The sequence below is a fragment of the Episyrphus balteatus genome, chromosome 2 (genome assembly GCF_945859705.1).
Source record: "Episyrphus balteatus chromosome 2, idEpiBalt1.1, whole genome shotgun sequence".
Lineage (NCBI taxonomy): Eukaryota > Metazoa > Arthropoda > Insecta > Diptera > Syrphidae > Episyrphus > Episyrphus balteatus.
In genome coordinates this window covers 118,280,166-118,845,658 of record NC_079135.1, presented here as the reverse complement: position 1 = coordinate 118,845,658, position 565,493 = coordinate 118,280,166, and the positions used below count along the sequence as shown (strand labels likewise).

Genomic DNA, 565,493 nt, shown 5'->3' with positions numbered 1-565,493 from the left:
TCCTTAGCCGTCGAATTCGTCGTCGTTGTCGTTGTCGTCATCATGGTCGTCCTTGTCCGACTACAGCTGACGACGACTTTGTCTGACGTCAGTTTGCCAAAATGTTCGACCATCATCTACATACTCGTATATCTCCATGAGCTATGTGTGTTTATTTTCGTTCTGTCCAGCATCAAGGAAACACAAAAAAATAGACGACACTATACAAATGGGGTAAATCGTTCTTAACAAGAGGAAAAACTGTTATAGTTGGTCAACCGTTAAAATAGGGATAAGCGCAGGCACATAGAGGGAAATAAATAATTAAACTAAAAATAGAAAAAAAAAAAAATACTTAATAAAACAAACGATACGAGAAAAAAACTCACATCGTTTGCACGAGAAGAATAGATTAAGCCAAAAGGTACGTTATCCGAAACCCCAGTAGCCAGTCGAGATCCTTAAAACAAGGATAAAGCTGGTTTAAGCTAACTGTTGTGAATGTGTATCGTTTTTTTTTTTTATATTTAATTTTTTTTTTTGCATTTTTGATAATCCCTAGAGAAAGTTCAAACTAAGTTAAAAAAAAAAATTTGGAAACAAAAATTGCTGAAGTGCGGTAACAACTTTGAAAAGCCAACAACATTATTATCCTTTTGTGGATGGATGGTGCATATAAAACTTTATTTGATTTGACTTCAAACACAATGTCATTTGCTAGACAAAATTTGAGATGAGATGGTGGGTATTTTTGGATTTCAGTGTTTAAGAGACCAGAAGGTAGGTATACCATGATGGAAAAAGTTAGTGTTACTTTTCAACCACATGGCTTTGTTAAAGATAAACATATTAAAAGGTAAAAATGGACATCAGATGAAAAAAACAGAAACAACTAAAAATAAAATGCACGACTGGGTCGCACGAACTTGCTCTTAGAGTTAAAGTTGCTTAAATTTTTAAGACTTTTTATATAGAAATTTGGAAAAAAAAATAAAATTCGTTTAAAAAAAAAATAATATAAAATCTGAAATTAAATTGCCCTCCAAAACAAGTATGCAGTTTTGATTGATATATTAAGATGCATTTTTAGAAAAAAAATTTTCAAAATCGTTAGAGCCGTTTTTTAAAAAACTAATTTTTTATAAATAATTTTTTGGAAAAAAAGTTTTAAAATAAAATTGGTATGCCATTCTTTAGAAATCACTAATCAACATCTAAAAACAAAATTTCAAAAAAATTCAATGTCCCGTTTTCGAAAATTTGATTTTTCAAAAAAAAATTTTCAAAATTTTTTTAAAAATTCAAAAACTATTTTTTTCAAAATCTTATTTTTGATTTATATTTAAATTATATAAATGCTTCTTCACAAAAAGTTTCGTTGAAATCGAATAAGCCGTTTCGGAGATAATCGGATTTGAAAAAAACGGTTCTATGACAGGTACCGTTAATAATGATTCTCAAAAAAAAATTTTTTCATTGAAAGATAGACCTTAGCTTAAAACTAACATTTGAATTTTTTAAACAAAATCGTTAGAGCCGTTTTTGAGAAATTTCAATTTTACTAAAATCGGTATATGACAAGTACCGTTATTTTTGGTCCAAAAAAATTAATTCCAAAAACCCCTCTGGAGAGTCGCCAAATAACGCTACATACCAAGTTTGATATTAATCGGTCCATCCGTTTAGGCTGTAGCTCCTTATACAGACAGACAGACAGACAGACTGACAGACTGACAGACAGACAGACAGACAGACAGACAGACGGACTTCCGGGACCCACTTTTTTGGCATTGTCTACCATCGTAATGTCATGGAAAAATGTTATCTCAACTTTTTTTTTTTGTACGAATGCATAACTTGATATACAGGGTGTCCCAAAAGTAATGGATCAAACGATATATGCTGGTTGGCCTACTTAAGGGCTCTCAGAATTTGGTAAGTTGTTCATCCCAAATCCTTACGGTTTTTGATTTAATGCAATTCATGTGAAATTTCGAAAAATCCCTACTTGGCAACAGTATTTTGCTTCCTGCGCCCATTATTGATTTTTGTTTTTTTAAATTCTTTTACAAAAACATTGCCAAATAATTAGGGACAATTAATTAATCAAAATATTTTTTATTCCATACGCCATTTCGCTGCAAATTAACTAACAGTTTCAAGTTTTATAAAAAATCAATTTCTTAATTTTATTTGAGAGCAACACCGCAAACAAAATTTGTATGGTGTGAGAACGGTTTATTATTTTAAAAAGTTGCCCTGTTATTGTAGTTTTCAAAAATGTATAAAAGTTTCCAAAGTTGCAGTTAGATCGCAAAATAATGCAATTTGAATTCAACAAAACAGGGTTTTTCAGAGCAAAAATACAAACAAAAATAGAGGCTTTTGTTCAAAGAAAAATAAACAAATAACAGCTCGAGAAAATGTGTTTATTTTTGATTCTTTTTTGTTCTGAAAATCCCTGTTTTGTTGAATTCAAATTGAATTATTTTGCGATCTAACTGCAACTTTGGAAACTTTTATACATTTTTGAAAACTACAATAACAGGGCAACTTTTTAAAATAATAAACCATTCTCATACCGTACAAATTTTTTTCGCGGTGTTACACTCAAATAAAAGTTAGAAATTGAGTTTTTATAAAACTTCGAACTGTTAGTTAATTTGCAGCAAAATGGCGTATGAAATAAAAATTTTGTTGATTAATTAATTGTATCTAAGTATTTGACAATGTTTAAGTGAAAGAATTGTAAAAAACAAAAATCAATAATGGGCGCAGGAAGCAAAATACTGTTGCAAAGTAGGGATTTCTCGAAATTTCATAAGAATTGCATTAAATCGAAAACCGTAAAGATTTGGGATGAACAAGTTACCAAATTCTGAGAGCCCTTAAGTTGCCCTATAAGCATACTTCGTTTGATCCATTACTTTTGGGACACCCTGTATAGTACCTATATCGCAAGTAAAAATAGATAATGTAGACAGTGGCGTAGCGTGCATTGGTGGCACCAATGGGCGGCAATTTTGGTGCCAAACAAAGCTAACAGCTTTCTTAGAAAGTATTCGTATCTACTCGAAAATACCCAGAAATTTGAAAGCCTAAAATAAAAACAAAGCAAGACCAAATTAATTGTAAATGCAATTGTTCACTATGGTGTATACGTCCTTTTTTTGTGTTTTTATTAAAATTGCTTCTATTAAAATTGTAAAGTGTATCTAAGGCTATGTTTGCGAAATATATAAATCGGTAGAGTTTGTAAAAAACCTTGCCATTAGATTTAAGTATTTTAAGATTCTTAAAAAACTATCACCAAAACTACTATAAAAAAAAAAACAAGACAAAAAAAATATTTGGCAACATAGGCAACACTTACAATATTTCAATTAACATTTTTAAAAATCTTAAAGCACTTAACTATTTGTAAAATTAAAATTAAGTAAATTGAAAGAAGGTTTTTTATTGAAAAACTGGTCAATTTTGAAAAAAAAAATATTGAAAAAATCTTAACATTGCTTTTTTAAAATTATTCGTAATAAAATATGCATTTATTTTCCAAAATTTTTGGCCATGTCTATATATTGTTATTTGAATTCAGAAAAGGAAATGTCAATATGTAATACAAAAATAAAAAGTGTTTCATTTTCAAAGAATAATAGAAGTTTTTGGAAAAACTAAATTATTTTTTTTTTTTTTTTTCAAAGTTCAACATTTAAATAAAAAGTTATTTTTTCTTCATTCAAAAGCTTTTATCTATTGTAAAAGGTTTATCAGTGAAATTTGAAGGTCTAATTTGTCAAAGTCTTATAGAAAATAAATTATTTCGATACAAAAAATCAGTTTTTATAAAAAAAAAATCATGTGTGCAATTCACACGTGGTAGAAGTGAAACCTTAAAAATCATTCTTCTTGAAAAAAAAATACACCACTAAAAAGCTTGCCAATTTTCCTAAAGAATATAGCCATACTTAAATTTTTACAATGCGCAAAAAGTACATAAAAATATTGTATTCAAAATAATAATTTTTCATGAAAAAAGCAAAAAAAAAAAATATTTTTTTTTTTTATTCTAACACCATTTAATCAATTTTTTTAAATGACAACCTATAATCATCTGAAAGCTTATTATTTCACTTTTTTTTATGACGCTTCAATCATAATTCTACGATGCCTCCAAAAAAAGTAAGATTTTTTTAAAGCCAACCATTTCGAAATTTCAAACTGAGATTACGGTACATACTTCCTACACTGGTGGCTGGTCATCGACAACAGATCTCCACAGGTGTTTTGAGCTGTTTTTCAAGTTTTTTAATTTAAGATTGTGTAACTTTTAGAGCACTTACCGTTATCTGTGATATATATCAAGTGAAAGGTAATATTATCAGCATGCGTATTTAAGTAAAATAAAATGTTTATGTGCTCTAGATCAAAAGATATAACGTGTTTAGAAAAAGAACATCTTTTCACCGTTATCTCTGGATTTTGAATACGAAGTTGATTGAAATTGTGTACAATTATAATTTATTCTATTAGCTATTTACAGTATAAATTTCATTCATCTATCTATTAAAACAAAAAAGTTATAATCAATTGAAATTTAAGTAATTTTTAATTTTTTTTTCCAAAGTTGTAATAGGTATACATATATTCTCTTTTCTTTTTCTGAATTCAACTTACAATATTTATTACCAAAACATTTTTAAAGATCAATTCATAGTTTATTACAAAAAAATTTGAAAAAGTTATTAAAAATATTTAAATAAATTTTGAGTGTGAGGACCATCATTTTTCAAAAATTCTTCACCAAATGTATTTGATTTAAATTTAACCGATAGGAATAGATTTCTAGCTTTCTAAAAATGGGCTATGTGAAGTTGGCACCCCCAAATGCAAATTTTTTTTTCGAACCTATATAATTCGATTGCCCAAGCTTAGCCCAGGATAGCCCAAGATTTTTTTTCGTTAGCCCACCCTAAGTTTTAAAATTATAACGGAATTATTTTTTTTCACCTCAAAAATCACAAAAAAAAACTTTTTTTTATTCTGTGAAAAAATTGTTGGTTTTGCACTGTGGTTCGATTGCCCAACGTTAGCCCAGGATAGCCCAACTTTTTTTTTCTTGATTGCACTATTTTTTCAAAAGATACAACAAAAAACTTTTTTTCATATCAGAAACCGAAAAAATTTAAATTTTTTTTCCTGTGAAAAAATCCTTATTTTAAAACCGTGGTTTGTTTGCCCAAGGTTAGCCCAGGATAGCCCAAATTTTATTTTTGCTATCGTAAGCTTAGTTTAAAAATTATAGAAGAATTAGTTTTTATTCACCACACCAAAAAAAAAAAGTACGTATACACCTCAGTGACCCTTTTTTAATTTATAATTAAGAACAATTGAGGCATTGCGCCTCAAATGTTTTTAATTTGAATTAACATTTTTACTTGATTGGATGTAGTCCATATAACATTCGTGTTAAGAAGCTTAAGTTGACATATTTAACATTAAAAGCCACAACAAACGAATAATTTTTCAAGTCTCAAAATCAATTTTTTGTTTTGTTTGCCATATAAGTACCTAGAAAAGCTACATGCTTAGTAAAATATATCCAAACGTTTTTCAAAAGTAACAACAAATATGAAATGGTGTAAAGTGATTGCTTTTTCAGAACACGAAAAAACACTTTTTTCAAAGTACCAACTTCTTAAAAATCAAAAATTTTATTTTTTCAGTGTAAAATGTATCCTTTTTTCATTTTTCCTCAATTAACCATTCTAATTCCAACTAATTACATCACTCTTTTTCGTTAGCCCACCCTAAGTTTAAAAGTTATAACAAAAAAATTTGTTCACAAAAAACTTAATTTTATTACAAAAAAAAAACAATACGGCAACATCGGCAATTTTTTAACCTTTAGAGGTTAAAGTAATGTAATAAAAACTGACGCTTAAAAAAAAAGATCATCAAAATCGGAGCTGTTCCGCCGGGTTACCTTATATATTGCTTTAGTTACTCCACAATTTTTCAAAAAAAAGTTTGTATTGACTTACTAATTTTTGATTTTTTGATGACTCGTCAAAACTATTTCTTATTCTTACTATACTGCCGTACTGCCGTACCAAAAACCCAAAATTGAGTTAAGGGTATTTTTGACATCCTGAAACAATGCCTCATTTATATGTTAACTAAAAACATCGCATTTCCACTTCCAAGTGGCTCAAAATAGTCAATGAACATGAGCACAACGATATTAACCCGCTGTATTCTCTAATAGAAAAATGCATTTTTCTAACACTAGGAATTAAAAAAAAATATTTTTTTTACTTATTTGGGAAGCTTGAATATTATATTATTATTGTGTAAAATAAAAAATATATAGTTCCTACTACAAGTTGCTTAAAATCCCTTTGAAACTGAGCACATTAACAATTCTCAACTCTTTCCTTATTCAGTAAAATGCATTTATCTCAAAACTACAAAAATGGATATGCGCCCTTTTTGCTTAGCACGGCAGTATACTTATTTGAATTTTCAATTTTGATGACGCTGGCAATGCTGTGGACATTTAGTAACCTTCAAAATGATAGCAAAAGCTATTTTACTTTGTCTTTTCAGTCTTCTGTCCTATTAATTCTTTTTTAACTTATTTTTTTAGATTTCACTAATACTTCATGGTTTCAAATGTACAAAAAGCTCTGTGTATAGCGCTATTTTATGTTCATAAGAAAACAATAATATTTTAAGAGATTTTGAAAAAGCAAATGTTGAAACTAAAGGATTTAAAAAATTACTATCTCTTTGATTTAACCATAATTCAATCTCAATCTTCAATAAAAGTCATTTCACAAAAGTCCCATTATATCTATTTTCAAAATTAAACTTAACTAGAATTTCAAATCATTCATCTTTTATTTCGAAATCTTTTCTTTATGGTTCTTTTTATAGCTTCAACTTCTACTACATCTTCAATCTATGATTTGTTTATTTTCATAAACATATAAAAGTGTCCATTCATTCATTCATTCATTCATTCATTCATAAGAACTCATTCTACTTAAAAATTTTTATTTTATTTCTGCTGCACAAGCATTTAAAACCCGCATTTTATAGCGTAGCTGCTTGTCTAATATACTCTCTTCTTTAACAATAACAATTTCGTTATTACGCTTATTGCAAGGATTTCAGTTTGTTGCCAGTTTCTTCGAATGTCACTTAAATAAAAGGATTATTTCCTAGGAAAAAGGATTTTTTATGGCTTTGCTATCTCAATAGATAAATCTATGGTTTTATATGTTTTTGGTGGTAGGGAAAGGAAGAAGGTGATTACTCTGGGAGTCTTTTTGATTTCTTCCCCAACAATTCTTCCCTAGTTTCAATCCCCTAGTGCGCCAAGTAGAAATATGTGCGAAAGTAGGTACTTCATACATCAGACAAAAGTATTTCTGTGGATTTTGATTTGTTTGCTAACACAATTTATCCACCCTTTTTTTTGAAGAAAAAAAAAAAAACAGAAAAACAATTTTACTGTTTATAATGGCACGTTGGCAAATCTTTACACCCAAAGTGTTTTATTGAGCTATTCAAATTCAAAATGGAAGTAGAAGCATTAAATATTGATGGATTTCACATGGAGTAAGTGGGATAGTGAGTGGGTGGATTGGTACTGATAATTTGCATGTTAAATATTTGTTTATATCTCACAAAAACATTAAATTCTCTGATCAATTTATATAGTTGAATAAAGCTTAGAACAAATTTTTAATGTCCCAATTTAATGCCTGTTTATCTTCGTTGGAAAACATTATATTTTTCGCACTTAAGCCAACACAATTAGATTGTCATTTGGTACATTTGCCAAGCCCGCATTTTGGTGAACATAAAGAATATACACAAATGTTTTTTCGTATTCTTTACTTAAAACTACTTCTGGTAATTTGCCAAAAGTCCTTTTTTTTGGTTTCAAATGTGTGTATTCCTCCGAAGTTAGTGAAACTGATTTATACTACAAAACCTAATTTTCCTTTGTTTTCTCCTTTATCAATGCGAAAAAATTTAACCTCACTTAGGTACTAACCGCATTTTATAAACAAAAATAACACTGAAAACATCAATAAGGATAATGCAACTTCACACATCCTTTTGCGAAAAAAAAAAAAAAAAATAAAATTGATACCGACTGGTGTCCTGGAAATGTGGGTTATAAAACGGATTTTCTCAGCTTGGAGATAAACAATCAAAAGCAACTACTTGCACACCCTAATCATTAGGATGCAATTTGATCGTTTGATTTGGAGTTAGAAAAAAGTAGGTACTTGATTGAGATTATCCCAGGTCTTCCATTTAATAAACTCTTTGAACTTGTTCGACATAAAATTTCGTTGAAAAATATAAAAAAATATCCTCATTAAGTTTATAGGGACATCATTGGAAGGAATTTTGTTAAGGACAAGGGAAAATTTGAAGAACAAATTTTGAATTGTAGGGATACTGTGACAATGGAAAACAAAACTCAGGAATCTTAGAACACATTGTGTGTCCTTAAACGGTTATTGATTTTCAATACATTTGGACATAAGGAAAGGAAATATGTTTGTATGACGAAGAATACAAACAAAAACAACACTTTTGAGACACGTACGCGACAAAAGGCAACACTTGACAAAGCATAACATATACATAACACAACATAACACAACACAACACAACACAACACAACACAACACAACACAACACAACACAACACAACACAAGACAACACAAGACAACACAAGACAACACAACACAAGACAACACAACACAACACAACACAACACAACACAACACAACACAACACAACACAACACAACCTATAAAGCTTAGAGATCCTTTCAATCACCTCGAAGGATATGCATGGATTTTATTATCAATTTTTATTGTTCAAGACTTGAAATTCTTCCCCCAACAAAAGCAAAATTTAGTTCAATAAAACAAAATGTTTTTTTTTTTTTTGTAAAATATCTCATAAAGTACACTTCATTTCAGTCATTTGGTTGTTAATATCCTTTCATCAAGAAGTAAGCTCTCAATCACAATCAGAAAAAAAAAACAACAACAACAACACTCATTGACCTGGTTTTTGTGTTATGATGTTGATGTTGTCAAAAGCCTTCTTTCTATCATAAAAACCCGCAAACTGGGAAATCATCATCAAAGCTGTGGAAAGTGATGCAGCGGATTTTATGCTCCAAATTAAATTTAAACAATGACCTCACGCCCCCATGAGCATTATATCTCTTAACCTACCAAACAGAAAATAACGCAGGCAAGCAAGCATCCAGCCAACCCACCACCACCACCACCATAACAGACATTATTTCTCACGTAAACCTACTTCACTGCTGTGGATGAGGAGAAAGAAAGTAAATCACTTCACGTTCCATCACACAACTCAAAACAATCCACTGTCATCCGCATATAATCATCGTCATCATCATCATCATCATCATAAACTCGGGCAAAGTTGAAGCTTGGATCTGAAGCTGGAGCTGAAAACAGTGCAAAAGCGCGCCAAAGCACATCAAAAATAATGGCAGCTCCAACAATAGGATACTACCTACCAAAGCGTATCCTCCTCATTCTCATTCTCTTTGTCGAACTTATATCTAGGTTGAATGGATTTGGTTGTCCCATCACAACGGCATCAGCAAAGGATATAAAGGAGATTCCTGTTCATTTTCTTTGTATATCCACACTATACTGCATCATGGCAGTATGACTTCTTCCTGTCAAAGTTCACAAATGAGAACAACAACAAAAAGAAAACAAAAAAAAAAAAAAATAACGAAAAACAACAGGAATATGGCCAAAGTTGTAAAACCGTGAATCTTCCGCCTTTTTATTGTCTCCTTAACACAAAATACTACATCATCTAAACACCGGCCGATAATGAGAGCAAAACCGAGAGAGAGAGAAGATAATAATCTAAAAAGCCATCAGCATCAGCTGGAGCAACCTCTAACCATTCATTCGCATCCATTCATCCTGTCCTGTCTTGGGTCCTGCACAGTACATTATTATACGAGTGAGTACCATCTCTACTCTGTGCTTGACTCTTGACTTCTTGGCGTGTACGTAGATTGACAGGAAATATTATACATGAAAACGACAAGGGCAGAAAGCTATCACGGTCTTCTCATTCAATAGAGGGATTACACACAAAACAGACAACAAAACTGAAAAAGTGAAGCAGATAGATTTGGCGAAGATTTTGCTTCGAGTACAGGATATTTTTATTAAAATACTATAGTATTTTATCTTGCATGAATCTGCGTTAAAGACTGGACTGAAGTGAAGTTCCAAATTTTATTGAAGAATTTGTGAAGATCTAGTTTTTTTTTAAGTCAAACTGTTTCTTTCTTATGCATGTTGTGTTGTGTTGTGTTGTGTTGTGTTGTGTTGTGTTGTGTTGTGTTGTGTTGTGTTGTGTATGTTTTGTAAGGTTTTATGATGTTCCGTTATGTTTTATGATGTTTCGTTATGTTTTGTAATGTTTTGTGATGTTATTTTGTTGGTTTGTGCTGTTTTCTGTTTATCAAAAAAGCTTCCTAAATTGTTTGAGCTTCAAAAGTCATTGAATGTAAATATTCCATGAATTAGTTTCAGCTCCATCTAAATCTTCATAAACATATCAAAAAAAATTCTGCAAATATAAAATTGTAATGAGATCTTCCAAAGGTTTGATATTTCATCGAATTATTATCACTCAACAAGGTTTCTCAACATCGATTGAAAATCTTAATAATTATCAAGTTATACTAAGTAAGTTATTGGCAGAAAAATCTTCAAAATGAATCACTTTAAAGTTCTTCAAAAAATTTTTTTACTTTATTTCTATTCTCAATTCCAATTTTCAAGAACAGACACATGTTTCTCTACTAAAAACCTATCATCATCATCATCTTCTCAAAATGTCATAGTCTTAAAAAAGTCAAACTCTCAAAGGAAATTTTATAAATTCATCATAAATTTCTTTGGCTTCCTGGATTTTTAGTTGAAAGGCTACAAACTATTCTGACTAAACATGCAACATGTCATGTTTTTGTATGTATGTGGTTGTGTGGAAACCTCATAAAAAACTATGTGTGATGTACCACATACATGGAAAAGTAAAGTTTTTTTGGTATTTAAGGAAGGTACCTACTCTTGTTTCAAGAGATATATACAGAGCTGGCACACTCTCAAAAGATTATAATGTATGTGAGTATCCTTATACCTACATTGATTTACCTAGGAGTGTTGAAAACAAACAGCACAAGTTGTTGAAATATAAAGATTACTTTGAAATGCACACACAAGAGATAAAGTCAAATACAAGGGTCTATGTAAGTACAATATGCATAAAAACATAAACATACAACTTTCTATGAGGATGATCTACTATTTGACTTGTCTGGCAGATGAGAATTTTTTTTTTTATTTTGGTGTCTGTCCTACAAATATTTATGTCCACATCAGGTAAAGGATGAAGGTATGTTTTTTTTTTTGTTGTTGTTTCAGATAAAAAGTTTTCAAAAAGGGTTCCTTTTTTTAATCCTTTAATGCTTATTTTATTTTTCATACTTTTTTTGTTTAGTCTGTCCAATGAGAAGAGCAGCAACAAGCTAGCTTAAGGTAACTTTTATTTTCCAACCATAAGTTTTATAAAGCAAAAGTGGATTACTGGTTGATATTACATTTTTTTATTTTTTTGTTATCTATATTTTTCTATGATGCAATTGAGTTACATGGCAGATTTGTGGATAACTCTCTTTGTGAAGGGATTTTTAACGGATTATAATTATTATGGAGATATTTTGAAGAAGTGGAGAAAAAATAAAAAGAGAATACTTACTTTGATTGGATTTCGAATATAATGGTGATATAGTAGAGATACAGTCACACACAAAAATGTTGCGTTGTAAGAAAACAATTTTTTTTCCATTACAAATTTAAAAAAATGTTTACGGCAAATAAAAAAAAATTACATTATAATAAAAACATTTATTGTAACTGAAAAGATTTGCGTACAAACATTTTTTTTTATTGCAACTGGAAAATATTTACATTAAAAAAAATATTTAATGAAAATTAAATAAAAAAAAAAAAATATTTTGCATCAACAAATTTTGTATTGCAAATAAAAATGTTCAGCATTACAAAAACACAATGCAAAATGTTTTTTATTAATTTTTTAATATTCGTAGAATTTCTTACAATTTTTGCTATTTGGCCTAAGGTTCAATATTATACTTGAAATAGCTAAAAAAAACCGACGAATATTCAAAATGAAATAAAAATAATAGTGAGCACATTTTGCATTAAACTTTTCTTTTTAATGCAGAAAAAAATATAATTAATGCAATTATTTGCAAAAAAAATTTTACTTTCAATGCAAATATTTTTCAATTGCAATAACATTTTTTTTAATGTTAAAAATAATTTTTATTGCAGCAATTTTTTTTAATGGAAATATTTTTCATTTGCAACAACTTTTTTTTATGCAAACATTTTTTTTATTAAATACCTATTTTTTTTTAATGCAAATATTTTTCAGTTGCAATAAAATTTCTTTTATTGTAAAATATTTTTTTTTTTTTGTTGCAATAAATATTTTTTTTAATTCAAATTAATTGCAATACAAATATTTTTTTAATACCTACAAATTTTTTTCAGTTCCAATACATATTTTTTTTTTGTCAATGCAAATTTTTGTATTTGCAATAAATATTTTATTTTTAATTTAAAACGCATTTTTTTTCATTAAAATTTTGACAACCCTGTGCGGTGGCGGTGCACAGTGGGCCCATATATCCTTAGGCGTCTCAAAAATCTGTAACTTTGTTGTCTTTTGTGATAATTGCTTCAAATTTGGAATATAATGCCTTTGATATATAACGAATCATTCAACTTACATTTTTTTAAATTAAAATTGTTTTTAAGCTTTTAAAAATTAATCAAAGTTCAAAAAGTACGATTTTCGCTTGATTTGGGTATTTAAAAATATCTGTAACTTTTTTGTCTCCTGAAATAATTAAAACAAATTTGGAACATATAATCTTTAATGTTTCAGAAATCATTAAGCGTAGTTTTTTTTAAATGCAAATTATTTTTGAGCTTTGAAAAGCTAGGCAAAGTTCAAAAAGTACAATTTTGGCTCGACTATGACGTTCCAAAAATCTGTCATTTCTTCGAATCTGAAAATAATTAACTCAAATTAGAAATATATTACCTGAAATGTTTAATAAATTATTTGGCACACTGTTTTTTTAGCTAATATTTTTAGTATTAAACGTTTATTCAAAGCTAAAAAAATACGATTTTGACTAGGCTAGAACGTCTCAAAGATCTGTAAATTTTGTATCTTAAAAAGATTATTTTCTAAAATTTTGCAAAATAAGATAAAACTGGTTTCTTAGTTTTATAAAGGCCTTCCTTTCGTGTCTTAAAATTACTTAATTATTTTTATGAGTATAAAATAAAGAAAAAATACATTTAATTGTAGTTTGTTTGTGTTACGTTATTTGAAATTAAAGCTATTTTATTGAAAAATTATAAGAAAAATATTGATTATACTCATTTAGTCGTTTGTAAGGCAAAGTGAAATAGTCGAAAAACTACGCTTTTGAGAAAAGAGCAAGAAAATAAATCACAAAAAAAAAAAACTGGTTGTCAATTTTGACGAAAATCCTTTTTAATTAAATACTTTAAACGGCTCTTTTGAAAATCTTCGAGTAAAATCAAAATCAGTAAATAAAATCTGTATGTAACTTTTTATATAGATGAAATTTTTTCAACAATTACAATATTAAATTCTAACATTTTTCTGCTACGTTAGACTTTTTCTAATAGTACAAATGCCTTCAATTTCGGGTGCATATACTAAGTCTAAGAGCCCACAGTATATTTTGGGAGTGGAGGTATAACCAAAATGTGAGTATGTAGTTTTATAGCCCTATGCGATTTAATAACGAATTCAAAAGTCTGGTAGCTTTAAATCGTTGCTTTTATAATATGGTTTCCGAGGGGTTAAATATCGCGAGTTTTCCAATTAATGTGAGTAGGCTAAATTAACACAAAATCTCATTCTGAATATAAGGACTGATGCTCTGTCATTTCCCCAAAGCCTGAAGACATCAATCTTGACAGTGCGATCAATAGAACTCAAGATATGTATTGAAACAGGTCAGGATGCACCAAAATACGTTTTTTTGTACTATGTCTTTCGACAGATTAATCGTTCTCTATCAAAGAAAAGCAGATAAAAGCAGCCAATTCTTTTTGTATCTTTTAGTACATAAACCAAAGAACAAAATTGTGAAAAAAGTAGACAGCGGAAACATTTAAAACTCAATTCGAAATTAAAAAACTGCAAATAAAAGCTTATTGTGTGAAAAAAATAATATTAATTAAAAATATATTTTTAAAAATTTTTATTTTCAGCAATATAAATAGCAGTTAAAATAAGCTTTCCAACGACATACAACACTTATATATTTTATTCAAATATAGTTTAGAATACGTATCGTGAAGATTTGCTTTATTTTGTTACTGAAACAAAGTATTTTCAAGTGGAGACTTCAGATACAATTTTGTAATACCTAGAGAAACTCATTTTAAAAATCAATTTTCAATGAAAACATATAGATTGACTTTTCCTTGATTCATTTCCGTAAAGAAATTACCAAAAATTAAAATTTCATAAAAACAATTTTTGAGACGCAAATGGTCTTTTGGGCCCAATGTGCGGTGGTGTGGTGGTTAAGAAAATGTTGATCATGGTGAGACGACACGGTCAAAAAGACGTGTGGCGGGCGGCGGTGCTGCAGCTGTGGTTCGGTGGAATTCCATTTTTACTCGGTTACTCCGTTATGTTGTATTGAAATTAGTTTTGGCTAGAATAAAAATACTGGCAATACTCAGTATTCTATTACCTTTGTATAAACAGGAAGAGAATGATTCAACCTATAGTCAATTTCCTAAATTACATTTTAACAATATCTATGTATTTCTGGTATATTTAAATAAAACTTATTCGAAATCTTGTCATTATTTCGAAAACCTAGTAAAAACAGCTAAACTCGTATTTGTTGAAGAAAATTTTAAAATTTATTACTGCTATTACCCAAAATCAAATCCTCATCAAAATTACATTTTTCGTTGATAAAAGAAAAGAAGGACAAAAAGAAGGAAAAAACACAAACACACAAAAATTTTATTTTATGCAAGGGAAAAAAACATGCTCACACATGACGCTATACATGAATCTTATTTAATATCCAATTCCAAAGGACTAAAAAGTAGACAAAAAAAAAAGTAGAAGTAGGTAGGTATATAGCTTGAAGAGTCACCAGCGTTCACCGGCCCACAACCAAATCTATCCGCAATTTTCCGATTTGCATAAATTTCAAACTTTTTTGTAACTCACAAAGGACGCAACATAGAAAAAAAGGAGTAGATTAGGGTTGCCACCTTACATATATTGTAAAAGTTGACCAAATTTTGTACAAGAAAATTTCATATCTTTGTCTTGTTTTCTCTTATTATTTTTGTATGATTCCATAATTTTAAGGACATTTTGGACATATTATTTTTATTGCAAAGAATATAACATTTTTGAACCTTTGACTACTTTTTTGGATGGGTGGCAACACTGTTTAAAGCAGATTTTAAAACGAAGAAGTAGTGGATATGGCATTGACACCGGAGCACAAAAGAAAGACACCCAACAAAGTTGTTTGCAGAGAAGTGATCTGTGAAACGTGTTCCAATCCTGCATAAAGGACATTTCGTGTGTATGTTTGTTTGTTTGTCTGTTTGTTTGTACCATAAATAAAAATGCCCTTTTTGCGCTTTGGCTTTTATGTAAAATAATATCCTTGAAGCCTCAGACGGAAACAGAGCCTTCAGTGTATATTAGAAAGGAAGAATCTAATACAACTAGGAAGGTATAGGTTAGGTAGTGCTATACCTACCTTCTTTTTTTCCTATATTTTCTTTATTTTTTCTGTTTTTGTTGTTGTTTTGAAACGAGGACGATGGCATTGGCAGCAGTCGGATATGATGGCAAGAAATAAGGTTAAATCTGTCCCCGTATCAAAATAAAAAAAAAAAAAAACAAAAAAATAAAGAAAGAAAATAAAAGGCAACAAAAAAACGAAATGGCATCAATCGGAGAGAAAAGAAAAAGATTTCTGTTGGGTTGGCGCACAGATGTCTTTGAAGAAAGAGTGAAAAATTATCCTAGAATTGGATTGTTCTTTTTTTATTTTTCTATTTCATTTATGATGAAACCTTTTAAAAGTGGGTTAAATATAATATAGAAGAAAAAGAGAGGTGATCTTTTGCGCAATGCTTTTGAAAAGAAGGCTTTAATAATGTTTTATATTTTATTTTTCAGTAGATGGTTCGGTGGGGTATATATTGTTGGTTGTTTATTATGAAGATTAATGGCGGTAGACTTGTAGTCGATGTCATTCGGGCAGTTTATTTTATTTATAGCCCCCATATCGCCAATGGGTGTTGGTAGGATTGTCTCTATAGTTCACGTTTTATTGAAAGAACAAAGTTTGACCATGAATTTTTTTTTTTTTTTTTTGGTTGTCAAATGACTTATAAATGTGTTTGTAAATCTTTGATATTTTCTTTATTTTAAGAATATTTTTAACTCACAACTTTTTGTTTATCATTTTTTTTTTTCTTTTCGAAAGGAAAAAAGCTATAGATAAAGTTTGAATGGTTAATAATACCTACTTTTTTGAGTAAAATTATGTTTTTTTAAAGAAAAGAACACCAAAAAAGCATTCATCTTCTCACGAACCAATTGTTTTCGTCTAATAGTCCAGTACATATATAATTTGACCCAGCAGTTTGTACCACCCCCAAATTTTTTTTGCTCATTCGATAGAGCATTGGCTGAATATCATTACAATGATTTTTCGCACTCGCGAAATCCACCTTTCGGCCGCCATCTTGGATTTCAGTTTTTGTTGAATATCTCGATTTCTATTTATTCACATAAAAGTTGTGAATACAAAAACACGTAGGCAATTAAATTTCGCGTCTTTTATGTTACGAACATTTTTTCGATATTCTGAATATTAAAAAAGTTGCAAACCAAAAAAGTAAAAAAAAAAACGAAAAAAATGACAATTTTAAAGTTTTGAGCACTTTGTATCAAAATTATGAAAAAACTTTCCGAGATAAGATTATTCACCTTAAAATTTTCTACAACTCTGTTATAAAACTTTTATTCAAAAGTTATTAATATGTGTTTTGTTAAAAATTTGTGTTTTTTATCTGTACTTTTTTCTTAAATTTTTTTTTTTACCAAATCTTGAATTTTAAATGATTAGTGAGTATTTTATAGCTTTATGTTATAAGAGAAAATTCAGGACCTGCAATTTTTTATATTTAAGTCTCTTCATTTCGTAAAAAAGGGGATTTTTTAAACAAAAAGTATTAATAACTTTTGTATTTAAAGCGATAGAATAAAAAGTTTTGTGGCAGAATTGTAGAGAATTTTAAGGTGAATAATCTTATCTTGGAAGGTTTTTTCATAATTTTGATAAAAAGTGCTCAAAACTTTAAAATTGTCATTTTTTCGTTTTTTTTTTTACTTTTTGGGATTGTAACTTTTTTAATATTCAGAATATCGAAAAAATATTCTTAAAATAAAAGACGTGAAATTTAATTGCCTACGTTTCTTGTATACACAATTTTTATGTAGGAGATATTCAACAAATACTAAAATCCAAGATGGCGGCCGAAAGGTGAATTTCGTGAGTGAGAAAAATCAGGGTAATGATATTTAGCCAATGCTCTATCGAATGAGAAAAAAAAAATTCTTTCCATTTCATTAAAAGGACTATAAATGTTTTGACGTGCAGAAATATTTTTACCCAAAAATTTTAAGGAAATTGATTACCCAACTTAGACAACAGCTTCTGTAGCACTGTTAATAGTTTTTATAGAGCTTTCTTCAGAAACAAATTGGTTACAGAAGTTCAAACTTGTTGTTTAAATACTGTTAAATGAAATTAAACGAAGAAAGGTTCTCTTTAGAATAAGCTTCGGATAGTGAAATTATAAAAGATCAGGGAAGTTTGATCTTTGAAAAGACATGGTTAACAAACTTCTATAACTACTGTATCGAATTTTTCGGTAAGACCTTAAACTCTCTGAATAATCCGCTATTTGAAGTGATAAAGTTTTTGATTTTATTAATGAAAACAAAAGAAGGGGCGAGTGGATACAGTGATGGACTAGCAGCAACGAAATACTAAAACTTCGGTAAAGCTTCGTTTAAGTTTCTTATAGACCTTTGAGGGAAATTGCTATAAAGGGTCCAACATGAATAATGTTTTACTTTCGGTTAAACTTTACCGAAGCTGAAATTTAAGTTGGGTATATAGTTGTTTCTTTATAAAATAATTGAAAGAACCTTAGAAAAATAAAAGAGTGTGTGTACACATGTACACGCGACTGAAGTTATACTTCTCATTGTAAATGAATTTCATTTGATATTTTTAATTTCTATTATGAAGTAATTAATCCACACTTAGTTTTTTTTTTACATTTTTATCAAGTGAACAATAAATTAATTCTTTCATCCTCCTTGCGTCCATGTAGTTTTCAATTTATTCTGTGAAATTTACTCGTGTTGTGCGGTTCAGAACGTACGGTATATGCTTAACGAAAGTAAATGAATTGCGCATAAAATGTGCGATATGGTAATTTTATGAGAATTGTGTGTGCTTCAGCACTAGTAGTAGCAATATGGAACTTGCAGGGTTGCTACAAAGCTCAAAAGTGAGCTGAGCTCAGCTCACAGCTCAGCTCAAATTTTGAACTAGCTCACTTTTGAGCTATGTACCATAGCTTAGCTCATTTGAGCTGAGCTAAAAGTGAGCTGAGCTGATGGTTGAGCTGAGCTGTTGGGTGAGCTGATCTGTCGGTGAGCTGAACTGTTGGGTGAGCTAAAGTAAAGTGAGCTGAGCTGAGCTGTGATGGGTGAGGGGATACATTGATTTTTATTTGGAAAGTATAATGAAATATGAAGATATTTTAAACTTTTATAAAACACTATAGCTTAAGATGTTTGGTTCTAGTTATTAATGGAATTATTTTAACACATGGATATTTTTATAAATAAAACAGATAGTTTTTCGTGATCTTTTTTTTGGTTTTTTTAACAGTAAATATATTTCTATTTTTTTAGTAAAATATTTCTTTTTTTATCATAAAAAAAAAATTCCAGTACAATCCGGTTTTTCGACTTTTTTCAAAATTCCGAGAAAATCGCGTTTGAAAGTTGGGGTACATTTTTTTTTCGAAAAATCCCCGAATCTTTGAACGCTCCTGGAAGCTAAGCCGCTTGAGAGCAATTTTTGGGAGTGATGCCAAATGATCGCTTGTGTCATGGCCCTACGCTTTGCACATTATCAGATTTTTAAAAAATCGCCTTCCATGTCAAACCACCACATCATGCCTTTTTTTTCAGAATCGTGCCTATTTTTTTTTACTTTTAAGTTCTCCCGGTTTGAGAACGCGTTAACCTACAAAGATAGGAGTTGTACCCAAATGTAGGTTAGAGTCCCCGCTACCTTTTGTCATCAAAAATTTTATTTTCATTTTCTTCAAAATTCCGCAATATAGGCGTTGGAAGTTGGGGGCGTGAAAAAACTTCTGGAAGCTGAACGCTTTCATCTAGCAACAGGGGAGTGGTGCCATATGAAAGCTTATATTCTCAGCTACCCGATAGTGGTATAATCCGGTTTTTCGATTTTTTTCAAAATTCCGAGAAAATCGCCTTTGAAAGTTGGGGTAAAATTTTTTTTCGAAAAATCCCCGAATCTTTGAACGCTCCTAGAAGCTAAACCGCTTGAGAGCAAGTTTTGGGAATGATGCCAAATGATAGTTTGTGTCATGGGCCTACGCTTTGCACATTATCAGATTTTTAAAAAATCGCCTTCCATGTTAAACCGCCACATCATGCCTATTTTTTCAGAATCGTGCCTATTTTTTTTTTTTACTTTTAAGTTCTCCCGGTTTGAGAACGCGTGGACCTACAGGAATGAGAGTTGTACCCAAATGTAGGTTAGAGTCCCCGCTACCTTTTGGCATCAAAAAATTTTTTTTTTCATTTTCTTAAAAATTCCGAGATATAGGCGTTGGAAGTTGGGGGCGCTCACTTTCAGCTCAGCTCAAATGAGCTGAGCTATGGTACCTAGCTCAAAAGTGAGCTAGCTAAATTTGAGCTGAGCTGTGAGCTGAGCTGAAATGTGAGCTTTTTGCAACCCTGGCAACTTGCCACATGGAAATTACCACGTGCAACTTGTCACATACAACTTGCCACATGCAACTTGCCACATGAAACATGTAACTTGCAACGTGTTGTGTGTTTTATGTTTGCCGTACTGCGGCGTACCTACTGCATTTTTAAATACTAAAGTACTGCCTACTCTAAAGGTGAAACGACAGCCCTGCTACCCAGGGTGATCATAATCCCTTTGACATTCTTGTCAAAAAGTAAATTTTCATACTCACCCTCCCATAAGAAGTATAACTTCAAAAAGTGATTTTATAACCTGGCCCCTTAAACCCCTTATCACTCTAGCAATCTGGTTTCCGAAATAGACCAGATTAGCATAACATCCTTGTTTAATGTTAATGAATACATTTGTCAGGCTTCAGATAAAGGCAATGAAGATTTTCTTTGTCATTTTTTCACGTGATAACCTCTTATAATAAGTTGTGACTCATTCTAACGTCCCGTCTTTTTTCATCTTAAAGGTCAAGTCTTTTAAAACCTTACAAAAGTATTCAATTACAATTTTGAGTAATTTAAAGGTAAAATGCCTATACATATTTTCATTCAAACTAAAGACAAAAATACACCTCTGATGCTAGTAGGCATAATACCACTCATCTATAAAAATTATTTACGAAAAAGTCAATGAAGGTATTTATGTTTAAGGTATATTGTTTTGAGACTATGGAATTACCCTTGTGGGCGGCTTTTCTCAACAACAGCAATTTATTACGATACAGTAATAGTTTGGTAAGTCTGTTTGTTTTATTTCATAATTAATGTTTCAATAGTAGGTTGCTTCTTTCTTCTGGTTTATTTACTCTTACACTTTCATACTATTAAATTGTAATCCTCAGGATATTTTGTTATTGAAAGTGTTGGAAATAATCCTTCCCAAAGGACTTTAAGGAATTGTGTTTTGTTTTTCTTTTTTAAGGATTTTGAAGCCATTTTTGTCTACTATTTTTGTTAGTTTTAATTCTATTTAATATAGGTATAAATTTCCTTTGCCTTACAATAATAATTTGGATTTTTGCTATACATTTGTCTTTGATGGGGTAAAATTGTAGGTACAATGTGAATGTTTTGGTTTGAATTCAAAACAATAGAATAACAATTGTTTATTATATAAATTGATTGTTCAATGCCTAAGGAATCTGTAGGTATAAAAGAAAACAATGTAAATTTAATTGTTTAAGAAGATTGAAATACAAAGATTGCTATAGACTAATTAATAATAATTCAATAGAATGGTTATTTTATTAAGCTTTAAAACCAATAATAAAATTTGCCCTGGATTTTCGAACCATGGTAATAAAGCTCAAGTCCAAATGATATGTAATTAAGCTGTTTTATTTTTAACTAAAACACAAAACGCCACTCGCACGCCACACTTTTAATATTTTTTAGAACTAACAACTTCACTGATGAATAATAAATACAAGTCTTAAAAAACTTAAGTTTGTTTTCTATAGATTATTTGATAAAACCTTGGATTTTTTAATGATTGCTAAAATTTCCAGAAGTGTGTATAAAAGTATGCCTAAGGCAAATACTTCCTAAAACAGAGACTGTTAATATTTACACAAAGTATTAGCAATTTTGATAATTATGAGTGCGTAAGCAGTGTACCAGATATTATTATTTACAAATCATATTCTAGTTGTTATGAAATTTTAAAACATTTAAAATAAAACACCTTGACCTACTTAAAATTATTAAATTTATGAGCCCCGAATTTTTTGGTTCATTGCTTTCTTTGTTGTAAAAGGTTGTAAAAGACAAAAAAATGCGGTTACGATTAAGAACATTATATTTTTTATTACACTTTGTGGTGATTTTTTATTTCAAAACATGCTTAAACTATAAGAGAATGTTTAAGAGAAAATTTTATAATAAAATAAAAAAATGCCAACACAAAATATAACTCATACGCCATGGTGTATTAAATAATATTTCTAAAAATAATTTCTTAGCTGGCAAAGCTATATACACATAATAAAAAGGTTCTCGACTAAATTTTTTCAGAAACTGAATTAATAATTAAAGAAATAAATAAATAAGTAAATATTTAGTAAGAAATTTAGACATCTAAAATGCGTCCAAAACGCGTAAAAAATTCTTCCAAAACGCGTCTGAAACGCGTCCGAAACGCGTCCAAAACGCGCCCAAAACGCGTCCAAAACGCGTCCAAAACGCTTCCAAAACGCGTCTAAAACGCGTCCAAAACGCGCCTGAAACGCGTCCGAAACGCGTCCAAAATGCGCCTGAAACGCTTCCAAATCGCGTCCAAAACACGTCTGAAACGCTTCTGAAACGCGTCCAAAACGCGTTTGAAACGCGCCTGAAACGCGTCCGAAACGCGTCCAAAACGCGTCCAAAACACGTCCAAAACGAGTCTGAAACACGTCCAAAACGCGTCTGAAACGCGTCCGTAACGAGTCCAAAAGTTATACCAAATATCTCGACTCTAACGATTTTGTTTAAACTTTGCAGACGAAATATTCAAAACAATTTCAAAAAAACAACAATTTTAGTTTTTCTCAAAAAAGTCAAATAACAAAAAAAAAATGTTTTCATTTAACAAACTTTTACCCTAAATGTCGGCTCTTCCCCAACATCAACAAAATTTCTTTAAAATTTACAAGTAAACTAATATAAAAGTGTTTTGTGCATTTTATTTCTTTGTTCCATACAAAATTTTATCAGTCTACCTTTCCATTCACTATACCTTTTTCTTTTATTTAACTTGAAGAATGATAAGTACATAATTATAACAATTTTATAAAATTTCCCGAAAATTCTAAATTCTTTTTTAATTGTTATTAAACAAAATATTTAAATTTTTTTCTTAACCTTTAACATATATTACCTACTAAAAGATACTCGTGCAACCTTGACTTTGTATCTTAACTTGACATAAGGATTCTAAATAAACATAGATTATCTGTTCTGTTGTATTCTTATGATCAAACATTCTTATACTCAAACATGTTTTAGAAATTCATTGCTCTTTTTTTTTTCTATTTTGCTTTCATTATAAATATTTGAACAACTAATGATATAATAAGATCTGAATGACAAATTAAAAAGCAAACAAAATTAAAAGTACTTGTGTGTATGCACCGATTCGTCACTGATTAAATATACAATATTGTTTTTCATGGCAACAAAACTGACTTCCACACTGCAGGCACCAGCTTTCCAATACAAAAAGAATTATCAAAATTGGTTCACTCAGTCCAAAGTTATGACGTAAAAAAAAACAAAATACAGATTAATTGAATAGGAGGTATTCAATTCGTCTGTGTTTTTGAAAGTCTGTTAAAAAAGTAAAGTAAAATTAAATTAAATTAAATATTGAGAAAAAAAAACCATACAAATTTTACCAATTAAAATTTTAAATTACCTAAATCTTAGATTTTGGTCCAATTTAATGCTTTTTGTGCCAGACAAAATTCAATTTGTCTCCTTTTCTTAAATTTATATTTTTGTTGAGATGTCTTTTTTTTTAAGAAAAGTTCTTCTTCAGCCAGATCATCTAAAACAAAGCAGTTTGTAGGAATTTGCTAGTGTCCTCGTCAATTTATATAAAAAAAAACTTTTTACCAGGCTCCAAGTAAAAAAAAAGGCATAAATAAAAGTGCACTAAGAAGACAACCCAGCTTGAGTCTTATTTCAGCATTCTACTCGTATATTTCAATCTCATTTAAGATTTAACCATAAATGGGCTTCTTTTATACTTCAGGGTGGTTAATTTTAACTAATAAAAAGTCTTCTATCAACATCTTCGAATGCTTCATTCTAAGATATTGAAATTCACAATGAAGACTAATGATTGCATGGTTCTTATGAGGGTATTCAATTCATCTTTAAAACATAAAATTTTGTTTTAGTTTAAGAACTAATAGTGGAGTAACTAAAGCTCAAAAATATTAGGGAACCCGGCAATATTAGGGAACCCGGCCGAACAGCTTAGATTTTGATAATCTTTTTTTTCAAACGTCCGTAATTAAAAATACTTTAAAGTCTATAGATTAAAAATTGCCGGTGTTGCCGTTTTGATTTTTTAAATTTAATTGAAGATTTTTGTGAACAAAAACAAATTTTTTCCAAAAATTTTTCTTAAATTTCATAAATTAATTGATGCCAAAAGATTGTCTAGGAAATTCAAGGAAAAAAAAATATATGGGAGTGAGGGACAATCTTCCATAGTTCAAGCGATAGATTCAATTTTCTTATTAATTGATTTCAAACACAAAAAAAAATATTTGAACACAACGGCAACACCTACAATATTCAAATATACATTTTTTAAAAGCTAGAAGCTTAGTCATATATGTAAAATTAAAATTAAGTTAATTGAATGAACGGCTTTTGAAAGAATGGTAATTGAACTCAGATTTTTGAAAAAAAAAATTATTGAAAAAATTTTAACATGCCGTTTTTTAAACTTGGTCGTAATATAAAATGCATTTATTTTCAAATTTGTTTGGCCGCATTTATTATGATTTCAGTTTATAAAAGGAAATGTCAATATGTATTACGGTTTATGAAAAAAATTAAAAAGTATTTCATTTTCGAAGAACTTTTTTCAATAAAAGTTTTGAAATAAAATGTAACTTATTTTTTTTTTAAAGTTCAACATCTAAACATAAAATTATTTTTTATTCATTTAATAACCCTTACTGTTGAAAGTTAAATAGCAAAAATTTAAAGTTCCTATTTACCACAGTCTTTGAGAAAATTAATTATTTCAATGCAAAAATTTAGTTTTAATAAAAAAAAAACCATTGAAATTGAAGTAATTTTTCATTTTTTTTTTCAAAAGTGTGATATATTTTACCATTTTGCTTCGAAATTCTACTGATTATATTTATGGCCAAAAATTTTTTTTAAATAAATTCATATTTTATTAGAAAAAGTTTGGAAAAAAGTCATTTTAAATTTTTCTAATAACATTTTATTTTTAAATTCTGAGTTTGAGGACCATTTTTTCAATAAGCCTTGATTAAATTTAGTGGATTTAAATTTAAGAGATAAGAATGAGCTTCTGGCTTTTTAAAAATGTATTTTAAAATATTGTAGGTGTTGCCGTTGTTTTCAAAATATTTTTTTTTGTGTTTGAGGTCAGAATGTTAGAAAATTGCATTTATCGCTTAAACGATGGAAGACTGTCCCTTACTGCCTTTTATATATTTTCCTTAAATTACCTAGAGAATCTTTTGCTATCATTTGTTTTATGAAATTTAAGCAAAAAAAATGGTTTTGTTAAAAAAAAAATAATTTTAATTTAAAAAAACAATACGGCAACACCGGCAATTTTTAATCTATAGACTTTAAAGTATTTTTAATTACCTACGTTTTAAAAAAAAATCGTCAAAATCAGAGCTGTTCGGCCGGGTTCCCTAATAATTTGCTTTAGTTACTCTACTATAAGAAGTTTTTCAGAAAGAGCTCAGTTGATATCAAAAAGGCTTTTATTAGTGATGGGAACTATCAAATGATTTGAACTATTGATAGTTAGTAACTGAATGATTTGAACTATCGAATAGTTCATTTATTCATTCAAATAAAAACTATCGAATAAACTATCGAATAAAAGAACTATTCAAATGAAAAAAACTATCGTATAAAAAAAACTATTCGAATGAAAATAGTAACTAAATGAATGAATGATTTTAAACTATCGAATGAATGAATATTTTACAACTATCGATAGTTTGATAGTTTTTATTCAATAGTTCCCATCACTAGTTTTTATGGTACCTATTTTGATTCTGATGCGACTCACAAAAAAAAAAAATAATTTAAAAAATGTGATAACTTGGTTCAATCTGGTTAAAAATTTGGCAAATATGTTTATTATTTGATATTGCTTGGATTTTATTTTTAGATGAACAAGCATTTTTAAGTTTATATATTACAAAACCATTCAAAAATTTTGTAGTTATTCACTATCTATTGTTTAACAATGTAATTTTTACCTGCGATATAGGTACTATTTTTTTGTGTAGTATTATATTACACATAAGAGTCAACTTTTGAAATAAATAAAACATTTGTTGTACCGTTATTAACGGTACCTGCCATGGAACAATTTTTTGATTTATGAATTTCTTATAAACAAAACATGACCGATTTCAACCAAACTTTTTATACAGAAAAGTTAAAGTAAACGTTATATAAAAATTTTACAAAATTATTAAAAAACATATTTTTGAATTTTAAAAAATATATCAATTTTTTTTTTTTTTTTTAATTAATTTTTTGAAAACGAATTTGATCGAAATTTTCTTTCATTATATTTTTTTTTTAATGTTAGAAAATTTGTATGTATAATAAATTATTTTTTTTTTTAAACGGCTCTAAAGCTTTTCGAATCTTTTTTTTTAATTCCTTTTTATACAGAAAATCAAATTGTATACTTTGTTTTGTATAAAACATCACATAAAAAAATGCTTAATCAATTATAAATACAGATTTTATTCATTTTTACATTAGTTGTGAAAATTCTTAAAAATCAATTTTTAAATTTAACCTAATATTGTTCAGTAAAAACATAATTATTTTGACGTGATAACGTCTTATAAATCGATGAACCATGGCAGCCACCACAACAAAGTGACGCCATTTTCTCCCGTTCCACTCTTGCACTTTCGCAGTGCGGCAGAAATTTCAATTAAAAATTAAAAATTAACTATTAGAGATACAAAAATCTTCTATAGCTTATTTGAAAGATAATAACCTAAAGTTAAATAAACTTGAAGGATTTTAAAAAATTCCATCTTTTTATAGGGTAAATATAGGTAAAACAAAATTTCGAAAAATTGGCTATTTTCTAAACGCGAAAATGTAAAGAGTTTAATTTGTTTTAATCAATAGATAAATTTATTGCAAGACTGACAATGATATTGAACAAATTCTAAAAAATTTCAAAACCAAGCTATTAATGGTTTTCTAAAACTAAAACATGAGGTAGACCTTTGACAAAGTAGTGATTATAAGTAGGTAAATTTTTTTTGATAATTTGAAAAACGTCATTCGAAAGATAATAAAAAAAATTGGGTCTGATACGGATTTTTTTTTTAATATCTGCGTTTCGAAATATGAATTTTTGAAAAACACCTACTTAATTTGCAGTATTTTTGGGTGAGTTTTTATTTTTTTAGCTTATAGATCATGTATTCTATGACTGTGCGCATACCCCGAATAACGGGGAAAAACAAGTTTTTTTGTACCAAGTTTGTTGACCTTTTTTTTAACCATTTTTTATTTTTCTCTTTTTCTCTTCAACAGATAAATAAATGAAATTTATATTGTAGATAGATAATAGACTGGAATATATATGTGCAAAATTTCATTCAATTTTGTAGTCACAATTTTGAGATAACAGTAAAATAAAGTTTTATTATTCAACCGGTTCTATCTTTTGATCTAAGGCAAATACAAATTTGATTTAACTTTATTGAGCATCCTGATGATGTTACCTTTTTTTTGGTATATCACACATAACTGTACATTAGGGTGTCCGTTATTTCCCAAAGTGATGTTTTCGGGGGTGACACCCCCTAGATCGAAAGCTTAGGGGCTAATTAAGGGGAATTTAGCAAAAAAAAATTTTTTGGAGGTCATTAACCCGTGCCTCTAGGGTCATACTTTCCCCATACAAATTTGTATGGGAAATTTTTAACTCAAACATAAAATTTTTTTTCTCTCGAGTTAAATCATATTTTTTTTTTAATGTTTGATAATTCTGGTTGGAAAACAGTTACTTTAAAAGATCACATTCAAAATTTACCGTTAAAAATTTTTTTTATATTTTATTTCGGTTTTTGAAATTATTAGCTGTTTTCGTAGTTTTTGCTTTCACCTATCACACAATTTTAAATGCAGTTTTATTGGTTTTTAATTATTTTCAAATATTGCATTCAAAAATTTGTGAATAAATAAAAAATTTAATAATAAATCATATAGGTACATTTCTACCAACAAAAAAAGAAACAAAATATGTTGCTATCGAGATGTGTTTGTCTAACAAAAAACGGATTCTTGAACCATATTCATCTAAAATTTTCTTTCTAAGGCGACAATCTTATTGAGTGTTTAAGCAAATTAACAAACAATTTTGCACAAGCTTGGTAAGCAAACACAAGAAGATACACATGTTAGATAACGAAAAATTACCCAAATGCATCATAAATTATTTTTTTGTTTTATTATTTTATTCTAATTTAAACAATTCCAGATGAGCTTTAAGGGTATAAATACTCAGTGGTCTGAAATGAAAAAGTCAGAGTATTGCAACGAGTAGCTTGCGTTTGTCATTTGGAGTAATTCAAAGTCATCAAATTTCAAAATGAAATCCTTTACTGCTTTTTTCATCGTTGCTATTGGTAAGAATTTTTTTTTTTTTTGTTATATTAATTTTATTTTTTAATTCACAACAAACTAAAATTTAAATTATTTCTGCAGCTGCAGCTTTCTCCATTATTATGGTACAAGGTTTTGGAACTTATCCTATAGTAATTGGTATATACAATAAGGAGGGATATAATACAGGCTATAATACAGGCTATAAGCCAGGCTATAATACAGGCTATAAGCCAGGCTCTAATACAGGCTATAAGCCAAGTCCTAATACAGGCAATCGTCCTACTTGCCAAGCATACTCATCTCAAGTGTGTGGTGAAATACAGGGTGATTGCATTAAATTCGCGTGCCAAGAAGACCTCGATTATTATAACAACATTTACAGAACATGTAAGTTTTGTTTTTCTTCTTCATCATCTTTGATCAAAACTTAACTAATTTATTGATTAATTTCATTTAGATGTTCGACCTGTAAATATGATGTCTTGCACTTATACACAAGTATATCAAAAGACACGTTGTTATACCGCTAATCCTAACCCTAATCCTAATCCTTATCCAAATCCTAATCCTTACGACAATACTTACTGTCCATCAACAAATAAAACTGTATGTGCCGTAGATACAAGCTTGCAACCACCACAATGCATTGGATTCAGATGTGGATCTGATATTACAAAATATAACAGTTTTTATGGAACAAGTAAGTTGCATTTTTCATTTTTGCTTATCTACCTATATTATTTAATTTTTTTTTTAATTTTTAGAATTCCAACAAGTAGCTGATTCTTACTGCACAAGTAAAAATATAACAGAAGGTCAACTTAATTACTGCTAAATGGCTAAAGATGTAGCTTTTTATTATGTTGGTTTATTCAATAAAGAATAAATAAAGAGTAAAATAAAAAAAAAAAAAAATAAAATTTGTAACTAATATTTTTATGAAATAAATATTTGAAATTTTAAATAGTCTTATGGGCTAAGAAGATTCCTGTAAAAGGGCGAGTAATTCAGTTGGCAGTGTTTGATTTTTTTAATGCTTACAGACAAATTTTAAAAATTAAATCATGCTCAAATTAATATTTAATATTTTAATATTTTCTTTGTTGCATACTTTTTGGAGCAATTCGTGATTCCAAAGCCACGACTGTTCACTAAAAAAAAATATTATAATAATAATTCATGTCTTTTGCCCCGAGACGCCTACATACTTAATTAAATGTGAAGTCACATAACCAGAGGACAAGCAAGGCGTTTCCAACAATACCTCGTTTGTCAAATTAGTATGAGTAATTTGGAAGTTATTAAGGAATAAATGAACATAGATACACATAATGTCCTTTTTTGGTTTTGTAATAGAAAGTTTAAAATTTAATAGCATTTTGTGATTTAAAAAAAAAAATGCCTGTTAGTAATACCTACAAATACTATATAATACTTGATTAACTAGACATTGATTGTTTGATTTATATGTTACAATCGAAGATACAAATTCCTCCAGTATTGTCGATGTCCGAATATTGCAAGGAGCAAACATTGACACTGAGCATTACCTGATAGTAGCCAATGTAAGAATGTGGATATTCAGGCTATCCTATCATCACAAGGAAATACTGTTTCGAAATTCAAATCGGATGACTATTTCTATTTCCAATTTTTTTCTTTTTGTTATATATATAAAAGAAAATGTACAATTTTAATTCAATTTATCTATGATTTTAAAAGAAATGTTAAAACAATACATAGGTATTTAGATTTATTTTATATATAACGAAACGATCACATCTTTTAAAATGGTTAAAACCTTCAAATAGACTTTGTGTATGTATTGAAAGGATATTTTTTTGAAAATTGTATAGGCAGCTTTTTAAATATAATTTTTTGCTGTACAAATTTTCAAAATGCAAATTTTTAAAAAATTATCAATTCGCTTCGCATATTGAAATAAGGTTTCAAGAAAATTTTATTTAATTTTTAGTGCAACATTACCTATTCTTAGTTTTGTTGCGGAGTTCTCATGTTATAAGAATTTAAAGGTAGCTAGGTATACTTATTTTTCGATTTTTTGTAACCAAAAGTAAACTTTTTTTTTATTTTTTTCCTAATCTTTCGACAAAAATTTGGTAATTTTTTTTTTATATTCGTTCAGTAATCTTATCACAATTCTTTAGAGACCTTTATTTCAAAAGTACATATCGCAGATCTCGGGATATCAACACTTCAATACAACCATGTCGAACAATTTTTCATATTTTTTTTTCTATTGACAGTGATTTTCAAACCTCGATTTCTCTGCTTTTTTTTTGTGTTGAAAATTTTGCAACGAAAATAAACAAATTTTTTGAAAAACCAAACAACTTTTGTACATTCTTAAGCTACATTTCAAGACCATTAGCAAAAAGGTCATAAACACGCATTGGTTGCGGCATGGGTATATTTCGGCCACATAGAGAAAATACTAAAACGTCTATTTTGATATTTCTGTATAAATTATTATCGATAACACAACGATACTTTAGCACTACTGTTTTTATCGAGACAAAAGTAAGTAATAATCTGGAGTTAGCATTCCGACTACGGTAACGATATTGATACGAGATGCTAAATGAGACAAATTGAATGTATCACTTCGTTTCGTATCTCATATTATATCGGATGATTTAGTATTGAAATTGGAATGGGGTCGTTAATCGTATGTTTCGTTACTTCAGTACCCAGTAACGAACATACGAGTAACGATACTGTTTAGAAAGTAACGTTTCGTTACTCGTTACTGAAGCAAATACCCGCATGTTAGTAACGAATACATACGATTTGCTACAGCTCTATTTGGTATTGTTTTAATTGGTAATTCTTTTTAAAATCCATCATTCTTCAAAGTTTTTATTTAATGGTTTTTTTTTTAATAATTTTACAGCTGTTATTTACATATGCATTGTTGAAGCATAAAAACCAGACGAAAATGTCATTAATTAACAACTTTCACAAAATGTGCCTAATGGTGATGTTAGTAACATGGGATGTAGTACGTTGGAGCCGATTTTGAGAAAAAAGAAAACTTTTTTTCATTTAAATCATTTTTTTCATTTATATCATAAGTACCATTTAGTTTATTTTTATCCTTAAAAAAAATTTAAATTTCCCCTCTAGGAAATGACCCTGATACCTTCATTTTCAAATTTGAAAGGCAATTCAAAAATTTTCTAAATACAACCTTATACTACTTCTAAATGCACATCATTTATTTATCTTTTCAGCAATGCTTTAATTTGGCTGTAACCGCTTTAATAGATTTACCCATATTATGTATAGCTATACGTTTAAAAATCATTTTCTTTGCACTTTGTTGATCCGAACACATTTTATTTTAACTGAGCAGCAAGTAGACACCAAAGCTAGTAGAGCGGGCGGCGACTGCAGAAACGCTCAACTCATCGAGCTAAAGAAAAATTCACTTTTGTAGTAAAAGATGACTCTGAGTAACTTCGAAAACCAGAGGTCTTCCCGTCTGCATCCTGGCAGGATTGGCGTAGCAGGGTGAAATCGGGTGCATTTTTTAGGCACCCTTCAACTCATCGAGCTAAAGAAAAAAATTGCCATGGTGGTCTTAGACTCAATTAGTGTTTCAAAAAACCACAGGTCTTCCTTTCGGTAACCTGGCAGGAGTGGCGGTAGGGCGCATCAAAGTGGTCGATTTTTAGGGCCCTCCTAACTCATCGAGCTAAAAGATGAAATTGGTGTCAAATGAAAGGTAGCAATGTCTTCTTTAATAATTCAGAGGTCTTCCTGGCCAAATCTTGGCAGTTTTTTCACGCGAACAGCTTTAAGGTTGGAAACGATGAAAATGAGTTTTTTGTTAAAGTCTTGTTTTTTGGTATGTAGACCGGTGATTTAAGAAATTGTTTTGTTACCAAATCAAAGATAACAACATGAATTTACTAAATCCATAAAAAAAATTAGGAATAGATTAAAAATTTCTAAAAATAGACCATTAGAATGTCAAAAAATACCTATATTTCTAAGCAATTAATCAAAAAGTATGCTCTGCATTTTTATAGTTATCGAACTTAAGTTAAAAAAAGATGCCAAATCGAAGGTTAGAATGTCTACTTTTATATTTCAGAGGTCTTCCAAGTCAAAGCTTGGAAATTTGGTCACTTAGACCATTTTAAGACCCGATACTACTAACCTGATTTGATTTTTTTTTCTGTGTTGACCGACTGTGGACCCTGGACTTGTCGAGCTAAGGGATGAAATTGGTAAAAAACGAAAGGATGGAGCTTCTTCTGATATAATTCAGAGGTCTGCCAAACCAAAAATTGGTAGTTTGGCCACGCAGTCTATATTAAGGTATACTCGATTTTCTTTCTTTTTTTGTGTTGCCCTTTTGTGCACGCGTCGAACCATCGAGATAGTTAAAAGACGAAATTGGTACCAAACGAAAGGTAAGAATGTCCTCTTTTCTAACTCAGAGGTCTTCCAAGCCAAAACTTGGCAGTTTGGTCATACTTGCAATTATAAGGTTGCAACATTTTTTTTTTTCTCTTTTTTTCTATGTTGACGCGGTTGGGCGCGCGTCGAACCATTTAGTTAGTTAAAAGACGAAATTGGTGCCAAACGAAAGATAAGAACGTCCTCTTTCGTGATTCAGAGGTCTTCCAAGCCAAAACTTGGCAGTTTGGTCACACTTGCAATTATAAGGTTGCAACATTTTTCTTTTTGTTTTTTTTCTATTATGACGCGGTTGGGTGCGCGTCGAACCATTGAGTTAGTTAAAAGACGAAATTGGTGCCAAAAGAAAGATAAGGATGCCCTCTTTCGTGATTCAGAGGTCTTCCAAGCCAAAACTTGGCAGTTTGGTCATACGGGCGATTATAAGGTTGCAACATTTCTTTTTCTTTTTTTTTTTCTATCTTGTCGCGGTTGGGCGCGCGTCGGACCATCGAGGTAGTTAAAAGACGAAATTGGTACCAAACGAAAGATAAGGATGCCCTCTTTCGTGATTCAGAGGTCTTCCAAGCCAAAACTTGGCGGTTTGGTCAAGCCAAATCACTCTGCTGCAACTAGAAAAACTTAAAAAAACAACTTGTTCATATTTCACTTTGTAGGGATATGAATTTCTAGATCAAAGCAATTTATTTAAATGCAGATAAATTGCTTTGTGTGAAAATAAAAACAATTATTAAAAAATAGCTATTGATTGTATTAAGTCGTGTTTTATTCATGTGGACAATTCAATATATATAAAGATAAATAAAGTACGAGCTTATTTTTAATATGAGGTGTTTTATTTGCAATCAACCAGCCTCTTCGTTCCGAAAGGAGAGACAAGAAGACGGGGATGATGATTCAAAAAAAAAAAAGAAATATGTGGGTAAACAATCTTTGCCGTTTCAATGATAAGTCTTTCAAAAAGTGTTTAAATGTGATTGCGGCCCGTAAATTGCATCAATTGAGGTACGGTACAGTTGAGGTTAGTATCTGTAAAGTTTCTAAACACGTACCTCTCTTTATTATGATATCTTCTATCATTTAAGAGTACATGTGTTAGTTTAAATAACTTAACATCTCCAATGCCAGATGTCACAGTAGACTCCGTTATTTTAGTTGAAACACAAGTGAGTTTTTAAGGTGTTTCTAATACGCGTTTCTATAACTTTGATATTTTACATTATAAATTACAGTGTGTTCCTGATTCTTCACATTCAAAAATGTTAGTTGTTAATGAACCGGAAATCGTAGAAGATATTCCAAAATCTATGGAAACAGAAAGCTCTGTTGAGGTTAGTTTATGATTTCGTTATAAAAATCAGTTCTTTTTTAAAATGACATAAATACACTAATAATAATAATATAAGCTGTACACTGAGCTATACAAGATACATATAAAAGTTGAAAGACATAGTTTTATCTTAGATTAACTAATTGTACTTAACAAAAAAAAAACAGTTTTGCAGGTAACATTCACAACACACTATATACTTACATTAGTTCAATGAGACATTAGAAGTATCGGAAGTAGGATCGGACGATCTTTTGATCAATTTAATAATTGCTTATGTTATTATTTTGACCACAGATTACTGAAGCAGCCTCCGAAAACAACATTCCTGAGCAGCAAAATGTTAACGAATCTCAAAATCGCGACGATTTAAAATGTATAATCTGTAAGCATGAATCTAGAAGAGTTGGTTCTAAAAGGCAATTTTGCAGTAAGGCAGGAGAAGATACGAAAAATAATATTTTTAAGTATGCATCTAATTTCGTCTTTTAACTAACTAAATGGTTCGACGCGCGCCCAACCGCGTCAACATAGAAAAAAAAGAGAAAAAAAAATGTTGCAACCTTATAATTGCAAGTATGACCAAACTGCCAAGTTTTGGCTTGGAAGACCTCTGAGTTAGAAAAGAGGACATTCTTACCTTTCGTTTGGTACCAATTTCGTCTTTTAACTATCTCGATGGTTCGACGCGTGCACAAAAGGGCAACACAAAAAAAGAAAGAAAATCGAGTATACCTTAATATAGACTGCGTGGCCAAACTACCAATTTTTGGTTTGGCAGACCTCTGAATTATATCAGAAGAAGCTCCATCCTTTCGTTTTTTACCAATTTCATCCCTTAGCTCGACAAGTCCAGGGTCCACAGTCGGTCAACACAGAAAAAAAAATCAAATCAGGTTAGTAGTATCGGGTCTTAAAATGGTCTAAGTGACCAAATTTCCAAGCTTTGACTTGGAAGACCTCTGAAATATAAAAGTAGACATTCTAACCTTCGATTTGGCATCTTTTTTTAACTTAAGTTCGATAACTATAAAAATGCAGAGCATACTTTTTGATTAATTGCTTAGAAATATAGGTATTTTTTGACATTCTAATGGTCTATTTTTAGAAATTTTTAATCTATTCCTAATTTTTTTTATGGATTTAGTAAATTCATGTTGTTATCTTTGATTTGGTAACAAAACAATTTCTTAAATCACCGGTCTACATACCAAAAAACAAGACTTTAACAAAAAACTCATTTTCATCGTTTCCAACCTTAAAGCTGTTCGCGTGAAAAAACTGCCAAGATTTGGCCAGGAAGACCTCTGAATTATTAAAGAAGACATTGCTACCTTTCATTTGACACCAATTTCATCTTTTAGCTCGATGAGTTAGGAGGGCCCTAAAAATCGACCACTTTGATGCGCCCTACCGCCACTCCTGCCAGGTTACCGAAAGGAAGATCTGTGGTTTTTTGAAACACTAATTGAGTCTAAGACCACCATGGCAATTTTTTTCTTTAGCTCGATGAGTTGAAGGGTGCCTAAAAAATGCACCCGATTTCACCCTGCTACGCCAATCCTGCCAGGATGCAGACGGGAAGACCTCTGGTTTTCGAAGTTACTCAGAGTCATCTTTTACTACAAAAGTGAATTTTTCTTTAGCTCGATGAGTTGAGCGTTTCTGCAGCCGCCGCCCGGTCTATAGTTGATTTCTTGAAATTTGTCTCAGAAATTTTTGTTAGATGTCAATAAATTAATGGTTTTTTTTTTTTTTTTTTTTTTTTTTTAACATCAGGAAAGCCTCACACCATTTATTTTAGTACCTAGTCCATCTGCATACTTTGTTTAAAAGTATTTAAAGAGATGTTTCGGTTATTTAAAAACAAATTGTATATTATTTTTCCATTATTAAATAAATTGCTTATAAAATTAAATTAAAAAAAAAAAAAAAAGGTTTTTAGAAAATATAGCTTTAATTCTAACCAACTTTTAACATAAGAGCAAGTACGTGTGCCTTCGTCGTATTTTATAATTGTTTCGTTTTTTAACAAATTTTTGCTTAAGCTTACTTAACAACACGTTTTTACAAATTCTTGAAAAAATAATCCGGTTGCATTATTCTTAACCACGGTTGTAAAAAAATCATTTTATTTTTAATGCATTCGCTCTCCATTACAAATGCAACTAAAAATGTTTTGCATTAAAAAATAATGTTATTGCAAATGAAAAAAAATTTGAATTAAAAAAAAAAAATTCAATGCAAAATGTGTCCATTAAATATTTTTTGTTTAATACTCGTCGAATTTCTTAAAATGTAATCTATTTGACCATACATAAACTTTTTCAACTATAGTATTGAAGATAATACCTATAAGGTCAAAATTTTAAGAAATTCGACAAGTATTAAAAAAAATATTTAATGCACACATTTTGCATAGATTTTTTTTCATTTGCAATAACGTTATTTTTTAATGCAAAATATTTTTAGTTGCAATAAATTTTTTTTATTTCCAATAGCTAAATATTTTTTTTTTATTTCAAATGAATTTTTTTTTAATTGGAACTTATTTATCGTCAAAATAAATTGCTAAGACATGATCCCACTATCAATATGGCGAAAAAATATTTAAAGATTAAAAACACTGGAATTTCTTGCACTACTCATGTGTTCACTGTAGTACTAGATCTACCTCCAAAAAAAAACGTGGCATGTATAATCCGGAATTTTTCAAAATATCAGGCTGTAATAAAACCATTAATGAACCCTGGCAAGTATTAAAGATTCCACCAAAACTAGCAAAGTTTTTGGTGAAAAAAAATACTGCAATTTTTTTGTGTAAAAAATAAAAAAAGGGACCACACTGCAGGCACCAGCTTTCGAATACAAAAGAATTATCAAAATTGGCAACAAACCTAAAAAAAAAATGCAGACGGTTTGATAACCTCCTCCTTTTTTTAAGTCTATTAAAAAGACACTGTAGTTCTTTTTGTTTATGAAAATACAAATGTGTCTTTATTTGCTAACATACGCAAATTATTTGCATAGCAATTTCTCAATTGTTTGATTCCTTAACTAAAAATAATTTACGCAATAAGATATAAGATTTTTGTTGATAACCATAACCACGTTTCGAATTGACCTTGGAAAATAAAAGTGAAAACACTTGAACAAATACCTATAAAAATTAGACAACTTATGCCAACATAATTAATTATACTACTTTTTTATCATTGAAACCGTTTGTTTACTTTTTTGTGTTTATGATGTGCTTTATACATTTTCGTTTTTTATTCAAATTAATTGTAAACTTTTAAGCCGTATTTAGCATTAAAAAATTGATTAACTAATTTGTAATCGTTTTTATTTGTTAAGTTCTTACAAGTCTAGATTTTGTTTGCCTAAAATTGATAGAAAAACTGCTCAAATCGTGAAGAAAGTCAAAAACTTATTCAGTGCCGGTTTAAGCACTACCGGCGCCCCTGGGCAAGATTGCAAGTGGCGCCTCTAAAAAAAAATTCATCTAAAAACAATTTTTTAAAATCACGAAAAAAGCAATAGCAGATTATGTCTTACCTCTCATATACTTGTTAATGCATTTATTAAAAATGGGCAGTGTATTAACTTAAAAAGGTTAACTTAAGGGGTAATAACACCTTGTAAACCACGAAATCGAGCGTCATTTTCATTATCGTATAAAACAAAGAAGAAATATTATTTTCTTTTGGTGTTTGTTTAGTTTAGTTAAGTATATTAATAGGTAACAGAATAGGGCAATGTTAAATTTTTTAATGTTGTGAAATTTTTTAAATGGCGGTGTAGTTCAGGATGATAGAAAAATCCTGTGCTTCCATCCGGCGACCAGGTAACTCCTACAGTTTTTAACCGATTGGGCTAAAATTTTGTGCGGAGATTAACATTACTATTCTCCAGTGAAGTACGTAGGATTTTTTTTTGAAATATTACAATTTAACGATTTTATGGTCTTTTTTTCATCGAATTTTGTTTTTGGAATGAAATAATTTTTTCAAAGTTGTTCCATTTTAAAAAAAATTAATATTTCAAAAAAATCACTGGAGAATAGTAATCTTAATCTCCACACAAAATTTTAGCCCAATCAGTTAAAAACTGTAGGAGTTACCTGGTCGCCGGATGGAAGCACAGGATTTTTCTATCATCCTGAACTACACCGCCATTTAAAAAATTTCACAACATTAAAAAATTTAACATTGCCCTATTCTGTTACCTATTAATATACTTAACTAAACTAAACAAACACCAAAAGAAAATAATATTTCTTCTTTGTTTTATACGATAATGAAAATGACGCTCGATTTCGTAGTTTACAAGGTGTTATTACCCCTTAAAAAAAAATTAATTATTCATGTCATTTAGGCTCAATTGACAAGACTACCTTTATCTCTGACTTTTTTGTTTAAACACATTTAAAGATAAGGTACAGTTGGTTTTATTTGAACAATATTTTTTCAAAAACTTTTTCAACTAGGTACATTAATGTCGTTTTCGATTGGAATCACTCAATGATTCACTCATTCTGAAATCCAATAAAAAACTCGCTTCCACCCAATTCTAAAATTTAATATCTGTATTTATAAGTATTTGGTTTGGTCGTTGTGAGCTCTAGGGCACTCTGGGTCGCTCCGAATTCGTTGTCAAGCGTTTTTTGTAGCTCCTTTTTCAACCAGAGTAATTTCCTCTGTGTTCGATGTTCGCTGATGAAACTAAAGCTCTGAGGTGTTCGATGTAAAATGAAAACCCGAGAAACTCTGATTTTTTTCACAGTTAATTGAAATGACTTAGAGTGCCCTGGAGGAGGGAACAACGAACAGACCTATTTTTTTATTCTCACACACAAACGTAGTTTTTATGAGAAATGGAGAAGCTGTCAGTTTTTGGCATTTCTGGATTTTGGGTTTTCGGGATTTTGGGATTGTGGGTTTTCGGGATTTTGTGTTTTTGGGTTTTCGGAATTTAGGGGTTTCTGGATTTTGGGCTTTCTGGATTTTTAATTTCGGGATTCTGTCCGTCTCCCTTCTCTTTCCTTATTCATTATTATAGGGGCACCTTTGCAAAAATTAAATTGGTAGGAGGAATATAAGGATTGCTTTAGTCTTTCAAAAGTAATTGGGGCGCCTTGTTCTTCAAAGATGAACGAAGATTTTGGACACCATTGGCCTTCCGGAAGCCAAATAAACTAACCCAAAATTGGGGGGCGCCTTCATTCTTCAAAAAGTTTAGGACAAACAATACGAGCGCCGTTGAAAATGTAAAATAGAAAAAAATTGGGGCGCCTTTGTGAATGTAAAAAAAAATAAAACATCGATTGGAAAGACTTCGTTATTTATATAACTTCTTGCGCCCCTGGGCGACGGCCCAGGCTGCCCCCCCCTAAAACCGGCTCTGAACTTATTGAAAAATTTAGTCATCACTCCAAAAAAATCTGGTTTTCAAAAATAACAATTAAAAATTAAATAAAATGATCCAATACCGATCTTTATTAACGATCGAGACAAGATCCACATTTCGTTTGTTTTTTGTTTGGCTTAAAAAGTACGTAAGCAAAGAAAAAATAAACAAACACTTTCAAATTTTAAAAATAAAATTTCAACAATCTCAATATCCATACAAATTAACTTAAAATTATATATTTATTCACGTGTCTGGAAATTGCTTGATTTTAATGTTGGTTCAAGTGTTTTAATTTTATTTTTTGCAAGGTCAGTTTTAAACCTCTGTTATCAGCAAAAATCTTATTGCGTAAATTATTTTTAGTTAAGGAATCAAACAAACGAGAAATTGTTATGCAAATATTATTTCACAAAAATTTGCGTATGTTAACAAATAAAGATACTTTGTATTTTGATAAAAAAAAACTGCGACAGTTGACACGAGCAGTTTAGAAATTAAGAACAAAAATGAGGGAATTATTATACTATTTATTTAGTTAAAGGACTGTTTAGACAATTTTTGAGTACATCTTTTAGATTAGGTTTTTAACCCATTTCCGGCGGCTACCAGTTCCAGTTGACTTAGAAACTTGAAATTTTACACACTATCTGTTTTTGGCCCAATTAGAGGAAATCTGAAAAAAAAACATTTTGGAAAAGCTTTTGGTTTTCCAGAAAATTCACGTTGCGTTTTCGCAACGTTAGCCGAAAGGGGTATCAAAATTTTTGAAATAATTTATTTTTACATGGAGTATGAATCAATTTTATTTGAGTATTTTTATGAAGAAATTAACCAAATAAAGATACACTGGGTAATAAAAGGTTGTTGAAAATAAAATAACAAAATTTCTAATAAGTTAAACATTATATTTTGATATTTTATGCTTACTAAGAAAGGTTTTTTGTGTGGTACTCATCGAAGCATTTTGGATATGATATTACATTTCTTGCAGAAAAAAACGTATTGTCTGAAACACTTGCGACATCGTTTTGGTGACAGTATGTTTGATGTTGTCAAAAAAATGATAAAAGTTACTACTTCATTCAATTCCTATCGTAGTGCAATTACTTAGTGATAACTTCTCTGAATTGATTCCTTTCAAAAATAGATAAACCAAATCAGCACCCGCCAACAATCGACAATTTTTTTTAAGTTTCACAAACTAGAATACCGTCTTCTTACAGGTAATTTGATTTATTTTCAATGGAAAGGAAAAAACCAACTCTTGTGTTGTATTTACATTCATAGTTCGTGAGAATAGAAGTGGTAAATCAGAGCTGACCGAACTCAAACAAATGAGAAAAAGTCATGGTTTCATTGATTTTGCATTCGATAACGAAAATGAAATTGCACCTGTTCTCTGGAACAACAATTGTAACAGTCTTATCAAATCATTTGATGGACTCACCACTATATCAGGCAAAACTGTTTGATCGAATAAAGGGAAAACTTGTCAACATTCCAATACCAAATTCAATTCGTAAAAACATCATAACGATGGATGGAATTGATTTATATGATAACGCTACAAGCAAATTATCGGATTCGAACTGATCAATTATATTTGACTATCAAATGCGCTGGATGAAGCGTTCCTAAAAGTATTGAAAATATATGGAATTTGCAAAAAGTTTGGTAAGGAAACACCAATGCCAAAATTAGAATTTAGAATATTTGTTGTAGATTCCCTGTTACGATCAGAAACAAACAATGAACCAGATATCCAAACGGAAGGAAATCAAAATAAAGTGCTCCATTGCGACGTTGTAAGTGTTCTAGCCAAACTGCTTTTCCTCAAAGAAATGTTATATCCCGATTCATCAAAAATACTTCGATGAATACCGCACAAAATCCCATTCTTTGAAAGCATAAAATTATCAAATATAATGTATAACTTATAATTTTTTTTATTTTATTGTCAACAATCTTTCATAACCCAGTGTATCTTTATTTGGTTCAATTCTTCATAAAAATACTCAAATAAAATTAATTTATACTCCATGTAAAAAAAAATTATTTCAAAAATGTTGATACCCCTTTCGGCTAACGTTGCGAAAACGCAACGTAATGCTTTCATCTTACCTGACAAGCAGGCAACTCAAATAAATTACTTCAGCACTATTTTAGAATATAATTTGATCCCTTATTTACCTGTGGTTGAGACTATTTAGAAAAATTATAATTTTGACTATATTTTTCAAAAGTTCAAAAATTTTACCTCAAAATTTTGAAAAACTCGAATTTTCATAGCCCCAAAAAAGCTCGAAAAAACTTTTTTACAATAAAATCCAAAAACAGGTCGATTAGATAATTTGACTATCTTTCCAAATAATTTTTTAGTTTATTTAAAAATATAATCAGTTATGTTCCAGAAGTCTTCAAAGATGACGTTGCGAAAACGCAACGTTAGCCGGAAATGGGTTAAATGAATATCTATTAAATCATTTCATGGATCAAAATTGGGTTTTATGTTTTTTCTTATAGTTCCTAATTCCTAAAGCCAAAACAGCTTCCCAATATAAAAAGAATTATCAAAATTGGTTTACTCAGCCTAAAGTTATGAGGTAACAAACATAAAAAAAAGAAATACAGACGAATTGAAGCTCCTCCTTTTTGGAAGTCGGTTAAAAAAAATGATGCCAAGCTAATAAAAAGCGTCAAATTTTCAAAAAAGAAATTTTCCAGTATCTTTTTCACAAAACTGGTGGAATCTATAGGTAATGCTCTTGCCAACTGTATGATTTCTTGGGTAACAACTGCTTTCATTTTTACCAACTTCCAAAAAGGAGGAGGTATTCAATTCGCCTGTATTTTTATAATTTTCGTAGATATATTTACAATTAAACCCAGAAAACTCGTATATCTTATTTTAAAAAAATGTTTCTGGATATGTTTTCGAGATATGATTTTTCAAAATTTCTTGACTTTCCAATCATACTTAGTATTCAGGCTATATCTTGTGTAATAAATAACCAATCTGAACAGAAGAACCGGTGCATGAAAGCTGAATAAATTAGCAAGAAATATTAGGATAATTTTTCTGGGTCACTTCAGATGTTTGAGTGCAATGAATAAAATTTTTAGAAGAAATTTTTGACAAAAAAAAATCTTACTGAAAGAAAAATTCAAAATCAGTTGTCGATTTTAAAAGTTTATATTTTATCCAATTTTTGCCGTTTGTTCTCAATTTTTGTGACCACCATGTTAAAAGGCAAAGTATGGTCTCTTATCTTTCATATTTTCATATATAGTAAAAACATCATAAATTTCGTCGTTTCTCTGTTTTTGAAAAGTTTTTTTCAAGTGTTTTGCAATATTTTTATTTTTAAAATTTTTAAATGGATACAATTATTAAAAGAAAATCAAGGGGCACGGTAGTGCCCAGCCAAGTTCTCTAGCAACTTTGGCACTACACCCTTATTTACAGGAAACAACTCAGGCCATTTTCGACCCCCCTCTAACTTCCACACCAAAGATGCTAGAAATTTCAAACTCACTACATTTGTTGAGCTCGTCAAAACCAAACACCTCACAAAATTTCAGCCTCCTACGATGAGTAGTTTCTGAGATATAGGGCTTCAAAAATCGCAAAAACCGTAACTGACTCACTGACTCACTGACTCACTGACTCACTGACTCACTGACAGATCATCAAAATTATGGAGAACTTCCCGATATCGTAGAAACTTGAAATTTTACACGGTGATAGGACTTGTGGTGTATACAAAGGAAAAAATCGAAAATTTGAGATTTTCAATTCAGGGGGCGTGGCATCCGCCCATTTCCGCTGAATTTTCATCATATATTATAGAGTACTTCTGATTATCGTAGAATCTTGAAATTTGGTAGAATAGTAGAGCTGGTAGTTTATACAAAGGAAAAAATTTAAAACTTGAGAATTTCAGCCAGGGGGCGTGGCAACCGCCCATTTCCGCTGAATTTTCATAAATTATTATAGAGCACTTCTGACTGTCGTAGAATCTTGAAATTTGGTAAAATGGTGGTGATGGTAGTTTACACAAAGGAAAAAATTTAAAATTTGAGAATTTCAGCCAGGGGGCGTGGCAACCGCCTATTCCCGCTGAATTTTCATCAAATATTATAGAGCACTTCTGTATTTCGTAGAATCTTGAAATTTGGTAGAATGGTGGAGCTGGTAGTTTACACAAAGGAAAAAATTTAAAGTTTGAGAATTTCAGGCAGGGGGCGTGGCAACCACCCATTTTCACTGAATTTTCATCAAATAAAGAGATTTAATATTCTACAGCCATACCTTGCAAAAAGTAGTGAAATCACAACAAAAACATTACTGTTAAAAAAAGAGCCAAGTTCTCCTATGTTGAAATTATGCTGGCACAAAAAGTACTGAGATGTAAAAGTGTACCAAGTTCTAAAGTTTGGGTTCAAATTCGTATCAATAAAATTTTGATTGTTTACTTGGCAATTTTTGAAATAACTTTAAAAATCAATGGTTAAGAAAAATTGTCAAGAGAACAATCAAAATTTTATTGATACGAATTTGAACCCAAACTTTAGAACTTGGTACACTTTTACATCTCAGTACTTTTTGTGCCAGCATAATTTCAACATAGGAGAACTTGGCTCTTTTTTTAACAGTAATGTTTTTGTTGTGATTTAATTATCTACAAGGAATTACTTAAGAAGACATTTCAAATTCGACTCGAAAAGTATCAAAAAGTGTCGAAAATTTGTATCGTTCCAAAAATGGTCATATCTTTATAACTTAATTATCCTTAGATTTTAAAGAAAAATATCTTGTTATCATTGCCAAAAAGTGTATTTCAAATAATCCAGTCAATATCTTCGTTTTGGCATTCTATCACATTCCTCAAAAGTCCTAAAAAATTTCATGTCCCCAAGTCGCGATTTTCAAGGAGATTTTCAAAATAAGCAAATATAAGCAATAGACGATGGTATTACACATATGATACATGATATCAAAGTATTTTTTTATGCTGATTCCAAAAAATTTAAAATCAAGACAATCTGACGTCTCTGAAAAAAGTTATATCTGTTTTTCATCTGTCAACCCATATTATTATAACAGTTGCAAACTTACTACCGAAAAACCCTTTAAAGTTATGGTAGAGGGACCATTTTTTGTACGAAGGTTTTTTATATCTATTATCGTTAAGAATCAAAACAATGCAATGAAAAAAACATTCATACCATGAATAATTTGTATTTTTTGAGAAAAGGGGAAATATTGGGATATGCACTAAAAAACATCCTGGTACTATCTTGGAATTAGTGCTTATAGGCTAATTTGGATATTCTATAACTTATGTCAAAAATCATTTCGCGCCTTGACCCTGAAAATCGCGACTTGCGGACATGAGATTTTTCTAGACTTTTGAGGTATGTTATAGAATGCCAAAACTAAGATATTGAGCAAAAAAAATTTCTATTAGCATTCATTCCGAGGTTTACCCCTTTTTTCACCTTATTTGACTGTATTAAAATACAAAATTTAAATCTACGAAGATTCAAATAATTTTGAATTTTTTTTTATTATTTAATTATAACTATTTCAGATAGTTAAACATAGTTATTTGTGACTATTTTAATAGCCCATTGAAGAATTCTCTAAATTTATCTTTAAAAAGGTCATAACAAAATGACTACACCGAAAAAAAAAAAAAAAACAATATCAATTTAACATTTTTTAAATATCAGCCAAAAATGCTCTATTAAATGTGTTTAATTATATTTAAAATGTTAAAAAAATAGTTTTATTATCAGGATGATATTTAAATGTCACATTTTGGAAATTTTTTTTGATATTTTATTATCATTTTTTCATATCAATTTCTCATTCCAAATTATTGAAAAAAAAAATGAAATAAAAAATTGTTAATGTGTACTAATTTAAAGGCGCTTTGTGCTTTTTCGAAGTAAAATGTATGATTTACTGAGAAAATTTGATCGGCAATAAGATTTTACTTCACATAGTTTGGGAGAAAATAACAAAACAATTATATCACCTATAATAGAAAAATAATATCACCACTATTTTGTAAAGAATATTCACTTTCAGTAATGTTTTGAAAAAAGAAAGAAAATTCTTAAAATAATAAAAATAATAAATATGAAAAGGAAAGAAATAGGTTTCATTATAATAAACTAAAACGTAAAATCTAGTCAACATTGACATTTTAATTGTCAAAGTGAAATTTTCACTATCCACTTAAACTTAAAAAAATGTCAAAATGCTATTTTAATTGTCAAAGTGAAATTTGCACTATTCCACCTGAAATTAAAAAATGTCAAAATGATATGATAAAATATCAAAATTGATATTTTAATTGTTGGACGACTTTTGTCACTGAAAAATGTTAATTTGATAGCTGTTATTATCAATTTTTTTTTTTCGGTGTATTTTATTTGAATATTTAATGGTTAATTTTTAAATTACTTGAACTGACTATTTAAATAGTAACAAATAACCATTTTTAACTATTTAAAATAGTTATCTTGATTTTAAATTTTTTTTCTCTGAGTGTGGGATCCGAATCCATCGCCCTTAATGGGTCCTACAAACACCATTAAAACTTGAAGTTTTTAAATATACCTAAATTGGTTAAAAATTGGTATTTTACTACTCTCCATTAAACACACGCAGGAGCATGGAGCATTGAAATATTATCAACAACCTAGTGTCTCCAGGTTCAGGAAAGAAATTTATTATTTTTTTTCAATGAACGTATCTTTGTTAAAAATGATCACATTTCACATCGGAGTCTTAGAAAAGCAATTTGTAGTTTAAAACCTCTTGTTTCTACGATGAAACTTTTTGAAAGAAATGTAAATTAAAGACTTCGAATAAAAAACAGTTTTTTGGTGTATTTTTAATTTTTTTATTTGGTAGTTTTTTTCCACCCCAACAGGCACGACCAGAAAACATTCCCCATTCACATTTTTTTTTAAAATGAGTTATCATTTCATAATCATGCTTATCAACACGATATCTAACCTTCACTTTCATAACGCATGGTGATAAAAAAATGGCAAATCTACTTGCGTAGCTATGTAAATATTAGTATTTTGCGAAATAATACCAAAAATATTGCGTTAATTAAACAAACAATATAGTAATAAGGAAATTTAGGTAAACAATTTTTTTGCAAAATTTAAGCAAGTGTTTTATTACTAGTTTTTTTTCTCACAAATTCTGGGTATAAATAGTGGATCTTAAAAGAAGACTATCACAGTTCTACAGTTGTACAAGAGTGAAGCCTTTACTCAAGACTAAAAAGTTAAAATACAAAATCCTTCAAAATGAAGTCAATAATTTGTGTTGTTCTAATTGGTAAGCCTTTTTGAGATAAAATATATCCTTTAAAGTCGCAAATTAATTTTTTTTTTTGCAATTTTTTAGCTGTTATGTACATATGCATAGTTGAAGCATTTTTTTTCAAACCCAAACCAACACAAGCAGATGTTATATACATTAATGGACAAAATAATGGTGGTAATAGTGGTAGTAACAATTGTGATATGACTACCAAAAGAATTTGTGGTCAATTAAGGGCAAATACTACAATGTGCAGACCTTTTAAAAACGAATGCTCCTTCGAAAACAGTCCCAGTAAGTTTATTTTTAATTTACCTTATTTTCCTTTTATATTATGCTATTATTGTGAATATATTAATTTATTAATAATACATTTTTAATTTAGAATTTAACAGAACTGGAACTGCCAGATGTCAAGGGCTAGCCTATATGGAAACTTCAGAATGTGTTTGATTTTCTTTTTGCAATCACAAGAAAATGTTACTTTAAATATTTGAAGAGCTTACAATGTATACAATTAAATATCAGTTTATTAAATTTCATAAAATTAATAAATGTTTAAAATAAATTAATAAAAAAAAAATAAGTTTAAACTTTTTTACCTATTCACACAATGAAGCTGTTGCTAACCTATTCACACAATGAAGCTGTTGCTAACCTATTCACTTCAGATTAAGATATGATGGTAAACTACGGCAGCGCACACTGGGGAAATTTGTATGGGAGTGCGGAAAAAATTAAATAAAAACTGAACCACTGAATAGATTTGGATGAAATTTTCAGGGATGACAGTTTTCGTCGTAAGAAATTATTATTATTCTTTTCCGCCCACGGCCACGCCCTTTTAAAAAAATTTGTGAGAGTAATAAAGAATTCCGATTCTCAATTTACTTGTACTTATAGCATTTTTTTTTTTTAATTTTTTTGTATTATTGGAACCACCTCACCGATTTTAAATACATTAAATATAAAAGAATAACTCATAGTAGGTACTGTTGTCGAGGTCCACGTCCACGCAAAATAAAAAACCCAAATTATAGTTAAAAATTATTAAAAAAAAAAACACTTTTTTAATTTTTTTATACAAATTTTTCAAAAGTTAATTCTTTTAAGAGAGCCATTTTTTCCTCAATTAAATGACTCTTATTCTTCTTAATAAAGGAATGGGTCAGATGATCTGTATTTTTCAATAATAATTTCAATTTAAATCTTGAGACATTCCATTAGATTTCTGCTTAGATCTTCGCATAAAATGCTTAAAATTCTCATTATTAATAAAATGTATAATAATAAGACGCATAATCCCTTTTCACTCGTTTTTAATTTGAATAGTTTTCAATATATTATGTACATACATTTCAGTTACATATAACGAAAATTAATTTTTCTGAGCCAAATGTAATTTTATTGTAGTAGATTTGTAAAAAAATGTGTTACGAATTAATTTTATTTTCTCTATTTGTCTTTTCGGATAAGAATTTCAAGCTTGCAGCCAAAAAAAAACAAAAATCTGACAAAAAGGAGATTTTTTACTTTTCAATTTTCTCGAAAACTAGAAGGTATAGAAACATATTGTTTAATTAATTAAGGCAGTGTTCTTCATTATTCAAATTGAATTCAAATCCATAGCCTTGTCAAAAATAGTATTGAATATGTTTTTTTAAATTTTTTTTTCAAAATTTTGACTTTGAAATCGATTATTTCAAAAACAATTCACTTAGGCCCAATTTATTGACTCTCCATTAAACTTAAATCGCCATTAAAAAAGGGAATTTTAAAATTAAAAACCAATTTCGTTTAATTCAGTCTCTTTTAAGGATTTTTTTGAAGTTTGGCATCATTAACTAATTGAGCATTAAATTTAAAAGTAGTTTTAGTTAAAACACCAAATTCGACCTTTTAAGAGGGATTTTTATAAACATAAACATCACAATTATGAAAAAAGTCCAGACTAGAATTTTTTGTAGGTATACATACACACATGCATTTGTACCATAAAAAAGAACAAAATTCAAAGAAATTAATGCATTTCTTCCAATTCAAATCTATTTGATTTGACAAAATTGTAGCTTTTGACAGATTATTTTTCAAACAAAATAAAAATCCCTAGGATATTTTTAACAGAGTTTTAAATTTAAAGTTTCCATTAAAAGTAAGGACTTTAACTAAAGAAGAGTGAATTAAATGAATTTTTAATGATGTATACTTAAAGGCGACAATAGTTTAACGAGGCCGTTAACTAAAGCGATAAATTTCAAAATTTAATGGAGGCTCAATAAATTGGCCCTTAAAGAACTTAATTTAAAAGCTCAAATTAAGCCTAATATTTTGGCTTTTAAAAAAAGTGTCATTTATAACTGTAAGTGTTACCATTGATTTTTAATATTTTTTTGTTATTTTAAGTAATTTTTAAGAAAATGATTTTTGCGACCAAATGAAGTTTTCAATTACCAATAAAAAACGCAGTGGCGCCTGGTGGCACCCAAATTTGGCCTTCATCGAAAGGGAATTTCATAAGAAAAAAGTTTTTAATAGCCTCTAACTGCAGGCAAGTGTAGCTAAAATTATATATACAAAACTATGAAAAAATCAAGCCATTTTTTTCTCTTTTCTTTAAATAATTATATAAAATAATTAACATCTTTAAAATTAATAATTTCTTCGATTTACAATAGACAAACGATGGCTTCTTTACGGAAAAATAAAAGTGTATGAGTCGGCTCTAGCTACAAAAAATTACACAGCTTTAATTTGAGGGTATTTTCACTTCGTTTTTTATACTTTCAACAACTTGTCCCTTTGCAAAGCTCTAAAAAGTAAACTACAAGTCCGATTTTAGTAATTCTTTCTGATTTTGATTCAGATTTTATTCTAGAATCTAGAAATACTATTGAAATATTCTCCGAGGAACTTTAAATTTTTGACTTTTTTCCGCAAAATCCCCAGTGTGCAGCGCCAAAAGTGAATTTATGGTTATTGTTCATCTGTTTCATCATTCAAAACTACTTATCATAATTTCTCATAAAAATGATGTATCATTGAAAGTGCCTAAGTCGTGTCAATAAACGTCTGGCTGAATAATAAGTAAGATACCGTAGACATAGATAAAATAACGTACTGATAACTTTTCTTCTAATAAATTTAACATTATTTCTGGTATATTTAACTAATTTCTGGTAGATTTAACTATATTATGATTGAATATATTAGAAGTTACGTAACCCTGGCGATATATTTTTATCTGTAAGAGCTCCAAACGAATAAAACTGATAGAGAGAAGGAATGTAAACGAGGGATAGTATTTTCTGGCTCTAAAATGGATCAACTTCAAAGTATAAGACTTCTTAGCAATGCGCAATCTTCTGTGATCGCTTAAAATATTTTGCCATAGACTTGATAGGGAGATCAGTGTTGTTTTTTAGCGAGGTTAATTTAGAAAAAAAAATCCAAGAATACCACCACACCATCGCTATGGTACCATAAAAAACGCCGAAATTCAACAAAGTACAATAAGGTCGAGTCCCAAATGAATCGTTTATTTCAGAAACAGCATAAGTCCATTTTTCCCAAAAATTTTTTTTTTGGAAATTTCTCATTTATGTATAGTTATTCATCTTCTGGAAAAAAATTAAGTATGTCAGACCCCCCAAACTGAAAGGAAAGGGTTCAAAATACATATATGGAAAAATTTCACCCGGTGACAACATTTTTGACTTTTACTACATGACTAGAAAGGTTAGGAATTACTCTATCTATATATATTAAATTCATTAAAATTGAACTCAGGGTTCAAAAGTTATAGCCAGATTTCCTCGCGGTGGCAACGTGTTTTACTCTTGAATATATGACATTTTACCAGTTTTTAATTATTTTGCCAGCCATCATGACACGCAAGCTTTAAAATTATACATTAATGAAGAGGTAAAGATTTAATCTATCTACTGCTATTTTATTCATTAAAATCAGAAGCAGGGTTCAAAAGCTATGTCTAGATGGAAACAAAAGTTTTACCAACAAAAATTCGTTTATTTCAGAAACGACATAAGTCCAGCGACTTTAAAGGCTTAAAAACCCTCTAAGACTTGAAAAAAAGTTTATATTTATTTTTAAGGTTTTTAAATGCGTCTTCAGCTAGATTATAAATCGGCATACTCTAAATTTGAAGTGTTGTGGAGTTTTACATAAAAAATAGTTTTTTGTTGCTCCTGAAAAGTTAGTGCTCATGGACTTATGCTGTTTCTGAAATAAACGATTCAAATGAGAAATAAGGCCGAATGTTAGAAAAGCATAACAGATCCAAATTTATAAAGGAACAATGGTCCCAAAATCAATTTGGGAGGTGAGGGTTCCAAAAAAAGTTTTGGATCTAATGTGCATCTTAATTATTCATTAACCTAGATGATTTTAAAGATGTGATAAAAATGTGGCACAAAGACATAACACCCAATTTTTATTTATGGAACTTATGTTCCACATGAGTGGGCCGACATTTAATTTATATAGGTAAGGATTATATCAAATTTAAGTAGACAAAAGCCCCACATATTTTTATTAAACTGGGACATAAGTCCCACATTCTTCGAAATATAAAGCAATAATGTACATACAATAGCTTTTATTATTATCTTATTCACATTTTTTATTCCAAATTCTTTACATGAAGAAAAAACTTTGAACACACGCAATCTTGCATGATAAGCGCGGGTCATTTGGAGAATTATCTCGCAAATATAGCGGTCCAAATAATTACAATGCAAAGTTTAGAAATTAATAAATCTCACCGGTTTTAATTATGGTCGAAAGCAAATTTGACTACATGTTGTGGATCTATTTAATTTTCAGAACGCAAACGCTGAGCGGAATACAAAATTTTCCCACGAGAGAATCAATTTTTAGGGTGTGAAAATAAAATTTCACTTCGCGTTTGCCAAGTTATAACATAAACATTATCTTTTTGTTTGGTTACAGTTGAATACAATAATAACTCAGTACTAAGGCGTATAAATAGTGAAGTATGCTTTGAGGGCCTAGGGGGCATGGTACCCCTCTGTAACCCTCTTAGATTGGATACACTATTGGATAGAATTATGTGCCAATAAGGTGGGACATAAGTCCGAAATCGAAGTTTTACCCACCTTTTATATGTGGGTCTTAATTTATCCAACTTGAGTTTGAGATGAGCCCCACATTTAATTTGGGGCTTATGTCTCACTCAAGTGGAACCTAAGCCACACAATTAAAATGGGCTTTATGTCCCTATGCCAAAAATATGGCATTTTCATACCAAATTGATTGCTGGCGATTACATAGAATTTTTTACTTAGTTCCACTTAGCAGAATTTGGCTCATTGAAAAAGTGAAAAATAATACCGAATCGGCGTTATTTCACTTTTTCATGATTAAATATGTAAGACCAAACGTCAAAGTGAAAAAAGACCGAATTTAAAAATTTTGCGTTATTTCACTCGGCGTTATTTCACAGCACCGTTGAAATAAAAATAAATTGCACGACTGGGGTCGCACGTACTTGCTCTTATGCTTAACCCTCTACTGCATGAATTATGATCGAAGTGATATAAAACATTTTTTTACAATTTTTTAGCTTTATTAGGGGTTGAAAAAAGGTATTACATACAAATTTTTATTTTTTTACATATATATACATTTTTGGAAACATAAACCATATATGGGTTAGTATGCAGCAAGGTGATTTCCAGCAAAAAATTAATAACCCATATATGGTTTAGTATGCATTCAAGGTATGTTTTGTAAAGTATGTTTTTACTACAATGGACTTTTCTTATTCATGGAATTTATTCTAACTCTTTCTTATATCATTGTAGCAGAAGAACACATTCCATTTTCTACACATTGTGTACGTCTTCAGTCCGCAAATTTGACATATTGGCGTTTTTTTTTTGCCATTCAGGGATATGGTCGATGTTTCCAGTTGGCACTGAATTCAACGACTTTTGCCCTTGGTTGTTGTGAGTGAATTGAAGTTTCGGGATAAGATGGGGATCGACTTCCGTGACTTGTATTACACCCTCCCCTTTGTTTTGTTCCATCTCTGCTTTGATCACCTGCCAAAGTTGAAGGTCGTTCTCTTTTTCGTGACATTGTAGGTTTTAAAGATTTGAATATAAGTGCTCGGAGATGGCTTGTTTGATGTTTAAAAGAGCCAGAATCTGAAGCTAGATCATCATCACTTCGAAAGCCATCACGAGTTATAGCATTTACACACCTATTTTTTCTATAGAAAGTCTTCGAATTCATTTTACAAAAAAAATAAAAATCGTACAAAAATCAGTAATGTATGTCGCCAACGCATGATAACCCATATATGGTGTTTTGGAAAAAATGCCAAAAAAAGACAAAAAATTATTATAAAAACAAAAAACAAACTTCGTAAACATATAAAAGTATAATAAATACATACGAAACTTATTTTTAATTGGATGCAACTTAATTGCTTATTATAAAAAAAACACCGGAAAAGTACACACTTTTATTCACTGATTTGTACTTTACACATGCTCTTGAAACAATGAGTTTATTTCAGAATCACGACTCTCTTACTGATAATAAAAACCGATTTATTATAAAAAAATAGACGTAGTTTTATTATAGTTTTTTCTTTTTGACATTTGGTGCACTATAACGGAAATAAATCGATATGAAATCGATAAACCATATATGGGTTGGTATGCGGTAGAGGGTTAAAGTAACTATAATGTTAAAGCTTTGTATTCAAGAAATTTAAAATTTGATATTTTGAAGAAATTTCATAAGTAGTATAAAAAAATTAAATCTGTTTTTATAATTAATAAAACTCCGTTTTAAAATATCTTAAAAAAAAAAAAAACAAATATGCCATTTTATTTCTCGTATAAAAAGGTATTTTTAGAAAAAAAAATTTGAAAATTGTAGGAGCCGTTTTTTAAAAAATTATTTTTTATATATAAAATTTTTTTAACATTTTTCAAAAAAAAAGTTGGTATGCCTTTTTGAAGAAATAATTAATTTACACATAAAAACTAAATTTCAAAATTTTTCATTGATCCGTTTTCAAAAAATTGATTTTTCAAAAAAAAATTTTGAAATATTTTTTAAAAAACCAAAAATGCGTTTTTTGAAAATTTTCTAAAATTTTAATATTATCTTTACTTACACACTTTTGTATAAAAATTTTCATTTAAATCGGGTTAATTTTGTACGAGATATTCAGAAACGAAAAAAACCGTTCTATGACAGGTACCGTTAATAACGGTACAAAAAATATTTTTTTTATTTAAAAAGTTGGCCCTTATGTGTAGTACTACACACAAAAATTTTAATCAAAATCGTTAGAGCCGTTTTTGAAAAAAATTACTTTTTCTATTTCCGTTATATGGCAGGTACCGTTAGTTTTGGTCATAAAAAAAAAATTTCAATTTCTCCTCTAGGGAATCACCAAAAACTGCTAACTACCAAGTTTGAAGAAAATCACTTCACTCGTTTAGGCTCCAGATAGAGACAGACAGACAGACAGACAGACAGACAGACAGACAGACAGACAGACAGACAGACAGAATTGCCGGACCCACTTTTTTGGCATTCTCCATCATCGTAATGTCATGTAAAATTGTTATCTCGAGTTCGATTTTTTTTACGAATCCTAAACTTGCCCTATAGTACCTATATCGCAAGTAAAAACTCAGGATTGCACATTGACCCTAGATATTTCTCGCGTTTACGTAAAATAAAACCACACTGGTCTTATTTCAATTCTGAAATAGAAATAAACCCTCATTCGAAATAGAACAAGGCCGCATTTCTGCTTCCTTTATAGAAATGTTCATAGCTAAGTATTCATTAGGTGGGGTATTGCTGCTTTCACATGGGGACATAACTTCACTTACAATACAGTGGGAAATAATTTTCTGGTGAAGTTTATTATTCTCATCTCACTGAATTCGAGAACAAGTTCTTCTTTTATTTGAAAACTAAATTCACTTTTGGGTGAAAAGGGAGGTGTTAAATAATTTCTCAATTGTCAATGCGGCCTGATTTCGTAGGTCGTTATTTCAGGTCAAAGAACACCAGGCCTTTGATGTTGAGAAAGATTCTGTGTAACATCATACTAAAAGAAATTGTTGTCAACTCAAAAGTTAAAAGGAGTGTATAAATCGACAGAAAGTGTAGGACACGAGCTATACCTACTAGAATTCTTTCAATAATTTTTTTTTTCGCTACCAAAAGTCTTGTATAAAAGTAAGGTAGTTACTCAAATAAAAGCTAAAAATGATAAAACATACTACAATATCTAATTCTATGTATATTTGCATTTTTCGAAACACGTCCTTTGCCAAAAGAATTGCATTTAAATAAACATTAAAAAAAAAATAAAAATAAATCAACAAATCAAACAAACAATAATATAATTGTATAATAAAGAAATTTAGATAAATAAAATTTTGAAAAATTTACTCAAGTGTTTTATTGCAATTCTTTGTTTGATAAACAACGCTGCTTGAAGATTTACCTATAAATAGCGCATCTTAATAAGAGACTACCACAGTTCTATACAATCCATCACCAAGACAAGTCTAAGGAGTTAGTAGTAAAAAAAAAAACAACAACAAAACAAAAAAGTCTAAAATGAAATCTTTATTTGCTGTTGTTATAATTGGTATGTATGTCTTTTTGAAATAAATAATTCTTTAATAACTTCTTTTTTTTTTTGTTTACAATTTTTCAGCTATTATGTACATATGCATAGTTGAAGCATTTTTTTTCAAACCCAAACCATCACAAGCAGAAGTTATATACATTAGTAGACCAAATGGTGGTTATAATGGACAAAATGGTGGTTATAATAGTGGTAGTAATAATAACAATAAATGTGATATGACTACCAAAAGAATTTGTGGTCAATTAAGGGCAAATACTACAATGTGCAGACCTTTTAGAAACGAATGCTCTTTCGAAAACAGTCCCAGTAAGTTTATTTTTCTTTTATATTATGCTCCCATTTTTAATATTTATTAATAATACATTTTTTTAATTTAGAATTTAGCCGAACTTCAACTAGCAGATGTCAAGGGCTACCCTATATGGAAACTTCAGAATGTGTTTGATTTTTTTTTTTTTTTTGGCAATCACGAGAAAATGTTACTTTAAATATTTGAAGAGCTTACTTACAATCTATACAATTAAATATCAGTTTGTTAAATTTCATAAAAATAATAAAAGTTTAAAATAAATTAATACAAAAAATAAATTCAAACTTATCATAGCTTCAAAACTAGCTATGTACTTACATTGAAAGTGTCTAAGTTGTGTTAATAAACGTCCGGCTGAATAATAAGTGCATACCGTAGACATAGATGAAATAACGCAGTGAAAACGTTTCTTCTAATACATTTAATATTAGTTCTGGTATATTTAACTGATTTCTGGTATATTTAACTATACTAGCCGACCCAGCCCTCGAAATTCGAGTGCCAATTTCTTTATTTTTTTTTTTATTTGCAACAATTTTGAACACAACTATACCAAAATAGTTTCTTTATTTTTTATAGTATTTGTTGTTGTTTTCTTGCGATTAACTACAGTTTTTGAAGACAAAATACACAGGAATATATAATATACCTCCTTTTTGATATATTTTAAATCTGATTTAGATATTGTTGAACTACGTTTTAACTACGCTCAACTACGTAAAAAAAGTACTGAAATAGAAAATGCAAAGTGTAATCGCCTTAAGTGCATTGTGTTTGCACCTTGCATTTTGCGATTCAATTCAACCTGTTTCATGTTTCATTCGTTCAAATTCCATCATTCAACCTCCACCAATTTCACTCAAATTTGTCATTCACACTTCATTTTTTTTTTCATGCTTGCCGAAGTTTAAGTTTCCGGAATGGAGAGGGTGTTATTTATCGCACTTCCAATTGCAATGATATTTGTGGTATGGGGAACTTCCAGCGAATGTCATTTCTGGGCTGGCGAAGATGTAAACAAACGTTTTTTGTAATGAAAATAACTTTTTTGTTGTAATTGGCATGGGCAAAAATGTTTGCTTACCTCTTCACCAGTGGAAGTTGCCAATGAGAAAGAAGTTCTTCTAGTACTTTTCCACTTGGAAAAGATCCATTCAGTTTTTCAGGAAAATTTAAGTGAATGCGTTCAGATATTTATTAGAGATTAAGGATAGGTTCACATTTATTAAAGGTGCGTTTAGGTGTTGATCTTCACAGAATACAGTAGTAAAAAGGTAATCCGTGGTACTGTGTGGCAGTGAAAATTTAAGCAAAACATCCCTTTGAAAGTAAGAATCGACATTTTTTAATCAAACAAATCAATTAGGCTTTACCACACGAACTGCGTCGCACGACAACGTTTTTTTTATGTTAAAGCCATAAAAACAATGACCTAAAAAGTGAAAAAGTGGGAAATTTACAAAATTAAATTTTTGTATTTCTTTCTAGCGCTATTTGTTTTTGGAAAAAACTACAAATATTGTTTTTTCAACAAAAACCTAAGCTTTCCGCATAATTTTGTCAAATTTTGCGGACGGAAAAACTATCACAAAATGAGTTTGAAAATTTTTACTTTTTGACTTTTTGCAAAAAGTGGCCGTTGTTGTTATACCTTAAAAATTTTTATTTCTTTCTAGCAATATTTGTTTTTGGAATAAACTAAAAAAAAATTTTTGAAACCAAAAAATATACTTTTTGCATCATTATTTTTTATTTTGTCGTCGTAAAAACTGTCAAACTCATTTTGTGACACTTTTTCCGACCACAAAATTAAAAATAATGGTGCAGAAAGCTTATTTTTGGTGCCAAAAACAATTTTTGTAATTTTTTTTTTCCAAAAAACAAATAGCGCTAGAAAGAAATAAAAAATGTTTCCTTTTGTAAATTTCCAACTTTTTCACTTTTTAGGGCATTGTAGTTATGGCTTTAAAGATTTAAAAAAAAAAACAATTTAGCTTTCCCTGAACCTCATAAGAAAATCGCTTTGTCATACGGTATTTGGTGTGCAACAAAATATTAGGGCCTTTTATGCAAAAATGTAAAGGCATAACTACAACGGCCACTTTTTGCAAAAAGTCAAAAAGTGAAAATTTTTAAACTCATTTTGTGACAGTTTTTCTGACCTCAAAATTAAAAATAATGATGCAGAAGGCTTATTTTCGGTTTAAAAAACAATTTTTATAATTTTTTCCAAAAAGAAATAGCGCTAGAAAGAAATAAAAAAATTTTACTTTTGTAAATTTGCCACTTTTTCGCTTTTTAGGTCATTGTAGTTAAGGCTTAAACGTCTAAAAGTGAAAACTTGGTAAAATGGTCAAGGAACTGTCAAATTCTTATGTCCTTTCAATAGAGAAAGAGACGAAGATAGATTTCATTAGTTTCATTATTCAGGTTTTGAGTGATTTTATATAAAAATACTGCGAAGCAAAAATGTATGGTATAACCGTTGGTGTAGGTTACCTTTTTTATAATCAAAAGTGTTTACAAAAGATTGGGCCTTAGTAATAGTCTCTATTTTAATAGAATTTGATTTTAACAAATAAATTCATGGTAATAAAACAAACATCTTACTTCTAAACTTAGATAACTAAAACAATGAAAGTTAACCATAGTTAACATGCGATCATAAAATAACGCACCAATATGAAACCCCCTTAATGTTTTTTTATTTTCGCTGAATGCTTTCACTCATTCATTCATTCATTCATTCATTCATGAATGACATTTCATTCCAGTCGATTGGAAATTTTCCAATAGATATTCCAGTTGTTTTTGTTTTGTTTTTTTTTTTTTTTTTATTAAAATATCGAATTTTAATTTATTGAATTTACCTATTTCGGTTATAAAAAAACTTTAAAATATTTATATTCTGCACTTCTAGAGCAAATTTCTAATTGTTCCGTATATAATTTATGCCCCTTCGGTTTTTGTGGGCCGCGTATTTTGTACCACAAAAATCGCGTTCGCCGTTTTATTATATGATGATGATTATGATTAAGTAAAATTTTTCCCACGGGAGAATCAATTTTGGGATGTGAAAATAAAAAATTTCGCTTCGCGTTTGCCAAGTTACACTTAAATACAATAATAACTCAGTATAAAGGCGTATAGATTAGATAGTGAAGTATGCTTTCGGGAGCTTGGGTAAGGTTGCCAGATATATTTTGTTGAAACTAGTAATCAAAATGCAAAATAACAGACTTTCCCGGACAAATAAGGGCTAAAAAAAAAAGAGTACAAAACTAGGACAAAACGAATGCATAGTTATATATAAAAAAAAACGAACAATCTTATTGAAAATCAAATAACCCTTTGTTCACGAAACAACATTCTTTTTCTTATTTTTTTTTTTACAAAAAAAAAAAAAAATGAAACAAAGTTTGGCATTTCCTACATTGTACATTGTAATTAACTTTTGAGTTAATTACAAAAATCGCAATGAAAAAAAAAATTTATTCAAAAAATGCCATTAAAAACCAACGGCGAAAAATAACTAAAGCCATAAGGTCACTCACTTAAAAAAAGAAAAACAGTTTTCTTTTATACTAAGCAACTTACTAAAATGGCTTAAGCATTTTACTAAATCGTTTAAAATCTGCGTCAATATGTTTTACAATAAGGGTTTATTAATATACTTATAAAACTGGAAAATTATATTTTGCAGCTCTAAACTTAAAGTTACATAAAAAAATTGGAAGAACCTCAGAAATACTAGCTGTGTTTTATTTTCCTAGTGATCCAGATCAGAGCTTAAAATTTTAGCATAAGAAGTTATTTGTTAAAAATAAATATCTGTATTTAATATTTGGTAAGTATAAGCCTCCTACATTATTATAATAGCCAAGGTTCTGGACCCAATCAAAAACCATGAAAAAATTAGCAAAATTACCAGTTTTTCAAAAATTGGTTTTAATTCAGTGATAATTAATACGTAATTTTTAATATTATTCAAAAATTTTATTATTCTTAAGCTTTAAAATGACATGACGTTTCAAACAAAAAGTTACCTTCAATAGACGCAAAACTATAGTATCATGAAAATGACGTTTTTCAAAAGTTCGAATGCGGGTAGCGGGGAAACCACGCCACTTTAAATTAAATCATCATGGATTTGGTTCCTAACAGTCCTACAGAACATTCTGACAAAGTTTGAGCAAAATCTGAAATGAGACAGCAATTCCGATTGAACGATTTCATACATACTGACATATTTTTCAGTAAACGGTCCTTAAAAATTGTTGTAAGCGAGAGCGGTGAAATTTTTTCTTTCAGGATGTCTGTCGGTCTATACAAGGAGCTACAGCCTAAACAGATGAGCCGATCTACTTCAAACTTGGTATGTAGCTGTTTTTGAATCCTGTACAGAGGATTTTGTGGAGTTAATTTTGTTGAGCCAAAAAAAAAAATAACGGTACCTGGCATATTCCGATTTCGGATAAGTTAAAATTTCTCAAAAACAGCTCCTACAATTTCTACAATTTTGATAAAAAAAAAATTGGAGTACCTACTAGTTTTTAATCAAGGTCCAGCTTTTAATGAAGAAATTTTTTTTTCGAAAATCATGATTAACGGTATACCTGCCATAGAACCGTTTTTTTTTTTTTTAAATCGGAATTTCTCTCAAACTACTGATTCAATTTCAACAAATTTTTTTGCAAAAGCATTTAAATTATTTCAATATAATTATACAAATCGCGACCTTAGAACAACAAGGTTCTATGTACACCATAGTGTGTTTCGAGAAAAACGCATCTGAATATTTGAAGTCTTATATTCGGGCACTGTTTAAGAAAATTTTAATTTTTTTTATATAACCCGATGAATATGCACAAAATCTATAAAATTTCAACTTTAAAACTTAATAAAAACAGGTTTTTGACCCTTAAATTTGACTTTAAAAATCATGATAGGACTTTGCTGCTCAACGATGCGACACTTTATTCTAGAACAATAAGGTTCTATGTACCACTTAGAACTTTGTTAACTTATATTTTCATATATTTTCTTCACTTAGAACCTTGTGAACTTAATTTGGGGGATAATTGGGGTTGGATGAAATAAAAAGATTAAAATTAGTTTTCTTTATTGTTAGATTATGTGGATTATTTTTTTATTAATACAAAGATAGGTATACTTGAGTTTGTAGTGATTGTACATAAATAAATAAGATTGTTGTTATAGCTGATAATTAAACGAACTAAGAAAATATGAAATAAATTAAGTTTAGGTAAATAAGTAAAAATCCAAAAGTTGAAGTTCATTAAAGTATCAGTTCTCCGAGCCAAATTCTTCTATTCGAAACGAAAATAAAAAACTGTATTAATAATTATGAGAAAAAAAAGGTAAATAGTATTTTACCTATTTTTAAAATGACTTTATAATACTCCTTGTCGTTTGCACTCATGTATTTGAACATGGATTGCAAATGTTTAGATTTTTCTTCCGAAATGTAGTTCTTTGTTGTAATTGGATCGATTTTTATAACTTTAGAAAAATCTTGAGGTCCAACGTCTGATTCAGATTTTCTTTTTCGAGCTCTTGTAGCTCTTCCCCTGATAGAAACTTGTACCATGTTTTGCATGTCATAGTCAAGTGAATACTGAACTTCAGATTTAGAAACTTCAGATTTAGAAAGCTTCAACATTTTGAGTGAAGAAAACGGAATTTTCTTGTATTCAAAGCATGTTTTTGAATACTTTCCAAAATCCTTAAAATCGCTTGGTTGCATTTGTATTATTATAAAAGGTTTTCGAACATTCACGCGTTTTAAATGACGTAAAAGCCCAATAGGTGAAAAATATTCATTAACTGAAAGATATTTTTCGATCTGACTGTGAGCGTTATCCACTTCTTGCAGAGCTGAATGTCCTGGCAATGAGTACTTCATTGTGATGCTTTCGAGACTATGTGTTTTTAAAAAGTGTTGCATTGCCAAGGTCATTATTGAATTTTTGTTCTGTGGAACGCAAGAGTCACTCCAAGTAATGAAATTTTTAAAATCATGTTCTTCGCAAATTTTTTCTAAAATTTTATATAATGCCGAAGCAATATCGTTGCCACTTCTGCCACCTGTATATTCGGACCATAATGCGCAGTAAATTTTTGTTGTTGTTGAGAGATGTGCAGTTAGGTTATAAACATTTAATTTTGAATTATAGAACATAGGCCCGATTTCTGCTCGTGGACAAGTTAACACATTCTCGAGATCGAACGTTATAATAGGGATATCTAAACTTTTATCCAATGCTTTTTGTTCTCTCATATCAGCTTTAAGCTTCAGGTGTACTTCCATTGCAGATTTCATTAAATCTGTTAATTCGTTTTCTCTTGTTGCAACGAAATAGGTTTCACACTTACCACATCGATCAGATTTTGGTCGATGAAAATCTAAGTTGAAGTTTGTATTAAAGATTGTCCGGTAAAAACTTTCTTTAACAGGATTTTCAGTCTGATCCTTATAGAGATTATACATTTTTGTTATGTTAAGGTTGGAATCTAAGTACATCTTTGACGTTTTGGCTCGAGAATAGTAGGACTCAACTTTAATGAATGAATTTATATGAGCTTTGACTTCTAAAACTTTGTTTTCTGGTATTCTATTTTTTGATGTTAAACCACGTGTACTTTTTTTAGCAATACCAGTAAGCTCATTTTAACGTTTGTGGGCATTGTACACTGGCTTTTGCGATATGGAAAAAGTTCCCAACCAAAACGGCTTACAAACTTGCACCCTATCTGCGCACAAGTCCATAAAATACCCAAACGTAAAATTCCTTCGCGACTGCTCAGACTTATTTGTTTTTCGAAAAGTTTCAGTTCTAGTCGTACATTTAAGGATGAAATTAGTTTTACCTTCATGATCTAAAGAGTAAAAGGCCTTGAACATTTCTTCACGCTCTGATTGAGAGACAAGATTTTTGCAATAGAATTTGCACTTGGAGAAACAGTCCTTTGTATTTTTGATCTCTTTTTTACTAACGTTTTTTCCCCTAGAACTAAGATACCCTTTTTCGGCCTGACAATTTGCTTTTCGAACATTTCATTTCCATTTTTTTTGGTTTACCAATTTTTTCCGAGTGTTTCTACTATCAACAAGAAATTCACAGTCTCCCTCCATGGCATTACTCAAAGTAGAGTTGTTTAAATCTTGAGCAACATTTTCAACGACTGTGACCTCTTCAATTGTTACTGAAGGGTCGAGTTCGATGATATCGCCCTCGCATAGTGTGGTTAAAATTTCCACAAAATTCATTGTATGTATGAATCTATTTCAAGAAAACCACTAAGCCCAAATGATAAAAGAGAAAGTTTACAACAAACTTACCAAAACAAAATATGTATTAGTTAAAAAACACTTAATTAATTTCTCAAACTCGAATATATTGTATGATAATAGACACTATAATTTCCCTTAAAAAAACTTGTTACAATTTTTAAACTTTGAAGCAATGTAAAAATTTTACTAAAACACACTTGTTCAATCCACAAAAATCAAATCCAAACTACAAATGTTTGTCATTTTAATGGTCAAATTTAAATTTAATTGAAATAAATCTCAAAAACTACTTGATTTTATTTAAATATAATAAATAAATTCCGAACAATAAGGTTCTATCTGCATTTAAAATTGTAACAAAGTTCTATCTGCATGGTTTCTTTTTTTGAATTTTTTTGAAACAAAGTTCTAAGTGGAAGTTAGAACCTATTTAAATAAATCTCAAATCGAAAATATGCAGATAGAACTCTGCAGCTCTAGATATTTTGTGAAACAAGGTTCTAAGTGGAAGTTAGAACCTTATTGATTAAATCTCAAATAGAAAAAATGCAGATAGAACTCTGGAGCCCAGTCTATCATGGAAATGGAAAGAGATAGAGCAAAATGCACTGAACCAAATCCTTACGTAAATACAACGAAAAAATTCGTTGAGCCAACGAAAATTTAATTAATTTTCAGCCGGTGAAAAATTTAATTGGCTCAACGAAATGGCTTTCATACGTTAATGAAGAACTTCATCAATTAACGAAAACTTTCGTATTTTAATGAAATTTTTCATAAAAAAATTTGATCGAGAATTAATGAATTTTTACATCACTTTACGAAATTTTTTCATCAATTAACGTAAAATTTAATTAAAACTTTCGTAAACTAACGAAGTTTTTCGTAAATTTTATGAATATTTTAATTAAATTACGAAAAAATATTCGTTAGCTAACGAAACTTTTCGTTGTATTAATTATTTTTTTAGTAGATTATTTTTACATTCTTTTCGTAGAATTACGATTTTTTTCGTTAACCTACGAATTTCTTCATTCATTTTTATTTTTATAAATATTTAATTGGACCTGTTAAATCATTGATTCAATAGTCCAAACCAAAAATTGGCGTTTCGACCCGGTGGAGCTCACTTAAGTCAACTGATGAGTCCGACTTATCGTGAGACACCTTGTCAATACGCAAATATTTTTTATATTCAGCTCAGCTTACATAGATTTTTAAACACAAACCTAATGTGAACTATATAAAGCAAGATTCAATTTTTAATCATTAAAACAGAAATGCACCCAAGTCTACGTTTTTTTTTTGTAAGGCAACGATTTTTTTCGTTAACTGATGTATTTTTTCATAAGCCAATGTAATATTTCATTAGTATATGAAGAATTTTCATAAGCTTATGAAGATTTTCGTTAGTTAATGTTGAATTTCATAGGTTAATGAATTTTTTCGTTACTTAATTAAAACTTTAATAAAGTAAGGAAAAAATTCTTATTTTTATTCTTTAAAATGAGTATGAAATTTTTCGTTAATTGATGAATCTTTTCATTGAATTGGATTTTTTGGCACTAAAAAGGGAGAAAAAGTGTATGAAACGTTTTCATTAATTGATGAAGGTTTTCATATTATGAAAAATTACATATTTTCGTTGAGCCAACGAAAGTTTCGTTGGGCCAACGAAAATGTAGTGTATGAAACGATTTTCGTAATTTTACGAAATTTATTATTTTCAGTGTGGATTGCGGGAATCGAAAGAGCACCCAAAATTTACCCAGATTTGATATATAACTCATTTTTTTCAAAATTGTCGGTTAGAACCTTGTTGTTCTGAAGTCGCGAAATACAAAATTAAATTTAACAAAAACTTATTTTTTGAGTTATAAAAAAAAATTGAAAACGGTAGGTACATAGAATCTTTTTGAAATTTTGGTTTTGAGTTTTCATTAATGAAATTGCTAGATAATGGCATAAAAGTTTTATTTTAAAACTTTTTTCAAAAAAATAATTATAAAAAACTAGTTAAAAAAAGGTTTTAACGATATTGAAAATATTTTTTCTAAAAATGCCTATTATTAAAAGGAATAAAATTGCATATTTTTTTTGGAGCTCAATCTGTTGTAAGATGTTGTTTTTTTTTTCTATTTTTTTTTTTTTTATATAGGTACATTAAAGGAGTTTCTATATAAAAAGTCTTAAAACTTTTAGCAATTTGAACTCCAGGAGCAAGTTTGTGTGACCCAGTCGTGCATTTTATTTGTCTACCACCTGTTGAGAAATATTTGTTTGGTGGATGATTTTGTACTGAGGCTAATCAAGTTTGCTTTCCCGTACTAATTTTGTCTGCTCCCCTCTTTAGCCTTGATTAAAAGATTAGATGTACCGTTCCCTGTGAAGGCTCTGTGAAATACATCAATTTTTCATCGAAACCTCTTACGTTGTTTTTTAAGAAAAAAAATTGTAACAAAAAACTATTTTTTTTTTTTATTTTAAGATATAGGTAAATCCTTTTCAAATGTTTTTATTTCCATTTCTCGCATTCAAGCTTTTTGCATTTGCATATTGTTAATCGAAAAATAGCTCTCAAGAATATCCTAACACTTTTTTGTACTCATTTTGTTTATCCTGAAGTTAAATCATCATGCCAATGCATTTGTATTAAAAAACATTGCTATCCTTTCAAGCGAGCAAATGAAAATAAAAAATATAAAAAAAAAAAAAAAAACAAAAACAAACAATGCCAATACATCAGCGATTTTGGAAAGAAAAAACAGTTTATTTTGCTAGAGCTTGGCATCGTACAATCAAAACGGAATCCTTATACGAAACTTAAACCGTACCGTTTGCGTTTCAGTCGCCTACTGTAAGTTGACTGCAAACGATAAAGATGAATTGATCCTCGAAGCCCTGTCTAAAGTCACACAAACACAAACACAAACAGTCTCCCGTTTTAATACCTACAGAAAAAAAAAAAAAAAAAAACAACCGTGTTGTAATCTTAGACAGGAAATGAAAAGTGTTTCCATTTCTCACTAAGGAAGCTGAATACTGTGCACTATCTCACATAGCAATATGCAAGAGAGAGAGAGCAGAAAAGCTGGATAAAATGTTTTGACATGTGAAATTTCCTAACGATATATTTTCAATCGGGAATAAGGGAGCATTGTAACGCAGTGCATTTATGTAAGAATCGACATCGGCAGCCCTCAGCGGGAGATTTAACCATTTTTAGCGAGAATCCCTTTTTAAATACACAACCACACCAGGATATTCAACACAGCAGTGATACCATAGATACGATTTTCACTATGAAACTCTGTCTGTGCCTTCGTTTTTTAGCTCTCGAAAAAGGTGTTTATCCTGCCGAATCGCAACGGAAATTTGTTGTCTTTCTGTTTTGTAAGCGAGTGTATCTTAAATGCCACTCGTTTGCAAAACAGCAGAATCCAGATGTTGCAAGTTTTGCAACAAAATGGAATGCACAGAATATGTACACTTGTGCTCATATAATTAAGCCACTCAAATTGAAATTCGGACTTAGTTCAAAATAAAGTATTTATTTGCTTCACTAACTAAACTTTTATGTACATATAAATATTTAATTCTTTTTACTTCATATTATACAAATTTTTCAACATAATCTTATAATTCAGGGCAGTTTTAGTGTAAAACTGTTAAGATTTCGCCAACCCAAATGGACATATAATTAAGCCATCTGCAATAAAGACATCTGATTTCGTGTATACAGTGTTTAAAACAACTTTTTACCTTTAGTATTTTGTTGGAAATCCTCTTTGTCGTATAACTTCTGCACATCTCTGGGACATTGTACCGACTAGCGCTGCGCATTGAGAAGGAGTAATTTTATTCCACTCTTGTTGGATTATTTCCCAAAGAGAGGCCTTATTCATGGGTTTTCGGGCCGCGACAGACCTTTTTATAATACCCCATAGATTCTCTATGGGGTTTAAATCTGGACTTTGAGCAGGCCACTCCAGAACTCTAATGGAATTCGATTCAAACCAAGATTTTACGACCCTAGAGCAATGCTTAGGGTCATTATCTTGTTGAAATATCCAGGCGAGAGGCAAATTATCGGCATAATCCCTGTTCAAATGAGTGTCCAGGATGTCTTTATACATTTCCCCAGTCATTTTGCCATTGATCTGTATAATAGGACCAACCCCAGATGAGGTAAAGCAGCCCCAAACCATCACCGATGAACCGCCGTGCTTAACCGTCTTTTTCGTGTATTTGGGATCCAATTCTTTCAATGGAGGGCGTCTGACATACGGTCTTCCATCGTTTCCAAACACGTTAAATTTGGATTCATCACTCCATACGATTAAATTCCAAAAACGCAGGCTCTTATGAAGATGTTCTCTCGCAAAACGAAGTCTTCGTTTGATGTTTTTTTTTGACACGTTTGGTTTTCGTCTCGCGATGCGTCCATTCAAGTTGTTTTCCTTCAATCGTCTTCTTACAGTTTGTGAGGATATTTTAACATTGAAATCCGTCTCCATTTGGGCTCTAATTTGTACTGACGTCATGAAAGGATCGGTTTTGCTGAGCCTAGTCATAATTCTATCCTCAGCAGGAGTGGTTTTACGTGGCTTTTTTCGTGGTGAATCCTCAAAAGTTTGCTTGTTTCTATAATATTGAATCGCGTTCCTAACTTTACCACGAGAAAAACCTAAGATTTGGGTTACTTTCATAACGTTTTGGTGGATTTGAAAGCATTCCCAGATGATTTTTCTCTCACATGGAGTAGAGCTTTTATTTTTGCCCATTTTAGTTAAAGTTTACTAAGAATTAGCTAACAGTGAATTTAATTAGATTTTAATAAAAAATTGGTTACGGTAATAATGAAATTACCTGTAATAAATGAAATGGCTTAATTATTTGAGCACTTGCCTTACGAAGCTATCACAAACAACTGCAAGCGATTAAAGAACTAATTCATTTTCTTCTTGATTTGGCAAGTGTTTTTCTTACAAGGATAACGGTGGTTAGTAACCGTTAAACAAAAGAGATAAAAAGTGATATAGGAAAAAAAAATTGAGAAAAACGTGTTCGTTGGTTTTGTGGCTTAATTTAGTGAGCACAAGTGTATATACACTTTTTGGTCCTTTCAATCCGGAATAAGAAAGCCAACATCGTTTTGCATCGTGTATTAAAATATAAATAAGTAATTGTAAGTTGTGAATGTGTATGTGCGTGTTTGTTTGGAATTTTGTATTTTCTTGAAGAGATAAGCATAATTTATTCGAAATATTGACAACATGACAAGAAAAAAACTTAAAATTATTTCTTTTGTAATCTTTGTGTTCCCTTTAGAGGGTAAAACTTCACGTTTTGAAGTGGATAAAAAGGACTTTCATGAATGAAAACAGATTGACGCTACTACGATGCAAATGGAGCAATTATATAGATTCTATTTTGACAGAAAACACATTTTATTTTTTTTTCTCTGTTTAACCATAAAAATAGACTTCAAATTTAGTTTTAGCGACCTAAAAAACATACGACTGACATATTCGCATCCCCAGATAAGAACTTTTGTTTTTTTGGTTTTGACATTTTTTAAGGCTATCTCGTAAACCTGACGTGATATGACAAAATTGACTTCGAAGCTGGATTCAGCGACCCAAAAACATATTCGCACATCCAAATTAGAGAAAAAATATTTTTTTTTCGTGGAATTTTTTTTTGTTTTGACATTTTTTAAGGATATCTCGGAAACCTGACGTGATAGGGCAAAATTGACTTCGAAACTGGATTCAGCGACCCAAAAACTATATGATTAACATATTCGCACATCCAAATCAGAGAAAAAACATTTTTTTTCGTGAAATTTTTCGAGGTTATCTCGAAAACCTGGCGTGATATGGCAAAACGGCCTTCGGATTCGGTTTCAGCGACCCAAAAACTATATGAAAAACATAGTCACAACCCTAGGTCAGAACTTTTTTTTTGTATGGCTGTGTAACCAATCTTTGTACATGGCAGTTATATTAACAAAAAACTAGTATTCTCAAAACATAAAAAAACCATAAAAAGGTTATCTTTCCTTACGTTTTTGAATTCAATTTTAAAACTATGCCAACACAAAAAAAAAAAATTTTGTTTGCAAATTTAATTTAATCACCGTATTTCCAAACCGGTGAAATCTACATTGTTAAACATATTGAGCTAGGTACCGTTTTAATTGAAAATGTTTTTTTTCTTCATCGTCATTGAAACATAATCGTTTTACCCTACCTGAATTGTGTCCTTCTCACAGGATAGAATTACTACTCTTCTGTAACTTGATTCTAACATTGTCTTTTTTAATTTTTTTTTTTTTTTAGTGTGAACGAGCATTGCCAAAAAACTACTCAAGTCATAAAATTTTATAAACTATTTTAACTTCAGGGAAATAAAATAATATTAAGAAAACAAATTGTGAAATTAAAAGAAAATAAAATATTTAAATGTTATTATTTAAGTGAAGTTAATTTTAATTTACCCTATAATTTTCACTAAGCTCCAAAAGCTATAAAGTATTTTTAAATTTACAATCAGTTCATAATATTCAAGAACAATTTCTGATAGTTAAAAATAGCTAAAATTGAGAATAATGGCGAAAGTTGTTGTTTCTTTTTTTTTAAACTTTGTGTAAATAAAAAAAAGAGCTCCAACAAAAGTGTGCGATTTGATTTCCCTTATTATTAGAATTAAAAATATAAAATGTATATAAAATGAATTTTGTCGCAGTACGTAATTATAAATAAACACCTTATAACAAAATTAATAAACAAAAATTTAAATTTATTATTTTAAATTCAAAAATTTATTTTTCTAAATCTATTTTATTTTTGATTTATATCTAAGAAATAATCAAAATTATAATTTTGCTTTGAACAAAAAAAAAAAAAAAATAAATAAATAAACTGAAACACAAGAACGTGCATTTTTATACCTTTTTGATATAATTTATTTTTATACAAATCCGATTATTTTCGATCAACTTAATTTAAACTTTAAATTGAAAATCAACAACTTTATTTTAAGCATTAAAAAAAAAAAATTTTTTAGACTGTTTTTTTTTTTTGACGTGATAACGTCTTATAAATCGATGAACCATGGCAGCCACCACAAAAAAGTGACGCCATTTTCTAGCGTTACACTCTCGCACTTTGGCAGTGCGGCAAAAAAATTCAATTCAAAATTAAAAATAAACTATTAGAGATACAAAAATCTCCTATAGCTTATTTGAAAGATAATAACCTAAAGCTTAATCCAAATGAAGGATTTTTAAAAATCCCGTTATTTAATAGGGTAAATAGGGGTAAAACGGAAAGATGAAATTTGGGCTAAAATCTAAACGCGAAGTTCTAGAGAATTTATTTTTTTTGCTATAGATAGATGAGACTAATTTAAGAATAACAGCATTCAAGAAAAAATTCTAAAAAAAATTGAAACTAAGCTATAACGTTTTGTTTGAATGTTGTACATGTGTTGGGGCTATAACAAAATTATGATTTTGGGTAAAGGAATTTTTTTTTGACAATTCTAAAGATGCCACTTGAAAGATGAGAGAAAAAAATTAGGAGTGTGATACGAATTTTTTTCCGACACTCTGCGTTTCGAAATATGAATTTTTGAAAAACACCTTGTTTTTTAGGGGTATTTTTGGGTAATTTTTGATTTTTACAAACTTATAGGGCATGTAGGTTTTGGCCTTATGCATATATGTGCAAAAACTTGGAAGCGTTTAGTGAGTTTTGATTAAATAACGGAAGAAAGAAGTTTTTTAAAAAACACGTTTTTTGACCGTTTCTAACCGATTTTCATGGTTTTTTATTTTTATCTTTTTTTCTTTAATAGATACAGGAGTATGGAGTGATGATAGACTATGATTACGACTATATGTGTGCGAAGTTTCAATCATTTCCGTAAACACAATTATGAAATAACGGTAAAATAAAATTTTCGAATTCAACGGGTTATAACTTTTGATTTAGAGCAGATAGAAATTTTATTAAACTTTAATGAGCATCCTGATACAATTACCTTTCATTTGGTATATCACACATAACGGTAGACTAACTACAAGCTACACAATGTTAAATCAAGAAACTTTTGAAAAACCTCAAAACACCAGTGGAGATCTGTTGATCATGAACAGCCACCAGTGTGGGAAGTACAGTAATCTCAGTCTGGAATTTCGACATGGTTGACTTTAAAAAATTCTAACTTCTTTTGTATTCATCTTTGAAATGAGATTGATACGTCATTTGAAAGGTGAAATAATAAGCTTTCACATGGTAATTTTTTTTACAGATTTTCAAACAAAAAAAAAATGTTTTTTTTTGCTTTTTTAAATGAAATTTGATCGAGTTCAAAAAATTCTAGCTCTTTTTGTAGATGTCTCATAGATCTGATCGATATATATTTTTTGAGTTAAGACAATAAGCTTTCAGATGGTATAAAATTTTTTAGGAAAAAAATGGAATTAATAACGTGAGAAGATAAAAGTTCATGTTTTCTTTGCTTTTTGTGATGAAAATGATTGTTTTCAATAAATTATTTTTATACTTTTTGCGCATTGTAAAAATTTTAAAATGGTTTTATTCTTAAGAAGAAATACTTGGCTTTTAAATTGCATAATATTTTTTGTAAGCTTTTAAAATAAAAAAATTAATATGATAAAATAATAAAGGTATTTTTTTAGCTTTTTCTTGTAAATTATGATTGTTTGAAAAAAAGTAAACGCTTCAATTGACTCATTTTAAACAAAAGTACACAACCTGTTTTCTGATGACGTTATCACGTAAAATCGTCGTCCGTAAACTGGCTTTACAGACAACCTCTTTTTTTTTCAATTCTAATAAACAATTTTTTTTTTTCATACAAATTTTTTACCATTTTGCATCATAATAATTTTTAACCCTAGTTTACAAATTGGGGTTCGTGCGAACCCCAACGCATGTTTAAATGGTTATAACTTTTTTCTAAATCGTTTTCTCGACTTGGGATGAAAACTCAGTGAACGAAATTCATTTTTATTTACGTTTTTTGTCTTTTTTCCATAAAAGCGGTTTTATATTATTTTTTGGAATTTTTTTCTGAAAAAAAGTCACAAACCAAACTTGGGGTTCGTGCGAACCCCAACGCATGCTTAACTTTTTTCTAAATCGTTTTTTCGACCTGGGATGAAAACTCAGTGAACGAAATTCATTTTTGTTTACGTTTTTTGTCTTTTTTTCATAAAAGCGGTTTTATATAATTTTCTGGAATTTTTTTCTGAAAAAAAGTCACAAACCAAACTTGGGGTTCATGCGAACCCCAAGACTTTAAATGTACTATTTTCAACAATTTTTATTAGGTATATTTTGGCAAAAATATACCTGTTATATATACGTGTTATCATAAAAAGACACCGCAACTGTCACCTTAATCAATAACAGAAAGAGACAATGCATCAAATTGTTGATAATGAACAATTAGAGGTGCATAAAAGCTTTGGGGTTCGCGCGAACCCCCAAGTTTGGTTATTGCATTATTTTGCGTGCGGTAAACTAGGGTTAAAAGCAGAAATTTTAAAAATTAGTGCGACCCTGCGTGCATTTTATTTTTCAAAGGCTTGATCCAATAACACTAGATTAAAAAGGTTTTGTTCCCTAAACAAAAATATACTTTTCTGAAGGTTTTCGGTGTCCTGAACTCGAATCCAAATTCAAAAAAATTAATCAGCTCCCATGTTTGAAATATTACCGTTAAAAGATGCAGAAATACATTTTTTTTTTTTCAAAAACTAGGTATCTTGTCAATTTTATTCCGACTATAGGACAGTAAAACGTCCTTATAGACTTAAATTAAGCAATTGCATTAATTTGCAAATACTTGTTTTTAATTTAATTTTCCTCTTTTTATCTTCTTTTTCTCCTTATCTTTTTTTTTATCCATTTTATCCACCAACTCCATCAAATTTATTTGATCATTCAAAACTTCTTCGAATTCAATTTTTTTTAAAAACTCCTTCGAAATTTTTTTTAAGTTTTCAAATTAATACTTGTATTATTTTTCATACACAAAATGTGTAAAAATCAAAGTTATCATAATATTTTTAATTAAAGTTAATTTAATGTTTATTAAAAAAAAAAAAACAACATGCAACACGTACCCTATAAAAGAATCAAGCTTCGAATAATAAATATAAGACTCTTTTGACATAGGGAATTGTAGGATATCCTAGAAGAGTAGGTATCCTTTTTTTAACCAAAAAAAAAAAGTAAAACACTCTTTCTTTTTTTTCGTCCGAAGCAATTCTGCTCAAAAACCAACTGAAGAATGAATTATCCACGAAAAGTTTTGTGTAGTTTGAAAATGTCTCCATCCCAGTCAACCACTATACCTACCATCGCAACTATTCAAAAAAACAAGTAGCTACAGAGAATTGTAAGAGGATAAAAACATTTCCATACGTTTTGTACTATAGTCCTTGGACATTACTCGCGAGGATAACTTCTGTTTTCCGTTTTGCGGAGGAAGAACGGTAATAATAATAAAATGTTTGGGGGGCTGTAAATGTTGGCAGAATAACAAAAACAAAAAAAAAAAAAACTGTAACATAAAAAAATTCCCCCAAAAAAAACAAACATTTTCGATGAATTCCATTTCAATTTTTTCGAAACCCCTTCTTTTTTTCTCTACCCCACAGGGGTAAAATTATGTTGTGAATTTCATTGAAAAGTTATCCTTTATAACAGAGAGTTGGGTAAATTTTTTTTTTTTGTTTGTGTTTATCTGTGTGTGTGTATTTTTGTATATTCTCATTTTATTTCGGTTCACACAATTGTGACACATAGTGACATTTCAATTTGGTTGTGGCCCCAGCAGAGTAAGGGGTTATATAGCTACTGGACAAACATATACACGTACTTATTTATTTCTATGTTATTTCATTTAACGCTGGTTCACAGTTCACTATGGCGGCGACAGGACGAAAAAAAAAAAAATGAAAAGTTTCCGAAACGGAAATTAGTTGCCGAAGTCCGGTGTGAGCAATTGTAGATTGGAATGTTATATCTGTACCATCGAGATAAACAAAAAAAAAAAAATAAAAGTATTCAGAAAAAGTTTGAGGGCTTTCGGCAAAATAGTTTGATAATATGAAATATTTTTTTTTTGTTGTTAGGTTTTTTTTAGTTATAAATTGTTGGATGGAAAAACATTTTTTTTTAATTTTTTTTTTTTTAAGAAATTATGTCTATGATTTCCAAAACGAAAAATAGCTCTTTTATTGCCGGGATAGTTTATAGAAACTCCTTGAATTTGGTTAAATTGTTTTTGAATCACCACGACTTTTTCAGAAATTTCTCCAATTTAATTACATTTCAACTTTTTAACTTTCTTGTGATTAACCATACGATTTTAACATATTTTTTTTAATTATTTTGAGTAACCAGGTAAAACACATTTGTTTGCAGTTTACCGCTTGGTTAAACAATTTAAATATTCATCTACATAAAATCTTAAGTATTTTAGTTTGCAAAATACACATATAGGTACATTACTCACAAACATTAATAGAAAACTTTAGCTATATAAGGATTTATTTTCAAAGAGGTGGTAAACAAATCCTTTAATTATACAAAATGAAAAATATGCCTCTTTCTCGCTTTTTCATATAATCTAATACCTTGTTAGCTTGTGAATTTTATTTGATTTTTACATTACTCAAGCAATGTGAATTTATTTACAGTGCGGTGTGAAATATTGGAATACCTAGTAAGATTTTTTTTGTATCCAGTTTTAGGACCAAAATTAGTTGTAGGTACTTGCCATTATGACTGTTTATTTTATGTCTGGCTTTCTCGTAAACGACGAAACCGATTTTAACTAAAATTTTTTACAGAAACTGTTTTCGTAACTTCAATACTAAAATTAAGTACAATTTTGTAAAAAAATAATTTTAGCATTTTAAAAAAGAAATTAAATAGTTTTTGAAAAAAAAAAAGACTTTTAAAAACGGATCAATGAATTTTTTTGAAACTTTTGTTTGCATGATGATCAATATTTTTATTATTTCCCCGCTATTAAGCAATGTTAAATAAAAAAAATTTAATGATAACACAAAAAACATCTATAGATATGGGAAGCAACAGCAACTGAAATTAATCGAAACGAAAAGATGTGGGTTGAACAATAGTGTGAATCGAAAAACAGTTTCCTTAGAATTTCAAATCCTAACAGCGCAGAAAATTTTGCGAATGACGAAGACTAAGAAATAATAAAAATCAGTAAATATCTTCTGCCTCCAGATCAGTCCTAAAGCTTTTTTTTATATTGTATTTTTGGAAAAAAAAAATGGCCACCCTAACATGACTTTCAGACCTTTGAATGTTGTCGAAATATGGCAAAATTCCTATTTTACTATATTTTTTCCATTTTTATAGTCTTTTTGGTAAATTATTATTATTTCTTAAAACTTTTTTACAGTCTTCTCCATTGGCAACTGTTTCAGATAAATTTATTCTAAGATTAACTTAGAAATAAAACCCACGACTAAGTTGCACGTGCTAGCTTTTATAGTAAAACTTGCTTAAGGTATTAAAAAATTATTTCTTAAATTTCATAAAAAAATATAAATATAAAGAAATTTAAAAAAAAAACTGTACAAAACTAATTGTTTTTAAAATTACGAAAACACCTCTATGAACTTTTTTGACTTCTAAACCATATGCATGCATATAATATTTAATTTCTATTGCACCAAAACCAAAAAGAATTTGCTAATTTATTGAAAATTGTTTATTAAAATGAAGTGTTTGAAACTATAAGGTCACTGTGGCGTATGCGTAACATATTTTTTTTATTAAAAAAACAAATTTAAATTAGGTAACTTTGAAACAAATCCACTCATTCACATAAACCATACATCCTTCTTAGACATTTCTTACGATAGCAGAAAATTCTAAAAACTTGGGTCCTCTAACTCTAACAGACTCTTCCCTGTTATACCACTAAGTTTAAGCTTTGGAGAAAAAGGTTTTTACATAAAAACGAAATTTCGTTAAAAAGCAGTTCTAAAATTTCGAACTTCAAGAATTGACAGACTTTCAAAAGCGGCATTTTAACGAGAAAGTTTCAGCCATAAATTCTAGATAATTTTTAAGTCTTGAAAATGTATATCCATAGATTTGTAACAAAAAATCTAGTTGTTCAGGGTTAAAAATCGTCATTTTATTAAATTTTTAAGGAAAATCTAAGTTTTTCACTTTTTTTATGCTAGTAGGTACTTCAAAATTTAAAGATATCAGCTCTAAATACCGTGAAAACGTTGAGAATAAAACGGGTTGGGGTCAAAATTCTGCCGGGGTCAAAATTCTGCTTTCAAAATTCTGCTTTTCAAAATTCTGTTTTTCAAAGTTTTTCAAAATTTTTCAAAATTCTGTTTTTCATTCATTTTTAACATTTTCCAAACCCTTTTTTAATTTTTTTGCAAAATTCTGTAAAATCATCTACTTGAAAAATTATCTACTTATTTGATTACTTACCTACATAATTTGTCATTTTTGTTTTATAAATGAATAAATTTGAAAATATTAAGAAAAGGTTTTTAACACTAAACATTTTCGAAAATAATTCAAAATTTTTTAATTTATCAAATAAAGATGAATATTCAAAAATTTGAATAAGAAAAGGAATAGGTATTTTGTATCAAACAAAATCGGTTCCAATAAGTTATAGATTTTATTTGAAAGAAAGTCAGTCTATGCATTTTAAAAAATATTTGAGACACTTAAACAAAAAAATTTAGGAAAGTACTAATGTTGAATTACATTAATGATGTGTATTTTTCTTTAGTCAGATTTTTTTTGTTCAAGTATAATGCTGGCAGGATTTTGAAAAGCAGAATAGAAATAAAGCAGAATTTTGAAAAGCAGAATTTTGACCCGATCCCGAATAAAACTTCAGATAAGGCCAAAACGGGAGCGGGTCATAATTCTGCTTGTCAAAATTCTGTACGACAAAATTCTGTGGGGTCAAAATACTGTAATACCATAATTCTGTACGTCATTATACTGTAAATACAAAATTCTGTACGTCAAAATACTGTATGAACAAAATACTGACATGCAAAATTCTGTTTTGATTTACAGAATTTTGATGTACAGAATTTTGAAATACAGTATTTTGACCAACCAGAATTTTGCTATACAGAATTTTGACTTTTAGAATTTTGTTCCTACAGCATTTTGCACATACAGAATTTTGACATACAGTATTTTGGCATACAGTATTTTGAATACAGAATTTTGCAACATACAGAATTTCGACCCCAACCTGGCCAAAACATTGTTACTTTATAGCGTTGCCATGATTTTTCAATGTTGGTTAGTTAGTTAAAAAAAAAAAAAATGGTGTGAAAATTGTGATTTTTACACAGCACTGTATGCGCGTGCAAAGATTTCACTTATACCACATCCACAAGCACGCAACAACCTAGGAAAATCTCAATTAAACTAACGAAACCGCAAATTTTCAGTTTCTACCATGTATATATGTACACATGTGTGCGTTTGTAAGTAGGCTTCTCTCACATTTATGTGTTAACATGAATATCTATATGTATTTCAAATTTTACCATTTCTCTGCAAATTTTCCAAAAAAAAAAAACCTACAAGCTTAACAAAACCCAAATTACGAAATCTCATTGCGAAAATCAAGAAATTCAGAATAAGCTCTGGGGGGGGGGGGGGGGGGGCAACAACTGAAAGAGAAGAGTGTGCTTGTTGTGAGGATATAATTTTCCTCAAAAGTAAATCCCTATTAATTTGACTTTTATCGCATTGTAACAGATACGAGTTGTGCGATATGTGTATATATTCGCGTTTAGAAACAAGGCGTCGATAGATATACAAAAAGATCCCTCTCTTGATAGTTACCCCCAAAAGAAAAGAACGAAATGAATACAATACCATACCATGCTATAACACCTTATACTCCTCTTATACGCAAAAGGATAACACACAAAGTAGAAGAAAATCCATTACAAAATGTTAACAAGGATTCAATTTGAGATTTGAGATAACATAAAACACATTAATCTGTTCACAACATTACAATACGCAAGCGAAGGCAGAATAAGGACATTTTTTTTTTCGTCGTTTTCCTATGGCAGTTATCATAATACAAATTTTATTTTTCAATTTTTGTGTCTTTTTTTTTTTTCTTATTTCTTTCATTTTAAGTCGTCGTTACTGTCATTTGTCCTTAAACAAAAATCCTTAAGGTACCTACCACACACAAACACTCACAAAAAAAAAACAATTCAAATCTCAGGTGCGGGTTGTGGTGAATTTTTAGAAATACCTTTACGTGCGGTTAAACCAAAAAAAAAGGACCGCCATATCTACATTAATGGGTAGATATATAAGTTTTTGTATTGCGAAGGTCCTTTTTCGGTGTGGATCGGTATGCAAAACAGGAAAATTCCATTTAACTCACACAAATAGAGTCTCTTCCCTTACTTTCTATGGAAATGGGAATTCTCAATTTAATTTCAGGTTGTGTCACTCTGTCTCCCGCTCTCATAGTCTTTTTAACAATATTTGTACCTTCCTATCAATGTGAACACCTCAAACCTCTTACCCAACCATCCACCATACCACTAAATGGAGTTTTGCGTTAGATTTGTAGCCAAGAGAGGGTGAATGCGCCAATATAACTAACAACCAACACCTCCGCCGCACATGTGGCACGATTGCTGATTATATGCTCGACGCGAGCTTTTGATAGCGCCAAAATGTTCGCGTTATATTCTCGAGGTCCTTGTTTCGTCCTGATGGTGTGGATGAAAAACCCAAAAATTGTTCTTACCCCGAGGGATCATTAACTGGTCCAGAGGACAATTTTCCTATCACTTTATTCACCATCATGCTATCGAGTCGCGAGACTTGGTGAAAAAGATGATGACTATAACCATCCGCTGTGGTTACTATGGTTGGGGTCGATAATTGTTTTGCAAGAACCCGTTAAATGGGATTATTCCCGCGGCATAGATTATATTATGTAAATATTTAGTTTTCGACCTGAAAAGAAAGACGAAAGACGTTGAATGGCAGACGATTGAATATGATGGCCATGGAAATGTTTGCAAAAATTAAGTCTTTCAAAATAGACTCTGAGGAGGCACGGTGGAATTGCTTAAATAGCATTTATAATTCAGGGTTGGGTGGTTGTCTAAAATTCAAGACAGGTCATCCCTATTGGATTTCATTGCAAGGCGATCAAATTCATTAACTTTTTTTTTGACGTGATGGCGTCTTATAAATCGATGAACCATGGCAGCCACCACAAAAAAGTGACGAAATTTTCTCCCGTTCCACTCTCGCACTTTTGCAGTGCGAAAGTGTATCTCTTTTAGAGATACAAAAATCTTCTATAGCTTATTTGAAAGATAATAACCTAAAGTTGAATAAAAAAAAAAGTTAGGGGTCTGATACGGATTTTTTTTTTAAGTCTCTGCGTTTCGAAATATGAATTTTTGAAAATCACCTACTTATTTTGGGGTATTTTTGGGTGAGTTTTTAGTTTTTTTTAAATTTTTTGTAGCATTCAAAAAATCTCAAGCTTACAGTACATGTAGCCTATGACTGTGCGCATACACGTGCAAAAAATTGGTATTTCAAAATGGTTTTTGACTGAATAACGGGAAAAACAAGTTTTTTTTGTCCCAAGTTTTTTGACCTTTTTTAACCGTTTTTTTATTTTTATCCTTTTTTCTTCAAAAGATAAATAAATGAAATTTATATTGTAGATAGATAATAGACAGGACTATATCTGTGCAAAATTTCAATCAATTTTGTAGTCACAATTTTGAGATAACGGTAAAATAAAGTTTTATCATTCAACAGGTTCTATCTTTTGATCTAAAGCAAATACAAATTTGATTTAACTTTATTGAGCATCCTGATAATGTTACCTTTCATTTGGTATATCACACATAACTGTACATTCACTACAAGCTACACAATGTAAAATTGCGAAATACCTCAAAACACCTGTGGAGATCTGTTGATCATGAACAGCCACCAGTGTGGGAAGTACCGTAATCTCAGTTTGGAATTTCGACATGGTTGGCTTTAAAAAATTCTAACTTTTTTTCAAGTCATTGCAGAAATAAGATTGAAACGTCATATGAAAGGTGAAATTATAAGCTTTTACATGATTTAAAATTTTTTATAGGTTGTCTAAAAAAAAATAGATTCAATAGCGTGAGAACATAAAATTATATGTTTTTTTTTTGCTTTTTTTGATGAAAATTGATCAAGTTCTTTTTGTAGATGCCTAATAGACATGATCGATATAAATATTTTGAGCTGAAGCAATAAGCTTTCAAGTGGTATAAAATTTATTATAGGTTGTTATATCAAAAAAATGAATTTTTGGGTGATGGAAATGATTTTTACACATTTTTCATAAGAAATGATTGTTTTTAATAAATTATTTTAATACTTTTTGCGCATTGTAAAAATTTAAAAATGGTTTTATTATTTAGAAGAAATATTTGGCTTTTTAATGGTATAATTTTTTTTGTAAGCTTTTAAAGTAAAAAAAATTAATATAATGAGAAAAGAAAAAAAGTAATTTTTTGTTTAGCTTTTTCTTGTTAATTTATGATTGTTTGAAATAAATAAACGCTTCAATTGACTCATTTTAAAAGCACACAACCTGTTTTCTTACGACGTTATCACGTAAAATAATCGTCCGTAAACCGGGCTTTACAGACAACCTCTTATGATTTCTTTTAAGAGTGACGAAAATGTTTGTCTTTATTTTCAACGTTCATAGGTGCAAATTGTCTTCTAGAGGAATTGATTTCGTCGGTACCTTTTTTTTTTTCGTTTATTGTGGTGTATCGGTAGTTCATCTGTGGTACGGTCCTTAAAAAGCCACTCGGGATCCTTTGGCAGCTATTCGTCATAGTTCCTTTTTTACTCGGGAAAGCAACATCTTGCTAGAGTTTTCCCTTAGTCCAAACTGCATTATTAGGTTTTGTAATTTTCACTGAAGAAAGATTTCAATCATCGGAGTAGATATTTTGTTCGGAGGTTGCCCAGAAGAAAATTAGGTCTTAATATAGAAACGCTGTGGTAGTTTTTCTTCTTCGGGACAGGTTCAATTCTTTCAAGCTTCTTTTTGGTGGGAAAATAGAAGTCTCTTACACTGTATTTCTCACGAAACTATTTACTATTTACTGAATAGTTTTAGGGTTTTTTACCCGTAAACATGCCCCAGATGAGTTAATTTTTGTTTAGGATTAAATTACGTTAAAACTAGATGTGAACTATAACATTGCGAAGAGTAATTTTTGAACAGTTCCTCTCACCATTGTTTTTATTAAGAGAGAAGAAGTTTAAAAAAATCAGTGATGCATGAGCATTATTTTCTGTGTGTTGAAATTTTCTACTGAGGTTACGTATGAATGGCAGAATTGAAATGCGCCAATAAAACTTTAAAAACAGTTACATTTACCAAGCAAAATACACGTTATATTATACCTGCATTTTATTTAATTTTAATCTCACATTAAATCATTTCAGTTGAAAATAATAAAAACAAAATGCTTCAGAGTTCTTTTAAATTGATGCAGTTTTTTATTTTGTGTGTGTGACACCATCAGATTTTCACTTTTACTTCAATGCAGGTATTGAAACCTGGGTAAAAAAACAAAGTAAATAAAGCCAACGTATTAATTAATATTAACTCAACCAAAAAACACAGCATTATACACACCTCTTTTGGGAACAGGATGCAGGACATTGCGCATAAAGCTTTTTTTTATTATTATAATTTTTTTTTCCACTCTTTTACGCGAAATCTCTCTACGGAAAATATATTTTGGTGCTGTGGTGTGTCGTTTTATGAACTACCTAGGAAGCTGTTGGCACATAAGTGGTGGTAATTGTAAATACGTGTATACCTACAACATTAAATATGTATGAAAAGAATACCCTTTTGACATCTCTCTTATCGTTTTCCATTCCATTTCGATTTTTATTTTCGTTTCCTCAAAAGGATACGCACACACACTATACTCACACACAGGAGAGAAATAAATCCAATTTCACCAGTTTTACCGTTATAATTTCAATGAATATTAATTAAAGCGTAGATCACATCAAGAAGAATTCATTTTCGTTCGCTCTATTCAATTATTCCTCAGGTTTCACTCCCTTTCTCTGAGCTGCGTGGTTTCGGTTTTGTGGGCTTGTATTTTTTCTTATCTTTTATTTTTTGAGGCTTCTATAATTAATGGTTTGTATGCACTATCGATTTTTAAGTATAGGGAGCCATAAAGATGAGGTGAGGATATGTATTTTGATGTAAAATTAAAAGAATCGAGGTTGTGTATAACTCAGGAGAAAACAAGCAGGTTGAAGTAAATATAAATTAACTTTGATTATATTTTAAATATTAATTAAATGCCATTATTTAAAAATAATACACCAACGGTTTGAAAATTAATGAAAGGTTTTAAAGTAGCCTTATGCTTGATGTGATTTAATTTTTAATTTTATGAAAACAAGAAAAATGTTGCTCAGAATTTTTCAACTTATACATAAACGAAATAAGAATTTCTTTAGTTTGTGGTAGTATGGCTTTAACAGCAGCTTGAATTGTGAATTATTTTTCGTTTTGTTAGCAGTTCAGCTAACAGTTACCAAAATTTAATAGACAAAAGTATTTTGAGGTTTTGAAATTTTAAACCATTAGTAAAAATATATTGGTCAAAGTCAAAGTTAAAATTATTGAAAAAAATTAAAAAAAAAATGTTTTGACTAGAAGTCTAACTTTTTTCCAAAAGCAAAGTTCATCTTCTCCACATGTAGGTACATATCTCTACCTTCACTTCACCCCACATATTTCAAAAACATAGAAATATAAATAGTTTTCACTGTTCGATAAGCATTCAATTGAGGCAAATTTGAAAATTTTTTATTAAAATTTACAGTCTGGACTAAAATAGTATAAAATGGGTTTTTAAAAATTTCCCCTATTTTGATCCAAGATATTAGGCCAAGTCCATAGTACCAGAAGAACCCCCAAAACTTTATACTGGATCCTCCAAGTTAATTAGTTTTTGTAATGTATCTAGGGTTGAATTTCGTTTTCCGTGGTCGTCGCACAAATAGCCGAGACCCTAGATCACCATAAAGAACCAATTTTCTCTCATCAGTACAGAGAATATTCAAGAAAATATAGAGGGTTCAATATAAATTTTTAAGGATTCTTCTGGTACTATGGACTTGGCCTAATATCTTGGATCAAAACTATAATTAACCAGCTCTGGCACCTGGATAGCTTGCAAAATATTATGCTTCTATTACGCCGACACCAAATAAAGCTTAAATGCGTCTTCCAACAGGATAATAACCCAAAACACACCGACAGGGCAGCCAGGCAATGGTTTAAAGATACTAAGATTGAGGTCATTAAGTGACCCGCTCAGTCCTTCAGACCTCAATCCCTTCTAGAAACTTTGGGGGGATATAAAAGGAGATGTGTCTTAAGCCAAAACTTAAAATAACGGGAGTTATGAACCGTTGTTGAGCGGGTTTTGGTGATCTTTAACACCTGAAAGATCTTAGGGACTTTACGAGTTCATGGAAGGTCGTTGCGAAGCGGTAGTTAAAAATAACGGTCAAGGGAGCAAATACTACCTTTTCTCTAATAAAATACCGTTTAATTGAACTTTTTTCGTCCTTGTTTTATTTAAATTTAATAGAAAAACAAAATCACTGCTATTATTTTGCTCGTTTTAATTTGAGGTTTATTTTGTTTTTGGATTATTTTTCAGCTTATTAGAGATAAATTAAATTCCATTCTTACTAAAAATTAAATTTTAATGAAACTTAAGGAGTTTAATTAAAAAAAATTAAAGCTTTATTTAAAATATTCTTCAAAGCACTGCTATTTTTTTGCTCGCCACTGTACATGTTTTATACATTGTTGAAAAGGTATATTTGACTAAGCTAGATTTTTTTCAATGGGTAAAGGTCAAAAAAACCGTTTTTTGACCCTAACTCCAGATTTTGGGGGTGTTCGGGACTTTTTAAATACCATTTCGTAATCAGTGCGACTAGCTCTACAAAACGTGATAGGTCTCTGCCCGAGTATATTATAAAACCTCATTTTTGTAACACCGTGTTATCATAGCTATTTATGTACTAATGAACCCAGACATAATAAATCAAATTTAAAATAACTCATTTCATTTAATAATTTTTCTTTCCACACATTTTGCATTTTTATTTAATAAACCAAGAGAAAAACTGTACTAATTAAGATGGACGACATGAAAAAAAAATATTTCTATAGCTTACATTTGCATTTTTGTGATAAATTGCAAAGACAAATTATTTAAAAAAAAAAGAAATACAAATGAAAAAAAAAAAACGAGAAATAAGAAACAAGAATAAATGAAAGTAATAAGCAAAATAAATAGTTCCTATTCCATAGTGCTTCAAGATACAATATTTTCATCTAAAAAGCAGGAGAGCTTATGTGAATGAGTAAAATTGCAAACAACGAGCGAAAGAAACATCCTTAAGTACTGCAAAAAAAACTCTTTTTTTTTTTTGCGTTTTGCAATTTTCTTGTGTAATTAATTCAGTGCAATTATTCTATTAAGTTTTTTTTTTCTTTCACTTTTTTTCTTAATATTGCATTTTCTTTTTCTTTAATTCATTATTTTCACTATGCCTGGCATCGTGTTGGAGAGGAGTTCATAATTGCTTTTTACCGTCACAACTGCAATTCTACTTAATTCATAGGATTAGTCAAACTAAGAAAACGCCATTAAAAAAGGGATACTACATCATCAGTGTGTGTGTAATTGTTGAGAGAGTTTTTATGTTTTGCAGTTGTGTTAGGATATATGTATTGCTTCATGTATGAATTTGCTAACATCATCAGCATTTTAGCGAATTTTTGTTCAAGCGTTTCAAAAATTTGGGGAGAAAATTATTTTTGATCCTGAAATCAATACTGTTCCAGATTCAACCTCTTGATGAAATTTGTGCAGTGGCATGATAACATTTTCTACGAATTTATTTTCGCTGCTTAATTTTAAAAGCTCAGGAGGAACTACCGGCAATTAATAAATTTTAATTCAACAAGTTCTTTTCAATTTATAATAATTTATTTACCTCTATTTCCATTTATCTTCTTAGTTTTTGCTTCTAAATCCAGTATAATAGATTTCTTCATTCATAGAAAATATAAAAATAAGCTTTTTTGCTTTCAAACAAGAAAACAATAAACTATTCGTCAGTTTTTTTTTAAGGTATTATCCACTCTTAAAACCTCAAATTATATTATAAAATGGCCAAAAACTCCAAACAAGAGAGAATGATGATGGAAGCTAAATCCTCCGCGAGAATCCAACAGATAATACAGAAGAGGATTTCGGAAGAATTTTCATTCATCCAGTTCTATGACCAACCAACTAACGACGACGAACTGGCAGCAATTGCAATAGAATACTTGGAACTAGGTTTTATCTTTAAAAACCATCAAACTGAAAAACCCCCTCTGCCCGCATCAGCTACCACCGCCCATCATCACTGATATGTGTGTGTTGTTGTTGCAATAGCGCACATCACTTTAATTACGTTGCTGGAGCGCATCGCATTCAACATTTTATCCCTTTTTAATTAACTACCCATCTTATAGCCTCAGTGTTGAATTAAAGTTTAATTGGAAAATTTCCGTTTTATAATTACTTTGCCTCTGAACTGCAGTGAGTATTACAGCAGCAATGGCAGCAGAAAAGCGGGACACTTAAGGGATAAGAGGTCTATCATTCTTTCACTTGGTTCAAATAACAACAAATACTAGTAACCATCAGCAAAAATAGTATTTTGTGTTGCTAAATATTCTTCTAATCAATTTTTCGGGGAAAATAATGTTAAACACTATTTTTCACATGAAATTTGCAAGCAATTAATTTCTTGGAAATAAATAACAATTTGTTTGGCCACTTTGTTTTAATTCAATAACATTTTTCAGATACTAACTTTAACGTTAAAACCTATACAAAAGCGTATATATTCTTTTTGCCTGAAAAGTTTTTCGTTGCACCGAAAAACAAATTTGATCAATATTAATTGGGTTTTGAAAATTAAAAAGCACTCAACTTGTTTTATAAATATTGCAGAAAACTTGTTCTAAATGAGTCAAAATTACCATTTTTATTTATTATGACTTTGTCAAATTATCAAAGTTCGTTAAAAATAAAATATATACATAAAAGAGGTTGTTTGTAAAGCCGGTTTACGGACGATGATTTTACGTGATAAAGTCGCAAGAAAACAGGTTGTGTGCTTTTAAAATGAGACAATTGAAGCGTTTATTTATTTCAAACAATCATAATTTACAAGAAAAAGCTAAAAAAAAATTACCTTTTTTCTTTTCTCATTATAAAAGTTATTTTTTTTATTTTAAAAGCTTACAAAAAAAATTATACCATTAAAAAGCCAAGTATTTCTTCTAAATAATAAAACCATTTTTAAATTTTTACAATACGCTAAAAGTATTAAAATAATTTATTAAAAACAATCATTTCTTATTAAAAAAGTGAAAAAATCATTTACATCCCCAAAAATTAATTTTTTTGATATAAGAACCTATAATAAATTTTATACCACCTGAAAAAGCAAAAAAAAAAAAAACATATAATTTTATGTTCTCACGCTTTTGAATCAATTTTTTTTTTGACAACCTATATAAAATTGTATATCATGTGAAAGCTCATTATTTCACCTTTCAAATGACGTTTCAATCTTATTTCTGCGATGCATAGAAAAAAAGTTAGAATTTTTTAAAGCCAACCATGTCGAAATTCCAAACTGAGATAAAGGTACTTCCCACACTATTGGCTGTTCATGATCAACAGATCTCTCTGTTTTGAGGTAATCTAACATTGTGTAGCTTGTAGTGAATGTACAGTTATGTGTGATATACCAAATAAAAGGTAACATCATCCGGATGCTCAATAAAGTTAAATCAAATTTGTATTTGCTTTAGATCAAAAGATAGAACCTGATGAATAATAAAACTTTATTTTACCGTTATCTCAAAATTGTGACTACAAAACTGATTGAAATTTTGCACAGATATAGTCCTGTCTATTATCTATCTACAATATAAATTTCATTTATTTATCTGGCCTTACCCAGAGAAAAGCAAGAAAGAAATTTAAATTGAATACAATTTAAAGGAATTTTAATTTTTGGAAAAATTTTGAAAATTTTTTAACAATTATACTTGAAAAGCGTTTTTGTCCATTACTAATTGTTCTTGGCTCTAAACAATTACTCTTTTCTTATTACTTTACGAACTAAGACTTAATGGCTCATCAGACTTTTGATAAATTTTATTTTTCAATTTGAAATGATTCTGGGTTTTTATTCCATCTGATAAGGTTACCCATATACAAATCATTAAAAATTTTCTGTTATTTTCATCGTCGCACATTGGGCCATTTTCTTTAAAGTCATTGCAATCTTCAATGTGCATATTTCGCATGTGCTTAAAATATAAATCTAATACCATAGGTATACTGTGTTAAAAAATATTGGAAGGTCCAAAAACCGAAAGGAATTGGCTGATACAGAAAATTTAAGTTTCCTTAATTTTTTTATGTAAAATTTAAGAGCTTTGGTGTATATGTAGATCTAGTTCAAAAATTATATAATTATGATCAATTTTTAATTATATTGCGAAGTTCGAAGACTTTAGGAAAGTTGTTTTTGAGTCAATATTTTAACTATGAGTTGAGTTACAAAATTTTCTATGACAGTCTACGAGCTAAACTTATCTAAAATGTAGATAATCAACAATTTTAAAGTTTTAATTCAGGGGGCATTGTATCCGCCCATTTTCGCTGAATTTTCATCAAATATTATTACAGCTCACTTCTGATTATCGCGTTATCTTGAATTTTGGTAGAATGGTAGAGTAGTTAGTTAGTACAAATAGAAAAAATTTAAGACTTATGATTTTCTCTCCAGAGGGGTATCCGCCTGTTTTCGGTGAATATTATCAAATATTATAATTCACTTCTGATCATTATAAAATCTTTAAACTTGGTATAGATGATAGAATTAGTAGTTAGTACATTAAAAAAGTTTTAATACTTGATATTTGTCTCCTTAGGTGGTGGCGTGGTATACGTATGCTCCAATTTTCGCTGAATTATTTCAAATATTATATTAGACCGAGAGCCCACAGCAAATTTTGGGAGCGGAGGTATAACCAAAATGTGAGTATCTATGCAGTTTTTAGCCTTATGCGTTTAAATAACCAATTCAAAAGTCTGGCAGCTTGAAATTGCGGCTTTATATGTTTCTGAGGGGTTAAATATCGCGAGTTTTTAAATTAATGTGAGCAAGGGCGGATCCAGGCAAATAGGTACCAAATGACAAAAAAAAAGTAATGTGTGCAATTCACACGTGGTAGAAGTGAAACCTTAAAAAAAATTTTTCTTACAAAAAAAAGAAAAAATCTACCCACTTTTTATTCTAACTCCTTTAAATACATGTTTTTTATATGACAACCTATATTAATTTTATATCATCTGAAAGCTTATTGTTTCAGCTCAAAATATTTATATCGTCCATGTCTATACAACATCTACAAAAAGAGCTTATTTTTTTCAAACCAAATCACTTTTCATCAAAAAAGCAAAAAAAATCAATCTTTTTTGTCTTTTGACACCATTAAGTACCTATTTTTTTAAATGACAACCTATTGTAAATTTTATATCATCTGAAAGGTTATTTCAACTTTTATATGACGTATGAATCATATTTCTACCATGCCTAGAAAAAAAAATAGGAATTTTTTAAAGCCAACTATGTCGAAATTTCAAGCTGGTCATTGTCAACAGATCTCCACAAGTGTTTTGAGGTATTTTTCAAGTTTTTCAATTTAAAAATGTGTAGCTTGTAGAGCACGTACCGTTCTGTGTGATATATCAAATAAAAGGTTATGTTATCAGCAAATTTGTTAAATCAAATTTGTATGTGCACTAGATCAAAAGATATAGGTAACGTGTGTTGGAAAAGAACATCTTTTTACCGTTATCTCCGAATTTTGAATATGAAATTAATTGAAATTTTGTACATTTATAATTTATTTAATTACCTATCTACAGTACAAATTTAATTTATCTATCTATTAAAACAAAAAAGTTATAACAAGTTGAAGTCGTGTCGCGTTTTCGTTTCATCCTGTTTCAAATCACTACGATACTAAAGAAGTTTTCACTTCAAAAAGTTATTCGGAAGAAAAAATTTACATTTTCTTGTCCCGATTAGTCGGGAGGAAAAAAAATATTAAAAATCATAAAAAGCACGTACAATCCTGTGTTATAACTTTTCTTAAAGTTAGCAATTTATTCTTTATTTTATTTTTTGACTCAAGTTGTTTCATTAAATAGTTTTTGAGAAATTAAGTTTTAAAGATGAATTTTAGGAAAAAAAAATGTTTCGTTTTTTATTTGATTTTGTATAAAATTTTGCAATAGTATGGACATATTTATAACATTATTTAATTACCTGGTAGTTTTAAGTCAAATAAAATTAAAGAATTAAAAAAAAAACTGAAACATACTTTTTTCCCGGGAAACCCAGTTCTTTTTATTTACATTAAAATTTTGTTTGTATCTCAGAAATCTTGTGTGTAAATTGTAGGTCTATTGGAGCCAAATTGACGAAATTATGAGTATTTTAATAACTTCAAAACTACTGCACCGATTCTTTTGAAATTTGGAACACTATTTATTTCCATATTTTAAAAGGTATCCCTGGAGAAATTTTCTCAAAAACATAATGTTCAGGTGAAGTAAAAATCCTGAGAAACTAGATGGCGCTAAGTCAATTTCCTTTTGACGTGAATTTAGGCTCCCATAAAAATATCCCTTTAAATTTTCCTTATCGAACCCTTATCCTAATTTTACTAACTTAATTTAGTTCACTTTTATAAAACCCATCTTAAAGGTAAGACCTACAAATAAAACTCAATACAAAAAACATTCAAACTTATATATGTTGGAATTGAACACTTAATAAAGAAGCTGCGAAATAATATTCTAAGGAAAAAAAAAAACATTTTTTCATATAAAATCGTTTTTTTCCTAACAACTTCAACCGATTTAAGGAGGCAAAGAGGAACGATATTATGATTTTTTACATTTTATTAAACCTTAGAGCCTAATAAAACTTTTGACCAATATTGCATTGCAAAATTAGAGTACTTTTTTTCGGCCATACAAAAGTGACACACCCTAATTCATGGAAAAGGGATGCAACAAACAATAAAATTCGCATTTCCAGTCAGAAATTCATAATTAAAAAAAAAATTACTGGCGCCATTTTCCGACGAAAAAAAAGAAAAACAAATTAGTCTGACCCTGTGACATTATATCCTTGTAATTAATCAATTAGTGAGTCTACCCGTTACCGATCGGGCCGTGGTGGCAGCACTTTTTTGTTGCCACGGACTTTTTTTTTCAATTTACTTTATAATTCGTTTCTCGTTTGATATTATTTGACAAAATCAAACATCGTTAGCGTTTTTCCATTTAAGTTTCTTTAACTTTGTTATTTAATTATTTTAGTTTGTTAAATAAAAATTCCCTGTTCGCTTTTGTTGTTCTTTTTTTTTTGTTCTTCTTTTTTCCTTTTATAAATCAACAATACCTCAAAATAAGAAGTTTAAATTAAAAAAAAAAATAAAATGTTTATCTACCTCTTTTGATTTTGACCCTTATCCCATTGGGACAATCAACAACATTTATACAGAAACCTCAAAAAAACTATATAAAAAGAAAAATAACGGCATCATATCTAATCCAGACATCTTTGAACTTTAATTTTTACCCCATCGCCATCGCCATCGCCGAGAAAGTTAAAAACTTAACTAAGTGGTTGTTAAACTACCACCATAACTGCCACAATGTAAATAGAGGTTACAGTAGTTATATCCTATACACAATATACCCTCTCTGTATACTGCAATATAGGTATGGACTTGCTACTCTCTCTCTGTAAAGTTATGAAAACTGCTGGTTTGTCGGTAAGTTAAGCCCCATCATCACCATCACCGCCAGGAATGATTATTCGACGGGGCTTGTTGGCTTGAGAACTCGACTCGTTCCTCTCTTTTGAAAGTGCTTTCGACCAAAAGTGATTATCCAGTAACCACAGGCACAGGGAAGAAAAGTTTGGCCGGGCCGGGGCCTTTTGTGTGTGCCTCCATCTGAAAATTATTTTAACCCTCTCTCGCTCTCTCTCTCTCTCTCTCTTATGGCCATGTCTTGTCTGGATGGGTTTGGCTAAAAGGTGCCGGAGATAAGAAGTTTTGCTATGGCTGAGAACGAAGCATTGGAGCATGGATCTGTTGTAAGTTTATTTCTTAATTATATCCTATTTCGTCGAAAAGGACTTTGGTGATGTAAATAGATGAAGAATCAGGACGAAGGGGTACCTACATAGTACAAAACATTTCTTCCTCGTCTTATTTCTGTGCAAGCTATGGAAAGGATGATATTCTATCCTGTTGGTGAAGTTAAGAGGAGCATAGTGATTTTATTTTAAGGAGCCCCACAGAGGAGAATGGGAATATTTTCTAGATCTGTTATCTTTTGCAATGGAAGATTCAAAAAGGGAAATTGGGTATTTTTAGCCTTTAGTGCTGCTCTCAGGTGGCTTAATCGACTTTTGGGCTTTATAGTGTTTTGTTTTTTTAATGCAAATCAGAACGTTTTATTGCATTTGATTTTGATTGTTTTGCTCGTTGGTTTTTATGTGTGTTGAATGTTGAAAGGCACTTAATCGAGATGGACATTTTGTATAGAATTTGCAATGTATTACAACTTGATGCTTTTAAATGTTTTAAGGGCTGTAAAGGATTTAGATTGAGGCAGTAAAATAAACTCACACATTAATGGGACATACCCCAAGAAACAATTTTTAACCTCGGTTGCAAAATAACCAAAGTCATATGTCATAAAGCGGCTATAAACGGGTTAGTAAAATTCTCTTGTTAATTTAAGGTTATAAATAAACCCCGGTATTTTTGGAGGTTTGTTTTGGGTTAAAATTAAACGTAGGTAAAACAAACTTTTCAGTCATAAATTGGTTTCGAAAATTCCATTTTTAAACTAAGGAAATATTTTCGGTATTTATTTACCTTTAATTAACCTAGATTACATTCTGATAGTTTTTCAATGCATTTTTATTGGTTAAATAATTACCTAAGTTTGAAGTTGATTTTAAATAATAACCAAGTTTGTTCAAAAATTTCAAAAACGTATTTTAATAACTCTTTTTTGACACAAAGTTTAAAAAAAGTTTTTAAATAACTTCTATATTTGTGTTTAAAGGGTTACAAAATAGCCAAATTTTGATTCCAAGTTTCAAGTAAGTGGTTGAATTGAATAACTCCATTTTAACATAAAAAGCTATTTTTTATAGCCTAGAAAGTAACTAAATTTGATCGGAAGTTTGAAATGAGATTTTAAATTACTGACTTTTAACCATGAAATTTGTTTATTGGTTTTAAATTTAGCCATTATAAATCCTAAGTTTAAAGTAAGTTATTTAATAACTTAAGTTTTTTTTATAACCTCAATATTTGTGTTTGATGGGTTACAAAATAACCAAATTTTGTTTCCAAGTTTCAAGTAAATATTTAAGTATTTTCTTCAAAAATTTCAAAAAAGTATTTTAATAACTATTTTTTGACACAAAATTTAAAAATAAGTTTTTAAATAACTTCTATATTTATGTTTAAAGGGTTACAAAATAACCAAATTTTGATTCCAAGTTTCAAGTAAGTGGTTGAATAACTCCTTTTTTACATACAAAGCTATTTATAGGCTAGAAATTAACCAAATTTGATCTTAAGTTTGAAACGAGTTTTTAAATTACTGACTTTTTACCTTGAAGGCATTTATTGGTTTTAAATTAACCCCATAGAGGTACCCCTAATATGGAACTAATTTTATCAGTTTCTTTTGGTGACAAGTGACTCTTTCATATCATTGATTTTGGTTTGTGAAATGTTGGTTGAGTAAGGCTAGGTTCTTCTCAACTTATTCCTTATTAAAAAATTTCCAATTTTTAAAATAAAACAGTTTTGATTTATTTTTTTTCTTTCATGGCGATTTTATTTTATACATTTTGAATTCTTACTCATCATTGGATCATAATTTCATTTTTATTTAAATTTCTTTTATTTGATTTTATTCATTTACTTTAAGTTTAGTATCTAATAGTATTAAATTCTCATTTACCTAAGCCAATAATAATAATATTACTTTTATGTTTTATTATCGTCTAGCCTTATATTTTTTGTTGGTATAAATTTTTTTTTTCATTATCTCACTAACAATATTTTCTATCATACATTTTCAATTTTCTCCTTTATATTAAACAAAATATTTATCGTTTACATTCTTAATTTATTTATATTTTGAAAAGTTTTTTTGTTGCATATTTTTTTTTTTAATTCTACGTTGCGTTATACATGTTTGATTTTTAAACTTAATATCTAAATATTTTTGTTTTTTTTTTGTGATTTTATTTAGTTATTGTAGTTTATATAATATAGTTCGCTGTTTTGTTGTTCTCAAACAATATGCTTTTTTTTAGCTCATTTTACTTATACCTAATTAATTTAAATTTTTTATGAACTGTTTAATAATATAATTATTATAATTTACAACTTATCAAAAATAATATAACTAGCAATTTTTAATAATAATAATTTTTGTAAGCCTAGCATTTTGTGAAACACTTTTTGTATATGAATTCTATTCTATTTGGCTTATATTAATTACAGTTGAGGCAAAAGATATCAGATTTTGTTTGTTTTTTTTTAATTTATAAACGTGTTTTTTTGTTTTTTATTTTAACAACTAAATTTTGATTAAATTTATTTTTTATTTTAAGCTATCTACAAAATTATATGATTTAACATTTTTAATATAATTAATAATAATATTTACAAAGTTGTATATTTTTTTTTAAAATAATGAATTAAAATTATTACAATTTTTTCATAGAAAGGGTTTTTGGTATAATAATAAATTTTAATCACTACCGAATGTTGATAAATAATTTTCAAATTCACTAACCTCTTTTGAAAACTACTTAAAAAGATTTTGGTTTTAGTTTTATTATTTTAGTTTTTTTTTTTTAATACTTATTTTATTTTTCTTCTAATATTTTTGTTTTTGATTTCGATTGCAAGTATTTTTGTTTTTTAATTGAGTTCTTTTGTTGGATTTTATTTGTAAGTTTTATTAGATATTTTGGTATTGTGTGAAGTTAGTGTGTGAAATAAATTTACAAAATTTATTCACTGTCATTTGGAAATGAAAAACAAAAAGATGATTGCTTTAGCTAAGGGAAAAAATTGATAGTTATCATTTTAATTTCTGTTTTGTGTTATTCATTTTTAATGTGCGTGGATTTTGTTTTTTGTTTAGATTTTAGATATTTTTTCGGATGTTGTTTTTGATTTTTCAAAAAAAAAAAAGTAAATTAAAGAGAGTTTTTTTCTTTTACTTTGAGATCGGAAAGTGCTAACACAATTCTTTTTTCCATTTGTTAAAATAATAGATAGCATGTTAAAGTAATGATCAATAAAAACAACGTTACTTCTTTAATTTTTCAAACTTTATTGTTTTAAAAATGGAGAATACTTTTACTATTTAATGTGCAATTTTCCCTTTCGGAAATGGTATAATTTATTACTGTAAGTGTTGCTGTTGTTTTTTAATAATTTTTTTTTATTTTGATAATTTTTTTTTTTTAAATGCCCCTCCCACCTAAACGAAGAGAGATAGACCCCCCTCCCAAAAAAAAAAAATGTTTGTATTGAGCTCCTCTACAAAAACCCGTTATCAAATCCTGGCGCCCAAGTTATCCTACTACGTGCTGAAACAACATTTTTGTTCTATACCTAAAAGTTCGAATTTCTGTATCTGGGTTGAAATCGAATTTTTTTTTTTTTCTAAGCCAATTTTGAAGTGATTTTCATAAAAAATACCTCGATTGATTGGAAAATAAATATTGTTTTAGAATATATTTTTTAAATAGCATGTTGTTTTGAAAACATATACTTTAAATTGATGCCGAAGTTGGGCAAATGACAAAAAAAATGTAATTTTTGAACTTTGACAGCTTATAAAATAAGTGGTTTAACCGAGTTACATGTTTTATACATTGTTAAAAAGGTATATTTATCTTCTATCAGAAACAGTAAAAAAATTGAAAATGGGTAAAAAATTGACGAATCTAGAATTTTTTCAATGGGTGAAGGTCCAAAAAACCGTTTTTTGCCCGTAACTCCAGATTTTGGGTGTGTTAGGGGATTCAAATAGCGTTTCGTAATCAGTGCGACTAGCTCTACAAAACCTGATAGGTTTCCGCCCGCGTATATTTTGAAACCTCATTTTTGTAACACCGTGTTATTTACCATTTTTAAGAATATACCTACAAAAACTTTTTAACGCATTGTTTAATTAAGTATTTCAAAAACATCTGTACTTTATCGATATTTTCTATGGAAATATTGAAAATTAAGATGACACGAGTGAATATTAAAAACTGAGTCAAAAGAGCGCATTTAAAAGTAAAAATTTTATAAATTTTAAATGATTTTAATAACTAAACTTATAGACAGAGAATCACTCGGGAAATTGATTTTTTTTTTCATGAAATCGTTTAATGGGGGTGGGATAAGCAAATACCAAGTTGGCAGAAAGCAGACTGGTTGGAACAAGCGTGGGTGAGGGGTCAAACTTGCATTTTTTTTTTTTTCTTTTGAAAAAAAAACTTTCTCGGAAATGGGTGCAAGTGGCAGAGGTGGTTGAAGAAGGTGTTAAAGTGACAATTTCAAAATGGCAGAAAGTTAAGTGGATGGAAGGGCGCAAAGTGGTAATTTTTTGTTTGAAATTTACTGACTCGGAAATGGCTGCCATTTTGTAAGTGTGTTCCTGATAGTATGTAGTTTCTAAATTCAAAATTGCAGAAAGCAGACTAGATGGATTCTATTTTTTTCAATTTTTTACTTTAGAGAGTGCCAAAAAAAACTTTTATATTAAAAAAATATTTAAAAACAACGTCAACACCTACAAACTTTGACTACACTGGTTTACAAGGGTTTTGTTGCCCAGACAAAAATATACTTTTCTGAAGGTTTTTGGTGTGCTGAATTGAAATCCAAAGTCAGAAACAACTAGCCAGCTCCCGTTTTTGAGATATTACCGTTAGAAAATGCAAAAAAAACGTTTTTTTGAGTTCTTCGGACCTTATTCTATAAGAACTGTTTTCCATCTTTCGATACCTGTTTAAATCTTTCCAATATCTTTTGTATTGCCCGAGATATATTAAAATGAAGTAAGTGGGTTTGGCTTCATATATCATAAAGGAGATAATGACGTTATAAAATTTATAAAAATACCAAACAACTGAGGATATCTCGGTCAGTAAAAAAGATATCAAAAACATTTAAACAGATTTAAAAAGGTGGAAAATAACTCTTATTAAAACCGTTACTATATATGCTCAAACAATTTTCCTTACATAAAAGTATAAGGTCCGAAGTACTGCATTTTCTAACGGTAATATTTCAAAATCGGGAGCTGATTAATTTTTTTTGACTTCGGATTCGAGTTCAGCACACCGAAAACCTTCAGAAAAGTATATTTTTGTTCCGGCAACAAAAAAAAAGTTTAATTTTGCTAACCAGTATTATATCATTTTTTTAAGGCCAGAAACCTATTATTTAATAGTCTTTTAAAATAATGTTGTTTTCGTGTAAAGTTTTTAAAAACAAAATTTTTTAAACTCAAAATTTTAACTTTTTTTAATTTTTTTTTTTTTTTTAATTTTACACGATCAAGCTTTGCTTTTAGTATTATTAATTATATAGCTAATTCTCAATCAAGTGTTAAAAACAAGATGCTAAAATGTCTTACAGTTTTTGAAATAATCAATTTTTTAACTCAAATTTTTTTTAACTTTTTTTAAATTTTTTTTCTTGTTTTAATTTTATTTTTAATTTTACGATATCAATTAAAACCAATTTTATAATCAATTTTAAATCAACTACTGAAATTCAGATGTAACAATAATATACAGTTCTTAAAATAATTAATTTTTTAAGTTTGAAAAGTCGGGAAAAAAGAGCTCAAAAGGTTTGATAGATCTGCTAAAAACTCGTTACAGACGATTTGTACGTGATTTCCAAGATCCATTTTTATGTTATTTTAATCAGCCCTATTCTGCTATTCGATTCATGTGAAACGAAGGATTCCCTTTCTTAAGCATGTCAAATTGGCTTTGAAAAACTTCTAACTTTAGATAGGAAAGTGTTGTTACCGTCTGTTTTAGAAATTCTAAAGGAAAACAAATTGTGTAAATTAAATTTTAAGCACCTTAATTTAAGGAGCGTTTACTCCTTTTTTAGACTTTCACGTGAATCGAATAGCAGATTAGGGCTGATAATCTTCTTTTTAACGGATATCTCCTATATAAAGTTTTCGAGATATTGCAATTTTCTCGAAAACGGCTCCAACGATTTCGATTAAATTTGGCGTACGCAATGTTTTAAAAAAATTCTAAAAAAAGCGTCTTTAGTTTTTCTCAAAAAAAATGTACCTAAAGCTGAAATATGAAGTGTTTCTCTTTTTTGCGAAAATGACATAATTTTTAGTTAAATTTAAACTTAAAAAAAGATTTAACTTCCAGAAATTATCTAAAATAAGGGTATGTAATTTGAAATGCAAGAGCCATTACATACGACCCAGTCGTACATTTTATTTGGGTACTTTTTTTTAACTACGTTAAATGAAGATTTTTTGCTATATTAAACTGTTTTCAACTAAACTTTGATAAAAACAATCATGAAAAACACTTTTATTTCTTTCATTTTTGAGGGTGCCAATAATTGTACCCTCGGGTGCCAAAAATTGTACCTGGGTGCCAATGATTGTATCTTTTAAGTAGCTTTTCCTAATTTAATATTTTAAAAATAGTCTTTGTTTTTTAAACATTTTTTTCGAAAAACATTCAAGTCAGAAATTCTTTAAACTTTAATTTGACATATAAAACATATTGCTAACTCTTTAAATGCGAGAGTAATCCGCAATTCAAAGTGAAAAAATGCTTAGGGGTGCCAACCATTGTACCCGTTACGCTATTTACACTAAAAAATGTTTTTTTGCGTTTAGGGTGATAAGATAAAAAAAAAATAATCTAATAAAATATTTAAGATCATGCACTGATCAATTTAAAAAGGCCTATGAAAAATCGTACAAGAAATATCGTTTTGAGAATTTGGTCAAAAATTTTAATTTACATATCTGTTCAATTTGACTGGACTAAAAACTCTTCCAAAATTGGACTTCTTGGTCTATAGAAAAATTGATAGAAAATTACAATTATGTATTATCTTCGAAAAAAAAGTTTTTATAAATCCTTATGAGTAAAAGAATTTCTCATAAGCCCGACTCGAAAAGGCTAAAAAACAGAACTCGAAAAAAGTATTTTTTTCTCCTTTCCAATCTCAAGAAATATCTATTCATATAAAATACAGCTAATCGAAAATAAAATAAAGGCACACTTAAACATTAGAAATATTCAACAAATCAAAAAACACAAAAATATCCATTCACTTTTTTAAAGCCTTTGGTTAACAAATCATAAAAGTATCTTTAAGGATAACAACAATTTTCTGATTAAATACTCGTATATCCACATTCAATTTTATTATTATTACAAATTATTTTATTTTTTTCTTATTTATAATATTATTTTGTTTAATACAACTTTCCTATCTATGTGTGTTATACTACTTAAACAAAAAAAAATACTTCCACATTTTCATCATTAATCTCAAAATGATGGTTAAAAATTGTTTAAAATAAAATATTTTCCTTATACAAAAAAAATTGGAAAATAATATAAAATAAAATATATTAATAAATCAACACTCGCGCTTTACTAACAAGCGCTCAGGTTATTTGCTCCCAGCACAACCCCAGCCACATAACCTGAATGATTATTATGATTGTGATTGTGATTATGATGAAGATGACTCAAATCATTCCCATTCAGAATTGGTGGTTGTACCATCAATCCTGTCGAGGTAATCGGAGTGGTGGCAGTTGTCGTGCTCAGACTTGTGCCACTTATATGCGCACTTATTCCGCCCGGCACACTCGATATCACATTTCGATTCAATTCCTCATTGGGAATTGAGAAATGCCTATACGTAATGTACTCGGGCGGAAGTGCTTGCTGACGTTTTGAACCTTCTAAGCGTTGTTTTTTCAGTTTGATATAACTTAAAACTGAAATCATGACAATAAATACAATAATACCAAGACAACAACCAACTATTAAGCCAAGACGTCTTGTTAAGATGGAATGGATAATTCCATTGCTAGAAAGTCCATTTTCATCTGTAACCAAACTGGGTGTGGAGTCAAGGGTCTGGACATCGGTGCAGGTTGAGATGTGTGAGTTTTTGAGAACTTCTTGAAGGCCCTCGGTTAGGATGGTGTTGCTGTCTTCACGCATCATCGGATCGTCTCGATAGATGAGCATTGATTCGTTGAAGTGCAAACGGCTTATGGCGAGAACGATGTTTTCTGTCAGCCAGTTGCCTGTACCAATCACACAAATATGATAACGAGTACTCGATGCCAATTTTATCAGTTTGGCAGAATTTGCTGTTCCATTTAGGCGTTTAGCTCGAACCTGCAATAAAAAAGGGTAAAAAGAATTAAATAAATAACCAAAAGCAAAGCAAAACGAAACTTTATTTCTGAATAAGAAAAAAAAATGACTAAAATACATTTTTCAACACCTCTTTTCATTCCTATAAATAAATCAGCTTTCTTCTTCTTTAGAAATGCAACTTCTTTCAAGAAAATATACTTTTTTTCAAAGAAAACATGCTTTTACAAAATACAAGGGCTTAACATTTTGTTAGAAGTAAAAAAGGGTTAAAGCCTAATTATATTTTTCCATCGAAATTTCAAGGAACAAAATAATTGCGAAATAACATTTACGTAAGCAACAAATTTTCCAGGAAATTTACATTAACATTAGATCATCTGCAGGAGAAAATAAAATTTTTAATTGAAAACACTTTTTCATTTTGGATACAACTGTGTGGATAGGTGTTCTAAGAAATGTTTTCATACACCGAAAAAAAAACCAATATCAATTCAACATTTTTTAAATATCAGCCAAAAATGCTCTACCTATAAAATGTGTTTTATGATATTTAAAATGTTAAAACAACATTTTTACTATCAGGATGATATTTAAATGTCACATTTTGGAAATTTTTTTTGATATTTTATTATCATTTTTTCATATCAATTTCTCATTCCAAATTATTGAAAAATATTAAATAAAAAATTCTTAATGTGTACTAATTTAAAATGTATGATTTAATGAGAAAATTTGATCGGAACTTAGATTTTACTTCACATAGTTTGGGAGAAAATAACAAAATAATATCACCTGTAATAGAAAAAATAATATCACCACTATTTTGTAAAGAATATTTCCTTTCATTAATGTTTTAAAAAAGGAAGGAAAATTCTTAAAATAATAAAATAGAAAAGGAAAGAAATAGGTTTCATTATAATGAACTAAAACGTAAAATCTAGTCAACATTGATATTTTAATTGTCAAAGTGAAATTTTCACTATCCACCTAAAATTTAAAAATGTCAAAGTGATATGATAAAATATCAAAATTTATATTTTAAATGTTGGACGACTCAAAAATGTTAATTTGATAGCTGTTATTATCAATTTTTTTTTTTCGGTGTAGGTGCACGTAGGATTGCCAACCGTACTCTAAAAAAGAGTATTGTACTCTATTTCACGTATGTGTACTCTATAGTCTATAAGTCTGATAGAGTACGCCAAAATACTCTTTTTTTTACTTAAGGCTAAGTGTACCGCCACATAAACATCTTAACATTTACAAATTGGTGGATAATATTCGACATTGTAATTTCTAAATTTGAACAATTGTAATTTAGAGATTACAAAACACTAAAATTTTGGTCGTTGTTTAAGTATGACCTGCTTGTTTTGTTTGTTTCTTAGTCGGACCTAAAATTTAATGTTTTTTTTTATTCTATTTTGTAATGAAATTGAATCAAAGGATTTTTCAAAAACTTAAACTTTGTTTATTTTTTTAATAGAAAAAAATGAATCGCAATTGATGCTAATTTTCTTGATTTTGCAATGTTTGAACTGTTGTAACTTTTGCTGTTATCAATATAATTCATCGAAATAAAAAAATATATAGAATATTAATACCTTGATTTTTTGCAAAAAAAGGTTTTAAATAGGTATTAATTAAAGAAAAATTTTTAAAAAGGATTTTTTTACTTTTTCAGAAATATTAGCTTAATTTTTTTTAAATTCTTATTTTGTTCTCTATTTAACTTTGTTTTGTCTAAGACCTCAAAACATTAGATTATTTCTTGTAAAAAATCAAGGTATTTATGTTTGAGTTAAGCTTCTTATTTCTTTTTATTTCGATAAATTCTTTTTTCAAATGTACTCTTTTTTTCATCTCTGAAATCAAATATACTCTACTTAGTCCGGTCAATTTAGACATCCGAGGTTACATTAATTCCCAGCAAGCTGAAAATTGGTAGGATTGTTGGAAACACCATCATAAATTAAATTTAAAAAGTCCTCATCGATCCGAGGTGTGGAAAAAAACTTACGGGGGGTCAAAGGTCACAAAAACTGGTTTTTCACGATTTTCAGCAAAACGGTAAGTCTCATCAAAAAATTTTCAATGCAAGAATTGTAGACCAGATTATTATATATAAAAAGTGTTATAACACTTTTTTTCCTAAGACCCACCGTTTCTTAGGTATAACGATTCAAAAAGTTGAAGTTGAGTTGTAATCGTCATAATCAGGCCTATTTTGAAAAAAAACTCCTAACTGAATAGTTCCTGAAATTTCATTATTTTTTAATGTAAAAAAAGTATTTTATGAAAAATTTTAAACACCTGTGGTATAAAATAAATCTATAGAAACCTAAGTGGCCAACTTTCTTAAAAATACTCCCCTTAGACGAGAATATTTTTAAGTAAGTCGGCCACTTAGGTTTCTATTGATTTATTTTATACCACAGGTGTTTAAAATTTTTCATAAAATACTTTTTTTACATTTTGCATCAAAAAACAGATTTCAAAATTTTTTTTACGAAAATGTGCAATAGCTTTGCAGTTTTTAAAGAGTTTATGTACTCATACAATTATTGTAGAAAATTATAAAAAAAAGAAATAAATAAAATTCATTCATTCGTGGTTGTAGTGAACGAAAACACAAGATGTTAAAATTTAAAATACACTGAACGAAAAAAAGCCATTATTTTATGAACTGGTTGCGATAGAACTTTTTTCTATCTATTTTTAGAACATCCATAAGTGTAGCTATCAGCCGTTTTAGGGTTGTCCATTCTCTATTGCACACCCTGTATATATTCAGACGTATTATAAACAAAAATTCCCAGGGAAATGGTTTCGGGAGAAGGGCCCCAATCGGAAAAATGGCGAAAATTTACATTTTTTTTTTTTGCTTTCCCATATTCTTAACCATTGAAAAACGAAATTCAAGCTTAAAAAATAATGAAATTTCAGGAACTATTCAGTTAGGAGTTTTTTTTCAAAATAGGCCTGATTATGACGATTACAACTCAACTTCAACTTTTTGAATCGTTATACCTAAGAAACGGTGGGTCTTAGGAAAAAAAGTGTTATAACACTTTTTATATATAATAATCTGGTCTACAATTCTTGCATTGAAAATTTTTTGATGAGACTTACCGTTTTGCTGAAAATCGTGAAAAACCAGTTTTTGTGACCTTTGACCCCCCGTAAGTTTTTTTCCACACCTCGGATCGATGAGGACTTTTTAAATTTAATTTATGATGGTGTTTCCAACAATCCTACCAATTTTCAGCTTGCTGGGAATTAATGTAACCTCACCCCCTTATTTTAGTCTAATTTGACCGGACTAACTCCTTCTTAAAAAAGTTGGCAACCCTAGGTGCACGTGTCACAAAAAAAAAAAATAAAACAACTACTATTTGAAATATGTTTTGAAAATCTGTTGCATTTTATTCACTTGAATTCAGAAATAAAAAGATTTCTTCAGAAGAGACAGAATTATTTTGTCTAGAGCTTTCTTTAGAAACGACAATATAGGATCCGGATAGCTATGCTACCTACCAATGAAAAATATTTTGAATTATAAATTTGAAATTTTACTTCCTGATAAAAAAAAATCAGTTTATTTTGTTTCAAAACGTGATTTCCTATGAATTTTGCCAAAAATTTACATTTCATTTAAAAAAAAAAAAAAAACGAATACAAAACTTGTAGATAAATAAAAATTCTACAATTTAAATTTGGAATTTTTTTTTGTTATTGTATCAAAAATACTAATTTCTAATTTTCTGGAAAATAGTTCGAAATTGATATCATTTGGAGTAAAATGTAAATTTTTATGTTTCAAGTAAACTTTAATTTAAACTTTAATTTAGTTTGTAAAGTAAAACATTAGTTTTTCAATGATTTGGGGTAAAATTCAGTTTCACAACATCCTGCAAAAAATTAATAAGGTTTGGAAAATGTTAAAAAGCGCGTTCTGTAGCACTTCACTCACTTAATCTCTCCTCACTATTATTTTTTTTCTATTTCAATTTGTATTATCTTAGTGCTTAAAAATAGTGCACATGAAAACTCAATTGATGAAAATTTTTGAACCAAAAGCTTTAAAAAAAGGAGGTACTTTAAAAATTACGTTGGTAAATCATTGGTTTCTGAAATTGATATCTTAACAGAACTGTGGAATATAGATTAATGACCCGTTCCCAATTGTTAAGTTAAACTCACTCCTTTTTTAACCAAAATATTTTCCTGGACTTCATCAAAATTCTGTGCTCTAAAATTCTGTAAATTTTAGTTAAACATCACAGACTTTTGGGAGACAGAATTTTGATAATAGTTTTGTGGCCACATTATTTTTTATGTGACTTGATAAATTTGTTTGGATTTGTTAAGTTGCTGGCTCAAGCTATGTAGGTATCATAAAAGCCATTTTAATACAACATTCTTAAGAAAGCAACTGGAATAGAAATATAGAAATATTGAGTCGAACTTTGGTCCATTCCGTTTATTAAATACTTTTTTTTTCTGGTAAAAAACTCTAGGTCTTTTAATTTAAAAATATCCAGTTCTAGCTTAATAACCAACAGCTATCATTTTGCAGACTATTTAAAATAATTCCTTCAAAGCTACCTGAATTCCAAAATTAAGATGAATTGTTTGTTTAACACTTCAAAATCCTGTGTATAGCTCTTTGCTTATACCCACCAAGTATTTTTCTAAGCAAAAATTGTATGCAATAATGATTTAAATGCTCTTTTACTCTTTTATTTTTAATAAAACCAAGCTCCCATAATACCTTTTAAGCAAAAATTCATTTTTCAAAAAAATAAAATTAAAAAAAAAAAAAAACAAAAAATTCCCCAAGAAATCATTAACTCAAGTGCCATCATCACACAGGAAAAACCTTTTTGCATTCATAAGTAGTATAAGACTTGACGAGAGAATTCTGAAACAAAATGTAATCAACAGTAATTGCAACGAATTTCACTCTTCCATAGCATCCATATAAAGTATAGAGAAGCGTATAGCAGAAGGAAAGGACTTAGCTGCATTTGGTACACACACTTCTCAAACCCCCCTCCTCTTTCCCCACTAAAACGAAAAAAATTAAACGGAGAATGAAGCAAAAATTAAGGCCCCCCCCGCCACCAATCCAACAAATGGGGTCATACGCCCACTTGCACTTCTCCAAACAGTTAAATTTTGTAATTTCCTTTTCTATACACACACATACACACTAATATAAACTCATATGCAATAAAAGGACTCAAACTACATATAAGTAAACTTGAAAACTCATTTCATTCACTAGAAGAGAGAGAGAGAAAACTCATACAGAGGCTCTGCATTGCGGGCACACTATATACCTATATAGAGTCAAAAATAAAGTGCACAACAATTTCACGGTGTGACGAGTTTCGTCCTTGTTTTTGAAGTTGAAGTTTTTATATATAATTAAACCCCACCACCACCATCAACTCCACTTTACATGCTGCTGCTGCTGCCACCTGGTGTATACACTTTCCATAAGTCTCTTTACAAAAAAAAAAAAAACACTACGACTCAAAAAAAATTTGTTTAACTAAAACAACACTCGACACTCTGCTGGATGGACACGAGCAGAGAGCATCGAATCAGCCCAGAATCAAGGCTTACCTCATCAGCGCCATCCATAGCATGGTAGACAATCTCATAGCCATTCAAACCAAATTGTTCGCGACTCTGCCACGACACCACCACCGAATAAGGCTGTATGTCCTGGATGGCAATTTTTGGTATTAATGGGGCGTCACAGAATTGCTGCGGTTCCATTTTCGTAAATATCCTTCCGCGCAATTCGCCCGGATGTTCGCACCTTAGATAATTGACACTATCGTCGGCGCTCCAACGTCGATGGTCCCGCAACCATTCCCACAATTGTTGTGCGTCACAGCTGCAATGCAGTGGATTATCTGTTCCATATCGAGTTCGTGTGTCAAGTGAAAGAGAGGGAAAGATAAAGGAGTAAAAGGATTTTTTCAATTATTATTATTTCGTCCTGGACAACGGATTATATATGTAAACTCACCTTCTAGCCGTAATGTCCGCACATTTGTTTCAAGTGGTTTGAGGGCATCCAGGGGAACAACTTCAAAGTAATTTCGACGTAAATCGAGGATTTGCAGTTTCCTCAAATAACGAAATGCATCGGTGGACAGAACTGTCATTCTATTGCCCATAAGATAGAGTTCGGTGAGTCCTTTAAGGTGACGGAAGGTCTTTTTCGATATTCGGTCCAACTGGTTAAAGGTTAAATCACAAATTTGAAGCTGGGATAAATCTGCACTAAATTCTTCCAAGTCCCTCAGACTATTGTGGGAGAGGTTCAAGTGTCTCAGGAGCTTTAGGCCTTGAAGACGTTCCTTCGGAAGAAGCTCCAGTTCGTTAATACTGAGATCCAATGTGAGTAGATTTGCCAGGGACTTGAAGGCTCCTGGAGAAATTCTCATGATCCGATTGCCAATTAGATGGAGGTGTTGGAGGGCTTGAAAAGCTTCAAAGTCTTTACTGGTTAGGATGCTAAGATTGGTCCGGCAGATGTATAACTCTTTAAGGTACGGATACCGTTCCTCCTTTACCGTGTAGATCTTGTTTATAGGGTTTCCAGTAAGATTTAGCCAGGAAAGTCTCGGAAGTGATGCATCAGAGAGAGCTGAGCTGGGAATTTGTAAGAACCTATTACTTGACAGATCGACTCTCTGAAGATTTACCGAATGTTGCAAAAAGTTCGCTGGAAGTGATAAAAGGTAGTTCCCACTCAAATCAACTTGATCAAGTTGTGTCAAATTGACAGCATTGAATCCTGTCAAAGTTGTGATCTTGTTATCCTTCAAGTCAAGGTGCCTCAAGTTTAAAGTTCCACTAAGCTTGAAGAAATCAATAGAATTCAATTGATTTCCCGACAATTGCAAGGTTTCCAAAGTTGACAAATTGAACAAAGCAATATGGGGAAACTCTGAAATGTTATTCCGACAAAGTTTAAGCTCCTTGAAAACATTCAGACCCTGAAAGATATTTCGATTCATGGTTTGCAAATGATTATCTGAAAGATCAAGTTTGACAAGATTGGTATTCTTGGCGAATAACTGTTCGGGAACATCTTCAAGACTACAATTGGCTAAAGTAAGGTGTTGGAGTGACCTGAGCTTGTCGAACATTCCTGCCGTGACTCTTCCAGCTCCAATGTGACTAAAGTTATTCCGTGATAACTTTAAACTTCTTAAACTTGGGACATCAAGCTTTTGGATATCTGCTGAACTCAAAAAATTATCTTCAATATTGATTTCGTTGATATTGGCCAAAGATCGAAAGGTGTTAACTTCGATTTTTCTCAGAGTGGTGTTTCTTAGATTCAAATGAGTCAGATGCATATCGTCAAGAAATAAATCTCGGGATATTTGTATAAGTGGATTACTTGAAAGATCAAGTAATTTTAGCTTCTTCATTGCTCCGAAGGAATTACTTTCAATACTTTCGATGTAATTGACAGACAAATTTAGTTCTTCCAACTCAGCCAAGGCAGAGAAATACTCTTTTCTAATTGATTTTAAACGGTTTTCACTCAAGTCAAGAAATTTCAAATGTTTAACGGTTGTGAATGAGTCCCGTTCGATGTCTCGAATTAGATTGTTGGACAAATAGGCCCGTTCAAGTTTCTTCAAGTCTCCAAACAGGGTCTTGTCAATTCTTACCAAATGGTTTTCACTCAACCACATGATCTGGATGTGATCTTGTCTCCGAAAAGTCTTGGGATGGATTTTGTTTAAGAAATTCGTGTTGAGTTGAATAGAAAGCAGGGCTGATCCAGAGGTTTCATTGGGGAAGATATCTTCCAGAACTGCCAATTGATTGTCCTGAAGATTGACATGTTGCAATTGAGTCAAAGTGGCCAGGGCCCCAGGTTCTATGTCTTCGATTGAGTTCTTTTGTACATGAAGTTCCAGTAAACTTGGCAGAGGATGGAAAACCCCTTTACGAATGCGCCTTATTCTGTTATTGTGAAGCCGGATCTCTCGAAGATGTTCTAATTTCCGAAACATTCCGATTTCGAGGTCTTGAATCTCATTGTCATCGAGTGAAAGTGAAGCAAGGTTGAGTGTTTTGTCGAGCATTGTGACCGGTACCCTTGGAATAAAGTTTGACCTCAAGTACAATTGCTCAAGATTGATAAGTGTGCTAAAGACATTCGGATCAATATGAGCAATAGCATTGGATTCCAAATAAATCACATCGATATTGGTTGAGTTCGTAAATGCATCACAAGGCAGCTCCAAAACATTGTTCTCGGAGAGAAAAACCTCTCTTAGTTGAGGAAGATCAGCAAATACTCCACTAATTGAGTGAATATGATTATGACTCAAATCGACCGTTTGTAATTTTTTGTTCCTTTCGAAAATCTTCGAATCTAGCGAAATAATTCGATTATGAGACATATCCAACGACGTTAACTCTCTCAACGATTGAAATGCATCTCGATGAACCAATTCAATTTGATTGGAATAAAGCGATAGCGTTTTCAGCTGAGCAAAACCTCGAAAACAATCCTGAGTGATTTCTGTAAATTGATTCGAACTCAAATCGAGAAAAACCAACGAATGTAATCGCATTTGTGGTGTTGTTGCCGTGCCATTGGGTAACACAATAGCCGTTGGTAGATCGCCAAGGAACGATGCTATTTGATTATAGGATAGGCGGAGTGTTCTTAGATAATCGAGTCGTCTCAAAGCTAACATAGGAAATGTTCGTAAACGATTTTCACTCAAATCGATTTCTTGCATTGACTCCTCAAGGCTGGAAAAGGCATTTTCGGGTATTGTCTCTAGCCGATTGCCTTTCATGTTTAATTTGGATAAATGTAAACCGTAGAAGCTGTAATCTTCGATTCGTGTGATTTCATTTGAATCGAAATCGACTGCGGTAAGTTTGAGCATTGAGTTGAGGGCTCTCGTTGGAATCTGTGAATTAGAAAAAAAGAACAAAATAAAAGGTGTTAAGACTTTAACGAATGATATTAAAGATTTTTTTTAGAGTGATAGAAAAAAAGGTTTTATTAGGTTTTATACTTTTTCAGTTTGCACTGTCTAATTTAAAAAAAAGGACAAAATGGGAGAAGAAAAATTGAATGATGCAGAAAAATAGTACTTTTGTTAAACATTTTCTCTGCGTTTTCAAAAACTCGACAAAGTTTTGGTAAAATATTTTAGACATTTGATTTTTAAAAGTCGCATCCTAAATGAGTTTTATTTTACATTAGAAGGTCAGACTATTTACGTCATCAAGTCCACATCCAATATGAAGACATTTTAATTTCTTAAGTCGCATTCTTAATGAGGTTTATTACTTCAGAAGGTCAGACTTTTTACGTCATTAAGTCCATATACAATATGAAGACTCTTTATTTTCAAAACTTGAATCATGAATGAGGTCTTTTCACTTTAAAAGGTCAGAGTTTTTACATCAGCAAGTCTACATACAATATAAAGACAATTTATTTTCAAAACTTGCATCCTTAATAAGGTCTTTTTACATCAGAAAGTCAGACTTTTTACATCAGCAAGTCCAAATACAATATGAAGACAATTTATTTTCAAAACTTGCATCCTTAATGAGGTCTTTTTACATCAGAAAGTCAGACTTTTTACATCAGCAAGTCCAAATACAATATGAAGACACTTTATTTCCAAAACTTGGTTCATGAATGAGGTCTTTTTACATCAGAAAGTCAGACTTTTTACATCTGCAAGTCCACATACAATATGAAGACAATTTATTTTCAAAACTTGCATCCTTAATGAGGTCTTTTTACATCAGAAAGTCAGCCTTTTTACATCTGCAAGTCCACATACAATATGAAGACAATTTATTTTCAAAACTTGCATCCTTTATAAGGTCTTTTTACATCAGAAAGTCAGACTTTTTACATCATCAAGTCCAAATACAATATGAAGACATTTTAATTTCTTAATGAGATTTTTTACTTCAGAAGGTCAGACTTTTTACGTCATTAAGTCCATATACAATATGAATGATCATGAATGAGGTCTTTTTACTTCAGAAGGGGAGACTTTTTACATCAGCAAGCCTACATACAATATAAAAACAATTTATTTTCAAAACTTGCATCCTTAATGAGGTCTTTTTACATCAGAAAGTCAGACTTTTTACATCAGCAAGTCCACATACATTATGAAGACAATCTATTTTCAAAACGTGCATCCTGATTAAGGTCTTTTTTACTCCAGAAGTCCAGACCTTTTCCGTCATCAAGTGGTAATAGGTTATGAAAACTAAGTTTAATTAATTCTTCTGAATAAAGATTTTCAAAAACATTTATCATCTGCTATCATTTTAAAGCTTTAAAATATTGGCCTTAATAATTTTTAATTTAATGAAAAGCCTTTAATATTTTCTCTGAAAATGTATTAATTCTTCTTAAATAAGTAAGAAAACCTTTCCTTGAAAGTTTTTTGGTTGAAAAATTCCATCAGGATCTGTAGGTAGATATAGATAAGCCCTGAGAGAAAGATAGGAAGACTACAAACCATCAAACTTTAAAACCGCATTTTTAATTCCACATAAAGTCACATAGGTAGACATTATTACACAAAATCCTGATGGAGAAGCATGTGTCGAATTTGTCATCCCATCGTGTTGTCGTCGTCGTCGGTCGGTGTCGTTCTTATAAATCCGTTTTAAGGGATTTCGGAACTACATGCTTCAAAGTCAGCAGCCGCCTCGCCTGCTGCCGCTGCTGCTCGTCATCTGCGTCGTCGTTGTTCGTTTGTCGTATGTGTCGTGTCGTTGTCCTTGTCGTCATTGTGGCATGCTATTCAAATGTAATTAAGCCCGAATGCGAATCGGAGATGAGCAAATAAAGTGAATTTTCACAAATTAATGTGTGTTCAAGACGGTGCGACATCGGGCATGGAAATGCTCGATGCTCCGGGGGAGAGAGATGCTAGAGATGCGATGGAATGACAGAATCAGCCTCCGTCGTCGTCGTTGTCGTTTTAAGGACATCGAATAAAATGAAAGAAAAGCTTAGGGATTCCAAAAGCGTACACACTTTGGTATAGCTAGCTACTGTATAGGTAGATGGTTGAGGCTGGCCTGGTTGGTTGGTTGGTTTTTGTCATCAGCGTCAGCAGCCCACTTGGCGCTTATGTTCCGGGAGCTTGCTTCTTCTGCTCCAGCAGCGATGGTAAATGAGCAAATGTAAATAATGGGAAAGTATGACTTTTATTATCCTTGTTTGTGGTGCTTTCATTTCATATATAAATACGATTGAATGTAGTTTATATGTGTTTGTGTGTGTTTGTGTTTGTGTGTCGGTTTGTCTGTCAGTGCACACAAATCGTCCTTTTCATGACGGCTGAATGCTGCTCCTTTTTATGCTTCTCATCCTCTGCATAAACTCATTGCTCAGAAACAGGAGGACCAAACCGTTTGCTCCACTGCGCCCGCCGCGCCGCCATCAGTTGTCCTCATCTCATCCTGATTCTATGGATGCTGCCGCTTGCCTTTCTTGGAAAATACAAATTTAATTTTTATGAAGAGTAACGTTGGGCGGCGGCGGCGGCAATTTTTATGCAATTTATGCGAATGTTGAGATTCTGTTCAAATGTGCTTTGCCTCCAGAATCAGAATCGGAAGAGAGAAGAAAAATAGAGGGGCTTTTGGTTAAGTATTCTGTGCCATGGCAGTTCTCCCCGTTTGGCCCTGCAATTGTTCCCCACAAATTGTATAAGAGGATGTTAGTCCTTTCTATTTGTATTTGGCTTTATGGTCACAGAAGAATAAATGTTTGCTCGAAAACGTTTTGAGATGAATAACAGAGAGGATGTGCAGAAGAGGCGCCATTGCCATCCACCACCACCGCCCGCCACAAGGGAGGAAGGGAATTGTGTCGTTCTCTTCTTTTGTAGGGGTGTGGGGACAAATAAAATTATGTTGAATGTGTATTCTTTAATTTGAAGCATATTTCCATAAGTGGTTATTAAGTTGGGTAATGTATGGGACCTTTTTTTTCATTTTTTTTTTGTTTATTTGAGGAGAGCTCTTATTTTACTGAACACCAGATGAGATTTTTTATGTTACAAAAGAAAATGTCATTTCAGTTGTGATATTCAAATTATTTTATCATTCGAATACAAATTAGATTACAGATTGGCAGGGGGTGAGTTTGCTTATACTTCACAAAGACTTTAAAAATATGATTTTTATTTTCATTTTCAAGACTTGGTAACCATAAATACTTTTTCATTTAGAAGAAAATTAATTCGGAGAGGATTCCTTAGAATAATTTTTTCATGAATTTAATTTTCAAGTTTCTGGTGTTTTTTTTTTTAAGTTCATTTAATTAAGAAATACATTGTCTTAAATTTCTTAGATTTTGGCATTATTTATAAAAAAAAAATTTTAGACTTCTGATAGGAAGAAAATTATAAAGAACTAATAAAAATTTCCAAGCAATTCAATTGTATAAAACAGGAAAAAAAAAACTACGTTGTAAGAATTTATTTTTGAGATCAAATAAACAAAGAATTATATTTATTTCAGACATATTTTAATGTATACAGAACAATGCAATTAAGGATTGATTTTGAATATAAACTTTTTTAAAAATATTTTTGACTTTTGTTTATTCTAAAAAAAAAAAATGGTATAAAATTTGAAAGAAATTATTAATTTACACCCTTCCTTCACTCAGTCAATTTCTATTTAAATTTGAATTTTAAAAAGTGCACTTATTGTTTGCTGCACGAATGATCAAAAAATCGTAGCATAGTAATTGCAGCGTTTCAGAACAAAATTTTTGATGCAAGCCGCAAATTTGTAACTCAAACACTAATAGAATATAACCTAGGGGAATAATAAAAAATCTTTTGCTCGAAAAGTTTGTTTTGCAAAGCTAAAATTTTGAGAAAAGAAATACAATTTTAAAATGCATTATTTTTTTTTGAAAATTTTGACAGTTACATTATGAGGTTTCGACTTATTTTAACGGAATATTGGATAACAAATAAGCTGTTTGGGCTACAAAATCAAGGTTTTCGTGTTTCATCTGAGTCTAGGTTACTTCAAATGTCTGCAAAAAAAATTTTTGAGCTCTGCAGTTTTTGAATTTTAAAAGCTCATTTCTATGGATTTTGGTTATTAACAACATAAGTCCAAAATTGTCGTTTTGATAGTTTTGAAGTTAGAAAAATTCCTATAAATCGAGTTTTATTTAATATAGTGACATGCAATTTTATTTAAAATAATCATATTTACACAAATTATGTAAAAACTTTTAATTTTTAAGCGTATTTATATGGTTTTAGTTGTTGCTTTGACCAAAATATTTCTCGTTCACCAATATTGGAATTCATTTTTTTTTTTAAGAATTTAAATTTTTCGGACTTACTGCGATTTACTTTTGTTTTGTTAACGAATCAATTGATTTAAATATTTCCCGTCATTTGCGTCATTGATCAAAAAAGCAAAGGAACTGAGTTGTGCTGTTTTGAACAAACACTTTTGCTTGTTCAAAACAGCATAAGTTGGAGTTATGCCATTATGATCAAACATAATTTTTGAAAAAGGAGTTAAGTGTGGTTAGGGCCATTGAATATATCTTTGGAACTAGTTTACTTAGAGTTATGCTGTTAGGGCCAAACGAAAATAGATTTTTTTGCATACTCAACTCATTTTCGAAAAAAATGGACTTATGCTTTTAATACCAAACTCCATAGATTTTTTACCTTACTTTTATTACAAAAAAAAAACCTTGAATATTTTAAAAAGTGAGCTAAAATTGAGGTTTGCATCAAAAATTTTGTTTTAAAAAGCTACAATTACTGGAAAAGCACTTGTTAAAATTAAAATTGAAATAAAAAATGACTGAAGGGAATTACAAAATTTAAAATTTGGACAACAAATTAGCATTTTTAGCATTATTTTTGTCCGCTAACTTCGGTCTTATAAAAGCGGAATTTTGAAATACAAAAAACCGTTGAGGCTGTAAAAACCAAGTTTGTGCAACTGAAAAGCTTTAAAAAAACTACAACTTTGAAGATCAGCCAAATTGATTTTAAATTTTCTTCGCTAACTTCAGACACCAAAACTAGTCATGGGAACTATCGAATAAAAACTATCAAACTATCAATTTTTGTAAAATATTTATTCATTCGATAGTTTTAAATCATTCATTTAGTTACTATTTTCATTCGAATAGTTTTTTTCATTCGATAGTTTTTTCATTTGAATAGTTTTTTTATACGATAGTTTATTCGATAGTTTGTTCGATAGTTTGTATTCGATAGCTTTATTCGATAGTTTTTATTCGAATGAATAAATGAATGAACTATTCGATAGTTCAAATCATTCAGTTACTAACTATCTATCGATAGTTGAAATCATTCGATAGTCTCCATCACTAACAAAAACCATGCAAGCTAAAAATGTTTGGTTTGTGCAAATAACACTGTGCTACAAAATAACAATACAAAAAAAAATACACCCGAGAAATTACATAGTGTAGGCTGTTCGTATGGTCGCATAATGCATACAAATATTTTTGTTATATTTTTGGAACCCTCCATTTTTTTTTTATTTACAAAAAAAAAAACATTTTTACAGACTCTACGATGTAATCTATAAATATCTCAGTCATTTTTTTAACAATTCTCAATATGTTCTATGTTTTTGGAAAGAGGATTTCCTTTTGAATGATGTATGTATATAAGTCTATTGTTTAAACAAACAAAGTATAGGTTTTTATCCCATAAATCTTGAAAAAGTGATTTTTTCTCAATTTTTTCAACTTTACCCATTTTTTTTTTGTTTTTTTAATTTTTTGGCATCAATTTTTTGGAAAAAGTCTGAAAAAAATGATTTTCTTTACCAAGCTAAATCTCTAAAATTATTACAATTAAAAATCTGAAAAATGTTCACATGATAGCTACACTTATAAAGTTTGAGTCTTTTAAGTTTTCTATTTTTTGAACAAATGGTTTGGCTGGAATATAAAATTGATCGAACTAGGTCCAAGAAACCCCATGTTATTCCCATAAGAAACTTCAATCGCTTGGCGGCACGGGTTAGAATGAAGTTAGAGACTTGAAACTTGGGGAATATTATTTTTAGGTTATTTCCAATCATATAAGATCTTAGGAGCATACAAATTCTAATTATTTTAAAAAAAAACGAGCACCCTCGTATTGTGCACCTTGCAATTCACATCATGATATGGCATATTTTTTAGTTACGAAAAAGTAGCATAGATTCCTCAGTTTTGGTCAAATTTAACAAAACAATACACAAATTTGTGCCTAAATAAATATTCTTCCAGAATATAACCTAACTTTATTTTTTTGTTTGTTTTATTTTGCAAAAAAAATTGGTAAAGTTGAAAAAATTGAGAAAAAAATCACTTTTTCAAGATTTATGGGATAAAAACCTATACTTTGTTTGTTTAAACAATAGACTTTTATACATCATTCAAAAGGTCTGGAAATCTTCTTTCCAAAAACATATAACATATTGAGAATTGTTAAAAAAATGACTGAGATATTGATAGATTACATCGTAGAGTCTGTAAAAATGTTTTTTTGTAAATAAAAAAAAAATAGAGGGTTCCAAAAATATAACAAAAATATTTGTATGCATTATTTGACCATACGAACAGCCTACACTATGTAATTTGTCGGGTGTATTTTCAGTGTCGCACCGTGTAATTTGCATTTAATTAGCTAGAATTCTTGAAATTAATTTAGTTTGATTCTAACACAAAGCGTTCGCCAAAGTAAGGGAAGTAAATACCATTAGGCGATGACGGTTATATAAAGTTAAAAAATCGCTTCAAGATGCCTAAAGTGGCTTGGAAGTCAACGAACTATTTCAATATTTTCCCAAGTTTTGATTTGTTTTAATATTAAAACTACCTATTTAAAGCGGAAGCTGGAAGTTAAATTCAAATTTCTAAGTAATGCAGCTTATTTTTAAAATTATTGCATAAGAAAACAAATCTTTCTAATAAATTAATATTATGTATTATCCAAATGATTTCTATCAACGAACATCTGTTTCTCATCGCCTTTAAAAAAAAACAAAACATTTAAATTTACTTCTTATCTCTTTATTCTTTCACTTTACTTTAAAAAATGGATTCAAAAATTCAAAAACTGAAGCATACAAAAAAACAAGCAATTATCTTATTTGTTTTTTTTTTTTTTTTTTTTTTTGTTAAACGGTTTACTGTGTGTGTAGTAAAGTCAATAAGCAATGATAAACCCTTACCCAGTTTATTATCAAATTTTTCAAATGATTTGTAAGTCGTTTTAACAGGTGTCATTCCATTAAGGGGGTCTGTTACATCACCATCGTTTTTTTTTCAAAAGGTTATCGCACTTTAAAATAAAAATTCTATTAGGGATTTTTCTCATTTACTTTGCTTAACACAGTTTTTATACTATTTCGAACAAACGGTTGTGTAAATAAACATTTCAAAAAAAAAATGTCAACACAGTAGTAACAGATCATTGTAAGTAATAAAAAAAAAATATGAATGAAATTAGTAAGTCGTTTTACAATGTTTTCTTTACTAAACTGTTTTTCTTGTTTTATATTTACAATTTTATTTATCTATTTTGGCAATCAAAACACTTGTTATGAATTCTTTGTATAGCTTTATTGACTTAACCTTAAAATAGGCTTGTTGGTTGTTTCGTTCAATTCTTTAAAAATCAAATCAAAAATGTACGCTCCTGGAAATTACATCCGAGTTTTTTCTTTTAATATTATTTAACAAACTCTAAAAGTAAACTACGGACAAAAATTGCTCACAAATCCAACATTTTCCAAATCAATTAGATTAAAAAATATGTTATTTTCAATAAAATCACCGCAAACCATTTTGGAAAATCCTATCTCATTCAATTTGCTACGTGAATTAGCAAATAACAAATTGAAAATCACAAAATATTTACCTTACCTACCTTGCCTATAATTTGTATAGACTTAATAAACATTCACATTTCAATTCACACAACGATGCCTAATTTATTTCAATCAATTTAATTTTAACATCAGCGATAAGCTAAACAAATTAATTTTCTACATTTTCACAAACAAAAGAAACAACAAAAACTGTAGAACGACAATAAGGATCAAATACATTGTATACCAAAATTAACTCAAAACAATACACCCGCTCGACTTCTGCTTTGCTCAGGACAAAGTAGAATATTCTATTTAGTAGAGACAAAATTTATATGTTTTGTACGAGGAGCAGATTCGTATATATCCCCCAAAAAGTTTGGGTCATCATCATAATCATTATCAACATTCAACACAAAAACGTAGATATAAACGTACCTGTGTTAATTTGCCATTCACAATGCTAAGCGATTCCAACGAGGCACGTATATTCCTTAAGCTATTATCCTTTAATGTCTCCAAATGTGAATGGGAAAATTGCAAATGCCTTATATTGACACCGGGCTGAAAGACATCCTGTGATAGGGACGTGACCGATCGATCGAAATCATAAATTGATAACGATTGTATGGGTGATGTTATTCGCTCTAGGGTTGTACGTAGCGACATTGATGTAGTGCCAGGACATTCGAGGAATAAACCTGCAAAAAAAAAGAAAATAGAAATTGGAAAATGGAACTTTAAAAAGGATATATTGATGCATGTTTAATAATTGAAAATGTGCATAAATTCATTGTAAGTAAGTTAGAAAACAAAATTGAACATTAGAGACGTGTTTAACTTCAAGAGATTTAGATTTACTGTTTTCAAGGGCCAGGTACATTATACCTACATAAACTTGAATATAAAAAAACATTGGATTACATATAATTTGTTACATATTATAGATTCTGATAGAAGATTATAAGTTTCTATTTTGAATGGATTACATTTTTGCTATTAACATTTTACGTACCTATTGAAAAACCAGAAAATGTCATATAAATTTGTCAAAAATGGAGGTGAAATAATCAAAAAAATTATGCAGCTAATAAATTTTCACGATGCTGTAAGTTTTCTTCTCCCCAATAATTCTAAATAAAGAATAAAACGATTTTTTAAATTTTTTATAGCTAGCGAAAAAAATTAAGGGATCAAAAAAATATTCAAAATTGTTTGGGTTTTTTCAAGTGCCTTACATCTTATATATAAAAATGAGTTCGTTGAGTGTGTGTGGCCGATAAACTCGCGTTTGACTGGTCCGATTTTGGTAATTTTTTGTTTGTTTGAAAGGTATTAATATGTAGATGGTTTGTATAAAAAAAAATAATACCTTTTCTCCCACTTTCACATAGCTGTCTATTTGTACGAGTGAAAAAACACTCTTGCTTTTAAAAAAGTTTAACTATAAGCTTTATTTGTAAAAAAATATATTAAGACAGGCTTTCAAAATAATAATTACACGGTGTTACAAAAATGAGGTTTTAAAATATACGCGGGCGGAGACCTATCAGGTTTTGTAGAGCTAGTCGCACTGAATACGAAACAGTATTTGAAAATCCCCTAACACCCCCAAAATCTGGAGTTACGGGCAAAAAACGGTTTTTTGGACCTTCACCCATGGAAAAAATTCTAGCTTCGACAATTTTTTACCCATTTTTTCTTACAGTTTCTGATAGAAGATAAATATACCTTTTTAACAATGTATAAAACATGTAACTCGGTTAAACCACTTAGAATTTATAAATCAAAGTTCAAAAATTCAATTTTTTTGTCATTTGCCCAACTTCGGCATCAATTTAAAGTATATGTTTTCAAAAAAACATGCTATTTAAAAAATATATTCTAAAACTATATCTATTTCCCAATTGATCGAGGTATTTTTTTTGAAAATCACTTCAAAATTGGTTTAAAAAAAAAATTTGTCGATTTCAACCCAGATACATAAATTCGAACTTTTAGGTATAGAACAAAAATGTTTTTTCGGCACGTAGTAGGATAAGTTGGGCGCCAGGATTTGATGAAGGGTTTTTGTAGAGGAGCTCAATACAAAAATTTTTTTCTTTGGGAGGGGGTTTATCTCCCCCCGTTTAGGTGGGAGGGGCATTTTTCAAAAAAAAAAATTATCAAAATAAAAAAAAATTATTAAAAAACAACGGCAACACTTACAGTAATAAATGATACCATTTCCAAAAAGCAAAATTGTGCATTTGATTCTAATTTTTAAATCAATATATTATTACCAATAGTTTTTGAAATAATCGATTTCAAAGTTCAAAATAGGGGAAAAAAATTTTTTTAAACTCATTTTATACTATTTTTGTCCAGACTGTGAATTTTAGTAAAAAAAATTTCTTATACAGAAAACTACCTCAATTGATTCGTTATCGAACCGTGAAAACTATATGTTTCTATGTCTTCTAGTTTTTGGAAAAATTGAAAAATTATTTTATCAGATTTTTCTTTTTTCAAAATATTTTTTGTTTTTATTTGTTTTTATTTTTCAATTTTCTCAAACACTAGAAGACATAGAAACATATAGTTTTCACTGTTCGATAAGGAATTAATTGAGGCAGTTTTCTGTCTAAGTAATTTATTTACTAAAATTAACAGTCTGGACAAAAACAGTATAAAATGAGTTTTAAACAAATTTTTTCCCCTTTTTTTAACTTTGAAATCGATTATTTCAAAAACTATTGGTAATATTATATTGATTTAAAAATTAGAATCAAATGCACAATTTTGCCTTTTGGAAATGGTATCATTTATTACTGTAAGTGATGCCGTTGTTTTTTAATAATTTTTTTTTATTTTGATAATTTTTTTTTAGAAAAAAGACCCTCCCAACTTAACTTGTAAAAAATTGTCGAAGCTAGAATTTTTTCAATGGGTGAAGGTCCAAAAAACCGTTTTTTGCCCGTAACTCCAGATTTTGGGGGTGTTAGGGGATTTTCAAATACCGTTTCGTATTCAGACTAGCTCTACAAAACCTGATAGGTCTCCGCCAGCGTATATTTTGAGTGTTACACCGTGTTATTATTGTTTATAGTCTGTGATGCCTGTCAACGTTTGAATTTGCTTGAAGCAGACACTCATTGGGACTCAACGCAATAAAAGCAAGTATGAGCTGCTGAGTGGACGTGCTTTGATTCTGGTGACACTGTTTTTATTTATTTTTAATCGAAAACGCAATCAACCCAAAAAAAAAAAAGTTGTTGTGCTTATAGTTCCATTCATTCTGAAACAAATTACACTGTTGTTTTGTCGGAAAAAGTGTTCATTATTGATCAAATTAAAGTTAAATAATTTTCTTGAATTTCTTTTTTTTTTTTTCTTTGCCTCATTTTAAACAAAGAAAATTTATACTTTGAGTGAAATTTTACCGACTCTCTACACCAACACTACTTATCTTACATAAACAAACTCACCCGCTTACATAAAACACATAAAAACTCTCGTTCGCATGGCAAATAATACACGTTCAGTTTCCCGCACTAAAAGCTCCTCCTCCGTAAGTTCGCCCCGTGTTAATCCATCTCCCCTCCGAACAACCACTACAAAACCCATGGGGCTTGACGATCACTCTTGGATGGATGATAAGCTTCGCCAACAAAGTGAGTTTATCGTTAAATTATTGTCTCAAAAACTTGAACCGTGGTTCACTGTAAATATTAGAAACTTAATCCAACAGCGAGATGATGCTTATACGAATTGGAAGCGGTATCGTTTGAATGAGCTGCGTCGTGCGTTCTGTTCGCTCCGAAATAGAGTGGTAGCGGAAATACGTAAAGCCAAATCCCTTCATTTCTCTCAACAGCTCACCACAAAGTTAAACGGACGTCAGCTTTGGAAAAACATTCATAATATTGGGATAGGTAAGACAAAAATCAGACTAGCTGAGGATATTGATTGTAACATCCTCAATAAAATATTTGTGTCCACTCCATCTGGGCAGACCCCCCAAATCAGCGTCGAAAATTCCTTTTCGTTTACCGATCACCGCGATGAACATGGCTTTGGTTTTTCCGCAGTAATAAGTGCTGATGTGGTCGAAAGTGTTCTTTCTATTAAGTCAAAGGCTGTTGGGCTCGATGATGTTCATCCTTCTTTTTTGTGTATGATTTTGCCAATTGTATTACCCTACATAACTTTTGCTTTCAACACTATTTTGATGTCTGGCGTGTACCCGGACTTATGGAAAGATGCCAAAATCATACCGCTTCCTAAAAATGCCAAAAAAGACGAATTTAGGCCTATCTCCATACTGCCATTTCTGTCAAAGGTCTTTGAAAGGATTCTGCAAAAACAAGTAAATGCTTATCTCGCTGCCAACTCATTGCTTAGTCCAAAGCAATCTGGTTTTCGTAAAAAACACAGTTGTATAACTGCACTTTTAAATGTAACTGAAGACCTGAGGCAAGCTTTGGACAAAGATCAGATTACTTTCTTGGTTTTGCTTGACTTTTCAAAGGCTTTTGACACTGTCAATCATGTCAATTTGTGTAGAAAACTTATGCAAAATTTTAATTTTTCATCCGGTGCTACAAAATTAATTTTTTCTTACCTCACTAACAGAAGACAAGCAGTGCAAGTTGGAGATAGACTATCTAGTTTTTTACCAAATGTTACTGGTGTGCCCCAGGGATCCATTCTCGGACCCCTTTTATTTTCAATATATGTAAATGAACTTCCATCTTCACTTGCAAATTGTTCATCTCACATGTACGTTTCAGTTATATTTTAGCTGCCCACTGGGACTTATTGAGCATGGAGCATTTTGTGTCAATGAGGACTTAGAAAAAGTGGTAAATTGGTCGCAGTCAAATGGTCTTGTTTTAAACCCTAAAAAATCTAAGTGTCTTGTCATTTCTAGAAGATCTATTGATCTCACGTACTTTCCACCGATTGTTCTGAGCAATGCTCCAATCGAATACGTTTTAACAGCAAAAAATCTCGGTGTGACTTTTAACCGCTTTCTGACCTGGGATAACCACATTAATGGAATTGTTGGCAAAGTATATGGTGCACTTCGTACACTTTGGGTTACACAAGCTTTTACTCCAACAAAAACGCGTTTTCTCCTTGCTAGGTCTTTGATTATTCCTATCCTATTATATGGTAGCGAAATTTATTGTAATTGTAATTATGTGAGCAAACGTAAACTAAATGTCGCATTTAATTCTATCGTACGTTATGTATACGGGCTACGGAGATACGACAGAATATCTGGTTTTGCTTCGCGCCTACTGAATATGCCATTTGAAAACTATCTCGATTATCGAAGTTTAATTTTATTCTCTGATATTCTTCTAACACGCCAGCCACAATACTGCTTTGAAAAAATTAGAATTGGATCCTCGCACAGATCTCATCAGTTAATCGTTCCTCGGTTCTCATATCTAACATCGGAGCGACAATTTTTTGTAAATTCCGTCCGTCTTTGGAACTCATTGCCGCGTAACTTAAAAGAAAACCAAAGTGCAACAAGCATTAAAAAAGTTCTAAAAGCTCATTTTTCAATTTGAATTTAAATTTGCTATTATACGATATTAATTGAACTTATGTATATATTTAGATATCTCATATAATTAATTTGTTTTCAATTTTATTAATTAAAGTAACATTTTTGGCTCAATTCTGTAAAATTAGCTTACCTCTATTTTATAAGATTTTATATCTTACAGATTGTAGGCAATCACGAAAAATGAAATAAATAAATAAATAAAATAAATAAATAAATAAATAAATAACGCTTCCTGGTGCATCTGTTTTGTCTTCGCCACATCATATTGTTCTCAGTAAATATAATCACATCTTATCCTTCAAATCCACTCGAACTTTAGATTAGGATTAGATGTGATTAGGATTAGATACACCGAATGCGCCGTGTGACATTAAATCCACATTTGGATTACAGAAATGAAAAAATGTATAATCAAATGTATAATCAACGTGTATAATCAAACACGTGTTTTGTTTGATGATTGCGAATAAAGCATTAGCACAATTAGGATTGGTTGCTCCAAATCGTGAAGAGCAAGATGTTCTTGATCAAGGAATTAAGAATATTTGTGCAAACCAATTCCCGAAGTATGACCCTATTATGCAAGGTGTCATCAATCAGAGTTGTGGTTTGTAATTCTTAGATGCACCCGATGGTACGGGGAAAACATTTTTGATATCATTACTTTTAGCATAAATACGATCTGAAAATAAAATAGCATTGGCTCTGGAAATTGCAGCCATGTTATTAGATGGTGGCCGTACAGCACACTCGGTTCTTAAATTGCCTTTGAATATGCAGGTTAATGAAACACCTACAGTACCTTGCCATAGGTATTATTAGGGCCAAGCGAAAAAATACAATTTTTTTGTTCATGTTGCTGAATTTTCAAAGTTTTTGTCGAAATATCTTGAATTTTATTTGTCCCATTTACTTGAACTTATCATGTAGATACGGATTGACTTAAAAAAAAAAGAGTGTGTGTACACATGTACACTCGACTGAAGTTATACTTCTCATTCAGTATACATATATAAATGAATTTCATTTGATATTTTTAATTTCTATTATTAAATTAATTAATCCACATTTCGTTTTTTACATTTTTATCAAGTGAACAATAAATTAATTCTTTCATCCTCCTTGCGTCCATGTTGTTTTCAATTTAATCTGTGAACTTTACTCATGTTGTGCGGTTCAGAACGTACTATATATGGTTAACTCATTTGAACTGAGCTGAAAGTGAGCTGAGCTGATGGTTGAGCTGAGCTGTTGGGTGAGCTAAGGTAAAGTGAGCTGAGCTGAGCTGTGATGGGTGAGAGGATACATTGATTTTTATTTGGAAAGTATAATGAAATATGAAGATATTTTAAACTTTTATAAAACACCATAGCTTAAGATGTTTGGTTCTAGTTATTAATGGAATTATTTTAACACATAGATATTTTTATAAATAAGACAGATAATTTTTCGTGATCTTTTCTCTTGGTGTTTTTGATAGTAAATATATTTCTATTTTTTTAGTAAAATATTTCTTTTTTTATCATAAAAAAAAAATTCCGGTAGAATCCGGTTTTTCGACTTTTTTCTTGAAAGTTGGGGTAAATTTTTTTTTCGAAAAATTCCCGAATCTTTAAACGCTCCTGGAAGCTAAACCGCTTGAGAGCAATTTTTGGGAGTGATGCCAAATGATAGCTTGTGTCATGGGCCTACGCTTTGCACATTCTCAGATTTTTAAAAAATCATCTTCCATGTTAAACCGCCACATCATACCTATTTTTTCAGAATCGGGCTTAACTTTTTTTTTACCTTTAAGTTCACCCGGTTTGAGAACGCGTGCACCTACAGGGATGGGAGTTGTACCCAAATGTAGGTTAGAGTCCTCGCTACCTTTTGGCATCAACAAATTTTTTTTCATTTTTTTCAAAATTCCGAGATATAGGCGTTGGAAGTTGGGGCGCTCACTTTCAGCTCAGCTCACTTTCAGCTCAGCTCAAATGAGCTTAGCTATGGTACCTAGCTCAAATTTGAGCTGAGCTGTGAGCTGAGCTGAAATGTGAGCTTTTTGCAACCCTGGCAACTTGCCACATGGAAATTACCATATGCAACTTGCCACACGCAACTTGCCACATGCAACTTGCCACACACAACTTGCCACATACAACTTGCCACATGCAACTTGCCACATACGACTTGCCACATGCAACTTGCCACATGAAACATGTAACTTGCAACGTGTTGTGTGTTTTATGTTTGCCGTACTACGGCGTACTGCATTTTTAAATACTAAAGTACTGCCTACTCTAAAGGTGAAACGACAGCCCTGCTACCCAGGGTGATCGCGTCATAATCCCTTTGACATTCTTGTCAAAAAGTAAATTTTCATACCCACCCTCCCATAAGAAGTATAACTTCAAAAAGTCAAAGAATTCATACTTTTTGATACAAAATAACGTACAATAGGGGATAAGCTCTAAAAGACGTTTCCTATGGAATTCACGCCCGGATAATTACCAGATCGGTCCAATACTTAATTTTTTTGTACCGAGGAATAACGTGACATGCTTAACTTTAATGGCAAGGATCGCATTTCGCATAAACATAGAAGCTCAGATCGTCTGGATAGTACGTAATTTTCTTAGATTTGGAGTAGTTTTTTTTCGTATAAGACCAGACAAGTACGTTAATCAAATAAAAAAACATCCTCTGATAATTTTTGGCTGTGCTGCTATTTCAGGGAAAGGAAAACGCCATAGCTCCAGACCAAAACAAAAGGAGCTTGGGAACGTTTTTATTTTACGATTTCAGAATAGGCTCGAGACTCGAAGCATCTATATCTATGCAAGACTGGGTACTTGCCATAAAGTTAAGAATGTCACGTTATTCCTTGATATACAAATTCAAGTATTGGACCGGTCTGATAATTCTCCCGGCATGAATTCCATAGGAAACTTCTTTTGGAGCTTATCCCCTTATGTACGTTATTTTGTATCAAAAAGTATGAATTCTTTGACTTTTTTTAAGGCAATCCGTATCTACATGATAAGCGCAGGTAAATGGGATAAAAAAATTAAAGACATTTCGACAAAAACTTTAAAAATTCAGCAGCATGAACCAAAAAATTATATTTTTTCGCTTGGACCTAATAATATGGCAAGGCTTTTTGATACATTATAGTCCTGGTATATCCAAAGAATTCAAAAACTCCGTTTGGTAATTTGATATATTGCTTTCATTTGTGATAGGGTCAACCGATTTGTAGGCAAAACATTGTGCATTTATATAGTTTAAAATTGTTGCACTGATTTCAGAAACATTTTTATTTGTAACAGCCATTATTGCACGTTCACTCAGCCAAGTATGATTTTTGTAATTTGTCTTTATACTTGGAAAAACACTTTGAATCAATTCATTTTTTGAAATTACATTGAAAAAATTGTTTTGAAGTGTAAATTGGTTAATGTTCATTACAATAAAGTTTTTTCGGTTTAAATGTATTTTCAAACAGGTTCTATTTTTTACTTGCTCTATAGGGCAAGAATGGGTTTCGTGTAGAAAAAAAAATCGAGGTTTTAATCAAAACCAACATTACGATGATGGAGAAGATCAAAAAAGTGGTTTTCGTCATGCAGTCCGTCGGTCTGTGCGTCTGTGCATGTGTGCGTGTATGCGTCTGTGCGTCCATCTGTACATCGAGCTAGGTCCTAAACGGATGGATGGATTTGCTTGAAACTTGGTACACATGATTTTTACGTAATTTCCTTGACCCATTTTTTTTTATTTTTTTAATATCTCCATTTTAACGCATATCTCCCATATAACGTTTTCGAGGTATTGCAAATTTCTCGAAAACAGCTCTAACGATTTCGATCAAATTTGGTGTGCGGAATACTCTTATTGATTCCAACAAAACTGCGTTTTTAGTTTTTCTCAAAAAATGCGGAGAACGGAAATATGGCGTTGCCGTTTTTCAAAAATTGACATATTTTTTAAGTTCATATATTTCATCAAAGCATTAGTTATTTTATTTAAAATTTACAGAGATCATTAAGTATAAAATGTTAAAAAAAAATATTTTTAAAAACATTTTTGAAAAAAAAATTTTTTTTAATTTAATTTTTAAGCTTTAGATTTTTTTTTTTTTTAATTCTTTTTTCTACAAAATCTTAAATTTCCAATAGATATTTGTGTGGATTAGAATCAAAACCCATTTTATCCACTTTCAGAGATTTCGAGTAAATCGAGAAAAACAAAATTAGAAAATCAAAAAATGTATGGTTTTGCTATTTTCTACATATTTTGTGGTCTGATATCTTAGCCATAAAATACAATTTGGGATTCAAATTTGGCCCACGTATGCATTTGAATAATAAGAACAAAACCTCATACCTAAGTCATTTTTTTTTTTGAAAAGTGGATATAATGGGTTTTGATTCTGATCCACACATTTAAGATAAAGATACTGTGAACTACAAGAGCAAGTACGTGCGACCCATTCATGCATTTTATTTAAAAAGTACACTCAGCGAAGCGGGTGGGGGTTATCTAGTTTCCCATAAAAATATGGTCGCGCTGAATCTTTAGATAAAATGTGTTTTAAAGCTAAAACTTTTTAGTTTTAATGACAATTTTTTTCAAGCTACGTGTTAGGCTCAATGCTATTAAGTAGCACAAAAAAAATTTCGAAATTTGTCGGTTTTTTTTGTTTTGTCTAAGAATTTGAAAACAATTTTTCCACTAATCACTACCTATCTTAAATGATTTTTTCTAATTTTGGACCTCGAATATCTCCTAAACGGTTAGATAAACGATAAAAGTGTCCAACGCCTTTTTTGTAAATCGTCCAATTTCCTACAAGATTATGTAAAGGAATCTTCTAAAAAGTAGATTGATAAAAAAATTATTTTTTTTATAAAAGATTGATGTAAAAATGGAGAATTGCAAAGCGAAGGATTTCCCATTAATATTAAAAGCTTAAATTTGGTGAGTATATTCTAGAAATTTCTAACAATCGATTTTTTTGGAGTATAAAATTAAATACAAAAGATTTTTGATTTTTTTTGGCCCACCCTATATACACCTATAAAAAAGATTCCGAATCAGAAATTTGAATGTAACTTTTTTAATTAAGCCAATAGAAATACCTATAGCTGGATAGTTAGAAACGATGTTTTAGTGGAGACACAAATTCGAACGATTTTGAAGTCCCTATGGCGTATGCGTAATATTTTGTTTCTATAGAAAAATTTTAAAACAGGTATATTTTCTATACTTAGAAGAAACTTAACATCTTAAATTTAGGCAACCCAAGGTAGGGCCAACGTAAAGAAACTTTTTTGAAGTTATACTTCTTATGGGAGGGTGAGTATGAAAATTTACTTTTTGACAAGAATGTCAAAGGGATTATGACGCGATCACAATGGGTAGCAGGGCTGTCGTTTCACCTTTAGAGTAGTCAGTACTTTAGTATTTAAAAATGCAGTACGCCGCAGTACGGCAAACATAAAACACACAACACGTTGCAAGTTACATGTTTCAAGTTGCATGTGGCAAGTTGTATGTGGCAAGTTGCATGTGGCAAGTTGCATGTGGCAAGTTGTATGTGGCACGTTGCGTGTGGCAAGTTGCATGTGGCAAGTTGCATGTGGCAGGCTGCATGTGGCAAGTTGCGTGTGGTAAGTTGCATGTGGCAAGTTGCGTGTGGCACGTTGCATGTGGGAAGTTGCATGTGACAAGTTGCATGTGGTAATTTCCATGTGGCAAGTTGCCAGGGTTGCAAGAAGCTCACATTTCAGCTCAGCTCAAATTTGAGCTAGCTCACTTTTGAGCTAGGTACCATAGCTCAGCTCATTTGAGCTGAGCTGAAAGTGAGCTGAGCTGAAAGTGAGCTGAGCTGAAAGTGAGCGCCCCAACTTCCAACGCCTATATCTCGGAATTTTGAAAAAAATGAAAAAAAATTTTTTGATGCCAAAAGGTAGCGGGGACTCTAACCTACATTTGGGTACAACTCCCATCCCTGTAGGTCCACGCGTTCTCAAACCGGGAGAACTTAAAAGTAAAAAAAAAATAGGCACGATTCTGAAAAAATAGGCATGATGTGGCGGTTTAACATGGAAGGCGATTTTTTAAAAATCTGACAATGTGCAAAGCGTAGGCCCATGACACAAGCTATCATTTGGCATCACTCCCAAAAATTGCTCTTAAGCGGTTTAGCTTCTAGGAGCGTTCAAAGATTCGGGGATTTTTCGAAAAAAAATTTTACCCTTACTTTCAAACACGATTTTCTCGGAATTTTGAAAAAAATCGAAAAACCGGATTATACCACTATTGGGTAGCTGAGAATATAAGCGTTCAGCTCCCAGAAGTTTTTTTCGCGCCCCCAACTTCCAACGCCTATATCGCGGAATTTTGAAGAAAATGAAAATACAATTTTTGATGCCAAAAGGTAGAGGGGACTTTAGCCTACATTTGGGTACAACTCCCATCCCTGTAAGTCCACGCGTTCTCAAACCGGGAGAACTTAAAAGTAAAAAAAAAATAGGCACGATTCTGAAAAAATAGGCATGATGTGGCGGTTTAACATGGAAGGCGATTTTTTAAAAATCTGACAATGTGCAAAGCGTAGGCCCATGACACAAGCTATCATTTGGCATCACTCCCAAAAATTGCTCTCAAGCGGTTTAGCTTCCAGGAGCGTTCAAAGATTCGGGGATTTTTCGAAAAAAAATGTACCCCAACTTTCAAACGGAATTTTGAAAAAAGTCGAAAAACCGGATTGTACCGGAATTTTTTTTTATGATAAAAAAAGAAATATTTTACTAAAAAAATAGAAATACATTTACTATTAAAAAACCAAGAAAAAAGATCACGAAAAATTATCTGTTTTATTTATAAAAATATCCATGTGTTAAAATAATTCCATTAATAACTAGAACCAAACATCTTAAGCTATGGTGTTTTATAAAAGTTTAAAATATCTTCATATTTCATTATACTTTCCAAATAAAAATCAATGTATCCCCTTACCCATCACAGCTCAGCTCAGCTCACTTTACCTTAGCTCACCCAACAGCTCAGCTCACCGACAGCTCAGCTTACCCAACAGCTCAGCTCAACCATCAGCGCAGCTCACTTTCAGCTCAGCTCAAATGAGCTGAGCTATGGTACATAGCTCAAAAGTGAGCTAGCTCAAAATTTGAGCTGGGCTGTGAACTGAGCTCAGCTAACTTTTGAGCTTTATAGCAACCCTGCCAGTTCCATATTGCTACTACTAGTGCTGAAGCACACACAATTCTCATAAAATTACCATATTGCACATTTTATGCGCAATTCATTTACTTTCGTTAACCATATACCGTACGGTCTGAACCGCACAACATGAGTAAATTTCACAGAATAAATTGAAAATTACATGGACTCAAGGAGGATGAAATAATTAATTTATTGTTCACTAAAACTAAGTGTGGATTAATTACTTCATAATAGAAATTAAAAATATCAAATGAAATTCATTTACATATACTGAATGAGAAGTATAACTTCAGTCGCGTGTACATGTGTACACACACTCTTTTTTTTCCTTATTCTTTACTTTATGAAAGAAGTTTATTTAAAAATTTCATTGCTTTGAAATAAAATTTCAGATAGAACATATAAAAACTTTTCTTTTTTCATAACTTGTTGTTCTACTTATAGTATGCTATAGGTCGTTTTCTATTGATAACTATTTTGCGTCCACATTTCAAGTGTGTTTATACTCTTCTTCAGGACTAAACTATTGAAATAATTCTAAAAAATTATAATATGTATATTATTTATAATAAATACTTATCTTAAACGTTTTTTATCTCAGTATCAAATTAAAAATCGTATAATTTTTTTTGTGTTTCGATCCCAGATATCTTCCATTTCATTCCATTCAACATTTAAAAATACCTTGAATTAATGTGTCAAATAGCTGAACTGCACCACATAAAATTTCCATCTTGATCAACGATAGCTTAATCCCCTGCTCATTATATAACTTTTTATGTTAAAAGAATACTTAAACATATGTTCCCTTTAATCAGCTTTAATTTTAAGTTCATCAAAATTCTAATCCAAACTCAACATAATGTTATTTCTAAAACTCTGAGGAATTACCATTTACACAGACTTGTGTGTGTTTTTTTGTCTTCTTCGTCTTTTCAATTAAAATCTCTTATCCTTACACTAAAAGCCAACTTACATATAAGCCAAATCCAATTTATTTCCACTAACGTCACATGAATTAAAACCAAGTACGTGCTATGTGTGAAAATAGGAAAAAAAAAGGGAGCACAAAAAACACGAGAGAAGAAGGATCAACCTCTTCCTATATAAATTGCCGCACAAATCTTCTTCTTCTTTTGAGTTTTTTTTTTCTCTGTGTCTCATTTACTATATTCCACTCTTTTGGTTCTATAATTCTGCGATGGTTAAATAGAAGAAAAAAAAAATTATATCCTTGCACCTTTTATGAACAATCAACTGAGCCGATTGCTATGCTCAGCACTTCATTTATCCTTAGCAAGGTTGACATTTAGAAATTCACCTTGGGTCATCTTAAATGTTCATTAAGGGATGATATCTAGGCGGGTATAATGGAAGCTGGTAGAGGTACTTCCTTTCAATGAAGACCAATTTTGTTTTTTTTTTTTTTCTCTCCACTACATTGCGTTCTTTGGACGGACACTTTTCTTCCTGTCATCAGTCTTTTTCTCACACTTTTGTCCTTGTGCCAGCCCATGAACTACGAGTGTAAGTATACCTTGTCATGTTGGCTAACAGAGTCACTCCCTCTCTCGACAAATCCAGAACTAAATTGTGACATCAACATAAGCGGGGAAACCAGTACCAGATTAACCATGTGTTACCCTATGATATGGCTTAAAGGGGCCTTTTGGTTGTTTTAGGCCTAAAATTTTCAAGGAATATTAATCAACACAATGCAATTTAAAATTGTGTTACGTAGCAATTGATTCAAGGATGATCCATATCAATATAATTTTTTGGGATGAGTTATCCCAATAGATTTTTTTTGGGGATGAGTTGTCCCAAAGACACGTATGAAAGAAAAACCATATCATATAATACCCCAGTGAATTAAATTGTTCCTAGGCCTCCTCATGACTAAGTTTGGTCCTGTTATTAGAACATAGGTCCACGATGGAAGGAGAAAATATTGCCCACGACAGACTAAGGATGTTGCTAGTTTTTTTTTGACATTTTCATTTTTTTTTTTTGCTTTTTGCAGACTATCTCAATATTTTTGCTCGTTATGTCATTGCCATGTCCTTAATTGCTTTTTGCCTGGCTCCAACTTTAACTAAGCCCACATTAAGCCATACACAGAAATGTTATAGTTTGAAGAGACTAAAAGATACGGTTCACGACGAAGGAGGTTCGGGTGATGCTTAATCAATTTTATACACCTTCAGCACTTTGGACGAGGCAACAAAAAAAAAAAGTATATTTGCAGTGCTCTTCGTTAACACCTTCAAAAAACTTATTCTCTTCTCGGTGATACATATCTACAATCTACTTGGTGCTATGTATGTTTGGCATTAATTGAATGAGACATTAATCTTTATAAAGTATTTCCTTTGGCGTTTATATCTTTTCTTCATTTTATGTTATGTTTGTAGGGTGTTGTTTTTTTTTTTTCTGTGCAGTTATTTGGTGTAGTTCTTGAAATGATGGGCAATTATACCTTCAAATACATGAATATGTTGGTGTATTTTTGTGTGGTTATGGGATGGATATTATGTTTATTTGCAAAACACAAAAAAATAGTAAAATTAAGAAAAAAAATTGTAATTCCATGTAAAGATAGCAATTAAATTGATTGAGGTGGAAGATGTTGTTATAAAAGTTGTTTGATTAGGTATTAAACGTGGGATGAATAGGAATATTTATTATTTACCTACTTTTTACATAGGTGAAATTTGATAGTTCTGGGAAGTTTTTTTGTTTATTTGTACCAAATCTGTTTTTTTATTTTTTTTTAATGGACGAATCTCGAAATATTTTTATAAAATTGCAAGAAAAATAGTGAGTGATAATATATATCAGATTTAAACAACTTCTAGGGCAAATTGGAGTTAAATTTCAAAGTTTAAATGAATTTACTGTCCTCCCACATATTTGATTAAAACAAAAAACTCTTTTAGCCTCTATTAGTTCAGTTTCATAAACCAATTTTTTTTTCGCAAGCAAAAAAAATATATTTTTTTAGGATATCATACGAAAAAAAATGTTACGTATACACCACAGTGAACCACATTTTAAGTATTTTATTTATTTTTAAATATTTAAATTCGAACTTCTTAAAGTATAAATGCAGTATATGAGAACAAACATGGAGCTTTGGCAAACATTTGAATTACATTAACAAAGTTGTGATTTTTTGAGCAGGTTAAGTTTTTATATTCAGAGACAGAAGGTCAAAAACTGAAAATAAATAGAGAGATTTGAGAAAGCAACAAATTTTATGAGTACAGTCGGAACTGGAACATCAAAAGTGCAGAGTATTAGTTTCAATTCAAAGAGGAGTTCTCATTTAAACGAGCTTCGTTATTCGAAACTAGTTTCACATAAACGTAGTTATACAATTTTTATTGTTTTTTATTTTTTTTGAAAACGTCTTAGCCAAAAAAATAAAGAAATCTATAAGATCAAAAGCCAGTATTACAGACAGCATAAGAACAAAGGTAAAATATATATTTTGAAATTTTAAATTGAAAAGGTTTGAGCGATTGAAAATTTGGTGGGAGCCAGGTAGTTTCAGTTATGCGGAGCTGACGTTAAAATATATTAATTTGAGTTAAGGTTGTTTGTTTCAATTAAAAAAAGTTTTCAGTTAAATGAAGTTCAATTATCCCCGTAACGAATTTTTTGTTTAAGTTGGCCGATTTTTTCAAGCTGTGCGGAGTTGACTGTAGGTATGTAGGTAAGGTATTAAGGGAAAATTAATATTTTTAAATATTGATATTTCACTTTACTGGATGATGAAAAAAATTGGTAGTAAATGTTAACAAAAAAAAAAAAAAAAAAAAAAAAAATGTGTAGAGGACAACGCGAGTAAATTGTAAAAATTTATAAATGCTTTTACACTATTCATTCTTTTGTTAAAAAAAAATAATAAGCAACTTAAATAAATGTATCTTATTTAACACAGCTAAATTTCAACATAAATAGATACATTTTATATTCAACACATTCATAAATGTCAAAACCTAATTCACTCACAGCCTAAATCTTTCATTTGACATCAAAGTAAAGAATTAAAAGATATTATAAAAATAATTTAAAGGGTGTCTTTTTTTATGTGAAGAAAAAATGTAATTTTGTTCACTGATTTTTTTATTTGAGAAAATTCCAGGTGTATGGTACGGATACACAAGTTGTATTATTTATTTCTAAATCTTTTAATAGATAAAATAAAAATCTAAGGACTCAGTTTTATATGAATAAACTGATTAATTCTTTTATGAACACTCGTTGTATTTTATTTTAATGCTAATATTTTTGCTTTTACTTAAAAACAAACGCTCTTTCACCTGATTCACGTTGATTCAACTATTTTTCAGAATGATTTTGCGTTGAAGACGATAATTTTAAAATCAAAGTAGAACATCGTTAGTTAAAAGTGGTTTTGTAGTTATAAAACAGTTAAAAAAAAAAGCAAAAATTGAGTGATAAAATAAGTATGATACATTTTTGTCCCCGGGTACAAAGGGGTTAAGTCACAAAATTGCACTTTTCGGGTTGTGATGAAATAAGAATAAGCACTTTTTGCTCTTTTATTTGGTATCAACAAAATAAGAGGATCAATGCTCAACAATGTATCGGTTTTCATACATTAGCTCAACTTCAATCGCATTTTCTGGCAAACTATCATTTATGACTTAATACCTTTGTACCCGGTGGCAAAGAAATAAGGATGATAAATTAGGGTGATAAATAAGGGTGGTAAAATGCAACAAAAGCTGAAATCCGACAAAGATAAAAAAAATATCTTCAATTTTAATTTAAAGATGTTTTATTTTAGTTCGTTCTGGCCCTACATACCTAGAGCAAAAAAAAGTATCATAACCTAAAAGCAATAAGACTGCCTAATTTAGCTGCTTAAAACCTTTTCGTACATTTTGAAAACTTTTCACAAAATTCAACTGATTTTATTTTAATTGTAGAAATTTTTTCTACCAAACTAAAATTTTTGTACACAAAAAGTTACTCATACACCACAGTGACCATTTAAATTTAGAAAATATTGGCTTAAAATTTATAAACCCCGAAACAAACAAAAACAATTGTTGTTTAATAATAATAATAAAGCATTAAACTTTAACTGCAATTTGCTAAAGATTAGAATATACATTTAATAACTTGTTGTAGGTCCCTCATTATTATTTACCCGTTTTATCACTTTCAATCCTTTTGGAAACGATTTAAATGTCAATTTAAAATTGTTCCTTTACGCACTCACAGTATTCAGTATAAATTAAAATATACAATCATCTTTTTGGTAACATTTTAAAAATCCATAATCAAATATAAATTAATTATCATCAAATTTATGGTGAACCTATTTGAAATCACTTTAAAGCCAAATTTTATCCTTCAAAATCTATGTGAGCTCGTCATAGCAATTAGCCAAATTACAAATGACACAGATTCTCCATAAAAGCCTATGATGAAAGTCACCGTTGTGAAAGTTTGTTAGTTGTTAGTTTGGCTTTAATCCTCATGACAGAATTTTTGTACTACTATCCTATATCCTTCGTGCTCTAGAACTTCCCATTCCAAATGTCAATGTTGGTTCAAAAGAAAAAACACACTGGAGATCTTTTGTTTTTCGTTCACTTTACAAAATTGAACGAACTCTACACAGCCTACAGCTATTAAATCTACATGCAATGAAAACTATCTAAGTATCATAGATATATAAATTTAGGTATATGTATAGGTTTTAGGTAAACTCACCATCTTCGAATTTGTAACAGGGACAAGCTGAGCTCTCATCGAAACTCGGACATTGTATGCTGCTACTGGCCACAGGATGCTGTTGATTGGTTCCAGCTCCCATCATATCGCCCCCATTCATAGTTGCCGCAATAATTTGTTGTTGCACCTCTGGAGGCAAAGGATATTGCGATGAAGATGATAACGACGCTGACGACGATGATGATAATGATGACGACGACAACGACGATGAAGAGGACGACGACGATGAATGTACAAAGGCCTTTTCCATGTTCGTTGTTGATGGCAAAGGCAACAAAAGACACACTATCACCAGAGATGTCCTTATGAGCCAAAATAATTGGGAAATTTGTGGTGACCCCCGAATAGAGGGGCCATTACTGTGGCAGTCTCTAATGTTGTTCCACAACATACTACTACCTCTTATAGTACATGCTGACGACGACGATGTTGTTGTTCTCCAACTACAATGACTACTGCTAATACTACAACTACTACGACCACCGCAAGGACTTCTTCTGTTCCATGCTATCATCATGTTGTTAGCATTTTTTTGTTATATTTCCAAGGAGGTTATAGTGAAACTGTGCACCGTGTAGATTTGTTTTTTTGATGGAAATGATAAAATGGTGGGAATTCTTTGGTTAAGGTTGTTTTTTTTTGTCCTTTTTTGCTTCTTTGTCAGTCAAAAGTTCCTTCCTTTTTGTAATTAATTTTTCAATGCCGTCCTTACAAAGTAAAAATTAACAGGATTCTTCTTCTTTTGTCATTTTAGTGTTTGTTGGTATGTGTTTCTGTAAAGAAAAATATGAAAACAAACATAAGTTCCATGTTCTAGTAAAGTACAAAGGATTTTTTTTTAGAAAAGGACTGATTTGTCCTTTAAAAGATCATAAATGTGTACCTACTGTACTTTTGAACAAAAAATTAACCTAGTTTTTTTTTTTATTTCAGGCTCAAAGTTTTAAAATCTGAGCATCCAAAAAAAGATATATGTACGCTTTTAAAAAGAACATAATTTCTTTCTTAAAATAAAAATGTTAACTTAGTTTCTTCCATTTGTATTAACAGAGAAATCATCATAAACATGAGTAAAGCAAAGTTTAACATTAATATGAGACAGCTTTCCAAAAATAAAATTAAAGCAAAAAAGTGGTTATCCGTAAAGTCGGTTTAAGAACGATAATTTTACGAGATAACGTCATAAGAAAACAGATTGTTTGTGTACTATTCTCATTATTTAATTTTTTTTATATTAAAAGCTTACAAAAAATTATACCATTAAAAAGCTAAATATTTTTTGTAAAGAATAAAATTACATTACATTAAAGAATAAGAATGATTTATCGAAAATAATCATTTTTTAACAAAAAAAGCAAAAAACTCAAATTTCACATTTAAATCCATTTTTTTATATAACATTCTATAATAAATTTTATATCATGTGAAAGCTTATTGTTTCAGCTCAAAATATTCCTCTCATTTATGAATGTACGACATCTACAAAAAGAGTTGGAATTTTTTGAATGCAATCACATAAAAAAAAAACCAGAAAAATCTAACTTTTATTCTTTCATCACCCTAATGTTCATTTTTTTATACAACAACCTATACAAAATTTTAAATCATCTAAAAGCTTATTATTTCAGTTTTAAAAATATGCCTCAATCATATCTGTATACGACCGACCGACGCACGTCCGCAAAAAAGTTACAATTTTGTAAAGCCAATCATGTCGAAATTTCAAACTGAGATTACGGTATGAATTTCATTCTAACTGTTAAAGAAAAAAGGATTAAAATAAAAAAAACGGTTAAAACTTTTAAACATTTTTGGGGTAAACAAATTTATTTTTCCCGTTATTCGGTCCAAAATTATTTTTTAAAATTCAATTTGCATAAATGTATTCATACATCCAATAGCTATATGTCCTTAAAGTTTGAAATTTTTTGAACGCTAACAAAAATTCCAAAATATAAAAAAAACACCTACAAATTCCCCTAAAAAAGTGGGTGTTTTTCAAAATCAGGGAATACCAAAATTATGTATCAACTTGAGCTTTAACTTCATGAAAGTAAGGTTTATTTTTCTCTCACAAAACACTTGTATTTTCGATATCAGACTATCAAACCTGATTCTGATTTAAAAGTTAAATAAAGAATTTAGGTACCTATAAAATTTCTAATTTTCTAAATTCGTTACTTTGACTTCTATCAGAAATAATATTTCTACCCAATTTTTTACACCTTCGGTTGTCTTTAGTCTCAGCTTGAAGTTGGATGCATTTCTGCTTGAATTCTCTTAAATTCTATGCTCCATTTCCAATTTTTCATAAGTGTCGGCGAGTCTTCCGGTTTCGTTCGTTGAATCATAAGAAAAAAAAAAAAAAAAAAAAAAAAAACAAACTTACATCCTCTTCCCGTGCAAAGCACCTTGAAATCGTTTTCCAGGTTTATTGCCAACTTTCAGCATCAATAACGCTGCTATACCTTTTCTCTAATGTTCAAAGGTGCGCTTGGCAATATCTCCCGTATGCCATAGAGCATGGGATGAATGCTCGCGGTATGTTTGTGTATCTGCTCTGCGAGTATAGAGGTTCAATGTGGTGAAAGGATATTTCTTCCTTTTTTTTTTTTTTTTGTTCTCCCGAATGTATGTCTCTCGACTCGTGCAGAATAAGGATTTATAAAAAGGATTTATTGGTAAGTATAATGAAATAGGTATCCAATCCACATCCACAAAAAAAAGGGGATATACAAAAAAAAAAGAAGGAAAATGCTGCTCTTCCATGGCAGAAGCGATATTGGGGAAGGAATCACACAGGATTGAATTTCTATTGCTACTAAAAGTGTCAACGGAATTTATATCTGTGATTTTGGTTAATGCTTTCGATGGAAGTTTAGGTTTTTATGGAATATACATATAAGGAACGCGAACTTGCTATAGCAGCTACCAAATCAGGCAAAGCAGTTAAAGCGAGCGCAAGCACTGGGAAAATAGATGAAATGGATTTTAGTCATTTGCAGGTGGCTTTTTGGCATCCATTTTTAGAGTCGAATCAAATCATGATATATGATTTTGTAAATGAGGTCATTTTGCTAACAAATGGTCTGGAAAAGTTGATAGGTTTTTTCTTATTTTTTTATTTTGTGTTTTGAGGGCGATGTCAAAGGCTCTGTGCATTTTTGGTTCTGTGTGTTTCTTTTTTTCCTAATAGCTTTCTCTCGTTTTGAAAATGATGTTTGCAAAGGTGAAAGTGTATATCTACACACAAACACACATAAAGCTTCTATTTAACAGATGGTAATAAAATTGACAAATTTGTTGGTTTTAGGGGTTAACTTGAAAATTTCATGGACTTGGAATATTAAGTTCAAACGAATCGATTTGAGCCAAAATGTATTTTACCAGATGACAAGGATCAGGCTGTTATGGATATTGATATGGGTAAAAAACCTACTTTTGGGAATAAAATTATTACAAATAAGTTTTTTAGAAAGACAAATTATTTTTTTTTTGTATGTTTAAGTCTGTATCCAGGACATTCAATTCAGAAAAAAATTGCCATTTAATGTAAATTAGAACACTGTTCATTAGACAAGAAGAATAATTTTTAAGATGTTAACCATGCACTCAAAAATGAAGTAACTCTTATCGTTTAGTGAATAGATTTCAAACAACTTTTTTCAGTGTCGCAGTAAAAGTGTACCATTGTAGAAGTAAACTAGGTTAATTTCTTTGTTTTGTAAAGAACTATAAAGTTAAGTTTTTTTTTTTTAAATAATTTAAAGCTGCTTTCACCTACTTTTTAATGGATTTTACTAAGAACACCTTCCTTCGAAAACCGATGCTTATTAGTTGTGATTGTGATTTTGCCAATATATTTTTATAAAAAAAAAAAAACAACGGTAAGGGTATTAAATTTCCAGCAACTATATAAACATTGGTAGTTTCGCTTACACTCACGCCTATAAGGAAATGTTCACTGTGACGTATACGTACTTTTTTAGTATTTTTTAAAAGTATTATTTAAATCATAATCAAGAAATATTTTTTCTGAGGAAGCTCATTGATTGAAGATTAAGTTCGAAAGGGACTCTAACACCAGCTCTGTGGATTGAGATTGTGAAGATAGTTAATAAACCTGATAAAATAGGTTCAAGTTCAACTAAACTTGTAGTTAACCTACTCGTGGGTATCAGAAAAAATAAAATACTACACCGAAAAAAAAGCCAATATCAATTTAACATTTTTTAAATATCACCAAAAAATGCTCTATAAAATGTTTTTTATAATAATTAAAATATCAAAACAATATTTTTATTATAAGGATGATACTTAAATATCACATTTTTGAAATTTTTTTTTATGAAGTAAAATGTAGATATTATTTACTGAGAAAATTTAATCGGCAATAAGATTTTACTACACATATTTTGGGAGAAAATAACAAAACAATTATATCACTATTTTATAAAGAGTATTCACTTTCAGTAATGTTTTGTTTGATTTTACAGAAAAAAGCAAGAAAAAAGGTACTTAAAACAGTAAAAATAATAAAAAAAAAAGAAAAAGAAAGAAAAATATCATAATAATAAACTGAAACGTAAAATCTTGTCAACATTGATATTTTAATTGTCAAAGTGAAATTTTCACTTACATTAAAAAATGTCAAAATGATATGATAATCATATCAAAATTGATATTTTAATTGTTGGACAACTTTTGTCACTCAAAAATGTTAATTTGATAGCAAATTTTTTTTTTTCGGTGTACGATAAATTCAGGGGTCAAATTACGGCACACGATTACGATCATTCGTTAACGTATTGACGTATTGATCGTAATCGTATGCAGTAATTCGACCCCAGTATCTACCTACTTATATCAAGTTTTGTGTATTTAAGTGTTAAGTTTTTTTAACAAAGAAAATAATTAAAAACATATAAGGCAGAACTGTGCATCTCAAAATTGGATAACTATACTTCTGATATGTTCACCTTTATTTCTGGTATTTTTAACTTTATTCTGATTAGATATAGGTACTTGAGGTAAAGTTATCCCTGGTATTATGTTTTCTCCGTGTAGGAAAAAATTTTGAGCCAATTTCCAAGCTTTGTTCTATAATGTATTTTGCAAATTCCTACATTCTACATTATTATTTTCGCCAGTGAGATAAAAACTAAAGAGCTTAAATATTATGACACCGGTTATAGAGGGTGTCTCAAAAGTTAACCTCGAAACAAAAACGGTAGATAGGGTACGAGGTGATAGTTATCAGAAAAATAATAAAAAAAACCGCAGCCATATATTTTGTGAGTTATGTGCATTTGAAAAAAAAAGTCAAAAAAATGGTCACCCTGTGACGGTTTTTCATGTACCGTGACTACAAATCTTAATTTTTCTCATTTTTTTCTTTTTTTACGGAACTTTGAATAACCCTGCTACCAAATGCATTCAAAAATTTTAACTCAGCTGCATCAGTTTTAAAGCAAATTTTACTTTTTGCCCTACTAAGTACTAAAAAATGTTACATGATTCTAATTCAATGAACCGTAGTGTAAAAAAATGCACTACGATGTTTCGGCAAGTTACCTTAAAAGTTGGTAAGTTCAATTCTCTTTTCAAAATCGTATAACATTGTTGAGAATATTCCATAAATAACCGAGATAAAATTTATTTTCTTAAGAAATCCGACTTTTTTATTAGGTAATTTTTCCATATTATTTAAGTTATGTACCCTTTCAGAATATAAAAACTTAAATAGTAAGGACAAATTACCTAATAAAAAAGTCAGGTTTATCGTCTTAATCGTTTGGACAAGTTGACTGTAGTGGAAATGTAAAGAAATTAATTCGTTAAAAAGTTGGTAAGCTCTAATAACGTACGTAATTCAAATTAAAAACAAAATGAACTTCTCGACTCAAAAAAAATCAACATGACATAGATTAAAAAAAACATCCTCCTCACTTAAATCTTTTTTTTATATTCCCCAAGCCAACAAAATAATAAAAAAAAAAAACTCCCACCAAACATATATCAGTGGGTGGCTATAAACACAAAACTTAAAAGCTAAGAAAACATCCTTAAACTATTTAAAAAAAAAGAAACTAAAAAACTATCTCGCCGAACTTTAAAAAACTTCATAATCGTTTAAGACGGGATATGCCAGTAGTATATCCTTAAAAAATTTCACAAAATCCTTCGTCATGTTGCAGTTGTACTATAGAGTTTATGTACCCACGAGAATATTATAAAACTGCACAATCATCCCTTTACTCTTTGCCAAATGTGCAGTTCGAGCCAAGTTTCATTAAATTCTCATTAGCATCATGCACGTTTAACGTTGTTGTGTGTTGTCATCATCCAAATGTATGTTGTTGTCGTATTTGTTAGGTTAGTGTTGGCGGAAACGGAAATCCAGAGGAGACTACCAACATCCGCAAACCGGATAAGGCTTTTCCTCAAAAAAAAAAAAAAAAAAAAAATTAGAAACAGAAAATAAAAATAACAAATTCAAAAAGGAAAGAAGAACTTAAATCCACTATAATGCTTTAGACAAGACATAACTTTTTCAATAAAAATAGATAAGAAGAATTCTAGGAATAAAATGTTTATTTATTATTTTTTTTTTTTATTACTAAAAGAACTAAAGGATTTTTTTGGTTGTTTGAAGAAATATCAAAGAAAGACAACAACTCTATTTATGTTTAGTAAAAATCAGAAAAATTAATGAACTTTTACGAATCTAGATATTTTTTTTTTTTTTTTGAACAGCCTTTTGCAATTCTATAAAAGACAGATTTCAGGTGAAAAAAATATGGAAAAAATCATTTCTTTTAAAAACTTTTTTCCTTTAGTTTCTTTTTCGAAGTCAGCATACAAATCAAAAGATTTTCGTCATCAAAAGAATCAAAGAAAAAATTATTACAAATCAGTTTGTTAAAAATATTAAGACAAAGACAAAAGACCTTTCAGAGAAAAAGAAAATAATTTCTTTTTCTTTTTCAACTCTTATAACTCTTCAATGAGAAATTGCGTTAAGTAATGTTGAAACTTGCATCAACTGGCAATGGCAAGTAAATAATGAATTTTTGCTTAAGTAAAACAGCAAGCAACAGTCATAAAAAAAAGGACACACAAAAGGAAGTAGCCCATCATCAGGATAAGGTAGAGTAGTACAATAACTTATTTTCCAAAGGAGAAATAGGTAGTAATAAAACTACCCAGGACATTTCAAGCAATGAAAAAGGAAGGAAAACTTTGTATGTAAGATAATAAGGACAATGACAACGACAACGACGTAAACAAATTTTTGCTCCTCGCGGAAAAAAAATATGTCTCTCCTTTTTCTTTCAATTTTATGTCCTGATTTTGTGCAGTTTTCTATTTAATATTTTATTCAGAGATTTACTTTTATTTTTCAACTTCCCTAGGTAATGGGATACTGTGGATTATTTTTTCAAAGAAATGCACATAAAATTAAAGAAGAAAAATGACTCTAAAAAGAATTGTGTTATGAGTAAAGATCTGGAGTAAGGTGTTCTTATTATGTAAGGTAAGTTAGAATCAGTTCTCAGTAATACATAATTTTAAAGAATTGTAGTACTTGGGCAAGTTGAGTTTTAACGTTTGCTTTTATTTGAAGTAGTGTGCTGACCCGGGGCCAACGTATAGAATCGAGTATTTTTTTCAACATTATAATTTATAATGTTCCTTAACTGCAAGGTATTGACGGATGAGGTCTCCTTGGCCAATGATTATACTATCTATAGCAGTGAATTGAGATGGTATTCTACAATTTGGAAATTTAAATTTTCGGTAAGGGTCTTCCTGGATTTTAATGAATTGAAAGTCTTTTTTTTTTTCCTCATCATCATTTTATTTCCACGGTTCTATAGATATAGAAGATACCAAAAATAGGATGAAATAGGAACATTATCACTTTGAGTTCATTTTGTTTTTTTGATGATAGTTGTTTTTATTTTACTTTAAAAATATTTAACTGTCCTATGATGGGCTCTTCATGAAGATTGTGATTTTTGAGTTTAAACAACTATAAATAATGATTTTTAGAAGAACAAAATTGGTCTCTTAAATAAATTAAAGTTTTCAAAAATTGCTATGGCATATTTTCATGTTCAAAACTAGTATGCAAATGTTGAAAAACCTGTTATTTTTCCCCATAAATCCAGATTTCAGGGCAATATTGTAAACTGCTTGAAAATAAGCTGTTATAAAATAATATAAGACTAATTTTTTTAATTACAAAAATATATTTTAATATGTTTTGTTGAACTCCAAACAATGTAATTTCTTGTATAGCAAATTATTTTTTATAAAAAAATATAGGTAATGCAATTTTTCAAAAAGAAAAATTTATTAAGGACTTAAAAAAGAAAAAATTACTGATATATTAAAATAAATTTTCAAGAAAATTTATTGATTAGTTTTCGAAAAATTGATTTTTCAAAAAATAAAAAATGTTTTTTTTTAATAAAAATATTTTAATTTGATTTTTTTTTTCTTAATTTTATAGGATGAATATTTATACGATTTGTACAAAATTTACACTGGTCAACAAAATTTAACCTTTTTTTGCCACAAGAACCAAAATATACTTTTCTCGTAGTTTCTGAAGTCAGAAAAATTTGATTGGCCTCCATTTTTTAAATATCACCGTTATAAAATGCTCAAAAACGTCATTTTGGCTGTTTTCGAGATTCTGTTTTTACGTTAGGTAATTCATTTATAAACAAATTTGTAACGGTTATTATAACAACATATATTCTTCTTTCAAAGACTGTTTAAATTTTCCCGATATCTCTTTTATTGCTCGAGATATCTTAAATTTCATTTAATAAGCCATAGAGAAACTAAACTTAATCTAAAGTTTAAGTCACTGGTCACAGAATTTTTGCCACAAGAACCAAAATATACTTTTCTGAAGGTTTTCGAGTTGCTGAATTCAAATCCGCAATCGCAAAAATTCTATTAGCCTCCGTTCTTGAAATATAACCGTTATAAAAAAAAAACCAGTTGGCCAGTGTTGTTTCTGATTCAAAGACCGCTACTTAAATTTTAAATATCTCGGGCAATAAAAGAGATATCGGAAAGATTTAAACATTTTTTGAAATAATAAAACTAGCTCTTATAGGCAACGTTACAAATTTATTCATAATGAATTACTCCACATAAAAACATAACCTCGAAAACAGCCAAAATTACGTTTTTTGACATTTTCTAACGGTTATATTTTAAAAACGGAGGCCAATCAAACTTTTCTGTCTTCAGATTCGGATTCAGCACCCCAAAAACTACTAGAAAAGTATATTTTGGTTCTTGTGGCAAAAACCTTGTTGACCAGTGTTATCGTTAAAATTGGTTTAGTGGATTATGAGAAAGTCAGCAATAAAGAAATTGGTTCAACGTTAGAACCTTATTTGTCGTAGTACAGTTTTTTTTTTCAATTAAAATCGTGAGAGGCGTTTTTGAGGAGAACAAGCTTTTCCATTTTGGTTATATGGCAAGTACCGTTAAATTTTTTTCTTAAAAAAAAAATCAACATCTTCTCAAGAGAATCACCAAAACCCTACACTACAAAGTTTAAAGCAAATGATTTCAGTAATCTGGTCTTTAGCTGCAGATATAGACAGACAGAGAGGTAGAATTGCTAGACCCATGTTTTTATTTTTGGGATTAACGAATTTGATGGTTTATATAATCAAACCTGACATTACGCCTGTTATGTCTGTATTTATTTATGTATGTAAGTATGTAAAGGATGGGTCTTTGCATTTCAAACTTGCTATGTAGCAGTTTTTAGAGATTGTACAGAGTGTTTTTTGAAAATAATATTTGAGGACCACCAATAATTTTTGAACTTTTGAAAAACATTTTTTTTTTTAAATAGGGAATTTTTTTTTTTTTTTTAATTTTAGTTTTAGATTATTGTTAAATAATTACTAGAAAATATCATACAAACTTCATTAAAAATCTTAGACTGTCAAAAAGTACAAACAAAAATTTTACCTTCTAGAAAAATGTTTTATTTGTAATAAGAATGAATTATCAAAAGGATGCATAGTTTTTTTTTTTTTTTGTAAATGTTTAGAGAGAAGGGCAGGGGAATTGAAGGCTGAAGGGCTTAAAGAAACGAAATTTGTGAAATTTTTCGTTCACAATAATTATATCACTTCCAATTTTTTTTAGATTTTTGCATCAAATAAAATCCAAAAGCCCCATAGTAGATGATGGTTTTTTTATTTCCTTATTTTCTCATAGCAAGTGCTCTTTCAATCTGATGTGCGATAATTTTGCAGGATATTCGTATAACTTGAGTTATTTCTTTTTATCTTTATTGTTTTCTATTTGTCTATTTCAGCGTTTTTCATTATGATGACCTATGTACGTCTTCGTTTTGTTTGTTGTGATTTTTTTTTTTTTTTATTTTTCACTTTTATTTTTTGTATCCTAGTGAATCCTGAAAAGGAAAGCTAGCATAAATGAAATAAATGCATAAGGATAAGGCTCGGACAAATGGCGTAATAAAAATCTCATTTGTCAGCCAAAGTTATTTCAAATATTATAAGTCAGTGAGTCAAGAGGATAACGAGCACGACGGACGCGAACAAAAGTTAAGGATATGGCAATTGTTTTTTGTTTTTTTTTTTTCTTGCTTTCTTTTTTATATTTTGTTTTGTGTTTAGTGAGGCTTTAGAAGTGGTGATTATTATTATTGAAGAAGGTTCTTTGCAAATGGAAGCATTCAAATTCGAACTGCGTAAATGTCGAGCTTGGTCGAAAGAAATATTATCTAATAATAAGTTTTTTTTTTCTATCTTTTTTTCTTTTTATTTTATTTTTTTCTGTGGTTTATGATTTTATTTACATAAAAAATTCTGCAATCAATCTATAGAGCTGAGGTATCAGTTATCGGTTAAATGATAAGGGAAATATATTTATTTATTACTTTCTGTGAGAGAAGTCCTTTAAGCAATAAAAATCACAGAATTTGAAAGAATAAAGTTGGTTATACCTACTTGATGACATAATTTATGCAAATCTATTATATATATTAAAGTTTGGTTTTGTGTACGTTCGCTAACCGGCCACACAGACTGACTCATTTTCTTAATTTTTTTTTTTGAAATCAAAGAGGCATAAGAGGAGAAGGTTTAAGGCAAAAAAAAATTCAAGATTTTATAGGGTAAATAGGGGTAACACGACATTGAAAAAAGAGGCTATTTTCTAAACGGTAAGTCGTAAAGAGTTGACTTTTTTTTTAAATGATAGACAAATTTATTCAATAGTTAAAAAAGGTATTGAAAAAATTCAAAAAAATTTCAAAACCAAGTTGTGAGGGTTTTTATTGCAGTCATAGACCTTCGACAAAAGACTAATTAGAGGTACGCAAAATTTTGCACAGAAATTTGAGTTACACCATGAGAAAGATATTTAAAAAAAAAAAATTAGGGGTTTAAAACGGATTTTTTTCATAGGCCCTGTATTTTGAAATAAAAATTTTTGAAAAACAACCTAATTTTTGGGGACATTTTTGAGTAGTCTTTTATTTTTTTGGAATGTTTAAAAGTCTGCAAAAAATCTCAAATTTATATTTAAAATGATTTTTGACCGAATAACGGGAAAAACAATTTTTTTTTGTCCCAAGTTTCTTGACCGTTTTTAACAGTTTTTTATTTTTATCTTTTTTTCTTCAATAGACAAATGAATGAAATTTACAGTGTAGATAGATAATGGGCAAGACTATATTTGTACATAGTTTCAATTAATTTTGTAATGACAAATTTGAAATAACGGTAAAATAAAACTCTATTTTTCAACACGTTACATCTTTTGATCTGGAGCTTTATCTTTATTGAGCATCCTGATAATATTACCTTTCATTTGATATATCACACATAACGCTACATTCACTACAAGCCTTACAATGGTAAATTAAAAAACTTAAAAAACGTTTTTAACATAGGCCACTTTTTTTTAAATTTTAAAAGTGAATATTTTTAAATTAATTGGACGAACTTTGAACAAGTTTTGATTTCCTTTTTGTATTAGGAATTATGACAAATTACAAATTCGAAAATAGAAATAAATACAAGAAATAGCGGAACGAAGTCCGCCGGGTCAGCTAGTATAATATATTACATATGTCGAAATAAAAAAGGAGAGAGGAGAAGTGGAGAGGGAGGAATAGATACAACAGCAATTTTGTATTTTTCACACTTTTTCAGAATCCCATCAGAATCCCGAAAGATGAAATTCGAATACCCATAATCTTAAAAGCACACAATCCAGAAAACAAAATCCCCGAAAACTTTAATCCCAAAATTGAAATCCCAAAATTTTTTTTATTACCTAATTGAAAATAATGGCAAATTGTTTGCGTTTTCGAAATAATTAATTTTTCAGGATTTTTGATTTTCGGGATTCTGGGTAATCGGTTATTTCAATTTTTGGGATATTGGATTTTCGGGATACAAACATTTACGGAAAGTTTGATTTTTTTTTACTGCGGTGGTTTTTGTGTTTTGAGTATTTCGCTTAGTTTATTATGAACTAAGCGAATCCAAAATAATTTTATATTTTTTTGTTGCTAGATAGTCACGTCAGTTTAGATTTTTTTGCTACAATAGTTTTTGTCATTTGAGTGTTTCTCTAAGTTTATATCAACTTAGCGAATTAAAACTAGGTTTATGAAGTTCACACGAACTGAGCGAAAAATGCCAATAAAACCAATGGAATGGATGGTCAATACAAAATCCAACCCAATATCTTGTTGATATTCTTAGAAGTTAAATCGTTTTGCAACTTATAATCAAGTTGTTTTTTAATTTCGAACAATATTTGCCACATTCTTTATTAGGTATTCATGGAGTCCTTTTTAGCAGGAACCATCAGGAAGCTCTTTTTGGTGCAGCTCTCTTTTTTGGAATAGTTTTTTGTATTTTCTTTAAGATCACGTAAATTTGGTTTATGCATTGCTAGATTGATGCATTTTTGTCATCAAATAGCTCTCTTTCCATGTTAGACTGCAAAGTCTTCTGGAAAGATATCTTGATGTCTTTTTATATTATTTTAGATAACTTTAAATTAAGACCTTGGCCTACTTAACATTAAGAGGTTTAGGAGATGCGATTTTTTTTGGTTCATTGTGTTCATTGTACGAAATACTTAATCCAAAAAAAGATAATAAATCATAAAGTTTATAAAAAAGTAGCACACAAATCTACTTGAATCTTTTACATATGAAAAAAGTTCAACATATAGATACTTGAAATTTTAAGAGCCAGATTTATGAGTTGGAAGCTTACTCAATTGTCAAAAATGTAATTTGTTTGCACGTTAAAATGGTTAAAAATTTTATTAACCTTTACTATTGCCGGCCTATTTGCTTAGCCAGCTGTGTCCAGTCTCCCCACCATTGGGCGCCATTTTATTTATCGACTTGAAGAATCTTTTTATTCCCAAAGCAACTCAACAGCTTTCACTTCAATCTTGTTAATTTACATTGAATTTTTAATAATAAATAATGGCAACCTGACAAAGGACTCGTTAACAAAATAGTAGCACCAACTTCAAATTTTTAAGTCACTTAAACTGTATGTTACCACAAAGACGCACCGTTACTTAACTTTTAGGTAAATGATTACTTTCATTCACTGTACTTGCAATAAAATTGTATGTTTTCGAACTAAATACCTTCTGATAGGTTTTCGACAACTACAGATTAATTAACTCATGTTGAGAAATTTTCTGTTCAGGAATGACTGAAAACAAGAAAGTAAGGCACCTATTAAGACGTTCGTAAATAAGCTTTCAAAATTAAATATGAATGACTTGCTGAAAAGTCAATTTTTGAAAAAAAAAAAACTCCGTTAAGAAATATATTTACCAAAGATCAAAGTTCTCTATTATACAAACAGATTATTAAATACAGTTAAATTGATTAAATTATTTTGAAAATTATCAGCTTTTATAATCGACAGCTCTTCACGGCAAATGTTTGTGTTTTGGAAGATGTGCATATTGAAAAATTTCGTAATACTCGCCAACCTAAAAAGGAACACAAAAAAAAATTAATAAATAAATAAAAAATATCATTTTAGGATCTAAATTTTGGGTAAAATGTATCTTTTTTGTTTTAACTTACTTGTTTTACCAAGTTCATGGTTACGAGCAAACAGTTCATCTATAGAACGAAATATTTCACAACTAGTTGTATTTACTTTTCTGGCACAAACTGCGCCAGTATCAGCATTATTATTATTATTACTACCATTTATAACCACTACATTTGGGGAACCTGATATAAAGGATTCTACGGCAAAAATATATACCACCGCTGCAAAACCAAAACAATTAAATTATAGAAAACATAAAAAAAAATGAGTTATATTAAAAACTTTTAACTCTAAATATGTATGTAGTTTTTACCTAATACAAAAACAACAAGAAGAGATTTCATTTTGATTTTTTTTTTTTTTTTTTTAACTTAATTCCGAATATTCTATAAAGAACAACTTTAATAAACTGTTAAAATTTACTTGCTTCACTTCTTATTTATATCATTTTACCAAGAAATGAATTTTGCAAAAATAGACAAAATATACATATTTGCTAAGCAATAAAACACCAAAATTTTAATTTGATTAGATTTGCGAAATTTTTGTTTACTTTGATAATTTTTTTTTACCATTCTGTTTAGTTATCTTGTCTGCACTCTGATCTTTTAGTAGGTACTGCGAAATATATGTAAAATTTTGAAATGAACAGATTTAAATAATAAAATTGTGTTGGATAAAAGATAAAAAAAAAATACAAAATTGTTTAGATAAGGTATTTGCTAAAAAAAAAAGTTATTAAATTATTTAATTGGGCACAATTTTATAAAAATAAGAAAATCTGAAAATGTTTTCTTGAAACTCAATTTTTTAGTGTGAATTAATTTATTATTCCTTGAAAAAGTTTGAACATTTTTTAAATACATACAAAATTTATTTTATTTTACATGGCTTCAAAAAATTCTTTGTTATACCTGTGATTATACTGTGATTTACAGTTCGTTTGGGGGTCAAAAATTATATAAAATGATAATTTCGATATTTTTAAAAACAACTCTATTAAAATAATTATTTTTTAATTAATGTTTACAAAAAAGCTTTAAAAATTCTAAGCATCTGTTAACATATCTTATTTTGGTAATTTTGTTATGTAGATTACACATTTTTTTTAATTAGCTCGTGCAAATTATTTTCACAAAAAAGAGGTTGTCTGTGAAGCCGGTTTACGGACGATGATTTTACGTGATAAGGTCGTAAGAAAACAGGTTTTGTGCTTTTAAAATGAATCAATTGAAGCGTTTATTTATTTGAAACAATCATAATTTACAAGAAAAAGCTAAAAAAAAAATACCTTTTTTCTTTTCTCATTATATTAATTTTTTATTTTAAAAGCTTACAAAAAAATTATAGGTACCATTAAAAAGCCAAATATATCGTCGAAATAATAAAACCATTTTTAAATTTTTACAATGTTTAGAAAGTATTAAAATAATTTATTAAAAACATTCATTTCTTATGAAAAAAGTGAAAAAAATCATTTTCATCACCCAAAAATTCATTTTTTTGATATAACAACCTATAATAAATTTTATACTACCTGAAAGCTTATTGGCAATAAGTTATTGATTCAGCTCAACGTATATGTATATATCGATCATGTCTATTAGGCATCTACGAAAAGAGCTAGAATTTTTTGAGTTTGATCAATTTTCATCAAAAAAAGCAAAAAAAAACATATAATTTTATCTTCTCACGCTATTGAATCAATTTTTTTTAAACAACCTTTAAAAAATTGTATATTATGTAAAAGCTTATAATTTCACCTTTCATATGACGTTTCAATCTTATTTCTGCGATGACTAGAAAAGTTAGAATAGAAAAAGTACACTGGTGACGGTTCATGATCAACAGATCTCCACAGGTGTTTAGAGGTATTTCGCAAGTTTTTTTATTTAACATTGTGTAGGTTGTAGTGAATGTACAGTTATGTGTGATATACCAAATGAAAGGTAATATCATCAGGATGCTCAGTAAAGTTCAATCAAATTTGTATTTGCTTTAGATCAAAAGATAGATACCCCAAAATAAGTAGGTGTTTTTTCAAAAATTCATATTTCGAAACTCAGAGACTTAAAAAAAAAAATCTGTATCAGACCCCTAACTTTTTTTTTTTTTATATTTCGAATGACGTTTTTTAAATTGTCAAAAAAAATTCCCCTAACAATAATCACTTTTTCAAAGGTCTACCTAATGTTTTAGTTTCAGAAAACCAATAATAGCTTGGTTTTGAAATTTTTTAGAATTTTTGCAATACCATTGTCAGTCTTGCAATAAGTTTAACTATTGATTAAAAAAAATTCAACGCTTTACATTGTCGCGTTTAGAAAATAGCCAATTTTTTGAAATTTTGTTTTACCCCTATTTACCCTATTAAAAGATGGAATTTATTAAAATCCTTCAAATGTATTCAACCTTAGGTCTTTCAAATAAGCTATAGAAGATTTTTGTGTCTTTAATAGTTTATTTTTAATTTTGAATTGAAATTTTTGCCGCACTGCTAAAGATTTCAAGTGGAACGTTAGAAAATGGCGTCACTTTTTCGTGGTGGCTGCCATGGTTCATCGATTTATAAGAGGTTATCACGTCAAAAAAATTTTAAACAAAATGTTTATTTATCTAGCTAACATGCGTGATTTTAAACAGTTTAATCATCATAAAAAATTCAAACTCGAAGTTAACTCTAACCTGATTATTTTGAAAACAGAAAATGAAAGTATTTCACCTAGATTGAAATTAGGTAAGCAAATATTATAAATTTTATTGAAGCGCAGACAACCTAGCTCGTTTGTTTGCAATCTTGCTGTTTTTGTTTCTAAATTAGTACATATTTGTTTTTATTTTTTTCTTAGTCAATTAAGTGAAAATAAGTCAAGGTTGCATGCGAGCAAATTCTAGATCTTAAATAATATTCTTACGTACAGTCAAATAAAATGAAATAAGGTATTAATGGTATACCTGCCATAGAAGGTCTTGTTTTACATCACTGAATTTCACCCAAACGACTAATTCAATTTCAAAGAAATTCTTAAAACAAAAGGATTTCCTTAGTTTTAATATAAATCAAAAATGAGCTTGTCAAAATTCTGGTTTTCAAAATTCTGCTTTAATTTGCTTTGGAAAAAAATTATGGTTTTATGTTTTTTTTTTTCATAACATTTATGCACTTACTAAGCAAAAATACACTTCATTAATGTGTAATACAACGTCAGTACTTTCCTTATGTTAGGTTAGGTTAGGTAGAAATGGCTGTCAGGAAAACAACTGACACACTTAGACCATTTATTGGTCCGTTGTGATACCATGATTTTGTGAGGAAATTCCTCACTAATTAAACCAGTTGGAGCTTTTAATAAAGCGGTGAAGGTTGAAGATGTCAGTATTGATTAGCTCACTGGTATCTTCTAAGAAATATTTTTCCAGGTATTTTTTACGTCTACTGGAAAGGGCAGGACATGAGCAGAGAAGATGTTGGATTGTTTCTTCTTCTTCCTCATCAAGGCAACTTCTACAGAAGTGGTTAGAGATTAAGCCAAGTCTTATGGCGTGTCTACCTATGAGACAGTGTCCTGTTAAGACACCTATTACAGAGCTGATATGCAATCTGCTTAGAGACAACAAATTTTTTGAACGTTTTGGATCTAGCCTAGGCCAGATCTGCTTGGCCGTTTGGCAAGTTATAATGTTTGACCATCGTATGTTTGTTGCCTCTATAGCTTTTTGCTTCAGCATGATTTTGCACGTTGCGATTGGTATACCAATATTTGCCTTATTGGGTAAAATTGGTATTAGAGTTCCATTTCTGGCGAGTTCGTCTGCTTCACAGTTTCCCAGAATATCTCTGTGACCCGGCACCCAGAAAAGGTGAATGTTAAACTGTTCTGACATCTCCATGAGAGATGATCGACAGTCGCGGGCAGTAACGGAGTTTGTGGAAACCGAAGCTAAGGATTTAAGGGCGGCCTGGCTATCAGAGAAGATGCGGATATCCGATGTAGATATCACGTTTTCTTTGAGCCAAGTCAGTACTTCTTTAATCGCCATTATTTCCGCTTGGAACACGCTGCAGTGATTAGGGAGACGGAAGGAGAGACTAACATTAAGTCTATCGGAGTAAACCCCGCCACCCACTCCGTCATTGGTTTTAGAACCATCTGTGTAGAAATGAATTGAATCATCTCTTAGAAACTCGGCATTATTGTCCCATTCTGATCTATTTGGGATGGTGACTTCATAATTATTGCCGAAAACCAATTGTGGGGTGGTGTAGTCGGAGTGACTGTGGATTGATCCGAATGAATTCAGAATATTTGTGTGGCCAATAGAGTTATTGGTCCATTGAGAGATGGCTTGGAATCGAATAGCAGTGCTCGCGGCCACCTGCTTGCTGAATATATCTATGGGTGGAAGATTGAGTAATATATCAAGAGCGGCGGAAGGTGTCGAACGGAGAGCTCCGCTGATGCACATGCAGGCTGAACGTTGGACTTTGCTTAACTTGTCTCGATATGTTACTTTTTCCAGAGCAGTCCACCAAACTGCTACCCCGTAAGTGAGAATAGGTCTGATGACTGCAGTGTATAGCCAATGAGTTATTTTAGGAGATAGTCCCCATTTATTCCCTATAGCTTTTTTGCAAGAAAAGAGTGCCACTGTGGCTTTTCTTATTCTTTCTTGTATGTTGGTTTTCCAGTTTAATTTGCTATCCAAAATAAGACCCAGGTATTTGGCTTCGCTGGCAAAATTAAGTGGAACACCATTAATAGAGGGTGGGTCTAGTTGTGGAATTTTATATTTCTTTATGTTACTTTAGTAACATACATATCTGCAAAAATTTAAATAATGTTTTGAAAAATGTTAAAAATGCGGTTGCTTTTAATTATTTTCCAAAACCTTGTTTGATTTTGTAAAACAGAATTGTGAAAGAGCAGAATTTTGTAAAATTTTTAGAGAAAAATTTTGACCCCGGCAGAATTTTGAACTTAACCCAAATCAAAAATTGAATTTTGAATATATTTTTGGATTTACAAAAATGGTATTATTTTGTTTTTTTTTTTTTTTTTTTGAATTTTCTATTAAATAATTACAATGGCATACAAACTTTATTTTTTTTTTATTGTATGAAGGAATAGGTAATTCAATAGAAAAAAAATACACTTCCTGTTATGGTAAAAGTAGCTCCAATGTTATGTTAAACCTTTTTATTAACCAATACCTATAAGGGAAATTCATAATTTTATTTTTTAAGGAATTTCATAAATAGGTACCTAATGTAAGAAAAATAAAATCTATTTTTAAAACTTTTACTCAAAACTTGGAACGCTATTTGATTTTTGTATAAAAAGAAATTTTTAGAAAAAAAAATTTTAAATCTTTAGAGCCGTTTTTTAAAAAAATAATTTTTTATATCTAAAAATTTTCTAACATTAAAAAACATGTGTTATTCAACATATAAAAAATTATCAACCCGTTTTTGAAAAATTGATTTTGTAAAAAAAAATAATTTTTTTAAAAATCCAAAAATGTGTTTTTTTTTTTAATTTTTTGTTTTTGTTTAAAAATTTTGATTGAAATCAGCTAGGTCGTTTACGACTAATTCACAATGGCTCTTATGTGTAATAGGTGCACACAAAATATTTGAAAAAAAAAAACAATAGGTAGATATGACAAAAATCTTGTCTTAACGTTGCCAAACCTGTTAAAAACTACCTAAAAATGCTTAAATGGGATGATACATCCTTCCTAATTATGAAAATATTATGAACATATTCGTTCTTTCCCAGAAAGATAAGAAACATTTTTCAGGAATTGAAAATATTTATACCCATTTTCACAATCATTTCGGATATTGTGAATGTATTACCGTCATTTTTTGTATTTAAAAAATCGAACATCAAATGCAGAATCGAAATGGTCACTGTGATTCTCCTAAACGTATGCAAAATATTTTTGGCAATTATGATCATGTAACGTTGCTGAGGTCAGTTAAGTGATCAATAACTTATATTCACCACGATTTCACCACGATATCTCTTCATAAGTTAAGCTTCTTAAACTGTTTTCATAATCCTCCTAAATGTATACTTCAATATTTGTATTCAATTCAAATTTTCAAAGTAGCTTTTCGGTTTATATTTTTGCAGAGAGCAAGACTGAAGGCCCGTAAGAAATGGTTTATTAAACATTTCAATACTCCTAAAGTTCCTAAGAAATTATATCCTTTAAAATCAAAATTATTTTTCTTGATAGCCAATTAAGGGTTTTATCGATTTGTTGTACACAAATTCTTTATTTTCCTATTTTTTAAATTTTATTCGTAGTTCCTGAGAATCTTGTGTCAATTCTCAGAAGTCTACAAAAGCCAACAAGAGGCTTAATTCACATTCATATGGGCAGATTTCAATTTGTGAGTCGATTGTTCTTATGAATTCTTCTCTTCAGCTTTAAGGTGGTAAGTTTATTGTCATGATAAGTGGTGACATTATTACTCATGTAAAAAAATAAATAAATAAACAACCAAAATGAAAATATAAAAACACTTTCTACAACTACCAGATATATTTATTTTGTCATTTTTTGCCTTTTTTATTTTTTATCTTCTTACTTAAGGTCACTTATTCAGTTTCACAGATAAAAGAAATCATTACCAGAGAAAAGTGGAATGTCAAAAAAAAAAAGAAAATATATACATTTTCCTTGAGCTACTTAAGGTAGATCCACCAACAATAGGCAGCTTTATAGGTAGAACCTTTTTTTTTTTGTGTATATTAAACGATAAACTCCAACGATTTTATTACAAAAACCCAGTAATGGATCCATTATCACTAAAGTCTTAATTTATTATTATCATTCACAATTACTATGGCTTCAAGTAAGGTGTTGTTACTTTGTTGTTTTCTCGTTATTTTTACACAAATATCCCAAGTATCTACAAATATTATTTTGGAATGCATAAGTATCTTATATTGTAATGGAAATGCACCAGTTTGTGGTACAAATGGTACGCATTGTTGGCATTCGAAAAGTGATTGTGAACGAGCCAAATTTAATTGCCTTCATTTGAACAAAAAAGGTAAACGAGAACAATTAGAATTGTCATTTTTTTTTAACTTAAAGTACAAAATATATTTTTTTCTTTTTTTCTAATAAAGATTTCGATAAAGTAGACTTGGGTAATTGTAATGAGCTAACAATTGGAGGTATTAAAGAGTGCTGTGTAAAAAAGACGTGTTCAAATAAAAAAGAACAAATTTGTGCTCAGTCAAAATTAGGTTCTGAGAAAAAGTGTAGATGGTTTAAAAATCGTTGCGAACTGAAAAATCATAATTGTGGAAATGAAACAAGTAAGTCTTTGTTTGTTATTATATTGGTGTTAAAAAGCTAATGAAATATTTTTTTCTTTAATAGATTCTTTTATAGAAACAGATAAATCATCTTGTGATTTTGGATTTGGCCAAAGTGAACAATACTGCACGAAACCAAATGTTTTAAAAACTGATGAATTGCAGTGAAATTAAATAAATCATTTTTTTATAATTGAATAGTAGCTACCAATTTTTTCTTTTTTTTTTCTAAGGACATGACACATTTTTTAACGAAAGCTTATAAAAGTTGAAAAATCAAAACAAGTTTCAAATGATTTTCCCATTTAAACTGAAATTTGGCTTAAAATGCTTAGTTTTGAAAGTTTTTGAATGAATCCTTGAAACAATTGGATTTTGAGTGATTGTACACTTGGAACAACTTTAAGATTTTCATTTTCATACAAAGAATCAATATAAACAACCTGCTTCGAGTTTTGTATTTGAATAACAGAGTTTTTTTTTGTCATTTGAAAGCATTTATGGTTTATAGTTATTGTGTTTGAAATTTGTATTGCGGTTTATCGTATGTTTTACTTGCGATTTAGGTATATCAAGTTATGCACTCGTACAAAAAAAAAAAGTTGAGATACCATTTTTCCATGACATTACGATGTTAGCGAATGCCAAAAAAGTGGGTCCCGGAAGTCCGTCGGTCTGTCTGTCTGTATAAGGAGCTACAGTCTAAACGGATGGACCGATTAATGTCAAACTTGGTATGTAGCGTTATTTGGCGACTCTCCAGAGGGATTTTTGGAATTAATTGTTTTGGACCAAAAATAACGGTACTTGTCATATACCGATTTTAGTAAAATCGAAATGTCTCAAAAACGGCTCCAACGATTTTGTTTAAAAAATTCACATGTTAGTGTTAAGCTAAGGTCTATCTTCTAATTAATTTTTTTTTTTGATAATCATTATTAACTGTACCTGCCATAGAACCGTTTTTTTTTTTTTCAAATCGGATTATCTCCAAAATTGCTTATTCTATTTCAACGAAACTTTTCGTGAAGAAGTATTAATGTAATTTTGGATTTTAAAAAAAAATTTGAAATTTTTTTTGAAAAATCATATTTTCGAAAACGGGACATTGAATTTTCTTGAAATTTTGTTTTTAGATGTTGATTAGTAATTTCTACAAAATGGATAACCAATTTTATTTTTATAAAAATTATTTATAAAAAATTAGTTTTTTTAAAAATCCGCTCTAACGATTTTGAAAAAAAAATTTTTTTAATGCATCTTAATATATCAATTAAAACTGCATACTTGTTTTGGAGGGCAATTTGATTTCAGATTTTATTTTATTTTTTTTAATTTTTTTTTCAAAATTTCTATATAAAAAGTGTTAAAAATTTAAGCAACTTTAACTCTAAGAGCAAGTTCGTGCGACCCAGTCGTGCATTTTATTTTTATTAGTACGCAGTATCGTATTTGGTTTGGTTTTGGTTTCCTTAAGTACTTAAACATACTTTTTTTCTTAATTAATTAATACTTGGTTCAATTTTAAAAGACTATATAAACACATAATTCTATTTTAACTTTTAATATTTGATATTTTTGGGGATCAGTAAGTACCTACCTACTTTTTCCTATATCATAAAAATTGTGTTTTTTTTTTTTTTGTTTGTTAAATTTCTATTTTTTAATAATATATTTTATACATATTGGGAACAATATAAGAAGAATGCTTTTTTTTGTATATTCGATTTTTAAATTTGTGGGCAGTGGGTTTTTTTTTGTAATTTTTGGGGCTTGAAATATCTTTGAAACAGATAAGCTTTAAATAGAAGAGAGAAACAGAAGATGGTTAAATATGTTCAAATTGAAAATACATTTTTGTAAAACAAAAATAAGAAACAAAATTTTTCTGAGTTTTTTGAAAAGTTCCTTAAAAACACAAGTTTTAAGACCTGAATTTTTTATTGGGGAAATGGTAAGAACACTTTTTTGAACTTTGACTGCCCTGATATTTCACATAGCTGTCGACGAAAAATTATAGCCAAGGTAGGCAAAAGCTTATAGGTAAGTTGAAAGTAATAAAAACTCAAAAAATTGAAAAATAGGGGCTTCATTTTTCTTTAGTTTTAGGCACTTAACTTTCGAAACAAAAGTCTAAAAATTTAGAATAATTTTAAGAACTTCTTTTAAGACCTTAAACAACGTTTAAAAAATCAGTTTTCAAAGTTTAAGTGGATCTAAAACTCCCATTTTTGAAACCTGGAATAACTTCCAAAAACAACCATTTCAAAAAATTGGGCTAACTTCACAGTTCACACACTCCGACACCTTCCATTTACATGTATAAGTATGTAATAATTTTTGGAAAAGTAAGATTTTTTAAAAACAGCCTTACGATTTTAATGCTAGTTCTAGTTTTTGGACAAGGGGTATCTTTTGATGATTTTTTTTTAAATGGTACTTCTTAAAAAATAAACTTGGGGAGATTTTGTGTGTTTTATTGATTTTGGGATTTTTAATAATTGGATTATTAAATATCGTAATTTTGAATAAAAGAGATTTTAAAAGACGGGATTATTAAACTTTTTGTCGGGATTTTTTAAAAACGTGATTTAATTAACTGAATTCCGACAGTTTTTTATTGAACATTTCTTTTCAGTTTTGAATCCATTTTTAATTTTTGTAAAAAACGTGCAGTAATGAGCTTATGACTCAGGAAACATCATCAATTGTTGGACTCGAGTCTCATACGCTACTTTGCCCAAAATGACAAAAATACCAAAACATTTCGTGTTTTAATATCTTGATTGACTTAAAGGCCATCTGAAGACTAGTTTTTGAGAGAAACAATGTATTATGGTCTTGAAGACTAATTTTTTAATAATAATTGAAGCCTAAAATAACCTCTCAAAACGGATACTTTTCAATTTTCAAGAGAGTTATGATAAAAAGATGTGCACATAAGTTATTTTAAACTGTGAATGACAATAGTAATCAACAATTGAGATTTTCCTGAGTTTCGTATAAAAGTCTTCTTTTTTGAAACTACTTTTTTAAAGTCAGTAATTTAAAATCACTCTTTGGATTTAAATGAAATGTATTAATCTTTATGAGATCAAACAATTTAGTCCTTGCAGTATTTTATTTTGCACTCAATACAAATTCTATTTTTATAAATATACCTAATAGGTTATATCAACCAGTAAAATTTTAGTATTTGAAAAAGCTCTCGTTTTCGTTACTTCACTTAGGTCCAATTTATTCACACTCCATTAAATTTAAAGTCGCCATTAAAAAAGGGAAATTTTAAAATTTGTATGCGATTTGACAGTTTTATAATTTTTAATGGAGCCTTTAAAAATAATGAAGAGTGAATAAATTGGGCCTTAGGAGCAAAAAAATGGAATCAAATTTTGCGTTTAGTAAAAACGAAAATTGGTCGTGAAGTAATCGGCATACATGAATGTTAATGGTACCATTGAAAAGCTTGAAAAAAAAGCTTTAAGTCAATGCTAAGAACTGAAAAATCCGTTCGTTGGTTCCATCCATCCAACATAAATGAAGTATGTAAGGAAAAAAAAAAACTGAAATTAAAACACAAGTTATCTGGAAAATTTATCATTTAAAAAAAAATTAAGTGCAATTCATTGACAGACAACGCTAAAACTATCGTTGGAAAAAAAAGACTGAAATTGAAACAGAGAGTAACTGGAAAATTTAACATTAGGTAAAACAAAAATGAAGCGCAATTTATTGACAGATAGCGGTAACACTATTGTATGCATTTTTATGTTTTTACCAATAATTCAAAGTAAAAAATACAAGCTTTAAAATGAGACCATGAGACTTTGAATAAAAATATTTTATCCATGGCAATTTTTGTTTTTAATATAATATAATTTATTTGATTCCGTTTTTTTGCTCCTAAGTGTAGGTATATTCTTTTTTAGTTCTAGAGAGTCAAATAATGTAAAACCATTTCGTTCTCATCCTTAATTCAAACATGAACACATTAACCTCCATAACATCCCTGTTCAATATCCACACAGGACAAACAATTCCACCTGTCATCTGACTCTCAATTCAAGTCTCAACTCTCATATATGAACTGACCAAAACCATACATATTGAAAAAAGAACCAGCAAACAAAAATTCAAATCAACCCTCAAGTTTACATGTTCCAAAATCTATAGAATATTCCATTTTGTTCCAACTCCCCCAACAGAAAGAAAAACAGAAACACAGCAAACGGAAAACGGATCTGTCAACAAAAACACAGAAGACAGAAAAACAAAAAAATAAAACATCCCTCGTTTTATTAATCGAGTCGTTGCATTCAATTCGCTATGTAAACGTCATAATATTTGTGTTTCTGCCGGCTGCAAAAAACCTTAATTTGCCAATTTAATATAACAAATAAATAAATAAAAACAAAGTTTATGCAAGTGCTCAATTCAGTTCAGCTCTAAATATTTGTCTCATCTTTTTTTTATTTGATGAAGAAGTTTTAAACAAAAAAAAAACTAAAGAAATAACAGTGAATGCAGCATAGTATTGCTAAATAAACAGCATGCTGCTGTCAACCTAATTACATCACACAGTCACAGCGCCATAGCGCAACGACCAACTATTATAACTCAGACTTGAGACCGACCCTCAACCAAACAACGGGTAAAGTAATTCAATATCGCTCCAATAAATTCGCTGCCCTTCAGAGTATAATCTGACAGTTGCCGGCCACTAAGTACCGTATCTCGTGGCAAAGCAAACAGAGCTGCTGTCCCAACTGTCAAAATTCCGCTTAAATAAATTCTATTAAAAATAGTTTCTTGTATTCTTTTTTGCTAAAAAAAATCACGAAATAAAATAAAATTGTCGGCAAAAATTCGCTACCAAAGCGGAAAAAGTAGACAAAATCCTAAAAACGTGACGGGGGAGTTGAAAAAAAAGAAAAAAATCGATTTCTTTCACCCACCAACTCACAGGTGAGTGGTGAAACTCTCTGTTCTGTTGGCGCGACGACGACGGCAGCGACTCGAACGACGACGTTTTGTACCGTTTAACAAACAAAAAAAAAAAATGTAAACAATCCCCCATGTGAACCGAGAAAATCCATTAGCGTGGGCGTGGGCGTGAGAGTGAATGAGTGAGAGTGAGTACAAGTAAAAAAATAAAAAAAGAAAAAAAAAAAAAGTGAAACACGCTCGAGTTCATCGTCTTCTTTGTTAGCTTTGGTTTTGCATCATCAGAACCAAGAAGACTCGAACCCAAGTTAATATTATTCGCATAGAGAAAAAGTGTGGGACTGTCTCCGTCATTGTCCAAGATAATTATCGCCTAAAACGTCAAACCCAAGCTTGGTGCTGTGGCACTTTTACCGTTCTATGGATTCTTTTGGTTTTCATCATCATCATCCAACATCATCACGCTTTCCACTTGGACAAGCTGCATTCTGTTAATTAGTTTGTTTAGCAGACTGTGGTGTTGCCAAGGGCAGAGGAATTGCTGGAAACGGAGTTCGCGCATTAAAATATATAAAAGAACGACAGGAAGAGAAAGGGGAAGAGTGGGTAAACTGCCAATGCCGCGGTGCCGGGAAATATGAATTCACTCTGAAAGATTTATGCAGATTTTTTTCTAGATTTCTTGAGAAATGAGATAATTATAAGAAAAAAGGCAAAACAAAAAAAAATGGTGGGTAAGTCAATGTGGGATTTATTTTATTTTTTTCTCCTCAAATGGGGTGTAAAGTAATGGAAAGGCAATGATGATGGTAAAATTTACCGTTCTTTCAAATTTAAGGGAATAAATTACTAAATAATTAGGCAAAGCTAATTCTGACTCGATAAATGAGACTTTCAGATTTTGTTAGTCTGTAAGCACTGATAACAAAATAACCTTATGGCTGGCTATGGTAATCGGTATAATTATTTTTGAAAATATTGTTTATTAATGAAGATATGTAAGTGTATTAGAACAATTTTAACAGAGATGATGGAAATCAACAATAACAAAACATACAGATGTTTTTTGAATGAATGGTGTCTGGCAAACATTTGACAGAAAGTTTAACATACCAGACCAAGATGCAGAGTTGAATGCAAATGTTATTATAGCTACACGATGTCTCTATTTTCTTGCTTCATAGAATAATTAAAAGTGAAACATTGCAGTTTTAATTTCTACATACATTTTATACACTATAGACTGTACTTTCACGTCATGAAAGTGAAAAGTTTTTTTCAACTTGCCTTTAGTTTGTTTGATTAAATATTTTTTTCAGTGTAGAACCCCTTACCAACACTATTTATCTGTTTCTCAGCATTTAACCTGATTGACAGATCATTTTTCCTTTTTTGAGGTTGGACCCAAACCACTTAAATTAGCAACAAGTTTCAATTTATATCAACCGCTGTAGCACTTGTTTCCTTTTATTTATAATTCAGTAACCAAGCAGTTCTTCCAAATAATAGAAAATCTTCTTTTCTTTCCTTTAGTAAAACAGTGCTTCCTCAGGGATCAATATTAGGACCTTTGCTATTTACTGTGTCAGTGTTTTAGCAAAATCAAATGTTCTTGTTAGACAACAAACGAAATTTACCGTGATTGATGAAAAATCTAATACTGAATTAGCTCGAATGAATTAAATGAAGTGTCGGAGTAGTTAAACAATATAAAAATTTCAAACACACCTACATAATAAATAGTCAGATTGGGTGTTTCTAATCGAATTTGTTAAGATTTTAGAAAATTAACTTAATTCACATAAAAAAGTGAATCCATGGACGAAGTTTTTTAAAGGAGGTGAAAATAGTGAAACAGTGGTGAAATTTGGTAAATTATAAAGGAAACTCATTAACATCAGCAATGCCTACACAGAGAAAAATATGACCCGCTAAAAACTAACAGATTGCCATATTGTTTTACCGTCCATACATTTCATAAGGAAATCTTATTAAAATCAACGATTAATAAGGTTTTTTTAAGGAGATTTCTTATTATTTTTATAGAGAAAATCTTATTAAAATTTGACTGAAAAGTTGATTTTTTTTGCAACTTAGCACTAGAACAAAAATCGCGATCAATATTCTCATGGCTGGTTGGTTCAGGTGGTAAGGTGGGCGACTAATGATTTGAAGTCTCCAGTTCGATTCCCAGCCTGGTCATCGTTTTTTTATTTTTTTGCAGATTTTAAAACAATAAGGAAAACCCGATTGTTTTAATAAGGTTTCCTTCTTGGATGAAAACCATAGAGAAATCTTATTGTTTTTGTTCTATTTTATGTGGTCTATTTTTCTCTGTGTAGTCTTTTCGGATTTAAAAACCTGTTGATATAATCAAATCACTCTTTTTTAGTTAATAATAACTTCAAAATGGCTTACCTATTTTTTTTTTTATTTTTTTTATAAAAACAATTGTTTTTTTTAAACGGCTCTAGAAGTTTTTGATTTTTTTCTGCTTGATCCGTTAAATAAATAAAATGCACGACTGGGGTCGCACGTACTTGCTCTTTCAGTTCAAAACACTTTTATGTTAGTCTACTTGTAGATTTTAAAAGCTGGCTCTAAATTAAAAAAAAAAATGATATTGGGGAAGAGCCGACATTTAGGGCAAAATTGGTTAAATGAAAAAATTTTTTTTTGTTGTTTGACTTTTTTGAGAAAAAATAAAAATGCAATTTTATTGCCACTGCTTTAAATATTACGTATACAAAGTTTAATCAAAATCGTTAGAGCCGTTTTCGAGAAATTCGTAATATCGTATTTTTTTGTATGGGAGGTATACGTTCTAAACGAGATATAAAAAAACAAAAAAAAAACAACTTTCAGAATTCCACAAAAATCATCTGTACTAAATTTGAAGACAATCCGTCCACCCGTTTAGGCTGTGGAAATGTGTACAGATAGACGCACAGACGCACGGACGGAATTGCGGGACCCACTTTTTCGGAATTCTCCATCATCGTAATGTTGGTTTTGATTAAAAAGTCAATTTTTTTTTCGACACAAAACCAATACTTGCCCTATAGAGCAAGTAAAAAGAAACTATTTCTAGAAATTCTAGAAAAATTTCATATTTTCGAAAATTTGAAAAATAAAAACAAATGTTTTAGATGCAAAAATTTGGAATTAAATACTTTTTTCGTTTGTATAAAAAGTAATAAAAGAAATATTTGTATGCAAGTTTTGACTAAAATTGGTTCAGCCATTCTATAAACAAAATGGGCCCTATTCATAGTTGTCTACTGAGATCTTTCTAAGCTATTACTTTGGAAGCCCAGAGTTTAGCCTAGTCATAAGCCTGTGTTCTAACTTTAAACACAAGGAATGCTATTTTTAAACAATTACTAATGCGAGCAAACGTAAAATCAAGATTTTTGTCTGTAGCTAATGAAATGCCAACAAATATTATTATTTATTTTATTTTATCAAATAAAATGTCGATGGATATAACAGAGGATTTTCGAAACACTAATTGAAAATGTGGCACAATCACAACACCAATGTTCACCACCTGACGATATTAACCTAATAAAAGTGTTCTACCAGAGTGACATAGTTATACTTTTGTTTTCAATGACTTAAGTACAGCAGCAATATTAATGGAGTCTTCCTTTGATAAAAATTCAATTTATTTTTTGATCCAAAGGTACATGATTTAGATAAAAAAAAATATTTGTTTTTTTGTACACCAAACGAAAACCCCATAAAACAATTCTGACAATTATGATGTCAAATGTCATTATTAGAAGTATAATTGTAATAGATTTTTTCAATAAACCGAGTTTAGTTAAACATTGCAAAGAAAACGTATATGAATAGCAGTCGAGTTTATTTAACTTATTTGGCTTAAACTGTGGACTTAGTAAATCTTCCTGAATATGGCCCAATATGTTTAAGCGATTAACTCAAAAATATATCAATTTTTACAAAAGAGGTTAATATTGATATTGACCAATTATATTGAGTTGATTTATACATTAGTTGAAAGGGTGAAAAAAAAAATGAAAAATTGAAAATTTTTTGGGATTTTTCAAATTGTTTAAGTATAATTATTCATATTTTACCTTTTTGTTTTGCTTCTTTAATTCCATTAAAAACGCAATTTTTATTTTTATTGTATCGATATATTTCGAGGGCCTTTTTGCCTCATCATCAGGATCAAAAATACTAACAATAAATTAATACGAGATACGAATTAAATCATTAATTTATTGTTAGTATTTTTGATCCTGATGATGAGGCAAAAAGGCCCTCGAAATATATCGATACAATAAAAATAAAAATTGCGTTTTTAATGGAATTAAAGAAGCAAAACAAAAAGGTAAAATAAGAATTCTTAATATTTAATCCAGCAATACAAAAAAACGAAATATATAATTATTCATACTGGGATGACTAAAAAGTCCGCTCTATCATTTAAAAAAATGTGAACAAAGCTATTTAAAAGTTGTTAGCGATTCACATTTATGTATGTATCTTTAAATTTTAAAACTAAAGTGTTTAAGCCTAACTGTTTTTTTTTTTTACTTGCCATTACCAACATTCTTAAGAAAGCTACGGCCTTCCTTTACGTTTTTCATTAAATACCTACATATATTAGATTAAGTTGAAATTCTTCAAATTTAGTAGGTTTTATTATGACTTAGCTAAAATATATTATATCCGATTCCAATACAAGAGCTAAATGGTTGAACCGTTTTATTTTTTTCAAATCCGATTTTCTCCGAAACTGCTTATTCGATTTCAACAAAAAAGCATTTATATAATTTAAAAATATAAGCCAAAAATAAAATTTTGAAAAAAATAATTTTTGGATTTAAAAAAAAAATTTGAAATTTATTTTTTGAAAAATCAAGTTTTTGAAAACGGTACATTGAATTTTTTTGAAATTTTGTTTTTAGATGTTGATTAGTGATTTCTACAAAATGGAATACCAATTTTATTTAAAAACTTTTTTTCCAAAAAGTTATTTATAAAAAATTAGTTTTTTAAAAAACGGCTCTAACGATTTTGAAAATTTTTTGTTCTAAAAATGCATGTTAATATATTAATCAAAACTGCATACTTGTTTTGGAGGGCAATTTAATTTCAGATTTTATTTTTTTTTTTTTAAACGAATTTTTTTTTCCAAATTTCTATATAAAAAGTCTTAAAAATTTAAGCAACTTTAACTCTAAGTCGTGCATTTTATTTTATTTAAAGTAGGTACGTAAATATTTTTTTAATTATTTACTATATATAGTGTTGCAATTTTATTTCACCGATCTTTTAATAAATTTAATTATACTAAACTTTAATTAATAAGCAATATGAAACGCGAATCTAATTATTTTATTACTTTAATAAATTTATTACTTTAATAAAAGAAAAACAAACGAAAGCGCGACTTAATCGAAATTAATTTAATGAGGTAAATGACAACTGTCAAACAATGAGCGCGTTCGATGAAATGAAATATGCAAACATACAACAAAATTATGCTGTATCCCGTAGCTCAGTGTGATGGGGTGGGTTCAGACTTTTTGATACACTTTATTAATCCGTCCGATTAATAAAATGTATCAAACAACAATAAAAAAAAAATACACAACAATAAAAACAAATTATCTAAATGGAAATTAAATAAAAGTAAACACAGGGTGTTACTTCTACTTACTAGGGTGGGCGCCAGGAAACTTTTTAAGTGGAAGTTTACCAAAACCAGACCTAAGCTGAAAATTAATCTTCAAAAATTGAAAATAAAAGAAATGAATTTATTTCCTAATTGGAATTTAAGAAATTTTATTTTTAAAGACTGGGAAACCTTGGTAGTCCTGGACTAAAACCCAGTATCTTTTCGAAAACAAGAAATAGTACAATAATAATTTATTTGAAACGACGAATGAAATTCAAAATGTAAATATGTAAAAAAGCAAAAGAAAACCAAAAGCAAAAACAAAAATTAACAATTTCTTTGTGCCCAAAAAGACACAAAGGAAAACCACTTTGGGAAAGATCCCGAAAGACAACGGTAAGTTACAACGGTCGCGAGTCCCGCAAAAGATCGGGATAAAACAAAACGGAGCGAAGGCCTAATCGGTCAACAAATTATTCCCACTTTAGGGCCACTCAAAAAAACGAAATTTAACCAACTAATATTTTCACAAATAAAACCAAATACTTATCTCAAAAATTGAATCCTTTATCCTGGTCAATATCCCCGACAAATTTCCTCCCTTAAAATGGCTCTATCGGACCTCCTCCGAATTAAAATTTTCCTCCAAAATTTTACCACAAAATATTCGCCCCAACTGGACTTATATTTTCTCAATCGCAAGTTAACTCTCAAAAATAAAATCGCAAAAATCGTAATAATTTTTCGTTTAAACTTTTCACCACTAACTCGCTTAAAAGTCTTCCAAGAAGTGAAGTAATAATGGCGGGCCAAAACGAACATGCCGACACGACCATATGGTCATCCTCTTCTGATCTTAGTGCATGGAGGTTTTCTGTCTCGGTCTAACAACAGCACCCTGCCTATTGGCTAGCGGCCTGCTCCGATGTCGAAAAACCATCGCATGCGATCTCATGCGTTGGTGATATTCTCACCAACAGTGGCTCAGTGGACGCATTCAGCCCGCTTCCGCCAATTCCATTTAAAAAGAATTAAACGAGAAACTATTTAAAAATCACGCAAAGTCCCCAGCCCAAACCGGCCCAGAACTAATAAATTGGAGGAAAATATTTCTTCTAGACGGAGTCACGACCATTTACTTTTTCAAATTAAACCGCGAGAAAGGATTCAAACGCGAAAATTAAATAAACTAAAACCGTAGACCTTCGCGCAGACAATTAGGGGAAGGGAAACACATCGCAAAGTGGTTTTACTTTTTGTGCAAGGCACTTATGTTGGGCACTCGGCCATGCTAAATTTATGTTGGTGAATTATAATTCACATTTACGTTGGGCATGGGTAAATACTTCATGCCTTTATATCCTGGGTGAGTCATCTCTCACAAACATATCACATGTATCTTTCTTCAAGTAATTTTATGGACCGCCCGTCCAAATAGATATAATATAATTCTCAAAAAGTATGGACCGCCCGTCCAATACTGACTTTATAGTCTGTGTGAACCATCAATCACACGTCACACTATATGTTGTAATGTAAACCTGTTTTGTTTGCTTTTCCAAGATACTCAAAGAACAAGCTTCTGGCTGATGGACCAGGTCTCTAATAATCTCTTCGAGCATTTTGGAGCAGCAAAAGAATGGGATTCAAGAAAATGATTAAAAGGGAATGGAATGGGGAGGTAAAACTTGTTGTGGTAAAATTTACCGCAACAAATCCCACCCTTACCTCCTCAAAAATGTGATTACATTTCGAAGAACTGTAACACATTTTCAAAGATGTACCCAGGATGAAAAAGGATTTTCCATCAGAAAAAAAAATCAAAAAAATCAAAAATATAAAATCAAAAATTTAAAAATATAAAATCAAAGATAAATAAGCTGAAAATCAAAAGTTAATGTGAATTATAAAAATAAGTGAAATATATAAAAATGATAATAAAAAAAAACAAAAAAAACTTAAACTACAAAAACTACGTTACTAAAAAAAATTAATTATTAACGGATGCATCTGTAAACGGTTTTAAATCCTTAACGTGCCAAGTTCCGCGCTCTTTACCATTACTATCTTGTAAGACATATGTCCAAGGTGACACACGCTTCTTAATTTCAAACGGACCGACAAACTTCGGTGCTAATTTGGCTGCATAATAATTCGCGGCATCCGACAAAGTAAAGTTTCGACGCCAAACAATTTCACCGGGGTGATATTGAACATCACGCCGTCGAAGATTATAGGCTTCTGCAGCTCTTTTCGAGGCTGCCTGTAATTTTTTCCCAATATCAATTCTTAGTTCTCGGAAGCGTTCTCTGATCCCCTCCGGATCCTGAGCGTTCCCAGAACTGTCTCCAACAAATGGCACTTCTCTCCCCGAGGTTACCATATCCCTCCCAAAATTCGCATAATAGGGTGAAACACCCAAAACCTCATGCTGTGACGTGCGGATAGCACACGCCACTTTAGCAAGTTGTAGATCCCACACTCTGTGGTTTTCTGCGACGTACGCCCTCAGCGTCGTCTTTAAAATTTGATTTATCCGTTCCGCAGGATTCGCCTGCGGATGATAATGAGCAGTAAAGTTGATTTGTGACGCGTACGCCTGGCAAAGCGCTGCCAGTTCCTTGGATCGGAACTGGGGACCGTTGTCACTCACGATCACCTTTGGTATGCCAAATAACAGGAACACATTATCTTCTAACTCCCTACAAATTGCCTTAGCAGTCGCCGACCTCAACGCGAACAATAGTGGAAACTTTGTGAAGTAATCCACTACCGTCAAAATGTAAGTGAAACCCCTACTCGACTTTGGAAGTGGACCTACCAAATCGATGCAAATCATTTCCCACGGTGACTTTATCCCAACCCTCTCACTCATCAACCCAGCTGGTTTTTCATTCACCGGCTTTACCTGTTGGCAAACTTTACAACTTCTAACATACTTGGTAATATCAGCCCTCATTTTTGGCCAGTAAAACTTCGCCGCAACCCTGGCAAAAGTTTTCCTAACACCCATGTGTCCTGCTAATGGACCATCATGAAACTCTTGTAAAATCCCTAACCTTTGGTTTCTACCTATCACTCTCTTCCATTCTTGATTATTTTCATGTACAACTACATGATTAGCCTTTACCAATTTGAACAACTGTCCCTGTTCAACCCTCCAAGCTGGATACCTAAGTGGATTTGAATTGACTGCAGCAATCATTTTGTTCACCCAAGGATCTACATCCCCTTCTGAGATACCACCCAACTGCGGCACTCCTCGAGAAAGCATATCCGGTACTACATGCTCTTTGCCCTTGCGATGAATGATTTCGAAGTCGAACTGTTGAAGCCTAATTGCCCAACGGGCTAACCTCCCCTGTGGATCTTTAAGATTACTTAACCATACCAAGGAATAGTGATCCGTTACGACTGTAAATCGAACACCTTCGAGATACGGTCGCAACTTCTCAATAGCCCAAAGTACAGCCAAGCATTCTTTCTCTGTGGTACTATAATTTCTCTCGTTCCTATTTAAAGACCTACTAAGGTAACAGACAACCTTTTCCCCTTCCTCAAAATTCTGTGAAAGAACTGCACCGATACCATAATCTGACGCGTCTGTTTGTACGACGAAAGGTCGTGTAAAATCTGGGCAAGTAAGTATTGGTGCTGTCACCAAACACTCTTTTGCCTTCCTAAAACTATCCTCACATTCTTGTGTCCAAGTAAATTTCCTATTCTTTTTAGTAAGATCAGATAGTGGCCTAAGCAGTTCCGCAAAATTTGGTACAAATCGTCGGTACCACGAAACTGTCCCTATAAAACTTCTAACTTCTTTAACATTTCTCGGTGCTGGAATCCTAACCATACTTTCCACTTTCTCTGGATCTACATGTAAACCATTTCGATCCACTATATACCCTAAAAATTTTAATGATGGCATGCAAAAGTTGCACTTTTCCCTACTAACTTTTAATCCCGCTTCAATCAACCTTTTCATCACCTCTTCTAAAATTTCTAGATGTTTTTCGAAACTTTCGGAAATGATAATGATATCGTCTAAATAGACGAAAACGTACGGCTCAAGATCGGCACCCAAAACTGTGTCGATAAATCTCTGCCAAGTCGCTGGCGAATTGTGAAGACCAAAAGGCATACTTTTAAATTGAAATAAACCCCTCCCAGGAACCGTAAAGGCAGTAAAAGGCTTAGATTTCTCCTCCATAGGAATCTGCCAATATGCTGACTTTATATCTAGCGAAGACAAAAACCTAGCACCCCGAAGCCTATCTAAAATTGAATTTATGTATGGAAGTGGATAAGCATCCCTATCAGTATTTTTATTTAACTTCCTATAGTCCACACAGAACCTATAGGAACCATCCTTCTTTTTAACTAAAAGTATTGGAGATGACCACGCACTGGTCGATTTTTCGATAACCCCCAACTCTAACATTTCGTTAAGTTCCCTATCAATATGTCCCTGCATCGCCGGAGAAACCGGATAATATCTTTGTTTTATCGGCTCCGCCGACGTCCTAATTTTGTGCTCAACTAAAGTTGTGCACCCTAAACCCTCAGGCATTTTCTTAAAAGAATCCTCGATCCACGTTTCTAAAGTTTTTAATTCCCTATCACCCAAATCTGATCTATCTGTAATGGAACAAATCGAAACCGAGCTTTCCGGTTCCGAAAAGTTCCATACGCGTGATCTTAAATCCGGAACAATACCCGATAGCGCCCAAAAATCTGCGCCCAAAATCACCGTATGTGGTATAGATGGAATGACCAAACAGTCAATCAGAATTGCCCTATCCTCTACTATAATTGGAAGAGAGAGAGTTCCTAAAACTTCGACACCTGTCCCATCTGCCAAACTCACAGAGTGAACAGTGTCTTTTTTCAATGAAAGCCCTAAATTTTCTATTATTTTCCAAGCATCCCTACCTATTATGGTCCTAGAAGCTCCTGAATCTAATAAACCTAAAAATTTAGAACCATAAATACTAATTCCTAAGTGTGGTCTATTGTCCCTACCGTTTGCCTCCAGAGTAAAACTTAAATAAACTTTCTTCCCCAGCTGGTTTCCAGCAGGTAAAACCCTCAACGTCTCCGAGCTTCCCGCCCTGCTGGCGCAAGAGCCCGTTGCCCATTTCCCGAACAGCGTCTACAATTTTGTCTATTCGCCCCCAATTCCCCACAACCGAAACAACGCCTAGGAGCGGAACACCTATTTGCAAAATGGCCTGATCCATTGCAATTAAAACACCTAATCGACGACGACCTTGATTGGTTTGAAGATGGGGCCTGACGAACATTTCCGTTGTTCTCAGCAACAACCGAAACTCTGGGATTTTCAACACCTAATCCAATATATGCCAGATCTGGCTCAAGCAAATTCTTACTACTCCGAACATTGGGTGGTGGAACATAAGCTTCCACATTTGCCCTAACAGCCTCTAAATTCCTACCTAATGCTACTAAATCAGATACACAAGTTGGTTTAGCCAAACCAAGCTGTGTTTGATAAAAGGGTGTCAAATTCCGTTGAATCATCAACAACTTCCTACTTTCCGAAATGGGTTCAGTTAACCTACCAAACAAATTTTGCATTGTAGCAACATAGACCCCGATGGATTCATCGTTGCCTTGTGTACGACGCCTAATTTCTTCTAAAAGTTGATCGTCATAATTCGGTGGCAAGAACTCGAGTTTCAACTCTTTCACGAGTTCCTGCCACGAATTAATCGAGATCCGAATTGCCCTAAACCAGATTAAAGCTTTCCCTACAAAAAGTTCTACTGCTGCCCTAAAAAGTTGAGTTTCTGAAACTCCCCTAGCTTTTCGAATTTCATCGACCCTCTCAAGGAACGCGTTCACGGAAGCACCACAACGCTCTCCAGTGAACTTCACGTCCCACTTCGCTATATTTAAAAATTTTTCAGATTGGAGTACAACCCGTTCTATAACTGGATTGACCCCGCTGTCCCTATCGCGATTATTATCTATCCTAACATCTGGCACTCCTACTGTTGTCGATGTACTGCCAGAAGTACTAATCGAACCGGTTTCCGAGGATTCAGCTGAACGCTGGTTTTCAACCTCTTTCGTTGCTTGATTTTGTTCCTTTGTTCCCTTATTATCCTTATTTTCCCTATCAAAATTTTCCCTATCAATATTTTCCCTATCATCCCCATCATCTTCTAAAGCTGCCATAGCCATGACCAACTTATTCTTTAATTCTTGTTTGATTGTATCCTGTTCTTCCTTTTCCGGTATTGATCGATCCATTCTACGTAATCCCCACTCAACTTTGGTAATAATTTTCAAATATTCCGCCGAAGTTTCTGACTTTGGTGGATTTAATAATAATTTTCCTATTTCTAATAATTTCTTCTCGACCGCCATTTGATCCTGTTCAAATGTGAACGGGTAAGCGGGAGGCACATACGAATTCCTACGTTCCAATTTGATGGCAGCTCTTAACGATTTGCGCATCTCCTCAACGTTCCCTAAAGTTAACCCTCGACATTCAATTTCGTAGGAAATTTCTTCCTGCGATAATCGATTTATCTGACTAACATCCATTTTTAACCAACAAAATAAATTTACTTTAAACGAAAAAAAAAATTAAAATAAATAAATTGAACAAAAATTTAACTTTATCTTAAAACTTTAAGTACCGAAGCGAATTAAATAAAATAGAACTTTAATTTGAATTGTTTAAATTATAAAATAAAATAAAAAAATATAAAAGAAAATATTAAAATGAATAAAAAAAATATTTGCACTTTGGCAACTCTGCACGAAACAGACAAATTTTATCTCAAATACAATTTATCAACTCCTGTAGTGGAGAAATAAATTTATTTTGAAATCAAATTATTAAAAAAATAAAACAATAAAAATATATATTAACTTGCACCTTGGCAACTCTAAAAAAAATTCGAAATATTTATCTTCAATGAAACTAATTAAATTCTTGTAGATGTTAAAAAAAATTTTAAAATTATTTTTATTTTTATTTAAAAAGAATAAAAAAAATTAAATTTGCACGTTGGCAACCCTTTACCACCAAATTTTATCTACAATGATTAACTATCCTACAGTATAAAAATATTTAAAAAGTATTTAAAGGCCCCACGTTGGGCGCCAATTGTTGCAATTTTATTTCACCGATCTTTTAATAAATTTAATTATACTAAACTTTAATTAATAAGCAATATGAAACGCGAATCTAATTATTTTATTACTTTAATAAATTTATTACTTTAATAAAAGAAAAACAAACGAAAGCGCGACTTAATCGAAATTAATTTAATGAGGTAAATGACAACTGTCAAACAATGAGCGCGTTCGATGAAATGAAATATGCAAACATACAACAAAATTATGCTGTATCCCGTAGCTCAGTGTGATGGGGTGGGTTCAGACTTTTTGATACACTTTATTAATCCGTCCGATTAATAAAATGTATCAAACAACAATAAAAAAAAAATACACAACAATAAAAACAAATTATCTAAATGGAAATTAAATAAAAGTAAACACAGGGTGTTACTTCTACTTACTAGGGTGGGCGCCAGGAAACTTTTTAAGTGGAAGTTTACCAAAACCAGACCTAAGCTGAAAATTAATCTTCAAAAATTGAAAATAAAAGAAATGAATTTATTTCCTAATTGGAATTTAAGAAATTTTATTTTTAAAGACTGGGAAACCTTGGTAGTCCTGGACTAAAACCCAGTATCTTTTCGAAAACAAGAAATAGTACAATAATAATTTATTTGAAACGACGAATGAAATTCAAAATGTAAATATGTAAAAAAGCAAAAGAAAACCAAAAGCAAAAACAAAAATTAACAATTTCTTTGTGCCCAAAAAGACACAAAGGAAAACCACTTTGGGAAAGATCCCGAAAGACAACGGTAAGTTACAACGGTCGCGAGTCCCGCAAAAGATCGGGATAAAACAAAACGGAGCGAAGGCCTAATCGGTCAACAAATTATTCCCACTTTAGGGCCACTCAAAAAAACGAAATTTAACCAACTAATATTTTCACAAATAAAACCAAATACTTATCTCAAAAATTGAATCCTTTATCCTGGTCAATATCCCCGACAAATTTCCTCCCTTAAAATGGCTCTATCGGACCTCCTCCGAATTAAAATTTTCCTCCAAAATTTTACCACAAAATATTCGCCCCAACTGGACTTATATTTTCTCAATCGCAAGTTAACTCTCAAAAATAAAATCGCAAAAATCGTAATAATTTTTCGTTTAAACTTTTCACCACTAACTCGCTTAAAAGTCTTCCAAGAAGTGAAGTAATAATGGCGGGCCAAAACGAACATGCCGACACGACCATATGGTCATCCTCTTCTGATCTTAGTGCATGGAGGTTTTCTGTCTCGGTCTAACAACAGCACCCTGCCTATTGGCTAGCGGCCTGCTCCGATGTCGAAAAACCATCGCATGCGATCTCATGCGTTGGTGATATTCTCACCAACAGTGGCTCAGTGGACGCATTCAGCCCGCTTCCGCCAATTCCATTTAAAAAGAATTAAACGAGAAACTATTTAAAAATCACGCAAAGTCCCCAGCCCAAACCGGCCCAGAACTAATAAATTGGAGGAAAATATTTCTTCTAGACGGAGTCACGACCATTTACTTTTTCAAATTAAACCGCGAGAAAGGATTCAAACGCGAAAATTAAATAAACTAAAACCGTAGACCTTCGCGCAGACAATTAGGGGAAGGGAAACACATCGCAAAGTGGTTTTACTTTTTGTGCAAGGCACTTATGTTGGGCACTCGGCCATGCTAAATTTATGTTGGTGAATTATAATTCACATTTACGTTGGGCATGGGTAAATACTTCATGCCTTTATATCCTGGGTGAGTCATCTCTCACAAACATATCACATGTATCTTTCTTCAAGTAATTTTATGGACCGCCCGTCCAAATAGATATAATATAATTCTCAAAAAGTATGGACCGCCCGTCCAATACTGACTTTATAGTCTGTGTGAACCATCAATCACACGTCACACTATATGTTGTAATGTAAACCTGTTTTGTTTGCTTTTCCAAGATACTCAAAGAACAAGCTTCTGGCTGATGGACCAGGTCTCTAATAATCTCTTCGAGCATTTTGGAGCAGCAAAAGAATGGGATTCAAGAAAATGATTAAAAGGGAATGGAATGGGGAGGTAAAACTTGTTGTGGTAAAATTTACCGCAACAATAGGTTTTAAGATTTTGATTTGAATTTTAAGAATATTATTCTCTTCAAAATTTCTATTTCTTTTTTTTCCACCTTTGGCGGTGGACAAAAAATTGGTGGCCATATTCCTAATACTATTTCTGAGTATACTTGTGCTTGTGGGTATGAGAAAACACATTGCAGTTAAATATTTTTCAAAATTCAAAACCTAATTGGACTGAACTAAAAGTAAACACACTTTACTCAAACTTAACAAAACCCCTTTAAATATGGAAACTTATATAATTGATACCATTTTCTATCCCTTAAAAGCAATATGTGTTTGCTAATTCAATTTTAAAGTTAAAATACCGCAACAAGTGCACTTTAACAGTAATTAAATACATCATGCTTAACCACACACCCTTTTCAATTCTTTCACAAGGGTATAAAACTTTTAAAGTTATACAAAAACAACAAAAAACAACAACAACTGTCAGTTCCTACTCGATTTTGTTTTGATACTTTTAATCGAAAAATTCCTGACCCACCCTTTTAACAGCAGGAAGAAGAAAAAAGACTATAATTGAATTAGAAAACAATTCAAGAAGAGAATGAACAAAAAAAAAAACGAAAGGAAAACCATCAAGTCAAAGAAAAAAAAAAAAAAAAAAACAAGAAAAATGATGGTCATCGATAGTGAAACCGTAAATTGTTGTAAAAAAATCTTTATCGTCACGCCCTCTTCGAATGGACGTCATACAGACAGACATTGTATGTACCTTACCTACCTTCATCAGAAAAATGTCAGAACAATCAGAAACAACGATAAAGATCGAATTACAAAACGAATAAGGGAGAAAATAAGAGTGAAAGTCCTCGTGTTAGGGTATTGGGTAATAATACCAAACACTTGCGTTCTTGGTAAATTGTTGAATATGCATGACGTCATGTTTCTTCGGAATACAAAGGTCGCCAAAGACATAAAGGTCAAAGACTTATCAAGAACGTGAACGTTTCACAACAACAAAAAAAAAAAAAACGAAAATACTAAAAAGAACCATGAGAGAATAAAAAAAATAACACAAGACTGTGGATAATCGTGTGTCGGTGCGGTATGACAGCTGACAAAGAAGTGTAAGATTTTATGTAACTCCCACACTAAAGACTCTCAGACTCAAGCAAAATACACACAACTTATGGGTTTTCACTTTCGCTGTTTAAGGTGTTTTTTTTGTTGTGTTTTGTGTTTTTCTAGCGCCCTCTGGACGGTTAGCCAAATACAAATTTCTCTTGCTGTCACTTGACGTGAATTGTTTACGGTAATCCACTGATTAGTGTCCAATTACCACTTTCTTCGGGTTACTTCTAGAGCATGATTGCCAACTGTTCATTAGATGGTTGAGTAAAAATTGAGTGACTGTGACAACAATAAAAAAGGGGGGGTTGGACGAGAAAAAGATATTTAATATGACAAGTGGTAGCAGAACATTAAGCGATAATGGAAGTTGTTAAAGTAAAGTAAACTGATATTTTAAAGTGATTTTGTAATGATACCAGTTTCAACCTACAGACCTACAACTAAGATTAGGTATAAATTTTCTAGGTTTTAATTAAAAAGACTTAAATAAACAATTTAGTTAAAATGAAAAATATAGGTAGGTCACTGAACCAAAAAGGTACATGGAATTAATGAATATATTCATTCTATTAATGTATCGTTCATTATTATTTGTCCAATGATCCTGTTCATTAAGATAATGAACGGCCGTTCATTAAAATCAATGAACGTTCATTAATTCTATGAACCATACATAATTTCATTCATAAAATTTCGAACTTGAAATTTCGAACATATTTTAATGAATCGTTCATTAAAACAATGAACAGTGTTCATTGATTTAATGAATACGTTCATAAAAAAAATAAATGCGTTCATTACATTAATGAACGGATTCATAGAACTAATGAACCGTTCTTAAAAATAAAAATATCCGTTCATAGAATTAATGAACACGTTCATTAAAATAATGAACCGTTCATAAAAATAAAAAAAATCGTGCATAAAATTAATGAATGCGTTCATTAAATTAATGAACGCATTCATTGAATCAATGAACCGTTCATAAAAATAAAAAAAAAACCTGCCTAAAATTAATGAACGCGTTCATAGAATTAATGAACGCATTCATAGAATTAATGAACGCCGTTCATAAAATTAATGAACGCCTTTCATAAAATTAATGAACGCCGTTCATAAAATTAATGGACGCCGTTCATAAAATTAATGAACGCCGTTCATAGAATTAATGAACGCCGTTCATTAAATTAATGAACGCGTTCATAAAAATAAAAAAACCCGTTCATAAAATTAATGAACGCGTTCGTAAAATCAATGAACACGTTCGTATTAATTTTACGAACGTGTTCATTAATTTAACGAACGCGTTCATTAATTTTATGAACACAGGCCTACGTTCCGTAACTCTTGCACCGTCATAAGTGCTCGAAAAACATTGTGAATTCGAATGAAATTTTGTACAAATTTCATTTTGATTCAAATTGTTTTTCTACAACTTATTTCCATGCAAGCGTTATAGAACGTAGGCACTGTTTTCAATAAATTTAAAAAGTTAAATTTCGTATAGTCTTATTTCTTTGTCAAAGAATTTTTAATCTCCTGTCAAGAAATTAAAAAAATCAACTGACAAATAAATTAGTCATGGAAGCTTAGCTTTCTAAATTTATTAGGTCGAGATCTGTGAAAAAGAAAGAAAAATTAATGTGAATCGCCGTTTTCAATTTTTACAAACCTGTACATTCGGTTTTTCATCTCTAATCTTCTCCTTTCTGAAATCTTAAAGGTTAAATTAAAGAAATATTTATATTTATATTAACTCTTTTATTGTTCAAATAAACCAAATGAATGGCAGGAAAAATTTTATTACATTATTTTGTAGATTTATCTTCAGATAAGAAAGTGAAACAAATTATAAAAAGTGAAATTAAGGGAAATTTGAATCAAAATAATATAAGAATTGAAATTTTATGATCTCATTTACCAAAACTAGAGCATTTGTACATACATACATTTTTTATTTGGTGGGTGGGTATTCTCACCCATTTTGTTGAGGAAGGCAATATGGTCTTCTTAAGCTTGAATTGTGTTGCCTATCCAAACGAATGAATACTGCGAGTCCTTGATGGTATGTCGTATAACGTGTTTCCTACCATCTGTGTCTTTTTTTATAACTTTTTGGAAAGGTACAAAGTATCCATGCAGAGCCCAAAGTAATGCCGCATCTTTACAGTCTGAAAAAAAGCCAACCACAGAAATACCAAAATCAGTAAGGCTTTCAACAACAATTTGGTACAATAATTATATATTTATACATAGCTATATTAAAATGTATGATAGTGTATTTTTAAGTATAAATTTATTTTTACTAATCACTTGGAATAGTAAAAAATAATAATTACAAGTTCTACTTAAAAATATTTAAACTAAGCACGAACTTTCAGATGAATCTGATGTTTTAATTTTGATTAGAACCTGTCGTATATTTTTTTTATTGACACGGTTATCAGTACAGAGAAATTTTCAAAAAAAAAATTTTTCATTGAAAAAAATTCTAAGTCCCAATAGTATGTTAAGTTTTTTTGGCATCGAAAATTTTCTAAGTCCCCAACTAAATTTTTTCATTGAAAAATATTCTAAGTCCCAAAAAAAATTTTCATTGAAAAATATTCAAGTCCCAAAATAAGTTAAGGTTTTTTTGGCATCGAAAAGTCCCCAACAAGATTTTTTGTATTGAAAAATGTTCTAAGTCCCAAAACTAAGTTAAGTTTTTTTGGCATCGAAAAGTCCCCAACAAGATTTTTTGTATTGAAAAATGTTCTAAGTCCCAAAACTAAGTTAAGTTTTTTTGACATCGAAAATTTTCTAAGTCCCCAACATTGAAAAATATTCTAAGTCCCAAAAAAAAAATTTTCATTAAAAAATATTCTAAGTCCCAAAATAAGATAGGTTTTTTTGGCATCCCCAACAAAATTTTTTGTATTGAAAAATGTTCTAGGTCCCAAAGTGCCTAAAAGTCCTAAAAGTGCCTAAAAAAGTCATTCTTTTCAAATTTTATTAATACTCTACCGCATACGCTGCTTTCAGAAGAGAAAAATAAACTAAACCGAAGTTCAAATAATTTATTAGGATTTTTTTTAAATATTTTATGAAAAATCATATTGAAAAAGTTAATTTATTCAAGTTTAAAACATCTAAGTCAATTTTTGGCCTGTTTGCGGTAGAGTGTCAATGATAATAGGCAAGTTTATTTCAAAATATTAATGAAAATGATTGTAGATGGTAATCCTAGTTTCATTTTTTCTCAATTTAGTATATCAAAGTCTATAAACGATCAAAACCAACGCTTAAAAGTGCATAAAAAGTCATTCTATTCAAATTTTATTGATACTCTACCGCATACGCTGCTTTCAGAAAAGAAAAATAAGCTAAAAACGAAGTTCAAATAATTTTTTAGGATTTTTTTTTAAATATTTTATGAAAAATCATATTGAAAAAGTTAATTTATTCAAGTTTAGAATATCTAAATCAATTTTTGGCCTGTTTGCGGTAGAGTGTTAATGATTATAATGCAATCAAATTTTAATATATTAATAAAAATGATTCTAGGCAGTAATTGTAGTTCTATTTCTTTGAAATGAACAGCAAGTTTGTTTTAAGTTTATACAAATTTTGAGAATGTCGTTTAACCCTTTGCTTCCTAGTGGTTTCAGCATGAAACCACGTATTAATTACTTTGTTAGTTTTTTTTTAATAAAAAATGGACTTCTCCTTTTGTACTCTCAGCTCAAAACATTCCTTATACAATGTTATTACTAGTACAATCATTATTTTTTCATATTAGTGTGTAATTAGAAAATATCAAAACTTTTTTTCAAGATATTTGTATTTTTTTCCGGGAGCAAACTGTTAAATACATTCTTCTGGGAAGGTATCGATATATATATAATATAAATCATAAAAAGTAGGTACATACCAGGAATTATTTTAGCAAGATTGGTGGCGGCTGGCGGGAGCAACGTGGTGGCTGGATAGAACGTGGTGTGGCAAATGACGACGACAGCGGAGGCAGACAATAATGTGGCGGATGTGGCGGCAGCGTGGTGGTGGCAACGTGATGGCACTACATATAAATATATTAATACATACGTATATATTTATAAGATAAAATGATCAATAAAAATTATAAAAAAGTAGATACATACCAGGAATTATTTTAGCGTGATGATGGTGGTGGCTGGCGGGAACAACGTGGTGGCTGGAAGGAACGTGGTGTGGCAAATGACGACAACGACACCGGAGGCAGACAATATGTGGCGGCAGCGTGGTGGTGGCAACGTGGTGTAAGAAGAGCACTAAATATATATAAATATATTAATACAATTATAACACATTTTAGGGATGAAAACACTTACCTTAAATTTTTGATGCATGAAACGACGCGGGCGGCGGCAAATGGGAAATCGAACAAATCTCCTATATATATGATAAAAAACAAATTATTTAACAAAATAAATGTGTACTTTTAATAAATAAATGCTTTTAAATAATAAATACTACGTAATCTAATGAAATACTTACTTTTTATTTTTGCTTCAGCTCTCCGCTGAATAGCTCCTCTTATCGATCAGACATTCACACTGTAACTGAATGGCTTGGGTTGGCTTGGGGACGCCGGCTACATCATTTAACGAAAGAAATTCTTTCGTTCTACGTATCAACAAGTAGTGTTCCCACTTTATTTTACGCGTTCTTTAAAATTTAAGTGTGAACTATGTGCAAAGAGCACAGTTAATACACAAAAGGTAATATCTTGTAAATATATGTTTTCAAAAATCGAATATCATAGATATTGTAAGAATATTGACAATCACAGTAAAAAAAAATAACTTAAAATTTTCTTTCATGTTGAAAGCACAAACAGATGAAACGACACCAAAAAATAAGTACTAAAGGGGTTTTCACATTCAACAACATTTACATCTCCTTGTGTCGTTAACTACTGTTCACATTGATACGAACGGTTGTTCAACCGAGATAAATGTTTGTGTGAGCACGAAAACTTTGAAAATGAGAACAAAACACAAAACTACTTAATATGTACAAACACAAAAAAATACACAAGGTAATAAGCCCCGTCTTATTTGATTCCCCAACTCGGTTAAAAAAAAATGATATTTCGACACCTGTCAAATGTGGTCTCAAAACATTTTATTCTCATACTCATAAAAAGGGTTATTTTGAAACCTGCAAACTGAATAAAATTATTACTTTAGTAAAAAGTTAAATGATATGAAAATCTTGTTCATAATTTGATACACTTTTTAAAAGTGTGATCACTGCAACATGCAAGTTGCCCTTCGTTAAATTTTAATGAACGGTTCATTAAATCAATGAACACGTTCCTAAATCTATGAACACACTCATAAAATTCATGAACACGCTCACTTCCACAATAAATGTATTCTTTAAATGATATGAAAACCTTGTCCATAACTTGATACACTTTTTAAAAGTGTGATTACTAAAACATGCAAGTTGCCCTTCGTTAAGTTTTGATTAACTATACATTGAATTTATGAACGGTTCATAAAATCAATGAACACGTTCATTAAATCTATGAACACGTTCATTAAATCTATGAACACGTTCATTAAATTCATGAACACGCTCACTTCGACAGTAAATGTATTCGTTAAATATGAATCTTAACGAATAATTGAAATAATGAATGGTTCATTAAAATAATGAATGGTTTATTAAGTTTTGGCGCCTTTTTAAAAAGAAGAAAAAAAGATTTATTTTATTTTCGTCATATCTTTTCTATTTTTGCTTTTTTTGAAAAATTGTCATATATAAAAGATGTAGATTTTTTAATTTCCGACAGAATTTATTAAATAAGTTTTTTTGATTTTCGCTTTCGTTTAGAAGTTGTAGCGACTTTTGTGAAATAAAACATCTCGCAAACAAAAAGACATGAATTTTTTTCTTTTTTCGTCATATCTTTTCTATTTTCTATCTCTCAAACAAAAAGACATGAAATTTTTACTTTTTTCGTCATATCTTTTCTATTTTTGCTTTTTTTGAAAAATTGTCATATATAAAAGATGTAGATTTTTTAATTTCCGACAGAATTTATTAAATAAGTTTTTTTGATTTTCGCTTTCGTTTAGAAGTTGTAGCGACTTTTGTGAAATAAAACATCTCGCAAACAAAAAGACATGAATTTTTTTCTTTTTTCGTCATATCTTTTCTATTTTCTATCTCTCAAACAAAAAGACATGAAATTTTTACTTTTTTCGTCATATCTTTTCTATTTTTGCTTTTTTTGAAAAATTGTTAGATATAAAAGATGTAGATTTTTTAATTTCCGACAGAATTTATTAAATAAGTTTTTTTGATTTTCGCTTTCGTTTAGAAGTTAAAGCGACTTTTGTGAAAAAAAAAACATCTCTCAAACAAAAAGACATGAAATTTTTACTTTTTTCGTCATAACTCTTTTATTTTTGCTTTTTTTGAAAAATTGTCAGATATAAAAGTTGTAGATTTTTTATTTTCCGACAGAATTTATTAAATAAGTTTTTTTGATTTTCGCTTTCGTTTAGAAGTTGTAGCGACTTTTGTGAAATAAAACATCTCGCAAACAAAAAGACATGAATTTTTTTCTTTTTTCGTCATATCTTTTCTATTTTCTATCTCGCAAACAAAAAGACATGAAATTTTTACTTTTTTCGTCATAACTTTTTTATTTTAGCTTTTTTTGAAAAATTGTCATAAATAAAAGTTGTAGATTTTTTAATTTCCGACAGAATATATTAAATAAGTTTTTTTGATTTTCGCTTTCGTTTAGAAGTAATAGCGACTTTTGTGAAAAAAAACATCTCTCAAACAAAAAGACATGAAATTTTTACTTTTTTCGTCATAACTTTTTTATTTTTGCTTTTTTTGAAAAATTGTCAGATATAAAAGTTGTAGATTTTTTATTTTCCGACAGAATATATTAAATAAGTTTTTTTGATTTTCGCTTAGAATATATTAAATAAGTTTTTTTGATTTTCGCTTTCGTTTAGAAGTTATAGCGACTTTTGTGAAAAAAAAAAACATCTCTCAAACAAAAAGACATGAAATTTTTACTTTTTTCGTCATAACTTTTTTATTTTTGCTTTTTTTGAAAAATTGTCAGATATAAAAGTTGTAGATTTTTTAATTTCCGACAGAATATATTAAATAAGTTTTTTTGATTTTCGCTTTCGTTTAGAAGTTATAGCGACTTTTGTGAAAAAAAAACATCTCTCAAACAAAAAGACATGAAATTTTTACTTTTTTCGTCATAACTTTTTTATTTTTGCTTTTTTTTGAAAAATTGTCAGATATAAAAGTTGTAGATTTTTTAATTTCCGACAGAATTTATTAAATAAGTTTTTTTTATTTTCGCTTTCGTTTAGAAGTTATAGCGACTTTTGTGAAAAAAAACATCTCTCAAACAAAAAGACATGAAATTTTTACTTTTTTCGTCATAACTTTTTTATTTTTGCTTTTTTTGAAAAATTGTCATAAATAAAAGTTGTAGATTTTTTAATTTCCGACAGAATATATTAAATAAGTTTTTTTGATTTTCGCTTTCGTTTAGAAGTTATAGCGACTTTTGTGAAAAAAAAACATCTCTCAAACAAAAAGACATGAAATTTTTACTTTTTTCGTCATAACTTTTTTATTTTTGCTTTTTTTTGAAAAATTGTCATAAATAAAAGTTGTAGATTTTTTAATTTCCGACAGAATTTATTAAATAAGTTTTTTTTATTTTCGCTTTCGTTTAGAAGTTATAGCGACTTTTGTGAAAAAAAACATCTCTCAAACAAAAAGACATGAAATTTTTACTTTTTTCGTCATAACTTTTTTATTTTTGCTTTTTTTGAAAAATTGTCAGATATAAAAGTTGTAGATTTTTTAATTTCCGACAGAATATATTAAATAAGTTTTTTTGATTTTCGCTTTCGTTTAGAAGTTATAGCGACTTTTGTGAAAAAAAAACATCTCTCAAACAAAAAGACATGAAATTTTTACTTTTTTCGTCATAACTTTTTTATTTTTGCTTTTTTTTGAAAAATTGTCAGATATAAAAGTTGTAGATTTTTTAATTTCCGACAGAATTTATTAAATAAGTTTTTTTTATTTTCGCTTTCGTTTAGAAGTTATAGCGACTTTTGTGAAAAAAAACATCTCTCAAACAAAGACATGAAATTTTTACTTTTTTCGTCATAACTTTTTTATTTTTGCTTTTTTTGAAAAATTGTCATAAATAAAAGTTGTAGATTTTTTAATTTCCGACAGAATATATTAAATAAGTTTTTTTGATTTTCGCTTTCGTTTAGAAGTTATAGCGACTTTTGTGAAAAAAAACATCTCTCAAACAAAAAGACATGAAATTTTTACTTTTTTCGTCATAACTTTTTTATTTTTGCTTTTTTTTGAAAAATTGTCATAAATAAAAGTTGTAGATTTTTTAATTTCCGACAGAATTTATTAAATAAGTTTTTTTTATTTTCGCTTTCGTTTAGAAGTTATAGCGACTTTTGTGAAAAAAAACATCTCTCAAACAAAAAGACATGAAATTTTTACTTTTTTCGTCATAACTTTTTTATTTTTGCTTTTTTTGAAAAATTGTCATAAATAAAAGTTGTAGATTTTTTAATTTCCGACAGAATATATTAAATAAGTTTTTTTGATTTTCGCTTTCGTTTAGAAGTTATAGCGACTTTTGTGAAAAAAAAAACATCTCTCAAACAAAGACATGAAATTTTTACTTTTTTCGTCATAACTTTTTTATTTTTGCTTTTTTTGAAAAATTGTCATAAATAAAAGTTGTAGATTTTTTAATTTCCGACAGAATATATTAAATAAGTTTTTTTGATTTTCGCTTTCGTTTAGAAGTAATAGCGACTTTTGCAAAATAAAACATCTCACAAACATTGAATTAGTGAATGTGTATTGATTCTAATGAATGGCGTTCATTGTTTTAACGAACAGGTTCATAGAATCTTTTATCAAAAATTTTCTCGGATATTTATGAACGGCTGTTCATTGAATTAATGAATGGTTCATAGATTTTAATGAATGGCGTTCATTGTTTTAACGAACAGGTTCATAGAATCTTTTATCAAAAATTTTCTCGGATATTTATGAACGGCTGTTCATTGAATTAATGAATGGTTCATAGATTTTAATGAATGGCGTTCATTGTTTTAACGAACAGGTTCATAGAATCTTTTATCAAAAAAGTGTATCGGATAACAGGTTCGTGTATCGGATATTTATGAACGGCTGTTCATTGAATTAATGAATGGTTCATTGATTTTAATGAATGGCGTTCATTGTTTTAACGAACAGGTTCGTGTATCGGATATTTATCTTTTATCAAAAAGTGTCTCGGATATTTATGAACGGCTGTTCATTAAATTAATGAATGGTTCATAGATTTTAATGAATGGCGTTCATTGTTTTAACGAACAGGTTCATTGGGATAATGAACAGATTTTTTTATGAACGGCTATTCATTGAATTAATGAACGTTCATAGATTTTAATGAATGGTATTCATTGTCTTAATGTACAGGTTCATTAATTCAATGAATAGCCGTTCATAAAAAAAATTTCAGACAAAAACGGATTTTAATGAACGAAATTAATGAACGTTCATAGGTTCATAATTTTATTTTTAATGAATCGTTCATTGAATTAAGGGATGGTGCATTAATTCCGTGAACCGTACATTAATTTCAAGTTAATGAACGCCGTTCATAAATTTTATGTACAATTTTTTTTTCAGTGTACATAATACTTGAGATTTATTATGGTAAAAGATAAACAATACACAGTTTATTTGAATAATTGTGCCTGTAGAATATTTAAGAAAAAAGTGATTGATTGTTTATAATGATTTCAAGTCTATAGGACTCACGACACAGGGCATAATTCCAAAATAAATTTATACATTTATAACAATTGGAACTCCTACGGAACAACGTTACACGTGATTTTAGAAGAGAAACCCATGATTTTTCCGGAGCGATCCCTGATTTTAGAGGGGCAAACCAATGTTTTACCTCGAAAACTGTTGATATTACCAGAACAATCCGTTATTTTATCGGGAAAGACCAAGATTTTGCCAAACTCGTAATTTTTCCGAGGAGATCCGTAGTTTAACCGGAAAACCCTTTGTGTTACCAAAGCAACCCGCGATTTAACGAAAGAAGCTGTGTTAAAATAACAAAAGTGATCCGTGATTTTACCGGTAAAAACCGTGATTTTTCCAGAGAGATCCGTGATTTTATATTTATCAATTAGAACTACCTATCTGTTTTAAAACTCTCTTACAGCAGTCAGAATCAATTATTATAACCGAAATTGGACAGATATTGTTAACATAGTTTCGTAAATGATTGTAAAAAAAATAAAAAGCATGACTGGGTTGCACGTATTTTTTTTTTTTTATAATAAAAAAGTAGGGGAAGTGGAGGCAAGACCGCCCCTTTAGTGTTTGATGGTCTTAAAAACTAGTAAATCACAATTTTTTAATTGAAATAAAGTCTTTATTATTTAAGTTAATTGTTTACTGTAGGAACTCTCATTATTATAAAGAAAATAAAAAATTTTAAACAAAAGATAATAAGTTTTGAAAAAAAACATCTAGCAAAAAAAACGGTCTTGCCCCCACATGGTAGAAAGTACTTTTTTTTTTATTTTGAAGTCTATTTGAATTAATAACACAATCATGCTATATTTTCTTTAGTTCTCACTCCAGCACAAGCTTCGTGGTACCATTTGGTACACATTTTGCACTTAATATAACGATATTTTGGATTGGATCTAGAAAACTGTTGCAGGTAGAAGGTCTGCAAAGTTTTCTTCCTCAGAATCAAAATCATCACTTACAGTATTATTTAGCGCCTGTCGCTTAACTTTTTGGAAGATTTAACGCGGTGAACTTCTTTTTTCACTTTTTTTAGGCTACCAGAGCTTCCAATTTCCTGGTGTTATTTTTTTTTTTTTTATTTATCTTTATGACTACTTCTTTCACAGAAAATACTTTTTAATATTAACTTCCTATTACAAAAAAATGAAAAGTTAAAAATTTTAATTTTTATAGTGTTAAAAATACAAATGGATTTTCACATGAAAAATAACACTTTAGTGAAAAATCACAAAATTTACCGTAACTCTTCCGCGTCTCATCTGAACTTGCTAAAATTTACACCTATTTATATTGCAGGTGTTGCCAATTTTACTTTTTTTTCATACAACATAGTACAAAAACGGTCTTGCCCCCATTGGAGGTCTTGCCCCCACTTCCCTTACATAAATTTTAGCTTACCATTACAAAATTAAATGACTTGGTTAAAAATCAGAAAAAAAAATGTTTTAATTATACACAGAATCCTTTTGAATAATAAAAAATATCTGTGTGTATGATTTGAATAAAATCGGTTAATCTTTTAACGAGTTTTGTGTAAATAACCAAAATGTCAGTTTTCTCAAAAAACAGCAACATCATATTTTCGCTATACGTATTATTTGAGAAAAACGAAAAATGCAGTTTTCGATTAAAATTGTGTTAAAAAAAAACCACTCTAAAAATAATTAAGGTATATATTATTTAATTAAAAGGTCTGAGATCATAGAATCCGGAATGCCAAATTATTTCACTAGGTATTAAGTCAGTTAGATAATTGGGCCACGGGGGTGTATGAGTAACTGTTTTTTATGGAAAAATTGAGTTATGTTGTTCATTCTCTGGTTTTTTAAATAGTTGTTTGTATGTATTATTTATACATGCTAGTGCTAATTTTGAAAAAAAAAAAATATAATTTAAGGTTTTCAAAATCGTTGTTCTAAAAAATATAAATATCTTTTTTTTATAATTTTTTGAAAAAAAAATACTAAAATAAAGTTTGTTTATCATTTTTAACCAAAAAAAATTGATTTTTCGAAAAAAAAAAATATATTTATATTTTATTTTCAACCCAAAAGTTAAATTTTTGAAAATTTTATTTTTAATTAATATTAAAGCTATATAAAAGCGTTTGTCTAAGAAAAGTTCAATACCTAAGTCATTTAGAAAATAGAAGGAAATTAAAAAAAAACTCTTTTGGATTACGTCAAAATTGATTTTACACAATTAACCTTTTTATCAAAAAAAAAATAGCTTTTGTGCAAAAAATTATACTCTAATTTTTGAAAAACATAGATATGTATGTCGTCTATGTACATGTACTTCGTTCTTTTAATGCTATTACCTAAATAAATTAATTTCTCAGGTATACTTTGTGGATTGGTTTTTGTTTTCATTACTTCAGCACAAAGCACTGTAAAAATGACTTAAAATAAACAAAAACTCAAATGCCAAAAAGCATATTTCAAATGAAAGTTATTGACTTCAACTGTTTTTTTTTTTTTATTTCTAAAAAAAATCATCAAAATATTGCTATGACAATTTTGTTTTTCCAAAAGATAATGACGAAATAACAAAACATAAATCTCTTGCTTTGTCTATTCACGTCACAAGGGAACAATACATAAACCTAACTCACAAGCAGAGAACGTCATAAAGACTGGAATGAAGAGAAAAAAAAAATTAATATAATTAACACAACTAAGTACACACTACAACAACATTAACAACTTAATTAGAATAATCCTCTCATTATCCTTTAAACGTGGTTTCTACACATTCACACACACATACACATACACTAAAAGTATTATGCGCTAGCAAACACAAAGTGACTGTCGAAGTAAAGCTTCATGCGATACACAGAATGTATGTAGAATGTAGCCCCTATATGCAGAAACATCTACCGCATACTTCACTTCTATACCGGATAGCATGGTTTTAGGGTTTAGTACAATAATGTGTTGTAAAAGCTAGGTTAGCGACTAAGGACGAAAACAATAACAAAAATAAAAAAAAAAAAAAAACAAGCGGAAAAAGAGTTGGTAACAACATTATAAACATCCTCTTTTCCTCCCCCATACCAAACGACGACGTCACACACAAGTGGTTACACACACTCCAGTCACTTTGTCTGTCACACATGTAAATTCGTCCCTAGAGAAATAATATACCATCCTTGTTACTCATTAATTTCCGACTCTGTGGCTCGTATTTCGTATTTATGTTGAGGTTACTTTTTTTTTCTATACAAAAAAAAAAAAAAACTTTTGTTTACCACCTCCCTGATGCACGCCCTCGTCACAACCATATTACCACCTACATTCTTTTCCACCCGCAATCCTACCTACCTTCATGATGATTTTAATTTAAAAACAGCAGCAGAAAAGCAGTTAAAAATGAAAGGATGTATTCTAAAACAAAACTTACCTTTTTAGTTGAAACAACAACTTATCATGAAAAATGCTTACCCTCCTTACATAATATAATATTGTGTGTGAAACAAAGTTAGTGGAATAGCGGTTAATTATATACTTGACGTAAAGTGCATAATTTTTATTTAAAGTATAATTAAATGTAAATAAAGTTATGAGGATATTTTTTTTCCTGGAAATAAAGTTAAAAAATTTTAGTTAAAATCGTTGTGTGTTTGTCTTTGTTTTTAATATGAAAAGTTATTTGATACAAAGAAAGTTAGTCTCTTTAGTTTAAATAAGCGTAAGTGAAGAATTAATTTGAATTGAGTGCACTGCGCAGCTATCAAATCACTATTGTGAAGTATGAAGTATATTTGTGGACATATTTGCATATCAAAGCTCTTGTAGAAGGGTTCCCATAAAAACAGACTTTGATCGCTATTTTCAAAAACAGCATGTATATTCCCTCATAACTTCAAAAGTAGGTACTTATCATAATTTGACAAAAAATGACGAACCTATTGAAGAATTTTGCTTGCCTGTTTGCTACACGGAGACAAAAAGGGCACCTTAAAAAATCCCACCATAAAAAAAGGTATCTATATAACAAACTTGTCAAAAATTTAATTTTATACAAAATTTGTTAAATAACTTTTCTCCATATTTTCTTCAGTTTCATAACCAAAAGGGAACTCTGTTAAAAACATCATAGGTTTATTTCATTACACTCGTCTAATTTTATTTACTTCGGGATATCTTTTCTTACATCCAAAAATCCATTCTTTGAAAAAAGACAGGTTGTCTGTAAAGCCGATTTACGGACGATGATTTTACGTGATAACGTGGTAAGCAAACAGGTTGTGTGCTTTTAAATTGAGTAAATTGAAGCGTTTATTTATTTCAAACACTCATAATTTACAAGAAAAAGCTAAAAAAAAAATTACCTCTTTTATTTTCTCATTAAAATAACACGGTGTTACAAAAATGAGGTTTTAAAATATACGCGGGCGGAGACCTATTAGGTTTTATAGAGCTAGTCGCACTGAATACGAAACGGTATTTGAAAATCCCCTAACACCCCCAAAATCTGGAGTTACGGGCAAAAAACGGTTTTTTGGACCTTCACCCATTGAAAAAATTCTAGCTTCGACAATTTTTTACCCATTTTCGATTTTTTTACAGTTTCTGATAGAAGATAAATATACCTTTTTAACAATGTATAAAACATGTAACTCGGTTAAACCACTTAGAATTTATAAGATGTCAAAGTTCAAAAATTCAATTTTTTTTGTCATTTGCCCAACTTCGGCATCAATTTAAAGTATATGTTTTCAAAACAACATGCTATTTAAAAAATATATTCTAAAACTATATCTATTTCCCAATTAATCGAGGTATTTTTTTATGAAAATCACTTCAAAATTGGCTTAGAAAAAAAAATTTTTCGATTTCAACCCAGATACAGAAATTCGAACTTTTGGGCGCCAGGATTTGATAACGGGTTTTTGTAGAGGAGCTCAATACAAACATTTTTTTCTTTGGGAGGGGGGTCTATCTCTCCCCGTTTAGGTGGGAGGGGCAGTTTTCTAAAAAAAATTATCAAAATAAAAAAAAATTATTAAAAAATAACGCCAACACTTACAGTAATAAATGATACCATTTCCGAAAGGAAAAATTGTACATTTGATTCTAATTTTTAAATCAATATAATATAACCAATAGTTTTTGAAATAATCGATTTCAAAGTTAAAAATAGCCGAAAAAAAAATGTTTAAACTCATTTTATACTATTTTTGTCCAGACTGTGAATTTTAGTACAAAAATTACTCACACAGAAAACTGCCTCAATTGATTCCTTATCGAACCGTGAAAACTATATGTTTCTATATGTTTGAAAAATAAAAACAAATAAAAACAAAAAATATTTTGAAAAAAGAAAAATCTGATAAAATAATTTTTCAATTTTCTCAAAAACTAGAAGACATAGAAACATATAGTTTTCACACATTGATAAGGAATCAATTGAGGCAGTTTTCTATGTGAGGAATTTTTGTACTAAAATTCACAGTCTGGACAAAAATAGTATAAAATGTTACACCGTGTAATTTATTAAAAACAATAATTTCTTATGAAAAAAGTGAAAAAATTAATTCCATCACCCAAAAATTCATTTTTTTTTTATATAAAAACCGATAAAAAATTTTATACCACCTGAAAGCTATTGCTTCAGCTCAAAATATATATATAGATCATGTCTATTAGACATCTACAAAAAGAGCTAGAATTTTTTGAACTCGATCAATTTTCATCAATAAAGGCAAAAAAACATATTATTTTATCTTCTTACGCTATTGAATCAATTTTTTCAATAACAACCTATGAAATTTTATATCATGTGAAAGCTCATTATTTCACCCTTCATTTGACGTTTCAATATTATTTCTGTGATGACTAGAAAAAAAGTTAGAATCCAAACTGAGATTAAGTACTTCCCACACTGGTGGCTGTTCGTGATCAACAGATCTGCACAGGTGTTTTGAGGTATTTCGCAATTTTTTAATTTAACATTGCGTAGCTTGTAGTGAATGTACAGTTATGTGTGATATATCAAATGAAAGGTAATATCACCAGGATGCTCAATAACGTATAATCATAATCATATAATCATATAATTTGTATCTGCTCTAGAACAAAAGATATAATTTGTTGAAAAATAGAACTTTATTTTACCATTTTCTCAAAATTGTAAATTCAAAGTTGATTGAAATTTCGCACAAATTATAGTCCTGTCTATTACTATCTGTCTACAATATAAATTCGAAACGCAGAGACTTAAAAAATAAAATGCACGACTGGGTCGCACGAACTTGCTCTTAGAGTACAAGTTGCTTAAATTTTTAAGACTTGGGAAATGTAGGTATATAAAAACAAAAAAATAAAAATTAATTTTTCAAAAAAATAAAACAATATTTGAAATCAAATCGCCCCACAAAACAAGTATGCAGTTTTATTTGATATATTAAGGTGCATTTTTAGAAAAAAAAATTTTCAAAATCGTTAGAGCCGTTTCTTAAAAAACTATTTTTTTATAAATAATTTTTTGGAAAAAAAGTTTTAAAATAAAATTGGTATGCCATTTTGTAGAAATAACTAATCAACATAAAAAACAAAATTTCAAAAAAATTCAATGTCCCGTTTTCGAAAATTTGATTTTCTAAAAAAAAATTTTCAAATTTTTTTTAAAAATCCACAAATTTTTTTTTTCAAAATTTTATTTTTGGCTTATATTTAAATTATATAAATGCTTTTTCACAAAAAGTTTCGTTGAAATCGAATAAGCAGTTTCGGAGATAATCGGATTTGAAAAAAACGGTTCTACCGCAGGTACCGTTAATAATGATTTTCAAAAAAAAATTTTTTTCATTAGATGATAGACCTGGTCTTAAAACTATTATTTGAATTTTTTAAACAAAATCGTTGGAGCCGTTTTTGAGCAATTTCAACTTTACTAAAATCGTTATATGATAAGTACCGTTATTTTTGGCCCAAAAAATTAATTCAAAAAACCCCTCTGGAGAGTCTCCAAATAACGCTACATACCAAATTTGAAGTCAATCAGTCCATCCGTTTAGGCTGTAGCTCCTTATACAGACAGACAGACAGACATACGGACTTCCGGGACCCACTTTTTTGGCATTTTCTACCATCGTAATGTCATGGAAAAATGTTTTCTCAACTTTTTTCTTGTACGAATACATAACTTGATATATAGTACCTATATCGCAAGTAAAAAATCCGTATTTGACCCCTAACTTTTTTTTTTATTATCTTTTGAATGACGTTTTTCAAATTGTCAAAATAATTAACCTTCCTATAATCACTACTTTGTCAAAGATCTATCTCATGTGTTAGTTTTAGCAAACCATTTATTACTTAATTTTGAAATTTTTTTTCAATACCATTGTCAGTCTTGCAATAAATTTATGTATCGATTAAAAAAAAATTCAACTCTTTTCACTGTCGCGTTTAGAAAATAGCCATTTTTTTGCAATTTTGTTTAACACCTTTTTACCCAATTAAATGACGGAATTTTTTAAAAATCCTTCATTTGGATTAAGCTTTAGGTTATTTTCTTTCAAATAAGCTATAGAAGATTTTTGTATCTCTAAAAGTTTATTTTTAATTTTTAATTGAAATTTTTGCCGCACTGCGAAAGTGCGAGAGGGCAACGGAGAGAAAATGGAGTCATTTTTTTTGTGGTGGCTGCCATGTTGAAGACGTTATCACGTAAAAAAATTAAGAAATGGACATAATTGAATTGTTTAGCCAATTTGTTAAAACTGATTGCCATTTTCTTTCCTTACAAAAGAAGATCTCAGCCTCATTCATTATTTTAACATACATAATTCCATCATTATTGAAATTATCGTATCCTTAATTGTAAGTTTTTAAAGTAGGTCAAGTTTACAAAGAAACTTTTAGTAGATATAACCTTAAAAAAAGAAATGAAATGTGTATCATTTCCATTTTATTTTGAATTCCTTGAATTTGTTTTATATACCTTCTTATTGAAATGCATTCAATCCGATTGAAAATTGAGTCTGTGTCAATATACCTACACTATTTTCCATTATTATCCTTCATATACCAATACCATTCAATTGGTAGTCGTAGATACCAAAATTGAATTGTACCTAAAGACAGAAAATTCCATTAATTCAAAATGTGTAACAGATATGCAAACATCCTCGAACCTCATGCTAACAACAAGGATAACCAAAACCATGTTCGTTATTTTTTATTAATGAATTACTGAAATCTGAGAAGATGACAAAATTTGATATGCTTCCTCACTTGGATCTACTACATTCACCATCCTCTACTCTACCACAACATCATCATCATTCCAGCTGTTCTTTGGTTGTTCCATTCACATCATGTCAAATATTATGTTAATGAATTAAAGGAAACATATAACAGTAAAAGAGAGCGCAAACAGAATAAAATTAAACAAAAGAGAGTAGATTGGGATGGGAACATAGATATGGAATACAGTGGGGTAGGAATAGAAACAAAACTGGATTATTTTTTTATGAAAAATTTGAACATTTTTAACATTTTTGTTTTCTCAACTAGAGCAGAATAAAAATTGCTTAAAACAAAATTAAAATTTTATGGAATTGTTTAATAAACAAGTATAGTGAAAAATCTTGGAAAAATAATAATTTTTAAACCCAAATAAATTAGTCCATAAAAAAACTGTAGGTAAAATATATTCTTCTCGAATCAAAAACTCAAAAACTCTCGAATCAAAAACACAAAATTGCTATGGATATTAGGAGTATGGATGATGAGCTAATTATAAGATCCAAAAATTACAGCGCAGAAAGAAAATGAAAAAAGGGATAAATAACTTAAATACCTAAATGGTCGCACATGCATATTATGTAGCTTTGTGTGATATAAGTCCTTGGAAGGTTGGTTCACTCACCCAGTTAGTTTTTTTACTTGCGATATAGGTACTATAGGGCAAGTTTAGGATTCGTAAAAAAAAAAAACGAACTAGAGATAACAATTTTACATGACATTACTATGATAGAGAATGCCAAAAAAGTGGGTCCGGCAATTCTGTCTGTCTGTCTGTCTGTCTATCTGTCTGTATATACCTCGAGCTACAGCCTAAACGAGTGGAGTGATTTTCTTCAAACTTGGTAGTTAGCAGTTTTTGGTGATTCCCTAGAGGGGAAATTGAAATTTTTTTTTTATGACCAAAACTAACGGAACCTGCCATATAACGGAAATAGAAAAGTAAATTTTTTTCAAAAACGGCTCAAACGATTTTGATTAAAATTTCCATGTGTAGTATTACACATAAGAGCCAACTTTTGAAATAAAAAAATATTTTTTGTGTACCGTTATTAACGGTACCTGTCATAGAACGGTTTTTTTGGTTTCTGAATATCGCGTACAAAATTAATCCGATTGCAGCAGAAAATTTTATGCAAAAGCGTTTAGATAAAGGTAATATCAAAATTTTAGAAAATTTTCAAAAAGTGCATTTTTGGATTTTTTAAAAATATTTCAAAATTTTTTTTTGAAAAATCAATTTTTTGAAAATTAATTATTTCTTTAAAATTTCATACAAACTTTTTTTTTTAATGTTAGAAATTTTTTATATATAAAAAATTATTTTTTAAAAAAACGGCTCTAACGATTTTGGAAAATTTTTTTCTAAAAATACCTTTTTATGCAAGTAATAAAATGGCACACTTGATTTTTTGTAAAACATAATTTTAAACGGTGTTTCTTAAATAAAAAGCTTTAACATTAGAGTTACTTTTAGCATAAGAGCAAGTACGTGCGACCCCAGTCGTGCATTTTATTTTTTTTTTTTTGTTCATGTTTAGTTAAATTTTCTGCGTGTAAAACTGACCACACTAAACCGTGAGCCAGGAATTAGCCTTTTTGATTGCTATAATTTTAAAAACCAAAATAAATAATTGACAATGTGGACAAAAAGTTTAATTAAACGAGTATTTTTTTCGTTTTATTAATTTTGTTTTTGTATGATTTTTTTTTTTTTTTTGGGAAGTGTCAGAAAGAAACGTGTCAGGCATATCAAACCAACAAAGTTAGTACAAGTCAATGAATTAGTTTCCGTTCCGACAAGCTTCATGACATGATAAAGCCATAATGATTTGTTGAACAATATTTTTTTTTTATAATATGTTGTATGAGTGAATGTGTGTGAAATTGTGAATGGCATAGCAAGTAGTGATGAATGCAAAATGAAAATTATTATTGACACTGGTCATGAGTTGAATAATGAACTTTTGCAGGAAAGTTTGTATATTTTTTTTAGTAATGAGAATTAAATTTAGAAGCTATTATTATTAAGGTTACACAAATTGAATGAACTGAGACTCAAAAAGTTAAGCAAATGAAGTGAAGCTGAGATTTACATATATTATATATCATAACCGAAAATTTAGAATTTCATGTGTTAAATATGCATTTAAACAATCAAAAATTGTTGTCCTCTGAAACCTGGCAAAAAGTTTGTTTTTGTTTTTGAATCTATATAAAAACTTGGGAGTAAGAGTGTTTTTTCGCGAAAAAGGGAGGGAGTGAACAAAACAGTGAAGAAATTGTTTGTGGAGTATTAATATAGGTATTTAAAGCATTTCTGTGTGCTGTTTACAAAAAAAAAAAAATAAGGAATTTGTTGGAATTACTTTGGGTACATACATAAAAAGTATAAAAATTACAATTTTTACACTGAAAAAACAAATTTTGCTTTTTAAGAGGTTGGTAATTTGGAAAAAGTTTTTTTTTAACATAATTTTTCAACTAAGGTTTGGCTAACGCTAACGAAATAAAATGCACGACTGGGGTCGCACGTACTTGCTCTTATGCTTAAAGTAACTCTAATGTTAAAGCTTTTTATTCAAGAAAATTAGGAAAAATTTGATATTTTCAAGAAATTTCATAGGTAGTGTAAAAGTGGTAGTGTTTTTATAATTAATTAAACACCGTTTTAAATGAGGTTTAAAAAAAAAAACAAGTATGCCATTTTATTACTTGTATAATGAGGTATTTTTAGAAAAAAATTTTCGAAAATCATAGCAGCCGTTTTTTTAAAAAATAATTTTTTATATATAAAAAATTTCTAACATTTTTCAACAAAATAGTTGGTATGCCATTTTAAAGAAATAATTAATTTACACATAAAAACTAAATTTCAAAATTTTTCATTAATCCGTTTTCAAAAAATTGATTTTCAAAACAAAAATTTTGAAATATTTTTTAAAAATACAAAAATGCGTTTTTTGAAAATTTTCCAAAATTTTAACATTACCTTTACTTAAACACTTTTGTATAATTTTTTTTATTAAAATCGGGTTAATGTTGTACGAGATATTCAGAAACAAAAAAAAACCGTTCTATGACAGGTACCGTTAATAACGGTACAAAAAATATTTTTTTTTATTTTAAAAGTTGGCTCTTATGTGTAATACTACAAACAAAAATTTTAATCAAAATCGTTACAGCCGTTTTTGAAAAGATTAACTTTTGTATTTCCGTTATATGGCAGGTACCGTTAGTTTTGGTCATAAAAAGAAAATTTCAATTTCTCCTCTAGGGAATTACCAAAAACTGCTCACTACCAAGTTTGAACAAAATCACTTCACTTGTTTAGGCTGCAGCTCCAGATAAAGACAGACACACAGACAGACAGACAGACAGACAGAATTGCCGGTACCACTTTTTTGGCATTCTCCATCTCCATCAAAAGTGATGACATTTGTTGCAATTACCATGGTTATTTGAGAAAGGTTTAAAATGTGCTTTTCGTGTAGTAAAAAAGAAATCTCTTCACGCACCATTTTATCAAATAGGGGAGAGTGGGGCAGTTTTGAACACGGGGCACATTTGAACACTGCATATAAAATTTTAGTATATCAATCTTTTTTAGAAGTATTTCCATATCCATAAATGTCAATGACTTCCATCGTTATCTCGGCTGACTTTCAGATTTATAGGTGGAAGGTGATTTTTGTAGTGGTTTTGCATTATTTCAGTTTTTTAATTGTAAGAGTTTAAAAAATAAAATGCACGACTGGGGTCGCACGTACTTGCTCTTGCAGTTCAAAGCAATTTTATGTTAGTCTACTTGTAGATTTTAAAAGCTGGATCTAAATAAAAATGCCACTGCTTTAAATATTAGGTACGTATACAAAGTTTAATCAAAATCGTTAGAGCCGTTTTCGAGAAATTCGTAATATCGTATTTTTTTTGTATGGGAGGTATTCGTTCTAAACGAGATATAAAAAAACAAAAAAAAAACCAACTTTCAGAATTATACAAAAATCATCTGTACCGAATTTGAAGAAAATCCATCCACTCGTTTAGGCTGTGGAAATGTGTACAGATGGACGCACAGACGCACAGACGCACTGACGGAATTGCGGGACCCACTTTTTCGTAATTCTCCATCATCGTAATGTTGGTTTTGATTAAAACCTCAATTTTTTTTTTCGACACGAAACCAATACTTGCTCTATAGAGCAAGTAAAAATTGGTACGTGATTTCAAAACACAATACAATTTTTGTTAATTGTTAATGATTTTTAAACTAATTGACGATGAATTTTTGAATGAATATACACTGCCGGTCATCTGAATACGTCCACATTTTAGTTCATCTTATTTTTAGCCTGGCTTGGTATTTATTGCAATGGTACATCTTTTTTACATACGTAACGAGAGAACATCTTTATGCGCTTAGCTTAGGAGAAAAAAAATTGTCAGACACAATTTTGAGTCCAACTGACCCATGCAACTCATCATTTATTAACATTTTTGCTTTTGAGTCTATTCAGATGAGTCAAAAAATATACTTGTTTTTATGAATAGATTTTGTCTAGCTACCGTGTGAGAAGAACGGTAGGTCCCAAGACAATTTTTTTTCTCCTAAGCTAAGCGCATAAAGATGTTCTCTCGTTACGTATGTAAAAAAGATGTACCATTGCAATAAATACCAAGCTAGGCTAAAAATAAGATGAACTAAAATGTGGACGTATTCAAGTGACCGGCAGTGTATTAATGTTAAATATTTTTATTCAACATTTTATGTCGTTGACATAGTTGGGGCAGTTTTGAACAAGTGTGTTGGGGCACTTTTGAACATGTTCAAAACCGCCCCGAGCAGTTTGTTTCAGACATTTTAAGGACACTTGAATGTGTTTTATTAAATAAATCGTAATGTTCTGATAAAAGAAATAATGAAACTAGCATTTGTGGGCAAAATTAAAGAAAAAATGGGAATAAGTACCACATAATTGAAGATTTAAAAAAATGCCTGAATTCTTCAAGTTCTGCTAGACTGTGCTCGATGAGAACTCGATTATATACCGCTTAAGCGTTATAGAAATTAAAGTCAAGGTACCTACACCAATTAATGCTCCAGGTACATGAAGAACATCCGCTTTGTTAACATTTGGATTTAATGTCTAGAAATGTATCTATACAGGGTGTCCCAAAAGTAATGGATCAAACGAAATATGCAGATAGGCCAACTTTAGGTCTCTCAGAATTTGGTAACTTGTTCATCCCAAATCCTTACGGTTTTCAATTTAATGCAGTTTTTGTGAATTATCGAAAAATCTCGACTTTGCAACAGTATTTTGCTTCCTCCGGTCATAATTGATTTTTGTTTTTTACAATTCCTTCACTAAAACATTGCCTTATAATAAGAAATAATTATTTAATCAAAATATTTTTTATTTCATACGCCATTTTGCTGCAAATTATGTAACAGTTCCATGTTTTATAAAAACTCAATTTCTTACTTTTATTTGAGAGGAACATCCCGAAAAAAAATTGTATGGTGTGATACTGGTTTATTATTTTAAAAACTAGCCGTGTTATTGCACTTTTCAAAAATGTATAAAAATTTCCAAAGTTCAAATTAGAACGAAAGATATTACAATTTTAATGCAAAAAAACAGGGGTTTTCAGAGCTAAATAACAAACAAAAATCGAGGCTTTTATTCAAAAAGAAATAAACAAACAACAGTCGAGGAAATGTGTTTATTTTTCTTTGTTATTTTTCTCTGAAAAGGCCTGTTTTGTTGCATTAAAATTGTAATATCTTTTGTTCTAACTTCAAGTTTGGAAACTTTTATACATTTTTGAAAAGTGCAATAACACGGAAAGTTTTTAAAATAATTAACCTGTGTCACACCATACAAATTTTTTGCAGTGTGTTGCTCTGAAAAAAAATTAAGTAATTGAGTTTTTATAAAACATGGAACTGTTAATTAATTTGCAGCAAAATGGCGTATGAAATAAAAAATATTTTGATTAAATAATTATTTATTCTTATTAGCCAATGTTTTAGTGAAAGAATTGTAAAAAACGAAAATCAATTATGACCGGAGGAAGCAAAATACTGTTGCAAAGTCGAGATTTTTCGATAATTCACAAAAACTGCATTAAATTGAAAACCGTAAGGATTTGGGATGAACAAGTTACTAAATTCTGAGAGCCCTAAAGTTGGCCTATCAGCATATTTCGTTTGATCCATTACTTTTGGGACACCCTGTATATATTGAAAATAAATCTATTTTACTCTGAGAAGCATAAATGGTATGAATACCTACAATTTTTCTAAGATATATTTTAAATACATTTTTCTTAGTTTTTGTTTTTGTTTTTGTTTTGAACTTATAAATGTGATAAACTGATAACTATAGTTTAAATTTTAATGTTATTTTTTCTGAGTTTTTATTATTTGGTGGTTAATTGAATATGATATAATAATCAATTTGGAGTTTTTGTATGTTCTTATTAAAAAACTAATAAAAAGTTAAGTATTATTTATTCATTACAACGAAACTAATACTGCTGTTCAAAAGTGCCCCTTCCATGTTCAAAACTGCCCCATACATGGGGCACTTCTAAAACATTAATGAAACTAGTTGGGATGACAATAATAGATGGTGGTTTAGTTTGGGCAATCGAACCACAGTGATAAATAAAAGATTTTTACACTGAAGAAAAACAAACATTTTTTTGTGATTTTTGATTTTTAGCAATAATTACTTAAATATGTTTCTCTCACCAAAAAAAAAAAACACCCTTTCAGACAAGAGTTGATTTTATTTATGTCTTCGATGAGAAATGAAATGTTTTCCTTCTCGAATTAAAATACAGCTGATTCACTCACAGATATCTACTGGTTCGGTTAGTAGGTAATCAAATTGGTATCAACGCACTTCATTAGCCAAGTTCTAAGCCATAATACATACTATCAATTTAGCACCGAATACTAGTTACTAAGATGTCAGTTCTAGCTAAATCCTGGAAAGTCAATTAGTGAGTGGTTCTTATAACTATATGAATTATCAGTATTCAAATCGGTAATAAATTGTTAATGAAGCAAATTATGACGTTTTTTTACGAGAAAAAATTTCCGTTCTGATATTTGGATATAATATTGGCTGAAGGAACGAAAAACAAAATGAAAAGACAATAATTATTTTAAAACTTAAAAAACACCTTATTAACAAGTAAGCTTTCAATTCAAACCAATTACAGAAGAAGAATAACAGTTCCAGTGATGGTTCCATAAACATACCTACACATATGGTCCCTAGTAGTTACAAACATATTTTCTTACTTTTAAAATTACTTTAAATCCTACCAAACACACCCACTGTGTGTGTGTAAAAGTCTGCTGTGTGTAAAAGTCTGCTAAAAGCCATGTCTCATTGTTTGACATTTTTCACACCATTCCTTTAAAATGTTGAAGCAATTTAAACAATATGTCAGAAGTGGGATATCACATAAACCTTGGCAAATATGGATCCAGAGATATAACCTAAACTTCCCTTAATTTTGTTTTTGTTCCCAGTCCCAGTTCCAAAACATTTTTAACCTCCATTAGATAATATTTTATATATATTTCTTCAGCAAGTTTTAAACTACATAATTTTATTTCACAACTACTATGTAGAGATGCATATAGATATCTGTAGGAATTTGTCTTCGGTTGCCTTGGAGATAAAATCCTCTCAAACAATGTCACACTTTAAATACGTTTTTGAAATTAAATTGGCTTAAAAAAGTTTTTTAGGTAACATCTTTCGATCGGTTACACAGTTTAATGCAAAACTTTAAAAACAAAGTTGTGAAAGAGAACTACTTTGCCATCAGCTCCTAAACTTCACCACTATACCTTTCTCTCTCTCTTTACACACCTCTCCTCCTCCATTTGTATAGTTGGCCGGGGCCGGCTGTTCCTTTTACTTTTCTGTTGTCATTTCTTCCATGCAAATCTGAGTGCTTCTGTGTGAAATTGAAAACTTTCAATTGGCACACATTTCTCTCTCTCTTTTAATGGTTCTTTTCGCAAAAGCATCATCACAAAGTATATACTATATGCGAAATGTGTATAGGTAGGTTTTTTTTTCTTGAAACGAGAGTCTTTTTGAAAGCAAAAGTTACTTTTCAACACTCCATAGGAGCTGGAGAGCTCTTCAGGAAGCAGCCATCACCATACCATAACCATATACACCCAGGCTGTCGCGAATGGAGTATGAGTATATCTTTCGCTGAATTTGATTCAAACGGCGGCGACAGCATCAACGGCGGCACCCAGCAAAGTCATACTATTGCCGGCAACTCCTGTGCAAAAGACCTCAATTTCAGGTGTGATGACGAACAAAAGTGCTATTAAAATTTTGAAGAAAAAGCGAAGAAAATAAAATCTCATAAAATAGCGGATAACCGAACCGAAGTAGTAAAAACTTTAAGTGGATATGCCACTTTTACACGCGGCGCACTTAAGGTGTCGTCGGTCTTTTTTTTTTTGTCTTTTCTTTCTTTCTTCTTTAGAGTGGATTTTCGTTGTTGTTCTTGTTTTCTTTGGCTGTGAGTTCTTCTTCTTGGGAAAAATTCTTCATTTTTATCATATAGGGTGCAAAACATTTTTCACTGATTTTAAAACGCAAATAACTTTAAGGTTCCTTATAAATAAAATTAACATTCTTAAAGTGCGTATAAGGAAGCTTTGGCTGTGCTGAAAGTATTACAATCAATCAAATTTACAAAGCCAACAGCTTATTTCTTAACCCTCTGTAGGCACACCTCGATTTTGCGAATTTGGTTTATACTTTTTCATGGCGCTAGAACTTTTTTCGGTCTCACTATTTTATGGAGAATTATTTATGAAATTGATGTAGAATTTTCCGGGGAATTCGAATACTGTATTCCCAATTCCAAAAAAATGTATTTATAAAGACACTTTTCTGTGACCACTTTTCATTTTTGTCCTGCCAAATTCGCACATGTGTGCCGACAGAGGGTTAATGTAAAAAGCAGTTTTTTTTTGGTACCGAGGTATGAGGTGTAAAAAAAAGTTTAATGTAACTTTTGCTTAAAAGACTTCTTGAATTGCATACCTATGTTTAGGTATATTAACATTTGAAAACCTCGATCTTGAAGATCACACCAAAAAAACTCAAATTTAAAGCTTCAAAACTAACAATTGCAACTCTAAACATATGTATGGCAACTTGAAAAATAGAACCATTTATACTACCTAATCAGCTTTAATTCAGCAATCACTTTATAATGTCCCTAAGAAGCTGCTTTTATGTATGAACGCATGCTGTTTTGAAAAATGAAAAAAAAAAAGTTAAGATTTTTTTAAATTCATTTTTTCGACCTTATAACCCCTTTTTTAATGACGTAATAACGTAAAATTACCGTGAAAAGTTTTTTGTTTAAATAAAAATATATGTACATATGTATGTATCAAACGTTATAAGTGAAATAACATTCTGCATTAAACGTAGAAAGTTGTAGTTTTTAATAAAAAAAAATGTAAACAAAATTATTTTTCTTTTAAATAACTAAAATGTCTTTTTTAACCCTTTTAACAAAGTATGCAACTTATACTTAATATCTTGTATAAAATAGTTTTCATAGAAAAATAATTAAATAATTTTGAATAGTAAAAAAAAATTTTCCAACATTTTCAAAAAAAAAAACCTTTTTATATTAAAAACAAAAATCTATCGAGACATTATAGAAAAAAATTGGAAGATTTCTTAACTTTAACTAATATTTTTTAAATGCTTCTGATTTAAGATTCCTTGAAAATTTGTTTAGTCTTTTACGAGAAAGTCAGAAATCATGAAAGTAATTTTTGTAAAATAACGATTAAAAAAAAATCATGTGTGCAATTCCCACGTGGTTGAAGTGAAACCTTAAAAATCATTTAAAAAAAATCGAAAAAATATAACTTTTTTTTATTTCATCACTTTTTTTATATGACAACCTACAATAAATTTTATACCATCTAAAAGCTTATTGTTTCAGCTCAAAATATTTATATTGACCATGTCTATACAACATTTACAAAAAGAGCTAGAATTTTTTTAACCCTTTCGGACCCAGGGTTACTCTCATGTAACATTTTTTTTTTAAATTCGTAAAAAATATTAAATTAAACAATTTTTTAGGTTACTATGGCTTAATTGAAAGATAATAATGCCTAGTTACTAGATTATTACAAAAAAATAGTCAAATATCATACCTTTAATTTTTTTTTATCGAGAAAGGACTGAAATTCATATTTTCATAAATTTATTTTAAATTTATATTTTCATAATTTTGACAAAAAAAAGATATACAAAATGTGAATGCAGAAAGTGTTTTGTTTTTTGCTTAGAAGAAGTAGAATACATTATAGTTTCATAAAAAGTTATTTTCTCAGTTCTCCGACTTTTTTTGGTGGTCATAAGCAGTGCATGTTACTTATATGTAGGGTTGCCAACCGTACTCTAAAAAAGAGTATTCACGTATGTGTACTTTATAATCTATAACTCTGATAGAGTACGTCAAAATACTCTTTTTTTACTTAAGGCTAAGTGTACCACCTCATAAACATCTTAACGTTTACACATTGGTGGATAACTTTCATATTTCTAAAGATAATTGAATGAAAAAGGAAACACGATGCTTAAAATATTCGACCTTATAATTTCTAAATTTGAACAATTGCAATTTAGAGAGTACAAAACATTATAATTTTGGTCGTTGTTTTAGTATGACCTACTTGTTTTGTTTGTTTCTTAGTCAGACTTAAATTTTAATTTTTGTTTTAATTCTATTTTTGAATGAAATTGAATCAAAGGAAGGAGTAAGCTTTTTTCAAAAACTTTAACTTTTTTTTATAGAAAAAAATGAATCGCAACTGATGATATTTTTCTTGATCTTGCAATGTTTGAACTGGTGTAACTTTTGCTATTATCAATATAATTCATCGAAATAAAAAAAATTATAGAATGTTAATACCTTGATTTTTTACAAAAAAAGGTTTTAAATATTAATTAAAGAAAAATGTTTAAAAACGATTTTTTTACTTTTTCAGAAATATTAGTTTAATTTTTTTTAATTAAAATTTTGTTCTCTATTTTACTTTGTTTTGTTTAAGACCTCAAAACATTAGATTTTTTTCTTGTAAAAATTCAAGTTATTTATGGTTGAGTTATGCTTCTTATTTCTTTCTATTTCGATGAATTATATTGGTAACTGCAAAAATTGTGAGCTATATACTATCTGTTCTTGCAACTTCAGCATTCACTGAGAGAGTATTTAGGGTCATGAATATGAACATGAAGTGGTGAGATGAGAGGAATAAGGCTTCATTGAAATTGATCAAAAATGAGCTCTTAATTTATATGAATTTTGAATTTGAACGTTTATTTTAAAAATAACAAAAATATTGTTGTATTCTGCAAGAAGCACCAGAAAATACATTTTCAAGACTTGAAATAAATTCTATCATTTATATTTCTGTGGTAATAAGTTAAAAGAGCTTATGTCGACATAAGTGAAAATCGATTTTATTTGCTTAACATGCTCACCTTTTGTTCAGCTTTGTTTTAGTCTGGGTCTCATTTCTCTACGCAAAATATAAACCGTTAAATTTAAAAAAATCATAGTAGCTTAAGTCTTTTTGGACAAAAACTGCATTTGCATAATAGCTTATGTATATGTTAAAATAAAATCGTCCAAATCTTAAAAAGAATACATTTTTTTAAATCAGCTTAAGTCGTGACATAAGCTTTTATGACAATTTGAATTCAAATATATTCATCGCTTAGGTCAACATAAGCTATTTTAAACTTGTGGTCGAGTGAACCATTTGTGTTCTTATGTCGACTTAAGCCATTTTAAAAAATTGCATTTTGAACCAAAACCAATTTTGCAAAACAGCTTAAGTAACATAAGTTGTTTTGCTCTTTGAAATGTCCGCCAAATTGTAAACTTAAGTCAAAGTAATATATTTTTTCAATTGTAACGGTCGTCCCGAACGTTTTCAAGAAAAAATATACATATGGAAATTAAGGGTATAACAAGCTTGTATCCTAAAAAAAAAATTGTTAGTCTAGCGGCAACAGTTTAAAAGTAATCACAAAAAAAGTACAAAAAAATCATGTCCACAAATTTCATTTGCTTATACTGAAAAATGATAAAAATTGACTTAAGCTCTTTTAACTTATTGACACAGATTTATACTCTTCTTTTTTCAAATGTACTCTTTTTTTTCGTCTCTGAAATCAAATATACTCTATTCCTTCTTAAAAAAGTTGGCAACCCTACTTATATGTAACATGAGAAAAACACATTAGTTTTGCTATTTATTATTTTGGAAAATAACTTTTTGCTATTCATTTTTCTTAGTTGTGATGTTTTTGACCCGATAATACCGAAAAAAAAAACATTTTTTAATATTGATTTTCATAGCTTGGGTTCGAAAGGGTTAACCCAATTAGTTTTCATAAACAATCAATTTCTTTTTTCTTCTAACGCCATTAAACCCATTTTTTAAAAGACAACCTATAATAAATTTTATATCATTATTATTTCACCTTTTAGATGACGCTTCAATCATATTTCTACCATGCCTACAAAAAAAGTAAGAATTTTTTAAAGCCAACCTTGTCGAAATTTCAAACTGAGATTACGGTACTTAATCTACTGCTGGCTGGTCATCGGCAACAAATCTTCACAGGTGTTTTGAGTTATTTTTTCAAGTTTTTCAACTAAAGATTATATAACTTGTAGGGCACGTACCATTATGTGTGATATATTAAATGAAAGGTAATATTATCAGCATGAGTATTAAAGTAAATAATAATATTAAAATAAATTTGTTATGTGCTCTAGATCAAAAGATATAACGTGTTTAGAAACAGAACATCTTTTCACCGTTATCTCAGAATTTTGAATATGAAATTAATTGAAATTCAGCACAATCATAATTTTTATCTTGTTTCAAATCACTGCGATAGTAAAGAAGTTTTCACTTTAAAAATATTATTTTTATTTCAAAAGTATGAATTATTTGCGACTTTTTCTATTGTAAATCTTTGATCAAAAATAGGGTAGCTATACCAAGCATTGCACTTTTTATATTGCTAGCAATGTTGGTATCAACTGTTAGATATACTTCTTTTTTTTTGCAATTATAATTCTTTCAACATTGGATTTTTCTTTTCCATTCCCCGCATCATACAGTTTATTTGATATTTTTTTTTTCCAAAAGGCAAAAGAACTTGTTTCCTCTTTTAACCAAAAGCATCAGTAGTAATGTAATATAACGTATAGTCAAAGGAAAAAATAATAAAAAAAAAATACTACAAAAACAAGGAATCACCAAATCGCATGCAATGTGATCATACTTCCTGTTGGAATCGATTTTCTCTCATAGCATACAACTGTCACACGCATACAAATTCGAATTGAACTCGCACTTTCGGACCAAAGGGGATATAAAGTGGAGCAAAACACAGTGTGCAGTAAATGTATCTCTACATGCACGAGTACGTAAAAGTAAGCAAAAAAAAAAAAAAAAACACAAGCTAGGTATAAAACGTTTTCTGATGGAGTTCTATTTCTTTTACAGAATCAAGTTGGATATAGAGAGAAGTTCCTTTTTACTTTTAGTTCTGCAATATACCTTTCAAAGATTCTTGTTGTTATTTGCGATATTGGTCCTTAAAGGCAAGATATGGTTTCACTAAAAAAGAAAACATTTTTATTGACAAAGCGATGTAGTTTGAGTCACAATTTGTATATACGATAGCCATATCAAGCTTCTGAAAGATTCCAAAAAAAACTAACTTTTACTAGATGTTAAAAAGAATTTCTTTTTTTTTTCTATTTAAAAAAATCATTGAATCTTACTTTCAAAGCAAGTACATGCGACTTAGTTGATCATTTATATTCTTCTTGTTTTTAATTTTAGTCTGGTGGTTTTTGATTGATAGAACAAGGATAGAATCACAGCAGCATATAATGTGATTTAACAGACACATTTATGACCAAACTAGGGAGAGTATATCAATGATTGTTCTCGATTTATGATGAAAGCAAACAAAAAAAAAACGAAAGAGGTATACCTTTCACTTGATTATAAAGCGGATTTTATTTGTATCCCTGAGGTATGATAAGAGTTTAAATGTGCATTAAAGTTCCGTGAAACTTTCTTTGACCTCTTAAGTGGCAAGATGTTTAGAAAGATTAAATCTAATATCATGAACAAATATAGGGTTTGAATTAGAAAAGAAGGTGGCTTATTTCCTCGATTCAGATTTCGAGTTCCAGATCATCCTAATTAAGGAATTAAATCCTATTTGACTCTATGGAAATTACGTTTACTTGACCCATAAAAGCGAAAAAAAAAATGGGTTTGAAAAATTGGTTCCAAAATAACACTGCCGCCGAAAATTGATTTTTTAAACATTCGATAGGGTTCCATTAAAACATCATTGATCACGTTTTAAATTTTTGTTGACCCCAGAAATATTTTTAACGACGGAATTTCGTGATATTTTTATATGATGATACAGATGATACACCTACGATTTTCAAAAAAAAAAGTTCTAAAAACCATCAAGTTTTGTAATAAATTTTATAATATTTTTTAAGTTTATAGTTTCACTTTTTCTTAATCTCTTATGAATTTTTGAAAAACCTTAATATTACAAGCAACTTTTAAGATAAGAGCAGGTATAATTGTTAACGAGTCTTGTGCATTTTTTTTTTTTTTGATTATTCTTAATTATTTAAAAAAAAAATATTTTTGTACAGAACAACGTTTTATTTTTTTTTTCCTAAAAGTGTATTTAAAAATTAAATGCACGACTGGGTCGCACGTACTTGCTCTTGTAGTTCACAGTATCTTTATCTTAAATATCTATTGGAAATTTAAGATTTTGTAGAAAAAAAATCAAAAAAAAAAAAAAAAATCAAAAGTTTGAAAATTAAATTAAAAATTTCTTTTTTCAAAAATGTTTTTAAAAATATTTTTTTTTTTTACATTTTATACTTAATGATCTCTGTAAATTTTAAATAAAATAACTAATGCTTTGATGAAATACATGAATTTAAAAAATATGTCAATTTTTGAAAAACGGCAACCCCATATTTCCGTTCTCCGCATTTTTTGAGAAAAACTAAAAACGCAGTTTTGTTAGAATCAATAAGAGTATTCCGCACACCAAATTTGATCAAAATCGTTAGAGCCGTTTTCGAGAAATTTGCAATACCTCGAAAACGTTATATGGGAGGTATGCGTTAAAATGGAGATATTAAAAAAATAAAAAAAAAAAAGGGTCTAGGGAATTACGTAAAAATCATCTGTACCAAGTTTCAAGCAAATCCATCCATCCGTTTAGGCCCTAGCTCGATGTACAGATGGACGCACAGACGCACACACGCACAGACGCACAGACCGACGGGCGGCATGACGAAAACCACTTTTTTGATCTTCTCCATCATCGTAATGTTGGTTTTGATTAAAACCTCGATTTTTTTTTCTACACGAAACCAATACTTGCCCTATAGAGCAAGTAAAAACAATTTTTTTTATATTGTAATTTAACTATGTACATTGTTTACCAAATTTTATATAAATAGTTTTTAAATTATAAGCAATTTGATCGTCAAAAACAAAGTCATGCATTTTTATATATGTATTTATCGTTTAGGTTTTTTAATAGAAAAAAATGTTCCACATACACCACAGTGACCGCGACACGCGATTGTATTTTTACTTCCCACACAGAAACTCTCTTTTATCAAATTTTTTTTTGAACTTGTATGAACAATGAACTGAATATGTCTTTCAAAATCTAGTGAGTTCACACCAGAATAATGTAAATAGAAATAAAATTGACTTTTTTTGCAAAGCTTTTCTGACTGATAAAGGAAAAATAATACTAAGTTGTTTCATCAGTTTAAAACAACTGTTTAAACAAGAATATAAATCTGTGGTAATAAGTTAAAAGGGCTTATGTCGACATAAGTGAAAATCGATTTTATTTGCTTAACAATTTCACCTTTTTTTCAGCTTTGTTTTAGTCTGGGTCTCATTTCTCTACGCAAAATATAAACCGTTAAATTAAAAAAAATCATAGTAGCTTAAGTCTTTTTGGACAAAAAACTGCATTTGCATAATAGCTTATGTATATGTTAAAATAAAATCGTCCAAATGTTAAAAAGAATACATTTTTTTAAATCAGCTTAAATCGTAACATAAGCTTTTATGACATTTTGAATTCAAATATATTCACCGCTTAGATCAACATAAGCTATTTTAAACTTGTGGTCGAGTGAACCATTTGTGTTCTTATGTCGACTTAAGCCATTTAAAAAATTGCATTTTGGACCAAAACCAATTTTGCAAAACAGCTTAAGTAACATAAGTTGTTTTGTTCCTTGAAATGTCCGCCAAAATGTATACTTAAGTCAAAGTAATATATTTTTTCAATTGTAACGGTCGTCCCGAACGTTTTCAAGCTTGTATCCTAAAAAAAAAATTGTTAGTCCAGCGGCAACAGTTTAAAAGTAATCACAAAAAATGTACAAAAAAAAATTCATGTGTGCAATTCACACGCGGTAGAAGTGAAACCTTAAAAAATCATTTTTCTTGAAAAAAAAAATAGAAAAAATCTACCTATTTCTATTCTATCACCTTCAATTCCATGTTTTTTATATGACAACCTATATAAATTTTATATCATCTGAAAGCTTTTTGTCTTAGCTCAAAATATATATATCGATCAGGTCTATGAGACATCTACAAAAAGAGCTAGAATTTTTTGAACTCGATCAATTTCCATAAAAAAAGCGAAAAAACACGTATTTTTATCTTCTAACGCTATTAAATGCATTTTTTCCCTAACAACCTATAAAAAATTTAATACCATCTGAAAGCTTATTGTCTAAGCTCAAAATATATATATCGATCAGACCTATGAGACATCTACAAAAAGTGCTAGAATTTTTTAAACTCGATGAAATTTCATAAAAAAAAGCAAAACAACATTTATTTTTATGTTCTCATGCTATTAAATATATTTTTTTGTTTGACAACCTATAAAAAATGTTATACCATGTGAAAGCTTATTGTTTCACCTTGTATAATAATGCATAAATCTTATTTCAAAGATGTCTACAAGAGTAGTTAGAATTTTTTAAAGTCAACCATGTCGAATTTCCAGACTGAGATTACGGTACTTCCTACACTGGTAGCTGGTCATCGCCAACAGATCTCCACAGGTGTTTTGAGGTATTTTTAAATTTTCTTCAATTTAAGATTGTGTAACTTGTAGAGCACGTAACGTTATGTTTGATATATCAAATAAAAGGTTATGTTATCAGCATGCGTTTTAAAGTTAAATCAAATTTGTATGTACACTAGATCAAAAGATATAACGTGTGTTGGAAAAGAACATCTTTTTACCGTTATCTCCGAATTTTGAATATGAAATTAATTGAAATTTTGTACAATTATAATTTATTTAATTACCTATCTACAGTACAAATCTCATTCATCTATCTATTAAAACAAAAAAGTTATAACAAGTTGAAGTCGTGTCGCGTTTTCGTTTCATCTTGTTTCAAATCACTACGATACTAAAGAAGTTTTCACTTCAAAAATCATGTCCACAAATTTCATTTGCTTATACTGAAAAATTATAAAAATTGACTTAAGCTCTTTTAACTTATTGACACAGAAATATTCCAACATAGATGCTTGATTTTTTTCATACTAATTCATATAAATTCCCTCATCTGTTATTTTTAAAAGACTAAATATATTCCCACTAACGAATTTAGCATTATAATAGCATATAGATTGACCTCAATATAGAAAACACTAAACCATACCATACGAATACTCTGATATATCTCTAATAAATACAAGAGTGTTTCATCAATGATAAGAGATTCAAAAAATTGTATCAAAATGTTCCATAAAAGATTGATGAAAAAAAAATCACAAATCACAGAGAGAGAAAAAAAAGTTCCAATCAAAAGCGCTTGTCAACTTTCAACATATTTGCATAATCCCCAATATTTTTTTCTGTTTTTCTTTTTTAACTTTTCCGTCACCCATCTGTTAACCCTTCTCCTGGTTGGCTTGGCAGCGGATATTTTATGCTCCTCTGCCATCCGTTTAGCTCTTCGAAGTACACTCGGTTTGTTTTCCTTTTTTTTTTTTTTTGTTATTTTGATATTTAAAATTCAAACGCTATTCACCTCCGTCAAAAAAAATCTCCTTCGATCCGAATGTCATGTCAACGCAGTCATTGGGCTTAAAAGGGGTGACATTTTTTTTTTTACTTTCTTTACATTATTTGTATCCCCCCATGTTGCAAAGAACAAAATCCCCATAGCAAGCACAGAGAAAAAAAAAAACATAAAACGACACAGGACAATCAGGATCATATTTCAAACACTATTGATGTTTTTTTTTTGTCCCCCAGGATAAAGGATAGCAAACAAACAAAAAACAGAAAAAAAAACATGAAAATAATAAAGAAAAATACCATCCATGGGAATGTTGCTGAATGAACGCATAAATCTGAATTCCTTGGGCAGTTTTCAGATGAAAGTACACACGAAAAGGGGGGAAAGAAAATTAATTTCGAAAAAAAAAGAAAATATGAGTAAAACACAAAGTCATGGGAATCAGGACCAGGACTATGCCAGGGAATATCGCAAACTAGGAATCAGAACAGAAAAATACATATATCCACACATAACGAATGTGTACACTAAAAAGGAAAGGCGACAAAATTGCTATGTTAATTCTCTGATCCCAATTCCCAACGATGAGGACGAAAACGACCAACATAGACGGACGCGACATCAACGCACGGACGCAAGTGGTTAGTTCGAAATGCAAGCGTGTTAGCAAACATATTTATTCCACTTTGTTGGTGCATCATCGTATATAGGAGCTCAAAGAAACCAAACAAATATCTGACCGAAAGAATGTTAAAAACGTGACGTACTGAGGTTTTTTTCTTTCTGCATTTCAAAATTTAAATGCGCAAGGATTTAACATACACAAGAGTGATATTTGTTTTTTTTTAAGGATTGTACTGAAAGAATATATACAGAACTAATCGGCATGATTTATACAAGTCTTAAAAGTTATTGTTCTGAGATAAGTTCGTAATTTTCGATAAAGCTGCATGTCTGATGTTATGCAATTCCTTAGAAAAAAAATTTTATTTGAGATTTTAATCAAGTGACGAAGCCACAGTCTTAGCAGATTGTCGATATATTTATATTTAATTCATTTCATCCTAATGGTTTTGAAAATTCGGTGCATTTAATACTTCTTGAAAATATGTTTTCAAGAAGTATTAAGTAGAAAAGTATATAGCATTTAAGTTTGAATGCTACTGTTTTTCGAGATAAAGGACATTTTCCTTAGGGGGGCCATTTTAGGCCACCTTCCCCTACAACTTGAAAAGGCTCTTATTCAAAATTTCCCATGATAACAAAAATTAAACAAAATGTTTCACATACACCACAGTGACCATTTAAGTTTGATTTTGAAAGATGGTGTTATTTTTCTGTTTTTTTTTTCTAAATACTTTTAAAGTGTTTGCATTAAACAAAAGTTTAAAGTATCCATGAATATGACTAAAAATTAACATTTCGGCGCAACTTTGCACGTCTAAAAGTAAACAGTGCGATTAGTCTATACGTGATTATGTAATGGTTTATTTGTAAATCAAAATATATTTATTTCTATGAATATAACCACTTTCGGCTATATATTTTTTCGGCAAGTATGCCATCCTCTGCAAAGTGTAAAAAACAAATTTTTTCAACTTTTGGCGAATTATAAAAATAGTCATATTTTTAAAATAAAATCTGTAAGAAAATACTTGTTTATGTTTATTATATAGATTGCAAAATAATACGAACTGTGTTAAAACCTTTTCCATGAAATTTATAGTTAAAGATTTTTTTTTTGCAAAAAAATCTACATTTTCAAAGTTTTCACTTTTTAAAACTCATAAAGTTGAAGTATCGTGTAACAAAAACGTGTCTTAAAAGTTGTACCAAAATGTTGTTCTCTAAAAAATGTACTAAGATACACAACTGCACTTTTGTGCTTCTTTGATTTAAAATGTTGAACGAATTCACTTTTTGAAAGAAAAAATTCACCAATGACTGGAGTCGATAACAGTATTGAATACCATTATATCGTCGAAATTTGAAAAGTGCTAACTTGGAAACCATTAATCCCTGAAAAGATTGTTGTCTTATTAGAAGTTATAGATCTAATATTTTTAAAGATTTTTTCTCCATTACTGGCGCACAATTTTTAATGGTTTTATTTATTTTTCTTCCAATTCAATTATTTGGCTTTAACTGGGCTTGAACCAGGTTAAATTTATTTGGTTTTTCTCCTCTTGGAAAAATCCTTTTAGCATCTTTTACTGAAAGATGTTTCATATTTCTTTCCAAAATTAATCAAAACCATTATCTGGATTTTTTCAATATAAAATTTGCTTTAAACTCATTAAAAATCTTACCACAAAATTAGATTTATCATACCTGAAATGAAACAAACAAAGAAAACATTATTGATGTGAATGTAATAAATGCAAATACATAGCTATTAAATATAAAAAAATACTTTTTTTAAAGGATTTTAAAGGAGTCTTACAATTAGGTATTGAAAAAAAGCAGTCGACTGTTAGTGTTTAAATAGCACCATTAGCTTACAAAAAATGGATTTTTGCCATTTTTGTTGGATAAATCAATTTCGTTAAACTCGCTCCTATCTCTGAACTATTTTTGGGTTGATTTGGGATCAAAATATGTAAACAAAATAAAAGCCATGTTATATAGAAAACAAATCAGACTTAACCACAAATGATACCTTAAGTATTTTTTTTTACTTTTTATAAAAATTACAGGTTAGGTATGGTTTCTAACCTTTGTATATTTATTGAACTAGATTTCATACACTTTTTTTTAAACCACAAATTGAGCCTTTTTAAAACGTACATAGCAAGGCATCTTACTTGAAGCCCCATTTTCAAAAATTTAAAACAAATATCTTCTCAGAATGAAATGATTTTTTTTATGGAAAATCAATCTAATACCAGGTTTGGCATTGTACCTATATACCTACTATGCCTCTTGAGACTTATTGTGAAATCACATTTTTATCCTCTGGGTAACAGCAAAAGCAGCTTCTATAAAATTCAACAAGCTGCCATTGACTTTACCTCTTAAGTCAATGTTGTTGATCTTGACTCCCTATACTGTATGGTTATGCATATTGTTGATGTCCTTCGATTTGGCCAACAGCAATACCAGTGTCACTATTTTTAAATTGGACAATCAAAATATATAGAGCTTGCTATCCAGTCAAAACATAATACAAACAAAACAGACACAGGGAGGGATCTATTTAATTGTTAAAAATAAAATAATAAAATAATAAATAATAATTTTTGTAAAACTTTTTAATATAGTTTATGGGATTCATTTGGTTTTTCAAAGGCATATCATTGTTAATTTGACATTTTTTTTACAAAATCACTAAAAAATTGTCAATATCCATGTCGTAGAAAAAAGTTGTCATCTGTCAAAATAAACTTTTATCTGTCAAATCTTTATATTTTTGAAAATTTTTAAAATACCTCTCAGACTCTCAGTCATAGTTGCTTTTTGCTAAATTCTAGCGCCTCTTTGAATTTGACACTTTTCACTATGACACTGGCGCCTCTGGATTCAACATTGAAAAGGATGCAACAACAGCGAGCGGCAGCAATGTATCGATTTGTTTCATTTTGATTTTAACACGTCATTGGGATACTTTTTATTGAAGTTCCACGAACTTGACTTTGTTTTTATTTTCCACGGCATTGAAGGGGTAGTTGGGTACAGGGGCAATATAGTTATTTGAAGGCTAGACGGAAATTCCAAAAAAACAAAAATATTGCGCATTATTTTTGTCGGTCAAGCTTAGTCTACCGTAGCGTCACCCATATTAGTAAACGGCCCGGTTAAAAAATACACCTTTATAAGCCCCCGAGATGGTGTAATTACATATCCAATGATTCTAATGGCTTTGCGGGTACTTCCTTATTCCTTTTTTAGAGCAGGCGGCGGCCGATACGGCGGGATTAATATGCAGTGTTCTTTTCTAAACAAGACTACGTTGTTTGTTGATGTTGTCGTCGGTCGCCATCGTAGTCGGCGTCGCTGTCGTCGTCCGTCTGTCGGTATAGTCGGTTTTATAGTCGGCATCGAATGTAGACAAATAATGGCGAGACTTCAAATGTTGTCTTTGGTCATGGTCTGGTTTTGAGTTAAGTTAAGTTTTTATTTTTTATTTTTCCCATGCCTCGATGGATGCTTTCTATCGCGCGTCACGTTGCACGAAATGGAAAGAGGATCCCCAGCTCCAGAGCCAGTCCGCAAAGTATATTCAATTCGACTCCAAACTCGCTGACGAGTCAGTCAGTCAGTCGTCCCGCAAAACCGTATAAATGAACGTTGTTTGCTAGTTAGGGGCCATTAAAGTGAGATCTTGATTGGGTTTTGGTCAGGCAATGATTCTCGTGTACCTACGTTACTTGACTCTCTTCTACTATACCTAAATTCTTTATAGGAACTGGGTGCTGCTTGATGCGCAACACGACAATGATGATGATGATGATGGTCAGAATGTATAAACGGTTTTCATTTCTATGAAAACGTGGATTAAATGCGATTTAATTGAAGCAAAGAGGTTGGATGATGTGCGATGGGTGTACTGTACACTCTCTACAGTGCACAGTGCAGTTCAGCACTGTTCTGTTTTGGTTTCTGGCTCGTTTCGATTTAATGAGGTGTTGTTGTTCTTTACTGGTTGGATGGTTGGTTGCTTGGTGCTCCGGTATTGAGAATGTTGTTAGATGAAGGTACCTTCCACTCGTTTCTATGGAGTTTTGCATGGAAAGGCTATTGACTTTTCTAAGAAAATTTGAGTGTCTATATTTGAACGCTGTACCATAGAGGTAGTTGTGTAAAGTGTATCTATGTATTCTATTGAGTTTTCCTTGTAAAAGAGATAAAAATCATTTTTATTATGAGTCTAGGTATCGGGGCAATTATTATTTGTTTTGGAAAGTGCTTGTAGGTAATTTGGCTGAGAAATTTTCGAATGAAAATACCAATCATTGATGTTGAAATTTAAAGAATTTAATTAACAAATTGCTTTACTTTCAATACTTTTGTAAAAAAACGTTTAAGAAGTGGATTTCCATTTAATTTAAGACGGAAGTCATCTGGGCAAAAAACCAAGCAAAAATCCGCTTAAATTTAGGTGGTCTATTTTTCCGTGTTCGAATGATAAAGTAACTACTTCTTCGAAAGAAGGTTCGGCTGTTGAAAAATATATCCTCTAAGCTCTAAGGAATTTTGACGTCATCAACAAGTTACAGGACTTGAGCATTATTAATGGACTTTGGTGAGCAAATTTCCTTAGCATTTTTCATTTGAAGATGGGTTGGGGATAAAAATTCCGAAATCCTAAAAGCCCAAGATCTCGAAAATCCAAAATCCAGAAAACCAGATATCCAGAAAATATAAAATCCTAAAATCCCGAATGGGATTGCAATTCCATATCCTGGAAAATTATGTAAAATGAAAAATTTGCGTGGAAACAGACATAATCACAAAATCCAGAATTCCAAAAATTAAAAATCCCGAAACCCCACAATCCTGAAAACCCAAACTTTGGAAAGCCCAATGTACAGAATAGCCGAGATCCTGAAAATAAAAAAGAAAAAGTAAAAAACTCTTCAAAATTATCTGTACACTGAAAATGTCCCTCGCATTCTCAGTTAAACACTTTTTTTTATATTTTCGGGATTTTGACCCCAACCCAAATTTGCAAAAAAATGTTTTCGAGATTTCAGCCTTTCTGCATTTAGGATTATTTTAATTTTGTGTTTTTAGGACTGTCGGTTTTCGGGAATTTATATTTCCGGGATTCTGGTTTTGAGGATGCTGTATTTTCGGGATTTTGGATTTTCAGGATTCAGTATTTGGTTATTGTGTCCGTCTCCCTTTGTTACCACATCATCTAATGCAAGATTTTGGATCGGCTCCTTGATACTTATTTCAGTTTTCCTCAATCTCTTATGAATTCTAACTAAACCATATGTATACAATATCTTCTCAGAAAAAATCTCATAAAATTTCATTTCAATGTATAAATGACAGTGTCGGTAGGTATAAGGTTTTTCTATTTAAAAGTTTCTAATATTTATCAATCTTAACATAATCGTTCCTTCAACAAACACAAAACAAAACAATTAATTATTAGATACACACAGTGTTTGCTTTGAGTATCACACTTGATTAAAAAGAAACTTCAAACCGCCAAAACTAAATAAATACCTCGCATTGGGCGCCAGCTTACTTCTTTTGTCGCATGTAAGCCAATAAATCCGCCGTATTAAGATTTGATTTGAATGATATGAAATATATGTGGCTTAGTCACGTTTCGCACTAAGCTCACCAATGGTCAACATGAATTAACTCTATCATGGCTCAACATCAAGGCTTCAACAGACTTCATAACTATGAACAAATTTTCGAGTAAGTTTGCCCACAAAACCTCCAAAGATCATAAAATCTTGCTAATGCAAACATTTTCAATGCAAGATAAATTATCCTAAATCTAGCGAATAATCTATATAAGACATGTGATGTGCGTGTGTGTGAAAGTTATTTTCAGGTTAATGATAGATGTTCCTTAACTCGAAAACATATTCATCTTAACGTGTAGGCAACATATAGACTGGAGTATGTCTATATGATATAGAGATACCACAGAGAGAGATCCGAGATCCATTTCAAGATTAACAACTACTCTCTATGCAACGCGCCTTAAGAGCCCTCAGCCAAAAATACCTATGTGGGATTTCCTCATAATAAAGACACACACTCGACCAGAAACTATACGGATAGAGATAAGAAGTGTACTTTACTCTAAACTCCACTCACATTCCAAACACCTTCGAGGCATATGAATCTCGTCTCTGGTGGGTTCGTGGTTTTGATGATGGTGGCGCGCGCGGCAGGCGCTGTGGTGGCTTTTTAGTCGCCTACCTTTCTGACCTCTTGACTTTGTAAACACAAACAACTTGTCACAGAAATTTATGGGCAATGAATGCATTTTTGTTTTTTTATTTTTTTGAGTTAACTTGTTAGGCCAGTAGCGGGACAGGAATTTCTTGTTTCACCCAACAACGCGCACGCCAGGAGACAGTAAAAATATACACCCAAGACACGAGACGCGTCACAAGTCGCGACTTACAATCCACAAATAGAATTCTACACATTGGCATTGCAAATATTATAGTCTGGTGTGGAGCGCGACTTACCTGACAGCTGCTGTCAGAAATGGTCAAGGTCGCATTTGCATATATTTACGTGTGTGTTTATCTTGTGGCGCTCCCTTCCAACCCTCCCCCCGCGCACCCACCCATCATCACAGCGGGTATACAGAACCTGGTGGTGTAATGATTTATGGTTTACCATATTTTGTGGTCCATTGCAAAAGACAGACGACCAACGTTCGTCGTCGGCGCCATCTCCACTAATCACACGCATTGCACCTTTAGGCCTACAACTTATATAGCGCATCATCCAGTCGATGGTGGTGCTGGTGCGGTATAGCATGTCTTCAATTTTTAAAGTGTCATGCTTTAATGACCCGCCCGTTTATCCTTCTATACCGCAGGATGCTATATATATGCATCAGAGGATTTGATAAAATCTCCGTACAACTGCTTCAGGCGGATTATCCTGTCAAATCAGTGCGTAAACATCAAGAAACACACTTGTGTTTACTTATAGGCCGTTGATGGGGGGTAGTGGTGGGCAGAAAGGAAGGGTACAAGTGTGGTTAAATAGCATGAGAGTGTTCCCCTACAAACATGTAATGAGTCATTATCATTAGTCCACTGTATTAATTTCTACATAAAAGCAAGAGTATGAGATGGATTGGAAAAGGATTTAAATTGTTAAGTGAATAAAGGAGGATAAAGGGGGCTAAAGTTGTGGTGATGGGCTTATCATGTTATCTGACAGATAAAATCGATTTTAAAATTTTAAATTATGTTCCAAGGCTTATTTTGATAAGTTTTTTTTTTATCTGCTATTCAACAATAACAAGATTTAAGATTTTTTTTTACCATAAAGAATCGATAAACACTAAACAGGGTGTTCCAAATAATAACACATTGATTCGAAATTTGAATTCAAAATATTTAATAATAAAGAATATGTACCAGGCGATATTTATTACCATTTGACTGCCAGCTTTTTAGTGCCCTGATATTTAGTATAAGGTGTCATCCAAAAATGATAGCCATGGCAGCCAAAGGCTTAATTTGAAGTAGGTATGTAAATATCGATACTCTTAAGATTGTATTTGAAACTTGTTTTTATTAATAAATTATCGATATCTTCGATGGAACTTTATTGCGTAACAAAAACATCAATAAGTCGATTATTTCTTACTATCAATATTTTTTTATTTTCTATCATTAGTTTTTCCTCGATAATTTTTTTTAAATATAATAGGAGTTATCGACAATAGTGTGGTACATTTTATTTCATTAAAAAAGCAAATAATTCTAACTTAAGCCTTTATTATAGTGTATTACATTAAAAATACCGATTATTTCGGAGATATCTATTGATAAAATAACGATTCTCTTTTGAGAAAGTGTCAATTATTTTGATCAATAAGTCGATTATATTTAAGTATCGATATAGTTTTATACTCTTGATCATAAGTTATTCATAGACATTTATAATAATCGGTTTAATCGACAATAGTGAATTAGGTTTTATTAAAAAGAAAATAATTCTATATTCAGACATTATGCTGCATATTATATTGTATTATAGGTATTAAAAATATTGATTATGTCAGCGATACCTCTTGATTTTAACTATGAAAATATCGATGCTTTTTAGATTGTATTCTAAACTTTTTTATGAATATCAATAATTTCAATGGGATTAATAAGTCCATTATTTGTAAGTATCGATATTTTTTACATTCGATCATAAATTTTTCATCGATATTTTATTATAAATCGGTGTTATCGATAATAGTGAAGTATATTAACTATAATATAATAGCTATTAAAGCCTGTAACGCTGTTCGCGATAAATTTTATTCGAGATAAAATTCAAATACAAGTTATCGATAATTTATATGGGATCCATTTTAGCTCGGCTTAAATTTTTCGATAATTTGTATGGAAGCTAAAATTTATTTCGATCAGCGTACCAGACTTAAATAGAAAATAATTCTAACTTTAGCCTTTATGCTGCTTATTAGGTATATTGTATTATATATACATATAAATATCGATTATTTCGATACCTAATAATAATAATAATAAAAAACAGAAGAAGAAAATGATGCAAATTATTCCTCTTTTTCCGACATATTTATTTTCTAATAATGCTTTTTCGATAGAATGTATAAAATGGAACATTTTTTACACAAAATATAATAACCCATAGCCGTTGAAACAAAAACTAAATATTTTATTTCTTCTTTTTGTTATAAATTATAGATACATCTGAATTATCGATAGTTAAAGAAAACCATCTTCGTCAATTTATTTTGAATGTAATTTTAAGACACGAAACAAATTGTCCAATTCAATAAAGACCAGAACCATCAAGACTTACGTTATCGATCTAGAAACTCTGCTATCGAAAGTTTACCCAAACAATTCGAATCAAAACAAGCAGACAGGTTTGTGTAACCTGTGATAAAAAATTCCAATATAAATGACGAAAGAAAAAATTGATTTTTGATTCATTTTCTTTTCCAGCAAAAAAAAGTAAACAAAAGTCGTTAAACCTCTCCCAGCCAAAGTTGTCTTAAAAATTTCCCTTTCTTTTCACAGCACAACATTCCCATAATAAATGAAAAAAAAACTTCAATATAATATTCATGGTTATTTTTTAACATTTTTTTTTTTTTTTTTTTTTTTTTTTTTTTTTGAGTGAAAAGAACCAAAACCCGATTTCCTGTTTCAAGTCTGTTTCAAGTTCTCAGCTTGAGATGAAAATTGAAATCGTCTATATAGTATACCCAGACGCGCCGCCATGCCGCCCATTAAGTGAAAGCAATTACAAGAGTAATTGGCCAGAGTCTCGGACTAAACATCAACTGATGGCTAAGATGAGATACGAGATACAACAACGTATACCGCAAAACTTTCTTGAACGTCAAGCTGGGGGCATATAGCGATAGTAGCAGCTTATAGCATTGGCGCAGCAGAACACGCTAATTGATCTTGATCGATCAGACTCCTTGTTTAATAGTTTTTTTTTTTTTTTAATTTTTTTTCTTGACCAAAAAGTTGTAGATTTGTGAACAGAAAGGCACATTTAAATTTGGGTTAACCCCTTGAAGTGTTAATTCGTGACCGGTAGCTACAGGCTGTTTGATTGATGATGACTTTTGAACATGTTAACATTTATTAAAAAAAAATAAAATACATTGTTGACAATTATAAGTAAATAGGTACTCAGAGTTGGTATATCAGAAAACATAAAAACGAAACAAAAAAAAAATAAAAAGAGAGCGTGTCCGGAAACTTGAATGCAGACATGTTGTATTTGTATTTTTTTTTTAAATTTAACAGTTTAACAGTTTGGTATTTGTATATCTTTAAAATTGATGGTTAAAGTGTTATTTTAAGTACGAACAAGTAAATGCTTTGTTATCCATGTGCCAAACGATTTGTATTAATTATTTAAACAGGAATGATTGATTATAATTTATTAATATAACATTTTTTAAATTGCTTTTTAAATTTTAATTTCCGTATTTTTTTATTAATGAGTTGTTGATGGAATTTTAAAGTACATATTTCACCAAAACAAGAAATAAGTTTGGCGGATTGCATTTTATATTCTTGAAGATATTCCAATTCATGAGAATTTAAATGGTAACATTTTTCACTAAACTTTGCATACATTAGCTATACTTTGGCTGGGGGTAGATGGAATTATTTTTCTTCGAACCAAAAATGAAAGTTGGTCTTGACTCTATAGACTTACCCTGCTGACTTTATGTTAGAACACCTTTCTCCCAAAGATGACTATTCCCATTAAAAAAAAAACCTATCTTTAAATACGTAAAATCATTTGATAAAATGAAGTAATACAAAAACAAAATTTTATTTTTTAGTAGGTAGGTACCTATTTGAGAAATAATTTTGTTTTTTTTTTTTTTTTTTTGAATTATCATTTTTTTTAACGCAAAATCTGTTTGTAGTAGGTAAGAATAGTATAAATTATTATTTTGTAGAGAAATGTTAAAAATGTTTTACGATTTCTTGGCATTTTCCTCGTTTTGGGTGTGACAGTTTCACTAATATAGTCCTAATTTTATGAATTATTTAGTCATTATTCAATATTTATAGAAAAGTGTTTCAATGTTCTATGTATATAGGTACCTCCTCGTAGTTTCGTTTCGGGTGTGACATTAAAAACACCTGGTTGACAGTTTCACTAATATAGTCCTAATTTTATGAATTATTTAGTCATTATTCAATATTTATAGAAAAATGTTTCAATGTTCTATATAAGTACCTCCTCGTAGTTTTGTTACGGGTGTGACATTAAAAACACCTGGTTGACAGTTTCACTAATATAGTCCTAATTTTATGAATTATTTAGTCATTATTCAATATTTATAGAAAAATGTTTCAATGTTCTATATACGTACCTACTCGTAGTTTCGTTACGGGTGTGACATTAAAAACACCTGGTTGTCAAATAGAAAACAAAAATCTTACCACTTCCATAGTGAGACAAAAGGATACAAAATATTTATGAAAAATAAAACAATTAATACTAATATTAATTAAAATATATTTTTTGAAACTTTGCATTAATTAAACAAAAAACAATAAAACACAAAAGTAATAAGAATAAAGACTTAAGCTGAGAAGTAAATTTGTAACGCAGTTTATCAGTCAAAAAATCGTTGTCCCAGAGCATGATATAAAAAAGGAATATCTCCTATACGGAATTGTTCTTTAACACTGTTGGCAAAGCAATAAGTTAAAAACTTTATTCCATCCACAGTAAATATTTATTTCACATTAAGTACCTAATAAACATGTATACATAAATAATTGAAAATATTTAACATTATATCCCCTGTAAGGAATAAAATCTTAGCTTTTCTGCGTTACCATGTGAAATCAATGTTTAACAAAATTTAATGTAGATTACTCATTTGGATCGACTTGTTGTAACATTTTAAATGAATTATAACCATTGTTAAGGGAACTAAACAGTAATGTTAATTGCGTTACCACTGATGGGGTTTCCGCATTTTTTATATTAGTATGAACGAAATTTGATTCCGATACAAAGTTCTTATGCTAACAGTTTAGATAGATTTAAAACTGCGTTAAGCCAAAACCATCATTGGCTTAAGGAGGCGGAAGCTACTGTCAATTGTTGTTGTTGTCTTTGTATTTTCGATAAGTTTTCATCCTTACGAATGTACAAATTATTTGTAGGTAAGATAATAATCTGTTACTAACATTACCACTGCGTTACTTTATCGTCGCCCTAGTATTGAAGTGAAGTAAACACCATTTTTACATTTTTGGGAAATCGCATTTAAATGTTTGTAAGATTATTGCGAAAGAACTAACCGCTGGCATTTTTTGATTTTTTAGTATGATATATAGTTAAAATGTATCTTTTATATACATGTTATTGGACATCTGATAAACGAATTTCAGTTTTAAAGTTTTCAAAATATTTAAATTTTTGTCCAAAATGAGTTTGCCGTATACGCCATGAAAATCAGAAGTTTCTTTTATTCATACACGTACGTCAAAAAAAAAAAAAAAACAAAAACATAAACGATGTAAGACGTACGCCAAAACAATTCTCAAAATGTTCGTAAATTGCATGAAAAATTTGACGTAAATGCCAAAATTTGTTGTTTTTGTCAAAAAAAAAAAAAATAGTGAATATCTCTGCAACGAAAAAAGATAGAAAAAAAAAACGGATAACAGATTTGAAAATAGCAACCTCAAAAACATAAAACTGAATACCTAGTTCAAAAAGTGCAATTTGGCGTATACGGCACGTCAATACTAATGCGACGTTATGTTACCAGTTATTTATAATACCTATTTGAAACTAAATTTAAGCTTCTGATTACTTTAAAATGTCACTGAAACGCCCTAATATTTTGTTCTTCAAAGTTTTTTTTTTTTTTAAGTTAATTTTTGGTAACACAATGATATGAATTATTAAGAATATTTGATAGAAATTCAGTTTACTGTAATTTAACTTATTGTTCAGAATTGCCATATTGGAGAAATTTTATAAATAAAATTGAAATTTGTAATAAAGCAACACAGCTGTTTAGTTTTTCGTATTTAAACTGTTATAAATATTGAAAAATAATTCTACTATAGATTAAATTACAATCATTTTATATATTCTAGAGCAAAAAATAAAAAATATTGCTTACAATAATTGTTACCTAAATTAAATTATTTAAATATTTTTTTTGAAAATACACTGCTCTAAATAGGTATTAAAAAAGTATTTCTGCCCATACAAATTTTTAGAACGCTAAAGTTTAAAAATTTATCTATATGACGTACACATGTATGTATCAGAATTTATTTTTAAATAAATGAAAAATAATTTAAAACTAGTGGTTTAAAAAACTTAACTATATTGTGGTTTCAAGAACAATAAAATAGCCTACAAAAATGAGCTACTGAATGATGTCTCTTGTTTTACTGAATTCACATTTTATTAACTGGAGTAAGTTATGGTTATAGGGTTAAATCTGCTCCAATTACGAGTCTGAGTCCATTCAAAAGTATTGTTTGTATCCAAATAACCGAAACCATTCAGACAACAATAAATGGTAAAGGTGTTGGATTTTTCTCACTTCCGCTTGAGTTACGGACTGTGTCTGACCTTAACATTAAATTTATTTTATTATTGTTAAAAATCACAACCGAACAAATGTAAATAGATCTTCGTTACAATTTACCAACCATAAAGTAACAACTTCAGTATTTTACCGACTAGACCTTGGCCGTTGAACTGCGATTCAGTCAATAAACTTTGTAGGCTTATAATAAAAGCACGGAATAAGTATTATTTTGTATGCATTTAATTGGTTAAAAATGTTTTTATTAGAAATGCATACCAAAAAGATCAGGAAGATTTAGAAAAAGGTTTAAAAACACTCAGTTCGAGTATATGACTTTCTGATAAGACCCAATTAATTTAAACCAAAAATCCCCTTGTTTATAAATTGAAACTGAAATGCAGATGGATCCAAAATTCAAGAAACCATTTCTGTTTAATAAATCTGAGCCTTAGGTCAAAAAATTCGTATAATTCAGTTTAAATGTTAGAAAGATATTGAAGAGAAAAATATTCGTATTAAAATCGCATTACGATAAGAAGACTTTAACCCTGATCTATTGACTTTTTCTTTCCTTATGACCAATATAATATGTCTGCAATCTATACATACCTTCATACAGGAAAGAGGTTTCTTGAATATTCAAATAAGAAATACCTTTCACCAAAGGAATGTGTCCCAATTTGAAATTCTTTATTGATATTTTATATACATATATTGATCCGATTAAATCTAAAAAGATTCTTATTATTTCTTATATCTTTTTATACTGGAAGTCAAAATCCCTTTAAAGGTTCATTAAATTCATGGAATTTTGTTTGTTTTGTATGCGTTCTATCTTTTCTGACTCATGTTTAAAAAATTTCAAAATTTCTTCTAGTCTTTTTACCTTTACCTACTTCATATGTGTAGCATCTTCTATGCATGTTAAATTTATCTTCATGATGATTCATAGACACACTGCGTATAAAGATGCATTCATTCCATTCTGGGATCGAATTCATCAAGCTGTCCCCCCAAATCATATGGGAAACGATAACAAACAATCCCATTTTTATTATAATGATGCTGTTTTATCCATTTTATTTCCCTTTTTTGTTTGCTTGTCTTGTAACCTATTAAGAGCGAAAGCAGATTTTGTGTTAAGTATAGTAGTGTGACTCAAGTGAAATTATAAATAGGTGAAGTTGACTTGAAATCTATCAAAGGGGAATTTCTAAGAAGTGAGTCATCAAATGGAACAGAATTTTTATCTGATTTTTCTCTTTCTGGAAGATTTTCAAAAAAGTTGAGTTTTAAGAGAAAATTAGAAAATTATTAAAGATATTTAATTGTGACATACGGCAACGCGGTTTGGTCATTATTGGATTGAAATTGATGTTTGATTAATTAGTAGAATTGCTCAACAAAAACGGTCCTTCAAAAACAGACCTTCAATAAATGCTAAATAAAAACAAAAGTAGAACAGAGTACTTTGTGGGTACTTTGTTAACCAAAAAGTTCCATGGCCAGTTAAGATGTTATCTTAACTGAAAATTAAATTAATTTAAAATAAAAAAAAACTCAAATCTAAAAAGCTTCTCAGCACCACTTGAATCGAAAAACATTTATCCGAAATTTTTGTATTTCCATTTAGGTATTAGCAGATTTATTGTTATTATTATTTTTGATTGATTTTTTTGTATTATTTCATTTTAAAATTAAAACTCATTAAAAGGAAGAAAAATGATTTTCCTGAAAGATATGGTCGATGAAAACAACAAATTCCCAAAAACAAAAAAAAAAAAAAAAAAAAACTTTTTTTTACGATGCCAAAACAAAGATGAAGAAAAGATTTTCCTTTTCAATCAACAACTTGCTCGCAATCGTTCAATCATCAGCAGACTAATTAATAAATAAGAAAAATTTTGTTTTTTTTTTTGTTGAATTAATTGCAAAAATAAGATTTTCATCTTAGCCAATTTTCAACCATATTCTATCCATAAAAGAGAAGAAACACAAACAAAAAATGTGTGTATGGAATATTTTGTGGCCAAATTTATTCTCATAAAATCGTCATAAATCAGCGGGTGGGTATTCACACCTCCCACCGTTCGTTCAGTGTTGTCGTTCTTTTTGAATTGAGTTGACGATTGAGCCAAAACGTATGAGTGCGAGTGCCAAAAAAACCCTATCCAGCTGGCACATGTTTTCAACGTCATTTTATGTTTGTTTATAGAAAGTTATTATTCCGTGAGACTTATGGTTAAAACATACGAAACAAAATACAAGAATCCAAAAAACAATTAAAATTTATTGCAAAATTTACATAAAAATCTTATGTATTATATGAGTTGTGGTCCATGAGGTACCACCTATTTAACTTATTGTGGTTTACATAGCAGGTGCGGATTTAGTATTTTGAAAAAGAGGCCCAATCACCCACGATCTTATAAGTGACTCTTAATAAATTACAAAAATAGCAAAACAAACATTTTTGTTGTGATCAATTTTTTACTTGAGTAAAACAAAAAATGGGAAAATAAAGATAGGTTCCAATGGTCATTCTTCGGTTAATTTTCAATGAAAAAACTTTTTGAGTCCAGCATTTTATCCAATTTTAGACGTATTCAATTTTTGTGACAATTATTTTGAAAGATAAAGTATCTTCTTTTCTCCTTCACATGTTCAACATCTATAAATGCTCAAATGATAAAAATAGACAATTTCGTTTTTTTTTTCTCTTTTTCGAATAGTTTTTCTTAAGTTTTTTTTTACAATATTTCAATTTTAAATTTTTTAAAAGGATATTAATCGATAGGAAATTTAATTATCTTATAGACAAAAACTAAAAAAGTAACAAAAAAAGTCGAAAATATTGATCGTTACAAAAATGGTCAAATCTATATAATTTATCCATTAATTTTGAAGAAAATTATCTTTTAATCTTTGCCAGAAAGTGTACTATACTATTTTGTATACTATTTTGCAGAAATTTCCTTTAAAAACTTTTTTACTTGCGATATAGGTACTATATAATTATCAAGTTATGCACTCGTACAAAAAAAAAGTTGAGATAACATTTTTCTATGACATTACGATTTTAGACAATGCCAAAAAATTGGGTCCCGGAAGTCCGTCTGTCTGTCTGTCTGTTTTTCTGTCTGTATAAGGAGTTACAGCCTAAACGGATGGACCGATTAATGTCAAACTTGGTATGTAGCGTTATTTGGCGACTCTCCAGAGGTGTTTTTCGAACTAATTTTTTTGGACCAAAAATAACGGTACTCGTCATATACCGATTTTAGTAAAATTGAAATATCTCGAAAACGGCTCAAACGATTTTGTTTAAAAAACTTAAATGTTTGTTTTAAGCTAAGGTATATCTTTCAGTGATTTAAAATAATTGAAAATTTAAAAAAATTAAAATTTTAAATAAATTTTATCTTCTTCGCTGGCTATAGGTCTTGTTTCGATTGTATCTATAGCCAGCGAAGAAGATAAAATTTATTTAATAAAGAAAGGTCACGGAATAAGGCATAAGAATTAAAATTTTAAAATTAAAAAATTAATATTTAATACTTAAAATTTAAAATTATATACAAATTTACTCCCTATATCTATGTTAATATAAACTTTTGTCTAATATTTTGTGTAATATTTATTTATTTAATTTATTATTTCAAATTTATTGTAAATCTTTTTGATACATCTTCTCTTTATATAATTTTATTTATTATACTGAAATGTCATTTCCGGCAGACGGCAGCATTGTCATGTCCGTATTTCCAATAGAAAAAAAAAAATTGTAATTTATCTAATGAATAAAGGAAGAATCTAATCTAATCTAATCTAATCTAATCTTTCAGTGAAATTTTTTTTTTTTAAATCATTATCTCCGAAAATGCTAATGTGATTTCAACGAAACTTTTTGTGAAGAAGCATTTATATAATATAAATATAAACCAAAAATAAAATTTCCAAAAAAATAATTTTTGGATTTAAAAAAAAATTTGAAAAATCAAATTTTCGAAAACGGGTCATTGAATTTTTTTCAAATTTGGGTTTTAGATGTTGATTAGTTATTTCTACAAAATGGCATACTAATTTGATTTTAACACTTTTTTTTTATTAAAAAAATTTAAAAAATTTATGTTTATAAAAAATTAGTTTAAAAAAAACGGCTCTTTTAAATATATCATCTAAATATATCAATCAAAACTGCATACTTGATTTGGAGGGCAATTTGATTTCAGATTTTAATTAATTTAAAAAAAAACCATTTTTTTTTTATTTTGTTTGTTTGTACTTATTTAAAAAGTCTTTAAAATTTAAGCAACTTTAACTCTAAGAGCAAGTTCGTGCGACCTAGTCGTGCATTTTATTTAAGATAAGATTTTCGAGTTTTCTGGGCTCAAATCTATACGAAAAGTATAAAAGCACTTGGTGTCCAAAAAATTTTTATTTTTTTGTAAACTATCTAGTGTAATTGACGTTTGATAGTATCTATTTTATTACTTTATTAAATGCACTACTTGGAAAACATTTAGCATTCCATTTATAAAAGATGGCCATGTTAAACCAAAATTTTCAAAAATTTAATTGATTCGCTACCGAAAAATAGATTTAAAAAAGATTCAAATTTTAGATATAAAAAGAAAATTTGAAAATTTTTCAAAAATCCAAAAATATGATTTTGAAAAAAAGAAAAACAAAATGAAAAAATTTAATTAAACGACTTTTTAACTGCTTATGTTAAAAATCGTTCGTTGTTGTTATTATGTTGTATACAATACTAGATCTAGATACTGCTTAGACTTCCTTTTGCAATTAGATTTTTAATTTATTTGAGATAAAGGTTACCTACTTAATGTCGGTTTAAAAGTACAACCAATAAATCGACAGGATTTAGAATTTAATTTATTAAAAAAAAAAAAAAACTACATTGACAATCCCAAACTTTCGGTTTTGAGGTCATTTACTTTTATCGATTTTTATATAAAAAAAATTCAGCATATCAAAATCTATCTATTCAACCAAAAATTAAATATTCAATTAAAATGAACCCATACTATTATTTTGTAATATTTCAAGTTTTGTAATGTTTTCGTTAAAATATAGTTGGCAATACTATGACAGCAAAAAAGTAATTTTGTTTATGAAAATTGATGGAAAATTTTAAAATAAAATCCCAGACATAAATAATACCAATAAAAGTATGTATGTGTTATTAATTTTTTGCCTCGAAATTTAATCCAAATTAAAAATCTAACAACTTTTCGATTTCTTAACACTTTTTTATATAAGAATTTTTTTAATACTTAGAATCTGGAAGCTATTTATATTTTTGGGATATTTTTCAATAAATATCTTGATCTTTGAAGCTTGTATTGAACCTAAACTCCATTTGTTCGGCTCTATATTTGCTACTTCTAATTGAAGTCCGTAAAAGTAGGAACAAGTTACTTGTCAGTTGACATTGAAGCGTTCAATTTTCGAAGCCGTCTTTTTGATCATGGGTATGATACTGGAAGAGGACGATGCATCGCAAGGGTATAAACGTTTCAGGTAGTATTTTTTGGGAATAATGAACAATTTTGACTAGAACACGGTAATCCCAGTTGCAGTCGAAAAACTGTCGTCAAAAGAATCCCTTTGAGCTTTGAGGCCCCCAGCAATATCACTACGCTCCTGATAGATAGGTTTGGATTGGAATCCCTCAAAGTGATGGAAATATCCCGCCCAGGCGGTAAAAGATTATAGGTAGTTTGTTTGTATCCTCTTGTGTGAGGTCGAATTGGCTCTCAAAAATAAATACTTTTTTTATATTTTATATTTTTTCGCACTGTAGTAAAAATACAAAAACAAAAAAATACTCAGGAGGTAGTCGACACACGGGAAATAAAGAATCTTTTAATCGCATTACAGCCCGGCTATGTCACTTTTTGTGTTTCATGGCGTGTTTTTTTTTAATACTTACCTATTTGTTATTGTTGTTATTGTTAATGTTGCATCAACAGTTTTTTTTTTTTTATTTTATTTTTTTCCTTTAATTGCATGCAGCATTACTTCCGCAGACAACAACGACACCGCGGCACATTTCATCGAGAGAAAAGACAGGGCTTTTGGCATGGTTTACTATTTTATAGGTAAAATAAAAATAATAAAAAAAAAAACAAGAGGCGCAGAGTAAATTAACTTTTGTGCTGGAGTTTGCAAAAAAGTGTTTTTTAATTTATTTTTTTTTATAAATGTTTTAATGTCAGAAAGGGTCTTTTTGAATTTTTATATTTTGCTTTATATGTGGATTTTTACACTCGATGAAGTAAGTAAACTATACGTAATGTTATTGTTAAAGCAAACATAGGCGTTTTTTTTTAATTTTTTATTTGTTGTTGTTTTGGTCTTTTTTAATCGGCTTAGTTGTTTGCATAAGTAAGTAATCGAGGAATTTGGAAAGAGTTGCGGGAATACACCCGGAAAGCATTAACCTCAACATCAGAGTGCTGAAAGTGTTGAGGGACAAACTTATTTTTCGCACGTGTATGTATTAATTTTTCTTTTAAATCTGATGTACTGGCACGCTTATGGCTAAAAGCCTATCTTTGTGAAGACTGAAGAGGCATGAGGGATTTTTACAGGAAGATTGTTTTTTTTTTTTAAATATTGAAAAAATATAAAAGAACTCATTTTCTTTGCCAACCAATCGGTGATCTGATGGAAGTGCGAAGTATGAATTCATTGAAAATCTTATTTAAGCTCAAGATTTTCATCAGATGAAAAATATAGGTATTGAATTCTTACAAGTAATTGATGTTTCATTAATCATTTTTAATAAAAATTGGTTTTTTGAATAACCAAAAAATTAATGGGAAAATATGCTGAAAATATTGTTGAATGCGATTTAAATTTCTTTAAAAACGTTATGATTGGATCGATAAATTTGTTTTTCTTAAGCTAAATAAAAAAAGAAGATAAATACAATTTTTAAAGGACCAAATCTTTAACTTTTCTTGTAAATTTTTTTTTTTTCGTTAATTATTTAGGCAAATATTCTAATGCAAAAAAAAAATTATTAAAATCTCAATTTGAAAACAAGTACAGGTAAAATAGTCAAAAAATGACAACTTTGCAAAAAGTTTCTTTTTATATGCGAAACCTATAGGTACTATATATCAAAGTTATGCACTCGTAAAAAAAAGCCACAGCTAAACCGATAAACATGAAACTATGTATGTAGCATCTTTTGGAGACTCTCCAGAGGGGTTTTTGGAATTAATTTTTTTGGGCCAAAAATAACGGTAGGTACCTGTCATAAAAAAATTTAGGAAAAGTTTAATTTTCTCGAAAACGGCTTCAACGATTTTGTTAAAATAATTCAAATGTTGGTTTGTAGGTAAAGTCTATTTTTTGATGAAATTTTGTTTTTCGAAAATCATTATTAAATGTATACCTGCCATTGCCATTGCCATAGAACCGTTTTTCATTCAAATTTGCTTTTCTGCCAAACTACTTCTTCAATTGTAACCAAATTTTTTATACAAAAATAAAGTTTTGAAAAAAAATTATTTTTGGATTAAAAAAAATATGGTTTTTGAAAAATCAAATTTTTGAAAACCGGACATGGAGTTTTTTTGAAAATTCGGATTTAGATGTTGATTGGAAATTTCATAAAAACATCATTCAAATCTAATTTTTTTTTTTATGATTTATACAAAAAGTACTTTTTTAAAAAATGCTTTTGAATTTTTTTTTTTTTATAAAAACTCTTCTTAATTTAAATTGCATACTTGTTTTGGATTTTTGAAATAAAATAAAATTATCGGTAGGTACCTAGGTAATTGCCATAAGAGTTGTTTTTCTCATTATACTAGGAATTAAATGCATACTTTGTTTGGAGGTCAAAAAACAATTTAAGAGGATGTTAATAACCAAATTTTAAATTTTTTTTTATTTTTTAATGTGTCGATTAATATTTCCTTTTAAATGGCATACCAAATTATTTTTTTTTAAATATTTTTGAAAAAAGGGCTCTAACGATTATTATTTTTTTTTTTTCTAAAAATTCATCGTTATATTAGGAATTAAATGCATACTTTGTTTTGAGGTCAAAACCATTTAAGAGGATGTTTATAACCAAATTTTAAACTGTTTTTTATTTTTTATTTTAATAAATTTAATTTAATTGTTTTTTTTTTATTTTTTAAAGTTCCTTATAAAATCTTTTAATTTAAAAAAATAAACTTTAACAAAATTCTTAAAATACAATTAGAAATAAATTATTGAAAAACTCTCAGGCGACAATATATTTATTAAAAAAGCCATTTAGAATTTAGTAAAGGAGATGGCACATTTTTGGGGGGTTGGGGTCAAAATTCTGCCGGGGTCAAAATTCTTTTGTCAAAATTCTGCTTTCAAAATTCTGCTTTACAAAATTCTGCTTTCAAAATTCTGCTTTTCAAAATTCTGTTGTTCAAAATTCTGTTTTTCTGCTTTTTATAATTCTGTTTTTCAAAATTCTGCAAAAAATTAAAAAAGGGTTTGGAAAATGTTCAAAAGCGAGCGCTTTTTAACATTTTCCAAACCCTTTTTTAATTTTTTGCAAAATTCTGTAAAATCATCTTCTTGAAAAATTATCTGTTTATTTGATTACTTACCTACATAATTTGCATTCTTTGAATGTATATTAATTTTTGTTTTATAAATGAATAAATTTGAAAATGTCTAAGATCCGGCCATAGGACGACCTACCCTCATCGTTATACCAGTTGAGAGTTATATTTTCTGAAAGCTAGTGTCTTAGGAAATAAATTGCACATGGGTTGCCAAGCGATATCCTGTCAAGGCATAGGGTTGCCAGGTCTTAAAGTTCATTTTTGCAAATTTTTGAAAATGCGACCCTGCTTAAATGGCAAGTCTAAGAGTTATAAAAAAAATATAATGTCATAGGAAATTTAATTTAAAAATTTTAATTTTCAGGATTTTTTAAAATTTGAAGTTTGAGTAGGGTAAACAAAGGTAAATTTAGAAAAAAGGCAAAAATCTATTTTCTAAACAAAACGTGATAGAAATAAAATTGAAATTAGAATCGATAGATATTATAAATATATGAAAGCCACACATACAAATAAAAAATGTAAAAAATCTACAACGCGAGATATAGTCTTTTTAGAGTCATGATACTCCAATTCGATATTTGAGAAATAATTCACCAAAAATCAGAATGAAAGATTTTTTAAATAATTTTTATGTGATAAGTTAGGAAAAATAAAATAACTTGACACGTGTCTGTCAAATTTTTAATTTAACTTACCGTTTTTGCGAGGGGATTTTTTGAAAAGGTGCTTATTTTCGTATTTCAACATATTAAAGGAAAAAATCCCGTCATGGGACGACCTATCCACCTCATTATACCAGTTGAAAGCTATATTTTCCTAACGGTAGGGTCTAAAGAAACAGTTTGCACATGGGTTGCCTAGCGATATCCTGTCAAGGCATAGGGTTGCCAGGCCTTAAAGTTTATTTTTCATTATTTTTGAATACGCCACCCTGCTTATACCCAAAGCCAAAGAGTTGTAAAAAAAATATTATGTCACAGGAAATTTAATTTAAAAATTTTAATTTTCAGGAGTTTTTAAAATTTGAAGTTTGAGTAGGGTAACCAAAGGCGAATTTAGAAAAAGGGCAAAAATCTATTTTCTAAACAAAACGTGATAGAAATAAAATTGAAATTGGATTCGATAGATATTATAAAAATATAAAAGCCACACATAGAACAAAAAAATGTAAAAAATCTACAACTCGAGATATAGTCTTTTTAAAGTCATGATACTCCAATTCGATATTTGAGAAATAATTCACCAAAAATCAGAATGAAAGATTTATTAAATAATTTTTATGTGATAAGTTAGGAAAAATAAAATAACTCGACACGTGTCTGTCAAATTTTTAATTTAACTTACCGTTTTTGCGAGGGGATTTTTTGAAAAGGTGCTTATTTTCATATTTCAACATATTAAAGGGAAAAATCCCGTCATGGGACGACCTATCCACCTCATTATACCAGTTGAAAGCTATATTTTCCGAAGGGTAGTGTCTAAAGAAACAGTTTGCACATGGTTTGCCTAGCGATATCCTGTCAAGGCATAGGGTTGCTAGGCCTTAAAGTTTATTTTTGCAAATTTTTCAAAATGCGACCCTGCTTATATGGCAAGCCTAAGAGTTATAAAAAAAATATAATGTCATAGGAAATTTAATTTAAAAATTTTAATTTTCAGGATTTTTAGAAATTTGACATTTTAGAAGGGGAAACTGAGGTAAATTTAAAAAAAGGTCAAAAAGCTATATGCTTAACAAAGAGTGGTAGAAAAAAGATTGATACTGGAATCGATAGATATTGTTAAATTATATAAGTCACACATACAAACCAAAAATGCAAAAAATCTGCTACTCGAGATATGGACGTTTAAAAGTCAAAACCGTGAAATTCGATGTTTGAGAAATAATTCACCAAAAATCAGCACGAAAGGTATTTGAAATAATGTTTATGTTATTAGAGAGCATAAATAAAATAACTTGACACGTATCTGCCAAATTTTTGATTTGACTTAGTTTTTGGTTCCTGTGTATTTTTGAAAAATTACAGATTTTTACAATTCAATTCACTGTTTCGGTGTTATTCTTCAAAAATACACAGGAACCAAAAACTAAGTCAAATCAAAAATTTGGCAGATACGTGTCAAGTTATTTTATTTATGCTCTCTAATAACATAAACATTATTTCAAATACCTTTCGTGCTGATTTTTGGTGAATTATTTCTCAAACATCGAATTTCACGGTTTTGACTTTTAAACGTCCATATCTCGAGTAGCAGATTTTTTGCATTTTTGGTTTGTATGTGTGACTTATATAATTTAACAATATCTATCGATTCCAGTATCAATCTTTTTTCTACCACTCTTTGTTAAGCATATAGCTTTTTGACCTTTTTTTAAATTTACCTCAGTTTCCCCTTCTAAAATGTCAAATTTCTAAAAATCCTGAAAATTAAAATTTTTAAATTAAATTTCCTATGACATTATATTTTTTTTATAACTCTTAGGCTTGCCATATAAGCAGGGTCGCATTTTGAAAAATTTGCAAAAATAAACTTTAAGGCCTGGCAACCCTATGCCTTGACAGGATATCGCTAGGCAACCCATGTGCAAACTGTTTCTTTAGACACTACCCTTCGGAAAATATAGCTTTCAACTGGTATAATGAGGTGGATAGGTCGTCCCATGACGGGATTTTTCCCTTTAATATGTTGAAATATGAAAATAAGCACCTTTTCAAAAAATCCCCTCGCAAAAACGGTAAGTTAAATTAAAAATTTGACAGACACGTGTCAAGTTATTTTATTTTTCCTAACTTATCACATAAAAATTATTTAATAAATCTTTTATTCTGATTTTTGGTGAATTATTTCTCAAATATCGAATTGGAGTATCATGACTTTAAAAAGACTATATCTCGAGTTGTAGATTTTTTACATTTTTTTGTTCTATGTGTGGCTTTTATATTTTTATAATATCTATCGAATCCAATTTCAATTTTATTTCTATCACGTTTTGTTTAGAAAATAGATTTTTGCCCTTTTTCTAAATTCGCCTTTGGTTACCCTACTCAAACTTCAAATTTTAAAAACTCCTGAAAATTAAAATTTTTAAATTAAATTTCCTGTGACATAATATTTTTTTTACAACTCTTTGGCTTTGGGTATAAGCAGGGTGGCGTATTCAAAAATAATGAAAAATAAACTTTAAGGCCTGGCAACCCTATGCCTTGACAGGATATCGCTAGGCAACCCATGTGCAAACTGTTTCTTTAGACCCTACCCTTAGGAAAATATAGCTTTCAACTGGTATAATGAGGTGGATAGGTCGTCCCATGACGGGATTTTTTCCTTTAATATGTTGAAATACGAAAATAAGCACCTTTTCAAAAAATCCCCTCGCAAAAACGGTAAGTTAAATTAAAAATTTGACAGACACGTGTCAAGTTATTTTATTTTTCCTAACTTATCACATAAAAATTATTTAAAAAATCTTTCATTCTGATTTTTGGTGAATTATTTCTCAAATATCGAATTGGAGTATCATGACTCTAAAAAGACTATATCTCGCGTTGTAGATTTTTTACATTTTTTATTTGTATGTGTGGCTTTCATATATTTATAATATCTATCGATTCTAATTTCAATTTTATTTCTATCACGTTTTGTTTAGAAAATAGATTTTTGCCTTTTTTCTAAATTTACCTTTGTTTACCCTACTCAAACTTCAAATTTTAAAAAATCCTGAAAATTAAAATTTTTAAATTAAATTTCCTATGACATTATATTTTTTTTATAACTCTTAGGCTTGCCATATAAGCAGGGTCGCATTTTGAAAAATTTGCAAAAATAAACTTTAAGGCCTAGCAACCCTATGCCTTGACAGGATATCGCTAGGCAAACCATGTGCAAACTGTTTCTTTAGACACTACCCTTCGGAAAATATAGCTTTCAACTGGTATAATGAGGTGGATAGGTCGTCCCATGACGGGATTTTTCCCTTTAATATGTTGAAATATGAAAATAAGCACCTTTTCAAAAAATCCCCTCGCAAAAACGGTAAGTTAAATTAAAAATTTGACAGACACGTGTCGAGTTATTTTATTTTTCCTAACTTATCACATAAAAATTATTTAATAAATCTTTCATTCTGATTTTTGGTGAATTATTTCTCAAATATCGAATTGGAGTATCATGACTTTAAAAAGACTATATCTCGAGTTGTAGATTTTTTACATTTTTTTGTTCTATGTGTGGCTTTTATATTTTTATAATATCTATCGAATCCAATTTCAATTTTATTTCTATCACGTTTTGTTTAGAAAATAGATTTTTGCCCTTTTTCTAAATTCGCCTTTGGTTACCCTACTCAAACTTCAAATTTTAAAAACTCCTGAAAATTAAAATTTTTAAATTAAATTTCCTGTGACATAATATTTTTTTTACAACTCTTTGGCTTTGGGTATAAGCAGGGTGGCGTATTCAAAAATAATGAAAAATAAACTTTAAGGCCTGGCAACCCTATGCCTTGACAGGATATCGCTAGGCAACCCATGTGCAAACTGTTTCTTTAGACCCTACCCTTAGGAAAATATAGCTTTCAACTGGTATAATGAGGTGGATAGGTCGTCCCATGACGGGATTTTTTCCTTTAATATGTTGAAATACGAAAATAAGCACCTTTTCAAAAAATCCCCTCGCAAAAACGGTAAGTTAAATTAAAAATTTGACAGACACGTGTCAAGTTATTTTATTTTTCCTAACTTATCACATAAAAATTATTTAAAAAATCTTTCATTCTGATTTTTGGTGAATTATTTCTCAAATATCGAATTGGAGTATCATGACTCTAAAAAGACTATATCTCGCGTTGTAGATTTTTTACATTTTTTATTTGTATGTGTGGCTTTCATATATTTATAATATCTATCGATTCTAATTTCAATTTTATTTCTATCACGTTTTGTTTAGAAAATAGATTTTTGCCTTTTTTCTAAATTTACCTTTGTTTACCCTACTCAAACTTCAAATTTTAAAAAATCCTGAAAATTAAAATTTTTAAATTAAATTTCCTATGACATTATATTTTTTTTATAACTCTTAGGCTTGCCATATAAGCAGGGTCGCATTTTCAAAAATTTGCAAAAATGAAAAATAAGGCCTGGCAACCCTATGCCTTGACAGGATATCGCTAGGCAACCCATGTGCAATTTATTTCCTTAGACACTAGCTTTCAGAAAATATAACTCTCAACTGGTATAACGATGAGGGTAGGTCGTCCTATGGCGGGATCTCCTACTATTAAGAAAAGGTTTTGAATACTAAACATTTGAGAAAATAATTCAAAATTTTTTAATTTGTCAAATAAAGATGAATATTCAAAAATTTGAATAAGAAAAGGAATATATTGTATCAAACAACATCGGTTCCAATAAGTTATAGATTTTATTTGAAAGAAAGTCAGTCCATGCATTTTAAAAAATATTTGCGACACTTAAACAAAAAAATTTAGGAAAGTGCCAATGTTTAATTACATTAATGAGGTGTATTTTTCTTTAGTCAGCGCATATGCTATAAAAAAAAAACAGAATTGGCAGAATTTTTTTGTTCAAGTATAATGCTGGCAGAATTTTGAAAAGCAGAATTTTAAAAAGCAGAATTTTGAAAAGCAGAATAGAAAAAAGCAGAATTTTGAAAAACAGAATTTTCTTTGAAAAAGCAGAATTTTGAAAAGCAGAATTTTGAAGCCAGAATTTTGACGCGATCCCATTTTTGGGCCCAGTGTGTACACTTACGAAATTGGTATCAAATGAAAGGTGATGATAAGCACATTACGTGGGTAAAATATTTTCAAAATCGTCAGTGGGGTTTTGGAGATATTCGAGTTTGAAATTTCGGATTTCAAAACCGAGAATTCAGGTATTTTTTCAAAAAATTAATCGTAGAATACGTAATAATGGATGTACAAAAATAATATTGGTACTATACCAAATGAAAGGTATTTCTCTTGTCTATAAATCTGTATTAAAAATCTTTTTCTATGTTAAAAAAAAATTATAAATGTTTTAATTTTTAAACGGTAAGTGATACAAAAAATCTTTATATAACAATTTTTATTAAAATAACCTCACCTAAATTTTGTAGAACATAATTTTTGTCTAAGACCTACCATTTTTAAAATAAATAATGTTGTGACTTTTGACCCCTTATAATGAGACTGGCGGACAGAAGAAACTTCAGGACTTTTTACAGATTGTAAACCACCTTAACACCAGTTATATATCAAAAATCATTCTGTTACAATTTTTTTCCTTGAAAAAATCTATTTTTCCTTGCGTGTATCTAGTGATACCTGATTTGTCAAAACACGATAATTATTTTGGAAGTTATGATGGAATAAATGATTATATATGCAAACATTCATATACAGATACATACATAAGTATGAATTCGGTTACACAAAAATACTGTATTCGGGTATAAACGAATAACTCGATTACCCTAGTTTCTCTAATAAGAATATTAGTTAATAGGCATGTTTCAGCGCGTTTTTGTGTATTTTGCTTATTATAAGGTTTTTGTATGATTTATTGAACAGTTTTATATATAGGTAGCACATTAAGCTATGTAATTATTATAAAAAAAAGTACATGTCACCACTGAATACTTTGATATTTCGATGTTCCAAAGGCCTCGCTTAAAAAAATCACCTTTTGAAAAGTAAATACCTAATACCTATGTATAATTTTTTTTAACATAGAAAAAAATTTTTAACACACATTTATAGACAAGAAAAATACCTTTCATTTGGTACCAATATTATTTTTGTACATCCATTAATACGCATTCTACGATTAATTGTTTGAAAACATACTAGACCAGTGCCGATGCCTTCAAAAACATTAAAAAGTACAAAAAAATCATAGTAGGATGAAACCCATTGGAAAAGGAGGGGAGTATGATAAGAATGAAAGGAAAAATAAATTACGGGCGAGCCGAGTTCGGGAAGTGGGTGGGTTGAGTTTTTAATGGTAAAAAAGGGTATATCTCGATTTCCGGCAAAACTACAAATCCTATAGACAAAAGTTGTATGGCAAAGTTGTAGGTAATAAAAAGATCTACAACTTTTGTATCAACAATTTTTTCACATAACCTCAAAATTTATGTGAAAAATTTAAAAAACCGAGTTTTTAGTTTTTTATTTTTATCTTTTTCAAAAACAAAAATTTTTCTACGAAATTTAGTGAAAACTTAACTTATTATGTCCCAAATACACTGTAATTTATTTGATTTAAAATATTAATTTGTTCACCTTATTTTGACTTAATACCAAAAAAACACCCTTATTTTCAATCGAAAATTCACGTGTCAAAATATAAGCTTTTTTCAAAAAGTCGGTGAGCATGACGTTCGTTAAAATGTCTATTTTCTGATGGTGTAAGAAAAATTTTACATTAGTATACTATAGAACATGTTCTAGCAAAATTCAAAAAATGAAAAAAGCTTGAATTCGAAAAAAAATGTTTATCATTGTTTACAATTTTGGCCTATTTATTCAAATTTACACTTTTATTACTCAAAAAACGTAAGATTAATCAATGTTACATGAAATCTTACGTTTTTTGAGTAATAAAAGTGTAAATTTGAATAAATAGGCCAAAATTGTAAGCATAGATACAAATTTTTTTTCGAATTCAAGCTTTTTTCATTTTTTGAATTTTACTAGAACATGTTATATAGTATACTAATGTACAATTTTTTTACACCATCAGAAAATAGACATTTTAACGAACGTCATGCTCACCGACTTTTTGAAAAAAGCTTATATTTTGACACGTGAATTTTCGATTGAAAATAAGGATGTTTTTTTGGTATTAAGTCAAAATAAGGTGAACAAATTAATATTTTAAATCAAATAAATTACAGTGTATTTGGGACATAATAAGGTAAGTTTTCACTAAATTTCGTAGAAAAATTTTTGTTTTTGAAAAAGATAAAAATAAAAAACTAAAAACTCGGTTTTTTAAATTTTTCACATAAATTTTGAGGTTATGTGAAAAAATTGTTGATACAAAAGTTGTAGATCTTTTTATTACCTACAACTTTGCCATACAACTTTTGTCTATAGGATTTGTAGTTTTGCCGGAAATCGAGATATACCATTTTTTACCATTAAAAACTCAACCCACCCACTTCCCGAACTCGGCTCGCCCGTAATTTATTTTTCCTTTAATTTTCATCATATTCACCTCCTTTTCCAATGGGTTTCATTCTACTATGATTTTTTTTGGTTTCAAAAATTATCGACCCTGGTCTATACCTGAATTCTCGGTTTTGAAATCCGAAACTTCAAACTCCAATATCTCCAAAACCCCACTAACGATTTTAAAAATATTTTACCCACGTAATGTGCTTATCATCACCTTTCATTTGATACCAATTTTGATAGTGTACACACTGGGCCCAAGCTCCATAGAAAAATGTACCATCTCCTTTGTTCGTTCGAAAAATTTATAAATAAAAACTCCATCTATTTAGATTTTGGACAAATCTGTTTTTTTAGGGAAACCAATTTGTCCATATGAGTTTGTAAAAATTCCAATTTCATACAGATTCTAAAAAAATAAAAATACCTACATTCCACATATCCCAAAATACAAGAAATTTTTGAAACAACAACCCTACATCACATCATCTCTTCAAAGTTCAAACCCATCATGTGGCGCCCTAGTTTACACGGTCCTTTGCCATTTTGAAAAAATATTTATTTTAAAATTGACATTTTCCAACCCAGCAGTAAAAATATTATTTTGTTTGTAAAGCAATCCAAACGGATCGTTCTACAAAATGTCTAAATCCATTAGTAGTAGCTGCTGCTGCAGCCATATCTCCCACTACATTAATGCCAGAGGCCCAAAGATAGAAAATATAAAAAACAATTTTTATTTTCTCCCCCACTTCGATAATATCAACCCATAAAACAATAAAAATAAAAAGTATAAAAACAAGGAACTAACAATAAAATAGAATTGACTCTGGTGACTCTGCTGTCTGGCTTGGCCCCACGAACCGAAAGATCAGAATTCAAAATTCCTCTTATACTCAGTCAGAGACGGAGGTTAAATGCAAAGGGACCGATTTATTTTGTCCTAAGTAGGTAGTAGGCAATATCGTTATGGACAGCACTAAAAAATTTATTTTTATTACAAACATGATTCTAGCGTCAATTAATTGTGTAAACAACATGCAATCAATCAACTTTAGGTCTCGCATGGATACAAGAATACGCATGAGTGTGTGGTTGTATGTGAGTGTTTTGTCACAAATTGTTTGGTGTGTTTGTTGAAAGAAATGCCGCGTGCACTGCACTTGGGATTGTGATCTGTGCGATGCATTATCTGGAATGTATTCAGGGACGGATAGAAATCCTCGATTGGTAAAGTGCCTCCATTTTTTGAGTCTTCAGTATCAGAAGGAGTACCAGTTTTACCCATTTCCCCCTTTTCTGCATCCGCTCTTGAATGCATCTATAAAAAGAAGGGAATAGAAACAAAAAAAAAAAGGTGATGATGATGATGATAAAGCATCAAAGCAATGAGTTGGTAAACAAATAAATAAAAAAAGAATTTGGACCATCGAAGATAGAAAACGAAGTGAGAGATAAAATAAAGTTGAAGACATTTTATTTGTTCCTCATTAGTTTTTCCAAAGCAAAAGTGAAACAGTGAAAGAATTAAAACAACAAAAAAAAAGAATGATAACACCAATACAAGAAGAAAAGTTCTTGCAACATGTTGCTGATACTTAAGCCGAGCTTGTATTGTAAGCATGTTGTAAGTGTTTATACAAGCATATACAAATATAAAATTGTTATTTTAAGAGAAAAATATTTTTATGAAGAGAAAACAAACGAAAACGAAGATAGTGTTGACATTGCACTTATTTATTCGATTTTTGATAAATGTTCGTCAAAAAAAATTCTTAATCGAAGCTTCATATTTTAGAAACCTGTAAACCTGTGATAGTTTCGAATAATTTTTGGGTTTCGATAGCAAAAAAAAAAAAAATAAGAGCCTTTGGGTGATAGAAAAATTCTTAAATCATACGAACTTCATAAAAGATAAAAGGGCTGGGTTGAGAAAAAATTACGACTGTGTCTAACGAACTTGCTCTTAAAGTTTTTTTAAATGGCATACCTACCAAATTTTTTGAAAAAATTTTATAAAAAAAAAAATAAATTTTTTTTTAAACTGTGCAGACAATAAAAAAAATCCAAAAAATTCTTTGTTTATAAAAAAACTAAATGGAATACTTTTTTTTCATAAAAAATCAGTTTTCGTAATTTTTAATGAAGTTTCAATACTTTTTTACTATTCTTATAAAACACAAGTTAAAAAAAAATTTTTGGACACCAAGTGCCATTATACTTTTCGTAAAGATTTAAGCCAAAAAACAAGAAAATTTTATCTAAAAAAATATTTATGAATAGGTTTTCGAGATATGATTTTTCAAAGTTTTTTGTTGTTTTTCAAAGCATACTTTGTATTCGGGCTATATATTGAGTAATAAACGACTAATCTGAACAGAAAAGCCGGCACCTGAAAGCTGAGTAAACAAGCAAGAAACACTTAAAAAAAACTTTTCTGGGTCACTCCAGCTTTTTAAGTTAAATGTATCAAAATATTTAAAAAAAAAAAAGTTTTTTTTAGCAAAAAAACTTTATTACTAAAAAAAATCAAAATCTTTGTAGTCCTCCGTTTTAAATTCATTTCATGTGTAGTACACTTTCTGGCAAAGATACAAAAATAATTTTCTTCAAAATCTCTGGATAAATTATAAAGATATCACCATTTTTATCTTTCAACATAATGGTCACAAAAATTGAATACGGCTAAAATTGGATGAAATATGGACTTTCAAAATCTACTATTTTTGGTCTTTTTGAACCATTTTGCTTCAACACATTTTAGAAGTTGTTATTAGGAGTTTTGTATTTTTTTATTTTTATCAATTTATACCTCTATTTTCTAAAAAATAATCTCATATGAACCGAATTAATGAGGTTATAGCGCATTATTTCGAGCTGATAGGTCTGTTGTGATTGCTTGGCAAATATCAATCCATTTACTTTATACGAAATCCATTTGCTTTAGTGGGGACTGGGGAATTGTTGAAATGCTTTTTTTTTGTAGTTCCTTAAAGAAACCATTTAAAGTTAATCTATTGCGTTCAGTGTTATTAGTCTTCATTCTGCAAATTTGGCCCATCTTTTTTTTTCAAATATAAAAATTTTTGTCACTATTTTCGAACACTTTAAATATAGTAAACCCCAGTAAGTGCATACATTTGTTCCATTAGTCGAAACTTATACCTTAATAGTTTTACAAATTTTGTTTCATAAGTACCTAGGTTTTTTTTTAAATGGCAACACTGCAACATTTCTGATTTTTTCACCTAAGAGTCTCTATTGATAACTACACAGTACACAAATATTATCACCTTATCAAAAGAGACTGAATGATCCTCTGAAACATGAAAGAGACTAATTGTCTCCTTCATCAACTTCAACCTGTTCACCAACAAAATTCATTTCATCGCTTCAGCGACATGTTTTCTGCTATAACAGTGTCGCTGTGTTCACTGTCAACAAGTATCCCAAATCGATCAACAACAATAAATACATAAACAACAACAACAAAATGTGATGAAAATTCATTTAACGATCACCCTCTCTTTGCATAGAGACGATCTTGTCGCACTCACCTATAAGTGGTCACATCAGCTGTATACTGTATACAGACAACCGTTCGTTATTTTTTTTCGTCATTTTGGTCAGCAACTCAACAAGATCAATGTGTTTAGCATCTTGTTGCTAAGCTTGCTTCATCAATATAAAACTCTCATCAAGCAGCAAAAATAGAAAACTAACGTTATAATGTCTCGACACATTTTTTAGTCAACACCGAGACGTCATACCGCATTGTTCTTGTTCCGAAGCACAAACACACGATATTAAAATATTTACAGATATTTTATTTTATTTATTTTTTCTGTCGTTCCAAAATTTTTTTTTTTTTGAAAAATCCGAAATAATCAAATAGAATTTTCGGTGTATTTTTGTTTGTTTGTTTTTTTTCATGATTTTTCATTTCGTTTTCTGGCTTCAATGTTGATGTGAAGGAAATTGTGTAAGCAACAAAAATTATATATATTTTTCCGATTGTGTTGTAAAAATAATCAAAAAATAAATCCGCAAAAGAAAAATTCAATCTAAAACGGAAAAAAGGGCAAACTTTGTTTAATGCCCGTTGTGGAGGAGGTCGAGATTGTGTGTTTACATTGTGCTATTTTATTGTTGTTGCAAGTTCCATTGTGTTTATTCCCTCCAGTTTTTTTTTTTTTTTCTGAATAAACGAGATTTATAATCAAAAATAAGAAAAACGGAATTTATTTTTTTGATTTAATTCGATTCGAAATTCGATTTGTAAAAATTTATTTAAATGAATTTATTTTGTGCGATCAGAGGTTAAAAGTTGTAATCACGATCAATTGATCGTAAAACCGCGATCTTGTTGGGAAGTTCTGTCTGTGTAACTAATTTTTGGAGTGATCAAGTTTTTCTTTTCACGTTTTGTTGTTGTAACTCAAACAGTTATTTGTAAGAGGTTTGATGCTGGAAAGGGCTTTGACAACATAAATCAATTCGGTATTAAGGAAAAAAAATAGTGATCAAGGGGGCGGGGGGCTCTCGTTTAATTTTGTTTTGTTGCTTGGAAAAAAAAACAATCGCAAAACATTTTTTTAAGTAGTGGATTACCTTGAAACGAGCTCGGAGACATAACATCACAATTTGGATTAATTACCTATTTCATCAATCAAAAATAATATTGCCGCAGAAGGAGAACAATTTTTTCAATTTTGTTTGTTTCAAAGTAAGTATGCCGACTTTTTTCTACCTTTTTGAAAAAAAAATGTGATTTTGATGGACTTTGTTTCTTCCTTTATCTTGATGATTTCCGTAAACTCACATCCGATCTGTTGATTGTTTTTGTTGCATGCTGTGCATAGTTTATTGCGTCTACTTAATGATGTGATGAATTGGAGCGCGGCAACAAAAATATATAATTCTTGACTACTTGACAGTTGTTGGTATTTTATTTATTTATCAGTCAGTTTGTAGAGATGTAGTGCAGAATTTGTTTTTTTTTTTCTAGAGATGGGAGAACGCAGAATTTTTTTTGTTGTCCTCATCATATAGCTTTTGTCTCATTCTTTTGTTATTTTAATTTTTATTTCCTTTTTTTTTCTTTTAATTTTGTATTGTTTTTTTTTTTTTTTTGCAATCAGTGTTGTGTTTGTGTTATTTTGTGTTGATTTATTAATACAATACAATGACAAGGATTGATTAATGGCGGGTTTAACACAGCTATGAAATTTTGTTTGAAAGGCCTTTTTGATAGGCTAACTGTCAATGTCAATAATTTAAATTGGATTTTTTTTTTGTCATACACTTGTACCAAAGAAATTCAGACTAGAATTTTAGTGGTAAGTAGGTAGATGGAACGCAAGTTTTAGATCCAAATAAGCTCGAGTTCAGTCATAAAATTTGATGAATTTAATCATTTACTTCTGATTTTAATTGCTTGTTAAATTAATGAAATATTTTTGCTTGTATTCATTAAGAAACCCAGCTCTGAAAATCTTGCGAGCTTAATGATACTACGTAGGTATAAGGAAGAAACCTATTTAAAATACGTTTTGAGATGCATCAATTCACTTTAGAACCTATTGACAATGTAATATAATCTGTAAACTGACACTTTTTCAACTAACGATCAGATCAGATATAAAAAAACTTGGTTTTTTTTCAAAATAAAATTTGTTTGAAAAAAAAATATTAATTTAATTATAAATAATTAATAATAAATAAATTAAATTGATCTTTTTTCAGGCATTCTTCTTTTAAAGAAAATTAAATGGTACAAAATGCTAGCACATTAACGTTTTCTGAATTTTACCCAAAAAATTATAATTTAAGTAGTTTAATTGGGCTTTTTTGGTCTATTGGGTTTGTTTATGTAAATAAAAAGTAAAAACATAATTTTTTTTTCCCGACATTTCGCTGAAGTTTCGCAGCATCTTCAGGGGCGCTTTATTATTAAGTCTACATCTACATACAAACATAATATAACAATTCTTTAATTTGTTTTAATTTTAAAATTATAATATTTTGACTCACATTCTTTTTTATTTTTGTTGCATTTTTATATTTTTTTTTTTATTACTTTTTTAATAGTTTGACTACTTAAATCTTAACCATCAGTCAAAGTAAAGTTTTACAACATTTTTTGTAGAAAACTGTACCTATATAATCCAGAAGTTTATTTTAGTTTAGTTTAGTTTATTTCTGTTCGAAAAATCGATATTTTCAAATTGGAGTTGACATTGCACAGTGGGCACCGCCATAGGTCAAAAATAAAAAAAGTAAATGTCAGTTTTTTTAAATATAAAGAATGAACAATGTTCTACAATCTCCCATTAAACCAAAACCAAAAAAAGTTAGACGGTTACACCTTTTTTTCATTTCTTAATAGCCATTCAAAGTCAGGTTCGATTCCCGGCATCAAAATTTTTTTTTTAATTTTTTTTTATTTTTATTTTTCTTCAAAAAAAAAAAAACAAAAAATTTTAAAAATTGATTTTATGTATTATTTTGCAATAATAAATCATAATACAGGCGTTTCATTAAAAAAAAAAAAATGGTCATTATATTTTTGACCGCACTTTGTATGGGAGGGTACCCACTGTCCATTGGTCTAAAAATTTATTTTCATGTTATACCTAATGCAAACCTCACCAAGGAAAATCGAAAAATGCCTAAAAAAGCCTGAGAAGTCAGTAAAACCCTAATTATATAAATTACCGAAATGTAAGCTAAAAAAATACTCCCAATATCCAAGCATGTATACGCAAGACAGTTTTCAGCCAATACTGCCATGAATAAAAATACTTTTGCAAGACTTTTCTAAGAAATTTACATGAACAAACCTAACGTTCACTTAATTATTTTTAACCCTTTCGGTACCAGCGTTACTCTCATGTAACATATAATTATGTATCTTTAAAAAATCGTAAAAAATATTCCATCAAATAATTTTTTAGGTTTCGATGGCTTAATTGAAAGATAATAATGCCTAGTTACTGGATTAGTACGAAAACTTAGTCAAATATCATACTTTTATTTTTTTTTTATCGAAAAAGGGACTGAAATCCATATTTTTTTTTTGCAAAAAATTTTTTTTTATATATGGTCATAATTTTCAAAAAAAAGATATTAAAAAGTCACGTATATAGAAAATGGAGAATCTTTTCAAGTGCATTCGATTTCGATGAATCTCTACTTAAAATAGATTATAAATAAACTTTTTGAACCTTTAACGAGTCACATTGGACGAAGCAAAGTCCGAAGTTCACATAAATAAGGCGAATGAACAGTTCTCAAAATGTAGAAGAATTCATTAGATTTTAAAGCTTTTTGTATACTTTTTATTAATTTTTGTAATAATTTTTATGTGGAATTAGCAGGTGGCAGTTAGCAGCCGAACTTTTTTTTTACATTTTATAACTTGTCATGAATGATTTTTAAATTTCATAAATCACGTCAAGTAAAAAATTTAAATAATGTCAATATAGGAAACATGTTTTACATAACGTCATGTGTGATTAATTAATTGTTTTCACTGTCACAATTATTGCCAATATTTTTACAGTTGTTACTGATTTGATTAGTAACTAAACAAAAATAATTATTTATTCTTTAGAGAATTTGCTAAGGTTGTAACTGAATTTCCAACTTAACTATTTAATTGAAATATCATCAAGATTTAACAACAAAACAATAAAATGCTGACAAACTAAAAATACACCAGAAATAATTTTATTTATGAATAAAGTGTTGCCAATTTCCCCCAATTTTTAATGAAGTACAACTACATTGTGCGTTTACAAATGAAAATGAATATATAATTACATTTTAGGGTGAATACACAAAAAAAAAAATATCCATAAACGTTCATTGATTGAGTTGTAGTTGTTTGATAGTTATTTCACAGTAATTATTATTATTATGTTCAAGTCGCAGCCAGCAGTCGCATGTTGAAATTACTTTTTCCCAATGTCGGTATTCCCCATTTACTTTTACGTTCATTACCTAATGAGATTTCAAGTTTTGTTTTTTTTTTTTTTTTGTATTTGTTAGGTTCATGAAATATCTATTAGGTGCGAGTTTGTACACGAGTAATAGTAGTATTTTTTTTTATTGTTTATTTGCTTTTCAGTTACGCATAATTTGGCGAGCACAAAATTTATTCATTAAATAAAAGTTCACAGACCTTGGTCAATGAATCAATTAGAAAATATAAGTTCGAATTGTTTGGTTAAAGGAATACAAAATTTTGTTTTATATTAAAATTGGTCATTATTATTTTTGAACTATAACTTTATCAGGTTTTGTTAAAAGTGAATATGGAGAGGCTTTTTTTTTATTAGAAAAAGTAAAGCGCCAATTTTTGCATGGCATATTGCTTTCAATCAAAAGGGTATTAAAGAACTCATAAAATTAGTACTTTTTGACTAAAACTAAAAAAAAAATAAAGTAACACTGAAAAAAATATATTTTCTGTTTTTTTTTTTTTTTTTTTTTTGAAGTGAAAACTTCTTTAGTATCGTAGTGATTTTAAACAAGATGAAACAAAAACGCGACACGACTTCAACTTGTTATTACTTTTTTGTTTTGAAAGATAGATTAATGAAATTTGTACTGTAGATAGGTAATTAAGTAAATTATGATTGTACAAAATTTCAATTAATTTCATATTCAAAATTCGGAGATAACGGTAAAAAGATGTTATTTTCCAACACAATCTTCTATCTTTTGATCTAGTGCACATACAAATTTAATTTAACTTTAATACGCATGCTGATAACATAACCTTTTATTTGATATATACATAACGTTACGTTCTCTACAAGTTACACAATCTTAGATTGAAAAAAATTGAAACATACCTCAAAACACCTGTGGAGATCTGTTGGCAATGACCAGCTACCAGTGTAGGAAGTACCGTAATCTCAGTCTGGAAATTCAACATGGTTGACTTTAAAAAATTTTAACTTCTCTTGTAGACATCTTTGAAAAAAGATTTATGCATCATTATACAAAATGAAACAATAATCTTTCACATGGTATAAAATTTTTATATGTTGTCAAACAAAAAAAATTGAATTAATAGCATGAGAACATAAAAATAAAGGTTTTTTTTTTTGCTTTTTTTGATGAAATTTCATCGAGTTTAAAAAGTTCTAGCTCTTTTTGTAGATGTCTCATAGACTTGATCGATATATATATTTTAGCTAATACAATAAGCTTTCAGATGGTGTAGGTTGTTGTGGAAGAAAATGGATTTAATAGCGTGAGAAGATAAAAATACGTGTTTTTTCGCTTTTCTTGATGGAAATTGATCGAGTTCAAAAAATTCTAGCTCTTTTTGTAGATGTCTCATAGACCTGCTCTAAATATATATTTTAAGCTAAGACAATAAGCTTTCAGATGGTGTAGGTTGTTATAGGTTGTTAGGGAGAAAATGGATTTAATAGCGTGAGAAGATAAAAATACGTGTTTTTTCGCTTTTCTTGATGGAAATTGATCGAGTTCAAAAAATTCTAGCTCTTTTTGTAGATGTCTCATAGACCTGATCGATTTATACAGGGTGTCCCAAAAGTAATGGATCAAACGAAATATGCTGATAGGCCAACTTTAGGGCTCTCAGAATTTGGTAACTTGTTCATCCCAAATCTTTACGGTTTTCGATTTAATGCAGTTTTTGTGAAATTTCGAAAAATCCCGACCTTGCAACAGGATTTTGCTTCCTCCGCTCATAATTGATTTTTGTTTTTTACAATTCATTCACTTAAGCATTGCCTAATAATAAGAAATAATTAATTAGTCAAAATATTTTTTATTTCAGATGATAATTCAGATGATAAAAAATTTATAAAGGTATAGAATATAGAATACAAATAGGTAGATTTTTTCTATTTTTTTTTTTTTTGCAAGAAAAATGATTTTTTAAGGTTTCACTTCTAACACGTGTGAATTGCACACATGATTTTTTTTTTATTGCTGATTTTTATGAATGTTTTTAACGCTTTTTTCAGCTGAATACATGAGTCGTACAGCATAAGTTTTGCTGACAAATCGTTCTCTGATAATTATAAGGTTGTATGTCTAAAGGGGTTTCCATAAAACATACAACCTTATAATTCTCGGCCAGCGAATTGTCTCCTATTTTACTAATATTTTTTTTTTGCACAAAAAGCAAAATTGCTTTGAAAGAATTTATTTTGTTTCAAACTTTTTTTTTCCAAAATAAACTAATTTTTTAACTTAAATTATTTATTGTATAATAATAGCTTTGACAATATGTTTAAATACTTAATTTAGACAGAGAGTATCACATTATTTACCCAAAACTTTTTTCGCACGCCACTGCTTGCGTATACACGACCTGATAAATTTTATCACTTTTGATTTTCAAAAAATTTACTGACCTAGTATTTCTAACAAATTCCATTAGTTTTCTGGGACTCTATAGATACTATTTGTGAAACCTTCCTCAAAAAAAAAAAAAAATATATATATAAACAACAAACAATGGAAAAAACAATGAGCACAGGAATTTCATATCAACCTTAATACACAACATGCAGCACATATTCACACACATTAAAATGATGCACTTGTTCAAATATAAACCACCAACATCTGTGTTATTTTTTTTTTCTCTTTCTCTCTTCCCCCCTCCTCTTTTGAAAAAAAAAGCAATGATCGTTTCTTTATTCTGATGCATTCAATCATAATAATTTTTTTTTGAGGCAGCGCAGTTTCGTTTCTATACCATCACACAAATCTTTTGATTTTGTGTTTTCTTTCACCACCGCTGTCATACTATTATAATCAACAAACCAACACTTGTTATTGTTTATCCATTGTTGATTCAGCTTCTACCAGCAATAACATTTTAGTTTTTTTTTTTGGATTTTGTATCTTCAGTTTTCAATTTCAACACCACAGACAACATAAAAAAGAAAAAAAAAAAGATAATAAACACACACCTTAATCGATCAAAATTTTCAACACAGTGACCTTTAAACTTACATCGAAGTTAATCTGGTTATTTATTGACCTTTTAGTAATCCCTCTGCGCTGTCTGGATGCTGAGTGCATCCCTTTCTAAAAGAGCTCTATATTTTTTTTTATCCTCGTGAATTTTTTTTATTATTTATCAACGACAATGGAGTTAGGATAGACACAAAGACGTAATTATAGCTATAAATAAATATAACCCAACTAGGTTTATTGATTTTGTGAAAGGAAAATGTTTTTTTTTTTACTCAAAAAAAAAAATGTTTCACGATTATAACAGGATTATACAACAGAGAGGATTATATCAATTTAAGTTAAAATACATTTTTATTAGGTTAAGGTATTTGTCAGATAGTTGGTTGAAAAACCGAAAATAGATCACAGGGTTAAAGTGATAAAAATAATAATAGTAAAATAAAATCAGAAAAATGGCGCCCAACGTGGGGATTTTTAAATAGCATAATAGTGTTTTTTCAGTGTGAGTACGGAATTTTTAATTTTAAAAGAGCATTCAACTAGCACACATAAAACAGTTTAGATATATATTTTTGACAAGTAACTATCTTAAAAGCAAACTGGCATAAGTTCAAATTTTATGAAATTTAGTCCAAAGTTAAAGTCAATTTCCAATTTGTTTCATATTTTGTATCATTTTGAACGATTTTGCTTTTTTTTTTTAAATGATTCTGACTGTACCACACAACTCGCTCCTACGCCACCTTCACCTCTTGGTATAAACAAAAATAAGATAAAACTATATTATTTTCAGCTTAGCAACCTTTTATTTAAGCATAAACACTAGGTAGGTATATGATGCAGTTCTTGGTGTATTATTATTTTTATTTTTTATTTTTTTTTTTGTGGTGAGAGGTAAAACTGGAGAAATAACCTTGATGCATAGCACATACGGGTTTTTTTTTTCTTTATATATTCGAGTATAGTATCTTGTATCTTGTAAATGTTGTTACTTTCTGATTTAAGTTTATTTACTTCTTGTGGTTTGTTTTTATTTATTTTATTCTTAAAAAAAAAAAAAAAAATAATAATCATGAACTTTTGTTATTTTAGTTGATCAAAAAAACAAGTTTTATTGGGTGGAAAATAAAAATAAAGAGAATGATATTTCGATTAAAAACTGTAGGTAGGTAGTTAATTAAATAATTCATCACATAAAATAGTTCAGTTATAAATATTTATTTAATTTGACCAGAAGGAAAGCGAAAATAACATAACAGATATCGCTGTAGGTGACAAAACAAAACAACAAAATTTATATCAATTTATTTGGTATCCGCATTGCTAAGACAGGGTGACGTAAAAAAATGTTTAATTTACTTGCCTATAAAAAAAAATTAAAATCTTTTGACCATTATAATAATCTATTCTGATTTCTGATATTATCTAGGGGAAAAGTCTAATGGGTGTGACATAATAAAATCACAAAGTTCCAAAATAACTTATTGTAAAAAGCTTAATTTTTAGGATGAAAAACTTGGATAATGTGTCACACCCGATACAATAGAAACACCACGCTAATTTAAAAACCTTTTTCTTTTTTTGGTTTTTTGAGATAGACACTTATTTTCAAAAAATTGATGCCTATTGTTAAGTCAACCTCAAGGTACAACGTACAATATTTTATAAAAATCGGTTGAACCATACAAAAAATTCTGAAATAAAAAAAGTATTCGCAAGTTTTTCATTTTTGTACACTTTTTATAACTAAACAACTTCAACAAAAATTGTATTGAAATAAAAAATTAATTTTAATGTCAGGGGTTGGACAACTTATGTTCCAAAGAAATGCGATGCAAGAAAAGAGTTTTTTTTTACTAAAGCCATTTTAAAAATATCGAAAGGAAACTTAAAGTTTTCATAACATACAAAACTTTTTTAGTAAAATTGTTAAGAAACTCTTTTTTTACCGACTTCCAAAAAGGAGGAGGTATTCGTCTGTGTTTTTTTTTTTTTTTATGTTTGTTACGGCATAACTTTGGACAGAGTGAATCAATTTTGATAATTCTTTTTGTATTGGAGAGCTAGTGGCTGCAATTTTAATTTAAGTTTAAGCCGTAGGAACTATTAGAAAAACCATAAAATCCCGTTTTGAATCATACAAGTCGGTTTTGTTTTTTTGATAAAAATGATTATTCCGATTTAATTTTTTTTTTTTAAGTTTTATTATTTTTCGGAACGAAACTTTTAATTAATAACGATTTAGGTTTATATTAATTGAAATATTAAGTTCTTGAAAAAGTTGTTTGCTTTTTGTTTGCTACGAAGAACGTTACCAAGAATTTTTGTTATTAATTAATTAAAGTTTATTTGTTTTTACATTTTCTATTTTTCAGAACTCTTTTTAAAATCTATCATTAACTCTTATCTGTTAATTGAAAAACGTACCCAGAATACCGTTATTTTTTTTCGAAAAAATCTTGCACTTTAATTACTTATCTAAAGTATATGAGCAGCTTTGGAACTGTTCGTTTGCTATCAAGAACTTTGTTATTTATTCAAAAACAAAATGCTTGCCAACTTCACCAGAATCTTAAACGTCTTTCATTACCTTGAAGTTTTCCATGCCCAACATATTTTTCCAAGTAGTCTTAGAACCACCCTGTTTATTAAAAAAATAAAAATGTTTCTAAAAAAACTGGTTTTCATTTGCAAGTTAATTTTATTTTGTTTTATTTTGTTCTTGTTTTTTTTTTTTTGTTTTATTTTGTAAAAGTTGCCCCCGAAGCCAATCTACAACAGAAGTTTGCAAACAAATCCATGATACCGGAGTAGGTACCTATGCATATTGCATAGGTAGTCGTATATATGTATTATATCGAAAACTAAAAATGAAAATGTCAATGTTTTTCGGATTGAATTGGAAGATAGAAAGAACGAAGAGTGTGAGATATAAGTACATATGTTTATAAACTCTGAAACGATACCTAACCCATAAAACAAAAAAAAAATACAATCTTTATTAAAAGACATCTGTGGGAATTATGCAAAGCCGATTTGTTAGACAGGTACCTCCACCTATAGTTTTTGTGATTTATGTTATTATTTGAAAGTTACCTATATAGATTAGTTATACATACATATACATACATGGTAATAAGAATAACCACGAGAATGTCACGTTGTTTTATTTTTTTTTTTTTTTATTTCGGTGACAAGAAAAATAAACAAAAAAGAAAATTTAGCCACGGGTAAAATGACCAATTCGATGTTAATGTTATATCTGATATCCGGTAGGTGTTTTGTGGTTTTATTTTTTATTTTTTGAAGAAATCACGTAACTTTCAGGGACCATAGAATTAGATTGAATTTTTGAAAGAATAGGTATCAGTTGCATTTGTTTTGAAATGATATTAAATATCAATGTTTAACAGATGTTAAGAAGTTATGATCAACCTTGAAATACATAAAAAAAATCAAGCTTTGCAAATTGGAAAATTAAGTAACTTAAAGAAGTTAATAAATAAATTTAATTCTTATAAGATTTTGAGACCTATTCTGGTTTCAATAAAGAACAAAACGATACGAAATTTTAAGATCAAAAACAAGGTGATTTTTTATCTCATACATTTGTGAGAGATTTCAAACTCAATTGAAGGTGAGGGAGATATTGACTTGGAACAAGATTTTAAATTTAGCAATCAATGACCTATTGAAATCCATTTCAGGGTCTTTCCTACGTGACAGAATGCATTCATGGTTGCAAAAATTGTAGATATAGCTTTTTTTAGAGAATTTACCTAATAAATGAAGGAATTTTTAAATTTGAAAAAGCGTACGAACTAATAAATGTCTCATTATTTCATTGAAAATCACTTTAAAATGCATAAGTGTTATACCTATTTGGTATCGCTTCCATTGAGTTCGATTTTGCAGATTTTATGGGGGCTTGAAAATGTAAATTTTGAAAAAAATTGTAGTGGTACCCCTTAATTCATGTGCTGTTATAAGATAGCTTTCACTCTATTTCCAATCTTGAAGAGGTAGGTACCCCCACGATTTTTGCACGGGTAAAATTTTGGAAACTCTGATAAGACGCACCCTAATACATATACATTTTTTCATAACCATGCGTATTTTAATGATTGATGGCAAAATTCCTTAAACCGAAATCCCGAAAACCCAAAATCCCAAAATTCATAAATCTAAACTAAAAAAAAAAAAAAGAGTGTGTGTACACATGTACACGCGACTGAAGTTATACTTCTCATTCAGTATTTGTAAATGAATTTCATTTGATATTTTTAACTTCTATTATTAAATTAATAAATCCACAATTCGTTTTTTTACATTTTTATCAAGTGAACAATAAATTAATTCTTTCATCCTCCTTGCGTCCATGTAGTTTTCAATTTATTCTGTGAAATTTACTCATGTTGTGCGGTTCACAACGTACTATATATGGTTAACGAAAGTAAATGATTGCGCATAAAATGTGCGATATGGTAATTTTATGAGGATTGTGTGTGCTTCAGCACTAGTAGTAGCAATATGCAACTTGCAGGGTTGCTATAAAGCTCAAAAGTGAGCTGAGCTCAGCTCGCAGCTCAGCTCAAATTTTGAGCTAGCTCACTTTTGAGCTATGTACCATAGCTGTTGGGCTAAGGTAAAGTAAGCTGAGCTGAGCTGTGATGGGTGAGGGGATACATTGATTTTTATTTGGAAAGTATAATGAAATATGAAGATATTTTAAACTTTTATAAAACACCATAGCTTAAGATGTTTGGTTCTAGTTATTAATGGAATTATTTTAACACATGGATATTTTTATAAATAAGACAGATAATTTTTCGTGATATTTTCTCTTGGTTTTTTTAATAGTAGGTAAATATATTTCTATTTTTTTAGTAAAATATTTTTTTAAAAAATTCCGGTACAATCCGGTTTTTCGATTTTTTCAAAATTCCGAGAAAATCGCGTTTGAAAGTTGGGGTAAAATTTTTTTTCGAAAAATCCCCGAATCTTTGAACGCTCCTGGAAGCTAAACCGTTTGAGAGCAATTTTTGGGAGTGATGCCAAATGATGATGTCATGGGCCTACGCTTTGCACATTTTCAGATTTTTATAAAATCGCCTTCCATGTTAAACCGCCACATCATGCCTATTTTTTCAGAATCGTGCCTATTTTTTTTTACTTTTAAGTTCTCCCGGTTTGAGAACGCGTGGACCTACAGGGATGAGAGTTGTACCCAAATGTAGGTTAGAGTCCCCGCTACCTTTTGGCATCAAAAAATTTTTTTTTCATTTTCTTAAAAATTCCGAGATATAGGCGTTGGAAGTTGGGGCGCTCACTTTCAGCTCAGCTCAAATGAGCTAAGCTATGGTACCTAGCTCAAATTTGAGCTGAGCTGTGAGCTGAGCTGAAAAGTGAGCTTTTTGCAACCCTGGCAACTTGCCACATGGAAATTACCACATGCAACTTGCCACATACAACTTGCCACATGCAACTTGCCACATGAAACATGTTACTTGCAACGTGTTGTGTGTTTTATGTTTGCCGTACTGCGGCGTACTGAATTTTTAAATACTAAAGTACTGCCTACTCTAAAGGTGAAACGACAGCCCTGCTACCCAGGGTGATCGCGTCATAATCCCTTTGACATTCTTGTCAAAAAGTAAATTTTCATACCCACCCTCCCATAAGAAGTATAACTTCAAAAATTCGATTTTGGAAAAATAATCCTAGATGTGTGGAAAATTTCGAAAAACCCGGAATAGTGAGAATCTAGAATCCCGAAGAAAAATCCAATAAGTAAAGTGACTTAAAATTTCATAAATCCCAAAAAACTCAGAATGCTTTAATCCTAAAACCCCAAATATAGAAGAACCAAAATTCTGGAAAAATGGGCAAATTTTTGTACAACTGTTATGCCTAATTTGATGTTTGGGGTTAGAATTACGAAAACCCAAATCCCGAAAATCGAAAATTTCAAAATCGCTGAGGTTGAGAATATCGAAAACGTAAAATCCCTCAAGAGTACCGAAAACCCTTGAACACAAAATACCGAAAACCCAAAATTCTGAAAACACATTTTCTATTTTATTTTCCAGGCTTTCAGGATTTTTAGATTTCGGGATTTTAGGTTTTCGGAATTTTGTTCTTAACCCTTTCGAACCCAAGCTATGAAAATCAATATTAAAAAATGTTTTTCGGTATTATCGGGTCAAAAACATCACAACTAAGAAATATGAATAGCAAAAAGTTATTTTCCAAAATAATAAATAAATAAACATGCACTGCCTATGACCACTAAAAAAAGTCGGAGAACTGAGAAACTAACTTTTTATGAAACTACTTTTTATGCTACTTCTTCTAAGCAAAAAAACAAAACACTTTCTGCATTAACATTTTTTATATCTTTTTTTCAAAATTATGACAAATTTTTTGCAAAAAAAAAAATGTGAATTTCAGTCCCTTTCTCGATAAAAGAAAAATTAAAGATATGATATTTGACTAAATTTTTGTAATAATCCAGTAACTAGGCATTATTATCTTTCAATTAAGCCATCGTAACCTAAAAAATTGTTTAATTTAGTATTTTTTACGATTTTTAAAAAAAATGTTATATGAGAGTAACGCTGGGCCCGAAAGGGTTAATGGATTTCAGCTTTTCGAGATTTTGGGTTTTTCGTTATTCTGGATCTAGAATTAAGAGAATGTGTCCGTTTCCCTTAATTTGACTTATCAACATTTATCTATTTTTTGTTCACTGACTAGGAAAATTACCAGGTGCAGTTAGGAACTCTCCAATCTACTACGTAATTTCCTAACATGAACATGAAAATGCAAGTGAAGTTGAATGAAACTTTTAAACCTTGAACACAGGTGCATAGTTTTTAAGAATTTTATAAAAGACGCATTTTTGTTTTGCGCAATTCGATGACATAGCAAAAAACATTTAATTAGCTTTTTTTTTATTATACACAATAAGTCTACTACTTTTCTTGTGTCTTCTCTACTTCGCTTATGTCATTCAAAAATAAAGCATCAAATTTAAATATCGTCAAATGTTAAGGTAACATAGATAAACTTATTTTATAGATCGTAAATCAAAACTTGTATAACTGTGGAAATTGTTTTTCTTTTTTTTTTCTTCTAATTTATTTGATTTTATTATCGACGAAAAGAATTCATTAAAATGCACGCGCCACCCTTTTGTCGCGCATTTTAAATTATAAATTTATTTTGCTAAAGGTATAAATTTTATTTCGATATATTTCACATTGACATATGGTTTTTTTAATTTTATTTCAAATTGTTGGCGCCACAATCTGACAATATACACGACATAAGCTGTCTGGAAATGCAATGTCTATAACCACTGCACTCGCTTTGACATTTCATTTTGATTTTCTCTGTAAAAATATTTAAGAAGATAATCTTATAACGAGTTATATCATCACTTCTTAATTTATTAAATTTTAATTCCCTCTTTCAATCATAAGTTACACAAAATTCAACAAAAAATTTACAAAAAAAAAAAATAAATAAAACTTTCTAAAAATATATAAATAAAAATGAGAAAAGAAAACAAAACAAGAAGTGGAGATGAAGAAGGAGAAAATACGGAAATAATGAATAATGATTGCTCTGACACTTTAGATAAATAAACCTCTCTCACCCATCAGAATGTCATTTATATCCCGCCTTTTTCAAATCTTGATAAAAAACAATCTAAATTGGATCAATCCACTTAAGTTTAAAAAAAAAATTCCTAAAAAAAACACTGAATTAAGAAAATTTATTTAAAAATTTCTTTTCAATTCATTCGTGTTAGAATTTTTTTTGTTCATCTTTTGAGATGAGGGAGGGAAAAAATCGCAAATCACTTGTCAGAAATGTCAAAAAATAATTCATCATAATCGTTGGGTTCAGAGGCAACTAAAAAAAGAGGCCGAGTGAAATCCACCCATCAATCCCAAATCATCCCATCAATACCAAAAAAATAAGACCTTTCTCAACTTTTGAAACAAAAGCAAAACCTTTTGTATGAATATTTTTTTTTTTATTTTTATGATTACCCCCGTTATCCATGTAATTATAATCATCAACCTATCAAAAGCAAATATTTAAATATTCACACAGTCAAGCAACGATGAGTTTTGTCCCCCTGTGTAAATTTTTTCTGCCATATCACTTCGATGTGACGAATAAATTAGCAAGTCTTTTTTTTTTCATAAAATAAAATCTTTGCGAATATTATGTATGTAGGTAATTTATGTTTATTTTTTTTTTTGACATTTTTTGTTCATTTTTTGTTTTTTTTTTTTTTAATTTTATTTATTTTTATGGTGTATTGGGTCAAAAGACAATTTGGAAATGGTAGACAGCAATCGCGTGCGTAGATAGAATTTTACCTATGTTCAATTTAAATATTTGGTTCAGGGCTGGAATTATAACAAAGAGCAGACAAAATGAAGTGACTTATAGAAAGTAGATGAGAAGAATGAGAAGCTCTCTATATAGTAAATTTGGATACACAGTTTGAGTTTCATACGAAAGTTTGAACACAACAAAATTTAAATGATTTATGACTAAATGAAAACATTTTAAATTAATTTGGAGGGGGTTATAAAAGTTATGATCATACCTATTAGAATTTTTCACTTCATTTTAAGGTTAATACTGTATAAGGCCGATGCTCCAAATATTCACATTCGATAAAATTGTTAATTTTAACCAGGGTGCTATATTTTTTGTTTCTGGTTTTGTGTACTATTCACTTAATGAGGTATTTAAAAGCTTCAACGCCTGCCTTTCAACGTCATAATCTCTAAATATTATGTGCAACGGGCGTGAAGTTAAAAAATATAATCTGCTTTGGTGACTCTTAGAAGCCATATTATAGATTTTTAAATAAAATGTTTTGGTTATCGTTTTCAATATGAAAGAAGATTTTTGAAAAAAAATTTAAAAAAAAAATGTGTTTTGATAACAATTCTAAAATGTATCGGTCGTAAGATATTTTTGTAACGCACACCCGCACAACATTATCTAGGAATTGTTTTCATACCTAAAAAACATAAATGCGCAAATATGTATGTGTTTCATAAAAATTCCATTCCATGAGCCCTTTCATATTAAGTTTACGTAAGGCATCAAGCAAATTCAAATACGGACGTATAAAATCAACAACAACAAAAAAAAAAATATCTCAAAAAGCAATGTTAAAATCATTATTTTTGTTATAATTTTTTTTTTTCATTATTTAATTCCACTACATAATAATTTTTGTTTGTTTTGCTTAATAATTTTGCGCGTTATTAAAACACTGATAACAGAGCGGGAATAGTTTTTATTTTTTATTTGTTTATTTTATTTAACTGGCAAACCAAGTATACACATATACAAACCAAAGTATACATGAATATAGATCGGAAACTGTGCCTTTTTAGAAAGTTGGTCGAATAAAGTTCATTATCAACAAGAAAAAGCTTATACTTATTGTGAAAGATGCATAATATTATAAAGGTATAGCTATAGAATCGCCCGCTCTTGATAAGAGTGGCTTTGATTTACGGTACTTGGCGGGAGGAAGAAACTGAAGATGATTTAATCTGTCTGTTGACACTTTTTACTTTAACAATGATAACCTTAATTTATATATTTCTCAGGGTTAATATAATAAATTCTTATATGTATAAACCAACACGGTGACTGTGATGTGATTTTTTGTTGTTGTGAGTAAAATACCCTGATTATTATTCAATTGATTAACTTTGACTTTAACATGCCTTAAGACAAAAAAAAAGAAAACATGAAATTCAAAATTCGGTGCAAATGTACCTAGATTTTTGTCTCTTTCTATTGCTAACCTAACCTAACCTAACCTAACCTAACCTAACCTAACCTAACCTAACCTAACCTAACCTAACCTAACCTAACCTAACCTAACCTAACCTAACCTAACCTAACCTAACCTAACCTAACCTAACCTAACCTAACCTAACCTAACCTAACCTAACCTAACCTAACCTAACCTAACCTAACCTAACCTAACCTAACCTAACCTAACCTAACCTAACCTAACCTAACCTAACCTAACCTAACCTAACCTAACCTAACCTAACCTAACCTAACCTAACCTAACCTAACCTAACCTAACCTAACCTAACCTAACCTAACCTAACCTAACCTAACCTAACCTAACCTAACCTAACCTAACCTAACCTAACCTAACCTAACCTAACCTAACCTAACCTAACCTAACCTAACCTAACCTAACCTAACCTAACCTAACCTAACCTAACCTAACCTAACCTAACCTAACCTAACCTAACCTAACCTAACCTAACCTAACCTAACCTAACCTAACCTAACCTAACCTAACCTAACCTAACCTAACCTAACCTAACCTAACCTAACCTAACCTAACCTAACCTAACCTAACCTAACCTAACCTAACCTAACCTAACCTAACCTAACCTAACCTAACCTAACCTAACCTAACACTGGCTTTTGCGAAGAATCGGGAAAACCTCAAGCTGTTCTCCCTCTTATTCAGAAAGTGTAGGTTACTAGGCCCTGGTTTTTCTCATTTCTTCGAGCATTTCTGCAGAAAATAATTGCTTTGATCCACACTTTTTTTTTTCGGTAAATTACCAGATTTTCTCAGAACATAAATCTGATACCTCAACTAGATTTGGTTACCATTTTGAACATTTTTACTATTTTATAATCTTCTTTAATGCTAATCAAAAACCTCTTCATCAAGTCGGTATCATTTGACACAAACAAAAAACCACATCACCACTCTTCAGATGAGTACTCGTTAAACCGGAAGACTCTTTGGCTCAACCGCAATCAATCTAATCAATTGTTGTTAAACAAACCCTGAATAGCAATAAAAATCCATTCCAATTAAGAATACAAGCTCTATACAAGCTTTATACGACAAAAACAAACAAAAAAAGAACTAAAACAAGAAATAAGAATACCGATCACAATCTCCCCCTCGTTGTCAGTTTTATATGTGCGATGGCAAAAAAACAATCACACACCATATACCTACCTACTCTTTCTCACTATCTCTAGTACTATAGTGTGCAAGGGGCTACCATCACCATAATGCTAAAGCAAATGCCCACCCATGTGGCAAAGCAGATCATCTGATCCCATGCAACACCACAAAGTAGAAACCAAAAAAAAACATCCATTTCATATCGTGCTTTATAGTGGCCATTGTTTATGACAAGACTGGGGCTGATGCACAGCCACAGAGAGCTCTTGTTTTGTTTTGTTTTCTTGTATGTTGTGTGGATGATGATGGGAAATGAATCGAGAACAAACGCAAAAACACAAATCGACAAAGACGCACGATCGATGCAAGCAAGTAACAAAAAAAATCACAAAATGGCAATAGTTCGCTTTAAAGCTGATGGTATTATTAGATACTTTGGTTGTGCCTCTTTTGAATGCATCCGATAGCTCTGAGAACTCAAAGCCGCTTTGGCTTTTTTTTTCTTGGTTCACAATGCATCTAATGCAGCTTCAACTATGAGAACTGCTCTGTTCCTTCCCTTACCATTTATTAAAGTTCTATAGGTCATATTTATGGCGTAAGATGGTATTGTTTTATATTGTATCGGTTAGAGGTTATCATTATGGCTACCAGAGTTGTTGGGAAGTTTTTGTATTTAAAAAAGTTTCATTTTTAATAGTACACAACCTACCAAAGAGTACCTAATGTACGGTAAAGTACATTACGAACCTTATGGTTTCTAATGTGATTAACATAGGCACTTAATAGTACCTATTTTTATTAATCCTTTATAATTAAAAATATATTAAATAAAGAGTACATTGTACTCAATAGTACCTAAGAACCTAAAAGTACCCAACTTACTAATAGTACTTTACGTACGTCATTTAAGGTACGACCTAAAGTGCAAGTACTTCCTAGCTTCTTATGTTACCTATTGCACGTGTCTTATATAACCATAGCACCCTACACCTCCTTGCGTACTTAATGGGTCTTTACATACCTTATAGTACGTAACGTTTCCAGTAGTGTAGTGCACCTATGATCTCGGTGTCAGTAAGATCATAACTGTCTCACACCTTACGTTACTTATTTTTCTTAAAGTACCTTATAATACCTAACAAACCTAATAGTACTTAAAATTATGACCCTTAAAGGGCTTTAGGTCTGTCTTAGGATAAATTCTAATAGTACTTAAAGATCCCAGTAGTACCTAACGTAACAAATAGAATTTTACGTTATTAGTAGTATCTTGTATACCTTAAGGTACACTTAGTAGTACCTAACGAACCCTGTAGTACCTTAAATATTAATAAATAAATTTAGTATTAATAGTACTAAAAGTTCCTTAAAGCTCGAACCGTTATTAATAACACCAAGCGTTACTTATAGTACCTAACGTACCTAGAAATTATTTTATATTCTAGGTTAAGTGTGTCTATAAGTACCTAACGTACCTTATAGTACTTGACGTTCCTATGGGTTCCTTGTGTACCTAATACCTCACGTAACTAAATAGTAGTAACGAATCTAATAATACCTGGTATACTTAATAGTATCTAACCTTAAAGTGCCTATAGTACGTACTAGTACCTAACGAAACATAGAAAGAACATAATTTTACCTTATGGGAAATTACGTACCTATAGTGAATTTAATAATATTTAACGCAACTAATAGTACTCAAAATTCCTAATAGTTCCAATCGTACTTAGCAATACCAAACGTTCCCTATTGTACCTACCTAACGTACTTAGTACTTACTCCATATTCTTCGATAAATGTGTCTTAAAGTACACAGCGTATCTAATGTACCTAGTTTATCTAACGTACGTAATAGTACCTGATGTTCCTATTGACTCCTAGAGTACTTAAAAGTGCATCAATTATGTAAATAGTACGAACCTAATGCACCAAATCCTATCGTACTTAATAGAATCTACCATAGCCAAAAAATCGGAAACAAACACATGACATTCACATTGAAAAACTATTCTGGCAACCATAAACCACTTGCATGCAACTCAAAATCACAGTCAGTCTGCTCGGTGTTAGAAGACAAAGCGATGAATCAAGAACGAATGAACGAAAAAAAATTATATTTCTTGAAGAGAAAAAATTCGAGGTAATCACCATGATCTGGTCATGGTTCTTAGGTAGAGTTCCCATTCCCATCCTTTCTCTGTCTATACTTATGATTACGACCAGCAGAAATAGCCCTTTCTTTATTTATATTTTTTTTTTGTATCAACTTGCGTCTTGCATTTCGGGCTGGCTGCTTCTTAAGTTGCTTCTTCTTCTGTTTGGGTTCTACAACCGGAAGCAGGGGCATTGATCATTTGCATAATATAGAAGACTCAAAAAAAAAAGCAGCAACAAAACAAAAAAAAATGCCTCTTCAAGACATCACAAGGGCATTATAGTATGTCCGTTCTTCTTCCTCCCCTATAAACCCGGTCCGATCGAAGAACGGATGGGGAACACAAACTTAATGTTTATGGTTGGTATGTTCTATTGAAGCAAGTGTGCCGCGCTGCCGCATCAAGTCGCATATAATACAGTTGAAAGAACTGATAAAAAAAAAATATCAACAGACACATCACAACAACAACAATATGTTTGGCATAATGAAAAACACATGCAACATGCTTGCATATACAATACATCCACTTAACCAAGAATATGAAATAACATTATAGAGGGCGCTGTTAGTTGAAGGTACAAGGGGGAATTATGTAATCTTAATATGTGTGACAACTGACAGTTCATTGTTGAGGAGGAGGTGCATCGCTTTGTCGTCACAGCAGGTTGCAGGTGGAATTCTACTATGCATACTTCTACTTGGCATTGGCATCAGAGGGAATAACAACAAAACGATGTTGATGGTTGTTTTGCTTGGCGGGATATTTAATGTTACCTCACGGGAAGACACACGGGACAAGCACTTTTGTAGTTGCGGTTGAGTAATTTTTGTGCAAAAGGAAGTGTCTTCGGTTTTTTTTCATTCTTCGTTTTTTTTTTGTGTTCTTGTCTTTAATGCGGGTGTAACGGAAACTATTTTACTGGTAAAATAGAGACATTGTGAATGGATTCTAGGGAATTTGTATTTAAATTAAGGGATAATGGGATATTGCAGTAAGGAAATGAAATTTTTTTTTGCGAGTTAAGTAAGAATAAACACTTTAAGTACCTACCTGCATTTTTGCATATTACAGCTACCTACCATCTTTTGCAAAAAAGGGTAATTTTTTGTTAATTTATTTTGTATTTTATATTATATTTCAAATCAAGAAGAAATTCAAAGAGAAGTTTGTGGTTTTAACAGTATGCATGTAAGATTAAATAGCAGATATTAAAAGATGCTATTTTTATATGCTACTCACTGCTATCAGACCACTCTAAATTAAAGATCTAATGAAAATAAGTTAAAGAAGAAAAAAGACCACAAAAAAAAGCGGATTCCGTATTAAATTAAGCGGATTTCTGCATTTTTTTTTTCCAAGATGTACAAATCAAATAAAAATTGCACCGAAGCGGAAAATCGTCTTATTTTTTGTGGAAACATTTTAATTTAAAAAAAATGGCAGTCACTGAGGATCGATCATTGCTCACAGAATTTAAGCGGATTCCATTTATTTTAAGCGGACATCGTATTGTTTTAAGAGGTGGAATTTGAGGTGGGCAACATCTTACATAAAGTTGCCCATTTTTTTCTCCGTGTATTGCTGGCCCAGCCTTTATTCTTTTAATTTCAGTAAGTCAAAATATAGACTAAATGTCTATTCCAGAAAATAAAGTTTCTAACAAACAAAGTTGCGTAAATGTTTCCAGACGAAAAAGTCAATATCAAACAGATTTTAATGCAGATAAACTACATCTAACCAACTTCTATATTTTTGTATTGTAAGTAGGGTAAGGTGGTATAAGAGTGCGCATTTTAGACAAAACACCAAATAAAACAATAACAAAAAGAATTTAACTACTTTTTTTATATATAGTTTTTAGTTTATAATCAAAGCAACGAAAAAAACTTAAAACTGGTAACAAAAATGTTTAAATTCAATAGTTATAAACAAAATACCACATTAGGTCATTTGCGCACTCTTTTACACACTATTGTGTAAGAGTGCGCGGCTTAGTTTGTAAGAGTGCGCAGCTGCGTACAGGTGTAAGTTCGCACAAAAGTCGCAAATAAAACTGCCTATCTTTAAATAAACAGAGTATTTTTCAACCCATCACTCCTTGCATGAGGAACAATCAATTTAGTCTTCAGGTATCGAAAAATTATGGTTCCGAGAAAATTTCAATATTTCCTAGTTACTCTCATTCGCTTGTTTTTTGTAAAACTTTTATTTGGTTTCTTTTTGGTTGGAATTGCTTTTTCTAGCTGCTGTTTGCTGGTATATGGACAAATGCCAGTTATTTTGAAGCCTTGGATAGCATTTACTGCTTTTTTAACCCGCGCACTCTTATACATCATCATGGTGCGCACTCTTACACGTCCAGACATGTAATCGAAGAATATATATGTATTTCACAATGCACTTTATGACCAATCTTACGTGTTCCTTAAATGTTTCTTTTTGTCGACTTTTCAATGTCCCATACTTTGTTTATTGTTATTTTTTGTTGTTAAGTGGAAAATTTAATTTGTTTGGCAAGAAATATTGGAAAAAAAAGTGCTAAAAAACTTAAACTTAACTAGCACCTCTGTTTACAAACACATTTACATGAAATTTTGATAGCAGATCAAACTCACTTAGATCTTTCCAAAATAAGTGCATTCAGTCTTATATTCTCTTTCAAACCGTAGAAAATTGCTTTGCGCACTCTTATCAACCGCGCACTCTTATACCATCCTACCCTACTTTCCCAAAAATTCTAATCTAAATCCTTCAACAAGAGTAATAAAATGATAATAAATAAGTTAAAGTACCTACTTTTTAGCTTGTTGTATGTGGTATCCATCCAGTAAGTCTAATAAAATGCTACTTTTCCGGAATATTTCCACTCTACACTTTGGTATATTATGCGGTTTAATAATAAAAACCGGCTGCGGTGCACAAATAAAAATGTAATTAAACCCATATAAGCCCGTCATAAATGCGTACACAATTTACCTTCTTTTTTGTACACCCATATCTATAATATCTACTCGTCGTTGTACCTATAAGTCTGCAGTCAAACATCAAGCAAAAAAAAAAACAACAACAAAAATATGACTCAGTGACTCATTGAAAAGCGTGCAATGCATGTTCTGAGCCTGAGCTATGTGGCTGTCATTCCATGCCCACTGTATTTTTATTAAACGTGACAACCCTTTGGGGGTTTTTCATTCAGATTTTATGAGTTCTTTTTAAGTTCCATGGACGATGACGATGAAAAATATTTTTTTTTATCCATAAAGAAAATTCACCATAGGTACCAACCATAAGAGTATATTACTACCTACGAATGTAACTAAAGGCGGGAGAGGTGGAATATTGTCCATGAAAATGAAGAATTCCGGAGGAAGTTATTAAACAAACGTATAACATATTTTTATTGACTGTGACTGTTTGATAACATAAAGTACACACACACAGTTCATACCTGATACAAAATACAACTTTATGGTTGGAAAAACAAAAGGTATACCAACCAACCAATACTTTTTGGAAATACGTAGGAAATAAGGTTTTGACTTTTCATATGTTTTTATGTGTTTTTATATTTTCTTTTTTGTTGTAAAATGATGACGCACTCTCTCATTCTTGTTGGTCACACTATGAAGGTATGATAATGTTTTTAGAATTCTTAGGCTGACTTGGCTATACCATGCAAATGACATTTCATTGTTACATGATCGTTATGCGAATTCTATGCCAAACAGGGTTTTTAAAGTTATGCGTGATTTAACTACCTACGCGAGGCTATGACATGTGTTTTTTAATATTTGTCATACCTTCTTAAGTCGGTAATAGCTAATAAGGATTATATGAGTCCGCTAGAAATTGTATAGATACATTTTAAATCCTTCTGATTCTTATTTGGAATTTTACTCTTCGAGAGAATTCACTGAGAAACATGAATCAATTTCGGTTTCAAAAGCCAGAGAAGAGAAGAAAAATAAAAGGAAGAATGAAAAAAAAAAGAGAGCTGTGTTTGTCACCATTTTAAGAGTTTTGGATTCTTAAGAAGAAACAAGATAAATCTTGTGTATTTGATAATTTTGTTTGTTCCATCATAACTTCTTAAATTCTGCTCACAATTTGACAAATGGGGATTCTTTGGAAGCTCCCTGCTCATCCCTTATTCATAGGCTATAACACGACACAGTAAATTACGATGTCCGTTATCTGAAGACAACACAGTTCCAATCTGCATTATTATATAATATCTATCAATTTAGTTTATGTGACAACCAAAAAAGATACAAGCCAAAAAAGTCAAAACTTATGAAATGAAACTTTTATATTTTTTTGTAAGTCACCTTAAGGAGTCGGATTTAGAACATAAAATGTTTAAAATCTTAGCTGAATATTTGTGGCCTAAACTCTTTCGCCAACAAATATTGAAATAATTTCAAAAAGGGTAAAAAGGGGTTTATTTTAGAAATGCGAAAAGGCCCACAAATTATTATTTTCGAAATTTTATTTATAATTATAATTATTATTTTCAAAATTTTATTTATAACTATAAATAAAATTTTGAAAATAATAATGTGTGGGCATTTTCCCATTTCTAAAATAAACCCCTTTTTATCCTTTTTTGAAATTATTTCAATTTTTGTTGGCTATTATTTTAATTTGTTTTTTGTAAGACTTAAAGGCAAAATAAAATGGAAAACAAATTATATTTATATTTTTTTATTATGTCTTATGTGGAAATGCCCCTAAATGCTGCCGTTTTTTCTTTCTCTTACGAATCAAAAAGGAGCTGGAGTTCAATGCTTTTTTTTTCAATATAAAATATAAAATTTGAAAATTAAGTTCATTTTGTTTAAAATCCAATTCACTAATTTGCAAATCAAATTCACCTTCTGAAAATCACAATCTTGAACTTATCAATCAATTCACTAGAATTTAGATTTTAAATAGATACAAATAATTTCAAAGGGTGAATTTGATTTGCAAAAATGGGAACTTTATTTTAAACAAAACTGAAGATTGTTATCGTTTAGCTAATTAAATAGTTTTTTCCACACATATCAATTAAATTTTACTAAAGTTGTTTTCTGTTTTTTTCTTTCAGATTTGTCTAGAAGCATGTTTAAGGTAAATATTACACAAAATTTTTATTCCACAAACAATTTACATATTCGTAACAAAAAAGATTGACCTAAACTTAAATCCTTCATTAATAATTTAATTTTTGCAAAGAATATGATAAAATGTTATTTCCGTTTCTTTTAATTCAATAAAAGATAAATAAAAATAACAAAATAAAACTTTGTTGGGATACAAAAAAAGACCAAATTTTAAAAACTTTCTCTCAAAAAAAAAAAAAATACATATTTGCTTGGTTTGTGGTCAGGAAGATCGTAAATCTTATCAATTTGTTAATAAGAATTTTATTATGATTGCTATGGAAACGCATTAGACTGTTAACAAATGTATTAAGATTTGCTTGTTTTTTCTTTCTTTTTGGTGCTTTTATGGTAAATCCAAAAACCACAATTAAGATTTGAGTAAAACTTTTTGATAAGGTTCAGTGACTGTCCCATAAAAAAGATTTTCGCAATAAAATGTTCTCTCTCTCTTTCTTAAAATATTGTGATGGTGATGGTTGTTAAACAAATTAAGCTTCCTAATTAATGATAGATGATAAATATATATAAGTTGGTTGGGTATTTCTTCAAATTGTAGGATATTTTAGAGGTTAGGTTTTATTTTATTTGTTCACATTAATTTAACTTAACTAAAACCAATAAAATTATCTTTGTTGTTGTTGGTCTATTCCTGGCAGTTGTAAATAAAAAGTTAAGAGAGACACTTTTCTGCGGGTTTTGTCCCGCAGATTTTTTGTTTTGTAAATATTTTTTATTTTTATGTTGATTTTTTGGCATTTACGGGGTCATTGTTCCAATGCACGATTACATTAATGGTCTGTTAATCTTACTTTCTGTTTTTTATTTTTGTTTTATTTTACGACAATTCTGACTTATTGTACTCTCTTAATATTATGTTGTTTTTCGATTGTATTATGGAAAGCCCAAAATATATGGGTGTGAACTTTAGACTTAAAAGATGATACGGAAACATTGCAAGTGTTTAAAACAGGGTGTTTTTTGTGTTACTTATTCTGTTTTAAAGTGTTCCAAATTCTTCACGATAAAGCTTCTTTTCTTTTTTTAATCTCAAAAGACTTAAAAACTACCAATCTGCAAAACTGACAATTTACTATAGGTAGGTACAGTTTAAAAGATCATTCTTACTTTAGAAACACCCTGCAAATTAGTTATATTCTCTTAAAAATTTATAATCAATTTCAAGATCTTGTTGAATTAGTAATCATTGTCTTTTTTTGTATTTCTAAGAAACAAGTTGTTTTTATTAAAACAAAAGATACTCATAACTTAATTTTCTCTAGGACAGTAAAGATATAACTGAGAATATTTTTGAATATGCCAAGAGGTAAAGCAATTTGATTTGCATAAAAGTATTTATGTATTTTTTATGCATTAAATTAATGTCGGAGGTATACAAGTTTAATAGGAGTAATCATAGAAATCCACTAAGTTTGATAACCAATATCCTCTAATAAAAATGTTAATTAATGTTTTCGAAATGCAAGCCGAAATAAAAAAGTAATTACCTATGTGTTTAGTTTTTTTCTTTTTTTTTTTGTGAACTACTCGTAAATTATGATTTTAGAATAATATTTTGGATTCATTTAAATAAGGCTTTTCAGACATATTGTGGGAAAAATAAACGTATTTATAAGATTGAGTACGCTAATACGGAATGGATTGGATTAAATTTTAGAAACGGATATCAGCTTGTTTCCAAAAAAGCACACATCAGAAAAAAAAAAGAACTTTTGGGGACAAATAATAACAACAAATATATTTGAACTCGATATAACAATTAGACATGATATTTATATGATAGAAAATTCAAAAAAAAAATGAGTCCCAAATTCTGTCTGTTTACTTGGTGTTTGGTTTAAATACCCATCTACCCAATAGGTTTGATGACTAACGCCAATCTTTTATTTTAAAATTTGTGTACTTTATACAAATAAACCTGTTAATAAAGGCTAGTCTTGAATCTCATCAATAGGGCTGTAAAAGTAACGAAAAATGAGTACCTACGGTAATTTTGGCTCTAGAACCCATATCGTTACTCATTACTTTCGTATAAATGTTTTCTATTCTTCGAAGAGGCGACTGCTGCCGAGGACCGTGTAATTTAGGTCATAAAGAAATTGTTTAAAATTGATGTCAAATGAAAATTATGTTCGTACTGAAAATTAAAACAAACAAAAAAATTGTTTAGCCACTTTTAAAAAAGGAGATTCTTTGTGGCAACCCTATTAAAAAAAAAATGTCACATGATTAAATTTATCCAATAAAAAATGTTTAATATTTAAAAAATTTACAAAAATTACGATTTTTAAACCATAAAAGTCTTAAATTTACATTAAACATTAGCTAAGATTTTCTTCTAACTGTCAACTCTAGAACACGTGTAACCACCAAAAACGAGAGTATATAGGTAATATTTAAAAGTTTAAGACTAAAATACATAAGATTTTAGGTTTGACACTTGGTTTAGGGGTAAGAATAGACTCTAGAATACAAACAGGTTCTCGGTAACCCTACTTAATAGCTAAGTAACTCGATAGTGATTTCGGACTATTATTGTAGCTTTCTCTGGGAACGGGTCGTAATTCTGTATTCCAAAATTCTGTATGACCAATATTCTGTATCTGAAGAAAAAATTCTGTATGAACATAATTCTGTATTCCATTATTCTGCTTTTCTATTATTCTGTATTTCAAAATTCTGTAAATCCAAAATTCTGTTTTTCAAAATTCTGCAAATCCATTATTCTGCTTTTAAAAATTCTGTAATTTTAAATCTCTACATTAAAACATGTCCCTCAAGTAAGCAGAGCAAGTACCCCAAAATTATATCAAGTGGTCCCCTACTTTTGGAAAAACTTAATGTTCTGCTAACTGGATTTAAAGTTAGCAGAGCAATTACTAGAAAATGCCTTAAACTGTTAGTAAAAAATTCGGGTTTGGTTTAATATTTAGGTGCCAAACAAAAATCCAAAAAAAAAAAATTTTTACAAAAATGATTTTTTTTCTGTAATCTTCGAAAAAAAATTGTTTTTTGAAATTATCTTGAATAATTAAGTGCTTTGAGTTAAGTACCAAATTTTCGAAAAAAAATTCCGAGATTTTCCATTAAAAAAAAATATTTTCATTTTCCATATAAATTCATGTTCTACTAACTTGAATTTGTTTTTTTTTTCAAAAAATTCCACTTTTTCGAAAAAAATTGCACATAAATAATCGAATGTTCGACTAATTTGAATTAAGCGCTCCATTTTCAGATAAGTTTTCCGAGATTTTCATGTACTGCTGGCTTGATTTCATTTTTCTCAAAAAATTCAATTTTTTTCGACAAAATTCGAATGGAGTTATTAAGTGCATGACTAATTTGAGTTAAGTACCCTATTTTCCAAAAATTCTTTCTTCGTTATTAAACATAAAACCATCGACACACAATCTATCCTTTCCTTTATTAGGTTTTAATAATTTAATACACTGGTCAACAAAATTTGACTTTTTTTTTGCCACAAGAACCAAAATATACTTTTCTAGTATTTTTCGGGGTGCTGAATCCGAATCTGAAGTCAGAAAAATTTGATTGGCCTCCGTTTTTGAAATATTACCGTTATGAAATGCTAAAAAACGTCATTTTGGCTGTTTTCGAAGTTCTGTTTTTATGTGGGGTAATTCATTAGAAACAAATTTGTAACGGTTATTATAAGAACTGATATTCTACTTTCAAAAACTGTTTAAGTTTTCCCGATATCTCTTTTATTGCTCGAGATATCTTAAATTTCAGTTAATAAGCCAAAGAGAAACTAAACTTAATTTAAAGATTAAGTCTCTGATCACAGAATTTTTGCCACAAGAACCAAAATATACTTTTCTGAAGGTTTTTGGGTTGCTGAGCACGAATCCGCAATCAAAAAAATTCTATTAGCCTCCGTTCTTGAAATATAACCGTTATAAAAAAAACCTTTTTTTTGCACTTTATAACGGTAATATTTCAAGAACTAAGGCTAATAAAATTTTTCTGATTGCGGATTCGAGCTCAGCAACCCAAAAACCTTCAGAAAAGTATATTTTGGTTCTTGTGGCAAAAAAAGTTTAATTTGGTTGGCCAGTGTTGTTTCTGATTCAAAGACCGCTGCTTAAATTTTAAATATCTCGGGCAGTAAAACAGATATCGGAAAGATTTAAACATTTTTTGAAAGAATAAAATCAGTTCTTATAGCCACCGTTACAAATTTACTCACAATGTATTACCCCACAAAAAAACATAACCTCGAAAGCAGCCAAAATTACGTTTTTTTACATTTTCTAACGGTAATATTTAAAAAACGGAGGGCAATAACAATTTTCTGACTTCAGATTCGAGTTCAGCACATCAAAAACTACTAGAAAAGTATATTTTGGTTGTTGTGGCAAAAACCTTGTTGACCAGTGATATTTTCCATTTTTCTGAATTCATTTTATATCACGATTAACTCATAACACTTAACTTAAGCTGGCGAACGCAAACTGCTTCAAGGTTCTGCATAGAAAATATCAAAATTCTGTACTCCAAAATTCTGTAAATGATAAAAGAAAAATTGTTTTGATAATGAAAAAAGTGCGCACTTTTTTCATTATCAAAACAATTTTTCTTTTATCATTTACAGAATTTTGGAGTACAGAATTTTGGAATACAGAATTTTGAAATCCAGAATTTTGTGTTTACAGAATTTTAGAATACAGAATTTTGAATTTACAGAATTTTAAAATACAGAATTTTGAATTTACAGAATTTTAAAATACAGAATTTTGGAATACAGAATTTTGGAATCCAAATTTTGGCCCATACAGAATTTCGACCCCAACCCGCTTTCTCTGCTGTAAATTTTTTTTTTTAAATTATTTAAATTACTTTGGTGATATGGTGGCAACCCTTTTGCACCAACCTATGTACATACATTATTACCAATTTTGAATATCCGATTTTTTTTATTATATTTTATGTTGCTAATATTTGATGACACCTGGCAACCCTTTGCAACTCTTATAGAGGCAACGATTTTGTACATTTTTAAGCAGTTTATATTATTTGCTCTTTTTTTTTTAGAAAAATTATATTTTTTGTGACGATATATATATTATATAATTTTTGTAAGAACTAAGTAACTTATAAAACCTCCACAAATGAAAACTAAAATGTTGCAATTTTTGTTCAATTAAATGAAAACGTGAGTTCAGGTAGAAGTGATTATAATTAACAGTTAACAATAAAATTATAGCAAATTATAAAATAACAAAATTAAAAATTCCTTTTCATCAAATCTGACACGATTCTCACAAGTCTATACAACGAGTAACAGTAGGTAGGTATAAATAGTTTTATTATTCTACATGATCACATTCACGTGACACCCATTCACAATAACGAACGTGTAACTAAAAAATTCTGATCTCATCATCACAAAATAAAATATAAAAAAAAAAAACACACATCTCACCTGTTGTATGAAAAGGAAAGAAAAAACTATAAAAATAGAAATTAAAATTCAATGAAAAAAAAAAACCTTAAAAGTTGAAAAATTTAAAAAAAAAAATCACGTAACGCTGTAAAAAAGAAGTTAATCTGTATTAATGATGATCACTGATCATAATCAAACAAAATTTCACCAATTCTTCTTGACCATCAGCATCACACCATAATTATCATAAACTTGAAGATTTAAGTCTTTTACTTTAATTTTTTTTTATTTAATGAATTTGTGCATTGTTTTTTTTTTTTTTGTAAATTTTTTGAAAGAAACAATTTTTGAAAGAAACAATTAGCTAATAGTTTTTAGGCGTTTTTTATATTATTTGACCATGTCCATGAGTTATAAACTCTTAATGGAATAATTAGTTTAGAGATAAAATGTTTACATATATTTTTTCTGTATTTTTGTTTTTGTTTGATATTTTTTTTTATGTGGTAAAAATTCTTTAGGTCGATGATAAGGCTTTATTATACTGATTGTAAAGAGGCAGTAACTTTTTTCAAGGTTTTGATTTAGGAAGGTCATAATTTGGGCGGTTTAAATACAATTTTTTTTTCTCTTAGAGGTCAGTATGTTAAATGAAAATTGATAAGAGACACGAAAAATGCGTAAAACGAGTTTTAGTTTTTTTCAAAAATAAAGATTAGAGTTTAAAATGTCCTATATTTAAGTGTAATTTTTTAGATCTTATGTGAATATTGAACAGTAGTCTTAATTAAACAAATTAGAGCAATATTCAAGTATTCAGTAAATTAGGTCGTGGTTAATGCTGTGCTATAGTCTTTAATTTTTTTCAGAGATTAAGTTGTTTTGTTACAAAATGGGTATACAAATTAGATGAGTTGTAACATTACAAGTGAAGAAAATCTAAAGGACGGTTTTTTTTTTTTTAATAAAAATAGTCAACTTTATTCGATATAGTCGTATGTAGTTGAACACTATCAGTTTGTAAAAACAATTTGTAAAGCTGCGAGACGAGATCATCGATCTGACAACTGATTTTACTTCGATTTTGTTTTGATTTTTCAAACTAAAAGTTCAAAAAGTTCAGATTTTATTATAAACAAGGAAATATAAGTATTGAATCATTACAATACCATGTGCCTTTCACTCATTACATGCTTTTATTGATTACAGAATCTTGCGAAATTAGTTCGTAAATATATTTGTTTGTTAATGATGAGGCTACCTAATAGTTTAAACAAAAAATTCACTTTTTCTTATGATGGAAATGACTAACTTTCAAATATTTTTTTTCTATTTCCAAAGAAAAATCCCGTTACTAGAAGATCAAAGTAAACAAAAGCTTTATTTTCATAAGAAAACTGGAAACATTTGAACAATTGTGTAATTTGGCTCATTACAAAATATGTGTAAACGGAGTTACGTTAATTTAATAAATGCCTTCTCTTGGTATAGTTTCATTTTTTTTCTTTATGTAATAAGTTTTGTTACAGTTGTTAACTAAAGAAAATTTGAATTTTAAAAATTACACACAAAAAATGTGATGATTTTTAATAGAATTTAAGTTTTATTTTCATATACAAAAACCCAACCATCATTTTGTTCTAAATTCTTATGAAATTTAGGACAGCTATTTAGTCAGGAATATTATTGCCGTGGTGGACATAACCAAATATTTGCGGTTAATTTTAATCAGCAGCGAAAAAAAAATTATTTTATCAATTTTTGTTTTCGGAATGTTTTTTTCAAAGGAAACAAATTAAAAAAATGCGATAAGAATCACACACATTAGGGTGGGTCAAAAAAATCGAAATTTTTTTTTTTGATTTGGTACTCCGAAAAATCGATTGCTAGACCCCTCTAGAATATACACGCCAAATATGAGCTCTTTATATTAATGGGAAGGTCCTCCGCTTTGAAATTTTCCATTTTTACATCAAGCTTCTACTAAAAAAAAATAATTTTTTTATTAATTGACTTTTTAGCAAATTTCTTTTCATATTCTTGTAGGAAATTGAACGCTCTACAAAAAAGGCCTTATACACTTTTTTCGTTTATCTAACCGTTGAATAGATATTTGAGGTCCAAAAATCGAGAAAATCTTTAAAAATTCGTTTTTTGTTCTTAATTTTGTAACAAATTGAAAAATTATAATGATCAAACGCGCAAGACATATTCTTGTTGGAAATTGATTGCTCCACAAAAAAGGTCTTATTAACTTTTTTCATTAATCTAACCATTCTAAAGATATTCGAGGTCAAAGTTAAAAAAAAATATAAAAACATTTTATATTTTTAAAAAATTTTTAATTCACTGAAACTTTATTATTTTCAAATTAGCAAGATATATTCTTGTAGGGGCTTAAACGTTCTACAAAAAATTCCTTGGAATGAGATTGATTGCTTTAACCGTTTAGAAGATATTCGTATCCAAACCAATGCTCACTGATTTCAATAGTTTTCTTATGACCCGTATGCATTGCGATTTGGATACGAATATCTTCTAAACGGAATAATAAAGTTTCAGTGAATTAAAAATTTTTTAAAAATATAAAATGTTTTTATATTTTTTTTTAACTTTGACCTCGAATATCTTTAGAATGGTTAGATTAATGAAAAAAGTTAATAAGACCTTTTTTGTGGAGCAATCAATTTCCAACAAGAATATGTCTTGCGCGTTTGATCATTATAATTTTTCAATTTGTTACAAAATTAAGAACAAAAAACGAATTTTTAAAGATTTTCTCGATTTTTGGACCTCAAATATCTATTCAACGGTTAGATAAACGAAAAAAGTGTATAAGGCCTTTTTTGTAGAGCGTTCAATTTCCTACAAGAATATGAAAAGAAATTTGCTAAAAAGTCAATTAATAAAAAAATTATTTTTTTTTAGTAGAAGCTTGATGTAAAAATGGAAAATTTCAAAGCGGAGGACCTTCCCATTAATATAAAGAGCTCATATTTGGCGTGTATATTCTAGAGGGGTCTAGCAATCGATTTTTCGGAGTACCAATCCAAAAAAACGAATTTCGATTTTTTTGACCCACCCTAACACACATGGATGGTAAAATAATTTTAATTAGTGTATTGCCTCTTAAATATTAATTGTCATGATAATTTCGAAACTGTAATTGGGATGAAACGGATTAGTCACGGTTTTGATTTTAATAAATTTCATAAAACAAAATCTAAATAGATTGCTCATAGAAAATATTGTATTCGTAGACAAAGTGTCAACGAAAATTAATACATCATGATTGTTGAACACGTTTTGTAAGTACATAATTGTCCAAGAAGTTTCAGAAAAATTTTAATAAGAAAAGTTAAAAATAATCGGTATTTTAATGATATTGACAGCTACTTTTTACTAGTTAAACATTGTTAAATAAAATTGAAAATAATTATTTTTGAAAATTTTTATAGATCTGAAGATATTTGCAAATTTTGAAAACTATCTTTCAACTTTTACAGTTTGGCAATATTTAAAAAATAAAATATGTCAAAACTACTTTTCATTTTTATCGAAATCTTGTATGGCAATTATTACACTGGTTTACAAAATTAAACTTTTTTTTTGTTGCCGGAACAAAAATATACTTTTCTGAAGGTTTTCGGTGTGCTGAACTTGAATCCGAAGTCAAAAAAATTCTAGCAGCCCTTATTCTTTTATATAAGGAAAATTATTTGAGCATATTTAGTAACGGTTTTTATAAGAACTATTTACCACCTTTTTAAATCTGTTTAAATCTCTCCGATATCTTTTTTACTTCCCGAGATATCCTCAGTTGTTTGATATTTTTAAAAATTTTATAACGTCATTATCTTCTTTATGATATATGAAGCCAAACCCACTGACTTCAGTTTAAGATATCTCGGGCAATACATAAGATATTGAAAAGATTTAAACAGGTATCGAAAGATGGGAAATAGTTCTTATAGAAACCGTTACTAAATATGCTCAAACAATTTTCCTTATACAATAGAATAAGGTCCGAAAAACTCAAAAAAACGTTTTTTTTGCATTTTCTAACGGTAATATCTCAAAAACGGGAGCTGCTAGAATTTTTTTGACTGCGGATTCGAGTTCAGCACACCAAAAACCTTCAGAAAAGTATATTTTTGTTCCGGCAACAGAACCCTTGTTAACCAGTGTTATGCGCCCAGTGTCAAATCGTATGATTTACATCCTGCAAAGATTCATTATTTAATGCTAATGAGTATTATGTTCAGTTTTGTTTGCTTCTTGCATTTTTTTTTTTCAATTTCCGTGTTACCATTTTTGTCAAATATTTATAATATTTCTTTGTCCCTTTTTTTTTGTTTTATTTTTTTTTTCAAGACTTACCTTTTAACTATGCATAAAATATCCAATCTGAAATAAAGGAAAAGTATTTTAAGCATACATCTTTTTTTTATTTATTTTAAAAATTTTAATAAATGATCATGTGAGTTCAATGTTATATCATATCCCTTAAAATTAAAGGTGGATGAAAATGACTTTGTATTTGTATTTTGTATTTGTATTTATTGGGTATTCATTTTCTGTAGATTATAATTCTTTTTGACTGCACAGTATTACATAACAATTTCAGAAATTAGTTATAAACAGGAAAAATTTTGTTGAAATAGAAAAAAACAAAACAAAAAAAATATAAATACAAATTCTAAATAATATCAATTTAATTTGATAACATGGCAAAAATTAATTATAAAAAGATTCACTCTCACTTACGAATTCTTGAAATGGGTAAACATACAGGACGAACAATTTTTCTGATTGAGACTAGTTTTTAAAATATTTGGTAGCTGATTCCAGCTGATTCCAAAAAGTGGATCTCGGAAGTCCGTCTGTCAGTCTGTCTTTCTATAAACGAAGCTACAGCCTAAACGGATGAACGGATTGATGTCAAACTTGGTATGTAGCGTTATTTGGCGACTCTCCAGAGGGGTGTTTGGAATTAATTTTTTTGGATCAAAAATAACGGTTGCTCAAAAACGGCTCCAACGATTTGTTAAAAAAATTCAATTGGAAGTTTTAAGACAAGGTCTATCTTCTAATGAAAAAATTTATTTTTGAAAATCACTATTAACGGTACTTGCCATAGAACCGTTTTTTTTTTTTAATCAAATCCGATTTGCTCCAAAACTGCTTATTCGATTTCAACGAAACTTTTTGTTAAAAAGCAATTATATAATTTTAATATAAGCCAAAAATAAAATTTCGAAAAAAAATAATTTTTGGATTTTGAAAAAAATTTAAAATTTTTTTTTGAAAAATCAAATTTTCGAAAACAGGACATTGAATTTTTTTGAAATTTTGTTTTAAGATGTTGATTAGTGATTTCTATTTTATTTTAAAACTTTTTTCCAAAATTTTTTTTTAAAAACCGGCTCTCACGATTTTGATTTTTTTTTTCTCTAAAAATGCATCTTAATATATCAATCAAAACTGTATACTTGTTTTGGAGGGCAATTTCATTTCAGATCTTGTTTTATTGTTTTTTTTAAACGAATTTTATGTTTTTTTTTTTATTTTATTTTTTTTTTTTTTTGTAGGTACCTGACATTTCCCAAATTTATATATAAAAAGTCTTAAAAATCTAAGCAACTTTAACTCTAAGAGCAAGATCGTGCGACCTAGTCGTGCATTATATTTATTACTTTTTTATAAATCTTCCAATAACATGCCCTAGTTTAAAACACTTAAATCATATATCTTGAAAATTTTTTAACATCAATTTGGCCTGATATATTACCTACCGATTCAACATGATTTTACTATTTCAAAATTTGATATTTAAAAAAGAAATAACATTTTAATTTCTAAATTAAAATTATTATTTAACCGAAAATGAAAAACCATGAAAACAATAATTAAACATTAATAAAGAACAACCCTCTGCCACACATTTACCAAAAATAAAACATGCTAAAATGTATATCATGTCAAAATTGATATTACAGCATGCTAACATTTATATCAATCTAACCGCACAAAATCTCAATACTACCATTATTTTCCAATAAAATATGTTTGTTGACACATTTAATTTTCACAACAAAATAAAAAATAAATAAATAAATCAATGCTGCCAAAACAAGGGTTGTTTAGACATAACAAAAACCTCATGTTGTATAGTACAAAAAACAAGGTTAAAATAGCTCACCACCATAATTGTTCATTACAAAACCAGCAACAAACAATTTATACCCATAAAGTACCCCAAAAATATCCATAAACAATAATTTAATTTATAATTTATTCTAACAAAAAAAAAAAAAAACAGAAACAACGAAATAAATATAAAATAAATCAAGTACCTCACGAACTTGCCACATTCATATACAATTGAATTTACCAAATGTGGGTCGCAATAATACCAACAACAACAAAAACAGCAATAAGCGACTAAACAAAAATGGGTTTTTATGTGTTCCTATTTTATTTTTTTTCTCATTTCATTGTTTAGGTTATTGTTGTTGTTTATTATAATGTAAACCTACCCAAATAATTGAATGTATGTTACACAGAAAATTATTCAACAAAAATTAAAATAAAATTAAAATAAAAAAAAAAAACAATATACAAACGACCATCGACCATCCAGCTTATAACAGCAGCAACACTCTACACTACCACCACCACACCGCACCGTACCACAAAAAGAAGCAGATTTTTCAATTAGCATTTCAAATGTCTGCAAATGAAATTCACTTGTTGTGCGGTTTTTTGATGTTCCAACAACGCTAGTAAAGTTGGCGAACGAACACACCCACCCAACCCAGTCTTGCCCTGCCATTCATGAAAAATTCATCAAAAAGTACACAACACTCATCGTCATCAGTACCATGTACATTATACACAGCGCAACAAACTACGATAGGGCTAGGCCAAGCTGATGTAGGTACTTGCAAAAGAAAGAAAAAACAAGCTTACAGAAGTGACAAGAACAACAACAACAAGGCAAAGCGTGTTGATTAAAAAGTAAAAATTCGCTGTCAACATTTTTGCGTCCGTCTCGGCGTTCGTTCGTCTGCTCTTGTGTAAGACCATGCAACAATGGCAACACCAGAAATTAAGAGCGACAGCTGCTGCAATTTCTTCCCCCAAAAAAGCAGCAATGACAGTCTGCCTGCCCGCTTGTGCTGGGCATTTATGTAGATCATTGTTGATGCTGCAACAACTAGTGTAATTTTTTTTTTTTGTCTACGAGTGGGGGATTGAAATATTCATAGTCTGTTTATCGTCGTCACAATATTGCTTATTGATAACACCAACAACGTTACAGCAACATTTATCATTAAAACAACAACGCGACCAGCAACCAACAACGACCAATGACGGCGACATGTCCCTTTTAGTAAAATTTACTAAATGATATTTTGATGGGGGTTGGTGTTGTTGTGGTTGATATTGGACAAAATTTAAAGGGTTACCGGCAAAAAATGTGAAGTGTAGTCAATTTGTGTTAGAAATAGGCCATAGTATTATAGCAACATTAGACAGATATTACGCTACAAGCCAGCCTATCCCTCCCTCCCTCCCACAACTCCCTAAATTTTAGTCAATTTCAGTTTACCAAAAACGAATTTAAAAAAAAGTTTTTTTTTTTGGGAAATTTTTTGTTGAGATAGTGAAAATTTTAAATTGGAAGACAAAAATAAATAAACAATCATAAAAGAAGCTCTTTGGAAGCCTTATATAAGTAATCTGACAAAACCACAGAATCTTGATTTGAGGAAGTTGTTTTTGTTAAGATAGTAAAAAAATTTTAAATTGGACGACTAAAAATTAAAATATTATTTTAAAAGAAGTCTTTTGGAAGCCTTATGAAAGTAATCAGAAAGTAAAAGAAAAAAATCTTGCTTTAATGAAGTTGTTGCTTTTTTTTTTAGATAGGGCTCAAATAGTTTTGAGGTTGGTACAAAATTACTTGCATGCAAAGTTTCTTTGAAAAAAATTAAAGAAGCTTTTGATATGCCCAATAAAATCCGTTACTTACAATTTTTTTTTTTGAAATTCCATTCTTTAAAAAAAGAAACGTTTAGATGGGACATCAATCCATATTCATATGTCTCATTAAGGTGGGACATAAGTCCATAACAGAATTTTGTCCCACCTAATAAACCCTAGAATATGTTTTAGCAATCTACAGCCTGTCACAAATTTTACCGAAGATTTTAAGAAAAGTTCATAAAAATAATTCTGCCAATAAAACCTAAAATCCATTCTTTAGGAACAGATAATATAAAGCCTCGTGAATGAGTGTGTGAAGTTAGAATTTCTTATTTTTTATTTTTATTTTTGACAGTTGTTCCTGGTTGTTTCCGATTTTTGCTGGAATGTACCGAAAAATTTTCAAAAATGAGGTCCCTCTAGCCTCTAGCCATCCCCCCATTTTCTCGAAAGTTAAATTTTTAAAAGTTGTACTGGGTTCTAACAATGTTGCAAATGTTTGGACCTCTTAGTTAAATATTTCGAAAATTAGGGGTTGAAAACCAAAAAAAAGCTAGGCATATCTTTTCGAGTTTTTTAAGTTTTTCAATTTTTTTCAACTTTTAAAAAAGTGTTCTCAACATTGTTCCAATTGAGGTCTTAAAATTTGTATTTTTAAATATACCGCAAACTCTTTGTTTGGTCCTTTACTTTTAAATTCAAAATGTTCAAAATTGGTAGGAAAAAAACTTTTCGAAAGAAGGGGACTAGGTTTTTGGCTCTAAAACTCCCATTTTTGAAAAATTTTAAAAATAAATTCCAAAATTCCGGAACGAACCGTGAAAAAACTGGAATAAATGTCAAAAATTACAATTTTCAAAAAAAAAATAAAGTGCTAACTTCACAAACTCACTGTGAATTTAATAATACGGTAGGTCTGCTGAAACCTTACTGAACTTTTTTTTATTAAACTGTTCTAAAAAAATACACTATTCAAATTTAATCTTTGGTCTAAAGGAACTTTACACAAAAAAGTTTCAATGTTTGATAAATTTTTATCGAGAACCATCCAAATCAGTCAAAAATTTAAATCGTAACTTATGGAAGCTCTATCGAAGTCTAACTGAAGTCTAAGTTGGTTTTATGCGTATTCACATTGAACCATCAAATATTTCACAATTTAGATGGTAATTTCATAGATAAGACTCCAAAAAGTCGGTACCATATTTAAACAGTTAGTGGTTAGCTGAATGCAGCAACCGTACACAAACTCAATAGAAGCTTTATAGAAGTAATTTTGTAAATAAACTCTAAACACAAAGCATATGAAGTTACAGAAATCGGTATAGTTTTGTATATAGGTAAATATGCTATTGTACAACGGCAACGCACGATGTAATGGCAGTAAGTCGCCCTGATGACCGAAATACAACAAAAAACAAATCAAACAAAACAGTAGCTAGCAAAAAAAAAAAAAAGAAAAAAAAAAACACAAAAAACGTTTCTCTTGATTAGTATGCATCAACAAGTGACAAATCCGAACGCAAATTACAAACGACAACAACGGCAATGACAATGCATGATACAAAGCGTGAAGAAGAAGTTAGTTTTATGTCGGAATGCCGCGCCGCGTTGGAGTCGCAACTATAACAAAACCGTATGTCGTCTCCATCGTCGTCGTTGTTTGTCGCGTCATGTGTGTTGTGTACCAGCAACATGATCATTCGTCTTTCCGCCACCGCTTTTGCTAATGAATGTTTTGCTTTGGCACAAGCACTACAAAATGAAAACGAAAAAAAAAAAAAATTAAGCAATGACAGCTCTCAACTTCCAGTGTGGAGCCGGGAAATCCGTTGGAAGAAGAAAATGCATAATTATGTTCGCAGATGGAGATGGCGACAGTTATCTTGACAAATTACGTCAAATGCGTTAAGTAACATTCAGCGCAATTGCAATACAATCACTTTTTTTGTATTTTTCTGTTGTCAGTTGTTGTTGTTGGTTGTTGATATACTCATATAAGCCTAGTTGGATGGTATTGGGAAGTCTCTTTGGATAAGGCGCATCAGTTTTTGACTATGAATTTGTCTTGTGTATAGCCTTGAAAAGTTTAGCTTTAGAGTGAATAGCAGAGATATTATATTTTGTAGAGAGGATTATGAAATCTTCCTTAATGAGCTCAAAAAATCGAAGACGTACAAAAACATGCTGGTTTGTGTTGTATCTTGTGTTGTGTCATTTCACCATGACTTAGTGTCGAGATGGAGCAAGAAGACAAAGATAAATTCCATAATTATTATTATTATTGAAAGACGCATTCGAATATGTTCATTTTTATATATTTCTCAGGCAAAAGTAGGTGCTCTGATGAGAGAATGTACTTTATTAATGATAATGATATTCAAGGACACTCTCAGCTGGGAACAGACCTCCTCATTAAGGAGATATATTTTTGGATTATAATTAATTACGATGGGAGAATAAATGGCACGTAACAGATGATAAGTAGTTTTTTTTTTTGTATGAAGTCAATCAATATAATGGTGAAGGTTTGGGACAAATTAGTTGAGATTTTGGCCGAAATATTTGATTTTTTGATAAATGATTATTTTTATCACAAACGGATGAAAAACTTAAGGCATTTGTTTTCCATTATCTACAAACCTTAAAAAAATATTTATTGGAAATAAATAAAAATTACATTAGAAAAAAATAAATATTTATTGCAACTGAAAAAAAATGTCCATTTAAAAAAATATTTATTGCAACTACAAATATTTTGCTATAAAAAAAATTTATTGCAAATAAAATATGTTTTGCAATAAAAAAAAAATCAAGGTTCATTGAATATTTTTTTGTAATATTCGTCGAGTTTCTTATAATTTTGACTATTTGGCCATACATTAGCTATGTCAACTATAACATATTGCACCTAATGTAGGTATGGTCAAATTTTCAAAATTGTAACAAATTCGACGAATATTAAAAAAATATTTTTATTTTTAATATTTTTCACGGGTTGGGGTCAAAATTCTGCCGTTGTCAAAAATCTGCTTTACAAAATTCTGCTTCCAAAATGTTTTCAAAATTCTGCTTTTCATAATTCTGTTTTTCAAAATTCTGCAAAAAATTAAAAAAGGGTTTGGAAAATGTTCAAAAGCGCGCGCTTTTTAACATTTTCCAAACCCTTTCTTAATTTTTTGCAAAATTCTGTAAAATCATTTTCTTGAAAAATTATCTGCTTATTTGATTACTTACCTAAGTAATTTGCATTCTTTGAATGCATATTAATTTTTGTTTTATAAATGAATAAATTTGAAAATATTAAGAAAAAATTATTCAAAATTTTTTAATTTGTCAAATAAAGATGAATATTCAAAAATTTTAATAAGAAAAGGAATATCTTGTATCAAACAACATCGGTATTTGAAAGAATGTCAGTCTATGCATTTTAAAAAATACTTGCGACAGGGAGCGGATCATAATTCTGCTTGTCAAAATTCTGTAGGGTCAAAATACTGTAAGACCATAATTCTGTACGTCATTATACTATAAATACAAAATTCTGTACGTCAAAATACTGTATGAACAAAATACTGACTTGCAAAATTCTGTATTTTCAATACAGTATTTTTAAAGAAATTTCCTTTGATAAAAAAAAAACACTAAATAGTAGCTTTAAATATAATTATTGACAGTAAAGTTGTAATTTTATACAAACATAATTATTATTAAAGTAAAAAAGTAAATCAATTCTAGGAACACAAATCAAACTTTTATTAAACATACAAAATACATTTTACAAAAAAAATGTCAAAATCAATATTAATTTTATTTTATTTCAATCCGTTTTAGGTATGTACCTAGATTATTCAGCATTAGAAGCTTGCCTCTTTATTATGTTGATCTCTTAGAAATTCATAGTAAACCCTCATTGATAATGTAAAAAAGTGCGCGCGCACTTTTTTACGTTATCAAAATGATATTTTTTACAGCATTTTTACAGAATTTTGATATACAGAATTTTGATGTACAGAATTTTGAAATACAGTATTTTGACCAACCAGAATTTAACTATACAGAATTTTGACTTTCAGAATTTTGTTAGTACAGCATTTTGCACATACAGAATTTTGACATACAGTATTTTGGCATACAGTATTTTGAATACAGAATTTTGCAACATACAGAATTTCGACCCCAACCCCTTGCGACACTTAAACAAAAAAATTTAGGAAAGTACTAATGTTGAATAACATTAATGAGGTGTATAAGACATCCATTTACTGTTAATTCATATAATTCTCATTTAAATGTTCAATATTCTAAATTAATACTTTATGTTTAATGACTTTAAAATAATTTATGTTTGTAATCATATATTTCATTGATTTAAAATTATTTCAAAAATCATATAAAAAGCAGAGCTTGATTCAAAACAAATCACTCTTGTTTGATATTTCATTGAGCAAAGGTTGCCTAGCGCTAACGTTCTCAAAAAAGTATCACACCAGGGGGAGTGGCTTTGAGTGTAAGCCAACCTTGAATCGTTTAATTATTTTTTTATTATTTACGACGTTTTCTTCAAAGCGCCTAGATAATTTTATAAAAATAGTTCAACGAAGTTTATGGTTGCCAACTCATTTCATTTAACGTAATTTAAATTTCTCAATTATTTTATTAATAAAATTGTTTGTACATATATTTGAAAATACAACAAAATGTCTTTTCATTCATAATTGTTGTTGACTCAATTTTAATACCTTTGTTCGTTTATCTGTTCAACGTTTACTGCGGTCTTCGGACAGTATATGCGCCTCAGAATAAATAAACAAAGCTGCGATTTCTAGATTTGTGACAGATAATTTGAGAACTGATACTACACAATAGTGTGTAGTCACACCCACAAACATCAAGGACGAAAACCTGGTCCTACAGGTGTATTTTTCTTTAGTCAGCACATATGCTATAAAAAAAAAAAAAACAGAATTGGCAGAATTTTTTTGTTCAAGTATAATGCTGGCAGAATTTTGAAAAGCAGAATAGAAAAATAGCAGAATTTTGAAAAACAGAATTTTCGTTAAAAAAGCAGAATTTTGAAAAGCAGAATTTTGACCCGATCCCATTTTTCAGTTGCAAGAATTTGTTTTTTTTTTTTCAGTTAAAATAAATATTTTTTTCTAATTTTTTATCTGCAATAAATATTTTTACTTGCTCTATAGGGCAAGTATTGGTTTCGTGTCAAAAAAAAATTCGAGGTTTTAATCGAAACTAACATTACGATGATGGAGAAGTCCGAAAAAGTGGTTTTCTTCATGACGTCCGTCGGTCTGTGCGTCAGTGCGTCGGTTCGTCTGTGCATTGTCAAAAAAAGCTGTACATGAAGCTGCAGCCTAAACGGGTAGACGGATTTTCTTGAAATTTGGTACAGATGATTTTTTCGTAATTTCCAAGGTTTGTTTTTTTTTTTTTGTTTTTTAATATCTCGCTTAGAACATATACCTCCCATACAAAGTGTTCGAGTTATTGCAATTTTCTCGAAAACGGCTCTAACGATTTTGATTAAATTTGACCCACGTTATACTGTATGTAAATCTAACAAAACTGCGTTTTTAGTTTTTCTCAAAAAATACGTATATAGTGAAAATATGATATTACAATTTTTTTTAAATCGCTGATGTCGGCTCTTCCCGTGCATCGTTAATGAGTTATTGCAATTTTATCGAAAACGACTCTAACGATTTTGATTAAATTTAACACACGTAATGTTGTACGTAAATCTAACATATTTGCGTTTTTAGTTTTTCTCAAAAAATACGGATAACGGAAATATGGCGTAAGAAGTTATAAAAAAAAGATTACATATTTTTGCATTTCTTATGAAATTCCTTAAAAAATCAAATTATAACCAATTCAAAATATTTTTCCAAAAAAGCTTTGACATAAAAGGTACTTTTATCATAAGAGGAAGTACGTGCGGCCCCAGTCGTGCATTTTATTTTTTTTTTAATTTCAAATGCATTTTTTTTAATTGAGTTTTTCAGGTCATGGATTAGGTACAAAAAATGTAGTGGGAACAAGTACAAAGAAAGTGAGGTGTTCAGGCAATTTTAATGATTCCTGGAATAAATTTAATAAAAAGACGTCTTATAGTTAAAATTTTAGATAAGTACAACATTTTATATAAATTGCTATAACTTTAACATTGATCAGTACATATTCTCGAAACCAATTTTTTGTTTTTTATTTTTTCAATTTTTTGAATTTTGTGTTAACTTGAATTTTTATAATATTTTTTTTTAAGAAATTACAAGAATTGACGATAAGTTTTTGAGTTTTGAAATGCTTTCTCGTAGTCATAATTCTTCTCACAAAAATACCCAAAAATGTTCAAGACTTATCGTTCGACTTTTTTGTTGATTATATCATATTATATAATGGCTCATATAAATAAAAAATATTCAATACTTCTTGTGCAAGAGAATTAATAAGAATAATCTAGTTTTGATATGAATAAAATTTGGATGGAAAAAGTACATACATTCCAATTTTTCTAGTAAAAGCATTTATTTCTTTTCACTCATTATGCAGTTAATTTAAATATTTTGAAAACGATCAGTATTGTAGGCGTTTGATGATTATATTGTTCAGTGATAAAATATTTTTTCTCAGTTTTTTAATAATTTCATTAAAAAAAAGTTGCGCATACGCCACAGTGACCAATTTTGATATGTATTTGTTTTTTACTATAAACGGCTGAATATTTAATGTTTATTAATTTAGCAAACAATCATGAAGTTTAAGGATTATGACTTTATATTATAAGTTCAGGAATGGGTCGCATGTAATTACTCTTAAAGTAAAATCTGCTTTATGAAAAATATTAAAGAATATCTACATAATTGTAATCTGATTTTGTATCTGAGTTTGCCTGTAAAGCCCATTTACACAGACTATAATAATTTTACTTGGTAAAAGTCATAGAAAATTAAAAAAAATTACTTGGAAGCAAAAAAAAGTATTGGGCTATTTGGTATACGAACCTCAGAATTCTGGTTCAAAAGACAAATCCAAATAGTCTTAGTGATATCACAGCTCAAAAAGTGTCTGTTTTATATGTTAATTTAGTTATACCTATAATTTTCTTATATTAATTCTTCTGAAAAATGTAAATTATGATATAAAATGCAGTTTTCCAAGCAGATTTAAAAAAAAAATTGCATTTTATTCACAGCATGTTTCGGTATCAGTCGAAAATCCTCCTATTTTCCTTAAAAAGCAACGGGTAATATTTAATTGGACTATCATGATTCTTAGATTGTGGTTTAAAAAAAGAACCAATAGCGGTATGGTTGAGTGATTGAAATATTGAGTTTATGCTAAGGTAAACTTTATATAAAAGAATTTTTAACTACGATTTGCATTTAAAATATTTAGTAAGATGAACTTATATTCCCTATAAGCTCATACCCTAGGAGATTTATACCCGAAGGTTACCCCTACAACCTAAAATAATAATCTTTACTACACAACTTTTACATTTTGTATACCTAGTTTAAATTTTGAGTCTAAAATATTTTTTTACCACAGTTAAATGATAATTTAACTGCTCTAAGGAAAAAAAAATTATTTTTTAAAGTAAAATATTACTCTGAATTCCAAAAGCAGATGGTCTAGACAGATTTCATGGAAATTTTTCCCATTTCTTATTGACTGATGAATTGGTTTGAGATAACAAAAAGATATATTTTTGTTTGATAAAGGAAGACATATTCGTAAGAATTGTGTGAATTTCTCAGTATAAAGAATGTCTGTAAAGCCGGTTTACGGACGATGATTTTACGTGATAACCTCGTCAGAAAACAGGTTGTGTGCTTTTGTTTAAAATTAGTCAATTGAAGCGTTTACTTATTTCAAACAATCATAATTTACAAGAAAAAGCTAAAAAAAAAATACCTTTATAATTTTCTCATTTTATTAATTTTTTATGTTAAAAGCTTCCAAAAAAAAATTATGCAATTTAAAAGCCAAGTATTTCTTCTTAAGAATACATTTTTTTTAGTTTTACAATGCGCAAAAAGTATAAAAATAATTTATTGAAAACAATCATTTTCATCAAAAAAAAAAAAAAAAAAAAAAACAAATTTTTATCTTCTCACGTCATTAATTCCATTTTTTCCCTAACAACCCATACAAAATTGTATACCATCTGAAAGCTTATTGTCTATATATATATCGATCAGGTCTATGAGACATCTACAAAAAGAGTTACAATTTTTTGAACTCGATCAAATTTCATTAAAAAAAGCAAAATAAACATTTATTTTTATGTTCTCAGGCTATAGAATCAATTTTTTTGTTTGACAACCTATAAAAAATATATACCATGTGAAAGCTTATTATTTCACCTTTCATATGACGTATCAATCTCATTTCAAAAATGCCTACAAGAGAAGTTAGAATTTTTTAAAGTCAACCATGTCGAATTTCCAGACTTAGATTACGGTACTTCCCACACTGGTGGCTTTTAGGGGGGCAACAGATCTCCACTGGTGTTTTGAGGTTTTTCGCAAGTTTCTTGATTTTGCAATGTGTAGCTTGTAGTTAGTCTACTGTTATGTGTGATATACCAAATGAAAGGTAATTGTATCAGGATGCTCATAAAAGTTTAATAAAATTTCTATCTGCTCTTGGTGTTGAATTCTAAAATTTTATTTTACCGTTATCTCAAAATTGTGTTTACAAAAATGATTGAAACTTCGCACACATTTAGTCGTGGTCATGGTTTATCATTACTTTGTATACTTTATTGCTGTATCTATTAAAGAAAAAAAGATAAAAATAAAAAACCATGAAAATCGGTTAAAAACGGTTAAAAACGGTAAAAAAACGTGTCAAAACTCACTTAACGATTCCAATTTTTTGCATATGTATGCATAAGGCCAAAACCTACATGTCCTATAAGTTTGAGAGTTTTTGAACGCTCAAAAAAAAAAAAAAAACTAAAAATCAAAAACTAGCCAAAAATACCCCTAAAAAACAAGGTGTTTTTCAAAAATTCATATTTCGAAACGCAGAGTGTTGGAAAAAAATCCGTACTACTTATTAAGAATCTAATACTTTAAGAATCTAATACTTTGGTCACACTAACTTCAGAAACATCACAAACCAAACACCCTCATCATCAGTCCGTGACATCACGTCACGACTTAATATGTCACCATTTTCTTCACCAAGGAAGCAAACATTAATTATTTAGCTGCTGCCGCAATCCAACCTCGAACAGATTGTCTCAGGTTTTAACTCGGCCGAACGAGATAAGATGAGAATATTATTACTGTTATGCGTGTGGTTTACTAACAACAACAACAAGAAAAAAAAACCAAAAGACCGTGATCAACATTCATCACTTTTATTTGTTTAAGCTTCCAACTTCAACTTGACAAAATATTCTATTCTAAGAGCTCTAAAGGAGAGCTGCTGACTGAAAAAGGTATAGAAAAGACTGATGATATTCTTCTACATACTCGACTTGGTACCTATACATACTTTATATATTGTTTGAGCGATGTGTTTTGAATTATTCTTTTGTGGACTTTTTTTTGTTGGTAGTTGAGTTGGTACCAATTGTGACACTGAAATTTACCTTGAGCTCCCGTTATCTTTTGAATGGATGCCATATTGTGTATTATGATTCCTCTTTCTGTCTCCACATACATTATAAAAAGGGTTTTTTTTTTTATTTTTTTCAGGTGGTTGTAGTGGTGGAGTATTTTGGGGACGAATATACAACAACGAAGACGATGTTGTATGCATTTAAATCAACCGCCTTGATCTTGAAAATGTTTATTTTAGATATAGGCAAAGTACGTATATCTCAGTTTTGTTGGCTTGACTTTGGTTTGGGATAAGGCAAGGTGGATGAAGTGAAATCAAGTGGAAGTCTTCTGATTTTATATAAAAAAGGGTGTCAAGAGCATTTATGCAGTGCCACCGATGATAAAGTTCATGGAACTAAAAAATATACCTATAAATTTTTGTTCTTGTTTGATTATGAATATTTGTTTTGTAAATACTCGATTTTATGAAGGTATTTTCATGGAAAATGGAATTTAAAATCACTAAGGGTTCCTATTTGTTTTACAGGTACGTCATATAAAAATCCCTTTCAAATCGAATTTCGTTTTTTTTTTTCTTTCAATATCTCTGATTTAGTTAAATCGGTAGTAAAGCATGGAAAAGCCGGTATAGTAGCTACCGAATTTACAGCAAATAGTTACCAAAATAATCAATAACTCTTATTGGTTTCTAAAGATAAAGATTAAACCTAAAAATAGAAAGATTTTATCAATAAAATCTACAACGGAAAAATAAATGTTAGAGTTCTTTATGCATTTTTTAAAAGTTAGGCAAATAGTTGTTTTTTGTATGTTTTTGTGATGAAATTGATTTTTTATATTGGCTTGAAGGCAAATAAATATGAAAGTTTTAAATGTTTTCCATTCTCATAGAAAAAAATCATAAATTTAATGAAAACATTAAATTGTGTTTTCTAACCATTTGAAGAGAAAATAAAAATTAAATGGGATTTTAAGCTTCATGAATTTAAAACTAAGTTAAAGCTTCAATTTTTTTTTGACGAAAAGTCAATTTTTCGAAAACGGATGGGTAAGTAAACGTAATTTTTTTTTTCTAATTTTATACACAGGGTGTTACAAAATTAATGGCATATGTATGCAAGTGTGCTTGAATTATTGTAAATAACCTTAAATGTCATTGTGCTTTGGTACATACAGACACAAATCTTAAGTTTATCTCGCGAAAGATAATTTTATTAAAAATGCAGTTAAATTAGTATACAAATAAGTTTAGGACGATGATGCTATTTTTTTTAATAAGGGGAAGAAAATACATACTGCAATACACTGAAAAAAACTACCTACTAGCGGAAAAAATTATAGGATAAAAATAAAACAAATTTTTTTGAGGTTTTTCAAAAATTTTTCCTTAAAAATGTTGGTAGGTACTCTAGTTTGAAAAAGAGGATTTTAAAGTTCAAACTTGCGAAAAAAAATTCAGACGCTACGTGCTCCTCTCAATTCGACGAATATAAAAAAAAATTTTGTCGACATTTTTCCGGTTTTTTTTTTTTTTTGGTCTAAGAACATTTTTATCAATAAAACAAAATGCATACAAAATGAATGAAATGTGTATTTTTGTAAAATATTGTGATCATTTAAAGTCAAATCGTGATCTTTTAATTTTTTTGCAAACATTCGATCGAATGAAACAAAAAAAAAACGGCAGAATTTATGGATAAACCAGCTATTAAATTTTAAAAGCCACAATCAATATTACTGGTTTTCTCGATATTTCCATTTGATTATCCCAGATGCCACCAAAATTTTTTTTTTTATAGATTTTTTCAAATTAAAACAAAAATAAAAACAAAATTTTTAGACCAAAAAAACCGAAACCGGAAAATTTCAAAAACAACTTTTTTTTGGTATGGGTACACTAGGATTTGAAAGGAATACCTAGATCGAACAATGTTTATTGTTAAACCTCAAAACAAGAACATTTGAGCTATAAAATTATATTTCTAAAATTCCAGTACTGCCATTTTTAACTGACAATTTCAAAAAAAGAGGAGATTTTCAATTTTGTCATCTCATAACATTTTTCGGGGTTTCGATTTTGGTACATTGAGCTTTCGGGATTTTTCGTTTTCGAAATTTTTGAAATATTCAGAATTTTCGAGTTTTCGGGATTTCAGGTTTAGTTGACCACATTTTCAGAAATATTTTTAAAAGTTTTTGATCCTCTCTTTAAGAAAATTTTAGAAAATGTCATTAACTTTTCAAACAACAAAAGTAAAGTTCTTATAACTGCCATTTTTATCTCTTAATCACAAACAAAAATATTTTATTAATAAAATTTAAATTAATAAATAATTAAAAAAAAAAATAAAATTAATAAATACAGTTGATGAATTGATATATCTACCAAATTGTTGACCAAAAATTTAAAACCAATCAATATCCCGTTTTCGTAGACCTAATTTTTCAAATTTCAATGATTGTTTTTTTAAGTTATCCATATTCATCCTATTTTTCATAACAGATGGTCACACTATTATTCCTGACTTAATTGGAATCACATCTGCCTGAGAGTTGATTGACATTATCCGCAAGCAAAATGTTTACCTACATTATCTTAAGTGTGCATATGGATTAAAAATTTGTCATCCTAATATTATGTCAAGTGGATATAACGGTAGAGGTGGTATTGACATCAAGTAGGTACACATTGCTCAGATGGTTTTCAAATATTTGCACCTGCAATCTTCACTGTAAAATAAATTCCTTAAGGTGCAAAAAAAAAGGATGGGTATTCCCCAAAAATTTTGTTTGGCCTACCTTTTTCTTGTTTATATATTGCTATCTCTCTTACTCTAATCCACTTTTATTGAAATTTATCCCTTTTATGACCTAATTTAATCATTTCCTTTTGTACTGGTACTTTTTATTATCTCGTTTTCTTTCTCCCACTCGATGCAATAAATTTGAATTGAATTTGTGTGCCTTAATTGTGTGGCCTCTTGGCCGGGGTGTGCTTCAAAAAGAACTCCAGATACAAAAGTATCTTAAATATCTCGCACTTCACCCGAACCCGAACAAATACGCGAGACCAGACAATATTCATACAATTTTTTTTTTTTATTATTTTATTGCTCTGGATTCAGTCAGACAGAAGAAAAACACCACCAACGAATCATCATCATCATCATCATAATGATGATCAACACGATTAACATTGTCGAAGGAAGAACGCGCGTTCCGACACCAAACAACCATACGACTTGTTGTTGTTGGCGGCATTATAGCGGTAGCCGTAGCAATAGCGAGGCCGTTTCTGTTTCTCAGCAAAAAAAAAAAAAATACAAAATTCGTTCGTGAAAAATATTATCGTTACGTAAAAAAAAAAATTAAAGACTTGAAGAACAATTTCAGACATTCAGTCTGTTCTGAGATTTTGTCTTAATTAGAAGTGCGACGCAAGTAGATCAAAAACAATTTTGTATCTTATTTTTGAAAACAATCTGAGAGATCATTTTGATTTGTGAATGAAGATTGTTTTGTTTGCTTTCACAAAAAATTATTTCGGATGGTTTCACAGTGATTTTTCAACACAAAAATACAAGTGAAAAACATATATAAAATACGCTGCGAGTATTCTCTCGAGTAAGAGAAGGCAAAGTGGTTTTAAAAATACTCATCAATCAGACATAGAGTGCTACGCAAAATTTTTAACGTGTGGATTTATTTTTGTTTTTTCTACTTTTTTGATTTATACGGACCGGACGGTACGTACAAAAAAAAACATTTTATTTTATTTTAAAATTTTTTATCGTACATTTTTTGAACTTCTTGGCACTGCGTTCGGGAGAAAAACACTTTTATTATAAATGCGAGAAAATTGAAAATCGAGTGTCAAGTAGTGCGAAATTGTTTGAAAATTTTGGGCGTTCGACATTTAGTTCGGGGAGGTTTTGTGACATTTTTGTGTGGTTTGGTGAACTTCTGACTGGGGGACGTTCGGTATTTGATTGCCTTGAGCGATCGATTTTTGAGATTGCGACGACGTGCAATCCATATCTAAGCACGCTTCTTCTCTCTTCATCCAAAACAATTCTTAAGCTGTTTTTTGTTGTTTTGTTTTTGAATAAGAACGTGCCGTATATCTATCAAACTGATGCCGACAGAAAATAAATATTTATTTTTACGATTCGAAAAATGGAGGGAAAATAAAATAGCGAATTTATTTCTGATTTATATATTTAAAGTGAATCATTAGGTTTTCTTATTTTTTCTTCTCAATTTTATTTTGATTTTCTTTTTTTTTATTATTTTATTATTTAGTGAAAAAGGTGTAAAAGTGTATTGAGCTGGTTTATTGTGTCTTATGGAATTTCTTGAAACGATGCCAAGTAAGATACTATCTGATACATCCGACGTTGCTGGGTTATACTTACTCGTATGGTGAATATAAATTGAAAGATTAACAGATTTAATCTCAATGTGCAACAAAGTAATTTTAAATACAGAGATCAGAGGAAATATCATTTTTAACTTGCTGACAGATTGTTGTCAAAATTGATGCAAAGGGTAAGCTATATTAGCCTCTTAAAATGTCTCAAGATCTGCCAATCAAATTGGACATTTTCAATTGTTCAATTGATATTTACTCATGCACTCTGAAGAAAGTAGCGCTGGGGGAATGGGTTAAACAGAAATAGTTTTTCTTGATTGATTGATTTAAGTGTATGATTGAAGTAGAGATTTCATTCATTAATAGTGTTTCCGGTAATATAAATACTTTTGAAATTCTCTTAAGAATAGGGTTCTTTAAAAAAAAAAAGACAATTTGAATGCTTTCTGGAATTCCAAATGCCCTATTTCATTCACCCTATAAAATCTCAAAAATGATGTCCTCAGGCATTTGGGTCAAGAATTTAAAAACTAGTAAAAATTTGACAAATTTCATTGAATAGCTGTTGGAATCATGAACAGTTGTACATTGTCTATATGGCAAATGAGCATAAACATTAAATATGACTTCATATGATGAATAATGGCTCAAATATTTGTTTACCTTCAACTACTAGGTATCAAAAATTTGTAACGTTAGACTTGAATTTTTAAAGATTTATAGGTACTTAATTTAAGGCTATGTAAAATCAAGAAAATAGTTATTTATAATAAGGTTCTAAAATTTGGCGGGAATGAATAACTTGAAAAAAAAAAATTGTCAAAGAAATATGAAGTGCAATTTAAAAAATACTTATAACTTTAAATTCAAAACAGAATATTTTCTTTGAACTGTTTTCCACAAATTGATTGAAAAAAAAAAAAATAATAATTTTAGTATGCAATACTAATAATTTAAGCTAATAAACACTTTTTTTATTTTTTTTATTTATCTATTGGCAGTGGTATCGTTGATAATAATAATTAAAAAAAAAATACTTTTTATTTAAAAAATGAGAGTTTATTAATTTTAAAGAAAATCCTTTCTTAAGAAGTAAGAAATAGTTAAGTGGTGAGTGTCATTAGTGTTATATAAAAAAAATCATGTGTGCAATTCACACGTGGTTGAAGTGAAACCCTAAAATTAATTTTCTTGCAAAAAAAAAATCGAAAAATAACTTTTTTTTATTCCATCAACTTTTTTTATATGACAACCTACAATCAATTTTATACCATCTGAAAGCTTATTGTTTCAGCTCAAAATATTTATATCGACCATGTCTGTACAACATCTAAAAAAAGAGCTAGAATGTTTTTAACCCAATTAGTTTTCATAAAAAAAGCAAAACAATCAATCTCTTTTTCTCTTCTAACGCTATTAAATCCATTTTTTAAAATACAACCTATAATAAATTTTATATCATTATTATTTCACCTTTTATATGACGCTTCAATCATATTTCTACCATGCCTACAAAAAAAGTAAGCATTTTTTAAAGCCAACCATGTTGAAATTTCAAACTGAGATTACGGTACTTCCTCTACTGCTGGCTGGCCATCGGCTACAAATTTTCACAGGTGTTTTGAGGTATTTTTCAAGTTTTTCAATTAAAGATTATATAACTTGTAGAGCACGTACCGTTATTTGTGATATATTTAATAAAAGGTAATATTATCAGCATGCGTATTAAAGTTAAATTAATTTGTTATGTGCTCAAGATCAAAAGATATAACGTGTTTAGAAAAAGAACATCTTTTCACCGTTATCGCAGAATTTTGAATATGAAATTAATTGATTACCTATCTACTGTATAAATTTCATTTATCTATCTATTAAAACAAAAAAGTTATGATCAATTGAGTTTTCGTGTCACTTTTTCGTTTCATCTTGTTTCAAATCACTACGATACTAAAGAAGTTTTCACTTCAAAAATGTTTTTTTGAGTTTTTGTCCCCAATTGTGGAAAAAGAAATTTTTTTGTAGATTTTATTTATGGCCTTTTGCAACATGCAAAGTGCCAATTGGCTGAACATTTTCGATTTTATCTAGAAGTAACGTAAAATTTAAAATTATTTACATATATTTTTTGAAAGCTGTACTGTTCGAATAAATTTGTGCTGCTATCAAACCAATTAGATTGAAATACAATTTTTTTATTAACATTTCCCTTACTTTATTGAAATCAAAATTAAATTCAAGAGAAATGAAAAGTTGGATTGCATCAACATTTATTTTCCTCTTGGACATCAATATGGCTAAAAAACTTAACCACAAGAAGTTTTTTTGAGGGCTTTGAACCTGCTATAGTGAGTGAAAATTTGAGTCAGTATCCACTACTTTTCTGCTCAAAAATATGTAAATTTGTATGAGATGTTAATGTTAAGTTCATACATAAAAAAAAGTAAAGGCTATACACCGAAATAGACGATTCATTCACTACTGTATATTCACTCAAAAAAAAAATCCAATATTTTTTCATAAATGTGTTTTCAAAACAGGTGGGATTATAATTATTTTGCGATTTTTTCTCAATGTAAAAAATGTAACAAAAAATTAATAAACCATACAAACCACCTGCATATGATGATTTTTTCTATGAAAACTTGAATAGATTGCGTTTTTTAATATCAAAACAAAAATTGAGTTCGAATCATCAATTTGCGGAAAAATCTAAATTATTTCCAAAAATGTGAAAATACCTCGAGTCGTGTGTCGGCAGCGGTCGTCACATGTGAAACTATTTTTAATCAATTTTTTGTTTTATTTAGATATGCAAAAACATTTTTTTTTTTAATAAATACCAAGGCCAACCCACAAATAATAATTCACAAGCTAATTAAGTAGCGTTTTTTTGGTTTTCATCATGTCGCGACTCGTGTTGACTAGAAAATGTACAAAATAAAAAAAAATGTAAAAAATCACGTAAACTAGAATATTGTGTTAATATCATTTGTATTAACTGAAACACATGTAACTATATGCAATTACACTAAAAAAATGTACAGGTTTTCATTATAATCAGACATATTAATAAAACGAAGTTTGGTTATGTTTGTAGGTAAACAATAATTTTAAAATAATATAGAGTACAAATATACTGAAAATTGCTAAAAATAATCTAAAAAAAATTAGTCAACGGAATTATTAAGAGTTTAACTAAAATTCTTAATTTCCGGAATATTTTCCTCAAGTATCAGTGACTCGTTGCATCTTTTTAATTTGTTTATTAAAAAACGTGATACACTAATGAACATATCCAAATTCGAAAAAAATACACTCTATGGTCAACCCTATAAAAAAAACTTCTGCTTCAAAAAACTAGATTTAGTTCATTCGTTTGAGATTGCAACACTTTGTGTTCAAACAAATAAAAAATTGGACATCATCACAAACAATCAAACCAAGCCAAAAAAAAACTCTACAAACCTTTGCCATCAACAAAAAAGATGAAATACTGTTATTCAACGAAAACCCGCAATGGGAAATATTATTCTGCAAAAAAAAAAAAAAAAGGAGGTGGACCTAAAAAAAACACGTTTCGTATCTTTTTAATTCGATTTTGACATAGGACTAAAATAAGCTTAGAAAACGTGGCCGCTAAAATAGTTCGGTTTTTATAACTAAAACGAACAAAAAAAAATTCTGAAAAACCAACAAAGTCGTGAAATAAAGTTTCAGTGTGAATTTAATTGAGTTTATTCAACACTTTCACAAAAATGAAAAAAAAAGAAGAGAAACACAAATTTTACTATCTAAAATCTACAAATTTCTGTGGTGTATCAGACAAAAAAAATTGAGCTCATAAAAAAAAAAAAAACATAGACTCGTACTCCTTTGACGTTAACACTCTATTTTTCACACCAAAGGGGTTATCAAAATGTTTGTTGGACTTCATAGTTCAGTTGATGTATATTGAAGAAAAATAGAAAAAAAAGCTGAACAAATGAGTATGTAACAAAAATGATTGAAGTGGAAAAGGGCAATTATATTGCTGCACTTTTAAGGCAAGCATCAATTTTTATATCTTCGACCCCAATTACTGACCAACAAATGACTTTGTATATAAGGTCAGTAGATATTCAATAATGTTTCATTATAACCCAATCCATAGAAACATTGCTCCAATGTTTAAAGCTTGAAAGTCAATGGGTCACTGGGGTGTATGAGTAATATTTTTTTTTCGCTTTTAAAAAGTTAAGTTTAAATACAAATTTAACAGTTTTTCTGAAGGAACAGAAAATAATTTATGTCACTCATCTGTATTGGCTTAGTTGTCACCCCAATGTTCTTTTCAATCAAGGCTTTTTGGCACAGAATAAATAAAATTATTTAAAAACATTATAAAATGACATTTTCCATTCAATTCACCAATCTACCTTCATCCTCTGATGATGTTTTTGTGTTTATTTATTTTTTTTTTAATTTGCTCATTATAAGCTCAAATAACTCAAGGCCTCCTCTCACCCTAAGATGAACATCAACAATATAATCATAGCAAACCACAACAAGACCTCTGCTGCACAACTCTCAAACTCATAATCATTGCAAAAAAAAAAACACAAAACAAAACAAAACTGAACATCAAACTGATCTAATTTCTTATCCAAAGCTCACTGATGAAAATGTTTTTTTACAGATCTCTTAACCACATCAGACAACCTCTCATCTTCAATTTTTATCATTTATTGTTGTTGTTGCTGGTTACCACTTGTAAATTTATAACTCGTAATCGTCATTCACCAATCACGATTTGAATAAGAAGAATAACAGACATACAAAAAAAAAATAAAACTATAACTAACAACATGCAACTCGCAATTCAAAACTCCGCCACAAGAAAATTGTGTACATTTTGTATTCAAATTCATCCGCACGTAACTCGAATGCACTAAAAACTCAGTGTTGCATACAAAATGAGTATATACAGAAGAACAACAAGAAAAAAAAATATATACACCATACACATCGTCACATTGTTTAAATTAGATAACCTAGTTCTTTTTCTAGTTTTTCTAGAAATGTTGTTGTTGTTTTTTTTTTTTTTTTTTATTTTACCTTAACTCTATTTTTATTTTATAAAAAAAAAAAGAAAAAATGTTTGCATGGCCAACCTTCATGTGCGATAAGTTCCATCCACACACAGAGAGATAATGTCCTCATGCCACCTACCATGACAATTTAAGTTCCTTTCTTTTGCTTGAAAATTTAAAATAAAAAAAAAAATCAGTATACGATGCAGATGCAAGTACTGCAACTGCAACCAAAACTGATGAAAAATCAAATAAAGTGCATTACTAGGTCGTGCGAAGTTCAAGAATTTGACTGTGAGTCAAGATATCTTAAAACTATGTAATAACTTGAACTTGGTTCTTTTAAGAAAACATTCTTTTTTGTATTAAAGAATTTTTATTACGGAAACCTAAGGAGTCTCAAGGATTTATGGAAGACATCAGCTCTTACTCAGCAATGATAGAGATGGAATGTAGTAGTCAGCTCTTCAAAATTAAAATTCGATGGGTTCTGAATTAAAAAATCTTGCAAAAGACAAAAAAAAATTCTTCAAATGAGGCTTCTGTGGAGTAATAATAAACAAATAAGCTTGGATTTCAAAAAATGGACAACTAAGGGCAATTCGTCTCAATATTGATTCAAACTATAGTTATCATTTTTTAACTAAAAAAAAAGCAAAAAAAAAGCGTTACGCATACACCACAGTGACTCTTTCAGTTTAAGATATAATCATTTTTATCAAAAAAACAAAACCGCCTTCGATGGATCAAAACTGATTTTTATGGTTTTTTCCATAGTTTATATAGCCAGAACGAAACTAAAATTAAAATGGGACCACACTGCAGGCCCCAGCTTTATAATACAAAAATAATTTTCAAAATTAAACCAATTGTCATAAAAAGGAAAATATTTGCAACAGCCTGATTTTTGGTATACAGCGTGATGTTAGGGTGGTTTACAATCTGTGAAATGTTCAGAAGTTTCCTCTGTCCGCTAGTCTCATTTTGAGTGGTCAAAGGTCACAAAATTTTGTATTTTAAAAATTATTTTAAAATTTATGTTCTACAAAATTGTAGCTGAAGTGATTTTACAAAAAATTGTCACATGAAGTTTTTTTTGTATCACTTACCGTTTAGACATTACAACCTTTCAAACTATCAAGAAAAACATATGAAAAACATATGCGAGTTTGAAGTGATATAATTTATAAACGGTGCGTGATACTTTGTCTTTTTCTGTTGCTTTATAAAATTCTGTATTTCTAAAAAAATAAAAAAAAACATGTAAATTTGTTATGATAACGAAAAAAGTGCCCATTTTTTTTCATTATCAAAACAATATTTCTTTTTCTATTGACAGAATTTTGGAATACAGAATTTTTAGATCCAGAATTTTGAAAAAAAAACACACAATGCAAAAAAAGTTAAGAATAATATTTTAAAGAATTTTATAAATACATAAAGTAAACACATTTTAAATTTGTTGTTAATGTTACTAAAACAGTTTTTTTAATATTTTTGTTCGCAAAAACTAAGTGTACCCTCTTTTTTTTCAAGCTTAAAAAGAAACTTCTACAAAAAAATTGTCTATTTTGTTAATATCGCAGGTAGCGAAAGTTTTGGTTCTAAAAATAGACTTCAATTTCTCCTCTAGGAAATTTTCAGGAGATACTTAGAATTAATCTTTTAAGATTAAAAATGAAGTTATCTGCCATAAAGCAATTTTAGAAAAATATAATTTTCTCAAAAACGAATGAATATGAAATGAATATGGTAAATAGTTAAAATAAAAAATGAAATTTTTGAAAAATAAATACATATTTGGATTAAAAAAAAACACAATTTAACCCTCTACTGCATGAATTAATATTAGCGGACGAAAAAATAAAAAAATGCTTTACATGGGTTCTTTGGGTTGTTTCAAAACGGTTTACATTAAAAAAAATTTGTTTAAATTAATTAATTTAAAAAATTTGTTTATAAGCCAAATTTGGCTTCGTATGCATTAAGGGGTTAGAAATTTTACTAATTTAATTTATTCAGATTAGGTAAAGAATAAAATTAAAACTATAAAAAGATAAATATTTATCATTTAAAAACAAAATAAAGTAAAATAAATACATTGCATTACAAAAGGTTAAGAATTACTTCAAATTTGGCTCATTTTAAGCCATGGAACCGAGAAAAGCAATTTGTTTTTTCAGTTACATATATTTTTTCTGGTTCACATTCTTTCCACTGTCGAAGTAAGTCTTGCTCCAACATTTTCACCCACTCCCAGATCTTAAAAAAACTAAAAAGTAATAAAATGATTGAAAAATATTATAGGTGAGCCTCCCTCCACCTAATTTTTTTGTGGTTACGCCCCTGGAAATGGGGTTAACATTAAAAAAATGTCTCTAAAAGCGAAGGGGCTCCATTTCTGAAGTAAAACATAGCTTCCAAGCAAAGTAAAAATGTAAAGCAACAAAATTTACAACAAAAAAATTTAACAAATTTTGTAGATTTAACCCCTTAATGCATACGAAGCCAAATATGGCTTCCGTACTTTTTGCCCTCCCAAGACCAGGCCAATCATTTTTTTTCAATAAAAATTGGTTCATAGCATACATAATAAGACAATCCATCAAAAATAAATTTTTAATTCCACTTTTCTTTCCAAACAAACGCAGTAATTAACACTTAAAGTATGAAAATATTCTACACTTTCGATTTCAATGCACACGACTGATCGACTCACCTGTGATCATAAAATACACTTTTATTTTGTGTCGGACACACAAAAAAACTATCTCTATGGGTTCTCAGAAACACAAAGAAGAGGATTGTATTGAATCTTTACCATTTTTTTGTGACAGAGAAGAGAAAAGTGCATACAAATAGACAAAACCATATTTATTTATTATTACCTATTTTTTTTTTTTTTTTTTTTTTTTTGAAAAATCAAATTTTCTAAAACACTGCATTGAATTTTTTTTTAACTTCGGTTTTAGATGTTTAACCCTCTGTAGGCACACCTCTTTTTTGTGACGTGATAGGCACACGGGTGCGAATTTGGCTTCTACTTTTTTATGTTGCTAGAACTTTTTTATGTCTTATATTTTGTAGAGAAAACGTACATGAAATTGATGTAGAATTTTCCGAGGAATTCGAATATTGTTTTCACAATTTAAAAAAAATGTATTTGCACCATTATAAAGAGACTTTTTTGCACCCCACTTTTTTGAAAAATTGTAATTTTTTCATTTTGGTCGTGCCAAATTTGCACCCGTGTGCCGACAGAGGGTTAATAATTATAATTTCTACAAAATTAAATAACGTTACATACTTTGGATGATAAATTTTTTTTATCAAATTTATTTATAAAAAATTGATTTTAAAAACGGTTTTTGAAATTTTTTTTTCTAAAAATGCATCAGATTGCATTATATTTTTTGGATCACAAATTCATTTAAGATATTGTATTTGTTTTCCTTTGAAGAATCAATTAAACAGTTTTTATTTATTTTTTTCTATGAGTACAAAGTATATTAAAACTTTTAAAAATTTAAGCAACTTGAATCCTAGCATGTTCATTATGATCTATTCGTGTATTTAGCCAGCTTAGAAGTGGCTTAGAACTTTAAAAAATCGTAAATTTTTTTTTTTTTTTTGCTTAAAACCAATATTTTACCATTAAGAAAAACTCACAAGTCTGCAAGTTAAAAAAAAATGCACCGAGTGTTTTCACTCAAACGTGTTGACATCAAATTTTCTCCTTTTTTTCTAAGAACTTGCGTGGAGAGATACTTTCATAGGTATTTTTTTTTTTCGTCTGTTATTGTTCTCTCCCTAAACCTGAAAAAAGTCCATGCATAATCATCGCCTACAAAAAATAAGATTGCAGTGTGAGTATATCTTTTTCTTATAGATAAATTCTAAAAAAAAAGTGGTTTTTATTTTGACACTTTGTGCACATTGGCAGTACAATGCAGCAATGAATACGAAAGAATTTGTCGGAATTTTTCACGTAGGTATATTTAACTTTTAATCGATGAAGAATGTAGACGCATGATGGTGATTATTTTGACATTTAGCGTGATAGTGAGTCGTTCTATAAAATAGAATCACAGATATAAAAATTGAAAATAAAAGAACGTAGGATATACAACTGTGGGTAGTTCACAATAAGTGATGACACATTTTTGTCCTTAAACCCACCATTTGCAAAAAAAAAAAAAAAAAAAAAAAAAAATCACCCTAATATGAAGAAATCTCTTGTAAACAACAACTGAACCACTAAACAAATAAACGATAAGAAATTTTTTTTAGTTTCGACTCTGATTTACTTACTGTTGAAAGGCTGCACGCGCCACCCCATAAAATACCACATTTAAATTCCAAAACATCAATGAAAATTTTCAATAAAATTTATTTGTCTAAAAATCACACACATGCAACACAGAGATGCACTAGCAAAGACTCTATAAAGATTGCGCCTGAAAAATCCATTTTCATTCATAAATAAATTAAAATTCTAAATTTCTCATCGCATGAGCATGATGACCCCCATCCTAAAGTCTTGTGTTGCATTGCATGTACATCAACACAGATTCGTAATAATTTTTTTTTCTCGAAACTTTATTTAAACAGAAAATGATGAATGTTTTCACACCATATCGCCCAAGAAAAATGCTCTTTACAAAAAAAAAAAAAAAAAACTATAATTCAATTTACTGGCGCATCAAGTACGTCTAAAAACGCATCTTGGCACAGCAAAGGCGGCTACATCACTCATTAAATAGATTTCAATGTTGCCATAGTTTGTTTTTTTGTGTTTTGTTTTGAGGCATTATAACTTTCTATATGGAAAATGATGCACAGAGTGATTAAAGGGTGATGCAGTGGATTGATTGCATACATAATTTTGATCAAAGACTTTTATGCAATATTTTTTTGTTTATTCAAAGGGCAATCATGGTGTTTTGAGAAAGTTTTTTTGTTTTCTATTTAGTTAAACACCACCCAGGAGGTATCTAGTAATTAAAAGTTTCACCAGATACAAAATGAGATTATTGCAAAATGATTTATAAACACACATTAGAAAGGAATAAGGTTGTGTTGTGATTGATGCTTTTATGAAGAAAAGATTGACAGGAAAATGAAATCAAGAAGAGTATTATATGCATGCATGCTCTTAAAGATAAAGGTTTTTATTTTAACTAAAATATGTATATAAGGTGAATCTATGTTGTGTTTTTTTTTTTTTAATACTTTGGCGGACACTTTGTGGCGGAATAAAAAAAAATAATCTCAGTATCTGAAATGATCAAAAACCACTACTTCCAAATTTATATCTTTTTAAATGCTTTTAAATTCCACAAATTTTGTTTTTATAGATATAGCCTCAACAGTTTTTTGTTTTTCAAAATTCCGCTAAAATAAGACTGAAAATAGAAAAACTATTAATTTTTTATTTTATTGGTGTCCAAAATTGTAGCTTATTAAACGCTTATTAATCATAAAATATATTTTTTGTATGCTATATTCAGTCTAATTTTAGCGGAATTTTGAAAACAAAAAATTGTTGAAATCGAATTTCGTGGAATTTAAAAGCATTTAAAAAGCTACAAATTTGGATGTAATTGTTTTATAAATCATTTCGGAAAATTCAATAACGCAAAAACCACGCAAGCTACAAATTTTTAGCTAGCAAAACAAGTTAGCATGTAACAAGCTACAATTACTGCACGGAGGAAAAGACCAACTAAAATTAAGCGGATTTCTGCATGGTTTTTTTGCCAAGATGACTTCCGTCTTAAATTAAGCTGAAATACAATAAATCAAACATGAAAATCAACTTATTATCATAAAGTAAATAGATTTTCATCATAAATTAACCGGAAATCCACTTAAATTAAGATGAAAATCATATTATACGGAAGGCATTTTGGCAAAAAAAACATGCAAAAATCTCTATGTAAGATTATTTTAACTTAACTTAAATTTAATTTATTGAAAATTTATTGCATATTGGTATAAACAAAATCCTCTTCGTAACGCCAAAAAAATTAAAAACAAAATTTTATTCGATCAATAAAACAGATTTTAATTTTCATTCTTAATTATATCAATAAATTCTAAAGATCAATACACAAACAATACCTAACCGACCGATCATAACATCTCTTATGATCAGCTCTCACTATCATAACAACTGGCGCGTGTACGTCTTTAAAAAAAATGATTGATCTTTTCAAAACACAATAAAAAAAAAAATATATAAAATATCAATCTATTTTTTTTTTTTCAAAATATTTAAATAAACAAATTAAATATAAATTAAAATTTAAATAAAAACTCAATTAAAACATAAAAATAAAAAACTTATAAAAAAAGAAAAATATAAATTAAAGAAATTTAATTGAATGCTATTGGCATCAATCAAAAGATACAGCCGCGTCAATCAATAAATTGTGATGGGAATTTTTTTTTTTCAAAAAGAAGAACGCGAATTTAATTGATCATGAGAAGTATCGCATGTTTTTTTTTTTTTTTCTTTAATTTTTTATTGATTTTTAATTTTTTTTTTTTATGTATCTAATTGGGTTGGTATGTTGGCGTTATTCAGACGCATTTTCTACGCCATATATACTTCAAACAATCAATTAAAAATCACTTGAATGATTTTAACCATAGATATAAGATCGAAAATATTGAATTTTTTTTTTTCATTTGGCTTACTAGAGCACCTTCATAAATTTAATTTTTTTAAGTTCAAAAACAAGTGAGAAGATGTTCGTCGATTAAATAATTAAAAAATATAAAAAAAACAGATGTATAATAAAATTAGGTTACAGATGTTTTTTTTTTTTTTTCTTACTTTGGTAACTACTTCGTTGAAGATAATTTTTGTTTTTGCACGCAAATTCGTTTTTTTTTTTTTAATTTAAAATGAATTGAATTCATTCAAAAGTTTTTGTTTTTAATCGTTTGATACATGCAAGTAATTTAGGGTTACTTAGGGCATTGGTAAAAATGTTTTTTTTTTTTTCTTTAGTCAATATAACCTTGTTCATTAATATGTTCTCTCTAGGAAATGACAACTTCAGAAACAAAGGTTCACAAAAAGAAAATATTGCAATGATAACCTTATTTCTGGTATATTTAGCTCTAATTCTGGTATGTTTAACTAATTTCTGGTACATTTAACCTAACTACACTGAACCAAATCCTTACGTAAATACAACGAAAAAATTCATTGAGCCAACGAAAATTTAATTAATTTTCAGCCTATGAAAAATTTAATTGTCTCAACGAAATGGCTTTCATACGTTAATGAAGAACTTCATCAATCAACGAAAACTGTAGTATTTTAATGAAATTTTTTATAAAATTTTTTGATCGAGAATTAATGAATTTTTACATCATTTTACAAAATTTTTTCATCGATTAACGTAAAATTTAATTTACCACGGTGATATGTTTCGTTAGTCAATGTATTTTTTGATTAATTTGTGAAAGGAACTTTCGTTTGTTAACGAATTTTTTCGTAAATTTTATGAATATTTTAATTAAATAACGAAAAAATATGCTTTAGCTTACGAAACTTTTCGTTGTATTAATTATTATTTTTTTTTTTTAGTAGAGTTACGAATTTTTTCGTTAACCTATAGAATTTTTCATTCATTTCATACAAAAAAACCTGAAATTCAGAAAATCCGCTGAAAATTTTTAACCATAAAAAAAAACATATTTTGGATTTTTTAATAAATTTTCGTTTCGTCCCGGTGGAGCTCACTTGTACTCATCAGTTGACTTATCGTTAGACACCTCGTCAATACGCAAATATTTTTTATATTCAGCTCAACTTACATAGATTTTTAAACAAAAACCTAATGTGAACTATATCCAGCAAGATTAAATTTTTAATCATTAACACAGAAATGCACCCAAGGCAACGATTTTTTTTTTTTCGTTAACTGAGGTATTTTTTCATAAGCCGATGTCATATTTCATTAGTATATGAAAATTTTCATAAGTTTAGGAAGATTTTCGTTAGTTAATGTTGAATTTCATAAGTTAATGAATTTTTTCGTTACTTAATTAAAACTTAAAAATTCTTATTTTTATTCTTTAAAATGAGTATGAAATTTTTCGTTAATTGATGAATATTTTCATTAAATTGGATTTTTTGGCACTAAAAAGGGAGAAAAAGTGTATGAAACGTTTTCATTAATTGATGAAGGTTTTCATATTACGAAAAATTACATATTTTCGTTGGGCCAACGAAAATATATAGTGTATGAAACGATTTTCGTAATTTTACAAAATTTATTATTTTCAGTGTATATTATGATTAAAAATATACCAGAAGTAAAATTATCCCTTGCATTATTTTTTTCTAATTGTATAACTATGTTGCTAGTATCACGAACCAATGGGTTATTTATGAAAACGTATCAGTCCAAGACTAGCGTTGGGCGCCATTTCCTTGCAAAATCATGCATTTTTCTTCAGTTTCTGTTCAATGTTAAAAAAAAAATATTATGAAAGTATTTTAAGTTTAAGTCTTTCGGTCTCGGGGTTTAATAAAATTGTAGGCCCCTTCCATTTTTACGATTTAACTACACGCCACTTGGCCTTCCTACTTCATGAAAGTGTGTCGTGCTACAAAATTCATCCTTAACTAACATTCATAAAAACCAATCATGTTGTTGAAAAAGGTAGGTATTTAAGCATTTGAATGATCCTTGGTTCTAATTAATGGCACACACGTGAATAAATAAGTTATTCCTTTAAAAACCAACTTAATAGTGGTGAAAATTAAGGATGTGGTAACTAAGATGAAAATCTGCAGCAAACAAAGGAGGAAAAGTATACTTCCACTGAAGCACTTCACCATTAATTTAAGCTTATGCCGAAAATTTCCTCAAATGGTATTACATGGTTTCAAGCAATGATGGGAACTGAAAAATAGACGAATATGATGAAATGAATTTTATTAACGTTTGGCATATTCTTTTCCCGCTGGCTATTTGTAAGGATACGTTTTTTCAATCTTTTATCTTCCCAGAACAGCGATATCATTGAGTGTTTTACGAATATTCTTGTTGAAAAAAAATATTTTCAACTCAATGTTTCTCAGAAATACTTCCATAAAAGGAAAGAAGACAACAAAAATCATTATCAAGCTAAAAATTGTCAGAATTTCATATGAAAAGTTCGAAATGGTAGAAATATTCCATTTTGAAGGAATGAATGAAGGTCATCAACAGAAAAAAGATGATTCCTAGTAATCATTTAATTCCCTTTAAAAAAAAAAAAATGATAGCATGGTGCTCAAAGGTTTCTCTAGGAATTTACTAGAATCGAGATAAAATTTTTCCAAGTTTCCAGGTTTTTTGAGTTTTCATTGAATTGCTTGGAAATTTATTCTGTGAGATATTTTTAATGACTTTTGCTAAAAGTTAAAGATTTTTTTATTTTCATAGAGGGACTTTATTTATCCGCAAATATTCTTATAATTTATATTAAAAGCAAATCCAAGACCCAAACCCAAATATCTGTATAAAAGCAACTTCATGCAACTTACTTAACACACTTTATGTAGTGTAGTACACTCTTCTATTAGTAGTTTTATATTTACTTAAGGCTTTTTGGAAAAAAAAAAAAAGAAAAGTCAAGTGCGTGCTCTTTGGTTAATTAGCTTTAGTGATATGGACTCTTGAAGGACTTTCTCTTCATTCTTTTTTTTTTTGCTGTTTGGTATATGTTCTCATTTCAATGACTGTGCAAAGAATCTATATGTAAGAGCTATATTATAATTTTTTTTTGTTAAGTCAATAATTGAGGAAAGAACCTTTACATATTTATAAACCAAAAAAATAATACAACAACAACAAAAATCAAAAGTAATTAGCAAAATGTGTTCGATTTGTTTGTTAAGCGCTATATCCTGTGTTCTTTCAATTAGCTGAAGTGCTTTTCTTCTCTCTCAGAAAAGATTGAATTGACCCTATTCTAGTGGAGAGAAGAATGTGTGTGCTTACTTGCTTGCTTGGTCAATGTTTGGAAATTGGGTTGCAAATTAGAAAACATCATGCTTTTGGGATGGTAATGTTATAGGCTTTTAGATTGAATATTTATGGGCGATATACACTATGTATGCAGAGTTTGGAAGGAATACATCGATATACCACTTTTTGAAATGTTTGATTTTTGTATCTAAATGGTGAAAAGCTTCTAGGGAAAATGAAGCAAAAGCAATACAGAGCATGTTAAGTATCTATAATGAAAAGCGCAAAACACTTATTTCTATGAATTAGTTTTCATACGTATCTTCTCATAATAAATTTCAGTAAATTAGTGATTTATTTCAAAAAATTGATAAAAAAAGTTTTTTTTTTCAAAAATGAAAGAATTCAGGAAATTTTATTGTTTGAGTTTAGTTTTTGGTTTTGGGGATTTTGATGCTTTTGCAGAATTTCCTATTTTGAAATTTTCGTGTATATAAAAAAAAACTCCTTAATCCTCTTTATCCTTAATGCAAATCGATTATACCTACTTTTTTTTCAGTCACACTCATTGAAAATCATAATTTATAATTTAATTAAAACCTTTCACAAATATAACTGATAAATGATGTTTTTCTTTATAAAAACATTTTTTTTGTGTTAATTTTTTGTTTGAATCACAAAATGAATGTGATGAATAAATTTAATAATAATTCTCTCTCTGTTTTCATCCAAATATAGAATTCCAAGTAAAAATAAACATTTTTTTTTTTTAATATTTTTATTTTGAAAACTTGTTTTTCCACACTTTTAGAGTTAAAAAGTTAATAATTCATTAACCGCAAAGACGCAAACATACTATATTTATCATTATTATGTTAAATTCTCCTTTTTGTAATATCAAATGGGTAGAGATATTTATCTTAAACACGTGAAAGAATAAATCAAATTATTTATCATAATTTCATGGATATAAAGAATATGTCTGAAGAAATTAATGATTATTTTCAAATGCCAACAGCTTGTGGCTAATTGAAATTTAATGACATTTAAGTAATTTTTGCATGAATCTTATGAAACATCAATTAATTAAAAGTCATAAGGTTTAGATATGTTTTTTTTTTTTTTGTAATAATCTTAAGTTGCTGACCCCTTTGACTGTTAGGTATATTATCATCAATACAAATAATAATCTAATAATTCGTTCTGTTAACAAGATATTCAGGTAGTTGAGAGTTAATTTATCCTTCAAAAGTATAGTTAAACTGCAAGATGTTTTCAAAGTTTACTTCGACTTTTTTGTTAATTTTTAATTTAAAAAAACACACATTTTTGAATTTAAGAAATGCATTTCTTTAAAATCAAATAAAAAAAAAACGTGATCTTGATTTTTTTAACGTTAATAAATATCTTCTTCAAACCAACATACCAACTTTTTTTTAAGTTATAAACCGTTTATATTTAAAAACTTATTTTTTAATAAAAATTAATTTTCTAAAATAATATAACCAAACAATACATTTTTTTATGAAAATCAGTTCAGAATAATCTTAAAAAAAATTTTTAAACGATATATCAAGCCTGCAGACATTTAAACAATTGAGTGCAAAACTAACAGATATTTATGTTCAACCCCTAATAGGGTTGTAGATTTATAGATGCTTTTCGGCATTTTAGAGTTTTGGGTGTTACATAATTTCTACATAACGTTTTGTAATCAGTGCAATAAGCTCAACAAAAAGTGATAGGTCTCAACCCGTGTATATATTGATATGTTGCATTTTTGACTTCTAAGGACTACTAATTGAAAATTTATTTTTGATCGATTGTCTTATTATGTAGGTATGCTTTGAACCAATTTTTATTGAAAAAAATTATTGGCCTGGTCTTGGGAGGGCAAAAAGTACGGAAGCCATATTTGGCTTCGTATGCATTAAGGGGTTTTAAATCTGCATAATTTGTTAAATTTTTTTGTTGAAAAATTTTGTTCCTTTACATTTTTATTTTGCTTGGAAGCTATGTTTTACTTCAGAAATGGAGCCCCTTCGCTTTTAGTGATATTTTATTTTATGTTAACCCCATTTCCAGGGGCGTAATCACAAAAAATTAAGGGGGATTGACGCTCACCTATAATATTTTTCAATCATTTTATTACTTTTTAGTTTTTTTAAGATCTTGAAGTGGGTGAAAATGTTGGAGCAAGACTTACTTTGACAGTGGAAATAATGTGAACCAGAAAAAATATATATAACGGAAAAAACAAATTGCTTTTCTCGGTTCCATGGCTTAAAATGAGCCAAATTTGAATTAATTCTTAACCTTTTGTAATGCAATGTATTTATTTTACTTTATTTTGTTTTTAAATGATAAATATTTATCTCTTGATATTTTTAATTTTATTCTTTACATAATCTAAATAAATAAAATTAGTAAAATTTCTTACCGCTTAATGCATACGAAGCCAAATTTGGCTTATAAACAAATTTTTTTAAACAAATTAATTTAAACAAATTTTTTTAATGTAAACTGTTTTGAAACATCCCAAAGAACCCATGTAAAGCATTTTTTAATTTTTCGTCCGCTAATATTAATTCATGCAGTAGAGGGTTAAACTTGAATTCTGTCTTAATAATTCACTACGTTCTTTTAATACATTGGCTCCAAAATCATTCAACACAATAATTGTTCTGGTTGACAAATTCAGAAATCTTCCAATAAAAATGATACTTGTAATCAATAAGTCAAGATCAATTACAGTGTTGATGTTTCCTAAATCCATTTAATATGATTCATTCATTTATATACAAGGACATTATCAGATTTTCAGATACCTATGATAAACTTTTTACAACAATCTTAAGAAGTAAATATTCATTCAGTTATATACTCCCACCTGAAACATCGATTATGAAAAATAAATTAAATACCCAACTTACAAGTATTTTTCGAAAACAAAAAAGTTGATAATAAACAAAAACTCCTTTTATTTATCTTATAATCTATCTAGCACATACATTTATTAACCTGTACGCAGGTAAAAACTATTTTGTTTTTTATTACCTATAAAAATCTGGAATTTCCGTAAAAGAATTTTTCTTGAAAGGAGTATATTTGACTTTATGGTAATTTATAAAAAAAAAAAAATTCTCTCAAACAGGTAGCAATTTTTATTATTTAAAAACGCACGTTTCTAACAATAAGTTAACAGTGCTCAATTAGTTACTCCTTCGTTAACATCTAATCACAAAAAAAAAAAAAAAACTGATAAAATTTAAAAAATTGGTACCTACCTAACCTAAATTATTTTTTTTTCAACTTTCAAATTTTTAGTTGTTAAATTTTAATAAATATTTTTATTATTTTATTAATTATTTTTTTTTTTTTATTTTCAGAATTGCAGACAACTAAAATCAGAAACAATACAAAAGGACTATACAAACTTGCCTTAAATGAAATGAAAGGACCCAAATAATACTTGCCCTATTATTAGCAGTGCAATCAACTTAATAAATCAATACAAATACAAAGGACATCGATAAGAAAAAACAAATACAAAAAAAAAAAACTCAAAATGTTGCTTGATATAAGTAAACTTTTACTCTTAATTCTACAAATCATCACAACAACAACACTCATTCATATAATTCTACTTACAACCTATTGCTCCAGTGTAAATACCCTACCAATAACCTCAAAACCCATTGAGAGTACGGCCGAAAATTTAGCATGGGAAGCCTGGCTAATGGTCCCCGTAGGTCAGCAACAAAAATCCCGAAAAGTCACACCCAAATCGATATTTATTGTCCCACATAAGAATAATCAGACTTCAACATGTCCACCGGGTGAACATTGGTCACAAAATCGTTGCATACCCACCGTGAATATTGACACCGATAAGGCATTACTCAATCAATTGAGTCACTTGGCACCATTCTCATTGGACTATGATTATGATTACGAAGAAGAAGGAAATCTAACACCTGGAGCTGAGAAATTGGAAGGAAGTGCTGATACAAATCCGTTTTCTGTTGGTGAATTTGTTGATGAACCATTAAAGTTCAATATTTTCAGTGAAACTTTCCCAATTGGTTCGAGTGGATCGGGAGATTCTAGTGGTTCAAAGGATTCAGAGGATGATAATGTATTTTTTGTGAGTGATCGTCGTCGTCGACCACCAACTCCACCAGAGATTTCTCTTCCCGATTTGGATACCGATAGCTCAAATTATGGTCCAAGTAATCAAAGTGGCAATAATGGAGACGGATCAAGTTTGTTTTTGAGTGGAATCGATGCTATTCTTGTACCAGCAGTTTCTGAAAATCAAGGAAAAGATCAAAATATGAGTTTTTCCATCTATCAGGAACCAATAAATTCAACTGTATCGTCTTTAACCAGTCCATCTGATGATGAAAGAAATCATGAACTTGATGAAATTCTTGAAAATGAATCATTGATTTTGGATAGAAATGGCGCCCGGGTAAATATCACTTCCATTTTAACATCAACTACAACCGAAAAAAATGATGCCAAATTGTCGAGTTCTACAAACTGGGAAACTACAACTATGAAACTGGAAGAAGAGTATGAAGATGCTGAAAGTAAGACCGAGTTTACAAGAAGTGTCACAGATCTTCCACCGAATGAAGAAGAAACTTCGCAACCAACAAATTTTGAGAAAGATTCAACGAGTACTGTAGTTGTACCAAAAGAAGATACCACTTTGATCACTGAGCCAAAAGAAGACATCACAACTATTACATCACCAAAAGAAGAACTCACAACGATAGAAATCACATCTTCTAAGGAAGCAGATATCACCACGATCAGTACTTTGCCAAATGTGGAAGAAACAACTACGATCACTGTAGCCAAGGAAGAAATTGTAGGAAGTCCTAAAGAAGTGATTACTACAACAGATTTACCAAAGGAAGAGACTTCGGAAAGTGAAGATCCCCCAACGATCAATGAAGAAACCGATCTTCTTCCAAAACCAAGTGATTCTAACGATCGATTTGTATATCACCAGCTTACTGAAGAAGATGCCCTCCCCCAAGTGATAAATATTGTTGAAGAGCTAAGGAAGATCAATGATCTTGTTGCCAGAAATAGTCGACCAACAACAACAACACCAATACCATCAGCAACTACAACAACAACAATACAAACCCCCAGTGAAGAAGGAATTACAAACCAAAATGATCTTCTATCGAAGATCATCTTCCCAACGAATACAATCAAAACATCTTCAGAAGATCCAGTACCACCGACAAGCACATCAACAGTCTGGAGTAGCAACAGTACCAGTAGAAATATTTTAAGCAAAAATAGTAGTAGTAGTAGTAGTGGAAGTAGCAGCATGAGCACAGTTTCTTCAACGGAAGAAAGCCAAGAATCCACATCGGATCCATCATCTTCCACATCACAAAAGCCCGAAATCAACGAACCAGATCCATATTGGTGGTTACCAAGTGGTTGGTCTACAGAACGTACCGAAGCCGATCGACCTTTATTACTGAGATTTTGGTCCGCTATTTCGGGCATAAGTGGAAGTCAAACCAAAGTTTAATTACATTTTGTAATAATAATTATAAATATATTTTACAAATAAAATTTAAAAAAAATACACAAAATATAAACAAAAAAATAATAATTAATTTAAATTACAAAATAAATATTAAAATGCATGCAATGTATGTGTAATCAAAGCCAAAAGTCATGAGAGTTATTCTTATATTTTCTCTCATGACAGATAGAAACTTAGTAAATAAAATTTTATTTATATTTAAAAAAAAACAAAAAATTAGCATTTAATTGTAAAATTTAGAGAATCCAAGTAGAAACCGAAAACAACATTAAAAAATCTTTTCTAATTAATTCAATAATTAAATTAATGTTTTAATAACATGGGAGAGCATTTTTTTTTTCTGTAGTAATTCAAAAAAAAATAAATAATCATCATCGACCAGTATCAATGTGTAGAATTTTACTCGTATGTAGTTGTTGTCAAAAATAATTAAATAACCATTAATAGGAAAACAGATCAATTTTTTAGATCATATTTTATCAACAATCCATATTTAAATTCTTAATCCTCTTGTTTATTTTTTTTTTTATTTTTCAAAATAATCCACTAACATCACTTAGAAAAAAAAAATAGGATACAGAGGACTTTATTTGAGTATACTTGGTTTACCATTAATTTTCTGTTTGGAAATTCTGTGCTAAGCTTAAGAGTTTTTATTATCTTCTCCGATATTTTGAAACACAAATTTAAAAAACAAACAAAACGCAATTTAAAATAATGTGCAAATTTTAATTTTTTACAATTTTTTAAGCTTAGTTTTAATGATAAATGAAACAAATAAAACAAAACAAAATAAAATAAAAAAAAATTGAAAAGGAAATTCAACCGAGTGATAAATAATTAATTTTTTTTTTACTTATAAGATATTCTACTACTACTATTTTTACTGTTGTATATGATTTTTTTTTTTATAATTTTTAATTAATTATAATTATTATTTTATATTTTTTTAGTTAACTCTAGTTATTATATTTTATAAAAAATAATTATATTTCTTCTTTGTAAGTGTATAAATATGCAAAAATTTTATGTTTAAATAAATTTGTTTAAGTTTTTAATTTAATGTTTTACAAAAAAGAAAAAAATTTGATGTGTATATAAGGAAAATTGAAAACAAAACAAAAAAAAAACTTTGGGAACAATCGAAAAAAAAAATCAATTTAATGTATTTATTGTTTATAATATTGGTAATTTTTAGAGAAAAAAAAAACAAAAAAGAAAAAACATTTATAATATTTGTATATTAAAGTATTTTGTTGTGAAAACATGTGGAAGATAAAATTGTTGGTGTTTTATTTGAGCTACAAAATGGATGAAAAAAGTTCTGAGACGGATGGAAAAGAATTGCAATTCAGCTTAAAATGTGGATATGTCAATATTTTGAAAAGAATTAGCTAAGATCGATAAGATGAAAATTATGATTGAGGTTTTAGAGAACTAGTTTTAGGAACGTTGTTTTATATTTTGTCATATTTGTGATATTACATGTTACAAAGTAACTCAAAACAAACTGTTTTTCAGTGAAGGTTTTCTTTTAATGTTTAAATTTTCAATACAACTCTGTTAAGTCGTAGTCAAAATTTAATTAATAAAATGTATTGTTAACTGGCAGTAAAGTCTGAAAATTAAGAAATATTAAATAATAGGGGTATTCACGTAAACGCGGAAAACCCGTAGAAACCGTAGAAACTGTAGAATTTTCTATCGGTAGAAATGAGCTGTCAAAATTTGTATGGGAAAAATATTCCGCAAATCATAGAATTTTATCTCACAAATTTGAAGCAGAAACCGTAGAAAAAAAATCTGATAAACTTTGGGTGTGTTCAATCACCTATCGAATAGGCTATCTGGGATCCCCGTATCTGGAATATCTTTTTGAACGCGATTTATGTCTTATTATTCAGATAACCACAAATAAAATATGTTAATATTGAAAAGAGAATATCATTTTATTTGAGCCAATTACATTTTTTTTATTGTTGCATAGTATTTGCAAAATTAGCTTGACATATTTTTTTTAATTAAACAAGTTCAATTTGACGTTTAACAAACAGCTGTTTGTTTCCCTTGTTTACGCAATTATTTTCTGCTGGGGTGTTCATTTAAACCTTTTGCGGAATTTTCTATTTTTCTGCAAAGTAGAAAATTATCTCGTTACGTGAATACCCTTAATGAGATTCTTCTTAACCCTTTCGAACCCAGAGTTACTCTCATGTAACATAAATTTGTAAAAACTATTCCATTAAATAATTTTTTAGGTTTCGATGGCTTACCTAATTGAAAGAAAATACCTAATGTATAGTTGCTCGATTATTAAAAAAAGTTAGTCAAATATCATACTTTTAATTTTTTTTATCGAAAAAGGACTGAAATTCACTTTTTTTTGTTTTGCTAAAAAGAATTTTTTTATATGGCCATAATTTTGAAAAAAAAAATATATATACAAAATGAAAAATAACTTTGTTACGTTTTTCGCAAATTGTTACACACTGTGCTTCTGTACACATTTCCACAGCCTAAACGCGTGGACGGATTTTCTTAAAAATTTGGTACAGATGTGTTTTATTTTGTTTTTTTGACGCGATAACGTCTTATAAATCGCAGTGCGGCAAAAAATTTCAATTAAAAATTAAAAATAAACTATTAGAGATACAAAAATCTTCTATAGCTTATTTGAAAGATAATAACTTAAAGCTTAATCTAAATGAAGGATTTTTAAAAATTCCGTCATTTAATAGGGTAAACAGGGGTAAAACGGAAAGATGAAATTTGGGCTAAAATCTAAACGAGAAGTCGCACATAGGGGTATTTACCAATTTTAGGCGGACAAAATTATTTTTCCGGTTTATCTTCATCAACAAGGTATTTAGTACTGGAATAAAGTGTTTTAAGTGTTGATTTCAATGAAAACATTTTTCTTCCTAAACCACTTTTTGATCAAACAAAAAAGTGTCAAGAATGGATCCCAATGGTTTGTTAAAACGCTTATAAATGGAGTTCTATTAATGGTATCGCCAAGATAAAGGTCTTAAAATTTAGGAAAAATCATAAGGATTCAGGTTCTGTAATTCAAAAAGTTGAATCTTTAAGAAAACTTAAAATATGGATGCTGAATGCAAGGTAACCATTTTCAAAACCTAAAACCTTTAAGAAGGGCAAATGTGTCGAAGTTGCACTTAGTTGCACCTTTTTTTTTACAGATTCAATTAGATAAAAGTTTAGCCTTTAGAAAACATAAAATTTTATCACACAATAATGTGAAATTGTATAACTTATCTCCTTACCAACACAGAAATTTACTTTTTTTACGATTAATTTATATTAAGATTCAACATATCACTTTTTTATTTATAAAGCGATACAACATTTAGATACAACATCTAGTAGACAGTTTCGTATCTGCTCATCAATATTCCATAAAAACTTTTTTCTAAATCCACTTAAAAAAAAAAGTACTTACTTAAGCACAAACGATAAATTACAAAAAAAAATTAATTTTATCTTTGGGCTGAAAACTTTGAACTCTAGACCGCTGCTGTTAGTCACCTGAAGTGATAATCAATTTTAAAACTATAAGGTTACGCTAAGCAAGTTATCTACTTTTAGTAGGATGTTGATTTAAAATTGGGATCGGGTCAAAATTCTGGCTTCAAAATTCTGCTTTTCAAAATTCTGCTTTTTTAACGAAAATTCTGTTTTTCAAAATTCTGCTTTTTTTCTATTCTGCTTTTTAAAATTCTGCTTTTCAAAATTCTGCCAGTATTAAACTTAAAGAAAAAAATTCTGCCAATTCTGTTTTTTTTTTATAGCATATGCGCTGACTAAAGAAAAATAAACCTCATTAATGTAATTCAACATTGGTACTTTCCTAATTTTTTTTTGTTTCGGAAATATTTTTTAAAATGCATAGACTGACTTTCTTTCGAATAAAATCTATAACTTATTGGAACCGATGTTGTTTGATACAAAATATTCCTTTTCTTATTCAAATTTTTGATTATTCATCTTTATTTGATAAATTAAAAAAAATTTGAATTATTTTCGGAAATGTTTAGTATTAAAACAAAAATTAATATGCATTCAAAGAATGACAAATTATGTAGGAAAGTAATCAAATAAGCAGACAATTTATCAAGAAGATGATTTTACAGAATTTTTTAATTTTTTGCAGAATTTTGAAAAACAGAATTTTGAAAATCAGAATTTTGAAAAGCAGAATTTTGAAAGCTGAATTTTGTAAAGCAGAATTTTGAAAGCAGAATTTTGACAAAAGAATTTTGACCCCGGCAGAATTTTGACCCCAACCCTATAAAATTTCGTGTTTTGTCCGCCTAAATTGACTAAATACCCCTATGTGAGTCGTACAGAATTTATTTTTTTGCTATAGATAGATGAGATTAATCTTAGAATAACTGCATTTAAGAAAAAATTTAAAAAAAAATTTGAAACTAAGCTATAACGTTTTTTTTGAACGTTGTACACGTGTTGGGGCTATGACAAAATGATGATTTTGGGTAAAGGAAATTTTTTTTGACAATTCTAAAGATTCCAGGTGAAAGATGAGAAAAAAAAAATTAGGAGTCTCATATGGATTTTTTCCAACACTCTGCGTTTCGAAATATGAATTTTTGAAAAACACCTTGTTTTTTAGGATAATAAAAATCTCAAACTTATAGGACATGTAGGTTTTGGCCTTATGCATACATGTGCAAAAAATTTGAATCGTTTAATGGGTTTTGACTGAATAACGGAAGAAACAAGTTTTAAAAAACACGTTTTTTTGACCATTTTTAACCGATTTTCATCGTTTATTATTTTTATCTTTTTTTCTTTAATAGATACAGGAATTAAGTATATCGAGTAATGATAGACCATGAACACGACTAAATGTGTGCGAAGTTTCAATCATTTTCGTAAACACAATTTTAAGATAACGGTAAAATAAAATTTTAGAATTCAACAGGTTATAACTTTTGACCAAGACAAGATAGAAATTTTATTAAACTTTTATGAGCATCCTGATACAATTACCTTTCATTTGGTATATCACACATAACAGTAGACTAACTACAAGCTACGCAATGTTAAATCAAGAAACTTGCGAAAAACCGCAAAACGCCAGTGGAGATCTGTTGCCCCCGAACAGCCACCAGTGTGGGAAGTAATCTCAGTCTGGGAATTCGACATGGTTGACTTTAAAAAATTCTAACTTCTCTTGTAGGCGTTTTTGTAAAGAGATTGATACGTCATATAAAAGGTGAAATAATAAGCAAACAAAAAAATTGATTCCATAGCCTGAGAACATAAAAATAAATGTTTTTTTTTTTTTTGCCTTTTTAAGGAAATTTTATCGAGTTCAAAAAATTCTAGCACTTTTTGTAGATGTCTCATAGACCTGATCGATGTATATATTTTGAGCTAAGACAATAAGCTTTCAGATGGTATAAAATTTTTTATAGGTTGTTAGGGAAAAAAATGGAATTAATGACGTGAGAAGATAAAAATTTGAAAATGATTGTTTTCAATACCTAAATTATTATTATACTTTTTGCGCATTGTAAAAATTTTAAAATGGTTTTATTCTTTAGAAGAAGTACTTGGCTTTTAAATTGCATAATTTTTTTTGTAAGCTTTTAAAACAAAAAAAATTAATATAATGAGAAAAGAAAAAAAGGTATTTTTTTAGCTTTTTCTTGTAAATTATGATTGTTTGAAATAAGTAAACGCTTCAATTGACTCATTTTAAACAAAAGCACAAAACCTGTTTTCTGACGACGTTATCACGTAAAATCATCGTCCGTAAACCGGCTTTACAGACAACCCTTTTTTTTATATCTCACTCCCATACAAATTTTTCAAACTATACTAAATAACTCTATAATGGCTCTAACCGCGATTTTGATTAAATTTTGTATACGTAACATTCAAAGCAATTGCAATAAAACTGCATTTTTAGTTTTTCTCAAAATACTAGTCAAATTAAAAAAGAAAATTTTTTAATTTAACAAGATTTTGCCCTAAATGTCGGCTGTTCCCCAACATCAACAAAATTTCTTTAGCATTTATACTTGTGAAATTCACTTTTTGGCCGCCATTTTGGATTTTAGTTTTTATTAAATATCTCGACTTCTGTTCATTCTAGGTAAAAGTTCGTTAGACAAAAAACGTAAACAATTAAATTTCGCATCTTTTATGTTGGGAACACTTTTTCGATATTCTGAATATTAAAAGGGTTACATGGCAGCCCTTAAAATCCACAAGTTAACTAACATAAAAGTATTTTGAACAGCAAGAGCAAGTAGGTACGTGCGACCCAGTCGTACATTTTATTTTTCAATTGTTTACTTCTCACGCGTTTTTATAAAATTGTGACAAAAATTACATTTAAAGACAATTTAAAGATTGATAATAAAGTTGTTTCTAATAAACAGTACATTTTCTTAGACTACTTTCCATAATAACATCTAAAAAGTCATATTTTTGAAAATTGACCATAATGTTTAATGGAAGTCCAGACCGGATCTTTGTGCGGTACCTTCCTCCACATGCCATCCATCTCATCAGCAGCTGTCTACTTTTACTGCCAGCGTCAAGTCATAAAATCATAAACCTATTAGGTGATATCTCAAGGAAAAAAATCATAACCCCGAGTACCTTTTCGTATATTCCTGTATCTTTTTTTGCTTGTTGTTGTTGTTGTTGTTGTTTTGTATTCCCTTCGTTCACAGACATTACAGCTTCATGGCGATTCTTATCCACCATCATCATCAGAACTGTATACAAGTTCCTATCATGACAAGCAGATTCCGCTTCCATCCCGACCGACCGCTCTGCCTTCTGTTTGCTTATATTACTGCGTTGATGATGATCACAACGATGGCCATGATAATTTACAGTTGAATTATTAGCTAATAAAATCTCAAGTGGGATACATAAACACTCCTTTCGTTCGGCTTAATAACTTTATTAATCAGAGCTGACGTTCGAGGAGCATTCATTTGGCCAGATGTGACAAATGGCCAAGTTCTGTATATTTCTGTAGAGGGTTGAAGCGCACATCTCTAATCTCACCTCCAGCTTCAGGTATAATAATTCCGAAACCATGATCTCACCTCTTTGTTGTTGGCCCTTTAGGCACAGGTAACACTTCTCGAGGCAAAAGAGACGACGACGACGCCTTTATCCCATGGATGATAGTGCAAATTTTATAGGAGTACTACTGGATGTGCCTGGGATACAACATCTGGGCACTATTACCTCTCCAACTAAGGTAGACTTGGTCACATCGTTAAATGTAATTTGCCCGAGAAGGCCTTTTTGCCTTCTCTTCTCCTTCGTGTGCGAATGCGGATTCTCTCGATTCTGAATTGTATGTTGTCCTGCAAAAGAAGGGAACACCCTTTTGGCACAGCAGCAGCAGCAGCCGTATAGAAGTGCTATAGGAGTGTATACTTCAGTTCGGTGTGTCTAGGCAATTATCATCTGTAAGTAATTAATGCTTTTGTAATTGTTGGGATTATGGAAATGGAAATGTATATTCCAGAGATGAAGAAGTAGTGTATTTTCTGGTGTTGGTTTCTTTGGTAAGCAATTTTATTGTATAAGGACACCTTTCCCACAAAGTCCGCCGTCGAGAGAATATGAGAATGCATTTGTAAGGTAAGTTACACATCTTTATAATATGCTATATAGAGTTGGTGATTATAGAAATGAGTAAGTGGGTGCCGAGGTAAATGGTGCTTAAAACTGATAATTGCCCTTTAGGAATGGCCATGATGGAAACCCAGAAGATGATATAAATTCCTTTTGTGTTTTGGCTAAAGGTGATTAAAGGAGAGCTGGATGGTAAAATATACCTTTCCTTGATATGAAATTCAACCAACAACATCAGCAACCAATTCCTGAAGCTATTAAGATGTTTTACTCCAGGTTGTAATGTAGTCATTAAGTACCAAGGTACATTTATATATCTAACTGAAATCCTGTTGCATCTGTTTATGAATGGGATTTCAAAACTAAAAGCTTTTTGGGGGCACCAGCTGCTGCAGGCAAAAATCAGTAGACACATAGAGAATTTTGTTTGATAATGGAGTGAAGGAGATTGTTGGTGTGGTTTCTCTAATTACATTTTTGTTAAGATATGTATCAACTTCAATTTCGAAAATAGTGAAAAATGTATAAACTTTTGTCAAGAATATTGTAAAAAATTAAGGTTTTAAGGACGATTTATACAGATCTTAAAATCAAATAAAAGATATTTTAATTTAAAAGAGTAAAGCCTGAACTACATCAAAACACAAAGTCAAAAAAGTACAAAAAAGTAAACACGATGTTTTTTCTTGTTCCCCCTAGTAACTTATTTGTATATCTCTCTTTCATTTTTAAAAAGTATTCGAGTCAAAAAGCTTGAACATGACCAAGCTTTCAATTTTCACAAAGTTTCAAAAACAAATACACTCAAACAATATTTTATATCCTTTCCGTAAGGTCGCTCTGCGATCACATAGTTCCTGTCATTTTCGAAGAAAAGCTCTTTTGACAAATAAATATTTTTTTTCAAATACAGTCGATTCCCTCTAAATTGAAATTCATCCAGGTCAAATTTCCGTCTAAATCGAACTTTTTCATAATTTTTAATGAAACCGCCTGTAGCAAAAAGATTGAACAGATGCCTCTTACTCGAATTTCCTATAAACTCGAACCAATTTTCGTGTCCTGTGAAAATTCGACTTAGATAGAGTCGACTGTATTTTGTTTACTTTTTCAAATTTTTTTTTATTTGAAATTTAAAACTTCAAAAAACAAAAGAGCTTTTTTAGTTATTTTTTTTCCAATAGATGTCAGGTAGATATACATGTGATTTCTATATTTTGAGCTTTGTTTACTTTTTTGTACTTTTTCGACTTTGTGTTTTGATGTAGTTCAGGCTTAAGCCTGAACTACATCAAAACACAAAGTCAAAAAAGTACAAAAAAGTAAACAAGATGTTTTTTCTTCTTCCCCCTAGTAGCTTGTTTGTATATCTCCCTTTCATTTTAAAAAAGTATTCGATTCAAAAAGCTTGAACAAGACCAAGCTTTCAATTTTCACAAAGTTTCAAAAACAAATACACTCAAACAATTTTGTATATCCTTTCCGTAAGGTAGCTCTGCGATCACATAGTTCCTGTCATTTTGCGAAGAAAAGCTCTTTTGACAAATAAATGTCATTTCAAAATAATATCAAAAAATGATCAGCTAAATTTATAAAAACGTCTGGAAAACAATGCCGTAAGCAAGAAATAACATTGTTAAATGTTTTAGAATATTTGTATACCTAAATACATTATGGGACATTCAAAGATTTTGTAATGGTTCAATTTAAATTGAAGAAACTCATTTATTTTGTTGCTTATGTGCGTTTAAAGAATGGATCATAAAAGACTTGGATTTTGGAATCGAATGGTCTGTTAAATTGAAGTTTTTTTTTTTAATTCTTCACGTAAAAAAAAATCAATTTTGCAGAAGCTGAGGATGAGTTTCATGATAACCATCATTCAAAGAGAAATCCGCCGCTCTGGGATAAAAAGCGAAAATACTTCAGACTTGCAACATTTTGCAACAAATGACTCAGTGTTTGTTAGGATAGTTTTCGTCGCATTTTCAAAAGCTGTCAACGCCTGCAAAATTGGGATTGGTGCATTTTGAAATATGAACATTTAAATCGTTTTCGTTTGACATTATTTGTATACAATGTCAAATAATTTTAAATAAATTCTATATTAAAAAAAAAGCATTTCATTTTTGGTTCCCTCACCATTTTAATGGGTGTAGTTTTTTTTTCAATTATATAGGTAGTCGATTCCCTCAAAGTCGAACTTCATCCAGGTCCAACTTCCCTTGTTTACTTTAAAAAAAAAATTTTATTTGAAATTTAAAACTTCAAAAACAAAAGAGCTTTTTTAGTTATTTTTTTTTCCAATAGATGTCAGGTAAATATACATGTGATTTTTATATTTTGAGCTTTTTTACTTTTTTGTACTTTTTTGACTTTGTGTTTTGATGTAGTTCAGGCTATATACAAATAAGTTACTAGGGGGAACAAGAAAAAACATCGTGTTTACTTTTTTGTACTTTTTTGACTTTGTGTTTTGATGTAGTTCAGGCTTAAGTCTGGTTTTCTTAGAAAAAGGACATGTTATATCCTTTTTGTGAATAATTTTATATGTTCGCAGAAAATACAAAAAAAAAGAGTGTGTGTACACATGTACACTCGACTGAAGTTATACTTCTCATTCAGTATACATATATAAATGAATTTCATTTGATTTTTTTAATTTCTATTATTAAATTAATTAATCCACACTTCGTTTTTTACATTTTTATCAAGTGAACAATAAATTATTAATTCTTTCATCCTCCTTGCGTCCATGTAGTTTTCAATTTAATCTGTGAACTTTACTCATGTTGTGCGGTTCAGAACGTACTATATATGGTTAACGAAAGTAAATGATTGCGCATAAAATGTGCGATATGGTAATTTTATGAGAATTGTGTGTGCTTCAGCACTAGTAGTAGCAATATGGAACTTGCAGGGTTGCTACAAAGCTCAAAAGTGAGCTGAGCTCAGCTCGCAGCTCAGCTCAAATTTTGAGCTAGCTCACTTTTGAGATATGTACCATAGCTCAGCTCATTTGAGCTGAGCTGAAAGTGAGCTGAGCTGATGGTTGAGCTGAGCTGTTGGGTGAGCTAAGGTAAAGTGAGCTGAGCTGAGCTGTGATGGGTGAGAGGATACATTGATTTTTATTTGGAAAGTATAATGAAATATGAAGATATTTTAAACTTTTATATAACACCATAGCTTAAGATGTTTGGTTCTAGTTATTAATGGAATTATTTTAACACATAGATATTTTTATAAATAAGACAGATAATTTTTCGTGATCTTTTCTCTTGGTGTTTTTGATAGTAAATAATATTTCTATTTTTTTTAGTAAAATATTTCTTTTTTTATCATAAAAAAAAATTCCGGTACAATCCGGTTTTTCGATTTTTTTCAAAATTCCGAGAAAATCGCGTTTGAAAGTTGGGGTAAAATTTTTTTTCGAAAAATCCCCGAATCTTTGAATGCTCCTGGAAGCTAAACCGCTTGAGAGCAATTTTTGGGAGTGATACCCAATGATAGCTTGTGTCATGGGCCTACGCTTTGCACACTCTCAGATTTTTAAAAAATCATCTTCCATGTTAAACCGCCACATCATACCTATTTTTTCAGAATCGGACTTAACTTTTTTTTTACCTTTAAGTTCACCCGGTTTGAGAACGCGGGGACCTACAGGAATGGGAGTTGTGTACCCAAATGTAGGTTAGAGTCCCCGCTATCTTTTGGCATCAAAAATTTTATTTTCATTTTCTTCAAAATTCCGCGATATAGGCGTTGGAACGCTTTGATCTAGAGACAGGGGAGTGGTGCCATATGAAAGCTTATATTCTCAGCTAGCCGATAGTGGTATAATCCGGTTTTTCGATTTTTTTCAAAATTCCGAGAAAATCGCGTTTGAAAGTTGGGGTAAAATTTTTTTTCAAAAAATCCCCGAATCTTTGAACGGTCCTGGAAGCTAAACCGCTTGAGAGCAATTTTTGGGAGTGATACCCAATGATAGCTTGTGTCATGGGCCTACGCTTTGCACATTGTCAGATTTTTAAAAAATCGCCTTCCATGTTAAACCGCCACATCATGCCTATTTTTTCAGAATCGGGCTTAACTTTTTTTTTACCTTTAAGTTCACCCGGTTTGAGAACGCGTGCACCTACAGGGATGGGAGTTGTACCCAAATGTAGGTTAGAGTCCTCGCTACCTTTTGGCATCAAAACATTTTTTTTCATTTTTTTCAAAATTCCGAGATATAGGCGTTGGAAGTTGGGGCGCTCACTTTCAGCTCAGCTCACTTTCAGCTCAGCTCAAATGAGCTAAGCTATGGTACCTAGCTCAAATTTGAGCTGAGCTGTGAGCTGAGCTGAAATGTGAGCTTTTTGCAACCCTGGCAACTTGCCACATGGAAATTCGTGCAACTTGCCCCATGCAACTTGCCACATGTAACTTGCCACATGCAACTTGCCACACGCAACTTGCCACATGCAACTTGCCACACGCAACTTGCCACATACAACTTGCCACATGCAACTTGCCACATGCAACTTGCCACATACGACTTGCCACATGCAACTTGCCACATGAAACATGTAACTTGCAACGTGTTGTGTGTTTTATGTTTGCCGTACTGCGGCGTACTGCATTTTTAAATACTAAAGTACTGCCTACTCTAAAGGTGAAACGACAGCCCTGCTACCCAGGGTGATCGCGTCATAATCCCTTTGACATTCTTGTCAAAAAGTAAATTTTCATACCCACCCTCCCATAAGAAGTATAACTTCAAAAATTTAATGTTCATTTTCTGCAAAAGTTATTTGGCATATTATATTATTATATGCTATGTATGTGTGTATGTAGCTGTAAGTATAATAGATATATAAACGAAATAAATCCTCTTTTTTTCGTTAAGGCCTTACAAGTAGATAGGTCATTCCTTTTTTTTGTTCATTCAGACTCATAAATCAAAGAATAAAAGATAAGATGTTGTATATGGTTAAATCTTTTCAGGAAATGAAACGGAATACATTCTCGTTTATTATTAATTTCAATCTCTTTTATCATCTGTTTAACTAAAGTTTATATATGTATATAAAGAAAAAGATTGGTGAAAACATGTATACATCTTAATAAATATGTATATAAATATCTTTGAAAAGGATTTTGCTTGGCAATCAGTTAGACTTTTCAGATTTATTAAAAAAAAAAAAAAAATATTGGACTTCTCCGTCATGTTGGTTTTGATTAAAACATCGATATTTTTTTAAATGCGATACCAATACTTTAAAGACGATTTTTAGGCACAAAAATAACCCTCTCACATAAAGATGTTTAATATGCGAAAGATATTTATATAATTGACTTATAGTAGGGGAGCCCAGGAAGGGATTTCGTGCGTTACTCGAGCGCGTCAGAAAATCATATGGGGAGAAAGCTTGTACTTAGTAATGTACTCCTACCAAATGTAAAAGCTTGATACAGTGGTCTGTGTTGTGGGCAGCCCGTCAGATTAGTAAAAAAAAATCGATCCTCGGAAATACTCGAGCGCGTCAGATTAAGAAATGGTAGGTTAAGTACGTCCAGAAAAGTGTATATTTCAATAATCTGAAAATTTGAGTGAGGCATAAGAAAATGGCGGAGGCACGAAGTTGTAAAAAAAAACGTCACCTCGAAATACTCGAGCGCGATTAATTTTTTTTTTATTCTGAAGGGAATTTTATCAGGAACACGAAAAACATATAATCTGACGGTTTTCAAGGGGGCAATATAGCCAAAATTATCGATAAAGCATGAAGGTACAGTAAAAAAAAAAATACAATTTTTTGGTTCATAATGCCGAGTTTTTAAGGTTTTTGTCGAAATATCTTAATTTTTTTTATCTAATTTACCTACACTTATTATGTGGATACAGATTGACATAAAAAAATCATACAGAATTCATTAAAGTTGATAAAAAATAACGTGCCAAAGGGAATAAGCCCCAAAAGACGTTTTATATGGAATTCACTATCGGAAAATTTCCAAACCGGTCCAACACTCAAATTTGTGTATCGAGGAATAACGTGATATTCTTAACTTTATAGCAAAAGCCCCATCTTTAATAAATATAGAAGCTCTGATCGTCTGGTCATTACGTAATGTTCTTAGATTCGGGGTATTTTTTTCTTTCGTTAACCAGACGAGCAAAACTTATGACTTTAATTACGTTTACTTTTTAATAATAAATCTATCATTCGAAGGAAAGATTATCAAGTAAGTATCATAACCATTTTTGCTTACAGAAACACGAGATGACGACAAAGTTGAAAAACAACCTGGAAAACGAATCCAGTTATTATCAATATTAAATTATTGATTTACCTTTGTATATAATATGTATATAATATAAATTTTGTGTAACATCCAGTAGGTAATAACCAGAAGAAACGAAAATATTGTTTTATATTCAAAAACTGTCTAATTTTTTTTTTCAAATTGTCAGATTAGCAATACACCTTAACATAATTGTCAGATTATCATTTAGGGAGACTCTGACATCGAGCTGAACCTACAGTAGAAAAATCTGACGCGCTCGAGTAACTTAAGTTAACAATTTTTTTTTACATTTTCAAAAATAATTTATAAGTGTAGGCCACGTCCAAATCGTCAGTTATTCAAATTGAACACTATTTGGAGTTTACTGAACGTACCCTCTCAAAATCTGACACGCTCGAATAACTTTTTTTTTTTTATTTTTTCTACCGCTTTTTGTAGCCACCCACCACTGTCTTATCGTCAGATTAATATATATCGGTTATCACAAAGCCAATGCGAGTATACCCTATTAATATCTGACGCGCTCGAGTATTTCAATGCGACAGTTTTTTTTTTACATGTTTATAAGCTCTTATCCCCACTTAAATGGAAAACTTCCATATACTTTTTTTCGTTTTAGAACCTAATCTTCGCAATCCAATAGGTCCCCATGGCGCTCGAGTAACTGCAAATTTAGCATCTCGGGCTCCCCTACTATTACATTTTACTGAAAAAATTTGTATAGGTTACGCTTCAGGTATTGCTAGATCTAATCATATAGAACGATTGTTAAATTAGCGAAAAAAAAAGTAATTGATTCGCTCACACCAATTGAATTGGAAAAGGTGTTTATTTAACTTCTCCAAATGCTTGTTTGATCCGAGTCGGGACAAAAAGTGGAAATATTCTATTAGGGGCTATATTCTGCGAACAAAAATGAAAAATCTAGTACAATTATGTATCAACTCGTCAGACTGTTCTTGTAGAGATATTTTTTTTACTAAGTGTTATCAATTTCATTCAGCCAAATAAACTTTTCACAAAATTAGGACCTTAGAGCATAGATACCATCGTCACGGGTGTGATACTTTTACAATTAATTTATTGTTTCCTTTGAAATTTTACACATAGCTACATAATTGCACAAAATTTAAAAAGGCTTTCATAATACCAACTCAATTATTTTTGAAAATAGGCAGACTTTCAGTAGCAAATCAAAAGATAAATTCAAAGAAATTCAAAGTTCGTATGCTTGCTTCTAAACAAAATGTATACTAGTGATGTTAACTATCGAATAAAAACTATCTAACTATCGATTGTAAAATATTCATTCATTTGATAGTTTTAAATCATTCATTCAGTTACTATTTTCATTCGAATGGTTTTTCATTCGATAGTTTTTTATTCGATAGTTTTTTTCATTCGAATAGTTTTCTTAATCGATAGTTTTTTCATTCGAATATTTTTCTTAATCGATAGTTTTTTCATTTGAATATTTTTCTTAATCGATAGTTTTTTCATTTGAATAGTTTACTTAAACGATACTTTTTTCATTCGAATAGTTTTTTTTATTTGATAGTTTATTCGATAGGTTATTCGATTGTTTATTCGATAGTTTATTCTATAGTTTTTATTGGAATGAATAAATGAATGAACTATTCGATAGTTCAAATCATTCAGTTACTAACTCCCATCTCTAATGTATACCTAGTTAAATTATGGAATGATGGTATTATTAATTTCCATTTTATAATTAAGTACTTAAAAACAACAAAACAAAGTAATGATTTAGTGTATAAAAAAAAAAACAAATTTAAAAAAAAAAAAATAGAATTGAAAATTGTTAGAGTCGTTTAAAAAAACACTTTTATAATGAAAAAAAAATTTATATTTGCAGTTTTTAATAAAATATTAACTAACACGTAAAAACAAAGTTAAGACAAAATTTACCAACCCATTTTAAAAATATCGATTTTCAACAAAAATTTGAAATACCTAGGTACATATTTAAAAAAAAAAAAAAAAATGAGCGTAAGAGCTGTTTTTTGTGTAAAAAATATTTTTTATGATCTTTGTTTTGTTGGACTTGTCTTCTTTACAAATATCAGACTAATTAAAATCAAGGAAAAACAAAAATAATATTTCGAACCACGATTAAGTGATCTGATTACCATCAAAAAGAGTTCTCGAATATTGAAAAAGTAAATTAAATCCAGTTTTAACGCCATCTATGAAAAATCACAAAAACAAAGGAAGTGCAAACATCTTTTTAAGTCTTAAGATTGAGTACCTATTTGAAATCAAGCTATCTCAATTATCCTACGTGAAAATTTATTCACAGTCCTCATTTTATTGAAGATCATGATAAATTTAATATTTTTTCAAAATGGATTGGGGACAAAATCCCGAAAACCGAAATCCCGAAAACCCAAAATCCCGAAAACCCCAAATCCCGAAAACCCAAAAATCATCAAAAAAAAAAAAAAAAATATAATTTTTCGGGATTTCGGTTTCGAAAACAATCCTAAGTGTGAAATTAAGGTGTTATTACGTAAAAAACAATATAACTTTATGATTTCGTTAATATCTCTTTTTTACATGATTTCAAGTTCTTATTGTGATTTCAGCAATGCTTTGGAATGATTGAGTTAAGTTGGAAAATCGTTGAACTAAAATCAAAAGAATTATTAGTTTTAATATTTAACTTATAATAATTGTATGTTTAAATTGTTTTTAATTGGTTTTAATTTTATGTTTCAGTAAAAATTTCAGTAAAACACAGTTTTGAAGAGTTTTTTATTTTTTCTGTTTTTTTTTCGGGATTTTGGCCTTTCTGGATTTTGTGTTTTCGGGATTTTGGTTTTTCGGGATTCTGGGTTTTCGGGATTTTGGGTTTTCGGGATTCTGGGTTTTCGGGATTTTGGGTTTTCGGGATTTTGGGTTTTCGGGATTCTGGGTTTTCGGGATTTGGGGTTTTCGGGATTTAGGGTTTTCTGGATTTTGGTCTTTCTGGATTTTGGATTTCGGGATTCTGTCCGTCTCCCTTTCAAAATTGCGTAGAGTAGAAAACGGTTTTCAAAGAGGTTTTGGGTTCTAATTCAATGTTGCAAGCTTTTAATAAAATCCGTTTTTACTAATGTTTCAATTTACTAATCTTAACGAATTGAATACTCTCTTCCCGAAAATCCTTGTGAGACAAAATTGAACCTTAAAAAAGTATTTCAAATCTTCCAATAAGACTTTTAGGTATGTACTTCCCACTATGAAACCTCTAAATTAGTTTCAAAGGAACTACTTTACCCTTTAAAATAGTTAAATAAAACAATTAACTTGCATATAAAACATCATATACATAACTAAAATAATAGCCTATAAAATGTATAGTTTTACTTTGTGTAATACAAAACCCATCACGAGCAACAAAAAATTACAAAAGCCATTACGCGCCCTTTGAGTAATACAAAAATCTCTCCATTAAGTAATTATCTTTATACTCTTCTTCTGGTGCAGTGATATAATAAAATTGCATTTATTGTTTAAAATGTAATAATTGAAGTACATATATAACAGACATTGTAGGTACTTCTCTACCTTTACATAAGAATATTGCTCATTACTAGAATCAAGTCCTCTGAATAAAACAATTTTTCTCAGCTATTCATTATTTTTCGAAAAATACCTTGGAAACGACACGGAATATACACTTTAAAGTTTATTGTGGCAAAATTGAATTCGTTCTCTCGTCCTAATTGCTCACGGTCATAAATTTTTTGCAGGTAAGCGAAGTATAAATTCTTTGCCTAGGTAAAAAAGGCTAAAGAACATGTCTGTCTCTAGAGATATGAAAGATGTACCTACAAAAAAGAAAAAACTTAAATACTCAGACGCATAATTCTTTATAAATACACTGCATAAATTTTACTCCTGTCATTCGTGATGACGTGAATATACCCATGGAAGAATAAAAACAAAAAAGATGCGAAAAAATCCAGTTGAAAAGAAAGAATAACAGTAAAACACGCAAAATTTATTTTTATTGTCCTGTGAATCCTGTGCACATGCAATCACTTCAAAAGACCATTAACGGTGTACAGTGATTAAAACAAAAGCGACGACGTAAGTCTCAGGGCCGTGTAAGAGCCCCCTCATCACTGACCAATTTTGAATGAATGTTGAATGTCCCTAGGGGCCGCATATCCTTTTTGAAATTTCTAATACTCTGAACTGTCAAGTTTTCTATACTGACAATTAAAGGTACGCTTCTGTCACACTGACTGAATTTGCATTGCCTCCATTTTGAATAATGGCGTCTTTTCTGTCAGATTGTCAATTTTTTTCTGTCGAATTTGACATTTTATCATTTATTAACTATGCCTATGAGAGGAGCCTTTTGATAAATTACCAAATCCAGCCATGTCAAAACGCAAAACACAGAACATCAACCGTATTTCACACCTTCCCATGGATAACAGAGACCCTTGCTTAAACAGGAACCTAGAGGAGTAAATACAGTAAAATTTCCTTTTGTTATTTGTCTGGCTGGATCCTGCTGCTGCTATTGCTGTTGCTGTTGCTACACACTAACCCAAGGTTTGAAAACTGCGAGTCCCTAACGGAAATGTGTACTGCATTATGCAATGGCGTGTCGGTGTCGTTGTTGTGGTTGTTGTTAGTGTAATCCCGTGAGATAACGGTATCCGAAGCTAAACTCGACCTAAAAGAGAGTAGCCGTTGTTGCAGGTATAGCCACTACCTATACAATGCACACCAGCAGATTCGGAAGTTAATGGCTTGGTGTTAGTTTAGTTGTTTTCTTGTTGGTGTTGTGTTTTGGTGCCGTTTCGTTTGTTTATATGCATGCATACAGCAAGCACACAGTCTGTGTAGTCCTTTTTTCGTTGAGGTTGATGTTTACATTTTTTTGTTATCTTATTTTACTATAGGATGTATACGTAACAGGAGTTTGTGTTTTTTTGTGTTGTTCAGTTTTATTTGAAGTTCAAAGAGCTAGACAATAGCTCCCACGAGGCAATAAAACTATTTTAACAAAATGTTGGTAATTTTTTTTTGTTCGTGTTGGAAAATCTACTACTTCATGTTACATCGTAAACATTGGTTTAGCGGAATTGGATGTAGACAAAAAAAAATAAAATGAAAAAAAAATAAATAAAAAGGATATTAAGAAAGGAAGATAGTCGGTAATTGATGCAGTTAACAGTATTTTGTTTGTTTTCGGTTCTTTGATTGTTTTCTGATTAGATGTGAAGGTTTTGATAATGGGTTTTTGTTGTTCATTCTGTATTTATTCAGTTTTAATGATACACTGCAGAAATCACACTATTAAAAATGTTCAGATAATAGAGATAAAGATAGGTGTAAAAACATTAGTGTTTATTTGTCGAAATCTTCAGTATCTTTGTAGAAAACATAAAGGTACAATTGGAAAGTTTCAATGCCAAGATTTGAAAGAAATAACACACTTTTGTATGACAGTCAGTAACCAGAACCTGCAGGACATCACGTAGAGTAAGGCTTATTGAATTCGTAGGAGAAAAGAACATGGTGTTAACTGGTACAATCCAATAAGCATTTGGGACTAAAAACAAGCTCTTCCAAGCAGCTCTAATCCTATTCAGGTTCTCCAGATACGCACGCCTGTTTGCGGTCTTTAGAAAGGAAAAATATTAAAACAAAAGTTCTTATATTTAGCATTAAATTGAAATATTGCTAATTTGGAGTATATTTGGATTTCAAAAAGGTGAATTTGATTTGCAAATGATTTAAAACAACATAATTTAGATTGAAGTACTCATTGAATGATCTGTATAAAAAATACAAGAAAGAAAACAAGTGGAAAGATCGCAACATGAGTGCCAATATTAGCATATTTTGTACTATATTTTTACTGGTATTCTAAAATTCCTTTGAGATTAAACTCAGCATGATAATCATCTACCTGTTCTAACGTTGGGTGCCATTTTTATTATTATTTTAGTTTTTTTTTTCCATTCAGTCTACGTGGGGAACCACTTTTACTATTTCGACTTCAGTGTTTTTTGTTTAGACCTGTAACGAATAGGACATTGGGTTCCATTTCGAAAATCTGGGGTCGAATTACGGCATACGTTCGTTAACGAATGGTTGCTATGTGTCCCTATCGTTTTCTAATAACACTGGTCGGCAACGAAAAAAGAGCTAGAACCAAACCCTACTTTTCTAAAGGATTTTTGTGTGCTGAGTCCGAATCCGAAGTCAAAATTTCACTGGCACGTCAAGTTTTTGAAATACTTGAATATTAACAGGCGTTTTTCGGGTACATTTGACGTCGAATTAAACCACCGTAAATTTTTTCTTTTTGCAAATCTTCTTATGAAATCTCAAAACGCAATATTTTATCGTCCTAAATATATTTACATTTTTTCAAAATTAATTTTTTTCTGAAAGATATTGGAAAAAGAAATATATGATATCTCAAAATCATAGTGCATTTCATAATAAATGCTTTTTTATCCAAATTTCGATTTTCTGCTTCTGATTTGGATTTTAAAAAGCAACAAATTAAGGAAAAATTTATTTTTTTTTTTAATTAAACATCAAAAAGAACTTCAAAAAAAATTTTTGAGACTTTTTAGTGAATATAGGGATGAGTATAGCTCAAAAACGTGATAGAACAAAACTGTAAACAGTTTTGAATTCAGCACACTAAAGTCAATTAGAATCACCTTACAAAGTTCTTGCTGCCCACTTTTTTTTTAATTAAATAGAGACAGAAATAGTCAAAACCTTAACGTATGATCGTAATCGTGTGCCGTAATTCGACCCCTGATTTATTGTGAGAAGTAGGTACATAAACAATTTCTAATTGAATTGCGCATTGGGCGCCACTTATACTAACTTTAGGCATACAAAGTATACTTATTGAACCCAAAACCAACAATATAAAGTGTCCTTGGGATAGTTAGCAAACCACTTAGCTTGCGTTGGGCGCCACTTTGAAAATTTGTTTTAAGTTTTATCTCTCTTGCAGCCATTTTTTTAAATTTAAGTGTTTGTTAGTATACTACCTGAATATTTTTCCAGTTGAACTATAGATTGGGCGCCACTTAAATAACAGTAAATGTTGATTTTATGAATTAAACAATTAATGAATATTCAAGCCTTGTTTTGTTGGTACCTACTCAGTATTTAACTGAGTAAACATTTTATGCTCTAAACAACATCAAACGATTACTTTTATTTATTATTAATAATCCTTTATTGTTGAAGGGTTAAAAATGTATAAATTTAGAAAAAAAGCAACATTTGTTGTTGTTTAACGTGCAAAATTTTACTGAGCTAAGTACTGAGTTACCAAAAAAAAAAACACGGCTTCAATCGGGAGCCAGTTTTGCGGCCAAAAATGCATTTTGATTAAAAAACGTTTGTAGTTCAAAATAGGTATTAAGGACAGTTTTTATTAGGTAAGCCTAACGTTGGGCTCCATTTCGATGCATTTTTGAGTCCTTTTGTTGCTATGTTTTTCAATTTAAATTATACATAATAGTAAAGACTATTTGGAATCTTTTCAACTTAATTATTCAATCGACTTTGACAATCTTAAATCTGCTTTCCGTATTGAAGAAATAACGAGATATTACATTGGGCGCCACTTTTTCGGATAAAAATATACATATTTTGAATGCAAAACTTTTAAAGATTCTTTTATTTTGACAAAAATATTTTTGTATACAAGTTAAGCGCCACTTAAATGCTTTTCAGCTTAATTATTCATAGGGCAACACTTTGCAAATCTAAAATCTGCTCTTCCGTATTGATGAAGGAATGGGACATTACATTGGGCGCCACTTTTAAGGCCAAGAACTCATGAACGTTTTATAGCAGGTTTCAATGATAAAAATATTCCCAAGCCGGGATCTAAGATTTCAATCCTTTAAATCAAAACTAGGTTCATTCTAATTCAACTAAACCTAAAAGTCTCTGTAGGTAGCCCAGTAGAGTAGATCATTTTGTTTTTGGTGAATGTACCTGTTTTTATTAACATGTTAAAAAAGTTATTTTAAAACTTTCTAGTCGTCAAATGAGCCACTACAAAAAGATTTAGGTAAGCAAATTGTAAATGAATCTTCCAAAAAAAGCTATTCCCAAAAAACAAGAACACTTCTTCTGTATTCTGTAAAGTAAGTACAATTATATTTACAGTGATTTGTCGACAAATCTACCGCACACCACGAATGTGTTTTTTTCGGCAAAAACCAAAACTTTTACCCATTAACCTCAACCAAAACACAAGCCAAAGCCGTCTCTCGTATGCCTTTACCCACAACAACACTCTGTTTATCTTTATAACTAAAACTAAAAGTTCAAGTAGTAACTTTTGCAATCAAATCGAAATCTTGCACTCTCGAGTAGAAACAACTTTATAGTTTATACTCAACTCGAGATTGTATACAAAACCTTCGCATTTTCCTAGCACCTGTTTTTGCTTTGACTTCTCTATTGTGTTTTGTGTGTTTGTTTCAGAGTCGAGCGGGTGTTAAAGAGCGACAATTTTGTAGTTATTTTCTCTTTTGCGGATAGGTTAAGGTACTTGCAAATCCAAGTGGCACATACAAAAGTTGCATACAACAGATAGAACTCATCTGACTTGACTGTGCACTTGAATGAAATGTTTGAATAAGTTTCGTTGCTGTGTTCATCACGGCAGGTGACATTTAGACAAGTGCAACTGGTGGCGCCACATAATTGCTATTCAATTGAACTCGCTTTTATATATGGTTTTGAATAGAGACGACACAATCGATAACCGCCAACGACGACGACGGCGAAAAATATACCAGAATACCGAATTTGTACGATTCCTATGCACATTTCAGATGCTTATAGCATCAGGTACCTCTATACTATGCCTGTCCATTGCCAATATTGCATAGAGTGGTTTTGCGATGTATTGCCTCGACAAGTGGCGTAATCAAAAAGCAATACAATAAAACAATAATAAATACAAAAACACACAAAAGCCGAAAAAAAAAACAAATATTTATGTTGTTTTCGGGGTTTTAAATCGATAATTCGTTTTTGAAAAGCATCAGCAGCAGCATATAAGTGGTGTTTTTGAGTTGAAAGGTTGAAAATGTAAACAAGTAGGTCGTAGGTACATGAGTGCGGTTGTGGAGATTGAAGTGTTCTCTTTGTGTGTGTGTGTGTTTTTACCATGTTTGCCTACTTATAAGCATTTTATAGTTGATTGCATTGCAATAAGGATTTTAAATGCCAATTTATTCAGTATACGATTATTATTTTGGATTCATATTATATTTTTTGAGGAACATAAACACACACAAGTCCATATAAGTGTATTTGTGTATGTGTTGTATGAGGAAGGTACCTAAGGACGTCCATTGAAGAAAAGAGCCTACTTAAAGTGGTTATTAGAAAGTTTATTCAAAAGCACTTAAGTACACACTCAAAATGTGTAAGATCTTAAAAATATGAGTTCACAAATAATAATAATAATGGTTTTGAAAATAGAAGAAGGACTCTTGAAAGCTGATAAATTGAAACTATATAACATAAAATGTATTTTTGGATGGATTATAAAGTTTTATGGTCTTTGGTCAAATTTGTATTGTTAAGGGCCATTAAAGGATTAATTCAAAATCTTTATAAAATGAACATATGTTTGAAACACTTTCTTTAGATTGAAGGGCTCTTATTTAATCCTATAGAGCTTTTGTATAGTTTCCGACAGGTTATTTACTTATCCATCAATAACAGTTATTATTAAATGTGCAGTAGCTTCAGTCTAAATTTTGCAAATTTATGAATTGCTATATTTTACGATATCCGAAGGTTAGATTCTTTTGAAGATTTGTGTGTGTTAGTGTTAGTTACTACGTGACCAGAGCCATTGCCTAATGCAACTCAAGTTACAAGTAATCTTACATAAGGTTCAATACAAGCTATTTTTTGGCTCCTAGGTATATGAATCATAATAATCATTTTTATCAAAAAAAACAAAACCGACTTCCATGATTCAAAACGGGGTTTTATGGTTTTTCTAATAGTTCCTATGGCTTAAACTGAACGAAATTGAAATGGGACCACTAGCTTTCCAATACAAAAAGAATTATCAAAATTGATTCACTCTGTCCAAAGTTATGCGGTAACAAACATAAAAAAAAAAAAATACAGACGAATTGAATCCCTCCTCCTTTTTGGAAGTCGGTAAAAAGGATAGGTCTTCTACAAATTATTTTGGCGCAATCACCGAAATTGCTCGAATTGCAAATCTGATCACTTGCATTGGATGTTATATTAATGTTATTATAAAGCTTATAACAAGATGTTGAATTTATAATAAAAACAAAAAAAGGTTTTATTGAGTTTTCATTTTATTATTTTTGTTTTCTTTTAATTTTGTATATTTTGCTTTCTCTCCTTTTTTGAACATTCTACTGCTTCATCTGTTGTTCTAATGTTATAAATATTTAATTTTTATTGAAAAAGAACACATTTTTTTATTTATTTCCACATATTTATTTCCACATACCAGCCAGAGCTCTCTATAAATAGACCATGTTCTATTACACTGGTGCCGTAGTGTGAAGCAGTAAAGTAGGAGAGCTGTGATCCCATTTGAGATTATTACTGTCGTCGATAATGAAGAAGAAGATAGGTTTTTGTTGATGTGCTGGACTCGAATCTTAAGTCAGAAAAATTTTTATTAGAAAATGCCAAAAACCGTCATTTTGGCTATTTTCGAGGTTAAGTTTTTATGTGGGGTGGTAGTTCATTATAAATATATTTGTAACGGTGCCTATAAGAACTGGTTTTATTCTTCCAAAAAATGTTTAAATCTTTACGATTAGACTCGGATTAGAGTTCAACACATCAAAAACCTCTACACAGAGAAAAATATGACCCGCTAAAAACTAACAGATTGCCATATTGTTTTACCGTCCATACATTTCATAAGGAAATCTTATTAAAATCAACGATTAATAAGGTTTTTTTAAGGAGATTTCTTATTATTTTTATAGAGAAAATCTTATTAAAATTTGACTGAAAAGTTGATTTTTTTTGCAACTTAGCACTAGAACAAAAATCGCGATCAATATTTTCATGGCAGGTTGGTTCAGGTGGTAGGGTGGGCGACTAATGATTTGAAGTCTCCAGTTCGATTCCCAGCCTGGTCATCGTTTTTTTTATTTTTTTGCACCCGATTGTTTTAATAAGGTTTCCTTCTTGGATGAAAACCATAGGGAAATCTTATTGTTTTTGTTCTATTTTATGTGGTCTATTTTTCTCTGTGTAGAAAAGTAGGTATATCTTGGTTCTTGTCGCAAGAAAAAAGTTCAATTGTGCTAACCAATGTCATTAAAGATGAGTGGAAAATAGTGTGCTACTTGATACCACACATGGATAGAAAAGACTTTTCTCAGTTTGCTATTAATATTCTTAAGGTAACCTACCTTGAAGGTATGCAGTGTTTTTTTCGTATGCATTAGAATTGTATTTTCAAGCAACAGTATCCCTGTTTTTAATGCATTACAAAAAATATTGCATACTTGCAGGAAACCTCTTGGAACAGGTCTTAGGAAAATCTGTGTGTTACTTGAAAATACAAGGCTTCTTGTTAATATTTTTTTTTGTTATCAAATTCTTTGAACATTTTATTCAGTAAACAGCTTCCGTTAACAAGTTGTCTTTTGCTTACAGCTTCTGTTAATAGTTTTTCTTCAGTTTACAACTTCTTTTTTTTTCTATTAGCCAGAAGTGTTAACTTCTATTCCTTCATTAATCAGCTTCTTTAAGCTGTTCTCTTTACGTAACGACTAATGTTAAGAGTTTTTCTACAGTTATCAGCTTCTGTCAAAAGGCTTTTCTTCAGTAAAACGCTTCTGTACAAAAATTTCTTCTGTTCAAGCTTACAATTTTTTTTAGTTAACATCTTCTGTTAACCTTTTTCTTCATTAAAACGGTTCTGTCAAAAATTTTACTTTAATTGACCTCAGTTTTCTTCATTTCACAAATTCTTCATACAATTTTCTAATGCTACTTTGTTGCTAATTTGTTACCCCAATCTCGAATTTGTTGCTCCTGCCCTTACCCCTTAAATCTGTGGCGTACCCAGCTTGACGTCAAGCTGGGTACGCCACAAATTAAAATTCAAAATTTCAAAAATGTAAGTATGCAGGAATTTGTTGCTATTTTGTTGCTAGTTTGTTACCCTAATCTCGAATTTGTTGCTCCACGTTTTGCCCTTCAAATGCACATTAACAGATTATGCAAAAAAGCTAAATCGCCCAAAAATTATCGCACAGTAAAAAAAGTGGTATCAATAGAAAGAGGTCCTTGAAACCTTTTCAAAAAAGTCCATTTCAAGTTTTTATTCCAATCCCTTCATGTCCAAAATGCCTTTTGGAGCTTGAGCTTGTGGATGAAACGAAAAAACGCAAAAACACGTAATACTCAAAATTTCAAAAAAATAAGTATGCAGTAATTTGTTGCTAATTTGTTACCCCAATCCCGAATTTGTTGCTCCCCCCTTTACCCTTATTCGAGATTAGGGTAACAAATTAGCAACAAATTAGCAACAAATTAGCAACAAATTCCTGCATACTCAGATTTTGGATTTTCGGTTGTGGCGTACCCAGCTTGACGGACCTGTAAAATGCTTCTGTCAAGAAATTTTATTCAGTTTTGACAGCTTTTGTTAACAGTTTTTCTTTAGTTTACAGATTCTGTTAACAGATTTTCCCAATATTCAGAATAATAACTGTGTTATTGTGATCTACGTTTTTGAAAGTACAAATTTTTTCAATCTTCTTAATATAACTTTTTACTGAAACTATAGTACTTTTCTTCAAAAACCACCTTGATTTACAGCTTAATCAAACCATATCTGAAATCACACAACAGTCACAATACACTTTTTTTTTTACCACTGTTGGCCATTATAGGTATTTACTCTTAAATCCCTAATCGAAAATAACTAACTATCTCCAAGGCCAAGGATATAACTCCAATTGAGATGAAAATTTCATGCCAATATACGATTCATTAGAAATATCAATCAAAAAACTTAAATACAAAGTAATTCTTCCAACTTTTCCTTAATAGGTCAATAAGTTCTGCCATTACACAAGTTCCTTCTATGCTCTCAAGAATCTAAGTGTTAAACGAACAAAATCCCATATACTAGCTGTAGATCACGTAGACATTACACTTCTTATACTATAATATTTTATAACAAGCATATGCTTGAAAAAGTTTTCTTACTTAAATTTATCGGAACTGAATTAATAAACTATGTTCGAGAGGAGTAAAATAAACTTCCACCCTATGCTAACAAAAAAATTAAAAATCAAACTTAGTTAAATGGAATTCCCATTAAAATTCTTATCCATATTTTGCTCCCTCCATCCTCAAACTAGGTAAACGGACTGGTGGGTTTCGCCTACCTACAGAAAATTGGTTGACAGGACACCCTCCTCGTTCGCCTCCAGAAACACGAACTTAACATGAAGAAAAACCAAAAAAAAAAAACTTTTCAATTCGATCGGAAGCTCAAAAACTAAAAAGTCACACCCACAAAAGAAAATTCAATTATAATCCAACATCCCGACTGTAAATCTCATCTTCAATTAATTCCAGAAGCACAGAAATTTCGCCAAAGTTCTTTGGATTTTAGGATTTATTTTTAGGTTCTCTCTTTACTTTTTTTTGTTCATCATTTTCTTCTTCTACTTCTTTTTTTTCCTGCTATTTAAACAAAATTTTAATTAAATTAGCATTTGAAAGTGGGCTGTGAATTAATGGCAGCCAACATCACCACCATCCTGAGTGTATATATAGTCAGACGGAAGGAAACTTTCGAACAGGATATAAGGTCTCGGGTCGGTGTTTGGTTTGCTGGTTGTGATGGAGTGAGAGTATAGAAGAACGGAACCTTTATGTTGTTTTCTCGTCGTTTCTTTATGGACACGGTAGTGTTGTGTTCATCTCTAATTTCTCAATTTAAACAAATAGCTTTTGGGAAAGATTCGGAAAATATTGTATGGATCTGTTTAACCGAAAATAATTTTCACCAAAAACAACCGACAACGATTCTTCTATATATCTCTAGTTTGGTTTGATGCATCCTCTCTCTTCTCTTCTCTGTCTCTCTTTTTTTTGGACAGACGAGAAAATTAAATTTTCCAATTAAATTTCTTCTGACTTTGACATGAGATATTTTACACAGCCAATGGTTTTTGCATTCTCCTGGGGCATACCCGTTCCAACCAGAGGCCAGCCAGAGAGCAACAGCAACAACTATTCTCAGGACCAGAAAGGACCCACAGAATTTAAAAGCGAGGTGATGAGATATTGCTAAAGGAATATAGAATGCCAAACTAACCAGATATTTTGCACAGAAATAATAATTTTAAATCTAATATATTTCCCTTTTTAAGTTAAGTTGTCTGTCTGGTCCAAATGGCAGAGGATTAAATTTGCAAAAAGTAATGGTTGGAAGTTAAATTCAATATGAAACAAAAAAAAAAAAAACCTTGGAAACTGATTGCATGCTCTACAATACACTTTGTATTGAGGGGAAATTATTTCATAAATTTTGATGTGAGCTGCAAAAACGAGCAAGAAACTAACAAATGAATATTTTTTTATCAAAAGAATTATTTTGAACTGGACGTTTTTAACTATACAAAATGAGCTATATTCCAAATTCCTAGTTTCATCAAAATATTCTCTTGTAACTCATTTTAAAAACGTTTATATAAAAGATAGCATTTAAAATCTTTTGTATTAAAATTGTCATAAAATTAATAAGATTTTTAAATATATATTTTAAGTCGGAAGTCTTCTTGGAAAAAAACAAATGCAGGTATACATTTAATTTAATATTAATACATATTCTATATTATTTGTGTTCAGTTAAGTGGAAAAACTGTTTCTAAATAATAAAAAAAAATTCTCTAATATTTTTAGATTTTTATTTTGACACTAGATGGTGCCCCAAGAGGGTTAAAGTTTTTTCTCATTTAAAATAGGTATGTGTTGACAGATGAGGCCATTTTTTTTTAGATATAGCTAGACTTAAATCAAAATTTTTTGATGAGATTCTTATCTACATTGAACAACGTTTTCAGAAAGGTATAAATCATTTTTCTAGGACCGCAGGGGCTTAGTCAGGGCATGCATGTTTTTTTAGGTTTATTAAAGCAAGCATGTTTTATTAAAATAAAAACATGCATGTCCTGACTAAACCCCTTCGGCCCTAGAAAAATGATTTATACCTTTTTGACAACGTTGTTTAATGTAGACAAGAACCTCATCAAAAAAAATTTGATTTAAGTCTATATCTTAAAAAATGACCTCATCTCACAACGCATACACTTTTTTCTATTTTTTTATAAAATAAAGCACTGAACCCCTTAAACTAAATAAAAAAATAAAAACCCAAAACAAAGCCACACCGCAATGTTTGTACTTTGTTTTGTTCATGAAAAAATATAAATACAAATTGAAAAAAATGAAATATAAAAACCACTTTGTATTGTTTTCGAAACACTTTTTTATTATTTTGTTCATAAATTATTAGGGTGCTTTCATAATTGCATGGTTGCTTTGTTTACATGCTGTCATTTGCGATCAGGCTAATGTCAGAAAAACTATTTGCGCATGTATTTTACTTTGAATTTATGAACACTTTTTCTGATTTGGGTCATTTGTCAAAAGTTTGAAGTTTCAATTCAGCCTCTGCTCCAAAATAAACCAATTCCATCCTTTAAGAAAAAAAGTTTTTTTTTTAAACATTTCTCTAAATGTTTACAAATTTATTATATCCAAGAAATTCGCGGCTATTTTTGTTATTTTGACTTGAATTTTGAATTTCCAATCAAAATTTTGACAGAATTGAGAAATAAAGGAAAGCTGTACCATTTTTTACGTCATGTTCTTTCTTTCTTCAAGTTTAAATTCCTTGCGCATTTGAATTTTTTCATTTGCACATTTGCGCTGCAAATATTTGCGTTTAACATTTATGAACACATGACATTCGTCAGACTTGCGCAACCATGCATTTATGAAAGCGAAAAGAGAAAAAAACCACACCGCCATTTTTGTAGTTTGTTTTGTTTATGTTGAGCTACAGGAACAAAGAAAGAAAAACAGAGAAAGCACTATCGTTTGACAGATTTCAGATTTTTGTCCGAAGAAATTTTCGGGCAGAAAATCGCCTAGGAGAATTTTTTTTCCGCGGCCATCTTTTTTTGTGAAAACTACACAGTTTTGGAGTACCTAAACAAGAATTTTGTTAAAAAAGTTGAAAAAAGTAGGAATATTTCTGTTTTAGGCAGTACCCAAACAGAACCAGTTTTTCGATACTTTTTGTTCTATTTTTTTTTCTCTGAGAGGATTTCATCCCCACTCCTTAAAATTTAACAGGTTTTATATTTTTGTTCAAAAAGAACCCAAACATACCTATCGTTAACAATAGTTATACTTTCTTACCGCGGTGGGTTTAAATGGCGCTACTTGCTAATCCCTTCTACATTTCTGTCAAAAAGCAAACTTTCATACCCACCGTCCCATAAGAAGTATCACAACAAAAACATTACTGTTAAAAAAAGAGCCAAGTAATCCTATGTTGAAATTATGCTGGCACAAAAAGTACTGAGATGTAAAAGTGTACCAAGTTCTAATAAAGTTTCGGTTCAAATTCGTATCAATAAAATTTTGATTGTTCTCTTGACAATTTTTCTTAACCATCGATTTTTAAAGTTATTTCAAAAATTGCCAAGTAAACAATCAAAATTTTATTGATACGAATTTGAACCCAAACTTTAGAACTTGGTACACTTTTACATCTCAGTACTTATTGTGCCAGCATAATTTCAACATAAGATAACTTGGCTCTTTTTTTAACAGTAATGTTTTTGTTGTGATTTCACTACTTTTTGCAAGGTATGGCTGTAGAATATAAAATCTCTTTATTTGATGAAAATTCAGTGAAAATGGGTGGTTGCCACGCCCCCTGCCTGAAATTCTCAAACTTTAAATTTTTTCCTTTGTGTAAACTACCAGCTCCACCATTCTACCAAATTTCAAGATTCTACGACATACAGAAGTGCTCTATAATATTTGATATTTGATATATTTCAAGTTTCTACGATATCGGGAAGTTCTCCATAATTTTGATGATCTGTCAGTGAGTCAGTGAGTCAGTGAGTCAGTTACGGTTTTTGCGATTTTTGAAGCCCTATATCTCAGAAACTACTCATCGTAGGAGGCTGACATTTTGTGAGGTGTTTGGTTTTGACGAGCTCAACAAATGTAGTGAGTTTGAAATTTCTAGCATCTTTGGTGTGGAAGTTAGAGGGGGGTCGAAAATGGCCTGAGTTGTTTCCTGTAAATAAGGGTGTAGTGCCAAAGTTGCTAGAGAACTTGGCTGGGCACTACCGTGCCCCTTGATAACTTCAAAAATCACTTACATTTTACTGCAGCTTATGTTTTTTCTGTATACATTTTGTCTTGAATATAATGGACTCTTTATAGCTTTTATTCCTTTGACAAAAACATTCATGCCAGTTCTAAAAAGTGTTTAAGAATATTTTCATTTTTTTGCACAGAAAATAAAACCCTTTGAAAATTTGTAACTCATTCAATATTTTTTATCCAGTGTATACATATTTTCAAGGATTTTAATACTTTGTTTCTATTTAATAAAAACCGTTTGAAGGTTTTATTTTTGTTCATATTTTTGTATACATATCATTATTTTAAGTTTCTTGAAACGAATTTAATAATTTTGATTTATTTCAACAACGATTGTTTCAACAAACAGCTAAAAAAGTTTATTAGGTACATATTTGAGTAGTGACTTTTCAAAAGGCAAAATAAACTATTGTGATGTGATTTTCAGTTTTCACTGGTTTTCAGAACTTGATTTTTTTAAAAAGAATTTGCTGTTTCCTCTTTTCATTTAATTTGGGATGGTATCAGTTAAACAATTTCAATATTAAATAACGATAATTAATTCGTTTAAAATAAAAAAAAATTTAATTTAATGTAAAATTCAAATGTTGTCTGTGCAAAACGAATTTCTGAAGGATTTCAACTGTCGATGTTAAGATTACAGTTTAAAAGGTCTCTTCAGTCATATCAATTATCAAATAACTGAAAAGCACGACGGAAGATCGGTGATTGTATGAATTATGGGCTGCAGCCCGCATTACATCAAATAAACGGAATAATGGATCATTTACAGAATGGAGACTGTTCACGCAACCTTAAATCAAAACCTTAAAAAACGATATTTGGCATCTCCAAATATCGTCAAGTTTTTTTTATGCCGGAAAATGGCTGCTCTTTCTTCTAATTCATCATTCAATATTGTCATTCATCTCCATTCTTTCTCCGGCACAAGTTCACCATTACAAAAAGTTCTAACAACAAAAAAAAGAAGCTAATTGTAAAATTATAAATTAAAACAAATAAAAAAGTTAAATAAAATTTATACAATAACATAAAGAAAATATAAAGTTCTTTTATTTAAAAGAGAAAAAACAAAATTCAAAGAGAAAATAAAAGAAAATATAAATCAACAAAAAACCACGAAATAACAAAAGACAATCAAACCCCCAAGAGGGACTCTTCAGCACCAGCAGCAGCACAAGCGGCAACAGGTGGTACATCAGATTTGTCCCCCAGACAATCAGAGAAATTATGGAGTCGAGAATGCTTAAATTTGCGTATAAAGAAATGCCTTTCCGTAATTCAAAAAATTCTTAAAAGCTCGTAAAGGAGTTTGGGACACACTACTTGTGTTTTAGAATAGCCAACAGTCAGTTTTTCAGTGATCAATTAACTCAGAGTTGCTTAAACCATCAATTGAATTTTACTCCAGTTAATTCAAGACACGGGTTTTCAGTAAAGAATGAGTACACAAAAACTCAACAAAAAAATGTAATTAACCCTCTACCGCATACTAACCCATATATGGTTTATCGATTTCATATCGATTTATTTCCGTTATATTGCACCAAATGTCAAAGAGAAAAAACTATAATAAAACTATGTCTATTTTTGTATAAGTAACCGGTTTTTATTATCAGTAAGAGAGTCCTGATTCTGAAATAAACTCATTGTTTCAAGAGCATGTGTAAAGTGCAAATCAGTGAATAAAAGTGTGTTCTTTTCAAGTGTTTTTTTGTAACAAGGAAGTTAGTTGCATCTAATTAAAAATATGTTTCGTATGTATTTATTATACTTTGATATGTTTACGAAGTTTTTATAATAATTTTTGTCTTTTTTTGACGTTTCTTCCAAAACACCATATATGGGTTATCATGCGTTGGTGACTTACATTACTGATTTTTGTGAGATTTTTATTTATTTTTGTAAAATGAATTCGAAGGCTTTCTATAGAAAAAATAAGTGTCTAAATGCTATAACTGGTGATGGCTTTCGAAGTGATGACGATCTAGCTTCAGATTCTGGCTCTTTTTAACATAAAACAAGCCATCTCCGAGCACTTATGCAAATCTTTAAAGCCTACAACGTCACGAAAAAGAGTACGACCTTCAACTTTGGCAGGTGATCAAAGCAGAGATGAAACAGAACAAAGGTGAGGGAGTTATACAACTCACGGAAGTCCATCCCCATATTATCCCGAAACTTCAATTCACTCACAACATCAATCAAGGGCAAAAGTCGTTCAGTGCGAACTGGAAAAATCGACCATATCCCTGAATGGCAAAAAAAACGCCAAAATATATAAAATTTACGGAATGAAGACGTACACAATGTGTAGAAAATGGAATGTGTTCTTCTGCTACAATGATAAAACAAAGAGTTTGAATAAATTACATGAATAAGAAAAATCCATTGTAATAAAAACATACTTTACAAAATATACCTTGAATGCGTACTAACCCATAACTCATAATTCATGCAGTAGAGGGTTAAAAATCAAACCAAATATTCAGTTAATCCAGATAAATTTGATCAAAAGATCAAATAATTTTAAACCAACCTGAATCCTCTCAGTTTTCTTCAAATGATATCAACACACTACCTAAGTCATGTATTAAGATAGAAGATATAGGAATACCTTTGTTGAAAAACCCCTAACCAAATACACAAAGGTTTACCACTTTACATCCCAAAATACCTTTAAATCTTACTTTGGTTTTATAGAAACCCAAAATGCATTCCAAAAATTTGTTTGAATTCTTTGAAATTTTCTTAAAATCTCAATTAAAAAATTTTATTCTTTGAGAGCAAATTCCAAAGCCAAAAGCATTTTTCGGTGTAGGCTAAGGCGAAATGCAACAATAATTTTTGTTACCCCCTTTTGCCAAACAATCTTTATACTCAAAGCCCTTCTAAACTAATGCACCATCACCGACCGACTTGCACACATGCTTCAGACAAACTTTCTAATGCTTCAATAAATTCTTTGAAAAGTTCGAAAGAACTTTATATTTTTGCTTCTGGTTTTATGCATACATGAAAAATAAAATGAAAATATTTATCTATACTCTTTACGCACACATACACACATATATGTGATTTAGACAAAAATTCATAAGAAGCTTTTTATGCAACTTTTCTTAATTACAATAAAAATAACTACATAATATTCGCAAGATGAAGTTCTTCTTTGCTCTTCTACTCTCTCTTAAAGTCAAATCCTTTCCATATAATCCTCGCTATACTAAAAAAAAAGTAGACAAATTTTTGAAAATTCCAAAAAGTAAATAATCACAAAACTTTTACTCTTGGATCTCAAAAAAAAAAAAATAATAATAATGATAAAACAACTCTTAACCTTCTTCCCTCCCCTTCACTTCTCTAATGATGATGCACTATAAAGGCAATCAAGTTGTTCTTCAATAAAAACAAATTCAAACGAAAAGAGAAAAAAATGAAAAACAACAACAACATTATCCAAAAGATCCACAGAAAAAGCAAATCCAAACTCAAACTCCAAACTCGAACTCACCGAGTATAGAAGAAACCCTAGAACTGATTTTCTTAAGCTCAGTTATGTGTGAGAAAATGTTCGTTTCACTTTGAGATGTTAAGTTTTCTACCGATTTTCCGATTTTCTATTTTCTATTTTCCATTGCGAAATGCACATGCAAACACCAATAAAAGATGATGCGCTGCACAGAGCATCAAAAAGTTTACCAATAAAAATAAATTGAAGCGTGCTTGCTTAAACATTCTTTGGATGACGACGACGCCGACGAAAAAGGACGAAATCGTCGACTTCGAGAGTTTGAGAGCTTGAGAAGGGTTATATGGAAGATGTCGATGACGACTATAATCCAGGACGACGACGACTAGATGATATAGGAAAAGTAGGGGGGAATTTCTTATAGCTGGGTATTCTGTACACACACAACCTATTCTCAAGGATTAAGTTTATATATGCACTATAACATAGCTGACAAACAATGTATAACATGCAATGGAAGAGTACATTTACACACCAACACAGTACCCAGAAATCCAGTACAAGTAAAAGTAGGATCTCGCTTGCAAATAGAGAACACTTACAGTTGAGTTCAGTAATCGAATAGAATTACCATGGAATTTGTTTTGAGTTGAGAAGTTATCCTTTATTTTTATATATTTTTTTTTTTTTTTATTTCATGTTTTTTTTTTTTTGTATTTTTTGTCCTTGGGAGTTTCTTTCTTTCTTCGACATCATTATCGGTGAGATAAGAAAATTTTCCGAGAAGTATCTAGGTCACATGGAAATACTTAAAAAAAAATAAAATACAACAATTCGGGAAATAAAAAGTTGATATTTTAGAAGTTTTCACTTGTGTTTTGTTGAACTAAAAAAAAAAAGAAAGAGGAATAAACTATTGCTCGGAGGACAATAAAATAAAGCCAACACATCACACGTTGGTATGTTCTTCGCATTATAAGTTTTATTTTGACAAGAAAATTTAAATCTGTGCATTTTTTCAATGATGCTCTTCAATCAAAACACCTTCCAAACACAATATATCTAACTTATCAGAATTGAATAAAAAACCTACACTGAAATATTGACATTTTTACTTGAGGTAAAGGATTAGGACTGTTTTTCTCAAAAACGGCTTTAACATTTTTGATTAAAAAAGTACATGTTATTTGGCATATTAGATCCTACTCGTAGTTTTGAAAAAAAAAAAGGAAAAAAGTTGCGCCGTTATAAACGGTATTTGCCATAGAATTTCTCGTAAACGATACAACCTGTTTCAATAAAAATTTTTGTTCAAAAACCGTTTTAGAAATTTCAATATTTAAATAAAGAAAAATTTTCAAAGAAATTGATTTTTGGATTTTTAAAAAAGTTAAATTTTGTATCGAAAATCAAGTTTTTTAAAATGGAAAAATCAATTTTTTTGTGTTTTTGTATTTATGTATTGATAAATATTACTTTTTAACTAGCAGGCCAATTTTTTTTTTGAAAAGTTTTATATAAAAAACTGGTTTAGAAAAAAAAAAACGGTTCTAACGATTTTCAATTTTTTTTTTCTAAAAATTTAATGTTATACAAGCATATCTTCGTTTGGAGATCATAACCATTTAAGGGATAATAATTGTAATGCAAATACAACGTTAGGTCAAAATTTGACCTATGAAGCGCAATGAAACGCAAATGAACATAAGATATTTTGTATAGAGAAGATATACCAAACATGTTTACTTCATCTTAAGATTTCTCGAAGAAGAAAATATATATGGAAAAGATTTAAACGAATTTGAAAAAGAAAAAAATTAGATCTTTTATAAACCGTCACTAATTTATTTAAATCAAATCAATTCCATTTCAATTTATTCAAAAATATGTGAAAGTCTTTTAAAAGTAGGTAAAAATGTTTGTTGATTCGAATATTATTAAAAATGAATTATTATACAGGGTGTTCCAAAAGTTAACGTCGAAACGAAAACGGTAGATAAGGTAGGTGGTGACAGTTATCAGAAAAATAATAAAAAAAAAATCGCAGCCATATATTTTGTGAGTTAGGGCATTTGAAAAGTCGGAAAAATGGTCACCCTGTGACGGTTTTTCATGTGCCGTGACTACAAATCTTAATTTTTCTCATTTTTTTCTTTTGTTACGCAACCTTGAATAACCCTGCTTACAAAATGCATTCAAAAATTTTAACTCAGCTTCATCAGTTTTAAAACAAATATTACTTTTTTGCCCAACTAACTGCTAAAAAAAATTTACATGACTCTAATGCAATGAACCGTAGTGTAAAAAAAATGCACTACTATGTTTCGGTAAGTTACCTTAAAAGTTAATGTGTTCAATTCTCTTTTCAAAATAGTATAACATTATTGAGAATATTCCATAAATAACCGAGATAAAATTTATTTTCTTAAGAAATCCGGTTTTTTATATTATTTAATTTTTTTGTATTCTGAAAGGTTCTGAAATGAAAACGTCTTCTTTTAATTAGAAAATAGCAAAAACTCTGTAAATTTAAATTTTAAATTTCTGTAATAAAACACAACCTTTTTATATGAGAAATAATTTTGTAGTTGAGCATCGTAAGATAAAAGGGAGTTCTCTAAACGACCCCCAACTCGTAAGATCCCATCTATTATACATCTTTACATCTTTCATATTTATTTTCACATAAAGTTGATTATTTTGGCGTTATATATTTGGCAACTATGTTTTTTGTGAAAATAAATAGGAAAGATGTAAAAAATGTGCTAATTTAATCAAAAAACGCAAGAAATAGCATAAAAAGGGTATAAAAGTGTTTTTTACTACTTTGGTACGTTTTGGTCTTTGTTTTAAATTTTTTAAATTTTGTTTTTCATTGAATATGAACAGTTCTAAACAAATCCAAGAGCGAACATCTTTTTGACATCTATTTAGCTAAATTTCTAGCTTATATTCAGTTTTGCAAAAGAAAATTCTATAAACGCTTATTCTGTCCACCATTTTGGAACCACCATTTTGAAAAAATAAAAATTGGAAGATTTTTCGTATTTCTCATACTAATATGATTCAGTATCCCAAATTTTATGACTTTTCGTCAAGAAATGGCCGTGTAAATGATTTTTGACACCATAAAGCACCACTGTGCGACGAGGAGAATGATACATAGTCAAATCCCTCTTGACCAACAGATTTTCAAATATTTAACGAGTTCATAGCATTCACTGATTGTGTCAACTTCATTTTTACTTCAAATTTGGTAAAAATAATAATTTACCAAATAGTCTAAACCATTAAAAAAAAATTCGTAAAAATAGAAATTTTGCCATAGTTCGACAAACTTCAAAACGCATGTGCGACCGGAAACCCTTACCCAATTTGAACAATTTTTTTTGTTCTACTTAGTATTTAGCTAATATAAAGGTTGTCCAAAGCTATTTTATTAAAAAAAAAAAGATGTTAGGGTGTTTAAATTTTTTTTGTAAAAATACCATTTTTTTAAATATTTTTTCAAGCTTTAGAGCCGATGCGCGGATTGAAGATATTAACCGATTTTGATTATTTTTTAACCCCTTCTTAGTCTTCACCATTCACAACTTTTCCGCGCTATTACGATTTGAAATTCGAAAAAAAACCAAAAACGACCCACCTTAATAAATATTAGGGTGGGTCAAAAAAATCGAAATTCTTTTTTTTGTTTTGGTACTCCGAAAAATGGATTGCTAGACACCTCTAGAATATACACACCAAATATGAGCTCTTTATATTAATGGGAAGGTCCTCCGCTTTTAAATTTTCCATTTTTGCATCAAGCTTCTACAAAAAAAAAATTATTTTTTTTTATAAATCGACTTTTTTGCAAATTTCTTTGCTTATTCTTGTAGGAAATTGAACGCTCTACAAAAAAGATTTCATACTCTTTTTTCGTTTATCTAACCGTTTAGTAGATATTTGAGGTCCAAAAATCGAGAAAATCTTTAAAAATTCGTTTTTTGTTCTTAATTTTGTAACAAATTGAAAAATTATAATAATCAAACGCGCATGACATATTCTTGTAGGAAACAGATTGCTCCACAAAAAAGGTCTTAATAATTTTTTTCAATAATCTAACCATTCTTAAGATATTTGAGGTCAATTTAAAAAAAAAAATATGAAAACATTTTTTAATTTTCAATTTTTTAATTCACTGAAAATTCAATATTTTCAAATTAACAAGATGTTTTCTTGTAGGGACTTAAACGTTCTACACTTCGCGTCACTTGAATAGAAACAACAATTTTTCTTTAGAAAATACCGATTGGCGCTTCGGTGAGGTAACTTAGTAGATTTTTGGCTTTGCATTTTCAAAGAGGAATTTTTAATAAACAATGTTGTAAAAACAAAAAACCCAAAACAGAAACCGTATGGCTACTAGTTGCGTTTTTTCGCATTACTTCACAAAAAACAGTGTTTTTTTTTTGCGTCACTTGAATAGAAACAAGCTCTTAAATTAGATAAAAATGATGAAAAATCATGGACAAAACTAATTTTTGTAAAGCAGTCTTAAACTTTGACATTATTTGCACATTATAACCAATTATGGGCTACGAGCTACCATTAGGCATCACAGAAAATGCATAAATAGAATTAAACATTGAAAATGCACTTGTACTGTACACAATCGTGGACCTAATTGGAGAAAGTGACTATAGTGTTTGGTAACTTCTTACAAATTAAGAAAATGACATTTTCTACAATTTAAGGTTTGAATAAGTGAAATAAACTTTCGTTTTCATCCGGAATGCATCTGTTTTGTTTCTATTGCGTTGTTTTTTTCTGGAACTCTCCTTGTGCAATCTCTAAGAGGGTTGTTTTTCCACGTTCCTAAACTTCCCAAGAGCTTCTTCCATTATTTCTTTGTAAAAGTTTGCATCTTTTTTCGAAGCCTGAAGCTTCAATTTTCCTATTGCACATCATAAAAACAAAGCGTATTACTATAACACATTTTATTGCGCTTTATTGGCGATGCGATAAAGTTATTCTTTCATAAACCAATGAAATAGGACTAATATTAACGTGGTCCATCTGAGTTGGTATGTTTTCCTTTAAAGAACCACTCTTTACCTCACTTCTTTTCAGTTCAAATGCAACTATAAAATAGTTAACTTTTTTGTAATCTTAGTAGAACTTAAAATGTTGTTATTTTGCATTTTGAGGCTTTTTAAATGTTGTGCACCTTTTATAACTTCCATGATGGAACAAACCAACACATTACCATCGCACTAACACCACGTTTTTGACCGATTTTAGCGGCAAAGTGAAGGAAATTGCTGCTAGCTTTTAAATAATTTTTTTCTCTGCTCTTGATTTGGGTCTCACCTGTCTTATTTTTTTATTCAATCACTAGTTTACGATATTTCAAAAATATTCTCATACAAATTTGGCAAATTTTCCAATATCTTTCGCGATTTTGCATAGTGCAAGTGCATTTCCAATGTTAGCTGCTATTTATGCATTTTCTGTGATGCCTAATGGTAGCTCGTAGCCCATAATTGGTTATAATGTACAAATAATGTCAAAGTTTAAGACTGCTTTACAAAAATTAGTGTTGTCCATGATTTTTCATCATTTTTATCTAATTTAAGAGCTTGTTTCTATTCAAGTGACGCAAAAAAAACACTGTTTTTTGTGAAGTAATGCGAAAAAACGCAACTAGTAGCCATACGGTTTCTGTTTTGGGTTTTTTGTTTTTACAACATTGTTTGTTAAAAGTTCCTCTTTGAAAATGCAAAACCAAAATCCTACTAAGTTACCTCACCGAAGCGCCAATCGGTATTTTCTAAAGAAAAATTGTTGTTTCTATTCAAGTGACGCGAAGTGTATAAAAAGTTCCTTGGCAGCAAATTAACCGTTAAGAAGATATCCGTATCCAAACCAATGCCCACTGATTTCAATAGTTTTCTTATGACAAGTACCTATGCATTGCGATTTGAATACCATTATCTTCTAAACGGTTAAAGCAATTAATTTGCTTCCAAGTAACTTTTTATACGTTTAAGTCCCTACAAGAAAACATCTTGCTAATTTGAAAATATTGAAGTTTCAGTGAATTAGAAAATTTTGAAAAATAAAAAATGTTTTCATATTTTTTTTTAACTTTGACCTGAATATCTTTAGAATGGTTAGATTATTGAAAAAAATTATTAAGACCTTTCTTGTGGAACAATCTGTTTCCTACAAGAATATGTCATGCGCGTTTGATTATTATAATTTGTTACAAAATTAAGAACAAAAAACCAATTTTTAAAGATTTTCTCGATTTTTGGACCTCAAATCTCTACTAAACGGTTAGATAATTCAAAAAAGAGTAGAGCGTTCAATTTTCTACAAGAATATGTAAAAAAATTGGCTAAAAAGTCAATTAATAAAAAAATTATTTTTTTTTTGATAGAAGCTTGATGTAAAAATGGAAAATTGAAAAGCGGAGGACCTTCCCATTAAGATAAAGAGCTCATATTTGGTGAGTATATTCTAGAGGTGTCTAGCAATCGAGTTTTCGAAGTACCAAATCAAAAAAACGAATTTCCATTTTTTTGACCCACCCTAATGAATATGGTTTGTTTTTTTATTCAAACGTTTCTATTTTTAAGGAATCTAAGAGCACGATGTCTCGTAATGTGTAGAAAAGAAGAAGCTTGAAGCACAAAGTACAGTCAGAAAAAAAACTTTGTTCTCAATATAAAATTTCACAAAGGCTCAATATAGCGTGCAAAAATATATTTATGGTTTGTTGAAAAATATTTTTGATTTTACTTTTGATCACGTTTTCCAACTTCGAAAAGGTCTACAATAATTGTGTTTACCTTAATATCTGGAGGTTAAACTCTTTATCATCCCATGATTCAAAATTTAAAAAAAAAATTTAATTTATCAGTTAAAAATTCTTCTAATACCTACCTAATTTATAAAATAAAGACAAATACTAAGCATTTATTAGAAGCACAAAATTGTATACTTACAGAAGTCTTAAAATTACTTCATTTACTTCCAATACCAACCAATCAAGCTTTATATTGATTCAAATGAAAATTCAAAAACATACAAAATAAAACAAAAACAACAAAAACTGTTTTTCAAAAACCAATATAAATGTCTGCCCACACATTTCATTGATCCACATGCATACAAATCAATATATGCCTATATATAGTAGACAAAAACTCAGACTCACTGTAGAGAGGTGTATCAAATATCTATCTTACTGCGGAATATCGGCTCCAACCCAATCCCCAATATTCAAATCCCAATCAATGCAAATTCATTTAGATTGCAAAGATTTTCCAAAAAACCTAACCTATCCCTTTTATTCCAACAGCAGAGAAAGAACCTTTTACATATTTTTAACTCATATCGAACATATCGCATTTATATTCCCATATACAGACAGACTGCTAAGCCAAAACCATATGATATAGCATATGGAATGGACCTAGTGCACTATTGAACCAAAATCATTGCATTTGGGTGGAATTCATATCAAATGCACATTGCTAACCAAATTGAATCTCGAAGCTCTATGCAAATTGGTTTGTGTATGTGTATGTGTGTGTGTTTGTGTCTACAATGTGATCGTTGGCGGCATATATCGTATCGGTGTCGGTCGGTCGGTGGTGGTAGAGAGAACAACTCAAACTCTTCACAACCAAATCCAGAAGAAATATTAATGAATTCTTGTTTTCATTTCAACCAACAAATTGATTTTCATTTGCAATGAGTAACATCATGTCGGTTTGGGTCGTGTAGATATCCTTGTTCGAATGTGTTTTCTTCTACAAAAAATATCTACGATCTGAATTTTCTATCTTTTTTTTGTCTGATTTTGTTTGAATATTTTGGTCTTAAAGAAAAACCGTTGAACGCATTATTCTACAGTTTTTTTTGTTTCGTTTTTCTTATATAAAATATAGCCATTTGCTGGCGCGCGATACAGTAAGAAAAAAAAATAAATTAAAATAAAATCAAATCAAATTAAATTATTCTATTTACATACAAGAACAATACAATTCTACTTGAGGGAGCAATCCCTAAAGCCGTGCAGTCATTTCAACAACTACACAAAAAAAAAAAAAAAAAAACACCAAGTCCAATTCCATTCCAATTGCAATTCCCATTGCCATGCACATGTGATCCCACACACACATCATGAAATATGCATGAGAGCTTGAGGCTGGTAGCCGGCACTGGTACGACACTTAACGCGCTCCAAACGACGACGACGACCACGATGACGACGAAGTCTCTCATCTACCTTAAGCGACCATTATGCATTTTGGGGGATATGGTTGAGAGCGCGGAATATACACAAGAACCTTCAGGGCTGTAATAATCTGCTTTTGAAAAGTTCAGCACACAAGGGCTCTGAAAATGTGTGTTTTAATACGAAAAATACAACTTGAGGAGGGGAATAGGTTGTTACTCCAAGAAGGGCAATGGTCACAGATTGCTACGAGCACCTAGCAATAAGTATTTTAATTTTGAGTAGAAATTAGAATTTTTGGAAACAGATTGGTGTGGTGTACAATCTGTGGAAAGTCGTTAAGATAATACAAAAATGTATAACTTAAAATCAGATTGTTTTAGAAAAAAAAAAAAAAAATATGTTTCAAAAAACTGTAGTTCAAAATAGTTTTATTTAAAATTTTCGTTTTTCTGTATCACTCATCGTTTAGAAATTTCATCATATTTTTTACATTTTATTTGTAAAATTTAATTCCCGAAAACGGCCATCGGATGAAAAAAAACGGCCATACCTAATTATTGGCAATTCAAAAACGACCAAAATCCGAATTTTGGAGCCTGGACTAATGATAAAAAGCATAAAGTTCTTGTGGATGCCAAAACTGGTATGGATTTGATTTTGATAATATTCAATTTTTTCCAAATTTCATAAAACCACATTTTTGGATTTAAGAAAAAAAATATTTTTTGAAAAATAATTTTTTTTTTTTTTTTGAAAATCAATTGATGATTTTTTTTAACATTTTTATTTTCTGAAAATTGTCATACCAACTTTTTTTTCGAAATTTTTTATTAAATTTGTGGTGGTCCTTATTTTGGGAGTTGGATAGCCGCCATCCGGTATGGAAATACTGAGACAAATTTTTCCTAATTTTTTTAGATTTTTATTCCTCTCCTGGATTCACCGTGGAATTTTCATGTAAAACGTCATTTCCCTTCATATTTTTATGTAATTTTCTTATTTTATATGAGGTTTTCCGGATAGAAATTTATTTTCAATCTTTTCAACTAAAATGGCACGACCGATTTAAATTTTTGTGACAAGTAAAGAAATAATTTGTATGTTAAAAAAAAAAAAATTAAACATTTTTTTTTTTTTTTTTTTTTTTTTTTGAAAAATAAAAAAAAATTTGAAATCGAATAAATGATTAATATTTCCTTTTTAATGGTATATCTTTTTTTTTGGAAAATAGAATACATTTTGTACAAAAAAAAAATTAATTTGCTTTAATGGTTTAAATTTTTACTTGCTCTATAGGGCAAGTATTGGTTTCGTGTAGAAAAAAAAAATCGAGGTTTTAATCAAAACCAACATTACCATGATAGAGAAGATCAAAAAAGTGGTTTTCGACATGCCGTCCGTCGGTCTGTGCGTCCGTGCGTCTGTACGTCCATCTGTACATCGAGCTAGGGCCTAAACGGATGGATGGATTTGCTTGAAACTTGGTACAGATGATTTTTACGTAATTCCCTAGCCCCTTTTTTTTTATTTTTTTAATATCTCCTTTTTAACGTATATCTCCCATATAACGTTTTTGAGGTATTGCAAATTTCTCGAAAACGGCTCAAACGATTTTGATTAAATTTGACACAGTTAATGCTGTACGTATATTTAATATAACTGCGTTTTTAGTTTTTCTCAAAAAAATACGGATAGTTCTTTTTTAATCGCTAATGTCGGCTCTCCCCGTGTGTCGTTAATGATTTATTGCAATTTTCTTGAAAACGGCTCTAACAATTTGCATTAAATTTGTTGTTCGTTATAGTGTTAGTGATTCTATCAAAACTGCGTTTTTAGTTTCTCACAAAAATTTCGGAGAACGGAAATATGGCGTTGCCGTTTTCTGCCGGATTAATACATTTTTTAGTTAATATCGTATATTTCATCAAAGACTAGCCAATTTTATTCAAAATTTGCAGACCGATATTTCTTGTAATTTTAAAGGGTAAAATGTTCAAAATTTAACGAAAGTATTTAATTTCCAATAGTTATTTGAGATATAGATACTTTGAACTACAAGAGCAAGTACGTCGTGCATTTTATTTTTCTAAAATTTCTAAATTTGTGGCCAACTTCGCTTTAACTCTCTGTTTGGGTCCTCTGTCCCGCTCTCGCAACTTTGTTGCTCCGCTTTGGATTTTATTATATTTGGTGTATACGTAAAGGTGTAAGTGATTCTGAAAAAAAACTGCTAATTTAGTTTTTATCAAAAATAAGAAAAATTCGGATAGCGGAAATATGGCGTTGCCGCTCTTACGAAAATTGACATATTTTTTTGTTAATCTGGTATATTTATTGATTATAATATAAATTTATTAACTAGGCTAACTATGAACTTGAGATCATTTAGCGATTATTTAATTTTAATAAGCTTTGTCTATTTAAGTGCACTCAACTTCTACTTTTCCCTTTCTTCTCGAGTTCATGCGCAAAAATTTCTTTTTTTACAAAAGTCAAAAGAATGAAACTAATTCATTTGTCAGCGATGTATTTTTTTTTTTTTCATTGATAGTAAAATATTAACTGTGGTCTACATGGTGTATGTGTGATATTTTTTCCCCAAAATTCTACTTTTAGACAATTTTGAAAAAATAATAAATCCATCCTTGGATAAAAGTGGTTGCACGCTTTAAACCAACAAAGACACATTTCGCTTGTCACCGCGCATTTCTACTTGTCTCCGCCATGATCAATACTTGCGGTTTACACAGTGTTTGGTAGGGTTTTCAAATTAAAAACGGAAAAAAAAAACGAATTCAGATCTACCAAGAAAATCAACCATCCAGTGTTGCCATCGTTTATCGAAATAAATATTTATCCTTTTAAAATTATTATGTAAAAAAATGCAACAATAAGGGCATTTAAATGTTTTTTTTCTCTACTAGCTAACTTATTGATACCCGCCTTTTAGAGCAGAAATACATTCAATATGAGAAATTAAAAACAACAAAAATTCAAGTTTTAACCTAAAATTTATTAGTTTCTCTTGTGAATCTCCAAAAAGTCTGCATTGGCAACTCTATTGTTACCACAATCATGTCCCAAAGTCGTCGGTAGTCGTCGTCGTCACCAGGGTGCGCGAGTATTGGATGTGACTAGAATTAGAACAGCCAAAGTAGTTTGTCAATTTTTTTATCCGTTCTTACTACAAATTACTGTCCTCTCTCTACTCTCCTCTGCTTCATTCGTTTAGAATGGTAAAGCACACCATCAACTTTAGCTAGCTAGTATTCATGCTGCGTTGAACCCCATTTTGCAAATGAAATGACCATAACGATGTCGGATGCTAAAAGAGGGACAATTTATTGTTATTATCACTTTTTTGTGTGCTGGCACACACACACACTTCTTCTTCTTCTTTGTCGTCTTCTCTTATGGCTGTCGTTGACTTGAAGTCGTCAACTTTGTCATTGTCGTTGATGTTTTGATGGTTTCTTGATTTGATTGGTAGCCATATTGGATTAGTGTTTTATTTTTTTTTTTTTTGTGATTTTTTTGTGGATAAACTACACCGGAAGTTATGAAGAAAAACCATGACTTGATCAAAGAATTGATTTAAGTGGAAAAGATTTGTTAGTTTTATTTATTTGTATGGAAATGGAGCAATTCAATGAATATGCCTGCCGGCAAGCGGCGCCTTTAGCAATGTGTCGCGACATTTTTACACGGATAAGTTAGAAATTTGGCAGCACTTTAAAGTGAATCAAATGTGGATGGTCCAATTTGATCTGGCAGCTGCATGCGACAAATTTTCTTTTTGATTTTAATTGGAGAAAATAAATTGGTTCACTGTGGTGTATGAGTGATATTTTTTTCCGTAATTTAGTATTGAGGAACAAATTTGATTAAATGGTTAATTTAACGAATGGAAATGGTGAGAATTATTACAAAAAGGCTTGTAAGACTATAAATAAGCACATTTTGGGTAAGAAAACACAGAGATTTTAAAAAAGTGACGATGATCAGGAACAAGGTATTTTTCATTGTTTTCCACTTAAAGGCTTTATTTCCAAAACTGACTCGTCATCAAAACTCGAAAACAATGAAAGTGTTGTATTATCTTCAAAGTCATTTGCAAAAAAACCAAGAACTCACACTTGACTGCTTTGCCATTCATTTTCAATACCTATTAATCATGGAAGAAGTGTCCTTCTTCTTCATTTACTCATCAAATGAATTCTTCCACCTCGTGGAGATAGAAACAAAAAATAGAGAAAAAAAGAAAACCAACAAGAAGAAAGTCATCAACATCAATCTTGTTATTATGATATTGCAATATTTCTTCAACAAGAAAAAAAAAAATATAGAAAGAAAGTATAATCCTTCAAAGAATCCTCTCTGAAGTCCAGTGAATATTCGAGAAGAAGAAAAAAAAAAAATATTCACACGAATATTTTTCACATCTAGCTAAACAAACTCAATTCACATTCAGCTTCAATCAATTGAAGCATAAAAGTAATTATCTTTCACATGATAGAGAGGTTCCCTGACCTCTCATTCGCGAAGCTTCGTCCTTGCTTATCATCATCATCATCCTCGTGGGGGTGAAAATATATGGGAGTGGATATGGAAGGACATTGAGCCCTTGACGAGATCATTCATCAAGAAAGAGTCATTTATTGAAGTAACCCATATATCCACAGGATATCAAGAACCTGGAATCCTTAAATCCTGTTCTGATGACTATGTCAGTATAAATGTGTGTATATTTTTATACGAATCCAATTTTACTATTGGGATAAATAATGCAGGAACCCGGAATTGTTTTCATTTCCTTTTTTTTGTTTTTGTTTTTTCGTTTGCTTTCGGACAAATTGCAAATGAAATGAAAACAAAAAAAAAAAAAAAAAAAACATATTGAATGAATAGATAAATACATGAAAGACAACCGGAAAGAACATTCCCAAATCCCCCAACATTCTATTCACCTTGAAGGTTTTAGGACAGGTTGACAATTATTTTATACACAACAAACTTCTCTAAAGATACCAAAGATGGAAAGAATATTGGAATACGAGAAAAGAAAACAAAGATTCGCAGGACTTTTGCTATTTTCATTTAATTTTAAGAAAAAGGACACTCAAAACAAGATAAAAAAAAAAAAACAAAAGAAAAAACATTGGATTTAAGAATGTTTATTGGATATTTTAAGTGAACCATCGGGAACAGGCATTGGACCGACCAATCTGACCGGACTGGACCCACCTTTGAAAGAACAAAACTTTTCTCATTAATTATAGTCCTCTGTCTGACAGAAACTGGACCATCAATGTTAAATAAACAAAACAAAAAATAAAAACAAAAACAAAAAAAAAAACACAATGAAAGGAAACAACAGGGAATGCCTGTAGGGAAAACACAAAGAAAGAAGTGGAAGGCAATTCTGTGTTTGCTGTGAAAAAGTTTATATCAATGTAGTTGAAAACTTAACTATACTTATTATAGGTGCATTATTTGTTGAAGTAGTTTTTAAGTGTTTCGTTTGTAGAAAAGTAAGCAATAGAAAAACATGAAAAAGAATTGTATTTTTAATAATTCATTCAACATTTTACATAAATTGGCCGAAATTTGTTGTACATACTTATATTTGAAGTTAAGTTGCAAAAGTCAATGAAATTTGGATAAAGAAATAGCAAAATCAATAAATTTAATAACTTTAAAATATGGATTTATTTGAGATTTCTGGAATTTTGACAGGACAGCAGAAGGGTTTCAAAGACGATTAAAATTAATTGAATGTGAATATTTTTTTGGAATATTTTGAATACTGAAAATTGATACAACAGCAAGAACTTTTTTTATTTTTTTTTTTATTTATTTATTTCGTTATTGCTTAATAACAGTAAGATACAATATCTTATAATTTAGTTATAAGCTAATTTTACTATTAGAGCAAGCATAATTTAATATTAAAATACTTCAAAAAGGATAATTTAATATATAATTCTTCAAAAACTATTAAATCTAAACATTTCCTGCTAAATAATATTTTCTTAAATCCTTTCGCATTCTGTTTGTGTCTTGTATTTCTTTAATACATCGAGGTAAAGAGTTCCAAAGGCGTACCGAGTTTACGAAAAATTGGCGCTCCGATGTTAAAAATGAATATCGAGGATGAATTAAATGATGAGATCGATTTGAGGCTGCAAATCTTATTTTTTCAAAACAGTAATGAGGTTTGTGTGTTAACAATATATTGGAGAGCAAGATCAAAGAGCGAAACTTTAAGTAATTTTCAAAAGACATATCCAACAATCGCGATTCGAGACCGGCCAACCTATCATATTTACGAAGTCCATAAACATAACGTACTGCACTATTGAACGCGACATTCAGCTTACGTTTACTTACATAGTTGCAATTACAATAAATTTCGCACCCCTAGACTAAAATTGGTATTATCAAAGTCTTCACAAGAAAAAGACGTGTTTTAACAGGTGTAAACGACTGAGTTACCCATAAAGTACGCAGAGCCCCATATACTTTACCCACGAGTAAATTAATATGGTTATCCCAAGTTAAGTAACGATTAAATGTAACGCCGAGATTTTTTGCAGTTTCTACGTAAGTAATGGGCACAGTGTCCAGAACAATCGAAGGAAAATAGTTAACATCAAGATTTTTTCTTGATATTACCAGACTCTTAGATTTTGTTGGGTTTAAAACAAGGCAATTCAACTTGGACCAATTTACAATTTTCTCAATATCTTCATTAACACAAATAACTGCGTGTTCAATTAACCCAAGGGGACAGCTTATATACATTTGGACGTCATCAGCATACATATGGATGGAGCAGTTTTTAATGATGGATGGAAGTTCATTCACATACATAGAAAAAAGTAGAGGACCAAGTATTGATCCCTGAGGGACACCGGAAACGTTAGGCAAGAAATCAGATAATCTATCTCTAATTTGGACAGCTTGTTTTCTGTCACACAGATAGGAATAGATGAGTCTAGTGGCACTTAATGAAAAATTGAAATTTTGCAAAAGCTTCCAACACAAATTAACGTGATTGACTGAGTCAAAAGCCTTTGAAAAATCTAGGAGCACCAAAAACGTGACTTCATCCTTATCCAACTTTTGCCTTATATCTTCTTTGACGCTTAGGAGTGCCGTGATACAGCTGTGCTTTTCGCGAAAACCCGATTGTTTTGGAGTAAGCAACGTATTGTCTGTAAGAAAAGAACTAATTTGTTTTTGCAGAATTCTTTCGAAGGCCTTTGACAGAAATGGTAATACTGCGATAGGCCTAAATTCACCACCTTTGGCATTTTTGGGAAGAGGGATGATTTTAGCTAACTTCCAGAGACTCGGATACACACCAGACATAAGAATGTTGTTGAAAATGCACGTTAGAAAAGGTAGGACAATTGGCAAGATTATTTTTAAAAACTTAGGGTGAATTTCATCCAACCCAACTGCATTTGACTTGATAGAGAGTATACTCTCGACGACATCAAGACTATCTACTGAATGAAAACCGAAGCCAAATTCATTTGATTCTACAACATTAGCAAATGGATTTATGCTTAAAGGTAAGTGTTGTGAAGGTAAAGAGACGAAAGTTTTGTTGAGAACATTACCATCCGCATCTTCAACTGTGCAGCCTTTTGACTTTCCAATGCCAATTTTTTTAAGGTTGGTCCACAACTGACGTCCGTTTAAGGAAGTACTAAGCTTGTCAGTGTACATTAATTTTTTGGCCGATCGTATTTCCATTATAACTCTATTTCTAAGGGAGCAATATATACGCCTTAACTCATTTAGTCTGTACCGTTTCCAATCTTTATAGGCATCATCCCGTTTCTGCATTAAAATTCGTATATTGTTGGTGAACCATGGTTTTTCGCAGGGTTTAAAGAGCTTGGTAATTAAAGGTATATGAGTATCAAATTAAGTTTTAATGTTGTCGTTTAAGAAGTTTAACTGTTCATTTGATGAAGACATATAAAATATACGATCCCAATTTTTCGCTCTAGTATCCTCTTCCAAACGCTGAATATTTATATTACTAAAATCACGATATGTGACTTTTTTAAAAGAGTAATCAAAATTGAATTTCAAAGTTAAAAAAATTAGGTCATGTCGAGAAAAAACAGGTGCAGAAAGCTGGTCATACAAAGCTACGTCACTTTTGTTGGAGACAAAGAACAAGTCTAATAGTGTTGAATCAGTAAGCGAAAAATGTGTTGGAACATTAGCATTAACTGGTCTCAAGTTCAAAGTTTGCATGTTATGAGAAAGGATATTTGGTTTCAAAAGGTTACAATTAAAATCACCGCAGAGAACAATATTAGGGGAAGCCAGCAAGACATCTTCCAAAAATGTGAAGAAGGGTGAGAGATCTATATTCCTATTTGGCCGATATATTGCACCTAAAAGCAGACTATCCTCATTGCCAACTATTTCCACAAACAAATACTCAACACTACTGAGAGAATCTGATGAGCATTTAAGTCTTTTTTCTATTTTGTAGAAATTAATTCCTCAAAAAGCATACGTTCCTACTATTTGATTTGAAGAATAGCAAAAAGATTTTAAAAAATAAGCTGAAATTGATGCCTTTAAGTTGAGATTTAGCAAAGTAAAAAAAAAATATGCAAATCAGAGGAAACTTACTGAATTAAAAAAATATTGGTAAACAGTGTCCTACAAAATTCGACTCCAAAAATTTAATATTTCAATATTTATTTAATATTTTTACATAGATAATGGTTTTGTTTGGGTTGGGGTTGAAATTCTGTATGTGCCAAAATTCGGATTAAAAAATTCGTACTCCAAAATTCTGTATTTTTTAAATTCTGTAAATTCAAAATTCTGTATTCTAAAATTCTCTTAATACAAAATTCTGGGTTTCAAAATTCTGTATTCAAAAATTCTGTAAATGATAAAAGAAAAATTGTTTTTATGATGAAAAAAAGTGCGCAATTTTTTCACTATAAAAACAATTTTTTACCGACTTAAAAAAAGGAGTCTGTATTTTTTTTTATGTTGGTTCCTGCAGTGTGGTCCTATTTCAATTTCGTTCACTTCTGGCTATAGGAACTATGAGAAAAACCATAAAACCAGTTTTGATCCATGAAAGTCGTTTATTTTGTTTTATAAAAATGATTATCTTACATCATTTACAGAATATTGGAGTACAGATTTTTGGCATTTTCTTTGCTTTGAAGTAAAATATCTCCCCAATTGAATTTGATTGATACCTTGAATACCAAAATATGAGTAATATTTAGCCAAGAATCTTCACATAAATATTTCATAATTTTGTTTTTGTTATTTTTTTCTTTTTTGTAAAGGGTTTATCTGCTGAAACGAAACTTAAACATTTATGTAGAATCCTAATAAATAATAAATCCTTAAGTTTCGTTTTAGCAAACAGCTTTTATACACTGTTATTCTTAATTTGTATAAATTGAATACAAATTGTTCAAGAGGCAAAATAAAAATGTATAATTTTGAAATATACAGAGTTCCAAAAAGTAGGATAGTGAATTTGCAGAAATTTGAAAATAGAATTTTGGATTTACAGAATTTTTAAATAAAGAATAATAGAAAAGCAGAATAATGGAATACAGAATTATGTTCATACAGAATTTTGTATTCAATTACAGAATTTTGATCATACAGAATAAGAACCCGTTCCCGGTTTCGTTTATATTTTTCTGAAACACAAGTGAAATGCTTTTTATACCGTTTTTTTTTTTTTTTTTTTTTTTTGTACCTTATTCAAATTATAACAGTTCTTAACTAAGTGCTTTTTTAAGGGAATGGAAAAACACCGTTTTTATTTTTTGTACAAAGAATTATGTCGGCCAGTGTATTTTGTATTTAAATTATTTTGGGTTTTAATTTCGTGACAATGTATACACCTTAAAAATTTCATACAATTCCCAGATATAGTTTCTGAGAAACCAGGATTTCTGAAAATGGGACGTGGAGGATTAAGGATTTTGCAAAAACTATTCTTAAAATATTTTCTTCACCAAAGAGAAAAAACTTCGAAAATTTTACACAAAACGTAAAACATTTTACTGATCAATTCAGACTTTTAGTAAAAAGGGGCGTGTCGCGGTGGGCATATTTAAAAAGAAAAATAATTTTTTAAAAGTTTTTATAAAAAAAAATTCATCTAAGTCTTGAACAAAGTGTTTGAAAAATCAGCATTTTTAGAAAAAAATGCACGTTTCGTCGGGCGGCTTTAGAACATTTAAACTAAATAAAAGTGGGCGTGGCAGTAGGTGGATTGAATTCAAATTTTTTTCTAATTGATAAGAAAGTTTAAATGTGCTCATACAAATCAGTAACACCGGAGGACGAGAAACAAGCATTAAGAAAAGTGGGCGTTACTGAGTGATCCGCCATTTTGCAAGGAGTTCGAGGTCTAAAATTTCTATTTTGTTAAATTTCACCATGCCCCAGATTCCTAGATTTACTGCACTAATTCCCACCTTTCTAAGTTAACAGTTCTGTGGAAGAAAATTTGTTTTAATGAATAAAGATAGGAAAATAAACCATTTACTTTACTGTAAATTGCAGGAAATCTAAAAACAACAAGCTTTTGCTTAGACATTTTAAAAGAATTCGAAAAAAATTCAATCCATTTCCTCTAAATAAATCTCATATGTGTTTTATAGGTACAAAAGACACAATAAACACTTCAAACATTTCCTACATTTCTATAACATTTTGAAGATACCTACTCTTGTTGATGAAAAATGTTTAGTATCTAATTTAATTTCAAATAATCATTTCAAAATAACTCTCTCTCTCTTTTTTTGAAAAATTGAAGGATATGTGAATGTATACATATTATTTTGGATAAAGTAGATGAAATCCCTGATTCAAAATGTATATAAAAGCACAATAAAACCTTGATTTACTTTCTTCTAATCAACAAAATCGAACGTCTTTCACTCAATAAAAACCAAAAAAATAAAAATAAAAAAAAAAAAAAATAAGAAAAACACATCTCACACAAAATCGAAAAAAGTGAAAAAGAAATGAAAATGTTTCCTAACCACGTAAGGATCCTTTCATGGAATAAATTTTGTGAGTGTTTTTTTTTCTGTTCATCCAATATCGACACACTATGGCTGCTTTTGCTGTTGCTACTGCTGCTGTTGGTAGAACTGCTTCTTAACATTCTTTCAATGAAATTCAATTTACTTCAATCGTCTGTCTATGTCATTTCGTCTCTATTCATGCCTTGCAAGCTCATTCCAAGTCCATGAAATAGCTATCCTCTGAAGAATGATAACAAAAGTCCTCTGTGTATATCTTTTTCGTATTCACCTTGTTATCAAAAGCAAGTTGCAAAATAAACTGGAATTGAATATACGGTTTTGCCCACAAAAAAATATATACCCTATTACCTATACACAACAACTTCATCTGTAGATCTAGCGCGCCTATACATAAAAACAACCCGCAATGTGTTCTTTTTCAATTAGGTGACAACAAACTTTTCATATAGGTACAAGAGATGGTATACAAACTTGGAGCTATCATTGAAGAATGGAAAGTAATAGGTCTTGTTTGGGTTTATCTGACGGATTGATACTGATTGAAACAGGGAAGTTGTTTTTTTTTTTTTTTTTTTCAAGAAAATACTAATTTTTGGGTGTTGAAAGCAGAATTGGAAGGAAATTATAGCATTATACTAGAAAGCTTAGATTGTAATAAAGAAAAATATTTGATTTTTTTTTAAATGTGCAAAGAAACGATTTTATCGACACTTTTTTGGTGGCAGAGGTCGTTTTTCTGTATTTAAAAAGCCTGTAAACCCGATTTTTTTTTTTTTTTTCAAAATTCTGCAAATCCATTATTCGGCTTGTCGAAATTATGTAATTCCAAACCCAAACATTAATACTCAAACTTATGGAAATGTTTATTAGTTGCCTCTTAAAAAATTTTAATTCAATTAACAAATTTGGTAACACAGTACCTATATCTACAAAAAAAAAACCCTTTCAATAAAAATATAAAAATCTGTACCCCGTTCTGGTAATTGATAAAAGTTACCCAAATTATATTGATTTATCTTTTATCACTTACAGAATTTTTTACCTACAGTATCTTAGAATATAAAATTTTGAATTTACAGAATTTTAAAATACAAAAAATTTAATCCGAATTTTGGCACAGACAGAATTTTTACCCCAACCCGCTTTTTTTCTGTTTCAGAACCTACTGTACTGTTTATTCTGTTGACGTTTTTGAAGATTTTGCCGTTTTGCAATTAAAAATAAATTATTAGATACACTAAAATTAGCTAACTACAGCTTATTTGAAAGGTTGTAAGCTTAACGTGAATGCTAATAAAGGATTTTTTAAAATTCAATCATTAAATAGGGTAAATTGGGGTAAAAAGAAATGGTAAAAAAATTATTTCCTAAACGATAGGCTGTAGTGAGTTGAATTTTTTTGAATGAATAGATAAATTTAACAAAAGTTTAGATAAACCTACAATACAACAATTCTATTAAATTTCAAAACTAAGTTATCAACGGTTTTCTGATTTTCGAAAACGAAAAATGAAAAAGGCCTTCCATAATCCATTCTTCGACAATGTTTTTTTTTTTCAACAATTTTTTTCGTAAATTTTAAAGATCCCACTGGAAACACTTTAACAAAATTAAGCGTCTCATACGGATTTTTTTTAAGTCCTAGATTTCGAAATATGATTTTTTGAAAAACACATAGGGTAAGCGGGGGTACATTTGACACCGGGGCACATTTGACTTTGCGTTTTTCGGTATGATCGTGCCCTTAATTAATAATAGTTTGGATGAAGAAAGAAGCTAAGTTTGATTTAAAAAATTTTTGCAAAAATTTCGTAGTCTTTCATTAACTTTTCGCGGAGTACCACGTGTTTTCGTGTTTTCTGTATTTCTGATCTAATTTTTGAATACCGGTATGTAAGCGATTTCTGAACCTAATAAAGAAGTTTTTTTAATAGTGAATCAATATTTTGATAGCACTATGCTTAAAGTTCAGTAAATTAAAACCAGTTTTGTAAAAAAATAGTATTAGTTATTGAAAAAAAAAGAAAAACAGTTATGAGGCTCCTGCAGGGCACCTTTGACTTTTGCAATGTGGGCACAGTTTTACGTTGATTTCGGGGATTTATATATTTAATAAATTATTTAAAAATAAATCAACAGCGATTAATTTTGATTAAGATTTAAATGGTTAGATTTTTTGAAACATTTTATGGTTTTTTGTTTTTTCTTCTTCTTTTTAGAAAATAAATTTTCTGATTTATTTTTTTCATTATATTGTTTAGTAGATTGTTTAAAACCAAAAATTAATTTTTTTTCTAACTAAACAATAAACGAGCAAGATCCGCTGATAGTTTTAAAAATATAATGCACACAATGTGGGGTTTAATCCACCATCGTCAATTGTACCCCTTATAAAGTCAAATGTGCCCCGGTCCCGGGGCACTTTTGACAGAATGAATTTTTTTAAATGTTGTAATGTTGTAAAACAAAAAAATTTACTGTTAGTATAATCTTGAATAGTCAATTAATCAAATACAAAAGAAAACATTGGAAAACATTAACAGTTTTCGAAAATACAGACCTTTAAAAATTAAGTGTCAAATGTACCCCCTTCTCCCCTAAGTACCTACTTTTTGAACGTTTTTTTGGGCGGTTTTATTATTTTTAAGATATTTTTAAAACATCTTAAAAATTTGAAACTAACATAAATTACAAAAAATTGGATTTTTGAAGTGAGATTTAACTGAATAACCGCAAAAACTATTTTTTTGCAATAAGTTTTTTTGACAATTTTCATCAGTTTTTACTTGCGATATAGGTACTATAGGGCAAGTTTAGGATTCGTAAAAAAAATCGAACTCGAGATAACAATTTTACATGACATTACGATGATGGAGAATGCCAAAAAAGTGGGTCCGGCAATTCTGTCTGTCTGTCTGTCTGTCTGTCTGTCTGTCTGTCTGTGTGTCTGTCTCTATCTGGAGCTGCAGCCTAAACAAGTGAAGTGATTTTCTTCAAACTTGGTAGTTAGCAGTTTTTGGTGATTCCCTAGAGGGGAAATTGAATTTTTTTTTTTATGACCAAAACTAACGGTACCCTCCATATAACGGAAATAGAAAAGTTAATTTTTTTCAAAAACGGCTCTAACGATTTTGATTAAAATTTTTGTGTGTATTACACATAAGAGCCAACTTTTTAAATAAAAAAAATATTTTTTGTACCGATATTAACGGTACCTGTCATAGAACGGGTTTTTTCATTTCTGAATATCTCGTACAACATTAACCCGATTTAAATGAAAATTTTTATACAAACGTGTGTAAGTAAAGATAATATTAAAAATTTAGAAAATTTTTAAAAAACGCATTTTTGGATTTTTAAAAAATATTTCAAATTTTTTTTTTGAAAAATCAATTTTTTGAAAACGGATCAATGAAAAATGTTGAAATTTAGTTTTTATGTGTAAATTAATTATTTCTTCAAAATGGCATACCAACTTTTTTTTTGAAAAATGTTAAAAAATTTTTATACATAAAAAATTATTTTTTTAAAAAACGGCTCCTACAATTTTCGAAAATTTTTTTCTAAAAATACCTTTTTATACAAGAAATAAAATGGCATATTTGTTTTTTGTTTTAAGATAATTTAAAACGGAGTTTAATTAATTATAAAAACAGATTTAATTTTTTTATACTAATTATAAAATTTCTTCAAAATATCAAATTTTAAATTTCTTGAATAAAAAGCTTTAACATTATAGTTACTTTAAGCATAAGAGCAAGTACGTGCGACCCCAGTCGTGCAATTTATTTATTAATATCTTTATTATTATTTTGATAGATTGATGAATGAAATTTATAAAGGAGATATATAATAGGTACCTATTACTATTTCTTATTTCGAATTCAGAGATAACGATAAGAAGATGAACTTTTTTTTGGCACTTGATATCTTTAAAAGGATACTATTGGGAATGGTCACTTAAGTCACCAAAAATCGATCATCAGGGAGCACCATAATCTAAGCTTTAATTTCGACGTGATGGTTGTAATTTTTGTTGGCGTGCGTCGTACAGATATGATTGAGACATGTTATTAAAGCTGAAATGATAATCTTTCCGATGAAATAAAATTTGTTGTAAAATGTCATACAAAAAAATGGATAAAAAGTTGATTTAAGAAAAAAAAGTTTGATTTTTTTGTTTTTTTTTTTAATGAAAATTAATTGCCTTCAAAAAAATCTCTTTTTTGTAGATGTCAAACAGACATTATTGAGGTGAGTATTATTGTCAGTAAAAGAAAAAAACCCTCTCATCTGAAACACTTTTTCTATCCCCAAATATTTGTTTTACTTAAACGGGGTGTAAGCACCTTATGAAGCATTAATATATTTCATTATGGTAGTTTAGTGATGTTTTAGCTTAGAAGTATATTTGCCTGATAATAACTACATCGCTCACTATGAAAAATTCATTAATTTTTTTTTTTCAGTCAATTGTTAGTTAGATAGTTTCTTCAAGGCCCCCCAAAAAAACATTTCCATCCCTGTGAAAAAAAAAAAAATCAACAAACTCAAGGTAAAAACTTTATATTACTTGCAAACATTGGATATTCATCTCATCAAATTGATGATGAAAATTAATGCATTTGCTATTGGGAAACTTCGCAACAGTATAAAATGGTTTGAAAACGATGCGATGGGAACATCATTCTGTAGCTTAAATACCAATTGCCATTGATGTTGGGGGCTAGAAGCTGCTGGGTACACGTAAAAACTAGTATGTCTTGGGTTTATTTGAGCGGAAATAACGTTCTGAATTGAATAAACATTTCCCACAGCATCACATCACATCATGAAACATAAGGCAAAGGACAACGTTGTCCTTCTTTAATAGTCTTGCCTGTGGGGGTGTACGTACGATACGACGATGTCGATGGTGGACCAAAAATACAGAAGAGTGAAAATAATGTAACGAAATAGATTCGAAGTAAAATACATTAACTCCGCCATTTTCAGATCACTGTGTTGTACAAGTAGATGTTTGAAAAGAGATAGATAGAAAGAGAGGGATAGAGAAGGAGATAGAATGAGAAAAGGCAAAAATGTCCGGAAGGCACACATAGAGCGTGAGTATTACTCTGCAGATATTGGAAATTAAATTACGACAACGAGCTGGCAAGAACGAGTCCAGTCTATACCATCATCAAGGATGTTAGACCTGTTACAGACTTTGGGTGTTTTGTTGCCCCATTTATCTGTGGGCAATCAAAAGACGAAAAAAAAATCGAAAAACAAGGAGCGCGAAAGAAATTGTTAAAGGTCGATGTAAAAAGTTTATACGTTTCCTTTACCCCAGCCATCCAGAACAGCCCCTCAAGGCTCCCTCTTTTATTTCTCAGTTTCAATGTCCCATCCTTATTTTCCCAATTTCTGCCCATGTCCTTTCCAAAACCTCTTAGCTCGAACAAAAACAAAAAAAAAAAATTTCTATTCTCGCAAAATTGACTTTGGCCATTGACAGATGGTTATTGCTAGTTCGGACACGAGGTGAAAAATGTTTTTTCAACTTAGATGGACAATCGAAGAACTCTCAATAGAGACAGATACATACTCTGACAAATAATTTTTAGGTGCAGAACGGTTTAGGGATTAGATAGTAAATTTTTTTTTCGGGCAAATGGTATGTTTTAGTAGATTTCATTATTCGTCTTCGGTTTTTGCTATTTTATGGCAGCCATTAAATCGATTGAAAGCTGAGGTTACAATAATCATTCGGATTATGAGGGGGATTTTATAAATTAAAATGGATTAGGTCAATAAGTGCCTAAAGGTATGTGTAATGTGGACATTTGAGTACTTAACTTATAGTTGAAATAAAAGGTTTTATTTTCGAATGTTCAATAAATTTTGTATTTATTATTTCGAATGACAAAATGTTCTTGACATCCATCAATTATGAAAGTTAATGAAGCATGAATGAAATCCTATTTTAGGAATTAAAGATTTTTCGATTGATTAATGTGTAAGTAGTAGATGAATGAATTTTATGTGCACCTTACTTTGCTTCGAATTCATTACTTAAGCTTATAAGTTATATTTGTACTTAAAATGAAATAGCATACAAATTTTTATTATAACTTGCTCTATAGGGCAAGTATTGGTTTTGTCTCGAAAAAAAAATTGAGGTTTTATTCAAAACCAATATTACGAAGATGGAGAACTCCGAAAAAGTGGGTCTCGCAATTCAGACCGTCCGTCTGTGCGTCTGTGCGTCCAAATGTACACATTTTCACAACCTAAACGGGTGGACGTATTTTCTTCAAATTTAGTAGGTTCCTACATATGATTTTTATGGAATTCTGAAATTTTTTTTTTTTTTATATCTTGCTTAGAAAGTGCACCTCCCATAAAAAATTTTTCAATTTAAACCGAATATCTCGAAAACGGCTCTAACGGTTTAAATTAAACTTTGCAGACGTAATATTCAAACTGCATTTTTATTTTTTTTTTTTCAAAAAAAGTAAAAAAAAAAAAAAAATCTGACGGTATTGTCGGGATTTGACGGGATTTTAATTAGCGAGATTACAATTAATCGGGATTTGGTCGATGAAGATGAAGATAAACACTTCAAAATATAAAATCATCTTCATCTTCATATTCATCTACATCTTCATCTTCATCTTCATCTTCATCTTCATCTTCATCTTCATCTTCATCTTCATCTTCATCTTCATCTTCATCTTCATCTTCATCTTCATCTTCATCTTCATCTTCATCTTCATCTTCATCTTCATCTTCATCTTCATCTTCATCTTCATCTTCATCTTTATCTTTATCTTCATCTTCATCTTCATCTTCATCTTCAACTTCATCTTCATCTTCAATTTAATTATTTATTTATTAATTTTATTTAGGCACAACAGTTGGGTTAATCAGTTAGGAGGTGTTGTACCCTTACAAAAAGCGAAGGGTAGACAAGTCTGGCTGATGAGCCCAACCTTTTGTACCCAACAATCACCCCCTATGAGTTGACTTTTTCGTGGTGGGGGTGCTTAAAGTGGGATGCTCCAGCAGGATCTCATAACAAACATAACTCAACAAATTACCTCAATGTTAGAAATCTTGAAAAAATACAGATAAAGCTAACAAAGATATAGAAAATAGAACGGGGATATACGTTCAAGTGTCGGCAAGTGTCGCGACTGCCGGCAAGGGCTTGGCCTGGAAAGAGGCTAAGTCGTTATATTCAAAGCAATTGCAATAAAACTGCATTTTGTAACAACACATTATTGTTGTTAGCATGCAGTACCGCCTTTGCCTATTATTTTTATATATAATTTTTATATATGTAAGTTTGAAATCAATGTCGCCTTTGAATATAATTTTAATTTTTATAATTATTTATTTTTATTTTCTGAAATTCAAAGCCTCCTAATTAATTAATATTTTTTTGATTGTTTTCGGGCTATAAAAGGAGAGCCGAAACTAGAATTAAATCACTTTCGACTTGACCAGGAAAGAGTCAAGATATTACAGAGGTAACACTTACCGCTTCTTATCCTTGGCTTCTTTTCTGAAAGTATTATTACAGTGTTTCCTTACGCCTTCTGTAATAACTGCGGAACACCAACCGCATAATAGCAAAGGGTAGGAACACCATAATAATACTCTTGCAATAGAAGTACATAGTACCAAACTTTGTAAATCATTTAATCTTCGTTTGTTCAATAAAACTACTATTTTAAAATATCCTTTTGCGTCTGAGTTTTGCTTGGAAGATACCACAACACGACAACCGACAAGCTGTTACAATTTTTATTTTTTTCTAAAAAGTCAAATGAAAAAATTTTTTTTTTTTATTTAACAAAATTTTGCCCTAAATGTCGGCTCTTCCCCAATATCAAATTTTGAAAATGTAAAAAAAAAACCAAACAAAATTAGATAAATCACTGAAATTATTTCACATTTTTAATAATATTAACGCTAAGAGAAGACCATTCAGAACTTACCTACACCAATTTGGAATGATTTTTTACTAAAATACTTTCAACTTCAAGTTTTTCAAATCGATAACTGACTATGGCATAGCGAACACACAACTGATTCCTGTGTTTTTGTCAGAAAACTTTTGAAATTATTTTCACATTTGCATTTTTGAACTTCAGAATTAATTAGTAATTCATTTGAATTAATAAGTTTAATAAAAATAATGTTTTTTTTTATGTATCCAACCTGAAGGAGATATTCTTTAGAATAATCGATAATATGATTTTGGTGGAAGCCTCAAAATTGATTCTCCCGTGGGCAAAATTTTTTTCCGCTTCGCGTTTGGCTTCTGCAATTTAAATAGATTCTCATGTGAGCAAATTTTTTTCCGCTTCGCGTTTACCGAGTTATAACATAAACATCTTTTGTGTTCGGTATTATCATACAAGTGGCCAAAACGGGCTTTTTTCATTAAATATATTCAAATGCTTATTCTAATGTTTTAAAAAGCTTTCGAAATTATTTTATAAATGTTGAAAATTGAAGTAAAACCAACATTTGGTCTTATTTCACTTGGACTAATTTCATGGCACACCAATTGAACATTTAATGAAGAAACTTTCGAAAATCGACGAGTGTCCCAGTTTTGAATACTTTTTAAAGTAATTTTCTGAGATTCACTCGAATTTAAAAGATATTTGCTTACTTTTTTTTATAAATTTTTTAGAGAGGAATTGCGAAGAAATTTAGAAGATGACGAGTTCAGCCGCATTATGAATTTTGGCTTTCCTAATTGGTTAAAAATTTTTAATCGATGGGCCAAAAGTCCACAGGAGTTTTGTGTGAACTTTTGACCCACTTGGGTGGGTTGTAAGTCCATAATTGATTTGTAGAGCTATGACCCACACTAGTGAGCCAATAGTCCATTATGGACTTTTGGCCTGAGGACTTTTGACCCTGCACCGTAAAAATTAGAACTCAAACTTAAAAAACGAATATTTTTTCAGTTTAATGTTCATACAAAACACCAAAACTATGTTTACCTATGTCATAACTCGGCAACATGCGAATCTATTTAATTTGGAAAAAAAAAATTTTTTTTTAACTACCTATAAATTTTAATTGAAAAAATAAGTCATCGATTGGCTTACCAGTAACTATCCTTTAAGAGATCTGAAATTGATAAGAAAATTAAAAATTAATTTCATTTTGAGTTTAAGTTTAGTTTAAATTTTTTTTATTAATGTAATTTCCCTAAACTTAACCTTATTAATGCCTATTATATATGTATTCAGAATTCACAAATTTAAAATCGATATTGTTATTTTAATAACTGTATAATTAAAAATGGCTTAGAATTTTTTGTTGAAGTAATCATTTTATCAAATAAAATATTCCTCCTTAAAGAGCCTTCCAGAATTTTCATAAGCCAATCTAGTCTAATGACCTCCTTTCTAACTCTCCATGCATTATTCTCCCCAACAAAATTCATTCACTCCCTCCAATTAAATAAAATTGTGTATTAAATGTCAAAAATATATTCTATCAAGAATTAGAATATCAGAGAACCTATTAGCTACGAAAAAAGGCAACTTGAATCACTTGGCCATAGCCAATTATATCAATAAAATATGTTCAACAATCACATCACAAAAATCATATGTTTGTGTATTTGTGTATGTATTTATTCAACAATTCAATTACTCCTCCCTATATTTCCGGTTTCAGCTTCAATTTGTTAATTTAATGTCAACAAACAGAAAGAACATACTAAATAAACATAAGAAATTTCTTCTCCTCTTAAAACTCCAAACCACACGAACAAGAAACCACACACATAAACTTTTAGTCAATTTTCCTTTATAAAATGTAATAAATGTGTCCTTTCAGAAAAAAAAAATCAGAAAAAAAAAACAAATTAAAAGAAATTCAAAACTTACTCGGGCTTCCATCAAAATGTTAAAGAATTTTCTTCATCTCTTTTTTTTTTTGACAAAGAGAAACGAATTCAATTATAATTTTAACATAAACATTTTATTTTATTGCCTTTTCAGGACAGTAAATTCTTCAACAATATGGTTCTTGCACTTAATTCCGCAAGTACTCAGAAATCTTATGAAAAAAGAATGAAGTAGAAAAAGCAACACAAAAAAAAAAAAATTAACAAACCAAAGCTCTACCCTTCAAGACATCTCTCTTATTTCTATTATTATCCTTATCGTCCTTAAATCTCTCCTTAAAAAGAAAATTGGCTGCCGCTTGAGTTGTAAGAGCTCGCTACTTTTTCAAAACGACCACTACCCACCACTATACTTCTCTATCTACTGTCAGTTTTCCTAACCATAAACAGTTTTTTTTTTTTTTCTTTATTTTCTGTTTTTTTTTTTTTTATATTTTTTTTGCACGCTTCAAGGTCCATCGTTCTGTATTATCCTTAAGGCCGCATCATAACCCACACCAACATCATGACACGAGAGCCACTTGTTGACAGTGGGACTTTTTAATATGAGAAATGAAAAAAAAAAAAAAATAAAAAAAAACGTTGCTTTCCAAGAACAAAATTCAGTCTTCTGGTCTTGATCGATAAGTGAGCATATTAATGGCATACTTTTAGGCAACATGTGAATCTTATTTACTTCCAAGACCGTAATATGTACTTATATTTGAGTAAAAGTAATATAAAATACACTTCTTCAAATTACAATCTTTAAAAAAAAATCGTGTTAGCCCAGTCGTTAGTAAGCCATAACTCACGAACGACTGGGCTGATTTTTATGATCTTTGGTTTTCTGGATTCGTCTCCTTTTTGAATAGCAGTCACTTTTAAACAACGAAAATGCAGAGCGACTTTTTGAAAATATTTCGAGGAAAGATTGTGTGATTTTTTTGTAATTAATTGGAAATTCAATTTCAATCCGTTTTCAGAGCTAAGAGTAGGTAACGTTGTTGCAAGAAAATAACGCAAAGCTTTATGGAGTTTCAACTTGGAAAAAAGCGTTCATCAAGGAGGCTGTTACGAAGTTTTGAATAAAATTAATGACAATTTTTGCCTCATTATAAGTTTTCGACTTAAAATAAACTGATTTTTTTCGAATTAAGAAACTTTATGAAGATAATCAAGTTTTTAACTTTTAAGTTCTATTTTAAATAAACTTTAATTTTGGAGATGATTTCTAATGCCAGGGGTATTTTTATCGACATCCTGAATTTTCAATCATTGAATGTTAATAGTTGCGCCCCTTGAACGTTGCAAAAGGAACAAAATCGAGGCTTAAAATAAGATGTTGCCATCCTTCAATCCCACCCTCTTAAAATGAATGAATGTACACATCATATCCATCCTTAGACATACAGCAACCATCAAACAAAGCCTAAGACACCTTCAGTTCGACGTTTAAAAAAAAAGACCATAAGAGTAAGACCATAACAGAGTAACACGTTTTCTTGATTTCTAACTTTCTCGTAGACAACTATCAACTAAAATTTTTTTTACGATATATCAAGTTTGTATCTAAAAACTAAGAAAAGTTTTTAAAAATTAGTGATGGGAACTATCGAATGATTTGAACTATCGATAGTAAGTAAACTGATTGATCTAAACTATCGAATAGTTCATTTATTCATGTATTCATTCGAATAAAAACTATCGAATAAACTATCGCACAAAATAAACTATCAGATAAAAACTATCGAATAAAAAAACTAAATGAAAAAATTATCGTACTTATAACAAAAGTATTCGAATGAAAAAGTTATTCGAATGAAAATAGTAACTAAATGAATGAATGATTTAAAACTATCGAATGAATGAATATTTTACAACTTTCGATAGTTTGATAGTTTTTATTCGATAGTTCACATCATTTTTCAAAATATCAATATTGCAGTAAAAAAAAAAACATTCTTCAATTTCTGTATGTATTTGTGGATTAATTTTTTTTTTTTTAAAGAAAGTTTGAAAATTTGTATAAACAAAAAATTTTAAAAAACCAGGGGTGGAATCGTGTAAGCTGATTTTTGATAGTTGACTGTCAAATTCAAGAAAATTCGTCTGTGTAAAATGATAGTCAAAAGTGACTATCATATTTTTTTGACTTTTTCAGCCTACACCTATTTAGGTGTCAATTTGATACAATTTAACATTTGTAGCATATTTTTTTCTTGGTTTTCGTGGTGCTTTTACTTTGTTTGGGAAAATGAATATTTTGTGCATGTGCAATTATTTTAAGCCTACAAATTAAATAAAGTAAATGAATATGAAATAGAAAATAGAAGAGTCAAACTTGAGGAGCAAATTAAATTATATTTTACCTCCCCGACTCAAAGTAATGTGCAATCATAGCTTTGTACACAAAAAAAATAATTTCAAAATAATATTTCGTGTTTTTAATAGACTTGTACAAAATTTTCGAATAACATAAGATACTTTTTTGAGTATATTCAACATTTTGGATCTGCCATCTGAATTGAAAGTTTATACAATATTTTGTGGGATTCTATTCAAGCGATCCTTTTCGAGTTTTGTTTGCTAGGTAGATATTAAAGTTATAAATTATTATTTTAGGATATTGATTATGTCGAAAAAAACAGGGTAATAAGGAACTAAGACGTTCACGGGTTTTTATTGCAGGAATCGTTCAATGGGTTATAAAAGAAGATAAAACCGCGGAGTGCTATTAAATGAGAGGGTGGAAACTGAAGATAGGGGTGCAAAAGCCCCCTTTTTGGATTTTTCAATATACCTCGTAAACCAAGCAAAATTTTGATATAATGCACATAAAACTTTTTGTAGAGAATTAAATTTACAATTGGAATAATGTTTTTTAAAAATTGAAAAAAAAAAAAAATTTCCATACCAAAATAGTCGAAACAATCATAAAAAAAATATCAAAAAAATCGATTTTTTGAATTTTTTTGCTTTTTTAGTTGTACATTTTTTTTTGGGTTGAGATAGACATAAACATTGCTCCAAAGAAAAAAAGAAGATTAAATTTCCTTCAAAATGCTGTACTCACTAAATTTTTTCATTGAAAATTGAACGAAGTATGGCTATTTTAATCTATCTTTTTTTCGCATTTTTAGTTTTACTCAAGTAAAATAGAAACATTTGAGGGGAAAGTACGATAACTTAAGCACCAAGAACTGATAATGAGATTTTGTAGAGGGGTTAAATACAATTATTGTTTACTATGGAGGGGGGTCAATGTCAAAGATGGAAAATAGTTGACTATCAAATTTGATAGTAAAAAATATGATAGTCAAATATCATTTTAGCCGATTCCACCCCTGGTCTTACAATTTAAAAAAAAGAATTACACAAAATCTGTGTTATACAAGAAATATAATGGGACATTGTTTTGGAGGTCAAAACAATTAAAATATTGTGTTTTCGTTATTATAAAAACAACGTTTAATACTTTTTTACTATTGCGTATTAATTTGAAAATATTTAACTGTAAAAAAGGGTTTGAAAAATGTTAAAAAGCGCAGCTTATTTTACCCTTTTTAAATTTTTGGCAGAATTTTGTAAAACAGAATAACGAAAAACAGAAATTTGAAAAGCAGAGTTTTGAAAAACTGAATTTTAAAAAGTAGAATTTTGAAAGCAGAATTTTGAAAAGCAGAATTTCGAAAGCAGATTTTTGACAAAAGAATTTTGACCCCGGCAGAATTTTGACCATATCACTTAAAAAATCCAACAAAATTTTTTCAAAGGTTTTGTTGAAAAAAGTTTAGTTTGTCTTAAATAAAATTCACTATTAAAAAAAAAAATAATTCCAAATACTATAACATTCTTGTGTATTACTCCCTGAAATCATCTGAAATTGTTATAATACTGATGTAACCCTATTTTAACAATAAAATGCATCCTTCCTGACAGTAAAAAATTTCATATGATATCAACGAATTTCGAATGAAAATCACTGCCTCTTGTTGGAATACGTAGTACATAGATGAATGTCACTTTCTTTATTAGAAGTAGAACAAATCCAATGAATTCACATTTGAGAGTATTCTCAAGAAATGCACTCTTATAATTTTAAGAAAAAGAGTAACTTTACAAAGAAAGTAGGAAACTATTAGTGACTATAAAAAAATATTACCATTTTCGCTGATTTTCTGAAGAATAATTTATCAATCATTTCTTAGTTTTCTGAAGAAACTAAAACTAGGATTGACAGTTCACTCTACTGATAAAAACTGAAGCAACTCCAGGAAATTCCAAGAAAAAATCTTGCTCTCTTTCCGTTTATTTCATCAATATACAAGTAAATGACTATTAATATTGCATGCGATGTTTTTTTTTTGATTAAATTCATTTGACTGACAGTGTGCCAAGTTTCCTACATGCATTTTCCCTAAATTTTTTTATTATCACATTAAATTCTATAGAAGCTGTCTAATAACCTAAATGAATTACCAATTCCATAAGAAAAATCGAATTTTTCAATTTCGATCATTTTGTTTGGCACATTTTTCCCACTGTACGAAACGCGCAGTACCCCAGTAGTGAATGTCCATTTATCATGTTGACATTTTAATTTATTAAAAACAATGGAACAACTGAAAGAAGCAAATAAGCAGAAAAGAAAATATTAATGACTGAAGGATAAATTATTATTTTCGCTTGCATCATAGAAAAAAAATAAACTTAAAGTATCCTTTTTTTCCGCTAAGTTTTTTTTTCTCCTTTATTTTGCTTGATTTTTATAAACTGTTTTGTTTTATTTTTGTTTTTGTAAAAATTTGTAAAAAAAAAAAAGGATGAAAGGATTTCGCGGTTGGTATCTCATTTTTTTTTTTTTCCAATTACAATAAAATCACCCTGACAGAGGAGAGCGGTTAGTTTTCACCCCCTAGATCCTAGATGAAAGATAAAGCGGTATATGAATAGGTTGGGTTGGTAAAGATACAAAAGAAAAGTTTCTTAAATAAGATTCTAGCTTCCATCTATATAAACATATAAAAAATGTGTATATTCTTATATAGGTATTATAGAAGCAAAATCCTGATACTATATAGGTACCTCTCTATTCTCTGGTGTAGATCCTTTGTTAGGGATGGTTATAAATTTTATCCAGATTGACAATTCGATTTTGTGAACACAGCTCAATGGCGCTTCTGCTGATGGTGGTGCTTTTGGGACACACAAAAGGGGCCAATAATGTGTTGTCGAGTGGAAACTAACTGAGCTAACTTTGAATATATGGATATACTTTTTCGATAGGATACCCCTTTTTTTTTTATTTTTTTTAGAAAATAACAAAGACTATATGACGATGATGATGACGGGAGTAACATATGGGGATGTGTTACAAAAGGTTGGGCGGTACATTTTCAAAATAAGTTCTATAATAAAAAAAAAAAAAAAAAAATGTAAAAAAAAGGACGATGCTTCAAACCATAAGATCAATATCAATGTGAATGAATACGAAATGAAATGAACAAAGAAAAAAAAGTAAACAACAAAATCCTAAATGGAAATTAGAGAGTTTTACAGAAAATATTTGGATGCTCATGTGTGTGTTGGGTGTTTGTCTGATTGTTTGCACACTGATTTATGGTACTCAAAGTTCAAAAGAGTTGAGAGTCTTCAAGAAATTGTGTTTGACTGTGACATAACATCGTTTGAGAGATCTGTTTTTTGTTTTGCTGAATGGTTTTCTTGTTTTTTATTACATTTTTTTTTTTTTCAGAAAACTTTATAGATTTGAGGCAAAAATCAATTAGATTTTATCAAAAAGTTTCTTTTTTTTTCATATATATATATATTAAGAAATCTCAATGTGGTTATCTTATAAAAAACAACATTTGGCAGCTGAATTAAAAAGTTACAAAATTACTTAGATGTCAACATAAGATTAAGTTAAGACAACTTTTCAAAGGCATGTGTTTAAAAGGCTTTCACTTGGCATGTGTATCAGCAATAAAAATAGTAAAAATATTCTAAATACGTTAGTTCCATCAAGATAGGATAAACTGTATCAAAAATTGAGCAAAAGATTTAAGAAACTTTGTATGGGGCTTATGCGAGTTTCAAACAAGATTAAAACAACTTATTAAAGAGTAAAAAATTGTTAAAAGAAATTTACTAAGCCACGTAAAAAACACGAATGTTCTAGAAATCAATACCATAGTTTACTGAACGTTAATTTTGGTACTATATCGCACTCCTTTAGCTCATACCAGCGCAAATAGGATCATCATAAACATGTTTTTTGGATTATATAAGCTATTGATAGTAGTTGAAAACGTTAAAAAAATCCACAAACAAAAGAAAACGTTTCGGAATTAAATTTCAATATTAAACTTATCGGGCTAAATTCAGAGCTAATTAATTTTGTGGTTCTAATTACTGGCAGAATTTATCACAAGTCCGAGAAAAAACAAAAAAAAAAAAAAAAAATAACTAATATAATAGGTATCAACGCAGAATATCTTTTTCAAAAATTCATTAAAAAAATCTATTTTCAATTTTTCAAACTGCCCTTTTACAATACCTAAGATTTTTCAATGTACCCGCTTGAATCCTAATCCTAAACTATATAGTAAAAATGCCTAGCTAGTAGTGGGTTTTGTTCTTAATTTTGACTTAACCCTGTGCATCTCCAAAAAGCAGTCTAGCATCGAAAAAATTATTTTTTCTTTATTTTATATTCATATGTCAAATATAACTATAATGCCTAACTTTAGTCTACAATTTTTTGTTCGACATATTTTTATGGCATCGCATTTATTATTTTACTACCTATATAAAAGATCATATTACAATAAACAAAACAAATTTTGTATCAATTTTCAAAATTTTTAAAAAAACGGCCACTGTGGCGTATGCGTAACTTTTTTTGTATATAATTTTTGATGGTTATTTTTACTGATTATTACCTTAGAGAAGTTAACTTCTTGATTTATTGTACAACAAAGAATTTTTCGAAATTTGTTTTTAGAATTTATTGGATAGGTAGGTACTTAGGTTTATTTGTACAAATAATTTCCAAAATAAAATTTTGATAAAATTTACAGCCCAACCATTGACCCATTTTGAGATATTTTTTTTTTTTCTAAAAATCCAGGATTGTTCTGTGAAAACTTTTCTTAAATTTTATAGGTAACTATTAAAGTTAGTTAAACATGTTTGTTGAAATCAGATAAACGTTTACAGCATTCCAGAAAATGAGTCTGTTTAAACAGTTAAAAAGGTTTAAAATGTATTTTTTTTTAGCAATAAAAACTTTCGGATGACTATTAAATGCACCTTCTAAACATTTTGATCTTTACAGGAATCACCCAAAACTCTATTTTATATTTACAAAACATTGCTCTTATTGTAGTTAAAATAATAATCACATAATTGAGTAGCTACGTAAGTTGTGGGAAAGTGGCCTAAAATGGCACCCCAAGGTAAAATGGCCCCTTCGCTAGAAATCGTAGAATCGAACATAATTAGAAAGTTTTATGAATGCGATTCTTTAGTTAATCTGACAAAACCGACATAAATATGAAATTTTAGCAACTTCAAGCTATTATTTGAAATTTGACAGGTCAAACTGTCTCTAACCACCTCTAAAAGTGCACTCGTTAAAAAGTTGTGAATTTTTTTTGCAAAAAAAAGTATAAAAACGTTGTATTTTGGAAAAATAAGTTAATATAATATGTATATTTGGCCGGTTTTTTATTTGCTTTTTTTTCGAAAATTAATGAAGACATCCGCTCAATCGTCTCCAAATAAATAAAAAAAAAAATCCTCTAATTTTTTCAGATTTTTATCTATACCCCTTACTCGCCCTGTAACTAGGTGAAATTCTAGAACTTGGACTTTGCGTCTGATTTTTTTCCTTGTAAATTTATATAGTTTTCTGATATTTTTTTACAATTAAATTAAAACACTAATAAAATTTTTAAGTATTCAAAATTATTTAAACATTGTCTATTAACGTAATGACGAAGTTTGCAAAAGATTCCCTGAGCCGTTTTTGAAAAATTTAAAAAAAAATATACTGCGCAAATTATAGGTACGAAAAAAATCGATTTGTTTTTCGATTTTTTTGTGGTTCAATAATATATTTTTAAAAATATCTTGGAATGCAATATTACTAAGGATCATTGTTAGTATAACTGTGCAAAATTAGAACAAAATCGATCAAGCCGTAAACGAGATACAATTATGGAAAAAATCCAAAAATCAGACGCAAAGTCCAAGATCTAGAATTTCACCTTGTTACAGGGCTAGTAAGGGATATATGTAGATAAAAATCTGGAAAAATTAGAAGATTTTTTTATTTATTTGGAGACGATTGAGCGGATGTCTTCATGAACTTTGTGTTAATTACCACCCTAATATATATGCATGAAGTATTTCTTAATAATTCACTGTAATAAGTTGGGTTAGAACGATTTTAGATTTTTCGGTATAAAACATAAATACAAAAAACCCAAAATGGGTAAAATGACCTCATAGTACTCGGGTAAAATGGCATACTTACTTCCACATGCCATTTAATACTTACTTTCACATTTTCATAATGGTAATGGTTGCTAAACATAAACGATATACAGAGAGCAGGTCCTGCATTGAGGAAAGTCCTTGATTCCGTACAAAATCTGGAAAAAAGCATCCAAAACATTCGAAGTTCAAAAAACTATAGCAAGGAGACGAAAAACCAACGTAAACAGGGTTTTGAATGACTCGCAGAAAGATTTGGGGGGGGGGGGGGGGGATTAAGCACCACTTGTTCAAAGAAAATGGAAAACGAGCCCTTTGACTCGATTTTTCATTATTTTTCATTTAAAATCACGTTTGTTTGGACAGTGTGCCATTTTACACGGGGAAATTTGATCAGTGAAATTTGTAGACTTCTTGTTAGTTAAAAAAATTAAATACTTTTACAATTTTTTTAACTTGCAAACCAAAAAATTGTGAGAGTAATATATTAAACTTTGAAAAGTATATAGAATTTAAGTTTGAATGTTACTTTTTTTCGAGATATGGGACATTTTCCTTGGGGGGGGGGGGGGTCATTTTAGGCCACCTCCCCCTACTTAATTTACTAATTTTATTTACAAAGCCAGAAATTAAATAAATAAATCAATATTGTCCTTAAAATATTTTAATGTATTTATTCAACATTGAAATCAATTAACTAAACAGAAAATCAAAAAAAAAAAAAAAATAATCCCATTGAACTTTAACACCACGAAAATTTTCATTTAGCTCATAAATACCCGCAAGTCATTATTCACAAAACCAATGAATACATTGTTCCATGTCGCCAAACAAAAAGAAACCCCAACAATAACAAGCCAACTCTTTCTACAAAAAAACAAAAATAAAATATAATATAATAAAATTCACCAGGAACAAAATAAAATACCCCTTTTCATTGGCCTTGTATTGTATACCCCATTAACACACCAAAACCCTCATATACACACCACCCGCCTCCAGAATATTCAAACTCCAACGAACCAAAACCCAAAGTCGCATAGTCCTCATAAAAGTTTCGCATCGTTTCGTCGCCAAAGTTTCCATTTTGTCCTTATTATTACCTACAAACAATTAAAATTGCGAAATTTATTTGGGTTATTAAATGAATTTATTGGTAATTAAAATTAAGAGATCCCATGGCATCCGCGCCAACCAACAACGCCACCAAACGAACCAAACCAAACCGAACAACCTCTCGTTTTACTCGGGGCAATAACAGTGCAACCTTCCATGAAGAAGCATCCATTCATTGTGTAGTGAGAAAGAATATACAAAAAAACAGCCCCAATACAATCTCACTAACTCCCTATATAACATCACACCAATTCCATCTCCATTTCTATCAGCAACAACTCGACCCAACACCCTCCAAATGCAATGACGCGATAGTGCAGTGCCATATTGTGGTGAATTTGCCGAAAAGTACTTCCAAAAGTGTTGTCTCCAAAGTCGCTTAACCCCTTTCTGACAGGCCACCCGCTTTCGGCATTCCGACTTTTATACGCCCTCATAACCAAGTCTCTCACATTCTCTCGCTTATTGCATCGCAAAACATCTTTAATTTTGTTTTGCAAGCTTTCGAAATTTCATAACGTTCGCCTCGAATGAGAACAGAATTGTGTTGATGCATCTTGTAGAGAGATCTACAACACGCAGAGTGCCCTTTCAGTTACATCCTCTTCTTATAACCAAAACCCTTTTTTTATCTTTTACTTTTGTTGTAAGAAGTCATTTCTCCCTCCCACACTTCCAAGTCGGTGATGGCCCCTATGAATTGTTATCGCTGCTGCATTGCAACTTTTCTACTCTCCTTTTTAACTATCAAGAGTTTCAGTATTTTTTTGAAAACCTCGCTTCTTTGTAATGCAAGTGCACCAAATGAAAAACTTTGTTATTTCCCAGTGACTTTTTTCCCTGCTGATACTCTTGGGAAAGGGTGGGTGAACGAAGGAGAGCAAGAAATCGGAAATGAGGTATTGAAACAGAAACGACAACCCACGAAAAGTGGATTCACATTGTATACACAACCATCTCAGAACTAGAATCCAGGACCAGAACCCAGTTACAGTATAGTTGCAACTCCACTCTCTTACAACAACACAGCAATTCGAGAAGATGTGAAATAAATAGAACGCAAGCCAAAGAAGAAAAAAAGGGGTTTGGGGACTTGGGATTCCCTTTTTTGCCTTTTGGGAATTTAAGTGAAAAGAAAAACTTAGCTTTACAACGAAACAAGATGAAAGAAATAAAACTGGAATATTCAAAGAAATTATTTTTTTTTTTTGCTTTTAATGTTTTTTGTGTATGTTTTTTTTTTCCTCAAGTAGTGTTGCCATTGTAATGTGTTTAGATTGGGAACTTTGAAAGGAAAGTCTTGTACCTGCTTGTCAAACAAAATAATTTTCAGTCCAAAGTTTCAATTCTTTTATTAATTTTTATTTTTGAAATGGAAGGAATTTTGTAAACGCATAAAAATGACAAGAGAAAATGCTTTTATAACCACAAAACAATCAGACAAAAATGGATACTGGGTTATGAAAAAAAAAATTTTACAAAATCAGAAAATTGGTGGACAACAGACCTAATTGAAAAAAAATGTACAACATCACTTTGTTTGCGGAAAAATTAAGAAGATAAAATGCTCCTAAATCCAAAAGAAAATCAAAAACTTCAATGAAGGTTCCGTCGCACATAGGGGTATTTACCTTCAAAAACCGCTCATGAGAATTTTTTTCGCTTAATGAAGTTGTACTTGACTAAAACCACTGATCAACAGTAATAAAGCTTTTTTCTTATGAATTTAGATATAAATAAAGTATTTTGGATTTTTTGGTATACACTGAAAAAAAAAAAATAGTGAATTATGATATTTTTCAATATCAATAAATATTTTTGATAGTTAAAATGTCACGGTTATATTTGTTTAATTGATAATAAAATATCAATTCGTCAAAAAAATTTTTTTTTATTAAAAAAGTCAATAATTTTGACGGGCAAAAACGGGCAGACGTTTTTTTTTTGTTCGAGAGCAATTTTTGGGAATGATGCCAAATGATAGCTTGTGTCATGGGCCTACGCTTTGCACATTGTCAGATTTTTAAAAAATTGCCTTCCATGTTAAACCGCCACATCATGCCTATTTTTTCAGAATCGTGCCTATTTTTTTTTTACTTTTAAGTTCTCCCGGTTTGAGAACGCGTGGACCTACAGGAATGAGAGTTGTACCCGCTACATTTTGGCATCAAAAATTTTTTTTTCATTTTCTTCAAAATTCCTAGATATAGGCGTTGTAAGTTGGGGGCGCTCACTTTCAGCTCAGCTCAAATGAGCTGAGCTATGGTACCTAGCTCAAAAGTGAGCTAGCTCAAATTTGAGCTGAGCTGTGAGCTGAGCTGAAATGTGAGCTTTTTGTAACCCTGGCAACTTGCCACATGGAAATTACCAGATGCAACTTCTCACATGCAACTTGCCACACGCAACTTGCCACATACAACTTGCCACATGCAACTTGTCACATGCAACTTGCCACATGCAGCTTGCCACATGCAACTTGCCACACGCAACTTGCCACATACAACTTGCCACATGCAACTTGCCACATGAAACATGTAACTTGCAACGTGTTGTGTGTTTTATGTTTGCCGTAATGCGGCGTACTGCATTTTTAAATACTAAAGTACTGCCTACTCTAAAGGTGAAACGACAGCCCTGCTACCAAGAGTGATCGCGTCATAATCCCTTTGACATTCTTGTCAAAAAGTAAATTTTCATACTCACTCTCCCATAAGAAGTATAACTTCAAAAATCTCATGTCCGCAAGTCCTTATTTTCCAGGTTAAACTAAGTTTGGTGCAGATTTAAAAAAAGTAAAGAGACAAATTTAGATTTTTCTATGCATACCTATCAACATAAGCCACATGATTTAAAGTTATTTTTTAACACTTATCTGACCATCCCTGAAAAGTAATGCACCTTATTCATGGTGATTTGACACAAAAATCTGAAGTGTTGTTTATTCAATTTTTTTTTTAACCCGGAAAATTAGGATTTTAGACATAATTTATAGAATATCCAAACAAAGATAGAAACAAAAAATTAGCCTATTAGCACTTATTCCAAGATTGTACCAGGATGTTTTTAAGTGCATACCTATCCCAAAATTTCCTCTTTTCTCTAAAATTACCATTTTTTCATAGATATAATGTTTTTTTTTCATTGCATTGTTTTGATTCTTAATGATAATGGATATGAAAATCTTCATGCGAAATTTGGTTCCTCTACCATAACTTTTAAGGGTTTTTCGGTAGTAAGTTAGCAACTGTTATAATAATATGGGTTGAGAGGTGAAAAACAGGTATAACTTTTTTCAGAGACGTCAGATTGTATTGGTTTTAAATTTTTTGGAATCAACATTAAATAATCATTTTGTTAAAAAAAAAACGACTTCCATGGATCAAAACAGGGTTTTATGGTTTTTCTAATAGTTCCCATGGCTAAAACTGAAATTGAAATGGGACCACATTGCAGCCACCAGCTTTCCATTACAAAAAGAATTATCAAAATTGGTTTACTCAGTCCAAAGTTATGAGGTAACAAACACAAAAAAAAAAAAAAAAATACAGACGAATTGATTACCTCCTCCTTTTTGGAAGTCGGTAAAAATACTTTGAAATCATGTATCGCATGTGTATATAATAAAATTTTCTATTTTTGCTAATTTTGAAAATCTCCATTTCGCGCTTTGACCTAGAAAATCGCAACTTGCGCACATGAGATTTTTCTAGACTTTTGAGGTAAGTTACCTATAGAATACCAAAACGAAGATATTGAGCAAAAAAATTTCTATTAGCACACCGAAAAAAAATTTGATAATAACAGCTATCAAATTAACATTTTTGAGTGACAAAAGTCGTCCAACAATTAAAATATCAATTTTGATATTTTTTATCATATCATTTTGACATTTTTTAATTTTAGGTGGATAGTGAAAATTTCACTTTGACAATAAAAATATCAATGTTGATTAGATTCTACGTTTTAGTTTATTATAATGAAACCTATTTTTTTCTTTTTCTTTTGTATTATTTTTATTATTTTAAGTATTTTCTTTTTTTTTTCAAAACATTACTGAAAGTGAATATTTTTTACAAAATATTGGTGATATTTTTTTTTTTCTATTACCTATATATAGGTGATATAATTGTTTTGTTATTTTCTCCCAAACTATGTGAAGTAAAATCTTATTGCCGATCAAATTTTCTCAGGAAATCATACATTTTAATTCGAAAAAAACACAAAGCACCTTTAAATTAACACACATTAAGAATTTTTTATTTAATATTTTTCAATAACTTGGAATGAGAAATTGATATAAAAAAATGATAATAAAATATCAAAAAAAATTTCCAAAATGTGACATTTAAATATCATCCTGATAATTAAAATATTGTTTTAACATTTTAAATATCATAAACACATTTTATGGAGCATTTTTGGCTGATATTTAAAAAATGTTAATTTGATATATTTAAAAAATGTTAAAATGACATTGGTTTTTTTTTCGGTGCATTAATTCCGAGGTTTACCACTTTTTCACCTTATTTGACTGTATTAGCTCTCAAAGAATATAACTGTTAAACGTTCGGAGTTTGGACTCGGCAGAACATTAAAGATCCCTTTCACTCTTGCTATCAAATTACTTAAATATAAGAATGGATGAGAGGTGCAAGTCAGGAACCTTCCCGAGTAAAAATGGAAATTCACTATATTCGAAAATGTATTTACTTCTGATGGAGCCAATTTTTTGGTACTAAACCTTTACTTATGATAGTCCCATTATAGGATTGATAGGGTTCAAGTCTTGGTTTGGGTCCTAAGGAATCCGGAAGTTTTCCGCTCGGTTTGGCATCGAAATTTAACTGCCAGTAGGTAAATAGAACAGACGGTTTCCTTTAAAATATCATATATTCAACAAACCAAAATTTAATTTACTTCAAAACCACCACAAGGCATAAAAACCCACCTCGCTTTTACCATCGAATAAAATGTCTTTGAAACAATTTAGCTCTCTATTGCGGTGTACTAAAAATTAATTTGGGTGAACTTAAACTATCTTTGTCCTTCCCTATATCTTAAAAGAACAAAAACCAAACACTGTATCTCACTTATTCGTTTGGAGACTTAATTACTTAAATAAAAATTAATATCAATATCAAATACACTTTTTACCCATCTGAAATACATATAATAGTGGAGTAACTAAAGCTCAAAAATTGGCAATATTAGGGAACCCGGCCGAACAGCTTAGATTTTGATGATCTTTTTTTTCAAACCTCGGTAATTAAAAATACTTCAAAGTCTATAGATTAAAAATTGCCGGTGTTGCCGTTTTGATTTTTTAAATTTAATTGAAGATTTTTGTGAACAAAAACAAATTTTTTTCAAAATTTTTTCTTAAATTTCATAAATTAATTGGTGCCAAAAGATTGTCTAGGAAATTCAAGGAAAAAATATATATGGGAGTGAGGGACAATCTTCCATAGTTCAAGCGATAGATGCAATTTTCTTATTAATTGACTTCAAACACAAAAAAAAATATTTGAACACAACGGCAACACCTACAATATTCAAATATACATTTTTTAAAAGCTAGAAGCTTAGTCATATATGTAAAATTAAAATTAAGTTAATTGAATTAACAGCTTTTGAAAGAATGGTAATTGAACTCAGATTTTTGAAAAAAAAAATTATTGAAAAAATTTAAACATGTCGTTTTTTAAACTTGGTCGTAATATAAAATGCATTTATTTTTAAATTTTTTTGGCCGCATTTATTATGATTTCAAATTAAAAAAGGAAAATGTCAATATGTATTACGGTTTATGAACAAAATTAAAAAGTATTTCATTTTTGAAGAACTTTTTTTAATAAAAGTTTTGAAAAAAAATGTAACTTATTTTTTTTTTAAGTTCAACATCTAAACATAAAATTATTTTTTATTCATTTAATAACCCTTTCTGTTGAAAGTTAAATAGCAAAAATTTAAAGTTCGTATTTACCACAGTCTTTGAGAAAATTAATTATTTCAATGCAAAAATTCAGTTTTAATAAAAAAAAAAACCATTGAAATGAAGTAATTTTTACCGACTTCCAAAAAGGAGGAGGTATTTAATTCGTCTGTATTTTTTTTTTTTTTTTTTTTTTTTTTTTTTTATGTTTGTTACCGCATAACTTTGGACTGAGTGAATCAATTTTGATAATTCTTTTTGTATTGGAAAGCTGGTGGCTGCAGTGTGGTCCCATTTCAATTTCACTTCTTAGCCATAGGAACTATTTTAAAAACAAATAAACCCAGTTTTGATCCATGGAAGTCGGTTTTGTTTTTTTGCTAAAAATGATTATTCATTTTTTTTTTTCAAAAGTGTGATATATTTTACCTTTTTTGCTTCGAAATTCAACTGATAATATTTATGGCCAAACATTTTTTTTAAATAAATTCATATTTCATTAGAAAAACTTTGGAAAAAAGTCATTTTAAATATTTCTAATAACATTTTTTTTTTCAATTCTGAGTTTGAGGACCATTTTTTCAAAAAGTCTTGATTGAATTTAGTGGATTTAAATTTAAGAGACAAGAATGAGCTTCTGGCTTTTTTAAAATGTATTTTAAAATATTGTAGGTGTTGCCGTTGTTTTCAAAATATTTTTTTTTGTGTTTGAGGTCAGAATGTTAGAAAATTGCATTTATCGCTTAAACGATGGAAGATTGTCCCTTACTGCCTTTTATATATTTTCCTTAAATTACCTAGAGAATCTTTTGCTATCATTTCTTTTATGAAATTTAAGCAAACAAAATGGTTTTGTTAAAAAAAATTTAATTTTAATTTTAAAAAACAATACGGCAACATTGGCAATTTTTAATCTATAGACTTTAAAATATTTTTAATTACCTACGTTTGAAAAAAAAAATCGTCAAAATCAGAGCTGTTCGGCCGGGTTCCCTAATAATTTGCTTTAGTTACTCTACTATAAACGAAACTACAGGTTTTTTTTCCTCTGAAAAAAATTAAAGTTTTTTCTCTCTCTTGGAAAAATCTAGGAGAACTAAAAAAAAATATCATTTAAATTCCAGCTGTAATTCTGTTGAAATATTGATTTTAAAAGAATTGCATACAAAAAATTCATAACATTTTTTTTTTTTTTTTTTTTTTTTGAAAATAACTCGAGTATTGATATTTTTCTCTGGAATAAACGAATTTATCTTCCGGCATTTGGTCTAATTTAAAAATTCTCCAACAGTCTGAAATAACATCCAATTCATTTTGGATCAAATTCTAAAAATTCCTAGAAAATATCTTCAAAGTATAAACCATCAATACCTTTAACCTAACATCAACAAAGCTGCATTAACACTTTCCAAAAGAAACTCATAGCTACCCTTCCAATGAAAAAATGATACCTACCACAAACTTGTTTATTTTCTTTAAATAAAAAGTGTTTACTTACTACGCTCCAAGCAAGTCCGCATATAAAATGGCCCTTATGCATAAAGGTTTTCAAGCTCTCTCAGAGATTTCCGCCATTCCGTCCCATTTCGACCAAACAAAGTTATATAAGAGGAATAAAAATTCAAATCCATTACATTGACCATCGGGAAGTGGGTGTCCTTGTAATTTTTATTTTCATATATTTTTTTTTTTTGTTTACCTCCTCCTGTGGAAAATTGATGGAAAAATTCAAAAATTCACATTCTCAAGGATCGAGATCATAAAAATGTTATTAAAAGCTTCGTCTGCCATTAGACCTCGTCCTGGTATTTTGAGTTTTTTTTTTTTTTATTTTACTGCATTCCTGTTTTATTTATATTTTTTTCGGTTGTTGTTGTGAGAAATGATTGCTTAAAATGTCTTGACTCTGCGGGGGGAAAAAAGAAGGTTGGTTTGTTGCTTTTCATTACTCAGACAGACACAAAAAAAAAAGCAATTCCATTTATATATCTTGAGTAGCTTTTTAAATTCATCCGTCTTTTGTCAGAATGAAAGCAAAAAAATAAAAAAAAAAAACCGTTTGTATATTTTACTTCCTTCGAAACTCTTTCATTTTTTTCGGTCGTTTTTTGTATGTTGTTCAGGAATAAATATGGAAAGACTTGAGAAAAACATATGTTTGCTTAAGCGTTTCACAAAGCGGAAACGGAACGGCAAGAAAACGTTGTTAGAGGCCATTTGTCTCAATAAAAATTTATTAAACGTCAAACAGAAAAGAGAGAGAGAGAGCCCAAACAATGGAATCTACTAAAAGTCGCCGAAAGGCAGTCACAGTCATTTCGTTGGAAAATTCCTTTCTGGGTTTTGTTGTAATGGCAAACTGGCTAAAATGTGAATGGAGAACGATTTGTCCTCTTTTTAACTGAGTTTAGTGATGAGAAGTCGTAAATATCGTTAAAATGAAAATATGAAATGGTTATATTCTCTGTGTTTTGATATTTACATCAGCTTCCAGAGAGTTCAGAGCATACTGTTTGCCGTTTTGTTTAAATGAAATGGTTTTTTTTTTTTTTTGGGGGGGGAAGAAGACAATAATTGTGTTGATACTTTATGGACTTGTCGTTGTAATGGTAATAGCCGCGATGTCTGTTTGTGCTTTTTCAGTACGGCACGACGACGACATGCTGATGCTGTTCGAGTTATAATAAATTTAAGTGTGTGGCTGAAGGCGATTCGAGTTATAAAAAAGGACGAAACAAATATGGAAATGGACAGGCATTATTCCTACAAAATGGTTTAACATTTTTGCTGAGAGCCTATTTTGATATTGTAATTACATAGTCCACAATAGCGTTGTAGAATAAAAAAGTTGTATAGTCAAATGATAACATGATTTTGATTTGACAATAAAATTTGATTCATTTAAGGGTCACAAAATAGGGTTTAAATGCAGATGTCTTTTTGATTATTGTCGTAGGTTCAGTAAAAATGATTGACGAGGTTTAATTAAAAGCTGTTGAGACTTGTGGTTAATATTGAGATATCACACGAACTTTAACGTTTCAGAAGTTGCTTAAAACCTGTGTGGCATGCAATGTAAGCAGCCGTTTTAGGGAATACCACAAAACCTTACCAAATGGCATTAGTATTTCATTAAAGCTAGGGTTTGTACTGTGGTATATCGCTTGGATTCGTTTTAGTAGGTATTTCTACATAAAATATTGAAATAAAATCGTATTCTATGGTTTCAATACAATAGTGTCTCAAAGGTATAATCAATAATTCTAAGAAACAAGCTGTTTCTGATGTCGGGTTACCGCAACTACATTCTACTTAAAAAATTTTTTAAAAATTCAAATACATAATAACTCACCACACTTCGTACTATCAAGAAGAAATTATTTTTAATCATAATCTGAGGCATTTCAGAGAAACAAACTAATGCATTCGAAATTTATGGGTTGCATATTTTCAGGCTGATACGTTTGTAAATGACAAGGTGACCTTTTTCTTCAAATTTAAAAGAATCTGAAATTTTATGTTTGAGAGATAGAAGATATTTTTAGAAGAAATCAATAACACTGGTCTGGAATTATGAAAGATTTGACTTTCCTGAATCAAAATCTGGTTTCAAAAAAATTCTAGCACGTACCATTTTTTTTTTAATGATTTTTTAAAAATATGAGTATATATATATGAGTATGAGTATAGAAAATAACCCTTTTAGATTTGGTTGACCTTGTACAAAAATAAAACTATTGTTCATTTAAAGCTCAAATTTTTAGGACTTATTTCTCATAACATTATATGTCATATGAAATCAAATTTGCAATTATTAAGAAAAGTTTAAATACATTTTAAGATACTAATTGACAAAAAACAGCAAAAATATCGAAATCCTGCAGTTTTTAGTAAATCCCAGATGAAAAAAAAAAAAAAACACCTTGATTAAGGAAAATGTAAAATATCAACGCCCATTATGTAAAGAAAACCATAATAAAATACATTAAACAAAATTTTTACATATTTTGTAATTTTATATACTATTTTTCTATTAAGAAATAGCTGACCCGGCGGACTTCGTTCCGCCATTTCTTGTTTTTATTTCTAACTTTCGACTCTGTAATGAGTCATAATTTCCAATAAAAAAAGGGAATCAAAACTTGAAAAGTTCGTAAAATATTCACTTTTAAACTTTTAGCAAAAGTGACCTATGTAAAAAACGGCAAAAAACTTGGGTAAAAAAAACTTGTTTTTCAAGTTATTCGGTCAAAAATAATTTTAAAAATTCAATTGTTTGTACATGTATGCTCATGACTAAAGCCTATATTTCCTACATATAAATTTGAGATTTTTTGCAGACTTTTAAAAATTCCAAAAAAATAAAAGACTACTCAAAAATGTATCTAAAAATTAGGTTGTTTTTCAAAAATTTTTATTTCAAAATACAGGGCCTATGAAAAAAATCCGTTTTAGACCCATAATTTTTTTTTTTAAATACCTTTCTCATGGTGTACCTCAAATTTCTGTGCAAAATTTTGCGTACCTGTAGTTAGTCTTTTGTCGAAGGTCTATGACTGCAAAAAAACCTTCACAACTTGGTTTTGAAATTTTTTTGAATTTTTTCAACAACTTTTTTAACTATTGAATAAATTTGTCTATCATTTAAAAAAAAAGTCAACTCTTTACGACTTACCGTTTAGAAAATAGCCTCTTTTTTCAATGTCTTGTTACCCCTATTTACCCTATAAAATCTTAAATTTTTTTTTGCCTTAAACCTTCTCCTCTTATGCCTCTTTGATTAAAAAAAAAAAAAATTAAGAAAATAAGTCAGTCGGGTTGGCCGGTTAGCGAACGTACACAAAACTTTAATATAATAATAGATATCTTATTTGTAATAAACCATTCGATAAACTGCCTTTTAAAGCTTCAGATTTGTTTCTCATAGAATTAAAAGTATACTTTTCTTAAAGTTTTTGATGTGCTGAGTTAGAATCCAAAGTCCAAAAAATTCTATCACGTCAGGATTTGAGATATTCGCATTGAAGGATCATAATATCAAGTTTTGTTTTTAGAAAATCTCAAAAAAAAAACTACTATATTTTTAAAAACCAGAGCTGACCGAATTTTTTTGTGTTTGGATTCAAAATAAGCACACTAAAGTCCATTAGAAAAGTATACTTTTGTTCTAGGAAGAAAGATATATAAATTTATAGAGATCTTCTTTCATAAACCCTAACAATTTTAATTGAAAAAGATTACATTATGACAAAGTATTTCTTCGAAAACAGCAAAAATAAAATGCACGACTGGGTCGCACGTACTTGCTCTTGTAGTTCACAGTATCTTTATCTTAAATATCTATTGGAAATTTAAGATTTTGTAGAAAAAAAAAATCAAAAAAAAAAAAAAAAAACATCAAAAGTTTAAAAATTAAATTAAAAATTTTTTTTTTTCAAAATATTTTTAAAAATATTTTTTTTTTAACATTTTATACCTAATGATCTCTGTAAATTTTAAATAAAATAACTTATGCTTTGATAAAATATATGAACTTAAAAAATATGTCAACTTTCGAAAAACGGCAACGCCATATTTCCATTCTCCGCATTTTAGAAAAACTAAAAAGGCAGTTTTGTTGGAATCAATAAGAGTATTCCGCACACCAAATTTGATCAAAATCGTTAGAGCCGTTTTCGAGAAATTTGCAATACCTCGAAAACGTTACATGGGAGGTATGCGTTAAAATGGAGATATTAAAAAAATAAAAAAAACGGGTCTAGGGAATTACGTAAAAATCATCTGTACCAAGTTTCAAGCAAATCCATCCATCCGTTTAGGCCCTAGCTCGATGTACAGATGGACGCACAGACGCACAGACGCACAGACCGACGGACGGCATGACGAAAACCACTTTTTTTATCTTCTCCATCATCGTAATGTTGGTTTTGATTAAAACCTCGATTTTTTTTTTCTACACGAAACCAATACTTGCCCTAAAGAGCAAGTAAAAATGGGTTTTTGAGATTTTTTAACGCGAATATTTAAAAAACGTGACGTGCTAAGCCAATTCTGACCTCAGATTCGGAATCAGCATACAAAAATTCTTCAGAAAAGTATAGTTTTACTTAAAGGAGGATTTTCTTGCAGACCAGTGTAATTAAGCAAAACAGAAACAACAATAAAAAAGATTTTTTGGCCAAGAAGAAAAAAAATATCAACACATGTTAGCCTTAATGTTTTTATGATGCCCTTAAATTGTGGATGGTAAAAAAGTAAATAAAAAAAGATTTAGTAATAATTATAAAAAATTGCATGGACTTATAGTACTTTCACATAAAACGGCTAATTTTATAGATTCTTTTATTATACAGTCAAACTTCCATAACTCGAACTTCCTAAAGTTGAAGTCTCTATGAGTCAACGTTTTTTTTTTTTTTTGAGAATTTTGCGTATAAAACATATTTTCATTTCTAAAAGTCGAAGTTTCTCTCACTCGAATTTTTCTTCTTCCATTTTGATCCACTTATGTTTATTGTTGGAGTTGAGGTCAATTTCAATTGCTCCATTTAAAATAAAAATAATTTTTATTTTTTTTAATTAATATTTCTTCGTTACATACATATATATGTAAATTAAGTTGTTTAAACTCGGCAAAGATGAATAAGAGCATTGAAGATGATGGTGCTGAACCCTGATGTTCTTTTCGATTCTTGATTCTTGCGCAAAAAAAAACTAAAAGAAAGACTTATTTCTAATGAAGGTGTGATGGTTTGGAGTAATTTTTGTGTACACTTCTTGCAAATTAATTTTCAATTAGGATAATAAACTATTTCACAGAACCAAAATGTAAGTTTCAAGTTGTTTTTTTTTTTTATTTAAATTAAGTTTAAAGCTTATGAGCTAAAAACTTTTTTATGACTAAAAATAATGCATACTTGCATTTTTTTTTAGATTGCAAAGTACTAAAAAAAAAAAGAATTTCGATGTACATATTTAGTTGAAATTGCTAATGTCCAGATCTCATTAATACCATTGAATGTAACTGGTATCAATAATGAAACTAAGGGTTACCAATAACCCTCTATAGTCAATTGAAGATCTAAACTTATAATATATAACAACGTAATGCCCAATGGCGTACGTTTAGTCGCGGGGCCCCGGGACAAGACTAAATTTTGGGGCCCCTTTGATATTTGGGGGCCTCTTAGATACAAAAAAAAGTACGTATACGCCATACATTTTTTTTTGTATGGCTTATTTATTTTTAGGTTTATTTGAATGTTTTAATATGTTCGTAATCCACTTTGCTATACTTACTTAAAATGTCTATCATAAAAGTAGTAAATACTTGTACTAGGGGCCCCAAAATTAAATATTTAGAGACCTCTAAAATACGATTTTTTTTAGCTTAGAATTGATAGTTCTTGGGGCCTCTGTTCTGAAGTAATATGTACACATTTGATTTTCCATCATCAAACATAGTTTATTTCTTTTGGGGCCCCTGAAATATTATTTTTTTTTTGCCTCAAAATTAAGTGCTTAGAGGACCCTAAAATATAATATAATTTTTTTTGGAGCCAAGAATTAATAGGTATTGGGGCCTCTGTTCTGAAGTAATATTCGGAATGCCACCAATAACGTTATGTTTTTATTTTGGGCCCTGATGTATTTATGTTGGGGCCCCTGAATTGATATTTAATTTTCCATTTGATTGTTTTGAACCACTGAAGTAATAGCTTTTGAGCATCCTCAAATAATATTTGTCATGCCATCAAAAAATTTGATGAATATTTTTGTTATCCTTAGTAATAGATTTTGGGGCCCCCAAATTAATATTTGATTGCATCTCAACTAACGGGGTTCCTGAAAAATTATTTGTTGGGACCCTTCATATAATATTTTTGGAGCCCCAGATTCATATTTTTTGGGACTCCTAAAGTGATATTTAGTAATCCATCAAGAAATGTAGTTTTATTTAAAAAAAAAAACAATTTTTTTTAATTTAATTTTTTTTTGACACCCTGAAGTAAAGGCTTTTGGGGCCACTGGCCTGAATTTGTTTGCTTTTTTAGGGCCCCTAACGTATTAACTTGAAGTAATATTTGGTATGCCATTAACAAAGCTTTTTTTGCTTATTTGGGTTGCAACTAATATTTTTTGGGGCCCTAAGATAAAATTATAATTTTTCTTTTAAAAAAGCAGTTTATTTTTTTGGGGCCCGTGAGGTAACCTTTTTTTTAATCAATATATATTGTTTGGTTACCAATGCAATACATTACACTGAATGACATAATTTGTCTTCCTTGTATCCAAAGTGATTCAAATACATTTTAATCTATTTCATAACTCAATTTATGCTAACAGTTTCCTTCTGTGCATTGTCTCCAGTGGGTGCCCTAGGGTCGGTCGGGGCCCCGGGGCACCGTCCCGCTTGCCCCAAGGGAATGCACGCCCCTGGTAAAGCCAACATAAAATATAGCGATTTTTTTGAAAACAACAAATTGTCATAAAGGCACCTACGTGATTTATTTCATTTCAATCAGCATAATTTCACAAGTTGGACTTATGGAACACAACCATGTGAACCAGAGTGTAAAATATCATAGCTGTCCAAGATTTTCAAAAATAATATCTCCACTCAAGTCTCAGAGGAGTATATGAATATAATACTGTATCCGATTTTCCAACTTGGACTTTGTAGTTGGCTGGCAGTATAGTTGGGTATCTATATATAAAAATCAACAGAACCACACATCATCATCAACTCATCTCTTTCTTCATAGAAGATATAAAGAGTAGGGAAGGAAAGTTAGATGACACACAAAATAAAAGTAGATATCGCACCGTGGAAGAGCATCAACTCAACTACTACTACTCTCTAAAAGAATAGTTCCGTTCCAAGTCCAGTTCTCATGCTTCCTGAATGGATCAGTATAAAGAAAGGATATGAGTTGACTATAAGGATATATTGTATACGATGATTGGTCTGCTGAGGGACAGAAAAAAACAAAAAAACAAAGAAAAAAAATATAAAACAAAAATAAAAACACACAAACAACCAGCATCATCACCAGAAAACCATAAAAAAGACATACATATAGAAGAGATGATACCCGACAAACCACCCAAAATGCCGGAAGAACTCATAGAAATCCTTTACGAGCATGATGCATTTAACCCACGATTTTTTTTTTTTTTGCTTCTACTTTTGCACCATAGAGAATAGTGAGGTAGCGGCATGTGGGTGGGATATAGAAAGGAGGTTGAGGTACTTCGCCAGTTTTCTCGTTATATAGACGAGTGGCATCCGTATATGAAGCTCACTCTCTTTCACTCTCTGAAGCACTTAAGTGATTGATGATCTTGGGATTAAAGTGTTTCCTAGCGAAGTGATTATTATCCTTCGCAACGATTTTCTAGTACTCTACAAACTCCTTTGTTGCAGGTTTTTTTCGTTTTGTTTCTTTTTTTTTTTTTTTTTGATTATTTTTTTTTTTTTTGTCTGTCCTCGTTTCAATGATGATGATCACTTGTATCCTTTTTTCTATGTGAGTAGAAACGTTGTCGTCGTTGTATAGTCTTTTCGACCGCACCTCTCTACCTATCATCACGCCCCCTACTTTTGTGGTTGTTTTTTTTTTTCTTCACTCAAACACTTCCTGATTGTGAAAAATTAGTTTTCCTCTATGGTTTGGAACTTATTTTTTTCTATTTTATTTTGTGTGGTGTCTTGCTTCTGTAAAGAGCTCTACAAGCACATTATTGGGGAGACGACACATTAAGGACTCTGATGAAATGAAATTAAATGCACGGCTGAGTTGCAAGAAGACAGAAAAAGGGGAGACAAAAAAACAAATAATGTGCAACGTGGTGAATTTATTACTCCAAACACGCTCAGTGTTAATTAAAATTATAGATGAATGGTTGAAGGACTAAATGTCAGGAAAGAAAAGGATATGAATTTCTTCCCCCATTAAAGTTTAAGGATTTAATTAAAATTTCACGAAAAGTCCCTTGAAGCTTACCTCTACCCACAGAAATCCATTTATTTTTACAAATCGAAATGGTGTCCCTAAAGATTGCATCCCCTTTCCACATCCTTCTCGATATAAATCTTAACAACTTTTTTCCTTACATTTACCGTTATTCCTTAAGGCATAAACAACTTTAGGGAAAAGCATCAGGAGAATCTCTTTTGCCATTATAAGAGAATTTAATATCATAACCACACGACACCGATCAATCAGTGATTACCCGCAATTTATCTATTCCCCTGACATATGGGTAAGGCAATTGCTGTAAAATTTGAATTTAAATCAGTTTTATATTCAAATTGTATTAAGGACCTTTTTCGATATTTTTTTTTTTATTTGCATTTTGTCGGAGGTCATTATCATTACAAAACCGAAGAAAAAGAAAGATAAAACAAATTTTATTTTAATACCAAAAAGTCAATGTTTTGGGGGAAGAGCTATGTATCTTATTTGGTTTTTTTTTTTTTTTAATATAAAAACGGAAAGGGTTTTAGCCATAATCTGCCAATAAAATTAAGCTTTCCAAAGCCATTTAACAAGGGTCAAGCAGTTCCGGTGATTTACGAGTATTAACTTCGACATTCTATAGAGAAAAGTCGTGTTGTATGCGGCAACGACCGGAATGATGGAGATGGTTTTGGTGGTGGGTGGTAGAAAATGGCGGCAGGGGTCGATGTGGCTAGCACATATCTCAACCCCCGAATTTTTGACCAAAAACCATTCTAATGGGGTGTTAATAAAATTCGGAACTACCTAGGTACCTTACCTATACGAGGGGGGGTTTGAAGTTAAAAGGTAGAAAGGTGCGAAGATATTTATGACCAAGTTAACCTTTGTTTTGTGATCTCATAATAAGTGGGTGGTTTTCTGTTAAGGTAAACCTACCTCTCTCAAAGGTTTGAGGTTTTTTTGTATGCTTGGTTTTTAAGAAGGTGTGGGATGGTTGTAAATTTTACCCTCGCCAGTAAATTAATCCTTGGGAGGAATTTATTTGGGTCTTCTCTTGCTAATATCAATCAAAATTTGTTACACTTTTATTGTTGCGACATGGGGGGGTCGTTAATGTAGCCACATGAAAAGCAAGATAGCCAATATGAAGCTTAAATAGCCTCTTATTTACCTGTGGTTGTTACTTCATTATAATTGATTAACAGGCATCTCATGTAATTTTGTAACAAATTTGTGGGTGATTGCGTTGTAATTTGCTAGACGTGTATATAGCCACATTTTGGGGGCAGAGATTTTGAGAGAAGTGTGAAAGTATAATTTGATGTTAATAATTCATAATTTATAAGGCTAAAGGTGTATATAGAGAAATGAAGATTAGTATTTAACTTTGACAGATTATAATTAAAAGCCATTTGAAAAGCAATTAAGAAAAAAATGTTCAAAAATTTATTAAAACCAAAAAGAGGTTGTCTGCAAAGCCGGCTTATGAACGATGATTTTACGTTTTATGATGGTTTTATTTCAAAACCATCATAATTTACAAGAAAAAGCTAAAAAAAAAAATAACTTTTTTATTTTCTCATAATATTAATTTGTTTATTTTAAAAGCTTACAAAAAAATTATGAAATTTAAAAGCCAAGTATTTCTTCTTAAGAATGAAACCATTTTTATACCATCTGAAAGCTTATTGTCTTAGCTTAATATATATATATATATCGATCAGGTCTATGAGACATCTACAAAAAGACCTTGAATTTTTTGAACTCGATCATATTTCATTAAAAAAAGCAAAAAAAACATTTATTTTATGTTCTCACGCTATGGAATCAATTTTTTTGTGTGACAACCTGTTAACAATTTTATACCATGTGAAAGCTTATTATTTCACCTTTCATACGACGTATCAATCTCATTTCAAAAATGACTACAAGAGAACTTCGCACACATTTAGTTGTGGTCATGGTCTATTATTATTCCATATACTTTATTCCTGTATCTATTAAAGAAAAAAAGATACAAATAAAAAACGATGAAAATCGGTTAAAAACGGTCAAAAAACGTGTGTTATTCAGTCAAAACTCACTAAACGATTCCAATTTTGCACATGTATGCATAAGGCCAAAACCTACATGTCTTATAAGTTTAAGATTTTTTGAATGCTCCAAAAAAAAGCTAAAAATCAAAAACTACACAAAAATACCTTTAAAAACAACACAGAGAAAAATATGACCCACTAAAAACTAACAGATTGCCATATTGTTTTACCGTCCATACATTTCATAAGGAAATCTTATTAAAATCAACGATTAATAAGGTTTTTTTAAGGAGATTTCTTATTATTTTTATAGAGAAAATCTTATTAAAATTTGACTGAAAAGTTGATTTTTTTTGCAACTTAGCACTAGAACAAAAATCGCGATCAATATTTTCATGGCAGGTTGGTTCAGGTGGTAAGGTGGGCGACTAATGATTTGAGGTCTCCAGTTCGATTCCCAGCCTGGTCATCGTTTTTTTTATTTTTTTGCAGATTTTAAAACAATAAGGAAAACCCGATTGTTTTAATAAGGTTTCCTTCTTGGATGAAAACCATAGAGAAATCTTATTGTTTTTGTTCTATTTTATGTGGTCTATTTTTCTCTGTGAAGGTGTTTTTCAAAAATTCATATTTCGAAACGCAGAGTGTTGGAAAAAAATCCATATTAAACTCCTAATTTTTTTTCCCTCATCTTTCACCTGGCACCTTTAGAATTGCCAAAAAAAATTTCCTACCAAAAATCATCATTTTGTCATAGCCCCAACACGTGTTTAACGTTCAAACAAAACATTATAGCTTAGTTTCAAATTTTTTTTAGAATTTTTTTCTTAAATGCAGTTATTCTTAAATTAATCTCATCTATCTGTAGCAAAAAAATCAACTCTCTACAACTTCGCGTTTAGATTTTAGCCCAAATTTCATCTTTACGTTTTACCCCTGTTTACCCTATTAAATGACGGAATTTTTAAAAATCCTTCATTTAGATTAAGCTTTAAGTTATTATCTTTCAAATAAGCTATAGAAGATTTTTGTATCTCTAATAGTTTATTTTTAATTTTTAATTGAAATTTTTGCGCGCATTGCGAAAGTGCGAGAGTGTAACGCTAGAAAATGGCGTCACTTTTTTGTGGTGGCTGCCATGGTTCATCGATTTATAGGACGTTATCACGTCAAAAAATAATAATTCAGCAAAAATTTTCTTCCACAATCGAGTTTTGCGTAGAACTTAGTCACTTCATTTCTACACAGATTCAATGTATATAGGTCAAAATCATGGAGGTGGAAAATTTGATGTCCAGGCAGTTTTTTAAATCAAAGTAACATTTATTTTTATTTAAAGTTTTTTTCTCATTTACGAATTAAAATATTAGGAACGCGTCTACGAATATATTTGTTTCGGTTAGAAAAGTTTAAATTTCTTTTTTATTGCATCTTATATACTCAAAAACAGCGTTGCCGGACATGTCCATAACTTAAAAACTGATATTCAAATGAATATCAGTTAACTTAAAAACACATTAAAGTCAATTATTTTTAAGTATTTCTTTTCTAAATACTACATATATACAATAGCAGTTTTTAAAGTTGATTTTATATAGATTTATCATTCCACGCCTATTTTTATGGTTAAATATATAAAATGTATGTAAGAAGCTAGTTTTAGTTTCATTTTTAAGTAGCGTACATCAATTAACCGTCATTCCGGGAACGCTTGTTTTGGGGTATAGTTAGATTGAAATTTTATTTTTTTTGTAATATTATGATACTACAATATAATCTCAAAAATATTTCGTTTTACTTTGTGACATAAAAAATAAAAATAAATTATGGTCAAAACGTCATTTCCGGGAACGTCATTTAAGGGAACGCTCTTATCTGAATAAATAATGTAGTCTTACACTCATAATTTTGCATTTTGTAGGTTTTTTTTACTCAGTATCCTGTCGATTATATGGCTGTAATATACACTTTTATCAAAAAAGCTACAAAAAGACAAAATAAAATAAAATGCACAACTGAATCGCACGAACTTGCTCTTAGAGTTAAAGTTGCTTAAATTTTTAAGACTTTTTATACCTATAGAAATTTGAAAAAAAAAAAATAAAATTCGTTTTTTTAAATAATAAAATAAAATCTTAAATAAAATTGCCCTCCAAAACAAGTATGCAGTTTTGATTGAAATATTAACATGCATTTTTAGAAAAAAAATTTTCAAAATCGTTAGAGCCGTTTTTAAAAAAACTAATTTTTTATAAATAATTTTTTTGTAAAAAAAGTTTTAAAATAAAATTGGTATGCCATTTTGTAGAAATCACTAATCAACATCTAAAACCAAATTTCAAAAAAATTCAATGTCCCGTTTTCGAAAATTTGATTTTTCAAAAAATTTTCGGAAGCGGGTCATAATTCTGCTTGTCAAAATTCTGTACGACAAAATTCTGTGGGGTCAAAATACTGTAATACCATAATTCTGTACGTCATTATACTGTAAATACAAAATTCTGTACGTCAAAATACTGTATCAACAAAATACTGACATGCAAAATTCTGTTTTGTAAAATTCTGTACGGCAAAATACTGTATATCAAAAGTGCGCGCGCACTTTTTTACATTATCAAAACGATATTTTTTTACAGCATTTTTACAGAATTTTGATATACAGTATTTTGCCGTACAGAATTTTACAAAACAGAATTTTGCATGTCAGTATTTTGTTGATACAGTATTTTGGCGTACAGAATTTTGTATTTACAGTATAATGACGTACAGAATTATGGTATTACAGTATTTTGACCCCACAGAATTTTGTCGTACAGAATTTTGACAAGCAGAATTATGACCCGCTCCCGACAAGTACCTACCGTTATTTTTGGTAAAAAAAATTAATTCCAAAAACCCCTCTGGAGAGTTGCCAAATAACGCTACATACCAAGTTTGACATTAATCGGTCCATCCGTTTAGGCTGTAGCTCCTTATACAGACAGACAGACAGTCTGACAGACAGACTGACAGACGACAGACAGACAGACGGACTTCCGGGACCCACTTTTTTGGCATTGTCTACCATCGTAATGTCATGGAAAAATGTTATCTCAACTTTTTTTTTTTACGAATGCATAACTTGATATATAGTACCTATATCGCAAGTAAAAATTACTTTACCCTAAGTGTATCGGACGTGCATATAAGCATTTTTTTTGTCGGTCTCTGCCCCAAGAAATAAAGTTTTATTTGATTTATTTAAGACACACTATCTTAATATAATAATATATCATTCACATTGATACTATTTCTAGACCCCTAAAGTCGTTTTGAAGAAATCACCACCATTTCGATTAACGTTTTTCTAGTAGGTACTAATTTTTGGGGTTTTGTAGTAAATTGAAAAAATATACATTTTTGTGCTGATGAACCGACAAATTATGGCTAAAGCGAACATTTGAGCATGAAATTTTTATCATAAAACAAAGTTGATTTTTTAAGAATTTGGTCATCGAAATTTACCACCTCCATGATTTTGACCCATATTTCGATACTTCAATGTTTTCAATGTTTCTTAAACATAGGTAATTCAGAACAATAAAGAAATTCTGTTTATTGAATAAGAGCTCGTTTCCAACTTTTCGCCTTATAATTTTCTGTTTTTCAATTTGTTGAGGGGCCAGAAATAATGACCTCTACTTGAATTTCAAGTAAAGAACTAACTCTGTTATCATTAAAATCGTAATTATTTTGACCGTTTGCCAATAAATTAGATAAAATTAGTTAATTTCTATTCTAATACCACTATACTGCTGAATATGTACCAATAAGTTAATAACATGTATTACACCACGTGTCCATTAATAACTTTACTAGAATCAACTAGAATCAAAATTCCAAAAACACTTTCATCTTAATTTGTCGGATGCAATTAGAACGTTTTTACCTATAAGTGCATTCTTGATTTCTAATAAATTAATTTAGATTTTCAGGAAAGCGTGATATTCGTTCTAAAATTTATTACCACCAATGCAACATCTATGCGGAAAGCCCTACAACCGTTTGAGTCAGTATAAAATCAGTTTCCTTCATTATACCGCACCAATATACAACCACCCCCATCCATCTATCAATTCATTCATCTATCTATCTATCCATCGACATGGTGAGGTGATGTGTGTAGTTTGTGGCAGTGGTTGAGTGATTTTGCGAAATTTCCTGATTGCATATCAAATCAATCGCCAACAACTAGGGTGTGGTAATGGGTTTTTGGTTCTTTACTCTTTTGATACATCGAGAAGTTCTAACACCAACAACAATCAATTTAATGATTACCTAGGCTCTCTCTCTCTAGCCCATTTATACAAATGTTGAAGCTGATCTATTTAGTTAAAAACCCTTCTAAATAATATATATAGTATATTTGTAAACGGCCTTAGGTAAGGTTTCCTTTTTCATTTCCAATATTACTATTTCATATAAAAACATCAACAGTATCAATCTAGATGCTTTTCAATTAAACGCACGTATAGAATTCACATCAATATTGGTTTGGTAGGTAGGTATAAATGGGATAGATCAGAAAGAAGAGGAGGATATAGAAATGCTTCGAGTGCGGGATGCCACACGACTTTTAAGGTAATTAAAAAACGCAATCAGCGTTCGACGAGCGGGTGGCGGGCGGCGCGCGGCGGACGGCTCTCCTGGTGCTAATCAAAAATGAATCCTGCTTGCTTTTGAATTGTATTTAATTCCTTTTTTTCCTTTTTTACCTTGCCTCACTTGTCGTTTGGTTTAAATTTTATTTTTATTTTTCTCATTTGCTTGTTAGCTGACTGAATAAATGCATTTTAAATATTTTTTTTTTTTTTCATAGTGTGACAGAGAATCGAATGAAAATTTCCATATCAGTTAGCTTTTACCGATTTTCAACGGATTTTAATTTTTTGAAATCCTATAAAATACTTTATATACTAATAGGGTAAATGGAAGATGTTTTAGGAATTTTTAACACAGAGAATATTCAACAATATTTGGTGAATAATAAGTAGTTTAATGCAAATGAGAATGTAAGTCATATAAATATCGACTCTGTTTTATATACAATTAAAGTAGAATTGTGTTTTTTTGACGTGATAACGTCTTATAAATCGATGAACCATGGCAGCCACCACAAAAAAGTGACGCCATTTTCTAACTTTACACTCTCGCACTTTCGCAGTGCGGCAAAAAATTTCAATTCAAAATTAAAAATTAACTATAAGAGATACAAAAATCTTCTATAGCTTATTTGAAAGATAATAACCTAAAGCTTAATCCAAATGAAGGATTTTTAAAAATTCCGTCATTTAATAGGGTAAACAGGGGTAAAACGGAAAGATGAAATTTGGGCTAAAATCTAAATGCGAAGTCGTAAAGAATTAATTTTAATTTTGCTATAGATAGATGAGATTAATTTAAGAATAACTGCATTTAAGAAAAAATTCTAAAAAATTTTGAAACTAAGCTATAACGTTTTGTTTGAACGTTGTACACGTGTTGGGGCTATGACAAAATGATGATTTTGGGTAAAGGACATTTTTTTTTGACAATTCCAAAGGTGCCAGGTGAAAGATGAGAGAAAAAAAATTAGGCGTTTGATACGGATTTTTTTCAACACTCTGCGTTTCGAAAAATCAATTTTTGAAAAACACTTTGTTTTTTAGGGGTATTTTTGGGTAATTTTTGATTTTTAGTGTTTTTTTTTTTTTGAGCGTTTAAAAAATCTCAAACTTATAGGACTTATATGGCTTTATGCATACATGTGCAAGAATTTGGAATAGTTTAGTGAGTTTTGACTGAATAACGGAAGAAACAAGTTTTAAAAAAACACGTTTTTTGACCGTTTTTAACCGATTTGCATCGTTTTTTATTTGTATCTTTTTTTCTTTTATAGCTACAGGAATAAAGTATATGGAGTAATGATAGACCATGACCACGACTTAATGTGTGCGAAGTTTCAATCATTTTCGTAAACACAATTTTGAGATAACGGTACAAAAAAATAAATAATTCAACACCAAGAGCAGATAGAAATTTTATTAAACTTTTATGAGCATCCTGATACAATTACCTTTCATTTGGTATATCACACATAACGGTAGACTAACAACAAGCTACACAATGTTAAATCAAGAAACTTGCGAAAAACCTTTTTAACTTTAAAAAATTCTACTTCTCTTGTATGCATCTTTGAAAAGAGATTGATACGTCATATGAAATTTGAAATAATAAGCTTTCACATGGTATATATTTTTTATAGGTTGTCGAACAAAAAAATTGATTCCATAGCCTGAGAACATAAAAATAAATGTTGTTTTTGCTTTTTTTTATGAAATTTGATCGAGTTCAAACAATTCTAGCTCTTTTTGTGGATGTCTCATAGACCTGATTAATATATATATTTTGAGCTAAGTCAATAAGCTTTCAGATGGTATACAATTTTTTATAGGTTGATTGTTTGAAAAAAGTAAACGCTTCAATTGACTCATTTTAAACAAAAGCACACAACCTGTTTTCTGACGACGTTATCACGTAAACCGGCTTTACAGACAACCTCTTTTTTTTTAATTTAGTGATAACTGATTAGAACTGTGCTATATTCTAAATTCTACTATATTCTGTAAAAATTCTAGCATTGGAAGCTGTGACCAGTTTTCGAATCCTAGTCAGAATTGAGTCAGAAGTAAGTGGAAAACCTTCAGAAACCTCATTATTTAAAAATCGATTAGAGTCTTAACATTTGAGTATTCGTAGCTTTAAATAGGGTCCAATCAACGAATTTAACGAAGAACAGTCTATGCAACCGAAGTTAGAACTGCCACTGCTCCATTACATAGAGGGAAATACAGTTAAGTGCTTCAAATATAGGGTAAATTGCACATGTTTTAACTAAACTGTAGTATTTCTTTATATTTGCAACCTCACGTTTCAAATGCAATCAGTTGCATACAAACAGAGAGTCAATATGTTTTTCCCCTGAAACAACAAAAAACAGCCCTCCAGTATTAAGCCTAATTTTTTTTTAACTGGCAATAACGTCCTAGAAAAAAATTGACAAAACAGAAAAAAACGACACTGAAAACTGCAACCGAGCAGAGGTGACACGTTCACAAATCTGAATCTATACAAACTTGGTCTGGTCATTGGTCGTTGTGTAGGTACTATACATACGTTGACCGTCCAGACCAAGTCAATTGCATGAGAATCTGTTTGTGTGAAATAGAGATTTGATTTGATGTTTTTTTTTGTTTCTCTTTTTTATATCTTCAGCAATTGGATTGCCGAAAAAAAGAAAGTTTTAATCAATTTGAATAGAAAAGCCCGAATTTAGTCTCCTGTTCTTATGTCAGTCAAAAAAAAAAAAAGAAGAAAAGCTGACCAAAAAAATGGTCAAAGGATTTTATATTCTCACTGGAAAAAGTAAGAAGCCTATTAAAAACGTTGGAAATAGGATTTCATTGGTGAACAGAGAAAAAAAAATGAATATAATAAAAAAGTACACACAAAAAAACTTTTTAAATAAAAATCGCATTAGTCCTTTAAGCTAGGAGAACAAATCCGATTGTAATTGCATTTTCTGGCGGTATAGAGTAGGTATAGGTGATGGTAGAATAGTATTACCCTACAGGCTACGTACCTCTACACACACAAGCAAAGTATAGTTAGTTGGTTGCTAACAAACAAAATTAAAACGTGATGGCGAAATAAAATTGGATTTTGAAAACGAATAGTGGCTTGTCATTTTGTGGCAAACAAAAGCTCATTGCGATGGGATTAGTGTCAATCATTTTGAATGAATATTTGAATGACTGGATATATATAACTAACTTGATATAGTCCAAGTGTGCGGAATGATGTCGAGAGAATAGCAGAAGTTTTATAAAAAAAAAGATTAATTGAGAGCAATTTTCATTGGTGATGTTCCAAAGTGGGAGGTTGTAATTCTAAGCTCTTGGGGAAAAATAATGTAATTGGATGAAATTTAGCAGAAATATTTTCATTTTATGATTTTGGCAGGTTTTGACAGAATTCTTTAGATAATTTGAACGGATTGAATTAATTAAAAATTTTAAGTTTTCAGCAGTTCATAAATAGGTACATATTGATCCCTTCCCACCAATTTAAAAAAAAAAATCATTGCAACATTTAATTATATATTTTCAATACTTAGAACACGAATAATTTACAATCACAGCTATGATCAAGGGTTTGCTTTCACAAAACTAAAACCATTTTTGCCTATAGACCAAAAGTTATGTAGATTTTTTTCTTTCATAAATGTGCAAGCTTAAAGAAGTCTTCAGGTCTTATTTTCTCCTTTGTGAAGTCCTGATTCGTCATGAAGACTTTTTTCTTTCATAAATTCGCATCTTTAAGATATCTTAAGGTCATACTTTTTGCTTTGTTAAGTCCTGATTCGTCATTAAGAATTTTTTCTCTTATAAATTCGCATCCTTAAAGAGGTCTTAAGACGTTACTTTCTGCTTCTTGAAGTCCTAATTCATCATGAAGATTTTTTTCTTTCATAAATTTGAATCTTTAAAGAGGTCTTAAGGTCCCACGTTCTGCTTTGTTAAGTCCTGATTCGTCATGAAGATTTTTGTCTCTTATAAATTCGCATCCTTAAATAGGTCTTAAGACGTTACTTACATCATGAAGATTTTTTTCTTTCATAAATTCGCATCTTTAAAGATATCTTAAGGTCATACTTTTTGCTTTGTTAAGTCCTGATTCGTCATTAAGAATTTTTTCTCTTATAAATTCGCAACCTTAAAGAGGTCTTAAGACGTTACTTTCTGCTTCTTGAAGTCCTAATTCATCATGAAGACTTTTTTCTTTCATAAATTTGCATCTTTAAAGAGGTCTTCAGGTCTTATTTTCTGCTTTCTTAAGTCCTGATTCGTCGTGAAGACTTTTTTGTCTTATAAATTCGCATCCTTAAAGAGGTCTTAAGACGTTACTTCCTACTTCTTGATGTCCTAATTCATCATGAAGATTTTTTTCATTCATAAAGAGGTCTTAAGGTCTTATTTTCTGCTTCGCGAAGTCCTTATTCGTCATAAAGACTTTTTTCTTTTATAAGTTCGCAACTTTAAAGAGGTCTTAAGGTAATACTTTCTGCTTTGTTAAGTCCTGATTCGTCATGAAAACTTTTTTCTCTTATAAATTCGTATCCTTAAAGAGGTCTTAAGACGTTACTTTCTGCTTCTTGAAGTCCTAATTCATCATGAAGATTTTTTCTTTCATAAATTTGCATCTTTAAAGAGGTCTTAAGGTCACACGTTCTGCTTTGTTAAGTCCTGATTCGTCATGAAGATTTTTTTCTTTTATAAATTTGCATCTTTAAAGAGGTCTTAAGGTAATACTTTCTGCTTTGTTAAGTCCTAATTCATCATGAAGATTTTTTTCTTTTATAAATTTGCATCTTTAAAGAGGTCTTAAGGTCATATTTTCTGCTTCGTGAAGTCCTCATTTGTCATAAAGACTTTTTTCTTTCATAAATTCGCATCTTTAAAGATATCTTAAGGTCATACTTTTTGCTTTGTTAAGTCCTGATTCGTCATTAAGAATTTTTTCTCTTATAAATTCGCATCCTTAAAGAGGTCTTAAGACGTTACTTTCTGCTTCTTGAAGTCCTAATTCATCATGAAGATTTTTTCTTTCATAAATTTGCATCTTTAAAGAGGTCTTAAGGTCACACGTTCTGCTTTGTTAAGTCCTGATTCGTCATGAAGATTTTTTTCTCTTATAAATTCGCATCCTTAAAGAGGTCTTTAGACGTTACTTACATCATGAAGATTTTTTTCTTTCATAAATTCGCATATCTTTAAAGAGGTCTTAAGGTCTTATTTTCTACTTCGTGCAGTCCTCATTCGTCATAAGAACTTTTTTCTTTCATAAATTCACATCTTTAAAGAGGTCTTAAGGTCTTATTTTCTGCTTCGTGAAGACCTCATCCGTCATAAAGATTTTTTTCTTTCATAAATTCCCATCTTTAAAGAGGTCTTATTTTCTGCTTCGTGAAGTCCTAATTCGTCATGAAGACTTTTTTCTCTTATAAATTCGCATCCTTAAAGAGGTCTTAAGACGTTACTTTCTGCTTCTTGAAGTCCTTATTCATCATGAAGATTTTTTTCTTTCATAAATTCGCATCTTTAAAGAGGTCTTAAGGTCTTATTTTCTGCCTCGTGAAGTCCTGATTCGTCATAAAGACTTTTTTCTTTCATAAATTTGCATCCTTAAGTTTTGTGTTAAAAGCCTCAAGAAGTCAGTTGTACTTTGGCCCCGTGTAAAAATGGAAACTTAATTTAAAATTCATTTACTTCTCCAAGCTAATGATAGTAACTAAGAATAGTTTTCAAAATAACATTATAATGGCGGATATCCAATTACTTCATTAAAGCAAATTTCGATCTTAAATTAATGTGACTATAAAAAAAAACTAACCCTAATCATTATACTATACAGGTTTTTTTTTGTCATTCAATAGCTAAACTTGAACATGTTCTACGACGACGAACAAGCGAGTCATCCAACTCTACAACTCCCTTAAGCGAAGTTAGAATTCGAACAAATAGCAAACTAATGAATTGTTAATGCAATGCATTACTCCATCAATTCACTATCTCTATCTCTAGTCAAGTGCAAAAAAAAAAAAAATGTAGAATCCCCCACAGGACCCAAAAAACTAAAAACCAAAGGAGAAAAATGTAAAAAGTGCAACCAAAGGACAATTTTGCAAATTAAGTTCTCATCTCATGAAAATGTCGCCCATTAGACACAGAGGATGACATATACAAAATCAGATGCATATACTAAACGACGACACCCATATAAACACACACACATATAAATTCTCTACAGTCAAACACCTTTCCTAATTTATTAATGGTTTCTCGTTATAGAGCACAACGATTTTCCATATTACTCGTACACCCCAAAGGGATCAAAGCCTGATCCTTGGAGCAATTGGAAAAATTATTCAACCACTTTTTCTCTGCTGGCAAATATGTTTTTTTTCCCCGGATTTGACTTGCTCCAAGGCAAGCTAGTGACTATAATTTCATCTGGGAAAACCCCAGAATAAGGATGCACACAAAAAAAAAACAACAAAAGTTTGAGAAAATATGTTTTTTTTTCTGCTTTGTCTTCCCACCAGGATATTCTGAACGGGCGTTAGGGATTCAAGCAGAAAGACAATGCAACACAAACTGAACTGAAGGAAGAAAAAAAAAATTATTCCATGTGTTGGGGCGTGTATTCCTAATGAAATGATACATATCCTGTTTTCATTTCGGGTATCGAACACAGAACGACAAATTTACCCGGAAAGACACCGAACAAAATTGAGGTGGTCAGAGTTAGAGATGGAGTCAGAGTCAGAATGAAAGAAACGAACGAAATTGGATGAAAGCTCTAAAGTATTATAGTAGTTGTAGGAGAGAGCACTGATTCTGTTTCTGATGCTGCTGGCTAGGGCGAGAAAATTTATTGGCATTTTTTCGTTTTATAGTTTTTGGTCTAATTTTTTTTTTTTTTTATTTTGTTTTGTTCTCTTTTTTTGGATATATTCTGTCTAATGGTTTTGTGTTTGAAGTCAAAGAACATGGAAGGAATTTTGTTGTATTTTTTCTTCTCACATTTTTTTACGGACAAAAAAAAACTTTTTTTTAGCCAAAAAACACTAAATATCGATTCTCTTGCAGTCTTGATGTTTTCGTTGAGGAAAGCCATTAGGTTTTTCCAAAGAACATATACTTTATTGTAGGATAACCTAGTTTTTTTGTGTGTTTGTGTATGTTTGCTTTTTCCAGAACGAGAGAGTGTTTTGGTTAAATGTTTGGATCCGCCTGGTTTTCTGAGTCATTTTATTGTACTTTTTATTTTTTTTGTGTTTCTTCTGACTTTGACCACACAAAGAGGATATCTTTGTGAAAGGGGGCGATTTAGAAATAAATGTGATTAAAAGTACAAAAAAAAAAAAAAAAAAAGAATGTAGGTATTGATGCATGTAGTGCAAGGAGCACAATAAATTTATTAGCTTCTGTTGGAGAATTAAGGCTATCCCTAAAATAATAAATTTTCTTACTTGGATCAGGATGTTTTTTTTTTTATCAACTGAAAACTTTAGGCAAATACTTTAATTATATGGATAAAAGCTTTTCTAAAAATTAAAAAATGATTCATTAACCGTACCTACTCAGAGCAAAACCCAATTATTTTGTAACTTTTTTGAATAACTATTTCTGAACAGAAAAACACTACCAAATAAAAGTTACCAAATTATAGTCACATGCCACATCAAAAAATTTAAATTTAAAAGTAAAAGTTTTTTAACTTTTTTAAATTACAATTTTTAAAAGAGCTTAACCTGTTGTATGTATAATTCTTCTTAAATAAAACTGTCTTTTTTTCGAGGTAAATCATACAAAAAATTTTTCAGGATGAAATTTATTTGAACCTCGAATTGAAAGTAAGTACATTTTGGATAAACAACTACTGAATTCTGAGAGCCCTTAGATTGGCAATTAATTTTGGAACCCTATAAAAATAGCTTAAGATTTAAGCTTTTAATAAAAGAAAAAAAACTTTTAAATAACATTTTTTCATTTTTAGTCGTTTTTTATGTCCCTTATTCACCTGTAAAAATTGCTTTTTGTATAGTCCCTTCATCTGACCATTTACATACTCATAAACAACTATTTTAAACTATTCAAAATTGTTGTCTCGATTTAACTATGAAAATTTAAAAAAAATAGTTATTTTTGTCTCTTAGAGTTTAAAAAAAATGCTTTCGTTTAAAAAACGGTTGTTATTGGGGATTTTGTACAAGCTATAAAAATCTGCCCATATAATTAATTTAATATTTAACATTAAAATTTATTAAATTATCAAATAAAAATTCAATATTTAGAAAACAAGATCGTGAGTTTTAGGTAGTCATAAAAGAGAACTTTTTTGCATACTAAAATTTAATAACTTTCGACTGGAATATTTTAAAAGATTTTTGGGTTTTGAAATTTTGAAGACGGATACCAGATTTTTTTTTTTTTTTTTGTATCGAAAAGATTTTTCTTATTTTTTAGGGTATACTGAATTTTAAAAAATTGAAGCACACATTAGTGTTTTTTCTTATATTTTCGTTTGCATTTGGGGCGCGTTAGGGTTTTTTTTTGTTTTTGAACTAGAAATTTCTTTGGGTTTTTTTTTCGAAAAAGGGGGCCTATGGTATTTTTTGTAAATGCTAAACCACTCGTTCTATACTTTCAAAGTGCATTTTTGAGCTGATACTCTTTCTGTTAAACACTGAATATGTTATATATGTTTAAATAAATTCAATTAAAAAAAATTGGAACATGAAAAAAAGTTTTTCGTTTTTGAGTTTTTTTTTTTAAAGATAAAAATTTGATGACCTCAATTTTTTGGAACAATGGTCAGAACCCTTTTAAAATGTTGAAAAAGTTTTTCGGCCCCTAACTTGCAAAAATTTTGAATATTGTTAGAAACAACTTTAAAAGTCCAAAATTATTTAAAAAAATCAATTTTCAAAAAAAGAGGGATAGGTCAAAATGGTTTTTGGCTTTTAAACCTCATTTCTGAAAGTTAAAAAAAAAATTGGCGCATTTGTATAATGGCAGAAAAATCAATCTTTTGGCAACTTTTTTTTTTATTCATCCATTTAAAAAAAAATTGCATTATGAATGACCTTACTAGGGCTTACTGGAATTTCACATTCTATAATGTAGATCTAACTCAACGGATGAACCTTTTTACCTATGTTATAATCCAGCTTCACATCTATAAAAACAATCTTAAAGTGACTTATTCGAAGAATTTTCTGTAAACTGACTACGATAAAATGGCGAAAAAGGTCCTATGCAGTAGAGGAAATATTAAGTAGGTACCTTCTAGGTAATTTTTTTTTTCAAAACTTTGGACAACTTCATATAAAATTGAAAGACTGTACGTAAAATAAAACAGTGGTACTCTGGGGTGTATACGCACTATTTTATTATTCATATTTTAGTTTTATTTCTTCAAATTTTTCTCGACGTACATTTTTTGTGTATCTGACCAGGAATTTAAATATAAGACAAACAACTTAATTTTATGTTTTTTTTTGTCTGTGATGCATAATTTATTTATAGATGATAAATCAACTCAAAGGCATAAATACTTTCATTTCTACAATCCGATGAAAATATACAAAATATAATAATCTCTTTTTCCATGAAAAGTAAATTTTCATTCATTTTGTCAACAAAATTCTTGACTTCCCATCCCTACAGGCCTTAATGCATAAATATATACCACAATAAGAAAAAAAAAAAAAAAAAAAAACAATGCCGACAAAAGAAAACAAACCACAACAGACGATGAGTATCTATTTAAACTGGTACTAAACGGTTTAGCATCACAAAAAAAACGATAAAGGCAATTTGATTTACGGAATTTCACAGTCATCCTATATGTTTTGTGTATTGATGGTTCAATCGTTTTCTAAAATACCAACTTTTTTTTTTTATTTTTAAATGTGGAGTATCTAAATATTACCTTCCTTCCACCATATTATCATCATTCAACAGCCACAAGCAGAAAAACATACATCCTCCTTAAAACACCCCCTCAGGCTTGATATGTATCTCAGTCTTGAAATTCTTCTTTTATTTTTCTTTGTACATATACGGGGGATACATGAGTATTGATCCTCAAAAATAACAATGCCAGTGCATAAGCCATTACTGAAAATAATACCCCAAACAAAAAAGACAACAATAACAAAAGAGAAAAAAAAAAAAAAAATAGGTACAACAAAATTGAAAAAAATGCTAATTCTATTCGTTTTCGTATGATTTGATATTCAAATTGAAAATGCCGCACACGTACGCTATACCTATATGTACACAAAATAGCACAATGGTATTCTTAACCTTAAAAGGAAGGAAAAGGAAGAGAATGAGTTGGACGTTAGAACAAGAACTCACAAGATACTCCGAATCCGAGCATAATGATGCATCTCGACCTCGAGGCTCTCAAGGGAAGAAAACGAGTGTAGATTTAAACACAAACTTTTTCTTATCCTGACTTTTTTTCGTATAGGTATATCAAACATATAAACACAAAGGATTATGCTGATGGATACTGTTTTTTTTTTGTTTTTGAAGAAAAAAAAACTTCCATATTATTTTATTTATTGAGTTTAAAAATTTCTTGCATAAATAAACTACTTTTTGATATGAGATGCTGTTATTTGGATTTCAGGAGTTATTCGCCGAAAGTCAACAAAGGATTACGAGGAAAACGGAAATATATAAAAATAAAATGCTGCCCACACCTCAACAACATGTTGCTTAAATTTCAACAATAAAACCTTATATCAATAAGGGCCAATTTTTCAATAGTCAGTTTAACAGTCTGTTAGTACTTATTCCTAAGGATAGAGAAAAAATCAATTTTCCAACAGGCAGATAAAGCTTATTCCTAAGAATAAAACTATCTGCTTCTTACAGAGACGAATAAAAATTATTCTAAGGAATAATCTCAATAAAAATATTATGTCAGTTGTCAAAGCTGTTTTGAAAGAATTTTGAAAGAAATACAGTGGAACACAAGAAAACAAAAATAATCATGAATAAAAATGACGTTTAATTTTAAATATTTTTGAATTTGACAAATTTTTTTTTCTTATTTTGTAGAATAAATTATTCTTGATTGAAAAATTCAATGTTTTTATCTGATTGTTTATGAGCCTAATAACTTTATTAGTCGAACAGTTAACTGACTGTTTATTAGAAGATTGAAAAATTGGCTCTAAGTATATTATATTTATTATTATTTGTTTATTTCTTTAATTTTTCTATTTAATAGTAGAAATGGTAAATAAAATCCGTAAATTTGAAATAAATGAATAAATCAAAATTTTGCAACAAAACACCATGAAACATTAATTTCCTGAAGCGCTAACTCTCATTTAGCCTGTTTTGGACTTTTTCTAGTGACTTAATTTTGTTTTTATGCGGTATCAAATTATTATTAAACTTCCTGGTAGCATTTTAACCTATCTTGAAAATGTATTTCCTCTTGATGAAACAGAAAATAATTAGGGAAGACCGCAAAAACTAATTTTAAAATCGAAAGACGAACAAAAAAGAAGATTTGCAAATCTTTTAGCCTTTATCCACAAAAGGGGGCGTGGTTGAAGGCGGATTCGGTCGATACTATTTTGTGTTTTTCTATTCACTTAGTTAATTAATATTGTTAAGTTTTATTGAAATGGTGCAAGTCTATTTTGAGATTTTAGTAATTATATAAACACATGGGCGTGGCAGGGGGCGTGATAATTTCGTTAAATTTTGTAAAATTTGTTGTTTAGAATATTTTTCTTTCTTAGTTTTGAAAAAAAAAAAAAATGATTTTTGTCTACCATCTCCATACAATCGAAACACTGTGAATATTTTTAGTAACGAATAATTTGAACTATTGAATAGTTCATTCATTCATTCATTCATTCATTCATTCATTCATTTATTCATTCAAATAAAAACTATCGAATAAAACTATCGAATGAAAACTATCGAATAAGCTATCGGATAAAAACTATCGAATAAACTATCGAATAAAAACTATCGAATAAAAAAAACTATTCGAATGAAAGAACTATCGAATAAAAAACTATTCGAATGAAAAAACTATCTAATAAAAAAACTATTTAAAGCAAAAACTAACGTATAAAAAAAAAACTTTTCGAATGAATAAACTATCGAATAAAATATACTCGAATGAAAGAACTATTGTATAAAAGAACTATTTAAATGAAAAAACGATTGTTTAAGAAAAGTATCGTATAAAAAAACTATGTGAATGAAAAAATTATCGAATAAAAAAATCTATTCCAATGAAAAAACTATCGAATAAAAAACTATAGAATTAAAGAACTATCGTATAATAAAACTATTTGACTGAAAAAACTATCGAATAAAAAAATCTATTCGAATGAAACTAGTAACTAAATGAATGAATGAATGAATGATTTAAAACTATCGAATGAATAAATATTTTACAACTATCGATAGTTTAATAATTTTTATTCGATGGTTCCCATCACTAATTTTTAGCAGATATATTTTCTACCTTTTAGATCTCCTAGTTGAAAATTAAATACATACTAGTATTGAGAAAATAGACTTAAAATGGATCTTTCTCATATTCTTTATAGGGTTAAGATAATTAAAAAAAGTATTATTAAGTAAAAAAAAAGAATATTTTAAACAAAAGCCTAGGTATGCCAGACACTATTCAAAAGTTCTATTATAATCCAAATATTGCTTATAGAGGTATTAATTCACACTCAACCTCCTTGCGCAAGAGTGCAATTCAATACAAATGAAGCCAATGAACTAGAATCCCCCTCCCATATGTTAAACAAGAATATTGAAAACAATATATATATGTATATAAATCCAACCATATCCCTAATTAATAATTTCTACTTGCATGAATATAATACTTTGTATTTTTTTTTACAATGAAAATATAATCTATTCAAATTCAAAAGAATCCTGTCAACCCTAATGAGATGTTAATAACCTCCAACTACAACGCCAAGAATCTATTGTTCATAATCTACTCCCTTAACATCCTTTAAATTGATGCAGCACATCCCTCAATCATGGATGTATTCTAAGTAAAACATACATCAAGCAAACAATCGATATCGAAAGCAAAACAATAGATTTTTTTTCTAGTGATAATGTTTTTCTTCTTTTTTTTCGTTTGAAATTTATTTTTATACTTCTGCACTCTATAGGATGTCGTTCTTCCTCGAACTCTCATTCACATCATCCCCCAAGAACTGAGTGATGATGTTGAAATGGAAACAAAGGATATTTTTTCTCTTCACTGAACTTTTACTGCAACAAAATGGTGGAGTTTTTATAACAAAAGCACAGCATTCTTAGTAATAGCTATAAAATTGAACATTCATTGATTTTATTAATTCATACTCAGGTTTCTTTCGCTTCTAATTATAGGTACTCATAGAAAATACCAAAAATAATCATAATTAGACAGGGAAGAATTTATGTTCTTGCCAGACACCCAAGGGACGAATTTATAAAAACCTATTATTTATTATTTTCATGTTTCATAAGTTCATAATTCTATACTCACATTAGCTTCGACTCAATGAACTTTTTTTTTTATTGAAAACAATACGTGGCTGGGTGCGGAAATGAATTTTGTTGAGAAAATAGCTGCAAAACGTCATTAGCATAGCTTTTTAAGTTTCGTTTCAGCAAATGGGCCTACATAACTTATTTTAATTAAAAATTGAAGTTAACTTCTTTACATCGCAATTGAAGTTCTACTCATGTGGTCACTTAAATTGCACGTTTTATAATGAGAATTTATGCATCAATGTTAAATAAGTGCGGTTTTAATACATTGGAATATTTTTTATGAAAAACTATCAAAACTTGGTTATTTTCGACATAGCGACTGTGGCAAGGACATCCTTCCTGTGCTTTGTATATAAAACCTATAGTACTATCATGAAGTGAAATTTTTTAGTTTGTTCGCTACCTGAGTGGTCGCGAGGGCGCTTAGATCGAATTAAATAATGGGAGTAAGGAGATGAGATATACTTTTCTGTTTGAAATTAGACATATTTTTTAGTTCGTTCGTTAGCTTACTTTTTTGGTGGCGCTGTTTTTTTTCATGATCTATTAATTATATGTATACATATTAAAGTTTGGTTTTGTGTAAGTTCGCTAACCGGCCACACCGGCTGACTTATTTTCTTAATTTTTTTTTAAATCAAAGAGGCATAAGAGGAGAAGGTTTAAGGGAAAAAAATTTAAGATTTTATAGGGTAAATAGGGGTAACACGACATTAAAAAAAGAGGCTATTTTCTAAACGGTAAGTCGTAAAGAGTTGACTTTATTTTTAAATGATAGACAAATTTATTCAATAGTTAAAAAAGGTATTGAAAAAATTCAAAAAAATTTCAAAACCAAGTTGTGAAGGTTTTTTTTTGCAGCCATAGACCTTCGACAAAAGACTAACTAGAGGTACGCAAAATTTTGCACAAAAATTTGATTTACACCATGAGAAAGATATTAAAAAAAAAATTAAGGGTCTAAAACGGATTTTTTTCATAGATTTTGAAATTTGAATTTTTGAAAAACAACTAATTTTTAGGGACATTTTTGAGTAGTTTTTAATTTTTTTGTTATTTTTATAAGCCTCCAAAAAATCTCAAGCTTATAGGAAATATAGGCTTTAGTCATGCGCAAGCATTTACAAATTTTAAAATGATTTTTGACCGAATAACGGGAAAAACTAGTTTTTTTGTCCCAAGTTTTTTGGCCGTTTTTAACATAGGCCATATTTTACATAGGCCACTTTTACTTAAAGTTTTTTTTTTAAACTCATTTTACGAACTTTTCAAGTTTTGATTCCCTTTTTCATTTAAAATGTTAACTAATTGTAGAGTCGAAAATTAAAAATAAATACAAAAAATGGCGGAACGAAGTCCGCCGGGTCAGCTAGTAGTACTATAGATTTTATATACAAAGTTCCTGTGCACTTGAGCGATATACCTGAAACATCATAATTAACAGATTTTGTGATTTCTAGGGAGGTTGAATTCCTTGAAAATATTTTTGCATGACTTGAAATTAAGAATCGTCATAGAAACTTATGGATGTGGTTTTTTGAGAAAAAAAAATTCATTAGTGATGGGAAATATCGAATAAGTTTATTGTTGTAAAATATTCATTCATTCGATAGTTTGAAATCATTCATTTAGTGACTATTTTCATTCGAATAGTTTTTTCATTCAAATAGTTTTTTATTCGATAGTTTTTTTAATCGAAAATTTTTCGTAAACAATAGGTTTTCATTCAAATAGTTTTTTTTATTCGATAGTCTTATTCGATGGTTTTTATTCGAATGAATAAATGAATGAATGAATGAACTATTCGACAGTTCAAATCATTCAGTTACTAACTATCGATTCGATAGTTCCCATCGCTAAAATTCATATTTGTTATTTACAATTGGTGCCCTATCAAGCCATATAAGTCTCATTTGAATCGGCGCTGGTTTTTTTCACCATATATTTTGTGCTCTCTCTATTGGTATGCAATTTTGTAGTTATTTTAGCAGTAGTGCTAAAATTGAAAAAAATTTCATTTAGGTATGTATTTGAAAGTGGACATATAAAAAAGCTCTAACGATTTTCATTTTTTTTTTTTTCTTAATGTTCTTTGTTTAACTTGAAGTAAATGGTAGTTTTTTTGTAAGAGGGTATTTTTTTGTATTTTTATTAAATTTCTTATAAAATTATATTAAAAATATTCTTAAAAAAAAGTTTTCCCAGTTTCATTAGTTGAGGCGTTCAGAAGTCAAGTTCATTTGAAATGTGTGCATTATTTTGAACTTTGATAAGCTTTTTCTCAGTAACCGATCAATAGATCTATACCTCAAAAATTACTTTCTTTCATAATTTTTTTTTATATAAAACGAAACCCTGAATTTTTAAGACCTTAAAACATCCAAACTATAGAGAAGTGGACTTGACCCATTTATTATTCTGAACGCTTAAGTTAAAGGTTTTTTTTTATAAATGGACCATTATTACAACACTAAACTCTTTATTAAATACAGCTATGCCTTTGGATGTTCCCTAAGTAGTTTATTCAAGTTATGGGTCACTATGGTGTATGTGTAACATTTTTTGTCTATAGGAAAATTTAAACTGTTTTCCATCGCTCTTAGTAATACATAATACAACTTATTTATGTTTTATGATTATTTTACTATTTTTGAATGATGTTAACCCATTTCCGGCGGCTACCAGTTCCAGTTGACTTAGAAACTTGAAATTTTACACACTTATTGTTTTTGATCTAATTAGAAGAAATGTGAAAAAATTTTTAGTAAAGCTTCTTGTTTTCCAGAAAACTCACGTCGCTTGTCGAAAATGGACCTTATCAAAATTATTTTTCAAAAAATTTCTTACATAGAATATAAATCAGTTTTATTTGAATACTTTTATGAAGAAATGAACTAGATATAAATACACTGAGTATTAAAAAACTGTTGACAACAAAATGACAAATTGCGTTCAAAAATTTTACCTCAAATTTTTCAAGAGCTCGAATTTTAAAAGTCCTAAAAAACCACGAACAATTTTTTTCACAAAAAAATCCAAAAACAGGTCGATTAGATAATTGAACTATCTTTCAAAACCTATTTTTAGTTAAGCAGTCAAAAGTGATTTGAATAATAATTGGAAAATTGGTAAATAAAATTAAGAAAGCAATAATTTTTTATATTATTATTAATGTAAAATTTTCAAACGTTTAATTGTTATACCTTCGCATTTCAGGTGACATAAATCTGGATATGTGAAAGCTGAACTGTGTCAAAAATCTTGCAGCATTATGTCTGCTCCTTTAATTTTCTTTTATCTTAAAGTAGGTACAATTCATGTTTCGAAATTCGCCCCCAGCTAACTAATTATTATCTGTTACAATATGAACAGCCCTGATTGAAAGACAAAAAAAACAAAAACTACCTACATCCTGAAAGGATTCAAGCATCAATGACAACTTGGATGGATGATTTTCTGTTTCTGTCTTCTGTATAGTTTGTTAATATTGGCATGTTAGTCTCTGGAAAGAAAGGAAAAAAAAAAAATCCTTTTTGTTATACGCATTCCATCCTCAATTTCTGATGAGTATGAGTCTTATGTATCCTTTTATACAATATCCCATATATTCTATATTGACAAAAACAAGCAAGACTGAAAACAGAATAATAATTGGATTTCCTTTGAATTTTACATGTGTTTTAACAAAGAAAAGGGGAATATACATACAAACAATCGCATAGCAAAGGCGTATATGACATGCATAAAGTAACTGGAAATGAACACTATCTGTTATTCCCATAAAGGAATTTTATTGTTTTGACAGGACGAAGAGTAGTATATACTGATGACGATGATATGATAAGATGGCAATGGCAACAAGCTACGGAAATATACTCTCTTTTTGTTCAAAAAGAAAGCTCAACGAAATAAAAACAAAAACAAAGAAAAAAAAAAAAAAACAATACAAACAGAGAATTTCATGTAATGGCATATGTATTGTTATTTGTACCTCTATATCCTTTATAATATGGAACAGGAGCAAACTATTTTACGATGATTTTACCTCGATTTCATCACAAAATACCTGGTTTTATTGTTGTTGAATAAAAAGTCAACCTAAATGAATGTAGAAAGAAACAAGCACAATCCTTATTCATTTTCTCTCTCGGATTCAAGGATTCAGAAAAGGAACAACAAGTAGTCCTTTAATTCATTCCGCGAGTTCTCTTTTTTTTTTTTTTTAATAAAAAATAGGTCGTTCCTTCGAATAATTTGTTTATGCTTCTTTTTGCTGAAAAAGAAGAAAGGAAGTGAGGGAGAAGGATGGTGGAAAAGGTAGGAGTTTAGTAGGTAAGTCAGAGATACCCAAAGGAGATGGGAAACTTTCGTACGTTTTACCCCCCAAAACCCATTTGTTTATTTCGTGTTGTTGTAATCTCTTTTGTATTCGTGAATAAATGTGAAAAACACACATAGTGTAGCCACGGTGTTTTTACGCACACCTAAGCAAAAATGTATAATTTTTCACGCATACTTAGCCAAAAATGTATATTTTTTCACGCATACTTATCCAAAAATGTCTAAAGCAGCTTGTAGGCAAACCCGTATGACGTCAGAAGTTTCTCATCTCTTTTGGGTATCTCTGAGGTAAGTGGATTTATGGTTTCGAAAAACAAATTTTCTACTCTCTTATCCCTGAAATGGAAGGTAAAAGTTATTTTCATTTTATACAAAACTAAAACCTTATAATATGAATTGGTACACGCGTAGGATTTTGCTTTGGAAAAAGAAAATGCTCGTTGTTGTTCCTACAGAGGTATTTTAATAATAATGAAACTTGATAAGGCCTATAAGTACCTATGTACTTGCAATGTTAAAGGAAGAACCTCCAAACAATGGTCTTGATTAGTAGAATATTTGGAACTATAAAATGATATTCATTTAACATTTTTCTTTTTTTTTTATTTTGATCCGCTGTTTTGGCAGTGGATTCGAAAACTTTCAATAAGGAAAGTATAAGTACATTTTCTTAACTCTCCATTTTTTTTTTTAACTCAATAAGAGCAAGTACAAGCGACTAATGCATGCATTTTAATTCCAGTTCTAAATTTTGGTATTAATAATAAAGTTTTGAAACATGTAACAAGGTATTGTTTTGCCCGAGGAAAGATTATAATGAAAACAAAAGGTAAATACTATGGCGGGTTTTTATTATAACAGAGAAGAGAGGATTCAACCTTATTATGTACGTATATTGTGCAAAAGAAAAACTTTATAAAGTTGTTTCTTATTTTAAATGAAATTATAATTGACTTCTGTCATCTGAATTCTTTTTTTGTGAGTTTATTTATTTTTAAAAATAAAATAAAAATGCTAGCAATGCATTAAACTTAAGTTTGAGAAAAGTTATTGTGAAATAAACTGGAAATGTTTAAAAGGTTGTTTTCATTTAGATAACTTTGAACTTTGACATTAAATAACGTTAATGTTTAGGATGCAATGTTTATTTAAATATAAAAGAGTTCATATATGTTATATTGACATGAAATTAAAACGATTAGATTAGATAAAACAAAGAAAATTGTTAAACTTAGAAACCAGATTTAAAATACAAAAAGTTAAGTTCTAAGTACTAATAGTTTCGTTTGATGTTGTATCGCTGAATTAATTAATTCATAACACTGGTCAACAAAGTCAGAAAAATTTGATTGGCTTTCGTTTTTGAAATATTACCGTTAGAAAATGTAAAAAAAACGTAATTTTGGCTGTTTTCGAGGTTATGTTTTTATGTGGGGTAATTCATTATGAATAAATTTGTAACGGTGCCTATAAGAACTGGTTTTATTCTTTCAAAATTTTTTTAGATCTTTCCGATATCTCTTGTACTACCCGAAATATATAAAATTTAAATAGCGGTCTTTGAATCAGAAACAACACTGGGCAACCAAATTAAACTTTTTTGCCACAAGAACCAAAATATAGTTTTCTGAAGGTTTTTGGGTTGCTGAACTCGAATCCACAATCAGAAAAATTCTATTAGCCTTCGTTCTTGAAATATTACCGTTATAAAATGCAAAAAAAGGGTTTTTTTATAACGGTTATATTTCAAGAACGAATAGGCTAATAGAATTTTTCCGATTGCGGATCTGAGTTCACCAACTCGAAAACCTTAAAAAAAAATATTTTGGTTCTTGTGGCAAAAATTCTGTGACCAGTGACTTAAACTTTAGATTAAGTTTAGTTTCTCTTTGGCTTATTAACTGAAACTTAAGATATCTCGAGCAATAAAAAAGATATCGGGAAAATTTAAACAGTTTTTGAAAGAAGAATATCTGTTCTTATAATAACCGTTACAAATTTGTTTATAATGAATTACCCCACATAAAAACAGATCCTCGAAAACAGCCAAAATGACGTTTTTTAGCATCTTATAGGGTAAGGTGGTATAAGAGTGCGCATTTTAGACAAAACACCAAATAAAACAATAACAAAAAGAATTTAACTACTTTTTTTATATATAGTTCTTAGTTTATAATCAAAGCAACGAAAAATCCTTAAAACTGGTAACAAAAAAGTATTAATTCAAAAGTTATAAACAAAATACCACGTTAGGTCATTTGCGCACTCTTATACACACTATTGTGTAAGAGTGCGCGGCTTAGTTTGTAAGAGTGCGCAGCTGCGTACAGGTGTAAGTTCGCACAAAAGTCGCAAATAAAACTGAATATCTTTAAATAAACAGAGTATTTTTCAACCCATCACTCCTTGCATGAGGAACAATCAATTTAGTCTTCGATTAATGGTTCCGAGAAAATTTCAATATTTCCTAGTTACTTTCATTCGCTTGTTTTTTGTAAAACTTGTATTTGTTTTCTTTTTGGTTGGAATTGCTTTTTCTAGCTTCTGTTTGCTGGTATATGGACAAATGCCAGTTATTTTGAAGCCTTGGAAAGCATTTACTGCTCTTTTAGCCCGCGCACTCTTATACATCATCATGGTGCGCACTCTTACACGTCCAGACATGTAATCGAAGAATATATATGTATTTCACAATGCACTTTAAGACCAATCTTACGTGTTCCTCAAATGTTTCTTTTTGTCGACTTTTCAATGTCCCATACTTTGTTTATTGTTAGTTTTTGTTGTTAAGCGGAAAATTTAATTTGTTTGGCAAGAAAAATTGGAAAAAAAAGTGCTAAAAAACTTAAACTTAACTAGAACCTCTGTTTACAAACACATTTGCATGAAATTTTGACAGCAGATCAAACTCACTTAGATCTTTCCAAAATAAGTGCATTCAGTCTTATATTCCTTTTCAAACCGTAGACAATGCCGTCTTTACCATAAGGGCACACGGGGCCCGTGCCCAGGGCCCCCATTCTCAGGGGGGCCCCGAAGAAACGAAAATTTCTCTCACACATTTATTCCCAAAACATTTTTGTCGGGTAGACCATCTACCAAAAAAGTTTTAGTTTTTATATGGCAACCAAACAATCAAATAAAGTTTTGTCTACACCTATACGGAAAATATATGTTTTCAAAATGAAAACAAATTATGTGGCGTTGTATGCGGACAAAATTTTAAATCCAAACGACCAAACCCAAATTCAATTTTCCAAAAAATAAGACAATAATATTTTCTTTTTTTTTCCACTGTAGGTAGGTAAGATTATTTATTAATAAAAACAACGAATTCTCTTCCATTATCTTTTTCCTTAAATAATAATTTCGTTTGAAGTTTACAAAACTGTCAAATTTTTAGTGTTGTGTAAAAATATGTGTATATTCGTATTAAAAGACGAAAAAAGAATCAGTTCGTCGGCAAAAAAACATCAATACTTTTTCCGTTGGAAAAAGTTTAAGAAAAAACTATTGCCGGCTCGTCGACGGTACATCAATGGTTCAATGGAAAACGCTATGGTACAATGGTTGGCAGTTGGCACACCCAAACATTTTTTAATTAGAATTGCGAATTGCTCTCGTATTTAAAGATTGACACATAAAATTCATTAAAAAAAACTTTTAAAAAATTGTTTTTCAAAAAAAAAATAATTTTTTGTTATATCCAAAAATAATTTTTTTTTAAAGTTTTCTTAATTTTAATATCAGTATAAACCTTTTTATGTCAAAATTTTCATTAAAATCGATTGTGTCGTTTGCATTGAAAAATCGGTTCTATGGCAAGTAGGTAACGTTAATAACGGTCCAAAAAAATATTTTTCTTATTTCAAAAGTGCGGCTTATTTGCAGCATTACAAGGTTTTTTTTTTAAAGCAAAATTGTTATCCGTTTTTGAGAAAATTGCAATATCTCGAAAACTTTATATTGGAGATCAGTTTAATCTGTACAAATCGTCTGTACCGAGTTTTTAGCAAATCTATCAATCTGTTTGAGCTCTTTTTTCCAATTCTTCAAACTGAAACTTATAAAGGATACAGGGTTATTATTGGCATTGGCAACGATTGATGTCTCAATGCACGTATTATTGGCAACCCCTGTCAATAATAAAAACACTAGGTACTTTATATGGAACGATATATTGGCACCCCTTTTTCACCAACCATTGCACAGAGAAAAATAGACCACATAAAATAGAACAAAAACAATAAGATTTCTCTATGGTTTTCATCCAAGAAGGAAACCTTATTAAAACAATCGGGTTTTCCTTATTGTTTTAAAATCTGCAAAAAAATAAAAAAAACGATGACCAGGCTGGGAATCGAACTGGAGACTTCAAATCATTAGTCGCCCACCTTACCACCTGAACCAACCTGCCATGAAAATATTGATCGCGATTTTTGTTCTAGTGCTAAGTTGCAAAAAAAATCAACTTTTCAGTCAAATTTTAATAAGATTTTCTCTATAAAAATAATAAGAAATCTCCTTAAAAAAACCTTATTAATCGTTGATTTTAATAAGATTTCCTTATGAAATGTATGGACGGTAAAACAATATGGCAATCTGTTAGTTTTTAGCGGGTCATATTTTTCTCTGTGTGCTTTTAAGCCAACCATTTTACTTTCCAAAAGGGCCTCAAATTCTTGTGTGCCCAAGGGTCCCAGGATAGTTAAAGACGGCCCTGACCGTAGAAAATCGCTTTGCGCACTCTTATCAACCGCGCACTCTTATACCATCCTACCCTAACGTTAATATTTCAAAAACGAAGGCCAATCAAATTTTTCTGACGAGTGTAATTGATAATGTTATTGCTCAGTATTATTTATTTAAAGTTTGATTTAAACGAATAAACCCATTTTATAGTAACATTCTAACAATCTAGAAAACCCTTAGAAATCATCATAAGCATAGCTATATTTAATTTTTTTTTTTTTTTTTCATTTTTATGAAAAATTAGAAGAGGTGATTATCCTTTTTTACATCAAAGAATAAAATTACATGTGAACTTTCAATGGTATTTCTTTTAACTGCTATTTAAAAAAAAGAAAAAAAAAACTAGTGAAACAAATTTAATGAAAGTAATTACCAATGTGACATAATTTTTCTTTAAAAAAGAATATTTTAAATAAATTTCAATTTGAAGTAAATTGCCCCATTCATAATTCTTTCGCATCTCATTTAGTTTATACGAACCTATTCATTTTGTTTTGAATGGAAGGCATAGCACTGCATTTAAAAAAAATGTCATTCATCTCACTTTAAGTAAAACTTTTCTAAATTGTTGGTTTCTATTGGTATGTGCACTTTCTCGTACTTCTCACCTTGAATTGTATTTGTCTTACGTGACTTCAATAAAACAAAATTTGAATATGTTTTTACTTGCTCTATAGGGCAAGTATTGGTTTCGTGTCGAAAAAAAAATTTGAGGTTTTAATCAAAACCAACATTACGATGATGGAGAATTCCAAAATAGTGGGTCCCGCAATTCCGTCCGTGCGTCTGTGCGGTTGTGCGTCCATTTGTACACATTTCCACAGCCCAAACGGGTGGACGGATTTTCTTCAAATTTGGTACAGATAATTTTTATGGAATTCTGAAAGTTGGTTTTTTTTTGTTTTTTTATATCTCGCTTAGAAAGTGTACCTCCCATACAAATTTTTCAATTCAAACCAAATAACTCGAAAACGGCTCTAACGATTTTGATTAAACTTTGCAGACGTAATATTCGAAGCAATTTCAACAAAACTGCATTTTTAATTTTTCTCAAAAAAGTCAAAAAAGTGTACCTCCCATACAAATTTTTCAAATTATACCAAATAACTATAAAATGGCTCTAACGATTTTGATAAAACTTTACAAACGTAATATTCAAAGCAATTACAATAAAACTGCATTCTTATTTTTTTTCAAAAAAGTCAAATAAAAAAACATTTTTTTTTTTTCATTTAACAAAATTTTGCCCTAAATGTCGGCTCTTCCCCAACATCAACAAAATTTCTTTAATTGATTTATACAGAGGCAGCTCTTAAAATCTACAAGTTAACTAACATAAAAGTGTTTTAAACTGCAAGAGCAAGTACGTGCGACTCCAGTCGTGCATTTTATTTTTTTTTTGGTTTGTGTGCATTTCTGTGTTATTAAATAAAATGGAACAAATTAAAGGATAACTTAAAGTCAGTGCCGGCTTAAGCACTACCGGCGCCCCTGGGCAAGGTTGCAAGTGGCGCCTCTCAAAAAAAATTCATTTTAAAACAATTTTTTAAAATCACGAAAAAAAGCAATAGCAGATTATGTCTTACCTCTCATATACTTGTTAATGCATTTATTAACAATGTGCAGTTTATTAAAGCACATAAGGTTATCTTAAAAAAAAAATTAAATAATCATGTCATTTAGGCTCAATTGACAAGTTTACCTTTATATCTGACTTTTTTGTTTAAACACATTTAAAGAGTAGGTACAGTTGGTTTTATTTGAGCAATAATTTTTCAAAAACTTTTTCAACTAGGTACATTAATATCGTTTTCGATTGGAATCACTCAATGATTCACTCATTCTGAAACCCAATAAAAAAGTTTGAATCGCTTCCACCCAATTCTGAAATTTAATATCTGTATTGGTGAAAAATCAAATAATTTTTTTTTGATTTTTCACTAGGAGAATAAAAAACTTGCAGCAGGCTTCTGAATGATTCCGGACGGCCAATCGAAAACGACATACATTTAGAAGTATTAGGTTTGCTCGTTGTGAGCTCTAGGGCACTCTGGGTCGCTCCGAATTCGTTGTCAAGCGTTTTTTGTAGCTCCTTTTTCAACCAGAGTTATTTCCTCTGTGTTCGATGTTCGCTGATGAAACTAAAGCTCTGAGGTGTTCGATGAAAAATGAAAACCCGAGAAAAAATTGGGGCGCCTTGCTCTTCAAAGATGAACGAAGATTTTGGACACCATTGTCCTTCCGGAAGCCAAACAAATTAACCCAAAATTGGGGGGCGCCTTCATTCTTCAAAAAGTTTAGGACAAAAAAAACGAGCGCTGTTGAAAATGTAAAATAGAAAAAAATTGGGGCGCCTTTGTGAAAGTAAAAATGAATAAAACATCGATTGGAAAGACTTCGTTATTTATATCACTTTTGTAAAAGTTCGGGGCGCCTGCGGCGCCCCTCAATTCTTGCGCCCCTGGGCGACGGCCCAGGCTGCCCCCCCCCTAAAACCGGCTCTGCTTAAAGTCATTCATAAACAGTTGTTGGAGACGGGAGACTGATAGAATCCCGATATTCAAAATCCAGAAAACCATAAATCTAGAAAACCCAAAATTCCGAAAACTCAAAATTCCGAAAACCCAAAATCCCAAAAACCCAAAATCTAAAAAACCTAGAATTCCGACAACCTAGAATACTGAAACCCCAAAATCCAGAAAGGCCCAAATCCAGAAAACAAAGAAAAAATAAAAAAATTAATACACAAATTAAATAATAGTTTTAACATACAATTATTACAAATTAAATATTAAAACTGTTAGAGTTGTAGGTATTGGGATTAGTAATAGACCCGAATTTAGCGAAAGCTCGATTTCAGGATTTTTGGTTTTTGGGATTCTGGGTATTCGGGATTTTGGATTTTCAGAATTCCGGGTTTTCGGGATTTTGGGTTTTGGGATTTTGGTTTTAGGAATTTTGACCCCAACCCGTTGGAGACACATAGTTAATTATGTTCATATTAAGAGTTTACAGTATTTTTAAAAAGTTAATTTTTACTAACTTAAGAAGAAGAAATTAAATCCTCTAATAATAACTTCAGTTTAAATTAATTCTTGGTGCGTTTCCATAAAATAAAAACATTAACATAAAATACACTTCTGCTCAATGCACACCTTTTTTCTTTTGTTAATAGATTACTCAAGCACTTTGACCTCGTGCATGTCTTAATTCATTCTTTTTATCAAAAATCAACAAATTGCTGGTAATCCAAATTTTAAAGGTGTAAAACAAAATCTGACCATCATTCTACTGTATTACACAAATAGCTGAATTTATATTTACTTAGAATTAGTAACATGCTTAAGGAGGTTGAATTAATAATTGTTTATTGACCCTTTCGATTATTATTATTATTATTGGTTAACATTAATATCAAGCAAATAAACAGTGTGTTTGCTTTAGATAATTAATATTATAGAACCAACAATGCGCATCGCTTAGTTTAAAATCACATAAGAGTTGACATTAAAATTATTCTAAACACAATGCCAAGGGCTCTTTTACTAATGAAGATGAATTTCGATGCACTTAAAATTCTCAAGTCATATATATAAATAAATAGAAACAAACACACACAAAATATTGACTTAGTGTAATTAAGTTAATCAACATCAGCAACATGCCTACACACAAACGTAATATCCTTTTATATGTTGCAGTTTTAATGTCTAGGAAGAGTCTTTGTTTCATATAAAATCTATATAAAGGAACTCTAAGATGGGTTCCTTTATTGGCAAAAGCACTTCCTATTTTCGTAAATCTCAACCATTCTCTCCCAAGCGCCCACACTCCTTTTTAACAACCTTGTCGTGTACATATAATGTATATGAAGGTAATCAAACGTTTTGCCTCCGCCTCGCATCTAGTTAGAGTAAAGCTTTTGAATAAGAATGTAATCGTATATATATCTAACATTCAATAAGCAAAATGAAGTCTCTTTGAGCTACTTTCCCGAGCTCCTAATTGAGAACAAGTAGTACCTGGGGTAATAATAGGGAATTAGTTATTCTAACAGAACACACTTGGAGAGAGTGTAGCTCCTTTGCTTTATAATATTCCTATACACAGCTCCTTGGTACTCATATATCATTAATCCATTGAAACAATTCTCTATGTTGTAGGAGTAGTAGGTTATATTGAATAAAGTAATGCTCGTTTTATTTACTCTTGTTATTTTGTATGTTAACAACTAATATAAGACATCCTTTCAAGAGGAAGAAAATTGAAAGAATATTAAATCCTTTTTTTTTTTGCCTAATTTTTTGAAATTAACCAAGTTACAATGTCGTCCTTTTATATTACTTGAGTAAAAAACATTTTCTCTTCTCTTTTACGTCAATGAGGGTTAATTGAAAATTGCCATTATAAGGATTTTTATCACTTTATATTTGTGTGTATGTACATGCTGCAGGTGCACATAAATGGGTCGGAATAAATGTCCTGGAATCTGATTATAAAGGATGACTAAATTAGGGATGAAATCGAGCGAAGGTACTAATGGGGTTTTGTTTTAATAGGTGACTATGTGTGTATAAGTGGGTATATTAAAATCCAATAATACACTTAATAAAGAGGTTTTTTAAAGGGGATTGGTGATTTAGACAAATTAGGGTTTTTTTTATTAGGGTTTCAATAGGTGGTAAGATTGTTCCGGTTTTATGGTTTAATTTTAGCAAAATTTTAGGAATGAAGAATGTGTATATAAGATTTAATAGAAGCATAGGTGGATTCAAGAGGGTTACCATAAGCAATGAAATCAAAAGCTCAAAATTAAAAAAAATGATACAAAAAAGAATTGATAAGAGATAATGTTAAAATTTGGTACAAATTCCTTGCTAAAGATGGAAGACCTTAAAGTTGGCAGAATCATGGGAAAATCAATAGGGTTGCCAGAGTACTTTAATCACATTACATTAAAGTTAAAATTTAAAGGAAGGAAGCTTTAAAGATGGTATTTGATATAAGAAGGTACAAAAATGCCAGAAGTTTAAGTGGGTACGACAGGGTTGCCAGATGTCATCAAATTTCATAAATATAAATGAACATGGGAAGCTATTCTGGCCATATAAAAGACTTAAACTTGATACAGTTAAAAGTTCAAACAAAATTGTAAAGACCACAAGCCTAAGTCAAAAAATACATTTGCCACAGTCATAAAACCATAGCTTTGTGAGTAAATTTAAAAATAAAAACCTAAAAGAAACGAAGGTAAAAATTAGTGTAAGTCTCGGATATAAAAAATACATGTTTGAATTCATTCGTATTTTATTGACAAAACTACATTTAGGAATAACAATAAACTCTTACCTTGTGTAATAGAGACAGCTTATAGCATGAAGACAATTATTAATCCTGGAAATAAAATAAAATTGTTTGCATGTTAATTATAGAAATAAGAATCTCAATATAATAAGAAAAGCTTATGTAAAGTGAATCAAGACAAAATTTTAATATTTGATAAAATTTATTTTCTTATCAAAAAAAGTGGAAGCATAAATTCGGGACAATGGAGACCCCATTTGTGTTTGTTTGTTTTTGCAAATCCATTAACATATTTTGGTTACAGTATGTCACTCATAAACGCCTCATAAATCAATATTAGGGGTATTCACGATCCGATGCAACTGGTCTTGTATCATTGCAAAAGTGCAAAAGTGTAAAATCTTGCAACACTACAACAACAAAATATATGGATTGAAATTTTACAATGGTCTTGCACTTTTGCTATACCCTAACCCTATTGCAAAATAAAAATACAATGGTGTAAAATTTTTTTGACAGATGGCAGCTCGCCGTCGCGTGTCGCCCATGATGAACAGTTTATCTTTTTTATTCTTATTCTTTTTTATTTTGTTTCTTTTAGAGTCAATTTTTCAATCTTCTAATAAACAGTCAGTTAACTGTTCGACGAATAAAGTTATTAGGCTCATAAACAATCAGATAAAAACATTGAATTTTTCAATCAAGAATAATTTATTCTACAAAATAACAAAAAAAAATTGTCAAATTCAAAAATATTTAAAATTAAACGTCATTTTTATTCATGATTGTTTTTGTTTTCTTGTGTTCCACTGTATTTTTTTCAAAATTCTTTCAAAAAAGCTTTGACAACTGACGCAATATTTTTGTTGAGATTATTCCTTAGAATAATTTTTATTCGTCTCTGAAAGAAACAGATAGATTTTAGCTATATCTGCTTGTTGAAAAATTGATTTTTTCTCTATCCTTAGGAATAAGTACTAAATGACTGTTTAACTGACTATTGAAAAATTGGCCCTTAATGTAATTTGTGAAAATAAATTAACCCGAACACAACAAAGAATGAAATTATAAAAAATTGAAAAAAAAGAATAAGCATCGTAGGAAAGACAACTCCGTAAAAAAAAAGAATGAAGCTGATATAATTCATATCATGGATTCCATTCAATATTTACTATAGATAAGAAGAGGTGCGTTCACGATCTATTGTAAAAAAATAAAATTTTACACTTTTACTAGACCTGTTGCACCAGATCGTGAATACCCCTAATGTTGTTGTTTCAGGGGTTTTAAATTTTTGCGTCTAATTTAAGCAGAATCAAATATGAAGTAAAACACCTATTTCTTCTTCTTTCTCGAAATCCCGAAAAAATATACAAAACGAAAAATTTCAACAAACTTTTCATTTAATATAATTTTTCGGAATAATGGATTTTAGGTACCTATTTGGGGTTTTGGAGATCTTGGGCTTTCTGAATTCTTGATTTTCGCGATTTTGGGATTTCAAGATTTCAGATTTTGGGATTTTGACCACAACCCATTGGTAAAGCTTGTTTGACTGATGTCCTTTTCAAACCAAAAGTTAATATCGAATTTGTCAGCAAAATGACACACAAAAATTGAGCTATTAATTCACCTTTATATTTGTTGAAGTCCCGATTTTGATTCAGTGTAAAAAAAATCGTTTGATTCTGGGTTCATAGTTGGCAAAAATCTTAAAATATTGCTCCTCATAAAAATAAAATGCACGACTGGGGTCGCACGTACTTGCTCTTGCAGCCCAAAGCACTTTTATGTTAGTCTATTTGTAGATTTTAAAAGCTGGATCTAAATGTAAAAAAAAAATTGATATTGGGGAAGAGCCGACATTTAGGGCAAAATTATGTTAAATGAAAAAAAAATTTTTTTGTTATTTGACTTTTTTGAGAAAAAATAAAAATGCAGTTTTTTTGCCACTGCTTTAAATATTACGTATACAAAGTTTAATCAAAACCGTTAGAGCCGTTTTCGAGAAATTCGTAATATCGTATTTTTTTGTATGGGAGGTGTACGTTCTAAACGAGATATAAAAAAACAAAAAAAAAAAACAACTTTCAGAATTCCATAAAAATCATCTGTACCAAATTTGAAGAAAATCCATCCACCCGTTTAGGCTTTGGAAATGTGTACAGATGGACGCACAACCGCACAGACGCACGGACGGAATTGCGAGACCCACTTTTTTGGAATTCTCCATCATCGTAATGTTGGTTTTGATTAAAACCTCAATTTTTTTTTCGACACGAAACCAATACTTGCCCTATAGAGCTAGTAAAAACACCCTTTTATAAGAAAAATATAAAAATAATGAATTCGGTTTTCATATTTTTAGTTAAATTTTAAATATAGGGGAAGTAGGGGCAAGAGCCCCCTTTAAGTGTTTAACCGTATTAAAAACCAATAAAAAACATCTTTTAATAAAAATAAAGTGTTTATTCATTAATTTTGATCTTTTTTGTAGAAAATCTCATCATAAAAAATAAATAAAAAAATACTGAACAAGAGAGTTTTTAAAAAACATCTAACAAAAAACCCTATCAACTTCTGTTGACAATAAAACCGTTTCTATTGTAAAATATTATATCTTTTTCTAATAATTACAAACGTACCTCTGCTATATTTTAATCGGTTCCCAACTAAAAAATAGTTAAGACTTTTAAATATTTCATTAAAAAAAAAAAAACAAATTTCTTTTCACACGAAACATGACGATTTGATGATCACAAAATTTACTATAACTTTTCGGGATATCAACCAAACTTGCTCATACTTTCAGATATAATCGATCTTACTAAAAGCCATTTATTTTATATTACAAGTCCTGCAAATTAAATTTGTTTCCATACAACATAGTACAAAAACGGTCTTGTAACCACTTCCCCTAGATATTTTTTTTTTTAATTCTGGCAGTTTTTTTTCATGTCCTCGCTCTGATCTACTCGAGAGGGTAAACAATAATAATTCTATATATTTGTTTTGTAGTTTTGAGACAAAAATAATAACTTTCTCAAAAAAACGTCCTTGTTTTCTGTTTTTTACTTTGAAAAAGTTTGCTTTCTATTCTTTCAAAAACTACGTATCCTCTATTTCAACATGACTTATCATCTCACAAAAAAAAAAAAGAGTGTGTGTGTACATGTACACGCGACTGAAGTTATACTTCTCATTCAGTATATGTAAATGAATTTCATTTGATATTTTTAATTTCTATTATTAAATTTATTAATCCACACATCGTTTTTTTACATTTTTATCAAGTGAACAATAAATTAATTCTTTCATCCTCCTTGCGTCCATGTAGTTTTCAATTTATTCTGTGAAATTTACACATGTTGTGCGGTTCAGAACGTACGGTATACGCTTAACGAAACTAAATGAATTGAGCATAAAATGTGCGATATGGTTATTTTATGAGAATTGTGTGTGCTTCAGCACTAGTAGTAGCAATATGGAACTTGCAGAGTTGCTACAAAGCTCAAAAGTGAGCTGAGCTCAGCTCACAGCTCAGCTCAAATTTTGAGCTAGCTGACTTTTGAGCTATGTACCATAGCTCAGCTCATTTGAGCTGAGCTGAAAGTCAGCTGAGCTGATGGTTGAGCTGAGCTGTTGGGTGAGCTAAAGTAAAGTGAGCTGAGCTGTGATGGGTGAGAGGATACATTGATTTTTATTTGGAAAGTATACTGAAATATGAAGATATTTTAAACTTTTATAAAACACCATAGCTCAAGATGTTTGGTTCTAGTTATTAATGGAATTATTTTAACACATGGATATTTTTATAAATAAAACAGATAATTTTTCGTGATCTTTCTCTTGGTTTTTTTTAACCCTAGAAAGATAATCATAATATACGTCTCAGAGACGTATGATTCTAAAAAAGATTTTTGGTCTTATGTTAACACTTTTTGTCATATTTATTTAACTCATTACTTAGATTATTTTAAAGAAGTGATATAATAAATCAAATCAATTTAACAAAAACCCAGAAATTTGAATTGAATTAGATAAAACAGTTCTTTACACGCCATACGTCTTACAGACGTAGATTATCTTTCTAGGGTTAATAGTAAATACATATATATTTCTATTTTTTTAGTAAAATATTTCTTTTTTAATCATAAAAAAAATTAGGTACAATCCGGTTTTACGACTTTTTTCAAAATTCCGAGAAAATCGCGTTTGAAAGTTGGGGTAAATTTTTTTTTCGAAAAATCCCCGAATCTTTGAACGCTCCTGGAAGCTAAGCCGCTTGAGAGCAATTTTTGGGAGTGATGCCAAATGATAGCTTGTGTCATGGGCCTACGCTTTGCACATTGTCAGATTTTTAAAAAATCGCTTTGCATGTTAAACCGCCACATCGTGCCTATTTTTTCAGAATCGGGCTTAACTTTTTTTTTACCTTTAAGTTCTCCTGGTTTGAGAACGCGTGTACCTACAGGGATGGAAGTTGTACCCAAATGTAGGTTAGAGTCCCCGCTACCTTTTGGCATCAAAAAAATTTTTTTCATTTTTTTCAAAATTCCGAGATATAGGCGTTGGAAGTTGGGGCGCTCACTTTCAGCTCAGCTCACTTTCAGCTCAGCTCAAATGAGCTAAGCTATGGTACCTAGCTCAAATTTGAGCTGAGCTGTGAGCTGAGCTGAAATGTTAGCTTTTTGCAACCCTGGCAACTTGCCACATGTAACTTGCCACATGCAACTTGCCACACGCAATTTGCCACATGCAACTTGCCACAAGCAACTTGCCACATACAACTTGCCACATGCAACTTGCCACATGCAACTTGCCACATACGACTTGCCACATGCAACTTGCCACATGCAACTTGCCACATGAAACATGTAACTTGCTACGTGTTGTGTGTTTTATGTTTGCCGTACTGTGGCGTACTGCATTTTTAAATACTAAAGTACTGCGTACTCTAAAGGTGAAACGACAGCCCTGCTACCCAGGGTGATCGCGTCATAATCCCTTTGACATTCTTGTCAAAAAGTAAATTTTCATACCCACCCTCCCATAAGAAGTATAACTTCAAAAATTTATTAAATAAACCACCAATTTAAAATTTTCTGTTGACATAAAACAATAACTATATACGAGACTCAATCCTTTTCAATGAATTTCTAAAGAAAAATTTAAAACCATTAAATTAAATTTGTTCTACCATAAGGCAAAAAAAATAATACAAAAAAAAAAAAAAAAAAAAGAATTAATTTCAATTTTCGTTTGCAAAAGTTATGCCGCATCAACAAGTTTTTTTTTCATTTTCTTTTCTTTTTTTTTAAATTTTTGTTTTAATTTCATTCTTGTATCTACCAATTAAAAACTCACAAACAACAACCAAACACATTTTATTTACACAAAAAATTACAAACATTTTGTCTATTAAAATCCACAATTTGGAAAATCCGCAACAAACTATAGGTAGGGTTTTTTTTTTGATGGTGAATCGTCGGCATACATATACAAATATATTCTATCATTCTATCCTTTTCACTCTTCTTTACAACAACTTAGTGTTTACCCTCTCGAGTAGAATCCTCTTGAAAGTTTTTTGCCAATTTAAAAACTTTTTTTCCCTGTCCGCACAAAAAATACAAAAAAAAAAAATAAATAAAAATAAAAGCTAAAACTTTTCTGTTTAAATTTTTTTTTTTGTGTTGTTGTTGTTTGGTTTTTACGTTGTCCTTTCGTCGTATATTTATACCAAAAATTCAATTTAATTACCCAAACAAGGATACTCGCTTTTTCTCTTTTAGCTCTTGGGTGTATTTTATATCGAGTAAATTTGTACATTTTGACAAAACCATAAGAAAGAAAAGTAAGAAATGAAACGAAACAAAAAAAAAACAAGGCTTAAGGGTAAACAGATAAAGAAACGACAATTAGCTTAAAAGATGAAGAACACAAGAAAAAGTAACCAAAAAGGACTTGGTTATAAGTGTTTTCTACAACAACAACAAAAAAGTATAACTTACTTCCTTTTAGTAAAACGAATACACAAGCTTTACCACCTCTGCATCGTTTTTCGACACAATAAGGATACTACTCTGACAAGAGATATTTTGTTTTGTGATATTTTTTTCCTTCGAAAGGACTAACTTTAAACCGAATTAAAACTAAGAAGTTAATCAAGAAAGACCAACCGACCCGTTCAGCACGGCAAGCGATGAGAGTTCCTTAAAACTGCTGGACATGAAATCCCCCCCCCCCCCCCCACAAAAAAAAAAATTGGATGAAAAAAAAAACTTTACAAATACATCAGACTATATCTAATAAAAATAACATCCTTGTGCATTGAGTAAATCAACCACCATTGACCCCCGAAACCATAGTCTTGTCTTGTCGTGTCTTCAGCTAACATCACAGCCAAGATAAAGTTCGAGAATGAAACTTAGGAGGGGAAAAGTCTTAAAAACGAGGCGACAACATAAGCTCAAGCTAAAAGCAAATAACCTCGGCGCGTATAAGCTACAACAGACTAAGAGGAACAAAAAAAAAATATCATCTAACAACTTTTTCGGGTTTAACTTTATACAACATCGCATATATCCGTTTATCCTGCTTTTCGTATAACCTTTCTTCTTATAAGAGGGTAGCTCAAAACTCCTTTCGTTAAGAAAAAAAGAAGCAAAACTTTTCCAGGCTCTTGTAATTTTTTTTTTTCTTGTTTGTTTCCTATATGAAACTGTGATGGGGACAAATGCAGCATTACAAGAGAGAGCAAGTGAACTTACACTCTTCTTGCCTATAAGATACTTGACATTACGCTCGAGTTGTCACAACCATGCCCAATTCCTTGTATCTTGCTTATATCCTCTCTGATCTTTGAGCTCTGTTTTTGGGATGTTGGAAAAGTTGATTTTTCGTGTATACTTATTGGTGAGTTTGTCGGTACAAGAAAATGAGAGCTTTAAACTGATAGTTACAAAGGGTTCTTTGTTTTCAACTACGTGTGTCTCTTACTCAAATTTGTACTACCCTTGTCTGGGTTTTTAAAATTACTTGAACTGAAACCAGAGATAGTAACGGCAAATTTCGGAAGAATTTTTTCCAAGAAATTAAAAGTGAAAAAGTGTCTAGTTTCATCTTAATAATTCAAAATTTCTTTACGCAAAATGTATTTGGTCCTTGCGACCATTATTTAAGGACTGAAAGATTCTTCATAGCGAAAGTGGGTGTAAAGTAATATTTTATACTTTGGTTTGCCCTCTTGGGAGCCATTTAAACAAAATGGAAATTAATTTTGATAATGAATGTAGTTCCCTTAAATTCATATTTTTTTTCAACAAATTTTGTATTTTTTTTTTTTCATTGTTTGTACTTTATAAATTAAAAGTTAATATGTATTACAGGCAAGAACTTGGTATGTTGTTATTTATAGTTCGGGGAGGCATTTGGATTTTCATAATGCGGGGAATTCAGGTGCTCACATTTGTCCATTGATACCTATAAAGTGGGTGTTATTTCCTTAATTAAAGTTGATTTATAAATTTAAATGTGGGTTCGACTTAGGGTATAAATGTGGACAGTTTTTGTATTTTTTAGAGATACATTTTTTCAAAAATGTAGATATTAAATATTAATTTTTTATTTTAACTTTTGAAAACGAATTAAAAGTCTAATAATCTACTTATTATGTGTTAATAAATGTACTATTTAAAAACCCAAAGACGATTTAGGGCAGTCTTACTATTCCTATTTCCATGTTTACATTTCCCCCCTATTTTTTGTTTTTTTTTTTTTAATTTTAATTTTGCTAGGAGATGGCCTATGAAATTAAATTAAAAAGAAATAAACTACATTTAAATTAGTTTTTACTTGAAAATGGATTATCAAAATTTTTACATTCACCCTACAAATGCATAGCATATTTTCCATCAAAGAAGAATTAGAAAAAGACATTGATACTTTTTCTTTCGGTTCTAACTGGTCTTGGTCATCGTCGTCATCTAACTCCTCATTCCATGGGCTGACCTGATCATTTTCGATATTTTGTTCTCACTCCCCAAAACTCGAGCTAAAGAGTTTTTATTTTTAATAAAACGCTGGTCTTTAACAGAAGTTTTTCTCTTAAGGTTAGGATACAAAAATCTTCTAAGACTTAAATCTTTTTGTAGAACATTAAAGTCCCTAATTTAATAATCATAACATCTAAGTGAATTTGAAAATTTTGAAAAAGTTAAAAATGTTTTTATACATTTTTTTAACTTTGACCTCAAATATCAAATGGTTTGATTAATGAAAAAAGTATATATAAGACCTTTTTGTAAAACAATCTATTTTCTACAAAAAAATGTCTTGCCCTTTTTATTATTATAATTGTTCAATTAGTTACAAAATCAAGAATAAAATTTTTTCTCAAGCTTGGGACCTTAAAAGTGTATACATTAGGGCGTTCGTTATTTTTTAATCAAGTTCCTAAGTGGAAAAACTGTTTCTAATTAGATAATTAAAAAAAAATCCCCTAATTTTTTCAGATTTTTATTTTGACGCTAGATGGCGCCCCAAGAGGGTTAAAGTTTTTTCTCATTTAGAATAGGTATATGTTGACTTATAAGGCCATTTTTATAGATATAGCCAAAATGTAAAAACTTTTGATGAGGTTCTATTCTATATTAAACATCCTTTTTAAAAAGGTATAAACCATTTTTCTATTAGGTATACTAGGGGCTTAGTCAGGACATGTACCTATGTCTTTTTTGGGTTTATTAAACCAAGCATGTTTTATTAAAACCTACAAGAAATCTAAAAAGTAGCTTGATAAGACTATAAGACTGATTCAAAAATGGAAAACTTCGAAGCGAATGATCTTCCCATTAATATTAAGAGCTCATATTTGGTGAGTATATTCAAGAGCAATCGAATTAAATAAAAAGAAAAGAAATTCGATTTTTGTTTACCCACCCTAATAACTATATTATAGACACCCCAGCAGCAATAAGGACCAACATTTTTTAACCCTTTCGAACCCAAGCTATGAAAATCAATATTAAAAAATGTTTTTTCGGTATTATAGGGTCAAAAATATCACAACTAAGAAATATGAATAGCAAAAAGTTATTTTCCAAAATAATAAATAGCAAAACTAATGTGTTATTCTCATGTTACATGTAAGTACACTGAAAATAATAAATTTCGTAAAATTACGAAAATCGTTTCATACACTACATTTTCGTTGGCCCAACGAAACTTTCGTTGGCTCAACGAAAATATGTAATTTTTCGTAATATGAAAACCTTCATCAATTAATGAAAACGTTTCATACACTTTTTCTCCCTTTTTAGTGCCAAAAAATCCAATTCAATGAAAAGATTCATCAATTAACGAAAAATTTCATACTCATTTTAAAGAATAAAAATACGAATTTTTTCCTTACTTTATCAAAGTTTTAATTAAGTAACGAAAAAATTCATTAACTTATGAAATTCAACATTAACTTACGAAAATCTTCATAAGCTCATGAAAATTCTTCATATACTAATGGAATATTACATTGGCATATGAAAAAATACATCAGTTAACGAAAAAAATCGTGGCCTTACAAAAAAAAAGAGTGTGTGTACACATGTACACGCGACTGGAAGTTATACTTCTCATTCAGTATATGTAAATGAATTTCATTTGATATTTTTAATTTCTATTATGAAGTAATTAATCCACACTTAGTTTTTTTACCTTTTCATCAAGTGAACAATAAATTAATTCTTTCATCCTCCTTGCGTCCATGTAGTTTTCAATTTATTCTGTGAAAATCGCGTTTGAAAGTTGGGGTAAATTTTTTTTCGAAAAATCCCTGAATCTTTGAACGCTCCTGGAAGCTAAACCGCTTGAGAGCAATTTTTGGGAGTGATGCCAAATGATAGCTTGTGTCATGGGCCTACGCTTTGCACATTATCAGATTTTTAAAAAATCGCCTTATATGTTAAACCGCCACATCATGCCCTTTTTTTCAGAATCGTGCCTATTTTTTTTTACTTTTAAGTTCTCCCGGTTTGAGAACGCGTGGACCTACAGGGATGGGAGTTGTACCCAAATGTTGGTTAGAGCCCCCGCTTCCTTTTGGCATTAAAAATTTTATTTTCATTTTCTTCAAAATTCCGCGATATAGGCGTTCGAACGCTTTGATCTAGAGACAGGGGAGTGGGGCCATATGAAAGCTTATATTCTCAGCTACCCGATAGTGGTATAATCCGGTATTTCGATTTTTTTCAAAATTCAAAGAAAATCGCCTTTGAAAGTTGGGGTAAATTTTTTTTCGAAAAATCCCCGAATCTTTGAACGCTGCTAGAAGCTAAACCGCTTGAGAGCAATTTTTGGGAATGATGCCAAATGATAGCTTGTGTCATGGGGCTACGCTTTGCACATTGTCAGATTTTTAAAAAATTGCCTTCCATGTTAAACCGCCACATCATGCCTATTTTTTCAGAATCGTTCCTATTTTTTTTTTTTTACTTTTAAGTTCTCCCGGTTTGAGAACGCGTGGACCTACAAGGATGAAAGTTGTACCCAAATGTAGGTTAGAGTCCCTTTTGGCATCAAAAAATTTTTTTTCATTTTCTTCAAAATTCCGAGATATAGGCGTTGGAAGTTGGGGGCGCTCACTTTCAGTTCAGCTCACTTTCAGCTCAGCTCATATGAGCTGAGCTATGGTACCTAGCTCAAAAGTGAGCTAGCTCAAAAGTGAGCTAGCTCAAATTTGAGCTGAGCTGTGAGCTGAGCTGAAATGTGAGCTTTTTGCAACCCTGGCAACTTGCCACATGGAAATTACCACATGCAACTTGTCACATGCAACTTCCCACATGCAACTTGCCACACGCAACTTGCCACATGCAACTTACCACACGCAACTTGCCACATGCAGCTTTCCACATGCAACTTGCCACACGCAACTTGCCACATGCAACTTGCCACATGCAACTTGCCACATACAACTTGCCACATGCAACATACCACACGCAACTTGCCACATGCAGCTTGCCACATGCAACTTGCCACACGCAACTTGCCACATACAACTTGCCACATGCAACTTGCCACATTAAACATCTAACTTGCAACCTGTTGTGTGTTTTATGTTTGCCGTACTGCGGCGTACTGCATTCTTAAATACTAAAGTACTGCCTACTCTAAAGGTGAAACGACAGCCCTGTTACCCAGATTGATCGCGTCATAATCCCTTTGACATTCTTGTCAAAAAGAAAAATTTTCATACTCACCCTCCCATAAGAAGTATAACTTCAAAAAAAACGTAGACTTGGGTGCATTTCTGTTTTAATGATTAAAAATGTAATCTTGCTTTATATAGTTCACATTAGGTTTTTGTTTAAAAATCTATGTAAGTTGAGCTGAATATAAAAAATATTTGCGTATTGACAAGGTGTCTCACGATAAGTCGGACTTATCAGTTGACTTAAGTGAGCTCAACCTTGTCGAAACGCCAATTTTTGGTTTGGACTGTAAATTAATAATTTAACAAGTCCAATAAATAAATACTTTAATCTACTAAAAAAAAAATAATTAATACAACGAAAAGTTTTGTTAGCTAACGAATATTTTTTCGTAATTCATAAAATTTACGAAAAAATTTTTTAGCTAACGAAAGTTCTTTCATAAGTTAATCAAAAAATACATTGACTAACGAAAAATATCACCGTGGTTAATTAAATTTTACGTTAATCGATGAAAAATTTCGTAAAGTGATGTAAAAATTCATTAACTCTCGATCAAAAATTTTTATAAAAAATTTCATTAAAATACTACAGTTTTCGTTGATTGATGAAGTTTTCCATTAACGTATGAAAGCCATTTCGTTGAGCCAATTAAATTTTTCATCGGCTGAAAATTAATTAAATTTTCGTTGGCTCAACGAATTTTTTCGTTGTATTTACGTAAGGATTTGGTTCAGTGTAATATACACTGCCTATGACCACCAAAAAAAGTCGGAGAACTGAGAAAATAACTTTTTATGAAACTATAATGTATGCTACTTCTTCTAAGCAAAAAAACAAAGCACTTTCTGCATTAACATTTTTTATATCTTTTTTTTCAAAATTATGACCATATATAAAAAAATTTTTTTTTGCAAAAAAAAAAATGTCAATTTCAGTTCCTTTTTCGATAAAAAAAAAATTAAAGGTATGATATTTGACTAACTTTTTGTAATAATCCAGTAACTAGGCATTATTATCTTTCAATTTAGCCATGGAAACCTAAAAAATTGTTTAATTTAATACTTTTTACGAATTTTTTAAAAAATGTTACATGAGAGTAACGCTGGGTCCGAAAGGGTTAAATAAAAACGGAGAGAACAGTAAGATTATACAAGCCTTAGAGTACAATAAAAGGTATGTTTTCAACAACAACAACATCAACAACAAAAATGTACATGAACACACTCAACATGTGTTCAAAATTTAAAAGTTTGTATCAACAATATTTAATTTGTTGAATTTCATTACAAAAATTCAAAGCTTTATCATATTTTTGTTCACTACACCAAATAAGCTAACAAACCATTCCATTTCAATTAAATTCCATGTAGTGCATTATGATGCACAAATTCAGTATAATGTAAACCTTTTATATATAAATTATTTATTTCAATAACCTTTTAGTGTCACTTTCATTCGCACATTCACGAAACCAATTGAAATCGATTTCCACCAATTAACTGATATCCTGATTTTGACAGTCAATTCCTTTTTTTTAAATTTTCCTTTCTCCTTTTTTCCCACAAGAATAATTACCAAAAATTGGTAAAATTAAAAAAAAAAAGAATATATGAAAAGCCCACAAAGGAACAAATAGATTTATATCTATAGAAGTACAATAACCTACCTACATAATGCAGTTTAAAAGTTAAACAAAAAAAAGTAGGTATATTTATATAATTCTCCAGGACCTACTCGTATATCCCATTTAAAATACTCAATTTTCGTTCGAGCTTTAACCATGGTGTCCTGGTCCTGGTCCTGGTAATGTCGGTTCGGTTGTATATTTGCATCTGATGGGTGTACAGGAATTTGGGGGAATATCCTACATTACACTGAATATGTAAAGTGAATTTATATTTTTTTTCCTTCACAAAAACGGTATAATGTAAGTGCTGCTGAAAATCGTTTTTTTTTTTTTCTTCCTTTTTGGCACTGCGGAATACCAATGGGTCATTAAAATTCGTTCAATACACCGACACACCGACACGTATACCCCGATTTTGACCATCAAAACGGCTTAACAGCTTAACCAATACCATCACGATATACAAGGATGAGGCGAAAGAAAAAAAAATCATGTGATTAACAAGCATTTTCGGCATACATTCGTGATTGTGGGTGTTGGAATATTGCCATAGGACAGGATCAAATACATGTTTAAACCAAAATTGTTTAAGGAGGAACCAGCCGCCCGCACCCACCCCAAAACCATCAAAGAAAAACCAAGGAGGGTATTAAATTTTGTTCTCAAATCGTGACTAATGATTTTTCCAATAAAATTAATGAGTGATCATAATGTTATTTATTATGGGGATATATCATCAAAGACCATCATCATCATATTGGCGTATACACCATCTGCCATTTCAAATGTCTACCCTCTTTCATTTTTGTCAGCCTCTCTCCTGTCTATAAATAGTATCATCATTATCATAATCGATTAAAGGACAATAATTATTGATGGTGTCTTATCAATTCACGGCTCATTTATCTTCCCAAAAAAGATGAATTCTTAATTGTTGGACTATATTTTATTGGCAGCTATAAGTTAGAATATTATACTTTTAGGGAAATTTTTAGATGACTTCACAAGAGATAAGAAAAGTTACGTAAGAAAAGGAAATATGGTAAACTCACTTTTTTTTATTTAGGAAAAAGATCAAAATATTTTTGAATGAATAATTTAAGATTTTATATTGAGATTTTGTCATCCACCCTTGTTACTGTAGCTCAGGTGTCAAATAATAGAATAAAAGATGCAGGAATGTGGAAAATTTGATTTTTACTGCTGGGATATAAGACTAAAAATATATACAAGGAGAAAAAAAAAAAAAAACAAAATACGATAAAGAATTTAAGTGCTTTCAAACAAAATATTCAAAATACAAGTAATTAGAAACTAGAAGACAGATTTGGAAGTTATGAATTATATAGGGGAAAGAGGGGTAGTTTATAACGGGGGTACCTTTGGAAAATGCAAACAAAAAGTATCAAAGTTTGATACCTTTTTTTAAACGTAAGCCTTATCCCCAAAATTGACATGATTGAGGAGGACTCATATAAACAATTCTTTGTTAACGTTAAATTCAAATTTAATGAAATTTCCTTGCAAATAGATAAGATACCTATAGCTTTTAATTATATAGAAAAATTAAGGCACAAAATAGATTTATTTCTAAGGAAAAATACCACAGAACAAAGAAATCTTAAACATAACAGAAAATTGCAAAAAAGCACGTATACGCCACAGTGAACAAAAAATGTTTGTTTTTCTATGAAATAAAAAATATTTTGATAAATTAATTGTTTCTTATTATTAGGCAATGCTTTAGTGAAAGAATTGTACAAAATGAATTGAATTGTACAATAACTAAAAACATTGCCACCGAAATCGATGTAAATGAGCAGGTTCAGAAACGTCAGGAACTAAATATTTAGATAATTTCTCGGCCTCTGATTGGTCAACTGTCAACAAAAAAAAATTCTTTCAATTTAGGTAATTTTATTGGAAAGCTGACTGGAAAGTTAGGCAAGAAAATTTTCCTAAAAATTTAGGAAATTTTTTTTTTTTGTTAACATAAATGACAGATGATTGTTTTTAATTACAACAGAATTAAATCTATTCGGGTGAAAAACGAGTAAAAAGTGCATTATCCGTTATAATTAATAATATTTATTTATTAAAGAAAAGTGAAATTTGGCTTGTGTCCCGCGAGATCTGTAAAATGATCAAGTAAATTACGAAATTTGACAATAAAATGAAATTTCCGTTCAGAAAATGACGTCACCTAAATATTTCTAGTGCCTAATATTTCCTGAACGTGCCCAATTTCAATTTACAGTTAAATAAGTCAAATTGACCCATGGTGACAATTGACGAAGGCTTAAACGCAAGAAACGTTTGCTTTCCTGTTCGAATTATTTTTTGTGAAGTGAATTTAGTAACAGAAAATTGCAAAAAAAAACACGTATACGCCGCAGTGAACAAAAAATGTTTTTTTTTTTAACATTTATTCCTCGGATAGTCTAACAGACAACTAAAAAATTAGGGCTAATTTAGAAATGTTACCACATTCATATGAAGGCTTAAATTTGAATTTAACTTGACTAGTTTCTCAGTGAAAACTTAATTTCAGTTCCATTGAAATTCGTTTATCTAGTTATTTTCACGTTATGTTTGTTTACTTGTATGCAGTTTTTCAACAATTATTATTTCTTTTTAACTCAATTGTCTATAAATATTATGTTTTTTATTGGGATTACTATTTGAATAGATAGGGTTGGGGTCAAAATTCTTTTGTCAAAATTCTGCTTTTCAAAATTCTTGATAAATCAATAATTTTGAAAATATTGAGAAAAAGTTTAATGATAAATATCTTCGAAAAATGATATAATTGAAAATTTTTTAATTAATCAAATAAAAATTAATATTCAAAAACTTGAATAAAAAAAAGGAATATTGTTCATCGTTTCTAATTAGTTTTAATATTCTTTAATGAGGTGTATTTTTGTTAAGTAAACGCATATGCTATGAAAAAAAACAGAATTAGCTGAATTTTTTTCTTTAAAAAAATGCTGGCAGATTAACGCAGAATTTTGAAAGACAGAATATAAAAAAAGCTGAATTTTGAAAAACAGAATTTTCTTGAAAAAAGCAGAATTTTGAAATCCAGAATTTTGAAACCAGAAATTTGACCCGCTCCCGAATAGATAACATGAATTTTTCTCTATCTAGGTAAACAAAAGTATCTATACATGATTTGAGTTTATAGCGACCAGAACTTCAAAAACTATTTTACACACTTACAGTTTATTTGTTTCTATCTACCTATGATCCGAATGTATTTATAACTTGAAACTGGTTAACTCTTTACACTAATTTTCCCTTAACAAACAAATTATAGGTATAGTTTACCCAATGTTAATGATGTTAAAGTGAAGTTAAGATACTCTAGTTTCAAAAAGCCTGCAACTCTTCTTAATTTTTTTTGTGTTCATACTTAGCCTAAAGGATATAACTGAAGTTGAATTTTCCATTTCATTTTACCGTAGGCGTCATATAACCCCATCAAAGGGAATCAAAATAAGGAAAAAGAAGAAGAAGAAGAATAAGAAAAAAATTAACTCGCGATGGCACCCTTCACCCGAACGGAAAGGTATCAGGTCCATTATCCTTCACAGATGAAGATTTGTTTTACAAGTCTGCTCTCCCACTTACCGACTTGCCGTCCGTCATTTAAAACTTTTTCTTTCCTCTGAAAAAAAAAATGAGTTTTTTCTTCATAACTTTTTTTTTTCTCCAATGGCAGGTAAATTGCTTTCGGGATGACGTCAGTTAAAGTAAGGAATAATTTTTTTTTCTTCTGTGTTTTTTTTTTTAACTTACCTTTTAAGCCGACCCACGCCTCCTAGGTTGAATAAAGTTTTTCAAAAGTTGAAGTTTTCACTTTTGGCGCTCTTACCTACTCAACTCAAGTTGGTATCTATGGCGGGTGTACGTGGTGTATCTGTATACTGCGCTGCGTACCGCTTTGAGGAAGATAAATTATAATTCCTTTACAAGAAGCAGATGCGAGTTAAAGCCTATATACCGGTGGTGGCAGCAGCAGCAGCAGCGATGATGATGGTGGCGTATCGGTGATGTTGCGGGAGTAAACGGTGATGATGATGGTGGTAGTGTGGTGTGGTGTTGATGGTGTTGGTTGGATGGGGGTTGCTATGCTGAAGCGGAAGAGAGGTATATGGATAGGTAAGAATTTTCCCAAGTCGATCATCGGGGCAAATCGTTTTGAAAGCATATTTTTGAAAAGTTTCCCAGAAATTCTTGTGTAAGATTTTTGCTACAACTTTGCAAAAGTTTTATTCTTCCTTCCATCAACTTCAGTTTTCTCTGTGCAAAGGTATATAAATCTTTTAGAGATGCGTAGAGGGAAAGAGATTGGGGTTGAAGAACTTAAATTAGAGGTGGGTTTTGGTAGGTATAAGTACCTACCAACCTACCTATACTGTTTACGTATAGAAGATTGATAATTTTGGCAATTTATATTTTCTCGTTTAAATTAAATTTTTTTATTGAAATTTGAAAGTTTTTGGGGCATTATTTTTAAATTTAATTGAAAAACTTGAATTGATGACACATAAAAAACGTAACTGATTCAGTAGGTACTTGTTTTAAGAAGAAATAAAAAAAAACAAACATTTAATGTTTTGAAGTGAAGAATGAAGCAAAATTTCATTTTTGTTGGCGGATTATATTTACATCAATTAAGAAGTACATTTTTGTTACATAATTTAAAATTTCAATTTCAGAACAACAAAAAAAGTTTTAGAGGAAATATTTTATTTATATTCTAAAAATTTTATTTGATTTTAAAAATAATACGAATAAATAGGAACTATAAAAGAATACATGGTTTTTTTTTATAATTTCTAAGAAAATGAAAGAATTTTAAATTCTTCAAGAGGTGAAAATAAGCATAAAAGTTTAAATGGCATATAAATATGTCGTTTTCATATTCACACGTTTAGAAAATTGGTCGCTAGTATATTTATTCATTATTTCAAAAAAAAAATGTTTAATGCTTTAACATAATTTTGCTCTTTCTGTTATACCAAATTCTACCAACTCGTCCATTTTCTGTTTGTTTCATAATTAACTTAAACAAGAATCATTAAATTTGCATTTATTTCGATTAAACGAACTCCAACCTCGCACCTACACTCAATAGCAAATAATCTGGAAACTAAAAAAGTTTTAATTTAATTGGTCACTGTGGTGTATGTGTAACATTTTTTTTATACTGAAATTGCTTGTTTAATGAAAGACAATCAAGAAACGATCTAATACCATCACTTTTATTGTATGCAGGTTGTTGAAAAAAATTTCAACTTTGGAAATTTTTATACATTTTTGAAAACTGCAATAACACGGCAAGCTTTCAAAATAATAAACCAGTGTCACACCATACAATTTTTTTCCGAAATAAAAGTAAGAAATTGAGTTTTTATAAAACATGGAACTGTTAATTAATTTGTAGCGAAATGGCGTATGAAATAAAAAATATTTTGATTAATTAATGGTTCTCAATTATTAGGCAATGTTTTAGTGAAAGAAAAAACAAAAATCAATTATGAGCGGAGGAAGCAAAATACTGTTGCAAATTTCACAAAAACTGCATTAAATCGAAAACCGTAAGGATTTAGGATGAACAAGTTACCAAATTCTGAGAGCCCTAAAGTTGGCCTATTAGCATATTTCGTTTGATATATTACTTTTGGGACACCCTGTATAATTTTAAAAATAGTGAGAAAAATGCGAAAATACAATTTTTTGTTTTTTCATTTTTATCTTTTACAAAAATAGTTGGATTTTAAGTTTTAACAAAGCTTAATTTGAAAAAAAACCTATTTTTCAATCAAAAAAGTTACCGATAAAATTTTGCTTTAGAATAAATCCTTTTATTTAAGACTTTGTAGAAAAATTATACATTTTATTTCAGAAAATATTGGAAAAAATTGAAAAAAATCAAAAAAAAAAAAGATTTTTAAGGTCGAGTTTTCAATAAATGACATTAATATTGGCCAGCCAGATTTTGTTCAATTATCCTGAACAACTGTAAGGTTGACCTAAAATGACGACAAAAATTAAAATTATACTTTGTTCCTGAAGGTCTCAGCAAAATCCGTTTTTGCCAAAATCGGATTAGATTTTTTCGAAATATCAAAATGTCAAATGTCAAAAAAAAGCTGTCCTTTTTTTTACTAGTTATTTTATTTTTAGGAACGATGATGGAAATTTATTTTCCATTCAAAAACTCATCAAAAGCCAATATCTTTAAAAAATCATATTTACCTAATTCGTTTGTGTCCAGAAGTACCTTTTCACTCTTAGGCGAGAAATTACCTCCTGATGGTCATCATAATTTACTTCCCTTATTCCCCCAAACTTTATTATCCTTATCCATTCCACACCAACCATAACCGACTATACGCACGACCTATGCCATCATTGTGTCGCTGTCATTATTCATATTTGAATTAACTGTTGTTGTCTGATGTAGTGGTGTTTGGTATATACTATATTATATAGAAGTAAGGTTATATGAAACGATATGCCAAGCATCACAATTAATCGTGAGATAACTAACTAATTAAGAAGGATATCATTATTTAGCCAATTTGATCCGCCTCGCCTCGACTTTGCGGCATCGGCAATATTTTCGTGATTTATTTCCTTGGATTATAATATTGTTAAATTGTAATAGATGGCAAATGGGTATAATATAAATTGAGTGTTTGGTGAAGTTTATAGACTACCTACGTTCATTTTGTTGGGATTTGGAATAAAGAGAGGCTATTGTGATTCATTGTTCTTCAAAATGTGGCGCTTTAATAAAAAATGTGTAAAGTTATTTTGTTTTGCTAAAGTTCTCCTATTTTTAAGGCTATTTTAACTGGACTGGTCACTATGTTCCATCATAACTTGAAAACTATTTATCGTAATGTTTTAAATGATATAACGCTGAAAGCGTCTTGCTTGCCCGCTGATTATAGGCTTTAAGACATAAACTTAATTTGAAAATAGCGCCATCTAGTGGGAAAAATTATAAACTACTTTTTTTTTAATATGTATAAAATATGGCAATCTATTCATTTAGTATTTAAACATCGTACTTGTTTTACAGCAAAAAAACATATTTTCTAGAAGTGAAAATGCGTCGAATACAAATGAAACAATACCAAGAATAAAAAAATCTAAGACACCACTGTTGCATTTCTTGTTATAATTCCTATCTCAACTTAACAAACAAAACAAAAAACGACGTTGATCCTTAGTAAAAAATATACGTTTCAAATGTATCTTTCACTTATAACCATTCGAACAAAGTCCCGGGTCAGACAGGCCATCAAACATTCCATACTCTCTACGAATCTTTGCAATTTAATATTTTATTTAGTCCAGATTGTGCATTGATTCCACTGGCTTCAATCCTTTCCGCAAATAAAAAAAAAAAAAAAAAAAAATCCATCGAAAGTTATTCCTTGTGCCTGAAAATACATATCATGGGAGTAAAACGAGCTTACTAAAAAAAAAAAAAAAACACGAAAATAATAGAGAACAAAAAAAAAAAAAAAAATACGAAGAATTGTTAAACGTCTACGTGATGTTCGACTGTGAAGTGAAGGTTCGAATCTTGAAAGGAACCTGGAAGCAATTGTAAGAGCTTCCAGGATATAGCCAGAATCTAAACGTGTTTGGTATGCAAACATCCTTCTGATGTGCATCAGCTCCCCATTTCTCTATCTCTCTCTTTTTTACTTGCTCAATAGGGCAAGTATTGGTTTCGTGTAAAAAAAAAAATTCGAGGTTTTAATCAAAACTAACATTACGATGATGGAGAAGTCCGAAAAAGTGGTTTTCGTCATGACGTCCGTCGGTCTGTGCGTCGGTGCGTCGGTGCGTCGGTGCGTCGTCAAAAAAAGCTGTACATGAAGCTGCAGCCTAAACGGGTTGAGGGATTTTCTTGAAATTTGGTACAGATGATTTTTTTGTAATTTCCAAGGTTGGTTTTTTTTTGTTTTTTAATATCTCGCTTTAAACGTATACCTCCCATACAAAGTTTTGGAGTTATTGCAACTTTCTCGAAAACGGCTCTAACGATTTTGATTAAATTTAACATACGTAATGCTGTTTGCAGTTCTAACATAACTGCGTTTTTAGTTTTTCTCAAAAAATGCGGATAGTGAAAATATGACATTAACTCTTTTTTAAATCGCGGATGTCGGCTCTTCCCGTACATCTTAATGGAGTTATTGCAATTTTCTCGTAAATGACTCTAACGATTTCGATTAAATTTTACACAAGTAATGTTATACGTAAATCTAACGTAACTGCATTTTTAGTTTTTCTCAAAAAATACGGATAATGGAAATATGACTTTACATTTTTTTAATCTTTGATGTCGGCTCTTCCCGTACACCGTTAATGAGTTATTACAATTTTCTAGACTAAATTTGACATACATAATGCTTTAAGTGATTTTAATATATGTAGCTAATTGCGTTTTTTGTTTTTGTCAAAAAAACACGAGTAACAAAAATATGGCGTAAGAAAAACTAAAAAAAAAATAATTTCGTATTTTTGCATTTCTTATGAAATTCCTTAAAAAAATCAAATTTTAACTAATTCAAAATATTTTTTTTTTAAATCTTTGACATAAAAGCTACTTTTATCATAAGAGCAAGTACGTGCGGCCCCAGTCGTGCATTTTATTTCTCTTCATATCTATGTCTGACAGAGTGTAGTGAAAGCTAACTACTGTAGGATTCTATGTGATCCTCTATTTTTATATCCTGAGCTGTACGCCATGTTGTGTTTGTTAACCGAGAAGAAAATATATATTGAATCAATGAACGGACTGACTGACTGACTGACAGATAAAATAACTGACAGGACGTGCTCGTTGTATTTTGATATTTTTTTTTGTGTGTGTATATATTTCTGGCTTGTTACGAGCACAACCCTCTACCTCAATCTAACTACCATTCATCTCAATATTTTTTTTTTTTTTTATTTTTCCTTCAATTTATCTATCAACTTATCAACAGTCTCAGTTTGTATTGGAATTTTATTTTTTTTTTTCGTTGTTGTTGTTGTGTGCATAGTGGGTGTTTGCGAGTGCATGTGTATTAAAGTATTTGCAGTAGGAATTGGAATTGCGATTGAGTATGAAAAAAATTGGAAAATCCACTCGCGAAATTGTTCAGATACTTCAAAGTTTGTTTGCTTGCGCTAGTAGCTGCTGTGCGAAAGTTTACAAACACACAGAGATGGCGCAATTGAATGATGTTTCTACGATATTTTAAAGGATTTTTTGTAAATATCTACATCTAAAAAGCTATCTAAATATGTCTGTCTAGATAGTTGCAATATGGAGAAAGAGATGCATCATCAATGGGGAAGTGCTAGTAAAACAAGGTAGGTATAGCATCTGTCAATCAAAAGTGAATTTACAAAAAAAAAAAGGGAACAAAAAATAAATTGGAAATTCCTTCGAGAGCCTAACAATACAAAAATTTTAAATTCCATTCAAGTTAAAGCTCAATAAAGTTTTTACTTGCGATATATATAGGTACTATATATCAAGTTATGCATTCGTACAAAAAAAAAAGTTGAGATAACATTTTTCCATGACATTACGATGGTAGACAATGCCAAAAAAGTGGGTCCCGGAAGTCCGTCTGTCTGTCAGTCTGTCAGTCTGTATAAGGAGCTACAGCCTAAACGGATGGACCGATTAATGTCAAACTTGGTATGTAGCGTTATTTGGCGACTCTCCAGAGGGGTTTTTGGAATTAATTTTTTTGGACCAAAAATAACGGTACTTGTCATATAACGATTTTAGTAAAATTGAAATATCTCAAAAACGGCTTCAACGATTTTGTTTAAAAAATTCAAGTGTCAGTTTTAAGCTAAGGTCTATCTTTCAATGAAAAAATTTTTTTTTGAAAACCATTATTAACGGTAGCTGCCATAGAACCGTTTTTTTCAAATCCGATTATCTTCGAAAGTGCTTGTTCGATTTCAACGAAACTTTTTGTGAAGAAGCATTTATATAATTTAAATACAAACCAAAAAAATGATTTTTGGATTTTTAAAAAAATTTTGAAAATTTTTTTTTGAAAAATCAAATTTTGGAAAACGGGACAATGAATTTTTTTGAAATTTAGTTTTTAGATGTTGATTAGTGATTTCTACAAAATGGCATACCAATTTTATTTTAAAACTTTTTTTCCAAAAAATTATTTATAAAAAATTAGTTTTAAAAAAAACGGCTCTAACGATTTTGAAAATTTTTTTTCTAAAAATGCATGTTAACATAAAAATCAAAACTGCATACTTGTTTTGGAGGGCAATTTAATTTCAGATTTTATTTAATTTTTTTTAAAAAACGAATTTTATTTTTTCAAATTTCTATATAAAAAGTCTTAAAAATTTAAGCAACTTTAACTCTAAGAGCAAGTTCGTGCGACCCAGTCGTGCATTTTATTTTTTTTTTATTTGGGTATTTTTGTAGCAGTTAGGAAAAGTGGATAAAAAAAGGGTGGTTTTCAGCGGTTCTAAATTATTTACATCTTTTTAAAGATTTAACTAGTTGCAGGTTTTCTCAACTATCATAAAATTTATAAGTTTTCTAGTTAACTGTTGTGTGACGAATTTTGTTTTTTTTTTTTATAAGAATAAATTAATAAAACATAATGTTTATTAAACATGAAAATTGGCCTTAATAATACAGTAAAATAAGGAGAAAAAAGGGGTAAATCTCGGAATGAATGTTAATAGAAATTTTTTTTGCTCAATATCTTCCTTTTGCCATTCTATAACATATCTCAAAAGTCTAGAAAAATCTCATGTCCGCTTGTCGCGATTTCAAGGTCAAATCGCGAAATGGAGATTTTCAAAATTAGCAAAAATAGGCTATGGTATTATATACAGATATGATACATGATTTCAAGGTATTTTTTAATGCTGATGCCAAAAACTCTAAAATCAAAACATTCATATCTATGAAAAATTGGTATTTTTTGAAAAAAAGGGGAAATTTTGGGATATGCACTAAAAAACATCCTAGTACAATCTTGGAATTAGTGCTAATAGGCTATTTTTTTTTTTTTGTTTCTATATCTTATGTCAAAAATCTAAAAAAATCTCATGTCCGCAAGTCCTAATTTTCCTGGTTTGAAGATAAGGTGCAGATTTTAAAAAATTGAAAAACAACACTTCAGATATTTGTGTCAGATGAACATGAATAAGGTGCATTACTTTTCAGGGATGGATGGTTGACTTATTGTGAGTTTTTTTGGAATAAGTGTTAAAAAATACCCTTAAATCATTAGACCAGTGCCAATCTGGTTTTCAGAGGGCAAAAGTTGAACAAATTATTAGCAGCATAAAGGTGTTGGGAAAATTTAGGATAAATAGTATATGAAAGGGGAAAAATAAATTGCCCAAAAAAAAATTGGGGGAAAGGGGGTGGGTGGGCGAAAAAGTGGGGTGGGTGTCAAAAATCATGGTTTTTTACGATTTCTGCCAAAACTAGAATGTTTTTTGAGCAAAAAGTGAATTTTTGGATTTTTGACGAATTTAATTTGAAAAACTAGCCTATTTTTCAATCAAAAAAGTTACAGTGTAAAGTTTTGATTTTTGAAAAGTTTGGAATGAAATTATTTAGATTAAAACCTATTATTTAAGATTGTGTTCAAAAACTTTACTTTTGTTTTAGAAAATATTGAGAAAAATTGAAAAAAAAACAAAAAAACGATTTTTAAGATCGATTTTTCCGTAAATGACAGTAATATTGGCGAGAAATAATTTTCCATAGAAACTAAATTATACTTTTCTAATGGCCTTTTTTATTTTTTATATTTTACTAAATCAAAAATTAGGGTTGCAAGATGTTTTATGCTGTTTGTGTACTTTTTTGTACTTTTCAGTGTTACTTTTTGGCGTCAAAAACGCATTGATTAATGCACATGTTACATAGTGGCGCATGTCCACAGCTATTGTAGAGGATCGATTTATACAATTCTACATTCAGAAGTCCTTCAATAAGGGCTTCTGAGAACTCTGTTAAGCCAGAACTGCGACCTCAAATTTTTTTGAACCAAAAAACCATCGTTTTTTCAATATTCGAAAAAAAAAAACAAAGTTTGTACTGAAATAATCAAAATCCAATAAAATCCCCAAAAATTTTAATTTTTATTTTTTTTTTCTTCAAAAATTCAAACTGCGGCTATATTAACACCTCAAAATCTTGAAACAGACCGACTATCGTTTTCCTGGAAACAAATGACATACATTTTAACTTTTGAAATAAAAAAAAAGTGTGAGCATTTTAGGGGATTTTGAATTTTTAAATGCTTTTGAGAATCTCCTAAATTTATTGTCTGTCACGAGGGCTTCACAAAACCTCGCAGAGTAGGATATGATAGTTTATTTTAAATTATATTCCAATTTCGTCTTTTACTATCTCTTGTTCGCACACAACTTAGCAACGATAGTTCTTATTTAAGTCAATTTAGGGAAAGGCACCACTTAAACCAGGTGACTTAAATGCCTTTTTGCGGGCATAATATTTAGCATGACTTGCACTTTTATAGTGGGAAAGCATCTGCACATAAAAAACTAAACGTGATAAAGGACCATTATAACGAAAGTCTGTTAACTACTCGTAAGGCTACCTGAAAAGGTTACTACGGGGAGGTCACTGAGCACCAACCACGCCATGTAACGCAATCCGAAATCCCGAAAACCTAGTCCAACTCAACTGAAATCCCGAAAAATTGTATAAAAAAAAAAAAAATTAAGCAAACTAAAAATCCCAAAAACCCAGAAAAATCCCAGAAAAATCCCGTAAAATCCAAAATTCCGAAAATTATATAGGTAGGTACATCTAATGAAAAATTTGTGCCAAATTTTCCTCTTATTTAACTTTTCTGTATTTCAGGATTCCATTCGCAAAGTTTAAATTTTATAAAATTCTTCGGAATTTTTTGATCCCATTGGTGATTTTGAGTTTTCCGTATTTTGGGTTTTCGGGACTCAAATTTTCGGAATTTCGACCCCAACCCGATTAAATTAGTTTTTTTTTTCTATTCTTACTATTTTTTGATAAAATTAACCCTCCCACCGAAACAGCTTATTTCGTCTCATACATCTCTCATATGCCTTTGTAAGAATTTAATATACTTTACCAAAAACAAAATAAAACATCACATTAAAACAACATGTCTTCAATTTAATTATGTTAAAAACCCATTTCGAAATAAAAATCAGTGAAGCATCCGAAAATAATGGCCTATAAACGTTTGTTTTCGTTCGAATATAATAATAAACTTGTTTTCTCCCTCCTCATTACCAAAACTTTATAGAGTTCCTTCAAAACACCAAAACAATACTAAAAATCACCTCACTTTCAATTTATCCACAGTTCATAAAGCATGCAACAACGTTCCTTTTGTTTTGACTCAAAAAAAAAATCCAAAAATTCCAAAACCAAAGTCAAAATCTCAATTCATTGTATCACAGTGCCGAAAACAACTCGCAGTTATTGCCCAAACGTTTCACCTAAATTACTAATCCGAGTCCGTCATCATTCTCTTAGGCTTGGCCTCTAAGGCCTACTAGAAAACCATTAAACCAAAATCTGTTGCTCATTCTTTCACGAGCAAATAAATTATTCGCTTTTCACATCGTTTTTGTGTTGTTCAGTAAGACACCTTTTTACCTCCTTACTACCATATTGTGCCACCAAAGCCCATCAGGGACCACAACTCCCTTCTTGCGCTGGTGATCCTCATGATGATTACTTTTTCCATTTGCTATAAAGAGTACAGATGGACTTGGCAATTCAAAAGCAGAAGATTCTCTGACTTGATTTTTTTTTTTTTTTTATTTTTATTCATTCCTCATCAGAGACAAGAAAAAGGTCCATACTACGAATTTGTACAGCATAAATATTTGATGACATAAATAATTCATAAGCCAACTTAAACAGTTACAGCTCCAGCTATATAGCAAAAGAACCAACACGACCGCGGTAAAGGGACCAAAAAGAAACAGGACCGCCAACACCATCATCATCAACGCCACCTTTAAGCAAGAGCCTTCTTGTAATGACACCGTCATCATCACCAACTACTGAATACTAAATGAGACGTAGAGGAGGTGCACCGAATGACGCAACACACACACCATTAAAACCTGGTGAATTCGCAACCTTAAACAGAATTCAGGGAAACGTGTAAGCCGGGCTAATGAGCCGCTGTACACCAAAAAAAAAGTGGGCTGTGTGGTATCAGCATCGCCAACTTTGTCCATGAAAAATGTTGCCCACAATTTTATTAAATCACTGCTATAGGTGTTCGTTTTCACCGGGCAACATCATTGGCGGTGGCGCGGTAAAGGCTGATGGAAAATTCGTTGCCATAATTTGGTACAGAAAAAGGATACACGACATAAGAAGGATACCTTGCGAGGGTGTGGGTGGTGGAGTAATTTTGATTCCCTTTGCGCGTTGAGATCTTAAATCCCATTTAATGAGAACAGGAACAACAAAATGGAAGGGATAAATGAAGTTTCTGCCGGAAGGAAAAGGTAATACTTTACCCAAAACGGTAGAGAGAGAGAGACTAAAAGAGAAGGAGAGCATAACACACAGTGAGAAAAAGCGAGGCACTTAACTTAATTAGAAATTTAATTAAATTTATTCCTCTGTTGTCATTGGGAGAGTCTTGGATAGGGTCTTCGGCGGCGGCGGGCCTTCGAAATGGGTTCCGCGCTTCATCTCGCACCATTTCTATAGTATACTTTCAGGGTGAGTGATGATTTTATGCGGAATTGGGTAGGTGGGTGTGATGCAGTATAAAAAAAAAAGAAAGAAGGAGTATTGGATGCTCAAGTCCAGTTAAGACGATTTATTTATTTCCACTACGTGATAATGATGATGATGGCAACAGCAGTGTGTCTACCAGTAGCCAGGACCATAGCAGCATCCTCCAAGGATCCTTCGAACACGGAAATGAAACCCCGCATCTCACTGAACTAATGAGGATGAAAAATGAACGTGATTTTCACTTTTTTTTTTTTTTTCTTGTGAAGTTGGAACGAATTTTCTATATAATATATAATGGACCTTAATATGTAGTTATGTCTATGTAGTAGTTAAAAAAAACCCCGATAAGGAATACTCTACTACTGCAACATCAGGAAGCTATTAAAGATTTAAAAACCGTTATATTAGGATTCACAAATTATTTAACATACCAAAGCGACTACAACTTGAAATAGATATATAGATCTTTTCTATTCTATAATTAAGTTGAAAAATCTATTTCAAATGAAAAGCTGACTTTTGTGTAGGAGGATATAAACACGATATCATCGCACACAAACGAAGAATAGAATTTGTGTGTTTTAACTTAATGCGATTACTCAAGTTGGTTGTAAGTAAGCTTTTTGCGAATAATAAGGCCTTTGAAGTTGCTTTTTTTGGTTAATTTATTTATTTCTGAAGAAGAATTTAGATCAGAAGGTAAAATATAGAGAGATGGAAAGTAAAATAAAATTAATTAAAATTTACGTAACAATAGTAGAGTATAGTCTATTTTTGATTAAGGAATCGTAATATTTCAGTTGGTTTGTTAAAGTTTTAAGCTGTTTTTAATGATATATAATATATTTTAAATAATTGAAAGCTTTGTTAAATAGTTTTTAGAGATGAAATTTTTAAATGGAATATATTATCGAGTTTTATTTGTGAAGGATCTTTTTGAGACAAATTTAGAAGTCATGATTCTGTGTGTGTGTGTCTGTCTGTGCTTTAAGTTACATATAATACGTATATTCTAGCTACGCACACGAAATTTTTGACTGATGATTTGACAATTTTGATTATTTTCGAATGTTAAACTAAAGGAATAAATAATAGTTACTAATGGCATATTTTTTATAAATATATTATATTTAAGGGTCAATTATTTGCCTCCTGTTGATTCAATATTCTTTTGTCAAATTACGATACATATTTACAAAGCTGTGATGAAACAGATGAACATATAAATTTTTTGTTTTTTGAGGAATATGTCAGCAGCCATTTTTTTTTAATACCGAAATATTTAAATTTTTTTTTTTTAATATTCAAAAAATAGAAATTCCTAGCATGGAATTCCTAAAATATATAATATAATATCTTAAATATAATTTTACTAATTTTTAGTTAAAATATTTAAATAAAAAAATATTATTTTTAAAATGCAAAATACCTAAATAAAGAATTTTTAAGTACCCTACGAAAACCTACATAAAGTTTGATTAATTGGAGGTTTTGAAAGACTCTCCTGAATACAGTGGCGTATCCAGAAAAAAATTTGGGGCTGAAAAATTTTTCAAAAATTTTTGATGAGGTAAATGTACTACAAATTTGTCTCTTTTTTATTCATTTTTGATCGAGAGAAAAGCGCTGTGCTGCAATTCGACCGAAAATGAATTGGCATCACTTTTCAATTTCACGTGAAATTGATCTTCGATCGATTTCGAAAACTTCGAAAATGCTTCTTTTATTGGTCACATTTTGCAAGACATATGAAATATGTAAGTGAAATGCAGAACATGGGCGATATTATTGCAAATTTTTAAAGAAAAATTAATTAGATAAAATGTAAAGTGAATGAGGTTGCAAACACAGAGGCATGATATTTCATGCCTCATGTGTTTTATGTATTTTGTGTTAAATTAACAACAAATAAACATTACAAAACAATAAAAATATAAGTTTTGATAATATTTTGTATAAAAATTGGAGATTCATTGAAAAAGATACCAAGTTCACGAGCAGAAACAAAGCGAATTGAATTTGATCAGAAAATCTAAATGAGCGAAAAAATGTAGAACACCAAATTTCACTATCGGCAACGCAAGTGAATGCTCAAAAAGTAAAATGCAGAACGTAAAAGTCTTAAAAACTAATTTTCAATGAAATTCTTTTGATGTTTAATCCGAAATATATATTTTTTAATAATTTATGTTCCTTTTTTAATAAAAATCAGAAGCACAAACTGGAATTTGCTTAAATAAACTATTAGTTATGTTGACCACTAAGATATTGAGATTTAATAAATTTGTATTTCCAATATCTTTGAGAAAAATATTATTTTTGAAAAAAATAATATACTCAAGACAATAAAATACGACGTGATTGCATAAGAAGCTTTGCAAAATTTAACGGTGATGTAATTCGACGTCAAAACAACAAACAAATTTTTTGAAGAATTCTGAATTGTTGAAGTTTCAGTTAATCATGTAGATTTCATCATAATCAGCTAAAAAGTAACATGATTTTGGAGGCTTGGGGGGGGGGGGGCTTGAGCCCCCTGAGCCCCCCCCCCCTCAATACGCCACTGCCTGAATAGTAGAAGCAGAGCCCGCTTCAGGACAACACGACTTTGTACACCCCGACTCACGACAACCCGATTCAACCCATAGCCCGACTCAAGATAACCCGACTCATCGCAACTCGACTCAGGTAAGAACTCGACCTGAGTCGAGTTACGATGAGTCGGGTTATCTTGAGTCGGGCTATGGGTTGAATCGGGCTGTCGTGAGTCGGGGTGTACAAAGTCGTGTTGTCCTGAGTCTTGCTCTGCTTCTACTTTTTAACCGACTTCTTAAAAGGAGGAGGTAATCAATTCATCTGTAATGTTTTTTATGCACTACTGATCTTATTTTTAAAGTTGCTTTGAAAATGAAAGGTTCTTAATTTTTTTTTAAATTAATAATATAAATATTTGGTTGAAATTTACAAAAACAGCGCTTTAAGTACGAGGTACGTATGCCATTTAATTTCCTATTTTACTAAAAATTTAATAAATTTGTTTTTGTTAAAATACTAAACGACATATTAAAACAATGTTTCAACACATAAGTCATACCTAAGTCCGTTGATTAAAAAAAATAAAATTAAACTACTTAAATATTTTTCAAAAATTCATTAAAGTGAAGAAGTCTAGTGACATTGCAAGTACCTCGCTCAATTTTTTATTTTTTTGCTACAGTGGAGGTCCAGTATAACGAATGCCGATATATAACGAATGATCGATATTACGAACACTTTTTTCAAGTCCATTGGGTATTTTATATAAATAACGAACAAATAACGATTTTTAGAAAAAAAAGAGGTTGTTTGTAAAGCCAGTTTACGGACAGTGGCGTAGCTACCGCTGTATCAGCTGTATCCATGTAACAGGCCCCCGGGATATAGGGGCCCCCAAAGATACACACCACAAGACGCGTGCAAAAACATTCACTAAAATCTATAAACTTAAAATATTTTATCATTAAAATTGTTATGAAAATAAGTTTTTGTACACGCGTCTATGTTTCTTCGCGTCGTTTTTTTTTCCCCTACTACAACTTCAACATGTTATCATTTTTTTTTCAATTCGAAGACACATCAATCAGCACGAAAGTGGGTCTCGCAAGTCTATCTGTCTGTATAAGAAACTAAAGTTGAAAAGATTATTATCAGCATAAGGATGTTGGGAAAATTTTGGATAATGGTACCTATATGAAAGGGAAAAAATAAATTGCCCACAAACAAATTGGGGGATAATAAAAAGATCTAAAACTTTTACCTTTTTTTTTTGAATAACCTCAGAAATATTGAGAAAAATTAAAAAAATGAGATTTATTGGGTTTGTTTTTTATCTATTTTAAATGTTGTATTATCAAAATATTATTTTTCAATAAAAAAAAGTTACCGAAAAAACTTTGGTTTTTGAAATGTTTGGAATTTCGTTATTTAGATTTAAACATTTTTTTAGGCTATGTAGAAAAACTACACTTTTATTTCAGAAATTATTGAGAAAAATTGAAAAAAAAAACAAAAATACGATTTTTAAGATCGATTTTTCCATAAATGACAGTAATTTTGGCGAGACAAAATTTTCCACAGAAACTCAATTATAATGTCCGACCGAAACTTTAGCTTTGGCCTTCGGCTTCGGCTGAATTCGGCCAAAAAAACAACATTCGGCCAAGCCGAAAAATCTGTTTATTATATCGAGCATCGTACTAGGCGCCGGAAAAAAATTCAATTTTTGACATTTTTGAATACCAAAGAAAAGATTAGGTTTGTTCCAGACTTTTTGTGCACTAAATTCGACAGTCTGTCAAATTAATGAGAGTTGGGAGAGAATTCTTTCAGAAGTAAATAAAACTACGAAAGACTGCCAAAAAGTCTGGAACAAGTTGAACACCATTATACAACACAATTTCATATTTTTTGATTTATTCGATAAACATTAACACTTTTTTAATGCAAACACACGTAAACGCGTGTCACTACAATTTGATTTGTTTTCTTCTCAATTTATTTGTTTGACATACGTCAACTTTTCATTTGACAGAACTCATATTTCTGCCGGAAGAAATTCTCTGGGCTAAATTTGTCAGGATGGGGAAATTTTTTACTCTCTCGTGAGCGCTCTCTTCTACACAATTTTTGAAGTTGGGAACAGACTCTGACCAAAAATAACCAAAAATTACTAAATTCGGCAGTTGCAAACTGAGTGTGGAACGGACCTATTGCAATCTTTTCTTCGGTAGGTATTCAAAAATTTTAAAAACACATGTGTGCCATCATATAAATAAATAAATAAAAATAAGATTTTTATCCAATTGGAAAGGCGAATTCTTGACTTTTTCTTGATTTTCTTTCAGCCTAATAATTCGGCTTAGGCTTTGGATCCAGCTAAAAATCGACCTTCGGTCGGACAGTACTCAGTTATACTTTTTTAATGGTCTTTGGACATTCTGAATTTAAATCTAGCACTAGAATGCCTCTATCGTGCCAAGATATCGAGTTTTCCAACAAGCCATATGCTGGTAATATTTTTTTTTTCAAAAATTATTTTCACTGGTCTATAAGTCACTAATTCAATTTCAATGAAGTTTTTAGTACAAAAGCATTTATACTGTATAGCTTTAGTATGAATTAAAAATAAAATTCTGAAAAAAATAACATTTTTGAATGAAAAAAAAAAATTTGAACTATGAAATTTTTGAAAATGGGATAATTATTTTTTTAAGAAGTTGATTAACACTTGCTAAAAAATTCCAGCTTTCAACTTTTTTTTCCAAAAAATTTAAATAAAGATGGGAGGGGCCCCCAAAATAATTTGGATACAGGGCCCCCACACTGCTAGCTACGCCACTGTTTACGGACGATGATTTTACGTGATAACGTCGTAAGAGAACAGGTTGTGTGCTTTTGTTTAAAATGAGTCAATTGAAGCTTTTATTTATTTCAAACAATCATAATTTACAAGAAAAAGCTAAAAAAATATTACCTGTTTTCTTTTCTCATTATATTAATTTTTTTATTTTAAAAGCTTACAAAAAAAATTATACCATTAAAAAGCCAAATATTTCTTCTAAAGAATAAAACCATTTTTAAATTTTTGCGCAAGAAATTTTAAAATAATTTATTAAAAACAATCATTTCTTATCAAAAAATCACTTCCATCACCCAAAAATCAATTTTTTTAAAATAACAACCTATAATAAATTTTATACCACCTGAAAGCTTATTGCTTCAGCTCAAAATATATATATAGATCATGTCTATTAGAAATCTACAAAAAGAGCTAGAATTTTTTGAACTCAATCAAGTTTCATCAAAAAAGGCAACACGCTATTGGATCAATTTTTTCAATGACAACCTATAAAAAAATTTTATATCATGTGAAAGCTCATTATTTCACCTTTCAAATGAAATTTCAATCTTATTTCTGCGATGAATAAAAAAAAAAATTTAGAATTTTTTAAAGCCAACCATGTCGAAATTCCAAACTGAGATTATGGTACTTCCCACATTGGTGGCTGTTCATGATCAACAGATCTCCACAGGTGTTTTGAGGTATTTCGCAAGTTTTTTTTAATTTAACATTGTTTAGCTTGTACTGAATGTATAGTTATGTGTGATATATCAAATGAAAGGTATTATCATCAGGATGCTCAATAAAGTTAAATCAAATTTGTATTTGCTCTGTTAAAAAAAAGACAAAAATAAAAAACAGTTAAAAACGGTCAAAAAACATGGCACAAAAAAAACTTGTTTTTCCTGTTATTCAGTCAAAAATCATTTTAAAATACCAATTTTTTGCACATGTATGCGCACAGTCATAGACTAGAGATTTTTTGAACTCTACGAAAAATTTAAAAAAATAAGAACTCACAAAAAAAGACCCCAAAATAAGTAGGTGTTTTTCAAAACGCAGAGACTTATAAAAAAATCCGTATTAGACCGTATTTGGTGGCTGTCTAGTTCATCGATTCATCGATTTTTAAGATGTTATCACGTCAAAAAAAAAAGATTTGTATGAAAAAAACGTGTTCGATATAACGAATTGACTCTGGACATTATATTATCATGAATAATTTCTTATATTACACTGGTCAACGAGGTTTTTGTTACAGAAATCAAAATAAACTTTTCTATAGGTTTTTTGTGTGCTGAGCTCGAATCTGAAGTCAGAAACGCTCTATCACATAAAGTTTTTGAGATATTCTCGTTAGAAAATCGAAAATGCTGTTTTTACCAGTTTTCGAGGTTATTTCTCAGCGTTTGGGTATTATTTGGGTATAAATTAAATTTGTAGCGGTTTCTATAAGAACTAAGTTTTGTCTTTCTAAATCTATTTAAATCTTTTTTATCTCTTTATTTTCAAGAAATCTTAAGCTGAAATTAACGTGTTTGGTATACCTCATTTTTGTTTGCTTTTTAATATTTTTAATTTTTTGAAAATTTCTAAGTAAACAACAGTTACCAAGTTATAAAACTTTGATTAAATGCCTTTGGTTAACTTAGGTAATACTAAAACAAATTATTAAACTATTAGAATGAATTCAGCATAAACAAATGACAGAAACATTAATTAGCCGCTAAACTTCAGCAGTTTTAGTTTTGTAGTAGCTTTTCTACCAACATTATACGTATTCCAATTTTTTTTCAACTTTTACTAAACTTTTGTACCTACATCCACGTTAATCTACATTTTTTCAAAGGTTCTGATAAAAAGCGTCTAAGGTTCAGCACACATTATTCAAAAAAAAATTGCCTTAAAAAAACTACACTGCTCCGTTGCACAATAAAGCAAAATACGTTTAACTTCTGCATGAGCGAAAATCAAAGCAACAAAATTAAAACAAAAAAACTGAGCTAGAGTTTATCTCCTGCCAACTATGCCATAGCTTTGTTGTCAGTCTTGTCCGCCTGTGGCGCTGCTGAGTGCACCACCTTTTCTACAATTTTTTTTTTTTTTTTTTTTTTGATTTTCTACTTCATTCCATCTGCTGGCTAAAAGAGAACTTCGATGTACATTTCCTCATTTTCATTTTCCACTCCTTAAGGCAGTGTTTGCTTTGGTCGCACGGTAGCACAAAGCGGTAAAGGAAAAATCGCGTGAACAAAGCGACTAACGTTGAAGGAAACATGAGACAAGACAAAATAGAAAAAAAAAACCCAAACACAGAAAAACCAAAAAAAAAAAAAAAAACAAAACAAAGGACGAGTAAAAAAAGTGTGCAAAATTTCGGAAAGAACAAAAAAAAAAAAAAGTAACAACGAAAGCTAAAAACCGCTAGAAGCTGTTTTCGTTAGTTCTCAACTTCCCACGTTAAGGCAAAGACTTTAGTATGGAAGGATGTTGATGGCAACGGGTTACTAGGTAAAGTAAGTAACCTAACCTATAGAACAACTCCTTGGGTATGCCGCAACGTGGTTATATTAACAACGCCCTCGAAGTAAAAGCGCATTTGCGAAAATGAATTTGCAGTTCTTTTTATGGTTTTTTTTCTTTTCTTTCTTTTTTTTTGTTAAGGTACTTAGAGGGTGGCTAAACCCTTTTAGTTGCCCGTTTATCCTTTTCGTGGTTTTTGTTATTTTTTTTGTTTTTTTTTTTTGTTAGTTTTCACAGCTTATGGTGGCTTGTAGGTTTCATTTAGCCAAGAACCACCCAGCATCCACCCACACAATAATTCGGCTCGTCCTTATCTCCTTAACAGAGAGTAGTATACTTTCGTGCGCCTCTTCCTTTTTAAAGCTTTATGCAGAAGGCAAACAAAGAACTAATGGTTTGGAGAGGGTTGTTCTCTATGGTAGTTTAGTGAATAATGTGCTCTGCGGTTTTAAGGAACGTGAGATCGTGAAATAGCAACGTTTTACTAATAATATATTCGTGTGGCATGACAGCAACAACAAGAAGACGAAGAAAAAGGGTCAGGACGCGATTGCGATAGAAAATGAAAATCAACCTAATCTGCTTAACAATCTTCCTCGATTCTATGGAATATATTTTGAAAATTGGAGAATTTTAGCATTTTATACGATTAAACATTTAAGACTTGGAAAAGATGGGTAGGTATACAAAGAAAAAAAAAAAAAAAAAAAAACACATCGATGACGTAAACGATGTGACGTTAAAGAAGATAGAGGAATGTGGTTGAGGGAGAATATCTTTCAGGATCTACTCCTTCTTGAATATTCTATATTTATAGGGGGAACTAAAGTTTTTGTTTTGACTGAAAGAAATTTATTCGACAGACGTGATTCGAGGATACGGTTTTTATGTTTTCAAGTGGAGTCTGGTTGAGACCCATCAAATTTTAGATAAGGGTATAATTGTTTCAGTATATCAAAGTGGGGTAATGGGAAATCTGAATATAGAATCTGACATCACATGCGAAAAATCTTGACTTTACTGATGACATGATTGGGCCTTAGGGGGGAATATTTTCCAAGAAAACAGATAGAAAAGGTCTGGGGGAAAATCAAAGATCTAAATTTAGAAAAGGATATCTGATTGAATTAAAAATATCAGAGATATATTGGATACAATTTTCTTAAAAGCAGTTTTGTCAAGTGGAAGGCATGTTTTTGATGTTCATACATTAAAGCTACTTCAAATTATCTAAATCTCTGGCTATCTATAATAGTCCATTGAAATGTTACATTAACCTTGCATTTTGGGTAGGACAAGATTTTTTTGTTTTGATCTGTAGGGGAGGTTAATGTGAGTATACAATCCAGTTTTCGGGGTTGAAAGCCCCCCCATTTGGCCGCCATCTTGGAAAAAGGGGTGTAAACTGTTTTTTATCGATATCTTGTGAACCGTAAGTCGCACAAAAAAAATGTCTAAAGCGATTTTGTAGATAATTTATTTCTCTACAATTTTGATTAAGATACTTTTTTCTGTAAAATTGAAAATAAGAAAGTTACACTTGAAAATAGATGTTCATTTTCAAGAAAAAATTCTTTGAAAGGCCATAGCTTTTTTTCTACAACTTTTATTGAAAAAATACTCATGACAGTTTTTAAAGATCATTTAATTTCCAACAATTTGATGTGCTCATTTTGCAGATTTCGTTTATATAAAGCTGCTGCAATGGTTTTACAAAAAAAGGAAGGTAACAATTTATTTTCGTACTTTTATGTTTATTTTATCTTTTTTTTTACTTCAATACAGACTGATTCAAAAGGATATGTAGGTTGGGTTGAAACAAGAAAAAAATCAAAGTACGGGGGGTCCATTCCATACCGTTTAGATCCAGATGTATTTTTTTTAACTAATGAATAATATGGTCGTAAGATATTTTTGTCAAATTTAAACAGATAAACATTGACATTGTGTGCACAAGACATTTTTGATCAATAATGGTTTTGGTTAGTTCAAGGTTCATCGAAAATTTTTTCACTTTATTGTAACGTCATACAACGCTGAATGTTAAAAATAATAGAAGAAAAATTAATTTTTCATCAATTAATAAACCAACATATGTGTGGATCAGAATCAAAACCCATTATATCCACTTTTCAAAAAAAATGACTTAGGTATGAGGTTTTGTTTCTATTATTCAAATACATACGTTGCGCCCAAGTTTGAGTCTCTAATTACATTTTTTGGCATAGAAATCAGACCATAAAGTTAGAGGTTAATTTCAAAACCCATTTTATCCACTTGAGTTTTTGTTTCAAAACCCATTATATCCAAACAATTTTATTCGCATCAAAATCCATTATATCCATTCAAAATATTATTTCTAAAATAAATTTGAAATTCAAAAACCATTTTATCCTTGGGATGAGATTAGATGGGAATATCCGAAAATTTATACGGATTTTTGAAAAAAAAATTTTCGGCATTTAGGATTGAATTTATTTGTTCAAGAAAGTAGGCGTAGTTAATGAGTTTTTTTAATGCCATATTTTCATATTTTGGTCTGAAATTCAAAGGTGATTCTCAAAATCCATTCTATCCATATTTGTTTTGGGTATAACTCTAAAACTAAAACCCTCAGATCACGATTTCTGGACTTAAACTGTAGGGAATCCTAATTGAATCAATCCTGCATTTAAAAAAGTACTAAAAAATGTTTCGTTTACGAGATACAAGTTTTTCTCGATTTACTCGAAATCAAAAAAAGTGGATAAAATGGGTTTTGATTCTGATCCACACATATCCAGCCACAGAAAAAAGTAGTTTTGTTTTCTTTTTAATTTCTCGAAAACGACAAGACTCTTTTGCACCCGGTTTTCTGTTTTTGTTTAAAAACACATAACAGCATTGAATTTTTAAAACATAATTAGTACTTAATTATAAAAAAATTTGAAAAAAATTAGTTCAAAATATTTTTTTCATATTTTTTTTTCAAAGTTTTTATTTTGAAAATTATTTTTTCAAAAGCTATTCTATAGAACAGGTTTAATTAAAAATAATATAAAAGAAAAGGTTTTCGGCTTTTCAAAAAAATATAACACGTTAAAATGGGTGTAACCGTTGATTTTTAGTAATTTTTTTTTCAAAAGTAAGACATTTTTTTTTACAAAATTGCCCTCCTGACTAAACGGTCCGGAATGGACCCCCCGTAATTTGATTTTTTTTTTGTTTCAACCCAACCTACATATCCTTTTGAATCAGTCTGTATTGAAGTAAAAAAAAATTAAATAAACATAAAAGTACGAAAAAAAATTGTTACCTTCCTTTTTTTTGTAAAACCATTGCAGCAGCTTTATATAAACGAAATCTGCAAAATGAGCACATCAAATTGTTGGAAATTAAATGATCTTTAAAAACTGTCATGAGTATTTTTTCAATAAAAGTTGTAGAAAAAAAACTATGGCCTTTCAAAGATTTTATTCTTGAAAATGAACATCTATTTTCAAGTGTAACTTTCTTATTTTCAATTTTACAGAGAAAGTATCTGAATCAAAATTGTAGAGAAATAAATTATCTACAAAATCGCTTTAGACATTTTTTTTGTGGGACTTACGGTTCGCAAGATATCGATAAACAACAGTTTACACCCCTTTTTCCAAGATGGCGGCCAAATGTGGGGGCTTTCAACCCCGAAAACTGGATTGTATACTCACATTAACCTCCCCTGCAGATCGAAACAAAAAAATCTTGTCCTACCCAAAATGCAAGGTTCGGTCAAATTTTTGTAACATTTCAATGGACTATAAATGTTTTTTATACGGCTTTCTCAAGAGTCCTTAAAAAATAGAATTTTGATCAGGAGCTTACTTTATCTGAAATTTCCTCTTTTCCAAAAAAAAAAAAAACATACCTACTTTCATTCAAAATACCTAATTTAAAAGACTCCTTTCCTTCGTAAACATATCTTTTCACCAAGCTTAAAAATCAACAAAATTTATGTCAACAAGGAGGTACATTTAAACAAACACAAAAAATAAACCACAACAAGCGGATTTCAAATTAAATTAAGCGAATTTGTGCATAGTTTTTTGCTACGATGACCTCCGTCTTAAAATAAGCTCACAAATCTTCTTAATTTTTTGAATACGCAAGTGTACAAGAAATCCACTTAATTTAAGCGGAAAATCATTTTATTTTTATGTGAAAAATTTAAATAAAAACAACAAGCGGATTTCAAATTAAATAAAGCGAATCTCTGCATAGTTTTTTGCTACGATGACCTCTGTATTAAATTAAGCGGACAAATCTTCTTAATTTTTTGAATACGCAAATTTAAAATAAATTCGCTTAATTTAAGCGGAAAATAATTTTATTTTTATGTGGAAACATTTTAATAAAAAAAAAAAATGGCAGCCACTGGGAATCGAACTTACAACTGCTGGGTCACTAGGCGAGTGCTTTACCACTTAAAATTCACATTAATATGAAATGAAGGTAAAACTTAAAATTAACTGAATTCAAGCGGATTCCACTTAATTTGAGCGGGAATCGTATAGTTTTAAGGTGATGGGATTTAAGGTGGACACCATCTTATTTGAAAATTCCTTTTTTTCTCCGTAAACATTTTTTTGTTTTAATATCATAAAAGCCATTAAATTTTCTTTTACCACCATTGTATGTCCTCAAAATTACCATCACTCGATGGACAACAAACCTGTGATATGTAGCTGTTTTACTTTGCAAGTATCTTTTAGCAGATATGTGGGTAGGAACAACTTCCTCCCACCATGACAATCAAGCTGATGCATTTGCAAAAGCTAAAGCAGTTTGATGATGTACCATCGAGGTTCCGGTCATCGTTGTTCTCTGGATGTTGATTCTATATACCGCAAGTCCTCTCGTCAATGTGATGGACAAACTGAATAAATCCAACATGGTTGCTATAGAAACACAACGGGAAAGAGAGTCTACATGTCTAGTTTGTTGGATGTATGTACGAACAATGTTGGCTTAGTCTCTTCTGTTTCCTTTCCAGAAATACCTGAACTCTGTTTAAGTTTCGCAAAAAAATAGAAAAAAAAAAAATGAAAATACCAAAGCAGGTTGTGTGTCAAAAAATGTTACCACTCTAACCATCTATAAGGTCTCGTTTTCTGGGTTAAACGTGAATACACGTAGTATGTCCTATCCATGGAATGGCCTGGCCATGTCCTTGCAGGTGGTGTGACAGAATGCACCTGCTATATGGAAGCTTTCTATGTTCAGATGTCGTTTTTCTTCGAAACTCAAATACAAAAGATACAAGAGGAACAATTTTCGTTTCTCCCACCTGACATTTACTCAGGTTTTATTTCAATATTTTTTTTTTTCAGTTGTTTGATTTTTCAAAACGAGAAAAACAAACAGACTAACGCATATATGGCCTAGAGCGCGTCTCTGCTAAGAGGCTTTTGTGCATTTGCTTTATTTGATATCCTTTTTCGTTTCAGTATTTTTTTTGGGACAGTGGAGAAATTTTTTTTCTTTTAGATTTCTTTCGCTGACCATTTGAGTGACGAAAAGTCAGGCAATTAGAAAAAGGCCAAATATTTGTTCTAAACTGGCTTTCGGTATTGGCAACTGGCAACTATTTTTTGTAATTTTTTCGCGAATGAATTTGATGAAATTTTTTATTTTGTGTCTGTTTTTGAATTTAAGGATTTTCTTACACACAGGGTAATACTGTGACTTCATTTTTATGATGTCTTTTTTTCGGATTGGGGACAAAATCCGGAAAACCGAAATCCCAAACACCCAAAATCCCGAAAACCCAAAATGCCGAAAACCCAAAATCCCGAAATCCCGAAAAATTATAAAAAATGAAAAATTTGCGCAAATTTTTGGTTTTTCGGGATTCTGGTTTTTCGGAATTTTGGGTTTTCGGGATTCTGGGTTTTCGGCATTTAGGGTTTTCGGGATTTTGGGTTTTCGGGATTTAGGGTTTTCGGGATTTTGGGTTTTCGGGATTTTGGGTTTTCGGGATTTCAGGTTTTCGGGATTAAGGGTTTTCTGGATTTTGGTCTTTCTGGATTTTGGATTTCGGGATTCTGTCCGTCTCCCCTTTTGTTCCTTGTGTGTTTTTTTTTTCTTTGTTTTGGAAGATTTTAAAAGTAATTTTGAAATATTATTGACAAAAAATTATTTTTGGGTTGTTTTTCAAATGTACCTAATCCAAATCATTTAAAATCTCTTTAATAATACCGTTTTTATAATATTTTTTCTTACTTTCAATCACAACCGGTACCTGTAATACAACCGTGTTTATTTTTTCTAATTTTTTTTTTTTTTTTTGAAAAATATAAAAAAAGTGTTAGGTACCTACCTAATATTTCAAAAAATCAAATTTTAGTTTTTGAGAAATTTTAGTTATTTTGGAACAAGTGTCTGTCGGATGACTTTTACCTAAAACCGATTGTAGTTTTTGACAAAATGTTGAATTTTTCTTCTTTTGTTTCACCCTGTTTGTACCTTAAAAAAATTTCTGTTCTGTGTCACCTGGGATCAGGAACGAAAGTCTATGTCTGCATATCATTCAAATCATCGGCAGGATGGTTAATTACGGTTCAAAGGACAAAAAAAAAAAATAAAAGGGTTTGATTTTTTTTCGTTTTTGTTTGTTTTGTTTTCGTATATTTTTTTTTTCTATCGAAGATCTAAGGTGAATTTACATTCAGGATTCGTTCATTTCATCAAGCCCATCTGTGTGTTAAAACTCATCATCATATCTCCATACCTTTCTATATCTCAGAATCAGAATGAAAAAAAGAAGAAAAAAAAAAAAAAGAATTGGATGTCTTTTCTTTTTCATAGCTCTGATATTTGAGTTTTTGATGGAATCAAAAAAACGAAAACAAAAAAAAAAAACACAAAGCTTCTACCAGGACACGCAGAAGAGAACTTTGATGATGAAAACGGTGATGGTACACACGCTAAGCTGGATTCGAAATATAAGAACTCAAAGGGAATACGAAATCTTCAATTTTATTTCATTTTTTTTTTTCTATTTACTTTTTTTCCATTTTTTTATCTCAGGTTTTTGGATATGTGCTTTTGGGAATTTTCTGGTATTTTTCAGTATTTCTCTTTTTTTTTTGTGTGTTTTGCATCTTCTATAGGATGTGTGTTGCACGAACATCAGGGAATAATGAAGAAAGGTGTGAAAAGCAAACGTGAAAAATTTGGCACAGAAGCATATAAGGATGGTTTTTTACGGTGCATGATGTGTGTATGTTTCTGGGCCAGTGGGAATTGAAAGAACAAAAAGCAACAACCTCTAAGAGATTGATTTAAGGAATTTCTCATAAATTCTTAAATTTGATGAGTGTGGTGTTCAAAAGGTATGTACAAGCACATCTCATAAGGGTGTCATAAGGGAATCTTCAGGAAACTGTGTTAATATAGACTACCTATACCTAAACAAAGAACCGTAAAATCAATAAAATTTCTTTTACAGGTTCTTACATACCTTGTAATTTTTTTTCAACCAAATGAAAACTAGGTCAACTAGTAAAAGTATTTTTAGAAAAAGACATGACACGGGAATAAGTATCATCTCAAATTCAAAGATTTTTCCAGATTGACTTAACTAGGTCATCAATCGGCATTATTATGTGATAACTTCTTAAGCCCCTATCACACAATCCATCGTCAAGTTAATTTGTACTTAAATTCAAGTTTAAATGGCGTTGTTAAACTGATTTCCTCGGTTTCTTTTTCACAGAAGAAATGTCATCAATTTGTACGAAATTTTTGTACCTACACTCTACAAGTCTAGAACTCTCAAATCTATCGATTTCTTCAAATCAATCAATGATGTAATTTATTTACCATTCTGAGATTCAAACTGTGTCCTTAAACCGAAGTTGCTCAAAAATCGATGCTTAGCCAATTCTTCTATAATATAAGCAGGTTTGTAACTAGATTTATGGTGAACTATGGGAACTTTGGATCAACTCAACCAAGTCAGAAATTTAGGCTTCTGCAAATTGAAAGTCCTAACTAATAACTGCAGAAATGTTTCCGTGAGCATTTTCTTTGTTCAGATAAGTGATAAGTATCGTTTCTGTATTTTCTTTTTTATCTCAATCTCGATTGACGGTAAAATGATTGTTATACACGAAGAAAAAAGACCACCTTAAAACAAGCCGATTCCAAATTTAATAAAACGGATTTCTGTATGGTTTTTTTTTTCCAAGCGGACAAATCTTCTTAATTTATTGAATGCGTAGATTTAAAAGAAATCTTTAATACATTTTAATTAAAAAAAAACTGGCAACTAGCAAACATTTGAAAGATACATTCTTCTAGTTTTAGGTTTTTATGACAAAATATTTTATTTCTTACGGTAAAATAGCTTTAATCTGTTCAAAAACCAAAATTTTCAATTTTTTTTTTTTACTTTTCTAATAAAAAAGATTGGGAAAATTTTTTGTGATAAAATGATTATTATTTTAAAAAAATTTATTTATTTGGCTTTAAGATTCTTTTTGTTTCAAACTTTTATGATTTTTTTTTAGACTGCAATATCAGTCATCAAATCAAAACCCATACTTTTGACTTTGACTATCAATATCTTAACAACGAATCACCTTAAAGCAAATTCAAGGATACATTTAAAAAATCATTTAATTTTCTACAAAGAAATTAAGCTTACTTTGTTGTTTTTTTACATTTGAGATCAATTTAGAAAAGCTATCAAAATAGGCATTTTTACGGTTTTTTAGAAAATGTTGCACTACTTTAAAACTATGGGTGATATGATTAAACTGTGGCTTAATTATTGAAGCTTAATATAGCTACCTGAAATTAATATGCAAAGTTTCAGACTTATTCATCAAGCAGTTTTTCTGTTGTGACTGTTTGAACTTTTGAGATGAAATAAAACACCATATTTCTGCAGCTGTAAATGACTTACTTCTCATCACTTTTTTATAAGAAAAATCAAATTCTTTTGAGTTTATTTTAACATTTTTTTTAATTAATATCGTCTTACTTTGAGATAAATCAAAGAAAAACTAAAAGTTTAAAAAAAAAGTTAAATTTTGAAAAAAAAAATAGGGATACCATTTTTGGAATTTTTTGAATATTTTGAAAATTTTTGATTTTTCTTTGGTTTATCTAAAATTCAAACGATATTTATTAAAAAAATATTAAAACAAACTCAAAATAATTTGATTTTTCTCATTAAAAAGTGATTAGTAAAAAAATAAACATTTGTTTCATGACGACTGTATTAATGGGTAAGTTTTAGTGACTTACAACAACTCTCAACCATTCCTATCTGAGTGTAACTTATTTGCAAGCGAGTTCAAAAGGCTGAATTGAGATGCACTTTTTCATAAAATTTTTTTACTGTTGAAGGCTTTGTCAATTCCTCACAAGATGCAATATCTCTAAAGGCTGGATTTGAACTTAGAAACTCTGGCGTCTCATCGCACTATTGCACCACGAGGTACTTTAAACTTTTGAAATTCGGACAGTTTTTGAAATAGTTGATATCGTGAATTCACTAAAAAGCCTTTATATCACAAGCAAACAAGAAAGCCCGTAACTTTTTTAAAAGAAATAATAATAAAACAATTTAATTTACTTTAATTCCATTCGAGCTATTTATTTCAAGCACAAGAACCCTCGCATTGTTTCCATTTAATTTGTGATCCTTTTAATTTTAATGTTTTTGAACTTTCGTTATATACAACAATTAAAATTAAATTTTAACAATAATTTCTTTGAAACAAGAAATCAAGTTATTTAAACGATTCCTTTGGTTATATTGTCATCGTCAATTATGATAACTTCAACTCGATTTTACGATATCCTCCACCACCACCACTTTTCTGTTGTAAACTTTCTGTAAAATTTCTCAAACTCAAATCCTAAGTTATTTGTTTGTATAGTTAAAAGCCCATCTTCCTTCTTCGCTCTTGATATAGCTACCTTACCCAACTCACACAAAAATGTCTTACACCCCGCAGACAAATTTAATCGATTTAGGTTGGGTGATTCTCTCTTTTACCGTAATTTCATTTGCATGCCTAATTAAATTTAAACAGGACTTTAGGTTGGTAAAATATACCTACAAAAATAACAACAACGAAGAGAGTAATATAACGATGATATAACCTTGCCCATTTTACCTTTTTATGCTTTTCTGTCTTATGTTTTTCTATACTCTCTCTCTCTCTCTCTGACACTATAAGTAGGTTAGTTTATATAGGTGTATAGGTCTTTTAAGATACCTAGCCCTTTCACAAAAACTTCACTCCTTGCAACAATTGTATGTGATTGTGAAAAAGATTTAAAAGCAACGTCATGGAAGAAAAGGTCCACTAGAAAATAAAGTACTTTCATCCTTTTGATTTGAAGAAGCAGTCTTTTCTCCATTTTCTTGGGTAAAAGTTTAATTGCTCAATGAGACAGAATCAACTTAAGAAATTCAAAACCCCTATTCAGGTTAGATATATTATGGCTGATGAAGGGGTAGGTCGCAGAGAGGTTGGAAATAGAGGTAGAAATCAAGGTTTCAGATGGTTGCAGAAGATAAACACTTGAAATAGTGAAGATTGTCGTTTTTTTTTTTTACTTTTTTTTTGAAAAACAAAACCCTTGTCAAAAGATTTTCTTCAAAAAAAACATTTTCAAACTTGAATTTTGTCTAGGCAACGAGTATTTCATGATTTTTGAAAAGGATACAAAGATTTTTTTTTATCTTAAACTTAATTTTAATGAAGAGTTAAATCTTCGGAGCCAGACTGACAGTAATTGAGCAGATAAATAACTGGATTTGGATGGATTACTATCACAGTTCAAGCGAACTTTATTCTCATTCAACTAAATTTATTTTAATTAAATCAGATTGTAATTTTTACGACTATAAGATAGTAGCTCAGGGAAATTAGTCAAAATATGGGCATGAAATCGCATTTTTCGCGGGACAAAATTTTTTTCATGAAATGTGTTCGGGTGGTTGTCCTTATCATAAAAGTCAATTTGTTGGCATAATTGGAGGTTGGGACAACCACCCGAACACATTCCATGAAAAAAATTTTGTCCCGCGAAAAATGCGATTTAAATTACTAATTTCCCTGGGCTATAGTAGAATAACTAAAGCAATTTTAGGGAACTCGGCCGAACAGATCTGATTTTGATGATCTTTTTTTTCAAACGTCGGTAATTAAAAATTACTTTAAAGTCTATAGATTAAAAATTGCCGGTGTTGCCGTTTTGATTTTTTAAATTTAATTGAAGATTTTTGTGAACAAAAAAAAAATGTTTTCCAAAAATTTTGCTTAAATTTCATAAATTTATTAATGCCAAAAGATTGTCTAGGCAATTAAAAGAAAACAATTAAATGCAATTTTCTCACAAATTGACTCAAACACAAACAAAAAAATATTTGAACACAACGGCATGAAAATTATTGAAAAAATTTTAATTGGATCTTTTAAAACTTTTTCGTAACATAAAATGCATTTATTTTTCAAATTTTTTAGGCCACATTTATTGTTATTTGAAATTTAAAAAACAATTGCAATATAAATTACAATTTATGAAAAAAACTAAAAAGTATTTCATTTTCGAAGAACTTTTTTTAATAGAAGTTTTGAAAAAAAAAGAGGTTGTCTTTAAAGCCGGTTTACGGACGATGATTTTACGTGATAACGTCGTCAGAAAACAGGTTGTGTGCTTTTGTTTAAAATGAGTCAATTGAAGCGTTTACTTATTTCAAAACATAATTTCATTCATTTCATCATAATTTACAAGAAAAAGCTAAAAAAAAATTATGTTTTTTCTTTTCTCATTATATTAATTTTTTATTTTAAAAGCTTGGAAAAAAAGTATTTAAATAATTTATTAAAAACAATCATTTCTTATAAAAAAAAGTGAAAAAATCTCTTCAAAATCACCCAAAAATTCATTTTTTGCTATAACAACCACCTGAAAGCGTATTGCTTCCGCTCAAAATATATATATAGATCATATCTATTAGACATCTACAAAAGGAGCTAGAATTTTTTGAACTCGATCAAATTTCATTAAAAAAGCAAAAAAAAAAACATTTATTTTTATGTTCTCACGCTATGGAATCAATTTTTTTGTTTGACAACCTATACAAAATATATACCACGTGAAAGCTCTTTATTGTATCTTTCATATGACGTATCAATCTAATTTCTAAGATGTCTACAAGAGAAGTTAGAATTTTTTTAAGTTAACCATGTCGAATTTCCAAACTGAGATTACGGTACTTCTCACACTGGTGGCTGTTCGGGGGGCAACAGATCTCCACTGGTGTTTTGAGGTTTTTCGCAAGTTTCTTGATTTAACATTGTGTAGCTTGTAGTTAGTCTACCGTTATGTGTGATATACCAAATGAAAGGTAATTGTATCAGGATGCTCATAAAAGTTTAATAAAATTTCTATCTGCTCTTGGTCAAAAGTTATAACCTGTTAAATTCTAAAATTTACCGTTATCTCAAAATCGTGTTTACGAAAATGATTGAAACTTCGCACACATATAGTCGTAGTCATGGTCTATCATTACTCCATATATTTTATTCCTGTATCTATTAAAGAAAAAAAGATAAAAATAAAAAAACCTTGAAAATCGGTTAAGAACGGTAAAAAAACGTGTTTTTTAAAAACTTGTTTCTTCCGTGATTCAGTCTAAACTTTGCACATGTATGCATAAGGCCAAAACATAAATTTTATTACGAAAAAGTTTGAAAAAAAGTCATTTAAATTTTTTTTAATAACATTTTTTTTTTATATTCAAGTTTAAGGACCATTTTTTCAAAAACTATTCATTAAATTTTGTGGATTTAAATTTTTAAAGATAGAAATGAACTTTTGGCTTTTTTAAAATGTGTTTTTTTTTCAATATTGTAGGTGTTGCCGTTGTGTTCAAAATATTTTTTTTTGTGTTTGAAGTCAGTTTGTGAGAAAATTGCATTTATCGCTTAAACGATGGAAGGTTGTCCCTTACTGCCTTTTATATATTTTCCTTAAATTACCTAGAGAATCTTTTGGTATCATTTGTTTTATGAAATTTAAGCAAACAAAATGGTTTTGCTCAAAAAAAATTTAATTTTAATTTAAAAAAACAATACGGCAACATCAGCAGTTTTTAACCTATAGACTTTAAAGTATTTTTAATTACCGACGTTTGAAAAAAAAAAAAAACATCAAAATCATGCTGTTTGGCCGGGCTCCCTAAATTTGCTTTAGTTACTCCACTAAGACTTCTCAACCGAAATATAAGATTTTTAAATAAATTAATTTCTAAAATAGAGCTCCTGATGATTGAGGTTTTGACAGAAGAAAATTATTTAGTTCGTGTTCAATTTAAGTCATCATTTTCCTTACCAGCTTCGCAGCTCCTTATCTCTTCAAGTTAATTTGTGCAGAAACGAGGTTAAAGTCTGACAGTATCAAATCCAGAAAATCCAATTTAAAACTTTCCATTCTTAAAAGATAAAATTTAAACCAATTTAAAGTCATCTTCTACAGCCAAAAATTCCAACACATAATTTGACATTCTATTATGTTAGTAGGTTATCCACAAAAATACCTAATATTCTGAAATCTTATTTGGCACTATTCCCGTCTAAATATCAAGACGACATTTTCGACCACAATTAAAATTCCAACCCAACACACACTTGTATAATAGACACCCTTAAATAGAACTATAAAACTCCAATCATCGATGTCATATGTCAACATAACGACACTGCAGTATTTTCCTTTTTTCTGAGAGGACAAAAAATTTATACCAAAAATATATAAGCTAAATAACATATACAGCAATTTGAAAGTACTGCTGAGCAGAGCATGTCATATCGTTATCCTTATCTGAGGTTGCAGTTTTCCCCAAAATGTTCGTTTTGTTTTCCATTATGCTTCGCCCAATCCAATCAAATTCTAAAGAGCCTATCGCTTACACAAAATCTCTAGCTATTTCCCACAACAACAAAAAAAAAAAGAAGAATATTATAATGTACAAAGTTAGTTTCGTTGCCAAACACGTGCGATCAAAATCAGCATCAGGACGTTTTCGTCATTCTACCACAAAAAAAAAACTAAAAATAGGAAAAAAAAAAAAATAAGGAAGAAAGGACTTTACCCTACCACAGCACAGGCTTTGGAGTTTGTTCTTTTTTTTTTTGTAGAAAAAAGCAGCCAGGTCCAGCTAAATCAAGATAAAACTTCAAAAGTTCACTTAACTGGAAGACCTCTCCACTCCTCAAAGCCAAAGAGTTACGACCAACTACACTATACAAATATGCACATAGAATAGACCATCAGATTCGTCTCGAAGGACCTAAACTCTGGCAATAGTATTTCTGTCAACATTCGGTCTCCCACATCGAATTGGTAGACAAATAAAACGATTTGGCATCACTCCCAGACATCTTCGTCACATATGAGATGTTTTCCATTTCACTAAAATTAGATTTAGAGAAGATATATAAATGTTGGAGTTGAAAAAAAAAAAAAAAACAATTTATGACAAAAACGAAATGAATCGTGTGAAGTGGATGAATGAAACAGGAAATTGCTAACTCATATGCAGGAGACTCTGATGGCGGTGGCGGCGGCAGCTCTGGAGGATGGTAAAATTGAACTCGAGTACAACACCCTTTCTGGTGCAGTCAATCATTCTACCCGAGAATAAGGAAGGAGCCTGATGAGAGATTGGCCATGTCTGAAACGGCCCAATCTTTCCAAAACTCCACACATCTCAAATAGGAGACTATATACTTTCAGAGGAGCTATTCCATGTTTATGGTGGGTGACTATTTTTGGATTTTGCAGAGAAATTGAAGAAGAGAGATTTACAAAATGGGTGCGTTTGTATGTTTGTGACTCCTCTGTGTTTTATGGTCTGACGGAAGAGATGATGCTTGACTTGCAGTGCGTAAAATAATTTGCACAAGAAAATATTAAAAAAAAAAAAATCATGTTATAAACATAAAAATAGCATGAGCGTCTGAAATGATGTCTTGAGATGGAATTGCGTATATGTCATATTAAATTTTTTTGATGGGGGCAGACAAATATGGAAATTATTTTTGTATTTTTCGTATGCGAGTCGGATGGATGACTCAAATAGACAGCCCACGTCGTCTTTGGAATGTCATTTATTTATTCACTCTGTGGGTGGGAGTAGGTACTACGAGTTAAGGGATAAATTATTGTGCACTCGTAAAAAAAAATTTCATGACTCCCGATTAATTTTTATTGTAAAAAAAAAACTTTTATCTAAATAAAAAAAGCAAGTGCTTCAATAAAGTTTGGTACTTTTTGGCAATTTCTTTAGAATTAACCTTTAAATAGGTGAAAGGTATGAAAAAGCAGAAATCATACAAAACGTACTTTCTATGTTTTTTTTTTAAATACAAAAGAGCAAAACTAAAAAAAATAAAATGCACGACTGGGTCGCACGAACTTGCTCTTAGAGTTAAAGTTGCTTAAATTTTTAGACTTTTTATATAGTTTTTTATATAATTTGGAAAAAAAATAAAATTTGTTTAAAAAAAAAAATAAAATAAAATCTGAATTCAAATTGCCCTCAAAAACAAGTATGCAGTTTTGATTGATATATTAAGATGTACTTTTAGAAAAAAAATTTTCAAAATCGTTATAGCCGATTTTTTTTTAAAACTAATTTTTTATAAATAATTTTTTGGAAAAAAAAGTTTTAAAATAAAATTGGTATGCCATTTTGTAGAAATCACTAATCAGCATCTAAAACAAAAATTTCAAAAAAATTCAATGTCCCGTTTTCGAAAATTTGATTTTTCAAAAAAAAAAAAATTTTCAAAATTTTTTAAAAAACTAAAAATTATTTTTTTTTGAAAATTTTATTTTTGGTATATATTTAAATTATATAAATGCTTTTCACAAAAAGTTTCCTTGAAATCGAATAAGCGGTTTCGGAGATAATCGGATTTGAAAAAAAAAAAAACGGTTCTATGGAAGGTACCGTTAATAATAATGATTTTCAAAAAAAAAAAAATTCATAAGAAGATAGACCTTAGCTTAAAACTAACATCTGAATTTTTTAAACAAAATAGTTGAAGCCGTTTTCGAGATATTTCAATTCTACTAAAATAGGTATATGACAAGTACCGTTATTTTTGGTCCAAAAAAATTAATTCCAAAAACAGACAGACAGACAGACAGACAGACGGACTTCCGGGACCCACTTTTTTGGCATTCTCTACCATCGTAATGTCATGGAAAAATGTTATCTCAACTTTTTTTTTTTTTGTACGAATACATAACTTGATATATAGTACCTATATCGCAAATATAAATAAAGAAGTGAATTGTACAATGAACTAGACCAACATAGGATTATGTTTTCTGAGCCCGAGGCCCATTCGAAATAAATATATCGATACAAAAACAATATTTTTTATTTTTTTGCACTTCACTTTAAAGCTGAACTTTACGGGTTCAATTCGAATTCAACACATCAAAAAACATAATTCTAGGTTAATCTAGTTAGATCGAAGCAGAACTTTTTTTTACATAAAAACATTTTAATCACAAACATGGAAAAAAGTTTTATTTCTAAAAAGTAGAAAATTTCAAGTAAAAAATGATTTTCATGTGGGTATTTCCATTGTAACGGGTATTATTCACAAAATAGGTTGTTTAATACCGTTTACCTACAAGTAATGTAGTTTTTAATATATTTTAAAAATATATTAAATAGATTAAAAAAATAGATTAAAAATATTTAATCTGTTTTGCCACGTGACTTTTTGAAGCAATTTTTTTTAATAGTCTTGCAGATTTTTTAATGAAAAGTTTTGGTTACCTTATTCAATATGAAAGGAGATTTTATTACGTTTCCAGAAAACCTTTATTTGAAGTAAATTAAAAAAACGGTGTTTTTATGAGAATTCAAAAATGTTAAGGGGTGTGACATTGTATGAAAAAAACATATTTTTATAAAATGAATATAATATCAAAGAAAAAAACAATAACATAAAATTTCAAATACATACTTAAGTACCTACTATTTGAATTTTTGAAATAATGAATTGTTTGAAAATTTTAAGAGTGTTAATTTTTCTAATTTATTACACAAAAACTCCTCATTTTTTTTTTTTAATATAAGATTGATGTAGTTATTATGTAGGGCTACTAGCTGAAGCATAACCGTTACCATTGAATCTTATAGTAGGAGAGCTAAGGTAGCTCTTGTAAGGCTAAAAATTAGTACAGTGGTAGTTTTTAGCATGCTAAGTAAAATAATCTTGGTGTGGCAGGCCTCAGCGGTGCACATCATATATATACTTATACATATATGACCCTGAAAGTGTAGCTTTCAACTTTTTACTCCCAAAATTTGACTTTGAAATCGATTATTTCAAAAAACATTGAAAGTGTAATATTCTGCCATTTGAAAAATGTATCATTCATAACTGTAGATGTTTCCGTCGTTTTTCAATAATTTTTTTTTTTTTTATTTTGAGTAATTTTTTTTAGAAAACTGCCCCTCCCTCCTAAACGGGGGGAGATAGGCCTTCCCTCCCGTAGTAAAAATATGCTTGTATTTAACTTCTCTACGAGAATCCGTTACTAATTTTCACCGCCCTAGTTATCGTGCTATCCCCAAAAAATATAAATACAAAAACGAAAATCTGATACAAAAATGGTTTTCTTATTTATAAATTTTCTCAAAAACTATAAAGCATAGAAACATATTATAGTTTTCAGTGTTTGATAGAAAATCAATTGGGGCAATTTTATGTATCACTCATTTTTGGATTTAAATTCGTAGTCTTGACAAATTTATTTTTCAATGTGTTTTTTTTTTTAAGTTTTATTTTTCCAAATTTTAACTTTAAAATCGATTCTATCAAAAACGATTGATTAAAATATTTTGATTTAAAATTTAAAATTAAGTGTATAATTTGAGCTTATAACTGTAAGTGTTGCCGTTGTTTTTAAGTATTTTTTTTAATTTTAAGTAATTTTTTAGAAAATTATCATCGTAATGTCTTGTTTGATAGCTATCTCAAAGATTTTTTTTGCCGAAATGCATAACTTAGTATACAGTGTGTGTCAAAAGTAAACATAGTCCAAACGAAAAAGTGAAAAATCTAGCAACTTTTCCGAATCTTTTCGTTTTTCGATTAAATGCATTGTATTTGTTAAATTTCTAACATTGAGAGTATTTGCTCTCTCTGTTCATAATTGATTTTTCAAAATTCTTTCACCTAAGACCTACTATATATATCGCAAATAAAAATCAGTGATTTATTGGGGAAACAGCACCGACAACAACAAAGCAACAAAAAAAGTTTTGTAACATTTCTAGGTCATTCTGAATGCCCAAGGCTCGTCTACCATCTACTCTAACCATTTATCACTTCCATTATAGTAGGTCTAAAATGTGAACGTTACTAGAGGTCTTATGTAGATATCCAAACAAAAACTTTAACTTCAACCCCCATCTTCTCATTCTGATCATTGACTCTATAAATGGAAAATAAGAGAAATTTGCTCTCATTTACAAAGCCATAAACCAATGTGTCACAAAGTACAACTTCCCAAGCATCATCAGCACCAACATCCTGCCTCTAATCTCGAACGATTCTTGCAACTTCTTCTTCGTTTCTAAACTCTTCTAGTCCTTTCCATAGTACCGTATGTCTGTTTACAATGTCCGATGTAAATATTGACGGTCTTTCTACTTCTGCCACCCACTCACTTGCCATATCAGAACCATCACCCCGCCATCATACCATCATAAAGAAGAATGTGTGTATAAATTTCCAAACACATCATATCCCTCTACCTTCAGAGTTCTAGCCCGCCCTAATGTGTGTACCATGTTCATGTTTATGAGAGTCTTCCATCACTAAATTGCCACCACCCCCTGAAGGCTTAAAAACCAGTAACCAAAGGCTAAAGATATATAAAATCCTTGAACAAGACGAAGCCATCAGTATATAAAATTCGCTGAGTTAACGTTTTCACCAAACATACGTACCCGTTAGGGGTGCTCTCCTGCATGTTGATGATGGGCAGAGGGTCATTTCTCTTTTCGATTTGTACTCCGTTTAGCTGGTCGTTTAGGTTTTTGGGTTCCAGCCTTATAGCCCAATGGGTATATCCCTCAAGCCACTCACCCGCTCATCAAAATTGACGTCTCTGACGTCCCCCAGTTAGAGAGTGGAATTGCTTCCGACTGGAAACTGTCTAACATCCCGGTTGCCTTCGAGTCGATTTCAGCCGGACCAAAATTCCCATCAAAACCATTTTGCTATCGCCGCGTGTCGGTCGATCCGGTCCGGTACAGCTGAATGGACGGAAAGGTCCTTTTAACGCCAAGAGCACTGGAAGTGTCTGTGAGTTTTATCATCCGTTCTTGGCCTATTGAATGTTTATCGTTATATTGAATTTCTTTGGCCAAAAAATATCCTTGTCCGGTTTGGGTTTTGGCAATTGGCACACACATACACACACACACACTCATGGCCTGTTGGCATAAACGTTTCTCTATTAGTGCGTGCCTGGTATATACACAGCTTCGACATTGTGGCATCCACAGGATCGCTATCGACTTGGCCGACATGCATGTCCTTCGTGCCTCTTTTTCTGAGTGATGGTTGCTAACTGGCTTTTGAGCCTGTCATTTTACCGTAGCCGTTAGCTATTGAAGCTAAACCGAAACCGGACGGTCGGTCGTGGGGGTTTGTCTATAACACAGAGAAAACAGTACATCGATGTAGCTAATTAGGTTTTATTGTTATTAATCTTATAGGTCCCTCAGGAATTGTAATTCACTTAGATTCTCTTATCCGGATGTTATTTGTATGTGTGGGTGTATGATAGTGTTAGTATATATATTTTTCTTTCATGCTTTGTTTCATTTTCTGCTAAAGTTGCAATTTTTCTTGTGATTCTTGTGGAACCAAGAAGTCGTTGTCATCTCTATTGATGTGACAATTTAGTAAGAATAAGGACAATGAGGTGTCGTTATGGGCAACATAAAAAAAGTAGTAGATACATTACAATACTCGTCGTATATGGCCAACCGTTAGTTGGCTTAAAGGTGCGTGGTGAGAACAAAGAAAAAAAAAAATAATGATGTCATTCTTTTGTAATCATTAGGCGTCGTATTTATTTTTATTCCTCTCATAATAAAAACATGAGATTGTTTTTTTTTTCCTTTTTTGTATTTATTGTTCTTGAAATAGATAGGTACAAGGATTCGATGAGGATAATATTTCCATTATTTATCACTTAATAACATTGACACTTTTCTTTAATAAACTGAACAGAATAAAGGATTTGACGACTTTTTGTTCTTTTAGATAAATTTTAAATTTAAATTAGCTACGCAAATTTTGTTCACACTTTTTTCTATAGGTAGATGATGTCTAAACTTAATTTGAATAATATTCCAGTCCTATAACAAAATTTGTAGATGTGAAAAAAAAAAAACATAAATTAAACAGTTTTGGGCCTTATAGTCAAAGTGACGACCGTCGAGTTACTTAGCTCATATGTAAAGTTAGAGGTTAAAATTGTTGTCAAATGAATGATAAGTTGGTACTGAAAATGAAAAAAAAAGGGTTTCTACTTTTATAATGGGAACTTCTATGTGGCAACCCTATTTTGAAGGAACATCTTTGTTGTTTGAACAGATAAGAACATTTTTGAAATGTCAACCAAATCCGACATACATAACTAGCAAAATTAATAAAATAATATAAGGAGTGTAAGCTTAAAAATGTGGCAAACCCTACATTTCAATCAAATAAATTACACTGGTCAACAAAATTTAACTTTTTTTTTGCCACAAGAACCCAAATATACTTTTCTAGTAGTTTTTGGGGTGCTGAAATCTGAAGTCAGAAAAATTTGATTGGCCTTCGTTTTTGAAATATTACCGTAAGAAAATGTCAAAAAACGTAATTTTGGCTGTTTTCGAGGTTCTGTTTTTATGTGGGGTAGTTCATTATAAACAAATTTGTAATGGTTATTATAAGAACAGATATTCTTCTTTCAAAAACTGTTTAAATTTTCTCGATATCTCTTTTATTGCTCGAGATATCTTTAGTTTCATTTAATAAGTCAAAGAGAAACTAAACTTAATCTAACGTTTAAGTCACTGGCCACAGAATTTTTGCCACAAGAACCAAAATATACTTTTCTGAAGGTTTTTGAGTTGCTAGACTCAAATCCGCAATCGGAAAAATTCTATTAGCCTCCGTTCTTGAAATATAATCGTTATAAAAAAAAACCCTTTTTTGCATTTTATAACGGTAATATTTTAAGAACGAAGGCTAATAGAATTTTTCTGATTGTGGATTTGAGTTCAGCAACCCAAAAACCTTCAGAAAAGTATATTTTGATTCTTGTGGCAAAAAAAGTGTAATTTGGTTGGCCAGTGTTGTTTCTGATTCAAAGACCGCTACTTAAATTTTAAATATCTCGGGCAATAAAAGAGATATCGGAAAGATTTAAACATTTTTTGAATGAATAAAACTAGCTCTTATTGGCACCGTTACAAATTTATTCACAATTAATTACTCCACATAAAAACATAACCTCAAAAACAGCCAAAATTACGTTTTTTGACATTTTCTAACGGTAATATTTCAAAAACAAAGGCCAATAAAATTTTTCTGACTTCAGATTTGGATTCAGCACCCCAAAAACAACTAGAAAAGTATATTTTGGTTCTTGTGGCAAAAACCTTGTTGACCAGAGTTATCAATGCAAAAACTTTGAAAAAAATGTCGGAATGAATCCAGAATTTCTTATATATAATCCGCAAAATTCTATAGTGAGCCCAAGAAGAGAGTTTCATACATACCTCACTTTTTTATTTGTAGATCTTTTGGGGGGTCTTTACTTAATGTATTCGATATTTTGTAAAATATATTTTTAGTAGCTGGCCGTTTTAATAATAATCAACATTCAACAATATTATATATTTTTGCCCACGTTTTAATAGGGTTGGGGTCAAAATTCTGCCGGGGTCAAAATTCTTTTATCAAAATTCTGCTTTCAAAATTCTGCTTTTCAAAATTCTGTTTTAATTTCTTGCAAAATTCTGTAAAATCATCTTCTTGAAAAATTATCTACTCATTTGATGACTTACCTACATAATTTGCATTCTTTAAGGGGGGAAATCCCTCTGGACGACGGGTTTTTCAAGAATTTATTTTGGGAAACCGAAAGCATTGATTTAAATTTGGGAAAATACATGATATTATTGAAATCATGAAGTGCTAACACAATTTTTTTGAAGTAATAAAAAAACAAAATGGCGGCTCTACAGCAGTTCAAAGTTGATGCCTCGCGTTTGCGCCGTGCAATGCCCAGGTCCAGTTAATTATTTATAATCAAAAGAGAAATTTTTTTCCATAAAAATATATTTATACGCATTGCATGAACCTAAATTTAGCAAAAAAAAAGTCTAAAATAAAAATTAGAGACTAAAAAAACGAAAAAACACAATGTTTTTTTTATAAACAAATTGTTAAAAAAAATATTTATTGTGAAAATTATATTGAACTTTTAGGTTCATGCAATGACCAATGAGTTAATGAGTAATTTGCAGTTTATAGTTTTTGAGTTACGTTGCACGGCGCGGAAAAAAAACGTGTTTCGAGAAAAATTCGTTTAAAGTTTTCATTTTTGTACTGTGGTAGGCTCGTAACGCATGGGTTTCAGGACTATCTGGGGACTTTTGAGTCTTCATTGAAGGCTAAGACCACTAAAATAATTTCTTCGGTTGATAAATGACTTTTTTAGGCAAAAAATTAATAATGCAAAAATTAAAAAATTCCAGAGGGTTTTCCCCCTTAAATGCATATTAATTTTTGTTTTATAAATGAATAAAAATGTTTGCGACACTTAAACAAAAAAATTTAGGAAAGTACCAATGTTGAATTATATTAATGAGGTGTTTTTGAAAATTTGACTATCCGCCCCAATCCGTAAATAGGTCTTAGAATGCCTCATGTGAATTTGCATTGAAGGACGATGTGGGTACATATCATTTATATTATACTAAAGTTTTATTTTATTTTTGGTCAGAAATAAAATTTCGTTGTATAGGTATCTGATACATCTGTTCACTCTGGCGTATGCGCAACTTTATTTCACTAAATATCCTAACACAAAATGTAAAAAAAAAATAAAATAAAAATATTGTAATGTAATTAAAAATATTACTACATTTTTAATGGTTTAGTTGTGTATCGAAGAATCAAGTAACATAAACTTTTATCAGCTAGTCCGTATGTAAGTCAGTCGAACAAACTTTTTAAAGGTCATCGGTATTTTTAAGGACTTTTAAATATATGTTAAGCATTCATTTCCTCTTACTAAAATCTCCTCCAACTTAAAAATCAATATCAAAAAGTTTACAAATAAAAAACCTACCTACCAATCCAATTTCAGTTTGAAAAACTTTAACTTACAAAATAACAAACACACAAACCATTTCAATCTTAATAAATAAAAGAAACTTAAAAAAAAAAAACAAGAACTTCGATAGCAACTCTTAATAAAATTCTAATAAAGCAATTCCTGTTCAAAGATAAAATAAGAAAAAAAAAAAAACTTTTTTTATTTAAATAAAAAAAAAGAAAACAATCGCAAAGTAGGTAACTTCTGTTGATATAAAAAAAAAACGAGAAAAAAAATATGTTCATGGCGCAACCCTATTAAAAAGTTCTACCCTCTTTTTCCGGTTAGTTCCTTTTCAATTGTCAACAAAAAAAAAAAAAAATCCAAACGAAAAAACGAAATCATCCTTACGATAAAATACACATCAAAAATGGTTCTTTAAAAAAAAAAATGAAAAACCCTCTGAATGGGACCTTTCGCCTGCTTCCTTCATGGCGACAATAAAACAGGATACACACTCTCCACTCGAATAATCCAAAAACTAAATTGAGAACTTTTTCAAGGAAGTTCACTTCATTCAGCAGCATATTTTTATTTCAAAACTTGGAAAATGAAAATGAAGTAAAAAAAAAATAAAATCAACCAACACACACACACACTCATAGAACTTACATATTTATATGAAATGAAAAACCATATAAAATGTCCCTTCATTTGCAGATTTCCTGTCAAACATAAAGTCACACAATTTTCATAGACATAACCGATATCAAACCCCAATCCATCGTAGTTTTTCTTTCTCCCGAGAAAAGAAAATAGTTTTTCTTTCTCAAATTCATGGCCTTTTAGTTCTGTTTTAGGATTTTTTGTTTTTTTTTTCTTCTTTTAACAAAACGAAAGAAGCAGAAAAAAAGCGTAGAATATATTGAAGATCAAACAAAGTGAATTGTGAATGAGAAAAAGAAAAATGTAGAAGAACAGAAGAAGAAGACGAAAAAAAATGAACACAAAACGGTACAAACTTAAAAAATAAATTGTTCATAAATTTATTTATCCCTTTCCGCATCAGTGCGGGACTTTTATTCACAGCAATTTGTCCCTTGAAATAATTTGTTTTCTCTTTTCTCTGTTTTTTTTTTTAAGTTCTGTATTCGTCTTTTTTGGTTTTTGTGTTCGTTTCGCTTTTTGTCCATTGTGCTCCTATTTCCGTTCGTTCTTTTGCAAGGACGATAAGGACTTGTCATATCCATGGAAAACTAACTTAAATAAGCAGGGTCAACCAAGCAGCAGACTGTCGTTCTTCATTTTTTGTTTCTTCTTCTGTTGTTTTTTTGTTTCACTCTATTATAAACGATGCCGGTGCGGTGGTGGTGTGATGGTTGGGAAGGGGTTTTAAAATTGGGGGGAATACGGGTGTAGAATATGTGACTTTTCTGTTGCCGATTTCCTGTGAAATTTGTCCTCGCTATGGTCCGTGGGCATTAAACAAAAAAAAAAGCGCAAAGTCATATTTTATCTTAGAATTCATTTTTGTTAGTTTTTTATTATTTTCATTTTTTTTTTCTTTATGTTGAGTTGCCTGAAGCTGGAGAGGAAGACCTAGCAGGTTGTAGATACGGGAAATTTGCTTAAATAGAAGTTTTGTATGGCGACATAGAATGTCAGTGATAAACTCATACGCACATATAAGAACTTAGAACTGAGCGACAAATTGTCTTCTTCGAACGATAAAAAAGCAACAAAAAAAGTTCATCTTTAAAGGTTGAAAATAATGAAGCAATCAAATGAGCAACTAGAAGAAATACTAAAATACTTTATAACTCGGTTTATGGTACGTAATAAATTCCTTAAAAAAGCTTGAGACAATTCTGTCTAGAATTTTCACTACAAAAAAATTATTGTAAAAGAAAATAATATACATCAAAAACTGTTTAAAATTAAGTAGCTAGACTTCAATGAATCACACCACACAAAAGGCACAGAAATAAAGGAGTCCAAATACATCATAAACCAAGGTACCTTTGTGCTTCCGGATGATCTCATGATATCAGCGGAAAACGAGGACATATTTGAGAGTGTTCTTAACGCTAATAAGCCACGTTAAAAATAAAATATAGAAGTCATAGCTTACATACCAATTTAAGACTTAATGATGAATGTATTATTAAATCGTCTTACCGAAACTATACTTTTTGTACTTTTTGTATAATATCTATCTATTGAAAACGACAAAAAAAAACTAGTATCTTTACGTTACAGTCAGTATAAACGGACAAGTACACTCGAGGACCTAAACATAAAAAAATTTTACGGGCTTTTGTTTATATATTTTTTTTTTTTTAATTATAAATTGCTTTTGACATGACGAACGATGCATAAAATTATCAAGGGGCACGGTAGTGCCCAGCCAAGTTCTCTAGCAACTTTGGCACTACACCCTTATTTACAGGAAACAACTCAGTCCATTTTCGACCCCCCTCTAACTTCCACACCAAAGATGCTAGAAATTTCAAACTCACTACATTTGTTGAGCTGGTCAAAACAAAACACCTCACAAAATTTCAGCCTCCTACGATGAGTAGTTTCTGAGATATAGGGCTTCAAAAATCGAAAAAACCGTAACTGACTCACTGACTCACTGATTCACTGACTCACTGACAGATCATCAAAATTATGGAGAACTTCCCGATATCGTAGAAACTTGAAATTTTACACGGTGATAGGACTTGTGGTGTATACAAAGGAAAAAATCGAAAATTTGAGATTTTCAATTCAGGGGGCGTGGCATCCGCCTATTTCCGCTGAATTTTCATCAAATATTATAGAGCACTTCTGATTATCGTAGAATCTTGAAATTTGGTAGAATGGAAGAGATGGTAGTTTATACAAAGGAAAAAATTTAATATTTGAGAATTTCACCCAGGGGGCGTGGCAATCGCCCATTTCCGCTGAATTTTCATCAAATATTATAGAGCACTTCTGATTATCGTAGAATCTTGAAATTTCGTAGAATGGTAGAGATGGTAATTCATACAAAGGAAAAAATTTAAAATTTGATAATTTCAGCCAGGGGGCGTGGCAATCGCCCATTTCCGCTGAATTTTCATCAAATATTATAGAGCACTTCTGATTATCGTAGAATCTTGAAATTTGGTATAATGGTAGAGATGGTAATTCATACAAAGGAAAAAATTTAAAATTTGATAATTTCAGCCAGGGGGCGTGGCAATCGCCCATTTCCGCTGAATTTTCATCAAATATTATAGAGCACTTCTGATTATCGTAGAATCTTGAAATTTGGTAGAATGGTAGAGATGGTAATTCATACAAAGGAAAAAATTTAAAGTTTTTTCAGTCAGGGGGCGTGGCAACCGCCCATTTTCACTGAATTTTCATCAAATATAGAGATTTTCAATTCTACAGCCATACCTTGCAAAAAGTAGTGAAATCACAACAAAAACATTACTGTTAAAAAAAGAGCCAAGTTCTCCTATGTTGAAATTATGCTGGCACAAAAAGTACTGAGATGTAAAAGTGTACCAAGTTCTAAAGTTTGGGTTCAAATTCGTATCAATAAAATTTTGTTTGTTTACTTGGCAATTTTTGAAATAACTTTAAAAATCGGTAATTAAAAGAAAAATTGTCAAGAGAACAATCAAAATTTTATTGATACGAATTTGAACCCAAACTTTAGAACTTGGTACACTTTTACATCTCAGTACTTTTTGTGCCAGCATAATTTCAACATAGGAGAACTTGGCTCTTTTTTTAACAGTAATGTTTTTGTTGTGATCATATTTTCTTAATTTTTCTTTAATCGCTTGTCAAAATTTAGTTTTTATATACCAATTAATTGCGACATTTAGTTTATATATGAGCAATTCAATTTTTAAAAATTAAATTGTATCTTGGTATTTTTTTTTTTTTTTTCAAAAAAGTTAAAAATCGTATAAAAATAACCATGGTTTCTGAAAGTTTTTAAAATTATAATAGATCAGTGTTTTTCAAACTTTTTGAGTTCGCGACCCCCTTGAGATGAAAAATATTTTGGCGACCCCCTAACACTATAGTGTGTCAGTATTTTTAAATACCTGTAGACACTGTACTACCCATAATCTCGTAAAGGCCTTAACTACATTTTCTAAGTTATATAGTAAAACATAAAATCCAATACCATAATTAGCATATACAAATAAAAAAAATTAAAAAAGTATTTTTATATAATTTTCTGACTTATTTGAAGACTAACAGACAGTTGTTGGCTGTCAAAGGGAAAAGTACTGACACACGTTATGGATTTACTAGCTGAATTATTGGTGCTTTTTTACACATTCAAAATCTGATCTCTTGACTACTTAAACATCCTAAATAAGAGCCACAAAGGAAGAGAGGAAAACAATATTGGTAACTTTTTTCCTGCGTTCAAAAAATTCTTAAGGAAAATTCATTGAAAGATTCAATATTTGATAGCTCCCATATTTCTCACATAGTACCGAGTTTATTTACAAATTTCCGGCGGCTACCAGTTCCAGTTTACTTAGAAACTTGAAATTTTACACACTTATTGTTTTTGATCTAACTAGAAAAAAAGTGAAAAAAAAAAATTTGGAAAAGCTTCTAGTTTTCCGGAAAATTCAGGTTGCGTTTTCACAACGAAAATGGACCTTTTCAAAATTAATTTTAAAAAAAATTTCTTACATAGAATATAAATCAGTTTTATTTGAATATTTTTATGAAGAAATGAACTGAGTTTTGAAAACTCAAACTCAAATATCTCCAAAACCCCACTAACGAATTTGAAAATATTTTACCCACGTAATGTGCTTACCGTCACCTTTCATTTGATACCCATTTCGTAAGTGAACACACTTTGCCCAAAAATGTGCCATCTCCTTTACTGAGTTTTGAAAAATTGTTGAAAACAAAATGACAAATTGCGTTCAAAAATTCTACCTAAAATTTTTCAAGAGCTCGAATTTTAAAAGTCCTAAAAAAGCACGAAATAATTTTTTCACAAAAAAAATCCAAAAACAGGTCGATTAGATAATTGAACTATCTTTCAAAATCTATTTTTAGTTCATTTAAAATTATAATAAGTTAGGTTCCAGAAGTCTTCAAACATGACGTTGCGAAAACGCAACGTTAGCCGGAAATGGGTTAAATTTTGAGATGAAATTATTGAGTTACTTTTAAGAAATGGACTCTGAAAGTGATAATCTAACTAAGATGGAATTCAAATAATCATTTTTTGAATAATTCGGTTGAATTTGCTAATCCTGTCTGTAAAACTGAAAGAAAAGAATGGATAGTATTCTGAGCTAGAAAACAAAGTCTTGCGGTTGTTAGTGCACTTCGCCACTTCATGCCTGTGTACAGGGGCGGATCCAGGATTTTTTTCTTCGGGGGGCACAAGTTACGGATTTACAAAAAAAAATCAGCAATAACAGTTAGAAATAAAGTGAAGTAGTTATCATACGACTGACTGACAAGCAGCGAATTTATCGACGAACAGCGCGGTATTTTGGTCTAAAACCTGGCCAAAAATATTTTGGCATATTTTCCACATGAAATAGGTACCAAATGACAAAAAAGTTATTCGGAAGGAACAATTTTCATTTTCTTGCTACAGAAAAAAACCACTTAAGTGCTTACCCAAGTTAGTACCTACCTAATCTATTCCTTACTTTATTTTTTGACTTAAGTTGTTTCATTAAATAGTTTTTGAGAAATTGAGTTTTAAAGATGAAATTTAGAAAAAAAAATGTTTACGTTTTTTAATTGATTTTGTATAAAATTTTGCAATATCATGGACATATTTATACCATTATTTAATGACCTAGTAGCTTTTAGTCAAATACTAAAGACTGCATTCTAATAAATATTAAAGTTCTAAAAGAATAACAAAAAAAAAACTGAAACATACTTTTTCCCCGGGAAACCCAGTTTTGTTTTTTTTTTTTTTATTTGCATTAAATTTTTTTTATATCTCAAGAATATTGTTATGGGTATTTTAATACTTCACTTACGAACGTTTGTCCAGAGTTCAAAACTTTAAATCGTTCTCCCCACAACTAATGTTTTCAAAGCCGGTGCCCCTCATAACTTCAAAACTACTGCACCGATTCTTTTGAAATTTGGAACACTATTTTTTTTTACATATTTTTAAAGGTATCCCTGGAGAAATTTTCTCAACAACATAATATTTATAAAAATCTATAAGTACGGGTCGCTTTTGAGGAGTTTTTTTCAAGGGATCAAACTTTGGGCAAACTTCTGAAATGCAAGTTTGTTCTACATATCCAGCAGTTCAATAATATATAGGGAATGTTGTGGATTGTTGCGCTATTTTAAAACCACTAATGTTAAAAAAAAAAAACAACAAAAAAAGTGCAAATTTTTTAAGTGTGTACTTCAACCACTCCGTATGAAAAAATAGAGTTGCATATACATTTTTTTTTTTAGAATACCATTCATACCTTGATTGTCGATGTCCATTGTCCATATCAAAATTTTTCACCAAAATCACTTTGAAGTTTAAAAAAAAAAACAAAACACTTAGAAAATTCACTTTTTTTAAATCGAAAAAAAAAATTCGTCTTTACCCAACAAATAGTCGTTTATTTATTTGTGAGGTGGAGTTTTCATGGGAAAGGGATGCAACAAACAATAAAATTCACATTTTCTTTTCAGCCAGAAATAGACAAGAGTTTCACTCAAGTTCTTTCTGTTATTGTTCATATATTTTAAAAACTCTTATAATTTGATTTGCTTTAAGTATGAACCAGTTCTTGGGGGGGGGGGGGGCACGTGCCCTCTCCCCCTGGATCCGCCGTTGCCTGTGTATGAGAAGTCAAATTCTCTTCAATGTTGAACATCAAAACTATGAAGAGAAACAGAATTAACTTTTAAAACGATTTAATCGTTTTAGTATCAAAGATCAATCCAAAATTTCAACATTTAGGTATTAAAAAAAAAAACATACAAACACATTTGTGACGCTGAGAAATTTGCTTTGTCTTTTGTTTTTATTTAGCCCCCTTAGGAACGACCCACACTTTGAAAAACACTGCAATAGATCTAAAACAACTGCGTTACCAATTTACTATTTATGATAACGCAATGGACCAGCTATTGTAAAATCTAATTACATACAACGTTAATATGAACTTAATTGAATTTAAACAGCAAAAATGTTATCACTTTAAAATAATCTCAAAAATGTGGTAACTCAGTGGTCACCACGCAATAAACCCTCGTATCTATTTCAGTAGCTTTGAAGCTACTACATAGTTTGTCCAGCTTATTCCACCTGATCAATAGTTATATTATATCTATAATTAACTTAAAAAGTTGCAGCAAGTCGAGAAAACTTTCATCTATTAAATTAAACTACAGTTACCTTATGTTTATTTTCATATGGTAACGCAAATTAGCTTAGATTTTATTCCTTGCTGGGGACATAATGTTTAACAGTTTTAATTATGTAAATAAAGTTGAAAGTTCATTAATTTGGCAACATTGTTCAAGTACAACGTCGTGTACGAGATATTATAAGAAATTCCGAGACTGATTCACTGGAACAACAAATTTTTTTATAAAAACAACTGCGTTACCTAGATGTACCACATTGTAACAGTGATTTGCGACTAAATTTAGAATTTTATTGAGTATTGAATTGACTAAGATAGGTGTCGAAGAAAATATTATGCGAAATCGTGTAAACAAACAGTCTCATGATTAAATTGGTTTATACGTTTTAGTCCCAATATACGGCCATGAAAAAGTAGAAATTGAATGTGTCTTCATAGCTAAAGCCTTTTCATAAAAAAAATCAATGATATTCCGCAAGAATATCATCTTTAAATCCGTTTCACAAGCCTAACAGTTACACAGCATTTGACTTACATACTTAACTTTGTTTTTTTCTTTTCAATTTGAATTGCAAGTTTATTTATTTAATCAAATAAACCTAGAATTGCCCTCAGCCGCTATTATGACTTAATATATCTCCCACATATCCATAGAAAAAGCAGTTTCTTAAAAAATTGTCTTGCCATCTTCAGAAAAAAAACCTATTTCAAGCATTCATCCTATAACATACACAACACATAGAAGAAATTAGAAATAGGACGAAAGGACTACAATATATAGCATACCCAATTTAATATTTTGTGTATATCTTTTTTTTTCTACATAAAAGATGAACTCCTTACAAAAATGTAACAAGCTATTTTTTTATGTTTGTGCTTATTGCCACTTAAGTTTTTTTTTCTGCCCCACTGAAATACAGAAAGAAAGCAAAAAAAAATAAACTTTTGCTCAGTGTCCTTATAAAGTAAGGAGATTTTCGTTTCATACACATTTTTGTTTTTTTTTTTTTTCACTATGCAAGCTTTTATTTATGGGTCAACAATTTTTGGGTGTAAAATAAAATGTTCCCAAAAACAACAAGCTAAGGTTGGACAGAGAGGATTGGTCCCTCTTTTCACATATAAGTGCGGGTCTGGTCGGGTACATATGCGAAAGTATAATCAACTTTTTTTTTTTTACTCGAGTTATTTCATTTACATATGTTGCATGTTCGTCCTTACACATATAAAAAAATAAACTTTTTATAGGAAAGTTTTTTTTTTTTTTTGATTTGGCAATTTTCAAAGTAGAATTCACTTCCAGAAGAGATGAGAAGGATTAAAAAAAAAAAATTGGAGTGTGAGAGAGCAAAAAAAAAATAAAACTTTAATTTATACAAATCGGACCATTTTATAAAATAGCAAAATTGTTTGGGCAAAAAAAAATAAAAATGAGAAAAATAAGGTTATGCTTGAAGTGCAAGTGCTGGATACCATGGAAGCCAGTGTAGTTGAAATTGGGTTTTGTGCGAGGAAGATTCTTTATTATTATTTTTTTTTTTGCTGAGAGAATATTTTTTTAATCATGACACGGGGTACCTCTACAGATGGTTATGTCTGCATTTTACTAGCAGATACATGAATGTTTTTTCGGGAAAGGAAATTAAAAATTTTGCTGAATATGTGTGTGATGTTGGCTAAGAATTATTTTATTATACGTTTGGATGAAATTCTCTTATTTGCTGAGTGTACAAACAAAATTTGTGAGTGATCACTAAATTTATTTTTATTTTTTTTTTTTTGTGAGACTATCTCTATGATTACAATTTTATTTAACTCGGTCATGTTAACTTGTTAATTTTTTCAAGCTTGTCAACTATAATAGGTCCCAAAGAACATAGTATAAATAAAAGGATACAAAAAATAAAAATGCATTTTTTGGTGTTAAAAGGTTATTCAAATGCAGGTGAAGGCGATTATATAGCTTAGTTATTTTCGTTAGGGGGTAAATGGTGATAGAAAATGACTGATATTAATTCAGATGGGCTTAACTGAAATATTGCTATCCCATAACTCTGCAAGTTTTTGTGAATCTAAGTTTATTTTATTAATTTTTCAATGATCCACGTTGGAATCAAGCAAAATCTGTTAATGTTTTATTAATTTTTTTTATTCCCATTTTTAAGAAAAAAGATTCACGAGCTTTTGCAAAAAAAAAAAATAAACTCCAAATTTGAAACAATCAATACAATAAGTAAGATCCTTTTACTTTTTGTTACCAAATTTTTGTTTTGTTAAATTTTGAGAATAGATTCTTTAAAAAAAAATGTACTCTTTACTCACACTAACTTCCACTTAAAGTTCAAATAGCCTGAATTTAGTAATAAACTGATTTAAAAATTCTAAGAAAATTTAAACTTAACAAGAAATAGGTACATAAAGTTCGATTTTCAAAATAAAAAAATCACAGTTGCTTAAAAAAATGTATCGGCACACTTTTGGAAAAAAATTAAAATTATTATTTTTTAACAAAAAATTTTTTTTAAACTAGGTAAGTTGGTTTAGCATTTTTTAGTATCTAATTGTTAATTCACACTCTTAACAAAAATTAAAAAAAAAATCAGTGTCCGGTTTTGAAAAAAACAAATTGATTCAAAAAAAAAAAAAATTTAATTTTTTCTTATGCAAAGATAGATAAAAACGGTATTTTCGAAAAAAAAGTAATAGTTAAGTTTTTTCTCAAAGTCGCTGGAGCAGTTTTTGAAAAAGTAGCAGTTCCTCGAAAATGGTATAGGTATCGTATTCGTAGTTATACGATCTATGCCAGATATTGAAAAAAAAAGACAACATTCAGAATCTCATACACTGAGCGAAAAGCCACCATAAAACAACGTAAAATCAATGAAAACCACATTGATTTAACAATTATTCGGATTGATTTTGCGTTGAAGATGAACATTTTAAAATCAACTTGGAAAAAAGGTTAATTTTTGATGGTTTCGTATCTTAAAGTCACATAAATTAAAGTAGTTCAACTTTGAAACAAAGACGTTTCAACTTCAATTTATTTTTTCCCTCAGTGTAAAAATTTTCAAATTTGAAGAAAATAGTCTACGAGTAGACGCACCAGACTCTTAGACCCACGACCGATATCTGATTCGTTTATTGTATCTCAATTCAGTAGTTATATTAATTCAATTGCAATGAAAACCTTCTTGGTTCTTGAAGAACTCGAAAGAAATTTAGGAATAGCTACGAGCAAATTACCTATAACCAAGTCGATTTTAAAATAACAACACTTTTTTTATTTGGAAGTCAGATTTTTATTTTATTTTTTTTTGTTAAAATCGAGTTTTCAATTATACATAGTTTAGGTCTCTTCCGAAGGGCTAATAAAATGATAATCAAAAATACCGTTACATGGCAAAATTGTCGAAATCAAGTTAAATTTTCTACACACGAAAACAGAATTCAAGAGTATAGTAACAATTTTAAGGAACTTAAATTTTCAGACCACCATATACAACAAATTAGTAAATTTTGTAGCGGTTGATCATAAATAAACCGCTTGTTTAGGCCTTCCAACCGATTTTAGTTTTTGTACCTTTTCTAAAAGAAGACATTAAACCGATTTATTTTTATCCTCGTGACCTTAACCTTAAATATTTTAAATGCTAAGCAGGCTTGAGGTCGATATTGAAACTTATTGAAAGTTTATCTGTGCTGTTTGGAACGTGTTTATGTTCATCTTTAGGACTAGTATTCAACAATAATAAGGAGTGCGGTTACTTAGGTATTTAATCAATTTTTATTCCTACTTTGTTAGGTTTGATTAATTTTTATTAGATCACTCACTTGTACCTTTTATACACATAATATCAATTAAAGAAAAATATTACAAGGGCCTTAGAATTTTTTTAATGAACTCTGTGGTTCTTGTGCACGTTTTTTAAGTAAAAAAAAACTCAAGCTTTCATACTTTTACGAGTAGGTACAGGTACATTATGTATGAATTTTCTAAGCATTTTTCCAAATTTTATTTGCTGAAACAACATAATCTGAACTAAAAGAAGCAAAACAAAGAAGGTAATAAATAAAATAATGTAGTTGCTTTGTTTAGGTACACATTAACAAAATATTATGTAAGGTATTATTCCATTATTTATAAGGTTAAAGTTGAATTCCCAATTTCCATCTTTGTATCCTTTTGCTTAAAAAAAAAAAAAAAAAAACAAAAACAGCTGGGCTAAAAAAAACACAAAAGGCATTAATCATTATTTGTAAAATAACTTCGGTCTCATGGTACTTAACAAAAATTAAAAAAAAAAAAAAAACAAGAAAACGCGAAAATACCAAAATTCCATTTTACAAAAATAAAACAACACCAAAGCAAAAAAGAGGAAAATTATTTTGTATTTTCGTTCACCTTCAATCATAAGAATACTGGCTTAAAAAGTAATTTACCCAAAATCGTTCAAGCCCCACAGGAAGAAGAAGCACAAAAAAAGTAAACTTAACCAAACACCCACCCGAAATTACAACAACAACAAAAAAAAACAACATCACTGAGGAATTAGTTAAAGCTTCTGGAAAAACCAAAAAACCTCCCCCACGTCTCCACCTTCTAACACTTCAAAAGTAATTTGTTTCCTTCAAACTGCGAAAACAGCACTCAAAATAAAACCTGAAACCATTCACCATATTCCAGACTCTTTAGTTATTATATTATAGTCTTGGTGTAAAAGTGTGCGTGTCCTTAAAATCAGACAGACGCGTACAAATGATACAAATACACACATACAAACGTAAAAAACACCTACCACCAGAGAAAAAGATAATGAGATGAAATGATGTTCATCATCATTTAGCTCGACCTTGGGGCAACGGAAATGGGAATGAAATCCTTGTATGAATGTTATTAAGCGCGATTTTTTTTTATATTTTTCAACCAGGATATAGAAATATATATTTTTCAGTACCTGCAAGAAAAAAATCCTTCAAATCATTTATATTTGCAGTAAAATGTTATCCTGGGATTATTATTTCTCTTTCTTCTTCTCTTTTTTACCTTACCCTCTTTATGAATCCTCCTTTACTTTTTTTTAAACATTTTTTTCTGATGATTTCAATCTTTCAGACAATTTACAGACTTAAACCAGAGTAAATGTATGTTTTAGATGCACGTTTAGATAACGAATACACATAAAGAACGCATTGACGGAAAGTGAATATCCTGTTGAAAGTATTGGAAAGATACCTACCACAATAAGCAAAAAAAAAAAAGTGATATTAATTTAAAAAACACCATCGTATTACATAGAATTTAGAGCGTTGTTGCAGAGGATATAATATGAAGAAGACTTGACATGAAGATACTTCCGTATCCACAATTGAATCAATTTAGCTCTGGTGGATGGGTTTATAAATCTAATAAATCAGGATGCTATGTTTGTTTCCTTATTTTTTTATTTTTTATTTTTCTTATACGACATGCTGTTGTAACCTTAGGCAAAAAAGAAGATATACATTACTCGTGCTCACTTAGGAAAATAAATCGGTTTGAAATATCTTTCCATTTAAAACATGAAGTTGGCAGAGAGAAAGTAAAGTATGGAAAACGTTTTTCCAACATAAGACACCATCTAAATTTACAAAGAAAAAAAGAATAGAGATTTTTATGTAACACTTGGACTTAGGAAGGATGCTTTCGAAATTTTTGTAAAAAAAAACAAATTTTTCTATAAAACTCAATGTTATAATCTCGAAAAAAAAAACTTATTTTTAATAGATAAACGTTTGGTTAATACGGCATTCTGTTAGAAATACTTCGTAAAATAAATCCTCAAGTTAAGTACCATACACCTCCTTTTCATTTTTTATACTCGCCACTTTAAATTGGTTCACTGTGGTGTATGCGCAACTTTTTTTTGATTTTAAAATAATTTTGTTTTTAATGAGAATATTTTTGCATACAGTACACAACTAAATACAAAAAAACATATGATATTAAATTGTTATTAAATCAAATGCTTAAGAAATTTTTATTCGACAGTAAAAACAATATTATTTAAAATAAAAAACGAAATATTTTTTTTTTTTATTTCAACAAAAGAGCTACTGTAATGCCATTCGTTAAAATCAGTGAAGTACGAGTAATTTAGTCAGAAATCACGAAAATTGTTCTATGACAGGAACTGTTAATAAATGGTTAAAAATATTTTTCTATTGAAAATATAGAACTTGACTTGCCAAAATTAGCAGATTTTATTCAATCAAAATTTGTTTTTTAACGTTCCTAATGATTTCGAAATTGTTTATTCTCGCATAGCGCTTTTTAAATAGTAAAATTGAATTGCTAATTTGCTTTTTACCTTTAAACAGCGATTTTTTGTGTTTTTTTATTTTAAAATTTTTTTCTTATACATATGTATTAGGTACATTTACCAAATTTGTATATAAAAAGTCTTAACAATTTAATCAACTTAAACACGTGAATTTTATTTACTTGAGTAAAGACTATGAATTTTACTCTTTGACTAAGTAAGTAAGCGATAAGCTTCAAATTAAGTAATAGTTTTCTGTGATATCCCGTAGTGAAAATACATTTTTAACCTATATGGAAAACCTTTTTTTTTGTCAAAAACCGTTCTTCTGTTAATAAGTTACAAACCGTAGTTGTTTGTCATACATAGAATGGGTTTATTGATTTCAAACTTTACTTTACGGATTTCACCGAAAATATTTATAGAAAATCGTTTTAAAGTGAGAAATTATAAAACATTCCTTAACTAATATAATATCTAAGTTGCTGGAGTAAGTTTGTTAGGTAATACAGTTATTTTTTTTATTTCTAAGTTTTGCAAATTACTTTTTATTGGGCCACTATGGTGTATAAGTAACTTTTTTTTATTTTAACTCAACTAATTTAAATCTGTAAATACATAATTAATAGCCGTGTTTTATTGGTACTCAGTATTTTACTGAGTAAACATTTTATGTTGTAAACAACATCTATTGATTAATTTTATCTATCCTTAGCAATTATTTGTTGCTGTTTCCCGTGCAAAATTTTACTGAGCTAAGTACTGAGTTACCAATACAACACGTCTAATATTTAAATATTTTGCTAAAAAATGACTCCTGCAAATTTGATGTTACTTTTTAACGAATCATCTAAATATTTATTGTGAGGCGAAATGGCATAGGTAGGTTGGTTTCACTTATTGAAAGAAAAACTAAATTTGTTATTTTTTTTGTAAGTATGTCCTATGTATTTATTATAAATCATTTAATTTTTTTTTTTTAAATAGGTACACGGTTTTAAAAATTCAAGCTATTTTATATGTAGAACCAAGTACATGTAATCCAGTTATGGATTTTATTTGTATTATGTGTTCACTGTGGCGTATACGTATTTTTTATTTATTTTATTTGAAAATAACTTCACTTTCCATTTATACAGCAGATCATTTTGTTAAGATTACACAATGAATGAGAATGAACAACTATTTTAAACCTTATTGAGTTCTTTAATTTATAATACTTTCGGTATAATGATAGAATTTTAGTGGGAATGTGTGTTGTATGAAAAATTATTTCCCATAATTTCCCAGCTAAAATTTCAGCTTCTAAAAGTATTTCGAATGTTAAAAGTACCCCTTATTAATAAGCTTTATAAAAGTTGAAATGATATTTGAGTTACTTCGCTAGCAGTTTAATTTTGTTAAGCTCGATATGTGTAAAAAAAATTATGATACTGCAGGCTACCCTATGAATACAATAGCCAGTTTCAATCTATCAGGTAAAATTTAATATTATTTGAAACAAGCATTTAATATTTACAGAGGTATTCACACGTCAACAAAACATATCATTATCTTAGTCTACCCACTTGTAGACGCCAAAAAATATTCATCCTTTTCACAATAAAACAACAAAATTTACTACATTCTCTATCATCTTTCTAAAATAAACAAACACTATAAATCCAAAAACCATATAATCCAGAACAAAGGGAAATCAAAATAAAGGTATCTGATTCATGCAACCATAAACTCAGAGAATGCTAGACAAGTTCCTATCCTAACCTTAATATAAAATCCTGTCTGCCAGTCTTTTATGTTAAAATAAATATTCCTTCATAAAAAAAGAAAAAAAGAGAAACAAAATACCAAAACAAAACATAAACATAATCATAAACACAATAACCTGCCAGATGTCAGTTAATCTGACTTCCTAATGCCAAGTAAATATTCGAATCAAAAACCAAAATCCTAACTCATCCAACATCAATCTTTTTACAAAGAGTTTCTCTAGAAAACGGATCTAAAACACAAACACATGCACACACTCATCCTCTTCATCATATCCTCTCGCTCTCCCACTCAGAAAAAAAAAAAGAATGTATAATGAAATGTTTAAAATCATTTCCTACGCATCCTGCCATAAATTTTTATAGACACCATAGCTTTGTACGTGAAATCTACTTAAACATCTCGGATTTCCCCGGAGGCCTTACCTTTCATTAACCTTATATCCTTCCGGATGATCATACACTTGGCCGGAAATTGGTAACACAATTGTTCGCATACAATAAATTCTCAAAACGAAAAAAAAAAATTTAAAGCCGTACTCTCGGCAAAAGTCGTAGGGGCTCTATAAACGCGTCCCCAAATGGGATAACCCCCCGTATACCCAAGGGAACGACCCGAAACCATTTTTTTGTTGTAACATTTTGCTCCCCAAGTCCTTCTTCACTTCCAACAACTTTTGTGTAGAGCCAAGAATAAGCGCATTGGATACATTTTTTTATTCCATCAGATCTGAATGAGAGTGTGTCTGTGTGTACTTTCCATTTCATCCGTTCGCTATATCTACACATGTGTACATTTTCTGTGCAACACACACAGTGCCTATATTTGCTCCGGTTCACTTCAGTTTTTTTTTTTTGAAGTCCTTCGGTACCTCGACCGCTTTCTTCTTTAGCTCTCTTTCTCTCTCTCTTTGGTACTATACAAACCTACGCCTCTTGTTCACCCGGCAACATTTTATCCTCTTAAAGTGTTTTTAATCCTCCCGGGATAAAAATCCTTTGGCCCTGTGCAAGTGAATTAAATTCAAGTCAACTGTGTGTGAGTTGGTATAGGTATAACCTAGCCTAGCCTAAGCGTATAGCACACATTTTACACACTCCACACAAACAAATAGGTGATGACGACGACGATAACAAGGACAACGACTATAACTACAAAAAACACACATACACACTTAGTATTGTTTTGTATTATTGTTTGTTTCCTTTTTACAATGCCATTAGCCGAGAGAAAAAAAAGTACCCAAGAGTAGGTAACACACAAACCCACATATATGCGGGTAATTTCGGTTACGGCTCGGTAACTGTGTTATTAGCCTCAGATGTCCTTGCCACAGAAAAAAAAAGAAGAAAAAAGCATACAAAATGAATGAAAACTTGTCGCGCTCGAGGGTGAAATTGTGTAAAAATCTAAATAAAAACAAACAAACGAAATCCTAATTTAGAAGAAGAAAAAAATAGCTGAAGAGCAACAAGAATTTTGTTTCTTAGTCACCAGAGGGCGCTTTCAAAAGAAACATATATGAAAATTATTTAACTTTAAGATGGTTACTTGAAAGACCAGAAAAACCAAAAAAAAAAAAAAAAAACATAGTACAAAGAAAGGAAATGTAAATTGTATAAAGAAGAACCCCAAAATTACATGTGGGCTAAATATTTTAAGGGTCTACCTTTCTAGCCTTCCACTTGTATTCATTTGTTTTTTTTTTTTGGCAAAATTCAAGAACGCCTACAGAAAAGAAACCTTGTTTGACACACTTGAAATTTGGCAATTAGATGGAGGTTATACATACATATTCAATTAGAGTACGAGTTATATACAAACCAAAGTCTTGCTTTGAAATTAATTCAATTAGAATGGAGAAAGAAGATGAAGATATAAATAAATGACCATGGAGCTCATTGAGGTTTCTAAATCTGTTCTTTTATTTTATGGAAATTTTAAGATATAAAAATCCGAGCGCTTACAAAAAAATACAAGTCCACAAATTAAAACATGCTACAACTGACTTCTGAAATTTTTATTGGTCTCTATATTTTATTGGTATAGTCACTGTAAGAAGTTGGAAAAAGGTAAAAATTGATAAAAAAAAATCTAAGGAAGACAGTCCTATTAGTTATATTAATTTTAACAACATTGCATTTATAGTTTAATGCATTAAATACATTTTTAATGTTAAAAACTGAAAAAAAAAATGGATTTCGGAATTTTGTTGTCCTCTATCAAGCAATAACTACAGATTATTATCGAACATTGGGATTAAAAAGATCAAAATAATAATTTCAGTATTTTGAATTCTATCATTTTTTTTCCCTAGCATAAAAAGGATTAGAAATAAATTTGATTTGAGGGGTATTAGGAATGGAAAAGAAGTGTAAGGAGGGAAAATCGTCAATACATTGGCAAAATTGCAACAGAATTTTTGCAATTGATTTTGAGTATGTAATAATTAGGTACAAAAAAATATATCTAGAATCGGGCAAAATCCAAAGATGGGAACGGTGTAGGAATTTAGGCCCAGGGACATAATGCCCGCTTTTATTTACGTGGCTTATGTCCCACTTGAGTGAGACACTAGCTTCCATTTATTTTGCGGCTTAGGACGAACTCAAGTAGGACATAAAGAAACATATTTTTTTTTTTTAAACTGGGACATTGGCCCCACAGTCGTATAAACCTTCTCTAACACGATAAAAACATTTCCATACACTCTATACCTTGCACCTACCCATACCTTATAGTGTGTCCAAGCAGAGGACCTCATTACTTAGTCCCCCTTATTACTTGCACAAATAAGTACTTGCACCCAGTATTGGGCGTATAGACAGTGAAGTAGGTTTGGGGTCATGCTGATCCTCTGTAACCTAAATGCTTGAATACAATATAGGATTTGGGGTAGGTGCTAAGTAAGTTGTATGCATAATTCTTTTGCATTTGAGGATTTTGGATTTATAGAAACCTTTGGTGTGATGCCTTTTGAAACTCACAATTTTAGGTGGGACTTAACTCCATAAAATTTTGGTAGGACATAGCACTATAAAATCAAAATATGTATTTATGTCCCAACAAGGTGGGAGATAATTTAATAATTTATGAATTCTTTGTCAATGGGACATAACACCCTCTTATTATTTGTGAGGCTTATGTTGCGCTTGAATTTGAAACTTTTTTTTTTGAAGTGAAAACTTCTTTAGTATCGTGGTGATTTGAAACAAGATGAAACGAAAAAGCGACACGACTTCAACTTGTTATAACTTTTTTTAATAGGTAGATAGATGAATGAAATTTGTACTGTTGATAGGTAATTAACTAAATTATAATTGTACAAAACTTCAATTAATTTCATATTCAAAATTCGGAGATAACGTTAAAAAGATGTTCTTTTCCAACACACGTTATATCTTTTGATCTAGTGCACATACAAATTTGATTAAACTTTAATACGCATACTGATAACATAACCTTTTATTTAATATATCACACATAACGGTACGTGCTCTGCAAGTTACACAATCTTAAATTGAAAATAATTGAAAAATACCTCAAATCACCCGTGGAGATCTGTTGCCGATGATGATCAGATCAGCCACCAGTGAATAAAGTACCGTAGTCTCATTTTGAAATTTCGACATGGTTGGCTTTAAAAAATTCTTACTTTTTTGGTAGGCATAGTAGATACATACATTATTGAAGCGTCATATAAAGGTGATATAAAATTTGTTATAGGTTGTTGGAATTAAAAAGGTAGGTTTTTTTTCGATTTTCTTTGCAAGAAAAATGATTTTTTAAGGTTTCACTTCTAACACGTGTGAATTGCACACATGACTTTTTTTTTTTAATCTTTATTTCATTCCAAAATCTTAAGTGAACAAAATTCACAATCAAAAAGTTATAAGTCGAAAAATAATATAAAGCAAAGATTAAGCAATTTTTCAAATGGCTTATGAATATATTAGTAGATTTCTCTTTTTTTTATACATATTATTTGTTTGAATTATTTGTTTGAGTTAATAGATATTTTAAGATTAAGATTAAAGATGAAATAGAAATGGAATAAACCATTATTCCATAGTCCATATTCAATTTGGGTCTTATGTCCCACTCAAGTGGGGTATTATAATGGACAAATGGTATTATAATGGACCTTGATATCAACTATTTCGATCATGTTTATTCGAAAAATTGCGTGTTAATTTTAACCGTCGATATAATATAATATGCTTTATAAAAATTTAAATTAAAGGCAAAAGTAAGCTGGGTTTTTTGTCCTAAATGCTTCTATGTGAAAAAATTTAAACAATAACACTGGTTGGCAACGAAAATGGAGCTTAAACCAAACCATACTTTTCTAAAGGACTTTTGTGTGTTGATTCCGAATCTGAAGTCAAAATTTTACTGGCACGTCAAAGTTTTCGAAATATTTAAATATTAACAGGTCAAAAACGCGTTTTTGTGGTACTTTTGGCGTTGAATTTCATAACCGTTAAATTTTTTTTCGCAAAACTACATATATGCAATATTCAAAAGCCATATTTTATCGTCTTAAATACGTTTATTTTTATTTTCAAAATTATTTTTTTCTAAAAGATATTTGGTATAGAAAGGTATGATATCTCAAAATCTTGGTGGTTAAGGTAACTTATGGTTTTTGAAGCAGATTTGAAGTAAATTTCAGTTTTCGATTTCTGATTCGGTTGAAAAAATAGCAAAATATTACGTAAAAATAATAATTTTATATCAAATGTCAAAAAACATTTCATTTAAAATTAGTTTTTTGGGACTTTATAGCTAAAAATTGTGATGAGCAGAGCTCAAAAACTAGACGTGATGGAAAAAACTGTTTTGAATTCAGCACACTCAAGTTTATTAAAATCACCTTACAGAATTCTTGCTCCAGACTTTTTTGTTTTTTTGCCTACCAGTGTAATTATTACATCTCTGATATTCTAATGGTTCACGTCTTAAATCTAAATATCAATCTTAAAAAAATCAATTGCTTCATCAAATTGAGAATTTTTTTCAATTGAAGAGAATTTTACCTACTCATACACCCCAGTGACCCTTAAAAATGCTAATATTAAAATTTGATATCATCGTAGATAGATAGGTCTGTAAAAATAATAAAACTTGTAACTTCTTATTGAAAATTATAAGTGGAACTAACTTCAGAGCCGTAGTGGCGTAGTTATAAAAGGTAGAGGAGCATTCCATGAAATGTGATAATTTTTTATTAAAAAGGAAAAATTGTAATAAATGAGATTTGTTACAATGTAAAACTTCTCTTGCGACAAGTACCTAGCTATTTTTCAAGACATTAGTAGTGTATTAGTGATACTCAACCAGCCAAAATTTGCATCAAGTTTTAACTAGGAATCACCGCAATCTTTTGTGCAATTATAACTCAAACATGAAAATATATACCTAAAACTTCATTGTTCAATTTAAAAAAAAAATCAACGGATAACTTCGAGTATAGCTGGCAAAAAAGTGTATAGTTTTTGTATTTTTTGTATATTTTTTTACACAACTTTTATAGAACAATTTTGTTGATGGTATCTTTTCCCAAAAGTAAAGTTATTTTAGACTGTTTATCCTTCAACAGATTCAAAACAAAAATTAATTTATCAAGCAAATAATTCTCATACTCTCATAAACTCCCAACAGAAATTGCCTCAATCAAATTTCACACTATGTCAATCAATAAAACAAAAACACCAAATTGCCTTTAATTCCAAAACCAAAAAGAAACTCATCAAAAATCTCTTTTAAAGAACATAAACAACTTTTCTTTCCCAAATTAAATTTGACTCCAAAAGTTGCTCAAAAGCAATAAAGAAATTCCATTGGCAATTCACAAAAACAAACAAAAAACAAAAACAGTCAAAAAAAAGTTTATTCCAAAATTAAATACATTCGCATCAACAATATTTTTGCCATCACCAACCGTGCAAAATTTTCTAATAATTTTCCACATAATTGGCATTTAATTGCCCCCGAAACAGTGGTAGAATCAAATAACAGAACAAAAAAACAAAAATAAACTTTTTTCTTGAAATTGCTCGTAAACATTTAACTGTCAGAGCCTTCTTCGTAAAGAAGTTAGCTCTGAAGTTATCCTGCTGTGAAAAATGAACAATAACTCATCCTGATTGTTCTTTAAGACGACAAAAGATGACGACGACTCAACGAGAACGACGATTTGAGATTTGAGAAGAGAGAAAACGGTAACAACACAGCAATTCAATAAACACTCAATAAATATTTTATGACCCCAGGAAATGCCAAAACACATTGATTTTCTTAAAGAAAAAGGACAAAAACAACAGCAAAACTAAGAATATCTTAGAGAAAAAGGACTTTCCACCCGCCCTATTTGTCATCCTTACACCACACGTATATTGGACCAGTATGACTTATATACACCATCGTCCTTCCCACTTCTTGAATCAAAAACAGTCCAGGGGCAAACCACCACCCAAAATAAAAGGACTCGAGTGAAGATTGAGATTTCTTAAGGACTTCCACACCCTCATCAATCCATTCATTTGCCAATTCCGGTCGTTCTTTGTCTAACGTTGCACCCTTGGGGCCTTGAAGCTCTGCTCTGTGCCTGCGAACCAAATAGAAACGACAAACAAACACAGATGTCGCGCTTTCAAGTTCTTCCATGGATTGCAATTGTTTTTATTTCTTAATAAAATTTCGAAGAAGGATCTTCCTTTGGCAACAAAATACAAAAAAGAAACACAAACAAAAATAGAAAAGCAATCCGTTTCCCTTTTTTTTTTTTTGTTTTGTTGGATGCCAAATTGAGTACAATTTCGTAAAGGAAGGATGATGCAGCTAAAATAGGGAACGCTAGCGGCTAGGAGGTGGGCAATAAGGGGGATGAATGAGGAAATACAACTGAAAGAACTTTGAAGGATTCTTATTGCAAGCGAAGTAAAATATTTTATTTCGAATTGTTTGTCATTAAATTTGCTAGCTGCGGTAATTTTGATCCGGCTCGAAGGACCACAAAGAGAAAATCTTTCTGTTTTATTCCTATTTTTTTTTTATTTTTTCAATAATTACCTCGAATGCAGAATAAGCTTAAAAGATATATACGAAGGAAGTTAATCAAGAATTTGTATTTATATTTGTGTTCATAGAATTAAAAGATTCTTTTGATAGGAGTTCTTTGGAAAATTGAAGATACTTATACAATGTTTTTGGCTCGTTAATCCTGGTTAGAGTGTTGTTTTATTTTTTTTTTTATCATTTAACCAGCATCTTTTTAAATTCAATTACGCTCTTTTACTCGAGGGTTCTTTTTTATGAGGAGATCTTCAAGTATCTTTAAAATGAAATAACATGCACAACACTTTGAAGAGATACTTTCACATATTTTGAGAGGTATGATTTTGTAGTAAAATTCGTATCCGGTTTTAATAACAAATGAAATAAAATTTAGTTTACTACTGGAATTCATGAGATTTGAGTTATGATAGCTTGATTAAATTTGATGGAGTAGAAAACTTAGTTGGAATTCATTTTCTCTAAAATAACTTTTTACTCCTGAAAAAAGCCACCCAAATTGGAATATACTTTCACTTTGAAAACCCAAAAAATTGAGAATGAAATAAATAGCCATAGGTATCTAATCTCTTGATATCTATAGGTACCCCTCTGGCAACCATAGTGATTCCGAAACTCAATTAAAGTGGTTTCATTTGACGAATCGGGTCTTTTTCGATACAGTTAAACCCGCTGAAGAGAAACGGCACAATGTCATTGTCATTCTTTGAATTAGGCGGATTTTTCACATAAACGAAAGACATATACCTACTCGGGGTTGTTAAAAGTGTTTTGGATAAGCGTGTTTTTCTCTCAAGCGAGTTTCTCCTAAGCGGGTTTCTCTGAACTATTAATAACAATTTATTTATTTCTAGGGTTTTAAATTGGACCTTGTTAGATCGCAAAACTGCTTTCTTAAGAATTTCGTCAGCAAAATGGACTGTAAGATCGGGAAGAAATGCATTTTTCACAGGTTTTTAATTGTGTTTCCAGCATGTATGCCCTCGTGCAAAACTCGATCATTATGAAGGATATGCCAGCATTCTTTATGTACCCTAGGCCTAGACTTCATCATCACCATAATTATTTTTTAATTAAAGAGAAAAATTAAATCCGAGTCAATACAACCTAGTCGGTGCTTCAGAAGACACATAACAAACAGAGACTCCACTTATTCAGCAGTAAATTAAAAAATTCAACTCCCATGCAGCTTGACAACTTCTGGCAGCGTTTTTACTGTCAACTGAACAGGCAATTTTAAAGACGTATTTTTTTAATAAATAAAATAAAATGCACTTCTGGTCAAACAACGCTGACAATATGCACAAAACAGTTCTTGAAAGTCCTTAACGAACTGCCCAATTTATAGAAATATTTCATCTTCCATGCTTGTGCGAATTTTCGGTTCTATCATGTCACAGTAGGGAGAAGCTCCAAGTTGCATGAAACCCAATTACAAATTTGGTAAATTTCAGTGCACCAAATATATTTCTGAAATTAGAGCAATTGCAAAGAACACCTTATCCTTAATTGTCTCAATCTTGACGGAGCTTTAAAAGGAGGTAAAATTTAAATTAAACCGCTTAATGAAAACAAGTGTTCAAAGCAAAATACTGTAAGACCATAATTCTGTACGGCATTATACTGTAAATACAAAATTCTGTACGTCAAAATACTGTATGAACAAAATACTGACTTGTAAAATTCTGTTTTGTAAAATTCTGTCCGACAAAATACTGTATTTTCAATACAGTGCGCGCGAACTTTTTTACATTATCAAAACGATATTTTTTTACAGCATTTTTACATAATTTTGATTTACAGAATTTTGATGTACAGAATTTTGAAATACAGTATTTTGACCAACCAGAATTTTGCTATACAGAATTTTGACTTTCAGAATTTTGTTCCTACAGCATTTTGCACATACAGAATTTTGACATACAGTATTTTGTCATACAGTATTTTGAATACAGAATTTTGCAACATACAGAATTTCGACCCCAACCCTTTTTGGGAGCGGGTCATAATTCTGCTTGTCAAAATTCTGTACGACAAAATTCTGTGGGGTCAAAATACTGTAATACCATAATTCTGTACGTCAAGTTACTGTAAATACAAAATTCTGTACGTCAAAATACTGTATCAACAAAATACTGACATGCAAAATTCTGTGCGCGCGCACTTTTTTACATTATCAAAACGTTATTTTTTTACAGCATTTTTACAGAATTTTGATATACAGTATTTTACCGTACAGAATTTTACAAAACAGAATTTTGCATGTCAGTATTTTGTTGATACAGTATTTTGACGTACAGAATTTTGTATTTACAGTATAATGACGTACAGAATTATGGTATTAGAGTATTTTGACCCCACAGAATTTTGTCGTACAGAATTTTGACAAGCAGAATAATGACCCGCTCCCAAAAAAATGCACTACGATGTTTCGGCAAGTTACCTTAAAAGTTGGTGTGTTCAATTCTCTTTTCAAAATGGTATAACATTGTTGAGAATATTCCATAAATAACCGAGATAAAATTTATTTTCTTAAGAAATCCGACTTTTTTATTAGGTAATATTTAAGTGTTGTACCCTTTCAGAAACTTTCAGAATAGAAAAACTTAAATAATATGGAAAAATAACCTAATAAAAAAGTCGGATTTCTTAAGATAATAAATTTTATCTCGGTTATTTATGGAATATTCTCAACAATGTTATACCATTTTGAAAACAGAATTGAACACACCAACTTATCACACAAAATATATGGCTGCGATTTTTTTTAATTATTTTTCTGATAACTGTCACCACCTACCCTATCTACCTTTGTCGTTTCGACGTTAACTTTTGGGACACACTGTATAAACTATGAGAAAAACCGTAAAACACAGTTTTGATCCATGGAAGTTGGTTTTGTTTTTTTGATAAAAATGATTATTTAAGCATACCGTTAATTTGGACCTCTAGTTTTAATACCTACTTTTCATAGACTAATTTTAAATTACAACAAAGAACGATAAAAGTTTAAGCATAAAAAGAAGAAAGTAGTGAATCTATTTGTTGTGACTATATTAATAAATGGCATTGCATGAGGAACAACTCCGCTATCTTCCGTGATCTAAAAAAAAAAAGAACTAATCAATTGATTTTTTGCAAAGCTACTACATTTTTGATCCCACTATCTGCTCTTCAAGCCAAATTTTCAGTGTTAGGCCGGACTGAAATCTGCGGTTATATTCGTATATTAAGTCCAAGAATGATATCTCTCTTTTCTTTAACTTGATGAATACAAAGGTCTCTCTCAAAAATCTATGCGATTGCAACTTGCTAAGCATAGTTACATAGGTAACTGTCAGTCTACAACAAAAATGAAATTTTCTTTAGCACAATTTGTAAAGCCTTTCTGAGGCCGAATTTTTCATCTTACTTTTGAGAAGTTCCAAGAGATGATTAAATTTTTGATTTTCATAAGGTTTTATTGAAATAATTTATAAGAACATTCATATAAATAGAATGACATCTTTCTTTTCATAAAGATTTTCTGCATAGATTCTTCCTATATGAAATAAGGACATCGGTCTAGCTATTTTAATGCTACAATCCACCACATATATATTTCTATGTATTCAAAACCCAAAATTCTTATCATACGTCCTTCAAAAAAAAGCAATATCTCCGTTTTCCTTGTCTCATCCTTAAAAGAAGCTAACTCATCAGTAAAATCGGTCCCTTCCGGGTTTACCCAAAACTTCTCCATTTAAAACTAGGTTGATATGGGTCGTCCTGGACCTTGTCCATCAATATTAAAATAAAGAAAAGAAGAAGAAGCAAAAAAAAAAAACCATATGACAAAATGTCGAGTCTTCATTTCATTGTGACCTAGAAAACAACTTAACTCAACAACATAACAAAAGCATATTCCAGAATAAGATGATACAAAACTCCTATCAACTTCATTATTTCCAAATGAAATCATTCAATATACACGCACAACAAGTTAAAGCTAATACACTCTTATGTAACTGTGTGTTTGTTGTATGTGTGTGTGAATGTTGATGTATGTATTTCCTTAACAAAAGACCTTTTTAATCTATTCGGGCATATCCTTAACTTGGCCTGATTCACACGGTATTTTCATATTCATAGAGAAAAAGAGAGAGATAGGTAAGGCTTGTGATGGCAAGTCCAATTCCGTAGACACATTACCCTGCTCATTCACATGTCTGTAAAGTTATTTAGAGCTCTTCGATTCCCAGATGAATTTTTTTTTTCCTATTCAGTCTCAACATATCTCCCTACTATTTCGAGTTTTTCGTTTCACAAAAAAGGAAAAATTACAAAATCGAGGTCAAACATTACTCAGAGATGCGTATGCCCTGATATCCCTTTCAAACAACAACAACGATAACAACAAGGACGAATTTCCTTTCATTTATTTATTTATATATGCATGAGTATCTCACAATAATAGGACTCAACTCAAATGAACCAGAAAAGAAAATGTTTTGTCGAAAAAAAAGTCCAATTGGTACGATGCTACGGATCAATTCACAAATTTGATGGGAAAGTTAAGAAGTTCAGAGACTTTAGAGTTTATTTTTTTTTAATAAACTTGCACTTTTACTTGCTAGATTTTAATATACTTATGTAAATTAATTAAATGACTTCATTTTGTCAAAAAAAAAAGAGGTTGTCTGTAAAGCCGGTTTACGGAAACAGGTTGTGTGCTTTTAAAATGAATCAATTGAAGGGGTTATTTATTTCAAACAATCATAATTTACAAGAAAAAGCTAAAAAAATACCTTTTTTCTTTTCTCATTATATTAATTTTTGTATTTTAAAAGCTTACAAAAAAAAAATTAAACCATTAAAAAGCCGAATATTTCTTCTAAATAATAAAACCATTTTTAAATTTTTACAATGCGCAAAAAGTATTAAAATAATTTATTAAAAACCCAAAAATTCATTTATTTGATATAACAACCTATAATAAATTTTATACCACTTGAAAGCTTATTTCTTCAGCTCAAAATATATACATATATCGATCATGTCTATTTGACATCTCCAAAAAGAGCTAGAATTTTTTGAACTCGATCAAATTTCATCAAAAAAGCAAAAAAAAAAACATATAATTTTATGTTCTCACGCTATTTAATCAATTTTTTTGAGACAACCTATAAAAAATTTTATATCATGTAAAAGCTTATAATTTCACCTTTCATATGACGTTTCAATATTATTTCTGCGATGTCTAGAAAAAAAGTTAGAATTTTTTAAAGCCAGCCATGTCGAAATTCCAAACTGAGATTACGGTACTTCCCACACTGGTGGCTGTTCATGGTCAACAGATCTCCACAGGTGTTTTGAGGTATTTCGCAAGTTTTTTAATTTAACATTGTGTAGCTTGTAGTGAATGTATAGTTATGTGTGATATATCAAATGAAAGGTAACATCATCAGGATGCTCAATAAAGTTAAATCAAATTTGTATTTGCTTTAGATCAAAAGATAAAACCTGTTGAATAATAAAGCTTTATTTTACCGTTATCTCAAAATTGTGACTACAAAATTGATTGAAGTTCTGCACAGATAGTCCTGTCTATTATATATCTACAAATAAATAAATGAAATTTATTTAAATTAAATTAAATTAAATTTCATTTATTTATCTGTTGAAAAAAAAAAGATAAAAATAAAAAACGGTTAAAAAAGGTCAAAATACTTGGTACCAAAAAATTGTTTTTCCCGTTATTCGGTCAAAAACCATTTTGAAATAGGTACCAACTGCACATGTATGTGCATAGCCATGAACTACATGTTCTATAAGCTTGAAATTTTTTGAATGCTACAAAAAATTTAAAAAAAATAAAAACTCACCAAAAAAACTCCAAAATAAGAAGGTGTTTTTCAAAAATTCATATTTCAAAACCCGGAGACTAGAAAAAAAATCCTTATCAGACCCCTAACTTTTTTTTTATTATCTTTTGAATGACGTTTTTCAAATTGTCAACAAAAAATTCCCCTACCTATAATCACTACTTTGTCAAAGGTCTGCCTAATGTTTTAGTTTAAGAAAACTATAAATAGCTTGGTTTTGAAATTTTTTAGAATTTTTTCAATACCATTGTCAGTCTTGCAATAAATTCATCTATTGATTATTGTCGCGTTTAGAAAATAGAGAATTTTAATTGAAGTTTTTGCCGCACTGCGAAAGGGCGAGAGTGGAACGCTAGAAAATGGCGTCACTTTTTTGTGGTGGCTGCCATGGTTCATCGATTTATAAGACGTCAAAAAAAGTTTTCCTTACTTTAATGCCAATTACCTATTTTGTTGAATTTTGAATCTGCTTTAAAGTTTGTTTTTTTTTAATTTAACTTTAAAAACACCAAAAACACCTTTTTTAATTAACTCTGACGAAAAAAAAAGACTGAAACCAAAATTAAAATAAATATATATTTTTCTTGCACTTACCACTGAATTGATCAATGTCGTCACTTTCTCGTTTCCTTTTTTTTTTTTTTTTTGTTATTTGTGTCCTGTCTACTTGGGAAAGTTAATTGAACAAATTGAATTCGGGCCACTTCTCAGATGCAAACACACACACAAAAAAAAAAAGAAAGAAAGAAAAACATACAGAAACGAAAAAAAAAAAATGAAAAAAATTCATGAAAAACGTTCGTTAATTGCTTTTTCACTCACATTCACCGCACTTTATTTTTCAATTAACTTATTTTTTTATTTATTTTTTTTTTCTCATCAATTAATTTAATTTATATATTTTTTTCTCTTTTTTTACACTTTTCTCTTGAATTTCGAATAATTAAATTAAAAAAAAAAACTCGACACTGAAAAAACACGGTTTAATTCGATTTTTTTCTTATTTTTTTTTTCACTCTTCTAATATTCTTTCTTCTGTTTTCTTTTATCTATTTTTGGTCTCCTTTTTTCCTCGAAATCAATCAAAGAAAACAACCAACTTCAAAACACGATTTTCAATTAAAATGAAAACTTTTTTCTCATTTTCATCCGAAAAAGAGAGAACTAAAAAAAGGACACAAATAAATTGTAAATGTTTTTTTTTTTTTTTAGAAAAAACAAATGATGACAAATTCAAATTCTCAAGATCCTTCAAAAAAAAGTTAAACCAATTTTTTAACTAAATAACTACAACAAGGATCTACCTTTTCGTTTTTGGCTCTTGTCTTCTTCTTTTTTGGAATTTTTCATTTGTTGAATAAAAATCCTGTTTCTTTTTTTCTTTCTGTTAGCTTAAGGATATTTCGTTTCCTTATGTTTGGTTTTCCTTGTTACAATCCAATTCCGCAGTGTCCCATATCTCTTATGCTTTGCGTTGCAATTCTATGCAAAGGATAAAATACTGCAAAACCAAAACGAACAAATCCAGGATGTTGGCGAAAAAGGACTTTCCAAACGCGTTCAACTCCAACGAAAACGCTGACGACGACAACGACGACTACGGCGGATATAAACCAAAACTAGTGCAACCGACACACAATTATTTTTTATATATTTCTTTTATTTTTTTTTTTTTTTTCAAATGCAAAAGTACCACAAAAACATCCTTTTTCCCCAAAATGAAAATAACAAAACACACACACACAAAAAAACTACCCGAACGATATTTTCATTTTAGTGCGGATAACTTGGTCACAAAACAATATTTTGCATTTCACATGAAGGATATGTTTTCCGTTATTTACTGCACTATGATGATGGGGGGACTAACAGGATTATTGTTGCAATGTTCGTTCACACCAATACGCCACTACTGTGACTAACGGTGACAAATACGTGAAACATAAAAACCACCAGGTTGCAACAAATACTTTGACTTGATTGTTGCTCCATTTAAGTACGTTGTCAGGTGGCTAGAGGCCGGTGTGGTGTTTAAAATATTGTTTGAAAATGATGCAACAGGATCAAAAGGGAGAGGTCCTCTTTTTTTTATGTATAGTTGTTGCCATAGGCGGCCTACGTTTTCATCTGAAATGGATTAAAAAAGAAACAAAAAAAAAAATATATTTAATTATCACGAGGTTTAAAAAATTGGTTTTATTTCAAAAGTATGTGGTATTTTAGGTGAAAAAGGATGTTTTTTTTTTCATCCAGGAATTCAGGATGGAAGTAATATGGGAAATGGAATTAAAATAAAAATTTAAATCCGTGTGACATAATAAAGGTATTGTATCGATGTGTATTTATTACCTATAGAGATTTTAAAATAATGTAAATGTGTCGAATTTTTTCAATTTATTTTCAGTTTTTTTTTTATTATTGTCATTTTAACTTTTTAGTATTGATTAAACATTGATGGAAGGGTAATTTTGATTGACTTTTAGAGCATATAATTAATTTTTACTGTAGTCTTGTGCGATGTCCTGTCCATGTGAAAGTTTATTAAAGTACCTACCTACCTAGTTGTTTTGGCCTATTTCCCACGTGTAGTATAATTTTCTTTGAATATTGCTAAGATTTAGTTAAAACGATGCAAATCCTTTTTAACAAAGTGGAACAAGGCTTCAAGAAATGAATTTTTTTTTACGAAAAACGGTGCAAAGGACTTAATGTCACAGAAGATTTCAGCTTTTCGAATAATGATCCGTGTTTCATAGAATTTTTGGAAAGTGCATTTTGCATAGAAAGAAAATACCTAGTATAGCAAGCTAGCTTCTTTCTTAAAAAATCGCAAATCGACTCAAATTTGAAATGAAAAAACTCTTAACACAATGGTGCTCTGAAAATTTAATAATAAAGAGTGTGGTGAATTAATCTTCGGATGTGTATTTATTTCCATGCTACGCAAAAGTGTTGAAAGCAATGAAAGGCTGCTATCCGGACCCGGAATTAATTACGGTCATCGGCTTCGGTTACTGTTGAAGGATTTAGGAAAAACAGATTTTCGAATCGCAGGGAAAATTCTTATAAGATTTTGAAGAAGATTCCAATAAATTAATGCTGTTTTGTAATTTGGAATTTGATGGCAGAAGACAGTCAGAGTATAAACAACGAACCACAGGTGAATTAAGTGATAATGTTGTAAGGAAAGGTATGTTAATCCTTGACGCACACCTCATCAAAACAGTAAACAAATTTGATTTTAAAGTTACGAAAACACCTTTGAAAATAGTTTTAATCTCCAATAAAGTATGTCATTTCATTTTGCATATGAGAAAGAATTTTTGGAATTTTTAATTTTGAAAATTGTTGGAGCCGTTTTTAAATTTTTACTTGCTCTATAGGGCAAGTATTGGTTTCGTGTAGAAAAAAAAAATCGAGGTTTTAATCAAAACCAACATAACGATGATGGAGAAGATCAAAAAAGTGGTTTTCGTCATGCTGTCCGTCGGTCTGTGCGTCTGTGCGTCCATCTGTACATCGAGCTAGGGCCTAAACGGATGGATGGATTTGCTTGAAACTTGGTACAGATGATTTTTACGTAATTCCCTAGGACCGTTTTTTTTATTTTTTTAATATCTCCAATTTAACGCATATCTCCCATATAACGTTTTCGAGGTATTTCAAATTTATCGAAAACAGCTCTAACGATTTTGTTTAAATTTGGTGTACGCAGTACTCTTATTGATTTTAACAAAACTGCATTTTTAGTTTTTCTGAAAAATGACGAGAGCGGAAATATGGCGTTGCCGTTTTTCAAAAATTCACATGTTTTTTAAGTTCATATATTTCATCAAAGCATAAGTCAATTTTTTCAAAATTTACAGACATCATAGGTATTGAAGTGTAAAATGTAAAAAAAAATTTAAAAAAAAAAGTTTTTCAAAAAATATTTAAAAATTGAATTTTTTAACTTTCGTTTTTTTTTTTTTTTTTCTCCACAAAATCTTAAATTTCCAATAGATATTTAAGATAAAGATGCTTTGAACTACAAGAGCAAGTACGTGCGACCCAGTCGTGCATTTTATTTTTTTTGTATTTAATAATTTTCGAAAATTTTTCAAAAAAATATTTGGTATGATATTTTTAAGATATAATTATTTTTCCACATATTTAAAGTTTCAAGTAAATTCATTGCTCCATTTTGAAAAAAAAAAATGATTTTTCAAAAAAAAAAAAAGTGAAGCCGAAACCTCTAAAAACTAAGCACAATTGCAGAATCTTCAATATGCAATTTTTGAGACCTCTTACGATTAAATAGACTCGTAAAAAGAATTTATTTTCAGAAATTTCAGTTTAAAACACTAAAATATGGACAAAGGCGAAAATAAATTAAATTACAAGCCTTTTCCATCGTAAGAGGTCTCAAATGTTGCGTATTGAAGATTCTGAGAATGTACTTTTTACTTGCGATATAGGTACTAAGGGCAAGTTTAGGATTCGTAAAAAAAATCGAACTCGAGATAACAATTTTACATGACATTACGATGATGGAGAATGCCAAAAAAGTGGGTCCGGCAATTCTGTCTGTCTGTCTATGTGTACCTCGAGCTACCACCTAAACTAATGGAGGGATTTCCTTCAAACTTGGTAGTTAACAGTTTTGGGTGATTCCCTAGAGGACAAATTGAAATTTTTTTTTTTTAGGACCAAAACTAACGGTACCTTTCATATAACAGAAATAGAAAAGTTAATTTTTTTCAAAAACGGCTTTAACAATTTTGACTAAAATTTTTGTGTGTAGTGTAACATGTAAAAGCTTCCTTTAGAAATAAAAAAAACATTTTTTGAACCGTTATTAACGGTACCTGCCATAGAATGTTTTTTTTTGATTTATGAATTTCTCGTAAACGACAAAAGATATTTCGACCAAAATTTTTTTACAGAAACGTTTAAACTATCGTTATTTAAAAAAAACACATTTTTGAATTTTTAAAAAATATTTCAAAATTTTTTTTTGAAAAATCAATTTTTTGGAAACGGGTTGGTAAAAAATTTTGAAATTCCGTTTTTATGTGTAAATTATTTATTTCTTCAAAATGGCATACCAACTTTTTTTTGAAAAATGTTAAAAATTTTTTATATATAAAAAATTATTTTTTTAAAAAACGGCTCTAACGATTTTCGAAAATTTTTTTCTAAAAATTCCTTTTTATACAAGAGATAAAATGGCATACTTAGTTTTTTGTAAAACATCATTTAAAACGGTATTTAATTAGGTACCTATTATTTTCTTCAGACCAACTCTATTAATTCATGATTGAATTGTTCCATTGCATTTCAAAACCACTGATCTGAATGAAGTTTTGACCGCCTTCAGTTTTGGTTGAACATAAATCTCAGCTATTAATTCTACAAATCATTTTTTTTTTTCAGTAACGCCACAAGTTTGGGTTCAAGTTGTACCAGACCAGTTAATTTTGATCCCATCATATGCTTTAAAACCAAAAAATTAGTTACCTACATATTCTTAAAAAAAAATATATAAAAAGTTAAATACATAAATAAATTTAAAATTCTATTTCCATCACAAAAGTTAATTCAAATCATGAATGTCAAAAAATATATAGGGTAAGGTGGTATAAGAGTGCGCATTTTAGACAAAATACCAAATAAAACAATAACAAAAAGAATTTAACTACTTTTTTTATATATAGTTTTTAGTTTATAATCAAAGCAACGAAAAAAAATTAAAACTGGTAACAAAAATGCATTAATTCAAAAGTTATAAACAAAATACCACATTAGGAAATTTGCGCACTCTTTTACATCCTATTGTGTAAGAGTGCGCGGCTTAGTTTGTAAGAGTGCGCAGCTGCGCACAGGTGTAAGTTCGCACAAAAGTCGCAAATAAAATTGCCTATCTTTAAATAAACAGAGTATTTTTCAACCCATCACTCCTTGCAAGAGGAACAATCAATTTAGTCTTCGATTAATGGTTCCGAGAAAATTTCAATATTTCCTAGTTACTCTCATTCGCTTGTTTTTTGTAAAACTTTTATTTGGTTTCTTTTTGGTTGGAATTGCTTTTTCTAGCTGCTGTTTGCTGGTATATGGACAAATGCCAGTTATTTTGAAGCCTTGGATAGCATTTACTGCTCTTATAACCCGCGCAATCTTATACATCATCATGGTGCGCACTCTTACACGCTCAGACATGTAATCGAAGAATATATATATATTTCACAATGCACTTTATGACCAGTCTTACGTGTTCCTCAAATGTTTCTTTTTGTCGACTTTTTAATGTCCCATACTATGTTTATTGTTATTTTTTGTTTTTAAGCGGAAAATTTAATTTGTTTGGCAAGAAATATTGGAAAAAAAAAGTGCTAAAAAACTTAAACTTAACTAGCACCTCTGTTTACAAACACATTTGCATGAAATTTTGACAGCAGATCAAACTCATTTAGATCTTTCCAAAATAAGTGCAATCAGTCTTATATTCCCTTTCAAACCGTAGAAAATGGCCTTGCGCACTCTTATCAACCGCGCACTCTTATACCATCCTACCCTATATATCAGACTTATTCATCATGATTGATAGATATTGTAACTTGAAATCTGTTATTCACTTGTACAACTTAGCCATTAGCCATAAAGTTTTTGGGTGAAACATTATTTCTTACCAAAAATACAAAAAAATATATATCTTCTACAACCAAAAACCATCAAGCTCATTTTTATACATTTGCCAAAATCGCTATGTTCTATCAATTCATCACTCATTCGTCTGGATACACCGGAACAATTGGAATTCCCAAACAATTTGTCAGAAATGGATCCCTTCAGAGAAATTAGAAAGAAGAGCACAAGGACATATCATCCTGTCACTCTTATGCTTGTCTATCTGGTCATCTGTTCATCTGCTTCATCTGTCAAATATAATTGATAATGTTGTGGGGCAAATGTCCTCTAAGCTCTTAAATGGGTATAAAACCTTACTTTCGTTTTCTTATTTTTTTTCTTTACATTGCTCGCAGGTGAAAAGTATTTTTTTTTTTTTCTTTAAAATTAAGAAAAGGAGTAGGCTAGGATGTGGAAGTATAGTCTGCTACTTTCCTGTAAAGTGTCAATCTATTTATATTAGAGGCAACTTGCCTAAAGTGTATTTTTGAATTTCAAAAAATAAAAAAAAAGTCTTCTTCTCCAACTCAAAAAAGCAAGAAAGACCTCCCTCTTCTACATTTTATATAGAAAACAAATTACATTTTAGCCTCATGCCTCATCAGGATGATAAATGTTATTTTCTGTGTGTCTGGGTTCTTTTTCTTTTTGTGATTTCTTTTAATGTCACTCAGAAGATGAAACAAAGATGAAAATGAAAAATGACATTTTGATTTAAGACTAAAAGTATAGAAGGACACTACCCATAGGCTTAACGATGATAAATTAATCTTGAATACGTATTATACTCTACTCATATAGAATTGCAAACAAACAAGAGAAATACACTTGAAAATGTTGAAAAAAAAAATACACCAAAATCCGTTTATCATACTCAAGTTGGCGATTTATACTTTATGCATTCAAAAAGTCCTTCAATATGGCGAAGGGAGTTAATCTTTTATGAAATCAGTTATACTATTTATGTTTTTTTTTTTAATAAATAAATTTGTTTAAATTATGAAAGAAGGACATAAATAGCTCAGTTTAAAAGAGAACAGAGAAGTTATCTTATGAGTAAAGCCATTATGTACAAGTACATTCGTACATTACCAGTCAATAAAATAGGTTCACCCTATAAATATTCAGTTTAATTTAATATATCAGGTCGGATACTTTTGACTGGCTCATCCGTGACATCATAGCTTCTAAGTTACATATCATAATTAAAAAAATATAGCATCGTTAAAAGTGTCCTTCTCTTTCGCTGGTTATAGGTTATGTGACGTTGCATTAAAGGACCCCGCACAATTTGTATGGGAAGTGGCCCTCGGTGAAATTGTCTGAAATTTTAGTATGTTGTTCTCTTGAACCCCCTGATCAAAAGTCGATATGGGCAGAAAGTCGAAAAATGGACAGTTTTTAAGATAACTTGTTTTTTCTGATGAGTACCTCAAACCTTTTATAAGGGATAGTAAATCTCTATATTGTGTTTTGAGTCATTTTTTAGTGAAATTCATAAGTTTTTAGGGTCGCTGAATCCAAATCCGAAGTCTGTTTTGCCTCATCATGTCAGGTTTTCAAGATAACCTCAAAAAATGTCACAGCCTCGAATTTTTTTTTTTTAGATCTGGGAGTGCGACTATATGTTATATATGTTTATTTTGTCCTATCGCGTCAGGTTTTCGAGATAACCTCAAAAAATATGTTCGTTAGTTTTTTGAGGTTATCTCAAAAACTCGAAGTGATAGGACAAAATAGACTTCGAATCTGGTTTCAGCGACCTAGAAAACATGTAATTAACATAGTCGAACTCCCAGATCAAACAAAAAATTTTTTTTGAGGCTTTGACATTTTTTGAGGTTATCTTGAAAACCTGACGTGATTAGGCAAAATAGACTTCGGATTTGGATTCAGCGACCCTAAAAACCTAAAAGAGACACTAAAAAATTACGCAAAACACAATATAGAGAGTTACTATCCCTTATAAAAGGTTTGAGATAGTCATCAGAAAAAACCCGTTATCTTAAAAACTGTCCATTTTTCGACTTTCTGCCCATATCGACTTTTGATCAGGGGGTTCAAGAGAACAACATACTAAAATTTCAGACAATTTCACCGAGGGCCACTTCCCATACAAATTGTGCGGGGTCCTTTATACTGGCGATGGCATTTATTTTTTTTGGACCAACAATAACGGTACCCTGTCATATACTGATTTAGAAAAATTTTAATTTCCTCAAAAACGGCTGCAATGATTTTGTTAAAAAAAATCATACCTATGTTATTTTTAATACAGTTGCATCTTTAAATGAAAATTGAAAATTTTTTAAATCTGATTTGCTCCTTAACTAATAACACTGGTCTGCAAGGAAATTCTACTTTTAATAAAACGATACTTTTCTAAAGGATTTTTGTATGCTGATTCCGAATCCGAGTCCGAGTCAGAATTGATCTAGCACATCACGTTTTTTAGATATTCTCGTTAGAAAATCTCAAAAACCCATTTTTTTGCTGTTTTCGAAGAAATATTTTGGCATATTGCAATATTTTTCAATAAAAATTGTTTTGGTTTATAAAAGAACTTATTTTTTTCTTTCAAATTCAGTTTCAATCTTCTCAATATCTCTTTTCTTTTCCGAGATATCTTAGTTTAAGTAAGTTTAGTAGGTTTGGCATATCTTATCATAAAAAAAAAATGATCTCTAAAAATTTAATAATTCTATCTCCCTAGAACAAAAATATACTTTTCTAATGGACTTTAGTATGCTGATTTTGAATCCGAACTCAAAAAATTTTGGTCAGCTCTGGTTTGTGAGATATAGTAGTTTTTATTGAGATTTTCTAATAAAAAACTTGATTCTGTGATACTTTAATGCGTATATCTTAAAATCCTCACGTGATAGAATTTTTTTGACTTCGGATTCTAACTCAGCACATCAAAAACTATAAGAAAAGTATACTTTTGTTTCTAGTAGAAACAAATCTGAAGCTTTATAAGGCAGTTTATCGAATGGTTTATTACAAATAAGATATTTCTAAATAGATAAATAGTATATAAAATTACAAAACACGTAAAAATTTTGTTTAATGTATTTTATTATGGTTTTCTTTATATATTTGACTTTTTAAATATAATGAGCGTTGATATTTTACATTTTCCTTAATTAAGGTGTTTTTGTTCATGTTGGATTTATTAAAAAGTAAAGGATTTCGATATTTCTGCTTTTTTTATAAATCAGTATTTTAAAATATGAGAAAACATTAATGTAAAAGGACATATTTGGTGTCAATCGATAGGCCATATTACGAGGAATAAGTTCTCTAAATTTGAGCTGAATGCTACAAATAGTTTTAATTTTGCACGAGTTCAAATAAATCTAAAAGATTGATTTTTTAGAAACTACCCACATTTTTCAAAAATCATTTTTACAAAAATGGTACCTAATAGAATTTTTCTGAAACCAGATTTAGATTCAGGAAAGTCTAATCTTTCATAATATCAAAAAAATATTTGAAGGAGAAAAAAAAAGTTAAATTTTGCAGACCAGTGTAATTCGAGCTCAACAATTTTCATGCTAAAGAACTTATTCTACTTACCTACACATAAATTTAATATTAAATTTTGAAAAAAAAAATAATTTTTGGATTTAAAAAAAAAATTTTTTTTTTTTTTGAAAAATCAAATTTTCGAAAATGGGACATCGAATTTTTTTTGGAAATTTTGGTTTAAGATGTTGATTAGTGATTTCTACTTTATTTCAAAACATTTTTTCCAAAAATGTATTAATAAAAAGTTAGTGTTTTAAAAAAGGCTCTAACGATTTTGAAAATTTTTTTTCTAAAAATGCTGCTTAATATATCAAATAAATCTGCATACTTGTTTTGGAGGGCAATTTGATTTCAGATTTTGTTTATTTTATTTTTTAAACGGATTTTTAGCCCAGGGAAATTAGTAATTTAAATCGCATTTTTCGCGGGACAAAATTTTTTTCATGGAATGTGTTCGGGTGGTTGCCCTTATCATAAAAGTCAATTTGTTGGGAAAATTGGAGGTTGGGAACAGCCGCCATCTTGGAAAAGAGATTGGTATCGTTTTTATTGAATAGCTCCATTGTTATTCATTTTAACAAAAAATGACAAAGGCAAGACTTATCAACAATAAAATTATCTAAAAAATGATATACAAAACAATTCCGTGAGTTGATTAAATAAAATTTTACAGTTGGTCAAAGTGCGGGTTTGTTTCGCAAGGTTGTCACAAAATGACATTTGTTCATATATCTGACGAACTTTTGATTTGTTTGGATAATTCTTTAAGAATGAATTATAGTACTTATAATTACCTATAAAATGAGCCCACATTCGTTATTGTAACCATGGTATTGTAGAAGTAATCCAACTCCGAAACTCTCCATGTACTAGTCAAAAGTGAGAAAAAAGCTAGTTTTTTGCTAGTAGGCCGAGAAAATTTTGGGAGTAGAGGTTTAACCAAAATACTAGTACGCAGTTATGCAGCCATACGCGTGTTAATGTCGATTTCAAAGGTCTGATAACTCTAATTTTGTGTTTTATACGGTTTTTGGGGGGTTAAATAACGTAAGTTTTCCAATTAACGTGAATGGGCTAAATTTATACTATTTGAAATTATAAATGTACAAGCTGATGCTCTTTTATTTTTCCTAAATCTAGACACCCAATCTTTATGAAAATAAACTGGGCTTTAATAAAAAGCACACAAAATTAATACTCATTAACGTGTTTTTTTTTACTTAAATGATATGAAAGTGTAAAAAACAACTTAAAAACCGAAGAAAATTGTGTTTGATGCAAAATTGTGGAAAAACGGTTGTCCGCAGAAAAAAAAGTTTTGAGACAAACTTAAACTGTAATAAATTCTTTATTGGTTGTAAAAAAAATCTTTTAAATCAGACTTAGTTTGGCAAAGATAAGGCCAGTTAAAGGACAAGAGATCAAAAATCATAAAAACCGTGGTAACTCGAAAACGGGAAAACGAGAAAATTACCTCTTAAGTTTTTCGACTTAAAATTACCTCAGGAATCCATGGTTTTCATTTGGGGCGGTGACTGTGGGCCACCCTGTATATAGTTACGTACATTTCCAAATTTCTAATAAAAAGTCTTAAAAATTTAATCAATTTGAACTCTAAGAGCAAGTCGTGCATTTTATTTACATGTTTTCACATAAAATAATAATTAAATGGATTCTTCAAAAAAAACTCATTAAGAATTTAAGAAGATTTGCCCGCTTAATCTAAGACGGAAATCTTCTGGTGGAAAAACATGCAAAAATCCACTTAATTTAATACAGATTCTATTTGCAAGTTATATTTTCTCCGTGCACGGTTTTGGTTTATTAAATTATTTTTTATTTTATGTGTTATGTAGGTCCCTTTTTTTTATTTTTGACTAGGTACTGGTAATCCTATATTTAATGTCAAACTTTTATAATATTTTCTTATTTCAAAATTATGAACTCTGGAAACTATTGATTTATTTAAGCTTCTGCTTTTTTAATTTTTCAATTTTTTTATATGACTGCTGGCAACTCTCTTTTATCCACCTATCCACCAATCAAACTGGTACCAATTTTCAGTTTTGTAAATAGGTTTTTCGTCATTTCTGTATTCGGGATTCTAATGTTGCTGAATTTGCCCGACAAGCTCTCTAAGATTGGCTCGAAAGCTTCTCCTTAGAAGCTCTTTTAAAATCTTTATACAATAATCACTAATTTCTAAGGGTAATCAAAAACTTTTTGATGATTACATTTTTACAATTTTGTCAAAGTTGATTTTTTCTACAATGTCGACAAACAAAAAAAGTTAACTTTTTCTGTCAATATGTCAAAATATAACGTCGTTTTAGGTTTCTTTCTAATTTTTTGTAATTAGAAAACCTTATTATCTAAAAAGCTTCAAATCCAAAAAAAAAAAGTTTGAATAAGTTGTCTTTATGTTTCTGCCATGTTTAAGGACATACTTTTTATTGCTCTACATTTTGTATCCTCTTTAACATTCTAAGTAGAACATATAGATTTCTATCTATATCTATATGCTTATACCTGAGACACCACATGCCTCTGAAATGCTCTCAAATAATAATTAATCCAATGAAGAACAAAATTTACAAGCTCATAAAAATGTACGACAATACCTACCTATATCTTTTCTGCTGCCAGTAATTTAATTTTAATCTTGCTTCCAGCTTCCTGCAAGCAAGCAAGCATCACTGCATCATTCAAGGAGGAACTCCCAAGTTGACAATTAGAGGAATGTAAAAAATAATATAATAATCCCCTGATTATGATCCTTAAAGCAAAATATCTACCGTCATTCCTGTCATCGTTGCAAAATACACAATAAATAAAAATTCCATATAACGACTCCTTCAACACTCATCTCGTGACACTGATATGCTCCTTCAAACCAACACTCTTACATTGTAGGCTTTAATTAATGTAACCACAGTGTTACTCTCGCTTATTATCATGTTCTTTATGTTTTTAACGTATAATATGTAAACACGTATTCATCTATCGTACGATTCTATTTATTCTAATTATGCTTTGTCTATTTACCATACATTATCGTATGACCTATTTTATGTAAATATGATTTATCCAAATTACCGTATGACCCGATCATGCACTCTAGTTGTTAAGCTTCAAAATTGTAAAATATTTATATAATAAAGAGCAGTTCTTGTCCATCGTCTGAAGCGATAACATCGAGTTTTCTTTTTAATTATGTTATATATTTGGCCGTCTTACATATCAGAAGTGGGATCTATTAAACCCCGTTTTTTTTCATGTCACATTCAAAGTTTTTAAGTACATTTTATGTTTTATGTTTAATGTTTGAAATTAAAAAAAAAAAAAAAAATTCGTGCGTGATTACTGAAAAATTAAAGTAATGGCTAAAGTTCGAGCACAAAAATTTATACAAGAGACAACAGTGGCTTCTCTTAAAGAAAAACTAATCCGCTTTAATCTCAGCACTGATGGAAACAAATCGGTGTTGAAAATGAGGTTGCAAGACCATGTGGACCAGCTAGAAGAACCTCAAATTTCAATTAATTTTCCGGAAGATCCAAATGAGGAGTCACCCAGTGACGATCAAGACGATGACCTTCAACTTCAGATCAATGCGCTTGCGGAAAAAACTAAAAAGCAACGGGAAATTTTAGAGCTCAAAGAACACTTGCAGCTCTCTGTAGTACGAGAAGCTTTGAGGAGACAGAGCCAATGCTCAGGTGGGACGAGCAACCAGAACATACAGCTTCTGCTTTTACGAAATCAGCTACGTCATTGGACAAGTTAAATGTGTTATGTGAGTGATCGTTATTTATGTGAGTTAAGTTTTATGTTGCATGTACCTAGTTAAAAATGAAAAAAATTGAATTAATAAATTATGATAAATTTTCTGATTATGTTTATGATAAGAATTATGATACCAATTTAATAATTAGTAATAAGTTTTATGCAAATTATGTTTTATGCAAATTATGTTTTATGTAAAAATGTTATGATTATGATAAGCTTAGTATGAAAAGTATGAATTTAAAAATTCTGATTTTATCTGAAAAAAAATTATGCTACAAATTGTGTGAAAAATTATGAAAATTTTAGCGTATTTGATTTTACTAAAACCAATTGTGATGAAAATTTTAAAATCTTAAGTGACGAAACTTTCGCTACAGATATTTTGAATACACATTTTTGTTGTGATATATGTAAATGAATTTAATTTGACAATAATTAATAGTAATATAACTTTTGAAAAAAACATGGAGTTTATAATATTATAAAATGAATTAATTATGATTAAAAAAAAAAACTCCTAGTTCGAATGTTCTTTAAATCAATTTTTATAACTTTAATACAAGTTTTAATTTTGTAATTTTGTTTTAATAATTATATTTTGTTCAGTTATCATTATCGTTTGTTCAATTTGTTGCTATTTTAAAAATGTAAAAATCGAATTATTAGAAAATACTAAATGAAAATATGTACTAAAAAATCGAGTCGATTTTATGTCAGGATTGGCCGAACTGTAGGCTTTAATTAATGTAACCACAGTGTTACTCTCGCTTATTATCATGTTCTTTATGTTTTTAACGTATAATATGTAAACACGTATTCATCTATCGTACGATTCTATTTATTCTAATTATGCTTTGTCTATTTACCATACATTATCGTATGACCTATTTTATGTAAATATGATTTATCCAAATTACCGTATGACCCGATCATGCACTCTAGTTGTTAAGCTTCAAAATTGTAAAATATTTATATAATAAAGAGCAGTTCTTGTCCATCGTCTGAAGCGATAACATCGAGTTTTCTTTTTAATTATGTTATATATTTGGCCGTCTTACAACATTTCACACACACACACATCAGTTCCAACAGGCAAGGACAAGGATATTTTGGTGTCAAATTTGGCTGTTACTGTATCAGCTACTCCAGCAGCATCCAGCCTTGAGTCCGCCACGCCACCTGGAACCCCCTGTCTGTCAGTCCTGCTTAGATCCCAAATGATAAATAGAAAAATCTCTAAGAAGCGCAGGAGGACACAAAAGTGCTGTGCAAATTGTGTTGGGTGTGTGAATGTGTGTGTGTTTGTCAGGAGGTATCAACTAGAAGGAATAAGTTGCGGGATGATTTTAGAAATTTTATATTTTCTTCCATAAATTATACGCAATTACCACCGCCACCCGTTGGCAGCAGCCGGGAGGAGTCGTTGTTCCACTTCCGGGAACATGTTTTACCTACTCGTTGGCACTCCAAGCAACCGGGTAAGGGATCCGTTAATCAATTTCTCTTCTTCCGAGAAAATGCCTTATATTTTTGCTATGTTTAGATGGCGTCTTCCTTGGCACTCCTCAACCTCCAAACAAAACTCAATCTTCCTGCTTGTCGAGATTTGCACGCAGCAATATTTATTCGCACCTGGGTAACACACGTAGGTTCGGTAGGTATACCGAGGATAGGAATGCGACACGAGTATAGCTTTGTTGCTGTTGCTGATGAAATTAATGTATTTCACGAATGTGAATTATATTCTCGGATTATTTATGTTAAAAATGCTTCAAGTGAGCGCTTAAATATCTTGTAAAGTAATTTCAAACCGGCAACAAGATAACGAAAAAAGTACATCATCGCAGACTTCAAGCTCTTGAGTCGAGTTATAAATTCTTGAGGTGTTTTTTTTTTTTTTTTCTTAAGCTCAAGAAATATATAAATGGGGATATTTGTCATTGTATATTCGAGTATGTTTTCACATATCTTAATATGAGGTTTTTACCACTCAGGTCAATGATGATGGGTAATACGTGAATGCATTTGTTTTTCTGTTTTTCTAAATAAATTGTTCTGAACTCTGAAGTGATTATGACAATTTCTTATTATTCCTGACACAAAACCGCTTCTCATAGTTATGTTACGCTGATGAAATAAGTAAGTTATAGTAACAAACACCTTGAGCTTAAGCTACGAAAGACTACACCGAAAAAAAAAAACCAATATCAATTTAACATTTTTTAAATATCAGCAAAAAATGATTATGATAATTAAAATTATCAGGATTTTATATTTAAACTAGCTGACCCGGCGGACTTCGTTCCACCATTTTTTGTAGGGGAGAGTGGGGCCAAATGTAACACTTTTTTCTAAAATCGATGGTTCTCCTACAAATTTGAAAGTGGGTCAACCAGACCTTTTTTAAATTAAAGACCCATGTTTTAGCTCCAAGATCCATCATAAAAACTTAGCAAAACATAACGGTAATGTTGAAAAATAAAGCTTCCAAAAAAAAAATCGTGTTGTTTCAACTTACCCCACATACGGGGCAAAGTGTAACACATACCGGGGTAGGTTGTACCAAGAACTAAAAATAAGAGAAAAATACCTTTATTTGTTTATATTTATTTATTTTTAATTAATAACAATAAAATCAAACCTCAGTCATGAAATTTTGGTGCAAATTTGTAAAAAGTGGAGCAAATCCAAGATTTCCAGAGAAAATTTGACAGTAGTCTTAAATAAAAGTTATTCGAATTCATAAATTGTTTTATAAGCTTTAGGAATTCAAGTGGTGGTTCGAAAATGTGTTTCCAATTTCAAAATAAATACAAATTCAATTACAAGCATTCATATTCAGGGTTGTTAATTATATTAGGTAAACAATTTTTCAGTAGAGGTAGGTTTTTACATGGTACAACTTGCCCCGGAAAAATGTTACAACTAGCCCAAGCATGAAATTTGGCACATAAAATCAATTTAAAAAAAAAGCGAAATTGATGTAGACATAACATATACACGCAAATTGAGCCAAAACACAGTTGCATATAACAAAAAAACACTTAGCACTCTATCTTTTTCGGGTAAAGAGGTAGACCAAAAATAAAATTAAAAAAAAAAGTTACAAACATGCATTTTTTGGGCACCACTAGTGTAACTTCTCACCCTGTCGTCTAATCTTCACCTGAAGAAAATGTGCCGGTAGATATGCAAAAATTGAGCATTTTTCTCCTTTACGCGTTTCTTAATATTGAAAGGAACATCGCTTTTTTTAGCTGTTAATTCTTACCCCTGTTACATTTAGCCCCACTCTCCCCTATGTATTTTTAATTTTCGACTCTATAATTAGTTAACATTTTAAATGAAAAAGGGAATCAAAATTTGAAAAGTAGCAAAAGTGGCCTATGTAAAATATGGCCTATGTTAAAAACGGCCAAAAAACTTGGGACAACAAAACTTGTTTTTCCCGTTATTCGGTCAAAAATCATTTTAAAATTTAAAAATTTGTAAATGCTTGCGCATGACTAAAGTCTATATTTCCTATAAGCTTGAGATTTTTTGGAGACTTATAAAAATTAAAAACTACTCAAAAATTTCCCTTCAAATTAGTTGTTTTTCAAAAATTCAAATTTCGAAATCCAGGGCCTATGAAAAAAATTCGTTTTAGACCCCAAATTTTTTTTTTTTAATCTTTCTCATGGTGTAACTCAAAGTTCTGTGCAAAATTTTGCGTACCTCTAATTATTCTTTTGTCGAAGATCTATGACTGCAAAAAAACCTTCACAACTTGGTTTTGAAATGTTTTTGAATTTTTTCAATACCTTTTTTAACTATTGAATAAATTTGTCTATCATTTAAAAAAAAAGTCAACTCTTTACGACTTACCGTTTAGAAAATAGCCTCTTTTTTCAATGTCGTGTTACCCCTATTTACCCTATAAAATCTTAGATTTTTTGCCTTAAACCTTCTCCTCTTATACCTAAATAAGTCAGCCGTTGTGGCCGGTTAGCGAACGTACATAAAACCAAACTTTAATATATATAATAGATGTCACATTATTGAATCTTTTTTTTTGATATTTTATTATCAATTTTTAATATCAATTCCAAATTATTGAAAAATATTAAATAAAAAACTCTTTATGTGTACTAATTTTAATGCACTTTGTGTTTTTTCGAAGTAAAATGTATGATTTCCTGAGAAAATTTTATCGGCAATAAGATTTTACTTCACAAAGTTCGGGAGAAAATAACAAAACAATTATATCACCTATGAAAATAGAAAAAATAATATCACCACTATTTTATAAAGAATATTCACTTTCAGTAATGTTTTTGAAAAAAAGAAAGAAAATACTTACAATAATAAAAAAAAAATAAAAAAGAAAAGGAAAGAAATATTATTATAATAAACTAATTTTCACTATCCACCTTAAATTAAAAAATACCGAAATGATATGATAATCATATCAAAATTGATAATTTTATTGGTGGATGACTTTTGTCACTCAAAAATGTTAATTTGATAGCTGTTATTACTTTTAGCCAACAGGCCATATTACCTGAAACTACACATTTTCTTAAGAATCAAAATGCGTTTTTTTAAATAAAAGAAAGAAGAACGTAAAAAGCATTGGTTGCTAGTTTTCGAAACTCGAAACATATCAGAAAAGTTTTGAACATTATGGAATAAATTGCTGGTAGATACAGGTGGTACAACTCCGAGAACTCGCATTGACTGATTAGAAATGATAGGTTGAGACCATCAGAGTTATACGGATTCCGGAGGCTAGAAAAATAATAAACCAGATTAGAAGAAAATTCAAAGTCTAAAGATAGAATGTTTAAAGTTTAAACTGTGAATTGAAAGAGATGCTAAAGAGAAGGCGAATGGACCTCTTGTACACCCAAGGAAAAAATGGACACAGGATACAAAATGTTGTACCACGGTAGAGAGTAAGGTAAAAACGGTATCAATAACATCCTACCGGAAAAGCTAATTGCTTTGGCTATTTTGAAGTCCAGTGACCGTTTGATGTCCCTAAAACTGTTAATGCAAGGAAAGGTGTAGAATATTGTGAACGCACATGCTCTCCAAATCTGATGTGAGCAAGTGGAATAAGATGCATTTCAGAATAGAAATGTCAGGAATTTGAACAAAAGCTAAGAGGACTGTCATGGAGGTCTAGGATACGTAGCAAGGAATCCTTTTCGTGAAGAAATCTTAAGAATGTGCAAATCAAAGGGTCTTATAGTATTAAATACCACATAAAGCAGAAAGTACGAAAAGCATGTATCGCAAGCCTGATGGTGTTACATCTGATCTGACTGCTGATGTAAGCCAGGGTTGTAAGGAACTGCGACGATGCATCAAAATGAATAAGGGTGTTTTATTTTCAAAATTTCCGCTTAAAGAAGAAAGAATGCTTGGGAAATTCGCTCACCAAAGTTCATTGACGATGCTCAAGGCCTTCTACTTCTGGATGACGACAAAATTCTTCACATGTGGCTACAGCAGTGTTGCCAGAGAATTTTAGAGGCAAGGAGCCGAATTTTAGAAATCTTGGAGCCAAAAATCGCCAATTTCAAAAATTGTTCATAAAAACTCATATTAATATATTTTGTAACATTTTTTAAAATTTTTTTTTATAATTTTTTTCCAACTTCAACTTTAACTTAGATATATGATAACATAAACAAAAAATTAAAAAAAATATTAAAAATAAATAATACTCGGTATTAAATTTATCAGACTTCAAGTTAGATTCTTTAATTTTTATTTTATAGTCTATTGAATAGACTCTTTTGAAGGGAACAAATTCGTTCAAGAGTTTTTATTGCTGATTATGATTCCTTGGCATAAAAGAATACTCTAGCCAAAAGTGCTACTAAATCCATTGGTGCATTTCTGAGAAAACGGAAACACTGGTCGGTTTTCAGTTTTTTTTATTTAACTCAAAAACCAAGCTTAACTTTGAAATGGTTCAAAGACACTTTTCATAGCAAATTAAATTTTCTGTCATGGTAAGATGATTAAAAAATTATTTTTCACTGAAATTCTAACCTAAAATCAAACAAAAAAAAGTTAAAAATTGACGATTTTATTTTTTTTTACTAAATCAAGGGGCATTTTGTGTATGTAGCCGGTACGTGCAAACTTTGTACTAATGAAATAAAGTAGAGGTAAAATCCTTTGATAATATGCAATTTTTAATTTTTTTTGTCAAGAAACAACTTAAATGTACCTATTCAAAAATTAGCACTTTTTCCAAATTTTTGACTTTTTTAGTTAAAAGCAAGTTTTTAAAACTCGATAAAATCGTATAAATTGGTAACTTTTAGACTTTAAAGGTAAACATACTTTAATATAAACTAAATATGACAAACAAACAAATTTATTTGCATCCTTATGGGCTTGTGTGCAATTTTGTGTATGTGCATTTTTATAAATACAGATCGAATGGATCGACGGAGAGCCATTAGCTTTGTTCTATTGCATAGAAGAACATTTAATACCAACTCTTTTACGATAAAGGGCTCATTTTATAGATAAATTAAAAGTGCTATAATTCTTTCTTGAAGAAAATCCCAAACAAATCAAAAGTTCTTCAGATATACAGTATTGTGACGGGCTTTTAAATGAAATGCTTTCCATACTTTTCAAGAAAAAAAACCTAATTAAGAACAAGTACCCGATCTTACAGTCGAAGAAGTTATCGCAGACTTGACTCTCTGCTTGAAGGTAAGGTGATGGATCGCTGAATCAGTAATTTTTTGCTGATGATGAGTCATTCCCTTAATAAGTGATAAATAATGTCCTTGCATCATTAATGTGTTGGTGGTTGTTCTGGAGGGAAATGGATACCGTGTAAGTGCGAAAAAAATATCCATTTTCTGATCGAAACAGGTCTATTCCTGAAATTCATCCCATTTATCTGAACAAGAACATATCTTGAACTCAAAATCAGAATCCAAAAAATCTGAGGAAGCCTCCACGTCAAAAAAAAGTTCTGCTTTTGATAAAGCTTATTATGTATACAAAACAGAAGCCCTGAGTGAGAACCCAGTTCAAAAGGCAATATCATTAAACTACATAGGTATATGGTAATTATTTATGTATCAAGAGAAAGTAATATGAAAGATATCAAACTTTCAAAGAAGGTTTTCCAATAGATATGCCCCGCAAAAAATTCTTTTGTTCAAATTTTAAATTTTTCTGTTTCATAACTTTTTATTTCAACGTACCCAGGAAATGACAAATCATAATTACTATCCTAATGAATAAATATTCAAATTGGATTGTCCCTATCCATTAACAGCAACATACGAAATATTTCTCAAAAAATATTTTCAAAATCCCAATGGAGCCAAAAATCTGTGTTCATTTTGGTGAGGCTGAAAATATTTCCATTTACGAACCTCATAATTACAGCCGCCTCATTACATTGAAATATTTTATGAACGTGACAAGTCTATTGAAAGTAAAATATAAAACAAAAAAAAAAAAAATTCTCTTCTGGATTTCGACCATAATCACGTCCTCTTTTTTTCCTTTTTGTGGTGACAAAAGAGTGTGGGAGGAAAAAAAAAATCCAAAATATATTCTAAGGCCAAAAAATGAAGTAGTAACAGTTTCTGTCGTTAGCACGAAAAATCCAATGTTTTGATGCGAATTAGGACCTCTTTACTAAAGACTCTATTTTAATGTATATGAACATTTAAATTCCACCCTTTTTTTTCAACCATTCCTCATCAAGTTTGTTATACCTAATTCCTAGAAACAAAAGCTAAACCAGCACCTTGCTAACAAAAGGGCGATGCCTTTGACACGTTCAACCAATTTGGCTTCCTTAGAAAAAAAAAGAAAAAAAAAGAAAAAAACCTAGACCAAAAATGAGGACGAGTGAAGCATTGACGATAGAGACGACGACGACGACGGCGACGAAAAGCGAATAAGCTCAGGTACTTTCAAATGCAAATTAAAGCACAAAAATTATGACAAAGAACAAGGACGTTTGGCAGGATTCAAAAACTTCAATTCTTAATGCCTGCTATTATATGGCTAATACCCTTTTTGCAACTCAAATAGTCTGCAGAAAGAAAAAGTTCTCTCCTCATATCATTCTTTCTCTGTTTTTCTTTCCATTTATGACGTTTTCGAGAAAAACCTATACCACATTATATGTATATGCATTAGGGTGGGTCAAAAAAATCGAAATTCTTTTTTTTTGATTTGGTACTCCGAAAAATCGATTGCTAGACCCCTCTAGAATATACACACCAAATATGAGCTCTTTATATTAATGGGAAGGTCCTCCGTTTTGCAATTTTCCATTTTTATACCAAGCTTCTACTAAAAAAAAATAATTTTTTTATTAATTGACTTTTTAGCAAATTTCTTTTCATATTCTTGTAGGAAATTGAACGCTCTACAAAAAAGGCCTTCTACACTTTTTTCGTTTATCTAACCGTTGAATAGATATTTGAGGTCCAAAAATCGAGAAAATCTTTAAAAATTCGTTTTTTGTTCTTAATTTTGTAACAAATTGAAAAATTATAATAATCAAACGCGCAAGACATATTCTTGTTGGAAATTGATTCCTCCACAAAAAAGGTGTTGTTAACTTTTTTCATTAATCTAACCATTCTAAAGATATTCGAGGTCAAAGTTAAAAAAAATTATAAAAACATTTTATATTTTTAAAAAATTTCCAATTCACTGAAACTTCATTATTTTCAAATTAACAAGCTATATTCTTGTAGGGGCTTAAACGTTCTACAAGAAATTCCTTGGAATCAAATTGGTTGCTTTAACCGTTTAGAAGATATTCGTATATAATTTTTTTTAACTTTGACCTCGAATATCTTTCGAATGGTTAGATTAATAAAAAAAGTTAACAACACCTTTTTTGTGGAGGAATCAATTTCCAACAAGAATATGTCTTGCGCGTTTGATTATTATAATTTTTCAATTTGTTACAAAATTAAGAACAAAAAACGAATTTTTAAAGATTTTCTCGATTTTTGGACCTCAAATATCTATTCAACGGTTAGATAAACGAAAAAAGTGTATAAGGCCTTTTTTGTAGAGCGTTCAATTTCCTACAAGAATATGAAAAGAAATTTATTAAAAAGTCAATTAATAAAAAAAATTATTTTTTTTTAGTAGAAGCTTGATGTAAAAATGAAAAATTGCAAAACGGAGGACCTTCCCATTAAGATAAAGAGCTCATATTTGGTGTGTATATTCTAGAGGGGTCTACCAATCGATTTTTCGGAGTACCAAATCAAAACAAAGAATTTCGATTTTTTTGACCCACCCTAATATGCATCTATTGGATAGAAGGATAAAAACGCTCTCAAATTTATGATGAAATAAAATTGGATGTTTAAGCAGAGCGCTTGAATTAGTTCGGGAAAAGAAGGCATCCAGGACAGGAATAGAGGATACTATTCTCATCATCTTCTTTCTCTTCTCTTCGTCTTTTGTTGGCTTCGATCCAAATTTGTACTTAGAGCAAAATCGTTCGCAGAAAAGTAGGTACCTATACCTACATTGAGGCCGTAGCAGCAGCAGCAGAGCCATCAGCAGCGCAGCGTAACACCACAAAAGCACATTTTCTTCTCCTTTCAAGTCGCTAATTCAATGAAAATCAAGTTTTTGTATGCATTTATCCAAACTCCAAGAATATTTATCTCTTTCTACATTCATGGACAGGAATAAAGGGAATCGGGGGGAAACCCTATAGCCTATATATACGGTCCTCCATCTCCTTTAAAATAGATATAGGAAACATTCAAAGCAAATTTTTAAGTCGAAAAGGACTTTTCTTTTATAGAATCACTTTGCCGCACACAATTGTAAATTTTGTATTAGCTTTTTGGTGGACTTGGAATTTTCATTCAGGAGCGCACTTATTAGTTTTTTAAGGCTTTAGTGGTAATTCATAATATCATATTCAAAGCTTTTTGTAGTCATATCTAAGGGAAATTTTTGCACAAAAAATATTCACATATAAGCAGACGAGCATGTTAATTTGCTGAAATTAACACGCTTATATGGGAAAAATACAATTTTCAAAAAGTTATCAGACCACCCGCTTGGGGTTTCAGTTTATTTAAATATTTTTTTTTTAAATATTAGCTTTCCCAAAAAAATGCAAAAAAAAACAAGATTATGTACAAAAACTAGATATTGAACTGTTATCAGCACCCTCTTGTACTATGATAGCGGCTTGAAATTTCACAACGTTAATGTTATGGAACGTGGAACAAATTTATCGAAAAAAAAATGTCAAATTAACACATTTTCAGCACAGAATCGTTAAGAAAAATTCAAACGCCTCTTATTCAATCTGCCTGATGGTCTGCTGGCACTCTTTTTGTAGTCTGTTATAAAAAAATTTACGTATTTTACAAAAAGAGCAGTCTGACTTTCTCAAAAAATCAGTCCATATCCTTTACTGAGAAATTGTTGATGTTTTTTGGCTCAGTGTACCAGTTACCAATCAGTAATCTTAGCCAAGAAATTTGTTCGAAGAGTATAAGTTTAAATGGGTCTTCCATGAGCCAGAAAAACGTATTATATAGACTTTGAATTATGCACTCAATTCAGAGTATTTAAAATTGAAATATCTGTGGAAGACAAGGAAACATGAGATCAGAGCAATTGAGGAGCGTTTTTTCAAAACTCAACAAACGTATTTTTTGCGAAAATGAGTTATTGATATCAAAATTTTTTGGCACGAACCGGCGTACAAGATGACAAAATAAAAATATAAAAAAAGTAAACAGTTTTAATTTAAAAAAAAATATTTAAAATCGAGCGTTTTTTCAAAACTCAACAAAATTATTGGAGGTTTTTCCAAAACTCAACAAAATGGCTCGTTTTTCCAAAACTCCACAAAGTTTGCCTGTAGTTGGAAAGTACCTAATTATTATTGGTTTTTCCGATCATTTAAAAAAAATTTAAAACAAAGTGGATCAGGATAAATTTATGCAAATATGCAAATAACATACCCAAAAAAATTCCGCACACGGTTAAAAATTCTGGAGTATTTTTTAATACAGCTCTTGTTTTAAATCAATTTTCAATATACAAAAAATATTACAATGTTTTCTGAAAGTTTTTTGTCAAGAAAGTTAGTGTTTTTTGTTTTGATTGCCAGGGAGATCAGGTTTTTTTTTTACTTCAGATTCCTGATGATTAAGGTATGCTTAAAAAGTTATCTAAATATACTTAGCTTCTCCTGGGGATATCAGATTCGGATATTGTGTGCTCAAGGAGAACAAAGATTTATAGCCAAAAAAACCGTTTTTGACGATGGTAGGTACTCCCATTTATTCCAAATTGCATTTTTGGAAGTTCTAATTTCCATATTTCGTAGGCATAGGACCAACAAACCCGTTTTTTTTTTTTTTAATTTTTAAGTTTTTTTATTTTCTAATTTTCGAAAAGTGTTATGGCTTTAAAAAAAAAACTCGAAAAAAAACTATTCGGGTTTCTTTTCTTTCAAAAATTAGTTCTGAATTCGAATATTTTACAATATTTACCATACTTTCCCTGAGGGCCAGTTGTACAAACGTAGATCAGCCTTGGTTCATTAATTTAATTGCCGATTTCAGTGGATGGATGCGGCTGTTTTTACATAACTGACTCTAAATCAGTGCTAAATCTCAACTTTACATAGGTACCACTGATTTCAGAAGATAAGAGTTGCTGAGTATCAATTCGAAAAATACACTTTCAAAGTATTAACATCGTAATATTTTTAAATTTTCAAAAATAATAATAAAAAAAATCCATTTGCTATGTACCAAATGGAACGAATAAATTTCTTAACCCAAACCAAAAAAATAATAATAAGAGACTAAGAAAATTGGAAAATTTAAAATAAAAAAATAACAACAGGTACATCCTCTAATTCTCTTAAACTTTTTAAAATCTGATTTATTTCAAAGATCTTTCAAGCCGCAAAAATAAAAAAAAAACACACCTAGAAAATTCAAAAATCCGAAAAAACTATTAAAATTTTTTTCAAACCAAATCGCAAAATAAAAAAAATTTTTTTTACGATATTAGAAAAAAGTTGTTATTGAATTCCCTTAGTTTCGATTAATAAAAATTTCTGTGTTCATCACCAAGATTTGCCGAATCACTTAAAATTGGTGACTTTGAAATATAAAAAAAAAATTGCCCCTACTTTTCGAATTTCAAAAATTTTTCACTCAGTATTTGAAAAGTTTGTACTTAAAGTTCTTAAAAGAATTGTCTGTTTTTTTTTTTCTGAATTGTGAAATCAGAACTGTTCTGTTCCAAGTTCATTTAATATTTCTTGAGTCTTCAGTGGCAATGGTTTTGAAAGATTTTTACATAGTCAAAAATATTGACCTATAATCTTTTCGGAAGGTGTTCTTTTCCGCTGGAAAATCTACTATTTTCGTACTATTTACTATTTTCTTCCATCAATTTAAATGTTGATCAAATATTGATCAATATTTAGAAAATTCAAAAAATTGTTTTTTGAAAATCTAGTCGCCCTAAAAGCTGGTTCTTAAAAGCTACAGCCATTATCACGTCCACACAATATCTTGATGAAATAACCGCGGTTGGCAGGCATCCACCACCTACCTCTTCAGGGGATGCCTACAAAACCAACCGTCATCACAAAAAAAAAAAAAAAAAAAAATATGTCAGACATTGTAGATTGCCTTTACACTCTGCCACTCAAAAGTATAATAGCAACAGCATAGAAGAATAAAGGAAGCTTCTGCAGTAGCACAGCTGATGTTCTATATACAACAAGTAGGAATAGGAAGGTAAATAGGCTTCTTATGGATCCTTCTTCTTCTTCTGCAAATGCACTGCTTCGTGGTACCACCACTCGCCATCGTTGCTGCACTTTCATGAATATTTGAGATTCCCACTGAAAAGTGCTTTATTTTATCCCTAAAAGAATAAAAACAAGTAAAACGAAATAACAGAAAAAAAAAGAAAATGAAAACGTCGTCACTGAAATTATATTTCGATGGGGGATTTCTAGAACTCCTAAAGGATTTCTATAAAATCCTCATATTGACTACTTAGTGGTGAGATGGTGCATGGTACTGGTGCTGGTGGTAGAAAATGGCGGGTGATGGTTTAGGTAATTCAATGAGATGCTGGTTTTCTGTACTTTTATAATAAATTTTGTGTTACTGTGTACGTTTGTGTGTGTGTATCAGGGCACTTTGGTGAATGGAAAGGAAATTATTTATTCAGAAGAACACTTAATCCTATAGAATTCGTTTTTTTTTTCTTTTTCTTTTCTATCATTTCTTATTCCAAATGATCATTGGGTCTTGTCAAAAAAAAAAAAAAAAAAATTGGGTAGACTAGAATATTGATAGGGAAAGAAGGATTTTTTGAACACAAAATGAACTTTAAATGAGATAACCTTTAATAAATGAGAGACACAATTTGAAGAACAAATTATACAGGATAATTGGAAATTATAATAAATCATAATTCTTACCGCAATGATGGTTGTTGAAAAATACAAAAAAAAAAAAAGATTTATGTATTTGCCAATGATGAATAGAAAAGAACTTTTTTGATAAAGTTAAATTATTGAAATGAGAGAAAAAGAAACAAGGTTTCATCAAGTGGTTTATCACGAAGATGTATTGGAATTTGAATGAAGGTTATTTTTTTACTTGAGTGGTAAAAAAAGAAGTATTAGTCAGGTCGAATGGGGGTTAAGAAAAAGAATATTAGACATAATTTTATAAACAAATAAAACTACTGATAGATGTGCAACATCGCTTCTCAAGTAATTGGAGACTTTAACTTAGGAAGTTTACATTGGTCTTGGATAGATGAATTAAAAGAGCTACTTCCTGTCAATGCTTCGACTGCAAACGAATTCAGCATAATGGATAATATGGCATCATTAGGTTTAAAACAATTGAATGGAGTCAGCAATCAATTTAATAAAATTCTGGACCTTGTTTACTTTTCTGGATGTTTAACATCGGACAGCTATGTTGAACTTTGTGACTCAAAACTTATTGAAGAGGACCGACACCACCCCGCATTATCAATTTCCCTGAGCTTGAGTGTTTATAATCTACCTAGTAATTGTAATGATAAATTAGAATTTAACTTTAAAGAATGTAATTTCAATCAACTTTTTAACTTATTTGATAGTATAAATTGGAATACCATATTTTTAAACTCAAACTTAGACGACATGACTATAAAATTTTATAATGTTTTATTTGATTGTTTTATCGAAGCTATTCCTTTATGAAAAATAAGAGAAAAACAAACTAATCCGCCATGGTTCGATATGCATGTAAAAGCTTTAAAAAAACAAGAGAAACAAAGCCTGGGTAAAGTTTAGTAAGTCTAGGATAGGACTGATGAAGATTACAATGTATATATGAAGCATAAAAATGAATTTGAAAACTACACTAATTTTATCTATTCAGAATTTATTGCAAAAACTCAAAGTGAACTTAAATCAAGTCCAAGAAATTTCTGGAAATATGTTGAAGTTGATACTAAAAGAAAATTCGACGGTTATCCATTAAATATGAGCTATGAAAATGCAAACAGTCATATTCCAGAAGTTATATCTAAAATGTTTGCCAACTATTTTAAAAGTGCCTTCGCCGATACTTTGTCGTCTGATGCAACAGATAATTATTCTTCAACGGAAGAGTATTCTCATCTGGGGTTAATTAATTTTTCAATCTCTGAAGACTCAATCATAAATAAAATATTAAAACTAGAAGATAATATAAGTCCTGTTCCAGGGCCCTAAGAATTTGGTCACTAATTATTATCGTCCCATAGCCATAGCCATGTCCGTTATTCCAAAACTTTTTGAATCCTTAGTATGTAACACTCTTTCCTTTAATTGTTCCTCTGTTTTATGTGAAAATCAACATGGATTTGTGAAGAAAAAATCGACGATAACAAACTTACTAGAGTTTACGACATTTTGCGTTGATGCTTTTGAGAAAAAGCAACAAGTTGATTGCATATTTACTGATTTCAGTAAGGCATTCGACAAACTAAGCCATGAAGTACTTTTGAAAAAGCTAACAAGAATTGGACTAAATGAGAACTTTCTTTCATGGATATCTTCATACCTTGTAGACAGGTATTACTGCGTAATGTTTAAAAATGACTGTTCTGAGAACTTTAGAGTAAATTCTGGTGTACCTCAGGGAAGTCACCTAGGCCCATTGCTCTTTGTGTTATTTATAAATGATCTTCTTTCTGTTTTCCTAAACTCAAAAACTTTATTTTATGCTGACGACGTGAAAATATTTCGAACAATAAATTCCCTATCCGATTGTAAGCTCTTGCAAGAAGATTTAAAAAGATTTTGGGAATGGTGTTGCACAAATCGCCTTATATTAAATATTGACAAGTGTAAATCAATGAGCTTTACACGAAAGCAAAATTTAATTGCTTATAACTATGAGATAAATTCGTCGCAATTATGTAAATTATCAAATTTTTCTGACCTAGGAATCAATTTAGATCCGAAACTAACTTTTACTGATCATTATAACCACATTATTAAAAGAGCCAATGTAACACTTGGCTTCATCAAAAGATTTTGAAGGTTCTATATACATATTTCATTTGTAAGGCCAATTCTTGAATACGGATGTATTGTGTGGGCACCTTACTATTTGATTCATATAAACAGAATTGAAGGTGTTCAGAGAAGGTTCATGAAATTTTCGTTGCGTTTTCTTTCATGGTCCGATAGAATTGTCCTACCTCCATACTCGGATAGACTTAAACTTATTAATTTACCATCACTTTCAGCTCACAGAGAGTATTTGCAATTATGTTTTATAATTGGGATAATAAGAGGCTCAATATCTTCTTCAGTGTTGGATCGACTGAATTTTAATGTTGGGCGTGCTGGTTTAAGTAATAGGTTACCAATTTGTGTACTTTTTAGTAGATCTAACTATGGCGTCAATAGCTCTATGAATCAACTAATTAATATTTAAAAAAAAAAACTTTCATATAATCGGTTCTATTAATGATAATGTTAAATCCCATAAATTCAAAAATAGCTTCTTTAATTAATTTAATCAATTTAATTAATTTACCAGAATGTTGTTTTTTCTGTTGTTATTTATATTAGTACATTTAGTTTCAATGTTAATATATGTATATTTTATTGTGATTAATTGACAATTATTAATCATATATTGAGTTTAAGTTTAATGATTCCATTGTTAGTATTTAAGCTTATTTCTAATGTTAGCATTTAACATATTAAATAAATAAATAAATAAGCTTTTCCAAGGTCTTTCTGGAGTAGATCAGTACAATTTTACGAAATGGAGACTTATAATTGCCAGATCTCAACCATCACAGTTTACTAAGCCCTTGAATGTCTACCATATACCGGATTTACTTTCTTACTAGTTGAAAAGATTTGGCTTTTAGGAGTACTTATTCCCAGTGTCTTCATATTTCATAGGTATCTACATATTTTAGGGTCCTAAAAATGTATATAGTTATATAACTTAAAAGCATTTTAAAGAAAATTTGAAGCCAAAATAACAATTTTGCGCAACCTAACGTGTTTTGAGGGTCCTAATTTGTTAAATTTAATATTTTTTATTTATTTTTTGGAATTCTCACTTCAGGTATTTGAAAAAGACCCTTAGTACAAATTTATAATCAAATTAACAATTTTTCAAAATTAGATTATACATTTTTGGGTCTTAAATAGCGGAATTCTCAAAAATGTATGTTTTATTCAAAAGTTTTACTTTTAGAAGTTTGAAAAATGATTTGTTAAGAAAATATAAATCAATTGAGTAGTTCAACGAAAACAAACACACTTTTTCTTGCCCTTAAATCCTAGGGTCCTAATTATGCGTAATTCAACATTGGTCACATGTTTACATATTTTCACTTTAGAGCTTTTAATAAACCTTTACAAAACATGAAACTAAAATAAGAATTTTCTGGATGATAATGTGTTCCCTTGGCCTTATTTTCTAAGGTCCTTATTTATTAAATTTATAATTTGGTATTTTTTTTTATATTTCTCACCTTTACAGCCTTAAAAATATCTCTAAGCCAAATTTTAAACTTAATTTTCTATTTAATTAAACTTTAAGTACTTCTTGTGACCCTTATTATATGATATAGGTTAGTAGGGTCTAAATTTAGAAATTCCTTATTTTATTTTTTTTTTTTTTAAACCAAAAAGAAATTTTAAAGCAAACTAAATATTTTCCAAATATTTCCATAGTTCTTTTAGCACTTACATTTAAGGTATATTTTTAATAATTTTTTTTTTCGAAAGCTTATACTATATAAAAAACAACTTAGTAAAAGAAACCAAATATCTTCATTTTTGGACCTCAAATTGATTTCAAAAATTATTTTTTAACTTTAAATTTATTAATTTTTTTAATCTATCAAAATATTATTTAATATGTTTTA

General features: G+C 29.9%; 4 protein-coding genes across 6 annotated transcripts; 3 read left to right on the top strand and 1 right to left on the bottom strand.

Moving 5' to 3' along the window:
* The first annotated feature begins 28,584 nt into the window (after positions 1 to 28,584).
* LOC129912621 (uncharacterized) lies at positions 28,585 to 29,558 on the top strand. Its single transcript, XM_055990929.1, has 4 exons — positions 28,585 to 28,692; positions 28,772 to 29,059; positions 29,130 to 29,372; positions 29,437 to 29,558. Exons 1-4 carry the CDS (start codon positions 28,656 to 28,658, stop codon positions 29,505 to 29,507), a joined length of 639 nt encoding a protein of 212 aa, XP_055846904.1. The 5' UTR covers positions 28,585 to 28,655; the 3' UTR covers positions 29,508 to 29,558.
* Positions 29,559 to 99,498: 69,940 nt separating this feature from the next.
* On the bottom strand, positions 99,499 to 535,243 carry LOC129910790 (protein artichoke). 2 transcript variants are annotated; one of them, XM_055988333.1, is made up of 9 exons: positions 534,645 to 535,243; positions 446,755 to 446,799; positions 385,771 to 385,792; positions 284,249 to 284,275; positions 135,811 to 136,604; positions 117,702 to 117,964; positions 106,375 to 109,300; positions 105,963 to 106,258; positions 99,499 to 100,346 (listed from the first exon to the last, which is right to left on the bottom strand). In XM_055988333.1, the coding sequence occupies exons 5-9, from the start codon at positions 136,346 to 136,348 to the stop codon at positions 99,588 to 99,590; spliced, it is 4,782 nt and encodes a 1,593-aa protein (XP_055844308.1). In that variant the 5' UTR covers positions 136,349 to 136,604; positions 284,249 to 284,275; positions 385,771 to 385,792; positions 446,755 to 446,799; positions 534,645 to 535,243; the 3' UTR covers positions 99,499 to 99,587. The 2 variants fall into 2 exon arrangements, with proteins under 2 accessions (XP_055844308.1, XP_055844309.1); XM_055988334.1 differs by lacking the exon at positions 284,249 to 284,275.
* LOC129909684 (uncharacterized) lies at positions 155,908 to 157,459 on the top strand. The gene is made up of 3 exons (XM_055986758.1): positions 155,908 to 157,020; positions 157,100 to 157,291; positions 157,356 to 157,459. Exons 1-3 carry the CDS (start codon positions 156,810 to 156,812, stop codon positions 157,457 to 157,459), a joined length of 507 nt encoding a protein of 168 aa, XP_055842733.1. The 5' UTR covers positions 155,908 to 156,809.
* On the top strand, positions 248,897 to 323,280 carry LOC129910792 (protein folded gastrulation). 2 transcript variants are annotated; one of them, XM_055988335.1, is made up of 3 exons: positions 248,897 to 249,884; positions 274,386 to 274,408; positions 320,267 to 323,280. In XM_055988335.1, the coding sequence occupies exon 3, from the start codon at positions 320,446 to 320,448 to the stop codon at positions 322,438 to 322,440; it is 1,995 nt and encodes a 664-aa protein (XP_055844310.1). In that variant the 5' UTR covers positions 248,897 to 249,884; positions 274,386 to 274,408; positions 320,267 to 320,445; the 3' UTR covers positions 322,441 to 323,280. The 2 variants fall into 2 exon arrangements, with proteins under 2 accessions (XP_055844310.1, XP_055844311.1); XM_055988336.1 differs by lacking the exons at positions 248,897 to 249,884; positions 274,386 to 274,408 and adding an exon at positions 300,787 to 301,205.
* Positions 535,244 to 565,493: the final 30,250 nt, after the last annotated feature.

Excerpts from the sequence above, each read along its gene's own strand:
- LOC129912621 (XM_055990929.1), top strand. The coding sequence starts at position 28,656 with ATGAAATCCTTTACTGCTTTTTTCATCGTTGCTATTG. Across the intron at positions 29,060-29,129 it reads TAACAACATTTACAGAACAT|ATGTTCGACCTGTAAATATG; the intron begins GTAAGTTTTGTT and ends AATTTCATTTAG. Across the intron at positions 29,373-29,436 it reads TAACAGTTTTTATGGAACAA|AATTCCAACAAGTAGCTGAT; the intron begins GTAAGTTGCATT and ends TTTAATTTTTAG.
- LOC129910790 (XM_055988333.1), bottom strand. The coding sequence starts at position 136,348 with ATGATGATAGCATGGAACAGAAGAAGTCCTTGCGGTGGTCGTAGTAGT. Across the intron at positions 117,965-135,810 it reads CTGTTACAAATTCGAAGATG|GTTTATTCCTCGAATGTCCT; the intron begins GTGAGTTTACCT and ends TTTTTTTTGCAG. Across the intron at positions 109,301-117,701 it reads TGAATGGCAAATTAACACAG|ATTCCAACGAGAGCCCTCAA; the intron begins GTACGTTTATAT and ends TCTAATTCACAG.
- LOC129909684 (XM_055986758.1), top strand. The coding sequence starts at position 156,810 with ATGGCTTCAAGTAAGGTGTTGTTACTTTGTTGTTTTCTCGTTATTTTT. Across the intron at positions 157,021-157,099 it reads CCTTCATTTGAACAAAAAAG|ATTTCGATAAAGTAGACTTG; the intron begins GTAAACGAGAAC and ends TTTCTAATAAAG. Across the intron at positions 157,292-157,355 it reads TAATTGTGGAAATGAAACAA|ATTCTTTTATAGAAACAGAT; the intron begins GTAAGTCTTTGT and ends TTTCTTTAATAG.
- LOC129910792 (XM_055988335.1), top strand. The coding sequence starts at position 320,446 with ATGTTGCTTGATATAAGTAAACTTTTACTCTTAATTCTACAAATCATC.